The 467601-nt window shown below is 43.8% G+C and overlaps 5 protein-coding genes and 2 long non-coding RNA genes across 44 annotated transcripts; 4 read left to right on the forward strand and 3 right to left on the reverse strand.

Moving 5' to 3' along the window:
- Nucleotides 1-44486: 44486 nt before the first annotated feature.
- Nucleotides 44487-90786, reverse strand: ACTR3B (actin related protein 3B). 8 transcript variants are annotated; one of them, XM_074315099.2, is made up of 13 exons: nt 90649-90779; nt 78064-78119; nt 69593-69717; nt 68869-68979; nt 61393-61488; nt 60452-60559; nt 57307-57355; nt 55744-55841; nt 53943-54116; nt 52444-52536; nt 47200-47325; nt 46137-46220; nt 44487-45385 (listed from the first exon to the last, which is right to left on the reverse strand). In XM_074315099.2, exons 1-13 carry the CDS (start codon nt 90690-90692, stop codon nt 45290-45292), a joined length of 1260 nt encoding a protein of 419 aa, XP_074171200.2. In that variant the 5' UTR covers nt 90693-90779; the 3' UTR covers nt 44487-45289. The 8 variants fall into 8 exon arrangements, 7 of the variants coding, with proteins under 7 accessions (XP_074171200.2, XP_074171203.2, XP_074171201.1 ...); XM_074315102.2 differs by lacking the exon at nt 46137-46220; XM_074315100.2 differs by lacking the exon at nt 55744-55841 and having other exon boundaries at nt 57212-57355.
- XRCC2 (X-ray repair cross complementing 2) lies at nt 90155-132895 on the forward strand. 10 transcript variants are annotated; one of them, XM_088799791.1, is made up of 7 exons: nt 90155-90576; nt 91193-91558; nt 93779-93888; nt 111564-112283; nt 113470-113934; nt 122913-122994; nt 131918-132895. In XM_088799791.1, exons 5-7 carry the CDS (start codon nt 113896-113898, stop codon nt 132634-132636), a joined length of 840 nt encoding a protein of 279 aa, XP_088655917.1. In that variant the 5' UTR covers nt 90155-90576; nt 91193-91558; nt 93779-93888; nt 111564-112283; nt 113470-113895; the 3' UTR covers nt 132637-132895. The 10 variants fall into 10 exon arrangements, with proteins under 10 accessions (XP_088655917.1, XP_088655920.1, XP_088655921.1 ...); XM_088799790.1 differs by lacking the exons at nt 90155-90576; nt 111564-112283 and adding exons at nt 93283-93422; nt 94062-94123 and having other exon boundaries at nt 90888-91558; XM_088799794.1 differs by lacking the exon at nt 111564-112283 and having other exon boundaries at nt 91193-91275.
- A 2502-nt stretch (nt 132896-135397) lies between these two features.
- Nucleotides 135398-231290, forward strand: LOC148757356 (uncharacterized). 2 transcript variants are annotated; one of them, XR_016021877.1, is made up of 6 exons: nt 135398-135586; nt 144928-145090; nt 147176-147278; nt 225394-225557; nt 229404-229569; nt 229950-231290. It is a non-coding gene; the product is annotated as an uncharacterized LOC148757356 (long non-coding RNA). The 2 variants fall into 2 exon arrangements; XR_016021878.1 differs by having other exon boundaries at nt 144928-145026.
- LOC148757357 (uncharacterized) lies at nt 215408-224984 on the forward strand. Its single transcript, XM_088799753.1, has 6 exons — nt 215408-215412; nt 218363-218706; nt 218840-219537; nt 220320-220533; nt 221773-221856; nt 221947-224984. The coding sequence occupies exons 1-6, from the start codon at nt 215408-215410 to the stop codon at nt 221964-221966; spliced, it is 1365 nt and encodes a 454-aa protein (XP_088655879.1). The 3' UTR covers nt 221967-224984.
- CCT8L2 (chaperonin containing TCP1 subunit 8 like 2) lies at nt 226852-229400 on the reverse strand. The gene has a single exon (XM_019742493.3). It carries the CDS (start codon nt 228750-228752, stop codon nt 227106-227108), a length of 1647 nt encoding a protein of 548 aa, XP_019598052.2. The 5' UTR covers nt 228753-229400; the 3' UTR covers nt 226852-227105.
- A 5303-nt stretch (nt 231291-236593) lies between the features above and the next one.
- Nucleotides 236594-459418, forward strand: KMT2C (lysine methyltransferase 2C). 21 transcript variants are annotated; one of them, XM_088799766.1, is made up of 61 exons: nt 236594-236754; nt 290400-290488; nt 311052-311193; nt 316098-316298; nt 319803-319948; nt 320900-321009; nt 344448-344610; nt 351980-352151; nt 353996-354110; nt 364493-364662; nt 365117-365277; nt 366077-366190; nt 367100-367177; nt 368782-369491; nt 378709-378828; nt 381053-381169; nt 384651-384752; nt 384962-385066; nt 389721-389902; nt 390152-390316; nt 391297-391406; nt 392027-392092; nt 393043-393255; nt 398463-398591; nt 400396-400515; nt 402740-402870; nt 404082-404262; nt 407725-407829; nt 408160-408207; nt 409194-409373; nt 409511-409543; nt 409638-409763; nt 414120-414252; nt 414478-414692; nt 416313-416386; nt 417625-417804; nt 418146-420017; nt 420448-420746; nt 421993-423815; nt 424878-424989; nt 427541-427619; nt 429140-429203; nt 430999-431231; nt 434094-435767; nt 437988-438197; nt 438877-439041; nt 440440-440581; nt 440741-440888; nt 442236-442414; nt 442620-442756; nt 443573-443822; nt 444830-444969; nt 445385-445492; nt 447508-448627; nt 449573-449709; nt 450870-451012; nt 451281-451449; nt 454972-455088; nt 455491-455564; nt 455801-455909; nt 457488-459418. In XM_088799766.1, exons 1-61 carry the CDS (start codon nt 236594-236596, stop codon nt 457578-457580), a joined length of 14964 nt encoding a protein of 4987 aa, XP_088655892.1. In that variant the 3' UTR covers nt 457581-459418. The 21 variants fall into 21 exon arrangements, with proteins under 21 accessions (XP_088655892.1, XP_088655897.1, XP_088655896.1 ...); XM_088799771.1 differs by having other exon boundaries at nt 450870-451000; XM_088799770.1 differs by having other exon boundaries at nt 440443-440581.
- Nucleotides 436047-440845, reverse strand: LOC141567553 (uncharacterized). The gene is made up of 2 exons (XR_012490294.2): nt 440718-440845; nt 436047-438672 (listed from the first exon to the last, which is right to left on the reverse strand). It is a non-coding gene; the product is annotated as an uncharacterized LOC141567553 (long non-coding RNA).
- Nucleotides 459419-467601: the final 8183 nt, after the last annotated feature.

Below are 467601 nucleotides of genomic sequence, written 5' to 3' on the forward strand. Positions count from 1 at the left end.
TGGTGGAGAGTCATTCGTTACGTGGCCTGTTTTAATCTCCCGTCCACCATTAGCATATTTAACTCGTTTTCATCTGCCCTCCTCACTCTGATGGAAACGGCCAACAAGGAGGGGAAAGTTCAGCTTCACAGGGTGAAACATGGCAAACAGTGCGGAAACAAGCTGGTTTATTGCCGGGCAGGTGTGAAGAGAGGAAACAGACAGACAAAGCACAGGGGAGAAGTTACAGGCGGGACCTGCGTCACGTTCGATGGTGCTTGGTGATCAGGACCCTAGAGCACACCCATCACACAAATGACGAATGCACACAGCCAAACGAACGGATGGTCTGGAAGGAAGTTTCTGAGGACCGGCTGCCAAGAGGTCCTTGGCGGGTTCAGCACCCTTCCGGCTTTGAGAGCCCCTGTCAGCTCCCCTTGTCCTGGAGCCCCGGGAGCTGACCTCAGAGCCCAGTGGTCCCCAACTGGTGTGCTTCATCACCCGATGGGAGGGAAGCCGAGGGCAGGCCCACACCGCTGTCCTCCCTCGGGGGCGAGCAGTAGTGGCCTGAAGACACCTGCCTGGTCCCTACGGCTCCTGGGGGACACCAGGGACCCACCAGGCAGCACTCACCCCTCCCGGCCTTCAGGCCTCCAGTTCCCTTCAGAAGCCTTTGAAATGAATAAGAACCAGACACGAAGCTTCCACAATCTTCCTTCATATAGTAGGCAGAGAATTCACCCTTCTTTTATTTCAGCCCCAAATTGCGCACGATTATTCTATCGGTCAAGATAAGCTAAGCTAAGCTAAAATAACTGAAAAATAAAAACGGTTCCAAAGCCTCACCAGCTTAGCACACAGAACTGTGTTCGCCTTCCCCATAAAATCCGTGTGAATGGGCAGGTGTCCGGGGCATCTCAGCTGCTTCCATCACGTTCCATCAACTCGGAAAAGCGCAAGGGCCACTGTGTGACCCTGGACATGCGTCACCTGGGCTCATAGCTCATTGGCCAGAATGTGTCGCGTGGCCCTGCCTAACTGCAGGGTCTCTGGGAAGTACAGTCCTCCAGGACCAAGGAGAGCCCTGGACATGGGCGGGCAGCGTTGTGGGCTGCGAGAGCTGCCCACCCAGCCCACCCCCCATGGATGTCGGCACAGGAAGCCCGCCAGGTAATGTTGGATGCCCAGTAGCCATGAGGGGCGTGCAGCCCTCCCGCTGTAAAGCCCAGGTCTTGTTCCCATGAAGCATTTCAGATCCTGACATGACCCTCCCCTCCCACAAATCTCTCCCTTCTCCCATTTCCTTTACTTCACTGTTTTATGAGTTTTGGCCACAGGGAAGCCACTCAGGTCTCCGGGGAGAGCCCCGTTTCCTTCTGCAGCCAGGGGAGCCCCAAGCCCTGGCACACACATCCACCCCGAGTCTGAAGTACTTGTAGGCACTGGAGTCAGCCCTTCCGCTTAGAGCTGTGTGGCGCACATGACCTCACTGCCACCAGTGCAAACCTCATAGGTTTTCCAAGCTCAAAACAGTGCTTGGGTGAGTGGGAAATTACAGTCCAGTCCACCCCCAGATTTGGGGGCCCTTTGCCTCCCCTGCATGAGGGCTCCATAAGTTTCCTATCTGCATGACAAGTGCCTGGAGGGCTTGGCCAAGCATCCCGGTCACCAGGGAAACAGAGCTGGGGTGGGGACTAGGCCGTGAGCTGGTCCACAGCACGCCGAGCAGACAGTGGACGAATGAGTCCCTCCGCGCTCTGGGCTGGGCTCACCGGAACGGTGCCCCTCGGGCCTCACTGCAACGTGATGAGAGTCATCCGTGCTACAAACCATCTTATATCAGAGACCCTGGCGTGGGTTTTGGTTTTTGTTTGGAGGACAATCGAAGAAGAGACATTCAGTAAGGTTTAACAGGGAGCCTCGAGGAATACTGGGATAAATCCCTCTCCAAAGAACACTGGTGACAGCCGACCCCTTTCCTTGTATACCCTGAAAAGAGGAGGGCGGCCCCACCCCCAGAAGCTGCCCTCTTCCTTTCCCCTGCATGTCCCTTCCTCGTCTCTGAAAGAGACCATGCCTTCGAGCGGTTTAAAATGCCGGATTATCGCTGTAAAATGTAATGCAATGAGAGGACAGATCAAATTTACGGAATGCCTTTTATGAGACTCTCCCAAAGGGCTCTGTATAATGGCCATAAAATTGCGAAACACATTGTGGAACAGATTTCATTTCTAAAGCAGCTGAAATATATATCTATTAATGATTTACCATCATTATTCCTCATCAGAGGTCCTTACGAATACTAATAAAATGATTCTACCGACAATTATTTTCATCCAAGTGCTTCTTCATGAAATTCAATCTGATCTTATAGCATGTAATTAGCCAATCAAAATAATGTTCTGAAGGGGGGTGTAAAAAAAAAAAAAAAAAAAAAAAAGACGTAGGATCAGTTCAGCCGGAGAGCCATCCTGTTTTGTGTGAGTTTATTCCTGTCCCTTTACCACCGGCTCGGCCTGTGCCTGGTCCACTCAGCGTCGGTTTGCATGCAACCCTATACTTCCTGAGTGACATTAGGGCAACAGACGATGTTTGATGGAAGCCTGTCTGCCCTTGGTTCTCGCTAGAGAAGGCAGGTGGACCTAACTCGCCAGACCCAAACCCCAACCCGCCCTGCGCTCCAATCCAAGCCCCGTCTTTCTCAGGGGAGGGACTGCGGCCAGCCTGGCACAGGCCCCGCCTCGTGCCACGGACTCTCTCTGCCTCTGGTTTACGGTGGCCGTAAATCCAGAACAGGGCTTGGCGTCCTTAGTGATCACCAAGGACCATTTTCTCTGCTGCATTTTCGTGTTGCCCTTTTCCCTTCTCTCCGGTTTCATGATCCCGTAACTTTCCTGGGCACACCGCTCCCATGGTATTCAATAGTAAAATGCCAGAGCGGCTCGCTGTTCAAAACGCACGTATCTTGTGTGACAGAACCAGAGCACAGAGCAAATTCAAAGCGTGAGGTGGAATGGAGGGCATGCTGGACACGGCCCGGGGCAAGGAGTGCCCTGTGTCACTTCCTCCTCACCGTCTGTCTGGTCCCTGTGTGGTTCCACCGCCATTTCTAGGGACAAGAGAGGATAAAAGGCAGCAGACAAGAGCTCCACATATTGCTGTGCCTGGGACTTGCTGTGTGACTTCAAGCAACTCGATTAAACTCTCTGGCTCTCATATCTGAAAAAGGAGGTTTGGGGCTACGCTGCTTTCTCAACTCCCAGACTTTACACTCGATAATTGACGGGTCGCAAAGCCGCGGACGGCGTAATCATTTGGGACTGATCTCATGGATACAAACGGAGGGAAAGAACCTGGCATTTTAAGGTCAGTAGCCAAGAAGCCCAAAGCAGCCAGAAGCTCTGCCCTAGTCCGGAGGAAGTTTGGAGATGCCGGGAGGGAAAGCTCCTTATGGCTTAATCCCTCTCTCTCCAACCAGTCAGACACAAATCCTTTAATCACATCTAATAAGCTCAGCTCAGCTTTGACATGGGGACTGAGGAATAACTAATGCATTGCCTGTCCCTCCAGATTTACTCTCCTGGTCGCCTCCGTAAACGTGCTTCCAGGTGACGCCAGGAACGAACAGGGATGGAGAAAAGCAAACAGGTATCGTGAGGAGTCCTGAGGGTCCACAGCAAAGGCGGTTCCCATCCGCTCTCTGGGGACAAGAGCTGGTCTCGTTGTAGATCAGAGCGACGGCTGAGGGGCCCCACCCCAGTCGTGGCAGGCGGGACATCAGGGCCCAGGAGAGAGACCAGGGCAGCGAAGGCAGGAGTGGGGGTGAGAGGACAATGTAGGAGGGGTGGTGACATGAGTAGGAATCTAGATGCCAGCAAGAGGCACATTCAGACCCGGGACCCAGGCAGAGGCAGAGGCCTGGACAGGGTGACTCCGCACTCATTCCACGTCATCGTTCATCGCCTCCCCTTCTTCCACCTGCTCTAACATCAAAACGCACCAGCCCCTCTCCCTTCCAGCCCAATGGGCGAGTCTGCTCTGATCCCTCCCCTCACCCCACCCCTCAGCTTCCAGCTAATCACCCAACGCGGGGATTCTGCTTTCCCCCGCCACCCCTGCATCACCCAATGGGCTCAAGGACAATGTGGCCCTGGTGGCAGGGATGGAGGTGACGCATGGGCTTCCACTCACCAGGCAGACCTGGCTGGGGCCACCGCTGAGGGCCCCGTCTGCCAGCAGCAGGGACCATCGCTGAGCCCCCAACATGGCGTCATTCCCCAGGGTGACCCGCCAGCTACCTGGTGGCGGGTTGACTGCACTGGCCCCCGTCCACCATGGAAGGGGCAGTGTTGTCCTCACTGGAATAGACGCTTACCCCGGTACAGCTTTGCCTTCCCTGCATGCAATGCTCCTGCCCAAACTACCATCTGTGGACCTTATTCCACACAGCACTGCTTCGGGTCAAGGAACTCACTTCACAAAAAATAAGTGCTACCATGGGCCATGCTCATGGAACTCTCTGCTCATACATGTTCCCACCATCCTGAGCGGCTGCCTTGATGAAATGGTGGAACAGCCATTTGAGGACTCCGCCATAGCACCAGCTAGGTGACAGCTCCCTGCAGGGCTGGGGCAGCGTTCTCCAGGAGGCCGTATCTTCCCTGAATCACTGTCCAATATGTCGTGCCATTCTCCCACAGCCAGGAGTCAGGGGTCCAAGAATCAAGGGGTGGAAAGGGGAGTGGACCCCTTGTTATGACCCCTAATGACACACTAGCAAAAAGTTTACTTCCTGTTCCTACGACCTTCTGCCCTGCTGGTCTTGATGTCATAGCTAGAGAGGCAGGAAGGCTTCTACCAGGAGATACGACAATGCTTCCACTGAACGGGGAGGTAAGGCTGCCGCCTGGCCCGTCTGGGCCCTCGTGCTTCTGAATCAACAGTCTGCGGCTCCACACGGAGGGGAGGAAGGCCGAGTCTGCAGGGCAGCGATCCCTGAGGGCACTAGTGTCCCACGCCCTGGGGCTGCGGTCAGTGGGAAACTACGACCACTCATTGCAGGCAGGGTGACTAATGCCAAACCCTTTGGGAACGAGGATGTGGGCCACCCTCGTTCCCTCAATGAAACAAATATCATTGCTTCTTCCTTCTCTTATCACGTAACATAAGATGTACTGACTTGATATCATAGCATTTAAGTATCGTTACTATGACATCACGGTATTTAAGCGTGGGACACCAAACGAGTAAACACACTCAAGGCCTTTACCTCCCCTTCTGGGGTAGGAATTAGTGTATTTTCAGTTTACTCAGAAGAGTCGCACCGTGTTAGGCAGATTGTGACTTTGTTACTGTCTTTATGTGGAGATAAGCATGTTTTAAGGAGATGTGCATGGGTGTCAGGTGACAAGAGGAAGACTTGTGATGGATAATTTTATGTGTCAACTTGACTGAGCCCCAGGGCGCCCAAACATCTGGTCAAACATTATTCTAGTTGTTTCCGTGAGGGTGTTTCTGGATGAGAATAACATTTGAATCAAATTACCCTGTTTTCTCCTAAATTTTGCTCTACAGTGGCAATTGTCATGAGTAAGGCTGAGTGTACTTGGTGACTTCCAGAGTTGATCCGAATATTGAGCCCTGTTCTCGTTTGCATATGACGTGAGTGAAACGAGGGCTTACAGACCAGAAACCTTCTGCCCCTCCCAGAGCCCCAGAAGCTCACATGAACCATGGCTGCCAACCAACCCTTTGCCAAGGCCTGTGTGTGCAGGCCAACGGCGAGTGGAAATACTGCAACCCTGCGGTCTAGACAGTCTTCTGCTTTAGAATCGAGTCCGCTCAGAATTCTTAGGGCCCCAGAGCCCTGCGGCCCGCTTTCCCCACGCGCTTTGTGCTGCCACGAGCCGGAGCAGAGAGGTTAAGTGTTTGGTGCTTTCCTTCCCCGGGGCCATCGCAGTCAGGCACAGAGATTCACGGCAGCCATTTGGGGCTCTTGTCGCATCGTTTGTCATGAAAATGAGGTATTAGAATTTTCAGCAGCTAACACGCTTCCTGAGTTATAATGGCGAGCACAGTGGTTCCTTTGGTATTTCTGATAATAGGTAGTTTTGTCAAAGGCTGGTGGCAAATGATCAGTTCAAAGGTGCCTGGAAAAGCACACTCTTTGTGTCCAAATCGCTTACACTGCGGAAAAAGTTACTATCGGTCAAAATGGCACATAGGGACAAGCTCACGTACATAGAAGAAGCCGCTTTAATCCTCAGAAAATACATATAAGTGAACCTGCAGCTAAAGGACAGACAACCTCCAGGAGGCCTGTGTGAAATCCACCTGGTCTGTGGCTCCGCTGCTGACAGATGTCCCCGCTTGCACCCTCCCACGCCTCCCAGAGCATCAGGCCTGGACTTGTATGTGGAAAGTTCCCCAAAAAACTTCTTTTTGCCTGAAAGTGCCTCCCCACCCGCCCAACAGTGCACTCAAAATGGTCACTGTGACATTTACTTTTGAAGAGTCACGTAGATATAGACGCATTTACACTAAGTTAAATTTCTATCTTCCCGGAGAACGATAATACATCACCAGCTTCCAGGGCCCATTTAGAGGAGAAAAATAGGGCCAATGGTTGAATGCTCTGGGGGGGAAAGGATTTACTCCAACTGGAACCCAACATGGAAAGGGTTGGGACAAAGAACTCTCTGCCTCCTGAAAGTGTTCAGGTGGTGGCTGGATGGGCCTCTTTTACAGGGGGGAGGAAGCTGGACCAGGCTCCTTCTGACTCAGAGATGCTGCAACTTTGCCCTTAACTCCATAGGAGGGCAGGGGTATTCTCACCTCTTCTTTGGAAAGCATGTTCATTAAGTAAAAGGGTTGTCCTCAGTCTCTCGTTCCCTTCCCACTCTGGACTGTACAATTCCCTGAGCCTGAGTTCGTCATACAGAATCCTTCCGACTACTTTAGATGACAGAATAATCATACAACACCAGAGTGACAAACAGGGAGCGAGTCTAGCACCCATCCTGATCAATGGGTAGTGGCCGCTTAGAAAACTGTGGCAAAGAAGGATTCTGTGGCCACCTCGAGGTGAGGGGAGACAGCTCCACAGGTAACTAAGGATGTCTGAACAAGCGCCTCGAGTGGGAAACGTTGACAATACACTCCATTTTTACCCTCCCTGTAGTAGACCCATGAAAACTCAACGTTTCCAGTTTCAACTCTCACAGGTGACTAATGACCCAAGGCATGCCAAGGAAAGGACAGTGGCTGAAATGGGCTGAGAAGCTGCGTCATGCCCCCTGACCAGAGGCAGGAAGCTCGCCAGAAGCCCAGACTCAAACTCAATGCCTGGGGCTCCTTCCTCACCCAGCACTGTTGTTCTACGCCTAGCACATCTGAAGTCGTTTGTCAGACGTTTCGATTATGTTTTATTCCGTTCCACGGGGGAAATGACACACATGGATTGTGAAGACTTGAGAGGGCTTCTGGAAGAAATCACTCATAAAAGTTAAGGGTTGGTTGTATAAAGCCTTCCCTATGGTATACAGGAGTGCTTAAAGCATGAATTGAAATAAGATATACAAAAGTGCTTTCGAGGCACAAAGCTGTACAGCTGTAATGCATTATTAATTGTATTAATAATAATTTGTCCTTCTTCCCTTCAGAAATGGTATCAAAATACACGGTGGAAGATGAAACGCCAATCAAACAATTCACCTCAACATCAAGGAGACTGACAGAGAATTAAGGTCTACAGGGACAGATAAAAATCGGGCAAAATGAAAGCATAATGAGTTCCTAGGAGGTATACCATACACTCTCCACTTACCTCTTCTCTCTCTTTGTTCTAACTCATTTTTTTCTAAATTTTGAAAATAATATGAGGATTGAGAATAATGAAGGAGGCTTAATAAAGAAATGACTACACGATGCTAAGCGGTTCCTCAGAGTATCGAGTGGGAGCCACTGTGGGCACCAGAAGTCCTGGAGAAACGTGCCAATGAAACCTCGACCGATAAGCCTCTCATGGGGCAAAGGACTGAGGCTGGGAGAGAATCTGGAGTTGGATCCCATTGCAGGGAAACAAACTATGGCAACTAAGTCAGTATTTTCCCAAAGATTAGTCATATTTTCAATTTCTTGGTTTGGGCTGATTTAAGTGACTGCTGGCCTGATATGAAGGACGGAAAATAATTAGCTCGAACTCTGCCCTAAGCATGGGTTAGCCAGGTACCTCGAGAGAAACAGAACCAACAGGCGATACAACTACTAGCCAGCAAGCTAGAGAGAGAGAGAGAGAGAGAGAGAGAGAGAGAGAGAGAGAGAGAGAGAGAGAGAGAGAGAGAGAGCTTAAATAGTTGGCTCCTGTGATGATGGGAGCTGACAAGTCTGAAATCAGCAGGGCTGGGAAGCCAAGCAGGAGGAGACACTGCAGTCTCAAGGCAGAATCCCTTCTGCTCTGGGAAACCTCAGGTTTTGCCCTGTTGTGAACGGAATGTGTATCCACCTCCTGGTATTCGTGTGTGGGAGCCCTAATCCCCAGTGCGATGGCATTTGGAGATGGGGCCTTTGGGAGGTGATCAGGGTTAGATGAGGTCATGAGACTGGGCCCTCATGCTGGGATTAGTGCCCTTATAAGAAGAGACGCCCGAGAGCTTGCTCCCTCTGCCCCGTGAGGACAGAGTAAGAAGGCAGCTACCTGCAAGCCCAGAGGAGAGCCCTCACCAGGCAACGGAACCAGCCTGCTCCTTGATCTTGGACTTCCCAGCCCCCAGAACCACGAGAACAGGGTTCTGTTGTTTCATGCCCGGTCTGTGGTATTTGTCAGGGTGGCCCGAGCAGACCAGGACATGCTCTTAAGGCCTTCAGCTGATTTCACGAGGCCACCACATCGTGAGCTTCATAATGGAAAGTGCAATTGCTGACTTAAAATCACCTGAGTCTAGATGTGAACCACACAGCGTCACCTAGGTCGTGTTTGATTGAATCACTGGGTGGTACAACCTGGCTGTGCTGACACTTGACACTAACCTGAGAAAGCGTCCTGAGGATGCAAGCAAACAGCACAGGTCGGTGACAGGTAGGAAGGCCCCATGGGACCCCTAGGCTCTGGAATAGGATTCTTGGCTCTTCTACAAGTTTCCGTCATTGAATCCATCACTGACTACTAGGGTGGATCCAATAAATACTTTCAACTGACAGTTTGTTGATCACCACACATCTCGGTGCATGTTTTTTAAATTTGCATAAATATAGGCATGACCATTATGCAAAGTAGACAGTGTTTGGACCCCATGGCATAACTCCCCAGCCTGCAGGTTGGGAATACTGTTTTAGGATGTCCTATAACCTACCCCGAGTTTCCAAAAGCCCTGCCCACCCCTGTCAGAGGCGCAAGCCAGCTAAGTTAGTGGCTAGGATTTCAGGCAGCTGCACAGAGCAGTTTTTCAGCAGGAAGGCCTTCTTTGAGCCTAATGTTCAGCACGTCCTGACAGCATTTACAGCCCCACCTCTTCCTCTCCAGGTCAGGGTTGGGAACAAGAAAAATCAAATGAAGAGAACAGGAAATTGCTTTCGGGATGTACAATCCGGGAGAGGGCTGGTGGAAGGTAGGAGAAAGAAAATCGAATTGTAGCTGCGTCCTCCTGGGGACACTTCCAGCCCCATCCTGCTGTCGGGGTCACGATCTCCTCTCTATTTATTCCTCGACTCAGTCCCTCTCCAAATGACCCTCTCCCACGTTCTCTCGCTCATCAGCACATGCACACACACACGCACACTCCTCACTGACTCCAGAAATGCTTGGGTGGTTTGCATCGTAGTAAAACCAATTACAGTCACTTACGAGCTGCGTATCATTCATGCCTAATCGCCAAGTAGCATAATAACCACGGTGCATATAATTAAATATGTGTTTGATTAGCTTTGTTGTAAGTTTTATTTGATATCAATACTGAGCTCTGTCTGTGAGCTCAGCCTTCCTTGTCTGGAGGGCTGTTGTTCCTGACAGGACGAGAAAGGAGTCACACACAGGGACACCTGCCAGCAGCAAAGCAGGTGGAGTTTAGTCATAGGACCAAGAGGTTTAGGGCAGATCTGGAGATGGAAAACAAAGCCAGGGGGTCAGAAAGCAGGTGGACACTGGAACAGAGAGGGGACTGGTAGAGTGGGAGCAAATGCACTAGGACTGATACAGGTAGGGCACTGGTCAGCAGGTGTATATTTCATATACGGAAGATGATATCAGATCTCAGGGACCAACTGAGTGCATTTGAAAAGGTTTGGATGTGGCAGGTGTACCTGTTAAAGATCCCAAGCAGAGGAAACACCAAGGTTTACAGCAGTATTATCCACAACAGACAAAAGGTAGAAACAACCCAAATGCCCCTCGATGGGTGAATGGATAAACAAAATGTGGTCTAGCCATACAATAAAATATCCTTCAGCCTTAAAAGGAAATGAGGTTCTGACAGAGATTCAAGATGGTGGAGCAGATAAACACTGTGTCTGCTCCTTAGACTTTTGCTGAGTAGCTCCAGGCTCAGCACGGGCACCAAACCAGAATTTACATTAACTTGGTGACCACAATTCTTCCCACTCTAGTGACTCCCTGACACCCTGCCTCACCCAACTTGGGTACCACACGGGGCTTTATCAGCGGCTGAACCTTAAGGGGGCTGGCAGGTGGCAGCAGGCCTCAGGGTGTCCTGGCTTTTTGCGCAGCTACCACAGGCCTAGTACTGGTGGCAGCCATCCTGTTTGCAGCCTGGCCTCTCCGTATTAGTGGGTATAAGAAAGGAGGAGAACATTTTAGGAGGAGACGGGGAATTCAGCTGTAGACATTTTAGGTTGGGAATGGCAAGGTTGAACGGCTTGGCTCGTTAGTCAGTCTACAATTCTCTTAGAAAAACAGCGGCTCTAGATGATTCTCATTTTCAGGATGCAATGCCTGCCCTGGTCCAGTGCTTGGGACGTTGGGGACCCACCCCTGCTCTGCCCCTGTAGCTACAAGGAGTATCTGGGGCCGCTGGGCAGGATCACAGAGAGGAGATGGGGGTGTAGAGGAAGCAAATCCCATTACTGGGGACGTCTGTCCTCTCCAAGACCCACTGTCCTTTAAGAGTCTTATTTGGTGGTGACTTTTTTTTCCTTCAACACTGCCCTTAAGTAGTGTGAGCGCACTCCTGGCACACAGTGGGCTCGTACAGATGTTCTTGGGGATGACGGAGGCCCTAGGTGTTACGTTGTACAGTGCGCGTGGGTGAGAAAAGCAGAGGCGGTGCTGACGCACACGGCACCCCTAGCCCTGGGCCCCTGCAGACCCAGCAGGGCCCCGGCAGCAGGAAGACTCACTGTGCACCGAGCCAGCAGCCCACAGGCCACAGAACAGAGTGGCCCACACGGGAGCTGCTCACTAGCAAAGTTTCCCAGTGGCTCTCATTCATCACCGCCTTCCACTGGGGCTGCCCTTAGCACTGGGAGAGTATTCACTTCACAGGAACACATTAAGTGCCGGTGTAAATTAAAAGCCTAATCATTCTATAATCAAATAGCCATTATTCCAAAAGGAGTTACTCACTGGGCACACTTTTATCAGTATTTATGGCCCTGTTATATTATAATGGGCTATTTAATAAAAAATACATTCTATTGATTAGACTCCAGCATTGGATTCAGACAAAATCGCAGAGGTCCTGCGTATATTTTCATTCATCGTACAATTTTCTCCTTGCTGCCCAGCTGGTGTTTTGCCCTGATCAGCGGGAACAGGACGGACACAGAGGTATTTTAGCCGCTGCCGTTTGAAGGTGGGCGTTACTCTCTTCGATACTTACAGGATGCAGCATTACACCTGACACACACCTCCGACTTCCTGGGGCTGGAGAGACACCCCCTCCCCTTTAGCCCAGGAAAGAGGACACAGAGTGTCCAGGCCGCTGTACCCTCAGTAGGAGAGGACCCGCTCTGGGAAGCAGGGCTGGAGAAGAAAGAGCTGAGAAGGGGGGCGGGAGAGGGCAATGAATGAAAGAGAAAACGGAAGGGGGCAGAGAGAACAAGAGACAGGAGAGGAAAGAAGAGGGAGGAAGTAAGGAAGAGGGTGGGGGAGGCAGCGAGGCTCTAGGACCAACAGTGGGGGTCAAAAGGGGAGGTGGGGGCAGGCCCCCCCATTCCTTCCCCCAAACCACTGCTAAATAACATACAGGCTAAGCTGACCCGGGGCTTGCTGAGAAAGCCCAGCTTCAGATAGGTTGCACCCCCCTTTCCAACCCGAATGACTTCCCTGAGCTCATGCTAAAAGCCCAGCTCACACACACAGGCCGTGAGACTGTGCAGAAGTTTAATTTAACTCACTAATGGGCAAAAAAAACAAGTGCAGAATCTAAGAGCTGGTTGAACAGGGATATGAAAAACTGGGGTTTATACCATCAGGGTGAAAAACAAACGCTGAAATAAGATTGTTGCATTATATTAAAAAAAAAAAAACTGGTTAATAGCCTATAAGTCAATAAAAACCTAATCTGTGAGGTTATATTTACTATGAGTCAGAAAGAAATCAGAACACTACAAGCTAACCTCTCATTTTACAGGATTTTAAAACATCTGGGTCTTAATCAGTTGTTTAGAAAATGCTGGGTTGTGCGACTCAAAGGTCATGGAACTATGTTTTTGGCTGTTTTCAACTTCTAGACTATTTTTCCTGAAAATCCTCCTAATTAAAACTTGTAGGGCCTTCTGGGAGTCTAACACCACAATACGTTCAACCAGAGCTGTAACTACCTGCTCTGCAGGTGTCTGCCCTCGGGGCAGGAAGTCTGCTGCTTCCCTCAGCAACGGAGACCCTTTTATTGCCTCCAGAAAGAGTCCTTCTGTGCAGTGAAGAATTCATTCATTCAAAGAGAGACCTGGGCCTTGTTAGTTGGACAGGCCTCTGAGACCACACCTGCTACTTTACCTAATGAGGTGACACAGGGTGGGGTCTTAGGGTGGGGCTGGCCATGCCAGCCAGACCAATGAGTGGCTAGAAGGTTGGGACTTTGAGTCTCGTGATTTGAGTCAGCCCCATACCTGCGGCAGGAAGGGGGCAGAGCACTGAGTTCAGTCCATCATGCCTGCAAAATGCAGCCCCAGTGAAATGTCTGGACTGGAAGCTGGGATGGCCGCCAATACTCTGTGCGCCATCTGTCACACACCAGTGCTGGGAGGGCCACGTGTCCCTGAGGACATGGAAGCTTTGCCTTGGGCACTCCCCCGCCCCAAGTTTCACCCTGTGCATCTTTGTCTGGTTCTAATACATACCCTTTCACAACAACCAAACTGTAATTGTAAGTAGAGCACTTTCCTGAGTTCTGTGATTCATTCTAGTGAGTTCCTGAGCTCGAAGGTGGGTGTGGGGACCCCCAAATTTGTAGCCAGCTGGTCTGAAGTGAAGTTGGCCCTGGGCACCCCAAACTTACGGCTGGATTCAGATTCTTGGGGAGACCGTGCCTTTCCCCTCGTATGTGGCCAACCCGTCACGTGGGCCTTCCCTTATGGCAGCCGTTCTATCTGAGCCAACCAGTACAGGCTGGCCAGTGAACCAGAAGTTACGGTTTTCTGTAACGTTGTCCCGGAGCTGACATCCCACCATTCTGTCCGTGAGAACCAGACAGAGGGAGGGATTACACAGGAAGTGAGGGCAGCCGCCATGACTCCCACCACGGGGACGCCCAGGGTTGAAAATGTTCTAACTATTGTGACTTAAGCCACTGACGACCCAGAAGGAAACTGAAATCCACAGGATCAAATTGCCCTCCCCCAGGAGGAGGATGGGCTGTCCTGTCCCTCCCTGCGACCCTCGCTGCAAAGCCCATAGATGTGTGAGTTGGACGGGCCTGGACGGGGCTGCACACGCGGCTGGGCCTCCTGTCGCGGCTCTGTCCCCACCTCGTGCGAGGTCCTGCCCTCACTGCCGAGGACATGCGGATAAATAAGACAGTGTTCACCCTTCACGGGCCCTGAGTACAGACACAGGGCCCGACACGCGGGTCTGCAGACACTGAGGAAACACGGTGTAGAAGGAGCATTTGGGTGGCCATGTGCAGGCTGGGTGCTGCACCATTTTCCTTCTTCTGTGATTCTTGAGGCTCTTTCTGTACCCACGCCAGAGTCCCTGCGCCAGGAGAGCAGCCAGAGGAGCTGGCAGGCGGAAAGAGTGGGTCTTCCTTCATCGTATCCCCTTAGGAGAGGGACAGCAGACCCAAGCCCGGAGTGGCACGGCCCTGTCCCTCTCTGTCTCCTTCCACAGTGTCACCGCCCCACTCAGCATGTCTGCAGAGCTGGCATCCACACAGGACAGCCTGTCTCTGAAAAGACACGTTTCAGCAAAGTGACTCGGTGTCAGCCTGGAGGCCAGGATGCATGCGGTCCAGCCCTCTGTCCAAAGAGGACGTTGATAACGGAATTGGAGCTAAGTGGGAAAGAAGAGGTCAGTGCGTCCACCCCCTTGTCACGCACACGGGAGAGGGAGGCCCAGACAGCACAAGTAATTTGCCCAAGGTCACCCAGCTTTTATTGCAGAGATTAGTCTCTGCACGCCAGCTCTCCGAATCCTGGGCTCTGCCCACATTTTCATGACTGCACATGAGTCGCTCACTCTCACGTTGGCCCCGATTTCTCCGGACACTTCCCACCACACACTCAGTTCCACACATGGTACCATCAAGAAATAACACGAGCGGCCAGATGGCACCACAACATTCTGCGACATTCGCATCGGTGAGGCCCCTTCGCACACGTCACATGTGACGACTGCCTCACCCCGGCTTCCATATAACCCCACACGTGTCCACCAAGTGCACGTGCCTCTTCCTTTCCTGTCGCGGCTCATTTCCCGCTCTGGATGTCTCTTTTTCCCCTTTCAGAGGCTGCATTATGTCCCCTCAAAATTCACACGCTGATGTCCTAACCCCCAGTAACCCAGAGTGTGACTGAATTTGGAGATGGGCCTTTGAAGATGTGATGAAGGTAAAATGAGGTCATGGTGGGGGTGGGGGGATGGGGGTACGTCATCCAGTGGGACTGGTGTCCTTACAAGAAGAGATTAGGACTCAGACCCGCAGAATGAAGACCACGGGAGGACACAGGGAGAAGGCGGCCGGCTACACGCCACGGGGCAAGGCCTCAGGGGGAGCCAGCCCTGCTGACACTGCGATCTCAGATTTCCAGCCTCTGAAATGCAGGAAAATACCTGTCTGTTGTTTAAGCCACCCCATCTGTGACACTTGGTTAGGGATCCCCAAGCAAATGAATACATCTTATCATCCTGTTTGATTTTCCCTGCTGGTTCTATTTCTACTAACTAGTCACAAGATAGCTATGAAACCTGGTTTTAATTACCTTTTCACTAAATTTTCATACCTCCAATTTTTAATTTTCTAAACAGAGAGAAGGTTTAGCTTTACCTCTGTAAAATACACAAGTTATTTTTACATATAAAATAAGTCATAGGCATCACAGATAACGTTCTTAATAGTATTTATTCCCTGAGGTTTAATCAGAAAAAATTAGCCAGAAAAGACGACTCCGGCTCAGCTCCTGAAAATCAGTGCTAAGTTGCTTTCTACAGAGTGTGGATGATTTATCAGACACTGTGCAAGAATCACTTATTTATTCAGTCCACAACTCTCTGCCTACTGTTAAAATCAGAAGCTCACCAGGTAGATGAGTCTTATTTTCAAGAAACAATTGCCTCTGTGGCAGCAGAGAAGAGTGTAGAAGACCCCTCGTCTGTCCAGGAAAGCCTAACTCATCTGAGCGTGATACGAAATAATTTAAACATGGATGTCATATGGAAAAGAGCAACCAAATGTATTCACAGAAAAGTAACACTAACCATAAAAGTGTTGCCAGGAAACAGTTGGAAAGAGGGACCTAATATTTCACATACGTTATTTTTTTGTTTGTTTGTTTTTAATTTGAAGAATTGCCTCCAAGGAGCAGCATCAATCCAACAGGCAATAATCCAGGAAAGAGAATGAGACGGTCAGAAAAAATGACAAATCATCAAGCAGCAAACCTGGGAAATAAACTGGAGATAAAAATAAAACCATCAGAGAAGTCAAGGTGAAATTGGAATAAGAAAAGAGGCAAATAAGATGCTGACATAATACTAAGTGGTATAGAGGTGGGAACCTACAAGCCCCCCCCCCCCTTCACCTGGGGACAGGCATGCGGACGTCTGCGCTGTTTTATTTCTTCCTTAGACTCAATGAGCTCATGTGAGGTCCTTGTGCTGGGCGACCGCCATGCGGGTGGTTCAGTCTTTCCCGAGCGTTCACTGCCCCCTCAAACACAGCGTGTCCCCCTCCGTGCTCCTGGCCCCCCAGTCTTAACACTGCGTCAGAACCGAGCTCAGCCTCTCAGAGGAAATCGCAAACCTTCCAGACTTTGGCTCTGCCCCCAGGATGAATCAAAGGATGGCTGCACCACCCTTCTGAGCTTCGCAGGATGGGCTGACTGACAGACGAGTGATGGATCGGGTTAGAAGGGGAGAGTGGGTGAGGAAAGCACCGGTCCCCGAGAATGTTCACACGTCACTGTTCACAGGATGACAGGAAAATTGACCCAAATGTGATTTCGGAGAGCTCCTGCTTTCCGAAGCAAACCTCCTGTGAGAGCAGATGTATTCTGCCGACTCCCATAATAGATGTTGTACAATGGCAGCTCATCGGCGGAGACACTGTTTCCCTGTGACCTTGTTCAAGACCCTGTTAAATTGGTGGCAAGTCCACAAACACTAAAGCATAGGGCTTGACAACCGCCCTGCCTTCTCTTTCAAGGCAACACCATGTGTTCAAGTTCTCACACCCTTGGTGAGAGGGGGACATTCCAAATCTAGAAGCCAAATCCTGGAGAAGGGAGCTGGCAGGGCTCAGTGAGACCGGCCGGTCCCTGGCCAGTGTCTAAGCCCTGCAGCCCTCCTTGCACCCCTGCCACGTGTGTCCTCCTCATGACTTCCCTAAGCAGTGGCCGTCATGGGAGGTCTCCATGGGATCCTTATGCTGCATCCGGGGCGGCCAGGCGGGTCACCGTCTGAATTTCCAGCCCTCTGTCTGTGAGACAGGCACCCTCAGCTTCTATCAAACTAGCCTGGTCCCTGGACATCAATATGCCTCAGCCTTCCCTTGCCCGTGACACTACCTGCCTGCATCGCGCCCGCCCACCCGCTCCTTCACCTGCTGACGGCATGTAGAAATGAGTGAGTTGGCTCTTGCTTTGGGAACCACAGCTCCCTCGTCCCTAACCCATCCTGACCACAGAGGCACGTTCACTGACACAGATACACAAATCTGCAGCAAGTTCTGCTGAGGGCCCAATTTTCTTCCCCTTTCTGTGTCTCTTCCAGGTAGGTAGACAGACAGACAGACAGACGGTAAGGGGAGAGAGACAAAGACAGAGAAGGGGAGAGAGAGTTAACTCTACGGAAAAAAGCAAAAGCGAAAGCAGGAGCCTCCTTAAGCCCTGGGGGGGCTGGTGGAAAAGTCCTGCACGTTAGGGGGAGGGTGGTCAGTGTGGCTGGGCCACCTGCCGCTGCTCATTGGCACTCATGGAATTTAGGCTCCTGCCCTCCCAGAGTCTGACACACAGAGCATGGTCTTCCTTGTGGATGGCATTTCAAAGAGATGGTTCCCAGGTCTTTGAGAAAGACAGTCCTGGGTTGTCAAACTGGCCAGAGGCTGGAGGAAGATTTACATCTCAAGCAGCAGAGAAAGACTGTACAATTACACGATTCGAACGTAAGTGCTGGAAGGAAAGGAGCTCAGCGGCCCACAGCGAGGAAGAAAGCTGTCTAAAGTTTAGCCAAGCTGAGGGGAACGTGAAGGCCGTCTCGAGTCACCTGTCCACTCCTCCTGAATCGCATCTGTGCAGAGGGACCCAGGAATCTGTGTTTTAGCAGCTACCCAAATATTTCCAAAGCTGCCAAACTGCCAATTCTCAGATCGAATCACCCAAGTATCTAGAAACCCGGTGTTTAAATGTGCTGAGCTTAGCAGATACCATCTGGATGAACTCACCCCCCTACAAAACAAAGCAGGCACGGGGAACACTCAGAAGTGGGATCTCGGTTGTAAAAGAACAAAATTCTGTCCAGTAAATGTGAAGATCTAATTGGCTTTATGAAGTGATTCATGACGGGGCGACATCCCATGAAGCCACTAGAAGGGGCGTACAGAAGGGAAGGGTTTTATAGGCAGAAGGGTGGGCCAGGGATGTTATTTAGCAAAAGAAAAGGTTGTTTCAGGCCAGAATGCCTTCTTTTGGAGGGAAAGCAACCAATAGGGTTTTAACAAACATTTCACCCCACTAGTGCCAATCAGGACATTTCAGATTGACCACTTAAAGGTCACCTCCCTGGGAGAGGTTGACTACTGCAATTAGGTCTTGGTTTCCTGTCCTTGTGGGGGCAAATGACTCCATTTTGCGCCCGTTATTTTGTTTTTTTTTAACACCATGTTAGCCCTAAGGAGATAATACCCAGTGGGATTTAGAAAAGTCCTGGATTTTTGTTTGTTTTGTTTCTTTTCAATGAGAACCCACCCCCCAAAATGTACTATCATTCAAACAGGTATTTTCCTTGGGGCCCTGGGTGCCCACCTTTTGGTAAAGGCAATTTTTTTTCCCTTGAACGTTCTGTATTGCTTTCAGTACATTAAAGCTATCACTCTCCACACGATACAGGAAGATATTCTTCAGGGGCCCTGTAAATCACAGGATAAGAGCTAATTGAAACTTGCCTGCATACCTTAGTGGGCTGAGTCTTGCAACAGGAAAGCAACCAGCCAGCAATTAAAATGCTAATACGGGGCTCACCCCAGCTGGGTGCTTTTGCCCAAATCCAACAGGGAGCGTCAGCAGAATTCATAACATCCAGCCAGGACTGGACTGAATTTAGAAGCCATTGATTTATCACAGCTGCAAACAACACTACAGAGATGGTTTGCGAATGGAAAATAACAACAACAAAAATAACAATAATACAAGCACTGATTGTTGTGATGCAAACAAAAACCGGACTTAATTTAGAAGCCACCGATTTGCCAGAGCTGCAAATAACACTACAGGGGGAAAAAATTTTGTAACTATAATGAGGAGACGGATGTCAACTAACCATCGTGGCGATCAGGTCACAATACATGTATCTCACGTCATTATGCTGTACACTTTAAACTTACACAGCTGTATGTCACTTATACTGGGAAAAAAACACCATCAAAGGCGTTTTGCCAAAGGAAAACCGCAACACAACAATAATGAAAGCATTGATTGTTACGATGCAACCAAATTATTCTCAATTGTCTAGAATTCAGTGCAAATAAAACCAGCATCTTGGGTTCAGTCCCCTAAGGCTTGCTTTTGGGAGGGCCCCGCCTATGGGAAAAGCTGCAGGTGCCCCCAAAGATTTGGGGCACCAGAAACCCGCCTGAGACATGTAAACAGGGGCTGGTCTTACGGACTCCAGAGCTGAACTGACCTCCCTTCAAGTCCTGACGCCATCACTTGCCAGCATTTCATCTTTGGCTAAGTTCTTTCCTTGCTATGTGCCTCAGTCTCCTCACCTGTGCAAGGGGGATATGAAAATACCAACCTTGGAAAGTTCTTCTGAGCCTTACATATGATACCTGCAGCAGCTAGTGCAGCGCTTGCCCAGCACGACTCCTTTATCAGGGATTGTTATTACTACTATTATTACGAATCTCTGCAGACCCTGCCCGGCTCTGGCCTCCTGCCCTCATTTGTTCTGTGTTGCTGCCTTAGCTGCCGTACCCGTTTTGTGCCTATTCTTGGGTTTTTGCCCCCAAGCCCTCCATCATTGTTCCAGTAGGAGTCTCAGCTCCCACCTCGCTGCCATGGGCCAGAGCCCCTGGTCCCTGCACCCAGCTGTTTCCCACACAGAGGTCACGTGCTGCTACCAAACTTTCCTCCTCCTGAAGGGCACCTGAGAGCAAGGGATCTACATAAATTCCAGTTCGATTCAGAACCACATACACACTGTCCACGAAAGGTCAGGCTCTTAGGAAGTTCTGCACACGGAATTAGATGGTGCCGTGAGCAGGACCACACGCCCGGCAGCGACGTCCACCTCCCAATCCCAGAACTCACGCGTATGTCACCTTGCGTGCGGAAGGGGCTTTGCACATGTCATCAAGGAAAGAAGAGGCCCAACTGGATTAGGCTGAGCCCTTATTCCTGTGAGTGGTGACCTCATACGGAAAGAGAGATTTGGAGACAAACGCACGCTCGTAGGGAAGAAGGCCGTGTGACAATGGAGACAGACTGGAGGGATGCGTTTACAATACAAGGCGCACCAAGGACGGACGGCCACCGCCGCAAGCTGGAAGGGGCCAGGAAGGACCTCCCCTCGAGTCACCCGAGAGCATGGCCCTGCAAATACCTTGACCTCAACCTTCCGGTCTCCAGAGCTGGGAGAAACTTCCGGTCTCCAGTCTGCTGCTGTAAACCACCCCGGGTGTGGCCCTTTGCCACGGCCGCCCTCGGAAACTGATACCCTGACCAACTCAAGGACTCAGAGGACGCAAACCCCCTTCAGCCGTCCCAGCGGCAGCTAACTCAGCACGAAGCCTCCAGGCCAGCTTCTCAGGAGCAGGAAGTGCGGCACCAGTAACAGCTGGCCACATGCCCACGTCCTCCTAGCAGCTGCGAAGAGCCACCTACATGGTGGAAGTATGTCTGGAAAATACCTGCCTGGTCAGGAAGTTGGTCTTCTTCGTGTAAGAGAAGTAACTCCTAGGGAAGGAGCTTGATGCCGAGACCCGGCTAGTGGCTGTTTTCTTCAACACCCCCACCCCCATCCCACTCCACTGCATCTTGGCAAATGAAAACAGGCTCGACCTCTAAAGGTGAGGGTGAGATGCTCCATGTTTGTCACCAACTATGAGCCCTGTGCATATGTTTAAACCTCTCTCTCCCGGGTTTTCTCGTCTACGAGGTGGGACCATAACTAGAGGTCCGTCGGCTTGTTACAAAAATCAAATGGCAGTGGCATTTTTGCACAGCCGTTCGTTATTGGTTCACATCCATCTACTCTGGAGGGTTCTGGGAGGTGGCAAGAAAGCGCCATCAGCGACGGTGCCACATAAATCATGGGTCGGTTCCCTAACAAAGAAAATCCCGTGTGATTTTTAGCCCAGACTCGTGCTTTGATTCCACTGAGGTCCTCGCCTCCCTTCCTGGCCTAAGTCACCCATCTGAGTGTTTCCTCCCTTAGGGGACCCCTGACACTTCATCAGCTATAGAAGCCAATTATATTTTATTCATTATGATGGCGGGAGACAGTTGGCAGAGGTCAACTAGCCACTTAGCCGATGGAGACCAATCCAGCGCCCTATGCAGAACAGTGATTGGGCTAAGTAAGCACAGGCACGGTCCTGTCTGCTTCCTCCTGGGACCCCAGGGAGTGAGAGTGTGTGAGTGTGTGTGTGTGTGTGTGTGTGTGTGTGTGTGACATCAACATAAAGATATTAGCTAGAGTCAGGAAAAAGGACACAGTCGTGCAAAGAAAGAGAGGACCAATCAGAAAACAGGGCCCGAGGTGTCCTCACTAAGGGAAAGACAGGAAACAGAAGGCTGAAAACAATGGGCAGAGGCTACGGTAAGATCCCGCTGAGGATGACGTCACTGAATCCAAAGGTGACTTTAAATCATAAATGAATCAAGGTGGACGAGGTCACACTGCCAGTGCTGCAGAGACTTAACTGAATAAGAAAAAGTCTTGACTTGACTTTGTCTTGACTCAGTCTTGACTTTTAGTTAGTGCTGAATAAACATTTGAATGAATGCCTGAACCAGACAAGCAAAGCCAATCGTATGTTACACACATATGACCACGGAGAACCTCACCAAAGTATAAGGATTTCTACCATATTCATCATTAAGGCTCAACCCTCTAGAATCCTGTATCACCAGCAGAGCTAGAAATTGTTTCCTATCCACGCAATCTCTCAGAGTCCCAGTCACCTGGTACCAAGAGAATTCCTCAGGCTGATGCACCACGTGACCCAGCCAGACCGGGCTAGTTCCTGCTCTGGGTGCCCACTCCACCCTCTGCACCCGCTGTTGATAACAGACCCCCGTGGACGAAAGCCTCCCGTTGTTACGTCTGCCTCTGCTGCCAGTGGGTGAGCATGCCCAGAGCAGGAACCCTGCCTTTGCATCTTTCTTGCTCCAGTCCTGACCATCATGTCAGATACATGCTCTAGAAATGCTCGCGTAGACACAAGAGAATAAATACCAGACGCACCCCCACCATGAGAATCCTGTCTGTGACTTCTCCATCTTAGCTCTGGAAGCTCCAAATGATCAAGCCACGCCTGAACAGTACCCTATGACACCCTTGCTTCTAAACGTCATACGTTTCAGTGCTTCCCAATAATGTATGCGCCTTCTGTAGGCAAATCAAGGTCCGTAGTAGTTACACAAGGACAGAAAGCTGCGTGGACATCACCAGGAGACCTTAGCTGAACTGTTCACAGGAGCTAAGCGCATAAACCCTCCTCCCATTGCAAATCCCACTTCTCCACTTCCAGAAGGGAACACGGACATTCGCAATCCAACAAATGACCTCAGGCTAATTAAATCAACAGTCCTTGCAAATTAGTTTTTTAAATGAAGGTGTTTAAAGACTTTAAATAAAAAAAACTGGGATTCATTCCTATTGGGGATAATGTTTGAGGACAAATGAGCAAATAGGAGCGAGTGAAACAGAAAGGAAACAGAATTGTCCTCAGCTGTCTAAAAAGTCAATTACCATTTGAAAACGCTAAACTGAGTATGTAAAGACCCTTTCTGTCCCACTGAACTTCTACATGCATAAAATGTTTTCCAGGTAATCATCAACCATGCAGAAATCAGCATTAAGAGCAAGAGGATTTGTCTTTCTACATTAAACATGTGTGTGCAGATTTCTTTTCTCAGAGACTGTTACGAAAAGCATGCTGCAATGTATCTCCTTTCCACAAAAAGAAAAAAGAAAAAAAAATCAGTGATGTGTCATCCTGTCCTATTGACTCCGGGTCAAGGTCCTTGAGCGTGTCTGACCTTGAGCAAACCCCTTTGCTTTCTAAGCTGCTATTTATTCATACCATGGCAAATAATGACAGCTGCCACCGGCAGCTCCCACAAATGCTGGACATCGATTTAAACTGTGCGATCTTGAGCAAAGGCAGTCAATTCTAGCGATTCCAACAGGCACACTTTTTTTCGCGTCTTCACCCATTCCCATAGCTCAGCCGGTGCAGAGAGAAGCAATGAAGGAAACAGCAGAAATTTTCATTTGTCATCAGTTAAGTGGCAAACGTTTTCTGTAAGGCAGCTGCACATTCCTTAAAATCATTATCGTATAGACACCTACTAAGTCTCCCCTCCTGTATTGCCTTCCTTTTGCTGCTGTAACAAATTACCACAAACTTGGAGGCTTAAAACTACACAAATTCTCTTCCAGTTCTGGATGCCAGAAGTATAAACTGGGGTTCCCTGGGCACATTTCCATCAACCTTCTTTGTTTTCCAGTCACCCTATACATCTTGGCCAGACACCTGTCCCAGGTGACAGGCCCTGTGGGAGAGCATCGGTGGAGCTCACGGAGCTTCGCCCACTCAGAACGACCCTGGGTCACACTTCACTTGCTGCCCAGTTTCATCATCCCTTCTGTCGGGAAAGTCTGGCTTGTGGATAAATCAACGCAGCTTTGCAAAAAGAGTCAGGGACAGACTGACTTCCTGGGAAGAACTTCGCTTTGCAAATACATTGCTTTCTCGGTCATAAAAAAGGCCCCCAATAGTACCTGTCACCTTGTTGAGAAATTCAAAATTTCACAAGGAAAACGTACCCTGCAGGCAGAGGAATCTTAGCTCGTCTCACTGAGTCTTTTTTTTTTTTCCTAAGCATAATTTCTTCTTCATAATTTGTGCTGGTTAACCCAAGAAGTTTGATCTGTGTGACCAAACATCCTAAATCTCACTGGTAACTACAAAGCCCTACATCGAACTGTTTTTGCTGACAAGGGAAAATAATCTGGAAGGCCTCGACTTTACCGACACTTTTCTCGGCTTTGGCTTTCCCCACCTGTGGCTGTCCAGTTGACGTTGTCACCTTTGATCGCTGTGTTGGGACATGAGAATGTGAAACAGGACGACAGACAACATAAGCCCCACCCACCCTGTGAGTGTGAGCCATGGTCGGCTCTGCATGACGGGAAGACGGCAGCAGGATCCAGGAGCAGGAGGGAGGGCTGGGAGCAGGTTCGGGAATAACGTGGACCACAGATACGTATGTGACAGAAGGCAGCCTCCAAAAATGCCAACAATGGCTGTTAACCTTGAACTTGGGCCATGTCATGAAGGCAATCCCGGCAATCCCATCTCCTTTCTTCTCTCTTCCTCTCTCTCTCCTTTCCCTTGGACACCAGCCACCATATTTTTGGAAAGCCCAAAGCACATGAGGAGGTCACATGGACAACCTTCTAGCCAAGGTCAGGGTTTCAGCCAACATCCAACATCCACTCGCAGATGGGTAAGGGGCTGAGCCTTCAGAAGCTTCCAGCAGCTAGGCTGCCAGTCACCCCAGCTGATGCTGAAGGGGGCAAACACCAGCTACCCCCACCCAGTTCTGCACAAATTGCAGATTCATGAACAAAATAGATGTTCATTTTTTAAGTCACTAAGGTTTGGGGTAATTTATGTGGCCAGAGTAAGTGAAACAGTATCGACGCTGGAGACCAAGATATTGAAAGGGAAGACAAACGAACAGGACCAAGGGACATGCTGGCAGGAGAAGCCAGTTATGACACCGACGGCTAAAGCCAACACCAATTCTGAAAGCTCATGAAGTGTGGGTTCTGGCTCCCATTTTCACAGCTGTAGAGGCCATGGGAGGGGTGGGCACTGCTCTACGCTTCCCGTAAAGAGTGTAGATGACAACTCAGTTAGGCGACGCGAAGGGACAGCGTTTTCATTCTCAAAACTGTCAAGTTGTTGCGTTTCCCTCCAGGCTCAGGTGGTGACTGTGAGATGTCTCTCTAGTTCTCGAGAGTCACCGTTGGTTGAGAGTCTGATTCCCTAGAAAAGGCACAAATATGACCTTACAAAATGTTGCTTACAATTTCTAGGAACTCATGGACCCTCATGAATCCATCAGTAGGTGACCTGGGACCCTGAGGGAGAGCTGAGAAAATGCCGGTGCAAGAGACAGCCGGAGGAACAGGTATGACAGCTGTGATTCAAGGGTGCAAATAAACCTTTTCTGGAAGCAACCCAAGTGTCCCTCAACAGATGAATGGATAAACAAAAGGGGGTCCATCCATCAAATGGAATGTTATTCAGCCTTTAAAAAGGAAGGAAGTCCTGACACCTCCTACATCGTGAATGAACCCCAAGGACACCATGCCGAGTGATATTAGCCAGTTGCAAAAGGACAAATACTGTGTGATGCCATTTATATGAGATCCCTAGCATCGTCAAGTTCATAGAAACAGAAAGTAAAAAGGCCTGGAGGACGGGGTGGGGGGTTGCTGTTTAATGAGGACAGAGTTTCAGTTTTACCAGATGAAGAGTTCCGGAGATGAGAGGGTGATGGTCGTACAAGCACATACGTGTGCTTAAGGCCACTGAACTGCGCACTTAAAAATGGCTAAGACGGTGACTTTATGTCATGTGTCTATTTCACCACAATTAAAACCTGAGAAATAAGTAAGTAAATGAGGCTTTTCTCCCCCTGTGTGGCCCAGTTTGACCCTGGTTTACTGTGTAACTTTCTTCTCCTAGACATCTGATAAAGGTGGGGTGTCTGCAGTGTTGACAGGGACGGCCCCTGGTGAGGGAAGGACCCCTGAGTGTGGACTGGATGCGGCCGGGAGGCCTGGCAATAAAGTAAGGACACCTGGTGGGGAGGCGTAGCATTGGGCGCCCCCAAGGTCAGAGCCCTGTAAGGAAACGCTCTGAAGTCTTCCCAGGAGCATCAGTTCTGCTCTATCACGTTTGTTTTAAAAACACGTATTTGTTCCGTTGTGTTTATACGTTAGGGAACGGTTTCAGCAGAATGAGAATTTGCATTTGTTCACTGCAATTTTGCCCACAAGAAACACTAAGTAAATGAGAAATCTGAAATCTGCCCTGAGCTGAACTGAGCACCGTAGGAATACACATAAATGCACGCACACACACACACACACACACACACACACACACACACACATGCACACACACAATGCCCTGAAGGACCTATCAGCTACTTCAGCTCACCACATGCGTTTTAAGCTCCACCATCCACATTTGGCGAACTTTCCCTCAACTCCCGACAACCCCGCCTTCCCACATTTCACAATAATGCACAAGCTGCAATCTTTCCGACACTCATATCTGCAAGCAAAATCCAGAAGTTTTCAAAGTAAAGTGCTGTACTTATTGTAGTATTTCTGTATTTCTGAACCATGTAACGTGTGTTCAGCTGAGCTACTGTTTTCCATTGGTGCCAATATTTGTTTTCCTGCTATGTAGCTGATGACATTTCTGGGTGTTACTCCTCTCACCCACTTTTCAGCATAAGCCTGGTGGCCTGGAAGGACACACACCATGTTAGAGCAGAATTCACTGTGTGGATTGTAGGAATGGGCTGGAGGAATCAGGCGAGCAGATCTTTTACTGGTGATTACACACATCTGTGTGATCGGGTAAAATAGTAAACAGACACAATAAAAGCTGAGAAATAAGGGCCGTGTGAGCAGACCCTTCAGGGGACATCAATCCCATACACGGTGAAGTGACGGGTGCCGCAGGGCGTGCATCACGGTGGCCCCACGGCTTCGGAAAGTGGTAAGACCCTCCTCTTAGAGCTGATGATACCCTTCCATGTATTAAAGACTCTGTGACATTCTCCAGCAAAGAGACTGTGTGACTGTCACTACCCTGGAGTTTCCAAAACATATATGACCACGGGACGCTTTTTTGGTGCAGCCCCCGTTAACATGGCAGGGGGTAGAACACGGCGCTCAGTCAAAATCAGCCCAGAAGATAGTCTGCCCTCTTGTTATTGAATGAATGAATGAATGAATGAATGACACAAAGAAACTAAAATATAGGAAGACTATATTAGGTTGGTGCAAAAGTCACTGCGGTTTTTGCAATTAACCTTTTAAACCGCAATGACTTTTGCACCAACCTGATAGTTGGGTGGGAAGAAGAGGAAAGTAGGGGAGAAAGGAAGTAAAGTCTGACGGGGATTTTCTCCACTTGCAGGCTTGGCATCTCCCAAAGTGCGTTACTTTCCAGAACCTACTATGGGCCTCTGCTGGACTGCAGGGTACCACACAAAGGAACTTTCTCCTGATTCTCATTCCAGTTGGTGCCCATTCACGAGGAGCAACTCTTAGCAAATTCATGACTTAGGGTCCCCTCACACGTGCTGTCGAATCAAAACAGCTTTTTCATTCACCTGAGAACTCCTGAGTCACGTCTTGTGTTCATTGCATTCCCATGAATTTTGAAAGACCAATTTCCTCTAGGAGCTCGGTCTCAGACACTTTCACAAAGTGATGGTCCAAGATTCTTTTCTTTTTCCTTCATTATTTGGAGAGTATTTTATTAGTTTCTGTAATCAAACCCATGTAGATAAGACCTTACATTTTTAATACAGAGCGTTAACCGTGTATAAATGGAAAAAATTAATGTTGTTTAACATTTCTAGACCAATATGGCTATTATTTTCTGTACAATGCCAACCCAATGTGGTACAACTGGGACACTTTTTCCAAAATTGACAGCACAGCTAAAGTTTCCAAAAATTCAATATATATGTATATTGGAGATAGACAGACAGAGAGAGAGAGAGAGAGGTACATCCAATAACAGAAGGTTATTTATGCATCAATAGCAACAACAGCTTTCCCAGTCATCTGACCAAAATGATAGAAGCATCCAGCACACCATTACAAAAAACACAAAAAGGTGAAAAACAAAACCCCAGAAAACAATGTTCTGTTACTGTTGTAATACCGGGCACCATTTTATTTTATTTTTATTATTATCATTATTATTATTATTACCTTCTCAATCATCACCTGGAAAGAAAACGTTCCAGAATAGCATCACTAAACACCGCTCTGATAAAGCACGGTCACTGCCACGTGTCCTAGAGCAGGCAGGAGAAATTTTACACTCGCAGAGTATGACGCAGTACCGTCCTACATCTGTAGACTAGAACATACAATTAAAAAGCCATTATTTGAGACTTGGTTGCATTGTTCCAGCGCAGGGCCCAAAGGATAGGCCGACACGTCTCTGGTAAAGAAACGCACCTTCTTAGACAGGACTTCCTTTCATCAGTGGCTCAGTTCTAGATACTCACTGCTCTTCATACCGATCAGCTAAAAACCATTTTAAAAAGGCAAAACAAACAAACAAAACAACCCCAGACAACACAACCCCCCTGGATTCATACAAAACAACACAACCCCACTGGATTTACACAAAAAGGACCGAGCAGAGGCGCACAGAACTCAATCTGACTGGTGCTTTACCAAATCTGCTGTTTGAACGGAAAGAGCTCCATGGAAGAATGGAGGCTGCAAAGCTTTGGGCCACGACCAAACACAGCACCATTTCAAACAGAAGCAGCAGCTTAGATCTGTTCACGGATGGTGACATCCCTACTCACCAGCTGCTCACTCATCCAGGAAGGAGGGGAGATGAAGTTCTGTACCGCAACTGTGTTCAACTCAACTACCACGTCACAAAAATAGCAAGCTGCCAGAATCAGAAGGAAGGCTCCTCTCTCCAGCACCAAGCTTACAAACGCCTTTACCACCTGCACCGGTCATGGGGAGCAGAGAAACCACACCTGATGGGCGAGCTGGGCCCACCTCGTTCAGGCCCAGCTGTTCTGCAGCCGTGACTTTCCTCCCGTGTCTGGTGTTTCATCTAACCACAAGGCCTCAGTGCTACGTGATAGCTGCGCAAGGACTGTGAGCAGCAAGGTTCCTCCTAGCACTTTAGGCAAGGATGAGCCTTGGTAAGAAAGCTCTGAACAGAAAGTAACATTCGTCAAGACCAGCAGACAAGCAGGGAACGCAGTCAGGCCTCCTTTCCCTGAGGGGGGAACTCGCCAGCGGTTCTAGTGTGTCAAGAAGGTGAAGATCTGTTTTAAACCCCATGATGAAAGCATGAGGGAATCGTTCTGTACGGCCTCAACTTAAGGACAGAGGGGTCGGAGTGAAAACTTCTCCTAGAGGGAAAAAGTGTCCCTGTGTGGACTATTTAGGCATAAAAAACTTCAGGCAGCCTTAAATGCTTCTGCTTTAGGAAACACACTCAACCATCACGGCTGCCCAGTCTCAGCAATGACAAGGAGATGCTGTACTTAGAGGTCCAGAGGGAAATTGGTTAGCTAGCGATGCTGAGGACAGTTCTGGGGAAACTTGGCTTAGGTCACGGTACTTCAGAAAGATGTGAGCAAAAGGATGATTTTCCAAGTTCATTAGAACCTGGCCTCTACTGCAGACATTTGCACACATGTGGACGGTGCCCCCAGAAGGTACCTGAGGACAGATGACAGTTCCCATCCTCTCTGCCTGACCCAAGGCCAGAGCTCATGCTCATTGAGTAAATGTTTTTGAAAAATGAACAAATGAATGTGGCATAAATATGCCACATTTTCTCACAGATGGTACGATTTATTGATCCAGTGGGAGGAAAACTGTGGTCCTCTCCTTATAGTTCCTTAATTAAACCTAACTAGACTGAAAACAAGACATCACTTGGAGAGCGAGTCAGGTCAAATCTAGGACTGATGGCAGCTCTGCCATTTATTATGTCTGTAACCTTAGGAAATCCATTTAAATCCTACAGAATGGGAATAAGAGTGGTGCCTAAGTCACTAGGTGGGTGTGGGGATGAAACGGGAATTATTCAGCCAAGTGCTGACACAGAAAATTCTCAGTGCACGTCAGTCACCATCAGTCAGTGCCCAGTATTTCAACAGGTGAGCTGCTTTCTCACATGCGTTCAGTAATCAGAGCTTTTACACATGGCACTGTGGGGACAGAGCCAGGAGAGCAGTTTCCAGGCTCTCGGCCTCACATAGACAGGTGCTGGCTCAGGTAGTAAATGGCCATCAGCTGTGGCTAGTTGGCCGTCAGCTGTAACCAGCGAGCCATTGGCCACTAATATAACTGCTGAGACTATGGAGGGCAGAGGAGCAGAGTGGAGGAGAGTCGTCGGTCAGTTGGCAGAAAAGCGGACAGCAGGTCGCACGTCGTGTGAACCCAGCCTCCAGTGGGACCACAGTGGGAGCGGGAGCAGAGACCCCGCATGACACCCCGCACGACAGGCACTGAGACTCTTCCTGCAAGTAACTATATTATTTCCCAGGAAAGAAATAACACGCTCGGAGGAGACCCAAGATGGCAGAATAAACAAACGCTGTGCTTGCCTCATTCCGTGAACACATCAAAATTACAACTGAATTACGGAACCATCGACCTGGAGAACATCTGAAGTCCGGCTGAAAAGAAGTTCTATAACTCAGGATATAAAGAAGCCGCGTCAAGACTGGTAGGAGGGGCGGAGACGCAGAACGGGCCCCACACCTGTGTGTGGCGGGCGGTTGAAAACCAGGAGGGATCTCTCAGCCGTGGAGTTTCCCCCAGAGGAGTGAGACCCCAGCCCCCCACAGCAGGCTCCCCAGCCAGGAGCACTGGTGCCGGGAAGAGGAGCCCCCACAACACCTGGCTGTGAAAAACAGGGCATTCTGACTGACCAGGTGGGACAGAAGGTGGCGGGAAACCCAGGCGTCCTCTTAAAGGGCCGCGCACAGACTCACTCGCTCGCAGGCACTCACCTTGGGCTCCAGCGGAGGGTCGGTGACTCGGGGGGATGTCAGACGCATACGGGGAGCAGACTGAGGTGTGTGGCCTCAGGGGGAGGCCTGGAGGACAGTCGCCGTTTTCCCTGTGAGGAGACCTGCCCGGTACAGCCGGCAGGCAGGTGCCATGGTTTCTGTGTTGAGCCCGCCCCCACGCTTACGCCCAAATCTGAATCTGATTGGCCTGGTGAGCTCCGGGGCTCCGCCCTGCTGACTCAGCTGGGACCCCGCCCCACCCCACTTTCACACAGTGGGAGGCGCTTTCTCTGCCAACAGCCAGCCCCTTCCACGTTGCACTCTCTCTGGGAAAACTGTCAGAGTCCACGGGCCCCAGGTGGGCAGCAGCTGGCCTCGGTGAGCTCTGAGACTTTTGCTGAGTAGCTCCAGGCTCAGCATGGGCACCAAACCAGAATTTACATTAACCTGGTGACCACAACTCTTCCCGTTCTAGTGATTCTCTGAGATCCTGCCTCACCCAACTTGGGTACCACACGGGGCTTTGTCAGTGGTTGAACCTTATGGGAGCTGGAAGGGCAGCAGGCCTCGGGGTGTCCTGGCTTTTTGTGGAGTTACCCCAGGCCCAGTACTGGTGGCAGCCAATCTCAGTTTGCAGCGTGACCTCTCCCATGTGTTTCCAACTCCAGCACAAGCAGCAACCAACCATGGGTCACCTTGTAGCTCCTACCAGGTAGTCTCTGGGTGGTCACAGGCAGTGGGTGACCTGGGCCTGCACCAAGCAACAAAAATCCCATCCAGCTCCCAGGATGGACAGGGCTGATCTTCTTGGGGGCTGAGTCTAGCCAAGTGCCACCCTGAGGAGGGATGCCATGTCCCCACCACTCAGAGGGAGGGCCTCGCCCCCTGGGCTGTGTGACTACATGCAGGTAGTTAAGTTAAAGACACATTAGGAAAATAAAAAGTAGATTTGCCTAGAAGATGGCATAGTGTGGGGGAGAAAGAGAAGACACACACTCAAGCATACACACACACACACACACACACACACACACACACACACAAGGTAAGGTCTTTACTCCTCAGCTAACACATACCGAGCTTAGGAGTAATATTTTGCCAGAGAAACTGTGTTCAATATGAAGACATTCTTTACTCCACCACAGGAGAGGTCACCACGCTTTGCAAGTCAGATGAGCAATGGTCTCTTACTGTGTGATTGGAGAAGAGGAAATTGCTATAATAAGCATTTTTTTGTTAACTCTTCTCCATAAAATAATTGATAACATGTCAAGCTTCTCCTTTAAAACATTCATCTTATCCGTGTACTTAGTAGAAAGATATTCTCAGCTTGCTCAACTGTGGCTGCAGCAAAGCAATTATTTATCTGACATTTGCATTCAAATGCAACGGTACTCAAATGCATCAAGGCAGCATCTCTGATACTAGAAACAGAGGGCGACGCTGTCTCTGCCCAGTTCTTTGAGGCATCTGCTCTCCCCATAAGGAGACAGCCTATGGTCAACGCCAATTACAGCTGACTTTATGGCATCTGTCATTTAGACAGACTGGTCACCCTGGGCTATATAGGCACTTTGTTAGATCACATGAGTTTTTGGAATTCTAAATAAAGCAGCAACGTGCAATTCCGACAGCATCGTTTACAATGTACAGCACCAGAGGTCTGCCGCAAGAGGGCCTCACCTTCCCTCAGCAAAGCGACCGTTCCTAGAATCTGCCAGTCCAAGAGCTCTTTAAATTCAAGGGCACCCGCCCCCGGTGAACTTCAGTCAGCGGTGAAATATAATCCCAGATAAGTCACAGAGGATGACACCGTATCCTTCTTGGGCTGGAATCCATACCCCAGGAGCTCCACGACAGTCAGTAATTTCTAGTTACTGTTTAATTGTTTCTATTTCATTTCAACCACAGGCCAGGAAGCCCGCACAGCTCCCCCTGTGCAGAAGGCAGTTTGGAAATAAGGTGGCTGGTGTGTGACTTCGTCCGATTAGGGCCCCCCCACCACGCTTCCGCGCTGGAGCTGTGTATGGCCCAAGTGCTGGCAGCGGGCGCCTCTCACAGCCTTTCAACCACACAGTAGGTTCAGCAACTCGTTTCCCTCCAACTCGCTGGAAGAGACCAGGGAGAACAAGATAAGCGTATTTCATTAAGACCACCAATGCTTTTTCCCTTGGTAGGGCTACAGTTACACCATCCAAAACGAGGATATCCACTGGGGCAGAGCCAGCCCTGAAATCAGCCTTGTCAGGTTTGTGGGATCCCAGAGGCTCCTCGGGGTTTGGGTTCCCACTCCTGCACCCGGAAGGCAGCTCAGTGGTCCTGAGAACAGCTCCGTGTAGGAAGGAGGATTCAGCCCGGCTCAGTGATGGCAGGATACAACCAGAAGCCAAATGCCTGACCTCTCACCCTGGGCTTCTTTTCCCAGAGCCAGACCTAGAAAACCAGACCTTCATTTATCAGACCTTATTCACTGGGGAGCTGTGTCCATGGGTCTTAGTCTCGGCTGCTAAAATCCTAAAATTAATTGTTAAATATAAAACTTAGCTCTGAGTTTTCTGAAAGTTATAAGTGTGGTATAAATAAATACAGAAGAAACAAGTTTGCCAAGAAATAGTGTGAGCAAGATTGCAGGGTGTGTGTGTAACCTAATTTAATAGAATAAACAATTTGGAGACACACAGAAGGAACAGTGAATGTACAATAAGCCAAACTCACATACCTGTCATCGTTAACGATCCGTTCATTCATTGGAGTTTGCTCGGTGAGTCGATGATACTTTGTTGAGCTCAGTAGTGCTTTGCGTAAACGAAGGTGATACAAGTGTTTAGACGAATGCTGTAAGTCAGACTGCACAGAGTCCTTCTTCTGGCTTTACCCCCAATTAACCTGAACAATGAGTCTCAGCTATATTTGCACACACATCTATCAGCGCAACTGTGTTTCTCCAGGAAGTTATAACTCAGCTCAGACATGCGTACCCTTAGGGAGAGGTGACATCAGCATGCGTCTGTGGGTCAGATGAGCAGGTGGGAGAGCCAGGGCCTCGGGTGTCAGAGGCAGTCACTCCAACCCACCATGGAAAGGGGGGTCCGTGGCACAGGAACAAGACTGAGGAAAATGGGAGGACTTAACGTGCGAGAAGACTGGGGTGAGCGTTAAAGATGGGGGCAAAGATAGAAAGGCATGTTTGGGGCAACGGGTGAACAGATCAGAGTGTCTGTGTACTGGTACCTACACCTCCCAAGGTTTTTGAGGTGCCTTTTAACAAAAGACATTGAACCCAATGGAAAGCATTCAAATAAGGGTAAGACGACAAAATCTACTCGATGAAGATGGAAGAGTGAAATAATTTCACCAGGAAACCTAGACCTCCGAAATCTATTCCCGCTAAGTGCAAACCTTAGTTCTGACTCCCCTGATACAACAGAGATCCTGTAAAGAAATGAGTCTGGGAGGGCGGCTGAGAGCCGTGCTAAGAACCAGCGCTCTGCCTTTTCCGTCATCCCAATGGCATCTCGTCCTTTCTTCCCCTCATCTGAGTCGTCCTGGCTGGGGTCTTGGGTGTGCCTTGGTCTCAGAGCTCCTCGATCAACCGCCGGCCATTTGTTCTCCCAGCGTGCCAAGCAGCTGCTGAGCAATGGCTGCCACACATCATCCCACCGTGGCATTCCACTGACGAGTTGCCGTGATCAATGGCTGACTTATGTCACTTCCAGGAGGACCCCCAGCCATTGATCAAGGGCAGACGGCCCGATGACAGAAGGACGTGATTCACCACCCCTAGAATGGCTGGAGATTGGAAATAAGCTGGGCACACAAGCTGGTGACAGTCAATCAAAGCACAGGAGGCCTGGGACGGCCTCGTGTCTCCACAGACGAGGGGCCTCCTGGGGTGCTCTGGGGGATGGGCTGTCAGGGTCCTAAGGCCACAGTGAAAGGTGACATGACTGCAGACACCAGAAAGGACAGCCTCTGGCAAAGCTCAGGCTGCCCCATCTCCATCTGTGTCAGAAACAACCGTCTCCCCACACCCTGAGGGCACTGAGAGCTGCTCGGGCTTTCTGGGCCCCTGAGCTCTCAAACCAGACTCTCCAGTGCTGCCCAGGGCAAGTCTGCAGTGGGGTCGCCTCCTCCGCTGCCGGGGAACGCCCGGGAAGCTTGGCGGCCAGCCCCCTACAAAACACACGATGACCACCGCCTCCCCCTCGAAGGAAATCCTCCAGCAACTCCCACTTCACGGACCTGTATAATCTACGGGAAGAATGCAAGGGATGCTCGCCTGTGGGGAGGGCCCCTGGGGGTCAAGGTGAAGCAACCGCGTGATGGGGAGGCGGGGTTTTGTCAAACGCTCTTTCCCCGATTGTTGAGGTGATCGTCCTGCCTTGCTTCTTCAATTTGCAAATCCGGTGGATTGCACTGATTTTTGAATGTCAAATCCCCCTCACATTCTGGGACTGACCCCACCCCCCGCCCCGGCCCCGTCATGATGTATTTAAACATGTTTGGATGGAGACTGCTAAGATTTCGTTATGAATACGTGCATCGAAGTTCATGATGGAGACTCTCGGTCTATGGTTTTATTTTCTTGTATTGTCTTTCTCTGGTGTGGGCATCCGTGTAATGCTGTCCTGAGAGAATGAACCGGAAAGGATTCTGTCCTCTTCAGCTCTGGAAGTTTGTGTAGAATTGGTAATAGGGCTTCCTTAAGTTTTGGTAGAATTCACCAACAAGGCTGTAGTTTTATGTGAAGGTTTTTCATTATAAACGTGATTTTTTAAAAATAGATGCAGGAACATTCAGTTATATCCTTTTTCCTGGGTGAGTTTTGATAGTTTGTCTTTTAAGGAGTTTACCCATTTTAATCTAAATTGTGGGATTTTTTTAGTGTAATCCCTCACAGCACCTGCCGTGCAGACAGGCACCGCGGAAGGTACCTCAATCTGGTGGTGACAGCCGTCCTCCTCGCGTTTAAGCTGTGGGACCCTCTGAAGTTCCCGCGTGTGGGCTGGCTCACCGGCCAGCAGGGAACTGCCGGGTGCTACAACGTGGACGATGCCCGGCACTCCTGCCAACGCCCTCCTGTTCTTTTGGTCCCCGGGCTCCAGGGGACGCACCGGAGCTGCACAGGGGGACTGGCTTCTCCCCTACCGTTCCGCTTGCCTGACAAAGTCAGAGAACTTCAAGAAGCTCTGGTGCCAAGAAACTACCAGAGGTTTTGTCTTTGCCATTAAATCTGACATTATGAGGAGAGAGGAGTGAGGAGAAACCGGGCAGGGTCCTGCCAGCCCTGACAGGCAAGGGCGTGGCACCAGGGAAGACTTGGCTCTCACCTTTGTGCTGTGGGCATGTGTGAGCTTCGAGAAATGACAGTATCCATGCACTGTATTTTCAGATGGAGCCCCACGCTGGTTTGAGCCTGACCCCCCAGAATGCACTAGCCCCTGAAGGCAGGTCCCGGCCGGTGTGAGGGGCACTGAGCGCCCACAGCCGCCCAGAGCTGAGGGCAACACAGTCTGCGTCTGGCCGCCCCGCGCTGGTCCTGGACCCTGAGAGCAAGGGCAAGCTCAGGGAAACCCTGTCCCCACCTTCATGTCACCACAAGCCCCTCGACCCCATCCCTTGGTCCCCTTCACCATGCCCGCCCACAAATTCTCCAAGACCCACTTAGTCCCCAAAAGGTGGTCACTGCTCTCCCAGGGCCTGGCCAGCCTCCACTGCCCTGCAGGGACACTCTGGGACTCTGAACCCCACCTCTGAGTGCCCGCCCTCCCCGCTTCTCCCCTCCACTCCCACACCCACCTCCATCAGCCCTGCGCGCTCCCTGGCCACCCGACAGCCTCGCCTGACACCTTCTCCGTCCTGCAGCCCCACTTTCAGTCCCAACAGGACACATAGTCCCCTTGCTCCCTGCTCTGCCACCACCTCTGCTGTCCCTCTCTCTCTCCCCAGGAGTAGAAGTGGCTAGTGATTGAGAATCAGGGAAGCTGGTGGCCATTTTTAGGGACATAAAATAACAGACACAGGAGGGAGAGGGGGGGACACGCTGTGCCAGGGCTTTGGGGGGGGGTCTCTGAAGCCACCTCCTGAGCACCAACCAGAGATGCCGCCCAAAAAAACCTTCACCAGGTAACAACAGCCACACGCAGGGTGACTTTCACTTCCATTCCCAACACACTTCACGGTGAGAGGGGAAAAGCACAGGCTGACGAGAATCTTTGCACCAGGGTGCTGTTCGTTCTCTGACTCTTGTCGGAGATTTCCAAGGGAAAGCTCTAGAAGCACAGGCTCTGCGAGGGAGCTGCAAAGGCCCAGCTGCGGTCAGACGCTATGCCTTCCTGGGCAGTGAGTGACGTCCACAGTGCCCTCGTCACACAGAGCCCTCACCTGGCCTGCTGGCCTTTCGTCCTCAGTCCTATGGTGCAGCCCTTTCCTCCCCCGTCTGAGGTGCTAAGAGGCCAGGGTGGGCTGCCTGGTCAGAGGTGTAAGAAATGGCAGCCCCGAGGGGGGCGCCCAGACCTCCCAGCACGGGGTTTGGTGACAAGTTCTCCTTCCCCTCCTGGGGCCAGAGCCCAGGATGCTGGGTGTGCGGCCGGCAGAGACAGAAGCCCCGACCCAGGCTTTGCAATTGCCGGTGGGTTCTTGCTCCCAAAGATCCCAGAGCGTTTTACAGGCACATTCACTCTGAAGGGCAAACTGCAAAATAGTTTGCGTTCTGTCACCTAAATCCCCGGTGGTTCATTACACTCCATGCGATGACAAGATTTTAAAATAGCCCGGAAGGGTTACTGCAGGTTACTGGTCCTCGGTTCCTTCTGATTTCAGCTCAGAACTGACCTCTGAGGATGGGCCGTGAGTTCAGCGCTTTCCAATCCCACAGCATCGCCCGCAGCCAGGACCCCAGCGGACGCAGAACCACGGCGGCCGCGGTGCGGGGGCGCCCTCTGGCGGCCGCCTCCGGGACAGGCGGCTGCAGCCACCGCGGGCACCGGCCGCCCGCACCCGGAATCCGCACAGCGGACGCATCTGGACACCGGGCGCTGCCCTCACTGGGAACCTAAGGATTCAGGGAGCAGAGGGAGGGCCGAGAAAGAAGGGCCCGGTACCCGGAGATGTCGCCTCTCAGCCTCTCGCATCCCTACCTCCTTTCCGCCTCCCGCAACCCTGACAGCTGGGTTTTGGGGCCCAGGAAGCGGAGGGTCAGAGGCAAAGGAACACCCCGAGGTCCGCAGGATTAACGGAGGCGGACCCAGGGTGAGAATCCCGGCCTCCGGGTCCTAAGCGCCCGCCCCGCCGTCCTTCTCTGCTCGTCCCCTGAGCTGCTTCAGAGATGACCACGTGGGTGCCAACGTCCAGCGAGCCATCCCTGTGACACCCGCACAGGCCCGGGCCCTGCGCACAACGCCCCCTGCGCCCGCCTGCAGCGAGGAGCTCCTCTTGCAAGGTCTTCGTTACTTCCTAATTGTGGGGTGTACTGGCTTCATTTTTCTTGTTAGGAAACATTTAAAAAATTAATCTCCAATCTTGGGCTGCTGCTAATTTACAAGCTTCACTTACAAGCTAATTTACAAGCTTTCATTTATTAATGAAATATTAATATTGTGTTATTTCAATCATATCCCACAGCCAGCACGCAAGCGCACACATCACTGAGCTCAAAGTCCCTCCCCTGCTCTCTCTCCTTTCTGGTCACTGTCACTGTCAACTACCTAGTTGACTTGAAGAGGTCACTTGATGAACGTCAGCATTTAAAACTGAGGGGGTGGGGGCTGCCGATGGCTCTCAGTTGGTTAGAGCCCGAGTTCTCAACAACAAGGTGGCGGGTTTAATTCCCGCATGGGCTGGTGGGCTGTGCCTCCGGCAACTAGATTGAAGGACAAATCCCTGGAGAAACACACTGTCCCCCAATATTCCCCAATAAAAAAATTTTTTTTAAAGTTTGTTTTCCCTAAGAGATAGAAATTAGACAAACTTATTTTTAATCTCCCTGCTGTACTGAGCACACTCACAAGCAATTCCCTAGTATGAAGCCAGAGTTCACCTGGGAGCAGGACTGAGTGATTTTCATTGGTCTCACCCACGGGGTCACTGGTTTGAGTGCACTGCAATTGATCCAGCAAGCTTGACACTGTCCCACAGACAAATTCTGATTGCCATCAGTCTCTTCTCATCATGTGTCATCGAAAGGACCGGGTAAGTGGGGAGGGCGAGCAGAGGCGAACCGGCTGGTCTGAGGGTCTGTAGCTCTGTCATCCCCACAAATCCATCTAATATTGGGGACACAACGCCAGGTCCATTTCCTATTCTATTCAAACTGGCCATGGGCGTCACCTCTGGGTAAGGGACTGAACAGCTATAAATGCAGTATTCACAGCCCAAGGCTTCTAGAGCAATCCATTGTAATGGTACAGTATAAGATTTAAGGGAAAAAAACACTCCAAAAATATATATCCCTTTGTGTGATTATTTTTAAGAAAAGGAAAAAATAAAAAAAAATACCCCGAAAAACTGTCCTGGGTTGTGGCTCTTAAGCCCTGTCAATATTGTTATTCCATTTCCACGCAGCTAATTTCCTGATGTGTCATTGTGAAACCAGGTCGTAGCTATGACCACTTCTCGGGGCACTGGCACAACTAACTTCACACACACATTATGAGTGACGTAGTGATTCCTGCTCCATTATGCAGGACACGCCCCCCTCTCCCCCACCCCGGAAAGGACGCTGTCCGTAGTAGAGTTTTGGCACAAGTGCTGTCAGCTCTTTAACAGTCACTCAATTGTAAATCAGCCCAGCCGTGAAGTGCGTATTACCAGAAAGCTTACAACGCTATTCATCTTTGCCATTAGGGGACATTTAAGTGTGTACGCCACTGTGGTAACATTCTTAAACTGTAATTACATAACGCAATGATGTGTTGACCACCTGCAAAGTTTGATTTATCATGGGCATAAGACCTAAGGAATAAATGTGAAAACAAACTAATTCAGCTCAAGAGAATGCCTGCATAACCAGAAAGGCAAGTTCAGTATTGTATCCCAATTAAGATGAGACACATCAGTGGAAAATATCAACTCGTCACTTGAACTTTTGTGGCTCACAAACTTATTTCTCTAGATAGCTCATTTCTAATTATTATTAAGAGCACTTTCTCTACACTGTGCTGTGTCATAAGGTCTTTTTTATGCATTCTCAAATACCACTGATTACGGACAAATCATAAGAGCTCTTTTTCTACAAAAGAAATGAAGCACGGTGCTGAGAAAAATGAAAAAGACCTACCTACTACTCAATACAGCAGGGAAATTATCTTTCACTTTTCAAACTGAACTTCAGCCACTAGCCATGAATTTTATTACGCTGAACTTCAAAAGGTCCATTCTTTCCTTTCATGGAAAGATCCTAGTACCTGATTTCTGATTTGATTCCCTTCTCACACTCCTTATTAATTTTGCCTATTTTTTTATAGAGTAAGACACAAGACTTTCACCTCCTCTCCCCTGGCGGCACATCAGACGGTAACACCTTTCTGGAGCTGCCCATCAGAATGGTCCAGCCAGGGTAGCATTCGCATCTAGCTCTGCCAGGTCTGCTCAGTGATTCTGGAGAAAAGCTACAGCCCCTGGTAGAAACTTGTAGGCATGTCTGCATAAATCCTATCACCACTCTTCTACTTAAAATCTTCTTACAAGCTCAAGGACTTTGTTCTTAAGACAAAGACTGATATTCTAATGCATTCCCATCCTGGATGCTGTTACCTCCATGATTCCTTCTGCGCCAGGCATATGTATTAGTGAAGCATGGAAGCTGCCATGTCAACCTCTGCTAAGACTGCTTCTCACCCCACCTCCAACCTCCCACCCTCGTGATCTCAGCTGAAGGTCACTGCGCAGGAAGCCTGTACACACACACAGACACACACACACAGACACACACATACACCCCACATCCTCTGGGGGCCCCTGCTGGATGTTTCAGCAAACCCTGCACTTCTTTCTCTCACAGCCCTTTCCCAAGGTGTAACTGTCTGTGACTCTCCCGCTAGAAGGGAAGCCCCATGACCGTCCATCCGTCAGAGTGGCTCACAGGCACTTAGCAAATATGTGTAGGTAGATGGGAACTTAGCACAGCACCCAGAATCGAGCAAGCAGTCAACAAATGATGGCTTTTCCCAGTTTAAAAATAGTAACAAGGGGGCCGGCCCAGTGGCTCAAGCGGTTGGAGCTCCATGCTCCTAACTCCGAAGGCTGCCAGTTTGATTCCCACATGGGCCAGTGGGCTCTCAACCACAAGGTTGCCAGTTCAACTCCTCAAGTCCCACAAGGGATGGTGGGCTCCGCCCCCTGCAACTAAGATAGAACACGGCACCTTGAGCTGAGGGGCCGCTGAGCTCCGGGATGGCTCAGTTGGTTGGAATGTGTCCTCTCAACCACAAGGTTGCCGGTTCGACTCTCGCAAGGGATGGTGGGCTGCGCCCCCTGCAACTAACAATGGCAACTGGACCTGGACCTGAGCTGCGCCCTCCACAACTAAGACTGAAAGGACAACAACTTGACTTGGAAAAAAGTCCTGGAAGTACACACTGTTCCCCAATAAAGTCCTGTTCCCCTTCCCCAATAAAATCTTTAAAAAGAAAAAGAAAGTAACAAGAAGGATCGGTGGCGGTTTCACAGGCCACCCCTGCAGGGCTCCCCCTGGACTTGTGCAGTGACAGCGTACCCTGCCCCTCACATCCATCCATTCCCATCACACACAACTTCCTCAGCCACTCTGCCCGGCTCAGCTTTCCACCGAACCCTCACTTTCTGAGTTACTCCATCCTGCAGGATCCAACGACCGCTGATTACCGTTATCTGTGAGGTAAGGGACGGAAAGGAGACAGACGGAAAGGAATGAACTGACGGTGATGAGGACCGCTAGCCAGCCAGCAGCAGCGCCAGAGTCTGAATGACGACTTCTGTTTTATCCCCAGGATCTGCTACACTGACCGCCACAAGCCAATGACAGGAAGTGCCCCTCGCTGGAAAACATGAGCCCCTGGCCACCACTGCCAACCAGACAGGAGAAGCACAAAGACAGATGACTCAAGGCCAAAGTATGTCCGTGGGAAGCTATTCAGAACTTATCTGCAGCCAGTGCTAATGTGGCCGAGAGTGAATTAAATGGAGCTTTGATCTGACCCCTTAATATTGAAAAGATAGCCAACGCCTAAATTTTCGTCATAAATCCTTGTTTGTCATTAATTTTTTAATAACAAAACTGTATTAACAATTATCAATTTGCAATTGTTGTTAGCAAATACTATTAATACATATGTATGACTGCACACACACACACAACCAGAAATAATCCATAGCACCCCGAGTGAAAAACAGAAGGGTAAAATAAAACCTGAGCCCTCAACCTGCAGGGAATAAACAGCGGCTTACTTTGAGACATAATACAGAGTGGAAAGAACTAGTATTTTAACATTAGAAAAATCCTTGCATAATACCAAGATCAAGCCATCGTTTGTTTCAGCTTTTAAAAAATGTTATTTCCATCTGAACAAGTAACATTGATGTACTTGTCAATCAGAGCCTCACACAATTATTTTGCCAATCAATTTATATTCCTATTTAATAAGCCTGACAGTAGCTTTTACAAGAAACGTTGTGAGATATTCCCCAATTAAGTAAAGAATTATTTAACAGATAAATATTCTTAATGGGACGCCCCTGCGGTTTTAAATAAACTGGGCATTTGATTAACCGCACGAGCTTGTTTGGCACAATCATAATTTTTACAAATGAGATAGAAGGGAGGGATCACAAAGAAGGAATTAATCACAGACCAACCGGTACTTCACTCACACAAGACCTCATTATTCATGTTAGTTAAGCTGGAGAATGAACTGGCTGCCGCCGCCATAAAATACACTTACGCCTGCGAGACTCCTGCAGGGCAGTTTCTGTGCGGGGCCCTTTGTTGATCACACTGGGGACGGTGGCCGTGGTGGAGGGCAGCCACTCCCACGCGACGTGTCCGGGATAGAGGGGCCAGATTCCACATCAGTAAGTGTCTTAAGGTAATGCGAGGTAACATCCCAGACACTCAAAGACCAGCTTTCACCTGAGGTCACCCAAACACTCAAGGCTTCTCCGTATCGAGTACACATGGCCTGGGAAAACCCGAGTCATAGGAATTTAACTCAGTATTTACTGGGCACCCACCAGGCATTGCAAAGCTCAGACTCCTATTTTCGAGGGCCTCCATCTGGAGACGGACACAGGGCACACCTGGGTAAGGACAGGCTGACTGATGGGGGAGGGCAAAGAAGGCTTCGTGCAGAGCTGATGCTGGAGAGGCAGGTACAGGTAGGAGCACTCCAGGCAGGGGGACCCCTCTGGGGGCCGATCGCTTCAGGACCCCATCCATCATCCTGCCACTGAAATAACGCAGCGATACAAGAATAATTCTCCAAGTCCCAGTGCATTAACTAAAGCGTGTCTATGGAACATGCGTCACCAAAACTGAACACACCCTCAGAGTACTTATCAAGGACAGCGGCCACCATGGCACCAGCGGGCAACAGCTGCTGTGCAGGTAACACCGGGTGATGTTTTTTATTATATGTTTGATAAAAGTGATTCAATTTTATCAGCAATTAATAATAAGGCCCCGCGATGTTTAGATTCTACAACTATATACTAATATCTTTTAAAAACTATTTTCTTACTGAAAGTCCTAAAGACCACTTAGTTCATGAGCCTAAAATTCTCTTTTCCCCAGCGAGACCAATTTCTAATGCAGTTTTGACTAGCAGGACTCACAGGACACAACTGCTTTATAACAGAGTACGAATGGCTGAAATTTATCGACCACTGACTATGGGCCCATTAAGGCTCTAAGTGCTTAGAGTAACAATTCTCTTACCTCATTTACCTTATAACATAAAGTCAATGCACGTGACAAAACATACTGGAAAAGCATTTTGAACAAAAACGAAAATAATTCAACATCAAAACATCCAGTATCGGTGGCCTCCTAGAAGACATGACATAACACATAACAAGGGACTTGGGGGTTAGGGGGGATTTTCCCATCTTCCCACTGTGCTTCCAAACTCTCTATTCCTGTGTCTTATGAAATCATGCCACAGACTCATGGCCTTGGGTTTGACCACCAACTAACTCTCAGAATCCCACTCGGTGGCTGTTACCTACCAAAGAGCCAAATGCTTCTTTACGAAGGCAAATTTTCGGAGAATAAAACATACTGCCTGATTTAGAGAAACACCATAAATACCAGTTTAAAAAGATAACAGTATCCTAGGAAGAATGAAATAAAAGTAAATCTCTTAATTAAGCAGATTACCTTTCAAGCCAGCAACTCAGCAAATGTCAGGGGTGCTGGGAATCGCCAGGCGCGCCCGCCCCCAGTCCTCCCTCCCCCAGCCACTAACACTGTCTCCCCGGGTCATCCGTACCACGGGCAATGATGGAGAAGGGCATCATTCTAGGAAATTTCCTCCCACGAACTCGGTGCTAATCATGGAATCCTCCACCGATGTGAAACAAATCTCAGTGTCCCTTAAAAGATGTACGAGCACACAGGAGAAAGCCAGAAGACCAGCAGGCCACACAGGAAATCTTTATAAAGAGTCTAATCGCTTTTATTACAACGGTGCAAGGGAGTATTTCATCCAACACTCACCGACAGCAAACCAGCATCTTCTACAAAAGCAGTTCCAGAAAGTTCAGACAAGAACATGAAAAGGTATGTGATCTGCAGTAATTCTCATACAGTACTGTTTAGTGTTTCAACTTCATGTCACTCCAATAAAGTGCAGTCATTTTCTGGCAAACGTGGCAAAAAAGTTTGCTCTGGTTTACGTCCTCTGCGCCTACACACGCGTCACAACATGCCTCACAATGACACACATCTATCACAGCGGCACTCGTGACACCCATATCTGCTCATGCTCAGGATTAGCTCGCTGTACCAAATGCCATAAAATACAAAATGATAGGAAATATAAACATCAATTTGTATTTCAAGTTTGTAACACGTTATTTACAAAAATAGGCTGGGAGGAAAGGGTTTACAGCCCCATATTCTTTCCTGGAGGTAGGGAGAGGGGGAATATTTTGCGCCATGTTCTAGGGTTTTTTCCTAATAATTCTGAAAGTCACAGGGAAATTCCTTCAGAATTACATCTGTCAACTAGAAGCTCGGGTGGAGAGGTGGAGGGGGCGGGAGGGCAGGTGACGGGGTGGGCACACCGATGGCTTGTACTGAGCTGACTGGCGGTGCCTCATGCACTCGGCGACGCAAGCACGCTGCTCGACACCAGCTCCCGACGCCACTGCTCTGGGAGCTGAGGGCTTCTCCGCGCTCTGAAGGGCACCTGCTCGGCAGCTGACACGACGGGACGGCGCCTCGAGGCCGACGCTAGGACATGACTCCAAAGACGGGGTTGTGGCGGCAGATGCTGGGGCCGTACTCCTCGTAGTCCTTCTTGGTGTGACAGACCTGGAAGAACTCGGGCTGGAGGAGGCAACGGTTAGAGGAGTGTGTCCGCCTTCCAGGAAGGGAAGGCAGCTCAACAAGCGACGGCCGCCCCAAGCCCCAGCTCTGCCTGCACACCCGCTGGGACGGCTGGAACCTCCCCCAGGGCCTGACTGCGACAGGGGAGTTCATTTCGTTTTCTTAAACTTTCCTCAGCCTCTATTTTTGTGCTTGCCCGAAATTATCAATTCGTTATCTATTCACACATCTGAAGAGGAAAAGCAATCATTACTTGGAAAAGTCCCTGGAAATGATGATTAATTCAAGGCATTTTAGGTTATTTTGGGGTTTCACTAATCTGTACAATCTTAACCCCTAATCACAGGATACATGCAAATTTGCTGGGCCATTTAAATGATCCTACGTTTTATATGTCACAGAATGAAATGTGCGATCGTGTAGAGCAGGGGTGTCCAAACTTTTCAACGGTTTTCACCAAGGGCCATATGTGGTAAAATACACAAACAGCCGGGCCACTCACTTGAGGTGAAGTACGTATTGCCTCACATGGTTTACTTAAGTAAACTAAATATATTTTTGGAATTTGCTGCGGGCCAATTAACAAAGGATTGCAGGCCGCAGTTGGCCCGCGGGCCGCAGTGTGGACACCCCTGGTGTAGAGCCACGCACCATTAGAACACACACTACTGCAGCTTCGTAAGTCAATATTTAACCCAACTCAACGGAGATGGCAGAAATGAAACCACAGGACAAGCGAGGAAGGACTCACGGTGGAGGCGAGCATGGAGCCCCCGAACCACACGGCGTAGCGCTGCATATGGTGCGTGATCACCTGCACCTCCACGGGCTTGGGCTGCAAAGCAAAGGGGCGTGTGCTCACTCAGCGGCGGACGCCCTCTCAGCGCCTTCCAGGGGACGCGGCAGCGGCTGCGCTCTGGCCACCGTCATGAGGGCCTCCTCCCGCCGTGACGGCACAAGGCCCTTCCTTCCCTGATGTGCAGGTCCCTGTGTGGTGGCACCAGCCTCACCGGCCTCTTACAAGAAGGTCCTCAGCTGATCCGCTGCCAAAACCCTGCCTGCAGCCCCCGGCCCCCCGCCCGCCCTGGGGTGCAGAGAACAAAGCACACAAGTCAGGGGGGGCCTGTCTTTCACAACACTAAAGGCATTTAAAACCCCAAGCAACTAGCCCAACTGATTTCTTTTACTAAACAGATGAGATGGTTTAGTAATTACTGTAGAAGTAATTCCAAATAACACTGAGGATCCCAAAAATACTCCCAGAAATCCCATTTTCCAACACTGATTCCAGCAGGGAAGGACATACGCTTGCTCCCCATTCACCCGACACCAAGGCCCGATCTGCTCAGAAGCCAGAGTACAACGGGCAGGGAATGAAGAATCACTATCCGGGAGGAGCTCAGCGGAAGTCCCTGCGAGTATCACTTATTTCAGTTTAATGAGAACATTCCCAAAGGACATTCAAGATCCTCAGTGTAAACAGACCCCATCTTCTTGGGATACGGGTCATTACCCTACAAGCCTGATCTCTTACAAAACAAAAGACAATTGCCGGCAAATGTGGGTCAGTGAGAGCAGAAAATTGCTGTTGTTGTATCAGTAGGTAAATCCGTCTTAACTACACACTTGGAATGAGTTCAGGCAACAAACCTCTAAATGTAATTTCACAGTGTGGCTAAGAAAGTGATGCAAACTTGTCTGAGTTCACGTTACCCAGACAATAAAGTCCTTCAGCTGTGTGTTAGGGAGACAGCCACGTCAGCTCAGGTACAGAAACTCTACTTCATTCGCATGCCCCCGTCCCCGCCCCCTACCTTTATTCTGCCACCACTGAGCTCTTCACTGAGTTTTAGTCTGGCATCCACCACCCTTTTTAAATCTCTCTGTAGTCGACGTCCAAAATCCCTGAACATTGTGGAGCCTCCTGAAAGAACGACATTCTAAAAGACACAAGCAGAAGGGTTTCCTTTGATGAATTATCCACCCACAATGTTCTAGTAACCCACCCACACAGAATTCCCACATGCCCAATCACTTGTGTGAATAACACATTCCAACCTATATGAAAAGATAATCATTGAAGCAAAGTTAATGCTATCAAAAGTGTACGTTGTACTTTTTCCCTGTATCACAAATTCTTCCTCTCAGTACTTTCCTCAGTTATAACCAAGTGAACACATAAAGCAAATCCGCTTCCACACGCTCCCTCTGTACAATGAGGAAGCTTTACAAGGACCAGGAGGCCAGAGCAAACTGTATAAATCAACAAACTGACCTGTTGTAATAAAAATCTCAGGCCAAATTAACACTGGATATTTAGTTATTTTGCCTTAACAATCACTGGGGAAAAGATAAGTTTCCAGTTAATACCGGAACCTTTCAGAAACGTGATGTTGGGGAGAAAAGGAGCATATCGAAACTACCAGAAGTGCTGTCAAACGAGACATGCTTGCTGCCCACGCCCTTCCATCACCCTAAGATTCTGCTAAGTGGCCACAACAGAATCCCATGTGTGGAAGGGGGAAGCAGGGGAGATTTTCATTAAATCTCTTATCCGATTTTGATGAAACATAAAAGTTGTGTTCTTTCATGCTACATGTTACTTGGGACAGTGAAAGTGAAATTACGTGTGTGCTGACTCCGACTATATTTACTATCTGGCCCTTCAACCCCCGATTCACACTATGGTCGCCATGCCTCCCAGGGTTGGGGGCTCTTCCAAGGCGCTTCCTGCGCCCCCTTCCCAACCTGCTCTCCTTCCCATCCCCACCTCGGGCGCTCCCTTCTACTCACACCGCTCCCTGCTCTTTTCAGACCACGCAGGGCCTGCCCCGGCCTCAGGGCTCTGTGCCTCCTGGGCTTCTGCCCAGGTGCTGCCTGGACCTTGCCGCCCCCAGACGCACCTGGCTGGCTCCCTCGGCCCCTCGAGTCTTTGCTCACACGTTACCCACGGCCTAGAGGAGACCATCCCCCCACACCCCAAGCTCCTGCACCCCGTCTCCGTTTCCTGCTCTACTTTCCTCCTTGGCACCTCACTATGTATCCTGCTCGTTTATTATTTTGTCTGTTGCCGCCACAGAAATGTAATCTCCACGATGAAGGGACTTTTTTCCCTGTTTGGGTCACAGGTGATCCCACAGTGCCCAGAACAATCACAGCACACAGCAGGCTCCCCATAAATACTGCCCAATGAATAAATAAATTGATGGACCTGGAAGCGCCCATAAGTGCCCGGAAGCGCCCAGAAGCGCACTCGGAATTTTGACAGGAAACCTCAAAGTGCTCAAAGACCTGGTGACTCGAGAGCATTTCAGCCAGAAAGCATCTGCTCCCCTGGGTCAGCAAGTTCTCCGATGAAAAGCGGCCAACAAAAAGGCAGCACTAATCACACACGGCCGTGTGTGTCTGTCCTGGGAGAGAAAGAAATCCTGACCTCGGCTAGAAAAATATCAAAACCTAAATACAGGAAAAGAGTTGGACACTGAAACAGACATAGGATGGAGCATTAAATTCCATTAAAAAGAATGTTTTTGAAGAACGCTAATTACTTAAGAAAATGTTCACAACATAACGCTAAGTTGATATACAGGATATAAAGCTTAACTATAGCCTGATATGTCTACCTACCTATTTATATTTCCAAAAAAAAGAGAGAAAGATAGTCAAAGTAATAAATGATAAGCAATGATTACAGAGGAGTGACTTCTGTTTTCTTTATTAAAGATTTTGGTACTTCTCAAATTTTCTAAATGCACTTGAAGTTGGAAATAATCATCTTTGCTCATCTGTGGAGTCTAAATTTTCTTTACCTAAATTGTGTTTTTACAATGCAGTCCCCTGACCTGCTAAATGGCTACGAATCCTTATGTGTGGTTGGCATAACTGCAGCACATTTGTGGAGCTCACTGTGCCGACTGGATTTCTTAACAGCCCTCAACTATTATCACAGGACCTTCCTCTGCCACGCAAATGTTTATCTCATGACGTCAGATGAAGTCTCAGTTGTACATTACAATGGAAAGGTCCCGTTCTTTATGCTGCCCAAAGATCGCAGCACATTCCACTATAAACACTACACATAACCTGTCAGTCACCTGAAATTTAAGTCAGAAAGATACAAAATAAAGTCTATATTAATGATAAGTTCATTTAATAGCGAACTTGGTGCTAAAAATAACGACCATTCCGGCTCCTGTAATGTAAGTACGTTTTGTGTTACGGGCTCTCTTCTTATTCCCAACGGTCTGACACACACAGCGCCACCTGCCGCCACCCGGTGTCACTGTCACGGGCCACCGCGGTTCACGCAGGCGAGGAGCAAAACGCCCACCGAGAGGCGTGGAGCACGGCCAGGCCCCAGGAAGAAGCTCCTGGGAACTAGCCCGTCCTGCGTCCCCGCATGGCTGTGTCTCTTTAGGGACTCGGGCCTTTTTACTCCTGAACTGAACCAAAGGCGACAACCCCAGCAACGCTAACCAAGCCTATTTCTGAGGTGGGGGCTGTAGGCGCGCCCAACAGTCCTAGAAAACATGCGAGTGAATCTCAGCGCTGCTCTAACCCGCGGCCTGATCACAGGGGATGTGACAACTGGCACAGACGTCTCACTAGAATTGTCTGCACGTCTTCTCTGCCCCGCAAGACTGTGTGCCTAACCCCCCCCCCCAACCAGGTTATTCACCTCCCAGAGCTTCAGGGTCCACATCTCCACCCTCATCTTGTGTGACTTCTCAGTGTCACCTGATAGGGCTGGTGACAGCAGTCTTCCCCTGGCTTCTGTGTTGGTTCATGTTGCGTGTCAGTGCGGCCAGGCCACAGCACCCAGTGATTTGCTCCAACACGGCTCCCGGTGCTGCTGAGGGGGCCTGTAGGTGGGCTTCACATTAGAGGGGTTCACAGCACAGGCCTCCAGAGCCCAGCGGGCCTCACCAGGCAGCCGAAGGCCTTCAGAGCAACGACGAGGGTCCCAGAACAGAAGGAATCTGCCCCACATCTGTAGTGCCAACTCCTGCCGGCCGGCACCATGAACTCTGGACTTGCCAGACTGAAAGCAGGCCGAGTCCTTAAAACAAATCTGAGCCGGACATAGAGGGACAGGTGGAGGTCGAGACACCGTCGTTTCTCTGGAGAACCCCAGCCGATACACAGTCTCTTTGGTCTCCCCTCCGTGCGTCCCTTACAAGTCTCCCCAGTCTTCTTGTCCTCGCACCTGCACACTCCCCTGGTGACAGCCCCTTGCAGACCTTTTCATCCTTGCAGCATATGGATGAGCCTCAAAATCTAACCCACATCTTCCTCCTAAACCTCCAGCTGTGCAGCCAAGTCAGTTCCTCCAGACTCCACGATGGGGCCCCTTCTCCTGCATTCCCACTTGGCAAAGCACAGCCGCTCCCTCCCAGATGTGCGAGCCTCTCCCATTCCCACTCACCGCCCTCCGTCCCCCACGTGCCCTGGCCCCTCCCTGTGTGGGCACGGTCCTGTGTCGCCGCAGCACCCAGCAGCCCTCACCCCCGTCCTGCCTGCCCTCCACTCCCTCTCCTGCAGCTCGAGCACTTTCCTCAAACCTGACTCGTGTTGTGTCACCTCTCTGCGTGAACCCTCAGTCCCTTAGGAGAAAGCCCAAGTCCACGAGACCCTTCCAGGGGACAGGCCACACCTCTCCCTGAACCCCGCTGAGGACACCACAGCCAAAACGCTGATTTTGAGAAGGGCTGAGAAAAACCAGTGATATCTTAAAATATGTGTATTTCTCTCTCAAATAAAGATATTTGAACTCATTCAACCCTAAGAATGAAAAATAAGATATACAAAATTTAATTTGCAACATGCTTCTCTGATTTAAAGAGCACGCACACACACACACACACACACACACACACACACTTTAAGCTATTTTGTTACAGGAAAGTCATTCCTTGAACTATATCGAAATGTATTTACCTAATAAATAAGCATTGTGAACAACTCCCAACCTGCTGCTAAAACAGGTTGGAACTGTTTTCCCACCAGCCCCACCCCTCCCAGACTTGTCTCCCTCTCCTGCTACTACCGTGTCGGACTCCACCCAACAGATTTCTGAAATCTCTGCTCTACCCGCACCCCTCTGCTCATCCAGTTCCCTCCACCTGTCTTGTGCCCCCTCCACCCCCCAAACGCAGGCCAAGCCCTCAGATTCAGCTCAAATGCCAGCTTCTCAAAGCCTTTCTTGATCCCCTCTAATTAAATGCAGCCTGCCCCTTCTCTCAATTACCGTAATTTGCATGATTCACTTTCATGACATTCAGCTTGTAGTGGTTCCCCTTAGAATTATTTCGGTATTATTTTTAGCTTTTTTATAAGCTCCTGAACCTAAGAACCATCTCTCACACATACTTAATCCTCTAATTTAACAACAGTGTCTTGTGTGTGGTAGGCACTCAGATATCTGAGAAACAGAATTCAGGATGAAGCATCCAGATGGATTGCCAAGCAACTCGAAACTGGCTTCACTTTTGAGTGAGAGCATAAAAGTACTAAACACTAATATTAAACCAGTCGCTACCATGGTTCTCAATCTAACTGCACGTTAGAATCATCTGGGAAGCTTTTAAATCCAGATGCCCAGGCCCAGCCCAAGTATATCAGCATTTCTGAGGGCGGGACCTAACACGTGTATATTGTAACCTCCAGGTGACGCCCAGGGGCAGCCAGGGCTTGCACATGCTCCTTGAAGTGACTGGCCCTTTGGGGACATCACAGGCCTGCCCAGACGTGCCTGTCACATACAATTCCCCTCCAGGCCCCAACCTCCATCCTACTTAGAAGCTGAACAAGAAAGATGGCCTGTAAATACCTTTCTTATCTATAGGCCAGAATGAAATAAAAATTAGGTTATGACTACTTCCATGTAAAGAAAGTGTTTTGCTTTTTTAAACATTCTACATTTTCAAAACCACCCTTTATTCTCCTTCTCCCGTCTCCATCAATAGGAAAGTCTGCACATAGATGTCAGTGACCTATCTGAAGAATGACGGCCGCTGGTTGTGGGGTGAGACGAGGCACCTTACCCAAGAGGCTTATACCTTATACAGCGGGCGACGTACATCGATGGGGCAGTTCTGTATTACTTCATCAACAACATCTGAGATGGATTCCATAAAATCTGGGTTGGCAAACTAAATTTACATAAATATAAAAGAAACATTACACATTTCTCTCAATAGGACAAAACAAAAATTCTTTTTAAAAAGTGACTTTAACAAATACAAAATTGACTATATCTTTAAAAACTTCACATGGGAATGAACGATATGTCAAATGAATCCCACGTGACTAAGTGTGATGAAACCATATGTCCCCTCAAGAGATGAAATATGTGGGTTTAGTGAAGGAAAAATATCAAACAGTAACAAAGGCAGACCAGCCCTGTGTTACGAATACACAGTGAATCGTGCTAATAAGAGACTGTAAAAAGCAGGTATATGATGTATGTGATACGGAATGAGAAACACTATGAATATATAATGAGTATATCACTTGTGAGTTACTAATATGATGAAAAAATTAGCCAGGATATAAAAAAAAGTCAGTGAAAGATCACTGAGTGGTGGCTTTGAAACGAAACAATCAACACTGGAACATTCATGTCACCGAGTGAACAGCCTTAGATTCAATTCCTTAAGTAAGCGAAAGTATAAATAATTCAGTCACGTGGCACTTGAAATACGTTTTTAAAATCAAGGAAAGCGTGCGTGTGTAACAAGTCAGGGAGGAAGAAGGTAGCATCCAGCTGGGCACGGTCAGTTTCATGTCTATTTCAGATCGATCCTATCAGAGGCAGGAGGGAATGAGTGTGAGATGAGGTTAGAGTAACACACACACTTTATGCCATTTCCCTGAACAAAATCGTCATGTGCACATGTGAAAACAGGCAGCAGTTTCTAACCTACCTACTGAATAGAAACTGAATTAGGCAGGAAAATATACCAAACCATGAATACAGTGCATTTTATTTAAACCTTAAAATGTTGCCTCTTAACTACTGTTTCTACAAAAGTAGTAATGAGTATCTGTGACTACCCATTAAAACGATAACGTGATTCTTCAAGACAAACCTGCTAACTAGTGACCAGTTTAGTCCTCAGACAAAAGCTTTAACTAACTGGCAGCAGGGGGCACAGCAGGACCAAGTGTCCTGGGTAACAAGTGGGGAGCAGGAAGGACAGTCAGTCGCGAAAGGTGGAAAGGCTGTATCGTATGTCAGCCCACACTGGGTCCCTGAGATGAACAGGGTTTCATACCAGTGTGACAGTCATTTCAATTCCACTGTCTTCTGTTGTTCTTATAACTTCTTCCTACCCACTCCTGGAATAATCAGTTGCTAACTATTTCCAGATAATCACGTCTTTGGAGAGGCAACCGGACACAATCAGTTGAGCAGAGAAATCGCACAGGGGGCTGTGTCTGTCTGCAGAGTGAGGCCGCGTGTGGCGTCACTGAGAGGTGACCTTAACGCACAGAAGGTGGCAGTATCGCTCCATGCACGCCAGACTTCAACACACTCCAAAAGCAAACATCTCACCTCAGGGTGAAAGAAAATTTCGGGCCCTAGGAACCTCTCGTAGCCGACATCTATGACGAACTTCTTCCGGTTAATGGCGTTGATCCCCGTGTACTGCTTGATCCACTTCCGGGGGTCCACGTCGTACTTGGCAAACTCCTTGACTATGTCGGGGCAAATGTAACAGTACTTCTCCTGCATGCACAGAGAGACGGCCCCAGGCATTAACACCTACCCAGACCCTCGTCCCCCGACAAATCCCAGTAACCCCAGGCACTGAACACACCTCCGGAATGAGACGGACCCACACCCCTAACTGCAGTGCAGACATGCCATCGAGCCTCGTATTCTATCGTCTTTCATAGCAGACATGACTTCGCTTTGATTTGGGGTCTGTAAGTCGGCTTTCTTTGCAACTCGGCTATTAATCTCAGTCTTACTATGTCAAATTTGTTGCCATATTATCTGAAATACTGTTTCAAGGTGTCTACCGAGTACCTTGTCTCCATCTCCTCTTTCCTTACTCCTTTTAGGCCCCACGTGGCGCCTGCCCGGGTTCCCTGCCGTCTCCCTCTGGACTGTAGACAACACCCAGAGACCTACCACCAGCGGTCAGCTGGGCTTTCACCTGCTCTGCAGTCATCGGCTCCACAGCAAGTGTTTACTGGGTGCCGAGGCACGTGGGATGCACAAATGAACAAAACACACACAGATCCATCGCTGCCTACTGGGCCACCCGCTCTGCGAGGGTCCGGAATAAGTAAGGAGATGGCATGGCACGCTGTAGGTGGTAGGCGCCATGCGGAAGGAAAAGAGAAGGTACATGTAGGCAGGGCTGGGGCTGCCGTCCATTGCTGCTGCACAAGCACCGGCTGGGCCTTTTCACCTTGGCACCTGAGATGTGCAGCGTGTTGGCTCTGCATCTGGTGATGCTTCACTGGGATCTCTGAGCCCAGTACCTGTCCTGAGACTCAACCTCAGCAAAGCAGCAGGGGGCACTTGAGTACCAGCCTCTGAAAATAAGCTTCCTGTGGGCAAGAGGGATGGAGCAGGGCGCCTTACACACACGGGGCAAGACTGCCCGAGTAGCTGCAGATCGCCATGGAGACACTGAAGCCACGCTCACTCAGAGTGGGGTCCTGGTCTCGCCCTCCACCTCGGGGCCTTGGGACATTGGCCTTGAGTGGCTGACGTGTCTCCATGGGCATCTGCAGCTGCTTGGGCAGTCCTGCTCCGTGTGTCAGGATCCCCCTCAAGGAGAGAAGGCAGCACACAGCTGGTGCGCACTGCACGTGTGGGAAGGACCTCTGGAAGTGTTCTCAGGATGTGAAGTTTAAAGTTTCCTGGAATCCCTGACCCGTATTCTAATACCATGCTTGATAAACTCTAGCAGAATTATAAGACTGGCGGGCAAGACTCGTCACATAGCCCTGTGTTCCCTGATAACAGACACAGTGAGACAGTCACTACACCCTCAAATCTATCAGGCTGGAGACAAAAACTGAGGTATTGTTAGAGGCCTGCTCAACTCCTTAGGGCATCTCAGCCGGCGTAACTGATGGCACGAAGGCCTCGGTAAGTAAGGTGGGGTGGAGTGTGGCGGTGCTGGTCTCCAGTTCTGGACTCGCTGAGAGGACAGTGCGTGCCATGACCCACACAGCCTGAGGACAGCTCAGGGCCAAGGACACAGCGTGGGAGCACACAGCCCAGGGGCAGCTCCACACCACTCTCTCCAGGAAATAAGTGAGGCGAGAACTAACAGCAGGACAAACCCCCCCAAAAGGCCCCTGCAGAGTACAGAGGACAGTCCCTGACTCCCCACCTGCACAGCTGAGCGACACACCATCACGACCTGAACAGGCCGGCTCCATGCCAGGGCACACGTGGTCCCAGAGAGCCAGTGAGGAAAGTCAGTGCCACCTTGAGGACCAGAAAGTGACCTCATGAGTCAGCGCAGTCAGGGATCTTTACTGCAAAGGGGACACTCACACTCACCAGCCCCACCCCTGAGCATCGGGAACAAGAGGTTCAATTCTGATTCACGTTTGTAACAGATTTGGGGGTGGTGAGGGAGCTTGGATCAAATATTCAAATTTCTTTCATTGAAGAAAGGCAAGGGAAGGAGGAGCAAAAGTCTTGGGAAACATTTAGTGTAAAAAGGAAGTCGGGATACTTGGGTAAACTTCCCCCACAGGGAACGGCCAGCTCTTCCGGTCTGCCCAGGGCTGCACGTTCAGGCTGAGTGTCCCCATCCCTGGGAAGTCCCGTCCCAGGGACATCAGAGCAGCTGACCTCCGGCTCACAGGAGCCCTGACCTGTCCCAGCGCTCCGTGTCCTTAAAAATGCCTGTTTACACCAAGAGTGCCATGCAAAATGTGGGGGTCACCTCTGATGCTGCCGTCCCTTCAACCAGCCTCAGTTTTGGGCAGTTTGATGGGAGGAAAGCAGTGGGGGCGGGGGGGGGGTGCCAGGGTCGCCTCTGCACAAACACTGAGTGTCCACGAGAAAGGAGACGCTCAAGCTCACGTCACAGCCCACACTTAAATTCTTCCCCACAAACAAACAAAATCCTGCTCTCTTCATCTACCTAATAATTATCCTTGCATTACTAAGAAGAACCTCTTGCATTTTGACTAAAAAACAATAATAATTTGTCCTGCTTTTCAACCTGAAAAGTTCCTTTAAAAATGGCCTGTCGACTGCTGTGTACATAGGAACACAAAGACAAACATGATGGAGCAGGTCAGGGGGACATTTAAACATGGACCAATACGCCATCTTTCTTCTAATCCAGAGGCTTAATTGTAGAACTTCCTGTAACAATTCTAGCACGGTAGCTAGAGTCCAGAGATACAGGTGGACTTTGTTGAATGATTCTAGATCCCAGAATGGACTGTTCTGAGCTATAGTTCTCAGGGTACAAACCCCACACACAGGTCCAGGAAACACACTTGAGGACTGGCTGACGTCACTGCTGCCGTTGGGGGGGGGGGTGCAGACACACATCCCGCTGGCTGAAGGCTCCATCTAACAAGCCTGCGCTACAATGACGCGCAGCACGTAGCTGGCGCTCGAGCCCGTTATCAGACCGTTTTATGTTCAGAGGAAGAGGCTGAGCCGTCAGTCTTTCAGCCCCTTCCTAACTCAAGTGGTAAACAGATCAAGACCCACATTCACGGGGAGGGAGAGGAAGGAAGGCGGGAGCGGGAGTGGTGGCAGCAGAGGGAAGTGTGCAGACACCGTCTCATCTCTCTCACCCCCAAACCGGCCGGTTCCCCGTCTGTTTTTACCTTGATGGCTTTTGCGGTCTCCAAGGATTGCTCAGGAGGGACTCCCACCTCCCTCTCCCTTAGCAGCTGCTGAATGAAATACGTAATATCTCTACCTGCAATCGGGATGTGCTTGATACAGCTTCCAATTACATAACCTTCTGCCTAGGGGAGAAGGGAGGCAGAGGCCGCGTTAGTGACTGCCGCGCGAGGGCTCCCTCCCTCCAGTGCAAGGGCCGAGCTGAAGGAGTCCCATCTGTGCACCCCCCCAACTCTGCACTCACAACCCCACTACTGGGACCCGCTGTCCCCATAAGCAACCAATACGACACTTTCATCGGAATGGGAAGAGAAAAACACATATTCATTTCCGAACAGCAATGCTGTGTGTCAGAACAGTGAAGCCAATCATTTTTCTGTTGTTCCTCACCAAAAAACAAGTGTTATCTGCAAATTGCTAAACCAACTATAAATCTACTTATATTTCAAAATCAACAATTTGGTTAAGTTTGCAGGAATTCGGTTCCAGCCTGGATTCAAATCCCAGGCCCACATTTGTCAGCGGAGTGGCCATGGACAAGTCTGTTCACATGTTTCGGCCCGGTCCCTTTACCCACAAACGGGGCACTACTGCCCCGTGGGGCTCACAATACAGAGTCAGTGAAATACAGCAGGGCAGCAGCTCACAGTGCTCTGGGCATTTACTAAGTACTCGGTACGTGGTCCCACGGGCCACAGTAAGGACTGTCCTGTTAGGAGTCACGCTGAGACGTTAACCTACACAGGACGCCACCTGAGACAGCCTCGGTCAGGAGCTCGGATGCGCTCGCTCGGCTGCCTTCCGGGGCCAGTGAAGCCTGGTCTGCCGGGGGCAGCAAAGGGGCTGCTGCCCATCCCCAGCGGGGCCGGGGCCAATAGTTCACAGGCCCACAGCTCAGCCAAGGCCCCTCCTGGGGGCATGGCTTGCCCCAGGCCTGGGCACACATCCAGCTTGCTCTATGGGGACTGACAGAGTGGGCATCTCCCTACCGGTTTCATCAGGAAAAGACGGGACACCCCAGGTTCCACATGACAGCACTGGCTTCTGTGCCGTGTGCCCACACGAGACGTTGGGAACAGTGGCGAACTGCTGATTTCATCTTAAAGGTGGACTAGTTCAAATGGTTATAAACTAGCTGTGGTCACCAGGGAAGTTCCAAGGACAAGTTACTGCATTCCTCTAACATTTCTTTCTGGTGCACCTAACTTCTAGAAGTAAGAGATTTGGCCTTTTCACAGAGCCCGAGTTATTTGTAAAAATACTTTAATATGGCGATAAAAGATATGTACAAATTATTGAAATAGTAAAGATCAACTTAAAGTCATAAGAATATTAGTTCTCTAACACAAACTATTGACAATTATTATACTCTTCCATCACGTTTAACATTTTTTAAAACTATTTCAACCAGTGTATACACAGTACCAGCTTCAGTACAGCATTCGAAACATGAAAATAACCTATAGGTGTAACAACAGGAAAATAAATAAGTGAATTATGCTATCCCACATGATGGGCTATTATGTAGTTATAAATATTTTTTTCACAGGATAGTTAACCATACAAAAATATATTAGGAATAAATCAATATGCAAAATATAACTTTAGCATTACATTACACAATTAGAATGCAAAACCAGACACAGGATATTCCAGTTTTGCTTAAAGTGTATACACGTGTGTGTCTATGGAAACGAGCTTAGAAGGCTAAACAACCAAAACTATCATGTATTCTCTGGGTGAATTTATGGTCATTTCATTTTCTTTTTCACATTGCTCTATTTTATCCAAAGTTTGTACAACAAATGTAATTTTGATAATCAGGAAAAAACTAAACTAAGATACAGATAAACATTTTAAAAACAATTTTCTCAGCGGGCCCGTATACCATGTGAAATTTGTTTTCTTTTCTCCTCCTCAATCGGATACACGGATGGAAGGAAGCGGGCCCACAACCCTCTCCCCACACCCGGGCCTGCACTCGCCTGGGAGTGTGTAACCTCAGGGAACAAGCCAGATGCCTGCATTTCCAGTCAGTGTCACACATCAAGTGGCAGCAGTGGGTCTGTGACCACAAAACAAGTAAGTGTTTGAGACTGGCCTGCAGGTGCTCCGAGCACAGAGTGCTGTTGGGGGCTTGGGGGGGACCTTCACTGCAGCCCTGGCCCTCCAGATCCCCGTGCAAAGGGCATGCTGCCAGGGGCACAGGGTGGGCAAGGGGGGAATCTGGCTTTTTTCCTTCCTGACTATAGGCACATACACCAGTAACCCTTCCCCTCCAGCAATTTCTGACCTTGAAGGAATTAAAATCATTAGCATATTAGTACAGCATTCCTTCAAATTCCCAAAATGAAACCGTGACTGTTTTTTCAACTTAAGTAAATGAATTGTTTTTAAAAAAAACAAAGAACCCTCGTTTGCATTTTTAAAAAGTTATACATATACACATACATCTGTATGTGCAGAAAACGATTTGTAATAAACCTAAGTAACTAGTAAGAGGGGTTGCCTCTGAGAAGTGGGGGAAGAGCAGGAATGAGAGCAAGTCTGACTTTCCACTGCACACCCTTCTTTGGATGGTTTCAATGAATTTCAAAGAAACCAACTTTAAACAATTCAGTTAGTTTACTGGACCAAAAACAGAAGAAATGGAAGCAACAGATGTCTGTTAAAGCCCGAATCATTCTGCTAATAGTTTGAAATTTAAAACCAAAAAGTGACATTGCAGAGCATTCTGCAAGTCAAAATGTACAATCTCTCCTTCTTGGCTCTTAAATAAATACAAAAACCCAAAAGACAGAAAAAAACAGAAACCATTTGTCTGAAGCACGAGCTAGTTAAAGCCTTGCACCTCTTGTCACAAAACAGAGTGAATCCTTCAAGTGGTCATGCCCACACCTGCGATTCAAATACCCACGAGGGCAGCTACCCCTGGCCATCCCCACAGCTCAGGACACGCCAGCAAAACCCTCCTGGTGACGTCACACCAGGGATCAAGCAGAGCCCTGGGGACCCCACACAACTGCTGACAAATGGTAAACGGCCACAGACGGTGGGCATCTTTTTCGTTCTCACGTACCTGGTTTAAAACTCTTGTTACCTTTACTAAGCACAGTTACGACTCTAAGAGAGGTATTTTATTTAGAAAGGGTTTTTCCTTTACTTCTTCCCTTACCTCAGTCAGGTGAGTCCTACAGGGAGGCACTGACTAATCTGCTTACCACTGGGATAGCGTGCGTGACCCCATCCCCGCTGTCAATGACGGTCCCTGTTAATGTACGTTCGCCAACTTGCCGAGACGTCCAAGACGCTGCTAAGGCCAGCACGGCCTGGACAAAAGACGGGGAAACCGTGAGCACAGGGGGACATTTTTCTGAAGAAGTTTGCATGCTTATTCTCAGGTTCAATCTTTTTTACTTAATAAGTCTGAGTAACTCTTGCCCTTATAATATCCTTCACCTTTCCTCCCAAAATTCAAATTCCAAATTGGACAACTAACATGCAAATTTTGTATACTTAAACTGGAGGAGCCAAGTTTTCAATAAAATAAATCATTTTTTTACATAGAAAAGCCAGTGAGACAGGGATTTTATTCTGGAATATAAGACTGTAACTTCTAACCCACTGGTTCCCAGCGTGGGTCCACAGACACGCTGCAGTAAGATCACTTGTGGCATTTTTAAAAGACAGATCAGTAGGTCTCACCCCCGGATATTCTACACTGGTTCTCACCGTGAGGCAATTCTGCCCCCCAGAGGACACTGGGAAATGTCTGGTGCCATTATTTATTGTCACACTTGGGGGAGGGGCTGGTGGTGGTGCTTCTTCTTGGTTAAGGGCCAGACATGTGGCCAAACATCCTATAACGCACAGGACAGCCCTCTCACCAAGCACTGCCCAACCCAGAGCACTAAGGTTGGAGAAGACTTTGGTGTGAGACGAATGGGGGGTGTGTGTGTGTGTGTGTGTGTGTGTGTGTGTGTGTGTGTGTGTGTGTGTGTCTGTGTATGTCTGTGTGTGTGTGTGCGCGTGCATTCTGAGGGAGTGGAACAGGAAGAACACACAATACAACCTGACTACAAAGAGCCTTCGGAATCACCATTTCTTCCGCTATTAAATAGGTAAGGTCCTTTGGGAATCATAAAAACAACTTTGTTTTTACCTGAACTGCAATGTAGAGTCCTGGTACATTAAATGATTCAAACATAATTTCTGCCAGATATTCTCTATTTTCTGGTGTATTCAGTGGAGGTTCTGTCTGTAAGAAAACAGTCACCATATTTAGTGTTCACCCGAATTTCATGCAATTACCTCAGAACCACAAAATAGTTAACCTAAAAGCATGGTAATTAGGATGCTGGATGCCTCTCTAATTTTACAGACAGAACAGACCCAGAGTGATTAATTAAAGAAATCCAGCTGTGGGTCTTAAAAGCTTTCATGTGGCAGAGTAAAGGCCTCCCTAAACACTTCTGCGCTCAGTAACCACCCGAAACGAGGAACAAGTCACAGAAAAGGAAACGCCACCTTTCAAACCCAACACCTGAACACCCTGAAACTGAACAGGCCTGTAGCAAGTTGCCAAGGGCAATAAAAACCCAACCAAGACGAGTAAAGACACCAAGAGAACACCGGTGACTTCAGGTCTCAGGACAGCACAGTTCTCGGACGAGGAGGGGAGGCGTCGGCCCTGGCTGCAGTGAGAAGACCCGTTCGAGCAGAACCGCGGCAGAAACCTCCCCAAGCCCCACCTGCCATTAGAGCACAGAAGACAAGGTCGGACAAAACATCTCTGCCATCAGCTGCGAGGCAGAAAATTCCAGAAAACTCTAGGGCAGAAGCAGCTTCACCCAGACACCACCCCTCACCCATTCCCCACCACCTAAACTCACACACATGCCTAGTCCAGGGAGAATTTCCTTCATTCAAAGATGAGGAAAGAACACAAAGAAACCGGCCAAAGACCATATTAAAAAAATAAAAGAAAAAGAGAGGGAAGAGAAAAAATAGGAAAAACCAATGGCAGACAAAAAAACTCATAACCAGAAAAGCATAAAAATAAAGCAGATGAAAATCACAACCAAAGACATTTCAAAAAATTCAGATATCTATTTTATGATAATAACCATTATCAAATAGGAGGAAACGAAAGGATTTCAGAAGAATAAAAAGAATACATAAATCTGCTTTTTGTCAGTCAGCAATATGTTGTGAATTTTTCCAAGTCAATAAGTATGGATGTACATCACATATTTAAAGCTGCAAAAGAAAAAGAATAAAAATTCTCTAAGCCTTTTGCAAAAAGAAAAAGTCCACATTACCCTTTGTTATGCACTGAACTGAACTATGTCCCCCCAAATTCCTATGCTGAACCCCCAAACCCAAGTAACTGTATTTGGAGATGGAGCCTCTAGGGAGTTGACTGGTGTTAAATGAGGTCATCAGGGTGGGACCCTAATCAACAGGACGAATTAATGTCTTTACAAGACGCAGCAGCCAGAGAGCTCTCTGTGCGAAGTCAGAGGAAAGGCCACGTGAGGACACGAGGACAAGGGGGCTGCCTGCAAGCCAGGAAGAGAGTCCTCACCAGAAGCTGACCCCGATGGCCCCTTGACCTTGGCCCTAAAGCCTCCAGAACTGTGAGAAAACCAATGTCTGCTGGTTAGGCCACCCAGCCTGTGCGATCTTGTTGTGGCAGTTAGAGCACTAGGCACCCTAAAGCCGCAGAAAGTACAGGCGGCCTCGGCCACCAGCACAGCTATGTCTAACCCTGGGACATGTGGGTCAGACTTACAGAGTCTTTAGAGCAAGAAGGTATGATCCAAGAATTCTACTTCTGACCATACTGTCAATCGAGTATGTTGCGGAAACAAAATACCTTTAAACATGTAAGAACTTGGAGAATGTGGTTCCCACGAGCCCTGAGTGAATTCACTATTAGAAGATAAACGTTAGCCAAACAAGAAGGCAGGCAGTGCAGCCAAAGACTTACAGTCAGCCATTAATCTACTTAAGATGCAACACAAAAACATTTTCTTTTCTGGGAATCATAGTTATAGAACAGAATGCAAATGTTATAAATTAAAACAGTAGAAATAACAAGTTGAGAGACGTAGACAGAAAGGAGAGACTATAAACACACTGATAGCCTCTTATGATGGAATCAAAAGATACGTTTTAAACTGATAAAGTATCAGAGGCATTAGCATACATAAAATAAATGTTAACATTAGAATAAGTTTAGTAATATAATCAATCAAAAGCAGGTGGTAGAGGAAAGAAAGAGGAGGAAGAAAATGTGGAAATCTGCCACCTTGGTCACTAATTACAGCAGGAGGTAGTTAATCACCCCTAAACAAATAAAGAGCAAACACATAAAATTCTTAGTTACATTAAAATACGTTTTAAAAAAAAAGAAAAAATATATTAGAAAGAACACACACCCAATACAAAACAAAGAGAAAACCAAGCCTGAGTTGTAAAAAATTAATTCATAAATAAAACACATTAAAAACAAAAAGCAGGGAGGCCAGTTCGCTCAGTGGTTAGAGCATGGTGCTCATAACACCCGTTTCTGATTCCCACATGGGCCAGTGAGCTGCACCCTCCACAACTAGACTGAAAACAATGACTTGACTTGGAACTGATGGGTCCTGGAAAAATGCACTGTTCCCCAATAAAAATTAAAAAAGAAAAAAGCATAGCATAAAGTAAAATAGTGGAACCAAGACCAAGCGTATCTATCTGTTGCACAGCAGCATGCCACACCAGCGTGGTTCAAATGAGACCTGTAGTCCAATCAGCTGGGTCAAATCCCAACATTCGATCTGACTACCTTTGGAAAGTGATTTCCTCTCTCGGTGCGCACTTAGTACCTACCTCACTGAGCTGGGAAGATGTAAGGAGTCTGAGTGCTCACTAAGCACCTGGCACATGGAACAAGCCCAGTGAAAGGGAGTTATTGGTATTAAAATCACTAGCAAACACTAGTGAAGGATTCACCTCCTAAAAAGAAAAAGTGTCTCAGCTAACACCATGAGACAAAATTAAATCACATCCTACAGGCAAGAGGCCTACCTAAAACAAGGAGCCTCAGAGAGATCAGTCAGCGTTGTTTGGAAGTAGCAGAAGATCAGAAACAATCTGAAAGCCCATCATTAAGGAACTGACTAAATACATTGTGTCATATCCATAAAATATAATACTTTGTAGCAATTAAAAAGGATGAGCCCCAGATGTGCTGATATGAAACAACCTCTATGATAAACTATTAAATGAAAAGAGAAAGGTGCCTCGTACCACATACATTCTTAAATATTCTTTTGTATTGACAATGTTTAATGAAAACTTTTTTTAAAAAACTGGTGTATGGGGGGAAGAGAAATGGGGAGCTGTTCAGTAAATAGTTTCGTTTGGCAAGATGGAGAAGTTCTAGGCATCTGTTACACAAAAAGTAAATACAGTTAACATTACTGAATTAAAAATGGCTAGGAAGGTCAATTTCATGTTATGTTTTTATCATGATTTTTTAAAATTCTTTTAAATCTAAAAAATAAAGTGTTCGACAGTCTGTACATTTTATTACCAGTTGTATAAAACAAAACGTTTATGCATGATGCATATGCCTACACACAGTTATTTCTGGAACGGTGAGCGATGAGTTGCTTAAGAACTAGTAAAGGCGTTTCTTCTAGGAGAGGCCATAGAGGGCAGAACAGAGGTGGGAAGGGGGCGTCCTTGTACTGGAAACTTCTGTGCACCTTCTTTCTGACTTCACTGCTGTGTGTGTGTATGATCTCATCTCACACACACACACACACACCTGGCTGTCAACTAGCTGGGTGGTTTAGACTCTCTTGTAGCAACGGACACAAAGCTCAAACACAGTGCCCCAGGTAAGTTTTAGTCACTGTAATTCGAATCAATATATTCCAATGTATTCCCTGGATGAGGGAGAGAAAGCAGTCTTAAAACATGGAAGAGAAATAATGAAGTCCCACTCAAAAGCATATTGTAGACAGGGATCCAAAAGTCACTCAACGCCTCCTCACTTACTGTAATGTGACCCCCTCCAGGGGTTCGCTAATACCTGTGAGGTGCCCAGCACCCAGTCACTGGCACGGTAAAGGCTAGCAGCTATCATTCCAGGTTTCTTTCATTTTAAAGCACCTGAGAATTACTGCAGATTCCAACAGTATTGGGGGTTACAATATACCTCTTAAGGTAGCTCCTATCAATCTGAGAAATAAGCCTAATAACTATCTCCCCCAGAGTTGTTGGTGGGATTAAACAAATGAGTCAATACATGTAAGTACTTGGGGGTGAGGGAGAGAATGGGGCTGAGCGCATAGCACATGCTCAATAAACGTCAGCTATAAGTATCAATAACAAGTCTCATACCAGAAGAAATAACCTACATTAACTAACGAGATCTATAAAGTTTTTTCTCACCTTGAACAGGAATCCAAGCACCTTAACAATAAGTTAACTTTATAAACCGGGCACTTCAACAGAGTAGAGGGGGAAAGTATCAGGAGAGAAAGGTTAAGAAGGTATGAAAAGTACGCACACAGTCAGGGAGTGTTTCTTGCCTGAAGCTAAGGGTTCCTTGTTTGACCCAAGGCAGAAAGTGAACCTATAGGAAGATATTACCAACAAGAATTAGATGAACCCTGGTCCCCTGGACTCTTCCGGGGTTTAAATTCAGAGACAAATGATATTCCAAATAAATCCCAGATGGATGAAGACTAAATATAAACCTCAAAGGAAATTGGGTTTACTACATAAAAATTTAGTTACAGATGTTCAAAAATAACCCACAAAGGCAAAAAAAAAAAAAAAGATCAACTGAGAAAAAGGTATCTGCTGCTGCCAAAAGCTTCCTATTATAGGAAACGGTTCAGAGTAAACAAAATGTAGTCTGTGCAGACGTGGAATATTATTCAGCCCTAAAAAGGAAGAAAATTCTGTCACACGCTATGGCATGGATGAACCTTGAAGATGTTATGCTAACTGAAATAATCATTCACAAAAGGACAAATACTGAGTGATTCCACTTATATGAGGGACGTAGAATCGTCAGATTCATAGAAACAGGAAGTAGAAGAGTGGGGGCCAGGCCTGGGGGAGGCGGGAGGGGCGTTAGCGCTAAATGGGGACACAGGTTCAGCTTGGGGAGGGGAGGAAGTTCTGCGATGGACAGGGGTGGGGGCACAACAACGTGAATGTACTGAATGCTACAAACTCACATTCACAAATGGTTAAAATGGTCAATTATATGTACATATTTTATCACATAAAAGATTAGGTAAGAAAAAAGGTCATAGAAATCAAAGCAGTAAGAAAAGCAATAAAACACTGATATGTACAAGAGCACAGGACATGATTAGGAAATTCGCAAAAGAGGAGATACAATGAATAAACAGGTGAAGAAAGCATGTTTACAGTCAAAGTTATCAAAAATTCAAATAAAAATTACTCAATGCTGACAGAAATACAGATCCGGGGGGGCCTCCTGCACACTGAGGGTCAGTGTGAAATGGTATGACCAGGTCCCCAAATTATTAGTACTTCTGGATCCCCAAATCAAACACTGGTAGTTCTTTTATATAAATATAGAAAAAAGTGTACCTGCAAAGATTACCTTATATAATGTCTTATAAAACCCAGAAACTGGAAACAAAAGTAAATGTCTAAAAATAGTGGAACTGCCAAACAGATAGGAAATATCCACCGGACAGGTGATTAGATAGCCATTAGAATCAGGGTTATGAAAACTGTGTAAAAAACTTGGGGGAGATGGATGGAGGATACAATATTGAGTGTAAAATCATAAAAATCTGAGTGAAAAGATTAAACTACAATATACTACATGTTAACAGTAATTGTGTTAGTGTGATAGGGCTGTGAAAAGTCCCATAGATTTTTCCAAATTTTCAGTATCATAGTGAAAAGAACCTTTACACGGAGAACCCCGGGGTCACAGCCTGTGGGAAAAGGCCACAGAACATTCATTGCAGGTACTCATTTTGGCAAATGGACTTCAGCTTTTCCATATTCACACCAAACACTCCCATTTCCTTCTTGGCAGGTGGTTTTATCTTACTAGTCTATATATGCCAGCTAAGGCAGAAAACATCTCCTTTGGGAAAACCTCCTGCGGGCTGGGCCCCGGTGGTGTGCACAGGCTCCACAGGCCTAGCGCTGATGTCCTCCCGTGCAGCAGCAGGGAGAAACCCTGGCAGGTACACTGAGGAAGACGCAAAGATGGCGCCTGCTCCTGAGTCCTGTCCTACCGGTAGTTACGGGATGTGCTAGAGAAGGAAAATGCCAAATGTGATAGGTGAGAATCTGGGATTTGTTTTGGCTGCAGTGACAAAGCACTCAGACAGACACACTGTCCGTTTCCTGGCTCCTTTTATTGTGCACAAAACACTGTAGACGCACAGGAGAGAAAACACAGTGGGCCGCAGAACACAGCTCCCACGCCTGGCTCCTACTTGTGAGGGTACAGCCAGGACTTGCTTCAATGGATAGTAAATGCACACATTCCACTAACTGGCATAGTGGCCTTGCAGTTACCAGATTTTCAGCCAGATAATTCCACAGAACACCATATTCAACATTAGAAAGAATTACGTAATTGCATCTGGCTGGGACCATTTCACAATGTACTTGTATGGAAAAAATCCAAAGCTAAGTTTTGTAGGTTTTAATATTCAGCTTATGTTATATGCAATTGCTCTCCATAAAGCAAGTGTTTTGTCCATGTAACTAATTTTATCTTAAAAAGAACATTTCATGCCAGAAAACACATAACATTAAGGAGAACAATTAGAACAGATTTCATAACCAAGAGATAATTCTCCTCTATAATGTTTTGTTTCAATAAAGATTAAATACCATAATCAGGGCCCCTAACTCAGCTCGATTTTATCTTACAGTAAGATTTAAACCCTGGCAAAAATAACATCTTGACTCAGTTTCCTCTGCTATAATAAGTAAAAATCAGTGGTCCAGTTGCTTCCTGAAGGTATCGAAGTATTACACAGATGCTTTCCTACCCAAATCCATTCCTCCCTCCAATTTCCTCACTGTGTTCGTTCAGGTACCTACCCTGCCTGCTGGGGCCAGGTGGTCAGAGATGGCCCCGCCCCAAGCCCCACCCCAGCCCCAGGGAGACAGTCTTGATTACTCTAACTGAATTCCATGTCCCTTGCTAGTGACCACGTGAGGCATGGATGACAGCACAAATCTGCTGGGAAGGTTTCTGGGAATCTTAAAAAAGTGCAAACATACCAGGAGGTGACACAGAAGTGGGCAGCCATCCTGGGGCCTGGGGGGAGCCGACACTGGACGCCAAGCTAGCGCACTGGCTGGGTCCCCGCTTCTGTGGCTGAGCCCCTGTTAAGAACCACCCTGGAACCGCCGGACTCTGGCTCCCGTTTAGTGAGAAAATGAGCCCCGTTTGGTTTCAGACATTCTTGTTGAGTCTCCTGTTATTTGCCCAAAAAGCAACCACGTCACACAAACAGCTTTAGCAGAAATGAAAAACTCCCCAGGGAAGAACGTCTTGAGTTTAAAATCTAAGCAATTTGGAATTCACAGGGATGTACTCCTCTCGGTCCCAGTTACTCACCATTAAAAAATAATGGTCCTCAGGTTCGGCTCGAAGATACTTAAAAATCACCTGCTCCATGAACCTTTCCATGAGGTCCCAGTCTTCAATGATTCCATGTCTTATTGGCCACTAACATGAGAGACACCAAAATACGTCAGGCTTCCGTCCACACCCGCGACAGTAACCCTTCACCAGCACCGGCCAGAGAGACCGAGTTAGAAAACAAAGGTCTCCTTTGCATGAAGTGAATACAGAGAAACAACAGGCACTTGAACAGAAGATTAAGTTGTATTATTGCTTACATTCTGCTCCGCCCCTTCCTAAGTGCAAAGAATGTCTTAACAATGGAATAACAGATGGGAAAATGCCACCAGTCTACCATATCCCCCCCCCATCGGAGGCTTTTTCTTTTCTTAGCACAAGTGTCTACTTAAATAACTTTAGAGCTTTACTTTTAATTACTCAATGTGCGACTTTCCGTATCTGACAGGTTAATTAGCCAACCTGCCATGTCCCAACGGGGCAGATCTGGCCCCGCATGGAACCCAGCATTCGGAGTCCGTTCTGCATTCCAGGGTTTGTAAATCTGCTTGATTCTCCACATCAAAAATACCATATTCAAAAACAACAACAAAACCTCTCTTCAAACCTAAGATTAAACACATCCCAGGCCACAAGCACGCCTTTCAGGTAATGGACCATCCTGCCTATTCATGCCTCTGGCCTCCTGGACGGGGCTCACCTTTGTGGCGTACGTGGGTTTATCGATGGCTTCATCCCCTATGAAAAAGTCCAGGTCGTCCACTCCCCTCAGCACTCTCCTTTGGGCTTGGTCAACTACCTTTGCTGACTCTCTGATGGCAATACCTTTAAAAAAAAAAGAACAGCACAAAGAGTTCCATCACTACCCACATTTATCTGAATGATGAGATATAATATAATCCCTATGTACGTACAAGTAAATTTTCAACATTAGGGTGTTATCTGGGGTCGAGGGGATTCACAGAAAAGACACTATCAATGAGCCCACAGACATCGGGACTATTACGTCCCATTACTGTTTTCAGTATGGCACAAGAATTTCAGCTGTCCGCTTTTAATGCTGACAGAAGCTACATTACTAAATTTCTTGGTTTCATCTGGAAAAAAAAAAAAAAGATTCCATAAGATAGTAAGTGAAATGCTCTTGGAGTACATAGCGATAGGTTCCAAATTTTAAAATACAATACAGAGGGAGACAAAATTAAAAATACAAAAGAGAATTAACTGGAAAAATAATGCCTATCCACTCTTAAGCCAATTTAATAAAACTGTGCATCAGATAAATTAAAAATATAGTTTTAGTCCTGTTACAGAAAAAATAAAAATAAAAAATAAGTTCCCATTAAAAGGAAAAACTAGGAGGTTGCTGGTTAGCATCTGTTGCAAAAAGTACAGTAATCAAACAACTGTATTATGTAAAAATATTAGTTTTATGGTATATTATTTTATTAACAATTTAGCCTTGATATTTGGGGATATACTTAGGAGTAAATAATTACATAAAACCTCACTCCAGAATTTACCGTTTAATGAAATGTGGAAAGCTTTGTAAAGATTTGATTTTCCATTTAAATTTCTAACCCCTGATAGTCTGAGCTCCCATAAACCCATCTTCATCACCTTTATTCCAAAACAAATTAGTAAACACATACAAGTATTTTTAAAAGTAGATTATCTGAAATCCCCAATTTATTACAAATAAAGAATAGCAATAAAGAGTGACTTTGAATTCTTTTTCTCAGAAAGGTATCTTGAAGTAACAGGAAGAAGTGAAAAGAAAAAGATGCAGGACGGAATTGACTTTGCTCATCTCCTTTTCTCACTCCAATGCAAGTTACAAAAGCTGGCACAAATCTAAAGACAGCATTTCTGCAGGGCTGAAGAAGCAGGGACGACGTGAAACGCTGGGGACTGAGCCGAGATAGCGGGGCCGGGAGAGTCTGGTGGGCCATACTTACTAGGCAATCTGTAGAAATTAATGAAACCCATCTCTAAAAACTGACCACGCCATTCAGTGGCACACTGACAGCACCACACAGAATCATTTGGCACCCAAGTGAGGCATTTCAAAGAGCCCCTGGAAAGGTGGCTTGCAGCAGACCTCAAAAGTCCTTACACCGTGTGCCAGGACAAGTGACACATTCTATCCTCTGGGCAAGATCAAACTTAATTATGCATGAATTTAGAATTAAACTGCCAAGTCAATATAAAAGATTGCGAAGAGACAAAGGCAAAAAGATTCTGCAACTCATGACATCATTCAAGTTTACCAAGAATCGGAAGGCAAGAATTTTCACCCAAAGAAAAATCACCACCTTAAAGAAAAAATGCTGAACTTAGTGAGAACAAAACAACCAGATTCAAAAATTTAAATGACAACAAAGTAAGTCTAATCCCTCCTAAAAAGGCAGATCAAAGTTCTCTGACCCCAAATCATAGCAGAACTATGTTTAGTGGCTCTTGGAAATGACAATAACAAAAATAATAAAATACACTTCTTTTAACTATTATACAGGAAGCAACTGAATCCATGAAAAAGAATAAAGCTACATAGAGCTTATATTCAAATCTTTTGTTTGTACCTATGAAAAGCAGATGTGGTCCCAAGGGCCCTCACAAACATAATGGAGAACTGTGTCTGAGAGCAGCTGTCAAGGAACACCTATGATTAGTCATAGGTTACACGACTCCTCACAGAATAAAGATCTATGTCCCCCAGCAGCCGTCTCCAACACACCACAGCATACAACAGAGCCCTGACTCAGGTGTAGACAGAGAAGACGAGGAACGTACGAAGGAAACAAAGACGGAAAGGACCATAACTATAACAGATAACAGAATGGACATTTAAACATTGCAACTGGTCAAATGTATGTGGCATCTCCATGCAATGGAATGTCATAAAGCCATGAAAAAGAATGAAGCACTCTTCATGTATTGATCTGGAAGGATCATGGAGATGCAGTTTAAGAAAAAAGGCAAAACACTGTATATGGTCTGCTGACACCCAGGTAAAGACATGTCTTGTACATCTGCTGTATCTGTGGAGTATCTCTGGAAGGATGGAAAGAACCAGAAACAGTAGCTGCCATCTAGAAGGAGAAACACTTTGGCAGTTTCTTAAAAATACTAAACACAAACCTGACGTGCAACCCAGCAACTGCACTACACAGTATTTACCCAGAGACATGAAAACTCATGTGCACACAAACACCTCTTCCCAAGTGTTCACAGCAGCTTTATTTGTAATAGCTGAAAGCTGGAAATAACCAAGATGTCCAGCAGTAGAGGAACGTTTAAGCGAACTGTGGTACATCCATATTGGAATACTATTCAGCAATAACAAGGAGCAGTGTATTGATACGGGCAACGACTTGCCAAGTGAAAAAGCCAATCTCAAAAGGGCACGTACTGTGTTGTTCTGCTTATAGAACATCATCAAAATAACAAAATTATGGAGATGGAAACAGATCAGTGATTGCCAAAGGTTAGGAATAGTGGAAGGGAGAGGAGTAAGTGTAAGTATAAAGCAATAGCTCGGGAGAGATTTTTATGGTGATGAAATCATTCTGTATGTTGAGTGCAGAGGTGGTTAAAGGAATCTACACATGGGATAAAATGAAACAGAACTGCTCCCCTGCACACACACTTACCGATGTCAGTTTCCTAGTTTTCACATTGTACAACATAATTATATAAGATGTAACAACTTCCTGTGAATCTGTAATTATTTCAAAATAAAATATTTTTAAAACAAAATTTAGTTTGCAAATGATTTAAACAAATTTAAAAAATGAAACACTTCAGTTAGCTGTAATGATGAATCAAAACTAACAAGATTAGACTTTAAATAAAGAATAACGTAACTGTTCTGCAGATTAAAAACAAATGTTTAGGTTGGAATGTGTGTAGCCAAAAGAAACAGGCTGTTTTCCAAATGCCAGAAAGTCATCTGAGGGTAAATCTAAGGAAAATTATCAGGGAGATTATCTCTAAGGAAGAGTGTATCTAAAGATTTAGATACAAATTCTGTATCTTAAGAACCCTTCTATAGCAGTTAACAGACGATACTAATTTTTAAAATAAGAATATCCAGTGTGTTTCCCAAAAGAATGTCATATATTTTACTAAACCTTCAAGGAATAAGTAATTCCTAACATGTAAATTGAAAATAGAAAAAGAAAGTTAACAAACTCATTTTATAAAGCCAGTATAATTTTAATATACAAACCAGACAAAAATAGTATAAGAAAGGAAAATTATAGACCAATCTCACTTTTGAACATTGATGCAAAAATAAATACCTAAACTTCCAAATAAATATTTGCAAATACAGTTCAGCATATATGTCTTGGTATTTCATAACCAAGAAGGGTTTATCTCAAGAATGAAACAAATGACTTTAACATTTGAACATGTTAATGGGATTTATGATATTAGGGGTTTAAATGTTCAAAACCATATGATCATCTCAAAAGATACACAAAAAGTCTTAAATGGTCTTAAATGTCATCATCCATTCATGATTTAATAATAATTTTTAAAAAACCAAAAACCTCTGAGTAAACTAGGAATAGAAGGGTACTGTACTAAACTGCAAAGGCATTTCCACAAAATCCTACAGTAATAACTAATGAAACACTAACCCATTCTTTAAAGTCAGAAAGACAAAAGCACCTGTTATCTCCAATTCTAGTCACTATGGCAGAAGTTTTAGCCAATGCAACAAGACCAAGACAAAAATATAGATCAAGTATTGGGATTGGAAGAGACAAAATAACTATTATTTGCAGTTAATCCAACATCTGCATAGAAAACTAAAAGAATCTGCAGACTATTAGAACAAATCAGACAAGTCAGCAAGGTTGCTGGATTCAAAAACAATTTTAAAAACTCAGCAGCTATGTGCTGGCATTAGCTAGTTAGAAAATTCAATTCTAAAAAAATTCACAACAGCAACAAAAACATAAAGGTACCTAAGAATAAATCTAGCAAAAGGTTGCCTGAGCCTTTTGCAGAGTTTCACAAACATTACCAGAAGACACAAGAGACATGAATGAACAGTACAACATATACCATGTTCATGAATAGGAAATTCAATTCATAAAGAGCTCAAACTTGCCCCAAATAATCTACCAATGTAATGTGTCTATAATCAAAACCCCATTATAATTTTTCACAGACTTTAAACTGACTCCAAAACTTACAGTAAAGAGTAGGGCCTAAGGATAGCTAAGGCTATTCTGAGAAAGAAAAAGGAGGAACCAGACCTACCAGATATCAAGACACATGCTAAAGCAACAGCGCAGATTTGGGACAGAGCCAAGCAAACATGTGGCTGAAACCAGAGTCTCGCAGGCACGTGTGGGATGGCACTGTGATGAAGACACACATCCCACCAGGATACGCGCCTCCGTAAGAACCGCTGGGACAGTGGCCTTCCATTTGGAAGACAAACAAAATGAACTCGCTCACACCACATTACAAAATAAAGTTTCCGTAGAAGAAAGTATAGAAAGTCTTATGACTGAAGTACAAATGCATGTGTTAAAACAGAAACAATTTATAAAAGAAGACTGAAAACCTTGACTCTGTCAAAATTTTCTAACTTCTGGACAAAAAGAAATTATTTGAAAAAGATGTCATAGAATATAAGAAACATGCAACAAATTAGTATTCGGAGTACACAAAGGGTTCCTATAAGTCCATTTAAAAAGGATAAAAATGCAATAGAAAAAGAGGCAAAGACATGAACAGGCGATGAAATGTACTGAACCTTACTAGGAATCAAAAAAGTGAGACATCATTTTATAGTCGCTAGACTGGCAAAAATATTCAGTCTCACAGCACCGACTGTTGTCAAGGACGTTTCTGCAAAAGCTCGTCCACTGCTGATGGGAGTTCAGGTCAGTACAAGCCTCAGAAGAGCAGCGCGGTAACCCCTGACACGCTGAAGAGTGGCACCCCGGAATGACCAAACAGTCCTGTGTCCCTCTATTTTCTGTTGGGAAACTAGCACGTGTGGATAAGGAGATATTTACTGCACCAGTTTGTATAACACAGAAAAGTGGAAAATGCCCAAATGAAAGAAAAAGTTGCTATGGAAGCACCTGGTGGAATGTGGGCCCTAGTGTGAACATCAACACCGAGAAGTCCGACAACCAAACACGGAGGGTTTTAGTCAGAAGAACAATGCAGAGAGTTATTCACAGTATGATACCATTTTGGAAATGTTTACACCACAAAACACTGCCACATCTGTGACTGTGTCCTGGTATCTGTAATGTAAGGAGCAAGCAGGGATGGACTGGATGCGAGAACCACCACCAGCGGGGAGGGCCGAGAGGAGGAGGGAGGGCCGGTACCATCCGCGTGTGCAACCAAGTACTTCCCAGATTAGGTCACGTTAACATTTGCTCATCTGCGTGGTGACTACATGGGTCTTTGTTATAATAGCTTTCGCTTTGCTTTCTTTCTTTTTTCTTTTTTGCCAAAATAAAGATTTTAAAGACCTCTATCTAAATTTTACAAAAAAGCAAAACCGTCTCGGGCTCAGCCTCGGTCCCCAGTCCAGAGCTTCCCCCAGAGCATCAAGCCCTTTACCCAGTTGCCTACTGGACCTTCACACACGAACTCCTCACACCCTGATACCTAAAATGTCCTTGCTTTCTCCTGCCCCTCCGGGGCCCTCCCATATCCTCTTTCTGTGGATGCAATCACCACACACACTCCTCTGTCTGAAACTTTTCAGTGATTCCAAATATTCTCTGACAGCTTAAAGGAAAAGGAAAAAAACGTAGGGAAATCTTTCCTTCAAACAATCAAGCAATTTCTGTAGAGGCTTAAACAACTCAGACACAAGCAGAGCTACGACAGAGCAGGACAGGCCGGGCGCCTCTCCAGTCGGGGCCAGGTCTCTGCGGGAGCCTCGGAAACAACTGGAAAATTCCCAGTAGCAAAGCGAAGCTCAAGTTCCTTAAGAGGGCGATTCCAAGGCCTCCTCTGCGCTCCCACATCCGCTGCGCTGGGCTCGGCTCCGCTGGGAGCGTATGGGAGTGCGGCCACCCCTCCCTCACGCACACGCGTGACCCTCGCCTCTGTGCCCTCCAGCTTCAGAGGCAGCCTTCCAGCACCTACCACGCAGCCACACACATCCACAGAAGCCCCCTTTTCTCTCTGGATCCCACTTTAGCACACACGGCTTGAACTTCGCCTCTGCTCCCAGCACTAACATAGCAGTGGGCCAAATGCCCAAGTAACCAAGTCCCTCTAGGGGTCCGAACACCCGACTCCTGCGCAAACGTCTAACCTGCCTCCTGCAGCTGCTCTTTCGCAACAAATTCAGCAACAATGTAACTCTTCTTTTACTCCCACATCTCTGACATTTTTATTATCTTTCTAGCTTCTGCCACTGCAAAGGTTCTGACAGCACCCATCTGAGAGCTGCCAGGCCTTCTGACAGCAAATGAAATCCTGCTAATAACTGACTTCAATTCCCCTCTCTATTAATGATGACAGGTTAAATGTCTCAGACAACTAAATGCTGCTGACAGATTTAAATGCCAAAGCATCAAAGCACAAGGTGCAAGACCAGCCTCTTAGAGTTGTTGCATTTGACAAGGTTAGACTTTAATCTGCTTTGAAAAGTCAGGCAGTTCCTTTTATCAGTTTGGCATAGAACGATCAAGTTCTGGGCCATTCACGATAATAAAATTCACAAAAGTCTGATGTATCCTACAAAATGCCAACGGCTATGGACTGAACTGTGTCCCCTCAAAAGGTATGCACAGAAGCCCTGAGCACCCGGTGAGTGCACTGGAGAGACGGCCTCTTACTGAGGCCAAGAGGCTGGGCCTTCACCCCCAGGACTGGTGTCCTCATAAGAGGGAGTGACCCCGGGGACCCCTCTCTCTCGGCCACACAAGGACACAGTGAGAAGCCACCATCCGCAGGCCAAGGAGCGGCCTCACCAGAAACCAATCCTGATGGCACCTTGACCTTGGACTTGAAGCTTCCCTTCTGTGAAAAATAAATTCCAATTGTTTCAGACATGCAGTCTGTACTATTTTGTTATGGCAGCCCCAGCAAACTAATACACCAAATTATGAACAAAAAATGAGGACGCAGCAGACCAATCGTGCCTAGTGTCCAGGACACCCCGTCATGGCATCAAAGTACTCAGACCTAGAAAATCAAAATCATTATCCGCTACCCAGCAAACAGGAAGTGGGATGAGGTGACAGATGTTCTCGAGGGATCTGGAGTACACTTTCTAGTGATGTGAATACCCATGTCCACCCACATGTCTTTCGTCTTCCCTTGAGTAAACACTGACCAAGCGCCTTCCCTCCCGCTCTGGTGTCCTCCCAAGCCACGCACGTCCCCTGCTGGTCCCGAGAGCCTGGCATTACCATGTTGCTGGCCCCACAGCAGCTCACAATGTCTAAGATCACGTATCTTACCAGAGCTACATGCAGGAGGCAGAGTTTCACTTCCCTCTTGATTGATATACCTACTCTTTGGTCAACTGTCTCCAAATTACAACCCAGAATTTAGTTTCAGAGAAGAATTCTACCTTTTACACAACTGACCTGACCCTTGAGACTCCCATGGGAAAATGTGAGGACATGTCTTCTTTTCAGTTTATCATTCTCTACTGTCTAAAATTTAAACAAAAACAGAACATTTCCTAACACAGTAAAACAGGACTTTCATTTCAGAAACAAAAACAAAAGTCTTTCAATAGAGTAAACAGTGAGTACAATGGCTATTCAGCCCACAGAGATGCTAAGCCGATAAACCTGTACTTACTTAAAAAGTACAAATTAACCTGAAAGAACCAGATGTACTTCTTCCAAACAGCTCCGACATCTGGTTGATGAAAGGCCCTACTCGTCACCCTCACAGACAGGCCAATGACAGTGACACAGAGCTGTGACAGAAGAGGCCAGGAAGGATGAGAAGCCTGAGGGGTGTTAGGTCACAGCACAGCCAACAACAACATTCAGGAACTAAGTGTGGAAATAAACAACCCTCCCTGGGAACCAGAACAATCTCCAAAGTGAAGATGGCAAGTAAGTTATTAGTACACCTTGGGGAACAGAATTACAGTGCTTAGAACAACGCTGAGAAACACAAGCCTTTATAACCCGTGGGCGGAGCTTTACTTACATGACGGAATAATGAACTGGGGCTCAGTGTTGCCTGCGTAGCCCAGCTTGCTGTACCTAAAAGCACAAAGTCATCGACACATGTTTAGAGAATAATACTCTCCCCTGCATCCCACTATGTCTCTTATTATAAGCTCTCCAAGTCCTCAAATAGCAAGCCTCAAAATACTCTCTTGAAATTAAAAAAAAAAAAAAAACAACATTGTGATGACAGAGAATCAAACACTAATTTCGGATAAGCAAGCAGTTACAAAAACGTAAAATATTATGCTGATTTCTATTGGAAAAATTCTTGCACACGTCTATGAACATATAAATTACACTTGCGTATCCCTAATAACTTTAAAAGGGATTTTACATGCTTAATCTTTACAAAAACCCTGTGAAGAAAGTAAATATTACCCCGATTTTGCAAATGAGAAAACTGAAGCACTGAGAAAATTAGGCTGCCCAAAGCCCAACAGCCAGTGAGCAGAAAAAAGACCCCAATAAAAGTATGCAGGTGCTACTTCAGAACTGGCTTTCAAAGAAGTGTACATCCTTCCCAACTTGATGAACTTTTGGGGGGTAGAAAATGATTACATAATTTTCTTAAAATGTCATGGCATATGTCTAGAAACAGCTAGTACCACCTCCTGAAAATATCTGACAGAAGCATCTCTTTATCGTCTTATTTCAGGATAAGCCCATTTTCTGTCAAGATACTCTCTGATAGATTCCAAAAGTCTTAACTGAAATGAATGCCAAAATGCTACTATCTGTTCCAAAATCATTTGCTAATCTCCTAAATTTAAAAAAGGAGGCGGGGGGAGGGTACCATCACTCGGAACCATCTGCTGGAAATAAAAAGTTGAGAAGACTCGTCAGCGCTTCCCTTCTGATCCGGCCTGCTGTAATGAAGAGGAAAGTCTGGACAACGGGCGTCATTCTGCATGATGCTTGCAATGAATAAAAATATTTGCTAGCAGTGTTGAAAGTACCTTTATCAATTCATTTTATTTTACAAATGCTTTCAAGATGCTTGATACTAATTTTTTGATGTGGTAATCCATTCCAAATTCTAACCAATTAATTTTATAATTTTAAATGCATTTTACCATATGCTAACTTTCCTATTAATATTTTTGAACACAGTGAATGAATAGGGTTTGGGAAGATAAAAAAAGCAAGCCAGCTCCACTTAAATCACAACTTACTGCTCAGTCTCCAGAGATCTGAGGTCTTGGTGCCACAAGAGCTGGGCAAGGCCAGGCTCTGAGACCCACTGGGCCCTACAGAGTTTCTAAGCGGCAAGACCCAGCAGAGGGCCCTCCCACATCCCACAAAGTCCCAAAGTACAGTGTTCCCACAAGTGCCTCACTCCGGGGCTCACAAGACCCACAGAGAGGGTTCAGTTCAAAGCCAACCCAGAGCCTGGGAGCTTTCCAGAAGGAAGGCAACATAATGTTGAATTTTAAAATTCCGGATCATCCCCGATTCAACCATCTTCTGGAGTATATTCCAGATAACGAATATACGTAAATAAACCGAATTGCTGACCCAAGGCTAAAGAAGCCTACGGGGTCTGACACATGGGCCAGGAATCACTAAAATCATCACCTTTAAGTCTGTGTTTTCAACAGGCCACATTTCCCACCCCCACCCTCACCCCCACCCCCAAAAAAATTATGCACCCTGCACTTAAAGAAATCCACCTTCCCACGCTAAGATTCTCAGTTGCGTGATGACCACAACGTGGTCCGTTTTCTTGATTGTATCTCCACCCAGCACAGAGCCTGGGACACGGGAAACACTCTGGAAGCATCTGCTGAAGGAGTTCTCACCAGATGTGAGAAAAGGCGATCACTGTCTGACGGCGGGGAAAGCACCAGGGTGTCAAAGAGGAAAGCTGAAAAGCGACCTGAGGGGACCAGAAAAGACCCAACACATTGTCTAACACAGTCTCTCACAGATGAGAAAACACTTGTATTTGTGTAATGGGGTTACGTAAAAAAACAAAACCGGGAATGGGTGGTAGATGAGAGTAAACGGGATCAAATACATGGCGATGGAAGGAGAGCTGACTCTGGGCGGTGAGCACACAATGTGATGTATAGGTGATGTGATACAGAATTGTACACCTGAAATCTATGTAACTTTACGAACCATTGTCACCCCGATAAACTTTAACTCATAATAATAATAATAAAACCTGAAAGCAAATATAGTAAAATGTTAACATTTATTAAAATCAGGTGCTAAGTATCATTCTCATCTGTCGTATTACTTTCTGTATTTCTGAAAGGAAGTTGAGTGTATTGTATTGGTTAAGAGCACAGACGCTGGCACCAGACTGCCTGGGTTCAAATCCCAGCTTGCGATCTACGTTTTAGTTGTTATTTTTTACTATTATTTTTCTGTATGTTTCAAATATTTGCTCATTGAAATTTTTGAAAATTTTCAGGTCTGTCCTGTGTCCTAGGTCCCATCAGCCATTCTGCTGCACACGCTCTGGACACCACAGACACACGGACAGGAAATGCACACGTGGTGAACCAAGTGGACAACAGACGTCCTCCCACTCCTGGGTCTCATCTCTGCCCCCAAGTTTGTATCCTGAAATCAAAAACTGGCTCAGAGCAGCGAAGGGTCAGGCTGCAGAAATGGACAAGAGCATTTTTAGGCCCTTGGCGCTAAAATTCAACTCACTACTGATGGTGCCACTTGGCAACAGTTGCTAGAATGTTCAGAATGTGAGGTACAGCGTCCTCGTGGATAGTACAGCCTTCACAGGAGGCCTTCTGCCATAGTCACATGGGTACTTCAGCAGCAAGAACATTTAGCAAACAGTGATTTTCATGACTAAGGCAAACTGACATTAAGATATATTAATATTCTTATGTATTAACAACTTACTGCGAGATCTTCCCTTACCATCCTAGTGAAACTAAAATCATGAAAAACACTGGCAAGAGCCAGTGTTTCCAAATCACTTTCTGGTAATTTAATATCAAATCACTTTCTGGTAATTTAGTATCTTTAAAATTTCCTGTGCTATTCCTTAAGTAGCATCAAAGCAAGTTTTGTTACTTTGAATAATCACAAAACAATGAATGTTTAACACCATTTTTTTAAATGAGATATTCAAATTTAAAATTTTTATCAAATCTTCATCAACAAGGCTATCTCACACTTGAGCGAGAACCTATGGAATACAACATCGTAAATGGAACCATCCAGAACTGGTCCTGGTGACCTCTCCTAGGCCGACTCAGTGCTAGACTGCTATGCCCTATTAGAGGTGGTCTTAGACAAAACGGCTCAGCTACATAAAGAACAGAAAGCAAAAGAAACAAGTAAAACATAACCTTAAATGAGGAAAGTGTTCAAGATACCACTTATGGAAACCAAAAAGCATCTTTATTCCAACCAGTTTACCAGCTAGAAACTACGTAGCAGGCACATTGTAAGGGTGCTGGCCAAGGGGTGGGGACGGCCTTGGCACTCAGAGTGCTTCACAAAATGCTCACCTGTTAGCGACATGACCTCAGATTGTACTTTTCACTGCAGCAAAGGCCTACTTTACCTGGCAGGCTAGTGTAAGAGCATCTGGGTAGGGGGCTTCTAGACACAACGCACTGAGCCTGGCTGATTGGACCACCCGGGAAGCTTCCAAAAGAGACTCCCTGCCCCAGAGTCACAGAGGAGCCTGGGCATCTATACTTTAACCATCTGTCCCTCCCTCCCACCAGGCTTCTGAGGGCCAACCAGCTTAGGAACCACTGACTAGTCCATCCCCAGGCAATCAACTTCACAATGTTTATATAACGAAAGCTCCTCACCTTTGCGTTCACATTCTAACAAAACCATCTACCACGTAACCAAATAAAATGTACCTATGATGCTGAAGTTTAATACTGGCCAGAGTTCATAAGACAGGACTCAAATGTAGCAATTCTGTCTTCTTTAGAACACTGTGCGAATTTGTGTGAACACTTACATACTGGGGATATTAACACTTGCTCATATAAAGCGCTAATTTTCCCCGGTGTGTTGTTTATCTTCAGTTGTATGTTTTCTGAAATATAATTGTTTAAACAGGTTAGATGATCAACTCCACCAATTATTTTCCTGAATATTTCCTTCATAGTTCCTACCTGAAGTCCCTGGCTATACTAAAATGTCATACTCTCTTCCAACTCTATGTGTATCTGATACATGTGTACATAAGGAACCAAGACCAGTGACTTTTACATGAAAGCCCCTGGTTTCTTGTTTGCTTATTTGAAGACTATCTTCCAGAAGGAGAGCCTGCATGGCGGCGCAGGCCTCGTTCCCAGAAATACATTAACTATATGTACAGATGCGTCACAGTCTCAGCTCAACGCCACCTTCCATGCCTCCCTTGGCCTGAGAACTTTTTTTGTATGGAAATCAGGACAGATACGGAAAGAGAATCAGTAGCTGCATAAAGCAATACCGACTGTTAGTTACAACTGTACCTTTTAAACAAATATGTTCTCCTAGTTCAAACTCCCAAACACTATAGAAAGGCAGCCAGTGAGAAATGTCACTCCCACCCCCACACCCATCTACCTTCTAGCCTCTCCTCTTCTTGGGTATCTTCCGAGGTCTCTTTCTATAAATACAGTAGATCTGTATTTGCCCCAAATGTTTTAAACAGTCCTTGTGCAAAGTTTGTTAAATGCCACTGCTTTCCACAGCACTAACTTTCTGCAGTCAGGAGAATTCATCTGACTACTGTCAACGCAACACACAGATAGTTGAAATTCCTCCTACAACCATTTGGCTAGAGCAGAAGGTGACAATGTAAGCGCAATTAATTTATGTTTCAAAGTGGAAATGTCACATCTTAGAACAGTGTTTGTCACACCACATTACTGCAGGGAAGTCCTTTTGATGAAGACCCTTATGAGGTCCAGCCTCAAACCCCAAACGTCAACCAGAACAGCTCGACTCCATCCTAAGAGTTTCTCAGTTAACACTTAAATAAATAAATAAATAAATGTGACTACAATTACCTGAGAATACAGTTTTGATAAAACTAAACTAAAATTGTTCCAAGATCTTAATGATAGGTTTCTAAATAATACACTCCCCACACTGTACACTGTAATATGCTCAAGCTCTTCCAACATTCCCTGGGTTGTTGACTGGTCTCTGTACATAGGACACAGAGCGCACTTTGCATGTGGAAGTTTATTGTTTTATCTAATCCAATATCCTGGTGTCTATTGGATCTGTAAGTTACCACCTATGAGACATGTCCATCTCACCTCCTATGAGCAGCATTTTGTGCTCTGCTTGGTAAGCATAAGCTCCTGAGGTATGAGTGGCCTCTGTGGATTCTGGGCATTATTAAGTGAATTCTGACTTCCAAGTTAAAACGATGGACTAAACATCTAAAGTCACTCTGCCCCAAAATCCCACTAAAAGCAAAGCAGGATGATGTTTTAAAAGACATGTTAAACCACACAATATGGAGAAAAGAGGAGGCCGTAGCAAACTTTGGCCCTGGACAGCAGGTCAGCGGTACCTGGCTTTGGAGATGTAGGAAAAGCAGCAGAGGCAAAAGCTGAGAACCAGGCAACACACAGCCGGGTCCTCCAAAGCTCCAGAACGGGGAGCTGTATGGGACCCTGTGCGACTGGGACTGAAGGGCCCCAAACCCCGGGCCTGGGTTCCCCTCCCCTGCCCCACACTGCTGGGCAACTGCTCTTCTCCAACCCCAGCATTCTCTGAAATCTAAAGATCCTAAAACCAGAAAATTCCCCAACAAACAACCCACCTCTGTCACCCTTGGTAAAGCTCAAAATCAGTAAGCCAAATCCACACATTCAGAGATTCCATCTAACAGCTCTTTAATCTTCTGACTTTTAATCATGAGCAGGCAGCCAGAAATTACTGACATCTGAGGAAAGCCTCTACCATTAAATACAGAGATGAAAACAGACAACTCAAAAAATCAACCTGGAGGAAACAGAAACTATAGGAAGAAACCTCATCAATACCACAAACAACAAGCAAACAAACAAGCAAAAAGACACTATCATCAATATCCTATGAGAAGATATTGAACGCAAGAAACAAAAACAAGATACTAGTGAAACAAAATTAGTAAACAAAAAGAGCTCTTGAAAATTAAAAATTTAGGGCAAGAATGAAAGGACTAAAGAGAAGGGCCAGAAGATAAAGTGAGGAATACCCTAGAAGAAAAAAGACAGAATGATGAAAAACCAGAGAGAAAGATAAAATCAGAGAAACAGTCCCAAAATTCAACACATGAATAACAGAAGACCCAGAAAGAGGATACTCGCACGCGCGCACGCACGTGCACATACACACACACACACACACACACACACTTACATTGATGCAAATATCTAAGTAAAATATTAACAGAATCTACCTACACATCAAAAAATAATGCGTCATGATCAAGACGGGTCATGTCAGAATGCAAGAGTGGTTCAATATTAAGAAAGCCATTAATATAATCCAGCACAAAAACTGCCTAAGGAAAGAAAAACAAAACACGTTTCATTTATGTTAAAGATATCTGACAACATCCAACACCCATTCAAGTTATAACATTCCAAAAAACAGAAATTGATGGATAATTTCTTCACATGATTTTTATACACATTTATATACATATATTTGTGTGTGTGTGTATGATTATACCAGCCCAAAAGTCAGTATCTTATTTTAGAAACACCAGAAGCTAGCCCATTAAAGTAAGGTACAAAAGAATAATGCCCACTAACTCCATTCCTAATTAATATTATTTTGTAGGTAATGGCCACTGGGAAAAAAAACACACACAAAACAGAGATTGTAGAAATGGAAAGAAGGAGAAGGCAAAACAATCTTCATCTGCCAATGAAAAAATGTTGTATCTGGAAAACCCTAACGATCAAGGGAAAATTTCATACAAACAATAAGAGCATTTTATAAAGTAGCAGGTTATAAAATTAACACAAAAAACATAGCCTTAATATATTCAAGAAAAACAAAAAATTAAAGAAAATACACCATTTATGACAGCAGAAAAGAAAACCACATGCTTAAGTGTAAACGGAACAAGAAATCCACCTGAGACAGGCACAGTATTCCTAAGACACAAAACAGACTTGAACTAATAGAAAGACACCTCATGTTCTTTGATGGGAAGACTAATGGTCTCCATTAACTAATAAATGTAATACAATCCAAATAAAAACGCTATCAGGCGATTTTCCCTGTGAAACTAGAGAAGCTGACTGTAAAGTTCATTTGGAGGAACAAGCAAGAATAGATGAGAAAACCCTAAAAGAAAGGATGGGCAGGGAAGGCCAACCCCATCAAATATTCTTCTAAATCCTCAGTAATTAAAACTCTGTGGTGCTGGTACATGAACAGATTGATGCCACACTAGACAAAATCCAGACATAAACACAAGGGCACAGACAATTTCAGTATACAATAAAGGCAGCAAATTCAAGCACTGGGTTTTCTGGTTTTTTTCATTCCTCTCTTTTGGATAGCCGAAAGGAAAACAGAATTGGGTCCAACTGGGTCCACTCCTCATACCATATCCCAGGATAAATTCCAAGTGGATTACAGACTTAAATGAAAACAACAAAACAAAACAAAAAAACATTTTTAAAAAACCCATATAATGTGGAAATGGGAAAAAAATCCTCTTAACTATTACTCAAAATCCGGAAACAGTCAGGAAAAGATAATACACCTGATTGCTTTAAAAAAAAAATCAACAAATACGTGGTGATGGAAGGAGAACTGACTCTGGGTGGTGAACACACAATGGGATTTATAGATGACATAATACAGAATTGTTCACCTGAAATCTATGTAACTGTACTAACAATTAAAAAAAGATCATTGCCTGGCAAAAGACAAATAATACATAGGGAGAATGCATTTGCAACTTAGGTCACAAAGGGTTAATACCCATAGGTGCAGAAAGGAGTTAACAGACCCAAGACTGCTCTCCTTAGAGAGGCCTGCTCACAAGCCTTGCCTTTGACTGGCACATGAGCACTCCAGTTTGAGAGTTCCCATCATCCTTAAATGATAAGAGTGGACCACAATGTGTCCAAACCACGCAAACAATACATTTTATGCTGACCTCCTGCTTTCCTTGTGGGACTCTGGAATTTCGGTATGTGCTAGGCAGAGGATAGCATGACCAGTCCCCAGTGAAAACACAGGGCAGAGTCTCTAACGAGCTTCCCTGTTGTGCTGTCACAACTGGGTGCTGAGCAAACGTGTTTGTGTGACTCCACTGAGGGTTCTGGAAGCTTCTTCCAGACCTACCTCATGTGCCTTTCCCCTTGGGTGCTTTAGCTTGTACCTTTTCACTATGGTCCTGTGTTTCTAGCAAATCACTGGACCTGTGGGGGGTACATGGGGCCCCAAACACACCCTAGCATATGAAGAGCTTCTAAAAATAAAAGGAAAAGACCAAAAACCCACAGAAAAATGGGCTAGAGAAATGATGAGACAGAAAACAGAACTGCAAATGCCTCTTACCTACATGAAAAGACACTCACCTTCCCAAGTAATGTAAGAAATCCAGATTAAAACTGAAATAAGATACCAAAACTTCTTATCTTCTAATTGGTAAACGTAAAAAAAATTGGCAGTAGACTCTTGGTGAGTTTGAGACGACACCGGCTCTCACACTTGTACATTGCTGGTGAAGGCACACACTACGGGGTGGGATTTGACACTGTCTAGCAAAATTACATATGCATTCACCCTGACACCTAGAAATCTTGCTTCTAGAATATTATCCAGAGATACTCCAGCAAAAAAAAAGAAAAGAAAGAAAGAAAGAATAAGAAAAAGAAAAAAAAGATGCATGCATTGCACAGGCTATCACTGCAGTCTTTTGATAATACGTAGCAAAACGCTCAAAAAATGATGTGGACATGAGTGAAAACCACCAGAAACACGTTGAATGGGATTCTGTTGGCCAAATCTGGAACAATTTAAGCACCAAAACAAATAATAACAGATAATAACCCACTGCATATAGTAATGCCATAATGGATTATAACCCTCTGAATAAAATAACCCATGCGGATGACAACTAAATAAATGGGGGCCATGGAAGAGTGCTTCCTGATAGCAAGCTGTCAATTAACAAATGGAGATAATACTAGGGTTTTTCTAAAACCACATTTTTTGCAACTATCACTATCATAACCAATTAGGACAAGAATCACCAAAGTGTACTAAGACAAATGGGAGAACGTTTAAGGAAGAGCACGGTATTTACATAAGCTCAAAATAGCTCTCCAGAAACGACATTAATTACAAAGGGTAAAACCATACAGTGAAGAAATCAAGTGGACATCACCGTATCCAAATAGTCCAAGTGAAGCTCAAGAAGCACAAGGCCCAGCACTATCTTAAGCGTTCTGATCAGATGAAGGGGTTCTGGGGAGACAGCAGAGTGATTATAGTGAACAACACTGTACTTGAAAGTCACTAAGAGATGAGATCTTAAATGTTCTCGCCACAAAAAAGAAACAGTAATTATGTGTCCGGATGGAAGTGTTAGTTACACTACAGTGTAACCATTTTGCATATAAATGTATCAAATCAACACATTGTATACCTTAAACTTACACAATGTTACATGTCAATTACATCTCAATAACACTGAGGGGACAACAGGCCTTCTGACAGGCTGCACTAAGGAGGATTGATGTCACTTCTGTGGCATTCCTGACAAAAATGCATAACCTATATCTATCACAAGGAAGCACCGAGAGCCTAAATTGAGGGACATTATCCATAACAACTGGCTGCCAAAAATGTCAATGTCTTGAAAGACAGAAAAAGGCTAAGGAACTGGTCCAGTTAAATGAGACTACAAAGATGTGATGACAAGCAAACACAGTCTGTGGTGCTAGACGAGGGAGCAGAGGTGAGACTCCGTAAGACATAAATGGGGCCATCTATGTCAGTCCAGTCTGCATACAAGGTAACACTATCGCACGATGTCAAATCTTCTAATTTCGATCTTTCGCCTGTGATTGTATGAGAGCTCTTCGTTCTCAGAAAGTATACACTGAAGTATTTTGGTATAAAACCATACTTAAACAGTTCAGAAAAATAATAATACATATAGACATACAGAAAATGATAAAGCAAATGTCAATAGTTGGTGAAACTGGATGAACATATAGTTTTTCGGTACACTTCTTGCAGCTTTTCAGTAGGTTAGACATTTTTGCAAAATAAGTTTGAAAAATACAAATATCTTCATTAAAAGTTTGGTTACCAAAAGTGAGATTAGTATTTGTGGATTTTCTCTGAAAACTATGCAGCCTAGTAATTCCTTAAAATAAACGAAGCTTTCTCTTCAGAGCAGGCGGATCCCTTGGTCTAAACTAACTGGCCCCCAGCACACCTGTGCTCAGCGAGCTGGTCTCAGGGTTTATTAGAGAATGCGAGGCTACCGGGATGGAATGTATTTTGCTATAAAAAATACTATTTAGTACGCTATCTAATAAATCATTAGTGTCTACCATGTATAGTTCAATGTGAATTTTTACTCTAGAATTTAGTACTCCACAAAGCTCTTCCACCAGAGTAACGGGCCTTTTTCTCCCTTCCTGATGACAGGAATTACATAACTGATGATGGCTCTTACAATTTTGTCAGACAGGACGACTAAGGCCAAATGTGAGCCTAAACTACAGCAGCCACCAGCCCACACCTTAGGGGGACCCCCAGGCCCATTCTTTTCCTTGGCCGTGGTTGCTTTTATCTGCATGTTACCCCTTTTTATCCTATTTTGAGGCAAAAGTCAATACAAAAACCATTTTAACTCTCCGGGAAATTTAAGACCTGCTTAGATGCTGTCAGGAAATCGAGGCTCTTCCAGGCTGCTCCTTCTGGCCATACACTGGACACTGGGACTTCATGAGTGACCAGTCGTTTCCATGACAGAGTATGTCCACGTGAGACCCACTGGGGAGATTCTGTGCCACTGTTTCTAAGTTGACACCAAAGCTTGGAGACAAGAACATGACTTTGGGCCACAAAACAATGACATACTGCAGTTACACCTTGGACAGAGCAAAGTTACTCCTATCACGTACCTCTAAAGGTCAACACTGGGCACCCCATTTTGGATATTTATAGCAAATATGATGAGTTAGGTCCTCGGCTTACTAATATTAAAGGTGACAAACTCTGTGAGCATTACTGTATTCCTACCGCCAAGACATGCCTTGTATTTCAACAGTTTGACAAGACCAGAAATACAAAAGCAAAAGTCTCCCATTTTTCATGTTGGGCATGAAAAATACTTTTACCTGTTGCCTTCAGTCTTGACACAACCAGACCTCAAGTGGGCGTGGGGTGAACACTAGCTTGCGGGAGGGGATGCGTAAGGGAGTTAACAATTGGGGGTGTTAACACCAGCGCTGATTTGGGCTTGTCCGTTGGGTCGCAAAACGACTTCTAAAATAAAGAGCCACAATACTTCTGGTACAGTGCATATTTCAAAAAGATTAGTACAGAGGCAAAGAGGCAGTTTATTTTTGTGGGTGTTTTTTCCAGCTTGTACCCACTGCTGGTGGCTTCAGCAGCAAAAGGAAAAAAGCATCAGTAGGAGACGGACTGCAGCAAAGTAAAGAAGACACCCCCACAAGGTTGTCAAGGAAACCGAACCCACTGCATTTTGCTACAGAAAAGAATCGAGGCTGAGAGGCACGTGCCATGGAATATTTGGTGACAGAAATGACTACAACCCCGTCTTGAAAAACACTTTCAGAGGCTACATTACTTCTAGGCGATTTTAATCAGCACTTCATCCAGGAAGCAAGCAGGCGACCTTGCGTTTCCAAACGACCGGCTGGACGGGCTTGTACGCACCTTCCCAGGACCAGCTAAGCTTGGACCACGGCAAGCGCAGGACATGTGCAAAGGTCTCCCCTGCACATCTGAACGTCTCAAGAAGCAAATCTCACCCAGAAAATAAAGGGACCATAAAACTGTACCACAAATACGCTTTCCCAAATTTAAACTTTCTGGGTTTCAAAATGGAGCCCCCCCACCCCCACCCCTTTTTTTTTTTTTTTTTTAACCTGTTTAAGCGAAAAGGCGAGTCTACACCGACTAAAGCGAGAGCGCAGCCTGGGTGAGCCGTTCAGTCCTGGGGGAGAGCAGAGCGGGCTGCAAAAAAGGGGTCAAGTTGGTCACGACGTGAAAGCCCCCCACGTCGGTGGGCGAGACCCCCGGCCAGCGGACACCGCACGCACGCGGGCCCGGCGGGAGGGGCGGGAGCACACGCCGCGCAGCGCCCGCAGCGCCCGCCCGACGCCGCCTCCCCGGGAGGCCGAGGCCAGGGGGCGCCCGCCGGCGCGAGGGCGGAGCGGGACGTCTGCCGCGACTGTCCCGGCCAAGGTGCGGGGCCAGGGCGCGCGGCGCTCCCGGCTCCAGAGGAGCGGGACGGGGACCGGCAGCCGCGCGGGCGCAGCTCGGCCTCCAGGTGAGCGAGGGCGGGCGCGGGGCAGGTGCCTGGCGCCGGGGCGGGAGCGGGCTGGGCGCCAGCGGCTCTTACCCGGTGCCGCAGTCCACCACGCAGGGAGGCAGGGAGCCCGCCATGCTCGGCACGCGCGCCGCTAGGCCCACGCGGACGGCCCCGGAGGCCCCGCCGCTGTCCGCTCGCCGCGCTCGCCCCGCGCAGCCGGCTCCCGGGAGCCTCCGCAGCGCCGCCGCGGGAGCCCGGATGCTCGGCGGCCACCCACGTGACGCCGCTCCATCCGGCCAATCACGGCGCGGGCACTCCAGGCCCCGCCCCCGTCCCGCCATCTTTAGTGCTGGCGGCGCGGCTTCCTTGCCCACACGCCCAACCTTGAGGAGATTGGGGACTATTTTTAACTGACTTACCGTGAACGTGACCCGGTTTCCGAGGCCTGGCTCCTCATCTGTAAGTCTACCTGGTTCCTTCTCATCCTGTAAGTCTGGGCTCGAATGTCACCTCGGGGAAGCTGTCCCCTCGCACCTTACCCTGTATCTCAGGCATCTATTGCTTTCCTTCGCGACACTTGAAGCAAAATTTTTATATGTATTTATTTGTCGTCCGTCCCCTCACTGGACTATAGGCTCCCCTCGGTGACAGCTCGTGTTGGTTTACCCTTGGTGGCCCAGGACTGCCCTGGTGTGCAGGGGACTTGGTGCGTACACGGTAAGCACCCAAGTGTTGGTTGAATGAATGAATACACGTCGCCCTACAGAGAAAAGACACTGTTAGACTTACGCCTAGCAGAACACGGCGTCAGTTATGTAAGAGAAGAAAATATCCCAAAGGCATGGCCAGCATGAAGGATGAATGTCCTTAGCTTGAATTAACACCACATCAAGGTCATTGTATTCGGGGAAAATGTTTTCAAGTGTCAAAGATGGACTCATCCCAGAGTTCTTACTGAGACCGGGGACCAGAGTCGTCAACCACCTACCACGTCACAAAGGTACTAAAAGTCCCACTTGCTTCCTGCTGTGTGCCCTCTCATAAATGTTTTTTTTTCCATAAATTCTTGACATTAACCTGTAGGAGCTTTCTGGAGATGTCATTTCATGTAACTTAACTAAGTAGTATTAAAAGCATTGTGTGTGTTTTTCCCTAGAAGAAGGAAAGGCCTTGTGTTAGATGGGGCATGAACTGGTGAGCAGGATACTCCAAGTATCAGAATCGACCGAGAGAAAGCAAAGTCTACGGGCAGTTGCACTAGGGGTGGTGATGCCAGGATGGCCAAGCCCAGGGTACCCAGACAGCCATTCACAGAGCCCCTACCCCTGACATGGGAGTCCATGGAGCCTTCCCAAAGCCATGGTCTCTGAGCTGAACCCCAGTGAGTGGGTAGAGAGGAGCTACCTGGTGGACAGTGTGGGGCACTTGAGTGTCTCTGGGTGGGTAACATGTGCAAAGGCCAGGAGGACCTCGAGACTCATAGGTGGCCCAGTCCACTTCACGAGGTAAGAAGCCTTTATAGGGACTTGGGACGGGCTCATTATAAAGAAAGTCCCTTTGGGGGAGTGTCCCCACTGCCTAGGACGTATTGGAAATGCTCACCATGGTCAGAAGCTGGTAGGAAATAAAAGGTTTCCTGACTTCCATTCCTTCCTCTGGACACCCCTAACCTTGGAGGTATCAGTTAAGATGTTTTCAAAGGCAGGTAACAGAAAACTTAAGGTGGCCCAAGGAATGAGCAAATGTTATTATGTCATGGGATGGGAAATCCAGAAATTGCAGTGTAACTCAACCACAGGTGTCATCGGTATGGGCCTGTGCATTTTATTCTACCAGGCTCTGCACATGGCTGTTGTTGTCAGACTTACCCCCTTGGCGATGTGAGATGGCTGCAGCCGCTCCATACACCAACTGCAATGGGCAAAAATGGGGGAGAAATGCCCCATCAGATTCCTTTCTAAGAGAGAGTGGAAGGAAAGTTTCCCAGAAGGCCCTAGCTTATTCACCTGGCTCCATCAGTTCCCTGGGGCTGCTGTAACAAAGCAAATGTAACAATTGTAACAATTACCTACAAACTGCACGGCTTTAAACAATGACACTTACTGTCTCAGAGGTCTGGTGGGTAGAAGGCCAAAACCAAGGTGTGCACAGGGCCCTGGCCTCTCTGCAGGCCCCAGGGGACAACACCTCTCTCCCAGCTTCTGCAGGTTGCCCATAACCCTTGGCGTTCCTTGGTAGGTAGGTGCATCGCTCCGATCTCGGCCTCCGCCATCACAGGCTGTTCTCCCAGCTCGTGTGTCTGCATTCATGTGGCGTTCTCCTCTTCTTATAAGGATACTAGTCCTCCTGGATTGAGGGCTACCTTAATGACCTCATCTCAACTTGGTACAGCTGCAAAGGCCTAGAAACGCCAGATCAGATCCCATTCATTATACCAGGTTTTAGGACTTCAACCTGTCTTTTTAGGGGACAGTTCACCTCATAACACCAGCAGCCATTGGTAAAGGGAACCGATGCACTGTGATCGGCTGAGACTATGAAGGGTGACCCCCTCGGGCTGGACAGGGGTCTTGTGTCCTCTGAAGCATATGGCTGCCAGTACCTGACTGGAGTCGGGTTTGATCAGCAGGAAGGGGAATGACAGCCAATAGTTTCTGCCTCACTCGTAATTTTCCTACTTAAACCATTTTCTCTTACTCATTCTATGCCCTTTCACTCCTCTAGCCTCTGCTTGGAACTGTCGTTTAAACAAGTCATCCTCTTGCCCCTGCTGGAGTTGTGCCACCTCTGTGAAGCTGTCCCTCAGTTTCACAAAAGACTGTCACTCTCTGCTCCAAGAGAGCCAGCGGCATCCTTCCACGTTGGTACTTACTGGGTGGTATCATAATGGTCACACTTCTGTCACCCCAGTACCCCAGGAGAAGCGTAGAACTGTCTACTAAGATGAGAACTGTCTAAGAGTACAACTGTCATATATATTTTTATCTTCAGTTCATTGGGCACTGCCTGGCATCTCTGTAGCCACTCAAGGAATAGCTATTGAATAAGTGAAAGTCTCTAAGCAATTTTTAAGCCTCTAGATTACACATAAAACTTGCTTTTCCTTGCTTTTTTTATCTGGTATCTTAAATATTTTAAGCAAATAAAAGTGGATATTATGTATAATTCCCATGTCAGTGTTCTTACTGTTTTTGTCTTTTTGTGCTTTTCTTCTGTATAGTACAACGTGTTCTTCTGTATCATTCTTCTTACGTCTTAAACGCCTATAGACCAGAGACTGATGGCATCCCTGACAAGTGCCTTAGAGCAAAACAGCCAGAGAGAAGCATGGTAAGTACAGTCGCCATTAATTACATTGCTAAGGGAGGTTGGCTCCCTCCAATATATTGCACAAAATTCTCTCTACTTGTACCAAGAGGCACATTTTAGTTGGCTTTCTTTGCAAGGCATCTCTTTACTGTGCTTCTACCCAACCATGGCCTCCTACTCCCCCCTCCCAACAGGCAGAAACATGGAAACCAGAACACTTCCTGTACAGAACCCAGCATCTCTTCCGGCCATTGAGGTAACTTTTTCTTAGCTACTATCCTTAGTGCTGCACAACCCAGCACTACTCTCAGATGAACTTTTAGTAAACACCTTTTGATGCATTTTTATGCCTATGAGGACTACTTTATAAAATAATCAGAGCTTCGAGATTGTCCATGGAATGGGGTTTAGTCAGTGGGACAATGTGATCCTAATTTCCTGCACTTAACTAGTTGTGCTGGGCCAAAAAGGAAAAAGAACACAAAAAACGAAAGGCTGTCTTCAAAACGGCCCACCCAGCCGCTCTGTGAATCTTGAATCGCAGAGCTGGAGGCAGGCGCGATCTGGGTGTTCTCTGTTGCCATAGGATGCAAATAGAGAAAGGAGTCCCCAAAAATGAGTGCCGCATGCCTTTGAAAGTAGCTGGCATTCTCCTTTAAGAGGAAGGGCCTGTCACTGCACTCAATGGACCTCCCAGGGGTCTTGGCAGGAGTGGTAGAAAATGGTCCCAGCTGCAGCCAGTTGGCCAGACCGTGGTGACTGTGTCAGAGGTGGTAACAGACCTGAAACCACAAGGCGGGTAAGTTGACCTGACCGTCTTCAGATGGACGGTGCTGTGTTTCTGCCTCCTCCATGGCGGGCGATCCCTGGTCTGGACACCCCCTCCTCTCTGGCCTCGCGTCCAGTACCACTCAGCTGCCAAGGCCTGTTCACCCCATCCCACCACTCCCCTTGTCTGCAGCCCTGCTTTTTGTCTTCCTGCCGCTCTTAACTGAACTGCACAGCTGTCCATCAGCCACCCTGGCTCCATGCTTTGGCCTGTCTGAGACTTCTCTGGGGGCAAGTAGTGCTGCTCTGAGAGGCGTCCTGCCAAAACAGAGAATGTTTGTACATCATGTCAGTCTCCTTTCCCCAAACCTTCAGGGACTTTCCCCAAACCTTCAGGGACTCGCTATTATTATGGAATTTGATCCAACCCCTGATTATGACATTCAAGGTCCTCTGTGGTCTGCTACCGAGTCACCTTTCATATCTCATCTCATCATACGATGCCCCTTGCCACATGTGGGCACAGCAGAGCACATTCCCAGCCTGCTGTGTTGGCAGGTCTTGTGCAGGCCCCTCAGTCTAGAGCATTCTTCTTCACCGACCCCATCTCCTCCTTCAAGACTCTGTTCCAAGCTCACTCACCCTTCCACTTTTGATTCAAATCCACTTCATTTTTTCCTTCAATAAAATAGGCTGAGGGCTTCTTTATGCCTCTACTGAGGAATCAATCACTAAGTCTTTATCTACGAGTCAGACTCCAGTGATGAGATCTGGAGGTGTGTGTCTCATTAAGGTCTTCTGTCCTACCACACAGTGCTGGGGTTTTATTTGTAACTACTTCCTACCCAGTTCTCACGGAGAACTGCGTTACGATAATGTCTTAGCTTACAAAGCATTTCAGTACATCATCACATTGACTCTTCATAACAATCCCATGAGGTGGATGTTCTAAATACCTCCCTTCATCAAAAAAGAAGACCGAAGCTCAGACTTTTCAAGTTAGGGTATATTAAAGACGTAATTTTGTCCTGGGCACCTTCGTGAGGACCTCGTGAGAAAACAGGAAAATGCTATCGCGTTACTACAACCAGCATCTGGTAAACACAGGTATAATGTATGTTAGAGCCAGAAGCAATCTCAGCGATTGGTCCTTCAGACTAACTTGGCCCTTCGATCACTTCACATGCACTTTGAAAAATTTGAGCTCTTCACCTTGAATGTTTTCTATTTCCAGTAACAAATGCCCCTGAACTCCCATTAGGCAGTCACTATACGTTGTGGAGACTGAGCAGTAGCCAATAAAAATGTAACTTTTGCCAACAGGCATGAAACTGCTGAGTAGCGTCGCTGGATGCCAAGCAATCTGGACAGAGTGTACTGCCAAGAGCTAAGTCCAAATGTTTCTTGCCATTGTGTAATCTCACAAGCAACAGGTTTTGGAGGAGTTGGCTTCCCAGGGGCCTCTCTTTTCCTTAATGATATCCATTCTAGAACATTCTTTTAGAAGCAGCACAGCAGCAACTCATATGTAATTATAATACAAGGAATGAACCAAGACCGTGCCACTTCAGAATCTCTTCACCAGATACTGACTCGGTCCTTTGGGACAGAAGTTGTGCAGGGGAACTCAGGTTGTAGTGAGCAGGGGCGGGAACAAAGGCAGAGTGGCATAGGAAGGTGGGGAGGGAGAACCCAGGCCTGCTGAGTCTGTCTTTTCATCCAGAAGAAACTCTGATGGCAACAATAAGTGTCTGAAAACTGGGCACAAAATTACAACATTCCCGTGCCGTGTCTTACTGTTTCTTGTGCTTGCTTACTTCTGAAGGTACAGGGTGTTTCTCAGCAAACAGAAAGTATAGTCAGTGTTCCTGATCCTTGGAAATGGTGCCAAATAGCAATTGGTTAAGGGAAAAATCATACTGTCGTCTTAATCCAGACATTTTTAATTGCATTAATTTATACCAATAAAAAATGTATGAGATTAATTTTACTGTTTGAGTATGGAAAGAGCCCAAATTTTGCAGTCTTTCAGAACTTTGTTCACGTCCCGTTTTAGAGACTTAAATGTGTTTCCACATGAGTTATTTCCCGTCTCTGAGCGCTGGTTTCCTTATCTGTGAGGAAGGGTTTTTCTGAGTTTTGTTTGTAGACGCACCAGGCACAGTGGCATAGAACGTATTGCGTTTCACCACAGCCCCAATTCTCAGCAGCCTCGGTAGTAATTCTCTCCACCTTAGATTTGTGTGGCCACAATCACACAGCCCTGTGCTGGCTGTTAGGGTTACAACTAAGGGATTCAAACAGGGTTGGAATAGTCCTATCCTCACTATTACTTTAAGATTTAAGACGTTTTTCCGTGAGTGGAGATGAGCTATGTTTAATCATTCGTGTCCTCTTACCAGGTCTCCCTTGTGACCAAGGACTTTTCCTCGTCACAGTGCTAACAATGCTGTAATTCCGAGCTAAGTAGTCTGTATTGGTGAAAGGTATGGGCTTGGAAGGCAGACTGCCTGGGCTCGGATCTCAGCTCTGACTTTGTGCATTTTTTATGAAGTACCTTTTAGGTGCTGGCAGTGGGCCATGTGATTGGGGTCTAAAGATGCCTCCCTGTGAAGGCGTGCAGAGGAGGAAGTGTATACATGTCGGTCTAGAAACATGTTGGGTAGAGTGAGGACGTTGCAGGGAACACCGAGAGAGAACAATTAATTCTGATTAGGCGAACGGGGACAAGCTCCAGAGAGGGAGAAACATTTAGGAATACGACAATGAAAAGTGGGAAAAGAAGAAGAGCGTTTGCAAAGACACCAAGGCTGCGTTCAGGAAATGACTCATAGTCCAGTGCGAGCTGACCCGGGCTGCACTGGTTGAGGTGAAGTTAGAAAGAAGTGTTTGAAGTCAAGTGGGGAAAAATCTTCAGTGCTATTTTACAACACTTGTGCTTCATTCTAGACAATAAATACCCAATTATTTTTCAGGAGGGAAGAATGTGTGTGTGCGTGTGCACATGTGTGTCTGGAGGGAGTCGGGAGGGTGACACCACATGTGAGGAAATTAATTAGGGCGCCACTGAGGTGGCTCAAGTAGAGGGTTATGATGACAGTAAGAATAGAAAAGATATTTCAGTGGTAGAAACATACTAATAAAAGCTTTCTGGGACCAGATGGATTTCTTTTTAAGTGAGGAAGAGGAAGACAGGTAATTGCTATTTTGGTCTTGGATGGCTCCGTATATGGTGAAGCCATGAACTGAAATCAAAGAAGGATCCAGCGGTCCCCTCTGAGGCGGACATCCGGGGGAAGAGGCAGTTGGGAATGGCAGTCTGGAGCTGAGCAGGGGCACACTGCTCACTGCCGCTGGATCGTAGAGAGAATGTCTCTCCTCCGTTGTGTTTGGAAGGGGCAGGGTGAGTTGCCGGGTGTTTCATCTTTGTCTCCGTCTACGACACAGGGATATGGAAATGTCAGAATTCTTCCCGCTGCAGTGCGAGCCCCCTCTTTCCAGCTCTCTGCCCAGCTCTTTCAGCTGCCATATCTTTGGCACACATCCCAGCTTCAATTACTCGGTCCCATTGTCCCCGTAAATTTATTTGTACTTGTCAGAGTACATGTTCCAATTTTTAGCTTGGACAATACAAGTACCTTAGTCATCAGTCATCCATCACCCACGGTCCCTGGTTGGCATCTGTCCCTGGTTGGCATGTATTTCTGTGCCACAAATATAGACAATCCCTGGCTTAGTCACTGAACAAGCACCCACCCATCAGCGGCCCCAGTTTTTCCCACAGGCCCTCTACCTTCCAAGTATCCCTGAAAAAATCCAGGGGCTCTTAAAAAGCTGGGTTAAGGAATGGAAGAAGGAAAGAGCTGATGAAGAGAATGGGACCAGCTTAAGAGCGATGATCCCAGGAGGACCTTCCAGGTAGAGCTGCTGTGCCTCGATGCAGCCTCAGTGGGTAAGGTGACCCATCAGGAAACAATGCAGGAGCAGTTACCCTCTGAGGAGCAATTCATTTGCAAACAACGTTGTAAGAAGGGCATTGAACACCCCAGGGCCACAGATTCCAGCATGCCGGACACTCTAGATCGCGTTTCTTTACAAATGTAGCCAACTCTGGGAAGGTGGAGGACATTCACGTAGCATCGTAAGTGAGGGGATGCTTTCCTGGCCAGCTGAATGGGGAAATGGGTACAAGGCTCAGGGTCATTCCCCATCTCATTGCAACACTTTGGTGAAGACACAGTCTGCGAGGATATGACACGCAAAGCCACTCAACGTGCACCTAAACCTCGGACTTCACCGTGTGCCGAAAGCAGGGGAACAGTGAGGGGCCACCGCCAGCCCCTGGGGGCACCCCCTATTCTTCACTTTCCATCAGTGACACAGCGCCAGCTGAGGCGATGACCCATGTCCACCAACCAGGCTATTAGATGTCAGCAAAGCTTTGTTTTGTTCCTGTTGACATAAAAATGACAGCAGTCCAAATTCTTTCTACGTTCCCTGCAATGGATATATGGATACGTCTTATATACGTCTTTTTCTTTTTTTCTAAAGATTTTATTGGGGAAAGGGAACAGGACTTTCTTGGGAAACAGTGTGTACATCCAGGACTTTTTTTTTTTTCCAAGTCAAGTTGTCCTTTCAATCTTAGTTGTGGAGGATGCCATTCAGCTTCAAGTTGTCCTTTCAGTCTTAGTTGTGGAGGGCACAGCTCAGCTCCAGGTCCAGTTGCCGTTTTCTAGTTGCAGGGGGCACAGCCCACCATCCCTTGCAGGAGTCGAGGAATTGAACTGGCAACCTTGTGGTTGAGAGCCCACTGGCCCATGTGGGAATTGAACTGGCAGCCTTCGGAGTTAGGAGCATGGAGCTCTAACCGCCTGAGCCACCGGGCCTGCCCTCTTATGTACGTCTTATACGTCTTATATGGATCTACCCCAGTTTGGAAAGCAGTGCTCCAAGAAGACGGAGATGACAAGCCCTTGACAGGTTGTAGAGGTCCGTGCACCCAGCCTCAGGCTGAAACCCAGCAGGACGGTGGTAAGGGTCACCCCGAGAAGGTGCCACTGAGCAGGCTGCCAAACCCGAAGTCTTCACGGCAGTAACCAGGTCCCAGGCCTGAGGGCCACTCAGGGGATGCCCCCCCACACACCCACTGGGGACGAAGGCCATCCTAACCTGTTTGTTTGCTTCCTCCTTAACTCAGGGATGGCGGGACCAAACTAAAGGCTGCAGATGTTCAATTCTGCAGCTGGACAGGGGTGTTTATAGGCAGGGACTTGGAATAACAGCTCACTGAGAACAACGTTTGGAAGGGTGTCTACGAGTTTCCAAATATGGGACCGTAAGCAAAGCACATGGCCCCCCTCGTCTCAGCTACCTCGCTTGTAAAGGAACGGCGTTGGTCAGACCAGGTGGTCCTTCTCAAAAACTCCCCTAGTTCTATGAACTAAAGGTAGCCAGTGCTACCTCTGGAAATTTAGTATCATTCGTAAATGTTATGCGTGCCCATCTTAATCCTTTATTTTTGTTTAAAAAGCAAAGAGAAAATATTTAATACGTACCTGCAGTCCTTCATCCATGCCCTTAGTTCTAGCCGCGTTTCAGAACTCAGAATCGTTTGGACTTTAGAAAGGAATCGGTGCACAGACACAGCCTCTCGTGCCAGCAGCGGGCGCTGGAGCAGCACCCCGCCATCCATCACCTTAATATTTCTGTACTGAAACATCTGAGTTTTCACACTAAGTAGGATAAAGACTAAAAATAGCCTCCCGTGCATTCAGGTCAAGTTTTACAGGCAAAAAAGATTGCCACATCCTCAACAAAAAAACCTCGTGTTTTCAGAGCTCTTTTGGACTTGAGAAGTTGCTGCAAGGGTCTATAGGTGTGTGCTGTGTCCTCACTCATGCTAACACTTAGGTAATGATTTCTTGTGGAATAAATTCAACCCAGCATTAATAGGTTCCAGGTATTTCACAACCTACTAGCACTTGCATGATTCTGCATTTAAAGGTTAAAATTCACTGTGATTGAAATGTCTCCTGCCTGTTCTAAGCTCTTCCATTAATTAATCACTATTGAAGAAAATTGTGATTGGTCTGACGAAATGTGTCCTTCACAAAAACCAACATTTGAGATTTTTGCAGGTGGCCTTCTGAACACTTTTAGAATTGAAGTCAAGTGGACTGGACTGTAATCTCTAGTTCCACCGTTCTCATTTTCTAAATACAGGCCGTGTGTGTCCATCGGCACCCACGCTTCCCCTTGGACTCCTGATATAACTAGTGTCCTTAACATCTTACACTCTGCAAGTCTTGGGTGTAGAGTTAATGCAGACCTGCCACCAGAAATTCAACCTGGAGGAAATGTGGACAAAGATATTCCAAAGGGGTGTTACCCTCTTCTCCTAAAAGAAATCTTCCCAAAGCTTCTGGTTTCATTCCTGCCTGTCAGTAGTGCACAGAACGTGTAGGTCTCTGCTCAAATGTTCCCTTCTGCCAGGATATGTCCACACGTGTGCAGCCTTAAAGCTCACTGTCTGTTATCGCCATGGAATGGGGAGAAACATATATTTGACCATTTATTATAACCATCTGTTCTCAGAAATATTAAAAAGCAATAACATGAGCTTGGTTAATTTTCAGTTACTTGTGCTGTATTTTCTCAGCTCACTTTCGAGTGGAAATCCTAATGATTGTAAACTCTCACCCCACTGGCTCTCAAGAGGAAGAGACGTGAAAAGCCCAAATCAGCCCCAAAATCAAGATGTGTAACTATCAAGGGACAATTTACCACCACCACCACCCCCGCCTTACTTTATAATGCTGTGACATCCTGAACAGAGATGTGTACTCTGAGGCATTTAATTAAAAGAAAAAAATTATAGCTACTGCTGACTATGTTAATCAAAATATGAAACTTAAATGCTCTGTGAAAATCAAAATATTGCATGTCTTTTGCTTCGCTATCTCTAGCCATCAAAACAGTCACTCCTTTGGAGAAGAAAATTAAAAAGGACCGACAAGCTTTGTTCTCATAGGTGTGCTTTTATAATTGGTTGATTGATTGCTGTCAGCCATCGAAAGCACTGTGCTGTCCGTCAATGTCTTAGACAGATAAGTGGAAAGTTAGAATCGATTTGATCAGTTAATATGAATACTTACAAAGATGTAAGTAATATTCAACTAAAATAGTAAAATATTTCCTTCATCACAAAGAGCTCCATCATTTATAACAGCTTTTTTGAGGGGGAAAAAAAAACCTGCTTTAAATAAAGTGTTTAGAGTTTAATGAGTGGGAAAATGATACCTTATAATTGAAGAAAAATTCAAAGTGCATATTCCTGCAAAGTACCAAGCGTTTATCACAGCACTTTATACTCGAGTGTAAGAGAAAGGGTACATTCTCCTGGATAAACCCGGGTGGTGGCTTCCACCCCTTTGTGGCTTTGAAAGGACGTGCCACCTACCTTTTGACCCTATTTCCAAGTTTTGGATAAATTTTTAAATAGTCTCCCCACCTTGTGAACACAAATAATATCCAAAGATTATTTCTGATGACAAGCAAAGGCTGGCCTCCTTATGTTTGGTCTGATTACTGCAGAGTTGCAGCAAGAGTGTTATATTAATTTGTCAAGTGCGACTCTCAGAGTATCTGTGGATTGAAAGTAATTATTCTGCGGCTTAATTTGATTAAAAAATTACTTGGAAGGCTCTCCATCTCAGTGCATGGAACTTGAGGAGCACTTCATTTTTCCGATGGAAAAAAACTTGCAAATATCAGTAGTGTTGTCCTGCTTCTGTGTGTGTGTGTGTGTGTGTGTGTGTGTGTGTGTGTGTGTGTAATATACTTGCAGAGAGCACTCTAACACCTTTGCTGCAGTAACTTCACTCCCCAAGTTCTTTCCTCTCTCCATTACCTAGGAAGTTCAGTAGATGTTTGCCTCGGACGTCCCAAGGGCACCTCAAGTTCAAGCAGAGGCAAAGAGTTAAGTTACTATCTTTGCCAGCAAACTAGATCTTCTCTCTGTGGAGACAAGTCTTCATTCTCCACATCGTCACGAAAGCCAGGTACCCAAAGTCCTGCATGTACTCTATTAAAAAAAAAAAATCATTTTCAAAATGATGAAATCATGATTCTTGTGTAAATATAAAATGAACCCTTGTCAAATATTTTTTTCAACTCACTAATTAATGCGGGAAATGGTGAGATGTTGAGACTGGTTCAAAGACCAATTAGGATAAGATTGATGGATTGGACTTAAAACTGGCTAATATCCTAGAGGGCAATAGAACATAACCTTGGTTGTTGTTTTTCCCTCCCCCTCCCCTGGAGAGAAATTATTTGCATCTCTGCTAGACAAAAATATACAACTTAGCGTGTAACTTAGAGCTCTAAGTCTGGGAACTTTAGTCCCTAGTGAATAGTGAGTTGAACCAAGTACGTTACCTTGATAATCCTTGGGTGGGTGTCTGCTCTTGTACAATGTCATTGAAAAGCTGTGTGCCTGCCTTTCGACCTTGTGCTAAGTTTGGGATAATTTTTCTCAACATCTGCCTACGCTTCCCCAGCCCCTAGATTCAATTCTCGTCCGGTTTCCCTCTACGGTCTCCCTGTATATCTCCCCACCACCCATCACGCTACAGCCTTATTTCATGTCTTCATTCTCTTACCTTGGCTTTTGCAGTTGTTCTTCCTAAATAACGTCCCAAATCCCATGCCAGAGGAAACTCAAAGCTGATCATGTTACCGATACGTTCCTCACTTCAGAGGTTACCTGTAAGATGGGATGCTGGGCCCTCCGTGACCTGCAGAATCTCTCGCCTCACGTCTTCAGCCTAGAACCTCATTGCAATTCACTACACACTTTCGTTCCGTAGCTCTGCTCACCCCTCGTGGAACCTTTTCCGTGCCAATGTCACCGCCTCTCCTGGCCCACCCCACATTCCCTGCCTTATCTCAAAACTCACCTACTATGTACCTACTTGTTTCAAAACTCGGGTCACGGATCATCTTCTACCTCTTGCTCCTGCCCCAGGTGAGTAGAATGGACCACACCCTCCTCTGTACCCCTGCATGCATCTTCACACATTCACTGCACCACCTGGACCCTCTCTTTTGGAACTTATTGAATGACCTTTCTGTCTCCCTTTCTGTTTATAATACCTATGCTATTGACCTATCTCAGAGGTTATGAGATTACATGGGAAAACGATTATGAACGTGCTTTAGGAACCAGCGATGCACTTAACAAATGTAAGCTGGTGCCTGCTATAGTGGAGACCACAAAATAAGTGTTCAATAGACAGTGGAATGATTATTACTCACCAGCCACCTGGGCTGCTTTAGAAAACCGTATGAAAACATCTATTCAGGACACATTATTTTTCAGTATTTTGTTGTCAACACCAGTACCAAACTCTCAACCTTTCTGGATTTCCAAATCCACCTTAGAAAGAGTTTATGTAGAGAGTCAACACCTGATCAATCTATTCAGCTGGCTAATGGGCCAGGATGGGCAGGATTAAGTCAGAGAGAAATAAGCCAGCCACTGAAGTGTAGGTGGGAGTTCTTGCCACCTGAGAGCAGGTTAATACTAGTAGAGAAGAAAGAGATGGGAGCACGGAGGGGTCCGTGTGAAAGCATGGACATCACTCAGATTGACCAGTCCATGGGTAGGACCTCAGACGGCAGGGAAATCTTTTATTCCTTAAGGTCAGCTTGGCTCTGGCTGTGGCACAGAGATACTCTTTTCTTGTGTGCACGCTTTTTGTCTCTTTGATTTCACAGTTCTTAACTTTTAAAATATCTCCAACATTTCAATTCTAGCTGTTCTCTAGGGTGATATTTTAAAATCCGGAAGTTTTCTGTAAAAAGAGGAGGCTGTAAATTTGAAAGTATTGATGCCCATGATAAAAAAAAAAAAAAAAAAAAAACACAAGAGTTCTGAGATGTTCTAAATTAAATTGCAGCGGCCAGAGTGAGAGAAAGAGACAGTCTGTTAATGGCTGTGCGCCAGCTCACAAGACTTCTCACATTCCTATTTTGCCTGTTGGAACTTCAGATTAATTTCCAGGTGGCTTTTTTCACAGATTATTTTAGCCAGGCCTCATCTAAGTCCAGGAGCCTCCGTCTGGTGTTTACCCATGGGCTCTCCAGACTGCTGCCCACAGCCACCCCACAGGAGCGGACATTTCTTTATGCAGATTCTGCTATCCCAGAGCTGGCCCCACTTCACCTTCTCCCACCCCTTTGCCTATAGCTCATGGAAATTCTTTCAGAGTACCTCTTTCTTCCCCCTACCCCCTACTTGATGTATAAAAAAATGTTTGCAAAACTCTGGGACGATGGCCATGCTGTCTTTTCTCCCTAGTCATGCTGTCGGTGGTTTAGACTCTGTGACCCAAGACCGGTCTTTTGGCTAGCATTTTTGGCTCAATAAAACCTTCTTACAAAAAGACTTTTCAGCCATGAAAGTTAAGAACTTTTTGTGCTAAACACCCATTCATTTTGTAAAACTGATATATTTCTTTTCAGGTTTGTAGAGTTGAGATTAGACGTCCTTTGTCTCTTTCCCTTTTTCCTCATTCCATCTCTTCTTATGTCCTATTTCCTAGGGTCACTAGTCTACCTAAAAAAAAAAAAAAATGTTAAGGCATCACATAATTAAAAGGACGTGGTATCAGCCTCCTCTTTAAGTAGACATGACTGGATTTCTCCTTCTGCCACTTAGATAATTGAGCCTGACCAACTCACTCATGCTTGCCATTAACAGGAGAGCTAGCAACGCCTTCTCTATCTACCTGAAAGGATTATGGGAAGGTCAAATAAGATAATAAATGTAAAAGTGCTTTGATGAAATAAGAGGGGTGATCCAAATGTCAGGTATTATTACTAATAACTCACGAGCTGAAACACTAATATTCTCTAATAGGAAATTGGTTCTTGGATTTAGATTTTTTTAAAAAAATTACATTTAATTTTACTAGAAGGTGGTTTTTACTGAAAACTGGAAATGTAGGGGCGGTTCGGTCTCAACAAGCTGTTTGCATGCAAGACACTGAAAATTAAAGACTTACTATGTCAACAGACACAATTAACTCAAGGCTAAAGCCTTGTACAACATCCACACACACAAAAAGAGTTTGAATAAAAGGCTTTTAAGAATCTTCTCTGTTGCAGCTTTGGGGACGGTGCTGAAAGCCACGGGGACTCAGCAGTCACTTAGCAGGACCTGATGACATCAGTCTGAGTCACGCTAGGATGGAAACCCAGTATGAGGTCATTTTAAGCTAATCAAATGGGTGGCTGCAGAAAGGTGCCATTCACTATTTATTACCTCAACTTGCCACAAAAGGGCTGCGTTTAGTTCATGGAAACCAGGGGCTTAATGAACCAGACTAAATAAGGAGGGTGGCGTAATTGTGCCATTAAGGCCGTAAGACTGAGAATCTGTCTACTTCTTTTACTGGCCCGAAGACAATGTTTCCAAAGGTGATTCTATGGTCATTAAAAAAGGTTTCTGCTTTCAAAGGTTGAGCTTTTCTTGTTGCAGACCCTGAAGTGTTTTCTGGGTCATTAGGGATGTTCGTTATCGGTCTGCAAAAATGTTGGTAATGCCCGTTGAATTCTCTTACAATGGCAGATGTCTGATCAGCCAGTTGATGTGACTATATATATAAAAAAAAAAAAATCAAAGCTGATTTTATTGAATGGCTTTTGGAAACTTGTCTCATTTTCTTACTGTGCCATCACATCAGACCAGCACACAAATTATTATAATTCAAGGAAGGTGCCGTAAAAGAAGTGAAAAGGGCTGTGGGGGAGGGGAAGCCCAATGGACGGACATTTTTTTATATCTGACCTGTGGGCTCAGGGGCTGCTCTTTTAGAAAGGTGACTCTCACAGTCATTAGTAAGATGGACTGAAATAGAGACAGGAGGGAGAAAGCTAGTGGTAATGGGAATCTGAGAAAACCAGAAAACTATGGTATCAGGGCTAGAAGATTAGGAATAAGTGAGAGAGATTTTTAAAGATGATATACATGGAGTATAAGGAGAGAACAGTGAGCCACCCCAAGATTTACCTCTTTGGGATATTGATTATTTTAGGCTGGCTGATTTTAAGAACCAGCAGAGCTGGGAGAAGCTCTGAAACCCTTTGTAAGAAAAGACCTTTACATTTGTAAGGGCCGTCTCCATCTGTAAGGGTGTCTTCTGCACTGGACCCAGCATGCCCTCACTAGCTGGTGGCGCAGGTGGGGACTTAAATCTGTGTCACTGTCTTATCCTTGGTTTCTGGTAACCCCAGTAACGGACCCGCCTCTAAGCGTCACCTTCTGTCTTTAGCTGAGGTGGTATTTAAGGTGATGGTTCACGCCATTTGGGCGAGTTACTTAATGCTCCTGGGTCTCTGTCCCCTGCATACGGGAGGTATGCATGTCATGAAACTTGAATTTGCTTTTCTCTTGTTAGTCTGTGCTGTGTTCATTTGATTATTAGTCCAGCCAGAAGAGTTGAGGGTAGAGGATGATTTTGCACGTCGTTGGTGTTCCGTGTGCGATCTTATAGGCCTGTAAGTAGGAAGAAGACAGGATGGTAGACAGGTAGGTAGGTAGGCACGTGGGCACTCACATAGATGAGCAGAAACCTGCCACACAGGGGCAGGGAAAGGAGATACAATGAGTGCAAGGACATTTGTGATGAAAACGTCTGTCAGGGATGCATTTTGGACAGGAGTTCACTGTCCTCGGAATGCTGGCGTTTTGGATAAACCTGCTTTTCTTTCTACCACACATACACACAAATGTCAGAGTAATTCCCTAAGGCAAACAGCAGTTAGCCCCAGGTGCCTTTGTACCTGATACCTGGCTCTGCCCACACGGGTTACTGACCATTTTAAAGACACAGCTGGGGAGCCAGAATAAACATGGCAGCTGGACATCATCCAACGAGAGATGATAAACCACGATAATGCTTGGGCCTCACCGTCCGGGTTGTGGGGTGACCACTGCAGGTGCGGTTGAAAAGCAGACACACACCCCTAGTCTCAGATGCCGGAGTTGGGAGACAACAGGTGGGTCCAGACTCTTCTCTTTTTCTGGGCAAGATTTAGGGCATCGGATGGCACCAAGAACATGGACCATGTGCAGGAAGTAGGCAGAAAAGAGGCAAATGCAGCAAATTACACTAAATGCAGGGCCAGCTGCAGAATTTTCAGGTCCCAGTGCAAAATGAAAATGGGGGGGCCCTGGTTCAAAGAGTATGAAAAATTTCAAGACAGTGTCAGTAGTGCTGAACCGAGTATGGGACCATCCTAATTGCAGGGCCCTGTTTGTGCAGGTCCTGCCCTGTGGAGCTGGCCCACAGCGTGATGCTGTGGTACACACACTGGGAAACACAAGCAGCCTGCGTGTGCAAGCTCTGTCGCACGGCTCACTAGCTCTGGCAATAGCATCCTTTCGGTGCAAACTGGGGACTTGGAGTCTGATGTGGCCCTCAAAAGTGTTTTGGGGCCCCCATGACGTTTCAAAAGTTGCGGAAAGTGGATGCCCTCCTGAGGGGAATGTCTTGGCCACAGCTCCTGTGATCTCAGGCCTCCCTGCCGGGCTCATGAAGACGAGTTTGTAGACTCGATTGGAATCATAGCCACGAAGAGTGACCAGTTCCTTGTTTGGGATCACTTTGTGATTAAACTCTTACACGTGTGAGGTTTACACTGGTCAGTAGGTACTCACTCAGATCTACTGCAGAAACCTTCGTCGGCCACCCTCCGTGGCTTGGTGTCCACACACGTTAGGCAGTGTCTCCCTCACACACTAGGAGGCAGTGTTGTCCAGTCTGTAAGGACCGGTTTTCTTTCTCAGTCCCACTTACTGAAGGACTTTGAACCCTTATGGTGAAGAGGTGGAGAACCACTGGTAATTGTCTGCTTCACAGCAATTGATGTTAGCTTTCTGAGGGGCGCCACAGAAGAAAAGTGCAGGGCTAGTTTGAACTGCAAGGTGCTCTTGTTAACTTGATTACATAATCCATTTGACCTAAAACCGGGGCTCAAATTCTGGTTTCAAAACAGGTTGAGAGAGATTCTAGTGAAGAACTGTCCTGAAATTAAAGGCTGCTCAGATTTTCTTTCCCCAGGAAACTTGCCGGCCCATGAAGCCCCAGGCACTGGCTTTGACTGAGGCTCAACAGCTTTCCTTTTTGGCAAAACAAAGTAGGAGTGATAGTGAAAGAAGATACTAGTACGGGTCTGCTTCCCAGACCATTCACTAGCGCTCAGAGATTGCTTGTGAGCAATCCCACCCCCTCTGGCACCTCAAGCCCCACTTCCCAAAAAAGCCCCCAGTCTTTGTGTTCTCAACATTCACTGAGTTCCTAGGATGGGCGTAGAAACAGCTGTACATTGTTTCCCATCCTCTTAGAGGATATCGAAGAAAGCGTGTACATAAATAACTGCACACGATGGCGTATTTAAGGAGATAACATGAACTGGACAGTCCATGCAGTAGGATTTCCAGTAGGGGAGGTAAGGAGATCCCTCAGACTAACAGTCTGGTTCCACGAAAGGGTGGTACCTGAGAGGAGAGGTCTTTCGGTCCAAGGAAATGAATAGAAGTTGGAAAAGCACAACTCTGGCTCAAGGGGCAGTGGGTAGATAAACCTCTGTGAGAGACTTCTAGAAAGATGAATTGGAACATATTGTGAAAGGCATGGAATGCCAGGTTAGCAAATACAGGGTTTAACATGTGCAATGCAAGAGCCAGTTAAGATTCTCTGGAAAAAGAACTATGTATCTGAGAAAGTGACTTGCAGAACTTCCGTAGAAAAGAATGAAGGAAATACAAGCAAGAAAGCACTTAAAAAAAATCATCCCCCAAATTCAGCTAAGTGTGGGGAGGGAGGGCTCAGGCTGTTTGCATGTAAATTCCAACTCCCCCACTGTGGGCTGTGGACCCTGAGCGAGCTCCTGAACCCCTCTGACCTTCTGCTCACCTGGAACACAGAGCTGATGGGAATACGCCCCTCGTCGCTGATGTTCTGTGTAAGTAAGGCACTCAGTACGGTGGCCAGAGGAAATGCTCACTAAATACTACTTATTGATGATGATGATGAAGATGGTGGCATTGTGAGGAAACTGTACCCCAAACAGATCCAAAATGAACAAGAGGCAAAGCTGGAACACAAACCCAAGTCTTCGGGCTTAGATCCAGTGTTTGTCATTCTTGCACATTTGAAAAAGTGGGGAAAGTTTTCCCATCCTAAAATACCTCCAGCATTCGTGTGTTTTGATCTTCATGTCAAGCACAAATTCTTTCATACATGTAGGTCCATAGTAGCTCCGTTTTCATAACCCTGAGGAAGGAAGCCCAATCACTATCAGAGTTAACTGATTTCTGGTGAATAGAGATTTTATATCGCTGGTGATTCACGTTGTCCTTTGGTGTAATACTTTTGTTTTCCTTTCGGTAAGTAAACTTGATAGTTCCTATAAACATGTATATAGTAAAATATACTTAATCTCTTTTCCACTTAAGGAGATATACTCTACAGATTTTTAAAAAGTAATCTAGATTTTTAAAGTTTACTTTTCCAGCTGTAAAAAAAAAAAAAAAATTACATGAGTATCTGATTGGCTAATTCATGCAAGTGACATTCAGATATGAAGTTTTCAGAAGGGACCATTCTGTAACCCAATGCTATAAAAGCATAATGCATCTATATAGTGGCGTAATAGTGCTCTGATAGCAAGAACAAACAAACCTTCCACCGAAAGTGATTTGTTTTACTTAAAGCAAGCTTATTACTCTGAATGTTTTTCTTTGGCAAGAAATAAGCATAATTATTTTAATTCTACAATGTCACAGGAAGAATAAAGGAACTCCAGACATGTTGGCCAGAAATGAATTGTGTGGTAAAGGGATGGGCAATGGGAGAGACACAGGGTGGGAGAAGGTAAGGTAGGGAAGAGAGCAGTCTTGAAATTCTTGCAGCACCATCATTGCATAGAAGAATCAGACTCATTCTGTGAAGTTCTAGAAGCAAAAGCAAGGACAGCCATTTGAAATCCACAGAAATTCTAGTTCAATTTTAGGTACAATTTTCTGTCGATTCGAGTGCTCAAAGTGAAATTTAACATAGAATTGTGTTTTAAATAAAATGTGTGCATAGTGCTGGTTGAAGGAAAAATGCTACATACATATGAATACATGTACAAAAGCCTCTTATAAAAATGCGTAGAGACTTAACAATGGTTGCCAGAAGGAGAGGGACAACAGAAGTAGGATGGAGAATTACCCTGCTCAGTATACTCTTTTGTTCTGCTTGTGTTTTAATATATAATAAAATGAAAGTGAAAGGAATGCCCTAACAATTTTTCTGACATTGATGGTGCTTGAGCAGTCTTGTCAACCAGTTGCTGAGAATGCTTTAAAAGGGATTCCTGCTTTGGGTCAGGACTGGCTCCTGGCACTATCACTAAGATAGTTTAGAGATGCTATGAATAAGTTAGGTGAAGAGAGATGAGACAGCAGAGCCAGGGAAAGTGGGGAGGCTTTGATCCACCCTGTTTCTTTCCAGGTTCACAGAGAGAAGGGGCATTAGCTTCTCCGAAGCACAACAAAGAACCAGCAGTGGTTATCAGAGGCAGAGAAAAGTCTGCAACCCTGTCTTGTTTTTCTCCTTAGGCTTTTCTGCTTGTGTATTTAATCCCTCTTTTAGTTTCAAATCAGCACAGTGGCAGATATTATCACCAACCATTATCCCTGTCCTGGGGTAGTTGTCAACCTGGGAGAGAAATAGGATCAACTCTGGGGAAATACCCTGGGCTTTGTTTCTGGAGGCTGTAATTGCTTCTGTCAGGAGAGGGATAGAATTCCGTTTCCCTCTCTGCCCATGGAAACCAGCGTGAAATTCTCTCCCCTTGCATCCCTCCAGGAAGGTCTCCTTCAGAACGAGGCTGGCTGTGGACCAGAAGGAAGTTAAAGCAGATGCCTGAATTCCAGTGTCTCACTGGATCCTTCCAGCGGCCACTGCCCTATCCAACTCTGCTGACCTAACCCCCCTTCCCCGGGGCACTGTGGCCTGCTGACTGCCAATGCCACCTTACCTCCTTAGCTTGTGTCCACTTTGACTTATGGCTGCAGCCCAGGTTTGACTGATGTATTTAGTACTGACCCCTGATTTGGCGATAATCTTTTTTATGAGGTCACCTGCCTTGCTCGCACCTTCAGCCATGTGCTGCCTATACGCTTGGTGCAACATATGGTCTGTACAAGCCCAGGTCTTTGAGGAAGTAAAAAGTAAGCTCTGTCCTACTTAATGAACTACCTGATTACTAATGCTTTGCATAAAGAGACATGTGCTTCAGGGAACAAATAATGCATAAATGTTGAAAATGTTATTGCCTTTTTAAAAGGAGAGTATCTGTTCAACCTAATTTGGGAAATGTTTCTTTTGTCTCCATTGTTCAGGTCAACTATACAGCTTGTGAATTAACCAGATCTTGTCCTTTATCTTGTTTGGCCATCTCCCTTGCTTCTCAGTTATTTTTAGAAAGTGCTTTAATAGCATTTTCACCAATGAGTAAAGAAACAGAAAATGACACTGAAAAAAAAAAGAAAAATGTGTTCGTTTGTTTTTCTACTAGCTTATCTGGTAAGGATAAAATTTTAATAGGGATTGAATTAGATGTCTTCTGAAAACGGCAGACTAGATAATGGGGAACAGACCTTTCACTGAGAACTGCACAAAATATAAGAATAATTTGTTTGAAGGCAGTGAAGGATCTAACAACACAGTAAAGAATTATAGGGCTGAGATCTAAATGAGAATTAAACCCAAGGAAGTACATCCAATTTTAGGTCTACTGTTCTCCCATGGCCTCTGCCAATTCCTAAAAAAGCAACTGAAAGATTGAGAAGCTGAGCAGATATTTTGACAACCATGTGAGGGGGACCTATAATGAGGGGGAGCTTTGAAAACAAAACCAAACCAAACCCATGCTCTGGGTTGGGAAACTCAAGGGCTAGACCCTAGGAAGAAGGACGACTGGAATCCCAGCTTTCAATCATCTTAAGGCCTGTACTGGAGCAGCCTTGTCTGGAATTGCTAGTGTGTGTAACCATCTGCCGAAAGCAAATGCAAATCAATCTTTTCCAGCAAAAGATAGCATTATACTAGACTCAAATGATTTCTGCGATAATTAATATACAATGTCTTGTACACAATAAAAAAATAAATAGGCTTATGAGGAGCCAAGTCAGTTGAAACCTAGAGAAACAATAGACAATAGAAATAGACCCGTAAGGGAGCAAAGTAATGGAGTTCTTACTCAAATGTGTAAAAATAACTATGCTGAATATGTTCTAAGCAAATGGAGGTTCTAGAACTCAGCAGAAAATTGAAAACTATAAAATATAATTAAATACAAATTACAGGATTAAAAGTATCACCAGAATTAAGAACTCAATATATGGGACAGTGCCAACCTCACAGTGTTGCTCGATTAAACAATAGATACACCTGTTGGAAAGTGAGTTTTTTAAAAACACGTTCCAGTAAATCACTTACTGGGTTGTAAACTCCGTTCAGGCATGTCTCTTATTTTTGTTGTCTTCCCAGAACTTGGCACAAGGCCTGGCTTGTAGTACATACTCAATATCCATCTATCTTTTATCATGTATTGATTTAATTCTATCTAGTTATCTCAATGAATGAACTTGATAACCAATAGTAATAGAATTCTCCTACCTCCCAAAAGAACTTGATAAATGTGCAGGCTTGGTATATTTTTAAAATTCTTTTAAATGTAGTGCACTTTCGCTTTTTCTTTTTTTTTCAGAATTAACCATGAATCACACGCACAGCCAGCCAGAAGCTTTTAACCCAAGAATGGACAAAAAAGCCTGCTTGCTCAATAAACGTTTTAATAGTAAAAAATAATAAGTATTATACGTGCTGTTACTTGTACCTAATGAAAAAGAAATGAAGTATATGAAAAGAAGAACACCATCACTAGCTGTCTCTCGGTCTCCTAGGAGACGGCGTCTGACGTCACCTGAGCGGGGCGGCCACGCCCTACTGCGCATGCCCGGCGCCGCCTGCGGGGCCGAAGGCGGGCGCAGCGCGCATGCTCGCCTCTGAGGCCGCGGCTGAGCGCCGCTGACTGGCTGACGGGCGGCCCTGACCGGCGGGGACGTCGCCGCCGGAGGTTAACGCCGCTGGTGGCGGGAAAGTTGAGTACCCGGTGCGCGGCGCTTTCGCGACGATGTGTAGTGACCTCCACGGGGCCGAGTCGGGGACGGAGGTGAGAGCCGCCGGGGTGAGAGCGAGGCGGAGGCCGGCAGGGCCGCGGGCGGGCGGGCGGGCGGGCGAGGGCGGCCGGAAGCGACGCGGCCCGGCGGGCGGTGCGGCTCGGGGCCCGGGGTTCCGCTGGGGGCCTGGAGGACGCCCGCCGCCCCCCGCCGCCCCTCGCCGCCCCTGTGCGCCGGGCCCCCGGGGCCGCGGGAGCCCCCGGAGACGGTGTCCTAACGCGCGCGCTCCGAGGGAGGCGGAGGCAGCCCTTCCGGGGAGGCGGGGAGTTACCCGCGCGCGCGGACGGGGTCCCCTGCGGGCTCTGCTCGCGGGGTCGTGGCCCTCGCCGGGCAGCGTGACTCCGGGCGGAGCCGGTGCGCCGGGCAGGGTCCGCGGGGGCCGTCCTGGCCGCTTGCGGACGGGCCGTGTCTGCGTGGCCCTGTCCCTGTCGCCCGCACGTCTGTGCTGAGGGCGGCGGGCCCGCCGGCCCCGTGTACGTTCCCAGCCCAACGACGTGTCTCCAGAGCCACACGAGCCATTCGATGTCCTGCACGAATTTATTAAGGACTCGAGCCACCGAGTGTCGAGCATGTGCTACGCGCGTGTCACCCGCTGGTGAAGGAGCAGGAGTGAGACACGGAGAAACGACTACGGCCGTTAGAGAGCAAGCGAAGGGGGTTGGCGGCAGTCTCAGTGCGTGTGTGTCCGCCGCCCAGGACAGGGGCGGCCGCCTGGGACCCCGAGACGCACCCCTGACGGTGTCAGGCCGTCCGACGTGGTCTCGGCAGGGAGGGGACGGCGTCCAGAGCCGAGAGTGGCGAGTCGGTGGCTCTGCGTTGAGCAAGGAGAGCGCGGCTTGTTTAGGGAACGGCCGATGGTTCTGGCAGTTGGAACAAAGCTGGTGAGGGAGACCAGTGCTTTGCTGCGTGGACTTTGAAGCTCTGTTCAATAGGGACACAGTTAGGATCGTGTGTCTTCCTGGTGGGTTGATGCCTTTATCATTATGTAATGCCCTCTTCATTGCAAATTTTCTTTGCTCTGAAATCTACTTTATTGGATAATAAGATGGCAACTCTTGCTTTTTCATCAGGCCTATATTGATAATAATGTATGTACTACTGTCCTCTGAATTCCCTTCTGTAAAATAAAATACTCTTGCTCGTAAAGAGGGCAGCGTCTCTACTTGTGATATGGATTCCATCCATCCCGTTTTTCCTCCTCAGGGACATCATTCCTGCAGATATTCCTACTCCTGCATCATTTCCCTGCCTTTTGCGTCTTCCACCAGCATCGTAGAATAAAACAATAAAAACAAAATAAACAAAAAAACATCCTCCGACGCTGGCGGTGCATCCTCCTCCAGCCCCATTCCTGTTCTCTTCAGTGCAGCAGGATTGTTCGTACCTTCCTCTGCCTGCACTTGCTTATCTCCCGGTCACTCTTTGGCCACCGTAAGCTGGTTTCTCTCTCCACCCGCCCCCTAAAAGTGCTCTTGTTCAGGTTGTCAAGACCTTTCTGTTTCCAGATGTGCTGCTCAGCTGATTCCCATGTGCTCCTCACACTAGACTTCTCATAGCTTATCGTGTAGCTCCTGCAAACATCGTCCCCTAAAGTACGTCCATCCCTCAGGCCCCTGAGGACCTGCCTCTGTCAAACATAGGAACATGGCACAGTGTGTGTTTCCGCAGACAAGCTGGCAGGAGAGCGGAGCGGGCTGACCTGTGTGTTTTGAGTTCCTGCTCTTAAAATTACCCCTTAGAAAAATCTCTCCTGCTCTGAGGAAGAGAGACGAGGAGATGGAATCCCGTACGTGTTTGTCCAGCAGAGTCTCTCCTCATACAAGGGGGTGGTATAAGCGTTGCTTCTGTGCTTTACCGTCTCTTTTTGGGGCTCTTGCATGTGGTTGATTGTCTAAGTGAAATTTTAAAGCACAGTGTGATATAACTTCCTAATGAAATCTTAAGTATTCATTTAATGGAATTTGTTGTGGAATGTCATAAATTTAAAATTTAGTCCTCATAAATTTTGCTAGAAATTAATGCTTAAGTAGGTATACGTAGTAGTTTTTGCTTGGCTTTTTATATATTTATCTCTCTTTCCTTTAGATAAATGATTGGTTTTTTAAAATACTGATTGCAAAAGCAGCAGCCCGTCAGAGAATATACTTAGAAAGAATGGAATTTCACCACATAGTATTTGAGTAATGGTTGTCTTTTCTATATAATTTAGACAAAAGCTTTATTGAAGAGCCAGGCCTAGTACTGTGTCCTGAAAGGTGGCTTAATTTTCAGTGTCAGAGGCGCCTGATATCACATGTGAAAAGCATTAGTCCTCTTCTTTAAAGGACTGCCTTGATAAGGGCCAAATTTGCATGGATCACATACATACATAGCTGCCGGTTTCCCTTGGTCCTGTTCATTCTGCCCTTCTCTTCCTTTCCCTGGGCTCTAGTTACTCACACGTTTTTGCCTGAAGTAAATTTCCTTCTTACATCATTAGTAAAACTATTAAGAATTGCGTTCAATTGGTAGGTGGAAATCCAGCCCTGCCATAGGGCAGGTTTGGGAACACGTGGTTTAGACTGTTTGCTTCTTTGGGTAGCCCTTTATACTTAACTGGTTTGAAACCTTGCTGCTGGAGTCCATCTGCAAACAGATTTAATCACAAAAGGTCAGGGGAAATGAGCCTTTACCCAAATAAGTCTTATAGACACGTGTTTGCCTTCATGTCATTTATTTCTGGTTAATTTGATCTTGAAGCACTCCTTCCTGCTCTAGTGTAGGCTTTCCCATAACTAAATGATGTTTGAAAACATCTGTATGAAATGTAGTCTACTTAACAGGCATCGAGTGTGTATGACTGCCTCTGAAATGGACTTTGTTGGTGAATATTAAGTACTTTGATGACAGCCGTAAGCGTCTCATGGACTTTTGTTTAGTAGAAGTTTGCACAGATTATCCAAATATATGAAAATCTCAATGTGTATTTTTGAGTTTCTTTATACTCTCTCTTCTTCCCCGACTTCTACCTATTTATGCCCTGTTTACCTTCAATTTACCAGGCAGCTACTAAGTTGCTGTCAAGTGTAAAGCATTTGGAATTGGTGGCCGGCCAAGCTAGATCCCTTTCCTTTTATTAAGCTTTTACATCCAGATGAGGAGACAGGCTGGTAATGTGCTCTTAAGTACGTAATAGCTTCATGGGAGGAGGTGACCTTGCGAATGTGTAGAATTTGGGTTTAGTCTAGGCCCTAGGGAATTCAGTTGAGAGAACAGGGCAAGGACGTTCCGGGTAGAAAGAAGAAAAAGCGATTCGCTGTCAACGCTCAGCATGTACGTACCTGAAAGAACTGTGTGCTAAATCTCTCGTTCACATGAAAGGCGCCTCTCACACAGGTCAGAATTGACCATCTCTTTTTCATGTCTTCACAGCGCCCCACGTGCATTTCTGTTATAGCACCTACAATACTTTATTGTACTTCTGACTCTCCCCATTGAAATTCTTTGAGGACAGGAGCCATGTCTGCTGCATGTCTGTATCCCCAGACCTCGCTCAATTCCTGCACCGCTCGCCTGAGGTGTTTACCAGTGAACGTCTGTATAACTGAGTGTTGCCCCTTGTGTAGACTGTACTTTCAACAGCTGGGGCTGTTGAAAACATTTGGGGCTCCTTGTTGGCACTTAGTACTCCTTGAAGGAATACTAAGAGAGATGGTTGAAAGAGGCCTGAAAGTTGCCTGCGCAGGACCTCAGATTGGTTTCATCTTTAGCTAGTAGGTCCCAAAACTCTATTCTGTCCCTGTCCTCAGCTTTGATCCGACTCGGTGATAACTGACTGAGGCTGCGTAGCCTCAGAGGGGAGGGGAATTCTAGGCTTTGGGGGCCAAGAGATCTCAGTTAAATCCTGGCTCTGGCGTCTGCTAGTTTTCTCATCTAAACAATAGAATAATAACAAATAGAGTTACTGTGGCAATTACAAGGGGAATGTGTATGAGTTATGTACTGCTGATACCACAGTAATCACAAATAGTAGCAATTATTAAATAGCTATTGTTATGATAATAAAACCTAGTAGATACTGGTTTACAAACCAAATGACAAATCTATAATTTACAATATTTGTGAAACCACCAAATAGACTGAAATGAATGTGTCCACTGTATGTTCTTTCCCAGTTAGGGAATTTGGCCTCAGAAAGGTTGCTTAGATAATCAAGAGAAATAGCTGAATTATCTTAATGGCTACCATCACCAAGCTCTGATTGCCTAATGTGTTAATCTTCCCTGAAAGGATTAAACTGTCACATCAGGCAGAATTTATTTGGGTTCCCTTACCCTGGATGCTTAAACTCTTCTCTGCCCTTCGGAAACTCCAGATTGGCTCATGTTTCTTTTGTTTCATTCCTCAAATCTGGACAGCATCATTAATTTTAATTTCTATAAGTCAATCAGGTTTATGTCAGATTTTTAGGGTATTTTCTGCTTATGTTTGGAAGATATCTTGTCACTTTATTGTTAATATTATCCATTATTTGTAAGGTAAATCTATTTCCAAGTCCTGGGAGTTAACTTTCACTCTCTTTGTACACTCTGCTTTTGGCATTGTAAAACATTATTTTGACTATTCTCGATGGTGGAAAGTTTCCATCCTTTGAAAATAAATTTGATTTCTAAGTAACAGTGGAAAGTCAGATGCAGATTGGCTAAGTCAGCTAATCTGTAAGAGGAGTAGTACCTTCTGTGTCCGAGTCAGGTCAGTGAAAATGGTACTTGCTTGAATACCAGCTTACAAGGAGTTCTCAGAGGGGAGCGTTCTGGAATATTGAGCAGTGACAATAAGAGCAAACAATTGGAGTAACTTCCTGTTAGTCATTCTGATGAGGGTGTTAGTCATCTGTACGCATGCTTTTCAAACATTTTGTAGTTGTTTTATATGCTCCATCTTGTCCAGGGAAGTTTCTTGGTCTTCTAGCTGGACTCTCAATCTTCTAACTCAGTGGTTCTCAGACTTCTCATACTGTTTGGTCTCAGGACAGCATTACCCATTCAAAAATTATCGAGGATTCCGAAGAGCTTTTCTTTGTGTGGGTTATATCTGTCAGTGAAACTGAGTAGTTTAAAGTTTAAAATATTTATATTCACATATAAGTAACAATAATAAACCCATTGAATATCATATTTTTAATGAAAAATAGCTATATCTTTCTAAACAAAGAAAATGTAGTGAGGACTGACAGTTTTACAGGTTTGCAAATCTCCTTAAATCTCGCTGAATAGAAGTTAACTGGGTTCTCATCTTCTGTTTCCACTCTGTTCCTACATGTTGTCAGGTTAAAGTCTATTAAGAATACCTGGCCTCTCCCAGACCTATACTTGGAAAAAGGAGGAGTATTTTAAGATCTTTTCAGGTAATTATGGATGTTGTTCTTTGGTACTATACCAAAACTCGACAAGTAGTAATTTTCCTAAAAGTTATTTGCAATGTAGAATATCAAATTGTATCAGTAAATTTTTCAGGCATTGAAACCCATTGATCTGTCTTCCACTTGGACTGACTGAATCTTTTACCCTGGAATGATTTAACATCATGCATTGGTCATCTGGAAATACTGGTTCACTAAGTTACGCAGATTTTCCAAGTACTGACACATTTTGTTGAATAATTATCCAGAAAAGTTGCACTCATTGAAATCACCAGTGACTTCACCAAAAAAGGATCTTCATGTATTGGGAAGCTGTGAAGCTCGCAGTGCTGGGTAAAAGTGTTCCAAAGTTCAAATAATAAAAGGATATTTCATTAAAAAAGCATCCATCTCTCACAATCACACAGTTGCTTTTTCTAGAGAAAGACTATTATATTTCAGTTTGGAGCAGAAGTGCTTTATCGCTGAAGTTGGGGAGTCCCCAAGACTGCCTTCACTTCAGACACCAACTGCAGAGTTGAGGGCCCCAAGAGCGTGCTCACTCTTAACACTCATTGCAAGTTTGGGGGTCCCCAAGACCATACTCAGGGTTAAGAATTCTTTAGAAGGACTCAGAACTCCCTGAAAGCCATTGTATTCATTGTTGCCGCGCAGCAGCCTACCCCTCTGTCCCCTCGTACCTGCCCCTAAAAAAAGGAGAGTCTGTGAGACAGATCTTTTCAGGGACTTTGCTTCACCTTTGTACTTGCACCTTATGCCTCCGTTTGGCCCCAAAATATGGCTGGCTAGTCAATGACGGGTAAGATTCCCCACGGGGGCTGGGGGGACAACCCAAGCCAGACACAGCCATGTGGGGACCATCTGGGGAACTCGCGGGGTTGATAGCGGTGGGCACAGCCCCCACCTTCCCCCCTAAGGAGAGCCTCTGCCTCTGTGGCTGCATTCCTTCCCACAACCTGCAGGGGAAGAGATTCAGTGGTGTGCTCTTCATCTATTCATATGCATAAAGGTTTTGTCCCTTGGGGAAGTACTTATCCTGAGACTTCAGGTTCTGCTGCCTGCAGGCAAGGGTGATTGGCTTGAATCAGTTTCCTATTATAATGTATAGGATTCACAGATCTTGAGGTTGACAAGCTTTATCTCCTTTACTTCTCCACCTAAGTAATAAAACCTATGAGTTGGCCCGATTTGGGGCCCAGTCCTTGAGGCTGGAGCCCCTTGGCCCCGCTTTCACTCTATTCTTGGCTACTGTGTTTCTTAACCCTGCGCTGCCCTCCTCGCTCCCCACAACTTTTGTTGTGCAGGATGCGACAATTTATGGTTATGGTTTCCTGCGGTGAAAGGAATCAGATTAAGATCAGCCAAGGGAAGAGATGTAATGGGACAAAGTTGGAAGAATTAATTCCAAACACAGAGCTGCCAGTTGTCCTCTCCCACTGGAGTCCTGGACAGCGCTAACTTCTCCCAGCAACAGTGTGTGACAGTGTGCCAGCCAGTCCCCTGCACTTTGGCGTCCAGAGTCATTACGTGGCTCTGTGTAGACTTAGCAAAGCAGCTGACCTCAGTCTCCAGCCCTGCTGATCCCAGAGTTAGAACCAATGCGGTGCCCGCATCACGTGGTTCGAGCTGACGCGGATCCCCCACCACATGGTTCGAGCTGACGCTGAGCCCCCATCACGTGGTTGGAGCTGACGCGGAGCCCCCACCTCGTTGTTAGACTATCTGGTGTGGCGCAAGTCTCATAGGGCAACATAAAGAACACTTTTATGGGGCAGGATATTCTAAGAACCTTGACTATTCCAATACCTCCCAGGAACCTTGGGCAAAGGCCAGTTGTCTTATGTCAAGGTTAAATTCTTTACTACTACTCTTTCCCCTGTTATCACAAAGGATATTTTAAAGTCCTCAGGGGTCATGATCCTTTTTACTGCTTCATCAAAGACATGCTTACGTAAAACTAGTTTTGCTTATTTGGGTGTTTACCCTGCGAGTGAAGAGAACCATGTGTGTTAATACTGTTTGATGCCACTTCCTTGATTGTGCTGGATGCCTGTAGTGTTACTCACCGCTGCTGTTGCACCATCAGTGCAAGTATTAGCTTAGTGAAAACGACAAGTACTATCTTAATATTTATGAAAATGGTTCTGACCTGAGGTCCACCCTCAGACTGTTCTAACTCCACGCACTCTGTCTTGTGTGGGTAGCAGTCTTTGTTTTGTCCTAAGCTCTCATCTCCTCGCGGACCTAGCCTGCAAGTTCTTAGAGGGCAGGTTGTCACCTTCATCTTTGTGGTCTCTATTTTACCTGCTGTGGTGCTTTGTGCATAACAGAAACTCAGTAAATATTTCCTACATTAATATAAGGAAGCTTGTCATCACTTCAGGAAATCTTTTCAAAACCTTCACTTCAGTTAAACACAAAGGGTGACTGCTTTTCTTCCCATTTGTGATGTGCTCTGTTTTCTTTTGTTGGGTTGTCAAATCTGTGCTGTATCCTAAGAAACTTGAGAGTCAGCTTTGATTGCCTTTCCCTCAGTGACATTTGAGTCAGTCGCGAGTTTGGCTTGTTTTCGGCCTAACTTCGCCTCGGTACAGGCACTCCACGTTCCTTGACATGCTCCAGCTTCTCCTCTCGCCTGCGGTTGTACTTTCAGATCCATCCTCCACTAGCCTCCAGGATTATCTGTTGGAAGTTCCGATAATAGTAGCTCAGACTTACGTCGTTCTAAGTTCTCGTAACACATCGAACCCTCAGCACCCTCGTGAGGGAGATAGTGTTTGTTAGCCTCGCTTTACTGATGAGAAACGTCGGGCCCAGAGAAGTGACCTAGCAGGTCTGCTTCTGGATTCCCAGCTGTCTCCTCTGAACTGTCTAGACTGCTGCTCGCTGCGTTGCTCTTGCCGACAAGCCAGAGAGCGGGCTCCCAAACATGGTATCTGAGCCCTGTGATCTGACTTCTCCTCTCTGAGGCTTCAGTATCTCCTGCCGGTTTCATGCTACAAGCTCTAGCAGTTCAAATCTGCTTCTAGTTTACTGCATTGATAACCTCTGCGCCTTGGCCCATGTGATCCCACCTGCCTGGTACGCGGCCTGTGCCCCGTTTACCTGACCAGGTCACGTAGGAGCTTCTCAAGGAAGCGTTTTTCCACATTTCTCCGTTGTCCCGTCCCCCCACTGGATAAGGAGCTGACAGTATAATGGGCAGGCAATTAAAAGCTGATACCTGTGTAACAGGTTTAATAAGTATGGTGAGAAAGGTAATTATAACGCATTAGGAAGGTAAATGCTTCCCAATTAGCATTCGGTCCTATATCCCAGACTACAGCATCTGCTCCTTCCAGGGCGGGACTCGGTGTTTGGTATGTAAACAAAGAAAGAAAGAGTCCCTGAATACATGGATACAGCTCTTCTCCTAAAGTATATTCCCTGTTTCATCATGTCCTCCAATTCCTCAGAGAAATTATGAAAAGTCTTTTTTTATAGACTTTTGGGAAATCATATGAATGTAGATTTCTAGGGTTTTGTAATTACGGGTAATGACTTTTCCTTCTCTCTATTTTCCTTTTGAAGCTTCTTGCCCGACTTGAAGGTAGAAGCTCCTTGAAAGAAATAGAGCCCCATCTGTTTGCTGATGAAGAGTCACCTCTGCACGGTAAAAACACAATCTCAAACCAAATATAGTCCTACGTTAAGTTTTGTAAAGCAAGCGTTTTTTCATGTATATTCACATACTCCTAGCACGAGGCTATATAGTTAAACTGTAAAGTTAAACTGAGAAACAGATCATGACAACAGTTTTAAGCCTCCCTTGTCTACGTCAGATGACGTGAAGTTTGGCTTATCTGAGCTAAATCTTCAGAATAAGCATGGACTTCTTTTATCCAAACACAATATTTGTGGGAATTTTGCCTTTTTTTTTTTTTTTTTAATTCTTTAAAAGTTTGAGAATCACAAGAAAGTCCTTAGGTACCCTTTGTTCTGTTAATGTTTCTACAGTAGGGAAAATACATACCTTGTTGTTTATTAAATTTACAAAGACGGTAGGGTGCTTAGGTTGTCTTTTTTAATGTAACAGCTTTATAGAGATGCAGTTCACCCCTTTCAGTGTACAAGTCGCGAGGTTTAGCATTCACAGTTAGGTGACCGTCACTGCCATTGACTTGAGAACATTTTCATCACCCAGAGAAACTCAGGCCCATTAGTTGTCACTGCCTAGTTCTTCCCACAGACCTCAGCCTTACGCAACTGCTAGTCTACGTTCTGACTTTATCGACTGGCCTTTTCTGGACATTTCATATAATTGGAAGCAGGCAGCAACGTGGTCTTCTGTGACTGGCTTCTTTTATTTTGCATAATCTTTTCAAGGTTCATCATATTGTAGCATACATCAGTAGTTCATTCCTTTCTATTGTTGAATAATACTCTCTTGTATGGGTACACCACATTTTGTTTATCCATTCATCAGTGGATGGACATTTCGGTTGTTTCTACTTTAGGGCTGTTAGAAATAATGCTGTGATTATTTGCGTGCAAGTTTCTCTGGATATGTTTTCAATTCTCTTGGGTAATACCTACCAGAAAGACTGCCAGGTTGTGTGGTAATTCTGTTTAACCTTTTATGGACCTGCCAGACTGTTTTCCAAAACAGCTACTCATTTTACGTGCCACCAGCAGTGAAATGTGTGATGGTTCCAATTTCCCCACATCGTGCAAACAAATGCTATTGTCCTTTTTGATTAAGCCTTCCTAGTGAGTATGAAATGATGTCTTACTGTGGTTTTCGGTTCTGTTTCCCTGGTGGCTAGTGATGTTAAGCATCTTTGCATGTGCTTATTGGCCATTTGTATGTGTAATTTAGAGAAATGTCAGATCTTTTGCCCATTTTAGAAATCAGGTTGTCTTTTTATTGAGTTGTAAGAGTCCTTTGTATATTCTAGACACAAGTCCGTTATCAAATATATGCTTTGCAAATATTTTCTCCCATTTTGTGGGCTGTCTTTTCACTATCTTGATGGTGTCCATTGAAGCACAGTTATTTTGATGAAGTCCAATTTATCTATTTTTTTCCTCTTGTTGTTTATGCTTTTTGTATAGTTAAGAAGCCATCACCTAATCCAAGGTCAAGAGGATTTACTGCTTTTCTTGTTGTTACTGATTTCTGTTTTCATTCTTTTTTGATCTGAGAACGTCTATGATTCAATCTTTTTAAATTGTTGAGGCTTATTATGGCTAATCATATGGTCTGTCCTAAAGAATGTTCCATGTGCACATGAGAAGAATGTGTTCTGCTCCAGTTAGGGCAAGTGTTTTGTTGGTGTCTCTGAGTTCTAGTTGGCTTTGTGTTGTTCAAGTCTTCTGTTTCTGTGTTGATCTTCTGACTAGTTCTATCCATTATTGAAAGCGGGGTATTAAAGTCTCCAACTATTACTGTTGAATTGTCTATTTCTCCCTTTAGTTCTGTCACTTTTTGCTTCAAGTATTTTGGGGCTTCATGTATTGTTGGGCACAAATAAGTTTTTATTACTGTATCTCATTGATGAATTGACTCATTTACTTTTATAAAATGTCTTTTGTCACCTCACACCCATCAGCATGGCTACTATCAAAAGAACAGAAAATAACAAGTGTTGGTGAAGATGTGAAGAAGTTGGAACCCTTTTGCACTATTGATCAGATTATAAAATGGTATAACTGCTATGGAAAACAGTATGGAGAGCTTCAAAAAAATAAAAATAGAACTATCATATGATCTAACAATTCTACTTCTGGGTATATTTCCAAAAGAATTGAAAGCAGGGTATTGAAGAGAGATAGTTTGCATGCATCACTCACTGTAGCTTAGAGATGGAAGCAACCCAAATGTTCAATGGATGAATGGATAAAAATGCGGCAAATACATAAATGGAATATAATTAAGCCTTAAAAAGGAAGGAAGTCCTGTCACATGCTGCAACATGGATGAATCCTGAGGCCATGCTATGTGAAATAAGCCGGTGACAAAAAGGAAAATACTTATATGATTCCACGTATATCACGTATCTAAAATAGTCACATTCACAGAAGCAGAAAGTAGACTGGTGGTTACCAAGGGCTCAGGAGAGTGGGAAGGAGAGTTGTTCGGTGGGTACAGAGTTTCATTTTTGCAACATGAAAAAGGTCCAGAGATCTGTTTCACAGTAATACAAACATACTTAACACTACTGAATAAATAAATTACTTAACACTACTGAATAATATAAATATACTTTACTGAACTGTACACTTAAAAATGGGTAAGGTGGTAAATTTTGTTGTGTGTCGTTTACCACAGTGAAAAACAAAGTGTCCTTTGTCTCTAATAACAATTTTTGTCTAAAAGTATATTTTGTCTAATAATAGTATAGCCACTTCAGCTTTCTTTTGATTACCTTTTGTGTAGTATAATTTTTTCTGTCCTTTTACTATCAACCTGTTTGTAACGTGGCATGTAGAGTATGCCCATTGTAGGCAGAGAGCCTATAGTTGGATCATGTTTTTTTATTCCATTCTGCCACTCTCTGCCTTTTGTTTGGACTGTTCAATCCATTTATATAGTTAGTGAATTACCAGTAAGATAGGGTTTATGATTGCCATTTTGCTGTCTGTTTTATATAATTATTTTACTATTTTCCTGAGGGTTACAATTAACATCTTAATTTATAACAATTTATTCTGTATTAATACCATCTTTTAAAAAAAATTTTGTTGGGGGATGTTGGGGAACAGTGTGTTTCTTCAGCTCCAAGTTGTTGTCCTTCAATCTAGTTGTGGAGGGCGCAGCTCAGCTCCAAGTCCAGTAGCAGTTTTTCAATCTTTAGTTGCAGGGGGCACAGCCCACCATCCCATGCGGGAATTGAACCAGAGACCTTGTTGTTGAGAGCTCGCGCTCTAACCAAGCCATTAGGCTGTCCATGGATTAATACCATCTTAATTTTAATATTGTGTAAAAACTTTGCTACTGTGTATCTCCATTCCTTCCCCCTCCGTTTGTGCTGTTACAGATTGCACGTTTATATATTGTATGCCCACAAACATTTAAAATTATTTATTAATATAATTGAAATCATTACTTAATGCAGTTTCTTAGATGAAAGAAGAATTACAAATATAAAACACATTTAGACTGTATTTTCTATTTAGTTATGTAGTTACATTTATTTGTGTTCTTTATAAACTCAGTGGGGTTCAAGTTACTACCTGCTGTCCTTTTATTCAGCCTAGAGGATTCCCTTTAATATTTCTGTGGAGCAGATCTGTTAGCAAATAAAATTGTAAACTATCAATAATAAAAGACAAATTTTGATCAAACGTGTTAGACCTGTCTTTCTATTCTTTCTGTCAGAAAGGATATTATTAAGTTGAACCTTATGAAACTGACGTTGAAACATGGGTTTATAGCACAGCTTATGCATTTGAATATTACATTTATAGAAATTCTAAAAACACCATCTTGTTCAGTCGCCAACAAAGTTTACTTAAAGCTGTCATAGATCTTACAGCTGTAAGTTAGTTAGATGAATGCTCATTAGAGCAATAGCATGCATAAGACTGGGATTATAAAGATGACTTCACAAGAGTAATTTTCAAAAATAGTGCTAGGGAAGTTCAGGGCGAAACAGTTAGAGATTTAGGGGTTTTAGGAGTCTCTAAGGCTGTTGTAAACATGTTTTTAATGCTTTTTTGGATAGTAGTTATTCGGTACCATATACAGTTTATTACCTCTTCAATACTTTGATTGTGACCTGCAAATTCAACATATTGTTACACAATTAGTAGGTTTGTATCAAGAGGATATATTTTTTGGCTATTTTTTCTTTTCCTTGTTTTGAAGGATCTTTAGATTCATAAACTTGCTGTGGCAATCTGTTACCCAAACCCTTTACAGTATTCTATTTGTGAGAGTAACTATCAAGGCCAAACCATCCAGATTTCCTGATCTAGTTTAATTTGTCAAGTGCCAAACTGTAGAGGGGTTTTTTGTGTGTGTGTGTTTTTTTCCACTACAAGTTGTCATACTCAGTACTTTTTGACTGGACAAGGGTGCAATTTTTTGTAACAACTCATAGAAACATACGACCTAGTGACTTCAAATACACTTAAAAAGACCGTGTCCCTCTATTAAACATAGTACTTGAATACAATTTTTAGTCTTCTGATTAGATAGTAAATGTTTATAAAATCAGTGAAACTGATTTCAGTTCATCATTAAGCATATTTGTAGGGACTCTAGTTCAAGGACCTTAATGATATGTGTAATTTGTAGATTTTACTTCCCCAGTTTTTATAAATGACCTTTTTTTTTTTTTTTTTTTTTTAAGATTTTATTGGGGAAGGGGAACAGGACTTTATTGGGGAACAGTGTGTACTTCCAGGACTTTTTTCAAGTCAAATTGTTGTCCTTTCAGCCTTAGTTGTGGAGGGCGCAGCTCAGCTCCAGGTCCAGTTGCCGGTTTCTAGTTGCAGGGGGCACAGCCCACCATCCCTTGTGGGAGTCGAACGGGCAACCTTGTGGTTGAGAGGACGCGCTCCAACCAACTGAGCCATCTGGGAGCTCAGCGGCACCTCAGCTCAAGGTGCCGTGTTCAGTTTTAGTTGCAGGGGGCAGAGCCCACCATCCCTTGCGGGAGTTGAGGAATTGAACTGGCAGCCTTTGTGGTTGAGAGGACACGCTCCAACCAACTGAGCCATCCAGGAGGCAGCTCAGCTCAAGGTGCCGTGTTCGATCTTAGTTGCAGGGGGCGTTGCCCACCATCCCTTGCGGGACTTGAGGAATTGAACTGGCAACCTTGTGGTTGAGAGCCCACTGGCCCATGTGGGAATCGAACTGGCAGCTTTTGGAGTTAGGAGCACGGAGCTCTAACCGCCTGAGCCACCGGGCCGGCCCAATGACCTTTTTACATGCTTTTCTATTAACCTGTGAAAAGAGAAGAGTGTCTTTGTATACCTAATAACCTCTTAACCAAGCACTTGACCTCAATCCTCGCTCAGTTGCATTAGTGCTGAACCCAGGATGGAAGGAACCCATCAGTACATCAGCTATTTCCTAGTTGACGTGTGGACTTAGAACGCCTTATTAAACCATGTAGGAAAGCGCTCTCGACCGGTTCTTTTGAGTGATGCTGAACGACGTTTATGAACACCACCTCTCTCTCCAAGAAAATTCTTGGCAAATTTTTCATTGTTTTCCCTAGTCTGAGAATTCCAGATCATATCTCACAATTACTCTCTGACTAGTATGTATTTTTATCTCTCTGTGGAGTCCCTTGCCTTTTACCTCAGAATACGGTATATTACTCTTACCTTAAATTATCTTCATTTGCGTCTCCAGTCTCATGAAACTGCTATTGAGTTTCCTTACTTCTATATGAGCACGCACCATTGTATCCCTTTTCTAACTCCGCATGTAGCCGCTGACGTTCTATAACCTGAGCTCTGTCTTTAGTGTTCCTCTAAAAGCAGTGACTGCTCCCTGCAGCGCCTTTTCAGTCTATTTTCCAGTAGCTCCGTTTTTGAAGTTTGGTTCATAAAATAATATGTATGTGAGATGTGCTTTTGCAAACGACACATGTACTGCGCTAAGGTCACTCTTCAGGAGCTGTTCTTCCTACCTCTCCCCTGCCATTTTTTCATTTTTAGAATTTTTCCATTGCATTTAGTATTGTTTAGCACTATTTTGTTTTCTTGAAACCTTATTTTGTGCTCTGTGTTATTTTTCCTCCTGCTTTTTCTATTAAATTCCTGTTTTATCTGACTTCTTTAACTGTAGTTGTATCCCAAGCATTGAGCTTTTGGCCTTCCATTCTTAATTTTAAGTTCACTCCCACCGACCTAAAAGAGTTTCTCTTCTGTTACCATATAACTTCCTCCCAGATCTCTGTATCCAGCTTCTTACTACGGTCTTAAATCTTAAATCCTAGTCGTTGTAAGACATTTTTATTTTGTGACTCCTAGAGATAGGTCTCAACATACTGTTTTGGAAACTAAATTCATGTTAGGATATTTACATGAATTATGTGAATTAAAAATCCCTACTTTGCTTATGTACTTGATTTCTATGGGTACTTCTAAGCCTATCTCTTTGTAGAACTTTTAATTCACCACCCGTGCCTTCACACCTGCTGGACTCTGCTAAGCACAGCCCGCCCCCAAACCCTCACCTGCAGCTGCCTCCGTACCAGACCTGCTTCCTTTCAAAATGCCATTTTCCAAAGTTGACTTTTGGGCCTCTAACCCTGCCCGAATCCGGACTTACCTTTTCATTCTTTAGGTGTCGCTCAAGAAGTTCTTAAGAAAGTAATCCAACGAAATACATTCAAAAGATAACGTGTTTTGTGCTGGGGATAAAACATTCACGTGCCAGCCTTGAAGTAGCCAACAGGACATAAGTAAATAGGCAGAATTATGTAGCATGATAAATGTGAGCATGGTTGATGGTCAAATTTGGTTGTCCCACCTCAGTGTTGTTGTTTGGTCCCCAGGGCTATCAGGAAGCAGTGCCTTTCCATTTGTCAAGTACTGTGGGAAGGCCAGTTGCTGCTGACCAGCCTCTTCGGCCTGCTTTTCTGGGGAGAGGACAGAGGAGAGCTGGTGCAGTGCGTTTACGGTTTCCCCGCTGTGTTTCTGCATAGTCCATTCATTGTGTCTTACAAACCGCTTTCAGATTGATCTTGCTACAATTGTGTTTTCAACTTGGCTTCACTGCCATTAATGTTGGTTCTGTGTTAACGTTTCTTCAGCTAGTGTATATAGTTTATTCTCCTGCTATAATATAATGTAGTAAAAGACTTTGTTTGGGGGCAGTTTGGGTTAGTAGGAGGGAGTAAACGGAACATCTGGGTTGAATATAGTTTTAGTCACTATGTTAACTTTTAATAAGAGCAGCCATGAACAGTTGTTGATGTGAAAATAGTTTCACTCTTTGAGACTGGAATCTTTGGGGGTGGTTGCGAAGGGGAATCTTTTTCATATAAATTTTGAATTGCAAATTGTATGTAAGATTGTAGAAGAAATTGGCTGAAGATTTATACTACCTTAAATATAGTATGGTGGCAACGTGCTTGGTTTCTTACACATTATTTGCGAGTGTTCCGACATATAATGGTGTGTTAGTAATAACAGGAAGTAAAGTAACTGGATTCTCAGACTATGTAATTTTGGGGGGCCCAAGAATCTGCATTTTAATGGTGTTCAATTATGTGGTTCAGCTGTAAATTAAATGGCAATAGTTTTAGCAAGTTTTAATTCTAGAAAGAATTGGAAGGCCACTGTTTAGAGCAGATTTTGAAAAGCTCTGGAGGCAGGACACTTTCCCCAGTGTTTTATTTAATTTGTGCTATCCTCAATGAAAGAGAGTTATTGGAACCTACATAGAGAGAGATTTAGCATCTTCAAAGTTCACAGTAGTTGGCTTTGATTTATAATGCGAAGAGAATAATTCACAATGCTGATATCATCCCAACTGGACATAGTTCCAAGAGAGATTCATGCATCAAAGAATAGTTGAAGGCAGCGTGGAAATGTGTGGCGTGTTTTCAGCGGAGGGATCGTGTTGGCACTCAGGACCTAGATGTGTGGACTGCACAGTCCAGAGTTGCTGTCCCCACACTGCCAGTGACATGGAGACCCCTAGTCAGGGGTATTGCATCTGATTGGAACACAAGTCCAGCCTGGTAGCTTCTCACGTACAGGCTTGTTTTCCTCGGATCAAAAATGGTCTCGAGGCAGAATGTGCATAACTGGTCCGGGATCCGTATTGTGATCAAAGTCCTGGGCGCCTCCTGTCTTAGAGCCCTCCCTCCTTAGAGCCCCCCCTCCTTAGAGCCCCCTCCTTAGAGCTCCCCCTCTTTAGAGCCCCCCCTCCTTAGAGCCCCCCTCCTTGGAGCCCCCTCCTTAGAGCCCCCACTCCATAGAGCCCCCCCCCACTGTTTCAAGATGGCTGCTTGAGAAGGCAGTGAGAGAGCAGATGTGGCACCTGCATCAGGAAAGCAAGACTAGACATCCCGGCAGACAGCTGCGTGGGTCTCAGTGTCCACGGCTGAGATACCTGGTGAACCCTCTTTGCAAGGAAGACCGAGAAAAATAGTCTCTAAGTTGGCCGTGTTTCCTGCCACAGTTGGGGTTTTATACTGAAGGAAAAAGGAGAGAATGGATGTTGGGTGGTCAGGTACCAGACGCCTGTGACCGTAGGCATCAGTAGAGTTTCGCGAGGCCCTGGATCTATTGCAGTTTATTCTTAACTCTCTGGCATCACCGACAGAAGTGTGAGTGCATGTGGACCCATCCCAGGAGGTTCCCTTAGGGGGAACGGTTCCCTTTCGACCATGTCATTCTGTTTTTCAAAGGTGCTTGATGCTAATTGATAACTAGCTCCTTTCTCAGGGGTGAAATTTAATGATTTAATTTCCTGGTTTATTTTGTAGTTGCTTATGACAGATAGATTTAGATTTTCTTTTACATTCCAATAAATGTCTTTTTAAATATTTTTGCAGGCTTTTCGTTTTGTAGCATACTGTTATTGTGTTGCTGCATTTTGACTGCCATTTTTAAATTTTACACAGGTGATATTCTTGAATTTCATGGTCCAGAAGGAACTGGAAAAACTGAAATGCTTTATCATTTAACAGCACGATGTATACTTCCAAAATCAGAAGGTGGACTGGAAGTAGAAGTCTTATTTATTGATACAGATTACCACTTTGATATGCTTCGGCTTGTTACAATTCTTGAGCATAGACTATCCCAGAGTTGCGAAGAAACCGTAAAATGCTGCCTTGGAAGATTTTTTTTGGTACACTGCAGTAGCAGCACCCAGTTACTCCTCACACTTTACTCACTAGAAACCATGTTTTGTAGTCACCCCTCTCTCTGCCTTCTGATTTTGGACAGCCTGTCAGCTTTTTACTGGATAGACCGTGCCAATGGAGGAGAAAGGGTTAACTTGCAGGAGTCCGCTCTGAAGAAATGTTCTCAGCTCTTAGAGAAACTTGTCAATGAGTATCGCTTGGGCCTCTTGGCAACAACACAAAGTATCATGCCGAAAGCCGCAGACTGGGCTGAAGGGCCTGGCTCTGCCTGCAGCCATGCCCGGGATACCCGCGTGGACTACATCCCCTATCTCTGCAAGGCATGGCAACAAGTGGTAAAGCGCAGGCTGTTTTTCTCCAAAGACGATTCTAAAACCAGTAACCAGTTTGCTTTAGTTTCACGTCATTTAAAAAATAACAATTTAAAAAACCATGTTTTTATTATTGGAGAAAGTGGGGTTGAGTTCTGTTGATATCGTATGTATCAAAATAATCTTGTAGGATATTATGCAAGTTTTAAGAAGCTTAACAGGCGAAAATGATTCAGTTCTTAAATTTTAAATGCTAAAGAAATGAACTTAGCAGAATGGATTTCTTAAACTAGAACAGTACAACCTCAGAATATTCTGTTCCTAGGTCATTGAAGATTAATCAAAGTGATATTAACAATTAAACTGTATATTAAACTTGTTTTAAAACACATTTCAGCCTAAATAAAATAGACTTTTATGACTTTGTGTCCCATTTCTGGAATTCCATTAAGTACTTATTTGTTTAGGAAAGTTTAAGTGCATTTCTGAGTCCTCATATGTAACTCCTTTAGGAAGCTATGACTTTGGAAAATGTTTCTGTAGAGTGTTTCTGCAAAGGGGCAAAAACAAGGAGTCTGCCCTCTGCCTTCACACCAGGACCATGGAAAGTTAGAATATTTTAATCTGAGTTAGTTACACTGAATTCCAAGATGGAGTTCATTAGTTGGGTTTCTGTATAATTTTTAAAACATAGGGAAATGAGATCCCCATTCAAGGAATTCTGTAAAGATAGTTTTGAAATTTCCATCACCTCCTGGTTAAGTGATAGACAAATGCTATATTAGAACGGTAAGTTACTAGCATTTTCTTAACCCATTTAGAATGGTCCTGACATACCCTGAAATGAATGGGATCGTTTTTAGCTGAGAGCTGGGCAAGGCTGTCTGCCCTGTGGTCCTGTGTCGGCCAGATGGGGGAGGGGGGAGTGGGGGGAGCATGCACCTCAAGGGCACAGAAGCTCATGTATTGTGGTGGAGAAAGACGGTTGTAGAACTATTTATATGTGTTAATCCAAGAAAAGATTAAATTGCACCAACATTTGATATTCAGATTGACCCTGGCCCTTGTTCAATCTGTATGTCAGATTGTCTTCTGTCACATACATACTTGAGGTGTCCTGCGGGAAAAGCAGCAAGAATTGACAGTGGAGTTCTCGTGGGTGTATTCCTTTATGTCACCTATTAAAGCTGTCAACTCTAAATTTACTTATCTAACAAAGATTTTTTAAGGGATTAAAAAAGAATTCTGCAAAGAAACCAAGACTGGAGATAGTGTTCTTCATAATACAAGCACAGCAGATGTGGCATATCTGTTTGTGCCCTACCGTGTACCCTGGGCCTCTCGCTCATCTGTAGGTTACAGAACCCAAGGATTTCTGAAGGGGTCTTCCAGATGCCAGGGCCTGCTAGGCTGTGTCGGGGCCAGACCGGGCGGTCTTTAACCAGTGAGGGTCAGGATTTGGTCTGTAAGTTCTCCAGCCTCCTCCCGCTTCAGTGAGAGGACACTGAGTTGGTTCTCAGTGCCCCCCCCACCCCGCCGTGGGATTGATCCCCAGTTGCTTAAAGCAATAATCTGTTCATTAACACACTGTTTATTTACCTTGCACCCTTTGCTCTCACTTCCCCACTCTTATGGGGCCCCCTGGAATTGTCTCCCTAATGAATGACAAATCCTTGTCTAGGAACTATTTTGGTTGCAGGGTGAGGAGGGGACCAAACTGTCAGAGGACAATAAAAAGTCATCGACTAGCAGCTCTTCTCGGTCCAACATCTGCTCTTCAGCCATGTTGTGAGATTGAAAATGAGAGCAGTCAGATTGGCCAGCAAGTTAAATTACATTAGATCACATGACTGTCACTCGCATCCGTGCTCCTGTATGCCCTCTATAAATGTTATTTTGCCATTAATATAATTAAAAATATTTTTAAATATTATGTATTTTGTCTATAGTTCATCCTTTTTCAATTTACATTTTTGTGTTATGTGCAACACATGTCACACATAAGTAACTTGTAAATATTTGTATTTTGGGAAAATGTGCTTATTTTTCCCCTGATAAGAGTGGGTGGTCATTAAGATTCAGAATCTTTTGCTCTACTCTAGAGTACTTCTCCTTTTAGCTGTTAAGAAAAGATACGACAATTCAGTTACCTTCCCTATTAAGCTCTGCACTCTGGTTGTGTGTGTGTGTGTGTGTGTGTGTGTGTGTGTGTTTTACAGATGTATATGAAAAACTTAGCAACTCTTAGCAGAATTCTAGCCTTGAATATGATGACAGGATTTTCCATTTATCCTCTGTATAAGTGAAGTGTTAATTTAGTGGACTGTTCACAGATTTATAACTTATTCTTTGGGAACATGATTAAAAAATCATGAACTTTTATATTAACTTAAATTATCAATTATATATTAATGTATCACACCAAAGACTTAGTTATCTTAAAAAGGTTTGTTATCCAACATGCTGGAAGGAGTTAAGAATCCTGGTTAATAAAAAATTCTTTTAAACTGAAAGTTATACCAATGGGATTTCTTGAACATTCGAAATTTTAATACTTGTGAAAAGAATCAGGCTTAAGAAGAAAGATTGAAGTGGCACATCCCAGGTAGCAGATACCAGGAGTGTTGGATAGAATCAAAAGAATAATGAGAGTCATTACAAACCTTAGAAAATTTAAACCATTTGCCTTTGAGAAAGAAAACAAAGGGTATCATAAGATATTTTTCTTACAGGTAAACTCAGGATAATTGTGAAAATCCAGTAAAAAATGCATATGGAAGGTATTTCAGACAATCTGATGAATGCTGTACAAAATTAAGATAGTGTTTACCTTATTACTTCCTTTGTATATATATATAAAGTTTTCGGCTTTCAACCATCAAATGCTGTATTATTAATACCATTAAAAATTTTTTTAGTCAGATCGCTCTGCTATATGGATTCTCTGAGAATGAGGGTGAAATAAAGACATTTTCAGATGAAAAAAGAATGGAGAATTTATCACCAAAATTGCCTCATAAAGGAACTTCTAAAAGATATACTTCAAGGAAGAGGAAAATTATCTCAGAACGTCTGAAATATAAGAAGTAACAGTAAAGATAATCGTAAGCATGTAAGTAAATCTAAAGAAATAGTGATAGTATAAAACAATAGTGTCTAATTTGCTAGAGGAAAACACAATATAAAGTAAAAATTCTAGATAACTAATTGCCTGGAAGCCTAATGCATGTAAGGTTGGAAATTGAAATGGTATCAGTCTAATGATTTTGTATTCTGAAGGGGAGAGTAAAGGTATGGACAAACTTTAGACTTAAATATGAACTTGACAATTTGAAGAACTGCCTTTAAAAGAAACAGCGCATGTTCCAATAATGTATGTTGAGGAGACAAAAGGAAAAGGGGTGGGGGAGGAAGAACAAATAAAGACAAAGGAGAGAAAGTGGGTAGGACAAATAAGCACTGAATAATATGGTAGCGATAATTCCAATTGTAAATGGATTAAACTGTTCTGCGAAAAATCGTGGTTCATTAGACTAAATTTTTAACAACCCACTATATGCTTTTTAAAGAAATACATCTAAAACAAGAATAAAGCGATTTTGAGAGCCAAGAGATAGCAGAGAAATACTGAAAGGAAGCTCCTGTAGCTGTGTAGGTAGATTTTATAGTAACACTTTCTGTTTTAACGCAGATGCTACACAATGATCAAAGGTTTGATTCACCCTTTAAGTTTATACGTGCTCAGTAAGAGAATTTCAAAAACTATAAAGCAAAAATTTAGAGAACTACACGGAGAAATTGACAACACTATCATCATGGTAGATATTTTAATATACCTGGGAGATCACATAGTTAAAAAAATCAGTTAAGGACCTACAGTCAGAACACAAAGTCAAACTTAAATAAACATATGTAGAACTCTGAATACAAAATATACTGAGTACAAAATATATGTAGAACTGTGAATACTCTTTTAAACACAAAAAGGAAAATTTATGAAAACATTACATGCTATGAAAAGACATCATCAAATTTCAAAGAATCAGTGCCATGCAGATCATTTCACAACCAACGCAGTTGTCAGAAGGCAACAACTAAAAGGATAACTGAAAGATGCCAAGTGTAGAAAAAGTTCAAATTTCTAAATAATCAATATGTCAAATAAGAAATCATTTGAAATTAGAAAATACTAACGTATGACTTAAGTTAAAAAAACAGTAAACTGGGGTGGCCAGTTAGCTCAGTTGATTAGAGTGACCGGCAACACAGTTTCCCAGTTCGATCCCCATATGGGCCACTGTGAGCTGTGCCTTCCTTAGGAAAAAAACAAAAACAAAAAACCAATAAACTGAAAGGACATTAAAAAGCACAGTAGAAATTACTGAAATAGAAAACAACATAGGAAAAACAAAACCAAGTGACCAGAGAAGCTCAAACAAACAGTTTTAGGAATGACCTAGAGAACACAACTAAATAGAGCAGAGATTTCTTTTTTTTGAATATTAACATTATATCAATAAATTTGAAAACTGAGACAATGGACACGTCTTACCCAAATGATGTCAAAAAAAAACAAACACAGAAAAATGAAAAATACTACTATAATCATTACGAGACTTGAATCAGTAATTTGAACTCTCCCCACAGTCATTTAGGGGGACTTCCAGTAATAAGAGGATATGTAATTGAAACAAACTCACTTGCTAAAAGTAAAAACAAAACAAAAACTGGGTAAGATACAAACATTTCAAATGTCAAAGAGCTAAACAGTTAATGAAGAATTATTTGGTAAAGATCCAGTAGAGAAAGGAAATCCAGATGTCACTGGCAGGAGCTGAGAGTAAACAATGCTTTTCTTGGTGTCACTGTTGGGGAACCTTAGTAATCACACCCCAGAATCACAGGACCCTGAATGGAGGTACCCTAGGAATAAGGGTGAAATTGAAATAAACCAGCCCTTGCACAGACTGCAGCTTGGACTCTCATTACATGGGTGGCTAAAAAAAAATCACAAGACTTTAAAAAATCATTTAAAAAATGTATTTATAAAATGTTGAAAGTGGGAAGTATAGCTGAAACAAGAAGCGCAAAATATTGGTGGTTTAAATCTGAGTGATGGGTATATTATGTACTCAGATTTTTAGTGCCTCCACATACCTACCAAAACAAAAATTTTCTCTGGAGGATGGTAATATCATTCTGGGCCTCAAATTATTTCTAAAACTGAATTTTAAAATGCATAGTCCAAAATGCATTCTAAAGTAACCCAACTCACCAAAAGACAAGTCTCTATGAGTGAGAAACTGCAGAAACAGATGACAGCCCCACCCACTCAACAGACACGCACAGACACAACAGGTCATACAGATTTACAATACGTGGAAAGAACATATGAGTTGGGAGTGTGGGTAAATGGAGTTAGTGTTTTAAGGTCCTCACATCTCAGAGGAGGGAAGGTATCAGTTAACATTAGACACTGATAAAGAGGTTGCAGCTTACTCTCTAGCATAACCACTCAAGAATAAGAAAAGGGTATAACTTTAAAATGAATAGAAGAAAAATAATGGGACGATTTTTTAAATCTAAGGAGAAAAAGGGATAATACAGTAGAACAAATTGAAAGAACATGATAAGATGCTATTTTAAAGAGACAGCTAAACAAAGCACAGGAAACAATATTAAAGAAATGAAAAGATTCTCCATTAAACAAACGAGAAGGCTGGTATATATACAGTAATATCAGACAAAAGATATTAAGAAGCTGGAAGGTATTTTTTACTAAAGGTAAAGGTAAAATTTCAAAGTACCAGGATAATACAAACTTTACAGAAGTATAAGAGGAAGAGATAAATTCAGAATCATGATTGGAGGTTTAATACCTGAGTAATTGGTAGAAAAAGTAAACAGAATAAATAAGGATACTGAAGATAGAACAGCATGATCAACAAACACCACACCACCCATCCAGTGCAGAATACATGATTTTCTAGCATGCTTGTAACATTTTTTATTATTTTTTTAAGGAAGGCACAGCTCACAGTGGCCCATGCGGGGATCGAACCGGTATTCTTGGTGTTATTAGCACCACACTCTAACCAACAGAGCTAACCGGCTGCCCCACTTGTAACATTTTTTTAGTGACCAAATACTGGGCCATAAAGCTGTGTCAACAAAATTTAAAGGGTCAAAATCACAGAGTAAGTTCTCCAGTGACAATACAATTAAATCAGAAATCAGTAACAAGAAAAAAGAAAGAAAATCTGCATATGTTTCAAAAGTAAGGAATAAACTTCAAAATAAAACATGGAGTAAAGCTATCACAATAGAAAATACAAAATAGTTTGAACTCACTAATGAAATTCATATCAAATTTGAGAAGTATGGTTAAATCAATACTCGGGAAAATTACAGCCTTAAACCCTTTATGTTAGATAAGAGGAAAGGCTGAAAACATGAGCCAAATAAGCATTTACTTGAAGAAAATGAGGACCAAGTTAAATCCCCTTTCCCAAATAGAAGAATTGAATGATAAAAGAGTAAATTAATTAAATAGAAAACGTAAAATTGGATCCACAAAGCCAATTGTTGGTTCTTTGAAATGGCTAATAAAATTGATAAACCCCTGGCGAGATCAATGACAGAAAAAGGGGACACCACCGTAGATTCTGCTGACCTTCAAACTATGTTATGAGGAATAACTTTATGCCCCAAGTTTTTGAAATATGTAAAATGGGCAGTTAATAGGAGAATAGAGCTTATTAAAACCAGCACAGGAAGACATTTTAAAAGCCTGAATAGTCTATTAAGAAAACTATCAGAGGGCCAGCCCGGTGGCTCAGGTGGTTGGAGCTCCGTGCTCCTAACTCCGAAGGCTGCCGGTTCGATTCCCACGTGGGCCAGTGGGCTCTCAACCACAAGGTTGCTGGTTCAACTCCTCTGAATCCCGCAAGGGATGGTGGGCTCTGCCCCCTGCAACTAAGATTGAACACGAGATGCCTCCCAGATGGCTCAGTTGGTTGGAGCGCGTCCTCTCAACCACAAGGTTGCCGGTGCGACTCCCGGAAAGGATGGCAACTGGTCCTGGAGCTGAGCTGCGCCCTCCACAATTGAAAGGACAACAACTTGACTTGGAAAAAAAAAAAAATTCCTGGAAGTACACATTGTACCCCAATAAAGTTCTGTTCCTCTTCCCCAATAAAATCTTAAAAAAAAAAAAGAATTAAAAAAAAAGGAAACTATCAGAAATGTGAAGACCTAAGGAAACTACAAGCTGTGATGGCTTCACTAATGGGTTCATGTTTCCCTGAAAATAGGACCTAGCCGGACAATCAGCTCTAATTAATATAAGACCCGGTCTTATTTTACTACAATATGAGAACAGGTCTTATATGACACCCGGTCTTATTTTACTACAATATAAGAGCGAGTCTTAATAATATAATACCAGGTCTTATATTAATTTTTGCTCCAAAAGATGCATTAGAGCTGATTGTCTCGCTAGGTCTTATTTTCAGGGAAACACGGTATCAAACATTTACGGAAGAGTTTTATGTGAGCTCTTTCCGAGAAGAGACAAAGAGAATGAGATTTCAATTCCTTTTATCAGGTTACCAACACTTTGATGCTAAAACTGGACAGAGACATTATATGGGAAATTACGCGCCATTCTTACTCATGAACATGTATGTGAAAATTTCAACAAAGTATGACTGCGATGCTCCTTCATGACTAAGTCGGATTTATCCCAGGAACACAGGTTGGTTTAACATTAGAAAATCAGTCTACTTTGTTACATAAACTAGATTAAAGGGGGAAAAGTTCACATCATACCAAACAATGCAGAAAAAGGTAAAAATACCAAAAAAAAAATAGTTTTGTTTTGGTTTACATTGGAACTTGACAATCTGATTCTTAAATTTAGTAGGAGAGGGAACCAAGAATAATAGCCAAGACCTTTGTATCAGTTCAGATCCTCCAGGAGGCAGCTGCTAAAATGTGGTTACAAGTGTAAGATGTGAAAGAAAAAGAGGAAGGAGGGTTAGGCCGGGAAAGCTTTCAGACTCTGATGCAGGTCCGACAGCTGGAGACGGAGGAAGGAAGGGGTGGCACAGAGAACCTCAGACTGGCTGCACAGCTGTGAGAACACCTGGGCTGACCATCCGGAGCTCCAGGACGAAGGTCGTCTGTAGAGGGGCCCACATTGGCCAGGCCGTTGTACCCCTCCTCTGCCTGGGAAGAGCATGACCCCCCCTCAAATGCTACAGCAGATCCAGAAGGTGAAATGAAGCTGGAGGCTGTCAACTCCCTCCACCCATGTGGCAGATTCGCTTGCAAAGGCCGATCTGCGAGGCTGCCCTGTGTTCTCAGAGAAGACCAGTAGGGTGGCTCGCCCTGTTGCAAGGAAAGGTTTGTATGCAGAGTGATCAAGGTCGCGTGTCATTAGTGCGGGGATACACAGAACACACTGGACAGCTCTGGCACACACCCCCACGTGTAGAGCTTCCCATACGTCAGCAGTAGCAAATCGTGGGGAGGATGGGCTATTCAAATCATTGCAGCAAGGACGGACGATGATGCACAAGGAAAAAAATGTAACTGGATCGCAATATACGTATTTTAAAAATCCATTCCATCTGTTAAAGACAAATGTACAAGCAAAACATTAAAAACTATGAAAGACTACATATGAGAATATATTTGATTTGGGTGTAGGGAAGTGCTTCAAACAGACACAACAAAAAGCAACAATCATAATGGAAAAAAAGATAAATCTGATTACATCAAAACTTTGAATTTTTATTTGTCAAAAGATACTGTAAATAAAGAGAAAAGATAAGCTACAGACTGAAAGTATATTTGCAGTTCATGTGACTAAATGTTTAATATCCAAAACAAACTTCATGTAAAATTATACGTACAATGTGTATATCTTATTTATATGTGTGTATATGTTGTACACTCAAATCAGTAAGGAAAAATGAATAGAAAAATGGGCAAAGCATTCAGAGGCATGTCGCAGAAGAAACAGGAGTGGACAGAAGACGTGAAATGAGGTTGAGTCTCATTGCAATTGGAAATACAAATTAAGATCTCAGTAAGATATCATTTAGACTTGGATGATGAAACCTCAGAGGAGGACAATACAAAGGGTACTGAAGATGACGTAGAAAAACGAGAACAGTAACTCAGTGCTGGGGCCGTGGATCCCAGCCCCCCCCTCCCCCGCCCCCTCAGTGCCCAGCTAACGAGGCATTACTTTGTAAAGTGAAACACGTGTATACCTTTACTCTGGTGGATATCCCTGAGAAATTCTTGCTTCCATGCATCAGGGGAGACGTATAAATATATTTATATTGGCATTCTTTGTATAAACTAAAGGAATAAGTCAGCCATCATCCCACCATCCTGAGATGTCTACCGTTAACATTTGGAGTACATCATTCTAGGCTGTTCTCTATACATTTATACACATTTTTTGAGATAGTGTTTTACCTTTTTGTTTTGCTTTGTTCTATTTTCCCCCTCTTGCTGTACATACTGTTTGATGCTTGTTTTGTTTCCTTAACAATGTGCTGTGGACACCCTTCCACGTTTTCAAAGCTTTGTACACCATAGTTTACTTAAACCACCTCTCCACCTCTATTGGACACACACACACACACAAATATGTATATATATATATATATATATAATATAAATATATATAAAAATATGTTTTTATATATATTTTATATGTATATATATATATATATTTTTCCCCCTCATACATACAGCTTCGTAGTAGTCCAGTTCTTTCCTTTAGATAAATAAAGTGATACTGCTTGGTTAAAGGATGTTTACTCTTTTGAATTTTCAGTACATTAATAAACACTGCTGACAGTTGTAGAAAACAGCAGAACAAGTGAGTGGCAAGGTTCACCTCCTGCATAGCTCAGTCCTTGGACTTTTCACTTGTCTGAATAATGTGTTTGCATCTGGCAGAGTTTGTGATCTGCAGTTTCAAACACTTGCTAAACGAGAGAGGTTCTTGACCATACCTGCATTAGCATGACAGTTACATGAGGTTCAGGTTTCAACCATGATGGGAACTGCAAACGGTGTGGTTCATGTGTGTGCTGACAAGTCATTCAGATTTCGGAAGTTTGCATTTGTTTTATGTAGATATGTCTAAGAATATCGGTTAAATATTTAGAGTATTCTTAGCCTGATATATTACATTGCGGCTGAAGTCTTGAATTGACATGAGTTAACCTATACATCTTTAAATATTTGTAAAATTGTATTTTGTATGAGCCTGTAATAAATGACCATATTACAGTTCAGAAGCTGAAAAGTGTAGTGAGAGTTGCCATGGGAACCTTAATATGACATTCCGTTACTTTCATTTAAATTTCATTTTTAATATTACATTAACATTTTTGCATTTAATGGATAGATATTTGAATTAATATTGAAGTGACCTCTTTAATATAAATAAAAGAAATGAAAATGTGATTTTTCTTCCCATGAACAAATGAACATATAATCCAAGATCTTGTAGAAATAACAGCACTTGAGTTTTAAGTTATTAGATTCCATTAATTTATTTTGAAGTTTCTTAAAGGATCTCTTTGAAAAGATTAGGAAATATTTATTGGTAGTTACATAATTCATGTCTGTACATTTCAAATATGGTTCAGAATTTTCTGAAGGCTATTTGGGGGCAATTTCCTTTATTGTGCTTTAGTTTATTCTTCTGTATTTTTATGACTCAATGACCTCTGATTCCTCTCCTGCCTCTCTATGTTCATTTGAGTGTCCTAGTCACTAATAGGGTGATACGCTTTATCTTACCTAAAACAAAATACTAACTGTATTACCAAATACTACATGTTCTATTTAAGTTCATTGTAGAAAACTCTAATGTATGCCAGAGATACAGGGTATCGTTTTTTATTACAAAGGATTCTTGACTATACGAGAATATTTACATATAAGATTATATGTGAATAGTGCGTTTAAAATTGAAATGTATAAAATGTGTCGACAATAGAATCTGTGACTGGACAGAGATCTCAGATGTCAGGAGTCTTCAATTCTCTCTGATGCCTTCCAGCCAACTAGGTCTGCGACTGTGCAGATCATTTCATCTCTTACAGATAAAAGAAAAAGACTGACTTAGGATCACTGGCTTCTTTTCTACTTACATACTCCCTAAACGAAATTTGGAAAATCATATGTCACCTTACAGCTTTTGAATTGACATTCAGAACTTTAATTCATAAGTGTAGCTATTGGCAAGAGGTTTGATTTCTGACATGTTGACATTTTAAAATAAAACGTGTATTAAATATAGCTAATGAAATGTATATATCACAGCAATTTGATACCTACAACCCATCTTTTTAAATATAAAAGTGAAGCTTACATTAATACTGTATAATTCCACCTACGGGGAAAGTAGAGAGAAAGTATGAATAGAATAGTGGTTGCCAGGAGCTGGCCAGAGGGAGACATGGGGACTTGTTTCATGGGGAAAGAGTTTCTGTTTTGCAAGTTGAAGAGTTCTGTAGATTGGTTGCACAGCTGTGTGAACGTACGTCACACTCCTAAAGTGCACACTTAAAAGTCGTTAAGATGGTCAGTTCTATTTATGTGTATTTTACTACAATTTTAAAATTAGAAATAGATTTTAAACATAAAGCTTGTATTTAATAGTCAAAATTTTTACATTATTACTGGTTTCCTAAATTTGTATTCCCATTCCCCGCCCCTTTAGCATTTTAATCTAGTATATTTTTTATATTTGAAAGCTCTTTACTGACTTTATTGGCCCAATCACATGTCTGCAACAAAAATATGCATATAAATTTAAATTAGCAACTGTTCTCTCCTGTGACCTCAAAGTTTTAAGTATTGAGTAATTATTATAGTCAAATAGAACACAATTGCTCAAAACCTAGGTATTTCCAATATTGATAAATAATGAGTAACAGTAAAATGTGCTGGAAATCCATTTCTTAATGAGATCTGTAAGTTAAGTTTAAATATAATGCGTACATACTGTGTTTCCCCGAAAATAAGACCTAGTGGGACCATCAGCTCTAGTTCGTCTTTTGAAGCAAACATTAATAGAAGACCGGGTCTTATATAAGACCCGGTATTATTATATTATATTATATTATATTATATTATATTATATTATATTATATTATATTATACCCGGTCTTCTATTAATGTTTGCTCCAAAAGACGCATTAGAGCTGATGGTCCCGCTAGGTCTTATTTTCCAGGAAACACGGTGGTAGGACTGAATAAATGAGCAGAATTAGTTGATCAGTCGCATTAGGAAGGAGACGTGCCCCAGTTAAAAAAGTAAATATGGATAAAGTTCAACAATCTCAAAGTCAGTGTAACTGTAAGTCCAACGTAAAACACTAACTCACCTAGAATATGTGTTTCTTTCCTTTGAAGTGGAGAAGTTCATCTGTCAGAAGTAACCGTGGACGTTTTCATGCCTCATCCTTGGAGCCAGGCAAAGTACACGACGGAGACAAGTCACAGCCATGCTGAGTGAGTTCTTTCCCATCATCAAGAGCCCTGAAAATGCGCTTTGTCACAGATGGCATTTCCCCAGGTGATATTTACAAATCCTGAGTGTTTTCGTTCCTGGGTGGATGGGTGGGTAGATGGGTAGGTAGATAGGTAAGGTCCCCAACCCTGGCCATTTTATCGCCTGGGTGAAGTAAGCCTCCGCTGCCTTCAGTATTTTGAATTGGTGCCTCTTTACTCACATGGTGTTTGTCAGAAGTTAGACATTTTTCTGAATCATCAAAGATGTGAGAGAGGTCATTAAAAGAACTGTCTTCTCTCCACTGACCCAGTCTATAAGATGTGTCACCCTTAATGAGCAGGAGAGGGGAAAACATGAAACCCTGCCATGGGTTTATGGTTTTGATTAAAGGAACCCGCACAGACACCAGTATTTCAGATTGATCCCCACCCCTGCCCCCACCTTGCTTCGTGTGTGTGTGCACACGCGTGCGCCTGTGGGGAGGGGTCTCAAAAGATTCTGTGTCCAGGAGCAGCATACCATAATAAGTTCTGCCAAGGGTGACAGGTGTAAAATGAAGGGAGAGACTTGCTTTTATACAATGGGGGTGTCTTGTGATGCTCTCTTGTCACAGATAACTGTCGATGAGCGTTTGAAGCAGCCACGGCCCACCCAGGCAAGCAGCGTGGGATCCCGGTGGGGGAGGGAACAGCACTGATTGGAGTTACACACGGAGGCCCGCCTCAGCGGCACAGACTGTCGTGGCTTCATGAGATGACTGGGCGGTCCCACTAAGATCACGCTTTCACTTCTGCCTGTGGACAAGATGTGAAGGCACCTTAGTCTCAGAGGAGATGTTGATGTCATAAGGGGACATGAGGAGATCTAAGTGATGCAAGGGGGAGACTCTACCCTGCTGTTTGGTGCCAACAGAAGCCCACATGTCCATGCCCGTTTCACACACACACACATACACATGCCCACACTCACACTCTCTCTCGCTCTCCCTCTCCTTGGTCACTTGCCCTCAGGACTGGAGTGGCACTAGCAGTGGCTCCTGTTCCCCACGTGGTTGTAGTCCGCTCACAGCTGCAGCCATAGCCCTACAAACTGTGGAGCCCCATGGGCTGACTGGCCATGCAAGGCCATGTGTGGTGCCTGCCCGCCGGCCTCCCCAGTAACTGCTGGAGAGGCCAGGGAGCAACCTGGAAGTGTGGAGGCCCTGACGCCCGCAGGCTGACCCTGACGGCTGAGGGTGGGGAAGGGACACTAGCCTTGCCCTAGCATGTACGGTATCTTCTCTTCCTCCCCCCACCCCCACCGTGGACCGCTCCTGGGAGCCCGGCTCAGTAGGAACGCCCTGCACACACCTGTGAGAGCAGCTGGCCTGTTAAGGTGTGTGGCCGGCTCGCAGTGCCCCTGTGGATGCTCTCCTGACTCCCCCTCCCCCAACTACTAAATTACTGGCATGTAACCTTTGCCTCGTTCTGTTTCTGGGGAACATCGCCTAAGGCAGTGCTTATGGAAACATGTTTCTCTATGTCTGTGATTAATTCTTTAGACTAATTTCCTAGAATTGTTATTGCTATTTAAAATAGGACCATTTTTTCAATTTGTAAATAACTGTATGTTTAATACTCTGATTTTAAAGTCATATATGTTTATTGCAGACATTTTACAAAATGAAGGAAATTAAGTTATATTAACTTTATTGGTGTATATCCTTTCAGATTTCAGTGTTATATTTATAATACTTTAAAAAATGTATTTCATGAGTTGATTCCAGAGTTCCTCATAAGGAAAAAATATATATATTGGCATAGAATTACATCATGTTAAATGAGACCCGAAGTTATCTGGAAAGAAGCAGGAAAACAAAGATCCTTTTTCTCTTTCGTTTTTTCTTTAATCAAAACTGGGACCATACTGACTGACAGGCTTTTTATAACATGTTTTTTTCTCACTTACTATTTTGTAATTTTTTTCACACCATTAAATTTTATGTGATTACAATTTTTAATGCCACATGATATTTCCATAATTTATCCAAGAAATCCTCAGTTGTTGGATGTTTCTTTCTTTGCTTTTTCCTTTTAAAAATTGTTTTGAGTGTTTTGATGACATTCATGTAGATACGATCTTTATGCTACTGTCTAATTATTTTCATAGGATAACTTCTTCACAGTGGAAATGCATTTCTGAAGGAAAGGTGGTACCAGTTTCCGTTCCCAGTAACTGCCTACGAGAGCTCCCGTTTATACACGTGCTAACCGTGAGTATTATCCCTCTCTTTAACCGTTGTCGTGCTTTGCCATGCAAAACGGTGTCTCACTTCACTTTGCGTTACTTTGGTTTTTAGTAGGATCAAATACAATTTTGGATGTTCATTGGCCATTTCTATTTCGTCTGTGGCTTGTCCACAACATGGGTCTGCTTTTCTGAATATTTTTATCTCAGTGTGTCGCTTGTGTTTGTTTATGGGAACAGATATGTTTTTCTACATAACTGGAGTCATTTTGAGGAGAAATATCATAGCAGCCTTCATGTACTCACAGTCATTGCTTGTGGAGAATTTTCCAGTCAAATGAGTATTGACCCCTTCCAGGCCCTTTGTCCATGAAGTCTCCCCCGACTTGCTCTGTCGTGTCTGAATACTTGCCCTTCCTGGTGTGTCCCCACCTGTGTGCTGACACGTCATTCCCGCTTTTGTGTAGTCAATGTTCTCAAAGCTATTTCCCCTGATATATTATTAGGTTGGTGCAAAAGTGATTGCGGGTTTTGCAATTATTTTTAACCTTTTAAATTGCAATTACTTTTTTACCAACTTAATACAAGGTTTTGGAAAGCAGGAACAATATCTTATTCCCATTAGTACAACTCAGGGCCAACGAAGGGATCTGGCAAATAGTACATATTCAACACAAGGGGTCGAATTGATTTGTTAGCTCTTTAAATAACAATGCTTTTCGATTTGAAAATATTTTTCATAGACGGGTTTTTGAATTATATATTTGCGTATTTTCTTGAGCAGAGACTATTGAGAAACAACTTAGGATTTTTTGAAAATAAGTTAGACGAAGATAATTTATAGCCGTCAGAGGTTTGTAGTGGTCTATTGTAAACAGCGTCGGTGCTTCTGGATCACGTATTGCTCTAATGGTCTCACTCTGCTGATGTGTGATGGTGTGTCCAGCCTTCCCTATGTGAGCACGAGTGTTAGAATTAAGTCTAAAATAGGAATTAAATACCCTGTAAATGGATATGTAGGTTGGTTCTCAACTGGGTTCCAGATCACGGAGGTTGCCATGACCTCGTGCTCATTGCTACTCACTGGGACAGTTGTTCCCTCCTTCTCTGAGTCTTGTCATTACGTAAATCCAGTCGTGTTTCCTCCAACTGCAGAATGAATACCTGCTCTGACAATGTTCTTTTATACTTGGGACCATGTCCTCTGCGTTATAAAGATCCGCAAACTTCTAGTGTGATGTCGGGCCTCTGCCATCCCCTTTTGAGAGCCTTGTCTGAGTGTCAGAAAAATTATTTCAAAACTTAGGCTAGAACAAGAGATTACTGGGTTTCCTTCCACGCACCGCCTGCTGTGCGCCGTTCCTGGACTGTCCATTGACTGGGGTATTTGAAGGCTCAGTAGGAGAGAGGTTCATTTTTAGGTTCTTGTCCAGTTAGAGAGGCAAATACTTTCTGTCCACTGAGAAAGCAAACCCCAGAGGTGGTGGCTTATGGCCCTGTGGGACCCTGACTGGTTTCAGACCTAACCGACTAATCACGTCCTAACACTGCTCTGTTAAGTAGTTATCAATACCTAGCTCTTCAAATTCTCATTAGAACCCAGTCTTTTGCCATTTTCCTCATTCACTAATGAGTGAAATAAAATCTTTGGCCACACTTTCATTTTGTATTTGTATGAAATCATGTTTTTAACCTTTGGAAAATTATTCTTTGGCGTTGTGTTGGACACCCCTTATTTTTACCTGAGCCTCCAAGCAGGTTAGGTTGATTGGTAAATAAAAACATACACTTCTACTACTAAAAGTAAGCCGACTTGTCATCAAATCCCAGCCTTTCTTTTTCCTTCTTCTCCTTCCATTTTGAGTACTTCCTCTGCTTGAAACCTAGAAAAGATGGGCTGGAGAGCTCTGCCAGAATCATTTTTTTAGTTAACCCATCTGCCAACGGCGTTTATTAAGCGCCGTGTGTGAAGAGCAAGGGACTGGAGCGCACGGGTACACACAGTGAAAGCGGGATGTTGCTGCGTAGTTTCATGTTACTGTTTTCAGGTGGAATTCTGCTTGGCCAAAGCAGGAGGGAAAAAGGCATGAGGACAACGAGATGAAGCTGATGCATTATTAGCATTTTGCCAGAGACATAGACAACCCTCCCTGCAGCATTAGCTAAGTTGTCCAGCGATGGCCGTTTTTCTTGACTGGGTGGTGAATACCCTAGTAAGACGGACAAATTTCAAATCCGATCTCTGGGTTTCTTTTGGCGAAAGCACCATGAGACTGTGTCTGAGAGAGAATATTTTACTCAAGACAGCTGTTGATTCCATCACGTTGCTAAGCTTAGACTGAGCTGCAGCACCCAGCTCGATCCTACGTGCTCTGTGAAGTCCACGGTTAACTTCTGCACTCCTGTCTGTGTCTCTCATTTGAGACTCATTCGCTCTCTTGACTATTATTTTTATGTGCGTCTCTTTCTCCCAGTCTAGACTGAATTCCTGGAGAACCACTTTTACATCCTATACTTTCATATCCTTCATAGTGTTTGTTACGTGGTAACTATTCAGTAATCAATAGCCGTTGGTTGGTTCATAGAGGAACAGGTTAGTCTTAGCCAATATAGGTAGAAAAGGTACTGTAGCCTGACTTTTCAAAAAGACAGTCACATTCATTGGCAAGTGATACAGTTTACTTCTCTGGATAATCTTGAAATAATGAGTGTAATCTGCTCTAAGCGTATTTCAGCTATCCACACCCACTATTGTTTTCTTTATTCTGCACTCTGCTTAAAATTGAAGTTGTATTTATGTAGCAGAGAACTTCTGAAACTGTTCTTGAAATGTCCATGTAGTGTTTAAATTTGATTCATCTAATGAAGAGCAAGATGTGCACAGGCAAAGAACAAATCTAATTCCATATAATAACAAGCATTTTACATTTGGTTGAATGTAACATTTATTAAAGCAACATGCCTGTTTCTCACTGCAGCTAGCCGTAGCGTAAAATGGTCTCATACGTTGGAGTATTAGAGTCTAATAGGGTGATATCGGGATTATTGCTTATTTTAATGATAGCCTGTCTCCCAGTCACAAAAGTCAAGGTTTTGTAAAGAATATATATTCAGGCACCGGGGTGGGCAGCGAGGTGGGGGGGAGTGGTAAAGTGCCAAAATGGTTCTGAGGGAGGAGAGTTATTCTAGTTAGAGAAGTCGAGACAGGCTTAAGGAGGAAAGTGGCATTAGAGCTAGGTCTTAAAACAGTTGTGAAAGTCTTGGTAAAGAATAGATCCAAATCTTTTCTCCCCCTGATAATCAAATAACCCTTCTAAACAAAAATATGTCATATTAATAAGCAGTGATAACATTTTAATTAATAACTAGTTATGTAGAACTTTATGGATGTAATGTGATGAGCATTTTTTCAAATGGAAAATACAAAGGGAAAAGATAAGTAGACAAATAAATAAGGTGTCAAAGCTTAGTAATTGTGGCCTCAGTGCCTCAGGGTTTTATAATTACTCAACGTCTTCTTGTTTGGGTCTCTTGAAGGCCAAGCAGTTTTCCTAGTGGTTGGCTCTCTTGAAGGGATAACTAAGAGATTGAAAAAAAACCAAAATTTTCTTTAAAGGTATGTGTTTGGTCTTACCAATCTATGGCTTTTAGAATTTTGTTGTCACACAATTCATTAAACCTCATTGTATTGCTTTTAAAAAACAAAAGAAAGGATATGTATCCTCCACGGTACAGGTCTCCGTGTCTTCCTCACGCGAGTTTATTAAATATTCCGTGACTGAGTCATTCGGGTCAGCTGTCAGCTAACACAGGGACAGCAGCAGGGACCACTTTCTCCTGTGGGGTCGACCCTGTTCCAAGGCTTCCTAAGTCCAAGTACATGTTAGGGTGACTGGATCATAAGATCCTAAATACGGCAGCACCTTCATGGCATAAAAGGGTAAAACTTGGTGTTTTTACCAGTGCTTCTCAAGCTGTCACGTGCATACAAACTACCAGGGGGTTTTGTTAAAATGTAGGTTTCGATTCTGCGTGTCTGGAGCAAGGCCTGAGATTCTGTATTTCCCAGGTGGTAGAATTTTGTCTGGGATGCACTCTGATAATCATTGCCTTAGAGCATCTGGGACTCTCAGAGCTCTCGGTGCGCCCTGGAATCTACCCGATTCTTGAAACCCTCTTTCTTTTCTCCTTCTTTGCTCCCCAGCCCACACGGCCATCATGCCTCCTCCCTGCCAGGTATCCCTGTTCCTTCACCAACACAAAACAGGACGCAGCCCCCTTCCTCTCCAATAATCGGCTATTTGTGTGTGATGGGAAAATGGAGCAAGGTTAGGAAGTGAAGAGTCCGCTACTCCCCGACCTGAGTTTACTGCGTTTGAGATTATTCAAACCAAAAAACTTGGATCTTTTATGTGCTAGACGAGGATTTACCTATAACCCATAGTGGAATTTAAAAGCAGTTATAATGACGAAACACCAAGCTGAAATTCTGTCCCACGGGATGGCTTTTTCAGATGGAAAATTGGAATCCTTGGAGGATGGTAACAAGAGGACTGTTTATCTGCTGCTTTTCATTTGGAAAATGACTCCTGCTATACTACAAAAACATACAAATGGAAAAACCGCCTTGATGCCCTTTAAAATTCTGCCTCCAAATGTAAACTCCAAATGTGTTGTAATGTGACGTAGTAAAGAAAAACCAAGAGAGAGGAAAACACGAAGGAGTCCTCGGCTAAATAAAAACGTTCTAGTCCAGATGCAGGTTTAATTTTGTGTCTGCCTGTGCGCTCCCCTGGTTACCTAAGGCCTACAAAGCTCGTGAGTGGTTTACACTGTGATCCTTCTTTTGTCTTGATTCAGTGAAAACAGTAAAAGCTAAGCACTGTCCTGCACTGACATGGGAAATAATGCATCTGGATAAGAATGGGGACTCTCCCCTAGAAAACTCTCCTCATCGGCCCTCGTACGGCGTTGGTTTCCACTCGCACTGTGGAACTACCTGTGGGGATACTGCCACACTGAGCAGAGGTATTAGTTGGTAAAGTGAAACCTTTCTCCTTTGCCACTTTGAAACACAGTGGCCGTCTAGGACACAGCACTTGGACTTAGCCTCAAATAGGCTTGATAACGACCCTGCCACCGGTGACAGACGCATCAGACAACCTCTACTTCCAGGCCTTTGCAAGGCTGGGATTGTACATGGCTGCGCGTGTCCTGGTGGCACATTCTGTGCCTCCTTCATCCAGTCAAGTCATGTCACCCACCTCTTGTAATTGCAGCCACTCACGTTCTTTTCTCCCTTTCAGGTATTCCTGTCCAAGCTGACACTTCTCCTAGTTTCATATATGGCTCCCCGCACTCTGTTCCCTTTCTCTCCGGTCACCACTATGTGTGGTGAAGGAAGACGTGTGACACAAACACTTACAAGATGCTTTATATGTGTTTTTTATAACCTCCCCAGCAACCTTCTGAGAACAGTCCCCTCTTTTAATAGTTGACAAGGTGAAATTCAGAGATTAAGTCATTTACCCAAGAACAACAAGCAGTTAGTAATCATAGATCCAGTGAAGGGTAAGCCCTACGGAAAGGACCTGGCGATCTACTTCTGATAGGTTTTCCTTCTGCCCATCCAAATTCTTCTGGCTGGAATCAAATTAACATGAGACAGTCACAGGAGAAAATGACCAAATGTATCACGTAGGTACATATGGGGGCTCCCCAAGAATATGAGAACAAGGACCGATCGGACAGTTGAGGCATCTGTGCCACCTTGAGCTAAGAAGAAGGGGGGCAGTCGTTTGGGCCTTCAAAGGGGAGGGAGGCAATTCCCACGGAGATGGAAAAGCAAATGTTTGGTAAATGAATGTTTGCTGGGCCGTCTCTAACAATGGGACACAGAGAGGGCTTTGCTCCAAGGGGCCTTGCTGGTTCCTCCCTGTCTGTCACCCCGAGTTCACATTGAACTGTAGTTACCTGTGATGACAGCTCCTGTCCTGGAGCAGGGCCTCCATCTAAATTCTTTCAGGCAGTTAGGGGGAAGGTCAAAAGTTTTTCCTGAATCTTTTCTTAAAAACAACCAGCTTAAAATAATCAGTAGCCCAAAGGCATATTTTGGGGTGACAAACTCTGCTTCCCCTCAGATATAAACCCCGGGACTAGACATAAGCGTTTCTTTTTGTTTTCCCCAGAGAGGCGCCTGTGCTAGCTCCACAAAATACTGTTCTGAGTTCTGGTTGAGACACTTTCCAGAAGCACACACCCGAAGAGGTTACTTTCACGTTTCTACTGGTACCAATGCAGGGGTGGATACTGAAGGCAGATTTTGTTTTCTTGGCCCTTCTCAGCCTCACCGCACACCTGGTTCTCAAGTAAGGGAGAGGCAAACTTAATTTACCTAACGGTTTTTGAAGGGTTTGATAAAGTGAGATTTGTTGGAAGGCAGGGTTCCTCAAATTCCAGCTCTGAATATTACGTCCACTGTCTCTCTATTTTGTCTTCTGCAGTTTGAGCAAATATATTTTTGGAAGGTATTAATCTAATCATCTATCCGTCCATGTATTTACTTCCTACCCGTCTGTACTGAAAATAATAGTCTCATGCACTGCATTATTCAGATCACATTGAGATTTTTCCCATTTAATTTAGGCCAATTTTAAGAGAAACATTAAAAATGTGACTAGGATGTTTAGAGATTCCGAAACTTCCTCATTTAATAAAAGAAAGACTGAAGATTAATTAACTCTAAAAAGAAAAGAATAAAGAGATTTGATACTTGGCCTCAAATATGTGAAAGACTTTAATACAAGAAGGGTAATTTATGTGCTTTCAAAACTGTTACCAATGATAGGCACATTTCAGGTCAAAATGAACCTCTACTAGTTGAAGCCATGCAGCGTCACACCCACTGCCTGTGTAGGAAGTCATGAGTTGTTTGTGACCAAGCAGAGACTGAAGGACTGTGAATTAAGGATATTTAGGTGTGTCCCCATTAATTGAGACGTTGACCTTACTGACATTAGCAGTCCCTTCCAAATTTTAAAATACAATTTATCTTAAATAGAACGTGAAATTTAAAAACACATCTAATCCATTCAGATAGTTTTTGGAATAGTGGTGTTAGGAGTTCTGCAGACTCTCTCCTGGGCAAAACCACTATAACTGGTAAAAATTACTTTAAAAAAAACCAACTGTGTAAAGTCTCTGGAAACGTGTTAAGGGCATACAACAAATGAAGAAACATTTATTCAAGAGAGTCTACTAAGTCTCCGTGAGAGAACAGGGAGCGTCTGGCGTTTGAAACATTACCTTTTGTTCCCCTTCTGGCCTAGCCCAGTGTGAAGCTCTACGCTGGGCAGATCCAGACAAGACCCTCGGGCTTTGTTGCCCCAGCTCCCAGTTGTGGGCTACAGTATCTTCCTGGGAAGGACAAGCCACCAGCACTTCCCATTTCCTCCCAAATATATGTTTAAGAACCTTGATTGCTGGCAAAAGCAGCCGAGATACCTGGGTCGTTCGTCCTCACTCAGGGTGGAAGCTCTGCCCCAGGCACAGCAGGCCATGAACACAGGGCCCCAACAACCCTCCCCCCAGCTCCTCCGCAGGGCAGAGTGTTTATGCCAGGGAAGGAAAGCCGAGAAACCAGAGGCTTCTGCCCCCAACCAGTACTGTGCTTATAAAGCAGGGGTGTCGCAGCGGGAGAAGCTGCCACTGGCCCTCTGAGGAAAGCTCCAGAGCAGTGTGTCAACATAGAGACGTCCAGACCTGTAGAGAATTTGTATGCGTTTATTGGAGCCAAACTGATGACATTGCCAGGAAGCACGATATCCAGGGCTCTGGAGAACAACAGTTTTAGTTTCTTTTATACATTTGGAATTGAGGGAACTATTACATGAAGGTGGGAAAAGCAAGGGACAGGATACCGAAAATAAGACCTAGCTGAACAATCAGCTCTAATGTGTCTTTTGGAGCAAAAATTAATATAAGACCTGGTCTTATTTTACTGTAATATAAGACTGGGTATAATATAGTATAATACCAGGTTTTATATTATATTACTATATTCTTACTATATTACTATATATTACTATATTATTTTACTATAATATAAGACCTGGTATAATATAATACAATATATAATATATAATATAATATAAGACTGGGTCTGGTTAGGTCTTATTTTGGGGGAAACACGTAGCTAACAAGATTATGTGGTCCCTTGAGGGTGGTTACACCTTTGAGGGGTCTGGAGAAGAGGATTGCTTCTGGCATTTCAGAGGTTTGTTAACCTAGATGCACAAGAACAAAGGACAGGGCTTACTTAAGGCGAAGATAAGCCTTTTCATTACTAAAGAAGTTAGATGCCTGGGGTGTGACTACCCACCATGACCTTCCCTTAAGGATCTATGATCAGGTCTCCCTGTGAGGTTATTTTCTGTCACTGAACTGGTGTATACTCCCTTTTTTGTCCACAAGAGGTACAGAGGCAAGTATAGAACAGAGAGCAACAAAGGATGTGATTTCATTTGGAACAGACTGTGAGGAAGTCCAAGCCTAAGGGTGCCCCTAGAAGTAACGGAAGCCTTGGTGGTAAGCAACTACAAGGGGGCTGGTAGATTCAGTAGAGCGACAAGCTGGGGTATAAACCTGCTAGAAGTAAACCAGGGAATGAGTCGGCTAAGACGTGCCCTACTGGGATCAAAGCAAAACTCAAAGACTGCTCCTGCAAAGGAGCCTGAATTTAATTGGATCAGATTGTGGCAAAATGTATGTCCCGGGACATTATTGAAAACAGTAGAGCAATTTGCCAGCAGTTATCGAACACTGACAGCTGGGTATGATACCAATGTGGCAGAGAGCTTAACAGAGAGATCAGCAGAGTGGAGCTGACTGTGTGTGCCTAAGGCCGTGCCTGTGATGAGCAGCTGTCAGAGGCTGCCTCCAATGGAGGGTACTAGATTTTAGTAAAATAGTCCAGTCAAAGCACTAAGAAAATAAGCAGAAACAACAGGCCTGGAGGAGTGGAGGAGGGAGAATCAGCCCTAGAGTTATTATATGATCTAAAATGTCAAAATTTTTAACAAAATATTGCCAGTATGCAAAGAAACAGGAAAGTATGGCCCATGTGCATGAAAAAAGAACAAGCAACAGAAACTGCCTGTGAGAGGGACCAGAGGTTGGACTTAGCAAAACAAATCAACTGTTATAAATATAGTCAAAGAACTAAAAATAAAAAAGGCTTAAAGAATTAAGGAAGTTTATGATGTCACTGTCTAATCAAATGGAGAATATCAATGGAGAAATAAAAATCATAAAAAGTAACGAAATGGTTCTAAAGAAGAGTTAATTTAACGAATTAATACCAATCCTTCTTCCAAGGGAAAAAAAAAAAAACAGAAGAGGAAGAAACACAAATTTTATTACTCTGATAGCAAAACCAGACAAGGACACTACAAGAAAAGAAAATTATAGGCCAATCTCCCTGATGAAAACAGATACAAAAATCTTTACCACAGTATTAGCAAACCAAATTCACAGTACAAAAAGGGGATCATATACTATGATCCAATGGGATTTATTCCAGGGATGCAAGGATGGTTCAAATCTGCAAATCAGACAATGTGATCACATCAACGCTGAAGGATAAAAATCATATAATTATCTCAATAGGTGCAAAAAAAGCATTTGACAAAATACAACATCTGTTTATGATAGAAACTCTCAACGAAGTGGGTATAGAGGGAATGTACCTCAATATAATAAAGGCACATATGCCAAGCCTACAGCTAACCTCAGACTCAGTGGTGAAAAGCTGAATTTTTCCCAGAAGATCAGGAACAAGACCACTCTATAAAGCTCTTCAAATGAATAAAATTGGAAAAAGAAAAAAAAAATAGACCATTTGGGAATGTTTAAACAGATTAGAAAGATATTACCTAATTTTTTTTTTAGCAGTATTCTGATTACTCAAATGTGAGGAAAAAAAAAAAAAAGAGTGTTTTGCCAGGATTAGAGGCTTTTCATCTTGAAGTTTCCTTTCCTAGAACAGTCGATCCTCTTTGTATTCATCTGAGAGCACTCGGGCTTTTTCCAAGTTCTCTGCTCTGCTGCTTAAGTCCCTTCTTTTAATCTTTTGTTTCCCATTAACTCTTGAGTCTATTGCTATCACTTAACTTTATATAGTGGGTTGAATGGTTTTCCGTCTAGAGCCTTATTCACTGTGAAACAAAAGCATGGCTTTAATAAGGAAGATTTCAGGATTCTTAGGTTCAATGACAAGAGTTCAAATAAGGACGATGGAATGAAAGCGGAATACTAAGCAGCCCACAAGCCCAGCTCGAAGAAAAGTGAGGTGCTGCTAAGGTCACCTGTCTTTCAGAGTTCTCCACGTCAGCCTAACCTAGGCTGCCAGAGCTCCTGAAGTACGAGGACTTCTTTAAAAGTTATGTGAAAATAGACAGTGAACGTTTAGGATCAAGACTTTTGAGGATCTGGATTTTTTTTTTTTTTTAAAGATTTTTATTGGGGAGGGGGTACAGGACTTTATTAGGGAACAGTGTGTACTTCCAGGACTTTTCTTTTACAAGTCAAGTTGTTGTCCCTTCAATCTTAGTTGTGGAGGGTGCCGTTCAGCTTCAAGTGGATCTGGATTTGTATGTTAGGGTTCTTCGTTCCTAAATGCATAAAACTTAAGCATATGATGAAATACCTCGAGTTTGGTGCTCTAGTCACTAGAGTAGGATTCTAGTTGCTGAACAGTAAGTCTGTCCTGGGGTTTCTGGGCAGCAAAGTCCTCAACACCTGAGCCCTTTGTTGACACCTCTGGCCAGGCCTCCTCACATCCCGATTTCCTGGTAGCTCGACTATTCCTGGATTGCCGGAAATTTCTGTAATTAAAGAGAAAAGAGGAGAAAATGGAGGGGAAGAAATCGAAATCATCCAACTGAGAAAAAGGATAAATAGGGAATGAAAGGAAAGGAAATCAAGAATAAAGAGGCTGCTTTAGTGAAGAAAAAAAACCCAGCAAGGTCAAAAAAATAGTAAAGGAAAAACATTGGATCCAAAACTGAGAGGATCCGATTCCAGGACCAGCTCTGCTTTAACAAGCTGTGTAATCTGGGGCAAATCACTTCTTTCCCTTCTTCCTGCTTTACTGGCCAACGCAGTTAGTAAACCTCATCTTCCTTTGCGTTAAATGACAAAGAATGGATTCTGAGCAGAGAACAGTGAGATTTGTTTTCCTTTGAAGTTCATAAAACCAGTCTCCTTACTCCATAATAGGGCTATTTTGTGAAAACACCCTGGAAAAGAAAAATAGTGCTTAAGAAAAAAGGCAATTTGCCTTAACAAGTTCTGTTCTCTTGATGGCTTTCCCCGAGCCAAGTCACGGACATTCATCTGTCACCTTCAGGCTCCTGCGTGACCTCATCCCGGTTCAGCAGCAGCACAGAATAACAGTAAGAATTCAGTCCTACCCAACGGTCTTCTGAACGCAAAGTGTCTTGAGAACCAGGAGTCGTAGAGACTGCTGTGCACCATAATCCAACTCATCCCGACTGGGTCTGTTCTCTCTCCTCTGCTGCACCTGCCCAAAAAGCAAAGCCTTCTGGGAAGCTGAGGGATTTCTTTATAATGTGGTTATGGCATTTTAAAATCATCTCAAATCTCAGCGGAACAGCAGTGTAGTACTACTTTGGGAAAATCAGAATCTTAGAATATTTGAACAGAAATGTAGTTTAATTATTACTCTCACATATACACAGTGGCTCCATGAGATGCCTGACTTTCTTTAATAAACGTATCTTATAAATAATGAACCTGATTTTAAAGCAAATGAAAACTCTTCAGTACTTTGAAAAGTTGCTCTGGAAAAAAAAAGTTGCTCTGGATTATATTTGAGGTAAAAAGTTCAGAACGCATTGTAATCCTGTTTTTCACTTTACAACAATTTTACTTTATCTTTGAGAAGAGGGACCAGAATTTGCCTCTGCACAAAATTGCAAAATAAGATTGTGGTTTTCCCTTGTCTGAGTCTCATAAACTCTTAAAAAGATGCATGTGATTTCTGGAGAAACCAATTCACAGCTTGACTCAATCTAATCTTTATGTGTAATCTCTGTGGAGGAACTTTCTCAGTGATGGGATCCTGCTTGTAAAACATACCGAAACTGAGCTCCCACGTGTATTTTCTCAAATAACACAACCCATACATACAGGTTAAAACAGAAAACTCTGTGTGTGTGTGTGTGTGTGTGTTTCGTGCTAACAAAAAATTCAGTTAGATGAGAAAGTGTAATTTGATGGTGGTGGCTGGGTTAAAAGTCCTCCGTATTTTGTTTCCGTAAGTAGTTTAAGGAGACCTCCTATAATCTCTCTTTTGCTTTTGAACTTGCATAGACTCTGGGGTTCCTTGAGGATAAGGACCAGATTATCAGGCCGCTTCGTATTTCCAGAACCTAACAGGCAGTCGGAGGAAATCGTTTCCGTGAAAACTGCCACTCTCTCTAGTGTCTGGTCACAAATTTCAAACTGGCAAGGGTGTCAAGTACGTTTCTTCAGTGGCTGCCAGTGAGTCCCCGAACCGAGGCTGCCCGCTACAGACCAGCTGCCCGCTACAGACCAGCTGCCCAAACTCCAGAGCGCAGCTGGAGCACCAAAGCTGCACAGCTGCCCCTCCGAAGGGGCGTGCCAGGCCGTCCTGCCCTGTGACACACTGGTTGTATCTCCAAGAAACAGTTGTCATAATTCTGCTCTTGGCAGAAACAGGTTTCTTTTAGTCATAGACCACAATTGGAGGGGAAAGAAGACTCTTTTGGGGTCCAAAGGAGACCATGAGCGTTTCACAGTGTAATTTCCAAGTGACGGTGGCAGGCTGGGTGCACTTGGGGCACTCAGGAAATACCGGTAAATAGGCCTGCACAGCGTACTCTCCCGAGGCCGTCCGTCTGCCCCTGCGCAGCCTTTCCCTAATGGATTTCCATTTCTATCGATCGGGGGACTTAGATGCCGGCTAGCAATTAGTCCTAATCAGGCTGCAGGACTTTCCTAAGGGACTGCCAGCTCCCTAATTGCTGGCAGCTGTGGGGCCTGCTCAGCTGCCAGGGGCAGGCCGTTAACCCACAGTGTCCCAGGCCCCACGGACGTGCTTGACCAAGCAGAATTCCTGCTCGCGTGTGGCACGTGTTGGGATAGGTGGCATGTCTTTATTTTGGAAAACTGCTGAGAGGCGTGGCTTCCCTTTCCTTCAAAGATGCTTTGAGATGGAGAGTGAACCGCACTTCCCAACCCTCTCAGGAGCAGGAGATACTTCTTACAGGAGAAAGGGAAGCAGGATTTTTTTTTAAGTTCTATTATGGAAATTCTAAAAAATTCACAAAAGTAGAATAGTATAATAAGCCCCCATGTATCCATCCCCACTTCCGTTTTTTCCCTCTTACTGGAGCATTTTAAAGCAACTCTCAGACATATCAGGTCACTTACAAGTGCTTTAGTGTAGAATTCTAACACAGTTAAAGATTTTAAAAATACAGCCACACAACTATTATTACACCCAACAAAACAAGTAATTCCTTAATGCCACCCAATATCTAGGCACGTTCACATTTCCACAATGCCTCACAACTGCCTTCTGGGTACGTGTGAATCTGTGTCTAGTCAAGGTCACACACTGTATTTAGTTGTGACCGAATGACTATGTGATCATTTGTTCTCAGAATTTTACATCCTAAAGCTGGCAGGTTATGTCCTCATGGTGTTCTTTTACGTGTTGCTGGGCCAGCGCCCATGTTTTCTGCAAACCATAGTGAAATCTGGAAGCTTCATGAGAATTAGGTTTGGGCTAACTTTATACATGGTGCTGTGAACTTTCTTTTGCTTCTTAGGAGGCACAGAATGTCTAAATGTCCAGTTGTAGTGATGCTAAAATTGTGAAGTGAATTCAAACGTGGTCAATCTGAACCATCCGTGATAAAGCTTGCCATTCACATTTCACCTGGTAGTTTTAGCAGACTTTGATAATCACTGCCTCGAATGATTATTTTATTAGGGTTATGAATGGTGGCATTCTGATATTTTCATTCCTTTGACATGTGTTAGCCACGATTCTTATACAGAGGGGAATTTCCCCCTCATGTTTGGAAAGGTGGGATAAATACTTGATTCCTTCCTTTTATTTTTATATCAGGTTAATGAGTTGATTCCCTAAGCCACCTCACAAGGAAACAACGAAAAAAACAATTCTGAGTATCGTATGGATTCATGGATTTCTGTGTTTGATGTGTTTCAGTCCATTGCAGTCCTAGTTTTTTTTTAATGCTAAAGTTATCCCAGATTTAATCAGTGGTGCCTTTTCAAACTTGTTCTGAACGCTTTGGTCGTGTGTCTCTTAGTCTTTGACACTGTTTTGCCGTGTGCCTGAAGTAACACTTTTCTGAGGAGCCCTGGTTCCCGGTCGCAGCACCGGGCATTATGGGTATTCTGTGCAATTACATTGTCATGGCTTCTAGTCCAACACGTTAAGTTTGGAGACAAAGTGAACCTGTATTAAATTCAGGCTGGTGTCAGCATCCTTCAGATGTGTAGACACCTGCACTCATCTGACTTCCTCCTTCCTTTTCCAAAGGAACAGGTGTCCAAAGTCGCTTCAGAGCAGTTCTGTCGATTGCCTCCTCACTCCCGCCGTCCTCAATCTCAATCTCTCCCTCTCTCTCTCCCTCTTTCGGTGAGTCAGAGACGGCCGCCATTGCTTCCCTGTCCCGTCTTCTCTCCCCAGCTAGACTGAAAGCTTTTTGAGAGCAAGAATGTTTCCTCCTCATTTTGAATCCTTCACAATGCTGAGCACAGAGTAGGTTTTCAGTAAACTTTTGTACTGAATTGTCACAGGTCCCAATCCGTGCCACATACACAGTGGTGGCATTCCTTTCTGTGCTCTACATCTCTCATCCAGGGATTTTTTTTTCCTTCCAACACCAAAGAAGCATTATCCCACAACCAATTTGTAGAGAGGAAATAAAAGAAAACTCTGCAATTGATTCTGTTCCAAAGAAGCCATGCACTGAGCCATCCTCGAGCGGCCAGTGTCATTTTGGGCTCCATGGCGAGCCAAGGAGGAGGCCATTGAAGACTTTGCTGGAAGGAGCCAGTTAACGAGCAGCGTCCCTCCCGGGCAGCACACTTCAGCCCCCAGGCCTCCACAGTGCTCCCAGAAGCCCGGATGGCGGAAACCTTTTCTCAGTTCCTTCATATTTCAGAAACAATATACTGTTACTAATTCTTCACCTTTTCTAACTATGTTTAAGGAAGATTATTTCATAGATCCAAATAAGAGGTCCATGTAATAAGGCAGAAGTGATCGCAAGCTAAACGATTTGCACACCCAGTTGTCTTTGGACACTAACGAGCGACGTCCTTTGTGGTCCTTAGCAGTGGCGAGACCTCAGGAGGAACAGATAAAAATAGTAATTGGTCCTCTACACAGGGAGGTGTGGGCCCCCCAAACTGGAGTTCCAGAAGGAACCCACATATTGAGCTTCTAATCACATGCTTTGTCCATTGCACTATTGATTTGTTTGTCTTTTTTCTCCTTAAATAGTAGGTGTAGTCTTTACATTCTATGGACATTGGATCCCAAGGGTCAGGGAACCCGCCCAAATTAGTTTAAGAAAAGAGGGAACTTACGACTCCCAAAATTGGAAGTCCAAGAGTAGCTTGAAACTCGGGTACAAATGGATTCAGGGACCCAAACAATTAGGTCAAAGCTTTTCTGCATTTATCTTTCACCTCTGTTTATCTCTGTTTGCCATGATTCAGTTTAGAAGTTAGATTTTCTTTATGCAGCAGAAACATTGACGGCCACAGGAAATCTCACTTACATTGTCTTCAGGCTGTCTAAACCCCAAAGTAGGGTCTGTTCTCTCCTAGCTCCAAAGCCAAAAAAACTAATTGGTTGACTTGGTGTACACATCTGCAGTTATGGGGCCAGAGAGTGGGAGGGCCTGAACAACCCAAAACAACAAATGCCATAACAAATGCCCTGTTAGCCTATATGTGTCCTTTCTAAGCCTCAGTTTCCCCACCTGTAAAATGGAATAAAATACTACCTATCAATTGTAATTGGATAATTCATATCAAATGCTTAGCCTAATTCCTGGCAGACAATAACCTCTACATTAATGTTGGCTCTTATTATTACCTTTGTCACTATGTGCTTTTCCTAGGTGGTCATCTTTTGATTTTATTTATGGTGTCTCCCACTGGATAGAAACTTATATTGACTTCTGTATCAAAGTGAAGGAGGAGTGTTGTCTGTTCCTAGGTTATTGTTTTTCAGGGCTGGTTCGTGCCTCTGTTGAAGTACTTTTGTTTTTCTGCTCTTCTCTATTAATATAGTTGATTACAATGGTAGTAGATTTCACAATTTTAGGTCTCCCTGCATACTAATCTTTTCATTGATTGCTGGGTTTGATTTGTTAATATTTTATTTGGTGTTTTGCGTCCATGTTTATATAGTTTCCTTTTTGTGTCTGCCTAATTTTGTGATCAAAGTTATGCTAGCCTTGTAGAATGAATCGAAATTCTTTCTGGCTTTTTTCTGTTTTCTGGAACAGTTGAATAACAAAAAAATTATGCAGGGGAGGGGGTGGGAGACGAGGGTAAGGGGGATCAAATATATGGTGATGGAAGGAGAACTGACTCGGTGGTGAACACACAATGGGATTTACAGATGATGTAATACAGAATTGTACACCTGAAATCTATGTAATTTTACTAACAATTGTCACCCCAATAAACTTTAAAAAAAAATTATGCTATCCATAATTTTTTGGAAGATTTGATAGAATTTACCCATTGTAACATGAAGCTGGCTTTAAGTATTCTGGGGAGATAAATCTGTGAATACATTTTCATTTTTTTTAATACATATTGCTTTATTCATGTTTTCCTAAAAAAATGTCCAAACAGTCATGTTTATATTTTCAAATTTATTGGTATAAAAAGTTACAGTAGATTTCTAAATTTACTTGATCTTTTAATTCTTTTTAAACATTTAGTGTCTCGACTAGTCATTGCCTTGTCAAATTTTAATATTTCTAACAGTTTTTGCTTTATGATTTGAAAGCTATGTTGCTCAATTTATAGAGTCATTATTATATCTTCTTAGTGAATATCTTTTATTAATATAAATATCTATTTTATTCTCATTAATGCTTTTTGCGTTGACTATTACAAGTCCTACTTTCTTTATCCAAACCTGTATTTTCAGCCCTCCTGTGTAATTTTGTTTGGGATGTACTTCTTGTAGAAAAGCATATAACTTTTTAAAATGCAATCTAAGATTCTTTGTATCTTAATAGAATTTAGTCTATTTCACTTTTTTACTTAGTCTATTTAAATTTTTAATGATCCTTGATATGGCTGGTCTGATTTTTAATATCTTCTTGTTTTCTATTTGCCTTTTTATAGTTTTGCTTTTGTTCTCCTTTCTGCCTTTTGCTACATTGGTCTAATTTTCTTTATTCCCCTGACCCCCCAATTCAGTAATTCTACCTCATTTTGTTCTTCTAGTGACTATATTGGTTTAACCTGTGTTTTGTAGCAAAACCAATGAAAACACTTTACACCATTGAGTCCTGAACAAATTCTCTTGAGCAAAGTAATGAGCACAATAGCAATAGCATCACCCAAACGGCCTAAATCTTTTAACTCCAGTTCTCTGGCAGCACCTCAGTGTAGAATTAAAAACGAAGTTCATGGTTTTCCGGTTCCCCAGACTGACCTTGTCCTTTGGCGCTCGCCCCCCGCTCACTTGAACGCTTCTGCCGTCCTCAGTGCTCTTCTCGCACACTGCCCATGACGCTCCACATCTGGACGCTGTGTTTGCCATGCAATTCTCTTCTCCATCTTATCCCCGAGGTCGGCCCACTGCTGATGCAGCCTCTATTCACTCAGACTTAAACACGGGAAGCAGAAGTAGTTTCAAAACTTCATTAAGTCAACCAGCATGGAACTTACTGAGAACTTAGGAGGCCAGTGCTGTTCCAGGTAGAGTAGGCTCCATAGGGAACAAGGTGGTGGGTGGGGACATAGATAATGACAGACACATAAACAAACCGTTGTACAATGTCAGATGGTGACAGATGCTCTGAGGGAAAGGAGAGAAGAGAGAGGCCATAGGTGACGATGAAGTAGCTGTTTTGGACGAGGTGGTGAAGGAAGGCATCTCTGAGGAGGTGACATGGCCACAGCACCCTACGTGCAGCGAGGGAGAGTCTTGCAAATATGTAGGGAAAGAACCTTCTAAGGAGAGGAAGTAGCAAGTGCAAAGGCCCTGCCTGGGAGGTGAGCGGCCATGCTCCTGGGGCAGCAGGGACTCAGTGAATGAAAGGGACCCTGGGGGATGGGAATTCAGCAAGGGGTCAGGGTGAGGCCATGGAAGGTCTTGGGGACCGTGGGAAGGATTTTGGATTTTATTCTGACTGTGATCAGAAGTCATTGGAGGGTTTTGTCCTGGGCAGTGACATTATGTGACTCCCGTTTTAGGAAGTAAGTGGCTTCTGCATAGAGAATATGTTGCAGGGCACGAGTGGACACAGGAGCAGCGAAGGAGCAAGTTCACCGGGAAAGATGGGTGGTGGTACCAGGTGGTGGTGGCGGCGGCTTAGACGGGTGGGAGTAGACAAGGAGCAGAGACGTGCTGTGCTCCAGCAGATACTTTTTATGTCGTGCTTATGGTTTGGATGTAGACTGCGAGAGAAAAAGAAACCTCAGTCAGAAATGACTCCAGAGTCTTTGACCTGAATGAACGACGATGGCATTTACTCGGGAAAAAGCGGTAAGAAAGAGCTGCACGCAAACCAAGTTATTATGATGACCACACACATCTGCCCAAAGAGGATGATGCAGAGAGAAACCAGGAAAGGAGGCGGGAAGCACTGTGCATCTCCCCTTAGGTACGTGACTGGCAAAAGCAAGCTCTCGTGGGTAAACGTGGAGAAGCCCGGACAACCTGCCCCAACTAACTCAGCTCTTCCTGAGAGCTGACCAGTAAAAGGACGGACCATCCCTCAGGTCTAATTTGAGGGCTATCCCATGGCCTCTTTCAAAGATCAATTTTAGGTCCTTCAAATCATGGCCTAAACAATGCCACGTTATTTTTTCAATTCTAAAAGTCACCAAATGGGTTCAATACATAAACAGATAATAACTCAGAAAGGACACAAATAACTTAAAAAAATCTGTTAGAAATGGTCAGCGTAACTGGTAATCCATAAATGCAAATACAAACAATGTGGAACATCATTTCTGGCCAATTACAGGGAATGATTAATTTTGGGTAGAGCAGAATTAAAATTCCAAGCACTGCAGTAGAAAGTGAGTGCAAACGTCGTGAAAAGCACCTTGGAAATCTGTGTCTAGATCTTTAAAATCCACATCCTTTGTTCTGGAAATTTCCCTCCTAGGACTCTATCTCAAGGAAAGTTTTTAAAATTATAGAAAATTATATATAAAAATGATCATTAAATTGTTATTTATAATAGATATGATTGAAAATAACCTTCCTATTTAAAAATAACTTGGATACATAAAGTGTAATATACCCATATAATAAAATATTACGCAGCCATTTAAAATTATGTCTTTTAGCTATTTTGCTTTTGATGGTTCCCCAAGTTTCTGCCTGACACATAGGGTTCCCCTTCTCTAAATGTACCGTGATACATTTATTTAGCTGATTTCCAATCTGAGACATTTAGGTTATTTCCAAGTTTCTTGTTTCCATTTTAGATAGCACTCAATGTACATGAACATTCAGACATACACTGAATGCCAAGAAACCTCTTGAAAGACAGTTGGGAGACAGCTTCAGAGCAGTTCCTGGCCTTGGGGCCTCATGCAGAGCTGCAGGGTCTCCAGCCACTGCCGCAGGCGTGGTGCGAGCCACAGCCCCCATAGCTCCTTCCAGACCTGGAAGGAACGTTCCCAGCTGCCCTGATCGCAGCTCCCAGGACCTCATGTTTGCGTTGAAGTTGTTCGTGTGTGTGTTTCCTAAAGTCCCCACAAACAAGACCATCACTGCTCAGAGACGAGCTTACGTGCGCATGGGAAGAGGGCTCAATCCCTCTGAGGTGTCTGTGCACAGGAGACAAGGAGCAAACAGAGCTTTGTCTGGGAATTAAAGAACATCCACGTCAGGGTGAAGAGGCAGACGCAGTCACGTGAGGTGGCCCTGGGCAAGGCACCGTGTGACAATCCACGGAGCCCGCTTACGTGGCTTTGGGTTGGATCGTTTCTTGTGAGAGCTACCAGTTTCTAACCCAAAATAGGAAGGTCAGGGAAAGGAGGTGGGGTAAAGCTGTGAGGGCTTTGTTTCCACAGAAGAGCCAAAGTTATAGCAGGAGCCTGAAGTGGCCACTGCCTTGTTCGGACTCTGGTTGTGAGTAATTAAACTCCAGCTCAGTTCGGGGCGTGCTGGAGTCTGAACGGACATAGTGGGGTAGAGGTCATGACACGGTGAGGCCTCAGCGGGAGAACAGCTTCCTCTCATGTGTCTCGGGGAGTCCATTGCCGGGTCTCCCAGCTCCAGCAGGCGGAGGAGAGGGGCGGCTTCTGGAAAGGAAGGGTGGGCTGTGGGCTGGGGGTGTCTGCACACCCTGAGCCCTCCCAGCTCCCCACAGGGCCCCATTCCAAGTCAAGTCTAACTCTTCCGTGACTGGGGTCCTGCCACTCATGCACTAACGGTGCCAGGCCCACCGGGGTCGTGAGTGATGGGATGGATGGCAGCCAAGGTGGCAGACCTGGCAGCTCCGAGGACCCTGGTTGGAGGTCACACTCAGAATGGCCACTTGGAAAATGCCGCAAGCCAAGGCTTAAGACTTTTGAGTTTATAATCTCTCTTTTTTGGGTCTCTTGCATATTTAAAAGCAATCGTATTTAAAACAGGGTTTGACCTTCTTGTTCCTGTCATATTGTTTCATCCCCCAAAGCCTGGCCTTCAGTGGATATTCCAGTTAAGCACAAAGTGGTCCCTGAATTAACTGACGCTGTGGGCTGCCTAAGCCCCAACCTGTGACCCTAAATGCACTCTCACTGTCTTCAGACCCACTCCAATCGGATAACAAACCTTAGGGTCCCCATTTCCTCAAAAGTCCGTTGCCTCCCACCACCTCTGGTACCAATACTGTAAGGGTTAGGGGTTTCCTGACCAAAAACAGAAAGTAAGACAGAATCCCATGGCTGATTTAAGCAGAAAGGATTTGGTGCAGACATTAGGTAACTCACAGGCTCACTGTGACCCCAGAGCAACGGAACTGGACCTGAGCTTCCTGCAGCAACTCTCAGGGCCACCCCATAGCCTCAGCCCTGCTGAGAACGGGGTACTTCAGAGTGGACCCCCCCAGGCCTGACTGCCTCTTCCTCCTCTGGGACTCACGGTCACCAGCACTGCTGCCCCCGGAAGCCAGATGTCCCCTCTGCCACCAGCATCGGCGAAGCGGAATCCCTGCCAGAGCCTACGCCATCAGCTAGTCACTGTCAAGCCCAGGTCTAGTGCATGTTGAGGAGAAATAAATACTTCCCCCCGCCCCCCAGTTAATGGAGCATCACCAGTCTGGTTAACGATGGAGGAACAACCTGGTCCATCGAACCAGCGGTTTTCCTGGAGACAGCAGGGCGGGAATTCGAGCGGTAGGTATGTGACAAATGCATCGAGATGACACTGCATTTTCTGGGAAGTATGAAAGGCGTGAGGGGATGGACGCATAAGAAGCAGAGGCCAGGGACGTCAAAGGGCAGAGGCCAGTCTGGTGACTATCCAGAGCCACTGAGGAACCCTTATCTGAAAGGCGGTGGGAAAAAACGCCCCCTCCAATTGCCAGCCAAAGCCACCTACCCTAAAACTGCCCAGGCTATTCCAGGACAGCTACGTAACCAGTGACATGTTAATATTTTACGGCTCTAGCTTGCGCTTCTAAAAGTTCTAATTAATCTCACTAGGTAAAAACTGGCAAGCTCGCTGTGCAAATGCGGATCTCAGCCTCCTTGCAGTGCCTGGGAGCCCGCTCATCTGGGATCCTGCAAGCATTTGCCCTCACTGTGTCAGCGCCAGGAAGGGGCCAATGCTTAGCCCTGGGAAGTGAGCCTCCCTTCCCCACTGGATGCTGCTTGCTCGTTGTTAGTTAATTAATTAATAGATTAGCAGTTCCTCTCGCACAGGCTAAAGACCTTTTCAGGACGCTCTCCCCTCTGCCCCGCCCTCTCTCTGGTGGGAGAAGAATTGCCACAACCTCCTAGAAAGCAGGGCTGCATCTTAGATATTTTGCATAGTACGCTGCACCGAGAACACAGAGTGAATGGATGGATGCATGGATGAATAAATAAATAGACGCAAGAAAATATGTCATACACTTCCTATTTTGCTCCCATGTCAGAATTTTCTTTTAAACTTTACCTTGAAAGAGAACTTACTATCCCTCAATCTAATTTCATTTTAAGTATAAGGATGTTGAGTAGACCACACATTCGGTCTGCTCGCACGAGAGAAAGCTGCATGGTCTGCCTACCTCAAGCTCCTGCACACGCTGTATGAAATACGAGTACATATGTCCAAATTTATCAGATTGTTTCCTTTAAGCACGTATAGTTTACACTGTATCAGTTATACCTCAGTGAAGCTATTTTACAGTCAAACCTGCCATTGGGATGCATTGTGGCTTTTTCACGCAAGCTGGGCTATCATTCCAACCCATGGCACAGTCCGGGAGCAGCTTTGGAATTTCAACCTGAGTGTAAGTTGATAGCCTTGTCCCCAACCCCAATGCCACCTCCGCTTCCTTGTCTTGGAGACTGGATTCTTGCTTTCACTCCCAACGTACAGAGACATCTTGGGGCCACCGTCCAGGACAGCGCATACTTGAGCTTCTGTGTAGGGATGGCACCTTCTCCCCTAATGTAGTTAGCTGCTCCGGCTGCTGGGCCGTCACTGTCACACACACTCATCTGAAGAGAGCAGTCTTCCGTGGTGAAGGACTGTTTTTCAGCCGAGGATATAGCTCCGCTCCATTTCAAGGAGCTCTCCAAGGCAGCTACCACCATGGTCCAGAAGGAGACTGGGGAGCAGAGTGCCTGGTGGGAAGTCGGGGCGAGGCCCAGGTCCCCAGCGTGGAGGCTTTACGCTCTTCCCTCGCCTTGGGACGGTTGGTAGTGGCCTGTGCTCCTAGGTGGCAGGGCAGCAGGATGGCCAGGCACAACGGGATTATTTTTTTTTTTTAACTTGAGCCTCTTTGATACAAAGTCAGCCCAGAATATTTGCAATGTCACAAAGATAAAAGGGTGGTACTCTCCACATACACCTGTCAGACTGGATTGCTCTATTCACGTTTTGTCTCCTTTCATGTACATTTAAACCATGTTTTCTCCTGATGCAAAGGTCGGAAGACCATGTGATAGCCACACAATCCGCCCTCCAAGTAACATTTCTCCTTCTTCCCTGACCCCCTCTCCGATTCCTGCCTAATTTGGGAAGTCAGGCGCAGAGCAGCCTAAGCACGCTCCCATTTGTCTGGAACATTCGTAAACAGAAGAAACAGAAAACATGCAAGTGGCTGAACTGAGGTTTTAAAGAAGTCAGCAAGGATCGCTTCCAATCCAACAGGAGAAAATGAAGAGAGAAGCTGTTGTTACTTAAGACAGTGAAAATGAGACCTGAATGAGATTAGACTGTCCAGGAAACACTCCTCTCGTCACTAGCAGCAGCCAAGTGCCTTAAGCTCCAGAAGCGTCTTCCCAGCAGGTCCAGGGGCCTCATGGAATCGTTCAGCCATCCTTCACGTAGCTCCACCCTGGAACAGAGAACTTTGGGGATCAGGAAAACAGGCCCCCGTGGCCAACAGGCCTCATGCCCCAGAGATGACCAGGGTCCCCCCGCTCCCCAGACGTGCAAATCCCTGAGCCCAGAGCACTGCCCTGGGGAAAGACCCACAAATCGCCAGCACAGCAGATTAACAAGAGCCACAAAGAAAGCTGACATTTACTGAGCGCTCTGCAGGCCAGTCATGGTGCCAGCTGCTCCGCGTACTCTTTTATCTGGTCCCGGCATCTGTGGAGTAGGGACTGATGGGAAACCCTGCCCCAGCTCCCTTTCACAGTGGAGACCCAGAAGCGCCAGGAGGATCGAGAGAGTTGCTCTAACCTGGAACCCAGAGTCGTTAAGGAGAACCCCCTGGCCTGGCATACGATAATAGCCCATGGTTTTTTTAGAGAGTTGCAAGCTCTTTTATTAAACGGCAAGCAGGCGTCTATCTTCTCACCCTGCCACAGAGGAGCACCGTGAGATGCCAAGGGTGGGCTGGGCTTTTTGACCACTTGCTGCTCTAAAATCTGAGTCCCTCTGCTTAGCTTGTCGAGGAGCTTTAGGTCGATTTTCACTTTAAAACTATCACTCTTTTGGCTGTAGCAAACTCGTGGGAAGAGGACGAGCTGGCCTGTGTGATTGATGATGGCGGGAAAGAAGGTGGGTCTGACAGGGCCAAGGCGATTAGTTGTGGACGAGTGTGGACAGAGCTCAGGCACCATTTAGAGTTGCGTGTGTTGGGGTTATAGAAGCAGGACCCCAGGAGACTCCCCATTCCTGAGGCTAGCACCAGTCGGCTTGCGATCGGGGCTCTGTCCCCTCCCCCAGGTCGTTTCAGGGCTGGCCTTCCCGCTGCGGCTTCTCCCACAATCCTAGGAAGCACATGGTAAACACTCAGAAATGCCTCTGGGCAGCCCAGTGAATGGAATAATTAATTGATTAATCACTCTGCTGAGTACATTGCAGCTGAATATAAGTATGGTTTTTTTGGTTTTGTTTTTGATTTTGCTTTTTGCCAGACTGGGAGTGGTGCAGGAGAAGCTGAGAATCTGTTTCGGGTTATTGTGACTGATATTAATAAACATTGATGGGTTCTCTGCGGTTGCAGAAAAGGCGCTTATCCCGGCTCGCTAGTCGGGCAGGCAGGGATTTCCTCTCCCTAGTGTCTGGAACAAGATGAATTCGCCCAGGGCAGCCTGCTGCTGCTGGTCAAGGTCCCTGGAGCCAGGGAGCAGATTCAAACCCTCCAGGGCAGATGCAGGCCAGGGTCCAAGGATGGTCCTGGGGGTAAAGGTGGCGTTCAGGTGTCTCAGGCTGTTCTTCTGTTTGGCCTCAGGTGACTCATGGGACCACTGAACTTTAGATCGTCTGATGGTCTGAGCCAGTGTGTTTGTCTTTTCACAGACAAGGGAAATGAGGCCCAAGCCGCAGGTCACAAAGCAAGTAAAGGGGAGAAGCCTGGACCCCAGGACTAGCATTACAGAGACCTCTGGCCAGGAGGCAAGCTTTCTAGTTCAGTGAGAGCTGCTCTGAGTAATAATAAAAAGGAAAACAAAACAATAGAACCCCAAGCCACCTTATCTGTGAGTCATGCAAATCCCCCCAACACTCCCCATTTGCAGGGGGGGTACAAAGCTGCCTGAGTGTCTGGGCACAACTGTGTTGGAGGTGGGGTGCCTCAGTATTCCGTATCGTCCAATTTGAGCACAGTTTACCGTGGCCCTGCTTTCCCACGGTATCAATGATAGCAATCTGGACGATACCTCAAGCAGGAAGAGCTGATGGAAGAAAGGAAATGCCCCCCCCCCCCCCAGCCAGAGGGACCTGTAGGCAGCATTTCCGTGTCCTCCATGCAGCGTCTGTCTGTGGCCATGTGCTTGTAGACCTCTGAGGGAACATGGACTGACCCTCATTTTGTAAATGAGGAAACAGGCCTAAGTGGCACGGGACATGGCTATGGTCCCTTTTGGCAATAGTGGCCGGCGAGGACGAGCGTCATAGAAACCTCAGAGTCAGAAGGAAACCTAAGATGTGCCCTCCTCCCTGACGCAGACGGCTCCTCTGTGGCAAGGGCCAAGCCAGCTGCTTTCCTTGCCAGCTCGGGCAGGGTGGGTGCCTGCCTCCCTCAGCCAGGGTGCCTCGGAGAGATGAAAGAGTGAGGGTCTGGGTGCAGTCCCGTCAGGGCACACGGCACGACCTCTTCCCTTCACACCCGGGCAAAAGCTTTAAATGTAAAAGGTGACACCGACATGCACACGGTCCCCACCAAGGAAACACCCTGAAACACGCCCCAGAATTTATTCTTAACGTAAGTTTTCTGTCGCTTCACACAAGTGGGGTTTTTAGTAAACACAGTGGATCGTGGGGAAGACACTTTAGTGACAGAGACAATTGGTTGAGCCATAGTTGCAAATGCAAGAGCCTGACTTACTCCTCACACTTTTTTTAAATTACATTTTTTTTAAAAAGTTTTCTATTGGGGAATATTGGGGAACAGTGTGCTTCTCCAGGGCCCGTCAGCTCCAAGTCGTTGTCCTTCAGTCTAGTTGTGGAGGGCGCAGCTCAGCGCCAAGTCCAGTCACTGTTTTCAATCTTTTTTAGTTGCAGGGGGCGCAGCCCACCCTCCCATGCGGGAACGGGCAACCTTGGTGTTGAGACCTCGCAATCTAACCAACTGAGCCATCGGCCGCCCTTACTCCACACACCTTTTAACAGGAGCGAGAAGACGTAAGACAGTTACTCAAATTGTGAGCCTCTTCTGATACATCTTACATTCAAAGCAGCACTGAACAATTGGATAGAGAATCAGACAGGAAAAAACTTAGTGCACATATCTGGGGTGGGGGGGAGTTGTTTTCACAAGCCCTTCATTAAAATTTCCTTGGAAAGAGACACCAAAATTTTCAGCAAGCAACAGATGGCACAGAGAATTTAATTGTGCATTAGCCACCATTAGCGATTTCAGATGTGGGAAAATGTCACTGGTATTCTCTTTATTTCAAATGCTTCCTCTAGTGCTTCATCTTAATGAACGTAGAAAGCACAAGTGTAAGTTCTCGGTTCATTCAGCGTTGACATCCCTCCTGCCCTGACTTTTGCTCCTGACGTCTGCTCTTCCTGCAGAGGCTGCAGGAGGGATATTCTGCCTAAAATAAGGACAATTGACAGAAAACCCAGGTATCGTAGGGGGTTTGGATATCATGCTGCTGCTTGTAGGCGACTGAGGGAGTTTTGAGTCGGCAGTAATAGGATTCAAGCAGTGTTTTAGGACCGGTGAAGCCGCCTTGGTCTGTGGAATGGATTACGTGGGGGGGGAGCGGGGGGCGGGGGAGGGAGTAGAAGCAGGAACGGCCTGGGGGCTCCTGCTGACAGGTGACCCAGTGAGTGTCCTCCACTGCTCAGGGACAGTGTACAGAGCGGTGACAAGGACAGGCCTGGAACTCAACCTCGTAGCATCTAGTGCAGCCCCAGGCTGTTCCCCTTGCTACCTACCCTAGTGCCTCAGTTTCCTCATTCCTAAATGTGGGTTATAAGGTTACCCTTTATCCAAGATGTCTCTCCACTCTGCCTAAAACCTCGCTAACTGCTTATTGTGAGAATAAGACAGTGAGCACTTAGAGCACAGTCTCCCCTCAAGCAAACTGGAGCTTTCTGTGGTGGCTGCTGTGCTGTGTTACCCTGTTTCCCGAAAATAAGACCGAGCCTGACCGTCAGCTCTAGTGCGTCTTCTGGAGCGAAACTTAATAGAAGATCCAGTCTTATTTTACTATAATGTGAAATTGGGTCTTCTATTACTATGTATTACTATATTATTTTACTATAAGACCGGGTATAATATAATGTATAATACAATATAATAAGACCGGGTCTTATATTAATTTTTGCTGCAAAAGACTCACTAGAGCTGATTGTCCGGCTAGGTCTTATTTTCGGGAAACACCGTATTAGTTAAAGCCTGAGAACAGTCTCTTACTGTCGCTCACCAATCACATAAGAAAAAGAGTTGTCCGTGTCCCACCCACGGCCTGTGTTTTCCTGTCAGCTGCCTGTCAGACAGAGGCGCGCACAGACTTGTGCGGGTTTTGCCCTGCGTGGTGCGAGCCACAGCCTCTGCAAATGAAGCACGGGCCCTCCTGCTCTCTGCAGCTCTAGTGTCGCTGGTGCTGTGAGCGTGACCTGGAACAGACCGAGACGGCAGGCACAGCAGCTCTCTCCTGGCGGGAAAGCGGCAAGCCCTGAAGCGCAGGTTCCGGGAGGGAAGTGGGGCTCAGGCCTGGGACCCGAGCTGGGCCCCCAGGAGCTTCCAGAAGAAACCTGTGCAGCTATGCTGACTAGGAAAACTCAAACAGGGCCTTAGGGTTCCGAAGTCTGGGGGAGAAGGATGGAATCACTGGGTTCGCAAACATCTGGGGGTCGCGTGTCCGTTCTCTTCCCGAATCGCAGACCCCTGGGTGCAAATATATCAGACTCAGCTACATGGACTGCAAAGCATGTATTTCAGCAGCGCAAAGCTGAAAAACAGCCCTCTTTCCAATTCCGGACATTAGGCTGCGTTTACATCGCACTAGGCATTCAGGTGAAAAGGAGGGGAAATATCAGCTAGGAATCCAAATGTCATCAAGTTGGTTAAACCTACAAATCAGGACATTTGGTAACCTAAACAATACAGTCATGTTTATTGGGTAAATATCCGGCGGAAGTGATTGATATTTGCATTTGTTTGTTTACTTTCTGTTTTTGAAAACTTGTTGGAGGAGCACCAGCAGCTCAGCAGAAGTGTCTGAAGAACAGGGGGAGTAGCTGCCAGGCCCCTGGACAAGGGATGATTCTGTCCTTAGGAAAGAAATCTTTGGGCCTGGGAACCGCAGTTTGCTTAATACAGTTTGAGTGAAAGCTGAGTGGGCCGTGACTCCGAGCTCACGCCAGAGAGACGGGGGTGGCCTCTTACTACGGGAATGTGCGGGGGTTCTCAGGCCATCCCTGGGGGATCCTAGGCCCTGACTGGGCTGTGACCACAAAACGAAGCTGTAAGTTACAGTAAATTCTGAAACAAGTCAGGTTGTCTCACTCCCATCCTTAAAACCATCCAGTGGTTCTGACTGTGTTTAGAATAAAACCCGAAGTCCTTACTTAGAATGAAATCCCACGGCTGGACACTTGACCCCCACCCCCCTCCCCCCACCCCAGGACCTCCCCACTCTACAGACACGGACACCATCCTTCAGACAAGCGCTTTCCTGGTTTAGGGTTTTGGTGCAGGTTTAGGGATTTTGGTGATGGCTGTTCCTCTTGCTCAGAGGTCCCCAGCGTGGCTTCTCACCAGTCAAACCTCCTCCCTAGTGGTTATTAATACCTAAAATTATTCTGTGTATGTGTTTGCTTATATACACGTTTATTGTTTGTCTTCCCCCAGTGGAATATAAGGGACTGTATTTGCTTTGTTCATGGACTAACACTGGCACGTAATAGGCAGCAGGTAATATTTGTTAACAGGTGGCTCAATTCCTGTGTGGAATCCAGAGGGCAGACAGTTCAGTTAAAGCAAGAATGGTGTTTGAAAGCAGCAGTGGGTTATAAGATTCTTACAAGAGAAGACTCAGATATTGCTTGTGTACTTACAAACAAGTAAATGGGTAGGAGCAGCAGTGGGAATCTGGAAAACACTACCGCCCAAACATGGTGAAGTGCACAGTGTTAGAATTGGAAAGAACCTTAAAGGTCATCACGTGTGACAGTGGTCAATGGCTAGGTTAGAAAACGGAGTCTCCTCCAGAGAGGTAAATGATACTCACTCCAGCAGTCATGACCAAGCCAGGTCGCAGCTCCGTTCGTCTTGCCTTGGTTTTGACCTTTTTTGGAAATTTGGTCATCATCTTAGAAATTAGTTGGGATGTTCAAGACTTCTCTCCACTCCCCCTAAAAGACTGCAGTGGTCTCTTCCTGGGAAGCAATGGGTAGAGTTTGCCCTGCCCTTGGCCTTATCTCACCCCATGGTTAGAAGAATGTGAGTGAATGCCTTCTTAGTTTGTGGCTTGCATTGAAAAGCTTCTTGCCCTCTGAGCTAAACAGTGTTTAAGTGCAGCCTGTCTGGGCTCCAGGTAATTATTTTATTGTGAAGGCTCAGGTTGCGAGTGTCAGAACTGTGAGGAGAGGAGATACTGCAGCAGACTTTTGGTCCTTCACGTTTTCTTTTCATGAGGCAAGAAGCAAGGCTTGCACAAAGGAAGGGCCTGTTGGTTTTGTAAAGAATCTAGACCTGATCTGGAATAAGGAGAAAGAATGTCCCAACTGGCCCTCAGCAGACAGGAAGTGTGTGCTCTCCGGACACGTGGCTGCCTCTCCTGCTCTCAGTGAGGAGCAGGTTGTTTGTTCAGACGTTCTTGGCCTTGGGCCTAAGGGCAGAGCTGCCAGACAGAGGCATTTTTCCCAGAAGCCCTTGGAAGGAGCACAGTCTAAACTTGTCTCCAGAATAGGCAGCGACACCCGCTCTGGCCACCCATTTCCCACTCACGGCTGCAGTGACTTCAGTGGGTCAGGAGGTGGTAGGTCTCACGGCATGAAAATGCTGGTACTCAGGACAGGCCCACTGACGGAACCCCTCCCCGTCCCATTCCTTCGTTCTTGCAACAAGCAGTGATTAAGCTCTCGTCTGTGTCAGGCCCAGTGCTAGACACTGGGGACAAGGGACTACAAAGGAGTGGCTAGAAGCTGGGACTCTGGAGCCCGCTGCCTTCCTGTTTCAGGTCGTAGTTCTAACACTTCAATTCGTAGTCAGTGCTTATCACATCAAATCACTTCTGCTCATGTCTTTGCTCACATGGGTTTCTGGAACCCACGGTCTCTTCCAAGATTTATTTCTCCTTCTTGGAGAACGTCCTCGGTTCCTTCATTCTTTCAGAGAAGCTTTGTAGGTCATAAAACGCCTTAGCTTTGGCAGGTCCAAAAAGTCTTGATTTTACCACTGATATTGATGGGCGATTGAGAATGAAATTCTAAGATCGAAGATGGTTTCCTCAGCACCTTGAGGGTATCACTCTAGTGCCTTCCTATAGGCCAGGTGGCTGATAAGATGTCAATCTAGGTCTCATTCCTTTCCTCTGAGAGCTTTAGTTTTCTCTTTGTTCTTAAAGTGTGGAGTTTTTTATTTTTATTCTTCTCAATACTCAGTGTGCTCTTTGATATAAAAATGTATGATATTCTGGAACATTCGGTGATCTCTCTTTGTTTAATTCCCAGCTCTCCACTCTCTCTGAAATTCCCCTTAAAGGACCGTTAGAAGCTCTGTACCTTTGTGTCATGATTCTTACCTTCTGTGTAATAGTGTCCGTCTGTTTTTATTTTATCCTGTAGTCTGCGAGAATACCGCAGTAAAATCTTCTAGGTCACTAATTCACTCTTAGCCCAGTCCAATCTTTTATTTAGCCTCACTCACTTTTTAATTTTACATTTATTTTTTTATTTCAAAGGTTTCTAATTGGTTATCTTTGAATAATAGATTTTTAAAAAATATAACTTTGTTAGTACCCAGGTAATAATCAAAGGAGTCCATCGATCAGGGAGAATGTGTGATGGCAGAGAGGAGGACACGGGGGGAAACTGGGGTAGCAGCCCCCCTCAGCGGGCGGCGCAGGGCTGAGAAGGCAGAAAGGCAGGGCTGGGGACCAGGGCAGGGACATTGAAGTCAAGGAAGGAGGGAGTCCAGACAGCGAGTGACCAACGGTGCCGGAGACACAGAGAGAGCAAGTCAGATAAGGAATGAGGACGTGCATTACATCCTGAACAAGAGCAGTGCTTTTAGGGGGACACCACTGACGTTCAGGGGATGAAGTAGGAAGTTAGGTGAAAATGGGGAAAGCAAGGGAGGGACGCTCTTTCCAGAGTCTGGGCAACGGAGAGAGAGAGAGAGAGAGAGAGAGAGAGACAGGGTTAGAAGGCTGGGTCCCAGGGGCCGTTTGTTTTGCTTCCAGGTTTAGTGAGATGGCGCTGACGTATAGCAAAGGAGGACTTTTTAGGTAAGAAGAAATTTGAACATATTTTGAGGCTTATGAGAAGGTGAAGATACAAGAAGTAAGAGGAGTAAGGATGGAGCCAGGTCACCGAGGAGGTTGTAGGGAATGAGACTGTGAGCAGAGGGCTAGGAAAAAGCCCCGAGAAGAGGGAGGCACACCTGTCCATCCGAGAGGAAGTCAGAAGAGTTCCTGCCGAGTTACTCGTGGGAAGATTAAGGAGAACCCACACCCAGAGGTCTCACTGCCCCCTCTGTGAAGCAGGGCTGGGTGCCCTTCTGGCTCCCGTGATCTCTTCCAAACATTTCCCCTCGCTCCTCCTTCAAAACCCCCAGCTCTTTTGGGGTTCATTCCTTCCTCCTCTTAGGTGGATGACCAGCAAGTCCTCCACTGCCTGTGGGGCTGCCGCCCGCCCGTTGCCATGGCGCTGCAGCGGCCCAGCGCTCTGCCCTCACCCCCACCTCCAGCCCTGAGCAGCCCCAGGCTCCGGACTCGCACACCTGTTTCTAACAACCTCCCTCTGAAAGTCTAGTGAGTCACTCAAACAGCACAGGAAGGTGGAGTCCTTGGTGTCCCACCTCCCTGCCAACCTGTCTTCTACTAGTTCCCGCGGTTCCTCGCTTTCTTCCCCGCACTCAGTCAGTCCGTCTACAAGCCCCGTTATTGCAGCTTTTAAGACACATTCCAAACCAGGCTGTGTGCTTCCCTTTCCTGTAGCACTTCCTGGGCACGTGCCCCTCTCTGGCCCAGACCACTCCCGTGGCGCCCCCCCTGCTCCCCCTGCTTCGTCTCTTACCTTTCAGCAACCCGTTACCTTTTCAAAGTATAAAGTTTGTCACAGCCCCATTCAAATGTCCCAGTGGCTTCCAGCCCCACTTGGAATAAACTCCAAACTTCAAACCTTGGATTCCAAAGCTCAGTACCACCCGGCACTTGCCTCCTTTTCCAGACTTAATTCTTGCTTCTGCCCCCTCCTCTCCACCCCGCCTAGCGGCATGTGCCCTTCGCCTGACCTTGGACGAAGTGGACCTTCCGTTCTTTCAGAACTCAGAGCAAGCATCACCTCTTCCTGGGTCTTTGAAGACCACACAGTGTAAAACGTCCGCCCATTCCCCTATCATGTCACTCCTTTTAGTTATAGCATTTATTTCAGCCTTTATTAATAAAAATGGGTTTGCCTTTTTGTTGTCTGTCTTCCCCCGGGCCGCCAACAACAGGAGAAGCGTAAGGTCAGGAACCTCAGCCTGGTGCCCTGCTGTAAGCAGCGCGTCTGGAACTGTATCTGGGACCCAGTAGGTGCTCAACCAATATTTGTTGAATGAAGACAAGGTGGGCTCTGAAGAATGAGTTCGGGAAAAGAATAGGAAAGGAAAGGCACCCGAGAGGGGTTGGGCTAGCATTTGAAGGGGAGCAAGGTGGGCGGTGAGCAGAGGACACCTGGGATGCTAAGTCCCCCACTGGTGACGCCCATCGGCTTGGCACTGTGGTTTCTCTTTCCCCTCCCACAGGCCTCAAGAGTCCTGGAATAAGAGTCAAAAACACAGACAGCCTCTATCCATTTCTTCATTTGTAAATGCAAATGTTAAAGAAGACAACCTTTCAGGTCCCTGCAGCTTTAAAAATCTGTGATAAGTCAGAAAACTAGGTACTAAAACAATCTTTTGTTAAAGGAATAATCAGTGCCTCCGTATCTAGTATCTTGAAGTTCTGAGTTTTACCCATTCAGCTTCCTTGACAGAATATTCCTTTATACTTGGGAGTATACTCCCCCCACCCCAGCTTTACTGAGGTCTGACAATTAAAAATTGTATAAATTTAAGATGTACGAGATGATTTGATATATACATTGCGAAATAGTCACCACAATCAAACTAACATTTATCACCTCACAGAGTTACTATTTTCTTTCTCCCTTTTTTTTTTTGTTTGTTTCTTTTGTGGTGATAACACTTGAGATCTAATCTACCCTCTTAGCAAATTTCAAGTATAGTATACAATGTTACAAACTGTTGTACAAGGGTATACTTTTTAAATGTTTTCACATGTATTCTAAGTGTAGCTGAGCTTGTTTCGATATGTTTCCACTTCGATTTAACGTGGATACTTCTTATTTTTCCCTATACAATGTAAATTCCTGAAGGGCGCATTCTGTGTTTGGACTGTTCTCATTGAACTTCCCCGGTGACCCTAAGAACAATGCCACTGTCACAGCCGAAGCTCAGTAAAAGGAGGTTGGTTATGTCAGGCTCGTTAGTAACAGGAGTGGCCCAAGGGCAGGGGCCCGAGGGGGGATGGGCCCTACAAATGGAAGGGGTTCTCGAGCCAGAAGCCTGGCACACAAGAAGCTTAAGGTTGCAGATGAAGAGATGGGGTTTAATGGGGCTGCTGGACAGCAGCCTGAACTACACACCTGATTCAAATATTCAAAATACTAGGCCAATGTGTGTCATACAATTAGGCAGAAGTTTTCTATTTTTCAGTGTTATTGCATGTGTACGAATGTATGTATATATGTATAATACATTCTCATATCTTTTGTTGATTCCTTCACTAAATATATTTATGAAACATCTGTAATATGTAAGACACTGTCGTAAGGGCCAAGGAGAATACGATGCATGAAATACACAGCCTGCTTTCAAAAAGCGAAAACTCATAGCAGGAAGGAAGATACACACCAGTGAGCAGAACACACAGCAGGTGTCGTGTGCTTGGAGAGCTCAGCTTTGGTGAGGAAGCGCTGCCTCATGCAGGAGGGTATTTGTGCTGGGCCTCGAAGGAGGGGTAAGTGTTTTCAAAGCAGAAATGGAGAAGCGGGAGCGCTGTCACGGGGTCTCAGGGAACGGACAGTTCTTGCGTAGAAGAGGGCTAGACTTTTCGTGACTGTCAGTGCGGAGGGGTAAAATTGAGACCAATGATTAAAACTTGTAAATTTCATTTTAATGTCAACCCCTTCTGACAAATGGATGTTGAGTGAGGCCCCCATCAGCCTAACAGAGCAGATGAGTACTGGCCAGGGAGCCTGTTGCTACCGTGTGTGTGGGTCAGCTTCCCCGGGGTAAGGACCAGAGAGGGGCGAGAGTGGATGTGGGGAGAGAGGAGGAGACCCAGCACCATCACACGTGCACTAGCCCTCAGACTGTGCTGTAACAATTGTAACGCGATCACCAAGTAACTTGGAAAATGTCATATTGTTTCTCAGGACAAAAATGTGACATTCTCATAGAATTCCTTCAGACTCCCAAGAATGTGTCTATTCCTCCAGGAGCTCAAAGACCATGTTCATCAAAGTTTGATCCTTTCTAACCTGTAAGATCCCAGGAGTCTCCTAGAATGAAAGCTTAATGGGAATAAGGGACGACGTTCACTTTATTCCTCATCGTGTATCCACTACGTCCCATTATCTTCCAAACAAAATCCAAGCTCCTTTAATTTTCTAAAAGCACCGGTGACCTGGCCCCTGCTTACCTCTCTTTCCTCAGCTAGAGCCTCTCCTCACTCTGGTCCCACCTGCCTTTCATTTCCGCCCATGCTGAGCCTTTTCCTGCACACACACTGCACAGTCCCTGTATGGGAAATCTCCTGCCTCCCCTCCCACCCTGGCCCACCCAGCTCTTCACGCGACGGACCCTCCTCCTGCTTCCGGTCTTGGCTTAGGTGTCACCTCTTTGAAGCCTTCCTCAACAACCCTGTCCAAGTAGGTGGCCCACCATCTTTCTCTGTCAGTGCTCCCCATAGTATAGGAGAGAGGGGGGGGAGGGGGGCAGGGGGAGGGGAAGGGGCAGGGGGAGGGGACGGGGAGAGGGAGAGGGAGAGGGAGAGGAGAGACGAGCAAAGTGCCAGAGAACATGGGGAAGTAGGATCAAGAGCACAGGTAGGGGAGTTGCCTTAGGAAAGGGAAGGAAAAGAGAGCATGGGTGGAGACAGAAAAAGTTTCAGATAAAGACAATTTGGACAGCCCACACATGAGATAACCTAAAATTGTCATCTACTGAGAGTCATACGGAGGGAGATGGATTTGAACACTTGAAACAATTTTTAAATATGGAAAATCTGTGTGGTAGACTGCTACGTACCTCCCAGAATTCTTTCTGTCCTCCTAGTACCTCAGAAGCCCAAGTGTCTGAGTGGGGCACATTCCTGCTGAGCCAAAAGACCGTACTTGTCAGCTTCCTTTGCAGACGTGCGTGGACGTGGGCTGAGTTTTGGCTGAGATGAAAGCAAAAGTATTTTGGGGTTATTCCAGGCAGTCTCCTTAAAAAGGAGACTCGCTTATTCCTTATTTTTCCTCCATCTCTTTTATTCTGGTTATCTACTGCTGCCTGCCAAACCCCTCAAAACTCAGTGAAAACCATGCTTCTCTGGGGTGGCTGGACAGGACTCCAAGATGGCGGACCCACACAGCTGGCAGATGTTGACGGGAAACCCAGCTGAGGCTGTCAGCCAGGGTGCCTACCTGTGGCCTCTCCTTGTGGCTCAGCTTTTTAGCACATGGAGGCAAGGAGCCGGGGGAGCAGTCTAAAAGCAAGCTCCTTCCCTTAGGCTCCCACATGGACAGTTGTAGCTCCAGGCTTAAAGCCTCTCAAATCCAATACAGTGGGGAAGAGCGCCTGCCCTAATCCCCAAGTTAGCAGCAGCATTCTGACGACTGGCTGGCTTTGAGGGGTTCTGTGCCTGACTGGGGGGTAGGGGGATGGGGGGAACAGGGACTCCCTTCCAGCAGATCTGAGCCACAGGCCCCTCCCAGACCGACGTGAGGAGTCAGCTTCAAGTAGGGCGATGAAATGTCCCACTTTACCTGGGATGAGCCTGCCTTATACCTTGGAGCCTGCCTCATACCTGGAAGAAGTATGAATAGAGCCCCCTTTTACTCTCAAAAGCGTCCCAGTTTGGGCAATACGATTTTTGTGGTCACCCTAGTATCAGGAATCAGATAGGCTGAGAGTAGAGAAGTAGCCTTTCTCAGATTCCATTATTGTAACCTGCAGGGGGATAGATGGATCTGAGGCCGTCAAAAACAACAGGTGTCTACTGCACTGGGTCAGTTCTCCATCAGGTTGACAGGTCTGAGCTAAGCCGCCTGGGGGTGGGGGGCTAGAATGGTAAAGGCGAGGGTCACGGGTTCTGTCGGGAGCAGTTTCCTTCCACCATCATCTCTGGGCTGCAGGTCCCGTGTGTCCTGCTTGGTGTTGGGGCTTCGGGAAACAAGGTCAGGCACCTCTGCTACCATTCTTCGCTTGGGGAATTGAGTTGAGGAGACCTCCGTGAAACAATGGTTATCTCATTAAATAGGAGAGTCTCTCTTGTTCGGAATGTACAGTGAGGTTTTCAGATCAGAGAGGAGAAATCCTTGTGGGCTGGAGTTTTCGGGAAGACGTCGAGGGAAATTGGAAGCATGGGTTGGATTAAAGCAGACAGAAAGGAGACATGAGTGTCTCAGTCCTGAGGACACGAGGTGTGAAGCTGGGGAAGTGAGGCTGTGTGGCCTGTGCTGGGGAGGCTGGCACGATCGGGCGAGTTTGTCCGGGAATAGTGAGCGATACATGTTTGACGAGTTGATAGTGGAAGGACTTGAGATTTTATGTCAGGGTTAACATATGGAGTATCAGTGTACCTGAGGACAAATTGGGTGTAAGTCAGTAGTATCCTGTTTCATAACCCTCCGCGCCACTTGCTGATGAAAGGATGAGTGGGAGGGGTTCATGCAGTCACTCAGCAATGTTTATCGAGCACCTACCATGTACCAGGCAGGTCCAGACTCCGCTGCCCAAGATGAGCTGACATCCTTGTTGGGGGAGTCGGAGGATAAACTAACAAGGAAGCAAGAAAATAACAAGGAGCGATGAGTGACAGGAGGGAAATCACCCCGGGTGGTGCAGTGATTGGGCTGCTTCAGACCCAGTGGTCGCAGAGGAGGTGGCAGCCGTGCCTCATTCAGCAGGAGGGGCCTCTCAGGCAGAGGGAATAGCCAGGGCAAGGCCACCTGTGAAGGGATCCGATCTCTGCCACCTGTAGTCTGTCTCGAGGCCCCTCTTCTCCCCCACCCTCCCCCATGTGCTTTCTGCCATCGCTGCACGTGAACTTCTCCAGCTAAATCCAGTCTTGTAGTTCGAGGCTGATTTCGTTGGTTTTCCCCACCACCCTTGCCACCAAGGCCTCTACTCATGTGCTACCTTGAACTCGGTCAGCCGTCTCACTTTCTGGCCCACCTCATCGCCAGCCAGCCAGCCCTGTTCCTGTCTCGCGGCTCTGTCTGCTACACACGCAGGCCAGCCGCATCCTACCGTAGTGAGACAGGTCTGTGTAAGTTACGCCTTGATTTGGTCCATTGTAAATGATGCTGTCAGACGCTGATTTATCTCTTACGCTGCTCACCAGTTAAGACTTTATCTTCCTCAATTACTCATCTGTTTGCGAGACTGCTCTCCCACCTCCCACTTTATAACCATAGGAAGTCTCTGATTCAGAGACTTTACTCTGATTCAGGACCGACTCTCGCGTTGGAAACATGAAGTGGAAGCACTTGCTTTGTTTTCTAAGTTGACCTTTGAACTTACATTTTATTGGAGGGCAAAACACAGAAAGAAAATGTCTCCTTACAAAGCAGAATTGGCCTGGATACCCTCAGTCCCCTTGGGGGGCAGGGGCGGGCACAGAGATGGGAACTTCAATCTAAGTGTCCTCACCTCTTTAGAATCCTTGGTTGAGACAGAAGCTGAACTTGTATTCTTCTCAAAGGATTCCACACTTGGGTCAGAAACTCATGGATAAATTTAAAGAGAATAAAAAAAACTATTTCCACTTGGGATTCCCTCACCAACTCTCCCCTTTACAAGAAAAGTACTACATTCTGATGAGATTTTGTTTTAATGGTGAGACAAAACCTCTAATCATCATTTCCCAGAAAACCCCTATGGACCTGAAAACAGGGTGCCCTGGGGGGGCAGCAGAGTCCCTCCAGGTTCTTCAATTTGGAATTTTCTGCTTAGTCTTGCCTTCCTATTTTTAATTAAAAATAACTTTCATGTGCTGAATTTAGAAAGAAATGTGAAAACAAGAGATTCAAAGAAGAGAGTTAAAAATCACCATTACTCCATTACTTAAGAGATAAGCATGAGTCACAGCTTGGCATGTGTCTTTATGCTCATTTCTCAGTGCATATATAAACAATTATTTTATTTACCAAAAAGGAGAAAATAGTGGTTGATTCTTCCATTGAAACCCGTGGGCGTGCCGTGTATTAAAACCTGTTCCACACATTTTTCTGCTGACTGTGTGGATCCCACTCCATGAATGTGTCCTGCCTCATTTCATCTCTCTCCTGGGGTTGAATATTTGTATTTTTTCCTCACTGTGTTATATCACAGCAACTCTAGCATAACAGCCCTGGATGTCTTTGTAAGTAAACCTTCGTGTTCATTCTTCCCTATTTCCTCGGGATGAATTCTTATAGACAGCTCTTCTGAGTCAGGCGTGCACGTTTCTTGGTGCCCGGAGCTACCCTGACCTCAGAAGGGCTGCAAGCCCCCAGCAGCGCGGAAAGCAAAGTGCTCCTCTCTCTTGCTCCATCGCAAATACTAGTGTCTTAGACTTAAGGCTCAAACTAGAAGCATCTCAGTGCCTCACTCTGCATGCCCCTAACTGCTGGTGGGTGACATTTCTCTTTTCCCCTATCGGCTTCTCTTCTGTTACGTCACCGTTCACAAAGAGGCAGCACAGTGACATGGCTGGGCAGTCGCCTGGGTTCCACTCCTGCCTCGTCATTAGCTGCTGGATCTCCAGCTGCGCCTCGGTTTTGGTGTCTGTGAAATGGGGTATCATGCAATTCAGTCATCGGAAGACGTTAGTGAGGGCATGCTCGTATGTGCAGACCACCCCAGCTCACGATAAGCACCTCAAACGTGGGAACTGTTATTTTGCCCATTAAAAAAAATAGACGTATAAGAGCACGTTATGGAGAATAATATTCCTGTACTTTGCAAATATTTTCGCCTTGTCTTTTTAGAATTTTCCATAATAAAGTCCACGTGAGAGGTTTGATGAGAATAGGGAAGGTATTTAAAGTGACACTGTTTTCTCCAAATGTCATCACTGTTAGTGTATTATTTACGTCCCTTCAAGGACTTGGTTGGGAAAGTCACCTCAAGACTTGCAGGCTGGAATTTTTTGCTGGTCTGGGGAAGAAGGGAGGCCCCACCTTAAGCAGACTCAGCATAGCACTGACTTTCTTCCTACAACTTTCCCTTCGTCTGAGAGGAGAATATTTCCAGGGACTGGAAGCATCTTCAACTACTAGGAAGGCAGCAATGTAGGAGAAAGGGGTACAGTTGCTTTTATTCTTCCAAAGGGTGACAGTTACCGGGAAATTAGCATAGGCCTAATCTACGAAGGAACTTTCTAGGCTTGGGAGGCATGGTTCCTCCTGAGTGGACACAGGCAGACAGGGGTTGAACTGGAGAACAGATTACTACCTGCGGGAGGCCTGGATCCGATGAGCTTGGTATCTCCTCGCAATTTAAGATTTATTTTCCCTTAAATTCAATGTAGGCTCTACTCTGCCTGGCTCTTCAATTACCTGATTACAAGGTGTATATGCTTTGTCTCACATGTCCCTCTTCCTTCCACCTGACTTCCAGACTCCCCAGGAACTCCCGAGGCAGTGGGGTTCCCAAGACAGAAGAGGGGAGGCCTGGTTTTGCTTTTAGCCATTGGTACGAGTGAAAGTTTCCCCTTGTTATTCCAAAGAGCTCCCTTCCTACCATTGTTGAAACTCAATGGTTTTAGTATTTGCCTCAAAACAAAAACAACAAACAAACAAGAAAACACAACCCACAAATGACAAGCCAAGTAGATTAACTCGTTTACAGGAACACCAGGCTAGTTGGAGTGGTTGCATTCTCTGGAGGTGAGTGTGGGTGGCGGTCGGTCCCCAGATAGCGCGCTCTGTCTGGAATCGGGATCATCTGACCGCCCCCAGGGAGCTTCTCCTGCGCCCTCAGGAGTGAGAGTCCAGGTGCGGTGGGTTCCACCACAACCCAGCGGTGCTCCCGGGCCCACCCCGCGAGAGCTGCAGCTTGCTGTTTCTTATATTAGTTCAAACTCCTGGAAAGGGGTGCCATCTCCAGGAATGGATTACCTTAAGTCAAGTCTTGGGCAGAGCTTTTGACAGAGCTGTCCCTACTTCGTAAGAAATGGGGTGATTGGATTGGAACCCACAAGTGAGGCAGCTGATGAGGTCGGTGGGTCTAAAGTTTGCAAGGAGCCCCTGTGAAGGAGATGGACCCCCCAGAGCCCCAGGCCAGGCAGCCCCTCCTCCCTTTCACATTTAAAGGTCAAGGCCCTGCTCTGAGTTTCTTTTCCTTCACTTAAATCTGACCACCTACCATTAACACGTAGTTAGGAAAGAGGAAGCAAACAAGCTCTGTGAGCTGGTCCCCCAGGGAGTACCATACAAGTGTAAATTGTCATCCTCTCACAGCAATCAAGCTGTGGCCCTGAGGCCCCCCAGGGCAGCCCTTTATCTGGTAAACAGGAAAATACAAACCCCAAAGCATCTCTTGACTAATCGGAAACCCTCCTAGAAAACAGTCTCTTGGAGAAGTGCTCCCTGAGCCAGGGGCATCCCGCCGGGCCTTGGTCCTCCAGTTCCTGCCCCGCTGGCCTGTCTTTTTGTCACGCATGCCCCCGCCCCCTGAGAATAACTAGCCTTTGATTAGCACTGGTTGCATTTTTCACCAGCTCCATTTTGGAATTCCTATAATTTCTACCTCGTCCAGTAAGTATAGTTTGGCCCATTCTCCTCCAGCAGACCGAGCACAGACACATCACCCCCACAGAAACAGCAGCCTTATTTCTGAGAAATCAGTTGACGCTGCTGTTTAGGGTGAGTTCCAGCCCCATTTTTCCAAGGCCTAAAAATTCACTTGAGCTAATCTGATATTCTAATTAATTCTATCCTGAAATGGATGCCATCTTAAGGAAGATTACCTTAAATCAAGTTTCTGGAAAGAGTATTTTGATGGAACTGTGATATTCTAATTCTGGTTAGGAGGTTGAATGATGCATGGATGGCTTTGCATTTTATTCCTCAGCCAACCTGCCTCACTGTGCAGTCTCCCCCAAAGTGTGAACTGCACAACCCCTTCCTCTGAGCTCTCTCCCCAAGGAAGGACCCCCTGGAGAGAAGTTCTGCAGGGCGTGAGTTCTATTACGTATTACTCAGCAGGAGAAGCCTCACCTTGGTTTCATCCAATATTTCTCAAACTCATCTGATGGTGGAGACTTTTGTGAGGGCAATGCTTAGCCAGGTTCCCAGGCACTGAATAAACATCTGTCGAGTGAATGAATGAACCTTCCAAAGAGTGTGTACTGTGAGACACTGCTTTCCACCAAAGGGCTAAGGACTATGAGAATATTAAATTAAAATTTCAGGGGGCCTCTGACGACCCCTTCAAATCATTCTCAAAGGTCCTGTGCCTCGGAGGTCAGCCCTGCTTGGCCTAGGCTCAGCTCCACCAGCTCGCAAAGCCCTTGAGGGCAGACATTGTTCATTCTTATCCTTAGCCTAGAGGAGAGTGCCCGGTGGCTAGTAGGTGGCTGTCGATGCTTGAAGGGGTTAATAAGTCAATTAATTAATGCTTACGTGGTGAATAAATTAACAAATAAGTATCACCATTCATATTAGAGAGCATTTCTCCTGAGAAATTCTTAGAGGCCATGCATCCCATCCGAGCCTTGTTCTACAGTTGAAGGAACTGAGACCACAGAGAAGTGAGTGCTTTGCCTAAGGTCATGCCCTGAATTAGTCACGAGCTCTTCTACAGCAATACCTAATGCTGTGTCACTAACCCAGGCAGGTGGGCTGTTTGAAACTGTCTGCTGATACTACATGACTTGCTGTAAGAGGCAGCGTCTTCATTTCAGCCAACACTGCAGGTAGGCACCAGCGTTAACCTATGGTTAGCGTACCAGCAGCTATACTGCAAGTGCACGTTTAGTATTGTTAGTTCCAAGAACAGTTATGTTCAAATGTCTGAGGGGTTTTTAACCTTGTTACAGATTATCTAGGGATTTTCCCCTTTGGTATTTCTTATTGGAATTTTATGGAAGTCTTTCTTTTCTTTCTTTCTTTTTTTTTTTTTTTCTCCCTGTTGAGTTCTTTGAAAGCTCAGAAGAACTCACATCTATTCCCTTCTGAAATTGACTTACTCTCCAGGGAATGGTGGGAGGTTTGTTTTGCTAGAGAATGATGAATGATCCTTGACAAACTTCTGGACTTTTCTTGGTAGAAACAGAGGGATAGTTGGTTTGGTCGCTGGAGCATTGAATTGGTCCGCAGAAGGCCTGCAGGCCTCTCTCTCACCTACCCATCCCAATTTTCTTACCTTCACAATTGTCAAATCCAAATAAATAAGAGATCAGGTGATGTAATGTTAGGAGCGACAAATTGGCCCTTATGTCCAAAATACTTCCTCACTTATTTTCTTCAGTTACTAAATTGTACAATAAAATTCTAATAATTTGGATTAAAGTTTTGGCCAAGTCTTCCAGTTCACAAAATATCATGGTGTGGGAAAGCTGGAAGCTTAGTGGTTAGGAGAAACAAGCTTTAAGCCAGACAGTGAGGAGTTTGTATTTCAGCTTTGCTGTTTATTAGCTGGGGAACTATAGGCATACCACGTCAGCCTTTATCTCCTAACTTGCAAACTAGGAACAATATAATATCTGTCTCGTGTAAATGTTGTGAAGACTGCAAATACAACACTGCATATAAAATGACTGGCTTAATAAGTAGTGGCTGTTGTAATCCTGGTTATAGTCTCTTTCCGTCCCCTCGTTTTCCCAAATTGAGAAAAGAGGCCCTCAAAGCTCTCAGCTCCATCTAGACACATTACAGACCAGAGGCTTGCGTGCTCTTTCAGCCTTACAGTGGAACCCATTTATCATGTGTTTTCCAACCTTGAGGACACGCTGAGAACAAGAGCTTTTGAGAAGTGACTAAAATGTAAAAGGGTGTGCAGGTGCCTCGTTTAGCGAGAGGGCCCCAGAAAGCGGAGGCAGGAAGCTTTCAAGACATACTTCCAAAGTGAAAGGTAGATGTCACCCACTTTGCAATTTTCCTGAGCTCAGAATACCTGTATTCACAACTGTTTTCTAATTGTTTGAGCCAACTCAAGACCAGTTAAACTAATCCATTACCCATTATTAAAGCAAAAAATGAGTAGACATGTGGCATTGAATTTATGACTGTAGAGACTGCTCAGCTTTCAGATTCTTTCAATTACTATTGATTGAGCAGGACTAGAGCTCATTTATTATGTCCACTGCGTGCCAGGCAGTGTGCCATCCTCTGGGGGTACCATGAGGAACATGACGTAACATCTGCCCTCACAGATGTCATACCAAGAGATAAGATACCCGTACACAGACCACGGCGGTGAACAGGGCGGGAGGAAGGAAGTGCTGAGAGAATGAAAACCGGAAGTGCTAACATCTCCTCAGCCCTTTGAGGAGACAAATGACTCCTGAGTTTGGGTGAATCAGAAGCTTTCCCCAATTAAGACAGAGGAAAGTCATTATGGGAAGAGAGAGAAAAACTGTCAGACGAGGCCAGGTAGCTGTGGTGAAGACCTGGGCTTTGGAGCCAGATTGCCCACTTGTGACACTAACTAGCTGTGGCCGTAGGCAAAGTACTTAATGTCATCGTGCCACAGTCTCTTCATCTGCCACATGGGAACGATGCAGTATCTATTTCATTTCATGGTTATCGTGAGATATAAAGTGCTTGGGGTCGTCAGTGTCTCGCCAAGGAAAACTCTTACACCCGTAAGCCGTCAGTTAGCAAATAACTCAGTATACAGTGTAATCTGAATCCAGTGCACTTTAGTTTGACTAAACAAGTAACAAGTTAAATAGGAAAACAAGCCTCATTTACGTATCTAAGTGGTTTGTATGTGTCTTGCTTATCTGGCCAGCAGCCAGTAACATTCAAATATCACACATACTTATTCTCAGGAACAATCTCGTGTTTTGTGTTGTGCTGTTGTTGCCCAGTCATTCTTCTAGAAAGAGAAGTGAAGTACATACATGGCCGTAAGCGAGTCTGTCTGTCTGCTCTAGGTCTCAGTTTCTTTATCTATAAAACAACAAAGTTGTACTATTTTATCTTCAGTGCTTTTTCAGCTCTAACTTTCTGTGCGTGTAATATGACTGGCTGTCATTTTCGAGCACACAGAGAACACTTACGATTGATCATATCCTGCCTCATGAAGGAGTTCTCAACAGTTGTCACATTATTGAAATAAACAGAATGCTTTCCCTGGTCATAATGCAATTATGCTAGAAATTACTAATAAAAGTTTTAAATCTCTGTATTGGTGGAGAGCAAGAAACATTTATACATAACTCATGGATTAGCAAAAAAGGAAATTATAAAATATTTCAAACCGAAATAGTGAAATAATGAAAACTGCCTATAAATCTAGTGGGATACAGCTAAAGCATCATTTGGGAAAAATCTGTAACCTTAAGTGCTATAGTAACAAAGAAGAGACACTGAAAATTAATGAGTTAAGTATCTATCTCAAAAATGAGAACAGGAATAGCAGAAAACACCAATGAATGTAGAAGAAAGAAAATAAAGTAGACAAGAATAGACATTAATGAAATGTCTGTGAACACAAACGTGACATAGAGAAACTCAATAAAGCCAAAAATTGGTTCTTTAAAAAGATTTGTTAAATTGATAAATCTCTGATGAGACGCCTCAAGAAAAAGGGAAGAGGAACCAAAAAGTATACAGGTGGCCCTTGAACAATGCAGGGATTAGGGGCGCCGACCTCCCAGGCAGCCGAAAGTATGTTTAACTTTTGACTCCCCAAAACTTAAATTGTTCGTTGATATCCACGGGGATTGGTTCCAGGAGCCCCCGAGGATACCAAAATTTGTGGGTGCTTGACTACCCCATATAAAATGACAGAACAATGCATACAGTTGGCCTTCCATGGACACCCAACTACAGATCAAAAACAGTACAGGCATTTTTTGAAAAACGTTTGCATATAACTGGACCCAGGCAGTTCAAACCTTTGTTGTTCAAGGGTAAGTGTATTTGAAATGAAAAATAAGACATCATGACAGATATTGCAGACATTCAAAAGATAATAAGAGTATACTATAAATCACTTTATGTAAAAGTTTGAAAATTTTGATGAAAAAAACTGACACAAAAAGAAAATGAAAACCTGAATGGTCCTATAACTATAAATGAAGTTGAATCTGTAATTTAAAACCATCCCCCTAAAGGAAACTCCAAGCCCAGGTGACTCTTCCTGTGAACTCTATCAATAAGTAAGAAAGAAATAAAACCAATCTCACACAAACTCTCCCAGATCAGTCAAAAAGGGAGAACATTCCTCAACTCATTATATGAAGCTCTGATAACTTTGTACCAAATACTATCAATGATAATACATGAAAGAATAAAATAAAAAGTTAGGAGCCAATATAATTTATAAACATAGAGGCAAAAATGCCAAGTAAAATATTGCCAGAGTGATTCTGAAAATGTGTAAGAAGCTAATGCATCATGACCAACTTGAGTGTATACTGTGAAAGTGAAACTGGTTTATTAAAATGCACTAATGCACTAAAGGGTAAAAATCATTTCAATCAATGTGTATGGTAAAATTAACTTATACAAAGATACTTAGGAAAAAAGTGTTGAAAGTTTTTCCTTTGAAATTAGGAATGAGGAAAGCTGCCCACGAACACCAGTGATATTCAGCGTTGTACTGGAGGTGGGGTGCTGGTCTGGGGGAGCCTCTTGTTAGACGGGCAGGGGAAGGGTTTTGCATCAGATGCTATCTCCACCGCGCCCACCGCAGTTCTGGCACGTAGGAGACGCTACTGTGGCGAGGAAGGAGGGCTCGCCATGCACACGGGGAGGAGGCCCCCACCAGCAGGAGAACAGAAATGCCGCTGGGTGATGGAGAGGGAGACCGGGTGTGAAGCCCAGCAGTATTCCCCGGCCCGACATCCGCTTCCTGGCGCATCTGTATTCTTTGGGAATAGTGTCGGACGGGTGACACTGGGGCCACAGTCTGTCTCTGAGGAGCTTGTGGGGGCCTGTGAGGTTGGTGATTGAGGTTCTACGGTGTCTCCGTCCAGCCTATCTCCTACATTCCCTTGTGGTTTCCAGGGAGGGAACCAAGTTGGGGACAGTGGAGAGGAGGGCGGTAAGGGGCTCAGGATTTCGGTGTTTTAGTAACGAGCCTAGTGGTACAGCCCAGGTGCTGTGGCATCAGCTCCTTGTACGTCCTTCTTCACTCACCCTCGTTTGTTGGACTTCTCCAGCAGCAACAGCCCCTTCTGCTGTGTGGATCCGTGGCCCACGCTTGTCCACCTCCCTCATCCTGCTTGCAACCCGGTTGTAAATGCCTTCACAGCCTGTCGGACTCGCCACTGCGCTGTCCCACTGCGCCTCGGCCATCGCAGACACTCAGCAACGCTCCTTTGACTCGAAGGAGGGGAAATTCACTTTCCAGTGTCAACGCAGTAAGGGTCCCAAGGAAAAGGGGGAAGAGAAATTATTTTTAATGAAGGCCTGCTCTGTAAATGGCATCTCATTTCATTCTCGCAATAAGTCTGGGAGGTTGGTTTTCTCATTCCCATATTGCAGATGGGTAAATCAAGGCTTTGACTGATTCCTTCGGTCTGGGGTACCCAGCTGGAAGTGGCAGGGATGAGGTTGCCATTCTGTTTGTCTCACTCTAAGCTCATCGTAGCCTTTTCAAAGCTTGTGTGTCTCTTCTGAAGGGTAATTATTTTGTTTATTCTGTGGTTCAAATGCGAGATTCCGTGGACTTTACAATTTTAATCTAGTGGCTCTTTTCAAAATACGCTCACCTCAGGTATATATTTTTCCTCTTGAAGATCAGTGAATGGGAACATTCCTCATGTTGTACTGGTAACCTAAATGAGATGGACAACGGCTCCGGTGGAAAAATGCCTTCTGTTTACGTAGTCCTTGCAATTCTTTTACTGCCATTTTCTTTTTCACCAACTCAGTTGCATTTGATAGTGTTCTTTTGAAAGAGAGCTCTTTCTGAATCTTTGCAAAAGGCAGAATTTCAGCACAGCCAGAAAGTATAAAGGGAAACCATTTTCATGTTCTAATTCATGCCATTATTAGCTGCCCTTGCATCAGCTTCTAATTACGCAGAAGTGCGCGCATCTGAGTGGCTGGCCCTGACTCATGGCTCGCTAATGAGATCATATTTTTCATTACAATTCCAAAATCCCATCAATCTTTTCTTAATTATTTTTAAGTGAATTTGCTGCTTTAGAAAGGAAAGGGCGTATGTGGCACTAGCAGGAACTAGGAAAGTTTCATGTGATTTCAATTTCAGAAACTTTGTTGGCAAGATGGCCTGTAACTGTTGCCAATGTTAATAAATCAAATTTCGATGTCTAGGAACGGGTTTAATGCCGTGCCCCCCCCCCCCCCCATGTACCAGAACTCGCTCTCAGATGCAGTGAGTCAGACCTTCAAGCCTTGCCACAGCAGTGCTCCCTCCACACGTCTCTGCCAGCACATATTACAGCCATCGGTGTAGCCTGGTATCCGCGCCATGTCTGACGCGGCTCCGAGCTGTACCACTGAAAGAGGGTCCCGGGCGCCAGCTGCGCGGGACGTAACCCTTTAGCAGCTGGATTTCCAGAAGCTCCAGGAGGTGCCTAGGGGAGGGCCAGAGCAGACAGTGTTGGGGGATGGAGGTGGGAGCAGCATCTATTTCACGGCTGGTAGAGGTGTATTTAAATATTTTAACACGCGGCATGGCACAGGTGCTTACCACTATCCCAGGAGTCTTCGCAGGGCCATCTCCCAACCCTACATCCGAATTGTCTTTCGGTCATGTTGTTGAGTTTTGTCCAACACTGGATGAGCTTTCATCAGCAGTGTCACACCAGAGAATTTGCCCCAGTGACCCCCCACCCCTTTCCACTCTGTCAGCTGCGGTGTAAGCTGGTCGTCCAGCCCGGGTCCCCGTGCAGTGCACCCAGCCCGCGTGCCTCTGTCTGAGCTTTAGGTAAATGAGGGGAAGACCAAGGTGGCCGGAGAATTGTGTCTTCCCTGCGCCAGCTGACTTTTGTATCTTCCCCATGAAATACGGGACCTCCACTTGTCTGATTACACAGTTAAAGGATTCAATTAAAAAAACATTTTAAATGTAAAGCAGATGTTTCATATTAATGCCTTATTTGTAACTCTTGGAAGTTGCAGTGACCCCTTGCAAACGTGACTGAGGAAGCAGTGAGTAGGAGGGTGGCTTCCTCCGTCTGGACCTGAGGCTACGCTGACGCTGACGGGGCAGGTGGGGGCGGGAGTAACAGCTGGGGGCACTGTCTTTCGGTCCACAGATGAGAAGCCCCCCAGTCCCTGATCTTGGCAGCTCTGCTCTCTCATCTGCTCTGACACGAATGCTAAGTCTTTCATTGGAGCCGCTTCTTTTTCAAGTGTGTTGATCTTACTTGTTACGCTTTGTGCCTGGGCGGGGGCTGAGCCTCACTGAACCCCTACTCCACACTCTGTACTGGTGTTAGAAATGCCCTAGGCTGGGGGCGGGCTACCAGGAGCCAGGCACTGCCCCTGCCCCCCCAGACTGGCGGGCCCAGGGCAGAAGGTGACCCCTCACCCTGGCGGGCCAGGGAGCCCCACTCCCGCTCCGACCCAGTGCCAGGCCCGGCCTCCGGAACCTTTCCTCCCCCGTCCGTGCACTGTAATAACTAAGTCAACTGGAAAAGAAACACTGAAGAAAGACGAGGGAAACCGCGCAGGGCAGCCCCGCCGGGAAGGAGGGCACGCAGGGAGGCACAAAGCGGCATTGTGCTGGGCTCCTCGGCCGCGAGGGACTTGGCACCCGAGCCCACGATGAAATGATCCACTCCCTCTGGAGAGGGATCCGTGGATCCCTGCTGCACAAAGACCAGCGCGGGAGGAGGCTGGGGGGGTCAGGGGACGCTGAGTGAGGAGGGGGGCTGGGGCAGGACTGGAGTGAAGGTGGGAGCCCAGCCCCTTGTCCTGTCGTGGCCCCCCACCCCCACCCCGGCACTAACCAGGCTCCATCGTCCTGCCAGCTCTCTCCAGGAAGAGCAGCCTTCCAAGTGACTAGTCACCGGGTGGGAAAGCATGTTCTTACAGGAAGGGGGCCAGGGGAGACGCAGACCCCACTGCTGCAGCGGTCGGCCGAGGCTGTGCGTTCCAGGCTTCGCACTCAGTGTGTGAGCCGCGTGCGGAACCGGGAAGAGGACAGAAGAAAAGGGGGCATTTAACTGCCCAGGGATGTCGGATGAAGGATTTCTTTTTCGTCTCTTGAATAAGCTTCCTCAGCTTCCTGGTCTGGGTGCCCAAGCCCTGTCTTCCTCCCACTCCCTCTTGGGGATCCAGGAACTGTCCTCTGACGGTGACAATATTTGTTCAGAGTGAAATTTACTGAGGAGTCAAGAGACTGTCAGAGTCAAGGGTCCGGGAGGCTTTGGCTTGAGCTGCCCCCTCAGGAGCCCCAGGGCTGCCAGCCACGGAAACCAGGTCATCCTGGACCAGTGGTTTGCCCCAAGGACAAGTTGGGGTGGGGAGGTTGGGACGAGCCAAGAAGAAGTGCTAAGAGGAGGGAAGGGCTGGCACTGTTAAACAGAGGAAGGTTCCAGCAGCTTAATCCATCTTGAACAGAATCATGAATCAGGTGCAAAACTCCTAAAAGGAGCAACACTAGGACCAGCCCCTTCCAAGGGCAGGCTGCCAGTATCCCCCACTCCAGTTTCGTTTCCAAATCCTTAGAGGCTTTGTATCTGGGCTGATCCAAGCCAGCCTAGTCAGGAGGCACCTGTTCATGTCGCCTCCCACCTCCCTGACCTCGGAAGTGAGAGGAGAAATGATGGGAAACCTAGACAGCTGCTTCGACCCGCCCCCCCGCCCATCCCCCACAAAGTAAGCTACCCAGTTCTAGGAATTGGGCCAAACCCTGGCAGATGAGTTACTCTCTGTGAAAAATGCTTCTGTGAGCACATTAACTCTTTCATTCTCTGACTAAATCTTTCATTTAATAGAAGCTGAAGTCAGACCTAGCAGGGAACCTCCCTTTTCTTGTTCCAGCTCAGAAAGTTTCCGTGACCGGCCCAGGGTCAGAAGGTAGATTACTAGCAGAGTCATGACAGTCAGCCTTCAAGATGACCCCCGTGATTCCTGCCTTTCCGTGTCACAGCCGTGGAGTCCCCTCTCACAGTGAATGAGGTGGGCCTGGGAAATCAGTAGGATTTTGCAGATGTGACCGTGCGTGACTTCCAGGATTAGGACCTGAAAGACATTGCAGCTCCAGCCTCCTCTCTCTTCACTGTGTGGGGGACCCAGCTGCCACGGCACAAGGACACTTAAGCAGCCCTGTGGTGAGGGTCACCTGCTGAAGGCTGAGGCCTCCCACCAACAGCCAGCACCATCTTACCAGTCATGTGAGGGACCAACCTTGGATGCCCCTCCAGCCCCAGTCAAGCCTTCAGATGAGTACAGGTCTCCCCTCTCAGGAGGCCTTGAGCCAGAACTCCCCAGCCGAGGCTGAGGCTCACCTGAATTCCTGGCCCATGAAACTGTGTGAGTTAACAAACGTTCACTGTGGTGTCAAAGGGAAACAGCGCCGGGCATTTGTTAAAGGTGGCGAGACAGGTTTTATTCAGACTACTGCATTAATGGGGATAGACTTCAGCATAAGTTGAGCTCAGCTCCAATCTGTGCAGAGAGTCTGGGTATTTTAAGGGAGGAATGAGAGGGGAGGGAGGTAACACCCAACTCATGGGGTTTTTGAGCATGAAGCGAGGCAATGCGTGTACCTGACACAGGGTCCGTGCCTGATCAGTTCCAGGGGGAGACTAGCATGTGGGACATTCTCTGTGAAATGAGTGCCACTGTGGGTGAGAACTGGGAGGTGTAGACCGGGTTGATGAAAGGCAGATACACCTCGTGAGAAGGCAGGACCACAGGCAAAGCAGTTAGGCAGCAGACAGGAAAGGAGAGATGGCCATAGAAGGGACCCGGAATGTTCCGTGCTGAAACTAAGCAAGCATTGAACCAGTGCCTGAAAGAGAAAGCCGTGGAAACAGAGGAAACTTCCGTGCATTTTGGTCCAGAACCTCAGCAGGAGAAACCAGGGAACTACTGTTCTAGCTGCTTCTAATTTCAACTTTCCTGCACCTTTATTTTACCTGAGTGATAGGCAACTTTTCTCGCAGCCATAAATAATATGCCAGAAGTGGAAGAATTAAGCTTCAAAGACAAAAGATTTGATTAATTTTTAAGATCCCCAAATGGGTTCATAAAAATGAAATGGCTCCGCACTACATTTAAATCAAAGTTAGATGTCCAAAGTAATGGAACTATGAAGGTAACTCAGGGCGCCTTTATGTTTGAGGCTCGTGGAGTTGAGCTTCGCCTCACCAGGCAAAAACCATGAAATTTGTCGTTAGCTGTTTTGGTCACTTTCTTAAAAACAAAAATGTCCAATTTCCTTGTGAAAAAGGGATCAACAGACATGTATGTATGTAAATGCAAATGCAACATCTGTATAGGTTGACATCACGTCACCGTGCTTCACGTGTGAAGTGGGGAGACTAACAGTGTGTACTCGGTAGTGCTGTTGTGAAGGTTCAAAACACGGCGGCCAGTACTACGCACGCGGTGACTGTTAGCAATGAGAACACGCCCACTAAGGCCTGGCAATCCTGCCTCCTAAATAATCTCCTTAGTCCAGCGGTCCTCAAAGTGGGGCCTGGGTCCCTGAGACCCTTTTAGGCTGTCCACAAGCCCAAGCTATTTCCTTTTACTTTTTAAATTTTTGTTTTTCAATTACCATTGATATTCAATATTATGTTTGTTTCAAGGTGTACAAGACAACCTAGGGGTTAGACATTTCTATACCTCACAACGTGATCACGCTGCTAAGCCTAGTACCCATCTGACACTGTGCGTAGTTACTACAATATTATTGACTGTATTTCCTGTGCTGTGCTTTATATTGCTGTAACTATGCTTTTAAGTTACAGTTGACACTCAATATTATTTTGTATTAGTTTCAAGTGTAAGCATGGTGATGAGACATTTATGTAATTTAGGAAGTGATCCCCAAACCGAAACTATTTTCATACTAATACTAAGACATCGTTTGCCTTTGTCGTTCTCATCGTCTCACAAACGTACAGCAGAGCTTTGCAGAAGCTCCATGCATGAGGCATTGCAATAAATTACATGCAGAAGCAGGTATAGGAATGCAACTGTCTGCTAATAATCCAGACATTAAAGAGATTTGTAATAATGTAAGACCATGTCACTTGTCACATTTTGTATTTTGTATTGTTTGGGAAAGCCGTTATTTTTCATAAAAACTAACATATAATGGGTTTGTTATTGTTCATTTTAAATCAACTGATAATGTATCATATACAGCCTTCATACCGAGATGGATGGATTGATTGATTGATTGATTGATATTTCATTCTTTTAGCAATTATTGCTTTCACCACCTTTCCATTCAGACATTTGTTTCCAATTGTTTGCTACTGCAAACCGTGCGGCAATAAACATGCTTTTGCATATGTACTTCCATCATTATGTTTTAAAGTTATTTATACCCTGCTTACTACTAAAAAGGATTTTAAAAAGCTAAAAATTATTTTCTAAGTGGAATCCAAATCTAAAAGATGCCAGTTGTGATTTTAGATACCACAGTGGGGGAAATCAAGCGACTGTCACAAAATCCATAAGTGAATTAAGCTGAAATGGTAATTTGGAGAGGGTGAAACAGATGGGGCTTCGTGATACGGGATCCAAAAGTTTCTGGAGACACTTCTGTTTGAAGTAGAAGACGCAGCACGTGCGTTCTTGGCAGCAGAAATTGAAAGCAAAGTGATGTTAAATTGATTTTTTGCCCCCAAACAATCATTCCCACCAAATCGTCCTTCATCATTCTATTTTTAAGTAGCCATACACGTCTCAGGTCAGTGGCTGCTGCTGAATGAAGGGCTTATTTATGTACGTTTCCCTTTTTACCTATGTATTTTCATACTTTTCCTGTCTTGTCATTCCTAATGTCCATACTCTCCTCCATGGTACAGGTTTTAGGAGAACTTGACAGTCCCCCACACGAGCCACTTTAGAACAAGGAACGGAGTCTGCTCTCGGAGATCAGTCTCCATGAAAAAAATCTCTCCGAAGATATGAAGAATAGACGCAGTCGGGTGTACAAAACAATATAATGGTTAGACACGTACACCCCTCGCAAGATGCCTAACTATTACATTGTTTTGTACACCTTGAGGATTTACGTAAGAAATACTAGTAAGGATGGTGACAAGCGTAAGGATGGTGGGGCAGGGGTGGCGGGAGGAAAAGTCTAGAGAAATTCAGTTAAGGACAAATAAGTTCTTTTATTATTACGCTTTTCCTTCAACCAAGTTAGCTCGTTAAGTCACTGGTTCTTTTTACCATCCCCCGCGGCTATTTGTCCCCAGTGGTCCTCAGGGCCCCTCCCTGCTCTGCGACTTGTTCAGCACGTTTCCAGTCACGCCATTTCTCATCCAGTCACTAATGCCTCCTGTTCGCGGAGACTTTCCTTCCGACAGGCTGTGGCCTTGAGGGTGGCACGTGTCCACCAGCACCGCAGCCGGCCGTGTCAGCGCTGTTCTTGTCGAAAGTCTAGGTCTTCGCTGGGGACAAAATATTCTGTGTTGGAATCTTAGTTTGTTCAACTGTGAAATAGATGTCACTAGACTGTGGCTCCCCTTCCTTGTCCCCCAATTCACGTAAGGCACTTGAGGGGACTTGAAAGAAAGGCTGTATCGGGGCGTCCCGGAGCGGGAGGCGCGCTGCCTCCTCCAGCCTGCAAGGGCGGGCAGGCAAATGCCAGGGTTCTGCACGCAGGTGGCTGTCTCACTGGCAGCCGCAAGTCTGTCACTGGGTAGCGTTTCCACCACAGAATTCATCCAACGCGCTACATCAGGGCCTTTTGAAAAACGTATTCCAGAGAGCAGCTGCCTACCAGCTTCCCTCACACCACCGGCCCTGTCTACAGGCCGAGGCAGTTTTCTAATGGTGTCTTAGGATCCCTGCACCTGCGGTGAAATGGAAATGCAGGTGGGTCAGGGGAGTTGGTCGTTCTTTTGAGACCGTGTTTGCAAAGAGCCTACCCTCTTTCAGTGAAATGAACTAGAAGCAAACCAGGAAGTGTGGGCATGGAAAAGAACTACTGTAAATCTCTAGAAGATTCCTGAGTCCGGGCTGCCACTGGCACCTGCTCGTGAAGTCATTCCTTAACACTGGGGACCAGGATCTTCGTTTCTTGCCAGCCCATAAAACCTGCAGCAGGAGCCAGCTGTGCTTCATGAGCTAACGGTGGAGGCAGCTGGGAGAGGGCAGCGCGAAACCAGCCTTACCAGTTTCGGTCAACTCTACAGGCATGGCAGCGGAGCTTTGTCCCCTAAATCGATACCCCACATACTTTTACTGCTCCTATGTCAGCTTTGGGAGAAGATTAACCAAATATTTAGGGAGAAAGAGAAGAAGGAGGTGCAGTGAGGACAAGGCTTCGTGAGGGAGCCTTCTGTGTTTGGCTGTCCGGTCTGCACTGACAGCTGCCGCCGTGTATATTCTCTTGGGGGCAGGAGCATGGATGATGCTAAAAATGCGGGTTCTCGGCCAGGCCTGGGTCAGAACCCCACTCTGCCTGCCTGGCCAGGCGACCTGCTCTCTCTGCCTCAGCCTCCTTATCTGTAAAATGGAGCCAGTAATCATACCGAGACTGACAGGCTTGCTGTGAAGGTGAAAGGGGGGGGGGGGGCCTGCAGTGAGGGCAGCATCACAGGCCCCTGCTCAAAGGGTCCCGGGGTCTGGGGCTGGACCTGACCAGTGCCCAGTCCCGGGGAATCCTGCTCCTGCTGTGGAACCCCATCTGAGAACTAGAGAAATCCAGAAGGCTTCGTGGAGGAGAACGGGGAAGGCAGTTAGATGGCTGGTGGGGAAGAAAGCAATTGCAAACAGGACTAACGTGAACAAGGAAAGGCTCAATAATGACTAAGTTTGTAAACGTGACAGGTTACAAAACATGTCTGTCATAAAAGGCAGGGTGTTATTATATGGGACCCCAGTGGAGCATTTCACCCCTTTTCTTGTGTCTCAGAGCAGGTCAGAGCCCTGGAGAGCAGAGGATAAAACCCCCAGACACCGACCCCCAGGGATGTCGAAGCATTTTATTATTACGGTTACATGGAAAACACAGCTCTGAAAGAACAGCACTTCTCCATAGATAACATGCATGTTGCACTAACATCTAATGTTATTAAAGTGTCAGGAGGAAAAACTTCTTTCTATTCTCTTAGGTTCTATGGCTGGCCTAAGATTAAACTGACATAAGACAGATTAGCAGGAGAAAAGCGTATAAATTTAATATTTTCACATGTACCCAGGAGTCTTCAGGAGGAAACTTAAGACCTGAAAAAGCTGTTAGACTCAAAAGCTCATGTGCATTTTTACACAAGGAATGACACATTGTGGGGCTGTGACGAGGTGCAGGGCTCGGGCTGGGGGCAGTAAGTTGTGGGGCGGTGACGAGGAAGCATGCTGGGGAACTAGTGAACGATCAGGGTTACTTCAGCAGGTTTTTGTGTCTGGGTCCTAACGCCCAGTCTCTGGTGACGAGACTGCTCTTCCTGGCGCGAGGAGGGCACCTTCTCCTGGGCAACTTCATGACCTGCTGCTTTCAGGTAGTCCTTTGCCTGGCCTTGGGCAGCTCTCCCCTGCGCACACTGGTCGGCTGAGGGGGGCTCTGCAGAACCCCGCAGGCCTGGCTCTGCGCGACAGTCTCCTCTCCAGCACTCTGTGTTGACACTGTCTCGGCTTCTCTAGACGTCCAACTCCATCGTCTCACGTTAGGGAGGCTCCGAAGTCTCCAGCTCCAGGTTGCAGCGGTGCTCATAGCCAGCTCTCTGGACAGCTGCCCCCCGCCTCAGCCTGCCTGCACCCTGGAAATGCTTCCCACAGCCCTCCTGACGCAATAGCAGGCACCTCAGGCTTCGTGCTTGCAGCAGCGTCCTGACTCCCCATGTGTGCCCACCCCTCTGGGCCCACCTGGCACTCACCCACAGTTTCTTCTGCTTGCCTGGGCACTGGCCAGCTCTGGCCCAGGCACCCGGGAACTCCCCGCCATGCAGCGGGCTAACCACATCTTCAGCGACGTCTGAAGCCCCCTTCCAAGTTGGTCCTTTGGGGTACCTCTTAGAGCTCTCTTTCCATCTCTACAGTTCCCTATCATTGCTTAATAATCCTTCGCATTACACTTGCCCCGCTTCACTTACTGTGTGGTTTCTGTCTCCTGGCTGCACCTGGATTGATACAGGCACTAATTATGTTCGTAAGTCTGTCTTGAACCTGGCATCATTGCCGAATCTCTCGTTAGTTCCAATAGCTTGTTGATTTTGTTGACGTTTCAACAGAGATGATTCTCTCACCTCCCATAGTGACAGTGTTGGTCTTCTTCCTATTCTGACAGCCCTTATCTCTGGCTCCTGTCTTGTTGTATTGGCCACGCCTCCAATGCTAAGCCCGGTGTAGGGGATGATGGACAGCTTGCATCCTTGTCATGTCTCTTTCTGAAAGAATGCATCTAAAATTTCTCGACCACCTATGAGAGCTGTTATAGATTCTTGGTACCAACTTAAAGAATTTAAGTAATTTTCTAATTTTCTTCCATCATAAATGGATTTAATTCTTTCACATGCTTTTTCTAAAGCTTTTGAGATCATAGGTTTTTCTCCTCTAGACTACTGTAGCTGTGTTGACAAGTATTCCCCTCATTGAGGGACAGGCAAGGGGTACAGGAAGCTGTGGAGGAGACTCTGGTTAGTATTTTAAAACATTGTCCTGTAATTCATAGCTGTAGAGTCTAGAAAGTGTTAAACTATTTCAAGAAGAAAGAGGTTCTGCTTTATTTAAGATCTGTGCTTGCTTTAAGATCTGATTCTTGAGTGTAAAATATCAGCTGGGAATAGTTTTTATTTCAAAACAGTCACTACTATAACAATATAGTATAATAGCTAGCACTTAAGATTATTTTTTTCAAATATTGGGCAACGGGGAAAATTTTTTGAATTAGAAAGTCTTAATTACAAAAGCAAGATGCACCTATTGCATAAAAATTACGGCAATTTTCAAGGTACGAAGTAAACATGGAAAGTCTCGAATCTCCTTTCTTCCCCGTTCCTGTTATGGAGGGGTGGCTTATGTAACATAGAGCTTGGGAAAACCTTTTTGACTATCCCAGTGTGACAATATTACCGGTCAATTTTCTGAAAACCAGATAGATATTATAGCTAAGAACCTATATTTGAAGTAAGAAAAGCTCCACATGGAATTCCTTTAAAATTTTTTTTCAGGTACTGTCATCTCTGTTGAATTCTTATTTTTTTACGACAACAATAGGTAGCACAGAGGAAGCTAGGAGAGAAGTTTGAGATTTCCTCCTCTTGAAAAAAGTCTTAAATAAGTCTTTCAGCCCCAGGGACCCCTGAAAGGCAGTAAGTTTTGTGGGGAAAAAGGGTGGTACCTTGCATTGTCAGGAGAAGTGATGGATAGAGCAGTGGGAGGAGCTGAGCAGGAGTAAATTTGGGGAAATTCAACAGCCCCCGAAGTCCTCTTGTATGACCCCTTCACAGTACGAGCTCAGTATTTTATCTGAAGTGTTATGATGTCCCTAAATTTTAGACAGACCTAAATTCTTATGTCATTGCAAAGAATAATTTACAAGTCAGTGATAAATGACTTAGGATTAGCTGTCTCTTTGGGTTTACCAACGCAGCTACAAACACGGCAACAAGATAGAAGCCAAGGTTTGTGAGGGAGTGTTCTGAACAGTATGAGCTCTATTATAAGCACTCTAATAAGGGTTCTTGTAGTAGCAGCACAGGTGACAGCCGTGGGCCTTTGCTCCAGAGCCTTTAATTAACGATGAAATGATAGCAGCTTCAAGCCAGAGGCAAGGGAAAGGGTTAGCACACATGCTATATTCTGCCATTGTTCTCCACTATCTACTTCCCTTCTCGTCATGTTCAAAAAAGGATAGAAATATACTTAGAAAGAAAGCCAGAAAGACAGGAGTGTGTTTAAAGGGCTTCCAAACTGCAGTGGACAAGCCACAGGATTCGTTTTAATTCCAGACTCACGTGTTCACTAACCAGCTGATTTTGGGCAAGTCAGACGGTCAGCTCTCTGAGCCTTGGTTTCTTCAACTTTAAAATTGAGTTAAGAATTCCTGACTAGGTCACCTAGTTGTCGTGAGACTTGAAAGAGATAATGTTTGAATACCAAAACGGTGGTAATACAGTGTATAAAATGCCACACACTCAAAGGGTAATATCACTAACTCTTGCTGACGCCTTTCTGAATAGTACATTTCTTAAACTTGCCTTAAATTGCTCACTTTGATCACACCATGTTTTCCACACCACGAATCCAATCATCACACAGACTACGTTAAAATTTTCATTTTTATCCTAACACAATGGGGAGCCATTGAACTATGTAAAGTAGCGGGGACATGATGACATTTGCATTTTGAAGAGATCGTCCTGACTGCAGTGCAGAGAAGAGATGGAAGAATGGGGGAACCTCAAAGTAGTCAAAGAAAGGGGCAGTAAGCAGTTGGGCCTTGGGAGGGTGGCAGCTGATGTTCTTCAAAGATGAGCTCAGTAGTAGCTCCCATCCCACATGTTCTGCACTGTTCGCTTGTCTGGTTCATTCTCTGCCCCCTTGAACCTGGATGGGCATACAGTGTGGTGGAAGGGACATTGTGTCAGTTATGGGCAAAAACTGTAACTGGCCTGGCAACTTCCACTTCCTGCCTTTTGGAATGCTTGCTCTTGGAACTCAGCTGCCACACTGTTAGTGCCCAAGTCCCATGGAGAGGCATGTGTAGGGACCCCCACTGACAGCCCCCAGCCATGTGACAGTGCCCTCTTAGACCAAGCCAGTCAGGTCTTCAGATGACCGTGGCCCATGCTGCTATCTGACTACAACTGCGTGAGCACCACTGAGCAAAACCGCCCAGCTGAGCCCAGTCCACCCACAGGCCATGAGAGGTAATAACTGTATTAGTTTCCAAGGGCTGCCGTCAGTGACAACCTGGGCGGCTTAAACCACAGAAACTTATTGTCTTATGGTTCTGGGGACTAGGCGTCTGAAACCAAGATGTTGGCAGGGCTGGTTTCTTCTGAGGGCTGTGAGAGGGCTTGTGCTGGGCTTGCAGACGGCCGTCTTCTCCACCCTGCAGATCATCGTCCCTCTACGCACATCTCTGGGTCCAAGTTCCCCCTTTTTAACAGGACGGAAATCCTCCCCTTCTCTTACCTTTCCATTTAGGACCCCCATTGTCAAGGGTCTATGAAGGATTTAGTCTCCTCCTAAAATGTCCACCAAATTTTTATTTCCGACTAATATTTCAGACAAAAATTAGTTTACTTCATGGAGCTAGCAAAGGAGTTTGGGGAAAAAATCCTAGAAGCAGTCACCTGGACCAATAGTTCTCAAAGTATGGGCTCTGAACAGAAGCATCGGTACTACCTGGCAACTTGTTACAGATGCAAAGTCTCAGACCCACCCAAACCTCTTGGAACAAGCCCTCTGGTGACACTAATGTATACTCCAGTTTGCGAGCCCTTGGCCTGCGCCAGCTGTGTTGCACAGCAGGATGGGGTTAAAGGCCACAGAGCCCTCTGTTTTCCAATTCTGACTTCTTCCCATCCAGCCGCGAGTATTTGTGTTGTGCTGTATGTTTCTGCTAGAGCAGAAAGGTCTCAACACAGAGTTGTTTTTTGGTTTGCTTCTGGACACTTTTACACTCTTAAAAATTACTAAGAGCCCCCAAGGAGATTTGTCGATGTAGGTTGTGTTTATCAATATTTACCATATTAGAAATGAAAATTGAGAAAATTTTGAAACATTTCTTTATCAATTCACTTTAAAAGAACAATAATAGGCCCCATTGTATGTTAATTTAAATAACACATTTGTATGAAAAGTAATTATATTTTCCAAAACAAAACAAAAAACATTGAGAAGCGGGGCATTGTTCTTTGGTTTTATAAATCTCTTTACTATCTGACTTAATAGAAGACAGATGGATTCTCATGTCTGCATTCAATCTAGTGCAGTATGATGTTTTGGGTTGAATTATAGGAGAAAACGTGGCCTCACACAGATACATAGTTGGACAGAGGTCACCAGGATCCCAGGGGTCCTCTGACCACTCACTGGGAACCTCTGTGCTAAGCAGGGAACTCTTAGTAAAGACGGGACCATGGTGGGGAATGAAAAGATTTACTGAGAACTTTGTGTTCACATGAAATAACTACTCAGAATGCAGTCATTTTCATGACACTACAATTAGAAGTTGGAAAATTCTGTACTAGCCAGTTCTTCCCCATTTCCTGCACAGCAGAAAAGTGTAACTTAAACATCTTGAATAATAAAATGAAGGGGCTCAATTTCTCATTTAAAATGCAGTTGGTGATATTTAATGGAGAGAGAAACTAATTGCCTCTGAATATTAAAAATATGAATAAATAAATATACTTTCAATCTGTAAATTGGTAGGTAAGACATTCAGACACACAAATAGTGTCATTCACATTTTAAACATTTGTTTTTAAAATACATGAATTGAGCCATAAACGTAATAAAATTACAGGACTAAACAGGACTGTCATGTTCAAATAGGGCGACTTCTTTAGCAGATAAGGAAATCACCTCAGCAAGGTTCAAATATGTGACCAATTTAATCTACAAATTAGTTGAAACTCTGCTTATTTAAAAATGGTTGGCTTCATGAAAATCATTTTGTTGCATAAGGGCTGAGGTAGACAGAGCCAAAAGGGAAAATCCTAAGTGAGAGAGTTTTAGGAGGTTAATTTTGAGCTCAGCAATAATAGCTAATAGTTAGTGGTGCCAGTAATCTTACACACAGCATATGATTCCATTTAGACAAGAACCTAATTCGTATAGGTCTTCGTCAGTTTGGGCTGTTATAACAAAGTACCACACACTGGGTGGCTTTGACGGTTCTGGAAGCTGGAGGTCCAAGGTCAGGGTGCCCTCTCCCGGATTGTGGGTGGCGGTCTTCTGGCTGTATCCTCACCTGGTAGAAAGAGCAAAGGAGCGCTCGGTCCCCTGCTTAGGGGCACGAATCCCACTCATGAGGGGTCCACCCTCATGACTTAATTAACTCCCAAAGGCGTTAATATTCCATCATATTGGGGGTTAGGACTTCAACATATGAATGTGTTGGGGGAGGGGCACAAACATTCAGTGCATAGCAATTCATAGATACATTTATTCTATTTTACAGATTATCAGAGTAAATTTAAATAAGTTAAAGCAATCTCCTCACGGTCACACAGCCTAAAAGGGAGCAAGCCTTGTCCCGCTGATTTTCCAAATCCTTACTCTGGACACACTGCACTGCCTTTCCACAAAGTGTTTGTTTAGTTTCATCTTTTTAAAGTTGTATAACTCACTTAACTTTTCTGGACGTCAGTTTTTGCTTCTGTAAAGTGAGAAGGTAGGTAGACCCATCTCTAAAAAAGTGAATGATTTTATGAACTCCTGAAGTGAGCCTCTTTGTTTCTGTGGATTGCATTTGTCAGTTTATAGATGAGATAATGTTGTGTGTCATTCCTGCCACCACGACAAACAAGGATGAATATTTACTTCTAGCTACACTTCCATTATTAAATTGTCGGTGTAAGTCAGAGTTGCAAAGCCTCCATGGACTATATCAAATGTCACAGTGTTTTGAAAACAGAATCTGGAAGTATCACAAAGTCTGGATTTCTAGCTTTATGGGAAAAATGGAAAGATCTTGTTCCATATTCTGAAATGGAAATAATTACCCAGAGGTGAATAGCAGGGGTCAAAGAGGGTCCCTTTCTTCCCTCCCTCCTTCCTTCTTTTTTTCCTTCCTCCCTCCCTTAATCTACTACTTACTCACTCATTTTGAGGATTTTTACTAGTATGTTAGGAAAGTAGAAAGTAGAAAGCAGTGAATTATACACTTACATAATTAATTTCCCAACCTGGATCACTTTGGTCTCTATCCTGCATTGTCTTTCCCCGAACATTGCACCCTCTCTTAGAAAGAATACTGTCTGTTATAGCAGGTGTGGAATTGATTGTGCAGACTGCCAGGTACATTGGCCAGAAAAGGCTAGGACTCAAGCGGAACTAAGTCATCTCTCAGAAGCAGAGTGAATGGAAATCCAACCAGTTCCGGGGCTTGATCATGGAGATCAGAACTCACTTCTATTTGAGAAAACACTGGTCTGTAAGGCTCGGTTAGCTGTGCAGTGAGTTCACTAACCCCTCACTAAACAGAGCCTCTCCCTCCCACTCTCTGCGAACTCTCCTGTTACTGTGTTGGAGGGTGTGGCCCAATTGGCATCAGATGCTGCCATCATTATTTTTACAAAGTGATTTCTTCATGGGCAAATGCCTTTATTAATTTTCTGCTCGGGGAGTATCTGAAGGGACCGGGTTCTGAAAGGAGTGTGTGATCTTTGACCACAGAGAAGGAGGCCTCCTGGCCACTTCTTCACCCTCTGGAGGGGCAAAGGAGCACCTTTTGGGTACCTGGGGTCATAAAAGCCAACTCTGCCTGTGTAATGATTGTGAGTGAAGCCAGTCACGGCTGAAAATAGACAAATACCTGTAAGTCAGCTTGGCCGAAGGCTGACCTGGATGCAACCATGAAATGAAAGTACCCGATCCACATCTGTCATCCAAAGGGACATTTGTGCCCTTTCTCTGGGACCCAGATAACGAGGTTCAGATTTCAGTACTGGCTCATATTGACCTAGACTTTTAATCCACCTGGGTTAAATTTGCTACAAGATTTTAGAACCCTGTTACCTTGTTTTAAGCATCCCCACTCCCACCCAAGCCCTGAGAAGTGTGTTGAGCAGGTAGGTCATCTCATATTGCCAAAGAGAAAATTAAAGTGTGGAAAGTGGTACGTGGGGCGGCCGGCTAGCTCAGTTGGTTAGAGCACGATGCTCGTAACACCAGGGTTGCCAGTTCGATTCTTGCATGGGCCACTGTGAGCTGCGCCCTCCACAACTAGATTGAAACAACTTCTTGACTTGGAGCTGATGGGTCCTGGAAAAACACACTTAAAATAAATAAAAATTTTACACAAAACAAAACAAAGTGGGACATAATTAGCCCAAGGTCACACAACTAGCTACGGGGAAATCCAGATTAGAGAATCCAAGCTCTGAACCCTTTTCCCAAGGAATGGCAAATTGTCACACACTGTGTGTTCACCATCATCATCTATTAACAAGTGTAACGTATGACCAGTCTCTGAGCAGTTTCCCTTTTATATCCAGTCTGAGCCTGTTTTGAATGAAACAAAGAACAAATTCAAGATGGCCTCGACTTACTGAATTAATAGGATAACTGCCTAACGTACATTAGAAATACTTGCTGTTTTCCTCACTTAATAGATCCCCTTTCTTCCTTATGACTAGAAAACTAAAAAAGTCCTCAGTCAGGCCCACTTCCCCGTGTTGCCTGCTGTGCGCTGTGCCCGCCTCCTGCTCTGCGGTGGGGATATGGCAGAGGGCCACGAATCCTTCTTCCTAGTGCGAGTGCAAATCAACACTAAATGAATAACCAGAATAAATACGGACCGAGATGGATGCATTTGAAAAGGTCCTCTGACAGAAAAAGACGGGGGCTTATTTTAGCCAGGGGGGATTGGGTGTACTTTCTTCAGAAAAGAAGGTAATGAAGAGGTCATCCAGGTAAAGACCTGGAGGATGAAAAGGAGACAGCCAGGTGTTTGGACAGGCCACTTGTGTCAGTCAGCTTGGGCTGCCGTACCGCAGACCAGGAGGCTTCCACAGCAGACATTTACTTTCTCACGGGTGCGGAGTCTGGGAAGTGGGAGATCAAGGTGCCAGCTGATTGGTTTCAGGTGACAGCTCACTTCCTGGCTTTCAGAAGTGTGCATTCTTGCTGAATCCTCACATGGTGGGGACAAAGTGAGCTCTCTGGTGTCTCTTCTTGTAAGGACACTAACCCTACTGGATCTGGGTCCACCCTGTGACCTCGTTTAACCTTGGTTACCTCCCAAAGGCCCTGTCTCCAGGTGCAGTCACATTGGAGGTGTGGGACCTAATTCAGGCCAGTTTCCTGTGAGCTTTCTGTGCCTCAGGGCTTTCCCCAAATAGTGTAATTCGCATGAAGCCTACATAAAAAGAATCCAGTAGAAGAGAAAGTCAGTGTTCTTTAGCTTTTGCTGATTGGTTGATTTCCTTTGAGTTTATACTGATACAAATGCCAAGCAGTTTTTTTTTTTAGTTTGTTTTAGTCCAACTAAGCAATTTAATATTGAAACAAGGAAGAGATTGTCGCTTGCACATGCAAGTTTTTTTTTTTCTACTGAGGTAAAATGTGGTGATATTATTTATTCATTATACGTACCCTCACCTTTTCCAAAAGGGACTGGAGCCTACTCCAAAATGAACTGGAGAATTCTTTGGCTGAAATTCAAAATTCTCTTATTGTAGAAAAAGCTAAGGCAGGTTGGAATTTGTTTTCTTGCGGTTATTTGTTTTTGCTATATTTGTCCTAATTTTTTCAATTTTACCTTCCTAAGACTCTACGTCATCTTTTAATAGAGTTAATGCAAGAAAAATCTGAGGCTGTGTAGTGTTTATTTACACTCAGACATATAGACATTAGTTCTTTAAAAGCAGTTGTTGGCTGGTGGTATCAGTTTACTTTTTAGTGGAGCTCCCAGGTAAGCGTGATGCCATTTACATACGTACCTTAAATAAAAGAAAGTATTAAGAAGCTCATATAGGATATTTAACAGATTGGCTATTTTCTTACCTTCTTCAGTTCTAATAATCATTTAGGTAAGTTTTCATGATCCTGTTGGAAAGACCTATTTAGAGGTAGGCCTTGAAATGGTTTTATTGGGCTGGCCCGGTGGCTCAGGTGGTTGGAGCACTGTGCTCCTAACGCCGAGGTCACCAGTTCGATTCCCACATGGGCCAGTGAGCTCCGCCCTCGACAGTTAAGACTATGAACAACCAAAGAGCTGGGCTGCCATGAGCAGCTGGAGGTTTGAGCTGCCGTGGGCTGCGGAGTGCTGGAGTGGGCTGCTGTGTGCTGCGATGAGCAGCCAGTGGCCAGTGTGAGTGGTGAGCAGCTGGTGAGAGCTGCCATGAGCTGGCGACTGACTGCCTGGGTGGGGGGTGGGGGGGTGGGGGGCGCAAGGCTCATAACACCAGCACGGGCCAGGGAGCTGTGTCCTACAACTAGACTGAGAAACAACGGCTTGAACCAGAGGGGGTGGGGGAGGCAGAAGAAAGGGGGGAGGGAAAGGAAATGGTTTTATTCAATCCTGTAAATTTAAATAGAGAAAACTGGCCAGAAGTTTCTAAAAATATAGCTAACTACAATTTTAGTAGTTCTACTCTAACCAAAGCTTTCCTTCTTTCCTCTTGAAAACTGTTCACTGTTCTGTCACACCACTTCCCTTACTGGTAACCCAGTAAGCTAACATCCATCTTTCTGAGTCAAAGATAATCTTAATAAATATTGCCTCATTCGAAGAATCACCTTCTCTAATCAGCCCCTCACCTTCTGTTACGGGCTACGTTGTGTCACCTCTAGTACTTCAGAATGTGACTGTATTTTGAGGTAGGGTCTTTAAATAGGAATTAGGTTAAAATGAGGTCATATGGGTGGGTCCTATTCCAATAAGACTGGCGTCCTTATAGAGAGATTAGGACCCAGACACACCGAGGAAAGACCAGGTGAGGACACAGCAAGAAGGCAGCTATCCACGAGTCAAGGAGAAAGACTTTTGAAGAAACATACCCAACAGACACCTTGACCGCAGAGTTCTGGCCCCAGAATTGTGAGAAAATAAATTTCTGTTGTTTACACTGCGCTGTCTGTGGTACTTTGTTACTGCAGCCCCAGCACACTATTATAACTTCTTAGGTGCTCTATTTATCCTCACTCCATGGAAGTGGGTGACTGATAAGAGGTGAGTAGGGGAAGATGTTATACGCATATGCCATCCTCTGCTCAAAGCTGGTCTCACAGACGGGGCAGCAGTCTGACATGTACTGAGAGCTGCTTTTCAAGCACTGGGAGTGGGTTCTGCTCAGCCATCTGTCCTCTCTTGCGCAGTCCCCGGGAGATTGTTGGAAAACATTTTTGAAATCTGTAGATGGTAACATCTGTAGCTGTTAGTTTCTTTGGTGGAGCTGATAATAAATACCTTCTCAGCTTGATTTTCAGTCCTCCCTTCCCCTGGATCTTATTCTATCTTCTTCTGACATATAAATACTTTATGATCACTAGGAAAATTTTGGAAATCCAGGATCACTACTGTTTTGCTGTATTTTCTCCTAGCCTCTTAAGTAATATGTTTTTATAACACTTTCATCAATTAAAAATCTGAAACAATATTTTAACTCCTCAATGTTTTTATATTTATTTTTTGCTTTTTCTTTATCTAATGTGGTATTGGGCCATTTTATTAAAACTTGTAAACATTCTATTATATGAAAGTACACATTTAAACTTTCCTAGTTCAAAGTAAACTTTGTCTCAGTATTAAATAAATGTATACAAAATACATTTACTTAAAATGAATATAACGTTGCAAAATTGCAGCATTCCTTTACACTTGCAACAATCACATAATCCATCTGGATACAAACTTGGGAACTTTCCTAGCGTGCTGCTGTTCTCAGGGTTTTGTTGTTGATTTTGATGATGACGTTGACCAGGGAGGAAAGGGTGGCTGGTGACTGTTTCTGTGTCTCTCTTCATTTATCTGTCCTTTCGTGCTATCTTATTTCTCTTTCATCCTTTTTTCTTCCTACTACATTTGTTGCCTCAGTCTTGGCTGATTCTTTCTCTTCACCGCCCTAGAAAGGGAATATTTCTCACTGAGGTGAGAAGTCTAATGCCAACAGGAAATGACACACAGACCATGATAGCAAGAGGCCCAAGAGAGGACAAGCCTGGGATATAGTCAGGGGAAGGCAGGAAAGAAAGAACATCTGGGCACTTGTAGGACCAATAATGACCAAAGATTAGTGTCATGCAAAGGCACAGCGAATGATAGCCCTGACCTCATGCCTGGGTTTTAGACGAATCAAGGGAGCTACAAGAAAAGGAAGAAACGGAAGATGAGGTAACAAATATGAAACTAAAATATAATAATGTGACATAGTTCAAATAAAGCACTTAGAACAATGTCTAGCACATAGTTATTGCTCAATAATGTCAGGATATCACCATCATCATCGTCACGATTGTTATTGTAGCCCTTTGGGGAATCCCTCCTCTTGCACAGTCTTTCACAGTTGCTAACTATTCCTAGGTTCTATTATTCCAGACTTCCAGTGACATTCATGTGAATCAAGGCAATGACTTTCTAAGTGGAAAATGTAGCACAAAAACATTATTTCCATTTTATATTCAAATTTTCACTTTGATATAACCTGATCTTTTCTTGTGCCTGGGCACTTACTGATAAGAGACATAATGGATACATGTTGCTACCATCTGTCATTCCAATAACTTTCCATGTCTGAGCTCATCATATTTATTTAGAACAAAAACCCAAGATCATCTCTCCTTCCAAAGTCTAACTTCTCTCTGTGATGAAGTCTTGCACGATTTTATATAACCTATAATCCCCTAGAGGGTATTCCAAACAGGAGCATCCCGTGGCTAGGTGGCTGAGATAAACAATTGCATTGACTCGGATGTAAAGAGTGTACACCCTAACTAAAGGGGGCAGCAGCTAGTAGGCTATAGCAGCGTGTAACCAGGCAAGACAGCAGCTGTAGCTCTCTAAGTTTCAACAGAAGCAGTTGTGTTTTCTTCCCTGAAGTCTCCCATTTCTTTAAATCTTGGAAACTAGTTTAAAAATTTCCAAACATTGTGAGAGGCAAACAAAATACATCTGTGAACCACTGGTTTGCCACCTCTAACTCAACGCATATTTATTTCCCATTCACAGAATCTCTTACCCCTTTTGGGCCAAGTTGAATTTCTAGTCACACAGCCCAGGCTGAGCTGCCATAAGGATGACTTTACCCTGGGATAAAGCCACCCACCCTCCTCCCTTGCCTGCTCTTTCCTTCTCGTCCAGGAAGTACACTACCAATTGAGAAATGAAACTGTGCCAAGACATTTTGGTCGGGAATTATAAAACTCCTCCTTACAGGAGGGAATTACACATGAAGTGTTTAGGCAAAACAGTAACTCCATTTATAAAGGTAATTAATTTCCCAAATTTATCCTAGAAGATTTGCTAGCAGAGATACAACAGAAGAAATAATTAAGGCAGAATGTGTCTAATTTTTATATTTGAGGAGGGAAATGGAAGGAGTTAGCTTATGAAATTACAAGTTAAAAAAAGGATGTGACATATCAAAACCCTAACTTTAAGAAATGCTGTTTTCTACTGTTTGTTAAAGGAGTGAAAATATACTCAAAGTAGTAAACTGATTGTTTTAATATTGAATTTTGTTTAAATTTTAAAATCTCCAGATTTACTTATTAATGGAATATATCTGGTGGCTAAATTCTGGCATGCAAATTTTGTAAAGGCTATATAATTCATTCTCATGTTGACTTTGTTATTGACAATCTTGTGATTTATTTGTTGCAGAAAAACATTTGTGGTTTTATTGTCTTCTTAGCATTAACATTAAAAGGGTGACAAAAACAACAACAACAAAACAACTTTTATTTGGAATTGATAACAGAACCTTTGGAATAAGAAAGATATTACTTTTTTAATAGCCCAAATCCGGGCTAAGAGCTTCTAACACTGTTGGGTTGCCAATTGGACAAAGCAGGACAATTACGTCCTCCCTTTGGAAAATTAGCTGGCAATAAGGAATTGGCTCTCATAAAACTTATAAAGATCTTTTAGTTCGATTTCTTTCTTTTTCTTTTTTTTTTTCCTTTTTTTTTTTTTTAGTTTCAGGTGTGTTTTGTTCGATTTTAATCTTTATAAAAAAGGTTGGATGTCTACTCCAGCCTTTTATTGATAGTACTATATTGAGTAGTAAGTACCGTGTTTCCCCGAAAATAGGACCTAACTGGAAAATAAGCCCTAGCATTTTACAGGATGACGTCCCCTGGACATAAGCCCTAGTGTGTCTTTTGGAGCAAAAATTAATATAAGACCCAGTCTTATTTTCGGGGAAACACAGTCTGGTAGTCCGAGTACTACAATGCTACTGCTAATTAATGAGTAAGCTCATGTACGTTGAATGTAAAGGACATTTTAATTTTTCACTATGCAGTTTTTTCTTGATGACGTTTCTCATAAATTTCCCATAAAAAATTCTCTCATCTATACCTTCTGTACATAGATGATATAGTATGTTGTTTTCTTCCCAATACCGCAGCTAAAATGCCATTTAAAGGCTGGATTTCAAAACGAAATAAAATTCTTTTACTGATGAGTATGCATTTAGTAAAGTAATAAAAATGAGCACAGTGCTTGCATATATTCAAGAAATATTTAAAGAAGTCTTATTTGAATGAAAATGAAAGGTTTATTTGTTCCATTTCAGTGTAATATTGCAAAGAAACTTCAAATAATTACTATGTCAAAAATAAAAATTTAGCGTTAAAATTTTAGCATTTTGAATGTACGTTTTACCCTTAGATCGTGTACAGTTAGGAGAAGAGTAGAGCAGTTAGTTGCTCATTGTCACTGCATCACTTGGTTCTGGGGGAAATGAACAATTTGAAGGCCCAGTAGTAAAAAGTAAACAGAAGCTATTACACTGACTGCCACTCAGTGCAAACGTCCTCAGCAAATGTGCAGAGAAACAACGGCCGGCGTCGCACACGGGCGTGGGGTCGCCGAGGCAGGTGGAGGCTGTGCGCCGACATCCATTTTGAGGCCCGAGACGCAGCGCTGTCACGGATCCATATTGAAGCGCTTCGGACGCGCGATCCAAGCGGAAGAAACGCAGGGTGTAAATCCCACACGATGAGGTCGCAGGAAACGTGCAATCCCGGGACCTGGACTCACGCTGCCCTCGCACTGGAGCTTTTATTTCACTTCACGCGCCTGGAAACAATGAGAGGCCTCCGTGCCCGAGCTCACGCAGGGACCAGGGCTGGAAGGACGGGGACAGCGCCGGCCTCCCACCCGGGAGTGACGCCGAGACAGAGCGCCGTCCTCCGTCCTCCAGAGCCCGCCCGCCGCCCAGCGACACACGCCGGTCCTCCCCCCGTGGACGCAGGCGACTGGGGCGCCGGGCCCGGCTCCACTCGGCGCACCCGCGGCGCGGCTCGGGGCCACCAACCCGCCGACGTCGCGGTCCTTACGGATCCCTCCGCGCTCCTTCCGCGCCAAGTAGTGCGCCGGCCAATCGGCCGGCTTCCGCCAACGCGGGCCCGCGGGGTCAGGCCCACGGTCCCTCCCGAACGGGTGACGTGAGGGCGGCCGTGGGTGTGGGGGGTCCTCAGCAGCGAAGGGCGGCGCGGGGCAGACTCGCGTCTGCGGAGCCGCGGTGGGCCTGGCTGGCACAGAGACGCCGCGCGGCCGCGCACCTGGGAGCGGCGCCCGCGGGAGCCGGCGTGAGGCCGCCCGGCCGGGGAGGCAGGTGTCCGAGCCCCCCGCCCCGCCCCCACCGCCGGCAGGAAGAGGAAGCAGCCCGGCCGGGCCCGCGGGCCACTCGCCGGGCCTCGGGGGGCGGGGGCCTTCTGGGTCGGGGAGGCGCGTGACCTAGTTCGTCCCAAAGTGGATTTGACAGGTCGTCAGCGCGGCTCCCCACCCCCACCGCCTTCCGGGTCCCTCTCTGGACGCTCGGCCCGATGGCCGCCTGGTCTTCCGGGCTCGGCCTCTCATTGGCACACTCGAAGCCTGGCGTTCGGCTCCTCCTCCGGCTCGGCCTCCCATTGGTTCTCTCACCTCCTGCCCCTTTACCCCCGCGCCGACTCTCCCATTGGTCTGCAGACGCTTGGCGCCCCGCCCGCCTCATTCCCCCGCCCTTCGCCCCCGCGCAGGCTCTCCCATTGGTCTGCAGACGCTTGGCGCCCCGCCCGCCTCATTCCCCCATTGGCCTCGCGCCGGGCACCCCGCCCCACGCCTGGCTCATCCTGCCATTGGCCTTCCGCCCAGTGCCCCGCCCCGCCCGCCCGCCTGGCTCCCCCTCCCATTGGCCTCGCGCCCAGCGCCCTGCCCCTCCGCGGCCCCTCTTGGGCAGCGGAGCTCAGCTGGCTGTTCCGCTCGCGGGTCCTGCGGGCATCTTCGGCCGCCGGCCTCTCTCGTCCTTCCCTGGTCCGTCGCCTCTTCTTCACTCCCAGTATTTACCGTCTCCTCTATGCCTCAGTCCCTGCCCTGCTTCCGCCGCTCTAGGAGCCTTAGCCCCCAGCCGGTTGCACCCCGCGCTCCCGGCTTCTCCTGAGCCTTGGGCTCGGTGTCCAGTGCGGCCCACACGCTCGCTTCCTGCCCCTTTTCTCTTCTCTGCGTCACCTCGCAGGTTCCGTCCTTCCCTGAAATACGAGGCCGCGAAAGCCTTCTGTGGGTTTCCCCGCGGCGTCCGGTGTGGAAGGCCCTCGGCGCTTGTCGCGTTCCCCGCCCTGCTCGCTCGGTTCCCTCCCTCCCTGCCGCCCTGAGCTCAGCCGAGGGGCACGGACCTCCCAGCACAGCCAGGGGACAGCGGGGATAAACGTGACAAATATCGATGTTGAAGGTGATTGCTCGGGGGTTTTGAAACGGAAAATGAGCCCGAGGCCCCACATCCACCCAGACCCGGGGTCAAGATGGAGTTGAAGGGCCACGTGAGACTGATGACAAAGTTGATTGTCCCAGCAACACAATCAGCTTTTCCGGGGGGATTCACTTAGATCGATTGTTTATGTAGTATTGTTCTTCTAACAATTTAAGCTCTGGGTGTTTTTTAATTTGTGCTAGTTTTGTAAATGGCTGCTTTTGACTGTAAGGACAAATGGATTAATAAGGCTGAGGTTTAGAGCTAATCCCCATACAAGTGTTTTGGCTTCAAAAAAATGAAAAACCCTCGATTATTTAAATGAGGAAACTCATGTTGCTTTTTCAAGGTCATTAAAGTGACAGATCTCAAACTTGAACCCAGGACAGACTCCACCGAGGTCCCTCAGGGGACGCCATCATGGCTGTGGAACGTGTGGGCGAGAACGGCAGACCTAGCTGCACCCCCGCCGGGCACAGGGGTCCTCACTGAGCCCCCACCGTGGTCGCCAAAGCCCGGCCTGATCCCTCAGGCCCCGCCGGCGTCTGCCCGCTGCCCTCCAGGTACGCTGACCGTCTTTCTGCCAAGAAGGTTTTCACAAGGCTTCTGCGTTTGCTGTTGTTTCCTGACCTGTTAGGGAGCAGCTTTTCCTCAGACTCCTCACATGGCTCAGCTCATACATCACCCCAGGGAGGCACGTCGGCCACTGTATCTAAAGTAGAACCCCTCCTACCTGACCCGTTACTTTCTATCATATCATCCTGTTGTTTCCTTCAGAGCATGAGCACAGTTTGAAATCCTCGTGTTTATTTGTTGAGATCTATTTCCCTTCACCTCCCCTCCACCATTAACATGTGATCTCTTGGACACAGCGGCCTTTTCTGTGCTTTTTTTTTTCTCTCCCTAGAGGTGTGTCTTCAGGGCACAAAGTAGGTATTCAATAAATCCTTGGTGAATCAATGAATGGTACATTAGCTGTGATCAAATGGACTAACCAAACTGTCCTGCAAGTCTGATTCTGTCAACATTGTATATACACACCTGTAAGTAAGAGAGTTGGGAAAATAGCTATTTTCCTTGTAAATACTTAGTGTTTCTTGATTTGTGTGCTTTGTGTCTAGCTGTTCTTTGACAAGGAAAGTGAGGAAAGAAGACTTGTTGTCCCAAGGCCACCTTTTGCCCGCCTCTTTTTCAGCTATTCCAGTAGTTGGCAGTGGCTTGCCCGCACCCTGACCCCAGGTGGGCAGAATACTTGGCAGGGAGTGCCTTCTTCCTCCAGGGCAGTCTTAAGGGTGTTGCTTTCTGAAGGTTAGGGTGGGGGAAGGGAAGGAGTTCCGGTTCAGAGTCACCAATCTTGTCCAGCTGGGCTCCTGTCATCCGTTCTACTTGAGGGAGAAAGCAGAACAGAATGAAGCCCCTTCTAGTTCCCCCTTCCTCGCCCTTACACATTCTCCTGGGGCTCTCTGTTCAGCAGCTAGAACTGTCTCATCTTTCAGGCATCTTTGCGCAGGAATGCATTCTCTACCTGCTGAGGCCAAGACAACCCAGGTCAGTTGCTGGAAAGTTGAAATCTAGTCCTATCCGCCCCAGTCAGTGTGAGCCTGGCTGAGTCTGGTAACAACTCTCTGGGTCTCAATCACCTTATCTGCCTGTCACAGTTTTAGGGATCTTGACCATCAGCTTAAACAAGAATCCTGTAGCTTCTCCCCGGGGCCACAGAAAGGCTGCTGGGAGCAGTATTTCCTAATGCTTCCTAATTTATGTCCAGCAGGAGAGAGTGCACCTCTGTTCTTGCATTCCAGGCCAGAAGCCTCCAGCTCACCCTGGTTGGGCCATTGGAGCCCAGGCCAGTGACTGTGGCCAGGAGAATGGAGAGTGTCAATCAGGTTAAACCGGCCTGGACATGTCCTTGGAGCAGGCGTGGGGTTGGCTCCTGATAAGTGTGTGTGGAACTAAAATCGAAATGTTTTCGACAGGAGGTTGCGGTGGATGCTGAGTGGGTATTTATCCGTGCCCCTGTAAGTAACCAGCACATGGCATGGTAAGGAGGGACAGCTGGTAAGTGGTAGCCAGGCTGTTGGCAGCACAGGCCGTCCATCGCAGGGCCCTCATCAACCACTAACAACTAGCTTTAGGATTTCAGACAAATTTTGGAAATCATACCATTTTAGAAGTGGACAAGGCCTCAGGTCAAAGACTTCAAGACTTCATTGAACTTGGAAACTCACACCTGCAGGGATTGATTAGTCTGGGTCTCAGTTGCTTCCTCTGTGAAGTGGGGCTGATGCTACTGGTTCCGTGTACACTCATGGTTATTATGTGGATCAAATGACGTAATGGTTCTACAGAGGGTTTGGGAAAGTAACTAAAATGCCCTTCTTGTGCAAGGCATTGATTCTTATTGTTTATTAATGTAGTGATAATGCCTTATTAAGAGGAGAAAGGGAGAATAGATTCAAGGAATAAGTTTACTTGGCTCCTAAAATGAGTAACACTCGAGAAAGGGCAAAGTGTGTGTGTGTGTGTGTGTGTGTGTGTGTGTGTGTGTGTGTGTGTTTGCACGCACTCTTGTTAGGTGAGCTGGGGAAGGTGTAAGGCTGCAGTTCAGGTGTGGCCCTGGCCCCACCTTTAGGGATTGCAGTAGGGAGTGGCTCTGAGGGTGGGAGGGAGGGTGTGGTAGTTGGTTATAAATTGAAGTTATCTTTCCTTGAGTGACTTTTTCGAAGAGGAAAGCCAGTCCCATGAGAGGCTAAGTGTGTGAGGAAGAGCAGCCTGTTCCGTCATCTTATTCATGGCTCACCCCTTCAGTGTTAGTTCAGGTCCTCTGCAAATTAGATACCAAGACCGGATTGTCCTGTGGGAGATTTATAGGAGGAAATATCTATGAGGGAAGGGAGAGGAGGGCGTTGGAGGAAGCAAAGAGATCTGATCCCTAGGGAGGGGAGGTGGGGGCGCCAAATGGGGAGTAAGGTCTGCAGCTCTGAGATGCTTTTGGCCAGGCTAACCCAAGTGCTGGAGCCCAAATTCCCTTCCAAGGAATGTGGCGGTGGGTTTCAAAGCCAGGTGCTTAGTGAACTACCCTCTGTGTAGCAGGAAGTCTGAGTGGGGTATTTTCACAGTCCCACACCATTCCATGAGGTTTCAAACTGGCTTCATTCATTCATTCTTTCATCCATCCATCCATTCAATAGGCTGATCAGCTACCATGTGTCCCGGGTCAGATGCTGTAGCAAATGGAAGCATGTGGCCCTTGTCTTTCCCAGCAACCTTCCATCTAATTTCTAATATTTCCAAGTGGCAAGTTTGCCTGATTGAGATTCCTTGTCTGTTGACAAAGTTGAACTCTGGGACCTGGGTAGTTCTTAACACTGGCTTGGCCCTTAATATTGTTCAAATTGCAGTAATAAAGCCACTGAACCCCACTAGGATTTGAAATATAGTTACATTTACTTCCAGAACTCTCCACTGTTAACGCAGAATGAGAGGAAAACTTTAACTATCAGCACTTCTAGAAGCCTATTATTTGATTAAGTGCAAAATAAGAGTATGTGTGGGTTCAGTAGATAAAAGGAAAAACTGTATGAAAGTAAAAAGCTGAAGAGGTCAGGAGAGAATGAAAAACAAATTAAAGAAGAGAAATTTAATTTAAGAAAAGGAAATCCACATCTTGGGGAGAAAATAGGGAATTATCTTCCTGAAACTGCCAGGAACAATAAACTTATCCAAGATGGAAAAGAATAAGGTTGAGCGGATATTTCAAGAAGCCATAGACAAAATAAAAGGCGATGAGGATTAATTATTCCCTGTAATGAGAACCCGTAGGACCTGATGGTAAAGTAGAAACCATGGGCAAAGAAATGGGTGAGAAATATATGATTAGGGGTCTGCAATAAACCAGTGGAAGAAACAACACACAGAAAATAAAATGTGGGAGGGAGGAGAAAAGCAATTATACTTAAGAATTTTAATATAATTGAAAATGAAGTAAAATGTAACAAGGCAAGTAGGAATATTTTCTCTTAATAAATATTTATTACATTAATATTGCTATAATAGTCTCACTCTCTACTACTGCATAGTGCCTGTCATAGCAGAGGGCAAAATAAAAATTTGCACAGAAATAGGAAATTTCTGACTATGGCTTTAGCACATCAGTCTCTATGGATTGTACCTTTGTGGTGTGATGCTAAATATCTGAATAGACTTTAAATTTCAGTGAAGAGCTCATATAACTCAATTGCAAAAGAACCCAAACAGTCCAATTAAAAAATGGGTAGAGGACCTGAATAGACATTTTCCCAAAGAAGACAGACAAATGGCTAACAGATATATGAAAAGATGCTCAACATCACTAGCTATTAGGGAAATAAAAATCAAAGCCACAATAAGATACCACCTCACACCATTTAGAATGGCTATTACCAAAAAAGACAAGAAATAGCAAGTGTGGGCAAGGATGTGGAAAAAGGGAACCTTCGAGAACTGTTGGTGGGAACATAAATTGGTGCAATCGCTGTGGAAAACAGTATGGAGGTTCCTCAAAAAATTAAAAATAGAACTACCATATGCGTCAATAATTCCATTTCTGGGTATTTATCTGAAGAAAACTACGTCACTATCTCAAAAAGATATCTGCGCCCCCGTATTCACTGCAGCATTATTTATAATAGCCAACACATGGAAACAACCTAAGTGTCCATGGATTAAAGAAAAAAGGATAGAAGACATTATGCTAAGTGAAATAAGTCAGAGAAAGACCAATACTGTATGATCCAATTATATGTGAAATCTAAAAGAAAAAAACTGATAGATGCAGAATACAGATTAGTGGTTGCTGGAAGTGGAGGCAGGGGTTGGGGTGGAGTGGGGAGACTGGGTGGAATGGGTGAAAGTAATTAAAAGGTCAAACTTTCACTTATAAGTCTTGGGGATGTAATGTACAGCATGGTAACCATAGTTAACAATAGTATATTGTATATTTGAAGTTTGCTAAGAGAGTAGATCTTAAAAGTTCTTATCACAAGAAAAAATTGATTGGTGATGGATGTTAAGTAAACTTATTGTGATCATTTTACAGTATACACAATATATCAAATCATTATGTTACGCACGATAAACAAATACAATGTCATTTCAATTATATCTCAATTAAAAAAGACTACATTTCAGTCACATCTGTGTGCACTTTTAAATGTTTTCCATTTCGTTTCAGGAATTAAGGCATGTGTAGATTCTTCTCAAATTAAAATCCAATGTTAAAAAAAAATTGCAAGTAGTTTTGGCATCTATTTTTCACATGAAACAATATTGCAATGGGTTATGCCTTTTGTAAACAAATTACATTAATAAAATTGAAATAGGTTTTTGATCAAGACGAAGGTAAAAATGAAATGTGAAACATGTAATATTTTGAACCTACACAGGGAAGGTTGAGATTGGCTGACAGATCGTGACTTCTGGAGGGGAAATGCAGGTCCAGTGCTTGCTTGGGTGTCTCCCACGAGGGAAGCCCACGTACGCAGCTGCCTGGAGGCCTCTGCAATGCTGGGGTTCTGGAACCAGTGGGCTCAGGAGGCAGAATACACAGGTAAGATGTTTAAAAAGATTCACGATGATCTGGATGTGAAAATGTTATTCATTGTGAGTTCAGTGAAGTTTTGATCATTAAAAAATTTAAATAAAGTTCTTCTGAAACGCTTTAAAAAGTTAACTATTTCCATCATTATCACTGTTACAGTATTTAAGACTGTGAGACTACAGAACTACAAGTAAGGGCAGTTATATTCACTAAAATATAATGATGAAGATAAAACAAGGAGAGACACATCAAGAATGTTTTATACGTCTTAAATGAGTAATAGAGTCTAGTTCTGTACACTTCCTCGTGCCATCCTGTGTTCACTAACAGCTAGTCAGGACTCTGCAAATTTGTTTTGCTTTGTTGCAGCTAATATATCGCTATGAGACCTTTGTTTCTTGAATCTGGTCCTCTATCCAAATGTTTACAGCGTCATTTTATTTATTTATTTATTTTTTTATGATTCTAAGAGATTGCGGCTTCCCTTCTCCTAGATTCTGCCCCTAGGTTCTGCTCTTTTCCTAGAGGCAGAGTAACTTGGATGGTTCAAGTGGAAAAGGCTCAGCTCCAAGCTCTGCTCAAACTCACTGTTAATGCCAGACGGGGGCGGATCCAGTCATGATTGTAGCCCCGCCCAGATACGCTGGTCCGCTGCGCTCCCCTCCCCTGCAGAACAGCCTTAGTGTATTTCTTTCTTTTTTTTTTAAATTTTATTTTATTAAATTTATTGGGGTGACAATTGTTAGTAAAGTTACATAGATTTCAGGTGTACAATTCTGTATTACATCATCTATAAATCCCATTGTGTGTTCACCACCCAGAGTCAGTTCTCCTTCCATCACCATATTTTGAACCCCCTTACCCTCATCTCCCACCCCCCACCCCCCACCCCCCTTACCCTCTGGCATTTCTAAGGTGTGTGTTCTTATCTTTTGTTATCTATGCCAAGGATGCTTTTTTGTTTTTTAAATGTATTTCTGCTTCCCCGCTGATTTGCCTCAGTTCCTCTCCTTCCTCTTCTCCTTTTCTTCCTCCTCTTCTGTTTCTCCTCCTCCTCTTCCTCCTCCTCCTCCTTCTTCCCTTAAAATAATATTCCTTTCTTTTCCCAAATAATCACAAGAATGAGTGTCCACTCCTGTAAGCCGGAGCTGATGCTCTCAGATGCTAAAGTGACGTCTAGATGGAAATGCACACATGTTAGAATATCATGCAGGGAAGACTCACATAGCTGGGGAGAAATTCCTGCGTTTTTTTTTGCATCCACAAAGCCCAGGTACTCAATTTAAAAATATTTAATAGAATTGGATCCTGCTCTTATTGGAGGAAAGGAACAGACTCCAAAGGAGAGAAACAGGAAATGAAAAGAGCCAAAAGCCTGAAAGGAAGTAAATCAACGAAAAGAACCTTTATCTTATGGTCTTTTGTGTTATTTTTAAGTGAAGAAATGGATTCTAATGGTACCAAACATGGAGGGAATAAGTAAAGCAAATACGCACTTTGGGTGATCGTGCCCTCCTTGGCTACCCCCATTTTATTGAAGATGTTGCTACTTGTTTGTTACGGGACTTTTTTCCCCAGAGGAGATGGGCGTTCCTTTGCCTTTGTAGGATTAGGATTCGAGTCTGGCTGACGTGTGGAACTTTCCTTGGCCACTACGATTTCGTCGACAGTGGCGAGCTGGATTGCCACATCGGCCACCGCTTGGAGTCCTTGGGCTTTGGCGATTAGGGTGTCCCACACCTCCTCCTGGGCCACATTTATTATCCCTTCGTCTCCCACTCCTGCGAGGAAGTCCCCAGCTTGGTGAGCAGCATTCATTTCTGCCATCACGTTGGAGACAGTTAGGCCTGCATTGTCTGCCAAGGTTGCAGGAAGAGACCGCAGGGCCTGGGCAAATGCCTGGAAGACAGGGCCGTCAGGCCCTTCCAATCTGGTTCCTTTCTCTGAGAGGATTGTCGCCAGTGCCATCTCTGTGGCCCCAGCTCCCGGGAGCAGTCTGGGATCCTGACACAACTGGCGATAGGCGTCGATGCCGTGATAGGCAGCCTGCTCTGCCCCCCGCAGCCCCTCAGTCGTGGGCCCCCGAAGGACCAGCGTGAGGGCAGGGGTGTCTCGACATTCCCATTCAAATACCACAGCCAAACCTTCTCCCAGCTCCTGCGTGTACACCCGCTGGCACCGCCCTGGCTCCAGTGGGGGGGTCAGGGAAGGCATCAAAGGTGTGCCCAGGACCTCACTCAGGTAAACCAGCTGCCGCCGGGACCCGACGTGAATCACCATGATGCCGTGCTTGTCGGCCTGCAGCAGGGTCTTCACCTCCACTTCCCCCCACACCACCGCCACATTGACATCTGCGCTTGCCAGCTGGGCGACTTGCTTGTCTATCAATTGCTCGCTTCCTTTCCTAAATTTAGCGAGGTCAGCAGGACTAGACAGACGGGCGGTGGCAGGTGCGTTTGGATTGGCAAGACCAAAGGTGCAAGCAAAGAGGGCCACCCTGGCGCCCCTCAGCACCATGGTCACTTGCCCGCAGGGCTCCCCGGCCATGGCCAGTCCCGGGAGCAGGCAGGAGTCCTCCAGGTGTCCTCCCGGCAGCGTACACACCCCCACTCGCTCGGGGTGGAAGCTGCCATCCAGCTCCTGGGCAGCCCCGCAGGCGTGGGCCACCAGCGTGGTTAAGTATTCCGTCTGGAACAGAGTGTGGGTATTCATCACCGAGTAGAGGACCCAAAACGGGTCTTCCAAAGGCCCCAGGGACCGGATCACCAGCGAGGGCAAAAGGGCCAGGGTCTCTGCGGTCGCCCTGGCGTAGGCCTCCCGGAGCTGGGCGCGAGGCAGGCCGGCCAGCAGCAAGCGCTCGGCCTGCGCCAGCAGAGCCTCTGCCAGCAGCAGCACGAAGGCCGTGCCGTCGCCGGTGTGCTCAGCGTGGCCAAGGGCTGCGTCCCGCAGCAGCCGGGCGGCAGGGTGTTCCAGCTCCAGCGCCCCCAGGATGGCGGTGGCATACCCCGTGAGGACGGTGTCTCCTCTGGCAGTCACCAGGAGCTTCTGGCGCCCGTGGGGGCCATAGCACGGCCGGATGACTCTGGCCAGGGTGTGCGCCGGGGCCAGGCTGCTGAGCAGGTGCTGCCCTTGGGCTCTGGGAGCCCTTGGGCAGGGCCACAGCCGCTCCGGCAGCTCTGGCGCCGAGGAGCTTCTGCTGTCCATGGCCTGTGGACACGGGGAGTCCACCGGGCTGCAGACACCTCCCAAAACAGCAGCTACTCAAGGGGTCAGTGGACAAAGGAGCCAAAAGCCCATCAACTAGAGAAGTAGGTGCTCCAGACCCTGCTGCAGGGATGACCTGCTGAGAGCTCAGGCCTAAAACCACCCCCCTCTCCAAATTGATCTGTGAAGGACTCTTGGGGCCTGGGAAGCTTGTAGCTGAAGCAGGTCTTATCTTGATGAAGTCACAGAGTGGCACATGGAACCAGGGGCAGGGAATGAGGTCACAGAAGGATGGTTAGTTGGGGAGGGCCTGTGGGCAGGCAGAAGTCAGGCCTGGTTGTCCAGCAGGTATGGACACACATATGTGCCAGTCCCCAGAGTTTCATTGAATCTTTGGAGCCCATGACAAGACAGTGAATCAGATGACAATATCCACCCACTTCAAATTCCTGATGGAGCTGTGGCTCCTCTGTTGTTTGTTTGTGTTGGTGTGAGAGGGAAGCAGTGTTTTGTTGGTTTTACTCCCTTGTGCAGTACTGTGTAATACTAGCCATGTTTTCTTATCTGTCAGCTTTGCCTCTTTGGCCACCTTATCTGTTTGTGCTGTTCATCAGGTTCCTTAAGGTGTCTGTTGGTCTGTTTGTCGTTCAGGTTGCAGGTGTGTGAGGCTGCACAGAGTGCGACAACGCCTGCCGATGACAGTGATGTCACTGAGCTGGCAAAGGCAGGTCAAGACAAAGGAGGGAAACATGCTGGCCTACAGACAAATAGCAACAGACAGACGAGTAATGGGACCAGCCTCCCAGTGGACAGGAAGGTAGAAACCAAAATGAATGGAGCTGGGACCCTCCCCCCCCCACCGCACCCCCACCCGTTAGAATTTAAGTTCCTTCCTTCCATTCTCCCTCTCTCCCTTGCTCCCTACTTTCCTCATGTGGAGCCTATTGGAGGAATGATTGCTTCTTTTTGAGTTTAACAAATATTTATTGAGCACCTACTATGTTCAATATAATGGGGAATACAGAGATGACAGGAACATAGAGACCAATGAGGGAGGATTTGTACGCAGTGAACAAGTCCCACAGGCTTAGGCAGAGCGCCAACTGGAGGTGATGAGTGTATTTGTTAGATTAGGGGAAAGAGCAATACCATTCATTTTCATTTGGAAAAAACCCTTTTTACCTTGTTTAATGGCAGGTGTCCGTAAGAAAAAAACAGAACACTGAAGCTGATGTTACAGTCAGGAGTCATGATAGTATGGTGGGCATTGTTTTAATATTTCTACAGACAAGATGGTAGAGAGAAAAAACAGGAAAACAAATCACAGTGGACGTTGAAAAGTGCAAAGAAAGTCAATGTCAAGTCAATGTCATGAGGACTCCCAGCCCAGAGACAATCCTTGCTTACATTTTGCTGATCACTATTACTTTACAGGTATGTCATACGCAGGCAGTTGTAGATTGACGCAGTGTTAGAGAAGTGGATTGTAGGATACATATTGTATGTGCTACTCGGTACTCATTTCCCCCTCAACATCATCTTGGCTGAGAGAAATTTTTCTAAGCAGATACTATGTTGTCTGAAGACAGTGGACAAGTCTTTTTTTTTTTTAGGGGAGCAGGACTTTATTGGGGAACAGTATGTACTTCCAGGCCTTTTTTCCAAGTCAAGTTGTTGTCCTTTCAATCTTAGTTGTGGAGGGTGCCCTTCAGCTTCAAGTTGTCCTTTCAGTCTTAGTTGTGGAGGGCGCAGCTCAGCGCCAAGTCCAGTTGCCGTTGCTAGTTGCAGGGGCGCAGCCCACCATCCTTTGTGGGAGTCGAACTGGCAGCCTTGTGGTTGAGAGCCCACTGGCCCATGTGGGAATCGAACCGGGAGCCTTCGGAGTTAGGAGCATGGAGCTCTAATCGCCTGAGCCACCGGGCCGGCCCATGGACAAGTTTTTTGATCTCTTTTGATTTTGGAGACCCCATGCATGAGAAACAGGTGTGGTTTTCCACACCCAAGCTTCTGAAAGGCAGTACCACTGAGAAGAAAGTCACACCAAGTGTTGGTTATAGACACAAAGATGACTTGCCTGTTTATTTATAGAAATGGAAACTGTAACGGCCAACATAAAATGTATCAAAGTAGCAAAGTTTGCATGTATACATTGTTTATAAAGATACAGTTTCTTTTTTAAAAAACAAACACTCCTGTAAAGGGTCATCTTAGCTCTTTTTCCTACACTTAACATACATTTTCCTTTATTTCACTTATTCCGTGACTATTTATTGAGCTGCTGCTGCATAATAGGGATAAAAGGTGAGTAAGGCAGACGGCTGTGTCTGTCTCCACAGGTCTTAGGGTGGGATACAGACCGCTAGTCTGGCAGCTCATTACGGGCCAGGAGAGGTGTGATGGGGGAACGCACAGGTGTTATAGATGCACGCAGGGGGACATAAACCATCCAAGGGGGGAGTGGTGCCCTGGGATGGAAGTGAAGTCTAGAGTGAGAGCCGAGGAAAAGAAACAAAGGTGGGAATTGGCCAGGAGAACACGGAAGGGGGATTGGGACAGCCTGGTGAAGTGTCTTGTGCACCAAAAGCTGTCCTGGAGGCTGGAGCTCATGGGGGGGGGGCGGGGCGGAAGTGGGGCGCGGATGAAAGGAGATGACTGCAGGATGACAGGCGCTCGCCTGGACCTAAAGCGCCAGGTCACGGAACTTAGGTTTCAACCTGAAGGGTGAGCGATGGGACTGTGAGTTCCATTCCCAGCGGAAAGTTATGTAATCCTTTTATGAAATCCTCTCCTGTTTGACTACACAGCACAGGAGACAGTGACAATCTCATCTGCGTCTCTGACCCTCAAAGACAGTCAGCCTCATAAAACAGGACCCAAATAATACATTTGGACTGAGAAGTTTTGACCTACCTTTACAAAGATCAGACTAACCAAGCAGCTGCGAAATCTCAGTTTTATGCTTTACTATGTGGACATGGTCATTATTAAATGCACTTTGATTTTATTTATCCTTTAGATAGATTGACTAGAGATAAACTAAATGTAAATACAAAGTTTTGTGCCAAGAAGAGTTTGCATGCAGTGAACCCATTATAACATGCAATTTTCTAACAATATACATTTCGATCTGCTAAGGGCGGTAGGCATCGATATAGGCTATTTGCTAGTTATGTTGGGTTGAATTTTGTCCCTGCAACATTCACATCCTTCCTGAAAACTCAAAGTGTGACCTTATTTGGAAATAAGAGTGCTTGCTGCAAATGTAATTCATTAAGACGAGGTCACACTGGAGTAGGGTGAATCTTGAATCCCATATGATTGGTGTCCTTACAAGAAAAGACACACACAGAGAGAACACTGTGTGAGGACACAGACACAGGGAAGACAGCCATGTGATGACAGGCAAAGATTGGAGTGACACGCCTACCAGCCAGGGAGCAGAGGGAGGCATGAAACAGATTCTCCCTCAGAGCCTACGCAGGAGCCTGGGTTGGGACGTCTGGCTGACAGACCTGCTTGCGAGAGAAGAAATTGATGTTGTTTAAAGCTGCCTGGTTTGTGGTAGTTGGTGTGGCATACCTGGGAATCTCATACAATCATCTGGTATACCTGTAAAGGAGAGGAATCTAAGAAAGTGTGTGTGTGTGTGTGTGTGTGTGTGAGAGAGAGAGAGAGAGAGAGAGAGCTCATTTCTAGTTTACAACACTTGCTGGCAGAGTGTTTTCTGTGCCACCCTCTTCTGAACAGACAAGTCTGCTAACTCCCACCCCAAACTCCCAGATGCATTTCTTTTAAAACTATGGTCATGTACACAATGGATGTAAATATTTAATCTTCCTATTGGCACATTTTTCCATGTCTATTTTTCAGTTGCCTGCTTGTCCCTTTTGTGTTTATCTTGTTAGGTAGTGCCAGGCTTAGAGTACAGACCCCTGGAGGGCAAGATTCTTATCTATGTGAAATGTGCGGTACAAGGTCTGCTTATGCCTCAGACTTTTCTCCACAAATTATTAGTGCAGGTGATTGTTCTGTTTATTTTCTTCTCAGTGTCTTCCATTATTTTGTCTGCCACACAGATACATGGTAGGCATTACCGAAATAACTTTAGTAAAGCAATATGAATTTTAAAAGCTAAAAACGCACTATGGACTAAATATGAACTAATTTTAAGTGACTGAAATTCTTTTAAAACATTCTTTCTACTGAAAAATAAAGGAGAAAAAATGATAGCCATTACTGTAACTTTTTAAAGTGTAACTTTGATAGTAAAAATATGAACACAGAAGTTACAAGATCTAGAATTTAAGTTTTCAGTGGTCTTTCCACAACTGTGAAAGTTTGGCTCCTAAAAAGCCCCGAGGAATTTAAGGCTTTATGGGAAAACAAAAAGAGAGGGACAATTAGTAGTGAATCTATGGGACAGCCATATATGTTTACATTCATTAAAACAATAAAGACATTCTAAATGAAGACCATATCAATGCATTTATAGGCCTTTGAATAGTAAGAATACGTGCTTTTTAAAATACACTGTCACTTGTTTGCTAGACTCTGGGAATCTCATTTGCTTACAGTTTTATGAGAGGTTGCTTTTTCTTTGTTGCAGATAACAACCCTCACCCACAGCCACATTTTCAATATTTAATATATACTTCTGATTATACTACATGTGCTCTGAAAGATTAGATTATTATAGAGAAATGTAATATAGAAAGTGAAAGTCCCTTGTAATCCAACCCTTCAGAGGTGATAGCTGTTAACAGTTTGGTGCATGTCTACCATATTGAAAAAATGCCTATTTAACGTATGGACCTATTAGAAAGTAGACTTTCCTTTTTTTTTTTTGGTCTTTCCAGATGCTTATGCCTATCTGATTTTATAATTTGGAGGAACCTCAGCTTCTGCCTTCTGGAATTTTGCTGCCATTGTGGTCTCAAATCTGTGTAATTTGGATAATGGAGAAGGAAAAATCTTTGGGAACCTTTATTTATGTTGAATAAGTATTTCTTGACTACTTCCTCTGCCTCCTGGGTTGTATTTTATTTGTTCTGCCATGAGCCTGCTATCCTCTTCAAACAGATCCTACCTACTTGTCTGCTCACAGCAGCCAAAGGAATGGAGATTTAAGGCTGGGCTTACACCTTCATCAGCTTTTATCTTTCCAGAAGCATCACCCTGCAAACCTCTATATTCTTCCATCCATTTCACCCACTTTTCTGTCCTCGGTCTCTAGTTGTTTCCTCTTAAAACTTCTCTCCAGCAGGAGTGACTTGCAGTTTGCACATACTGACACTTAAATTCTCCCAAGTGCTGAAGAAGTAGACTGAATTATCTTGACATACAGTTTTGTGTATATGAAACTCAGTTAGAAATGGCTGTTCTAATTTCAGCATTGAACACAGATAAACACTTAGATCAATAATCCAGTTTTTGAAGATGTACTTTTTAATGTGTGGAAAAATGAAACAGGATGAGTAACAATAAACTTTAAATATACTTCATAAATTTATTAGTCACGTTTATGTTGTATTTCTATGTATAATAGACACTTTTAATTTATAGTTTGCATTTACCACGCCAGCTTCTCCCCAAGCTCAAAATTCCCGTAGCTGTAAATTTTGTAAACTTTGAAAACCCCAGAAGGGATTAAACCCTGAAGGAATTCAAATGACTCTCTTACTGTGTAGTCTTCATTTCAGCCATTCCAAAAACTATGCTTTTAGTCAGAATAGACTCTGGAAGTCAAACTGTATATTTCGCCCAAATAGGAAACACAGTTCAAAGTTTATGGTTTGGCTATTGGGAGGAAGGGAAGGTGAACGACAGCCGGAAAAACCAGCATATTATTTTTACCCTATACCAAAACCGTGCTGTGAAGACGGTAAGAAATCATAATCAGAAAGTGCCTAGTGTGTCCGGCCTAGAATATATGCTGATGAAATCACAGTGTGTCCCGATTCTTTTGCAAATGGTTGATAGGTCTTAATATTTTCTCCCAACTGAAATCTATGTGTTCACTCCGCTATACTCATCGATAGTGAGTGGGGAGGAAAGCAGAGAAGAGCATATTGTGCAAGTGTTACCTCCCTCCTAGAAGAAACCCAGAATTCCGCATTTGTAGCTGCCCCTCCTGAGAAAGCGCCTATTTCACATTTCTAATTTTAGCCCCATTTTTCTTGTACCATTTTCACGCAGTGTAAGAAAAAGGTGGCTTGGAAGTACTTCGAATTTCGCCTCTTAACCCCAACACGTTGGACGTTAAGACCAAGTTGTAGGGTTTCTATTGGTTTATTATATATTTCAGCGTTTCATGCCTGAAAATGTCATCGTTCTTTTTGTCTGACAGCTTTAGAAGCCCTTTCTGGATCGTGTTTAAAATGACGTTACAATAGCGAAACTGTCACTGGAATGGGATTGTAACGAAGTTGCGCTCCCTCCCTCCTCCACAGACAGGCATTAAAGCGGAAGACGCCTGAACGCGAGGCGGGGAAGTCGGCCCGGGCTCGGTCCACACGCGCGCACTCACACACACACATACACACACACTCACACACGGGTGGACACACACGCGCACGCGCGCGCCCGGGCTCGGTCCACACACACACACCCGGTTGTGCAAACACATACACACACACTCGGGTGGACGCACGCGCGCGCCCGGGCTCGGTCCACACACACCCGGTTGTGCAAACACACACACACACACACACACACACACACACACACACCCGGGTCCGAGCCTCCCCCCGCCAGCGCCCCCCGGGAGACCCAGCGCGTGGGGAGCGTGGACACGGCCCTCCTCCGCCTCCCGCTTCCTCCGCGTATTCCCCGGACCCCGATCCCGGACCGCCGCCTCCGCAGCTTGGCGCTCTCCCGAGCCGCAGCCGGAGCCGGAGCCGGAGTCGCGGCGGGGCCGCCGCGTCAGAGCCGGAGCGAGCGGGGGCGGGGGAGGGGCGGTGAGGTCAGCGGCGGCGGCGCGTCCGCGGGCGGCGCATGCGCGGAGCGAGCCCCGTGAGTGGCAGCGGCGGCGCGCGGGGGGCGGCCGGGCCGGCGGGTGGGGGAGGGGAGGGGGCGGGGGCGTCGCGGCGGCCGTGTGTGGGCGAGACGGCGGCGAGTTCGAGGGGCCCGTGGTGCGGGGCGCCCGGGGGAGCCCCGGCGCGGCCCTCGCGCGACGGCCACGGTGCTGTGTGTGTGTGTGTGTGGTGCACGCACAGCCGCAAAACTTCCTCCTCCCCTGCCCGGGAGGGCGGGCGCGGGCGCCGAGGGGCCGGCGCTCGCACAGCCCGGAACCCACAACAACAACTGGAGCAGCTGTCAAAACTTCGCCGCCGCCGCCCGGCCTGACGCGGCCGGCGCGGGGGAGGGGCAGCCGGGGCGCGACCCCCCCGCCCGGGCCCGCGGCCTTTCTCCTCCCGCCGCGGGCGGCCTGGGGGAGGGGCGCGGGCGGAGACCCGGGCCGGCGCCCTCCGCGCGGCTCCCCGCCCGCGCCCGCACCGGCCCCCGCCCGCGCCCCGCCCGCCGCCGCCCGCACCTCCCCGCCCGGCCGGCCCGGCCCCTCCCTCCCTCCGCCCGCGCCCCGCCCGCCGCCCCCCGCCCGGCCCCTGCGCGCCGAGGTGCGCGCGCCCGCGCGTATGTGTGTGAGTGCGTGTCCTGCTCGCTCCATGTTGCCGCCTCTCCCGGTACCTGCTGCTGCTGCTCCCGGGGCCGCGGGCGATGCGAGAGGCTGAGCCGGGGAGGAGGAACCCGAGCAGCAGCGGCGGCGGCGGCGGCGGCGGCCGCGGCGGCGGGAGGAGCCCCCCAGGAGGAGGACCGGGATCCATGTGTCTTTCCTGGTGACTAGGATGTCGTCGGAGGAGGACAAGAGCGCGGAGCAGCCGCAGCCGCCGCCAGCACCCCCCGAGGAGCCCGGAGCCCCGGCCCCGAGCCCCGCAGCCGCAGACAAAAGACCTCGGGGCCGGCCTCGCAAAGATGGCGCTTCCCCTTTCCAGAGAGCCAGAAAGAAGTAAGTTGAGTGTGAGGGAGCCAGGCCGGGAGCCAGCCGCGGCGCCCGGCCGGAGCTGTCACCGCGCGCCCGGCCCGCCGCCCCCGCGCCCGCCGCCCCCGCGGGGTGGGGGTGGGGCCGGCCGCCCGCCGCGCGTCCCCGGCCCGGGGCGCCCTCCCGCCCGCCCGCCGGCGCCCCTGCCCCGCGCCCCTCGCCCGCGCCCGGCGGGCCTCCCGCGGGCGCCCCGCACCTCTCCCCGCCCCGCCGGGCCCCGCCGGCTCGCGCCGACGCCGCACTTTACTTTTTACTTGGGCCCTCGCGTCGAGCTTTCTTGGTGCTTTTTGCCGAAATTTCTCGTGGCTGCCTGTTGGCCTAGCCGGGTCATTTAAAAAACAAACACCGAGGCACACCTGGCAGTGCCCGGACGAGTTTATTGTCAACTACAAAGCGGCGCGCCCCGGGACGCCGGCGGAGCTGTCAAATGCCGCGGCCAGGTGGTCTCCTGCCCGGCGGGGGGGCGCGCGGGGCGGGGGCGCCCACGGGAGAGCGAGTGCCGGTTTCTTTGTCAGCCAGTTGCTGCTTTAAGTTTTCTTGCTCCCAGACCTGCGCTTTCCCCCTTTAATGATATATTAGGAAGTCATTTGACTTCTTCCTTCCCCTCCCCCACCCCGGAGCACACTGCCCAGCACCCAGACGCACAACTCCTTGCGATCGCACAGCTGAAGGCACAGCGTGCAGGAAGTTTGGGAAAGGCCGCCGTGTTCCCCCACCGGCCTGCCGTGCACGGCACGTTTACTCCCGGGACACAGAGGGAAGCGGTGCCCAACTTCCATTGAAGTGGTGGTCCGAGCGGTCACTGGGTCAGGAATCGCTTTCGGTCGCTTTGGAACATGCACCAGGGCTGTAGACCTCAGGTCTCTCGCTTGCTGGAAGAGGCTTTTTGCAGAATGGTTCTACGGCAACTTTGCCTGGAAATGAAGACACCCGTTGTGGTGCCAGTGAGTCGCTCAGCCCTTGTGGCTCTGGAGGGTGCCGGGGAAGAGCTGTGACTGTCTTCCAAGTTGTAGAATGGCGTGTGTTGCTTACTCATTGCATTACACGATCATCTGTTGAACTGCTGGTAGTGGAAGGGTGCACGGGAGCGGAGGAAAGCTGCACGTCTATGGATACTGTTATTTGTTGTTGTTGTTCATTTAGTAATATTGTTGTGTTTGGTGATACATAGTAAAAATAGCGTTAACTGAGGCAGAGCCCAGCAGGGTTGTGGAAACCCCATGAATCCCTTGACTGGATGTGCTCTGTTTGGCTTTGCTGTCCTTTTACTACGAAAATGATTCATTCAGGGCCTTCAACTTGCCTCCATATTTTATGCCAGCTCTTACCTACGGTAGCTGTGACAAGTCGTCAGGGAAACAAGCACAGGATGTACATATATATATATATATATGTCATTACATTAGCTTCTTTGTGATACAAAGTTACGATTTATTATTCCACTTGCATTGTAATGTCTGGTATAAAATGCCATCATTATTCCTATATTAACTGAAACTTGGAGAACAAAGCTGGGGTTTTAAGTAACTTTAAACTTCTTTGCCACTTTTTGTGTCCTTTACAGCAACACATACCAAGCCATATTCGGGTTTTTATTTGATTGCTTCCCATTTTCACTCTTTAGAAAGCACTTGTTGGTTTCTTTCTGAACATTAATTTGGGAATATTATATGGTTTAGATTTGTTTTTAAATTCTGACTCCAGTAAGAGTACACCTGTCTGTGTTGTCAAGCCCCTCACCCATACACATGCCCCACCCACCCTGAAATTGAAATAAGCTCATCATTTGTATTAGTGTGACTTCTGGGTGCACCAGAAGAAAGGTTGATTTGGGGTAGTGCCACTTTATTGTTTTTCTCTCTCATGTTTTGAATGAAGGGAAGTGTACCCCTTTGAGAAGTCAAAAAATTCCTACAGAACACACTAATCTCTAACAGGATAAAAGCATCAGCACTTCGGAAAATGTTTAGAACAGCTCTAAAGCATCTTAAAAGAGTTTTCTCTTAGATTTGAAAACTCTTACAGCATTTCTTATAGGAAAATAAATTTAATGGTAACTTTGATGGTTCCAAACTTTTTAGTGAATTCTTTAAAATTAGGTGTGTCTTTTGAAGGGGTTGGAATGGAATCTCCAGTTGTTTTAGAAATATGTAAATGGAAATTAATAAGTGAAATGAAAGCAGAGGTTTTCTGTAGGGGAGCTCTACATGGTATTAAGATACATTCAGAAAAGACCCTTTATTTAGTTGGGTACTGAAGACCCTGAAAGTGAAACTGATAGGTGGCAAATGTAAATTGGGTTTGTAAGTGCTAAAGTTGTTTGCAAATTACTTGTATATAAGAAATAAAAATTAATCTTTGTGAAATGCAATGAGGGTACAGCTTTCTAAATTGTTAGTGTTATTTAAATGGTCATGAAGTGGATTGTTTTATGCTAGAGAAGATGGATGCATTATGATACTAGTTTTTAAAAAGTGGGTTTATGTATTTGTCTTTGGATTTAAAGAAAAGGTAACCATGCATTGCTAATTACACTTTCTTTGAGTTTGAATTTTTAATTAGGTAAGTAAATTAAACATTTTCGTACACTATTTGATAATTTTTATGTTTTGTCAAATTAAAGAAGCTTAGGCTATATAGTTACTGATTTTACATTACTATTATTACTTCAAAATTATGTTTACTACTTAAAATTAAGACTTTTGGACTGAAACTATTAATCTTAGAGGCGGAGTTTGAAAAGTAAGTATATAAATAGGAATTTCCTGTAGTACAAATATCAAGTGGAACAGTGAAATTTACATTTGTCTAAAACTTCTCCTCAGAAAGGACTATCTAATTATTTGGTTATGTGGAGTAGCTCATAATCTATCAGGGATACAGACACGCCTGGGATACAGACAGGCCTTACCATTGGTGAAGAAGCTCTTGCCACCGAGTAGACACATTCAAGAGGTCTAATTACTTTTCTATTAATGTTAAGGAAAGTCTTCCTGAAGCTTTGATTGTTTTTTTCTTCCTTGGAATATATGTTCACATTACTAAACGGGGAAGCCAAGGAAGCATTCTACCATATTTCTTAAGTCAACAAAGTACTGTGAGGGATGGGGGGAGGTGGGGGCTGCACGGAAGCAGAAGGTGGTGGAGGTAGGATTTCCAAGGCGCTGTCCTTTACCCTTTGTGAATCAACTTTACACCCCTCACCACTTTCTTTCCAGAGGGCAATTACTGTTACGAGGCTACGTGAGCATTATTGCTGTAGAAAAATGAAGCACAGCCAGTGACGTCGTCTAGGGGATCAGCAAAAACTGGTTGTGACTGCTGCTGTTCCAGCTTTGTAAGATCACCCCCAACACAATTCCTCATTTCCATAGCTGTGAACTTGAAATAAGTGATTTACAAAAACTATGGCCCTATACTATATATACATATGCAGTTTCATAAAGCAGCCGTTTCTAGTTGAGAGATGTCACTGTTATTCATGCTCTGAGATAATGCCAATTTGTAGTCTTTATGGTAGTAATTGTTTTACTTTTCAAGAAATTAGGTAAATGGAAATTTTCAGTGATTGCTGCTCTCTGGCACTTACTGGGCTCTGAAATGTTGTAAGTTACGTGGAAAGCTGATGCAGGCCTGGCAGCCGTCTCAGCTGTTAGGCGGTTCTCTAACCTAAGCTCCCTGTGGTCGGCCCTGGTCCTGTTTCTTATTCATGCTGTTTCTAGTCTTTGAGAACCTGATGTTTTTAGTCAAATATACTGGGGCTGCCAAAAAAATGTATGCACATGACTTGTGTTCATCTTTGGTTATCGGTATATATGATTACAATTTTAATACAGTTTATTCTTTTCTTAAAAGTGTATACTTTTTTGGCATCCTCTGTACAATGTTATATTCAGTATATTGGTTATTAACATGTAAACTCAATCAACTTGGATGTCTGTGTCAATTTAAAAGGATCACAACAGTTATTTTCCCATTCTGAAAAGTGATTGCATACATTTTGCCGTTATCTCTGTTACCTGTACCGCCAGATTTGCAGTCAGTTTGCAGAGTGACAAGACACACTGCCCTTCCCTTTACCTGCCCCCTCCCCCTTTCTGTAAACGGCAAGGTGTTCCCCAGGCCACAGGCAGGTTTCCCGGGTAGACAGTGCTTGTCCAACTTGTGTCCTGCAGCCACTTACCGTTAGGACTGAGGGGCTTCCGTGGCACCTCGCTGACCTTCCAAAATGGAAATGGTCCCTTGTTGGTTCTGGAGAGTGGAGATGCCTGTTGGGGAGATGTTAGATACCCTTGATGGGCGTTGAGAGTTTTTAATCTGTGAGGTGTTTGGACTGAACGTAATTTTTAGCTGATACAGAATAAACTTTCCAGTCACTGTGTGTGTGTGTGTCCCTTTTTCTCTTTATTGTTTTGGCCCATTGTTTAATTTCAACAAGTACATTAATCCCTTCTCTCTTTAAAAATTTTCTCTATCATGTTTGTGCTAAAGTGGCTATTTTCAGAACTTCTTGGTGGTATAAATTGCAGAAGTTATTGAGTGAAATAGGGTTGATGTCTTTCCCCTTTTTTTCTCTTGAGATGGCCTGCACATAAATGTCTTCTTGTGGTTACTGTAGACCAATGTTGAGTTTGTAATTGAAGTGTTAGTCTCTCTATTTGTAGAATTTGAAGGACTAAAGAACACAAGTTAAGAGAAGCAGGAATGACACAGCTTTTTGTACTTTCCCTGAAAAGCCTCATGTAGCAGATAGGGCAATTGTTTGCTTTGCCTCCGCTGTTAATTTTGTGATAGCAGTAACTACGGATGATGCACACATGCCGAAATTGCTGAAGAAGTCTGAGAGTTACTCTTCTGTAACTTTGCACATCTCTCATTTGGCACATGTTATTTGTAGAGCATGTGTAATGTGCTGAGATGGACGGTCAGCTCTACAGGAAGGTTCACCAGTGGCCAAGACGGGTCCACAAAGATCCGGAGGTGGCAGTAGTTGAAGTGGACCTTGGAGGATCGCTCGACTTGAGCCAAGGAGAGTGAGAAAAGAGTGAGAGGGTGTTGGGGAGAGGGTAGCAGTGAGCACAATCACTGAGGAGGGAAGGAAGTGTCACAGGCGTTTTCCTGGCGTGTGACTGGAACACTGAGGCTGAACGTGGGGGTTGGGGCCAAGCTGTGATGGTCTTGAATGTCGGCTAATGAGCTTGGGCTTTATGGTCCTGGGGTTATAAATTGTTTACGGGGCCAGGTAGGTAATTTAAAGGAGTTGCTTGCAGCTTGGGAGAGCCTGAGTGACAGCTGACACTTAAAGCCTTTGGGGAAAACGGTAAGAACTCCGCAGCATCCTGGGAGTTTTGGTGCCTTGCATAGGTGCCACTGGTAGATAATTCTGGCTGATGGTTGCCAGATGGGACTTTGTTTCTACTCTGGTTTTTTTTTAACAAAGCCTGGAACGCTTCGGTTTTTATGTGAAATCTCTTCATTTTTAAGTGTTTTCAATTAATTAAGAGCTACAGCACTTTTGGGGGCTACACCTTATGGGCGAGGTTTAATCTGTGGATTATGCGGGGGCTGTGAGTCTCCAACCTCTGCCTCATGCCCAGGTTATTTCCCTTTATTTTGTAAAGTTATAAAAGCAGGTATTTGCAGTCTTCCTGAGGACAAGAATGTTATTAAGTTACTTTGTGTTCTGTGTTGCATTTTGTACAATTGAATGTAGGTACTTGGTGATTTGCTGATAGCTGTTTTAGGAAAACCACCCTGGTACTGAATTGAAGAGAGGACTTACCTGGAGGCAGAGATAGGTAATCGGCTGCTGCAGTAGTTGTGGTGTGAGTCGATCTGCCAGAGGGTAGATGGTTGGCACTGTGGGCGGGAAGGAAGACAGGTTTGGGTCAGGCAGAGGAGGAGGAATTTGGAAGTTTGTGGCGTAAATGTCCAGAGGGTAGACCTGTCTGGGAGAGCTGGGGATGGAGCACGACAGTTTAGCAGTTAGACGAGCATAGGCAATTGAAGATGTAATTTACCAGAAATCACTGAGAATATGGAGAGTGTGTGGAAAATAGTAAAAGGATTAGGATGCTTGCTTACCCTTAGGAGATGGGGGCAGGGAAGGGACTGAGAAAGTCCATCAAAATGAGAAAGGAAATCAGAAGCTAGTCCTAGTACAAATGGGCAAGTATGCGTGTGCGTGCAGAGGAGGTGCTCATGGCCGCGGAAAAAAACGAGAGGAACAGTCGAGAAGCGTTGGCAGCAGCAACAGGAGCCATCAGCGGGCTCCGTGTAGTTTTCCTCAGGACAGAGACATGGATCTGTGGGGGCCCAGGTGCGAGGTGTATCTGTGATACATTGTTGACTGGGGGGACATTTTCCCAAGAGTCGCAAAGCAGTACGTTTAGTACTAATTCAATTTTGTTAAAAGCACACAAATTCAGACTGTCTATTTTGTGCATAAAAAGTGGTTTGGAAGGATACATAACAAACATTAATACTTCTGGGGAGTATATACTTTCATAGGTACATTTATGCAGTTTTTAACAAGCCGATGATACAGTTGACCCTTGAACAACATGGGGGTTAGGGCACCAACCCCCCTTGCACACTCGAAAGTCTGTGTATAACTTCTGACTTCCCCAAAACTTTACTAATAGCCCACTGTTGACTGGAAGCCTTACCTATAACATCTATATCACATGTTATATATTGTCGTGCGGGAGACCCTGCTCGCTGCGCCATTTGTCATGCGGGAGATCCTGTGGGGTCTCTGCTCCCGCTCCCCACACAAGAACGCAGGATATGGTGAGGCCAAAAAGGAACACCCACGGAGCCATAGGTAGGGGAGTCATACCACTTTATTCTCTCTGGCGGCACTATACTCTCACTGGAGGCTGGATACACACTGTCCGCAAACCGCCATCCACGCTTGCCAGCCCAGCCGCCATCTTCTTGCTAGCCCCATCCTTCTTCTCTTTCTCTTCCTTCTCTCTCCGTAGCCACAGCAGTTATATTGTGGCCAATGGCTCACTGGTTACAGCTGACGGCCAACTAGCCACAGCTGATGGCCATGCAATCACAGTTGGCCATTTACTACCTGAGCCAGCACCTGTCTATGTGAGGCCGAGAGCCTGGAAACTACTCTCTGGGGCTCCGCCCCCACATATATATTATATACTGTATTATTGCAATGAAGTAAACTAGAGGAAAGAAAGTTTATTAAGAAAATCAAAAGGAAGAGAAAATACATTTACAGTATTTATGGAAAAAAACCTTGTATAAGTGGACCTGCACAGTTCAAACCGAGTTGTTCAAGGGTCAACTGTAATTTAAGCCATAGTCTTGTTTTACAAATGAGAAAACCAAGTTCTGGGGCCATCACAGATTCTGGGGCCAAGATTGCCTGAAGTGAAATCCTGGTTCCACTACTTACTGACTTTTAACCTTGGGAAGTTACTTAACTCTTTTGAGCCTTAGTTGCCTCCTCTGAAAAGTGAGCATGTTAGCACACGTGGTTTAGGACTGTTGTGAATGTATGTGTGTGTAGAATTTAGAAGTGTCTGGCACACACTCAGTGCTGTTTAGTAGAGATGCTATTAATACGTATTTGCTGTTACTGGTATTGCCACTATCATCAATTATCACCAATCAAGTGTTTGCCTGATGTCGTAGAACTTGTTAGTTACAGACATGTGATGAGATGCTAAACTCACTCTAAAAATGCCGTGGCATAAAATAATGTAGTAGTTAATGTGGGCGGAGGCGGGAGACAATAAAGATTTCCTTTCTGTACAGCTGTCCTTAATAAAGAGAAAAAGAAGAAAGATAGAAAAGCTAGGTCAGCAGAAATCTCTATAGAATGTTTCTTATTACGAGTAACATGAAAACAAAGCAGTTCTCTAGAAGCTGTATGTGTAGTAATGTTACTACAAAATCATTTCAAAATTGTTCATTTTCTAAACTTGTGAATGTCGTCATAGTGATCTTTGAGTAGGTCTCCCTAAATGAGACTTTTGTTATTAGGTAGTTTTAAAATGATTTCTTATGTCTTTTATGCTGGGTCACTTTTAATCTTTACACCTCACTGTAGTTCATTTACATTAGAAGCAACATAGTTGGTGGTCATAGTGAAGTTGGTGTGTTTGGTTCTTAATTCCATCTTTTAGTGGAGCCTCGGCAAAAAAACACACAAAAAACCCATGAAACAACAACAGCAAAAACCCACGAAACTTCCCAATTTCCTGATCTTTGGGCTCCTCATGACATGCACCGTGTGTTTGGAGTGAGGACCCAGTTGCGTATAAAACAACAATGTGAAACGTGTTAAAGAGGAACCGTATTCTTCACCTGACAGCGCTCATTGTTGAGTTATTGCTCTGCCACGGTTGAAGCATTTGGTTAGTGTGGCCAAGTTCTTCTCGTATCAGACTTACGAACGTACAGAGTTAAAGAATTTTATAAGTAGGTGAGAATTCTGACAATATTTTGTCTCACCCCTCATTTTATAGACAGCTGAGCCCTCGAGAGAGAACACAGCGGTTATACATTAGTGTGTTCACATGTACATAAAGAAAGGGGGAAGGCTTTGGTGACTCCCACTGAATTGTCCCCACTGGCTTTATGCTGTTGTGCAGTCACCTCCCTGTGTAGCGCTGTGACTCACTTTCACCAGTAGGATGCAGCAAAAATGACACTGTGTTAGCTTGGGGCCTAAGTCTTAAGAAGGCCTGGAACTTCACTTTTGCGCACCTGGGAGCCCTGAGTCACCAGGCCAGAAGCCATGTCATCCCCTGCTGGAGAGGGCATGTGGAGAGGGAGGCACCTGAGGCTCCCTGGGAAGAGAGATGCCCAGCTCTGCCCGCGTCCCGTCCCCGGAGTGCAGCCCCTACTTGACTTGCCTGTTGAATACAGCGACGAAAGTGACCACAGTGAGACTAGCCGAGGAAGCAGGCAGCTGACCCAGCGTAGGTTGCATAAAACGGTGTTGTTTTAACCTGTTCGATTTTGGTGGTGGGTTGTTATGTAACAGTATAGACCAGAAGCAGATGGTTTTGTGAATTAGGGACCTGAACAGAAAATACTGGAGATACAAATGACCAGTGCCATTGTTTTCCAGCCTCTTTCACTGAGCAAGCTCAGTGCTGCTGCTCCCTGCCCTCTGCCCCTCGTCTCACTGACGTATATTGAAATAGACGTGGATTTTTATGTTGGGGAATCGAAATGGTATTTTAAAATGTAGTTGTCACAGTGTGGATTGGACTATAATTAGAAAAAATGTGATGAAAGATAAAATAATTACAACTATCAACCTTCACCAAGGTTGGTTTTACTCTTTTGACTGGTGCAGAGCCCTCATCTGTATTTGGAGTAGCCCAGCTCTGTGTCAGAAGACCTGGGTTCTGTCCCTGAGCTTGGAGTAGGTTTGTCTTTCTGTGCTAGAAAGGCCCCAGGGTAACAGTGACGTGATAGGAGCGTTGCTTTCTTTCACGTCACTCTGGGACGTGGCGTGGAAGCGGGCACTGCTCTGCATGGTCTTTGGGTTGGGCTCCTTTTGTCTCACTGCTCCCATATTTCTAGGATGTGCTTTGCTGACAGACTCCGTGATGGCCACTGGAGCCCCGGTCCGTCCACATCCCAGAAAGAGGCGTAGACTAAGGGTACAGTCCCTCCCTTTCAGACGCCCTCCTGAGAAGCACCACGTGCGCCAGCTTGTGTGTAATTGGCTGGAGCTCAGTCATAGGCTCCACGTGGCTGCAAAGGAGGCTGGGCATGTAGTCCCTGAGCTGAGCACATTGCTGCCCAGAGCAGACCCTGATGGCGTTGCCAAGGTGGGGGGACACTGCACAAGCAGGGAACAGTCTGCAGCACCTGGAGCGACCGGTTCATCCCCACAGGCCGCTGAGGAAGAGGATGTGGAGCCGCTGGGAGGGCAGGCGGGTTTCGTATTGCAGAGCAGCCCCAGCGATGGGCCGTGACTGTTGGCAATGCCCTGTGGAACCCAGAGTCCTTAGGTTTTGGTCCCTTCAGGGTGAGGAAGTATTACAGGTATTTATTTTGGGGTAAATGGGTAAGAGCTTGCTGTCATTAATACACTACTTGTGTACCTTAGGCTTTTTTTATGTGCAGTTACTTCAGTGTTTAAAATCTTTTCAAAATATTTGATTATTTTGCTAACCTTCGGACTTTTTTTCTTTGTAACAATATCCTAAAATTTATTCCATATTTAAAAACTGTTAATAAGCCTGAGTCCCACCTTGGTGTAGAACATTCTCAAAACTAGAGATGAGGGGGCGGCCGGATGGCTCAGCTGGTTAGAGCGTGAGCTCTGAACAACAGGGTCGCTGGTTCGATTCCCACGTGGGCCAGTGAGCTGCGTTCTCCACAACTAGATTGAAGACAACGAACTGCCGCTGAGCTTCCAGAGGGGTGGCCGATGGCTCAGTTGGTTAGAGTGTGTGCTCTCAACGACAAGGTTGTTGGTCCGATTCCCACATGGGATGGTGGGCTGCGCCCCCTGCAACTAAAGATTGAAAAACTGCTACTGGACTTGGAGCTGAGCTGCGCCCTCCACAACTAGATTGAAGGACAACGACTTGACTTGGAGCTGATGGGCCCTGGAGAAGCACACTGTTCCCCAATAAAATTTATTTAAACAAAAACAAAAACTGGAGATGAGGGTGATGTACTCAACTCCTTTTATGTGTATGTCAGCATATCTAGAATATGCTGGGCCAGCAGAGAACCTCAATTCTTCGTGGCTTCAGTCAAATAAACAAAAGTTTATTTCTTGCTCATGCTACCCCTTTTATCCTGGGCTGGCTTGGGAGCTTTGCCTCATCCACACCCAGGCTGAGGAAGACCTGTCTGTCCGTCCACAGTTCCGAAAGCAGGAAAAGAACATGGTGGGCTGTGCTCTGGCTCCTAAAGCTCTCCAGTGGCCGAGGTCGGTTCTGTGGACACATGATTGGCCGGAGAAAGGCCCAGCACCTAAACTTCCAAGGGGCAGGGAAGTGAAATCCCATCCTATTTCTGGAGTGACAACTGGAAATATTTGGTGAAGAGACTAACAAACCTCACAGAGGGTGACGCTTGTTGTGGTCCAAATACTCACATTTGCCTTGGAGGGTGTTTTGTTACCTGTAATTGCATGTGACCATCTGGTGGACTGTTTACTACACACAACATATTAAGGGATGTATTTACTACTCCTACTAAACATAAAAACTTTTTCCACAGGTAGAAATAATATAGGAGGCATAGGGCTTTGGCTCTTGATTCTTGCTCTCTTGTATGTAGTTCATGCTTTCTTTCTCCCACGCACATGGAAGGAGGCAAGGAATCAAATATTTAAATGGCTGTGAAATGTTAGATTGCAGGTGACTTAAAATCTGTTTTTTTCAAAGTTCTTAAAGCATGTGTTTTCAGCCGGGTTACTTTGCCTGTTTGTTTTCTACTCATTTCCCGAGGAAGTTGTTACTGAGAATCTACTGTGCACTGTTTACCTGAGAAACCAAAATAAGACACAGTCTTGACCCTCGATTTCTACCAATTCAGTGCAAAGTGTAATGCAAAACAAAGAAACCCTACCATGGGGGCTTTTCAAAGTACTGAGGAAGCTTAGAGAAGGAAGAAGTTAAGGCAAGGGAATTGAAAAAAGAAAACATGTGCGTTGGGTGCTAAAGAATTAAAGTTGACTGAAAGAATGGGGGTCGTGGGACTAGTACATGGCCATCCTGGGGCGGACACTTCTCAGGTGACCAGGGTGATCTCATTTGATATATAACAGTCACAGGCAGGGGAATTATTAGTTCCAGTTTTACAGGTGAAGGAGCTAAGTAAGTGTCAGGAAGATCATTTAGTTGGCACGGGATTGACTCAGGAGTTGAATCCAGGTGTGTCTGACTGTGGTCTTTGCTTTTTAAGAAACTCCAAACTTTTCAGTTATATGATGAAAAAGGCCCGAGGAGCTAATGTATAACGTGGTGACTGTAGTTGATAACACTGTATTATAAACTGAAATTTGCTAAGAGAATAGAACTTAAATTTTTTTCACCAAAAAACAAAAGAGATAAATATGTGATGTGATGGACCTGTTAATTAACTAGATGGGGGAAGCCTTTCCCGGTGTCTGTGTATATCAAGTCATCCTGATGTAACTTTAAGTATCTTACAGCTTTGTTTGTCAGTTATACCTCAGGAAAGCTGAACAACATGCCATCTCTCTCTCTCTCTCTCTCTCTCTCTCTCTCTCTCTCTCTCTCTCTCTCTCTCTGTCTCACACACACACACACACACACACACACACACACAGACGAGAAATTGCGATTCAGTATGTGAGAAAATTAGGAAGGAAAATTAAATTGGGAAACTTGATTTTTTACTGGAGGCAGTGGGGAGCCATTGAAGATATAAAACAGAAGAGTAACATTGTATATTGGTTAAAAAAATAACCTTGGTAACAGCTGGGTGTGGAGGGAGTGTATACCCCATTTGTCATGGTACAGAAACCAAAGTGAGAACCCAAACCTGATGCACTGTATTTTTTCTCATCAAGAAATAATACTTGTGTGGCTTTCATTTTCAAGTTACCCAACCCAGAACTACAAAGAACCAAGTCATCTATTGCAATGTCTTCAATTTATGAATTATGAAATGAAGTGCCAACAGGCAAGTTTGACATCTGAGATTCTGAGATTATACCTTTAAGATCAGGAGATGATGGCCTTTTTTTTTTGCCCATAACTGGTACTTACCGTAGGTTCTATTAGCTAGCAACCAAATGTTCTACCTATGTTTGGAAAAACGGCTTTGTGGTCCATCCACGTTGGTGGGTAGTATTCCATTGTAAGGGTGGTACCACGTGTTGTTTATCAATTTACCAGTTGATGGACCCTTGGATTGTTTCCAGTTTTTTTGTCTATGAATAAAACTGCTATGAATATTTGCTTACATGTTTTTGGAGAAATGTTTTCATTTCTCTGGGTAGATGTTCTTCTACCATTTTACATTCTCATTGGCATTGTGTGAAGGCTCACATCCTTGCTGATGCTTGAAATGGCAAGTCTTTGATTTTAGCCATTCTAGTGGTTAGGTAGTGATCTCTCATTGTAGTTTTAATCTGCATTTCCCTAATGATTTCTGATGTTGAACATCCTTTCAAATGCTTGTTTACCATTTCTGTATCTTAATTGATGAAATGCCAGTTTAAATCCTTCCCATTTTGGGGAGAAGTTGTGTCTTATTTTTGAATCACAAGGCTTCTTTATACATATATGTATATATTAGACTTTTTCTAGAGCAGTTCTAGGTTCACAGCAGAACTGAGAGTGGTACAGAGATTTGCCATATGCCCCACACTTGCATAGCTTCCCCCATTGTCAACGTCCTCTTCTAAAGTGGTGGGACATTTGTTACAATGGATGACCCTACCTTGACACATCATTATTACCCAGAGTCCATCGCTGACATTAGGGTTCACTCGTGGTGTTGGACATTCTATGGGTTTTGACAAATGTGTATACCGAGGGTGCCAGAAAAACATACACACATTTTAAGAAAGGAAAAAACTGTATAATTGTAATACTTAATATACACTGATAACCACAAATGAATACAAGTCATATTTGACTTCTGCAATTACAAGAGGTGCTCAAAGTGGTTACCATCGTTGTGATTTTAACAGTTTTTTCCTTTCTTAAAAAGTGTATACATTCTTTGGGCTCCCTCTGCATAATGACATGTATCCATCATTATAATATACAGAGTAGTTTCACTGCCCTAAGAATCCTCTGTGCTCTGACTATTCTTCCCTTCTTTTCCCCAACCCCTGGCAGCCACTGCATCTTTTTTTTTTTTTTTACTATCTCCATAATTTGCCTTCTTTATGTATTTTTTATACAAGTCCTTTATAAATTATATGTTTTGTAGGTATTTCCTCCCAGTCTGTGTCTTATTCTTTTCATTTTTTAACGGAGTCTTTTGAAATGCTAGGTTTTTCATAAATGATGAAGTCCACTTTATCATTTTTTTCCCTAATCAGTTGTGCTTTTGGTGTCACATCTAAGACCGCTTTGCCTAACCCAAGGTCGAAAACATCTACATTTACTTCTAGAACCCTTTATGGTGTTAGGTTTTACATGAGGGTCAGTGATACATGTTTCAAGTTATTTCTGTGTGTGGTGTGAGGTAAGGCCTAAGTTAATTGTTTTGCATGTGGACATGCATATGTTCCAGCACCATTTGTTGAAATGACTGCCCTTTCCTTACTCAGTTGTCGTGGCAGCTTTGTTGAAAAACCACTTGGTCATCAATGTGTGGGTTTATTTCTGAGCGCGCTTCTCTTTCAGTCATCTGTATGTGTATCCTTACGCCTATAGTATCTTGATTACTATCGGTTAATTGTAATAAGTAGCGTAATTCTTACAACTTTGTTCTTTTCCAGAATTGTTTTGCCTATTTTAGGTCTTTTGCATTTCCATCTAAATTTTAGGGTTAGCTTGCCAGTTTCTACAAAAAAACAATCCATTGGGATTTTGATAGGGATTACACTGAATCTGTCAATTTTGAGGTAATTGATACCTTTCTCCTCCAGTACATGAAATCATGTATCCCTTCATTTTGGTCTTCTTTAATTTCGTTCGTCAATATTTTATAATTATCAGTATACAGTGCTTTTGGGTTTTTGTTGTTGTTAAATTTATTCCAGAATATTTCATTCTTTTTGATGCTGTTGCAAATGGAATTGTTTATAAGTTTTGCTAGTATGTAGAAATATCATTGGGTTTTTAATGGTAAGGCCAACTTTATTAGGGGGGACTGCTATCGTGAGATTTTGCAGTAGAGAACAGATGGGCTCAGCTCCCGGGATTATTGATTTTTATATATTGGTTTTATATTTTGTTGTTTTTGCTAAACTCACTTTTTAGTTTTAGTATATTTTGTAGGTTTTTTCAGGATTTTCTACGTAGAAACAGGTAACGTTTAACTGATCAGATGCTTACCTTAAAAATCTCAAGTTTTATCCTGGAACAAAATGTCTTTCGGGTTCCTCTTTAAACACTTGTGGTACTTCAGGTCTTTCTTGAATTGAGGGACCTATCTGAATTGTCAGCCCAGCTGAGATGAGTCATTGACAACAGTCAGTAATTTTCTCTCTGACTCAGGTTAGGAGTAAATAGAATGACACGTAGCTAAGAGAAGTAGGAAAATCGTACACAAGCAAATAGCCATATTTTGTTTTGAGCAGTTTTAGAATTTTCAAACCGAATAGCTGTGTGATTTTTAGCAAATAACTTCTTGGTGCTTTAAAGGCGAGGGCACAGTGACCGCCTGAAGCTTATCCAAAAACTTTGCCGGGGTTCGTCGCCTTTAAAAATAAAGTGCTCTCTGAAGGAGGTCTCGTGGATGCAGAAAGGGGTGGAGGCTCTTTCGCCATCAAAGCTGAGTCCTTGCAGGGAACAGTGTAGGAAGTGAGCACAGCATCAGCGCTCTTTTCAGTAGGAAATCACTCGACACATGATGCTCGGGGAGGGTGCTCTTTCAGGAGTGTTACCAGATTCTGATAGACGATGGGTGACGTGCGTTGCAGAGTGTACAGTATGACTGGACCCACGAAAGTGCATTGGAATGCAAGTGAGTGGGAGTGAGGTGGTTATAGCGATAACCCTAAACTGCCCTAATTTATTTTTAAGTAAAATTTCAGGAACGTTAGTACTTCGCGTGTAATTAATAAGAAAGTACTTGCGACAGACCTTCGGTTGCAGTATTGAGACTGAGAACTGCTTCTGCGAGGTTCAGGACATTGGCAGGTCAGCCAGGACTCATCGCAAGGAGAGAACAGACGCCACTGCGAGCATCTTGATGAGGACAGTGCCATGGTTTTTCTGCATCGGGTCCCTGGGTAACTGAGTGCAGGGTTTTGATACCGTTGGGTTTACTTTTTTTATTTTATTATTTTTTTAAGGGTTATGAAGGTTGGGAATAAACCAAAGTAGATTCCCCACCCCCAAAGTAATTTATATCAGGAATTATGCTCCCTTTCTATTGCTGGCCTCATTTCTCTGCTTTTTTCCCTCTGTCTGTACCATACAGCCCACCTATTAGCGTCTTTATTGACGATTTACTCCTCCAGTGAACGCTTCTTCCTGAACGCCTGTGTCTGGGGCAGGGCGGCTCTGTTCCCTCAGCGATACCTGGGCTGTGTGGGCAGCGCGGTGGTCCAGGGTCGGCGCCAAGTGCCCTCGCGCTCTTGATGCTCGTGGGCTGGTGCTGCCACTGGGTACACGGTAATGCTGGTGAGGACCTCACCATCACATCACACTCACACAAAGTATTTTTAAGCTCTCCTGATGGCCAGAATTCCATATCAGATGTTTATTTATGATATCTTACTATACTTCCAAGTCTAGTGGTTTTGAATTTTACCTACCTGTGTTATTAAGCTGCTACTGTCAAATATAGGCCCTTTCTTTCAAGTTCTTTGGGATAATAGTGGTAGATTGGCATTAATTTGAGCTTTGGTTAAAATAAAATTTGTTTAGTTTGAAATTAACATGACTGGGATTATATTATGATACAATTCTTAAAATTTTAAAATACAGAGTATCCTACTTATTAAAATGCGTCAAAACATTGTCTTTTTCAGGATGAGCCTGTATTTCTTCTGCCAGCATCATATAATCTATAAATTTCTGTTATTTCAATCACTTAAATTTAATTTAAAATTATGTTCTTACTACAGAAAATGTGGAACATGGAGAAAAAATTAAAATTCACCCCTTTTCACACCACTCATAACTTATTTTGTTTTCTTTCCCATTTTTTCCATATGCATGTTTTGTTTTCATTGTGGTAATGATGGTATATGTTATAGATTTTGTAGCCCACTTTCCCCCTTAACATGTAAAAGAAAATTTCCACGTTGTTAATCTTTGTGACATTTTAGTTGTTTTCTTTATAACATTTTTGAGAGCTTAATTTTCCGTCAAATAAACTGATGTAAACATCCCCTGTTCACCTCTGTCCCTCCACTTCCCTTAAATATGTACTGGCGGGGAACCAAAAAAATGTATACAAGTGGACACTTTGGTCAACGTTGCTCAAGCAGTAGTTCGCCGTAATCAGAAGTGTCTGGACGCTGATGGTAACCACTTTGAGCACCTCTTATAATTGCAGAAGTCAAACGTGACTTGTATTCATCTTTTGTTATCAGTATATATTGAGTATTACAATTTTAATAGTTTTTTCCCTTCTTAAAATGTGTATACGTGTTTTGGCACCCTCTGTGTATATGCTTGTGCTTATACCATGTAAAATACTTTGCAGACATTTTTATAAATAGTCACATTCATCTTTTGGGTTATTTTCATATGACAGGTTTCTGTAGGCAGGGTCACTAGATTAAAAGAGAAGAATTTTATGATTCTTGAATATATTTAGAGGTGAGTGGGCTCTAATGCCTAATTGCTGGGTCTCAAATTCTGACTCTATCACTTTCTGGTGGCTGGATTTTGTATAAGCGTTTTAATGTCTCTGCTAGTATAGTTACCTGTAAAATCGGGTTGATGATAAACTCCTACCATAGGGTTACTGAGAGAATTAAAGAGGGTACATGTTCAGAAACCCTTTAGAGCAGTGCCTGTTACTCAGTAAGTTCCTATTAAATGTGAACTTATTTTAATTAAAATTTTCAAATGCTCCCCAGAAGGGCTGTATCAGATTCTAATGTCAATAACAGTGTGTGTTAGGTAGGACCAGTTTCACTGAACCCTTGCCATGCACGGTGTATTAAAACCTTTATCTTCCTTCTTAGTTTACTCATTGAAAAGCAGCATTTCAGTTCTCAATTTTTACTCACCTGATTAGTAGGACTATTGAAAATTCTTGAATTTTACTACGTGTATTTTTGTGACTTGCTCAGTCATGTTCCATCCTTAGTTTATTGGGGGTAGGACATTCTTAATGTTTTTTGTATTCTTAATTTAAGCTCTCTATATAACCTAGTAAGACATTTGCTCTGAGTATTTTGTCTCCTTTGGCTGTATAGAAAATTATTTTTTGTGTAGTTAGGTCCCCTTAATTAAGTGCTTTAAGGTTTTATTCAGTTCTTAGTAGGAGGAGAGAATTAAGAAAAATATTTTTAGATTAGGATAACACATTACAATTTTTGACTTTCTGGAAATTTAATCGAAGCATTTAATGTCCTAGTGTTTTGTTCAATCCTATTCTCTGTCTCATTAGTTGAGCACAGCACTGGGAAGAGAACTGCCTGTAAGTCTGAATCATGATTTGTCCCTGGTTTGTTTGTTTGTTTTAAATAACTAAGAACTAGTAATGAATCCTCTCTTATCAGGGAAAATATTGAGAAGTTAACTTATTTCATAAACATGTTGAGAGTCACAGATAAACCTGATACATAAATGCAGAGTGGTTCTATATCTTTATTTTCTGTCACACACCTCGTTGTCTTTAACTCATTGCTTGTCTCCCTTCATATTTGTGTTGGCAACTGCTCGAGAGCTGCTCCATGCTTCCACGGAGCACGGACTGCACGCTGCCTGCAGTGTCTGCAGCTTGCTTGGTAGGTGATATTTAGGATTAGGGGAAGTTGTGGGGGAAGTGAGGGGAACCGTGGCCTGGGTGAGGGGAAGTGATAAGTTAATTAAAGCCAATAGTGCTTAATTAATCTTCCTGCTGCTGACAGGGTTCTGTCACACAGAATAAGCCATTGTGCAACATCTTAGTTTGTCCTTTGGTGGAAGGGCACAAAACCAAACATGATTAAGTGACGGAAGTCTATTAATTGATGAGAATAGAAATGATTTCTCCAAATGCAATATTTTTATTAAATCTTGTTGACTAGTTTTCACCATTGGCAAATCTTTGTGCTTCACGGAGACTTTTTTTTTTTTTTAATTTTATTCAATTGGGGTGACATTGGTTAGTAAATTATATGGGTTTCAAGTGTACAATTCTGTAATAAATCATCTGCATTTCACATGGTGTGTTCACCACCCCGTCAGCTCTCCTTCCATCACCATGTATTTGACCCCTCTACCCTTTTCTATTGCCTCCCCCCACTAGTCATTAAACTGTTGTCTGTGTCTGTGGTACATAAACTTTCTAAAAAACGGTTGTACATTTTATTTAATTAGAATAAAAATCTTAGGATTGAAACTTGTGTAGAATCGTTTTCATATTTGAAACTAATCACATGGTAGTGGAAACAAAAACTAGAAGCTGTTTTACATTGCGTTGTTTAACTTTGTTAATAAAAGAATAGACTTCTATTTTTCAGTGGTTTTCTTGGGGCCAAAAAGCCTGGGTTTGTGCCTAGCCTGACCACCTGCGTACACGCAATCAAGGGCTGCTTTCTTGGTTGTGTCTTACATCTTAACGCCTTTAATGTTGTTATTCTGAATTGTGGTGGTAACACTGTAACCCTTTAGGTTTGGAGAATGTTGCGTGGAAGACTGTGTCTGTGATCAGGGTTCTGAGTTAGTGAGATTTTGCCGCACACCAGATCTTAAAAGGAATTTCTTGGCCCGGCCTCTGTGGAAACAAAGTCATGAACTTGACTCCCATTTATGCTGCTCTAATCCTCCCCTCCCCCATCGACAGTCTTTAAAATATTTGTTTACTTAAAAATAGGGATTCTCTGGAAACCAAAGCCACTGTTAAGTTATCATTTAAGCTAGTTTATTAGAACAACAGAAGTGGACTACAGTTATATAATGTTTCTGTTTTTATTTGTTCAGTGCCAGGAGTAGAAAACACTTGGCTGCCTTCATAGAGGATTAGAAACTTTGAGGAAGAAAAGTAGAATTGTTTGTTTATTGAGCAGGAGGGTAATTCTCCATAATTACAGATGCTTGTTTTCAGTTTTGGAAAAGGTGGTTAAAAAACTTATATTTACCGGTAAAAAGAACATGATAAACATCTAGAAATAGAAGGAAGAAGAAAAATTTTGCAAAAATGGTGGCGGCATTTTTTACGAAAAAATTCCTTTGTTAAATGGACCAAAAAAAAAAGCTCTGGTTTTGGACAGAGAGACCTGAGTAGGACATTTTTTGGTAGACACTGAAGACCATTTTAGGTGATTAATATTTCAGTTTTGACTTCCTTGCTCCAGAGAGATGAGAAAGGATTTGGAGAGTTACCGATAAGGGTTAACATAATGTTTTAACATCGTGATGCCAAAATGTGTTTGTTTCCTTTTGTTTTATATTTTCAGCTTCCAACAAAATTTCATTAAATAATATAAAATAATGAAGTGGGCTTGTTGGATTATTGGAAATTGAGCAGTGGAGGCGAGAAGTTCCTGTAAACGGTTAGCAAAGAGTTAACCTTGCAGGCTTTCTCTGTTGGCTGTGTGTGTAGCAAGGTTCCGGTCTGGGCTTTGGAGAAATCCATCCCACCTTTTTGAGGCGCCTGCTAACACAGGGATCTACTTTCTCAGTCTTGCCTATTCCTCCACCTACCTTCCCCCTCCTCTTTCTTGTGGGCTCCGGGGAGTGTGTATCTGCGTGTGTTTTGGGGAGTGGGTGTGTGTGGCGGGAGATTCTCGGACTTAGGAGAGCTTGCAAGGAAGAGCCCTCATGCTCGTTTGCTTAGTCCTGTGTAGTGGGTGCTGCAGTGGGATCCGGTTGGCAGGGCTCAGCTGGGAGCCGCGGAGCCTGCCCAGCTGGCTGGAGCAGCCAAGGGGTGGATGATGAAGCTGGAAGTGTTCTTACCGAGGGGCATGGGATCCGGCAGGCCAACATGGCTGATCCCAGCCGTGGTAGCAGTTTTTATAAGATTGTTTAGGTACAGAAATGTGAAATGACAATAAAAAGAGCCAGAACCCCAAATATCCTAAGGGAAAAAGTTGTTTCTTTTCAAAGGATCGTATTTTTGCATCTGGTTCCGGAGAGTGACTTGGCTTGGATTGTTACTGTTAAAGACAAAACCAACAGAAGTATTGTATTTCTCTATTATGTATTTAACTGTATCAAAGCATTAAATGTGATGGCACTAGGTATTGAGATGTGTATTTTTGTTGTGGGATCAAATCTAGGTTTGGAAATAAGGAAAGAACAAATAATCATAAAAGTTTCATATTCTTGATTTGGAAGTTGATTGATAGAAGAGGAATGGGAATAAAGTAACATCTAATTCCCAGTTATAATTAGAAAAGAAGAAAAATATGAGAAGTGAAATCTTTGGTCCCTTAACCAGCATTTGACTTCTGGTAATCTACTAGAATTTAATTAGATCCGAAGAAATTAAAAAAAAGAATCAAATCCAGAACTATTATGTAGGTAATGTGTTTTAGAGAACTTGTTTCTAGCTAAGAGAGAAACAGTGTGATGGAGTAAATACGTGTTTTCTTTTAAGTAAAACTGTGATAGTATAGGGTTAACTCCATATATTCACAACTAAACTCATTTAGACATTTTCCTATCCTATTTAATATTTAGATATATTTATATATTATATAGCACATTTAATACATGTAACCTGAGGTGGCATGTTACACTTTTTTTTCTTACAAAACCTTGTAGTATGTGTTAAGTATGATAAACTCTCTTCTAGAATAATTTTTATTATATATTGAAGCAGCCCGTGGCTAATTGATAAGTAGAAATCTTTTTTAACCCAGGGCATAAAATCCTTCTTGGCTACTTTTCTAAAAGTAAAGTTAAATAATACTGAAGGATATGTTTTATTTTCTGTAAGGACCACTGATTTGGAAACAATGTATTCTAACAAGACATTTGAATTTTAGATATTTGATAGTGTATGTTTCAGAGTAAACAGTTATTGCTTCCAGTGTAACATGTTATATTTGTTACAGAATCATTCTAGTAGTTTAGTTTCTTTGTGCTCGTTTTTAATGTGTTGATCCATATAAAATGTAAAAGATTAATGTGATACAGTTGTGTCCTTTCTAAACTCCCTAATGCCTTATTCAAGAACAGTGAACCATTTTTTCTTTGCTTCAGTTTAATGGCAACAAAAAAATTATTTATCTGAAGTCTCAGATTATGCAGTAGCTTCCTATATTGTAATTTGAGAGGAGTTTGGTAAATTATTTTTTAATGTTCTTAGCTTTTTGTTTCATGGATAGTGGAAAAGTGGGTCTGTGACTTGACTGAAATATGATGTGTGATGCTTCATCTTGTGGCTGTCACAGGCGGTGGGCTCTTAGTGGGGGTGGGTGGTGGGTGGAGCCTACACGGTTCTTCCAGTGAGCAGTCGCAGTCATTTATGCTGTTTAACTGGTGTTGGTGACACTTGGAATGGTAAAGAAAAATGTTGTCACCAGATGGAAGCTTCCTCACAATGTAATTTGTATTTTGAAGAAATAAATCCCAGTTTGATTTTAGGTGTTTAAATTTTTTTTTAAAGGCTTCTGTTCCTTGAGTAGATATTGTTAAACAAAATGATAAACACCATAAACCACAATGCTGCAACATTCCTTCAGCTGCTCTCTCCCTACAAAAATGAAACCACCACCTCTAAGAGCAGAAAGAAAAACCAAACACAAAACAAAAAACATTTTTTTCTGGGAAAACTAATGGCTTATTTAAGATTTTTTTCTATAATCATTTTTTGTATCTCACTAGAATCTTCCATCATAGATTAAAATCAGGCATGTTCCTCCTAGGTTTCAGTCTTATCTTTACACGTGGTCTTGCCGGGAACCTATTACTCTGTAGTTTTGCATCAACGTTCTTTGTTTTAACTAAATTGTCTGTTTTGAATAGTAATACATTATAACTTGTTCGTTTTTGCATCTTGTGTTATATATAAACTTTAAGAAATATCTTTCCCCTTTCAGGATCTGACAGATTGAAAAATAAACTTTAGGGCGGCCAGTTAGCTCAGTTGGTTAGAGCCCAGTGCTCATAACACCAAGGTTGCTGGTTCGATCCCCACATGGGCCACTGTGAGCTGCGCCCTCCACAACTAGACTGAAACGACTACTTGACTTGGAGCTGATGGGTCCTGGAAAAACACACTTAAAATAAATAAAAGTCAAAAAAAGAAAAATTTATGTTATCTAAATATACGTAAGAAGTTTCTTGTAAAAAGGAAAGTGAAATAAATTCAAGTCTGTTGAATTCAAAATGCTGTTATATATACACCGTGTTCCCCGAAAATGAGACCTAGCTGGATCATCAGCTCTAATGCATCTTTTGGAGCAAAAATTAATATAAGACCTAGTGTTATATTATGTTATTATATTATACATATTACATTACATTATATTATATTATATTAGTTATACCCAGTCTTATAGTAAAATAAGACCGGGTCTTATGTTAATTTTTGCTCCAAAAGGCACATTAGAGCTTATGGTCTGGCTAGGTCTTATTTTCAGGGAAACATGGTACCATTAACACCAATAAAACCTAAAGCAATCTAGGAAAAAAGGTGTTGAAGATACACTTCCATATATATATGGTAAAGTGAGTATTAAAGTTGAGAAACCGTGGATAAATATGGGTATTTTGGCTTGAAGTATTGTGAATTAAATTTTAGTTCCATTTGACTTTGGAGTGATAGCCCAGTAATTGTGATGATAGTAACATGTGCCACCCTGTAACTTGGCGTATTCAGTTGTCTATAAAAACCTCTAAAGATGGTTGTAAAGCCCCAGAAATTAGTTAAGTTGGCACTTAGGAATATTAGGAAGAAGAGGAGGTTTTTTCCATTATGATAAGGGGAAAATTTAGGTAGGATGTGTTCTGCGTTGTGTTTTTCATCAGATCAGTATTCCTTGAGTTTTTTTTCTTAAGTCCATGTAAAAGTTTTACAAAGTGAAATATGTGCATCATTGAAAGAGGTCGCATAGCCCAGAATGCTTACAGGAAAGGACAACCACCCTTGGCGCCACTCTCCAAAGGGAACGTTGAAATGGTTTTTTCATGTGGTATTGTGATGAAATAATAAGCTCACCTTCGGATTTATCAATTTTAGATTGATTTCTGTTTTGATAAATGAAGACTTGGCTCCCTGTATCTACTTTCCTAATAGATAATAGCACTTTTAGTTTCTCTGCTGTCTTTGCAATTTATGTAACACGGCAGGTCCTTCCTTCATGGTCCCATAGCTTGTCTTGATTTCCCAAGTGGTGAAATGGAGGACGTTAGTACTGCTTTGCCTTTCGTGTTTCCTTTCCCGTTTATGCCCCCACGCCTGGCCTTTCTTCTTTGGCACGGTCCGGGGAGAGCATGTGTCCCCTCTACCGTCCTCCTTTAAACTTTGCCTATGATTGGTTTCAATAGCTGAACATCAGTGAGTGGTTTCCACCTTATTGTGATGGTAACAAATCCCGCTCAGCACAGGCAGGGAGGGTATGATCAGCTGTCCTGCGTTTCTTGGTGTTTAGGTTGGTCATTTTTTTTCTTGCCTCATTTTTCACTAGTCTTTTTCCCACGTTACCAGCTTTCCATGCAGTTTTTTTTTTTTTTTTTTTTTTTCTTTCCCCCCACTATTAGTTTCTGTATCTGAGTAGTTTCCCCCGAGGAAAGGCTGCTGCTCCTACCGTTCTTTCTTCAGTTTGGGCCTGCTGTTACCTCGACTTGCTCCGCGTCGTTCCGAGGGCTGGACTTGGCTTCTTTTGCACTTTGGTTCTGTTGTTGCTGGATCTTGATTCTTTCTTCAGTTACTTGTTTGAATTTAGTACATCCTTCACATCGTTTCTAGGGAAGACTATGTGGGAGATAAATTTTTGAACCCTGGCATAAGTGAGAAAGGCTTCCTTAGCCCTTAGAGTTGACTGGCATTATTTGTGCGAGGCAAGCTCAGTTAAAGATTATTTCCCTCGGAGCTTCGAAGGCGTGGTTCCAGTGTCTTCTCGGGTCCCTTGTCGTCGAGGAGATGTCTGCTTCAGGGTGGTTTTGGTTGCTTGGTGGGTGATGTATTTTGTCTTTCTCCTCCTTGGAAGTTCTTTAGAACCTTCTTGTCCTTTTTAGAACAGGAATTTCTCAAAGATGTCTAGATGTGTGTTTTCTCGTCATTATTAAGCTCAAGACTCGTGTTGTTAGTTCGTGGGAGTTCTCTTATTGCTGCTTTAATTGTCTCTTCATTCTTTTTCTGTAATTCCTTTTAGTTGGTTATTGGACTTCCTGAATTCCCTCCCCGCACTTGGTCTTTTTGTTCTGTTCTGGGCAGTTTCTCTACTGGATTCTCAGACTTTCTACTTTTACTTTGGCAGCCATATTTTACATTTTCAAGAATTCTCTCCCTCAACACCCCAGCATCTTTTTTAAAAATTTTTATTCAAGATTATAAATTCATAATCTCCTTGAATCTCTTTTAATTTATTTTCTTCATAGTCATCCCCCTCCGCCTTATCTGTTTGCTCTAGGGTAATTTTTGTTGTTTATCTTGGTCTTATTTACATTGTAGGCTTTTTATCAAACATCTGCTGATGGGTTATCACTCAGATTTAATAGTAGAGGGGCTCTCAGGGAGCTCCTGTGACTGGCAGACTTTAGGGCGAGGCTGGTAATTATTCTTTGGAATTCTGACATTTAGGAGAGAGACCATGGTTTTTCTCCAAAGTGCCGACCTCCACACGAGGGTCACTAATTCCCTCTCCTGTGATTTCCTTTTCTTTAGAAAGCTTTCTCCATTTTATTTTATTTTTTAAACAATAATTTTTCTGTTTCTTAAAATTCTTTTTAACTACCATTTACATCTTTTATTGAAGGGAGATCTACATGTATGTTTGATCTGCTGTTGAAACCAGAGATCCTCCTTCAGCTCTTAAACTGGACCAGACCAAAAACGAATAAATATTCAGGTGTTTGTTTAGTGCTTCAGGACGTGTTAGGTTGTAGAAATACAACAGGAGCTTCATGGCGTGGACGAGGTGTTCTGGGCGGTTAGAAAAGAGAACCCACTGTGTGTGTCGGGTACAGCAGGTGGAGGATGAGGAAAAGTGTCACAAAAAGTCACGTAATATGTGCTGGTAAAAATACTCAAATAGCTCAGGAGAAAACACCGGAAAGGTGCACGACCCTCGTCAGCCTTGTGCTCAGCTCCACATTTCAGGGGTAGTTACTGCTCACTCTTTATCCTTATCCTGCTTGACTTTTGCTCCGTGTCTACTTTTTCTGCTTGTACGTGACGTACTTACATTTTCACAGAGATGGGATCATTTTGTGTGTGCGGTTGACCCACGAGCGGCACAGAGATCGGGGGCCCTGGGGCTCCCGCACAGTCGGAAGTGTGCGTGTAACTGCAGTTGCGTTTCCTCATCTGCAGCCTCCCCGGCTCGGATCAAGAATACTAGTGAACAACGTGAGTCTGAACTGCGCGGGCCCATCGAGAGGAATTCCCCGTGTGAGGTGGCCCTGCGCAGTTCAGACTCGGGTGTTCAAAGGTCAACTGTATTGCTTTGTGATCTGCTTTTGTCACTTCACAGGCAGTCTCAGACACTTCTCTGTTTCAGCATGTGCACGTCATCTTTCTTTTCAAATACTGCGTAGTAGTCATCCAGCTGGTAGAAATCAAGTGCTCGATATGCCAAGGCGTCTTCTAGATTCCAGGGTGTAGTGGGCAGCGAGAGCCCCAGCCCTTGCCTTCATTGGCCCGTCCGTCAGTGGTGAGAGACAGGAAATGCACACATTCCTTATAATCAATTTCAGGCAGTGAGAAACGCTGTAAAGAAAACAAACCGTGGTCGTGGTATTAGTGGTACTGAGAGGCAAGAACCCATGGGATGGAGGGCGCAGGAAAGTCCCCCTGAAGTGACGACACTGAAATAGGCCTGCATGATGAGGAGGCGGTTCTAGACAGTTCAGGAAGAATGCGGTTCCGCTGAGGCTCCATAACGAATATGAGCGTGTCATACTCAAGGGCCCTGCTACCCCCCGGAGTAAAGGCTGCTGTTTCTGGGCCCTGAGGAGAGCCAAGGAGATGACCCCTGAGAGGTGAGGCGCCGGTCCTGTCGTGCCCTGCAGGCCCCATAGGCAGCAGGGGTTTCATTCTCTGTGCAGGGCTGTCACCTCAGGGGACCAGTCCGGCCATTGAAATCATCTTGGCAGATAGGGCGGCGGGCAGGCCTGTGATGAGGAGAACCGTGATAGCTTTCATATGTGTTTTGAAAGCTACTGTGATAAGATCTGCCAAAGGATTTGATGAGACCGGTCTGAGAAAAAGAATTAAAGTTGTCTTCTAGATTTTTGGCTTCCGCAGCTGGGGTGGATAGTAGTGTCATTTACTTAGAGAGCCTAGTGGAGAAACGGGTTTTAAACTAGATTGGAGGGACCCTAATTTATTTAACCATTCCTCGTAGCTGGTCATTTAATTGTTTCCAATTTTATTACCTTCGTAGCGAACATCTTGTACTTGTCTATTTATAATTGTGGGCATATTCTAGAAGTTACATTCCTAGCTGTAGCATTCTCTTATCAAAGAGTATATATGTTTCAAGTTTTGATAGATAGTGAGTGACCAGTTGCCTTCCCAAAACGAGGCTTTGACCTAGACCCGCACGACAGCGCGTGTCTGTCCGTGGTGTCCTCACAGCAGCACAGGCTGGGGGAGCGCCCTGGGACGGGGCCTGTGTTTCCAACAGGAGTTTGTCTTTACTGAGTCGCTTCTCCACTCTTTTCCCGGAATGAAAATCAGTACCTGTCCTTTTTAGTGTCCCTGGAGTCCTACCATGTATGTAGTTTCTTTCCGCTACCGGTCATACAGCTGTTGGTCAGTCCTTCCTGCTTTGCTGACATTTGCGAAGCCCGTGATGGTAATTATGATAATGATGACAATAAATGCCATTGAGTGTTTAATATATGCCAGGCACTCGCCTGAGTGCTTCACGTGTGCTTGTTAATTTATTTAATTCTCACAACAGTCTGAAAATGCTCTGCCTGCTTCAGCCTTTATCCTCTTCATTCTAGTAAATAACTATTATCTCCATTTTTTTCAGTTGAGAAAACTGAGACAAAGGACTTCTACAAATCTTTGATTGTCTTTTCATTTTTATCTTCTTTTTCTGTCCAAGTGTTTCTTTCTGGTAAGTTTGGCGCTGTCACTTGAATACCTTTTGTCAGTTTTTATGGTTCAAAATCCAAACACAACAAATGGCAGAAGAAAAAGGCACCGGAGGAGTCAGCGCGTGCAGACACTTTCAGTGGGCAGAGCGCTCTGCGTAGTGGCTGAGCCGACTGGTGGGTCCGGTGGGGCTGCCGGGGTTCCCGTCTCGGCCTCAGCACCTGGCAGCTCCTTGATTTGGGGCTGTGCATCCATCGTTTTGCAGCTCAGCTTCGTCATCTGTAAAATGGGATAGCAGTGGTACCCATTTGGCCGGGTGTCTGTGGGGATATGTAAGGCACGTAAAAATGGGGCACGTGTGGCCAAGCACACTTCCTCAGAGGGAACTATTCTCTTCACAGTATTGGCCAGCGAGCAGTCCTGCCTCGCACTCAAAGCGTGGGGCAAAGTACAGGCGGTGGAATAAGGCTCTGATGACTTGTATGTGTTCATGTGTAACGTGTAAGAAATACCACCAGTGTGGAATGGGATAACATGGATTAAGCTTTTATGTTTTTTTCTGTGACATTATTTCATGGGTTTGTAAATTTGCATGCCTTATGATTGAGTTAAATTGAGTATATTTGCCACTAGCATTTCTGTTTTTGTATGCCACCTACCTATGCCCTGTATCAGGTTACCTTTTGGCTTCAAATAACACAAACCTTAATTTACAGTGTCGGAAGCGATGGGTAAAATTTTACGTACATGACCAGAAGCCCTGATGTAATTCAGTAGCTCAGTGAAATTATTAAGGACCCTGATGCTTTCCCTTTTCCTGCTCTTTTATCTTCAGCTTCTTGTGATGGTTGCCAATTAATTCACTTAAATATTTATTTAGCACCTACAGTATGTGAGGCAGTAGTCTATAAGTGTCGGAAATCACAGCACTGAGCCAAACAGACCGCGTTGATTGCCTTGGGGAGCTGACTTCTGGTGGGCGTGAGGGAGGAGATGGCCAGACAGGTAGGAGAAATGTCTAGTGTGTCAGAAGATGTGAAATGTTATAGAGAATATGAAGCAGTGAAGGGGCCAGGCCTGGCTGAGGGGGTCATTGTAAATGGGAATATCAGGCAGGCCTCAGTGGGTGACATTTGAGTCGAGTCTTAAAGGTGGTAAGTGTGCCAGGGTGGTTGTGTGGGGGAAGAGCATTCCAGAAGGTGGTGGTGAGCGTACAGGCCCTGGGGCGGCAGCGGTGGGCAGGTCCCAGCAGCCCCCAGCCCAGCCAGGACCTGGGGCTGGGAGTGCTTTGGGCTTTTACTCCAGGGAGCTGACATGCCTTCGGGCCTTTGAGCAGAGACTGACCTTATCTGATGAAGACTCTAGAACGTTGGTTGGCTGCTGTGTTGAGACTAGAATGAAGAGGATAAAGCTGAGGCAGGCATGGGAGCGGGAGACGACGCAGGCAGCCAGGTGAGAAATGACTTGGAAGAAGTTAGAGCAGTGACTCTGCACGTGTTTTGAAGGTAGAGCTGAGAGGATTTGTGGAGGAGGCGAACGTGGGGTGTGAGGACAGAGGGGAGCTACAGGTCACACTGTCAGGTGGACGCCATGACCACAGCCAGTGGACAGGAAGTGTCTCTGTTCACATTCATGTCTTTAATTGGGAACAAAAGCCTCTCCTGGAAGCCCACAGCACATTTCCCCTCCAGTCCTATTTGCTGCCGTTGGTCAGGTCATGTCATTGGTCAGGTCATGTCATAGGAACGAGTGAGGCCAGGAAGCCAACACCTGTGCCCTTCCAGGCCTCATGCTGGGGGGTGGCCTTTGGCAGCATGACACGGAGGTGTGAGGGCCCAGGGCCGTGGGCTGGTTTTCTGTGGGTTTCTGTTGTGCTGCTCCTCCTTTTCCTTTCTTAAGTGATTTGTAAATACTTTTTGCATGTCAAGAAAATAAGCTCTTATTATTATAATAGATTCTAAATATTTCCAAGCCATATATTTTAATGAGGTTTTTAACTCTGAGATCAGTTTTTAAATTTTGAACTAAATGAATCCTTTCAAAGTTGCAAGTAGGGGCAGGTGAATGCAGAGTCCCATGCATAATTTATAGTTTTTCCTACTCTGGATGCAAGTGTCATTTTAACCCAAATGCTGGCTAGTCATTCTTTATAAACTACCCTTGTGGCTTGTAAGGGCAGCAGTGGGGTGCTGGGAAAACCCCAAACACCCTGATTCCTCTGCCGCCTGTAGCTACTGCCTCCTAACACGAAAGATGGGCAGTTTCACCCAACGCAGAGGCTTCTGTAAGGTTTTCTTTTTCAGTTTCTTCTTCTCTCTTCTATAGTCATTATCTGTTGAGTTTCCTTCCTTCCCTCCCTCCCTTTCTTCCTTCACCAATAAGGCTGATAACTGACTTACTACATAAGTCATAATGAGAGATTTTTGTTTTGTTGTATGATTAATTGTTCTGCTCAATTTCAAGATGGGAGGCAGCGTAGCTTTAAGATTGTGTGTTCGCTCTCATCACACATAGCAGAGTTTATGAGCGTGAGCTCCAAGGCTTCTGGCCGTGTGACCACTTCCTCGCGCAGCTCCACTCGTGTTGTGCTGGAGCACACAGAGCAGATGTGGGTGTGCTGCCTGCAGGGGTCCGCTGCTGTGGGGCTGACGTCACCCACGGCAAGTGAGTTAAATCCCGAGCTTTCCAGGAGACACACACGTTGAATGGTGAGCCCAGTGCCCTCAGGACACTTGAGGGGTAATGATGGCAATTCCCTGCTCTTCATGTTTCCCTTGACCAAGGGCTGGTAACTAATAACTAGGTGAGGTAGAGTGAGGACCGAGGGTCATCGTGAAGTAGCCGTGAGAGATTCTAGAAGGTACATTGTAAAAAGCTGTGTTTCCCCCCCTCTAATTCTTCGTTGTTAAAGAAGCAATTGTGAGGATGTGACTTTGGATCATTTCCACAGTCACGCAGGTGCTGAGGCCTTTCCACATCTCAGTCCTGGTGGAGACGGGGCTCGTGTAGGTGAGATACGGTTACACTTGTTGCAAGGTGACTGATCAAGGCATAGCCCAGAGAATTCATTGGAGGCAAGGAAATACACGTGTAGTTTTCTTTCTCCAAAGTGTTTACTGTGATGTTCTTTGGTAGGATATCAGAATGGTTTCTAAGTTCCACGTTCAGTATTTAAAAACAGGAGATTCTCCCCTGACGTCCCTGGTGTCGTTTCGGCACCGTAATGCGAACAGCTCCAGCACGGTTACAGGAATTCTCGGTATCTAGGGTTATAGGGCTCAACATAAGTACACGTGTCCTCTTTGTGCGGGATACTTTGAGGGGGGGGGGTTGAAGTGTGCATTTATGAGGAAAGTCAGTTTAGCATGTGTGTAAACGTGTACCGTGTTCCTTCTGATCAAAATCTGTCTAGAGGAATGTCTTTCTGAGAGGTGCAGAGGGAGTATAATGATTGTTTTATTCCTAATGAAGTTGTCTTAGAGCGAGAGAAAGGAACCCAGTGTGCCTTACGTTAGCCCTGTATTAGAACATGACCTGCAAACACAGAGCGTGGGAGTCAGAGACTGGGTACCGGCCACCTGTCACTGCCGCCGCGTGTGGACTACCTGGTAGGATGAATGAAGGGGCGCGTGCGGAGCAGGTGGGAGTTACGGGTTGGTGGGAGGCGGCAGGAACGGCTTAGGACAGGTAGCACGGAGGCGGGGCATTGTTAGGCCGATTTGTGAGGTGCTCAGTGTTTACAGTGCAATATACTGTCGGTCAGTCGTTACTCCCACATGGGATGGAACCATGATTGCTGAGGTAGTTGTGTCTCGCAAGCAGTTGTCTCCAAACTTCTGTTTGAGTTACGCCCCCTTAGTAAGAGCTTAGTAAGGAGGCTCAGCATTTGTATCCTTTGCGTTTTCCTTTAGGAAATGAAGTGTCTACGTCTCCTGTCATTCTCAGTCCTTGCATTAAGTGTGGATTGCGGAATCTGAGCAGAGCTAGATGTAATCTTCTTCTGAATCTTAGGTTCCAGTATTTTCAGGCCTGTAGTTAGGAGATGTCAGTGTCTTGTGTGCACTCCCCTTTGGAGACCACGACTCTGAAAGATCGTGTTGTAAAGAAGCGTCAGCAGGTTCCTGTTCCCGCGCTGAGTGTTAAGCAGTGAGAGGCGCAGGTGAGGGGAGCCCGTGCGGCCTGAAGCCCGTGACAGGAGCTGGAGCGTGGATACCTGAGGAAGTTTGGGTCTGGCTCGGCGTGGTTCTGAGAAGGTTGTGGGTAAATAGCGTGTCTCATTAGCATTATTTAGCACCCACGGTGCGCCAGGCACTGTTCCAAGCAGTTCCACATAGACTGTGTAATCCACAACCCTTTTACTGATGAGAATCAAACTTGTTAGTTTCTGTAAGTGAAAGAGCTAGAGTTTTTCCCGGTCTTGGACTCAGAGCTCTTTGTTTTTCCCTTCCTACAACAGCTCTTTTGAGGAGCTCTAACATTAGTTCCCAAGGTAGGAAAAGCACAGATGCAGCCGTGTTACAGAGGAGATTGTGCATCCTCGAGAATAGTGACGGTGTTTCTTGGGTCACGGCCGTGTCCCACACGTCGCAGGGTACACGCAGCAGGTGTTAGTAAGTGTCTGCTACGCAGCCAGGGCGCTTAGGGGCAAACGCCGTGGGATTTGAAGATGTTTTAAGACTTGGGTTTGAGTTCCAGCACTTCCGCTTCCCAACTGTATTGACCAGGGCCAGTTACTGAATCTCTCTGAGCCTCAGTTTCCTTCTCTGTGAAATGGAGCGATCAGCCTCTGCCGAGCTGTTACGAGAATTAAGTGATCAGGGATTGAAGATGCCTAGCTCGGTGTCTGCTGTGTGCTCCCTAGTTGCCAGGGTGACTTTACCCCGACAGGAGATGGTTTTGCACTTTGTAATTTAGTTTTCTAATCTCCAGGGACGTGTAACAGCTGCTCTTCAGTTTCTACCTCCGCCAGTACTGAAAAAATATTATTTTAACACAGTATATTATTTTGTCTCAAATTAGAAATAGTAAGATAAAATACGGTTTTTGTGGTCAGAATACGGGAAACTGTGATGTCTAAGGATATTCAATTATGTCATTTAGTTTAATAGCCTTTTTTTTTTTGGCGGGGGTGGGGGGCAGTTAAAATACAGACCAACAAAGATGAAAATGTCCCCATATCCCATTGTTCGCATAACCCCTGCTGGCTTACAGAAAACTCCTTGGACACTGTCAGGAAGTTTACGTACGATCAATCAGAAGGCCCTATGTTAGTCAGTTTGGGAGTCGTAACAAAGCACCACAGACCAACAACGGAGCTTATTTTCTCACGGTTCTAGAAGCTGGAAGTCCAAGATGAAGATGTGAGCAGGTTTACTTTCTTCTTTGGCCTCTGCCCGGCTTGCGGAGGGCTGCGTTCTCACTGTGTCCGCACCTGGTGCTCTGAGCTCTGCTTCTAAGGACCCCAGTCCTACTGGAGCTGGGCCACCCTAATGGCCCGATTTTAATTTACTCACGTCTTTCAAGGTAGTGGGGACGAAGGCTTCAACATACAGATTTGGGGAAGGGGCAACCCTACTCTACAACCACTGATAACCGTTATATTTATATATTTCCAGAAAAATGTCCTGTCCTTATTTCTGTGGGCATATGCATTTGTATATCGGGGTAATTAAACTGGCTTCTGTGAACTCAGTGTGCATAGCAAGGACTTTCTATGTGGTTGTGCTAGGTTGGGGAAATGAACTTGTTATGTGGAATCAGACGCAGTGATATGGGGGTGTGTGTGTGTGTGTGTGTGTGTGTGTGTGTGTGAGTGTGTGTGTAATGGTGGTCAGAAGGAAGCACTGTAAAGTCAGCTGACAAGGAACAGCCAGAGAAGCCAGGAGACAGAGACTTGTAGTGGGACCATGTATAAAAAAGTTCAGTGTCAGTTTTTCTAGAGATGGCTGTGGGGGAAGGTGAAGACAACGGATAGAGTATCTGATAGATTTGACAGCCATCAGAGGTCAGTGAAATAGTGAGTTTCTTAACCAGTCGTAGAGGGTTCAGTGGTGAATCAGAGGGAAGAGAACGGATAGGCATAAATGACGGATGAGACTTTACAAAGAAGCTTGGCTGTGAGGGTAAAGCGTATAGGGTCAGAGAGGATGGAGGCCAGGTTCAGGAATCATGGACGCTTCGAGGCAGGTAAGGCTGGGGCTTACGTGTCGATTTGTGGGTGTGGGGGTGGCAGCAGTGGCAGGAATGGCGGTCAAGATAAACAGAACAGGGCGGGCATCTGGAGTAAGGGGCTGGTTAAGTATGCAAGAAAGCACACGTAAAGGTGGATTCCTCCATATTGCAGTCCTTTGATTTTTAAAATGGTGCTACTGTGATTATTTTGGTGAGCTTTTATTCTTTATGTTTTCCTCCTCTACTAAATGATTTTCTTGGATAATCCCTTGAGTGTGAGTCGGAATATCCTCAGCTTGTCCCAGGGAGGAGGACGTATTCTGGTACCAGGAACTAGTTTGTTTGTTTTCCCCTTCTGTCTTCAACTCCACTTGTGCAGGAAAGGCCGAATTAGGGGATCTTATACACAGCACTGAGACACGTCTGCTGACGGGGAAAGGGATCTAGCACTCTGAGTCGGCCTGTCGCACTGGAGAAGATGGGAGTGTAGTCGTTTCTTAGGGCTGTCACAACAGAGGACCAGGAACTGGGTGGCTTCAAGCAGCAGACATGTGCTGTCTCAGTTCTGGAGGCCGGACATGGGAAATCCCGGCCTTGGGCTCTGCCCCTCCCGGCTTCTGGTGCTTGCTGGCACTGCTCGGTGTTCCGGGACTCCAAGTGCCCCGCTCCAGTTCCGTCTCCGTTGTCACATGTCCTCGTCCCTGTGTGTCTGTGTCTGTGTCCACGTTTCCCTCTTCTTATAAGGACACTGGCCATACTGGATTTAAGGCTCCTTCTACTCCATCCAGTGTGATCTGATCTTAACTCGATTACATCTGCAAAGACCCTGTTTTCAAATAAGGTCACATTTTTCAGATGGACATGAATTGTGGGGACATGATTCAACCCGACATGGTAACTTTAGAAATGAATTTCTGAAGTGAAATTTCATGAATTTCATGCATCCACTAAAATGCACAAAAGTATAGAAAGTTTTACTAATGGAATTGTTAAAGCAGACCCATTACAATTGTTATAACCTATTCAGGGCTAGAGTCTCTGTGGTTACAAGTTTTGAGTAATTTTTAAAATTGTAAACCAATTCAGATGAAATCTGTCTAGATTCATAAATCTGAATGATAAATGAAAACTTCCCCAATTTTATTATTTTTTAAGCACAGGAATGTCGTTGTTATCAAGGAGAGATCATTGAGGCTAATCTTTCCTGATGAGAAAAGAATGAGAAATGTCATTGCATGTTTGAAAGGAGATGGTTATAAGATCTTTACTGTTGGAGTCCCCACAGCCCCCAAGTACCAGACTGGTTTGTTAAATGATAAGCCTTTTATTCTAAATATAGTAGTAAAAAGAAATTTAACCTGGTCCAGATAGACAGCACTGGAAGATGCCACTCTTCTTGAATTTCTTTTTGTACAATTTCTGCTTTTTGTTGGATTTTCAGTTTTCAGGGGTGGGTTTGTCTTCATTGCATTGCCGCCTTTGACCATTTGTCAGGTTTCATCCCGGGTTTTCTGCTCATTTTGGACGGGTGCCGTCCACTAGGACCTTCTTAGTGATGGAAATGTTCTTTATCTGTGCTGGTCAGTTGGGAGCCACTGGAAATGGAGCGATTTGAAGCGAGGAACTAAATTTTTAATAGTATTTAATTTTAATTAATTTAAGTTTAACTAGCCACGTGTAGCTGGATTTCTTCCCTTTTTCTCTCTCCAATCCTGCCTTCCCCTTCTCTCAGGGAGTCAGTATTAGTAGTTTGGGGTCTGTCCTACTAAATTTTTGTTGTCCATATGTAAGAAATAAATGCACATGTTTTAATATATAATGTGTTTAAAATGACAAATGAGATCGCACTCGGTACACGAACCTGCAGCTGTGTTTCCCACGTGGGTGTTTCTGAGCATCTCCACAGATGTCCGTAGACCTGGTGGAGCCTTCCTAAGGCTGCTCGTGTTCCGGCCGGCACGGTTCTCGTTGCTATTAATATTTAGTCATCACTTTAAGTGGATGATCTGTATTAACTCGATGGTCATTAATCCCAATTAAAGTCTATTAATGAAAGTAGAAATCACTCATTTTGAGGTGTGAACCTCTTTGTTAGATTTATTTAAACAAATCAGGCATCGTCTTCCCTATGATATTTGGGCTTAGTCTTGCTCTCTCATCTTTGTTGCTTTTATGAATTTGCTCCTTTTTCAGATTAAAACTTGCGTCAGATCTCATTATACGTCTTTTCAGTGAAGCACTTTGAGTGATGGCACCCACTTCTGATAAGCAGGCCGATGGGTTTTCCTACTGCCTTGTAATAAAAGCTGTGTATATTGGGGAAAGTGCAGCAGAATAGAGGTAGAAAGGGAGCATGTAAAATATTATTTACGTTTTTAAATAGCTACTAGAATCAAAGAGCCTGGGTCATGTTGAACCATATGAAATTGCCTTTTTTTAAAGGCTAAAATGGTCAAATATTGGCAATTTCACGAGACTCAAACTAAAACCTAGAAAAGTAAACTATTACTTACTTTTTTCAGTTCACACAGGAAGCCCTAACTCCTAGCTCAAGGCAGGTTGCACAGGTGAACTGATTTCATGTAGGGAAGGTCACTTGAAGGTCGTGCATCAGTTCAAGATGCAGTCACTGGAGCAGGAAACAGGATCAGGACCACATTCTAATTTATACAATTTGCAAAGTTATTGTTTTTTCATAGTGTGGCTTTATTTTTACACATATTTGATTTTGAAATTTCAAACTATCAGAAAGTTTCTCATGCAGAAACAGTCAGGTTAAAAAAATATATTTCAAAGGCAAATAAAATTTATTCTGAATGCTTGCTATTTGGATTATCTTTACCTTCGTCTCCCCCCAATTCTGTTAATGTGGGTAATAAAAGATTTGCTTCCTGTTTCAGTATCACACAATTCTAGGCAGAGGAACATTTCTGTTAGTCTATTATAATAATAACTACCTCTGGGCTCTTCACAAATGCTGTTTTGATGAATGTCAAATAATTTTACATTAATGAATCTAGCATCGTGCTTAGGACACAGTGAGGTTCTCGACAGATGATTTTGAATTGCTCTTTTCTCTTGAAGGGCCTGAAACATTTGAAGAAAGCCTAAAGACTAAAATGGTCCCCACAACATTAGAACGTTTGAACCCCAAATTAGAATGGTTTTAAAATCCTAACGTACTGTTTTTCCTGATACACCCCCAGGGATTCTTCAGGGTAGAACTCAGTTTCACAAAGAGGAATCTGCTTGATTCAGTCTTATCAGAGTTCCCTGATTAGAATGTACTTATTTTGTGTGTGTGTGTGTATTTAAATGTTTTAAAATAGATTTACCTACAGATGTATGAACGCATTTGTATCCATCTATACGAGTGAAATTGACTAGGTGATACATTCAGTTTAGAAGAGGCTACAATTACTTTTTCCAACCCTGATGTTTTACTACATGACATGGTGGTGTGGGATTTTGGGCGTTTGATCACTTTCCTGTAAATCACAGGGAGATCTTTTAAAGTATTTCTTATTCTAAACGTATACATGCTCATCATACACTAACTCGAACAAAAAGTGTAAACCACAAGCTCAGTTCTACTCCCTAGAGATAATCGCTGGAAACTTTCTTGTATTTCCTTCCAGATGTTTTTCATTTGTAGATAAGAGATGTATATGCACAGAAAAAACATAGACATAAGTATATATGTTTTCTGAAAAAAATGGAAGTGTGCTGTAAACACTGTTCTGTAATGTGCTTTCGCTTAACAGTGTGTCTTGTACTTTTCACAGGTACAAATATAGGAGCAGTTCAGCTATGATTGCAATAAGGTGATTTTCTACTTATTGAATCTTGTTTTTAAAAATTACTAATATTATAAAATCATGTTATGTAATTATCAGTAAACAGGGATAGCTCAGGTAAAATCACATAGGAAAAATCAAAGCTGAAAAACTGTAATTAAAAAATTAAAGCTTGTCCTATATGGCTATTTGCAAGGATAAGGCAGTGTGGTCTTTTTAATGTACACGGTATTTAAGAAATATTCTGATGTGTCTCCCGTCTTTGTTAAGCCCTGCTGGAACTTTTGGGGGCCTCCTTACATCTTTTTGCTTTAAGGTGACAATGTTCCATAGTCTTCTGAGAGATGGAAGTGGTCTTTTAGGAATACGTACACAATTCTGATTAGAAATCCTGACTCCCCTTGTGCTCTGTGACCTCAGAAGACACGTAAGAGCCTCAGCTCTGTGTGAAGCCAGCGCCGTGTCCGGTCCTGGCTGTACCACTGACGGGTGAGACCATGACCCTTGCCATGCGTCAGTTTTCCCACCTGTAAAGGAGGAGTCGTGATCCGGTGATGGGTCTGTAAAAAGGACTGTGTTAGCTAGACTTACGGCAGCTGCTGTAACAGATAAACCCTGAGATTTCAGAGCCTCAGGATGTAACAGTTTATTCTGCTGGGACGAGCTGCTCTCTTCTTTGGCGTCTTCAACACGGGCCTTCTGATCCGGCCCTGGGCGTGGACACCCCCTGGCTGATGGGGGGAGAGGGTTACCTGGGAGGTCTGGGGGCAGGGCCTGGGAGTAGCGACGAGGTACCCATCACTGGGGCCCACACTCCGGCGCATGGAAGGGAAGTTGGGAACCGGGAGGTGCGTGTGGTGACTCGCCAGCCAGTGTGTGGCAGGAGCACTCAGCCTGGAAGGTGGTTCTGAGGTTGTTGCTGAGCAAGCCCCTCACCTCTTGGGGTCTGTGTTCCCACATGGAAAGTAGGGTGCGGGGCAGGGGACCGTTAACAGGCACCCAGAGCTTCGTGCAGCACTGTTTTAGGAGAACTGTTTGTTACAAGACATTAACTCATTTGTTCTCAGAAAAGTCCTCTGAAGTGAACCCGACCATTATCCTGGGTTCCTTTTTTCACACCTGAGGAAACTAAGGTGCAGAGTGAGTACAGAGGCAGGATTTGAACCCAGGCAGTGTGTGTTCCCTGCAGGGTCCGTGCTTTGAACTCCGCTGAAAATTCAGAGTCGTGCAAACGCAGCTTCCCTTACTGCTCTGCCCTCTGCTGTGTCCTGGGTCTTTCTCCTCCTGGGTCTTGTGTTCAGCAGACGTCGTCCTTCTGCTAAAACCGTTTGTTTTCAAGTTGCTGCCACCTCCATCTGTGATCTTTCCTTCCCTCCACTTGCTTTGATATTCAGTGGACTTGTGGTCGCTCTGGTCACTACTTTTCCCTTTGCACCTGTTTGTTTTTCTAACTGTCTGTCATAGAAAATTTGCCCATGTACAATGTGTGGAGAACAGTCTAATGAACCCCTAACTCATCGCCTCCCTTACACACTTAGCAGCACAGGGCCCGGCTTGTTTCATTTCTACTGTTACCCACTTCTCTCTCGTGTTCTTTTGAAACAAATTTCAGGCACAATATAATTTCATTTATAAATATTTGAGAATGTATCTCTAAAAAAGCGAAGACTTTAAAAAAAACCCTAATGCCATCATCATTGCCTAAAAATAGTTAACGGTTAAATCCATAATGTCACCAAAGATTCCGTGAGCAGATTAAGCCGGGATCTTAATTTTTTGAAAAACCAGTTTGTTTGAATCAGAATCTGAGTAAGGCCCAAGCATTGTGATTCAGCCGTTCATAATCTATGGATTGCTACCCTTTTATTATTATTTTTTAACTTACAGTGTATTATTTGTTGAAGAAGCAAGCCCTCCCCCCCCACCCCGCCGGTCTGGATTTTGCAGATCTGTCCCTGATTCCAAACTAGCAGTTGGAACTGGAGACTCGATCGGGTTCGGGTTCAGTTGTATCTTTCATGTCTGCTTCATACGGTGCATTCTTTCGTCAGGAGGCACATAGAGTCTGGGTGGCCCTTTTTGTGACCCTAGAAGCTGTTGCTGACCAGTGCCCAGAGCCATTGATTCATAGGGGCTGTGAAAGGATGAGGTGTTAATTCTGCTATTCCTTCATTTTATTAGCGGGAATACTTTTTATAAAGAGAAAAATCCCCCTCACCTATTACTTGGTTGCCTAGTACTGTAACAGTTTTCACAGGAAATGCAGGATAAATGTTTGATTCTGTCTTTACCAGTTTGCAGTGGAATCATTTGGGTCACGAGCATTTCCAATTGTGACGAATCCGTGTTAAGTATTCCTCTTTCCTTAAGTATCAGTCCCACTGTGTAGAACCATCTCTGGGACCTCGCAGATGAAGGCCAGGTCCCTCCATGGTGTCACTGGCTGGTGGGGAGCAGTGCAGGGGGCAGAGGTAGTGTGCACATCACAGATGGTCTTAGCTTGAAGGTCAGGAAGGGGCCCTGGAGTTGACCTTGAGCTGAGTTGTGAAGGTTGAATAGCAGTTTACTTCTGTTGGAGGAGGTAGAGGTTACTTTCCAGCTCCAGGGAGCGCCACATGCACAGGCTCTGAGAAGGGAGGGAGTTCGTAATGAGCAAGTTCAGTATGGCCAGGAGACCAGTGTGTTGGGCGTAAGGCGGAGTATGGATGTAAGTCAGCTGAAGGAAGAGTTTTGCTATGACTCTGAAGGCCGTGGAGAGACATGGAAAGGTTTTATCCAGGGAATGACACAAACACGCTCTATGAAGACGATTCTGGCAGCACCGTGCAGTGACTCACGTGTCCTTTTTCTGAACTGCCTCCGCAGATCCCATCTGACACCCTGCTCCTACCCTTGCCTTGCCCCCAACAAACACACTCACTGCCTCCGGCTTCCTGCTCGAGTCCTGGCTCTTGTTCTTCGTGGAGCTGGCACCTGGCAAGGTTAGAAAGGAGGCTGGCTTCCAAAACAGTGATTGATGGTTGAGAAGCCACGACTGTTTTAGGAGCAGCACAGGGCTTCCTCTCAGTGGCAGGAATCGTGATGGCGGTAACTATGTAGCTGACCTGAGTTCTCAGCATGCACTGTCCCCATTGTACAGATGAGCAAATGCGCCGGGAAGCTAAGCCGCTTGCTCAAGGCGATACTTCCGGTCAGAGGGCGAGGTGAGATGGAACCCAAGCTTTCGGCCTCTGGAGCTCATGCCCGTGGCATCCCCTGTGCTGCCTTTCTGATTTGATGACGCCCTTCTCATCTAAGTTTATGCTGTGTGCCCAGCACACACAGACCACGGCGTGTGTCTTTATACCCCCACCCCCGCACCCCAAGGCTTTCCAGGCCTCCTGTCCTTACCCTTAGTCTTAACCGGCAGTCTTTACAGAGTCTCTGGTCCCAGGCCAAAGTGAGAACCCCCAGGGTCGCTGGGGATGCTTTTGGGTCACTGAACTGTGCGCGTGGGTGCGGGGTGTTTTAGCATTCCTCCTGAAAAAGTTTTTCCCACAGATACATTAAACCAAGGTTTCTTCGGTTTTGTAAGATTGCCATTCAATTATAAATAAGCCTTAAAATGTTTATTATATCAGAAAAAATTAATATAGCTAAATTATAAATATTCATCAACAAAAGAATAAAAATCTTTTGTCCCAGCATCTTAAGGCTTACAAACACTTAGTGGTATATTTTTTTACATATACACATTATGTCTGTATATGCGTGTGTAGAAAACATTTGGAAAAAATAGGAAATCATAACATAAAAGAAAAGATGTGGATCACATTGTTTATACTCTTTCACTTAAGGAGGATGAGATTGCCACGTCAGTGACCGTAGCCCTGTAGGGTTTTAGTGGCTGCAGAGTATTGCGTTGCTCAAATAAATGAGTCACCTGAATGAATGGTCTTTTCTTGTTGGACGGGAGGATTCTTTTTTTTTTTTTTGAGAGTCAGAAACGATGTGCAGATGAGTATCTTGGTGCACTTTATTATTTACTCATGATGAATTCCTAAGTGGAATTCCTGGGCCAAAGGCTATACAGATTTTAGACTTTTAATATCGACAAATATCACTGAGGCATAATTGTACCAACTTATACTCCTACCAATAATACACGCACATACCTGTTTATTTGTTTTCTTGCTAATGCTGGGAATTGTGATTTAAAAAGTCTTTACAAGAGCATTGAAGATTGGTTTGGGAATGTAAATGCCCTTTTTCCCTCCCATTCAGCTTATAATGAACCAATTATAATTGGAGCTGTTTGAATATAAAAGAGAACCAATAAAAATGAAATGATATGTTTATTGCCAAATAAAATGGCCTGAAAGCCACAGATACAGGGTGGGGCAGGCGGGGCAGGTGGGGCAGGTGGTTGTGGTGGAGATGACTGTGTTAGGACGTTGTGAAAAGATGTTTGAAAAGATGGCACATTTGCAGGGTTGGATGAGTCAGAGCGGTGGAGAGCTGAGTGGAGGAAGTTCTGAGTGAGGACAGTGAGGGGGGCAGGTCGGGTGCCCTAGGAGTTGACCCCTGCTTTTCTGAGTCGCAAACATAACTTATCTGAATGAAGCCTAAGTGGCTTTTGATTGCTCGGATCTGGAAGGTTGTTTGTGTGCTCAGAAGAACTCCTGTTGCTGAAAAAGGCTGTTCCTGAGGGGAGTAATGGGAGAAGGAATGGGAAAGGAGGGTTGTGGCCCGTTGTTGAGAAAAGGCCTTGAATGCCGAGCTCCGGGAATTGGGCTCTTACTCGGTATGTTGCAGGCAACTTTGTGGCATTTCTAGCAGGTGAAACATGCAGTGTTCCTGAGTAGGATAGTGTGGGGGTGGGGGGAGGCAGGGAGGTACAGACCACGGGCAGAGCTCCTGAGCAAGCAGTGAGGGAAGTGTGTCAGATGATGGCCCTGGGGAAAGAAGGGGAGCCATTGAGCTGTGAGCATTCCGTGGAAGGCAGTGCCAGAAAGGGGCGATTAGCTGCTGTAGGGGCACCAGGGAAAACGAGGACTCAGACGTTGCCGAAAGCTTTTAGCCTGAGTTTTTGAGAACAGAGGATAACACAAGAGGTAGACAGTTTTATTTCTAAAAGTTTTTGTAAAATAAATGCAGTTTATAAACTTTTTAAAAACCAGATCTTGAGATTCATGGTACGTTTAGTTCCTCTTGCCACATTATTAAAATGGGTTTGTGCGTTTGTGGACGAGAAACAGGAGGAAATGGAAGTAACGTGCATCCGACAGCGCCTTGGATGAGGGTCTGGGTTGTGCTGCCCTAGAGCGGGGCTTCTCATGCGTGGCCCGCTGACACGTTGGGCTGGCGGATTCCTTGTTGTGGGGACTGCGCTGTGCGTCCTTGGGGGAGACAAAAGCTGCCCCCCGCCCCCAAGTTGAGAACTGCTGCTCTAGAGGCCAGAACCAGGACTCTGAAATACGAATTGTGGGCCTGCCTAGAACAGTGCCCAGCACACAGCCAGCGCTCAGATGTTTGTTGAAGAAATGAATGATCAGATTATTTCGGCTTTGAATTAAAAACAGAACAAAACTTGGGGACAGACTCTCCAAGCTGCTGTAAGCACAGAAACAGGTGTCCATTGAGCAGTTCCTTCAGAGCTCATTTTCTCATCTGGGTTATTAATCTGACGAGGTATTTCTTCCAGTGTATAATTGGTTCTGAAACTTTTTTGCTGTAAAACGTTCAGAAACTCTCAGCTGGATTTTGTTCAAACATCTTAGCTTTGCATTCACGTCCTTCCCACACCTGGGGTCCATTTTACCTGTCGACACTTACTTGTTCTCTGCAGAATACGGCAGGATTTACCCTCCCCTCTGCCTCCTCAAGCCGCTCTTGCTGCCCGAGTTACTTTTCTCTCCTCCTTCTCCACACTTCATTCTGTTCCCGTTTTCCTTTCTGAAATCCTACCCATCCTTCTTTGTCAAGTCTACTAATCATAAAGTGGCCTGTCCTTTCCCAACCAATCTGTTCGCTTTCACTGTCTGGAGACATTCTGTTGCTTGTTTCTCATGTACACGTCTCATTCATGCGTGTATCTCTGGCCGGCATTCTCGTTCTGTGTTGTGTATTGACGAAGTAGAGGCTGCAGTCTTGTCTGGGAGGTTATAGGAGGAATTCATCACTGGACACAGTTGAACAAATCCTGCTAACAGTAAGATTTTATGACCCTACTTTAGATGCACTTTTAGTCATACAGTTTGATCAAGTAGTAAATAAGTATTTCTAAAAACTTTGTGGAATTTTAAACATATATAAAAATAGAGAGATTTTTATATGAAACCCTACGTTCCCGTTACCTAGTTTTAACAGCTGTCCCCCTTGTGGTCAGTCTTGTTCCATCTGGGCTGTTACTCCCCTCCCATCCTCTCCCCTCTCCAGCTATTTTGAAACAAGTTCTAGATTTCAAATTTTCAGTACATATGTCAGTAGGTAGCTAGATAAATTCTTTTACGTGACTTCTGCAAACTGCTTTGGGAAAACTGGTTCAACTGAAAGAATGGGAATATGGAATTTAGAAACTGCTGAAAGAATGGCCTTGAAAGACGTTTCATTGGTGTGAGGGCCTTGGATTGAGGGGTGAATGGGAGACGAGGAAGTGGAGGAGCATAGCCTGTGGATTCTTTCTAGAAGCTGTGGAAGGAAGAGTTCCCGACAGGCTTTTTTGAAGAGGGAGAAACTGAAAAACACTTACATATCTCATTTTAATTCCTTGTAAGTTTTTAAAGAAGATAAAGGAGTTTGTACTCTTTATTTCATTGAAGTTGGAAACAGAACATAGAAAACTAAAATGCAGAACCCACCCCACCCTCCAATCCAGGACTTCTGGTTTAACATAGTAAAGAAAATATTTGCTTCAGAGTGAAGGAAATATTAGAACTTGAGTTTGTTAATTGTGTTACATGCTTCATCATTTCATATTAACTGTTAAGGAATATGAGACTGGGAAGTAAATATCCAGGCATATGCAGATGTAAATTTAGAACTGAGTACAATAAACATCTGAATACCCACTTTGTACAAAGAAAGGTTGAGGCAGGTTCTGGGCAGGAAGGGAAGCCCGAAAGAAACATCTCTGCCTTGGGGAGCTCACGGTCTAGGTAAGAAACAGAAAGTAAGGGGAAAAGAAAAACACAGTCATTGCTTAAATAGTTAATTAACAAATCACAGTTTAAATAACAGTCCTGAAGCGAACAGGCCTTGGCAGAGGTGGAGGAGACACGTGGCTATTGTAAGTGGAAGTTTGTGTGGAGCCACCCGGGGGCTTGGGGGACAGGGACAGCCCTTTAAGTTCACTTCAAATTGTGCAGTTTCGTATTCCTTTCTTCTACGTGTGATTTTATATATAATTCTATACAGTTTAGTTTAAAGAATAACAAGCATTTGTGTGCTTCCTTTCTAGTGAAGAGTAGACTATTACCCCCAAGGTTTTGAAGTCCCCTAAATACCTGTCCTGGGTCGCACCGCTCCTTCCTTCCCCTCCAGAGCAGTCACTCTGAAGTTTGTGTTGAACATTTTCTTGGTTCTTTTTATAGTTTTTAGAAGCCACATCTGTAGGTATCTCTGTACGACACATGCTTAGGTTCGCCTGCTTTTAAACATTGTCTTAGAGGAATCCTGCGCGGGGCAGCCGGTAACTGTCCTGCGTACACAGCTCCCTTTTCCCTTCCCTGGGCGTCGTGCCGCTGTTTCATACGCGGCTCTGCGCTGTATCCTGCTCCCCCTGGATTGAGATGCTTTCCCATCTTCTGTCTTGTTTCCACTCTTCCCTTTGGTAGTTGTGCATTGTGTGTATTGCTTTGTGTCTGCCCTGGGAGTGTCAGCATAAATATTGATCCAAAATGCAACATGAGTCAGCAATTCACCTTACTCCCAAAGGTAACAGCCTTAAAGTGCTTCGCCTCTGATCACCTGCCTCCCGGCTCACACGCGCCTGCCCATCACCTCAGGCCTTTTTGGAACCCCCAGATCAGACGTGATTAGTCTTCGTTCCTGCAGTTAGTGTTTGTCTGGGGATAGGCACAAGTTCACTCTTTTCTCTCCTCACCATTCCCTCCTACATCTCCCATTTTCCTTCTGGGAATTCCCTTCCTGAAACTTCAGAAGGCAGTTGTTTGGCAGCTTTTGGTGGTACAAGAATCTGTTTTGTTTTTCTAACCATTTGCCCTCATCTTTGAAAGATACATTTATATTTGTGTATGGACTGTTCCCCGAAAATAAGACCTAGCCTGGACCGTCAGCTCTAATGTGTCTTTTGGAGCAAAAATTTATAAGACCCGATATTATTATATTATATTATACCCAGTATTATATTATATATATTATATTATGTTATATTATATTACATTACATTACATTATATTATAATGTTATACCAGGTCTTATATTATATAAGACCTGGTTTTATAGTAAAATAAGAATGGGTCTTATAGTAAATAAGAAGGGCCAAATGTATTTTCCCACATTTGGCCCTTGGTGAAAAACGTTGAAAAAAGTTTGGACACCCCTGATCTAAGGTGTATACATCACCCAACTTGACTGGGTAATATTGAGTGTTTGTCGAAAGGATTGCACCATTTCACACTTGCATCAGTAAAAGTCTAAAAGTTGCTGTAGGTTTTTTTAAACCAATTTTTGGTATAATCAGATTTAAAACATTTCCAGTATAGTAGCTGAGAAATATGTTGTTTTAGATTTCATTTTTCTGATTATCTGTGAGATTGAACACCTTGTCAATCTTTTTCTCTGATTTTAGTTTGAGCTGTTTTTTGCCTTTGTGTTTAGATGTCTCTTCATAGCTTAAAACTTAAAACAACTCTAGCCTGGTAATTTTTGTTTTTCTGCTGGAGACTAGTTCATTTACATGTTTCATAATTATTGATATATGTTTGGAGTTATTCCTACCATCTTATTTTATACGTATTATTTATCAACTCCTTTCCACCCATTCTGTGTTTTTTATTTTGAGTTGTTTTCTACTTAAAATATTTCTGTTGAGAAATTTGATGCAGTTTTGATTCTTGATCCTTTGTAAATAAATTTCCCTTTCCCACAACAATTTTAGTGCTTTCCTTTATACTGTTCTTCTATATTTCACCACAAAACATTGTTTTGAAAATAGTTTAATAGAACACAGTTTTTTAAATGGGTTAATACGTTTCTTTAATAAACTTAATTTTGCGGGTTAATATTAGGTTTATAGAGTTGCACAGAAAGTACAGTTCCCACGTACCCCTCTCCCCAAGAAAACACATTTAAAAGAAAATTTCAGGTAAACTAATGGATGTGAGTTTATTAAAGTTTGTCATTTTTAAATCAAGGACCTTTTGAAAAATTGATCTTTGCAAGGACCTCTTCCTTGTATTTTTCATTTCTATGTTTTGAACTGTCATTTTTAACAAATACTCAAACTTTACAACTATCCATTGTTGGGAAATTCTGTATGTACCACTGTAAATTCTTTGATTGCAAGGTCGTAAATTAAAACAACAATAAAAAATGATACCTAGGTATTTATTAGAAAGTTTCACTTTCATTTGTGGTAAGTATGATATATACTTCTTCCTCACTCCAAATATTCAAGTCTTTGTGAAACCTAAACTTAGCTAAACAGTTACACACGTAGACACTATGTATGCAATTACCAGCTATAAGCACATCTACACTTACAATATAGGAAGGAAGGTGCCAGTTAATTGGCTGTGCCCATTTTGAACTTCTGGGATGATTACTGCCTGTTGCATGGGAAGATGGTTACACTTGTTTTGTTTTCTTTCCTTTGGTTATAATGTCATTGCTACATTGACTTGCCTTGACGATTACTTGTGTTGTGTTGTAGTCTTTATAATTACCAAGTGATTTTCTCTAAGACCTTTGTGACATAAGAGACTAAAAAGATCTGTATTCTGTATGGTCTGTATCTAGGATATTGTTGGTTTGATTGTCCAGTTTACTCTAACTAGTGTCTGTTTTCCTGTAACCTGCCCAGTGGAGGGTTTTATCACCCTTTGCTAATTTGATATGTAAAATGATATCTGCTTGCTTTAATTTCCATTTCTAAAATTGTTAGTGAGGTTGAATGTCTCATGTGGTAAAGGCCATTTCATTCTCTTTAATTGCTGGTCATATTCTTCGTTTTTCTATTGAGAATTTGTTTTTTCTCTTTTAAAAATGTTACTGTATTAGTAATGTTTTTAAGAAGAATTATTTAATGTTATTCAGTAAGCGACATATTTTAGGGGGCTCAAGGATCAAATTATGACCATAGAATTTTGTGACTTGATTTTTACTGGGTGTGTGTAAGTATGTATATGCGTATATCTATGTACATATGTATTAAATTATTGAACAAAATGGTCACAGGGATTTTTTGGTATCTTACAACTAATTGGCACAGATGTTCCATTTGCAGGTAATTTGGCATTATATGGACTCAGTAGTGGTCAGAGGTTAGAAATGAGGCCCTAGGCTTTAATCAGAGTCTTTCTTACCTGATTAGGAACAGCCCCTCCTGTGCAGGTTGCAGGTCAGCTCAGGCGCGCTCTCGCTGTACCTGCTGCAGTGCTCTCTCCTGAGCTCATTCCGTCCCAGGGAGACTGGAGAAGTAAAATAGTAAAGCCAGTGTGCTGTTTTGGCCGTACTTTGCATTTTGGTGTCTGTTCCTGATGAACCTGCTGTTATCTAGTGTTAGGGAAGGTCAAATAGTTGTTCCATGTGTTATTTCCATGTTTTATACTTGCATTCAGTGAGAGAAAAAGTTTGGCATGTGTTTCTCCATCTTATCTAGAACTGGAGCCTCCTGATAATTTTTTGCTTGAGATTTTTATGTATGTGTTTTTAAAAAATGAAGAACAGCTGTAATTTTATTTTCTTACACAATTGTTTTGATTTGGTATGACAGTTGTAATATCTGGGAGTAATGGGTGTTGGAGCGTTCCTTTTTAATTCTGTGGAACAAGTCTGTGATTTTGGTGGACATTGGTTGTATACAGTGTCTTTGACTTTGCTGTCAGTGTAATGCCGACCTCGTAGAATGAGTTGGGAAGTGTTCCTTTCTCCAGCATATCCTGAAGATAGTGTAGGGTTAGGATTATTTCTTAAAAGTTTGATAGAATTTATCAGTAAACCCATTTATAACTATGTCTTTTTCCACTTGTCATTCAATTATGGTAGAATTTTTTGCTACATCTTTAAGGTCCGTCTTCTTTTGCCATTTCTAATCAGACGTTAATCTTTCAAAATGAAATTTTCATTTGATGATATCTTTTGAGGCTACCTCTGTGAGTTCCATTTGGTTTATTTTTTTAGTATCTTCCATTTCTCTCCTCATATTGATAATAGCTGGTTTGATGTCCAGTCTCGTCCCATCTATCATCATCTCTGTTGTTTTCTGTTTCTATTTCTTGATTTTTCTCTTGCTTATGATTCACATTTCCCTGCTTCTTTGTGTACATTGTAAATTTTTATTGGATGCCCATATTGTGATTTCGTTGGTGTTGCTGAGAGCTCGGTTTTTTCATAGTGCTTTCACAAGTGTTGAACTTCTTTTTGGCCTGGTCGTTAAGGTAGTCATGGATCATTTGGATTCTGTTGAGACTTATTTGTCAGCTCTTTTAGGCATGGTCTGCCATAGCCTTTGTTCTATTCCTAGGATTCATTTAGCCCCACTCCTAAAGGTTGCTCTGCTCTGGTCTCTTCCTGAATGTGACAGTGTCATCAGTGAGGTCTTGGGGCTCTGGCGTGAGGGGAGGCGCTTTATTCCCGGCTCTCCGGGAGCTCTGGGAGTGGTTTGTAATCACAGCTCTTGTGGAATTGTTCTTTGGAAGTTGTTCTTGTCCAGCCTTAGGGGGTGTTACACCACAGCTCCGCAGGTTGGATATCTGGGCACCATGTGCAGATTTCTGGAGCGCTTTCTCTGCCCTGCTGCCTCCTCTCACGTACTGTCTCGTAATTTCTAGGCTCCTGGGCTGAGGGTTTCTGTCTCCCCTTTTCTGCACAGTTGCCAGTCTCTGAGTCCCACGCTCTGTTCCAGTTTGTAACTGAGTTCCGAGCAGAAAGCCTCTGTGATGCCCGGTTCACAGTGTTTGCTTCTCTGTTGAGGGGTTACAGCCCCATTCCTGCCTGCCTGTGCGCCAGGGTCCGAGAAGGGTGGTTTCTTCTGTTTTGTGTGGTTTTCTAGTTGTTTATGGCTGGTGGGTAATGGTGAACCTTCTTACTCTGATGTGGCTTTCAGTAGATGTCTCCTATGTCATTTCAGGAACTCAAATTAGTTTTAATTTATAAGATTGATATGGAACATTGGACTTTTGATGGAAAATGATCTCAAAGTTAGTGGTATTATTTTATTTCAAATTTCTTTGCAACAAGGTAAATCAAAACGAAAGCGTTAAGAAATACAAAGGAAAAAAGAAGGTAGAAAAACCAAAGAAAGATTAAAATAAATAATCTTTATGTTATCATTTGTAATTAGACTTCAAAGTTCTATTAAAAACCAAAACTGGAAACATCTGAATGCAATATGGAAATACAAAATGTGTACATCTACTTTGCTATTTGGATATGGAAATTGGAAGCTGATACAGAGTTGACAAGTACAGCCATTGTCTTCTGCGTTAAGAAAAAGACAAATTCGGTGTTTGATTGGGCAGAACAGTCACATACCAGAAGCCAGTGAGCAGCGGTAAAGACGTGACTAAAATATGGGACATTTGAAGATGACATGTTGATAATTGGTCCAGTGACCAAAGGAAAAGAATTCTGATCGTTGGTGAATGTAAAAAAGCATGTTGTATTGGTGCCAAAACCAAGAGTAGAAATAAGAAGAAGGAAAAAAAAAAACAGCAAAAATTAAAAATTTCTTTTGGAGGAATAAGTACCACAATGCAGACAATTGATATATTGAGATACATATGCACGAGATAAGACAAGTTTCAAATAAAGCCACTTGTGCCAAAAATAATAACTTACTGTGTTTCCCTGAAAATAGGACCTAGCCGGACAATCGGCTCTAATGCGTCTTTTGGAGCAAAAATTAATATAAGACCCGGTCTTATATTATATAAAACCTGGTGTTGTGTTATGTCACGTCACGTCACGTCACGTCAAGTTGTAAGATCCGGTCTTACAGTAAAATAAGACTGGGTCTTACATTATTTTTGCTCCCGAAGACGCATAAGAGCGGATTGTCCGGCTAGGTCTTATTTTCGGGGAAACACAGTAGCAACGGTCAGGATAGTGGAAGGAGAAACTTAAAAAGAGCAGGACATTGTTTTGGAAGATTAGGTGACAGAGCCGCTAACCCATTTGTGTTTCAGTGTCTTTAACAGTGAGTGTTCATTATTCTGAAGAGCATGAAGGAAAGAGGGACTTCTGCCTCCATAATTATTTATAATTATATAACCTCGTGAATTAGTTTCTCGTTCTCTGTCCCCTTGTAACAGTCACGTTGGGATTATCTCAAGAACTTCCAGTCTCCCTGTCCCTAGTCCTCATATGCTCTACAAGCTTTTAAACAAACTGGTACTTTTCCTTTTCATTGTAGACCTCACCTCTCCTTACACAACTGCGTGTTGCTCCCCGCACCGTGACGCAGGTCTGCGCAGCCTTGCTCTCCCCCCTGAGAGCAGCGCTCTTCTCCCCGTGTCTGCACGGTTCCTTCCTCTTCTGTGTCAGATCGCCACTGCACTGTCTATTTATGCGTGTAAAGTTTTACTTTGTAAAGTTTGTTTTGTAAATCTCTTATTTAAAATGGCAGCTAGTCCTTCATTCTTTATTTTTTTTCTTTGTATTTTCCTGGCGTTATATGTGTTTTATTTGTTTACAAGCGTGACAACTACGTTTTTCTCACTAGAATATAGTTTAGTGAAGGCTGGGGTGTTTTCCTTGCTGTTTACCTCTGTCTCCTGTATTTTAACAGAGCCGGTCACAGGAGGCTTGATGGAGTCATCTAATGAAGCTTGTTAAATATGTTGTCCAAATACTTGCTTCACATGCTTCTGACTAACTCTGGTGTTTCACCTATCAGATTGTAAGAGTGGCATGTTAGTCTCCCATAGTGATTGTGAATTTGTCAGTTTCCTTTTGTTCTGTAAAATAGGAATGTGCTTTATAGAATGTGCTTTATAGAATGTGAAGTTCTGTGGATCCTGGTGAATTAATCTTTTTAGCACTGAATAATGACAGCAAAGTTTAAGCCATTTATATTTACTGTGAAAATTCGTATTTGTTTTTTATCTTTTATTTTCTATTTACTATGTGTTTTTTCTCTCCTTTTCTACCTGCTTCTGCGTTGATCAAATTTTTCTCATTCCTTCTTTCCTCTCTGTTGTAAAGTTTACTTTTACATTTAAACATAACTGTTGGACTTAATAATTCTGAAGATAATTATTCGCTCCCTTTTTCCATGAATAATAAAATCAGCTTTCAAATGCTTGAGCCCTAATCACCCTTTCTCCTCATTTCTTTGTTTTCTTCTATTTAGTTCTGCCATGAAATTAGAAATGACACTGTTTAGGCTGTTTGGTATGTTATAATGAAAAATTACTGATATTAAATCATACCTACATTCTGATTATATTTACTAGTATTTTATTTAGATTTTTTTTTCAGCCATTTTTTTGGACTGTATCTGTTAGGATTTTGGTTTAGGTGTTTCTTTTTATTTGGGGGTGAGTAGAGATGACTTTTTGACAGTTTGCAGTAATTTAGTTATAAAACCATTTGGACTTCGATCACTTTAACTTTAAAAAATTCTTATGTTTCTTTTATTGGTTTTTTACTGGTTAATATTCTTTTCAAAGTAAGATTTAAATGGATTTCCTATTGCTTAAAACAGCTTGTGCCTTATTTTTTCATATTCTTTACTTCCTATCCTTTCAGTGTTTTTCAGCTACGTACTGAATTTGTTTATATCTTTTCTTTTTAAATAATGAATAATTTAAAGCACTGAAATTATCTGAATACCGCTGTGTCAATTTCCGAGTTTTTATATATATATAATATCTTGTTTTTTCTTTTATGTATTTTAATTTTTTGACTCATTTCTATTCCTTATTTATGAGACTTCAAAAAATTTAAAAGCATTAGTTTATTTAAAAATTGTATTGGATCAAAAAAATCACATGACTTACCATGACTCTTATGTTTATTTTACTTTACTGAAGTATTTCTAAGTTAAATTTCATTACACTTGTAAAGTGGATATAATGGGACGGTGGTTAATATTTAGAATGTTTTCCTTTGAGTGGTTTGGTGGGGTGTACATCACTTTCTTAAAACACGCATGCCTGGGCATCACTCCTCAAGTTCATTGGATATAGAGGTAGAGCCTCGTGTGGGACCTTTGAAAGACCCCATTAGGCAGTCAAACACCCCTCCTGTAGAAGAGGGAGTCATCTGAAGGTCAGCCAAACGAGGGACAAAGTGTCGCGTTCTGTGACCCACATTCATCGGGGCCTGTCCTCACATACAGGTAGAAGACACGTCTGACTGGAAAGTCTGTTATTATTTCCTATAAAATGGTAGAACAGTTGCCTGCATTATTTTATTTTGTGTGCCTTCAACTTGTGCTTTCTATTGAGTTTAATTCCGAGCTATAACAACACGTAACGGTATGTGTCTGCTTCTTTGTAGGCCTCGAAGCAGAGGAAGAAGTGCGGTGGAAGATGAGGACAGCACGGACGGGCTGGAGGCAGCGGACGCGGAAAGCACCGTGGAGACAGGTACCAGACCGTCGTGAGGAATTGAAAACGCACACGGGCATTAGCACAGTGAGCACGTGTCCATCTCCTGACCGGGGACATTTCCATCTGCTGAAATGGTTTGATGAGTCTCGACAAAGTGAAAACTGAGTTCTCCCCCTACAGCCCTGATTTAGAAGAAATTAGTATCTGCAGAGAAATATTTTATTAAAGGGAATTAAAATGGGAATAACTGCTGATTTCAGGCCATTAATAGAACAACTCATGGTATATTTCTGGCTTACAAACCATCTCGTGTTTGTTTAAGGCTTATTGTGTTATTAAGTGTGTGAGGAAAAAATAAATTTCATTAGCAAGTGATATTATAAAATGCTGGGTTAAATCAGACCAAATCCTTTCTGGTTTGCTGGACTGTTCGGTGCCTTAGAAAAGCTAATGTGTATTGTGTATCTGCAAAAGGTAGGGGAGCTTGCCCAAAGCAGTTTCCAAAATTTACACAAAGCTAGTGATTTAGTAAGTTGTCAGAGGGGTGAAGGTCCATACTGTATCCAGAGGATATTGGTGTGAGATGGTGTCTCACTGAAAATATTATAGCAGCTGTTGGAATTTAAACATGGTGACAGGCTTTTTCTCTGAAGTTGAATCTTCTGCTCCCTAAACTCCTTTGCTCTCCTCCCACTGTTTTGCTTCCATAACCAAACCCCAATTCTGTGTTTTAGCAGGTGAAAATGGCTGGGGACAAACATCAACTTGCCGACTGGTGTCATGTAAATGTATGACCTCGGGTCTCAAGCAGCTCGTGGTTGCTGCCCTCCCCTCAGTCTCCTTTTACTTAGAAATTCTCTCTCCCATTATCAGGGATGGTTCTTTCTTTTCTCTCTTCAAATTTCTAACACTTCCTCCCATTTTTCATTCTTCAGTTAATGGTCTTGCTTATTCAATGGAAAAAGAAAAAGTCAGGAAAGAAATGACACATTCATCCCCCGTCAAATCTTCCTGCCTTCATCGCTACCTATATATACTCTACCTTCCCTGCTGTCAAAAGGGGATGAAACCTGTCTGTGGCCCCTGCTGTGCTCTGTCCTGGAGTCTGTCCCACTTCTTTTCTCATGGGCTCTGCGCCCTCAGTTTTCCGTGGATTTCCCCTCTCTGTGAATCGTTCCATTAGCATTGCAACCTGCTGCAGTACCGGCCTTACGCACTAGTAGTTTCTCTTGCCCAGACATCCCCTTTCAGCAACTTTGTTGCGTCTTTGCTCATCTTTACAGCAAAACTCCTTGAAAAATAAGGAACAACCATGAGAGTTGCCTATACTCATGGTGGTTCCTTATTTTTGACTATTTTCCCATGAACCTACTTCACCCAAGCTTTCTTCCTCCTGCTCTCCTGAAGTTGTTCTTGTCGACGGCACCCGGGATCGCGTATTGCCAAACCCAGCGTTTAGGCTCTGTCCGCCGTCATTAGTCAGGATCATTTCATGCAGCAAACCACGTTCAGGAGTGAAACGCTTTTGTTTTTAAACTTGATTTTTTAGGACACCACATGCTCTTGGGTTTTTCCTCCCCCCTGGTTTCTCTCTATTTCCTTGTGCTCAGCCTCTCCTATATCAGGGATTCTCATCTACTTTACTTGTTTTAAATATTAGGTGTCTAAAGCAGGTCTCCTTAAGCTTCGTGTGTCCTCCGTGGAGCTGTTACCCTGAAACGTCTCCTCCTCCAGTGTCCCCACTTCATACACGACATCGTCTATTGTTCAGACTAAACGTACTGTCAGGCGCCACATGAGGACGTGTTGGTCCCTGACAGAAGACGGCCTGTGTGATGCTGGTCCCATAAGATTATAAAGGAGCGGAACGAATCCTATCACTTAGTGACGTCGTAGCCCTCATGACGTGGGGCAATGTATCACTCACATGTTGGTGCGGATGCTGATGTGAGAAAAACTGGTGTGGTGCCAGTCGTGTGGTGCCAGTCGTGTGGTGCCAGTCGTGTAAACGTGTGGTGCCAGTCATGTAAACGTGTGGCACATACCCTTCCAGTCGTTGGCTACGCCATCTAGGTTTGCTTTCCATTTGTTTAAAACAAAAAAAGCAACAGCCATGAAGCACAATGAAGTGAAGTGCAATAAAACGAGGTGTATCTGTACACACTTGTTCAGTGTGTGACTTCCACACTAGGACGGACTCTTCTTGAAGTTGGGGATTTGTCTTATTCACGATTCATTTATTCTCAGTGCCTAGAAGGCTTCCAGGCCCAGTAGGCGTCAGCTCACTAACTGAAGCCTTGTTACGTTTTTCTCTCTTACTGCTCTTGGAACATCATCACCAGAAAACTGAAATTCTGAAGTTTAACTTTTTCTCACCTGAAGAGTAGTAGCCCCACCAATAGACCGTCTTCTCACACTTCCTGCTATGAGACATCCAGGCAAATCAGGTACCGAGAAGCTTTAACAGGAGCAGGCTGGTCCGAGTGGATATGCACATTTCTATCCTGGCCTTTTACACCAAGTGTGTTCGGCTTTGCTCTGTCCTTGTTCTTGAAAAGACCTTTGTCTAGTTCTTTCACTAAACACAGAGCAAGAAGAATAGTAAAGAAAAGGATAAAGAACAATTATTAAAACTACCAACATGCAGGTAAACCCAAGCGAAGAGAAGAGGTCCCTAAATTTCTAGCCAGTTTAAGAGCACAGTTGAGTTGGCTGCAAGGCTTTAACATGTCTGCATGTCTCAAGGCCCAAGGTTTGTTGGAAGGCCTCTTATTCCCGTAAACTCCATGTCTTGACACATTTCTTCAATGGTTTGTAGTAATAGAAGGGTCTTTATTAAAATGAGCACACTTTAGGGAGGGAGAGAGAGACAGAGAGACAGAGAGACAGAGAGAGAGAGAGAGAGAGAGAGAGAGTGTGTGTGTGTGTGTGTGTGTGTGTGTGTGTGTGTAAGTGGTGGAAATGAGTGTCTTACTAGTACCTGTTGGGAAAGTAGCAGGACATTTCATGGATCAGTTTGTTAAACTGATGGTGAGAAGGTCCTGGCCTCCATTTGGAGGTGGCGGCTGTTAACCAGTTCTGTGTGTTTCCCTTTATGAATAAAATCAAATTGAATGAAGTGCCAGTTACTTGAGAAGAGGAATCCCACTTTTCTTTGAGAATGATCACATAATCAGGGCCTTGTTTTAGTGACTTATAATTGGTTAATTATGATTTAGCTAATTACAGTTTTTCTTTTTACCATTCAACCTGTCAAAGTGTGGCTAGTGGGAGCCCCTTCCCGCTGGTTTCCAAGCACTTTTCAATATCACCTCTGAAGGTTTCAAAGCTCACCGCTGTTTCTCAGGCCTGCCTTTAATTCTCTCTACCCCAAGACACGAAATGGACCGCTCTCTGAGGACTCCTAGTTCTTTTTAGTGGAGAGAATAGTGTTAGAGAGAAACATCTAGGCTCTGGGGATAAAGATCATGTTGTTTTTGTTGAGAATTAGTTACGTTGTCTCATTTTAGGGATATGTTGGTTATTACATAGATAGGAGAGTGTACACATGCTTAGAAACACCTGGTCACATTGATACTTTCAGTTTACCTCTAGCATAATTTTTAAAAATAGACTTCAGTTTTTAGAGCAGCAAAACTGAGTGGATGGCGTAGAGGTTCCCCATATACTCCCTGCCCCCACATGCGCAGCCTCCCCCATTATCAGCCCCCCCCGCCCCCCCAGCCTGGCACATTTGTTACAGTTGAACCTATGTCGACACATTGTTATTACCCTAAGTCCACAGCTGACATTATGGTTCCCTCTGTGGTGTGCAATCTGTGGGTTTGGACAAATGCATCATGACGTGTGTCCATCATTACAGCATCATAGAGTATCTTCACTGCCCAAAAAGTCTGCTGTGCTCTGCTCTCTGTATCCCAAACCCTGGCAACCACTGACCTTTTTACTGTCTCCATAGTTTTGCCTTTTACAGGTCATACAGGTGGAATCATACAGCGTATAACCTTCTTAGATTGGCTTCTTTCACTTAGTAATATGCACTTAAGTTTCCTTTCATGGCGTGATTGCTCATTTCTTTTTATGGCTGGATATTCTGTGGTACCTATGTACAAGAGTTGGTTTATCCACTCAGCTACTGAGGGACATCTTGGTTGCTTTCAAGTTTTAATGATTATGAACAAAGCTGCTGTAAACATCTGTGTGCAGATTTTTGTGTGGACATCAGTTTTTAGCTCTTTTTGGTAAATACCAAGGAGCATGATTGCTGGATCATATGGTGAGTGTATGTTTAATTTTGTAAGAAACCGCCAAACTGTTTCCAAAGTGGCTGCACCATTTGCGTCCCCACCAGCACTGACTGAGAGTTCCTGTGGCTCCACGTCCTCGCCAGCATTTGGTGCTGTCGGTGCTTTGGATTTTAGCCATTCCAGCAGGAGTGTAAGTGGTATCTTGGTTTTTGATTTACATTTCCCTGGTAACATACGATGGGGAGCATCTTTTCATCTGCTTATTTGCTATCTGTGTATCTTTTCTGGTAGGTGTCTGTTAAAGTATTTGGCCCATTTTTAAATCAGATTGTTTTTAATATGTTTTGGATAACAGTCCTTATCAGGTATGTCTTTTGCAAATATCTTCTCCCATTTCTCTTGACAGTGTTTTTTTATAGACCAGAAATTTTTTATTTTAATGCAGTGCAGTTTATCAGTTATTTCTTTTGTGTATCAATGCCTTTGGTGTTATATCTAAAAAGTCAGTGCCAAATCCAAGGTCATCTAGATTTTTTTCCTATGTCATCTTCTAGGAAATTTATAGGTTTGCCTTTCATATTTAGGTCTGTGATTCATTTTCAGTTAATTTTTATGAAGGGTGTAAGGCCTGTGCCTAGATTTATTTTTTTGTGCAGGGATGTCCAGTTTTCTGTCATTATTTGTTGAAAAGACTACCTCTTCTCATTGTGTTGCCTTTGCGCCTTTCTCAAAGGTCAGTTAACTCTGTTTATGTAGGTCTGTTTCTGGGCGCTCTCTTGCTCCATTGACCATTTGCTCACCAGCACCACTTTGTCTTGATTTGTAGAGTCTTGAAGTCAGATAATGTTCGTTTTCCAGCTTCGTTTTTCTTTAATATTGTGTTGGCTTTCCTGGGTCTCCATGTAAACTTTGGAATTAGTTCTTCAATATCCACAAAATAATTTGCTGGGATTATGATTAGAATTGCATTGAATCTATAGTGCAAATTGGGAAGAACTGACATCTTGACAATATTGAGTCTTCCAGTCCATGAACATGGAATATTTCTCCATTTATCTACTGCTTCTTTGACTTCTTGCATCACTTTTGTGGTTTTTATCATACAGATATTTTATATATTTTGTTAGATTTATACCTAAGTATTTCATTTTGGGGGCTACTAATGTTAATGGTATATATTTTATTTCAAATTCCACTTGGTTATTGCTGGTATATAGAAAAATGACTGACTTTTGTCTATTAATCTTGTATCCTGAAACCTTTCTATAGTTGCTTATGAGTTCAGGAGTATTTTATTGTTGTTGATTCTTTTGGATTTTCTACATAGGTGATTGTGACATCTGTGAACAAAGACAGTTTTATTTCTTCCTTCCCAATCAGTATGCCTTTTATTTCCTTTTCTGGTCTTATTGCAGTAGCTAGAATTTCCAGTACGATGTTGAAAAGGAGAGGTGACAGGGGGCCCTTGTTTCCTTGTTTCTGATCTTAATGGAAAAGCTTCTAGTTTCTCACCACTAAATATGATATTGGCTGTGGTTTCTTTTTATAGCAATTCTATATCAAGCTGAAGAAATCTGCTTTATTCCTAGTTTACTGAGCGGTTTATTTAAAATCTTAAATGGGTGTTGGAGTTTATCAAATGTTTTTCTGCAACTATTGATCTTGTGATTTTTCTTTTTTTCAGCCAATTGATGGAATAGATTACATTAATTGATTTTCAAATGTTGAACCAGTCTTGCATACCTGGGATAAATCCCATTTGGTTGTAGTGTATAATTCCTTGTATTCATTGTTAGATTTGATTTGCTAATATTTTGTTGAGGATTTTTGCATCTGTGTTCATCAGAGATATTGGTGTGTAGTTTTTTTGGTTTGTTTTCTTGTAAAGTCTTTGTCTGTTTTTGGTATTGTTGGCCTCATAGAATGAGTTAGGAAGTGAATTCCTCTGCGTCTGTCTTCCAGAAGACTCTGGAAGACAGAATATCTTCTGTCTTCTGTTTGGTAGAATTCACCAGTGAACGCATCTGGGCTTGGTGCCTTCTGTTTTGGAAGGTTATTAATTATTGATTCAATTTCTTTAATAGGTATAATGCTATCAGATTGTTTCTTTCTTTTTGTGGTCAGTGTTGGTAAATTGTGTCCTTCAAGGAATTGATACATTTCATCTAGGTTTATCAAATTTGTGGGCATAGAATTGTTCATAGTATTCCTTTATTATCTTTTTAATGTCTATAGGATCTGTAGTGATGGCCCTCCTTAATTTCTGGTATTAGTAATTTGTGTTCTCGTTCTCTCTCTCTCTCTCTCTCTCTCTCTCTCTCTCTCTCTCTCTCTCTCTCCCTCTCTCTCTCCCTCTCCCTCTCCCTCTCCCTCTCTCTCTCCCTCTCCCTCCCTCTTTCCCTCCCTCTTTCCCTCCCTCCCTCCCTCTCTCTCTCTTTCAGTTAACCTGGATAGGGGTTTATTGATTTTATTGACACCCCCTACCCCCGAAAGAACCAGCTTTTGGTCTCATTGATTTTTCTCTTTGATGTCCTATTTTCCAATCATTTCGTGTTTAATTTCTTTTTAAACTTTTATTTAAGTGTGTTTTTCTATGACCCATCAGCTCCAAGTCAAGTAGTTGTTTCAATCTGGTTGTGGAGGGTGCAGCCCACAGTGGCCCATGTGGGGATTGAACCAGCAGCCTAGTTAAGAGCACCGCGCTCTAACCAACTGAGCTAACCGAGTGCCCCTCATCTCTAATTTTTATTTCTCTTTGTCTGCTTACTTTGGATTTAATTTGCTCTTTTTCTAATTTCCTGGGGTGGAAACTTGGCTGATTAATTTTAGATCTTTTTTCTCTTCTAATAGATACGTTCAATGCTATAAATTTCTCTCGAAGCTCTGTCACCATATTCCACAAATTTTGATCAGTTGTATTTTCATTATTATTTAATTCAAAATATTTAAAAATGTATCTTGAAATTTCTTCTTAGAGCCCTGTGTTATTTAGAAGTGTGTTGTTTAACCTCCAAATATTTTGGGATTTTCCAGTTGTCTTTCTGTTACTGACTTCTGGTTTAATTCCATTGTGGTCTAAGAGCAGACATTATGTGATTTCTATTATTTTAAATTTGTTTTATGGCCCAGGATGTGGTCTGTTGGTGAATGTTCCGTGTGAGCTGGAGAACAATGTGTATTTTGTTGTTGTTGGATGGAGTAGTCTATAGTCGTCCATTATATCCAGTTGATTGATGGTGGTTTTGAGTTCAACTATATCCTTACTGATTTTCTGCCTGCTGGACCTATTTCTGAGAGATGGGTGTTAACAACCATATGTAATAGTAGACTCATATATTTGTCCTTATAGTTCTATCCTTTTTACCTCATGTATTTTGACACTTTGTTGTTAGATGCATATGTGTTAAGGATTGTTATGTGCTTTTGGACAATTGACCCCTTTGTCATTGTGTAAGGCCTCTCTTTACCCCAATAACTTTACTTGCTACACACTCTGCAATTAATATAGCTTCTCCTGCTTTCTTTTATTCTGAAGTCTACTCTCAGCAAATTTGCAGTGTTCAGTACAGTATTAACTGTAGTCATCATGTCCGTGTGTTACATCTGTAGACTGTTCGTCCTGTGTATGTAACTGCGTCTCTGTACCTTTAACCAACATCTGACCGTTGCCTCAGCTCCTCAGGGCCAGTAACTACCTCTGTACTCTCTGCGCAACTTTACTTTTTTTAAAATTTAATTTATGTTTTTTTAAATTGGGGGATATTGGTGAACAGTGTGTTTCTCCAGGACCCATCAGCTCCAAGTCAAGTCAATGTTTTCAGTCTAGTTGTGGAGGGCGCAGCTCACTGGCCCATGTGGGAATCAAACCGGCGACCTGGGCGTTATGAGCACAGCACTCTAACCCACTGAGCCAACCAGTTGCCCCCCACTTTCCATTTTTCACTAGAATTTTGACTTGGTTTCTTAGTTTCTCAAAGGCTACAGACTTTTCAAAGTCCCACCTGGAGAGAACGTTCCTCAAATTATCTCTGGTACATCAGTTCCATTCTCAAGAATCTAAAGAGGCAGCGAGTGTTTGTTTGAACCCTTACTTCCCTGTTGTAATTAACACAAGGCTAAATGACACCTTCAGACTAAGAAGTTGTTGTTTGTTTGGCCTTGTTTGGCTTTTTCCATCACCCCCCAAACTCCTTTGTGCTGTCCCTTTAAAGTCACATCTTTCGCCTCCCTAACCCTTGGCAACCACTGATTTGTTTTCCCTCATTATAATTTTGTCTCTGAGAATTCCAAATAAACAAAATACAATGTGTAACTTTCTGAGACTGGCTGCTTTCGTTTAGCTTAATACCTATGAGATACATCCAGGTTGTTGTAGGTACAATATAGATTGTTCTTTTTTATTGCCAAGTGGTGGTGTTTTGTATAGATAGATGTACCGTTCACTTGTTGAAAGACATTTTGGTAGTTTCAAGTTTTCGGCTATTCAAAAAAGTTATGAAACAAGTTTTTATATAAGTGTGAGTCTTCCAGTGTTATCCTTTTCCCGAACGGTTGTAGCCATTATTTGTCCTTTGCCTTTCCATATGCATTTGAGAATCAGCTTGTCTTTTTTTTTTTTTTTTTTTAAACAAATTATCCTGCTGGGATTTTAATTGAAATTGTGTTAAGCCTGTACATCAACTGGGGGAGAATTGACATCTTTACTCTGTTGGGTCTTCATCTCATGAACCTGGCATGTTTCTCCATTTGGGGCTCGTTTGATATCTTCATGGTGTTTTGTAATTTTTATTGTACAGATACTGATTATGTTTTGTCAGTTGTACTAATTATTTTATTTCTTGGGGAGCTATTATAAAATGATAAATTTTAGATGCTGGTTTCTAATTGCACATTACTAATAAATAAAAGTATCATTTATTGTTGTATTTTGCCTTATACACTGCAATCTTGCTAAACCCACCGTTCGTGTCATGTTAGCTGTATAAGTTATTGTGGTGTTCTTTCCACCTTATAGAATAAATGTTTTAATTCGTTAATTTTCATTAATTACTAAACCAAAAAATAAAATGTTTAAGGCTGGTATGTCTTTTAACGTGATTTCTAGTGTTTTTCCTACATTTGGATATTAATTATTTTTATTATCCTTATTTTCTAAGTGGTTTTCAATTGTAGTTTTGATCTCTTCTTTGTCTTCTGATGTATTTGAGATTTCTAAAAATTTCTAAGTATTTGTGTTGATTTTCTCTTTGTGATTAACTTCTAATTTTATTATAGTGTTGGTTTTGTACACTTTTTACATTTTAGAATTTGAGGTTCCTTGAAGTCTTTACTGGTTTTGGAAAATTCTCAGCTATTATATATTCAAATGTAGAAGGTGCCAAAAAGCCAAAAAAATGTACACACATTTTAAGAAAGGAACTGTATTAAAATTGTAATATTCAGTATATACTTATAACAAAAGGACTACAAGTCACACTTCTGCAATTACAAGAGGTGCTCGAAGTGGTTCCCATCAGCATCTAGACACTTCTGATTACAGAGAACTACAGCTTGAGCAACGCTGACCAAAGTGTCCACTTGTGTCCGTTTTTATGGCAGCCTTGGTACTGCGTTTGCACCATTCTTCCTCCTTCTCTCCACGTGCTCACTAGACTGTGCCACTGTGTTTGTTGCCATGTATCTTCTCTTTTGTCGTTTTGTATTCTTTTGTGTCTGCCCTGTATTCTGGACAGATCTGAATAGGCCGCCCACCTTGCTTATACCCATTCAGCTTTGTCTGATCTGCTGTTAAATATATCAGTTGAGCCCATTTCCTGTATTTTAAAATGTATTCTTTTTAAAATTTGCAACATCACCTTTTATAGTTTCTAGTTCCCTCCTGAAAACTTTAATGCTTGGGTTTTATTACCTGTAACAGTTGGTTTCAAGTTTTTGTTTGATTGTTCCGGTGCCCAGAGTCCTGTGGCTCAGTTGCACTTGTTCTGGCCCTTTCTTGCTTCTGTCGTTTTGTTTCCTCGTGGAACTGATTATGTGCATAGGTGCCCGACAATATATTTGACAGTTTATTTGTGGGAATATGTTGATGATTTCTTCCCTCTGAAGGTCGTTTTTCTTTGATTTTTTTTTTTTCGGCTGATACCTCGGGGCACTAGTTACCTAAGACCACCTCAGTTGAGTGTCACGGCTGGGGCACTAGTTACCTAAGACCACCTCAGTTGAGTGTCACGGCTGTGTTGTCTGTTCTAAGCGTGTGATGCAAAGCTGTGCAGCAGCCCTTGTGTGGATTGATTTATTTCTGGGGCACTTTTACTCTTAATCCCCAGCCCTTTGGGGTTCCTGCCACCACTGAACCGCCGTGGTCGTACACTTTCTAGGGGCATTGTGACTTTTGCCTCTTCCTGAGCGGCTGACACCCCCATGGGAAAGGCAGCCCGGGATGCCAGGCTCACCTTCCTCCCTGCTGCTCTCCAGGAGCGTCAGATGGTGATTCCTTACTACCGTGTTAGTTTTCTGATGCTTTTAACACTTGTTTACTTTTTAAAATATTTCACTGGGCTTTCTCATTTGACTTCAGTGGGAGGGTTGTTCCAAATTACCTAGACTGCTGTTAGTGGAGTTTTTTTGTTCCCTAATATGTAATTAGTTTATGTAAATGTTTTCTGGGTGCTTGAATAGAATGTATAGCCCCCTTACCCCCCTTGGATGGTGTATGAAACTTGATGTTGATTTATTGGATTCAGTCTGCTAGGATATTGTTACTGAAAGTAAAATAACAGAGATTCCAAGAAAGAAGGAAATCTGTGGGTCATATGCTGTCATGTTCAGAGGTCAGATGTTCAGGGTTTTGAGTTGGCTTAATTCAGGCTCCCTGCTGGCATAAAGCGCCTGTTTCTTTGCATCTCTCAGTTTTGTTGTTGTTGTTGTTGTTGTTGTTGAGTCAGCTTCACTCTCTGGCTGGCTGCCCTTGATGGAAGATGGTTCCCTGCAGCCTTGGGTGCCACATGATTTCTTGTCCCTCTCCGAGCAGAAGAAGCATGTCTCTGTATCGGTTAAACAGAATTCTGAGACCAGTTTAGAGAACATGTCTATCTGACCCAGCCTGTTTAAAAAGTAAACCAATCTGTGGAATCCCAGTGCAATAGTCAGAGCTCACTCCTGGAGACAGGAATGGAAGCCGCGTGGGGCTTCAGTGGCAGAGGCAAAGAATGGATACCAAGCGGGAGCTGGCGTCCCCGACGTAGGTCGGGCTTACAGGTTAGGTTGTCCTCCGTTGTTCCCTTACCCTTTGTCTGCTTCCTCTGTTAAGGGCTAGGACAGGCGGCCAGGTGATTTTTTCTGCTGCTTTGGTTGAGCTGCTTTGATCCACAGATTTTGATTTTTCCTTTGTTTCAAGAATATTTTCTTCCGTAGAACCTTTGAATATTTTTTCCATTTAGTCTTGTTTCTTTGTCAGTTAGTAATCATTATGCACATTTGTTGTACTTGTTATTTGTCTTTCTTGACTAATTTTCTTTCATCACTTCCACTGTTTTAGATGCTGTGTTTTCTCTAGTCCGTCTTCCACATTACCAACATTGTTTGCAGAATTACTGTTGTTACTTCATGTGGTTCCTCTTGTTTTCGGTTCTGTAATTATTTTGTTTTCTTTAATTTTGTGACTTCGGCTCACACTCTTCCACTAAGTAGCGGTTAGCTTCGTGTCTGGAGCCCGCCTGCCTGTGTTTGAACCCAGCTCCTCCAGTTGTGTTCGTGAGCAAAGTTCCTCGACCTCTCACTTGCTTCTTCATCTGTAAAATGGAGCCGATGGTAGTAGCTGCTGTTGGGAGGACTCCTCCTGAGACCCAGGGCGCATCTCTCCCACCCTGCACTTGTTGAGTTTGCCAAGAATGGACGGCCTCGACTGCTCCTTCTCTGGGCCATTTCTCAGGACTGTGTTTGCAGGGAGCAGCCTTGAAAAATGAGGCAATGTCTTCCTCTGAGACAAAGAGCGGGCTTGTTTACTGCTTATTATAAAAGCAGTGGATTCCCCAGGCCCCCTGTTCCTTCCTTGTAATCAAATTCACTGTGAGTATAAGCATTTCGTTGAGCCCATGGTGTCTCTCCTGTGAGACTTGGGGGCCAAAAGGGAACTGACACGATGTCCTCATGCTCATGCTGCTTGCTGTACAGTGAGTAATGAAGTCCTTTGTCTTGGATCCAGGAGTCTCCTGTCTTCTACCAGCATCTAGGAAACAGTAACAGACTAACTTGTTAGCTGTGTCAAATCCCAGACCTGACAGCTGTCTTCATAAGGTTGTTGTGAAGTTGACATGAGTTAATGCGTGGTATCACGTGGTGAGGACATAGTCAGCACTTACTGGAAAGTAGCCATGACGATATTGCTTTAAATATTCTTTTCGTATTCACACTGAATTTTGCGGCCTAAGTAAAGCTATTTCTCAGAAGGAGATTAAGATCGCTATAAATAGCTATTATTATATGGTGAAGACGTACATTGTAATATGTTGGTTTTAGGTTTTTAAATTAATTGCAAACAATGAATATTCATTAAAGTACGTTTTAAAAAAGTTACTATATAGAAAAACTGAAGGAAATACTTTTAATAACTAAAACATCCAGAGAGCAGTTGACTTTTATCCGTTACTATTTTAATGTCAGTGTAGTTTTTGGCTCTTCATAAGTTTTGGACTCTTATTGTTAATCCTTTGTGCATGCATTTTTTAAAAAATCATGTTAAGAATTATAACAGGAATGTGTATTTGTGAAAATTTATGGAAGTATGGATAAGTATAGAGACTAAGTTAGCTGTGAAAGTATTAACTTCTAGAGAAAACCATGTTCACATTTTTATTTGTTTAGTTGCTTATATTTTAAAGTCTATGTGCTCTGTGAAAGTAGTGACTGCTTCCTACATATTACCAATCAGTATCAATACTGTAGTGAATAAACATAGGATAATTACAGTGTTTGCTGTTTCTAGTGTAGTGCTACATTGTTTCGCTTTACAACCCATTTTGGATGTAGTGGATACACTAGATTCAGTAAGATACAAACACAGCTAGAAAATGTAGCTGTCAGAACACTGACTTCTTTTGACCACTGCTATCGGAAAGGACATGATTACACAATTTCTTAGATAGGTAGTCTTAGTATAAAAGAAACATGAAAAGTATTGCAATTCTTTAAAGGTAAAGGGAGTTAGGAGAGAAAAATGATTTTTATTCTACTTCATAATTGACTAAAGCATAGAAACATGCATATTGTTTGGATAAGTAGTAAAAACAAATGCTGGTGTTGACTAACATAATTAGAAAGTATAGCCCATTTAAAATATTTTGTGTGTTTTTCTCTATGGTTTTTGCAATCCTTTATGTATATAATAAGATTTAGCTGCTTTCTTTCTTTTACGCAGTATATAATTAATTAAGCAAGTATTGACCATCATTCAGATTTTGTGATTGGCTCTGGTTTGTAAAATAGATAACAGTACCTGCTTTTGTAGAACGCGTCATGTTGCGGGGTGCCGTCTCCTATGAAGGTGCCATTGGCCCCTTTGGGAGACTTTTTTCAAGCAGTGTTTTTCAGTCGATACAATAAAAAACTTAAGATTGCAAAGATAAACAGTTATGTCGAAATATTATCAAAATAGTTAAAAAGCCAAATTCATAATTTCATAGCCTTTTTTATTTACACTTAAATTATAACATCTAATTTAATAATTACTGTAATTTTGAAGTAGTGATGAGGGTAAATGATAGCTGCAAACACTGAACGTGATGAGAAATTATCTGCTTGCTGTTGGTGCCAGAGACACAGGCGTTGCTATCCCACTCTGCTGATCATATATTCATAGTGAAATGGGGCTTCAGGTTTCTAAATCTCAGAGGTTAGCAAAAGTAAAGACGTAACTTCTCTCTTCGATATCCTAGAACTCTTGATTAAGTACATTTAAAAAAATCCATTAAAAGACATGACACTTTGAAAGAACGGACTGTGTACTGATTGATCAGGGCGGCCATAGTTGGACATTGGAATATTTTTGACGTCTTGCCTTCTATTATGATGTCATATTACTGAGATTACTGAATATACAGAGGTGCCCAAAAAATGTGTACACATTTTAAGAAAGGAGAAAAATACTAAAATTACGCTGACGGTGACCACTTTGAGCACCTCTTGTCATTGCAGAAGTCAAACATGACTTGTATTCATCTTTTGATATCGGTATATATTGAGTATTACAATTTTAATACTTTTTTTCCTTTCTTAAAATGTGTATACATTTTCTTGGCACCCTCTGTATTTGCAAGACACCACATACAACCCTTTCAAATAATAATTTAATCTTTCAGGGAAATAATTTCATAATTGTCCCAAATCAAAATATTTTATTTCTGTGAACTTGGCTATAAATGTTCTCTCTGTATTCTGATTCAGTGGTGTTTAAAAAATAAAGAGAAAAACCTTACATTTTCAGATTTCATCTCACATTCAACAAATGATTCCTCAGTAACACGGTTTGTAGAACATTAACGTTATTTATTCACGAGCCGTGTGTGCCCCACTCAGACGCAGTGTCTGCAGTGTGTAGTGTGGGAAGGAAGCCCTTGGCTTTGAGTCCTACCAACCTGGTGAATTCCAGCTTTGCTACTGTTCGCTGTGATCTTGAGCGTGTTTCACTTTCAGACTTCAGTTTCCTTATCTTTTAAATGAGGATAATATGTCAGATGTTATTTAACAGGAAGAGTGAAGTGAGGGAACTGTTAGGCGTGCTTGTCCTTTTAGTTTTAGCCGGGTTTCCAATTCCTTTCTGAATCTTTTCTAAGCTGTACCCCCAGCACAACAATTGGTGTATCCTGTGGTTATCATCGGCTGTCTCCCGACTAGATCCATCAAGTATTGGGGTCCTGACTATTTTTGTCCTGGCCACCATCTGAATAGAAGGTGTAGTACACAGCAGTTACTCAAGATTCTGTTTGGTAAAAAGAATCATTCAAAAGTGATGATTTATTAACTCCCTCACATATAGCCACGAAGTTCTAAATAAACGTTCTGTTCATTTCTGTTACTTCCTACAATGCAATTTAATAATGTGTGATCTGACATCAAGACTTCAATATCTAGCGGGTGATACTCAACTAGGTGGGAAAGTACATAGTTAGAATATAGTGCGTGAATGTAAATAATCAGAATAGCAGCCACATACATTTACGTACTATATACCTTAGGCTTTGGGCTAAGTGCTTTCCATGTTTTACCCTTTTGAGCCTAAAGACGGCTTTACACACGGTGCTTTTAGCTATCTTTTAAATGATCACACTGAAATTGAGATGAGGTGGAGTAACTTGCCAACGTCACATTGTTAGCAAGTGGCTGGGCTAGGGTGCAAATCCTGGACCAGTTGAGTCCAAGCCTTTGATTTTAACTAACACAGCAAATAGCCTTTGCTATTAATTGAAACTTTTTGTGTCACAGAGTCAACTGTTCAGGACTAAGTAAGAGTTGTGGGAGGTGGAGCTGCATTGAGTGAGGGCAAGCGTTAGGTCTAATTTACCGTCGCATCCCGTTTATCTTTGCTTCCTCAGAAGCACAGAGGTGATGCTATTGAACGTGCGCTGTCCAAGTTCTGTTAGGAACCCCCTTACCTAGGTCATCGGGTTCTTTAGTACCGTCACTGCCGCACTAGTGCCACCTAGTGGTTGGAGATTCAACACAGGTAGATGCTCCAGATAAAATCAGCCCCCTCTCATCATCTCCTGGGGTGCAGGGACCCACGCCTTTCTGGCTTGAGAGCGTTTTCTCACCCAGTGGCATTGCCTGTACTTGACGTCAGTTTCAGAGCAAGGAGGAAGACACTGGGGAGTTTATAACAGTGTCTGTGTACCCAGTGTTCACAGTTTCGCACGAATAGAACCCTGTGAAAGGCAACAAGTCTGCAGAGTGGCAGAGGCCCCGAGCTGGGGCTTTTTCATTGGTTGAATGGTTGGCGTTCTTGCTTCAGACAGAAGCACAGCCTGTTGTTCAGTAATGCATTTTCACGAGTAACTGGGGTCCTCCAGACTGGCATCAGGACGATTTCCTCAGTTGTCACTGCGTCCACGGTGATTTTACCCAGAGCATCTCTGGTTGGAAATTTGGATGACATCACTTTCTCCCAGAGCAGTCTGTTCCACTTTCTGCTGCCAAACTCGGACAGTCTTCTGAAGACCAGGGCTAGGAGAAGAGAGAGACAAAAACACTAGTTTAATTGTCCTGCTTTGACTTTGACGGATAGTAAGATCCAATTTATTCTCCTAAATGAAGAGTGACAGTTTAAAAAGATAGGTTCTCTTATTACATAGTTTCACATATTTACGGATACCTCTTTCTATTTTGTGACTGGAAGTGTTCCCTAGGAAGCAGTCGTAAGATTCCTCCTTCCTTAAAGAACGAATGACCAAAACGACAAAATGCAAACCAAAGATAAAGCCAGCCGCACCAACCCCTACTGCTTCTTTAGCAGAAGCCTTGTTAAGGTCGTGGGAGAGCCAGGATACTAGTAACTGGAGGAGAAAAGAGAGGTTGGGGTGAACTCTTAGAGCCAGCCTTCTAATGTGTTTGTGGCTCAGGCCTAGTCCTGCTCCCATTTGAAAAAAAAAAAAGTGCCTATAGTTTGAGCCTGTTTTTCTCCCATCTCCCATCTGATATGCTGGGAACCTAATTTCAAAAGGTGTGTACCCGAAAACCTTCCAGCCTACCACTAACATTCATGTTTCACCTCGCTGTTTCCTTCTAGTTCCAATTAGAGAGAGAGACAGACAGACAGACAGAGACAGACACAGTGCCCTCCTGCTTGTTTCACCTCAGTTGCACGCAAATAAAATCTCTAAAAATGTTGAGCATGTTAATGTATATTCTTTTTAAGAAGGACAAAAATAAGGGACTAGCTAGGATTGTGCTGCAGTTGTCAGAAGAAGCAAAATTTGGACGCGAGGCCGTAAGTGTGGACACCGTAGCAGCACGCTGAGAGCAGAGAGGCCAGCCCCCGCTGGAGTGAACACGGTTTGGGGAGGAGGCTAAACGGCGTTGGCTCTTAGAAGAGCCGTGTTCCCAGGGGAAGGTAATGGCATGTGACCTGGTCCCTTGGGCTCAGTATCTGTAAGCTTCTGACAGTCTTCTTCTTTCTTTACATTTCTCTTGACTCTTACCATTTCCCATTATCTAGTAATAGGACTGGTCCAGAAAAAGCGTATCCGGACGTACTCTGGGCATCTCTAGGTAGAAATGAAATGCTTCCGTAAAGGTAATTTTATATATGGTCCTTATAATATAATAGTTTGACTATAATAGGCAGAGAGGATCTCTCCAGCAGATCTGCACTGCTTTCTGTCTGGTTGTAAAAGTGCTACAGGGCAGGCAACACAGTAACTTATGGCTCTTTCCAGATGCTTTCCCTAGAGCGACTGGCTCTGTAGACACCAATTCTGCTTCCCAAGTCACTGCAGGTCACAGACATACCAAATATTTTGATACAGCATAAAAGGAGTCGTTTGATTTTCAAACTCCAGTATCACTGTTCTCATCCCCCACCGGATCACCAACCCATTATTTTAAGTTTTTGTCGTGGCAGTTCCCTGCTCCTGATTCCGGTTTCGGTGTGTGTTAGGGCATGGGTTAAAGTGCTATCAGAGACCCCGAATACAGCAGTGGCTTAAGCAAAACAGCAGTTTTTCCTCACGTGTAGTATTTCTGAGAGAGAGAGGTCCCGGCCGAGGGGCGTCTTTGCTCCCTATGGTGGTTTATGGACCCACACCTTCCATCTTATTTCTCTGCCTGTCCCGAGAGTGTTGGTCTCACCTGCCTCAGCAGCCGGATGGCTGACGTGTCCCCGTTCCAGCCCATAGGAAAGAGGGAACACTGCTGTGTAGTCCGGAGAGGCACCTCCTTTTAGGGCTGTGGATGCTGCACGGTCACCTCTGCTCGTATTCTGCTGGTGAGAACCTGCCGGGCTTGCTGCCAGGAGGCTGGGAAGTCAGCGTGGGGCCGAGCACTCTGCGCCCTCCTGAAGACGGAGCAGCTCAGCAAGCGGCAGTGTGGATTGGTCCTTGGTCCGTTTTTCTGCAGGGCCTGAGCTGTGCTGGTCCATGGGCTCTACTCTGGAGCTGGACACCTTTCTGGGGAGACCGACTATGTCTGTTTTCTTTCAGGCTGTGATGCAGGTTTTTCATTTTGTTCATGGTGTCTTTTTTTAGATAGTGATTAGAAATTTTAATATGATAAAATTTGCAAATATATTTAGAACTCTTTGATGTAAATGTATTTTATATTTGTAGATTTCAATTTGGGGACTCTATATCAGTTTTGTGGCTGGGGATAGATGGTCAGGCACCATGGTTCATAGGCCCCACAATAACTTTTCTATTTCAGTTTGAAAAAGAAACATGTTATTTTTAATAGGAAAACCAAAACCATCTGTTTGATGCCTCATTTCACCATTAATTTTATGATTTGACAGGATTTATAATTATTTGTACTATTTATTTATTTATTCTTACTGGGGAATATTGGGGAACAGTGTGCTTCTTCAGCTCTAAGTCATTGTCCTTCAATCTAGTTGTGGAGGGCGCAGCTCAGCTCCAAGTCCAGTTGCTGTTTTCATTCTTTAGTTGCAGGGGGCGCAGCCCACCATCCCATGTGGGAATTGAACCAGCAACCTTGTTGTTGAGAGCTCGCGCTCTAACCAGCTGAGCCATCTGGCTGCCCCTACAATTGTTTGTATTTTTTCTAACCAGTTACTAGTTTTTAAAATTATTCATTTGTCAGAATACCTCCCTAAAATTCATTTTGAATGTATGAGACCTCGATAGTCACAAAAATAGGAAAGTCAAATCAAAGTGCTGATCTTAGTGATAAGAGATCAAATTTGGTGTGAAAGTTAGTGTGAAAGTTAGTGTTCAAGCTGCTGGATGTATCTAGTGTGCAGTTAAAATTGGGTCTGGAACGCAGGAGAGTATTTAGGGTTGTTGATTTACAAACGTCTACATCCAGAGGACACCATTGGAACCTGGGTAATAATTACGTTCTTCCCAGAGGAAAGAACTCACGCAGGGTGTGTGCATGCATGGCGTGCAAAGGGCTGAAAGAAACCCGCTGAAAAGACAGGCAATAGAACACTTGATCTTTGCTAGCAACCTCAGGAGCCAGCGAGATGGGAGTTTTCTAATTTCACAGGCAAGTAAATCGAGCCTGAGAGGGATGCTTTTACACAAAACAAAGTTGGATAGATAGTAGTTGGCAGAACTGGTACTTGGGACCGGGTCTTTCTGGTGCCGCAGCCTGCAGCATCCCTTGTGTCTCCCTGCTTACTAAGGTAGACGAGCACTTCACTAAGGGGCAAGGAAGTCCGTGATGTCGGAATGTTCGAAGGCTCGAGAGTGGGCCCAGGTTGTTAGCTCTGTTGCCTTTGACGGTGGTGGGCAGGGCAGTTGCCGGGTCGGGGTGTGGGTGCCTGTTAGGAAGGGTTAGCTGACAGGGAGGCAAGGATGCAGTCACTCCAGAGTCCCATTTCCTGAAGTGCGGTGGCGAATGGAAGGAGAGGGAGGGAGGGAGGGAGGGAGGGAGAGAGGGAGAGAGAACGAGAGAACGAGAGAGAATGCGAGAGAGAATGCGTGCGAGCGCGAGCGCTAGTTGAGGGGGTACAGAAAGGTCTAAATAAGTTAGAAAACGGGGTGGAGCCCAGAGCACGGAATCCTGTCAGCGTGCTTGTGGAGTGGTGCTCAATGCTGTCTAGCGACAGAGTAGGAAAGACTGATTTAAAGCGAAGGGGGACGTTTGCAGCGAGCGTGTTTGAAAATCCTCTCAGCACTTAGGTTGCCTCCTACGAAACTTTGTGTGAAGGGTTCGCAGTTGGAGTCTTGAGGGTAGTCGGAAAAGGCAATGGAGTCAGTGTGTGTTTTTTCACTTCTTTAGCTTTTAGAATGGCTAATAATTAGAGGGCGTAATGGCTTTTAATGATAGTTTCAGTTTATACGTTGTGAAGAAACTTCTTTTTAACGAGTCACATCGAAATACATTTGTTCTGTACACGAACTGCTATAATCCTGAATTTAAGATTCTTAACATTTATTACTAAGAGGAAGCTTCTCTGAGTCACTCATAATTTGGGGACAAGGAAAAGTATGCCATGTGTGACATTATTTGATTATCATTTTGTGATACAGAATAAACATAAATAATGCCATTGATTATATACACAAGCTTCCTTTTGTGCTGTCATTTGTTTCATGCTTTTTCCTTTATGACATGTGCTTTATAGATGAATTCACCAAAGATTTAAATGCAAAAATGACGGTACTCCCTTGTTCACTATTAAGCAGAAATCAAAGAACAGTCTGCAGAAGAGGACGCGGAAGCGGAAGGGGACAGCAGCAAAGAGCCAGTGCCGGCCCTGCAGCGATCGGTGTCTGAGGAATCTGCCAGCTCCCTGGTCTCTGTTGCTGTAGAAGCCAAAATCAGGTGAGAGAGCGAATGTGGCTGATGGCAGATCAGTGAGCGGAGCTGACTGCCTAGAACATTCAGAGAGTGAAGTCTGGGATGTGAATCTGGATTAATTTGATTAGTTAGTAGCTTGACGTTTGAGGCTGACACCTCTGCGTGTAGTTGGGGGAGAGTGTGTCTGTGGCTTAGGTGATTGTAGAATCCGTTCTACAACCCGCTCTGCAACAGTCTAGCCTGTCACTCTGCTCTCCTCACACTCGGACAGCACATTCCCAGGATGCTCTTCCCACCAGAAGAATAACCAAGCTTTTAGCATAAGAATGGATTTTGATATTTACCTGTAAACTTAAGTTATACTCTTATAACCTACCCTCTCTTTATTCTTAGACATTATAACCTATAACCTATCTGTGTACAATGCAACTTTGAAGTCTTTTGGGTTTTTTTTGATGTTACCTGAAAGACGCGAACAAAACCACGAAATCATCCTTCAGTGAATGCTCCCATCTTTTTGAAGTGTTTTCTTTTGCTTTTGGCACACCTCCTCCTCGCACTGGAGCCTTTTGCTTGCCTCTGTGGGGACGCCCCCCCTTTATGGTGGGAGCCCTCCGCGTCTGCTTTCCCTCTGCTCACGCCCTGGAATGTGCATTCAGTCTGACCGCTAGCTAGATGGTGTCTGTGTGCTAATGAACCCCACGTTTCTATTTCCAGGGCTGACTTCTCGGAGCTCCAGACTTTTCTATCCATCTGTCTGCTTGACACCTCCTTTTGGAAGTACGCTAGACACTCACCCTTAGTTACCGTGCCCTGAATCGCTCTTCATTCTGACCCCACATCGTCTGCCCAGAGGTCTCCATTTTAATAAATAAATACCAGTATTCACCCAATTGCTTAGGCCAAGAACTTGAGTTAATCCTTAATTTCTAACTTTTCTCACGTATTATATTCTAAATCCTATAGCTCAACTTTAGAAGATCTCCCAAAACAATCCTTACCCTCTTCACTTGCTTACTATTTGGATTCAAGCCCGTTATTTTTCAGGGGGCAAGAATCGTGTTTTAATTAGTCTCTGCTTCTTCTCTTTACTTTCCACAATCCACGTTGTTCTTAGTACAGTTACAGAAGTGCATTCTTGAAACACCTATCAGACCTGCCCCAACTCTCTTTAATGGCTATTATATTTAAATTAAGTATTTAAATTACATTTAACATTTCAAATCCACACCGTATTCTACAGGTTATGATCTGAGCCTGCCTACCTCTCTGACTTCATGTGTTACTTCCTGTGCTGCTGTCACAGTGGCCTCCTCAATGCTGCTAACACGCAGGTCTGTCACGTGCCTTACTCCCCAGAAACGCCTGCCCCACACCCTGCCCACCCTGCGCATCTCCTCTGACGTGCCATGTTGCCTCAACTTACTTGCAGTCAGCTCAGGAAAGAGAGCACCTGATGTGAATTTGAGTCCAATGGGTTCTCTGTGCCCCACCCAACCCTGCCCCGCCATTTTGGGGAAGTTTTGAAAATTTTCAAAATAGAAGAGTAGGATGAGAAATAAATAAAACAGCAGCCTCTACCTCATTTCACCCATGAATCCTGCTTTGCTGTTCTTTGTAACACTTATGCTTTCCCGACAGTTCAGTTAATTATTTGTCTCCCTTACTGTCATGTGAGTCCTATGTTTTTCCACTTTCTACTGGATTGGTGATTTTTTTCTCTTGATTACACATTATATTTTATTTTTAAGATGGTTGCCCTTAAGACTCAGACCTCATGTTTCTTTACCCCATCAAACTTAATTTTGAAAGAATTTCAAACTTTTACAGTTTTGATAGATTTTTTTAGTCTTCGTACTTTACCATATTTTCATATCTTTGCATCTGTCATTTGGCATTCCATTTTCTAGTTATTTTATTTTCTAGTTCTATCTTTTTAAATTAGTTTCAGGTGTACAAAACAATGTAATATAATAGACATTTACACGTACCCTTACAAAGTGATAATGCCCCCAATCTACGACCCCTCTGACATAGTATATAGTTGTTACAGTTTCATTGACTATATTCCCTATGCTGTACTCCACATCCCATTAAAAAAAAGAACAGTTGCATCATATTAAAAAATTCTCCAATGCCCATTTGTCGTCAGCCCTGACCCCAGCTGCTACCCTTGGCAACCACGTATCTATTTTCTGTCCCTGTAGTTTGTTCCTTCACAATAGCATATGAATGGAACCATAAAATACGTGTACTTTTGATTCTGGCTTTTCTACTTAGCTAATGCATTTGAGTTAATAGTCTATGTTACTCATATGTCAGTGGTTGTTTCCTTTCTGTTGTTGAGTAGGATTTATTTTATGGAGGTACCTACCACAATTTGTTTACCATTTCCCAGTGAAGGGATATTTGGGTAGTTTACAGTTTGGGGCAGTTATGAATAAAATCGGTATAAATATTCACTCAATAGGTTTGGTGTGAACATGGGGTTTTATTTATTTCACTTGGGTAAATACCTAGGAGAGAGTTCGTTTTAAAGGAAATGCCAAAGTGTTTTCCACGGCGACTGCACTGTCTCGCAGTCCCACTAGTGATGTATGCGAGTTTCGCTGGAGAGTGGATTGGCAGGACATTTACTGTTGTTCTGACTCAACTTAACGGTGAGGGAAGCACGTCCCCAGGTCTGGGGGACTGGCGTGCTCAGTGGCCCTGCTGTTGCCTGTGTAGGGGACCTGCGCTGGTCAGGACCCAGGACGCTGTCTTTCCCCCCCCAACCCCCCGCCCACTTCTGTGCCCCCACCCACAGTCGGTCTTCGCTGTGGCAGCATGGGGATTTCTGCTGGCCTTCTCCCACCAGCCTAAGGCTTTTGTTCCCCAGGAAACACGGGGCACAGAGATCGGGGTGGGTCTTTGTGTCTTCCCCATGTGGCGGCTGTTCCCCTTTCCAGGCTTGTACCACGCGGCTGCTCTCCCAGGACCCTTCACCTCCACCTCCACCTTCCGTGTGCTGTGCCATTGCCATGGTCACCTGCGGAGGTGCCCAGCCTGAAGCCTGTGAGTGGGTTAGGGTCCCCATGTCTGTGGGCCATGAATGGCATATTCTCACACTGCTTCCGTCTGGGCCTATAGCACTCGATGGGGACTTCTCATTGAAGTCGTCTTATCCTGCTTGCAGGTCAGTCTTTCCCAGGTCCAGGGTAAGCTGGTGCTTGCATGTTACCTCTTTCTTAGGTGCCTTTCATTCAGTTGCAGGTGAATTGGTTGCAGCTTTGTACATCCACAGCGGAAACCAGAAATTTCCCTGACCCCCACTCCATGTTAACAATCAGTTACTCTGAGGTGTTTGACTATCCTTACTTCCTACATCTCCTAACCTTTCCTAACTCTTTAAAAATTTGAGTACTTGTCTAAAAATATTTTCATTGTGGGTCTGGTGTGTGGCGAAATTTCTGAGGTCCTCTAAGCCAGGAATAATGTTATTACACTTTCACATTTGAGTGATGGTCTTGGGTATAAAATTGAAAGTTAAGATATCGTTTGTCAGTACTTTGAAGCAGTGCTCGGTTTTTGCAGCAGCGTTTTTCTCATCAGTCCTTGATAAGGCGGATGTCATCATCTATTGTTGCTTCTCATGGGTAACGTTTCTAGGGGAAGAAACATACCAGCAGTGGGGTACGCTGAGAGAAACGTACGCTTAGTGGCTCAGAGAAAATTGTAAATAAGGAAATTAGAACATTAGTAAGATACTGGCAAAGTAGACCACGTTTAATTGTGTGTGTTGTGTGTGTGTATCAATGGACAACACAAATTGTCATTAAACTGAAATAGATTGGAAAAACTATTTTCCATTAAATTGGAAAAACTTAAATAGGTAACTTTCATAAACAAAAGAATTAGTTGAGAAAGGCCCAGTATGAATTTAGGTTAACAGTCACCTGAGAAGATACAGGTTATTGCTATCACCTGTTCATGGAAGGCATCATGAAAGCTCCTGGGGTGGGTACGACAGAGGGAGTGGAGGAGAGTTTACTGGCCGAGAAGAAGGATTTGGGTGCAGCAGTCGTAGATGTGCTGTGAAGAGAACCAGATCCAAGAGGAGCAGTCCTTCGAATTCTGTGCTCTCTTGAGGTCCTGTCCGTGTCGATTGAATGAGTGATGTGGTTTCCCATTCCCAGCCTCCTGCTGCCTCAGCCGCCTCGATGATTAGCATTGTGCCTCCGGCTGGTACATTCGCTACACCTGATAAACCTGTTGTGCTGGGTCATTCACTGAAGTCCGTAGTTTACATTAGGGTTCATTCTTTGTGTTCTTTAGTTTTGATACATGCGTAATGTCACGTGTCTGCGATACGATGAAGTTTCACCGCTGCAAGTGCTGTGCTCTGCCTCGTCATCCCTTTCCCGTTCAACCCTGGCCTTCCCCGCCCCAGCACTCACTGCCTAACCCAGTAACCACTTACATTTCTCTCTCCATGTGTGTGCATGTGCTGGGTCATCTATCGTGTATAAAGAACGTGCCATCATTGTCATTAAAGGAAAGTTTGTCACCACTTGTTTGACAGAGCCGGGATGTAATTGCGTGACCATTAAACCCTACCCTCCTCCCCAGTCTTAGCTTTACTTTATTTTTTTTTAATACTTAAGTTTCTTGAGTCAGATTTAAAACAAAATTGTTTTTCAAGTACAAACGAGAATTTTTTTGATTTGCTACGTTACTACTTAAAAAATCATGCTGTGGAAAAATGGAATAGCCAATGTATAATTCTTATTAAACTTAATTGTTCTTATATTATTGGTCTTAATTGTTCTTAGGCTTAGCTTACACTAAAAACATAATATTTAATTGTAAAGCACAAGTATCTGTTACTTAAAATAGTTAAGTAAAATTACTTTCTTTTTCTCTGTCTTCCTTCCTTTCGTTTCTACCAGTGAACAGCTCTGCGCTTTTTGTTACTGTGGTGAAAAAAGTTCCTTAGGACAAGGAGACTTAAAACAGTTTAGAGTGACGCCTGGATTCATCTTGCCGTGGAAAAACCAACCTTCTAACAAGAAGGACATCGATGACAGCAGCAATGGAACCTGTGAGAAAATACAAAACTCAGCACCACGAAAACAAAGAGGACAGAGAAAGTAAGCAATTTTGAGTTTAACTGCTTAGAATGCGTTAAGACTGTGTATCACTTACTTTCATTGCATTGTTTGTGAATGTATAGATGGTGTTGTTACTGAATGTTCTCATGTTTTCAACATTCATAGGACGCTTTATGACTCACCTTTTACCCAACAAACATCTCCTTTCTCAAAAGTTTTTATTTAAAAAAAGTTTATCTTAATTGTATGTATAACAAACGCAGTATGATCACAGAAGTTAACTTTTAGAAGAAAACTTGAAAGAACGTAACATAAATGGAAAGCAGATAAAAAGATGAATGAAACCTTTCTTTGCTTCCTCTAAATCAATTGTAAGGCCAAACATAGGAGAACAACAAAACCGAAGTGGTTTTCACTACTCCCGTCTTTTATGTGTCTCCTTCCTTCCCCTTCCTTCCTTCCTTCCTTTTCCTTCCTTCTTTCCTTCCTTCCTTCCTTCCTTCCTTTCTTTTCCTTCCTTTCCTTTTCCTTTTCCTTTCCTTTCCTTCCATGTGGAGCTGTCTTGTGAACTCTTACGCAGGGTTGACTTGCTCTCTGGGTAGTAATTACATGCTGAGAGTGCCCTTTCCAAAGTTAAAGGAGATGCTTTTTTTAATGAAACAAGAATTTACTAAGATATTTATATAACTGTTTATGTGTGTCTCTATTCATCGATATCATAGTGACCTACCCAAAACGCTTGTCTAATATGTTTGCTTTTGGAGTTAAAACTCTTCTTGTATGTTGTCGAGTTTTGGTTAAAGGCCATCGTCATCTGTGGGCTTGGCTCTGGTAGTCGGGGGAATAGAATGTTCTGAGGTCGATGCGAAAGTGTAAAATTAATTTAGCCTGGAAAGGCTCCCCAGCGCTCTCCCTTGAGGGTGATGAGGTAATCATCCAAGTGCTCCTCTGGCTTTTATCCAAATCTAAGTGCTAAGGCATTGTTGTGTTGTACTTATTTGATTGGCTCCTTCTCTTGAACTACTGCCAATGCCTTGAAGACCTGAAGGAGGAAATGAAACAATAACAAGAGAGAGACTCTTGTAGAAGAATTTAAGGTGGAACAGTTTAAGGAAGTGTAGAAGTACTGTATTGGGAGATTCTTGATAATTTAAAGGCTATAGCTAGATCATATATCAGAGCTTTACCTTTTGTGATAAATTGAGTGCTCATGACCTAATAAGATATATTAAAAGTCCAGCAAACTTATAAGGTCCATCAGTAATTAGCATATTTATGGACTGGACCAGGTTATTTCTCATGTTCTGCCTTGAGTCATGGCAATTATATAAGCACCTGTTCTGGGAAATATAGTTGGGCTTCATTTACTTATTTTATAAGCTAAGTTAGCTTTTAGTGAAAGTCTGTATGAGCTAATACGATAATTACGTAAAAATAGCCTTGGTTTAATGAAAGTCTTCATATATACTTAGTGTTTACCAAGTTATTAAATGATAATAACAAGCCAGTTAATGGACCTTAGGAATAAACCACATTTATAAAATTTGGAAATTATTTAGGGGTAGACGATTAATTTAGCTTGATAGTGGTTTTAAATATTTACAGAATATGTTACCGTGTTTCCCCGAAAATAAAACCTAGCCAGACAGTCAGCTCCAATGCGTCTTTTGGAGCAAAAATTAATATAAGGCCTGGTCTTACACTATATTATATAAGACCCACTCTTACATTGTAGTAAAATAAGACAGGGTCTTATATTAATTTTTGCTTCAAAAGACGCATTAGAGCTGATGGTCCGGCTAGGTCTTATTTTCGGGGAAACACGGTACTAATGAACTATAAACCAGATAAACAGCTAGTTAATTCTTTTTAAATTTGAAAATGAGGTTTTTAAATCATTTTTCCTCTTGGTGCACTAAATATAAGAATATATAATCAAGGAGTCTTTTCCTCTTTTGTTGTAGACTTAAAATTTTGGGACTATGTATTTCAGTTGACATCTCTTGATGTTCTTTCCTAAGTTGGGCTGTTGTTGTTCTCAGGGTTGACATCAGCATCTTACTGATAACGGTGCATATGTACAAACTGGCACCAAACATGATGGTGAAGTTTGATTAAGCCACTGGTTGGGTCCTGGGTAATAACAGACTGGTTAGTCATCCCGTGGGTTCTTACACCCGTCCTCCCATCAAATACTAGTGCAAAGGAAATGTGTTAAAACAATACATGAGTCTTTGTAGATGCACTGTTAGTCTTTTTTTCCCTCCCAATAAAGTAACAATGATTAGTAATGAATATTTGTAGGAATTAAGATTATATTAATAGGAAAGAGTTTTTCTCATTTTACTGTGGGCATTTATAAAAACAAGACTTTAAAGTAAGCATAGCATGCTAAACTTTTTAAAAAAGTGAGTCTGCATTTCTAATGCTGAACATAGAAAAATACTACTGCTTATTTTTATATGGTTTGTTGTTCAAATGTACTAATTGAAATATGTTAATTTTTTTCTTTCAATGATTCCAGGTATAAAAAAGTTTAGTACCCTGGTCATTGTGCTGATTTTCTCTTAATAGGAATCATGATAAATATCCAGCAAACAGAAGTGCAGTGAGTTGTGGTCTATATTCAATAGTGATTTAATTCAGAATTATATCAGGTTCAATACAGTGGTGTCAGGAGAAGATTCAAGTTCTAGTGCCAGCCGTCTGGTTTCCCGTATTTAATGTTTAAACACAAGAGTAGTCATTGTTTACTTAATGACCTCAATTAATATCTGAATTTTAGGGGCCTTAAAAAACCGAAATCTCCTATGTGTTGTATATCTTATTCAGCATTCATTTTTATACTGTGTGTTTTGCTGTTATACTGCCTTCCTTATTCCCCAAGCCACTAGTAGGTATTTTGCTTTTGCTTTTTTACTTCTGATCTATGAGGTGACGTCTTGGCGGAAGAGAGCTGGCACCGTCACGCCACAGACCAGCTGTCGGGGTCTGTGGACGGGACCATGAGGAAGCTCTAGCTGACACGTTTTGCTCCCACTCCCTCCCTCTTCACTCTGGTGGTGGGTTTTCATTTCCCCTGGCAAATAACCTTTCTTTACATAAAATTAACTGGCAGCTCTGTTGTGGTAGTTCTCACGATAAAGCAAATTAAAACTTCTGATTTGATTGAGTTATATTTTATGAGCCTTTAAGGCCAAAGAGAATATTCAATTTATGTGATAAAATATGGTTCCTCATTAGATTATTAGAACATCAGTTTTCTTTTTTAATGATAGAATGGCAAAATAAATTTGCAATGGTAATTTTTACACTTCTTACAGAATTGGAGACCTTTTTTTAGCTGTTACTTAGATGATGCAATGTAGCAACTCAGTTTTACATTAGAGTATGAAAGTAACAGATGTGTTTTAAAAGTTTTATGACAGTTTATGCCTAATAAATTAAAATGGATCTGGCAATACATTATATGTAAGTTGTTCTAAAACAAAACATTTTCTACTTGTTGTGACTTTCACGTCGATTTTATTTTATTTTTCCCAGAGAACGATCTCAGCAGCATACAGTGTCTTGTGTCAGTGTAAGCACGCAGACTGCCTCAGACGACCAGGCTGGTAAATTGTGGGATGAACTCAGTCTGGTTGGCCTTCCAGATGCCATTGACGTCCAAGCCTTGTTTGATCCTACAGGTATTAAGCGCTTCAGTAATAATTACCTCTTGATTCTGTAAGCATTTTAATTTTAGTGAATTATCAACTAAATAGTAAATACCTTTCCCCTAGAAATATGATCACATTGTGAAAAAGTGTCAGGGGTAGGCATGCCTGCTTAGGTCAAAGAAATTGTCTAATTATGTTTACCTAATTTGTTTAGCATCTGCATAGGGCTAACACTAGGCTGGGTGCTTTTATAAATATTTGCATTTGCCCTTGTGTAAAGAGCAACGCCGTGGAGATCTGACAATTGAGGAAAGAAATTTTAAAGGGTTCTGAGAACTTGGAGAGCGTGGCCGTCTGGGTCTGTTTCGTGTAGGGTGAAGGGCAGTAGTCTCGGCCTTGTGGGTTTCCTGTTGTAAAGGTGCAGCGTGCAGACTGGTGATGTGCTGCCGTGGGACCACGTGTCGATGGGGAGGGGCTCACGTCTGCGGGACAGACGGTTCACTAGTGATCCGTGTGGGCTGGGGCGGACGAGAGCTGTGTCACGTAGCTGATTTGCCATACGTCCTCTTTGCAGAAACAACGTATTAAATAATGTCTGTTATATTTTATGTGTCAGATTCCAAATAAAATGTCTTATAATTTATAAATAAAAATGACTAAAAACAAATTTTCACTAATTCAGTGGTTCTCAATCGTGTGTGCATCTGAGTCACCTGGAGGGCTTGTTAGAGCAGATTTCTGGCAGCACTGCAGGGGTTTTGATTCAGTAGGTGATGTGAGCTTTTGCAGTTCTAACAAGCTCCTAGGTGATACCATGCTTGGACCACATTTTGAGAAGGATTGCTTTCGTGGTCTCACAAATATAGGATGCCATTGTGCATTTTACACATTAGAGTAGATTTGGGGGTTTTCCGTGTGTACTTACTAGTCTCAGTGTGTTTAATGCTCTTCGTTTGCCCCTTGTCACTTGAACCCTTTCAGGCACTTGTTGGGCTCATCACCGTTGCGTGGAGTGGTCGCTGGGAGTGTGCCAGATGGGAGAACCATTGTTAGTGACCGTGGACAAAGCTGTTGTCTCAGGGAGCACAGAAGTAAGTAGAAAACACAAATGCTTAAGCACAAAGGTTCACTTGTAAGAATTATTCATTAAATGGCTACTATAATGTAAAAACCCTTAAAACAGGAAATTAGTCATTTATATCCAGGGTAGTTTGCGCAAATCACGAGAATATAATATGTTAAGTTGTGCAATAAATGTAAATCTGTAAGACAAATATTTTACATTTAAGTCAAAAGTTTTAGAAATGAGAATTACTGACCATACTTATATGCCCATGTGGTTTTGTCTTTTTAAGACAGAACCATTTGATGAAGACATACAATAAAAGGGACAAGGTTTGACAGGTCTTTAGTCCACATGTGGACTAGCTTTGTTTGATATTTTAAAAAGTGATTGAAACAATTTCTTTTCATTTAAGTTGGCAGTTCAGTTTGTCTTTTTGGCACTATCCCAAAGTAATATGTACATGGTCTGCCATCCTTCAGAGCTTTCACTGTGATTTGCATGTAATTTTGAAATGAGCACCAAAGTAAATGTAACAAACCCTATGAAGTGAAATTGTTTTGCTGGCTACAAATTCCCTTTGGTTTTTGACAAGTGTATTTGGCAGAGGTGAAATAGCCCTTCCAAAGGAATATTAAAAATGGAAATTTTGACCACAGAAATTACACGGGCTTTAGTCGGTTGAATATAGTTAAAACTTTCAAAAATGTAATTGAGACAAGGACTTACAATCAAGTAATTATTCAACTATTATAACTCTAGCTTTACTCAGATTATCGAAATGATCCAATTTATGTGGCTGAGTAACTCACCTCAAGAGGAGGCAAGTTAGTGCTTGTTTTGGAAATGTGGCGTTACATTTAAATGCTTCTGTGACTAAAGTTTGAACAATATGCACGATAGAAATCGCACGGTCTGAACATACTTAGATGCCAGGTCAAGACTGGGATGGATCAGTGAGAGCTATTTCTTTCCTCAATTAATTGAGAAGTGGTCTTGGATTATTTTGTGACAGTGAGAAGTACGGGCATATCTTGGAGGTGATTATGGGATTGGGTCTAGACCAGCGCCATGGAGCAGGTAGCACAATGAAGGGAATCGTAGCCTTGCTCGTGGAGGCTCTTAACTTCAGTGTGTCAAAGGCACGACATCTGTGAAGCGCTATCAGGTGAAGCATAAAACGAACTGCACCTGTGCTACAGGAAAGGCAGTGAACACAGGCTGGGATGCTGAACGTTGTGGTGTTGAATTGGAACTAGAAGAAGCGACATGAACTCTTTCCTATTTATACCAATGCAGGACTATAGATATTTGTATACAGGGGAGTAAGTATGTATCCATACATTTCCCAGCTTTGCACACTAAGGGTAAAGAAAAGCTTGCCTTGCCCTGTCCATTTTGGACGGAAGGTACCATTCTTGTTCTTTAAATACTTAACTGATTAGCATTTAAATGGAATTTAGAATCGGGAATCAAGCGCCATGGGAGACCTGCCTGCCTTCGCACTGAGGGCTTCGGTGCTGAGTGGGCCCAAGCAAGTGGAATGCCAGTGGAGTGCCGGGAGGAGGAGGAAAGATGAGATTAGAAGGGCGTCGGTGGCAACATTGGCAAACCTTGATTTCTCCACTGGAGTCAGTCAGTCAAAATTGATGGTAGTATCAGTCTTCTATTGCCATTTCTACTGGTTTTTGTTTGTTTTGATTTTCACTGTTATCAAATAGGCACAGGTAGACCAGTTAGCTAGAACTTCAAAAATTTGTTTTCCACTGCAGAGTTGGTCTCACTAACAAAAATTTAAACGTATAACAACACATTTGTTGATAAGATTGTGTGGAAATAGTCACTCATACTTTGCTGGTGGGAATGCACATTGGTACAAACCTTCTGGAGGGAACTTTGGCAATAACTAACAAACTACATGTGCACTTATCTTTTGACCTTTCTCGGAATCTATCCTGGAAATCTGCCTCCAATAACACAAAATACTTGTGCTATTAAAAGTTAATAGTTGTAGCATTGCTTAGTTTGGAAAATATTGGAAACAACCTAAATGGCTCTATATAATAGAGTGGTTGAATAAACTATGGTATGGCTCATACAGTGGAATACAGTGCACCTGTGAAAATACAGTGAAGAACAGCTCTATAAACGGGTGGAATGGTTTCCAGTATCTACCTTTAAGTGGGGAAAAAACGTGCAAGAGACCATTTGTGGTATGCAACTCTTTATGGAAGAAAGAATGAGAAATGAGGAAATATACAGGCATGTGATCATCTGTGGCAAAGAAATACTGGCAGTTTAAACCCGAAAGGAAAGAAATTGGTTACCCGTGGATGTGGGTAGGAAAGAGGTGGAAGGAAGACAGGAGTGGGATCCGTGTAGCTGGGGTGAGGTGTGGCAGACACTTCTCAGAGTCACTAAGTGTCTCAGAGACAGACACTTGTAAGTCACTAAGCTGTGACTTAGAACCATAGGCACGTTTAACATAACCCCAAATAAGCATTTACAACCATCTAGGATACAGGGGAACCAAAAGGAACAGCTAAGTCATCCTTAGACGGGTAGGGAAGGAAAACGCTACACTAGTAACTGGAAAGCAGTGTCTGGGTACCCGTGAGGCTCAAGACAACAGGAACTGCACACATGGGCTGTAGTCTAGGGGCTGAATGAGTCTCTCACAGGTGTGGGTGCGCTAGTCTGAACTCCCTCCTGCGTCCACTGTAAGTGAACAAGTAAGGAAATAGTTGGTAGATCATGAGAAGTAGGTGTTTCAATGTTGGAGAAAGGAGCCATGAGTAAGGAAAGGCTAAAATGGGTTTTGTGGTGTTGGAATGGGACGAGAGGGATCACTATGAGCTATGGTTTTGAATTTTTATACAGATATGGAGCGGCAGATGTGTGTATACGTGCGAGTTAGCGTGCACACATCCATTGCCCAGCTCTGTCCTCTGTGAAGGCCTGGAAGCAGCGGCTCCCAGGAGCTGTGAGCACACCTCGAGCCCAGATACTGCGTCTAACCACTGTTCTCCAAAAAGGGAACCAGAGCGCCCTGAGAAGTGAAGTAGTTAGTTCTCCGTGCAGGGAAAATACAAGATGAGGTGCCACAGAGTAAGGAAGTGTCAGAACGCGGGGACTTACTGAAAGCACAGGAGCCACCCTGAAGGGTCCTAAGAGCTGGACCCATTTGAGCAAAAACAAAGCATAAAGATCGTCCTGGGTTTTCATCCACAGAATAAAATGAGTACGCGAGTCCCTACTAATACTAGTAGATATTAATAAATGGCACACATCAGTCACATCGCTCCTTTGCGTGACATTCCTCAGTGACGCTAATTTCCTTCAGAGAAATAATGCTGGTCCTCGCTCACCCACAGGGCTCCCCATGTCACGTTCACCTGCCACGAGTCCTGCGCAGGCATCACTTCCTGTAACTTTTCCCTCGGTCGCTTTCTTCCCCTGCACTGACCTTGGTCAGACACACACCCACCTCAGGACCTCTGCACTTCCCGTTCTTTTCTGTTGACTGTAGTCTTCTTAGACGGAGGCATGGCTTGCTCCCTCTTTACCTTTGGGTCCTCACTCATGGTGCTGGCCTCCCTGTCGGAAACGTCAGGTACCTGAAGTCCGGCAGGTACCGGAATGCCCCGCTTTATTGTTTTCTGCTTTGCGCTGATTGCCATCTAGCATCGTGTCTATTTACTTAATAATCTTGTTTCTCTCTTCTCAACTAGAACAATAGTGCCATTCTGACAGAATCTTTTTGTCTTGGCCATTCATCAGTAAATATTTGTAGCCTACATGAAGAGTATTAAAGATCATGCATGGAATCTTTCATAGTTACAACTAAGAAGTCCACAGTCCAACGTATTAAAGGAGGTCACTAATGTGGTAATTGCATACAAGTTTATAAATTTCTAATTGTTCAAAAAAATTCTAAAATAGAGCAAATCTTTACAATTCTACACGTGATGGGGGTGGGGGGATTATTGTCAATACAATCTTTAATGTCTCAAAAGATTCCCTAGGGCCAGAGTATGTAAAAGTGCTGTTGAACTTAGAATACCCCCCCCTTTTTTTTTAACCAAAAGACAGATGTTCTAAATTTGTTGACCTTCGGTATGATGACATGTGGCTGATTTATTATGGTACTTACCTCTGTTGTCAAAGAAAATCAACACTTCATCTGCCTCTTTAAGATACAGGTAGAGATAACCATGAGAATGGAATGAATTTTCAAAGACATTTGCTGGGGGTTGAGAATTTTGAAAATGGATATTTGGAACTATTGCTATTGGTATTTCATTGCCAGAAACAACGAAAGTTTGTAAAAAACAAACAACTAAAAAATATTCTCACATTTGTCTCTAGAAAATACTGGACGTGGCACTTTCTGATCTGTTTTAAAATATTCTAAAGAGTTTTGGTATGTTTTAAACCCATTTGTTAAAAAGAAAAAAAAAACATTTTGATTACAGAAGATGAAAATTTAGCTACATTTTGATAATTTTGGTTGGATTGAAAAATGGTTGTGGAAATGATTCACGACTTCTGTTTACATCTTCCTATTTTTGTGAGAATCCCACTTCCCCCCCCTTTTAAAACCTATGACAGATGCTGAAATAAACTGAAGTTAGAATCAGGCCTTTAAGTCTAAGAAGAAAGAAGAGAACGAGGTACAGAGCTTCGGCAGAGAGGTTGCAGTACTTTCTAAACTTTTGATTGTGCACGTCTCTTAAGAAATATGTGCACACACGTCCTTATCCGTTCTCATTGGAATCTGTGTCTCTCCTCTATGTCACTTACCAACATTTGTGAATTTATATTGTTTCTGCGAGTCTTGATCACTTTGGGTCCCCTGACTAGGGCTGTAAGCACCATGAAAGCGTGGATAATACCTATTCAGGTTTATCATTTTATCTCGAGCGCCTCACAGAATACCTGGAACACAAGAGATTTATTTACGGGATAAATATGTGCATGCATGGGATTTGTCAAGGAGGGTGATGCTGAGGGCACCAGGGGAACCGGGAGGAATGCGCTGCTGCCACCTAGTGGCTCCTGCAAACACCCTGCCATGCACAGGACAGCCTCTGCGACAAGTCCAGTAGTGCCGTGGTGGAGACATCCTGGTTTGGTTAGTAATAATATTCCTCTTCTGAAGTGAATGTATTTCATTTAAGTGCCTCAGTTATTAAATGGCATTCTTCATCAAGCAGTTTAGTTTTCCTGGAATTTCCCTCAGACTGCTTTCCAGTTTTTCCAGGGGGCACTTTATCTTATGCTGGATGGGTGGGCTATACTGTGAACCTGGGTTTCAGGAAAGGCAGTAGTGTTTTTCCCTTAATTTCTTCTTTGGAGCCCTGGGGGGGGGGGGGTGTGCTACCAATATCTTGGAAATCTGGGTAATTTGAATATTACCAAGGGAATAGTTTGATTCTGCATGCTACAGATGTTTGATCATTTATTTACCTAAAGGCTCTCTTTCTGTACTTTCCTCACTGCCTCCCAAAAGAATTAACTGATACACCTCCAGCACACATTTCTGTTCTTTTAACTAGTTCTGACTCAAATGTGTCCTCCGCTGTAAGTAAAACATTAGTTACAAAGTTACTTACATCATCTCCCTACTTAGAATTTATCATTTCTATGTTTTCTCCACACTCATTCCCTGCACAGCCCCTTATGAAATTCGATTATATTTTACTAATTTTGTGCCAGGTGTCTTTGGGTAAAACCAGTTTAGTTCTGGGAGAAGTGTTGGTAGTTTTTAATATTTGGGGTTCTTTTTGTAGATGGCAAAAAGAGAACAAAAATAGCTTTTCTTTTTTTTTTTTTTTAGCTTTTCTATAATAAGACAGCAGTACTCATTAAGAATGTAGACAAGTAATGTAAATGTAAGTTCGGTTAAAAAATATTAAAACCAGTTTGCAATACAGTAAAAGTCTCTCTTGACACCCACCTCTAACCAGCAGAAAGTAAGATTTGTGTCAGATTTAAAATATTGATCAGCATCTTTATGTGCAGTGATTTGCAGGTACCTATTTTATCAATGTGGTCTAATACTGTTTTATTTTTATGTAATGCCAGTGCTTTCCAGTGTAAATTTGAGATAATTAAGTATATATTCTTCATGTCCCCTATAGTGTTTTAAGCGGAGGGCAAATATTCACAGCTCTGATTTCTCTGTCTGTGCTGGGGGTCCACAGGGCTCTCTCCAGATGGGAGACTCGCTGGATGGCCTCCTGGGCTCAGCACAGGCCTGTCATTATGAGCGAGACTTGCTGCCGTGAAGTGTAAGGCTAGGAAGTGGAAGGATCTCAGTGGGAAAAGACACAGACGGTCTGGAAGGATCCCTGCGCAGCCTCCCGTGAGGTGTCACACAAAGTGCCCTCTCCGCCCAGCAGTGTTCCTGCCCGGAGCAGCTCCAGCTCGTTACTGGGGGCTCCGTAGTCGCAGAGGTACCCTCTGCCCGCGGGCACCAGAGGAGAGCCACACTGTTTGCACAGTTGGTCTAGGTACAGGAAACTGCCCGAGTCCCGCAGGGGCCTGTGGGAACCCTCCCGAAATCCAACGTCCCAGATGTCAGCTGGACAAGCAGGCCTTTCTGAGGTTGTCGTCTTGAGCCTGCTCTGTCAACCCTTGTTTACATGTGCTGAAGTTCTGCTAGGTCTCAGTTTCAGTGTTTCTCTCTGTAGGAGTAGAGTGGGTACTTCTCAGTGACCAGCACTGCTCCCCCATCATAGAGAGGCTATGCTAAGTGCTCTAGTGATTCTGTAAAAGAACTTGGATCAGAGGAAAGCGATGCATAAGGATGCTTTCAACTATGACAGAAAAATCCTGCTTTTAACTCTGAAATCTACTTTGTCTATATTAATATATCCACTCCAGCTTTTTTTTGACTGGTGTAAGCAGGGTATATATTATCCCATCCCTCTATTTTAACCTATTTGTGTGTTTATATTTAATGTGCTATCTTGCAGGGACTGGTTTTGCTTTTTAAAATCTGACAATCTCTGCTCCCCTCCCCCACCCCCAATCTCTGCTTTTTAATTGGAGTGTTTAGGCCATGTACATTTAGTATATGTGCTGCTGAAGCGAGCACTAGGCCATGAACATTTAATGTGATTAAGTCTTCCTGTTTTTTTCCTTCTATTTATTTCTAGCTATTGTTTTTTTTTCCTATTTTGTATTGAGTATTTTTTTATGTTTCCATTTGATCTCCTTTGTTGGATTATTACTTATAACTGTCTGTTTTGTTATTTTATTGGTTCCTTTAGGGTTTACAGTATACAACTTTTACTTGTCACTGTCTACTTTCAAGCGATATTATATAGTGTTGTGTGTATTAAAAGTATACTTCTGTTTCCTTCCATTTTTTTCCCCTCATGGACTTTGCGCTATTGCTGTCATGCATTTGATTTTTTACTTATGTTATAAAGTTCATGAGATATTACTGTTAATTTTCATTAAACAGTCAGATATCTTTTAAAGAGATTTAAATAATAAGAAAACTATTAAGTATATTTATCCACGTAGTTACCACTTTGGTCCTCTTCGTTCTCTGTGTAGATCCAGATTTTGATCTGGTATCATTTTCTTTCTGCCTGGATGACATCCTTTAACATTTACAGTGCAGGTCTACAGGTAATGAATTCTTTCAGCATTTGTATTTCTGAAGTGCCTTTATTTCACCTTCGATTTGAAGCCTGTGTTTGCTAGATACAGAATTCGCGTTGACTCCCCCACCCCAGTGCTTTAGATGTGGTGCTGCAGGCTTCTCGCTTGCACTGTTTCTGAGGAACAAGCTGGTGTCGTCCTTATCTTTCTTCCTCGGTACATAACATGTCTTTTTTTTTTTCTTGTCCTGGTGGTTTTTTTAACTTTTAAAAAATTTTAATTACAGTTAAAATACAATATTATGTCATTTTCAGGTGTACAGCATAGTGATTAGACATTTATGTAACTAACAGAGTTATCGTGCTAAGTCTAGTACCCCTCTGACATCATACATAATGATCACTGACTATGTTCCCATGCTTTACTTGGCATCCCATGACTATTTTGTAACTCCTAATTTGTACTTTTTAATCCTTTCCCCCTTTTCATCCCGCCCCACAACCCCCTTCCTATCTGACAACCATCAGTTTGTTCTGAGTATCTATGAGGTTGTTCCTGCACAAGATGTCTTTTTTACTGGATACTTTTAATATTGAATTACTGATTTGAGACAATTTGCTTATGTTGTGCCTTGGTGTAATTTTCTTCGTGTTTCTTGTGCTTGGACTTTGTTGAGTTGCTTGGATCTGAGAGTTTTTAATTCTCATTATGGTTAGAAAGTTTTGGGCAGTTATTTTTTCAAATTTTTTTTTCTGTTCCTCCTCTTTTTTTCTTTTGGGGATTCCAGTTACCTGAATATTAGGCCATTTAAAGTTATCTCACTAATGCTTTTTTCCGTTTTTTTTGAGATTCTTTTTCCCTCTTTGTGCATAATTTTAGATAATTTCTGTTTTTATGTCTTCAAGTTCACTAATCTTCCACAATTTCTAATCTGCTATTAATTACATCCAATGTAATTTTCATCTGAGATATTGTGTTTATGAAATTTGATTTGGGTCTTTATATCTTCCATGTCTCTACTTAACTTTTTGAATATATTGAGTAAACATGTGACAACAGTTTTAATGTCCTTATCTGCTAATTTTAACATCTGTGTTGGTTCTGGGTCAGTTTTGATTGATTTATTATTTTCAACTTACGTTGTGATTTCCTTCTTTTTTGTATGCCTGGTAATCTGTATTTGGATGCCAGGCATTGTGAATTTCGCCTTGTGGGTGCTGGATATTTTTCACAGAAAGTCAGGAGTTAGGGTGATGGGCGGTCAGTGATTTCTCGATGCCAGGTTGCCAGGCTCCTACTCTCTTTCTGTGGTGCAGCCACAGCATATTGGCCTCTTCCTTAGTCCAGTTCCTCTTACAGCCAAAAGGTGGTGGGCACGAGCCCTAAGTATCATCCCCTCATGATAACATTCAGAGACAGAAAAAAATAAGTCTTTTATTTATTATTATTTTAATTGATGAAAATCCTTTCCATATGCTTTCCTCAACCCGAGCAGGTTTCTGCTAGCGTCTCATTACCTAGAACTACCTCGTAAGTTCATGTCTTAAACAAATAACCAATAAAAGTGTTGGGACAACTGCCGTTTGATTAGACTGATTCTCCTCTGGGGCCAGGGAAACACATTGAAGCCCACTGAAACACAGTGCTGCTCATGGGGGGTGGATTTCTGAACAAAATTGTGGGCCTTAGGAAGGAAGAAGATGGAATAGATATTCCGTAGTTAACTAATAGTGTCTGTTATTAGGAAGCATATTTTGACTGAGGGAATCTGAAAACATTTTAAAAGTTGGAAAGGTTTAAGATGATGCTTAGAGCATTGGTAAGTTTCGGTAGGTTAACATAGGGAGTCTAGACAAAGAGTCATCTTAAACAGTTTTAAAGTATGAGGGTATGTGGATTTTAGAAGAATGGTAGATACATGAAAGTGACTGAAGAAGGAGTAGGGTGGGGAATGGTGTGGAAAAAGGAATGGAGAACAGCCTTAGCTCTGCACGCCAAGCGGAGGGATTTCATTGTGAGGTTTCTTAATAATAAGAGCCACATGAATAGATCTGAACTCTCCCAGCCTTTTGTTGTTAAATTGGAAGAGGTTTACGGAAAGAGAAAAATGTTTAGGATTACTGGTGCGTAATTAAAGGTCAATGAACGCCAGTTCTGGAATTTAGGTGTTATGGATGAAATATAAAGATAGAATGTTGTAGGAATGCAGTGACTAGTATTGAATTCTTCATGAATGAGATGGAGCTGCAAATGCTGTCTAGTTTTAAGCCTGAGTATGTGGGAAAATGGGGCTGTGCTTTGACATAAACTCCATGAAGCATCTGTGGGACTAAAGGTCCGGGTTGGAATCATAGACCATTTTCCTAACACAATGACAGCATATCAGACTGTCAGGGGAGAACGTTAAACAAAGAGAAAAAGTGATGGAATATTGAACCTTTAGTTAATGTTCACAGGAAGAAGTCCAGTGAAGAGATGGATGCAACATGGAATAAAAGTTACAGGATGGATAGTAGGAAATACTGAGTCTGGATTAATAGATTTAAGGAGAAATGGCCAATGATTTCAAATGTGTTTCGTATTGTAAGTTTTTCTAAATAAAACACGATTACTACATTTAATGAGGAGAATCAGGAATCTGGACTTCTTATTTTGTATGTGACATTCTTAGCTGTTATCAGGAGACGTCGTCACCAAGTCAGACTATACCTGTCTATACTCAGTTTCATTTTGCACAGTAAGAGATTATATTATCTCTTCACTCTAAAATGCAAGGCTATGAGGATGACATCGAAGGCCAATTATGGATTGTTTTGTCAGAATACCAATAACAAAGTCTGGATTCAGCAAGATTTGATAATACAAGATTTGACTTTGCAATGCTTTTAGGTATACCTACACCTGGAATTTAATGTTTGAATAATTTCAGCCTGCCAACTTTATTACTGAATTTTTACTTAGGAATTAAGTTGGGTGGAAGTGAAGAGAAACTGGAAATGTTTGTTGTATAAAATGTACCTATTTAATAAAATATAGTTAAAATTTTAAGGCCTATTCAGTAAAGATGCCTTGCCCTTAGTGTTTTTCTCAGTAAAAGTCATAATTTCAAGAAATGAGCTTTTCTTTGTGATGAGGTGAGTGGTATTCTTTGATATTGTAAAGAAGACCTTTGATGTAAAGCACGGGGAACAGAGACTATCATGAACTTGCATGTGCGTAAAATAGCTTTGAAGGCCACATAGGGAAACTGGTAAACTTCTTTGCCTCTAGGGAATTTATCCTGTGTGGTTCTATCAAGGTGTTTCTTTCATTGTATACCCTTTAGAAAGTTTTGAATTTTGAATCGTGATAATGTGTTTATTTCAAAATTAAAACTTTTAGTGATTTCTAATGTGTCCCTGAAAGTACATTTCAGAAGCTCACTTATGTAGTTTTGTCCTAACATTTAGGTGTTTCTGAGTTTTGTATTCTGTGATATGAGTCCAATTTCATTTTCTCACATATGGAGAGCCAATTGTTTACTACATCATTTATGAAAATTTATTTTATCCACTAATTTGAAATATGATCTCTTATCTAGCAAATGTTTACTAATGTGTGGGTTTATTTCTAAGCTCTCTATTTTAGTTCATTTGTCTGTTTATATGCTCCAGTGACAACATCGCACTGCCATGGTGACTGTAGCTTAAAGGTCTCGATATCTGGTAGGCAAAGTATTACTTCCACCTCCACCTTTAGCAGAGAAACTTTTGTTAGAGCAGCTCTCCCACTAGGAGCAACTGGAAAAGCTGGGTAAAATCTTTTTTCAGTGAAATACTTAAAGGTGTTGGAGAGCTCTCGGAGAGGCGAGGACTTGCAGGAGTGAAGGCCCAGAGGGAGGGCGGTCTGTCATTAACTTCATTTCCCCTGAGACATTTGTCCAGTTTGTAAAAGACCAGCTGAGTGGCTGGAAAGCTGAGAAAAATTTTTGGCAGTCTCTAGAGCTAGGAAGACAAAACTAGGATTTATGGGCCATTAAATATTACAGACTTTCACTTGGGACCCCTAAAGACTGCATCAGAGGTTAGCAATTTGTGGTCTGTGGGTCAGATCCAGTCCACTGTCTGTGTTTATATGGACCGTTAGCCAACACGGTTTTTACGTTTTTAACTAGTTTAAAAAATTAAAAGAATATATTTTATAACTCTTGAAAGTCATAGGAGATTCAAATTTTAGTGTCCATAAATAAAATTTTATTGGAACAAAGCCACACTCATTCATTTGCATGTTATCTGTGGCTTCTGTTGCACTTCGGTGATAGACATGAGTTGTTGCCCAGAGACCACATATGCTTTGCATTGCTTTGGATATGCTATACATCACAGTGACACAATTAGAATTCATCAGTGTTTGAGTGCCACATGTATTGTCCCAGCAACTTATTTCTTTTATTACTGTTACACATCTGTCCTGTTAAAACAAGAAAGGTGGGCTTCATATGTAGCACTTCTGGAGAATAGTGGAGTTATCAAATTAGAAGGCAAAGCATTAAATGTATTATGCTGTGGTACTTTATCTATGCTAAAAGAGTACAGTATATGTCAACATTACAAGATTGAGTACTCATCACACTATTCCCAACTCACAGGAAATTAATGATCAGAAAAAACAGTAAATTAAAATGTAATATCTCATCACAGCAGAAATTCTTTAGAAAGGTGAGAAATGAACATTAGGCTACAACTAAAGTAAGCTGAGCGGCTCATTTGTTGTTAGCCAAGCACAGAAAGCCATTTATCAATGGTGAGATAGTTAAATCATGTTTGGCTACAACAGTCAAAGAAATGTGTGCACAGAAAAGAACCTTTTAAAGACTATTAGCCTTTCAGTAAGAATCATTGTTAAAAGTTGAGGACATTGAGCAATATCAGTAGTCATTTAAAAAATAGGCAAGTAATTTCTAGACAGTTTTCTAGGCTCTTGATGTTGCAGTACTGCTCAGTTATTGTTTATCTAGGAATCAGTGCGGAGTTTGAAGTGACTGAAGACTTAATCTTTATAAGCAGTCTGCATGAAACAACTACAGAGGAAATATTTTCAAATAAGTTGATAGAATACTAATTCAGTGCAACCTGAAGTAGAATCTGCTAAGATGTGCTACAATTAACTGGTAAAAATAAGTATGGAGCAGAAAAAGGCTTTAAATGGACAAATTTACAAAGCTTGTTTAAACATAATGGTGTTTAAAAGCGTCTGCTTATTCATTGTTTTCATTGATCATCAGGTACTTTACATAAAATATTTAAATCTGTCGTGGGTTGTTAAACTACTAGTGCCAAATGGTGAGTTTTGTGTGCGCTTATAGATGTCACAATCTCACTTCCAGGCATTTCTGTTAGAAATGGAAGCTGAATATATTGAATTCCCTACCACAAAGCAGTTTGATGACTTAAAAGTCGCAAAGTTTTATTGTAATTTTTTGAACTTAAGGCTGAGATTAAAATTTATCTGGATAAGAAGGTTGCCCTCAACTTCTAAATCAAATACTTAATGGATTTGGAAGTTAACCTTTGCTGCAGATTTAAAAATATTTCCTAATGAATTCAACCTAAAGTTATAAGGCAAAACATTGCTTTACCAGTACGTTACGCCGTGGTAAAATTATTTCTACAACCTAGTGTTGTTTGAATCACAAGTAATGTCAATGCTTTATACACTTTTCATGCCATAAAAAGTTAAACAAGCTCTCAATTCCCACATAACTTTGGTGCAGAAATATTTTCCAAGGTCAAACCCCTGTTTCAGTAGCAGTTTTTGGACCTCGAGGCAAATACAAAGGCGATTCCTATAATTCAAAATTCATTTAACTGTGTAATTGAGGAGCTTCAACCTGTCCTTTAATTGAAGATGATGATTCTGCAATATAGTGACACGCTAAAAGCGAGGATCAAGGGAAGACTAATGCAATTTCATAAATGCCTTTCAAAGGTTGATACGCTCAGATGAAAGGTTGATATGCTCAGATAAAATTGATGGATTTGATGGATACCACTATTTGGCAGCATCTCTGTGTGAAAATATTTATTTCAAAGATGGATAAAATCTCATAACAGAATGAACAGAAGAACATTTACTATTCATTTTGATGATAGGGAAAAGTTAGTTTGAATTTCAGTTAAATGTAATTCCCCCCCACCCCACCCAAGTTTCAATGTTTTCATTAGTAGACCTGTGTTACAAAAACAAAATCACGCTTATTACCACATTTTGAAATAATAATTATTAAAAATTTATGGAATTTGTTTCTCTCATCGTAGGTAAGTACTTATATGATATTTTAGATTTTGCCTCTTATCCCACAAATCCTAAAATGTTTATTATCTGGCCCTTTTCAGAAAAAGTTTGTTGATCTCGGGGGTATACCATTGAAATAAGGGGAAACTGACAAAAATAATCTGGTTCCACAAAGTCTTGAATCCCAGCTTCAAGTCAGCTCATGTAGACATTGAATTAAAGTCATCTTCTCCAACCTAAGTACCTGTCTGATGAAAATAATAAATCCTCTCTGGAAAAAATAACAGCTAGTGCCTCAAAATAACCAATTTTTCATAAACAGAGTTTACCAGTAAGTCTTAAATTACTAGGCATGATAGAAGATAAGTTCAAATCAATGAAAATCAAGAGAAAGAACAAACAATAGGAAAATACCTTTGAGTTCCTTTTGGTCCACATTTCCACCTAAAATTATAAAATTTTGAAAAGATGACATGGGAGAATATGTTTGCAAAGGAATTCTTAAGAACAGAAAGCACTGACTATAAAGGAAAATATTGAAGAATTCAACTGTATTAGAAAAATAACTGTTAATAAAAGATACCATAAGAGTGAAAACACAAACCATAGGGAGGAAGAAGATTAATAGCAATAAATATGGCCAACAAAAGGAATCATTTCTAGAATATATAAAATAACTACAAATCAGTAAGAAAAAGAAAGCAGATATCCTTGTTCCTGATATTAGGGGACAAAGCATTCAGTCTTTACTCATGAAGCATGATTTTTGTTGTGGAATTTTTATTAACCTATCTTTTCAGGGCATGGAGGATTCTTTCTAATCCAATTTTTTTGGCATTTTAAATCATGACGAGATGTTTTATTTTGTCTAAAGTTTTTTTCTGTGTTGATTGAAGTGATGATGTTGGGTTTTTTCCTCTTTGTTTTACTAACAACTCAAGTACATTTTCCTGAATGAATATTCCATTTGCTGTATGTTCTTAGGATAATATCCTGAGGCTTTGAATGATAACTGCCCACCCCCTTTTCCCACACACACAGTCTCTCTTACTTACTTTACATATATATCATTTTCACCAGTTAAATTGTTATTTTCCTGGGAGGAGAGTTTTCTGGTCTCCTTACTTTGTCTTTCTGGAAGTCCTACCCTTATATAGTGTTTTTATCTGTACCCTTTGTGTAGACTTTTTTTTTTTTTAAGCTGTTCCTGTAATTATTCCATTACGCACATACAGGATAGTCTGTATGTGTCTGATTGGTGTCTTAATTTTACCAGGTCTTGTGAAGTCTAGAATCCATACCTCCTTCATGTTCCTTTATATCCTCCATTTATAGGTCTCATAATTTCCTTTATATACCGTGTTTCCCCGAAAATAAGACCTAGCTGGACAATCAGCTCTAATGCGTCTTTTGGAGCAAAAATTAATATAAGACCCGGTGTTCTATCTATCCTAGCCTAGCCTATCCTATCCTATCCTATCCTATCCTGTCCTGTCCTGTCCTATCCTAAAGACCCGGTCTTATTGTAAAATAAGACTGGCTCTTAGGTTAATGTTTGTTCCAAAAGATGCATTAGAGCTGATTGTCTGGCTCGGTCTTATTTTCGGGGAAACAGGGTATGAGACGTACATTGAGACCTACATCAAACAATGTGAAAAATCTTGCTTCAGTTGTTAAAACATGATTTAGAAAACTAAAGAGGAAAAGTAAAGTCTGTTGTAATTATTCATGTTTTTACCTTCCCTGTGTTCCTTCTTCATCATGTGTCAAGATTCCTTCTTTTTGTCATTTTTCTTTCTGGTGCAAGAACTTTCATAAGTATTCTTTAAGGGTGTATTTTCTCATGGCTAATTTTTAGTTTTCTTTCATCCGAGAATTTTTGATTGCTGTCTTATTCCTAAAGGATGTTTTTTGTTGGATGTAGAATTATGTTGACAATTCTTTCAGCTCTTGAAAAACGCTATGCCACTTTCCTCTGACCTCCATGGTTTGAGATGAGAAATTTCTTGTCATCTTAATTATTTTTCTCCTATGGATAAGGCCTTGTTTCTCTCCTCGCAAGATTTTTGCATTTAGTATTTAGTTTTTAGAAGTTTGACTATGATGTGTCTTAGCGTGGAGTTTGGGGAGCATATCCTCTTTGGATTTACTCAATCTCTTGAATCTGTAAGTTTTCCAAATTGGGGGAATTTTCACCCATTATCCCTTCAAATAGTTTCTCAGCCTCACCTTTCTTTCATATTCCAAGACTCCCAAGACAGGAAAGCTGTAGCGTTTGTTACTAGTCCCAGTGTCCCCTTCATCCGTTTCTTTTTACCAGTCCACTTTCTCACTTGTTCAGGTGGGGTAATTTCTCCATCCCACTGTTAAGTTCCTTCACTTAGTGCTTTATTTTTGTTGGTATATTTTTCAGTTCTAAACTTTCCTTTTGTTTCTACATGGTATCTTGTATTTATTTCTTTGCCAAGACTTTGTTTCCTTGCCGAAATGTTTTTTCATTTGCTTCAAGCATGTTCACAATTTTTTTGTTGAAGCAGTTTTATAATTTTTTAAAATGTGGCAAGTAATTCTAACATCTATTGATTGTCTTTTCTCATTCCCTTTGAGATTTTCCTGCTTCTTGTTATGGTATGTCAAATTATTTTTTGATTGTTAATTTAAATCCACCCCTTCGTAGCTCTTATCTGAAACTGTACTTTTGGGATACAAAACAAAAGGGATGGCACCATTTTGCTGCTCTCAGGTGTGTATGGAAGTTTCAGTTTCCCAGATTCTGTAACCAGCTTCCGTTGACATGTTGTTGGGGTGGGACTCGCATGCATGATGGGCAGAGTGAAAATTTAGACTCTTTCCTGTGCCTTGCTGATATCACCGTGTCTCACAAGGGTGCTGCTTTTCCCTTGGCCCCCAAGGCCACTGTGGGGTGGGGGGGCGCACGTCACCTCTGGGCAGTAGTTTAATTTCCGATTGTCCGCAGGCATCCGCTGCCCCCAGCCCAATGGGAAGGGGAGAGGCAGGGGCACCTCATTACCAGTGGGTGGGTGTTGCATTCCCAGCCCCCGACCTTTTCTCCACTGACATTAGGGAGGCAGGAGGCCTTGCTCCTCCTCAGTGGGTGTGAAGGTCCTGGTTCCCGCCCACCTTCTAGGGTGACACCCCGTATAGGGTGGGGAGGGCAGTCTGGGTTCTCCCCGCAGCCTTTGCTGATGAGTGTGGGGCTTGGGCTGCTTCTGTGGTGCTGGGCTCACAGGTTGCTCCTCACCTAACGTTTTCTGTCTTGCTAGCCCGCCACTTTCTCACCCGTTTGGTCAGGCTCTTCTGGGCTTTTCGTTTTTTTTGGTGTGTTGATGTTAGTGTTTCTGCGTGGTCGGCTTCTTCTGCAGCTCTTCGGACGTGTGAAGCAGAAAGCAAACCTGGGGAGTTGGTGCATTTTCATTCTTCAGCACCTGAGGCTCTAGTTGGTCTGCTGCCTTCTGTCTACCTTTTTGTGTCTTCTTGTCTTTGTCCTATGTGTCACGTCCAAAGTTTTAGCTGTACTTAATGTAAAATATAAGAAAAAGTGAATCTCCTCCATTTTGTCTGGAAGTGGAAGTCTGTAGTCATGAAGAATTTATTTTTTCTGAATACAGTTTGGTATTGGCAGGTTTTTGTTCCCTCAGCATTTAAAATTTCTTGCATGGTTTCCTGTCTTCCCTTGTTTCTGATGAGAAGTCAGTAGTATCGTTATTCTGTGTATATAATGTTTTGCTGTTCTCTGGGTGCTTTCAGGAGTTTCTCTTTATCTTTGGTTTCCAGCAGCGTGAGGTGTGCCTAAGTGTGACTTTCTTTGTATTCTTCCTGCTTGGGGTTTGCTGAGCTTCTTGAAACTGTAAGTTGATTTTTTCACCAAATTTGTGAAAAGATTTCCCTTTATTCCTTCCCTCTTTCTGTCCCCTTTTTCTCTCTCCTCTTTCCCTGCAGCTTTGATTACATGCACGTCGGTGCAGTTTGTACTGTCCCAGGGTCACTGCAGCGCTGGCCATTGCTGCTTCAGTAATTCTGCTTTCAGTTCCTCAGAATGGATAAATGATTCCTTTGTTTTCATGGTCGTTGACCATTTCTTTTGTAATATCCAATCTCTTAAATTACTATAATTTCTAGTTATAGAATTTCCATTGGGTTTTACTTGGTAATTTTCAGGTCTCTTGTATTTCTCCTGGTTATGACCAGCTTTTCCTGTGTGTTGTGCACGTTTCCCAGACTTTGTTCATTTTGTCTTTTTTTTTTTTTTTTACTGAATATGTTTTTCTTCATTGTGGGTCCCATTTTACTGTTATTTCCCCCCTCACATGTCTCAGCATATTTTATTGTATGCTGAGCATTTCAGATGCTCGTTTATAGGTACTGGATAACTATTATCTTGTTTTGTTCAGTGTGAAGTTTTTGTTTGTTCGGTTTTGTTTTCTGGGAGGCCCGTATGGTGAGTGGATTTGCACCCCAACGACATCACTGCAGCTGCTGGCAGCATCAGAAATCTCTCCTCAGCTCACTTCATCAGTTTCGCTCTTGCTGCTGAGAGGCCGCCTGTGAATGGACATTTTAGGGGTGTAACAGAGCTCAGAGTGTATTCAGATTCGGGAGCTCCCTTCTGGGGCTCCCTCCTTCCCAGGCTTCCCCTTAGGTTCCGTGCTGTCTAGCGTCATTGAACTTCAGGTGTCTTCTCACAGCCGTAACTTGAAGCCTTTGTGTGAGGTCCAGTGCCACTGCCCTCTAGGACTACCCTTCGCTGCAAGTCTGTTTACACCCAGCCTGCGCCACTGGTGTCCCTCCTCTCAGGGCTCAGATGCCCTTCCCCGTCAGCCTGCTTTGCTGATTCCCGGGAGACTTCAAGTAGTTAGGGGTTATGTTTTATTCAGATTGTACGAATTTTATTTTCAAGAGAGTCATTCTCATATTAGTGCCTCTGCCTTTATCCAGTACGTACATAAATAGAGCTGTTTTCTGTGCGAGGCTCATTCTTTACTAAGGTCCATTTTCCATCCACTGTAATTGATGCCTTGTTTTGAGGACTGTGTATGTCAGGTGTGTATTAATAACTACCATCACAGTCAAGATACACAGCCTTTCCTGTGCCCCACCAGCTTCTCTCCTGGCCCTCGGCGGCAGCCCTCTGCCACCCCTCCCTGGTTGGTTCCTCTTCCTATAGCTTTGCATTTGCTAGACTGGTGTATACATGGAATTGTACAGGACGTAGTACTTTCTGCCTGGCTTTTGTACGTAGCATAATGGTTTTGAGCTCCATCTATTCATCAGCTGGTAGATTTCTTCCCGTTTTGGCTACTATTATACAGCTGCTGTGAACACTGATGAAACGTGTAGTATTTCTCTTTGTTTCTTGTGTAATAATAAGGACTGGAATTGCTTCTTTGTTTGAAAGTGTATGTTGAACTTTGGAAAGCAGTTTCCCGGTTTCATTAGAAGTGCCTGTAGACGTTTCCTTTTCCGCCAGCGGGAAGTGAAGTTCCGTTAGCTCCTCGTTGCTGTTACCACTGGACGTTGTCGCTGTTTCTAATCTTACCGGGTCCAGTGTAGTGGCCCTTCGCTGTGGGCTTGTTTTGGGTTTCGTGCTGAGCAATGAGATGGAACAGCTTCATGTACTTAACCCGCCTTTATAGATCTTTAAGGAAGTGTCTCTTCAAATATTTTGCCCACCCCCCTTCCCCAATTGATTTATTTGTCTTCTCCTTACTATTGAGTCATAAGGGTTCTTTATATTTTTTCATAGAAGTCATTTTATTAGAGATGTATTTTGCAAATATTTTTCCCTGGTCTGTGACTTGTTTTTATTTTCTTAGTGTTTCCTGAAGAGCAGAGAGGGTTTACTTTCAATGAAGTTTATCAATTGTCAAGCTGTAATTTTTTTCTTTCATCGATTATGCTTATTATGCCTTATATGAAAAATACCATCGCATATTCTGGAGTTACCTTTAGGTCAGTTATCCATTTTATAGTTAAATTGCATGTATGATATGAGACTATGCGATAAGGTTCAAGGTTCTTTGTTTTCGATAGCACTTCATAACATCTGTATAAAATGTTTATTCCCTTACCTAATCTATAATTGTATCTATTCTTTAAATTTTAATGATTTTTTTCTTCAAGTGAAAGTTACTAAAAGAAAAAGAAAAAATACTGTTTATTTTGTGCATCAATTTAAAGAAATCCAAAGTGACTCTACTGGTATAAACATTCAAAGCTAGTAGATCAATAACAGGATTTAATATTGTCATTGCTTTTTGCCATCGTTTGAGACCACAGTGCCATTAAGAGACTTTGAGTCATTTGCTGTGATGATGCATTATATAGATATTTCACATGAGAAATAACAGGACAAATATTTTCCATTAAAAGTTGAGTCTACCTAAAGCTCTCTTAAATTTTCTAAGAAAAGCTTCTTACTGAAGTATAATACCTACACAAGAAAACGCTGTTATTATAGGTGTACAGCCAAGATTAGTGATCATAAACTGAAATCAGATCGGGAAATGAATAACAGTAGCAGAAATTCCACTCAGGCCCCTAGTTTCCCGTCCCCTTAAGCAAGCACTGTTAACCACTGCTAACACTGGGGGTTAGTCTTGCCTGGTTTTGTACTTCGTATAGTTGGACTAAACAATAAGGACGGTTTTCCATAGGTGGTCTTTCACACACCATTGTATTTGTGAGGTTCATCCAAGTTGTTGCCTGTAATTGGTGTTCATTTAATCTCATTGCGATATAGTATTCTGTTGTGAGAGTCCCACAACTGATCTATTTTGCTGTTGGGCTTTTGGGGGCTAGTCAGTTTGGTGCTATTACGAATTGTGTGTTATGAACATTTCAGTGAGTTCCTTTTGCTAAGCACCGGGGATTAATAACATGTGATGTCTCTTAGAGCACTTAGCCCACTGCCATCGATGATACAGAATAAATACTCGATAATTGATGAACGAGCTTTGGAATGGCCTCAGGCTTCTTGTTCCTGTTTCATAACTCACCTCAACCGGAAACTTTGTTGATTCTGTTTTGTATTACGGATTTATTTTGAGAGCTACTTCCCTATTGCAGTCTAGTGAAATGAAAGTTTTGGAAATTTCTCAGCCTCATTCGCACAATATGAACTCATTGAGAGCGTTCCTTAGATGTGTTCTTGGATTAATATTAAAATACAACCTTTTTCTTTTAATTATTAAAAAGAGTAGAAAAAATGCTATTTAGGAGTTTTAAATATTGATTCAAATAAATTGCTTAGTTGATAAACTGTTTAAAAGCTATTTACCTTACCTTCCTCTCCCCAAATGTTAATTAGCTTTATAACAAATTTACAAATGCTTTTTATTTGGTTCAAAACGAAATATTCCAGCCTATATATAAAGCATATGTTTCTTTATAATGCCAAATGTCTTTCAGTAGCTATGTAATTATAACAGATGGGTTTGAAGCATTCTCTTAAATGTAGTTAGTATTTTATTTCCCTCCCTTTATTCCCTGATAATTTTATATATTATTGTAAATTAGTATGTTGAATACCTTCCAGGACTTCTCATAGTAGTTTAGCTAATGTCATGTAACACTTTTCATTGCAAATGTAATTAAGAGAACATGTTGATGTTTCTAAAATGATATAGACACTGGAAAAGGGGTCAGTTTAAATTATTTTGTTTCCTTATTCACTTAAATAAAAGTCATTACATTTTATTTGCCAGAATCATTTTTAGTGCAAAAGGCTTCTGCGCAACTTGACATATGCTATGAAAGCAACAAAGATTCTAGATTTTAAAAGTTTAGCAGAAATTATATGTTAATGAGTTAATATAAATAATTTTCAATGATAGGTTGGACTAAACATTTTCTTTGCCTTTTCATTATGATACAAGGACCATAGGATACAAGGATACACAGGCTACCTAGATGTTATGCATGTTTTATTAATATACTAAACATATTCAGATACCTGGGGAGGGTTTAAACTAAAAATGTATTCAGTTTGGAGCAAGTGGTTATTACACTTTATCAATGAAGAGAAATTAGGCTATATTTCTTTCCTTCTGTGTTTTTAATGCAGTAACACCCTTGAGTACAAAAGGAAAACTGGAATGTATACCAGTCTGTGGATTTGTGGACATTCTGTATTAAGTTAAAATGCTACAGATAACTGGTGTTTATTTCCAGTTCTTTAATCTGTTGGCTGTATTCAGAATGTGTAGAAGACACCAAGAGACACTAAGCTTTCTTCTGTTGGTTCAATTCAATGGACTGAAGGTTGTGAGGAAGAGTTGGATGGCATATGATGTCTTATGTAGATTTACACACAAAATATTGAAATTAATTTTAACTTAAAAACTTTCATATTCTCTGATTAACTAACAATATAGAGGCAGCATATTAGCCTGTGAAGAGACTCACAGTAACGTTAGCACCTCTTTCTGTTACTTGAGGCTTGGTTTTCCCACAGATGGTCCCGTTTGGCTTTAGCTGTTGCAGCCGTGCTGCTCATGAGCCACACTCCAGAAGAAAGGACCAGGAGTGGCGTCCATTTAGTATAGGTGATCACGCACACCATTTGTGGGCTTCCCGATGCCCGGCAGCACCCGTGGTGCTACAGAGCAGAGATGGTGCAGTCAGTTCTCTCTACTCACGGGTGTTGGACTAGGATGAAAAACAGACAAGTACTTACCGTGCAGTGGCGTAAATGCTAAGCCAGAGGTGTATGTGCACGATAGACAGCTGGGCATCTTCTACATAAGGAGAGTTTTATCCTGGATGATGAGGCGCCCAGCAAAGGCTCCACAAAGCAAATGATACCCAAAACGGGCTTGGGAGGACGAGCAAGACTTTATTCCATTAGTCATTCACAGGGAGAGCCGAGGGAAGTCAGCACAGCAGCTTGTGGCTGATCCGACCGGAAGTGCACATTCAGGGCGCTGACTCCCTGTTGACGGTGGGAGGCTTATTTCATTGCTTTTACCACTTGCAAGCGAGTAGAAGCAGATTGAAATGGGAGCGTGGTGGGTGGGGAAGGTACTTACATGACCTGATTTTTCTTTACTGTCCCGGCTTTTATTAAGACACTTAAAACTAATTGCTACAGTGAAATGCCTGGATTTGTTGTTGCCTTTAACAAGACAGTTGTCCCTTATTAACTTATTCTGTGATTGCTAAGCCAGGATGAAAAATAGTAAGAGGTTTTATAAATAGTATGTATTCATTTTATTTGTTTATTAATGCTATGTAAACACTTAAAATAATCTTCAACTAGACACCTGCCTTTTAAACCATATTACTGATTTTTAAAAAATTTAGTTGTATGTTTTTGACAGTAGAAAAAAGTGAAATGCTAACTTTGTGAACTTGAATAGAAGGACCAATCTGTATTAAGCACTGAACAGAGTACCTTAGGTTTTATTATTTTTAACTGATCCTTTATTTGGTATTTTAAGGGTTCAAATAGTTTTACTAGTGATATACAAAGACTTTTGTATAGCCTCCTAGCACCACATTTGAATGTTCCTTTTCCAGGGTTTTATAAAGAAACTTCTTTCCCCTTTGCCCTTTCAGCGATGTGCATTTTGTAAGCACCTTGGAGCCACTATCAAATGCTGTGAAGAGAAATGTACCCAGATGTACCATTATCCGTGTGCCGCTGGAGCCGGCACCTTTCAGGATTTCAGTCACTTCTTCCTTCTTTGTCCAGAACACATCGATCAAGCTCCTGAAAGATGTAAGTTTACTACAGACGTATCTTTAAACATTGATCAGTGTACTCACTTAGAATAACAAATGTTGTAAGTTCCTTAAACGTTATTCTACTTGTATTAGAAGGTAGTGTGACATAGTCTTGCTAATCTGAGGACTCTTGGCCAGAGGTCCTTGGGGGGAGTCTGTTATCAACCATGTCATTGAAGGTAAATCCAAAACGGCGTTTCCTCAAAAATTCAAATACAGTTTGCATGTTTTTTATTCTTATTTAAAGACATTTTAAACCACCATAGAAAGATAGAAATAGAGTATGTAATATTTAACATGTACTATAAAATAAGTCAGTTAAAAAGTTAAACAGCATTCAGTGTCTTTTACACTAAAAAACCACCCACTTGGAGACTTAGATGAGGTCTCAGTCAGGTGTTATTTCAGGATGTACATGAACAGGGTCACAACACACTTCCTCGGAAACTGAAGGGCCCTTCTAGTCGTAATAGGAATCTCTGTAGGGTTTCTTCTTGATCCGTCTGTCTTGGTTAGCTGTAATCCTCAGCTGTGCTTTTTTCCTTTCTCTTCCAAATAGTATTTTGTAATTAGGTGAACATGTTCAAATGTTTGACTTTTATGTCATACAGAAATACTGTCTTTATCGTTGAACAAAGATCTCACCTTTTTCCTACTATGTGGATTTCCAGTGAGCATGTGTGCTTTGGAATCTTTCCACCTAGTACCTTGGATTTCCAGTCTCGTTGTGAAATCTCTGGGATGCTTTATTCAGTCTTTTTTACTTAATTGTTAGCTTTTACCTGTTTCTTAGTAATGTTAGTAAAAGCTTTCCCCCTATGTTTCCCAGCTCTGAAACATAAATAGGCTTAAACTGAAGGAATCTCAAGTACAGGTCAACTTCATAGTCAGTATTTTTTATCTTTTTTTCAGTAGCGTAATTTCATCTTCAGTTAAAATTATTTTGTGTCTACATTGTATGCTATAATACCCTTAATCACTATATAGACATAAATCATAGGTAAGGCAAACTGAAATTCAAATTGTATTTAGACTAATAAGGGATTTAAAGTTTTAAAAATATTTTGGCTTATGCACCATTAAACCCGGGAGAAGAACATTCAAACAGAGCCACGTGATGGGTGTGACTTACTTTCAGACCCCCTGTAGTGAGTCACTTCAGTAAGTGCACCGAGTAGTAAGTACCACGTTAGTCAGCAGAGGTGATTGTGTCCTGGGCGCTATAATACACTTTGCCAATCGAATAGCACAATTGCGTGTCTGTTTAAGAATCTGAATTTTATTCAGCCTTTTGTATTCAGTCATGCTTTAGACCTCATTAAGCGATGCAGACTTTCCTACGGCTATTTCTAATGTTAGATATTTTAGCCCTGAGTGGCAGCACTGCTTTCTACTGCAGGCTGTGTTCTAAGAGCAGACGTCATTTATATGTTAGAGCTCAGAAATCGCTTTGTAAAGTGATGAGCTGTGAGAGCTGAGGTGAGATGATTTACTGTCATTTATCATGCAAATAGTGAAATGTTCATGCTGGCAACATAAGCTGAAAGGAACTCTGGAGGTATTGGGCCTGTGCCTTGTTCCAAAACAGACTGATGGAGACTCATAAAAATACACAAACGGCAAGATAAAATCACATTGAAAATAAGCTAGGAAATTCGGCCATGGGAAAATCAGGATAGGATAAACATGAAGGTAGGTCCTGGTGAGGCGGATATGCAAATGCGTGCTGCCAAAACCTAAGCCACAAATTGGCTCCAGAGCTTTCCAGCAGTCAACACAAAGAAGGAAATAAGAAGTTACCTGGTTCCTAGTAATTTAACAAGAATTCACTTGATACTGAGACCATATATATATGTGTGTGTGTGTGTATATATATATATATATATATATATATATATATATATACCTATACATATATATATATATATACACACACACACATATATATATACTACATACCGCAGTGAAAAATTGTCTTAAAGTAGCTGCCTTGAAGTATAAGAAACAGATCTCACAGAGCAATTTCTTATAACAGCCCTCAAAATAAGCCAGTGGTTTCAAACTAAAGCCCAGCTCAGTGAATTCTGTTTCGTGAGGATCTTGAACCATGCAGTGTGAACACACAGCGTTCTGGTCATTTGCTTTAATCGAGGGATGTAGAGAACATTGCAGGTAGAATGTACTGTGATGACATACTGTGCAATCGTCTTCATAACATCTCGTAGTGTTTCTAGCTGTCCTAGTTGTGTTTGGTAGCACAACGTACATAACTTTTTGTGTCTTAAAAATGGGGATATCTTAAGTGAAAGTGTTATCATGAGGGTTAAATGACACTCATTGATGAATCTCATGTAGCATTGTACCTTGTGTATATTAACTGCTATTTAAGGGAGCTATTTTAGCTTTTCTCTTTAAGGCTCTAGCTGTATGTATTCACTAAGTGCGATACTAAGTGGAGAGCAGTATGCTGCGGCAGTTAGCTGGATTAGGAGTAACATGGACATCTTTTTATAAAAGCTGACAAATCTAACACAAGCACAGGCCTCATTAGAAAGAAATCCCAACAAAGAGCATCGGCGAGCAGGCCAAGCTTTTCATTAGAAACCAGTTTTCGGGTGCTGTGTCGTAGGGAAGTGCTGGTCGTGGCTCCATCATTACCTTCATGATGGTGCACATAAACGCTAACCGAGGCTGGAAAATGTACACTGAATATCCAGCTAGAAGACGTAGCCAGGTACACTTCCTGAGTGGTGGCATGCCTCACAGGGAAAGCTGGATGGCAAGGAGCCAGCCATGCGAGATCAGAGGAAAGAACATTCCAGGTAGAGCGAATGACTGCTGCACAGGCCATGAGGGACGAGCTTGGCATGACTGCGGGGCAGACAGGTGGTCGCCGTGCCTGGAACGTGGTGTCTACTAGGTAGGTGGGGAGTAGAGGCAACAGCAAGGTACGCAGACGTGGTCACACAGGGAGAGGGGTCGGCCACTGTTCTGTTTGTCAGGAGAAGCCGTGCAGGCTTCCCAGGGCAGTGCTGTCTCAGTCCCTTCCCCTCCCTTAGTACTTTCACAGCTTTAACTCTTTTCCTTCAGCTAAGCTTTAACTCTAAGCTCTTGTTCTTGCTTGTCTTTCTATCTCTGGACACCAAGTCCTGCTGCTTTTCTGTTTCCCTAAATTCAGTCAGTTTCCTGACCTTTCTGTCTTGCCTACCTGCCTACGATGTGGGCCAGACCCTCTGGTCAGCAGCCATGACTGATGACTCCTCCTAGAGATTCCGGTGCTCGGTAAGTCAGCCAGCAGGGGCCGCCCAGGACTGGCAGCACAGACGATGGAGGTCACACAGCCTGCTGCTCTAGTCCTTCTTCAGTTGACGCTGTACGACATCAGTCTGACTTTTGTTGCTCTTTGTTCCTACCAGTGCTTTTATTCGTACGTGCTCCTAGACTCGCTTAAGCAGCAGTCTCACCTTCCAACTTGACCAAGTGTAAGGATCTCTGATAAGGCCCCTGGTCATCTAAGCTCAATGTTGTTGTCTTTTCGTCCATCTCTTCTCTTGTTATAGCTGTCACTTAGGAAGTGACCTTGTCCAAAGCTTCTCCTTCTATTTCTCCGCTCTTGTCTTGCTCCCCTACAGCATCGAGCCTCTTTGTTCTACGCCTGTGCTGGCACTGGCTGCCTCGTACGTTCGTGCTCAGATATTCTTCACCTTGTGGCCCTTCCCCTGGGAGGCAATATTGACGACCAGGAAAGAGCATGATCTTTAGAGCCAAACTGACCTGTAGCTCCTGTCCTCTCAAATTATCTTTAGCTTTAGTCTTTCACTCAGTCTCCTTTGCTTTTCCATCTGCTTAAAGAAAAACCTCACTTAGTTGTGATTGCTTCAAACTGAATGTCTCTGTGGTGTGCAGACATATATGTACATATGTGTACATATACTTATAATCTGACATGACACTTACACAATCCAGTAATACCATCTTCTTATGCATGACCTCCAAAAGGCTGTTTTAGTATTTCTGCATGTTATCTTCTCCTTGATTGGGGAAGTGGTTGGAACCAACTTCATTTCTTTATGTAGTACTTTTTTCTGTTAATTATTTTTACATAATGCATAGTAAATGTTTTTGGACCAAATGTACCATGTCGATGTTTTTCTTTGCCTAATTTATTACCAATGATCCATACTGATCAAACAACATGACAGTATTGTCATTAAGGAATTGCTGGAAACTCATGGAATGAAAAAGTAATCTCTGCTATAGTGATACACAGTTACCTTTTTGCAGACTGGGCTTTGCTGTAGGAAACAGTGCAATAGAAATATGATGTGGCCAGTACAACTAATTTTAATACAGTCAGGGTAAAAAATTTTTGAAATTAATTTTAGCCCAGTATATACAAAGTATTAATATTTCAACATGTAGTGAAAAAATGTTGCGATATTTGACATTTTTTTCCTAGTAAATCTTTGGAATCTGGGGTGCATTTTCTGTGTACAGCACTTCTTGATTTGGACTCATCACATTTCATCTGCTCAGTAGCCACATGTGGTGAGGAACTACCATGGCAACTTGAAGAGTCAGAGTAGCACACTTTAGAGAGTGTCACAGAAGCTTTTTGGACAGTGTTCCTAGCAAGATACAGTAGCCAAATGAACTGAGTATCGGGTAACCAGAGTCCAGTATTTATGCCAGTTTCTATATGTTCTGATGGTAGGCAGATAGCAAAGATTAGTCTTTAAATGTACGTAGCTTGAATGAGTAAATATTGGCACTCTCTTCTAGTACTGAGAAAAATAATTTACCTTATATCGTTTCTATCAAATGTGAACCAATTTATGACATTTCCATTTTTACATTAATGATTTATTTAAAATGCCTGTCAAAGAGCCATTTGAATGTGGTTTTAGATACAAGGCATTTATTTAAAATATATATTTAGTAAGATTTGATTTGTATTCTCACTTGCCTGGCACAAAGTTGGAAAGACAAGATCCCTCCCTTTCAAGGGTTCACAGCATTGTGTTCTAATTAATTAGATCACAGTTTATTCTCAGCCATGGGGAAGGGAATCGTCACCTAAGTAGGTCTTCAGGTGTGGTAACACGGGGATACTTAGGGACTATGTTTTAGCAAAGTTTTCAAGGTCTCTTTGGATGGGCTAGGAGCACAACACAGGAACAACAGTCGAAGCAGAAGGAACAGAGCAGATCCAAGCACACGCACATTGAGCCGTGTGTTATGTGTGCAGCCAGGTGTTTGGTGTGACCAGGAAACAGTGAGTGGTTCTGAGATTCAGTTGGAAAAGAAGGTAACGGTTTGTTTCTTTGCCTCATCCTAGAAAGTCGTGATTTGTTGTTGTTGTTTTAGGTGAAAAAGGACGTATTAATGAAGATGTCATTTGAGCAGAGCATACCAGATTTGTTTTTGAAAAAATGGTTTTGGCTGCGTAGAAGGGGGTTTGGGGAGGAGGCCAGGACCGTCATCAGCGCTGCCGTTCATTACCAAGGCCAACCAGGACGTTCATTACCAAGGCCAGCCAGGACGCTGACCGGCACACACAGTAGGAAGAGGGACACACAGGAAGTTTTCTCACGAGAGTTGGAGTCGCTTGGAAGCGTTGGGTCAGAGAAGGGTGACAACAGTGATAGTACAGTTTCTGCCTTTACCTGGCTGGTTGAGAAAAGGGGAGTGGTTTAGGTTTTAAAAAAATGTTTTGTTCTAGAGGTGTCGAGTGAGTGTTTATAGCTTATCTGGCTATTGAGGTCCAGTGAGACCTGAAAATAACTCTTTGGGGTTTAGAAAGACGTTTGGGGCTGGTGATCTTCGAGTTGGGAATCACGGTGGGTGGTGTTTTATGACATAGGAGTTGGTGTGATCACAAAGAGAAGCCATGGGAAATGAGAAAAGAGGGTACAGGAGGCGTCCTGAGAGACCCCAGCATTTAGAGTCCAGAGATACAAAAGCCAACACCGGAGGAGAAGATGGAGGCAAGGGACACTTAAGGAGAAATCCTACAAAGCCAGGGGAAGGGAATTTTAAGGGGGGAGTGCATAGGAATGTAAATGCTGCAAAGGGCAAACAAGGTAAGACCTAAAAAGTAACCAGTGGAGTTCATAGGTCATTGGTAGCCTCTTTCAAGTAGCTTCAGATGAATGGTGGGCGTGGAGCCTCCAGGGGTGCAGCCTGCAGGCCAGGTGCATCCCAGGGGCTCTGTTCGTCCTGCCCTCAAGCTATGAATGGTCTTGACCACTTTAAAGCGACTCCAAAGTAGAAACACAAAGTCTGTACACCAGAGATTTCTGTGGCCCACAAAGCCACTTTGCTGACTCGTGATAGAAGGACCAGGAATACATTCTTACTGTTTCCAGATGCTTGACTGGGAAAGGGAGAAAAGGGCTTATTTATAGCCAGAGGACTGACCAAACCTTCAAAAAACGCAAGAGAAAAACAATTCATATAAACAATCTAAAAAGGTCCTAGGATGATCTACTGATCAAACCATTTAGTTGAGACCATGTTTCAGTTATAGGCATATTTATATGTACTATCCAATTGGTATGATTTTAGAATACATTATTTTCCTATTGTGTAATATGCATGTATTTAACTGTGTACTTGGCAAAGCGAATTTATTCGTTCAGATTTTTGGTTTTAGTGTAAAAGAACTGTTAAAAGGTGCCATTTCTTTTGATCCACATTTAGCAGATAGATGATGTCCATAATTATATACATTTTAATAGAGATGAATATAGAATTAGTGTATGAAGTATTGTGTTTGTATATGAATACGTAGCTGCCACCTTTGTGTTTTCCCATGTACGATCTTATCCAGCATTAAAAACTGTATTTGATTGGAATAAAATTAGTCTGTTTATGCTTAGGAAGCATCTTAATCTAATTGATATTAACATTTCTTAATTTTGTCTCTTATCTGATTTTGTTAATTTTAAAACATATTTAACATCCAAATAAAATGTTTCTTTTTACACTGCAAAGTGTCTCTCAGTTGATAGTTTCCTGTTTGGTTCTTTTCAGCAAGCGTATCTCGTGCATTAACTAGGCCCCCAGCATTGCCATTGGTAGTAGATATAAAATTAAATAAGAGCTACTATGGTCCAAAGTAGGTGCAGGCACAAATAATCGCAAAGCTTCAGGATTAAATTTCATGTGATTACATTTAGATTAAATATATTATAGTGTTTTTATTGAAACCTTACTCTGATTGGATAGCACTTCAATGTGGATAACTTCAAGTGTCTGAAACATGTACCATGCAAATTCCCTTCACGTGATTTTTAAACTGTCAAGTCAGAAAAGTATTAAATTCTTATGCAACCGTTTCATTGTTTCACTGTTAATTGTAGCAAAGGAAGATGCAAACTGTGCAGTGTGCGACAGCCCCGGAGACCTGTTAGATCAGTTCTTTTGCACTACTTGTGGTCAGCACTATCATGGAATGTGCCTGGACATAGCGGTCACTCCATTAAAACGTGCGGGGTGGCAATGTCCCGAGTGCAAAGTGTGCCAGAACTGCAAGTAAGTCTCCGTTTCAACTCCAAGGTGTGTATCGAGCTTGAGAGAGACCCTGCCGTTAGGTGCGGAAGGTTTGTGTGCTGTGACCAACCTTGTTCCTCATGCCCTGCAACTTCATCGCGTCGTAACTTAAGAACCAAATGCTCCTGCTAGGCCTGGATTAACATTTGTATTACTTTGGAACAACTCGAAACAAAAACTAACTTGAAGAATTTAAATTCCTCTGGTTGCCGATAGAGCTAATTTCAATTTGCCAACAATTTTTAAATGAATGATATTAATAATTTAAAATAAACGAGCAGTAGGAAAATAAAGCAGCTCTTTTTGAGGAAGACTCGGGAGATGGACTAGGAAAATAAACCTCAAAGTACGGAAGGTAGTCATTAGAGTGAGCCGTTTTCCATTTCAGGAAGAACAATTTATACTAAGATTATTGTTTTTAAAAAAATCTACCTATCTGACAGACGGTTACCTTCAGGAATCCTAGTCACCATACTGAAATAGTATCGTATGGCATTTAAACATTTACAATGGGGTTGTCTTTTCCTGTTGGTTGTATTTCATCCTTTCATCATTTCTCCAATCTTTTCTGTGATTTTTTTTTTTTCCTCATGCTACTAATTAGCATGATAATTTGGGCATGGTACCCACATCTAGCACAGTCTTCAAATTATTTACAAGCCGAGGACTTTTGGAACCAGGAGAAATGATGCCCACCCCTGTCAGAATCAATCTGTTTTATTCATAATTTAATTTGATAACAGTAAGAATCAATATCTTTGAATTATGTGGAATAAGTAGGACCATGTGCTTTTTTATATTTTGGTCAAAATGAAAGACAATATCAGTAAACATTTATTTGGTACTTTGTATCTGTGCCTAGTTTCTTGGGAGAGAATAAGAGAACTTGAAGAAAGGGTGCTTTTCCTCCAAGATCTTTCCATGTAAAGAGATAAAGTATGCAATTTTACATGTAGAATTTGTTAGCCGAATGAGAAATAACCAGAGGCCAACTAACCCATCTTCCTTTTTACTTCTATTTACCCCTAGGTTTTGAGTCAGCGGCTCCTCTCTCAGCTCTTCTTCTTGCATTCCCCAGTTGTTCTCTTCCCCTCCTCTTGAATTAAATTTGAATTAAATTCTTAGTATCTGACAGTGATTAATAGCCAAGAATCAAGGCAGAGATTTTTTTGAGTCCAGTTCTTAATAATAATGAGAAGATTGTTATTCTTAGGTCTATTTATTTAGCACTTAGTGCTTAACGAATATTCTAAGCTCTTCAACCATATTATATTTAGTTCTCACAGTAATCTTTGGTTATTCACGTTATATCTGAAACTAAGAGAACTCAAGGCTAAGTTACTCTGGAGTCACACAGCTAGAAAAACAGCAGTCTGAACACAAAGAGAGGTCTGATGCCAAATTTGATCCTCTTACTATTATATGACAGTGTCTTTCCAGTTCACTGTGTCATGGTTTGTTCTTTTCCACGCAGCACCCCGTCAGTTATAGCTCGTTCCCCAAGAAAGATGGGTGTGAGATGTTCAGAAAGGCAGCGTCAGTCAGTCATCTTGCCATAACCCCTCCTTCTTTGCAGGAATCCCAAAATGACTAACGCAGGTTCACCCTAGGTGAGCATTCAGTAAGAAAAACCCTTTAGGGACCTTGGGCAGATGTCTGTCACGTCCTCCAGGGGGTTACCTTTGTCATTATCTGTGCGCAGACAAAACAGACGCTGAATTACGTATGAACTGGGCAGTTCCCAGGATTGATTCTTTTAGATGATTACTTATGTTACAAACATAAGTTTAAAGATCAGGCATCATTAATGCTATCTTATTTTTTAGACAATCGGGAGAAGATAGCAAGATGCTAGTGTGTGATACGTGTGACAAAGGGTATCATACTTTTTGTCTTCAACCAGTTATGAAATCAGTACCAACCAATGGCTGGAAATGCAAAGTAAGTTGTTTATTTTTTTAAGAACAATATCAGCATCTATTTTAAGAACAATATCAGCATCTATGTTTTTTTATATAGAGCAGACAAATCGGATACCTATTTAAATCTATACGTTGCTATCAACTTAAAAAAAGCTTTATTGACGTATAATATACAATTAACTGTACATATTTAAAGTCTATAATTTGACACATGTATATACTCATGAAGCCACCATCACCTTCAAGATAAAGAACATATTCATCAGCCCTAAAAGTCCCCTGGTGCCTGTGAGTCCCTCCAACTGTCCACTCGCCACCAGCCTTCCTGTCTCCCTGCCAATCTGCTTTCTCACACCATAGATCAGTTTGCATTTTCCAGAATTTTATATAAATGACATCATATATACTCTTTTTTTCCCCTTTTTTTTTTTTTTTTTTGTCTGACTTTTAAACTCAACATAATTTGAGATTCACCCATGTTGTTGCTGAGCAGTGGAGACACCACAGTTTGCTCGACTTGGTGACCATTTATTTGGGTTGTGTACAATTTTAAGCTGTTACAAAAATGCTGCTATGAATCTGTTAACATGCATGGTGCTTCATGGCTTAGAAATTGTTTAAATGATTTATCTTTAATCTTCCCAGAATCTCTGAACTAGGTATTATCCCCACATGAGGCTACTGAAACAGATAGATTTTTGAAATCCATTAATTTGAAATCCAGAGATAGAATACATTACATTTTGATAAATTGGCTGTTTGGTGATTTTACAGTGATTTTTGTATGAATATATATTTATGTATACACTTGTTAAATATTGGGAATCGTATAATATGTGTATATGTGTATTTGTATATGTATATATACGTGTGTATATATATACAGTACCTCCCCTGGTAGTTTTAGTAAGTTATGACTGACTTAAATATTTATGTTTTAGATGCTATTTAAAGTTTCTCTTGGGTTTTGAGAGTTAGACAAGATATATCGACATTTTTCCATTTCTTTTTCATTGCTTAGGGAATCAATGTGCTTGATGTTACCTAGTACATATCATTGATTGTACATATCACATCAAGTCAGCTAATTTCCAGTGAACGTCATCAGTCTTTCTGCTTGGTGGGACACGTTTAAGATGTATTTGCCATTAGTTTTCATTTTTCCGGGATATTCTTTTAGTCAGTGATGCTCCCTTCTTCCATCTGTTTTAGTATTTGCATCTTTAGGGCTCTGAGTTGTTCATGCTGGTCTCTTCAAGCTTCCTGAGGTTCTGTCTTCTGTGTCTCTGAACCCTGTAGGTTGGCTGACAACTCTACCTATGGGCAGAGTTATAATAGTATAGTACCAGGTAAACAACCAATTTTAGAATTATTTGTTCCTGGAAGCACAAAATATTTAAATTCTTAAAGTGAAAGTAGAAGGTAAGAATAATTTGTTTACCACTAATTCTCAACTGACTGAATAAAACTTTTTTTTGTTTAGAAGATACTTACAAAAAATATTTACTGTGACCTTTCTTCGGATGTTCTTTAAGCTGAATCAGTCATAAAGTAGCTCATGTGCTTGCCTCCTTTGAATGGGTAAATGAACACATTCTAGATTAAGAGATGGTGAAGACCAGCCTAGTAGTTGAGTAAATTGTCCAAGTTTACTCATTTGTAGAAATAGAATAGGAACTGAAACTCAGGTTTCCTGTCATATTATGTAATGTTTTATCCAATATACCAGAGGTGCCAAAAAAGTGTATACAACTGGACACTTTGGTCAGCGTTGCTCAAGCAGTAGTTCGCCGTAATCAGAAGGGCCTGGACGTTGATGGTAACCACTTTGAGCACCTCTTGTCATTGCAGAAGTCAAACGTGACTTGTATTCATCTTTTGTTATGGGTATATATTGAGTATTACAATTTTAATACAGTTTTCCTTTCTTAAAATGTGCATACATTTTTTTGGCACCCTCTGTATTATCCTGTCTCCCTGTGCGGTCATACTGTACTTAGTAACAGGGCTTTTCTCCCTACATTAAGAAATGTTTCTTGATCTAATTTTTATTTTGTATTAGGACGTAGATCATAATAAACTGAAGACTCTGTCTAGGTCCATAGGCCATCTCTACCCTCACCCCCACAGTGAAGGTTTTTTAAAATTATAATCTTAAATTTTATGGAATCTTAATTTTATGAAGCTAGGTACAAACTTCTTTTATCTACAGTAATTGCACTAACTTTAAAAAATAAAACTAAATAGAATTTATAAAGTAAATATTAATTTAAACAAATAGTTTCGTCTTGAAATTAAATTGCCAAGACTGGGTTTAATAGGAAGATACTTTTTTCAGGTCCAGTTCAGTGCATTTGCCTTTTCTTTGGCTTTAGTAATGCTGATATAGAGAATGTCTTCTGCATAAGCATTTGTATAAAAATAGTGATAATGCCATGACAGAGCTGACTAGCTCAGACTAAGCAAGCAGACCTCAAAACTCCGCCAGCAGGCCTTGGGCAGTAGACGGAATGTAGTGCCGGGCAGTAACTGGAAAGCTTTTGGTTTCCCGGCCAGCATTGCAGCACAAATGAAATCCGTAATATATGGGGCACCAATGCAATTATTGCTGAAATACGGAACAGAAGTTATGGGGGACGGATATGAGCTGCAGGTGAAGTGTTGTCAGGTCCTGTGTGTGGAGACCGCCTCTTGCTTCCTCTGCACCTTCTGCTGAGGGCCGCCCGCCGGCTCGCTCTTTGCACCGGGAGTGACTACCTGAAATCCTGGTCTGTCTTGCCTGCGTCTTTGCCAGCAGTGGGGGCTAAGTTAATACCAAACACAGATGCTAACTGCAGGTATGACAATCTGCGTGGCGGTACCCCGGCAGGCCAGTTAAATTTCACAGGATTTTAGGTTGGCATTTCCGTAAGAAATGTCAAGTTCTCAAGACGAGGCCCTCCCGGGATGCGCCTCCCGTTCTCACCCACAGGCACAGAAACACACCCCGGCGCCTCTGCCCCCCGGTTTCGTCCGGAGGGGTGGGGTGACCTGGGCGGGCGGAGGTGGTGTCCGCGCCCGTGGGAGGCTCGGGCGGCGGCTCCCAGGTGGGAGGCTTCTCGGGCTGGTGGCTCGCGGGCTCTGCTTCGGGGAGCGGGAGAGGCGTGGCGGCTGCGGGCGGGGCGCCTGGCCGGGGGCGGGCGCTGGGGCGGGAGGCCCGGGATGGGGTGCGGGAGGGGGAGGGGCACGGGGAGGGGCAGGGGGAGGGGTCCCCGCGGCCGCGCGGCTCCTGCCCGCCGCCCCCGCCCCCGCCCCCGCCCCAGGTGAGGGTCGGCACCTGGACAGGGCGCGTCACCTGGTGGGAGGGCGGGGGCGGCGGGTTCCGCGGCCCGAGGGCGGAGACGAGAGGGGCGGGTCTCCGCTAACCGCCCCCAGGTGCGGCCGCGGGAGGCGGGGCGAGGTCCGAGCGCGGTGGGGCAGCGGCCGCGCGGCGAGTCCGGTCCCTGCGCGGCTGCGGGCGGGCGGAGCTGCGGGCGGCCTGGCCGGGCCTTCGGGGCCGGAGGGAACCCGCCGCCGGACGGTGCGTAAGTCTCCGCCGCGGCCTCCGCTTGCCTCGTTCCTTTTCTGAAATGGGAACTGGAGTCTGTGATGCGTTCTCTTTACTTTTCCAAGGAAAAATGATATTTAAGACTATAAATTTACCTTTGATTCTACTTTTGGCTGCCCCAAAATCTGTTGCATTTTTACCTGTATCTGTGTACATTTGACCTAATAACTTTATCTTCCTTAAGTTGTGCTTAAGTGTGTTGAAACAGAAATTAAGCTGTGTAGTTTTCTGTTTTGTAAATGTTTTGATATTTGAAATAGTGCCTTTTTAAGGTGTAGTATTTGTGTTTTTAATTTCATTTTGCTAGATAAAGTATTTATTTTTGACGACTTAATTCAACAGCGTGTAAGGGTGTAGATAAAACTGACTACTATAATCTTTATGTCAATTTTCTCCCTATATTTTGCTTTTTAATTTTTTTAAGCGAAACTGTGATTTCTGTGGCTGTTATTAGCAAGTAGATCCGGCCAGTGTTGATACTATATTGTCTGTAATCCTGCATTCCGCTTGTTTTCTCTCTCTACCAGATATTTTGCTTTGCCTGACAATATGGCCACATGGGGTTTTAATTTACCACTTAAATGTGATCTTTTCACATCTTTTTTTTTATTTTGGATTCTTCTTTGTAATTTTAAATATATCTTTTCAAAGTTTTAATACCGTTAACTATTGAGGTTAATGGTTGCAATTGGAATGCTTGGCTATTTTAAAACAAACTTTTGTTTTCCTGTTTTTCTGTTCCATTTGTTTCCTGCAATGATTTGCAACTTAGAATCTTGTTTTGTTAAGTTACAAATGTTCAAAGTATAATTTTTTTTCTCTCACTTCCCACTGAACATGTAGAAATGAGAAATTTTTCTTTTCCTTTCTCTTTTGCCTTGTTTAAATTAACCCAGCAAACCTTGTCACTTTTTCTTTGGAAAAAAAATTTCCTCCATAAATTTCTATCTTATTTCACCCCCAGTCTTTTGGCATCTTGGTTATACTCCTCTAACAAAGAATTGTATTTGGAGAGCAGAGAGGAGCAGATGGAAATATGTGGGTAATGGGGTTATGTGTACCAGGTACAAACTGCTAATTTTCAAATTTAGATGCAAATAATTATTAGTTAAAAAAAAAAAAGAATTGTAAGTTTTCTGATACCCTACATATCTGCAAGACTTAACTTCATACTACCATGAGAACTCTGGTATAGTTTTCTGTTATAACTTGTTCCTTTTTATACTCTGGAAATGTTTTTTCCTCCAGAGTTTTTCCAGCTTATCACAGAAGAAAAATCTTTAAGTTTACCTAGTTATAATCCTTTTTTCTGCTTAAAAGCTTTGGGGTCTTTATTTTTCATCAGTTCTTTGGATGTGGTCCAGGATGTACCTGTGGTTGTACACTAATTAGTGTTGTCTGGAACACACACCACCATCCAGCTCTAGTCGGGCCCATGGAAGGGTCTAGAGAAGTGCTGGTTAACTTGGCCTTTATTAAAAAAAAAAAAGAAAAAAAAGTTTCTTTACCTTTTCTTCAATAATCTTTAGTACCATCTAGATTATTTTGTTGCCTGCTCTTAATTAACTTCTTTGTCACGTTTTTCATTATCTTAGACAATGTCTTCAGAATTCCAGGTTTATTTCTTCAGGTTGTTCTCAGACTTCTTTTGTCCTTCTCGCTAATTTGCTCTCTATTGTCGTCTGCTGTTCTTTGTCACAGTGATAGAATCATTTATAATACTGCTGAGAATATGACTGGGTAGGGGTGTGTGTGTGTGTGAGTGTGAGTGTGTGTCATCCTGTTCTTTGGAGGTTGGTATTAGATGTGGATAAAAGATTAGGTTTTGCAGTTACGGAGGACAGGATCTTGGGCAGTGATCGGACTTCCCTAAGCCAGTTTGCCTCTTGTAGACAGTTACGAGTGCGGAGCTCAGAGGGGTGTGGGATTTAGTGAGAGAGGATGCCCAGTGTAATACCTGAAGTGAGTTAAGGTCTCACAGGAAAGCTTATCCTCTCAGCAGTTTGTAAAAGGATCTTCCTCTACTGTTAAGTTGTTTCCTAGATCTCTACAGTCTTTAGTCAGAACTTGCTTATGTGTTTAGCACTTGAGGGCCTCGTGTGTGTCCCACACTGGTGGCCCCTGCAGACAAGGGCCTCCACAGGGGTGTCATTCCTGGGGGCTGCTCCGGGCAAGGGTGTCACCCCCAGGACCCTCGTAGACTACCCAGTGTCAGGGACGTTTCTTTGCCCTGTTTCTCTCTCAAGGACGCTTGTGGGTCAGTGTGTTACGCATTTTTAAAAAAACTTTTATTTGGAAATAATTTCAAACATTAAAATTTGGAAAAATAAAAATAATACGCATATGCCATTACCTAGATTCACTTATTGTTAGGATTTCAGCGTCATTGTGCAAGCTCTTTCTTCTCCCTCCCTTCTCCCTCCCCCACCTTCCATGAATTTTTTTGCCCTGAACCCTTTGAGGGAAAGTTACATCCACTGCGCCCCCTTTACCCCTAAATACTTAAGTGCGTATTTCCTAATAATGGGGATATTCTTACGAAATCGCAGCACTGTTATGAACTTCATGCGTTTACATTAATAATAGTATTTTCATCTAATGTACCATCCATATTTCAGTTTTTGTCACTTGATCTCATGTCATTTATAGCATTTTCTCCTTTCGCATCCAAGATCTACTCTACGGTTAGATATTCCATTTACTTGTCATGTTTCTTATGACTCCTTTAATCTGGAAAATTTTTCCTACCCTCTTCTTTGTCTTTTTGTTTGTGACATTTTTGGAGAATAGAGTTTCTCCCCCACATACGTGTTTGTTTGTTTGTTTCTCTTCCCCAAATAGAACTTTCCTCACTTTGCTATTTCCTTGTGATTATACAGAGTTCTGCATTCTTGGCCAGGATACTGCATGAGTGATGACAGCCCTTCTCAGGGATCACAGCTGGACACACTGGATGCCCCGCTCCTCATAAGTCACGTTAATTCTGATCATCCTCTCGAGCTGAGCTGCTGTCCCATTTCTCCGCTCCTCTTTTCTCTCCCTTGTAGCTAATAGAGCAGTGTGTGAACAGGCACTTGAAGACCATGTGAATATGCACCTCGCTCCTCAGAATTCCCTCCAAGACCTTAGGACCCCTTGCCTAATGCAGGTTTTCTTGCTGGTTATGAGACGGGGCTTTAACTCGTTGCTGTAGCTGATTCGTTTTGAGCGCAGTTTGTCCCCTGTTCCCCTTTGGTAGCCTCTTCTAGCTGGCTCCTGGCTCCGGTGTCCTGGTGACAGGCCCTCCCCGTTTATTTGAGCACCTCATTACATTTTGGCTAACAGGATGTCCCAAGCCGGTCTTGCCTCAGCCCTGGCTGGAATCAGTCCTCTTTTCCATATGCAGGCCGCATTCCTTTAGTGGAGAATGGGCTCTGGGTGTGCTCGTTGCTAGGGGGCTTGGGGGAGGTTGAGGGGGCTTGGCGGTAGTGGTTGTGGGGCTTGGGGGTGTTGTTGTCTTCATTTCCCTTTCAGCACATGGGGCAGGAAATACGCGAATGTATATACACTTATATGTACACGTGTACAAATACACGTGTACATACATATACTCACACATACATAATTTGTAAGTGATGAATTTACACCAGCACCTCCCGATTCTCATTCTTCTGCCTTCTTCCATTGTTGCGTATCCGTTCTGTATATCCATCCTGGGTCCTGACAGCACCAACACATATACTCAGTTGCTCCATCCAATAAACAAACCTACTGCAGTTTGCTCTCGGTAATAGATTTTATTTCCCTTTCTTATTGATTCAATTTTTAAAAATATATAGGATATTAAATGTTTTCAAAAGTCAAAAGTTATATAAAAAGTTCTACTCAGAATTGTCGATTCCCCTGTATGACTACCACCCCATTGACTCTTGTAGGTAACTAACTTGCTTTCTGGTTGGTTCTTCTGTATTTTTTTGTCGTGATAAGCACATATGTTATTTTCCCTTTCCTAGTCTGAAGGTAGCATATATGCTCTTTTGTATGTTGCTTTTATTTCACTTGAAAAATCTGGAAGTCACTTTGTATCAGATCATATCTCCCTCCCTCCCTCTCAGCTGCTAAATTGTGTATTTGTACCATAGTTTATTCAAACAATGTCCTATGCTTAGTTTCCAGAGATTTAAGTTACAAATGATTCTGTAGTCAATAACTTTGTGCATAGGAATTTTTCAATTGTTGAGAGGGACTCTCTAGGATGAATTCCTGCAAGTGAGATGACTGGTCTGTGGGACAAACGCGTATGTTGTTTTGTTGTCAGGTTGCCTCCTGGGGCTTGGGGCAGTTCACATTGCCACCAGCAGTGTCTGAGAGAATGGCTTTCCCTACATCCTTGCCAACAGATTGTCATGGTCAGCTTTTGAAGTTTTACTATTTTATAGTGAAAAATGACATCTCAGTGTCCTCTAATTTTCTTTTCTCTTTTGAGTGAAGTTGGTCAGCTTTCATATGTTTAAGGGTAATTTTGATATTTTTGGGAGTTGCCTGCTTCATGTTACTGAAGATTTTGATTTTTTTTTTACCCCCCCCCCGCCCCCAATTTAAGAGTTCTTTATATATTGGGGATATAAGGCCTTTCTGTGTGTCATATGATGCACGTATTCTCTTCCCATTAGTCATTCCCCCATTTTGACTTTGCTTATGTTATTTTTTTTGCCACACAAAAGTTTATTTTTATGTAGCCAGATTTATTAATCATCTGTTCCTTCTGGAATTTTGAGTTAAAATTATCCTTTCGCTACATTGAGGTTGTAGAAGAGTTCATATTCTAGCTTTTGCATCATTTTATTTTCTCTGGTTCATTTGGAGTTGATTCTTGGGTATATGGTGTCACGTATCTTTTTCCAGTTGACTGTCCAGTTGTCCACAAACCATTCAGTAAAAAGAGATTCTAATTCTACACTGGAGTTTTCGATTTGCTTGGGTTTGTTTGTGGAATTTCTCGTCTGTTCCGTTGATCTGTATTTATGAGCCAGCGCCATGCTGTTTTCATCACAGAGGCTCTGCACTGTCTGGTCCCGTTGGTCCCACCACAGAGTCTTTTCACTGTGCGTTTCCCCAGCTGTTCTTGTGTGTGTGTGTGTGTGTGTGTGTGTGTGTGTGGCCATGTGAACACGCATGTCAGCTTACCTAACTGCATGGAAAACCTCACTGGGATTTTTTTGGGGATAACTTTGAATTTATTCATTGATTTAGGGAAAAATGGCATCTTGATGAGGAGACGCCCAGAGAACAAGGCATGCCCTTGCATTTGTGCACGTCTACTTTAGTGTCTTCCAGGATGTTTGTAATTGCCTTTGTGTAGGTTTCAGACATTTCTTAAGTTCATTCTTAAATATTTTATCTGTTTTGTTGCTGTCATTATGTTTTTTAACTGGTTATTACTTGTGTATGAGCATTCTTTTGACTTTTCATTGCGTATTTTATGTCTTGCTACTTTGTTAAATTCTATTATTGAATTTATGAACAGTTCTGTAGGATTTTTCCAAGTGTACTATCGTGTCATCTACAGATACAGTTTTGTTCTTTTCTCCTTCTTCTGCCTCTGTTCTCATCTGTTTCAATGTTTACATTGCTGCAGAGCCTTGTGAAGTAGGAGTGGAGATAGGAAACATCCTTGCTTTGTTCTTGCCCTCAGTGGGAATGCCTCTAGGCTTCCCCAGTTAAACAAAGTGCTGCCTTTAGAATTGAGGTATGGATGTGTATAGCACATTAAGGAAATACCCATTCATTTTTATTTTTTCAAGTTTTTTTTTAAATTAGTAGTGGGCTTTTGATTCTTTTTCCCAAAGGCCTTTTCTGCATATTTTGAAATTATTTATTCTCAGACCTAAGAATATGTTAAATTTTATTAATAGATTTTCTAATATTTAACCATCCTTGCATTTCTTGTATAAACTCCATTTGGGCGTGGTTTATTGTTTTCCTAATTTGCTATCAGAGTGTATTTGCTAATGTTTTATTCAGGATTTTTGCATCAATATTTTAGTGCATTTGTTTTAAATCTGTGAGACTTGAGCAGATCTACAGTTCATGCTAGTTTCTCTTTTTTAGTCAGCAAATCTTACATGTCAGCCCAGTAGCTCAGAAGGATAGTTCCATTTGTTGCTATTTTAGTTTGGAAAGTTGGGGTGGGTAATGAGAGCCCCATAATTTGTCATCGTTGTGTCCCGGAACTTAAGGCAGGCTAGCTCACAGGTGCAGAGAGGGTTTTGGCTGGCCTCTGGCAGCCTTGAACTTCATAAACAGCTCTGCCTGATAAGGATACTGCCGTTCTCCACTATGAAAACACCAGAAGCCGTGATTGGATTTTGATGTAGAGTGAGTATTTCAGTCGTTTGGAGTGGGTCATGAATTCTTATTTTTAGTTTCTAAGCTACCCATAAGCGAATGCAAAACCCTAGCAGCACCATCATGCTTTCTGCAGTAGGGGGTTGAGTAGACGTGTTCCACGAGAGCTGCTTCCCGATTCTGGAATATGTTTCTTTTTGGAAGCTTGAATTGCTATATTCTTGGTTTCCTTCCCTCCCTGTTTATGTTTTCTTGGATGTCTCTATCCCATTTACATTTTCCTGGAGGTTTCAGTGCAAATTGAGTGATGTCTTATTAGATGTTCAGAACAAACTTTTTGAAAAGCATATCCCCTAAATTAGTGTCATGAAAATTAAAGCTTAATGTATAATCTACAAATGTTTCGTTGACTTTAAAACAGTTTACACCAGAACTGCAATACAAATGCATAACAAACTGGTTTTGTTTTCATTTTTCTTGGTGTTTAGAATTGCAGAATATGTGTAGAGTGTGGGACACGGTCTAGTTCTCAGTGGCACCACAACTGCCTGGTATGTGACAGTTGTTACCAACAGCAGGATAACTTATGTCCTTTCTGTGGCAAATGCTACCATCCAGAATCGCAGAAAGACATGCTTCATTGTAATATGTGCAAAAGGTAAGAACATAGAGTTAGTTATTCCGTGTAAGTGTTTTGTCAGTTCTTCTGTCTCGTCTTTAGCTCCACCATATATCTTTGAGCTCGAAGCTGTTATTGTCCCAGTAATCCTTTTAGTACTGAGCGATGTTACAGATGGAATTAAATGACATTTTCATGAATCTGAAAGGCATAAGGAAGTGAATGGGCAAAAGATAAGACAAGACCAGAAATGAGCCTTAAGAGGGAAAATTAAAGAAGCAATAGTTTAAAGCTATGTCAGCACTTCTAATGACATCAGAAATGCCGGTTCCTTATTTGGACCTTCACCAGTTGCTAACCCCTGTAACCAACCTCTCTTTTGTCATTCTCAGCCCTTCCTATGTCAGTTTTGCAGCAATTGCTTCTCTTTTCCCCATGTTATTAACTTGACTTTAAATTAGAAACTTTTATTTAAATATATTTATTACTGCAGATGGGTTCATTTAGAATGTGACAAACCAATGGATCATGAACTGGATTCTCAGTTCAAAGAAGAGTATATCTGCATGTATTGTAAACACTTAGCAGCCGAGATGCTGGATCCATTACAGCAAGGTGATGAAGTGGAGATGGCCGTGTCTGAAGTCACTACAGGTAAACTGGAGGGTTTCACCAGTATATTGTCTTAGTAACAACGAAGGACTTTTGTGTATCAGATCCCATCTTATTCTTAATTTCCCAACCTTTAAATGTATCTGTGATCATGGTCATCTCTGAATCTGATGGCTGACATCTACTCTAGTTTCTTCACAACCATTCTCCTGCTGTTTGAATCCCTGACTGGTGTGCTTTACTCCAGTTGTGTTCTTGGAGCCAGCAGTGGAAGTTCCTCAGTGTTTGGCAATATGACCTAGTGTTGCACTTCAAAATCAGGGTTAGTTCACTTCAAACAAGTTTTAGTTTTCTAATGTCCTTCTTAAATGTTAATTGTCACCTCTTGAGCCCACAATTTTGCTCAGGTATTTTTTAATAGTGTACTGTTGGTTACAAACATGCTAGTAAGATTCTTAAATGGTAAAGAAAATAAACCTTCTTACCACACTGTTTTTCATTTTCATCATTACGAATGGCAACTTCTAGAAAAGTCCCTATATTACCGTCTGCAGGGGGTTTAAGAAAGACACATCTTAATCACTAATACATTGATTCCAGATGCCATCATTATACAGTTGTGGAATATAAGAAAATGCCAATTACTTTTTAATTCATTATGCTTTCCGTGTTTTTAAAAATGCAAATGTATATTGAGTTCAGAATAGAAAAATGCAAAGAAGAATTTATGGCCTTTTGGATGATAATTTACTCTCACTATTGCAAAGTAGTAATTGTTGACCTAGTTAGCAAAAACACAAAAACTCATTCTGGGCTAAAGAATAAATACGTTTCTGTTAAGATTATCACGATGAAATGGAAGTGGAAGGACCTGAAGACCGTGTGGTATTTCTGGAGCCATCAGTTAATAAAGATGTCGCTGGTCAGGAGTCTGCCCCTGGAATTGTTCCAGATGGTAAGAATCTTTGTGATAACGGATATATGGATAGTCTGTTTTCTGAAGAAGTTGTGTACGTACAGTGAGTATGTGATTGTTTGCTAAAATGTTAGTACCCTAAATAAAAATTAGCCTAGACATGTATAGGTAGGAAATTGTTTAGGGAGGAGCTTTTAGTAAAATAACCTTAGAAATTAATAGGGGAAAGGGCATGTGTATATTCGTAGTTTGGCTGTAATCTAGATTTAATCATAAATACATGCTTTGTTTAGAGATCAAGTGATTTTCATTGAAAAGCAATATGTTATTTTCTCTAGTTATACTTGTAATTACTAACTAGAGCTATTTGCTGATTATGAGACGTTTCATGCTGAGATAATGAAAAATTTATTTTAGATGGTCTCAGCAGTCCCATTGAGGGTTATTTCAGTTATTTCAATGATGGTTCAATTAAGCTTTTTGCAATACTGATAGTAGCTGAGGATCTCAACTTAAGGAGAGACAAAGTTGGGGAAAAACTACATATTAACTTTAATCGGGGGCTCCTCTGACAGTCTGTAGTATTTTATGTGATACTGTATGTTTTATAGATTCAGTATATACATAAAAAGTCTCAGATTGTTTGAGATTACATTTATAGTTACCAAATCATTAAAAGGTATACTTCAAAAATACGTAAAGTGAAGAAAAATGAGACAAAGCTATCTAGAATAATAAATCTTACAGTGCATAATCAGATCCCTAATTTCATCTTCATACCCATCTTCATATCCTGCTTACTTACTAATCAGTAGCGTGAATGTATTGTGCTTATACTGGAAATTGGCATTTGGCAATAGGATCAAACTCTTACTCCAGTTACTGTTGAGCGAGCAGTTAGAGAAATTGGACTCCTTGCTAGAGATCCCATAAGTGTGTTCTTCACAGCAGTTCAGACCCTCACTGGAGAACAGAAGGGGAGTGATCCGCCAGAAAGGCTTGACACACAGGGCCTGCTCGTTGCTGGTAAGCGACACGTTCTCGCTGTCTGATTGGACAGTTACGGCATGGTGCCCTTACGGTTTCTATGCAGGCGGACTCATGGTCTATTGACTTTTCTCGTTAGTTATCCCAAAGAATGGTTTGTTGCTGTATACACATTACACGATACAGTAATGAAATCTCTTAGTTAGGGGATCCTTTTCTTGTAAAGAATTGGCAATGGAATTCTGAAGGAGGTTACATTCTCTAAAAGAGTTGCTAAATCAAATGTCCATTATTTAGGCAACTTAAGATCATTGTATCAGATTAGTAGCTGACCATAATTGAACTCCATGTTTACGTTTTCCCCTTAATACTTCCTGCCTGGCACAGAACAGAAAGAATACACTCGTGGTCTGTGTGTGTATTGCACATGCTCCAGTTAACCAGTGAGACTCCAGGTCATGGGTCTTCTATTAGCACGTGAATTAGTTCATGTAGTACTAGGGTACGTTTTCTCACGAGTCACTCAAATGAAGGTACTTTTGGTTTTAGACCCGTCAGTGTTCACTCTTCATGTGTGTTTTAATTTTTCTCTTTTAAAAATCTATTTTTATTTTTTTATATTAAGTATTTTTTGAAACATTTCAGTGTTTAAAAATATTTAGTACAATCAGATGAGTTATTTGATGTTTTTTCTTTATCCTTGACTGGACTTTCTCAATAAAGTAGGAACGAGAAGCAAGATTTTGATACCAGAATGTAGGTAAATTTCTCCCTGTGGTGAATAGTAAATGGGGAACCTAGTGTTTCTGTTACTATAACTTAGAAATTGCCTTGATGGTATTTGAAATAAGTGCTTTTTATCTTCAGTGTTCTTACGTTATAGAGCCTTAGGGCTCATGTCAATTGGAGCTCGAACTTGACTCTTCAGTAAGGTTGGGTTAAAGGTCTCACACACTAGTACCCGGATTTAAAATTTACTAGTCAGTGTGACTGTGGATATTTCTGGTATCTAATTATGTTTATTGACTTGCTAAGATTAGTCTCTCTGACTATAGATGATGAGGAAGAGAAGGATTATATTCCAAAAATGTATTGAGTATGTTATGTTAGCAGGTACAGCTAAATAAAATAAGTCTTTTCTGTCTGTGGTCATTACTCATTGGAGTCTACAGAGCTTTGTTGCTTTACACCGGGGGTGTCTGCTGTGCAACAGATCTTTGTAGTGTAGATTAGTCTCTACTTTTTAATTTGGATACCTCACGTAACATCACTGAGCCTCATTTTCCTAGCTGTCCAGTGAGTATAACTTCGTCTACAAAATTTTAAAGACCTTTGTAAGTGCTCAAATTGTAAGCCATATAATAGAATTATATTATAAATTAATTCTATTTTAAATTCTTACCAGAAAGCACCTTAAACTCTAGGGATCTTATTTAGGTGATGTTTTTTGTGGGTTTTAAATCAAGTTTAACCAAAAGTTAGGTTTTGGGAACCCCCCTGGTCCAACCCTCCTTTTGGCCCAAGCCTGTTATTTTTAAATACAAAGCTGCAGACATAAGATAGTCGTGTCTTACATCTACTCATAGTTAGAAATTTAAAAATTCATATGTAAATTAACATGACAAATATTCCAAATTTTGTAGAATCATCCCAAGATAAAATGAATGCTGAACTGGAAAATCAGATTTCTCCTGCAGTTGGTAATGAAAAAATGGAAATGTCATCTAAAGTGACGCATATTTGTGACGAAGATCAAAATGAAAGAAAAATGGAAGTGACGGAAAACGTCGAAGTCCTTGCACACCAGATCACTGTGCAAGAGGAATTGCAGTTGTTCGAGGAACCGAAAATGGTGGCATGCACAGAAGAATCAAGGCCTCCAAAAGCAATTGAATCTGTCACTGTTTCACCAGAAACCTTAGTGTCCCCGTGTGAGGAAAGCCCTTCTTTGTGTCCTGAAGAACAGTTGGCTCCAGAAAGGGTACAAGAAGCAATGGAACAAAAAGAAAATTCTGAAGCGTCCTCTGCGTTTATGGACTTTGCAATGACTCCTGCAGTTGAGAGTTGTGTGAAGGATAGTTTATGCCAGGACGGTTCTATGAAATTAGCACCTGAGCTGGAGCCCTCGCTGTCATCAGCAGGAGACAGAGGCAGGGCCCGCGCGTCTTCCCCGCCACCACTTCCTTCTCACTTGCCTTCCCATGACCTGTCGCACAGTTACCCCTCAGCTCTCAGCGCTGCTGTTGGACACTCCATGCCAACAACATACATCCCAGTCACTCCAAAAATTGGCATGGGCAAGCCAGCTATCACCAAAAGGAAATTTTCTCCTGGGAGACCGCGGTCTAAACAGGTAGGGTGATTTTAATGATGTTGACAAAAGCTGTTGGAGCAATTATGTAAAATAAGAAGGTGTATGTGTAGCTTTGGTTCGGAGAGTAATTTTTTTCTATCTTCACTTAGAACTTTGGTGCGTTGTTGACGTACGTGTTTTGGCCATTTTAAAAACGCTGTTAATGAAGACTAATTTATTAAACTTTGAAGTGATATTTGGAATTTCAGCTTAGTTGGAACATAAAAGTGTAACCTATTTGATTATAGTTTCTAATAGAAAACACTTTAATTTTTTTCTTCTTTTTTTTAGTTCCATGCCAGAGTAACAATAGAGCCATAAAAAAAAAAAAGTAAACTTCAGTATATTGCAACTAACATTTATTTTTCCCCTCTAATGTTTGCTTATTGATGTTATTCATTGCATATATTTTTAACTGCCTAAGTATCAAAATGCTAAGTATTTTGTGGGATTTTTTCAAGTCAGGACTTATTTCAGTGGTTTCATGCAGAAATCTTATAATTGTGTTGTTGGTCTTTTGCAAATGAAGGAAGCAGCTCCCCTGATTGTTCTAAGTGATGTGCACTTCACCCTTTAAGGTTCAGTTCTTTCTAAGTGGGATTTACCTGAAACTACAAGACAAAGTGAAGACAGTGTAGCTAAGATTTTATTTATTCTACAAAATGCCTTCTTTCTGAAGTTTTTATAAAATGGCCAGATATCAAGCAGTGCAGAAGTGTTTTATCACCATAGTAATTTGGAATTTCAAGTCTCATGATTTAAATTAAAAGTTTGACTTATAGTAATAATACCTTGATCTTTTAATTTTGGAATTGTAAGACCAGTAGAAAAATCAAATCAAATTTTATTTCAATAAGAGAATTAGTCTCCTTTAAATAAAATCCAGATATATTTTTAAAGTCAGCAAGTTAGTTATACCAAGGGGGATTTTTCTTAAATCAGTTCTCCTTCTCAGTCATTTCTTTTTTTGAATAGTTATATAATAATTATGTAGTTTTGGCTCTGAAAAGACTTGAGCAGTGGAAATTTGAGTCTCAAATTTAATTTTGGTTCAGATATTTACATTCTTTAAAGATATTGCATCTTAAATATTCCTGTTAAATTCAATTCTATTTCTTCTTCTTAAGAGACTTCGGCTCCAACTGAGAAACCATTACGATTATTTTGCTAGACTTACATTCCAAAATAGAGTGTGTGTGTGTGTATTTATTTTCCAGGTTCATCGACATTTTATACGAGCCATGTCCTAATAGTAGTTGCTATTGCTTCTCCCATGTTCTCTTCCATTTTTCGATTCTCTTATTGTTCTGCCTTCTAGTTAGCTGCCATTGTCTCATTGCTATACTTCATAATTGGCTGCTAATCTCGTAAGCCTTTTGCAGCCCGTGTTTCTCCTCCCATTAGCTTGGTTTTGGCTGTGCAGCCAGCAGCCTTCACTTGGTGGTTCATAGCTTGCTAATACACTCCCATTCTTGTGGAGAGTGTGCGTTGGATAGAACAAGGTAACTCGTTTTGTAATCATTGCTGAGGTACTAGGCTTGTAACTCCCAGGGACCATTCTGTACATAAACAGGAGTGTGTGTATCTTTTTATTGGAAACCCTGAAGTCCGTTATTCTATTACATGTATTTATTTGATGTCAGGCATTCCTGTTTTGTAGTTTTGGTTTTATTGAGTGTTTATTTTGCATATTCTTGGCAGTGAGGACTGGCTATAAAATGAGATGGACTTTCATGGCAGTGATTGTGATATAAGCAAGAGGTTTTGGTTTCCATCTGTTGTTTGACTGTCAATACCACATTGCCGTATTGTGTTGTATATCCTCAGTCCTGAGGTCTGTTCAGTGTGGTGACCACCATCCTAATCAAGGAGCTGTGCGTTTCATCGATTCATTCTGTTTCATAGTGCTCAAACTTTTCTAATGTTACATGAGCTTTCCCAAGAATTCCTTTAGAAATTAAATGCATAATTAGAAGCAAACAGAATCCGAAAGCTTTAAAATTGCGTGTGACAGCTAGTGATTGTATGCCTATTATCAGATGTTTTCTGGAGATGTGAATTAGCCATTAGCTGGGTGAGCCCGTGTTGTCCAATAGAAATACAATGCACGCCTTATATAGCTAATTAAAAATTAGCTGGTAGTCCCACTTGAAAAATAAAAGAAGCTGGTGAGGTAAATTTTAATGTTTTATTTAACCCAATCTATTAAAATATTTTAGCATTTAATCTATATAAAATTCTCAGTGAGATACTTCCCACTCACTTTTTCATGCTCTGTGTTCTCGATCTGGTTTGAGACTAACGACATTAGCAGTGCTTAGCGTGGTGAGTAGTGGCGACCCTACTGAACAGTGCAAGCAAAGCCTTTTGAGAAATATGAAAACTTTAGTTCCAGAATTACTGATGAAATGACAAGAAATGCCAAATAAATTTAAGATTGATAAATTAAGAACATTGCTTGTGGCTTCACTATTTTTAAGGATTGAAGCAAAAACTACTCTTGTTCCTCCAATTGCTCATGGGACACATTTTAAAATAGGTAAGAAAGCCATTTGTTGTGGCTACAAATCGCTCCATGCATTTTCAACATACATTATCAACATACAAGCCGTATATATACACACTCGTGTATACGCATATGCTCACATATATACATACTTACACACGAGTGTGTGTGTAGTGAGTGATACTGGGGTGTGGATAGATGTGTCACTCTTCTGAATCTGAGATATCAGAATCCAGAAATGGAATCTATATCAGATACTGGAAGTACATTATCAAATTGGAAATCATATAGGGTTACTTTCCCTTTGGAAGAGGTGCGTAATTAAAGATTAGTCTTTTATAGTGTGCGTTTTCTATGGAAGATTTTAGGTGTCATTCAGTGAGAAATGCGCTATTTTCTTCCTGAGATGTTTCAAATATGTCTTTAATGTACACTTCAAACCCTTACTAACTCCAGGAGTGGTAACTTAAGTTTCTCTGATGGTTACTGATAACAAAAGATCCCTCCCAATTGTTTGTATCCCTTCTCATTTCAGACACAGGATTTCACAGAGATAAGGAAGAAAAATTTAGACATGATAGGGAGGTAGTAGGAGAAGGAAATTGGTGGCAGCAGTGACAGGCAGCACGTTGGACGTGGTTTTATACCAATTGTCCCAGTGAACCAGTCGATCTTTTTTCTCTCAGTCTTTATTGCAGTTACGCACTTACATATATTTCAGTATTTCATTTCTTGGTGTTTTGATAGGTCTATCCACATTGGACCTTGGGTTTAAGAAAGTGGTTATAGACCTTACAGCGTGTTAGCACCATCTGGGGAGCTTTGGAAACATACCAGTGCAGGGGCCCCACCCTAGAGCAGTAGGAACACAGACTGCAGGTCGCCCTGCCCCTTAACCCTAGAGTAAAACGCTGAGTTAGAGAAATGTGTGGTCATTGTTCTATTGTTTTTATGTACTGACGTAATGGTACAAGAAATGCTCTTAAAAAGTGGTGGGAAATAGGATAAAAAGTTACTTCATTATATCAAGTCCTGTGTTTTTCTGTTTCTCTTATCTCACAGTTATATTTATGCATTCTAATTTGGAAATTCTGAGATAATATTTAACGTAACCACACAACTATAGACATTCATGCACTAATTGCTTTCATGATGATACTGAGTTTTTATTAAATCTGTGAAGAATGTTTTCTTGAAAGACTCTTAAATATTTCAAGAAAATTTCATTTAACTAGTCTTAACTGTATTTTGGTAACTTGCAAGTTCTAAGAATTTTTTCTTCATTTTTGATTTTACCTTTCCACCATTTTTCTTGCTAACATCATATATGTGGAAGGCTTAGGAATTTCTGTAAGTTCTAAGACTGATGTCTGTTGAGACTTTCTTACAGAGAAGATGAAATTTCTTGTATATAGCAGGTTTCCAAAGATAGTACTTCATTAGGTTGTAACTACTTTCCCATTACACTGTGAACTGGATTTCTTGTTTTTCATTACTTGAAGTAATTTTATCATGAACCGTAGAATTTTATAACATACTTGTGTACTGCAGTAGCATTTTAAATGAAGTGTTTCAAATTAACAAATCAGTTTCATAATATATTACTGTGAGAGAAAAATAAGTCTCCAGAGTGGTGAGCCGTAGAGGACTGTAGTTTTGTTAACATGACAGTTCATCACAAGTAAGTGGTTTCAATTCTTATTAAGTTATTTCATACCAAGCTTTTAATTAAAATAAATTTGAATTTTGTTGAAACATTGCTTTATATAGTGCATACATAATGATAGTCATTAAAGGAAGAGAAATTACCCTGGGTATTTTTAATTGTCCATTCTGGGGTATCTATAAGGTAAACCCTACATTTCTGATACTTTGTCTTAGAATCTAGTAAGCTTTCATTAGAAAATAGACATACATTCTGTATTCTTAATGGGGCATAAAAGATAAAGTATAGATGCCAAAGGTTATTTTCCACAGCTATTCTGGTCTAAATCCTGTGCTGTCTTTTTAGAAGTATTTTGTATTGTTTATATCTGTTTTTACTATAAGATTGATTGATATGGTCAGCGTGAACATTGCTGTGGTGTGATCGCTTCGATTCAAGCCCTTATTAGTCGTCCATTACTGTCTGTGGCACTAAGCAAGTCCCCGTGGACGATCTGGTTTCTCCACCTGTGACGCTACATCATGACGGTGGTTGGTACCACTGGCTGCTGACACACATAGGAAGCACCAGGCACACGGCAAATGGTAGCGCTGCCCTGCTTTCTTTCTTGAATTGCAGATTCATGCAGGTATTATTCTGTGAAAATGGAGGAGGACACAATGGTCATGTAGGAAATGGAGGTTTGGAGTGGTGGTCCTAAAACCAGTCAGGCTGACTGAGTAACTGTTTGTACTGAATGTGCAAATGACAGGAACTGGTGGCCTGCTCACCGTGAACACAGCAGGTAGTAGGTTCCTAAGTCCAAAGCCACATAATGGTCGCACACATTTTAGACCTTAACAGCCTGTTACAGACCAGAGAAAGTGAGAGCAAACAGTCAACCTGGCCTGCAGCCTTAGGCATGTTTTCTAGGAGAAATGAAGGCTCAACCCTTCTTAAAGTGTGACTTGCAGACCAGGAATATCAGCATTACCTGGGAGTTTGTTAGGGAGACACTCAGGCCGCACCTTAATTTGTGTGAAAATGTGTATCTTAAGAAGATCCCCGTGCAGGCGAACAGATCCACTGCTGTAAACCACTGAGAATCAAAAGTGTAGTTTTAAGCCTAAAATATGCCTCCTCTTTGGGGTGTCAGGCAACAGACAGATTAAAAAGCATCAGACTTCCCTCTTTGTTTCCTTGTGCCTGTCGTGATATTTTTGAAACCATTACCATAACCATTTTTTAGCACCAGCCAAATCCTCATTCTATTTTTATGCTTTCATAGTATCTTATCAAATCACTATCAGAACTAAATTTCTTATTTCAGTTTGATGCTGAACTCTGTTTTGTATATGCGACTTACGTGAGAAGAATCTGTAAGTCAGGAAGAATGCGTTTGCTGCGGTAGCTGTAATGTACATGAGTGACTGCACCCAAAGACAGTTTATAAACACTTGTTTTCTGTTTCTTACTAGTTCTCTTTTCTGCTCTTTGTCGGTTTTACATTCTCTAGACCAGACTCATCCTTTTATTGCAACCTTGGTTCGAGATGGTGTGTTGGGAGAGGGTGACCCCCAGGACGACTTAGGTGTGAAGTCTGCTCAGGAGACACCAAACCCTCTCTGGCCCCTCCTGCAGCGCACTCAGTCAATTAGGACGCTCTTGGGCTCTAATCGTGACATGAGTCGTATTTGACCGCCAGCAACGGAATTAGACTTCGAATAGAAAATTGCCCCTAACAGCCGACCCTCCCCACCTGCCGTCACTGTTCCCGTCTCCCTGTCCCACCGGCCTTGTAATAGCTGCGTCATTTACTATGTTGATATATTTACCTGAGAAATGGGCTTCAAAGCAGAAAGAAGATTAATACCGATTTTAAACAGTTTTGGGGTTCAATAATTATTGTTGGAATCTAATGCAGTCTCTGCCAAGTAGTATGTTTTTAGTTTCTAGAGGATTTGAAAACACATTGGTTCTGTCTAGCTTTCTTTACAACGTAGTTTCCTGATGTGTACATTTTGAACCCTTTTGCTTTTAATTCGGTTGGTAGATAGTATGTTAAGAGCATCAGATAGATTGGTAGGTTTTAATAGGTGAGGAAATCCAAGATTTTAGGCTGTCATTGGTGGGTGAATCAGCGTGTTTCGTGTCACACTACAGTGTGTATTGATGCGTTTATGCACACATATATGCAAAAGTAGTAACTGCTCTGTCGGAAAAAACAGACGTTCACTAAATGCTCAGCAGTGCTGAACAGCAGGGAACAGAAGAAGCATGGCCTTCTCACCAAGCCTGTACTCCAGTGGCAACAGATGCGAGTGGAGGAAGCGGAGTTTCATGCAGCACTGGTGCAAACCGTGCTGCCACAGATGGGGGCAGGGGCACCACCTTCCTGAATGGTCTGTACGTTCCTTCTCATCAACGCTGAGATCTGAAGGGTAATTTATAACTCAAGTTTTAGTTCTAAGGTCTAAAGAATATATTAGGTAATTTCTTTGTAAAAATATCGAAAGCAAAGGATATCATAATTTTTCTTCAATTCCTATAAAATTGCACACAATCCATCTTCCAATGTCTTATGATAATATACTTATTAAAATTCATAATGTAATTACCCAAGCTTTTATTATATAAGTTCTTTATAGTAGTTGAGTGATTTTTCTAATTATCCCTGAGATGACATCCAAACATTCTTGATCTATAGAACCTTCATTTTGTTCATCTATATTTTATGAAGTATGAATGCGTTTTAAAATGAGATACACTTTTGGCATCAAAGCTAACTTTTAAATTAGGAGGAATGACACGTTGTCTTAGAGTGTGACTTCTTATGGTGTGTTATAATCACTGTCTACTGACATAACAGTGAACGATCCACCAAAAGGAACTGAAGATGCACGATAGCCAAATACCCCCAGAGAAAAACCAGTGGAGATGCCGAGAACTTAATTTAGGCATCTCTTGCCCCCACTCCTACCACTAAATAATTACAGACAATAAGACATAACCCCACATTGTGATCACTGAGAAGATGCAAAAGGTGTGACAAAGGAGATGACGAGGTGGTTCCCTCGGAGCGAGCGCTGAGGAAAGGTTAGTACTTAAGGCCGTGCGTACCTGAAGAATTGGAAGAGGCAGCCATTGGGCCGGTGGCCTGTTCTGAGTCAGCGGGGCTCGTGTGGCAGAGCTGGGCATGCTCGGGAGAGAGGGGCCCCCTGCAAGCTGAGGCTGGGGAGCTGCAATGGGCAGGCAGGCTGCGTATGGTACGTGCACCTGTACGTGCACTGAGAACGGGGGAAGGTTGCAAACAGGTCGTGACCTGCTTGATCAGACTGACAGTTTTGAAAAGTTCCTCTGGACTTAAGGAGTGGCGGGAAGAGGATTGAAGAAGCAGGCGAGAGCGATGAGGGAAAAGACCAGATCAAATGACTCGCAGTCCATTTCCAAAGACGGGGAAGATTATGAAATGGGACTGGGTAAGGGAGAGATTCTAGGCACGGTGAACCCCAGAGGTTTTGTGTGGCAGAATGGAAACGCCAGGAAGGAAGTGGAAAATGTTACTAACGTGCAGCTCTCAGAGCAGGTGCTTTCGGGAGACTGAGAAGGTGTGTACAGCCCCCCCTAGAGATGAGACTGTAGAGAGGCCTCTGAGGTCCCCTTGGGGGGAGAATTGCCTGAGAGACTGAGATGGTCAGCACAGGAGGGCAGGGAACCGGCACAGGCATTAGATGCTGAGGATAGAGAGATGAATTTCGGCAGCACAGAGGTTACCGAAGACCCTGGATGCAAGGCATAGATGCGAGTGGGTCTGACGGTGGGAAAGTGAGGTAGTACTTCTCCTGTCAGGTGAAATCGGCATAGCCCCTGGCTAAGCTTGAGAGTTGGTAGGTAGGTTAATTACAAGTTCAGCCAGTCTCTCCCTTGTGTGGCTCCCCCAAGCACTGCCATTCCATTAACTGTCTGCTTGACAAAGGGTAGTCATGCTCTTCTTTTTTGGTTGGTATTTAAATTCCCGCTGGTATTTTTATGTGGTTAATAGGCTACCACATGTTAATCTGACAGGATTCTAGACACCTGGTAAGTACTGTGTTTCTTAAGTTTTGGTTATTTAATTGGTAAAATTTGTAACATGCCTTGTCAAACAACCTAATTCAAAATAGGTTCTTTATTGATTTGACATTTGTTTTGTGTTTTCCTTTAAAATGTTATCTTTGCGGAATAAACATTTTTCTTTATGCTGCTTATCAGCTTAGTTCAGGTTGTTACTGAATGTGGTTGTTTGGAAGGTAAACTGTCTTAGTTTTCGTTTAACTATTTTTATAAGATACTATTTCTTGCATAATCAGGTACTTGAGGCATTTTAATTTGTAAATTTAGGACAATTTGCTTTAACATTTTACTTTTCAAATTAGTCCCTTGGATGTAATCTAAGTATAATAGTTCCCTAAATAAAAATAAAAAGCCAAAACCCGCAACTACTGGTCACTCAAGGAAGAGTGATGAAGTGCTAAGATTATAATGGTATTTGCATCTTAAGGTTACAAACTAACTTTCCACAATTTAAAGTGAATGTGTTTGTTTATTGCTCGCGTTTCTGATTGCTTGTCTTTGCCTGCTGGTTTGTTTGTTAAAAGCAATAGGTGTGTGTAACATTCTTTAAGGTTATGTTTTTCTCCTTTCTGGTGGAGTGATCCTGTTGGAAGAGAGTAATTCCCAAATAGTTTCTTACAGTGTTATTCCAGGAGTTTGATTGACTTTTATTTATATTTGGTGCTGTAGTTGCAGTTCCTAAGTCAGTGTTGATGTCATATAAGCCTTCATTTTTAATGTTTCATTATACCAATGTTTCAACCAGAAGAAAAGATTTAATGTAAATAATAGCTGCAAACATTTATGTGTAAAGTCACTGTGAGTGCTAAGCTTGTTGCCCTCCCTTGAAGCAATTTGCCCTAAACTTCCACACGTCTGCATTTGGTTTTGCTGTTGGGAACTCCTTAGTTGCTGGCTTGACCTTTTGCGTTGCTGAGTTTCATTCATCTGTTTTCTCACCTGCCATATCCTAGGGGGCTTGGAGCACCCATAATACCATGAGCCCACCTTCCTGGTCCCCAGACATTTCAGAAGGTCGGGAAATTTTTAAACCCAGGCAGCTTCCTGGCAGTGGCCTTTGGAGCATCAAAGTGGTAAATAAAATTGCATTTACATTCATGTATCATTTCTTTCTGGTTGGTTTTATCTGAGTAGAAGTTAAGATTGAACCTTTCTTTGCTAAGTGGTTTAGCTTCCAGAGCCACGTTTCTAATCTCAAAATGTTAATGTGAAGAAACAACATGCTTGCACTTAAAAATCTGGATTAGGAGGAAATCAGATTGCAATTTCACATGACTGATTTTAAGTGTCATTTTTTTTTTAATACCTCTTTTAATGGTTTCTTCCTTTTATGTTGTAATTTTCAGTATGGGGGGAATCCTTGTCACATAGGCTGTAAAGTAATTAAGGACTCGGGTTATTCACAATACCATAAAATTTTGTTGCTTAGAAAAGAATAAACGAAAAACTTCATTAACCTATTAATGCATTAACATGTTAATGGAGAAGAAATAGGAGAATTGCAGCAGATTTAATTCTGTGTTAACATCAGAATTACAGGACCTCTTTTCTACGTCACTGTGTGACTGCTAGTCCTTAAAGGAAGTTAAGTGGTCTGATACCGTTTGAAATCATCTGAAAAGTTAAAATATTTTACTGACTAGAGAACATAATTTTTCTACATCTACTACATTTAATACAATTCTGGAATAAGGCTGTGTAATTTAGATTATTCAGAGATTTCAAAGGCATCCTAGATTCCACTTAGTTTTCTGTCACCATTGGAAGCACTATTTTTTCAGTTTACTCTGATATTATGCAAGGTGTTCAAAGTATAAATATTTGTTTTAAGTGTATAAAAGATGACTTGTTTGACAATTATCAAGCAAATAGATTTTCACTTATTCTTACCTGTTTCATTGGATGTTGAGGAAAAATAAATTGTAAAATTACTATAGTCTTGATTTAATCTCAGATTTATAAAAAACCCTTTATGCTGATTAACAAAACAACAAGAAGCGATCAACTTCATCCCGACCCTGCCCATCCCTGTTCAGAGAAGCTCGAGAGATCTAGCGGAGAGGCAGTTTGAAAATTGGAAATTGGCTTTATTTGTTAAAACTGAAGGGCGAAGAAGATTCTCTCTTCCCTTTGTTTATGTGCATTTATGCTCAAAATAATCATAAGTTATTGACTTGGAAACCATTCTGCTAATAGGTGATGAATTCAGCATTTCAAACTATGATTGGGGACCTCAGTTGAACAAGGGGCATACTGTTTAACTTGCTAGGCAAAAATATCGAAGGATTTTCCTGAGTACTCTAACAATTTTAAATACACAAGCGTGTGTAAATGCCGGGTTTTTGGAGGTAGTAACAAGTCTGACTATAAACAAGAAAAATAACAACAAATAATCATAGTACTTACTGTGAAAATATTAGGGTGAAATTTAACATGTTTTCCCATAGAATTTTTTCTTGTGTTGGATAAATATTCAGATAAATTGTTTCCATTTCAAGTAATTATCATCTCGATGATTTAAAGCAAGCTTTGTCCCCTTGCATCAGTTCTCCTGTCCTGACATAAATTGTCCTCTAAATACTGTAGCAGAATGAGGCCCCATGTTCAGCTCACAGACAACTACTGAACAGCAAAGGAAATGGACCGTTTTAATGGCGGGAAAGATGCTGTTGTCTTCTAGTGAAACGCAGTTTTCATGTAGTGGAGTAGGGCAGAAGAGGGGTTACTAGAGCCAGCCGTGCTGGCTCTGTGACTTCGGACAAGTTACTTAACCCTTTCGTCCTTCAGTGCACTGATCTCTAAAATGGGGTAATAGAAGGGGACTGACCTTCTGAGACTGTTGAGAGTGAACAGTACTGAGAGCAGTCTGTTAGTTGTCACTGTGCCGACTGAGACGTGGCCGCGGGAGACCTCCCTTGTACTCCATGCTGAACACAAGTGGCTGCACAGGGAGATACCTGCATGGGCCGTGGCCATTATCGCCACCTGGGCTGTGTGATGAGGAAACGGGCAGTAAAGCCAAGGTTTGCTGCTGCCGAGTGTTTACAGTGACAGACCCAAAGCTTGAGGCTCAGGTTACAGGCATGTCATGTTTATATAGAGTATATATTTAAGTTGCAGAATACATCTTGAACGATAGAAGTAATAATCCAGGTCTCTTAATATTTATCATCTGATCAGAATAAAGGCGAGAAGCAACTATTTGTTTACATTTAATAAGCTGTTTCACCTCACATTTGGATGTTGAAATTCCCTGGGTCTTGCGCAGATTGCTGACTTTCCTTCTCTGTCGTGCAGGGCCGTGGGTCGGGATTTCCGGGAAAGCGGAGGCCTCGTGGTGCAGGCCTGTCGGGACGTGGTGGCAGAGGCAGGTCAAGACTGAAAAGTGGCATCGGGGCAGTTGTGTTACCTGGGGTAAGGCTTCCTTCCTTCCCATTCTGGGATCCTTAACCTGTGGGCTGCTGGTGATGCTCTCCGTGGGAGCAAATCACGGAGATCCTAAGGGTCACACAGATAGGCTGCCAGTTTTACCTTATTTTACTATGTCTCTGCTTTGCTTTTTTTCTTTTTAAACTTCTTTTAAACCTGCCTTCTTACCCTTTTTCTCTCTTGTCGCCTTCCTCTGTCAGTGACCTTTCTGTGCCAACCCTTCCCAAAAGTCCAAACGCAATACATATTTTTCCATTAAAAAAAAAGAGCAAACTCCTGTTGCATTTTTGTTTCTTTGAAAAAAATTATGCCGACATTTTTAGTTTTTGCTTATCGTTGCTCTCAGTGTTATAATATGGCTTACACAAAACTACAAATGTTGCAGGTTGGTTATAGACTCTAAAATGTTGAGGGTTGTAGGACTGTCTTTGACATGTTGTCATTTAAGATTGATAAATATTGGCTCATTGACACGTTAGGAGGCTTTCTTTAAATGTGTATCGAAAAACTATATTTGGCACGGAATGGCAGATATTTCCTATAATATCTATTTTACCAAAATCCTGTTTTTCAAATTCTAATTGTCATTTTAAGTTCAGAAGGCAGGTGGAATTGTTTAATTTTGCTACTAAAGGAGTAAGGAAACTTGGATTATGGTCCTTTTTTAAAAAAGCAACTTTCCTCCCCAAATGAACAGGCTTATTGAGGTAAATTGACATAAAGTACAAATGTTTGCAGTGTACAGTTCTGAGCTGACGCATGTGCACACCTGTGAGAACCATACCACAATCAGTGCCGTGGACATGTCACCCCAAAGTGTCTTCATGCCCCTCTGAAAGGCCTCTGCCTTGCCCTCTGTCAGCAGTCCTCACCCCTGGCAGGACCTGTCTGTCGATTAGTTTACATTTTCCAGAGTTTGTATGAGTGAAGTGTACTCTTCTTGGTCTAATTTATTTCACTCAGCATAATTATTTTGAGATTAATCTATGCTCCTGCATGTATTAATAATTCATTCTTTTTTGTCGCTGAAGAGTATTTCATATCATGGATGTGTGTCTGTTCACCTATTAAAGGACACTGCTGCTTCCATTTTTTGGCTGTTAGAAAGGACACCGCCGTGAACCTTCACCCTGTTTCCCTGAAAATAAGAACTAGCCAGACAATCAGCTCTGATGCGTCTTTTGGAACAAAGATTAGGATAAAACCCGGTATTATATTTATATCATATCATAGATCATCTCATACCTAGTCTTATAGTAAAATAATACCGGGTCTTATATTAATTTTTTTCTCCAAAAGACTCATTAGAGCTGATTGTCCAGCTAGGTCTTATTTTCGGGGAAACACAGTATGTTTAAGTCCATCTATGGGCATATGCTTTCTTTTCACATGTGTAAATATCTGGGAGTGGAATGCCTGCATATATGCTATGTGTATGCTTAGTTTTTAAGAAAAGGCTGTTTTTCAAGTTGGGTGAGACAGTTTATATTCACAAGAGTGTTTGAGATACCCATGTTTTCCACATACTCACCTGTACTCCGTGTGGTCAGTCTTAATTTTAGCCATTGTAGCAGGTATGTTAATAGTATCTCATTTGCATTTCTCTAAATGACTAACGTTGATTAGCTTTTTACGTGCTTATTTGCTGTCTGTATATCTTGTTTGATAAAGTCACTCTTCAAATCTCTAGTACATTTTAAAAAACTGAGTAGTTTTAACTTCCTGATTTGAGATTTCTTTATGTATTCCCAACAAAAGTTCTTTATCATATGTTTTATTTGCAAATGTTTTTTTGCATTTTTAGGTTTGTCTTTTCATTTTCTAAACTGTGTCTTTCAAAGACCAGATGCTTTAATTTTGATGAAGTCCAATTTATAAATTTTTTCTTCTATGGATTGTGCTTTTCTCAGTGTCTGAGAAATATTTGCATACCCCAAGGTTACAAACATATTCTGTGTTTTCTTGTAGAAGTTTTATGGTGTTAGGTTTTGCATTTAGATCTATGATCCAATGAATTAATTTTATGTATGGTAGGAATATGGATCAAAGTTCATTTTTGTGTATTGAATACTATTGTTTTAGCACCATTTCTCTGAGTTACCCCTGTATCATTCTTGAAAAATAGTTCTCTGTATGTTTGTGGATCTAATTTTGCTATACCGTTGATCCAGTTCTTTGTATTAGGCCAATATGGTGCCATCTTGATTACTTCTAATTTATAACTACTCTTGAAATCAGACACTGTTAGTCTTCTAATTTTCTACTTTTTCAAAGATGTTTTAGCTACCCTAAATTCTTCTTATTTCTATATGAATTTTAGAATTAGCTTGTCACTTTTTACAAATAGGCCTGTTAGGATCTTGATGGGGTTTGCATTCAAACTATAGATCCAGTTGGGGGAAATTGGCATTTTAACCATATTGAGTCTTTCAACTCATGAACATTGTATCTCTAGCTCTGCTTCTTTAGGTCTTTAATTTCATTCAGTGATGTTCTTTAGGTTTCATCATACAGGCCTTCCACACCATTTCTCAGATTTATCCCTAAGTCTTCCATATTTTTTATGCTATTGTAAACGGTAGTGTTGTGCTAATTTCATATTGTGGTTGTTGGTTGTTAATATCTAGAGATACTACTCATGTTAGTGTATGGATTTTGAATCCTACAAATCCAAATTTGATTTGGTCAAATTTAACCTAAGTCCAGAAGTAAACTCTGTAGTTGATAATCCTGTGGCTCATACTGAAACTTTGGTAAGTGATTGAAATATTGTTATTTTGAATATTATTCAAAGTAGTGCTTTCCAAAAGAAATATAATGTGAACCACATATGCAGCTTAAAACTTCCTAGTAGCTACATTTGAAAGGAAAGGGAACCAGTGACATTTAACTTTATTGTGTATTTTTTGACGCCGTGTAGCTAAAATGCTACCATTTCAACATTTAATGTATAAATTATACAAAATTATTCATGAGCCTTACTTACTTTTTGTTAGGTACTGTCTTTGAAATCTAGTGGGTATTTCATACTTAGAGCACATCTCAATTTGGACTAAACATGTTTCAGGTTTTAAGAGTCACTGAAGTAGAGCGATGCATGTATATATAGGTGCATGTGTGTATATACATGTGTATATATGTATGTATATATACACATACACAAATATGACTTTTATTGTTTCTTGATTAGGATTTCTGGGTAATTAGTCTTATTAAAAACAGGTTTATAGTTTTCTCATTACTTCCTGATCTATGGGACTTGTAACTCTGAAGAGACAGTTAGGTGACTAAAAATGTCATGTCTCGCACTTTTATGGCAGGATCTGGGTAATAATCTAATTTGAGGTTGTTAGTCTAGACCTCGGCAGACATTGTGTTTTGTCTATGAATCGTCTCAAACTTTCCAGTTCAGTATAATTCAGTTGAAAACTATAACTGCATGCTTTGTGTATTTTCCTTTTTATAGGTGTCTGCTGCCGACATTTCATCAAATAAGGATGAAGAAGAAAACTCCATGCACAATACAGTTGTGTTGTTTTCTAGCAGCGACAAGTTCACTTTGCATCAGGTATGAACTGAGTTCTTGCTGGCCTTCCACTTTGGAACTCCTTCCTGCCCATTTCTTCTTTATCGCGTTTGCACTGCTGTCATCCCGTTATTTAGCTCTGTCGCTGTATTAGCTGAGAAGGTCCTGTTACAAAATGATAAAATTAGGATGTTAGTACACTCTTGGCTTAGTGCCTGATTTAACACATGTCCACGTGTTCTGCGTTTCAGGACATGTGTGTCGTCTGTGGCAGTTTTGGCCAAGGAGCAGAGGGCAGGCTGCTTGCCTGTTCGCAGTGTGGGCAGTGCTACCATCCGTACTGCGTCAGTATTAAGGTAAGGAGGCTTCCATCTGAATGGCTTCACACAGGCGCGTTGACATTTGATTTGGATGCTATCGTGCTGCTTCCATTTCTTACAATTAATCAAGTATTGTTCATCAGGGTTATTGTGCATATGTGACAATATTGAAGTACTTTTAGTATTGCCTTTAAAATGTTACTTCAAGAAATTAACTCCATAAATCTGATGTCTTAAATTGTAGTAATTATCCTGCTGTTGTCTTGAAAAAGTCTGACCCAAAATGCATATATTTAATTGAAAAGATACTTTATACTATTATTTTCTAAGCCTCGAGGTTTAGTTGATTCATCCTGTCTGTTGGTTATAAAAGTTGAGAGCGTCTAGAGTACTTAGCCCATCATGGTCTCTTCCAACAGTCACTCTGCTCAACCCTCAACCCTGTATACGAAAGGTTCATATTTTTAATCGGGTTTGGAACAATCGTGGCCATTATTTCTTCAAAATTTTTCTGTGCCCCAACACTCTCCCCCCATTTCTGGAATCAGTTGTGTGTGTGCCTGCACCTGTGCACACGTGTTGGGTGTATGTGAGAAATTGCATGACATTTCCTGCAAATCACTGACACTTTGTTGACTTTTTCCAGTTGTTTTTCTCTGTTTGTGTAGTTTCTATTACATTTCCCAAACTCACTGTTATTATATTGTATGTAATATATTTTTAAGCCCATCCAGTGGGTTTTTCACTCAGATAATTGTATTTTTTAACCTGAGTTCCATTTTACAGTCAATAGTTATCTTGCAGTTTTAAATTTTTTTTTTCTTTCAAATCTTTATATTTATCTGGCATTTCTCATTGTAGTAAGTAATCTCTCACCTCATCAGGGTATGTTTACCTGCTTTTTTTTCCTACATCTAGTAGTTTTTGATTGAATGTAGACATTGTGCATTGTGATAATATATTGTTGGGAGTCTGGATTTTATTCCTTCAAAAAATACTTAGTTTTTGTTTTGGCAGGAAGTTATTTGTGGATAAATTTCAACCTTTTGAAGCTTCTTTAAAAACTTTCTGGGGTGGTTCTAGAGAGCCTTTTTACTTTTTAATAAGGTATCTATTCTTAAATGTTTCAGTCTTAGAACCCTTAACACTCTTAAAAATTATTGAGGACTCAATAGAGATTTTATTTATAAGGGTATTACTTATTGAATGCTTACCATTTTGGATTTTAACTGGGAATTTTTTTTTTAATTAAAGTTTATTGGGGTGACAATTGTTAGTAAAGTTACATAGATTTCAGGTGTACACTTCTGTAATACATCATCTATAAATCCCATTGTGTGTTCACCACCCAGAGTCAGTTCTCCTTCCATCACCATATATTTGATCCCCTTTAACTGGGAATATTTTAGAACAAAAATATACAGACAGAGCTTATATGGTGTCAGTGTGATGATATTTTGGACGTCTTGTAGCCTCTGCAAAACATCTGTGGGTTGACGAAAGTGGAAAAGACAAACAACATCTCAGTATTACTATGAAAATAGTTTTGACCTCACAGACCCACTGGGGTTCCCCAGATCCCACTTTTGTAACTGTTCTTCTGGCAATGCTATACTTGAGGCATGGCCTTTGTATGGTCTCCACTGAATTCTCCCCACACCCCTCCACCCCAGCCTCCCCCATTCCACTCCCCAGTCTCTTTTCACTCTGACTGGTGGGGATTCAAATGTTTTCCAGTCCTGTGTGAGCGCTGATACTTGTTCAGCTTACAGATTCCCACTGGGTGCTGCTCACCCTGCTGTGGGTCCTCCTCTGGCCTCCTAGATGTGCAGCTTGGTTCTGCCAAAGACTTCGGGGGATGCTATGTAGGCTTCGAGAGCTCTTCCTCTTTATTGTTTCTGCTTTCCAGTCCTCTGTCCTGCACATTCCAGCGGCCTCCTCTTCCCTGGATTCTATCCTGTGTTCAAGGCGGTGAGACCATTGTCTCCTTCTGGGGTCCTGCCTCCCTGGGCAGCGTCCTGGAAAATGTCTACAGGCGAAATATCATAGGACTCACCTCACTTCTTCCCCTCCTCTGAGAAACCACAGGCGGGTTCAGCCTTTTGTCCAAATGCTTCATACATTTTGCCCAATTTTCTGGTATTTTGTGATGGGAGAAGGGTCTCTCACCAGTACTGCACCGCAGTTGAAGCAGATATCCATTATAGTCTATAAAACACATGTGTTGCGACTTTGTAATGGTAGCACGGATGGAACCCTGGGTAATGATACCTTATTTGAAAGAGCTCTTAAAAATAAAGACTAAACCAGTCAATAGGAGAAGAAAGGGTTGATGGTAGAGCCCTGAAAGCTGTACAAAGGGAATTTCAAAGGGTGGGGAATTGTTCAAATGTTGAAATACTGTAGAGAGGTCAAATACCAGATGCTAACGTGTCAACTAGATGTGGGAGTGAGGAGGTCTTGACTGACTGACCTGAGCAGTTTCATTGGTGATGGGCACGGACCAGACTGTAGTGTGTTAGAGAGTGAATATGAACTGATTAACTTGAGTGTTTGGCTGTAAAGGACCACAAAGTGTAGGTATCTGTGAAATACGGTGAAATAAGAAAACTTAGTGGGAATGAAGCTATAACATGAAAAAAAGTTCCCGCTGAATCCCTGGGATCTGCCTCCCACTTTATCTTCAGCCTCTGTGCCAGGCACCTCTGTGCCAGGAAACCACCGCCCGATCTCGCCCGCTGCCTGCCTTCGTAAATGAAGTGTTGTTGGCACACAGACATGTTCTTTTGTTCACATATGTCTATAGTTGGTGTCACTCTACAGTGGCACCGTTGTGGAATCCAGCAGACCAGATGCCCCACAAAATCTAAAATATTTACTCTTTGAGCCTTTACAGAAAATGTTTGCTGGCTCTGAGCCACCCTGCTGTTCCTACTGGAGGCCTTTCCTCCATTTGGGTAAAGAATGAAATTGATAATCCAAGCCTAATTTAAAAGAATTAATAGGCTAATCAAAGTAATAAATATGCGACTTAAAATATCAAATGGCTTTAAAAGCCTTCTAATGACTGAGCAGCAACCCTTATCCTTACCTTTGCATCTGAGCCCTGTTCCCACAGGCAGCCCTGTTCCCTTCTGCCCGTCAGGCCCTGCTTGTAGGAAACGCTGTGGCTCTCAACAGCACGCTGGTGCCGCTGCTGTATCTATGGGAGATGCTGTGTGCTTGCCGCTGTGAATCAGTAAAGGCTACGGTCGCTCTCAGAAGCCCCCTCCTGCCTTCTCCGTAGTTGTTTCACTACATTTAGCTCATAAACAGGGTTGGTTATGACTCGGTAAAGGTTCACTGAAGATCTAAATGGCATACTGTGACTTTCTTTCCTTTTTCATGCAGTTTTTCCCAGGAAGAAGAAAATCATGGTTCCTGGTTCTTCATTGGCTTTTGTTGTTTCTTTCTACCTGCTATAGCACAATCATACCCGGTTATTTTGGCAAGAACTTTGTTTCTGGGCAGAGTCCTGCCCCCTCCCCGCACTCCCCTTTACCTGTTCGGATCTAGGTCTGTTGCTCCGCTCTCATCCTTTAACTTCTCGGGCTGTTGTCCTTCATTGGGTTACTGCTTTCTGGGTCCCACGTCTTCCCTTTTCTTGGTGCATACCCTTGTTCTGTTCCTCAGCTCGCTAAATAACTTCATTTGGCAGATGTGTTGTATGTCCTACTTCCACACTTAATTGCTTGTTTACTTGGTGAAGAATTGTACCTTGAAAAGTTATTTTCCTGTAGAATTGGAAACTATTACTCTATTTTAGCAGCCAGAGTTGGAAAGTTTGATGCCATTTTGATAGTTGTTCCTTTATTTAACTCTTTTGTTTTCCTCTAAGGTAGCTTTTACACTTCTGGATGAGTCGATGATCTGAATTGTTATTCTGTCTTGATTGCTTGATATTTCATTATAACACAGGCTCTTTGTGGTCCTTTCTATGAAGAGACTCCACTCTTTTGAGATCTTTGCGTTGGTTCCACATTCTTAATAATATATGATACGATGCTATGAGGAATTGACTAGAAGTATAGAGATGCTCCGACTTTTCCAGAGAGTCTCAAACTAACTTAGACCTTTGCAGCAGAGGCAATAAACAGAAGAAAGAACGTGAACTTCAGAAGTCCTATCTTTATAGCCTAACAACGTCCACCCTCAGGAAATGTTCTTGGGAAGTCATGTTTTACTTGCATTTTCCTGCATTTTTATATTGATTTTAATGTGCTAGTCCCTATACAATATATGTTACAAGTTTCAGAAACCTAAATCATGAAATGTCATAGATAAAACTACGTTAATACAGTTTAAATCTTTTATTAGCAATAATGGGGTAGTTTACTTGATTTCTGTAAAATCCAGTCACCACATCTATAAAATAGGCATAAAATCTATAACACAAGGTAGTTATTTGGGCTCTAAAAAAGGCATGAAAATATATACCACCTCTATTCTGTCTGATAGGTAGACTCCTGAAAGTAACGAATGTGCCCACCTCAGTGTTGGGCCACTGCTGGAGCTCAGTAAGTGTTAGCTGCTTGTGACTGTCCTGCTTTCACCTGCATAAGCACCATATTCATTTACAGGTATATTCCATTGTGTAAAACGAGGCATAGGTTGCTGGATAAATCACATGGATTGGTTGTTTCTCTTGCAGATCACTAAAGTGGTTCTTAGCAAAGGCTGGAGGTGTCTGGAGTGTACTGTGTGTGAAGCCTGTGGGAAGGCAACTGACCCGGGAAGATTGCTGCTGTGCGACGACTGTGACATAAGTTACCACACCTACTGCCTAGACCCTCCGCTGCAGACGGTTCCCAAAGGAGGCTGGAAGTGCAAATGGTACTCGAGGACTTACATTTCCCTTGTTCCTCTTTCAAGTTCCAAGTTCCCCACATTACTTTAGTTTTAAAAAAACTTAGCCACATGTGTTTAATTACATAATACATGTTTGCCATGATAGCTATCACTAATCAAAAACTGGTCAAATATGCGTGAAATAATTTTCCCCATCCTGTTCATGTAGAACTTCTTGAATTACATGAACCAAGTAACTAAAGAAAATTGCGACTTGGGGGTGTCGGGTTTCAGGTGTGTTTCGTGCAGACACTGTGGAGCCACGTGTGCGGGCCTGCGATGTGAGTGGCAGAACAATTACACGCAGTGTGCCCCCTGTGCCAGCCTGGCGTCCTGCCCCGTCTGCCATCGCAACTACAGAGAGGAGGACCTCATTCTGCAGTGCAGGCAGTGTGACAGGTACGGGCTGGTATTTGTTCTTGTGTCTGTCGCCAGCTTTTCTCTCTTGAGTGGAGCAGAAGGAAATTGGAAAATAAATTTCTTCTTAAAGAAACAAGACTTTTCCTCTAGGTTTATAGTCAGTAGAAACTTACAGAAGTTTCCTGTTTTGTATTCTCAGTTCCCGACTCAAGATTTTTAACTGAGGCTTTTTTAAAGGGTTTATGAATTCCTTGAAATTAGATGCAGAATTACTGCCTGCGTATATGCATTTTTCTACAAGGGTTTCTGAATCTTTTATTAGATTTTGCCAAGAGTCTTACACAGTCTGTTTTCCTTAAACCACTTTTTCTTAAAGCTCTCGATGCTAAATAACTACGTGTTAGATACCATTTCCCACCTTCCCTAAGTGGTTTGTGTGCAGCTTCAAAATCCAGGAAGTCATCTTGGGGTTCGGTGGGATATTATGGTGCTCGTTCCGCGCATGTGCTGTTAGTTGTAATACTGTATCAGCAGCACAGGACTCAGCACTCTGCCGACCAGCGCTTTGTTCTAAGGCAAGACACCTCCTTTTATTTCACAACTGTAGTCACCATCCTTGCGTGACCTGTACCTGCTCACACTGGTGCATTTCATGGGGTGCATGCTGGCTGCCCCGTTTGCAGCCTCCCGACCTGCTCTCCTCTGGCCCAGCTTGGCCTCCTCCCAGCTGTCGCTGAGATCTTTGGGGTATGATCGTTCAACAGTTACCCCATCCTCCTCGTGCAATGTGCTTTGCTTCCTTCGAAGTACTTGATTTCAGTCCTTTTCTTTCCTCCTTCTCAGCTATGAAAATTTTTGTGGGTCAGGTGGCAGGGTTAGGCGATGGTGGTCCAGATACGGGGATCACTTGAGGTTTAGGAGCTTGAAGTTGGAGACTGTGAACTCTTGTTTTTAAAAGGAAACCGTTCTCAGTATATTTCTTCTTTTTTTTTCTCGATGTACAAATACTGTCTTTTTAGATGGATGCATGCAGTTTGTCAAAACTTAAACACTGAAGAGGAAGTGGAAAATGTAGCCGACATTGGTTTTGATTGTAGCATGTGCAGACCCTATATGCCTACGTCAAATGGTAAGAACACACATGAGCAGTGAGTCTGCTCTTCACAGCTCTCTGTGCCGTGATGTCCGTAACCAGCGACTGGGTGTAACTCTAATCCGCTTTTTGTGCAACTATTATTTGGACAAGTATTTTATGAAAAATAAGTTTTGTTGTTGTTGTTGTAAATTAACTCTTATCCCAACTTATTATATTAAGACAATTTGCTTACATAAAGAATGTATATTAAACATATTTTACATATAAAATGTAATTTTTGCTTTTAAGACTCATAATTTTGTAATTATTAGCAGTTTGTAAAAATGTAGTTGTACTTCTTTATCTTTACCAGTTTTCTTCCACATGTGTGTATTTCCTCCATCACTTCTTTTTTGTTATCTTAAAGACAGCTTCTAACTGTTTCAAATTTTTATTTCAGTATTTATTTCAGTAAAATAGGTACAGAAATAGAAAATATTTTTTTATTAAAGTTTATTGGGGTGACAATGGTTAGTAAAGTTACATAGGTTTCAAGTATACAATTCTGTAATACAGAAAGAGAAATAGAAATTTTAATCATTTGTAAGTCTTTAAATACACTTTACTATTTCTGAAAAAATTACATACGTTTTTGTTTTTGTTTTTAATTTCAGTGCCTTCCTCAGACTGCTGTGACTCTTCACTTGTAGCACAGATTGTCACAAAAGTGAAAGAGCTAGGTAAAATCTGAAATGCTTTATTTTGCTGGTCTTTACGAAAAGCGTATAAATGCATCATTTTTGTGTAACTTTCCACACGTTCCATGAAACCTTCCTGAATCACGAATGTTCAGCCTAAATCCCCTAATGTGGGTACTCGTTTCTGTAATTGATGTATAAAATGCTCATCTTTCCAGGTTGAGTGGGACAGTCTTCCTGTAAGTGTCACCCAGTGGGCCGTGGGAATGACTGCTCTTAATCGTTAACGCCATCCTGGCTTTGCTTTCATTGATGCATCACTGTGCTTAGTCACCAGTTAGCAGAAAACAAGGCCTAGTTAGCAAACAGGTTCCTTTTGAATTAATTCAATCTCACGCTGTTTTTTTCTGTAATAGATCAGCCTGGCATAGTGATTAATATATTCTTATTAAACTGTCATTCTTTTGTCTACTTCTGTTTGCTATCATCTGATACAAAAATATTGGGATAGTACAGCAATTGTTCTAATGAATAGCAAGTTTACACATTTAAATATTTGCCAGATCTCTCCTTATTTACTACCTCTCCCTGTAAGTGATTATATTGATACTTTGCTTTCCAAGTGGGCGTCTAGAGTATTCTTGTTTTTCTTATGCAAAACATGTTCTCCAGGAAAAGGCTCATAGTTGAGTAGCTGAGCATTGCTTTTAGTGCTTTCTTTTTGAATCCTGAAACTGACACACGATCAACAAAATGCCAGGAAGACCGTTTTTTAAAAACTTGCAACCTTTCTGCCTGTAACTCAAGGAAGTTAGCTAATTACTCTTAGTTTTAATTGAATGTTCTTAAGTTAATTATTCATGCGTTTCGTAGATAATTGCTTTATAGAAGTCACATTCCCTTGACTTGGGTATTTTGGACCATTAATGAACTTTTATCAATCAGAAACGAAGACAAGATTTAATTTGTGTGCTCGGATATTGTAATTTTAGATCCACCCAAGACCTACACGCAGGATGGTGTGTGTTTGACCGAATCAGGGATGACTCAGTTACAGAGCCTCACAGCTACGGTTCCAAGAAGAAAACGGTCAAAACCAAAGTTGAAATTGAAGATTATAAATCAGAATAGCGTGGCTGTCCTTCAGACCCCTCCAGACATCCAGTCAGAGCATTCAAGGGATGGTGACATGGATGACAGTCGCGGTAATACGAATTTATATTCTATGGAGTACGTTTGCAAGAATTAAAGTATGTAAAGAAGCTTTTAAGATATGTATGATTCATCCTCAGGGTAACTTCTCTCCACTTAGCTAGCCCTTGTGTGACACTTGTCCTTTCTAAGTGAGGGGTCTTCTTGGACCTCCCCTTTCATGTTGTCTTCCTTTCCTGTACCCTTGAGAACAGAGCTACGATAGCAAAATCTCCAGGAGCACCATTTCGTGGAGGGTCACAGATGGGAAAACTGAGAGGGCTTGGCTCGTTTGATAGCAGGATAAAACTTCTCAGGGTGCTGTGAGCTTGTACACGATGGTTAAGCTAAAGCAAAGTGTGACCATGCATTCTCTTCAGAAAATGGAAAAGACATTTTAATCTTCAAGTATAAATTTTTATTCATCATAAATTTATGTTCATCATAAGCTATCTGTTTATAAACACTTGATCTAGTATCAAGGTTTTTCTAGGTGAATTCTTGAAATGACAACATAATTTTAGTATTAAATTCGTTGTGAGTTACATTTTTGCTTATCTCTGAAGCAAATGACCAAAGCCTTGTTTAAAGTAAGAATTAGTTTTGTTCCATCACATCTTGTCGTTGAACAGTATTTACTGAGCGCCTACTGTGTCCTAGATGTGGGAAGTCGTATCAGAGAACAAAACAGATGAAATTCTCCCCTCGTGAAACTTACTTTAATGTTAGGAGGAAAGACTGTTAAACCTTATAACACAGTGAATAAGTGAATTACAGTGTGTTCAGCAAGTGCTGTGGAAAAAGCAGAGTCACAGGAACTGGGGGCGTATAGAGTGGTGTGAGGGGTCCGATGACCTGAGAGCAACGTCTGAGGTCCGACTTGCATGAGTTGAGTGAGTGAGCCTCTGATTCTCGGAGGGAAGAGCAAGTGGACAACGAGCCCAGTGAGCAAAGGGGCTTTGCATTTGCTGTGAGTGGGTGGAGGTTTCCGCAGAGGAGAGGGACATGACCTAACCTACCGTGTTTCCCCGGAAACAAGACCTCACTGGAAAAGAAGCCGTGGGGTGATGTTTCAGGAGGACATCCCCTGGACATAAGCCCTAATGCATCTTTTGGAGCAAAAATTAATATAAGTCTTAAAATAAAATTACAATAAGTCTTACTTTCGGGGAAACATGGTATATTTTACAGGGAACACCGCTGTGATGTGACTAGACTGTCAGGCCCAAGAGTTGAGACACTAGTGGATCTGTCAGGAGGCTGTTAGTGCAGGTGAGAGTTGTGGCTCAGAACGCACGTCTGGTGTGTCCCTCACACTGTCGGTGCTCACAGTTCTTTTGCAGTGGTATGTTTTGAGGTGTGTGTGTTTGGGAGAAAAGCTTTCCAATGCTTAACCTATAACTGATACTCAGATACCGTTGAACAGGAAATTTGATTTTGAAGTTTTAAGTGAATTGGGACTTGTAAAGAAATAGTCTGTATCTGGGAGGAATTGATCATATTAACCAGCAGCCAGAATACAGTGAAGAATTCTAGTTTCTGAAGATATTAGATAATGTCTGGAAAAATGGTTCTATAGTTACTTAAATCTAGGAAGTGCTGAATTTCAATAAATTTGAGAGGTTTTTTGATAGTACAGATTAATTTCCAAAGTATGACATCATAGAAGCTTTTAAAAACAAAATAGAACATTCAGAACAGACCAGAGGAGGTTCTCGGTGTGACTGCTGTTCTGCAGAACAGTTTGAGAAATGGTGGCTGTTTCTTTGTGCAGTTCTCAGTTGGGGCTGTCAGAAGAAGACATATCCCTACAGAAGTCTTATCATACAGCATATTACACACAGGATACACACATAATATTCTACAGGCATCTACAAAGTACAAGTGAACTGGTGATTCTCCTGTAACACTGCAACATTACCCGTTGTTTTGTCTTTGTTGATTTTTAACTCCCTGGTAAATGTCTTTAGGAAAATAAGCCCAAAACAGTCACCTGAGCAGATGGGAAACAAATTCCTTGTACAATCAAAGCAGGTTTCTTTCTGGTTTACTTACTGGGATCAGGAAACTACATGCAATAAAATCCCAAATCTTAACAAAAACAGGAGCAGTGTGTGCGTGTGCGTGTGTGTGTGTGTGTGTGTGTGTGTGTGTGTGTGTCAAGAGTGGAACACGGTGCCTTCCCCTCCATTGCTGCCCCCTTGTAGCCCCTCAGGCTGTGAGGAGCAGGCATGGGCAAGAGAGGGGCGGAGAGAGGGGTCTGGAGTGGCAGTAAGTCGTTCCCGGAGAGGCGAAGGAGATACGCCAGGAGGAAGCAGCCAGGTTGGGAGGCTATTACGTCCTGTCGTGTTCTTTGTAAGTCCCTCAACTTTTTAAATTGGATTTTTGGACAAGTAGTACATTCACCTGGTTTAAAATTGAAAAAAAAAGGGGGGGATGGTAAACAGTGAGGTGTCCGTATGTCCCCTGTCCTCTTGTCAGTTCACTCCTCCAGAGCCAGCCACTCTGTGTGCTTCCAGAGGTGTATTCACACACAACCCACAGGTGCGTGTGTGTTCTTCATGTCGCTACCTTACTTTCCTTTTCCTTGCCTTTACGCTGTCCTTCGTTTTTCATGGCCTCAGTTTTCATATTCCTTTGTGTGGATGTAAGTAACTAGGTTCCACTATTTATTGACAGACCTCTACATTTTCTTCAGTCTTCCACTCTGAGTGGTACGATGAATAGCCTGGTACGTTTGTAATGGTGGGCCTGCAAGGTGAAGTCCTCGCTAAGGCAGGGTTGTGTGCTTGCAGCTGCTCTCAGTAGGTAGGGCGGGTTTGTTTTCAGTGGGTGACAACTCTGCATGACGTAAACAATGCAAAGCGGCCAACAAGCCAGTGCTGAAGCTCATCTCCCTCCCAGCCGTCCCCTTCCCTCCTCAGGAAGAACCACTGTCTTCTTCACAACCTTCCGGAGGTTATTTACCCTCATACATGAGTGTTTATGGCACAGTTGCTCATACTTGGGCAGGAGTGTTTTCCTTCATTGTAGTCTGTGGGAATCAGAAGTCGGTGAGAAGGGACCGTAGCCTTCCGTGACACCAGTCATGTTTGGGCCACCTTATAGGCCACTTTACACTTTTTATGTCAACATTTATGCTCTCTCGTGTCGCATCAGCGTCACCGGTCATTGTGGCTCCATTGGCGTTCCTGTCCCTGCGTGCGCTGGTTGAAGGGCAGGGTGTCCTGTGGACCAGGCCCAGTGCTGCGTCAGGGCAGGTGGTTAGCGTGAGGGATTCTCTCCTCACCACGCTGAGATCCTCTTCTCTCTCCTGTGGTGGGTGTGATTCCTGTTCCTTCATGCGTTTCTTTCTTCTTCCTCACCCTCACTTTGGTGGAGCATACCTTCCTTTGTTTCCCAAGAGAGAATATATGGAAGGTAAATTTGGGGGATTATATATCTCCTCCGCCTTTTGAGGATGGTGTTATAAACTTTTTTCTTGGTTCTTTCCACTCGCAGTTAAGAATTTGCATTTGCTAAGTCAGTTATCATTCATCTTTCTTTCGCTTTCTTTTTCTAAGATTGTACCTTTCCTCCTGTCCTGTTTTCTCTGTATTTGTGGGTTTGTCTTGTAAAAACAGATAATTGCTCTGTGTGTTTAGTAGGTAGGGTTTTGGAAGAGTGAAATTAGATACATGAATTTAATCTTCCATCTTCACCCAAAATTCCCTCTTATACATTTTTAGGTGGGTTTATGTTGTGGTTAAACCATTGGTATTTTTGTTTTCCTTGGTGCTTGCTAAGTTTCTGTAAAGAAGCATTTCCTTTTAAGACAGTCTTAGCTAAATAGAGCAGATAGCAGATTGTTAGGGAATTGGCCTCAAACATCAACTTAATTATCAAAAACAAGTTCACAAATCCTGGGAATGGTGTTACAGAAAATGTTTATATAGTATTTAGAATCATGAAGAAAAGAGCTAAAGTTTAATTTTAAATGTATCTGGCAACTTGTTCTTTTTCCTATAGCAGTGTAGATCCATATAAAACTTTCAAAGGTTTGCTCTTCATAGTGTTAATATAGCATTCTTTTCTAAGAACTGTGCTTTTGTATACATAATGTCACCGTTCACTTCATTCAGTCAAATAATTATTAAACATCTATTAGGTACCATGCTGTGGATGCAGCTGTTAACAGGAGTCGTAATACCTGTTTTCGTGGGGAGTGTTCTCTAGCAAGGAAACAGTCAATTAAAATGAAGCATAATGTGTCATGTACAGGAACATGTAACTGGCATGTAACCTGGTCTAAACATCAGGAATTCTCTAAGGAAGTGATAGAATAAATCCCAAAAGAAAAGTAGATGAAGGGCTGAAGTTGGGGAAGGAATGGGAGAAAGGACTTGATGTGTTCGAGGAACTGAGTGTAGCTCAGGGTGGGTGGAGAGACATGAAGCTGCAGAGTTTGCAAGGGATTGTTACGTGGGCCTTACAATTCATTTTGAGGCCACTGGGGAGACATTAAAGGATTTTAAGTAGAAAATTGATACACGTTTATAGAAAGATTATTTAAACTACAATTTGAAGAACTGATTTGAGAGGAAGGTAAGCTTAGAGGTAGGGAAGCTTAGGTAGGGAGGGTATTATAACAAATCAAAATTGGACCAAGGTGGTAGAGAAATGAAATATTTTTTGAGAGAGATTGAGGCATCTTGATTGTTGAAGAGGTTAGGAATTGTCAAGGCCATCTCCCAGGATTCTGGCTTCTCCAGGGTACATTTCCATGCCTTTTAATGATGCTAGGTAACACCTGGAATGGGTGAACTTTCAATTTTGGATATAGTTTTCAGTAACTAGGTAATATCCAATTATAGCTATAGTTAGAACTCAGAAAGAAGGGAGGTCTATTCTAGAGAGCAAGCCTTGGGGTCCTGGACTGGAAGACATAATTAAAAGCAAAGGGATGATTTAAGTGCAAAGTGATTTATAATCATCTTTTTGAGCATCTTCTCTGTGTGTCTCCCTTTCCCTGGTAACTGTTCCGTTTCCTGAGATCCCTGCATTAAGTCGCATGAGTTCTAGGACTATTCGGACATTTCCATCTCTGTCCTTTCCTGCCACGCGGGAGGCACAGTTAGCGTGGCTCAGTGGCCAGTTTGCTTTGTATTGTCTTTCCTGTTGCGTAGGAGTTACGGATTTGATAGGCTTTCCTAGTTTTATCTGTACGTTTACTTTTTTCCAGAAGGCGAACTTATGGATTGTGATGGCAAATCAGAATCTAGTCCTGAACGGGAAGCTGTGGATGATGAAGCTAAGGGAGCAGAAGGGACAGAGGGCGTCAAGAAGAGAAAAAGGAAACCGTACAGACCAGGTACAGCGCCTGAGCTGGACGTTTTATCCTGATCGACACTTAGTTGATTTAAGAAAATGGTATTGAGGGCTTGATGGTATTGATATTATAATTAAATCATCAGGTTGAGATATAGCTTCTTAACTCTCTAAGCTGAAACTTGTATTTATAAAGAACTGAACTAATTGAATATTCCTTTTAGGTGACAGATTCCTTAGGCTGAGTATGTGATACCTCACAATAAATCATTTAATGCCTTATCCCAAATATTGTCCATTTTATTAAACGCTTCGCTAGATTGAGTTTCACTTATACCTGGACTTTTAAAGCCATTTATATACAGAGGGTGCCAAAACAAAAAGTGCCCAAAAAATGTATACACATTTTAAGATAACATCTCTTAAAATGTGTATACGTTTGTTTGGCTCCCCTGGTATATTCTCTTGATGTGTACTTGTTATTTTAATTTTTAGCATTCACTTTCTAACAGTTTTATATTTTTTAAAACTTCTGCTGTGTTTCTGCGTGGTGCCAGTAAGTGTACAGTGTGAAGGGGTGTGTCAGGGTGGTTATGCCTCCTAAAATTTATAGTCCAGTTAATACAATGATAATAAATACTGTCTGATTTCCTCAGACTCGGGGGTAGACAGAAACGTGCTTGTCAAATTTTATTTGCCTCACTGAAAAACAGTTACTGAAATGGTCACAATACAGAATTTACAGGCTTTTTTAAGGTAGTTTATTAATGTCTTTACCAATCGATGAGGTATTACATTGAATCAGTTTAATTTTTATTTCTTCTGATTGCTTACATTACTGGCAAGAGGGATCTAAATACCTGTTGGTGTACGAGGAAAGCCTTTCTCACTGTGTTTGTTCTGCAAGACCTGAGCAGCTAACCTTCCTTACAAACGGGCCACGTTGTCCTACGGACCTGGAGTTGCCTCATCCTACCCATTGTAGGAAATGATTCCATTTCTCCCGAATTACGAGGCGTATGAGGACACTTTGTTAGACATTGCACGTTTCTCCTAGGAGCTTCGATGATTTATTTTTTCCCTCTCTGCCCTCCTTCTAACTGAGGGGCCCGTTAAGTCACAGAGTGTATTGTTGCACAGCTGTATCATGACGAAAACTTAGTGTTGATCTTGGGTCAGGTGCTATTCCAAGCACTTTCCATCTGTTAGTTTACACGTGTTTAATCCTCATGACATATGTGTGAGGAGGTGCAGTACAGTATCCCTGCTTTACCACCGAGGGCCTGGAGCACGGAATCATTTAATAAGTTGCCTAGAGTGAAGCAGTAACCAGAATCACACAGTTTGGCTCCAGGTCACGTGCTCTTAACACAGAGCTGCTGTGTATGTCCCCTGTCTGAGGGCCTCAGCCAGGCGTAACTAGACACGCTCCCGCTGGAATCCTGAGTTTTGTTTGGATCATTAGTTTGGTTTGTGTCTTGTCTCTGTTCTCCCTCAGCTAATGTACAAATAATTTAAATGATAGTATATGAGTTACTAATACGTGTTAAATAAAGAATATTTCCTCTGATGGTGTTCAGGAGAGGAAATGCATGCAGTCTTTCTGTACTCTAATGAATTTTTATTCCTGTCTTGTTAGTCTTGAGGTAATAATAGCTTTAACCTCTTTTATTTGCTAATTTCCAAACTTGTATTTTTGCATAAAAATGTGATTATTGATTTAAATTCTCCCATGTTGAATTTGGGAAATACTTCTCACTGTGTAACGTTAAGCAGTTTCACCCTACTGTGGGACTATAGGGAGAAATCAGTCACTTAACGAGGTCGCCCAATTTTATGTTGGACAGGTATTGGCGGGTTTATGGTGCGGCAAAGAAGTCGGACCGGACAAGGAAAAGCCAAAAGATCTGTGATCAGGAAGGACTCCTCGGGCTCGATCTCTGAGCAGTTACCGAGCAGAGACGATGGTATGGCACTGACTTTGTTGGATTTAACCCCTTTGTCTTATGGCTGTGCTGCAGAGCGCTACCCTACCTTCTGCCCTGTCGTGTCCTGAGTGCTGCTTAGGGTCGTGGAGTTGAGCGCCTGTGGAGCTCACACCTGTAATACAGAAGTTTAGGTTTGATTAGGAAGCGATGGAAGTCCAGCACACTACTCCTCAGAGACTTGGTAACCAGTTCCTTGCTTTTCCTGTGTTCGATATAAGTAGTCCAGGGACCGAATCACTTAATTACATCGGGTACTTTCTGGCCTTCTCACAAAAGGCCTTTCTTTGACTGTCTCAGCTACTTGGCATAAAATTAGAAACTTGTAGACTTTTTAGTTGAAAGTGATAGCATACCCCAGCAATTTTTTTAACAAAGTTGTATAATGTTTTAGAAATACGTCTTCCAATTAATAGTCTCTCATCCTCACTTAGAGCTTCAAAGAAAGCCAAACCATTGCACGGTTATGTATTTTAAATGCTTTAAAATAGGATGTGGAAAGGAAAATGAGGTGTGTTCAGCATGTGCTCTATTGAATAGAATTCTTCCATTACTGTGGGCTTTGGTTTTGACCTATGAATTAATAAAATTTAGAAATTGCTGCACATTTTTAAAAGGAAGCACCATAATGATTTTAAAGAAGTTTTTAATATGACTCGTATGGCTGTAATAAGCCCGAATTTAAAAATGTGATATGTTCACTGAAAGTATGTGTTGTGTTTTCCACCTGTCTCTTTGTGTCTTCTAAATTTGTGGCCTCTTTTAGTTCAGTATTCTGTTCCTTCATCTGTGTCATCGAAAGTCATCCATTGAGTTTGTAAATTAGTGTTTTTCTCCTTTTCTGAATTGCCTTTTTGATATTTTAGTCATTTCTCTTTGCAGCCTACTAGTTGACCAACTCCTCGTTTCAGTTGTTTTTCATTCCTTCATGTGTCTAACTGATTTAGAATATCACATGTAAAGCCATCACACGCCTGATTCCACTCTCTCTCCTGGCTCCGTTTCCTAGTGCCTCATCCCCGTGTGTTTATGTTGAAGATACAAATATACATACAGATGCACACATGTGAATTTTTCGTTACTGTAAGTTTATATGTTCTCTAGAACATTCTCCAGACTTTGGAGACCTGAATTGAAGATTTGTTCTTTCAGAGAGTATATTTGTATTTGTCACTTGCAGGAACATGAGATGCTACTATCCCAGGACTTCTTTAAAGCTAAATGTTTAGTTTGAAGTTTCTGGGTCCACTTACTTATTTTCTGTAAATTCAGGTTTCTTACACATTAGGGCTATGCTCAGGGAAGATTTATATTTTTTGCCTTTTTACCCAGCACCACATTCTAGGACAAAACAGCCAGCAGATTTCTTTGCTGTTGGTGGAGGAGAGGGGGTGGGGCAGCGAGCATGTACTGCGGGGTTGGGTAATCAGAGTGTGTGTTCTTGTTAAACTAACCCTGAGCGTGGAGTCCCTTCAGGCTCCCACTTTCTTTCTTTCTTTCTTTTTTTTAAACTTTCATTTATTTAAGTGTGTTTTTCCAGGATCCATCAGCTGCAAGTCAAGTAGTTGTTTCAATCTAGCTGTGGAGGGCGCAGCTCACAGTGGCCCCTGTGGGGATTGAACCGGCAACCTTGTTGTTAAGAGCACTGTGCTCTAACCACCAACCAACTGAGCGAACCGGCCGCCCCCCGGGTCCCACTTTCATACAAGGCAACTCTGGTTATTCAGCACCTTGGAGAGGCCTTAATGTTTGTCTGCTGTTGCCCATTCCTCATAAGGCTCTGAGAACTAGAGTTCAAGGCCACTGGGTTTTAGCAAAATTTCAGAGAGTTTTATTTAGTTCTTTGCTTATTTCTGTGGTTCTTATTTTACTTGAATTTTTGGTCTTTGAGTAATCTTCATTTTCATTAAGAGACAATGGTAAACATGCTGATACTAAATAGACATGAAAGGACTTTTTTATGATATTTAAAAGTTACTGATAAACTTGCTTTGAGAACTTTTTTGTGAAAATCTTGTCATTCTGTATACCTTAAACTTAGTGTTGTATGTCAATTATATCTCAATAAAACTGGAAGAAAAAAGAAAAAGCATGTTTATTTATATGGAACACGCTTTGGGTATATTGGTAAGCTACAAAATTACTTTGGGTGGGTTTGTCTGAAATTTTAAATGCCACCTATTCATAAATGTGCCTATTGTTTCAGGCTGGAGTGAGCAGTTACCAGACACTCTAGTTGATGAATCTGTTTCTGTTACTGAAAACACTGAAAAAATAAAGAAGAGATACCGAAAAAGGAAAAATAAGCTCGAAGAAACTTTCCCTGCTTATTTACAGGTAATATTTTGCTTTACGTTATATTATGTAGTTTGTTAATGAAAGGGATGTAATGTATTGAGTTTTGAAAAATAGGTCTGTTGTTAATTTTGTTCTTGTTTTGTATTGAATTACTCATCTTAAATGCCACTTTTACCTTCCAGGGGCCCAGAAAAATTAACGTTTTCTTTTTTTGTGCTTTGATACACTTCACAAAGTTCTTTTTTTTTCAAATCCCAGTTTTCACTTACAAATATTTCATAAGCTATACAAGGACACTTTGGGCTGAGAACAGCTCATCCTTCCAAAGCATTCACACCTGCGCTCCCCAGGCCCACCTCTTGTGGTCGGTCCCGTTTGCCGGTACCAGATACAGGAATCATGTTCACTGAATGAAGACGAGTTTTCAGCAGCCAAAGTGACAGCTTTAATAATCATTTACCCCTTTTGGAGGCCCGGAGAATCAAAGATTTAAGCGGAATTGTTTTTGTTTTCTGAAATATGCATCCAAAAACTGTCCATCAGTTTGAAGAAATTATGTTTGGTAGATGTAGATTACATGAAAATAGACATCTTTCTAGTACATCTTGTAAACATTAAGTTACAGAAGAGTTCTAGGCCATGTGCTATGCTGGAAAAGCCCTGTATTAGAAATAGGACTGAGATTAAACACTGGTTCGGTCCCCAGCTCACTCTGCGTTCCCGATCGTGTGCGTTCTTCCTGGCCTCTAGTTCTTCACGTGTACACATTGGGTTGGAACATACTCCGTGGAGCGTCCACCCTGACATTCGTGTCTCTGGCTGTTTGTCTGCTCGGTCCCTCCCATTGAACTGTGACCTACATAGATGCCTCCTCTGTGCTTGACTCGTATTTATTTTTTTACCTTAATTTTCCAGTTTGCTATTACTAGTTTAATAGCTTTAAAATACATTTCCTTTCAATTAACAATTACTGAATTATTATACTGCTGTTGCTAGAAACACATTTGACAGAACTGTGTGGTATTGTTTGCATAATTTTATTTGTCTCTAATAAAACTACCCAAAAAATCGTACTTTTAAAATAAGGGGAATCTATATGAAATAGTTGACAGGATGTTGTTTATATATTTCTATATTCAATTTCTATTGTTAAATACCAAGCCTTTCTGTTATATTCTGCCTTCCTGTCAGAAACGATGACACTGATAATTTTATAACTGTCATTTTCATATGTGCTTTTCTTTATCTAGGAAGCTTTCTTTGGAAAAGATCTTCTAGATACAAGTAGACAAAACAAGCTAAGTTTAGATAATCTGTCAGAAGACACAGCCCAGCTGTCGTATAAAACAAACATGAATACAAATTTCTTGGATCCTTCCTTAGATCCACTACTTACTGCATCCTCTACTCCAGCCAAACCCGGAGCTCACGGTATGTGGAACCTTTATCACCTGACATTATTTTCCTGTTTAGTAAACCTTGGAAGCGCTTCACTTTGGCCTCATGCAGTTTTAAAATTGACTTTATTGAAGTGTAACTTGTATTCAGTAAATGCAACTGTTTTTAAGTGGACAGACAGGTCTATAAGGTTTGGCAACTAAGCGAAACTACCACCAAAACCAAGAGTTGCAAAGGAAGGTGTTAGGTTTATGCTTTGCTAAGGGTAATGTAAGCGAGTGTAATTTGGCCATAGTTGGTGAGTTATAAATATAAAATCTTCAACTTAAGATAGGTTTTTGATAATTACATACCCAGATAAATTCAAAAGAGGACAAAAAGTGTGTGGTTGGGAACCAGCTGACAGCCTGTGTTAATACAGTGAAACACAGGGCCTTCTTCGTTTCTCACTACTGACAGTTCAAGCCCGATCAAGTAATCTTCGTTGGAGGAGGGAGGCCTTCTGGTGCTGGTAGGGCATTGAGCAGCATCTCTGTCCTCACCATGTCACAGTGATCAAAAAAGCCTCCACGTTACTGCCAAATGTCCCCTGCGAAATTGCTCCTGATTGAGAACCACTGCCCTAGACATAGTTAAATACGGAGACGACCGTGTTTCCCTGAAAATAAGACCTCGGTGGGCCATCAGCTCTAATGTCTTTTGGAGCAAAAATTAATATAAGACCCGGTCTTATTTTACTATAATACAAGGCCGGGCCTTATCTAACATAATATAATATAATATAATACCGGGTCTTATATTAATTTTTGCTCCAAAAGACGCATTAGTGCTGATTGTCCGGCTGGGTCTTCTTTTCACGGAAACATGGTATTTAAAATTAGAGAAAGGTGTGGGAACTGAGTATGTTCATCAAGTAATATTAACATCAGCGCGGCTCCAGGAGCTCAATTGGTTGGGTGTATAAGAGCTGTGATCGTCTTCCCGACTTCTAGATGTTTATCTTACTAACAGTTATAAATTAATGTTCTGACGTCATCTATTTTGCCTTTGATTACATTTGGTGCTCAATTAATTTTATAAACTCTGTTTGGAAACTGTCCTAACGGCAGTCTTCACGGAGACGTGGCTCGATGTGTTAAGTAGTCACAGCCGAGGAGCGTGATCCTGGACGGAAATCAGGCTTTTCTAGTTTTATTTTAACTTCTTCAGAGAATTACCAGCAGTCTTACCCCTCATGAAAGCGTGCACACATCCAGTTTTACTCTGGTCGGCAAGGAAATGGAAGTACGTACTGGACTAAAAGGCCATGCTTTTTGTTTAACTGGAGCAGGTCATTTTACTGTAATTCTGTTGTTTTAAGTACTACCTGCTCTTGTCCATGTCAATATGTGTAGTGAAAGACCTGTGGGTCTGTCAAAGGATGTCGTACTGTTAAGGACATCTTACCGTGAAACCACGACTGGCCATTTACAGACTTAGAATAGAAGTTACTTGTACGTGAGTTTGTATAAGGAAGGAAGAGAACAGAAATTGCACAGAAGACATAATATTGTGGCAGGAAAAACATTGATCTATGTTATTTTTATTCCTTTTTCCTTTATTTGAAGTTGTTTTTTCCACAAAACTGCTGAAGAGAGAATGGTGTAATCATAAAGCCAAAATGTGGATGATTAGAGTAACACTTGTTTCAAAACCTGCATTAAATGTAATGTGTTTTGCAGTTGAATCATTCTTGCCCTTTTAATGGGAAATTTACAAGTACAGGCTTTCTATTTTTTGCATTTCATTCAATATAGTCTGTTACATCAGTTTTAATGACTGTTAATAAGATACAAAATTTTTCTTCAGGTAGTGGAGAACGTTTTAAACATGGTCTTTTAAAAAATGTTGGTTATAATTTGTGTAGTAGAATTCCATTGGTCTAAAACAAGCATACTCATACTAGATGACCCTTGAAAGAATTATCCAGAATTTTTTTCTTTCAAGTGGACTGTTGTCTAGAGGATACATTGTTGAAATAATTATATTTCTCTAAAAACTTAACCAGTATTTGGCCATATAAACTTTACATTTGCTTTCACTTTGAAAAACTGTAATATTCTTATGTATATATGAATTCTATTTGAAAAGTGTATGTTTAATGGGACAAGACTATTTGTGGTTCATAGAAATACTGGGTCTAGGATCTGGAGTATTAATTTTATGTCCCATTTCCTATTTTTAAAGTAAAAATACAGTTGAAATGGTTTTAAAAATTCACACGTTTCTTAACTAAATAACTAACAAATTACTAGTGCTAGCCTAAATAATTTTCTACTTGATTACGCCAGAAACCCTTGACTTCTTATTATCTCACATTCATATGTAATGCATCCACACATTTTTCTTTGCCTTCAAAATGTGGCCCAAAGCCAACCCCTTCTGACTCTTCTACCACGATAGTGCGAGCTGTCACCACCTGTCACTTGGACTCCAGCACCACCTGGCTGACTGGTCTCCAGGTTTCCTGTCTTCCCGTCACCCTTACCCCACCTCCAGCCCCAGCCCGCTCTGCACATGGCCGTCAGCGTGCTCCCTTCATGCATCAACCATATTCTCTCCTGCCCTCAACCTTCCTTTGTACTTTATATGTTAGGATAAAGCTCAGTCTTCGCCGTGACCTGTGAACCTGTACGTAACCTTTAGCACTACAATAACACACTGGCCCCAGGAGTGGGCAAAACCCTTCCTCTCCAGTCTTCACATCTCCCTTAGTTCATTTAGATTCATGTATGATCATCGTGTCCTTTTAAAAGCTCTTACGACCACTCTATCTGATACATCATCCCCACATTTTATTCTTAATTCTTTTTTAAAATCTTTATAGTACTTATACTGACATCATTTATTTACAGCCTGATCCCCTCTGAGAAACTAAACTACGTGAGGGTATGGACTTGGTTTTAGTCCCTTCTCTATTCCCAGTGGCTGCAACAGAGCCTATTAACACAGTCCGTAGACATGGTTCTGTGGGCACGCAGATGTTTTTCTAACAAATAAGTGAACGAGTAATCAGTATAAAGGTGAAGCTGGAAGGAGGTGGGGACTGGGTAGTGTCTGGTTTATACTTCACAAGGGATTTCTAGATAATGGGTTTTCTTTCATATTTTCTGTTTTGTTGTCCAGATGCCATTTTTAGATATAGTACTTTATTAATGAATTGTTTTGCTTTGCTTCTGACAGCATTCTATTTCACGTTTATTGCCTATAGGTCTTTATTTTAAATTCATTAATATAAACCAGTCACAAAACAAAATGCCTTGTTATTCAGAACTTTGGAGTGCCTTTTCTGTGAAACAAATCCCTTACTGTAGACGTAACAAACTTAATTTTAGCATTTACTTCAGCGTCTGCTGTACTCGAGATACGTAGTAAATGGTTGAATGAGTAAAGGTGTTTTAGAACTTAATGTCTAGAAAAATACTGAGACTTTAAATATATACTTACTATATTTAGGTACTGCTGATGACCCCTTAGCTGATATTTCTGAAGTCTTAAACACAGATGATGACATTCTTGGAATAATTTCAGATGACCTTGCAAAATCAGTTGATCATTCAGGTATATATGAATGCTGTTTGCCCAGTGTCTGTTTTATGATATGAGTGAGAGGTTTATGTGTGTGGAACAAGTTTAGTCTTTTCTCTGAAACTGGAAAAAAAAATTTTTTTCGTCATTACCAAAAAACTGATCGTGTAATTTGATCTACCTTGGCTTTCCTGCTTAGGGGAAATAGCAAGTTAGTTAATTTCTGTTGTCTTTCTAAGAGCATCAAATTTAAGGCTCATTGCCTTAACGTCTTGCTGTGTCTTGTTTCCTCTTTTGTTTGCGTTGTCCCTCACTTCCTGCTCCGGTGGTAATCATCCATTTTATTTGGTTTGGGTCTTGTAGGTCTTGATTTATGCACTTTCCAGGTTGAGAGCTCACCCTTTCCATTTGGTAAGAAACTGAGCAATGGATGACGGCTGACTAGAGTAGTCTTTTTGATAGTGATTTCAGCTGAAGCAGCCCGTAGGTGCATGCCTATTTGTTAGAGTGCTAATTGGTCACTAACCCGTACTTTGCTTTTCCTTTTGTGCGCGTAGCTAAAGCATCATACAGCTCGACTGTGCTTTGGATGACTTTCTCAGTAGTTGTTTTTTTTGTTGTTGTTTTTTTCATTGAATGGTTTTATTCTTAATATGTAATTTATAATTTTACCCAAATGTCATAGAGTTAATTTCTAATACAAAATCAAATAAGAGCAGACTAAATTTTACTCTTTAATAGTAAAGTCTGGCAAAGGAATTGGATGATAGACCACTTTTAAACGTGGTTCTTGCTTTAAAATCCAAGTCGTCTGAGATAAAGCACATTTTGTCATAAACATGGCTTATGTCATGTTTCGTGACTACAGAATATTTCAAAATATTATCTGTAGTTGAAATTATTCACAAGGATGTTTACTAAACATTAATTAAGAATTTTAGAGCTTTTCATGAATTTATGTGAAACTCATTCCTCCTGTTTCACCCGCTGCTTTGATAGTTGAACTGTACATTCAAAGCACTATCTTCCAAGGTAAAGCAATTAGTGTATTGACTATTGTATATTGAATACTCTCTTAGATGCCTATCATGATAATATGGTGCTAATTCCTTGTGGAAATTAGCACATTTGAACTAGAAGTGTTCTTTTGTTCTTCAGGAAATGTCTTTATTTTGATTAAAATAGAACTTTAAGTGGCATCTAGTTTCCAAGTACATTGTGCGTACTTTTTACTGATTGACCATCCAGATAGAAGAATCCTGATTACTTCAGAACTATAGGCTTTTCGTTGCTCTATTTGAGTCCTACTGTTGTGTATTAATGCAGGCAAATAGTGTGCTGCCTTTTGTTTGAGAATTCGGAATTCACGTTTTAATTTATTTCCCTTGGTCCTCCAGCTGGAATAGATATTGGGCCCATCGCTGAGGAGCCTTCCTCTCTGCCTCAGTCAAATGTCAATCAGAGTTCACGACCATTAAGTGAGGAGCAACTCGATGGAATCCTCAGTCCTGAACTAGACAAAATGGTCACAGATGGTAAAATATTTGCCCTACATCTAGGCTTTCTAAAAGACATGAGTAAATATGATTTTCAAAGATTTCTGCATGCTTATTTATAATTTCACTTCTTTTCTGATAATTTCTGTGACAAATGCTATTTTGTATCAGTGTAGTGATATGGTAGTTAATATTTCTATTTCTTTATTCTATCCTAGGAGCAATTCTTGGAAAGTTATATAAAATTCCAGGTATTTGTGTTCTGATTTTTTAGTTTATGAAGGTGGCATTCCCCATATGGCTCTAGTAGACTTTTAATCTTATTGTTATCATTTTCTCTCGTAGAGCTTGGAGGAAAGGACGTGGAAGATTTGTTTACTGCTGTGCTCAGTCCCGTGTCCGCTCAGCCCCCTCCAGCACCGCAGCCCCCGCCACCCCCTGCACCACCTCTGTTGCCCTTGCACAATCAGGGTATGTATGTCACCCCTAGAAAGGTTTCGTAAGCATGGTTCTGGGGGTGTGTGCAGCGTTCACGAAGGCAAATTCATCCCCGTCCCTTAGTAGCAACATATACAAACCAATAGGACAAAACCCTCTTTCGCGAGGATGGAAAACTATTAACCTCTAAATTGACCTCAGTCACACGCCACCCTCCCAAAGGCTGGAAACCTGTGAGCCGCTTTAGGACCAGACTTCCTTTGGTCACGTGGCTGGAGTGGGGCGAAGGCTCCGATGGCCGCCCTCTTCCCTTCCGCAGCCCCCGTCCCATCTCAGTGTCACTCAGCCTCCCTGCTCACGTGTCTGGAGACACCGCCGCTGACCTGGACGCCTGTACTCACTGATCTCGTCCCGGTTCCACTGTCATTTCTTCAGTGCTTAGCAGGCCTCTTCCACACCTACCCCCATGCTTTTCATTTGTAGCATGTGGTGCCAATATGAGTCCCCGTGTGGGTGATTGCGGCTTTTTCTTTAGCTTGTGAGCTCTTTGAAGGCTCGTTCATGTCCGCCTGTATCACTGGGTCCCCTGCCACACACGGCATATGTGCGCCATACACACAGAGGAAATCAGTGACCTTCTGCCACCGTCCACTAGGAAAGTTCTAATTTTGTGGAAATTTGCCTATTTTGTTGGCTCACTTTCCTTCTACCTCCTTATAACTAGCTATAGGTAAAATAAGTTTAAGGATTTAATTTCTCTCTCTTTCTGGAGAGCTGGACTCTGATAGCCTAGAATTAAAATTTGTGGGAGTAGTTTGCAGAGAAGGAAATCTCCTTTAGGAAGGAGTTGGGAGTCCTGTGGTGGTGGGTGTTTTCGGTAATTTGACCACAGGGTTATTTCTCTGTATCCTTTTGCCACTGCTTCCTGATTATATATGGAACTGAAAAATTTAATGATATTTTTATAAAATCTTACACTTTTTGTGTAAGAGCTGAAATGTGCAAATAATGTTATCTTTAGTATTAATTTTGTGTATACATGAAAAATTCCATAATGCACATAATTAAAATATTTTATTCTCTGCCAGTTTGGCCTCTAAACATAAGGAAATGTCTTCATTTCTGCCGGACTGAACATGTGCTATTTATTTGTGGATAAAACACTCATCAGATGTGCTTTTTGCCTTAATTGTTCTGAAATGCGTTCTCAGTGACTCAGAGCTCTTCAGTATTTTCCTCCTCAATATATGAAAATGGTCTATCTCCATGTTTTGTGAAACTGAAACTATGTATTAGAAATCAAATCAGTTAAGGGTGTATTTCTTTAGAAAAGATTTTACAGTGATTTAAATCATTTCACCATGCAGCCTCATTTAAAAGGTTTTGAGGAGATGGGTGTTTTAAGGCTGCCTGCCCACAGGAGCTTATAATCCTAGTATCGCGGGCCTTCAGTTACACAACTAATTTATACTATAGTAGAGCATAATTCAAGAAGTGCATGGAGAGGCACTAAGGTTTCAACATTCACATATGAAGGAAAGAAGAATAATTCTGTCCTAAGAATACAGCATGCTCAGGTCCCATATAGGGCGACACGTAGATATTTAGGAATGACAACTGAATAATTTCCAGAGCACAAGGAGAGAGAGGAAAGTGGGCAGTGATTAAGGAGCAGAATCAGAAGATGCGCTTTGGGTCAGACGGTATTTAGACCGTAGGAAAAATGGGCAGTGGCAGTTGGCCTTTCTTCTCCAGCCATTGAAGACCGGGCACCAGTGAAGTGAGCTGACGAGTTACACGTTGTGGCAGTGTAGCTCTGATGTGTATTGGAAATGATCTTGAGACGAGAAGGGTGTGCTAATGAGTTTCTTATGGTTGGGAATAAGTAGAAATTTGGGTTCTATGTAAATATGTCTGCAATGCTCACTGAAAAGAAGAAATGGATAGCAGAGACAGTGATGTTAGAATGGGTAGGAGTTTGCTGCTGAATGGATACGGAAGGTGTGTGGAGAAAGGAGAAATAAAATAGACTCTGTGGAAGCCAGGCTTGCCGAGAGCACAACCAGTCGTGCTGTGAACTGGAAACAGGCAACGAAGAAGACGGAGAGGATAGTGGAGGTACAAGGAATTTAGTTTGAGACCATTTTCAGTTTGTTGGAAATGGGGCACATACATTGATCAAGGCTGCAGACTAAAGTTTAGGAATTACGTGTTTGTGGTACTAATTGAAGTTGTGGGCGGGGTGAGATTTCCTAAGAGTACTACAGCACTGCCAGTACAGTACAGACTCGTGAAGAATTTCTCAAATTAAATGTAGTGAGTTATATGCTTAACTCCTCTGATTTTATATTAGGTGTGCAGTTATATGTTCCTTTTCTTTCTCCTTTTTAAGGATTAGGTGGAAGTGAAAAAAGCAGTGCGAGATTGCAACATGGAGAGGTGGAGGGTCTTAGAAGCAGTGTTCTTTAGAGGCAGGTTGTAAACTGGGACAAGTGCTTGTAACGCGCTTCATTGCATATGAAGATTCTTGGTCATCTTCAGTAGAGTAACTTCCATAGGAGCGGGAAGGAAGGGCGGCAGAGTCACGTGTTGACAGAGCGGGGTTGGGAAATTCCAAGAAGTTTGGGTAACTTGAAATCACTTCAGGTGAATGTTAAGTAACTCTTCAATTCTTACCTTGATTCATGTCTGAAAAATACTACTTTTATAAACTTGTGTGACCAGGTTGGGTAGGTATGGTAGACTTCAGAGAGAGAGGGGGGGGGAAAAGACCACCTCTTAATTAAAGTAATTCTAAAGCAGAAATGCTTTGCATTGACTTACATGTCCTTGAACAAGTTCTTTAACTTCTCAGCGGGGTTGGGGTGAGGTGTCCTTTTGCTTAAATGGAGCTACACGCAACAGCTCATTGCATAGGGTTGTTGTGAGGATCAGAGAGTTAATACACGCACAGCTTTTAGAGCAGTGCGTGGCCTACGTAAAGTGCTTAAGTAATAGCTAGTGTTGTGTGAAAGGTTTCAGTGTGGTCAGTGTTGACAGATGGCCTTAGCGTGGATCACATTCTCTTTTCCAACAAAGAAGCTTTTGTTTGTCCTAATTACATGAAAGACGTGCTGTTTTTCAATAAAATTTCATATTCCTTAATGGAACCTACTTTTCCTTTGAATAAAGGCAGAGATCTCTGTCCTTAATCTACCCTTGGAGTGAACCTGAGTGTCCTGAGCCAGGGGGTCCCACTCTGCCACTTAGTGGGGAGAGCCCTGACCTGGACGAAATCCTGAAACGTGCGCGCAGTCCGCTTCGGAGCTCTCCCCAGGAAGTGGCGATCGGGAGCTGTGTGCGCTGTCAGGTTGTAGCCGTCGGTCTACTGTAGGTGGGAGGACGTGCTGGTGAAGCGCTAGGTGGGCAGGGAGCTGCTCCGTGTGGGTGTCGTCAGCTTAGCCGTCTCCCATTCTCCCAAGTGAACCGGGTGGTAGCCGATTGCACAACTGTATTTCCATTTGTCTAGTTAGTTGGTGGTGTGGGTGTGACTCTCCTGGAGTTGTTCCGTGGTTTGTAGCAGTTATCAGACTGTGTATTTTCTTTAGAGTATGTCTCTCAATTGGGAGGGGCTTTTGAAGGTACACAACAGGTGTGTGTGTTTGTTTTTGCTGGAAAGCTTAGATAAGGACAGTAGATCACTGTCCTTGGGTTGCAGTTACGTGCTTGAGGAGTTACAGGGAAGCAAAATGTGGTTTTATGGCTCGCCTAATAATGCCTATTTAGAAAGAAGATAAGGTATTTGAAGCTTGTGAATACCGCCAAGTAATGAAAATTTGGGCAAAATCGGAAGGTATATAGTTTTTAACAATAACGATCTAATTGATAATGGTAGATGGAATATTGTTTGTTCCAAACTATTTTAGAGAAAGTGCCAATTTACAGATCATAGGTGGTGTTTTGTTTTAACAGAACAAGAGTGAAATAGAATAACACCTGTTTGTACGTTTTGAATGAAGAAGAGAAAGTATTTGATACAGCTTAATAGCGTTTACTGAGATGCATTGTTAATACATGCTGAATAGTTACTGCAGACCAGGCACATCACAGAGCACCTGTGTTTTATGGGCACGCAGGCATTGATTCTGCTTCTGATAAGATTCAAGCCCAGTGCTGTCACACGCTAAAACACACGCCATTTCCAGTGTCCTGTTGTGAAGTAATCAGCATTATAGCTGCCATGCTTCAAACTTTTATAAGCAGTCGCTCTTTAAGCAATATTTTACAGGATAATACTGATAAAATCCAGCTTTTCAATAGCGTTGCAAATTTTTATTTAGAAGTATTTCCGGAGCTTTTCTGTTATTTATGAACAACATGCAAACTGAATGGTCGCTTTCTTCTTTTCAGATGTTTTTTCCCGGATGCCGCTCATGAACGGCCTCATTGGACCCAGTTCTCATCTCCCACACAACTCGCTGCCTCCGGGGAGTGGGCTGGGCCCGTTGTCCGCCATAGCTCAGTCCCCTTATGCTGATGCCAGGTATTTACAGTCCTTCACTTCCTGCCGGAGCTTGAGTCATTCTTGTTACGTAAATGTTAGTCTGTTCACGATACTCGCGTACATTACATTTGTTGGCGATCTTTGCTAAAAATCATCAACATTTTAGGTATTTTGTAATGATAGGTTTTAATTAACTTGTACCTGATCATAGTATTGAGACAGTTATTTTATGTTTGTGAAGTCGAGTTGTTTATTATTTGCCAGGGATAAAAACCCAGCCTTTAATCCAATGGCCAGTGACCCTCACGGCTCGTGGGCAGCGTCAGCGCCCCCTGTGGAAGGGGAAAGTGACACACTGTCAAATGCCCAGAGAAGTGCGCTCAAGTGGGAGAAGGAGGAGGCCCTGGGGGAGATGGCGACAGTGGCACCAGTTCTCTACACCAACATTAACTTCCCCAACCTGAAGGAGGAGTTCCCTGGTAAGTCTTGGGTGTGTTACTCGCTCTGAATTCCCAGCCCTCCCGCATGTGTAGGGACGGTTGTTTCTGTTCTTTTTACGGTAATAGAAGGCGCGGGCATCATCACTGATTTTCGTCCAGTATGACTGTGCACAATGAAGATTCCCTAGAAATGCGGAAACATCTCACATTTTCTTATCCCAGGCCCTGTGCCCATTTGCATACTTCCCAAAATTTAATTTCAATGCATGAAATGATCAGTTTTCCAGCTCCTCGCCGTCTTAATATACGGAAATCAGTGTTGTGTTCTATGTGTAATGGCACAAAAGCTTTCCTAGAGCAGCATCTTACTATTTAATCGAAAGTATTAAGTTAGACTAAGACTCAGTTCTAAGTGTTCCCAGCAAAACTAACTCAGTCTTCCCTTCCCCCTGCTGTCCAGTCTGCTTGACAAACACAGATAATACAGTGCTACCCTTTTTGAAAATTCTGATTAACCAGAGGATGAAGCATTTGGATTAATAAAATGTCATTTATAGGCTGTATGTAAGCAAATGCTGGTTTGTTATCTTGAGTTCATGTTACAACATAAACCAGGATTGAAAAGGTCGTTCAGACTGTGTTGCAATAGTCTCCCAGCTGTCAGCACATAGCTCTGAAATTCCTAGAGCGGTAGCTAGAAGTGGCTTTTCTTCGGGATGACCCCTTGTTCTTTGGGGGCCTTTTTGGTTCAGCCTCCCTGTGGAGCTTGATTTGTTATGGAGAGAAATAAATGCTGCCTTTCCACCAGTGGAAACCAGCTGTTCAGTGCAGGACGTCAGTTAAAGCAATACATGTGCTCTTGGAGTTCTTTATACCGCACTTACTTACTGCTCATAGATGGGCACATCTCGTTACATTAAGTCACTTTGCGTCAGTGTAAATTGTCCGCAGAGCAGAGCTATAGTTTTGTTTTTTAAAAGTAATTTTCTATAATAATTTTACTATGTGATTCTGGAACCTGAATAAATACCATGCTTGGGCTGTGCATCTGTCATCTGATTTCCATTTTCAGTGGCTTTTTCTAAGCTTTTTTCTTTTTTTTTTTTAAATACGGACTAAATCATTTGTACATCTATCACTAACTGTTGATCTCATCCAAACTTCATGTTATATACTGTCCTGACGCTGGATTTCATAGAAATGGCTCGAAATCATTACTTTTCCATGTCTTTGTTGTGCACAGATGCTGGTGAGATGCTTGTTTATAACAAGGCTTGCTTCCTTTTGGTCAAATTGATGGACTTCTCTTGAGTACAGATATTTTACAAAATTTTTACCTTTGGTTCTGGTAGCCTCTTAACATGGTTGAGAGAATTTATTATCTTGGGCTTAAATTTATCTTGGCTGCTTAGCCCCTTTGATTTATAAACTCCCCAATTCTACAAGCTTGATCGTTAATAAGGCAACACTTCAGAAAACATTTGTTTGACTTACTCTGTGCCAGGAACTTGGTACTGTACAAGGAACTTAGTATAGTGCTACTCAGTTAGGAAGATCTGGCCAGAATGAGTTTACCTGGGAGCAGTTCACCAACCTTTTTACTATGACACGTCATCACTACGGGTCTGTAAATGTGTGTACTGTGTTCTTTGGTTGCAGACTGGACTACGAGAGTGAAGCAGATCGCTAAACTGTGGAGAAAAGCCAGCTCGCAGGAAAGAGCACCATATGTGGTATTTAAAGACCTCTTAGGCATTATCTTTCACTTATTTTTAGTTGGTGTCCTTTAATGTGTATCCGGCATCGCTTTCTCAGGTGCATTCATTTTATATGTAACTTTCCGCATGATGGATATGCTCACTGTCCTTTTTGTCCCAATTAGAGTTGACATTCAGCGTGTTGTATCTTCCAACACAATACCTGAGCCTTGGATTTTATCGTCTTAGGTTAACAAAAAGATTTTCCATTGCAGAAAACAAATGTTAATACTTGTACAACTAATGAACAGCTTTGTTTATATAGTGATTTCCTAACTCATTATGTCTTAATATAAAGAGTGACATTTTCATAAGCTAGTTAACAGAACCAGGACATTGAAGATTGAAATCAGTTATTTTAGGAGCATGTTTAATTCATTTCACTTCAAAATTGTTTTATCTCCTCAGAAGAGGATTAAATTTTGAGGCTGCATTCGTGTACCTTTGTTTCTTCCACACTAAGCTCTTTCTGTATTGGGTTCAGTAGAGATCGTCACACACCTCGAGAGACCTCTCTGGACACCTGCAAGGAGCTTTTGCCACATGCACTTCACCAGGAATTAATCAGGGTGTTTCGTTAGATTCACAGTTCTGACGATGAGTTGCTATTTCCCAAAGAACCAAAGTAGGGCTGTCAGTGGAATCTGAATCCTTGCGTTTGTTCTGAAGCACATTAAATTGGCATTATTGTTCTGAAAAGTATAAGCAGTTAATTTTCCAACTGGATCTTCAATGTACATTGTCAGTGGTGATAATGGTTCAGACAGAGCAAGATTTTTTTGATGTGTTAATGCTTTGTTTGTTTTCCTTTGACTATATATTTTGTAATGACAGGATTGAGGTGATTTTCTTGAACGTTAAACTTTGAATTCCAGATTTGGAGGATTGATTTGATACTTTCCCTTACTGTAAAATGAGAGAGAGGTGAAGTTTTCCGTTTTTGAAAGCTCTCTTAAGAAAGTTAGGATGGAAAATACTAGCTGACAGCTGGGTTCTCTAGGCTGATGAGATAGATGGTGACAGGCCTCACAGGAAGGAGAAGGTGGGCCGCTGTCCAGACCCTTTCACACGGGAGGCTGTAAGTTCCAAAGGGCTATATTTCAACTATTTAACCTGAGTTTTTCTTGCTTTTATATGATAGAGTTTCACATAGTTTTATTTTTATTTTTAGTCCGTGCTGACATTCATGAAGTTGTTTTCTCCTTTTTTCAAAGCAAAAAGCCCGAGACAACAGGGCTGCTCTGCGCATTAATAAAGTACAGATGTCACACGACGCCGGGAAGAGGCAGCAACAGGACAGCAGCGACCCCGGCTCACGCGTGGACTTGGAGCTTTTTAAAGACCCGTTGAAGCAGAGGGAATCGGAACACGAGCAGGAGTGGAAGTTTAGGCAGGTGCGTGTGTCATTCTTTTATTAATGGGCTTTTCTAAATCCCACTTTTGCCCATTGAGAAGAGAGCTATTGATGCCAGTCGTTCAGACTGTGTTCTTACTAGAATATAAAACTTGGATGGAAAACAGACTTGCCTTTCTCAGCCACATGTTTGTCAGTTTACTTGGGAAGTTTGTTGATAGTAGTAAAAAGAGTACTGTTCTAGGCACACGTCAGCCAGCCGGGGGTGAATCTGGTAGCTGAGAACAGAATTAGTCTGGTTCCGCAGCTTCTCTCCCCTCCCCCACGACAGTTCTATTTTCCCTTCACCATATCGTTGCCTTTTCTTCGTGGTTTCCACAGCAAATGCGCCAGAAGAGTAAGCAGCAGGCGAAGATCGAGGCCACGCAGAAGCTGGAGCAGGTGAAAAGCGAGCAGCAGCAGCAGCAACAGCAGCAGCAGCAGCAGGGCCTGCAGCCTGTGCCGCTGCCGTCGGGCGCCGAGCCCCCGGGCGGCGGCCTGCACAGCCCCGTGCCCCCGCAGCCCGGCAGCGGCAGCGTGTCTCCTGCACACTCATTCCATAAAGACCTGTTTACAAAGCCGCTCCCCAGCACCCCGGCGTCGGCCTCCACGGACGATGTGTTTGTAAGACCACAGGCTCCGCCGCCGCCAGCCCCGGCCCGGGTCTCCCTGCAGGAGGGTCTGTCCCCATCTCAGACCCCTCAGCCGCCTTCCCCACAGGTGTTTTCACCTGGGTCTTCTAACTCCCGACCTCCGTCTCCCATGGATCCTTACGCAAAAATGGTCGGTACCCCAAGACCACCTCCTGGGGGCCATAGTTTTGCCAGAAGAACTTCGGCCCTGGTGGAAGCCTGTGCCCCTTTGTCATCGGTCCCCAGGCTCACTCAAATGAGTGACGCCGTGGCCAGCAGGCCGTCCCCCGTCAGAGATTCATGTTCCTCCTCCACGCCACACAGCGACCCCTATGCAAAGCCTCCAGACACACCTCGGCCTGTGATGACAGAGCAGTTCCCCAAACCCTCGGGCCTACCCCGGTCTCCTGTAGTTTCGGAACAAACTGCAAAAGGTCCTCTAGCAGCTGCAACCAATGATCACTTCACTAAACCATCTCCTAGGGCAGATGTGTTTCACAGACAACGGATCCCTGACCCGTATGCACGGCCCTTGTTGACATCTGCTCCTCTTGATAGTGGTCCTGGACCTTTCAAAACTCCAATGCAGCCGCCTCCGTCCTCCCAGGATCCTTACGGGTCAGTGTCACAGGCACCAAGGCGATTGTCTGTTGACCCTTATGAAAGGCCTGCTTTGACACCAAGGCCTGTAGATAACTTTTCTCATAACCAGTCAAGCGATCCATATAGCCAGCCTCCCCTAACCCCACACCCGGCAATGAATGAACCCTTTGCCCATCCGTCAAGGGCGTTTCCCCAGCCTGGTACCGTCGCAAGGCCAGCATCTCAGGATCCGTACTCACAACCCCCAGGAACTCCACGGCCTGTTGTAGATTCTTATTCCCAACCCTCAGGAACATCTCGCTCCAATGCAGACCCTTACTCCCAGCCTCCTGGGACCCCCCGGCCACCCACGATTGAGCCGTATAGTCAGCAGCCACCCACCCCAAGGCCGCCCACGCAGGCAGACTTGTTCGTGGCATCGGCAGCGAGTCAGAGGCGAGCTGATGTGTATGCTCACCCTCCCGGCACACCGAGACCGGGCATTTCTGTTCCTTACTCTCAGCCACCAGCGACACCACGGCCAAGGATTTCAGAGGGTTTTACTCGGTCCTCAGTGACCAGACCCGTCCTCTTGCCAAACCAGGATCCTTTCCTGCAGGCAGCGCAGAATCGAGGAGCAGCTTTAGCTGGCCCTTTGGTGAGGCCACCTGATGGGTGTGCGCAGACACCGAGGCCCCCGGGACCGGGCCTTTCAGACACCTTTAGTCACGTCTCCCCTTCTGCTGCTCGCGATCCCTACGATCAGCCTCCGATGACTCCACGACCTCAGTCTGACGCTTTTGGAACAAGTGATGTCTCTGATCAGCCCCGGCCTGGATCTGCGGGGAGCCTTAGCGCCCCCTCCAACTCACCGATGGGTTCCCAAGGCCCAGCGTTTCCCAGTGTGTCCCAGCCCCCCGGGCCTGCGCCAGCGTCAGGGGTCACTGACACACAGAGCACTGTGAATATGACTCCTGCGGACACAGAGAAACTGAGACAGGTAAACATGTTGTGTGTCCTCAGGCTGTGAGCGTGTTGTTTGAGAAAGCGGTTCATTTCATCAAACTGAGTCATTTCTACACAGGTGTTAAAGTTTAACTTTTTGTCATACTGCAAAAAAAGAAAAATGAAATGGATAAAATTAACACCAATCTGCTTGGATTTATTCTGTGTCTGCTTTCAATATTTATGAATTTGTAGGGGAATTCTTAAATACGAAAGGTTTCATTTTTCTGATAGTTGTCTGGCAAGGACACGGACCTAAATCATCCATTTCTTTTTTATAAGCTATTGACTTGTTAGCTGTAAGTAGTGTTTCATCAAACTTGAAAACATTAAGATGTTTTACTGCTGAAGCCACATATCGGAAGCGCTAGGATTTAGCCACTAGTTATCAGAAATCCCAGTGATTTTTGGTTCTTTCCCTTCAGCGGCAGAAGTTACGGGAACTCATTCTGCAGCAGCAGCAACAGAAGAAGATGGCAGGTCGACAGGAGAAAGGGTCACAGGAGCCCCCAGCCGGGCCCCACCCTGGGCCCCACCCCGGGCCCCTGCACCACTGGCAGCCTGAGAGCATCAGCCAGGCCTTCGCTCGGCCCCCACCTCCCTATCCTGGGGGCATCAGGTCTCCTGTGGTCCCTCCCTTAGGACCTCGGTACTCTGTGTTCCCAAAGGATCCGCGCGGACCCTACACTCCTGACGGCATGGGGATGCGACCTCATGGATTCAGGTAATGCTTTCGGTTCCAGGTCAGATTTAAACGGCTGCTACTAGGGGAAGGGAATAGACCGATGAAGGTGCTCTCAGCCAAGCTGTTACTGCTGTTTCCTTGTTGACTCTTTGAGATATAAGCAGTTATTTTCATGGATGACAGGTCTTGAATTCTTTTAATAACTAATGACTCCGTTTGTTGTTAGGTATTGATTGTTAGTATTGTATTACAGCCACAATGACGTCGTTTTTCATACACTCAAACCTCTGACATGTAGCCACCATATTCAGTCAGAGCTTCCTGTGACATGATAAGTGGGTGTTCTCCTCTCCCCCAATTTTTTATTTTAGTTTACATTGTAAATGTCTGTGACAATTTCCAAATTGAAAGAATGTTGTCCTTTGGGAACTTTTCGTGATGAGATAGGTTGTTTTTCGTTTTTTCCGAAGTGAAGTGGCTAGTCGAAAGTTTTAAGTTATAACACCCCAGTTATATGAGGAGCTAGTTGTTTAAGACATGCTTTTTGTTTTATCAGACATATTTTTTACTCTAATGCCTATTTCCATGTTACATAGTCTAACTCTTACTTTCCTTTTTTACCCCCTCAGTTTTAATTTATGCCTGTCTATTTGATATTTATTTGTAAATTGCCTTTAGTTCTTTCTAGAACAAGGTGCAATATAAATAATAACAGCAGTTGTATAATTGATTCATTTGCTAAGTCTTTACAGATGAGGCCTGTCCTTCTTTCTCTCTTCCTACTTCCTGCCTTCGTTCTTCTCAAGCAAACAGATGAGTCTGTGTGGTCATCTGCCTCTGCCCATGGGCAGGCTACCAGGGCCCCCCAGCAGCTTCCTTACCTCTCCTCCCTTCACTCAAGCACCTCCCGCCCCATCAGCTTCCTCCATGTGGCCTCCCTAAACATAGAAAAAAGAAATGGACTCTCACTCAACTGCAGTAATATTATGCTGAGTTCTAAACAATCGATTCCATCTGCTTGGTGGCTGTTCCTTTGTCTTCATTTATGTTATCTGTTGAGCATATGTCTTTGGAGCTCAGGTTAGGTTCATTGCAAGGTACTTAGCAAAAATGTACTTGCGTGTAGATACTGAACAAGTACTTTCTTATCGTGGTCATTTTGTTTTTGCCTAAGTCGTCATCCTTTGTATGTGAGTTTAGACTAAAACTTGTACTTTCTCAACCTAACTCAAAATTCCACACAATATTTAGTATTAACTGTTGCCTTTTTTTTTCTTTCTTTCAGGTTTGCGTTTCCAGGAGGTAACCACGGCTCCCTGTCAGGTCAGGAGCGCTTCCTTGTACCTTCTCAGCAAATGCAGGCGTCTGCAGTTCCTCCGCAGCTGAGAAGATCCATGTCTGTTGATGTGCCCAGGCCGTTAAATAACTCACAAATGACCAGTCCAGTTGGACTGGCCCAGCATTTCCCACCGCAGGGTCTGCCCGTTCAGCAGCATAACATACTGGGCCAAGCATTTATTGAACTGAGGCATCGGGCCCCCGACGGAAGGCCCCGGCTGCCGTTCAGTGCTTCTCCTGGGAGTGTTATAGACGCACCGTCTCATGCAAGACATGGAAACTTCATTCCCCGGCCAGACTTTCCAGGCCCTAGACACACAGACCCCATGAGACGACCTTCGCAGGGTCTACCCAGTCAGCTGCCTGTGCACCCACATTTGGAACAGGTGCCGTCATCCCAGCCAGAGCAAGGTGATCCTCTCCACTCATCTGCTGTGGTCATGCGGTCCCTGAGTCATCCCTTAGGTGGTGAGTTTTCAGAGACCCCTTTGCCAACGTCTGCGCCCGCTGAAACACCGCCTGATAATGTGCAGGTGGCCACCCAGTCCTCTGATGGTCTCGAAGAGAAACTTGATTCTGATGACCCGTCCGTAAAGGAGCTAGACGTTAAAGACCTCGAGGGGGTTGAAGTCAAAGACTTGGACGATGAAGATCTTGAAAATTTAAATCTCGACGCAGAGGACGGCAAGGGGGACGAACTGGACACTTTAGGTAATTTGGAAGCAAATGATCCCAACCTGGATGACCTGCTGAGGTCGGGAGAATTTGACATCATTGCCTATACAGACCCCGAACTTGACCTAGGAGATAAGAAAAGCATGTTTAATGAGGAACTAGACCTCAATGTCCCGATTGATGACAAGTTAGATAACCAGTGTGTATCTGTTGAACCCAAAAAAAAGGAGCCAGAAGATAAGACTGTGGTTCCTTCTGATAAACATTCTCCATGGAAAAAATCCACTGATACCAGTGAGATAAAGACAGAAGTTCTGTCTCCAAATTCTAAAGGGGAAACCAAATGTGAAAGTGAGAAAAGTGATGAGGGTAAAGATAACGGTGACACTCCCTGCTCCCAGGCTTCTGCTCACACAGACGTAAATCAGGGAGCAAAGGCTCCCTCGCAGTCCTGTGGTCCAGATCTACTGGACAAAAGAACCAATGAAGAAAGTGCTGGCTCTAGCGCCAGTGGTCATGGACCTAGCCAGCTGCCTGCTGAGGACAGAGTGAACTCCTGTGGTGTAACTGGGTCAACTCCAGTTCTTTCCAGTTTACTTGCTAATGAAAAACCGGATAATTCAGACATGAGGCCATTGGGGTCTCCGCCATCCACTGTGCCAGCCTCACCATCTAGTCACGTGTCAAGTTTGCCTCCTCCCCTGATGACACCGCCTGGGCATGTTCTGGACAGTACCATGAATTCAAATGTGACAGTAGTCTCTAGAGTCAACCATGCTTTTCCTCAGGGTGTGCAGGTAAACCCAGGATTCATTCAGGGTCAGTCAGCAATGAGTCACGGTTTCGGGACCGGAAAACCTGCAAACCAGACTGTGCCTCTCACAAGTCAGCCTGGGACCAGCGGCCTGCCTGGACCCCACCAGCTAATGATCCCTCCAGCATTAGCCCAGCAAAGTAGAGAGAGACCCCTCCTTCTGGAAGAACAGCCCCTCCTTCTACAGGATCTTCTGGATCAAGAGAGGCAGGAGCAGCAACAGCAAAGGCAGATGCAGGCCATGATTCGTCAGCGGTCAGAGCCCTTCTTCCCAAACATCGGTAGGAAGCCCCTCCAGTTTCCGTAATGTTTGCCGTGGGCGTTAGGGTGCTAGGCAGGAGGCTTAGAGTCCATGTATGGCTGCTTGAGGACCAGAGCACCGCCGTCCTGTCTGTTCCTCCTTTGCTTTGAATGAAACCGGTTCAGAGTTATTAGATTCCTCCCAGGTAAATCGAGATTCAAAACTGAGTTTCAGACTTACTCAGTTCTGTTGTTTGCCCTGTTGTTTAACAGAAACAAGAGTCATCTTTTCTTTTTAGTTCGTTCCTAACCATTACTGCCATGTATTTTCAGAGGCATTGTAAGATGAATTTAAAAAAATTATAGAAATAAACGTATTGTCCATGTGTGTATGATAGATGGTTGGCAACTTGTTGCTACATAAAGCTCTTTAACTAATTTGAGCAAAGGAAAAAGAAAATCCCACAGAATAGCAATGCAGTAAAAATACCTGTCTCCGACAGTAAGAATTAGCAATCAAAGGAGACGTGTCTAAGGAATGCTTTCCTGTAAACAATAAAATTGACGTTTTTTCCTATATACATTACCGATTTCATCATATTGGTCCATTTCTTTTTCACTTAAATGCAAAGAGGTCTTTTCTCAGGAGCCTATCCCTGTTGCAAGGATAGGCCCTCAAGAAATTAACGTATTTTCCGCTAAAGAGTGATAACTACTGGAATTCCATAGTCTCAGAAATGAGTGCCAGTTTTCATTCGTGACGTTAACATTACTAAAGAAGCAGCTCTGATTAATATTGCTTTGCATTACTGCTATAATCCCCTTAAATTGGACAAGCTTCTTGTTTTGATTCTTGCTAAGGTAATAAAGTTTGCTTCAATTATGGGTCACTGAGATAGGATTAAATTCACGATAAGGTTCTTATCATCACATAATTCCTTGCCTCGTCCAGAAAATTCTAACAGTGATTATAAATTTTTTCTGAAGTGCTCGCTTCGGCAGCACATATACCAAAAATTTTTTGTGATGGTTACATTACCTCTTCGTGTAACCTGAGCCAAGTACTGTGAAATCCATAACTTGAAAATGTTTTCCTTCTTTAGATTTTGACGCAATTACAGATCCTATAATGAAAGCCAAAATGGTGGCCCTGAAAGGCATAAATAAAGTGATGGCACAAAACAACATGGGAATGCCACCGATGGTTATGAACAGGTAGGGGAAGCTGTTTCTCATTCTTACGCTGCAGCCGATGAAAGTGCATGAAATTATGACCAGTACCCAGAACGAATGTTTAGTAACTCAGAAACCTATGGTTCTAGGAATGAACAGTGTATGAATGTGTTATGATGTCAGCTGGCTGTGATCAAATGTAAAATGCTGTACAAATGTCAGGATTTGATTTCCATTACTTACAGGGGAAACATAATGAAACATAGAAAGATTTAGAAGATGGACTTGATTAATTAGGAAATCTGAAGTATTTTAAGTGGGTGTGCTTTTAAGTACCTGTCGAATAGTTAATGCTAACTAAAACTGCTTGGGACAGAGATACTTCATCCTACGTCCATAAAGATGAGAAGATAAGCAGGAAAGGAGAAACTGTTCTGTGTTGAGATGAGACGCTAGTTTATTTAAGCCTGTGAATATTTTTTCTATCAAAGGAACAAAGCAAAGAAAAAAAAATGGGACATTTCAGTAAAGCGACTGAGTGATTGAGGCATCTGTGAACTCAGCTCTCAAATAAATGCCCCTGAACTGAGTTTGAATCCGAAAAGAAAGGCAGGAGGACTAGGTGAGAGGACACTGGAAGTTAGTGGGTGGAGAGTTTGTAAGCCGTTTCACTGTTAGCAGAGAAATGGGCCTTCTGGAATAAAGAAGGATCTAAGAGTTTGACCAGACGAATTCCTGAAGCTAGAGTGTTTACGCCCCCTCAGGGATATTTGACACTCAGGGCGGTGACTTACGTTTTGCTCCTGGACCAGCATCGGAATGGTTGTAGTTGCAACGTTCCTAACGCAGGCCAGTCCCTCAGCCACGGACCTGCTGAATCAGTACCTGCAGGTGGCGCTGGTGTCCCCGTTCTCAGCGAGCACGTGCGTGGTCTGCACATGGCCATCCCACAGCCTCGGGCAGAGAGTGGGCTAGCGCCCCACCTTCGCTGCTTAGCCCAGCGAAGAACTCTGTGAAAAGGAATGTGGGTGATTGTGGAACCCAGTACAAACGCTCCGTGAATTTAAGATCAACGTGATACTAAAGATCAATTGGGAATCCTTAAAGGCATAGATCGTTTTCGTTTGTTGAAATGGGGAAGAAGCCTCCTTTAGATCAAAGTAGCGGTAGTAGTTTCTAATGATTTTCATTGTTGCACACTATCAACAATGTTTCTCGATCACAGGGGTTTTAACTTTTATATCGTGAACCTTTTTGACACTCAGTGAAGCTTTTGAATTTCTTCTCAAAGCATTTTATATGCAAAACCAAAACCATAGTATTATACCATAAATCAGTTACATTTGAAACATAGTTATTTGAATTTAAACATTATGCTACATGTGCTTTTTAATGCATTAACAAATTGAGCAATAAGTCTGATAACTACCGTAATTTCAAGGTAATGGTGAACCTAAATGGTATACGTCAGGTGCCTGAAACAGCTCCTGTTGTGAGAAGAGCGTGAGCTGTGTGGGTGACAGAGTCAGGGCACTGTGGGAACAGGTAGTTTGCTGTCAAAATAGAAGAAAATGCAGGTAGCCCTTAGTTTAAAAGGTGGGCCTTAGAATGAGAACCGCTGCTCTTTCAGCATCGTATCTGCACGAGTTAGAGATACACTGACCTTTCAGCCACGTATCAGGCACATTGTCTGCTCTTCTGCTGAGAACTTTGAAGAAGTGGGGGTGACAGTCTCTCTCAGGGGTGTGATATGTTGGCTGAGGGAGATAGACAGTGAGCGATGATTGGATTAGGAGATCATTCCAGACCAGGCAGGGGTTGTTAAGGTGAATCAAACAACTGATTAAAAAAATAAAAAAAGTGTATGTGCTGAATTCTAATAGTGCCTAAATACTAATGTACATTGTTTGATACGTAACTTGGAAATTGTGCTGTACGTATATCTAATTCCGTTGAAGCATTTGGTAACTCTAGAGGAAGTGTTTTCATTATAGCAGTGATGTTTCTGGGAAGTTTTTATAGCTCTCATTAGAATAACTAACATTTTACCAAATATTTTTAAGCATACGGACTTTTTCTTGGTTCATGACCAATTTTCGATTTGCTTTAACATTAGAAACAGAAACGTACAAAAATACATGACATTTCTTAACTGAAATGCATCTTTAGTTTTAAAATCCAGGATATTTGGATTTTATGTGCTAAAACTATGTCTTCATTATATTTTTTAATCCAGAAGACTTGAATTAATTTTATTCTAAGGCATAGTGAGGAGTAGAACCGAGAGTGAGACCTCGAGTCGCCTTGCTGGCATCTTGCAGCCCCGCCGGGCATTGTGGGCAAAGTTTCTCCATGTCTCTGAACCTTCCTCATCAGAAGTAAAGTGAGAGCAGTAGGAGCCTGTCCGTCCGCACTTCCCGGAGGTGTGGAGTGAGGGTTAATAGAGTCGGTGCACAGAAAGGGGCGCGAGGGAAGGATTTAGGTGAGAAGGAATTGCCATTGCTCTTTCTTCCCTGCAGGAGAAGGTTGTTAAGCGCTTAGAGTAACGTGAGCCGAAATGCTCCCTGTTTGACACGTGCCCTTCCTTTCCCAGGTTCTCCTTCATGAGCCCGCCGGTGACCGGGACGCCGCCTGGCGAGGGCCAGAACCTCCTGCCCCAGGCAGTTCCTCAGGTACCGCTGCTCCTGACGAGTCCCCCGAGAACCAAGCTCCCGTTTCTAACCACACGTCCTCTTAGAGAAGGGCGTAGAAGCCTGAGAACGCTGCCAGAATGTATTACCAGCCGGCTCAGCAGAAATAAACAGCTTTTGTTACTTTTTGAGGGAAAGACAAATGAAGGTTAAAAAACTGACAGTGATTTCTGAAAAGGACCTATATACTTAAGGGTAGACAGTCACTTGGAGGGAATCCAAATGCGCTTAGGTGTTTGGTTTTGCTTTTCATTACTTTCAACTCCACAAAGACAGTTTCATGTCCTGCATTTCGGAATTAAGCCACTAGGTTTAAAATGTAAGATTGGTAAAAACAGAAAATAATGATTATGATCGTTCTGTTTGGCTATAGTCATGTTCTGCTATTTGTTCCTTGGAATAATTTAGTTTTCTGAATACTCACTATTCATAGTGATCAGCTCTAAATATATATATTTAAATATTTAGTGTTAGCCAGTGTCCGGGAAAGTAGAATTGTTCATTTTATACAGTGTTTTTTCTTCATTGATCCCCACCCCCAAGTATCTGCCTGCGTAAAAAAGAGAAAGCTACCTACTACATGTCTTTCTGGAATTTTCATTTTTGCCCTGCCAGTTGTGCTTTAGGTTTAGTACGCTGGTAATTTTATTCTTTTTATTATTAAGAGAAAAATACCATGTCATACAGTGGGAAAAGCATAGGCTTCGTAGCTGAGTTTTTTTTAAAAAAATCTCAATTCCACTGTGAATTTACTGTGCAAATTTGGGCAAGTGCTCTAACTTCGGGTTTTCGGATCTGTCAAATGTTACACCACCTGCTTGGTGTAGTATAAGGATTACATGTCTTAAGGTCTGGCTGCCAGTTTCATTTGTAATTGTTACCTTGTATACAGCTCGCGTCTAACTGAACTTGTAACAACTGAGTAAATGTTTTTATAAAGTTAAAATGTATCAGATTGTTGCCAAGAAACTGGGATTAATAACTATTCAGTCACTCTGGGAGAAACAAGACATTTAACTAGTATTTTAAATTAGTGTATGTTTCATTGTTTGTACATGTTAGACGTTGGTTCTTGTTTATAGATAACTTTGTGTTATGGCGCAGAACTTCGTAAATCCAGAACCCATGCTTATGTCTTAATTGCAGAAGAAACCACGTAGAGTTCATCAAAAGTGGGGTTTTATGTGGATCACTAGCAAAGTATTGACAAGATTTGATTTGCCCTCTATTATATTTCTAATGAATAATCCCTCACCTCAAACATAATTGTTTTTCACCTGAAATCTAAAAAATATAACAATTCAGAGATAGTTTAAACTTTTCAGCAATTAGGTTGTCACCACTCAACTCATTCCCTTTTTTATAAAAGGGAGAACTTTAAACATGTCTTAGGAAATTAAAGGGTTTTTCTCCTCCCATTTCTTTCTCTTTCTTTTTAAAAAGTTTTTTCCCCTTTAACTGAAATGTGGAATAAACCTATTTGTAAATTTTACTTATTTTAGGATGGCAGTATAACACATCAGATTTCTAGGCCTAATCCTCCAAATTTTGGTCCAGGCTTTGTCAGTAAGTATAAATCTAATAAGTTACATGTTCTGTGGGGATTGCTTGTTTGCACTATATTTGTTTTCTTCTAAACTTGGAGTTAGTGTAGGTGTGTTAAATTTTAAGTCTCAGTGCCCTCATCTTTTCTGAAACCTTATTAGGCGTCTTTTCCTCAAGGGATGTATTTTCATTGCTTTTTGTTCTCTGCATGAAGAATTATAGAGATAAATATTTTAATACAGAAAAATCATCTTCCCCATTCTCTTCAATATTGTTGCTATTTTTTTTTAATAGGTTGGGCACTTTACAATCTGTAGAATTAAACAACTTCTTGCTCTAATGACTGTCTGCCTAAGTGAAAAGGACCCTGAATGGGAACAATGTAGGGAATATGCTTAGAAATCAGTTGGGCTAGCAGCGTGGTGTGAGGTCAGGGATGAAGGATGGATACCAGCGAGTCCTTTCTAGTTGTCTCCAGGGGTCCCGAGTGGTTCAGGATAGTGTTTCAAGTCCTCCCCAAACTGAACCTTTCTGAAATCTTCAGACTGTTTAGCTAACTATTTTTTCACCATTATTTTTCATTTTGCTCACCTCTGCTCTCCTGGTTCCAGAAACCAGAAAGGCTTTCCTTGCGGTAGGTCTCATTCTACCAGAAGCAGAACTTCTGAAATCTTGTGAAAAAGCCTGTTCTTGAAAAATGCCCTGCAAATTTACTAGACTAGATTTCACGTTCATATATGTACTGGAACTTCTGGGTTTAGGAACAAACCCAAAGTCCAATCTTTTGAAATTACCCCTGCATTAATTATTATCATAATTTGAACCCATATTTGCATTGAAAGCAAGTAAACTGCTGTAACCAACTGGCTTTTTCTGGCTTTATTGTGCCCATTGGCTTTGGGTGCATTCTTACTGTATGATAATATTCTGTTACCATTGATGTAATTTTCCAGCTAATGTCCTTCTGGGAATTGTATTGATTCATTTCTTTGTCGTATAGTGAGTCGTAAAGGTATATTCTGAATTTCACTACCGTAAGATGACTTTTTTTTTTTAACCTGGCATCAGTGAAGTAAAGTGCCCTTAAAGAATAAAGAAGGAATGTTGGTACAAGGTGAAGAGAGAGAACTATTTGGGGAGATATTGATGACAGTCATAAAAGTGATTATTCCCTACCTTTGCTTATTTATTGAAGCATATATGTTAACAGAATTCATAAAAATCACCAGTGTTTTTAACGTAGGAATTTCCTTTACTATAAAACCTAGACTTTATATTGACCCTTTCTAAAACATTCTAGGTTCCCTCGCTCTCAGTTTAGGACATTTTTTCACTATTAACAAAATAAGGAAAACTTTATAAAGTTAGGAAAATTTGCATGGGAAATGATACCTAATCCATGCCCTGGACCTTAATAGGATGTGTCTTACTTTGTTTTTTCAAAATCTGTGAATTAATAAAATACACATATAACAATATATAGTTTGGCTTGTGGGTTAGAAAATTTGATAGTGCGGTAGATGAAAGCATTCCACTTGATAAAAGTCTCCTGCTTTTCAAAGATTGCATTTGTAGTATTGATAAGTATGAACTTAACCCGTGTCCTAAAAACATGCATTCTTTGGTTTTCTTAAATATTTTTCTAAAATCTCCTACTTTAGAATTACATTATGGTCTAATATTTAGTATTGTGTTTTCAAAATACCTATTACAAGGTTATATGAAACTGCGATTCTGAACAAAATGGATGTGTGTAACTTTTCTGTTGTTGGACTCTAGAAAATTAACACAGATGAATTTTTCATTTTTCCCTCAGATGACTCACAACGGAAGCAGTATGAAGAGTGGCTGCAGGAGACCCAGCAGCTTCTTCAGATGCAGCAGAAATACCTCGAAGAACAAATTGGTGCCCACAGGAAGTCCAAGAAGGCCCTGTCGGCCAAACAGCGCACCGCCAAGAAAGCGGGCCGTGAGTTTCCCGAGGAGGACGCGGAGCAGCTGAAGCACGTCACGGAGCAGCAGAGCATGGTGCAGAGGCAGCTGGAGCAGGTACGGCGGGCGGGCAGGCGGCTGTCCGTGAGCACAAGGTCGCGGAGCGTGTGGATGCGTGTTCAAGAGCACACGAAAGTACACAAGTGACACGGCAGCTCTGAGCCTCTCACCAACTGAAGAAATTGCCCCAGTGCTTTCCTGAGAGCAGTGGTCACACAGCTCAGACTAAAACAATTAATTCTCATAGTCCTGACCTAGAAGAGCTAGTTTCAGGCTCTGGCAGGAAACCTGGTACAGCAGGGGACAGTCGGGGACTCTACCTGCCCTGAGAGATGGGTCCTCGGCTCCCTGAGGACACGGCTCCCGGGTTCAGGTGGGAACCAGAGTCGGGGGCCAGAGCAGCCTTTGTTCATTTGCAGTTGACATTTTCTTGATAATCGCCTTGGGTCCCCTGGTTTGTAGTGCAGTTTCAGGTGCAGCATTTGAATCATTCTGGCAGTACTTTTTCGTAGGATGTTACTAACATTTTTGCTCAGTATTTTGGTACATCTTACGTGAAGTCCTCATTCCTGAAAAACAAAACCATTGTGCTGTTATCTGCCATTAGAAACCAGTTGTTTCTCAGAATGCTCATACTGAAATAATTAAAAAGAAGTAAAACTTAAGTTGTTTATTTAAAATCTGAAACAATGAGCATTCAAAATGGGTAAGAACCCACTGCTAGGTATTTGCCCAAGTGAATCAAAGCTTCGGTTCACACCCAAGCCTGCATCTGAATGCTTGCAGCAGCTCTGCTCACAGTCACAGCAGTGGAACCACCCCACGTATCCTTCAGGGGTGAATGGGTGGACAAAGGGTGGCATATCCACGCCGCCGTGAAAAAGGAGGCGCTGTCAATGTGTAACGTGGATATAGCTCGAGAGCGTTATGCGGAGTGAGAGAAACTGATCCCCAAAGGTTATGTACTAATTCAGTGTGTGTAACAGTCTCGAAATGACAAAGCTATAAAGTTGGGCAATAGTGTGGTGGTTTCCAGGTCTAAGGGGTGGGGGGAGGAGGGTTGACGCCAAAGGGCTTACAGTACAGCGGGATCTTCTGGGGTGACAGAACTCTACTGTCTTGATTGTGGTGATGGCTGCAGCATGGCCTCTCAGTGTTCAAGTTCATAGAATTGTACACCCAAAGAGTCAGTTTTGTTTCTAATTGTGTAGTTTAATTTTTTAAAAATAAGATGGTAATCTACATGTTAATAGTAGAGAAAGGAGGAGCTCAGAGTAGATTGACTCAGTGACAATCGGACTGCTTTGTGCGGACAGCACTGCACACACATCTGCACACATGGTCTTAGTCAGCCGTCTCCAGCACCACCGCTGACGCGCGGCACCTGGTGCGTCGGCACAGACGTGGGTGTTCGCGCCGGCTGGTTACTGACTAGGGATTTTCACCCAGATGTCTCATCTCCAAGCTGTAGCTGCCACAGTCATGTACCAGCCGTAAGGTGGTTACAACCCTTGTTATTCAAAGCTCGGACTATTCCAGAATGAGAGGTTTCTTTTCTCTTTAAATTTACCTTCTGGATTCATGTTTATTGCAAGTAAATATTCTTTTAAGGATGGGTATTGTAAAGTAATTTTAGCATTTTCTTTGCCTTTGGTGTATTTCTGTAAGTTCTTTACGATGAGCTTTTGCATATCCATGGATCGAATCCTGTTTAGAAGCCAATACTATACTTGGAAAATGGGACACATCCTCTTACTGTATCGCTGCTGACAATCCAGTGTAATCGCATAAAGATACAAGCAGCTGACAGTGGTGTTTTCAAAGGTCTTTTTAAATGTCCAGGGAAAGACATGGACGACCCCGTTCTAGTCTCCATACTCCATTCTCGGTGCTTCGTGTATGTTCATACTGCTTCACCAGCCCTACGGTCATTCCTCAGTTCTAGCCAGGAAACTGGTCAGGAAAGACAAGAAAGTAAGACAGAAGGTATACAGCTAGTGGAGGGCAGACCAGAACCCTAATGTCCACAGTATATGGTCTGCCAGGGAAACTGAAGAAAATAAGTTGAAAAACCATTAGAGCTTCTGGGTTCCGCTTACTAGTATAATTTACATCCCAGAGGGGATGCTTTTGAAGGCCGCGTCCAGCATCCTGTACCCCCTCCCCTGAAGCCCCTGAAGGGATGTGGGGTGCTCCCAGGACACGGGTCACGTCTGCATTGAGCGTGGCCTGCAGCATCTTGCTCTTTGGGGCATGAAGGGTTTTGGAATGAATTAACCCACACAAGTCAGGACCCTACTAGAAACTAGCTCTGTATGTATTTCAGAAATTATAACTTGGGTCTGTTAGCGGTTGAACTCAGAGTTTCACTAATCTAGTCTTTCTGGTTGGGGGAGGGTGTGGTATCCATGCTCAGAATTCATCTTAACATGTTGCATCTTTTTGTATATTTAAGAATGAAATCTTAACATGTTTACATTTGAGTTAAATTGCACAGTTATTCTAACCTTACGTATTAATGGAACTGCTAAGATGTCACAATTAGCTGATTCCTGTGTAGCCTTTGCTTATTGTTTTATCTTACCTTTGATGTGTAATTTAGTTTGACTTTCACAGTGAGATTTTCTTACTTTTTATTTCAGAAAAATGTAGTTTGAGTTTGTTTTTGGTATTTCATATGTAAAGAAGTTTTACAGGTGACTTTACAAACATCCTGTTGTTAAAAATATTGGTAGTCTCTAGATAATGCTTACCAGTCCAAGTTCCTGTGATTTTATCCATTGCCCAAGCAAAATACGTGTGTCTCTGTAAGATCCGCCTTCCGTGTAAGCGCCCGGTGTGCCCCTGAGCCAGTGTTGCCGCTTGATACCTGCAGTTGGATGTACGCGTAAATGAGGGCGCTTTCATTGGTCGTTGCAGATCCGGAAGCAGCAGAAGGAGCATGCCGAGCTGATTGAGGACTACCGCATCAAGCAGCAGCAGTGCGCCAGGGCCCCCCCTGCCGGGCTGCCGGGCGTCCAGCCCCAGCCTCCCCTCGTTCCTGGCGCCCCCGCCCCCGCCATGGGCCAGCCCAGCTTCCCCATGGTGCCACCGCAGCTGCAGCCGCACGCGCCCGTCCTGCCTGGCCATACCAGCCCCGCCCGCATGCCCAGCTTGCCCGGCTGGCAGGCTCCCGCCGCTGCTGCTCACCTCCCCCTCAGTGCGCCGAGGATCCCGCCTCCAGCTGCCCAGCTACCGATAAAAACTTGCGCACCAGCCCCGGGGCCGGTGTCAAATGCGAGTGGCCAGAGTGGACCGCCTCCACGGGTGGAATTTGATGACAATAACCCCTTCAGCGAAAGTTTTCAGGAACGGGAACGGAAGGAGCGTTTACGAGAACAGCAGGAAAGGCAGCGAGTCCAGCTCATGCAGGAAGTGGACAGACAGAGGGCTTTGCAGCAGAGGATGGAGAGGGAGCAGCACGGCCTGCTGGGCTCGGAGCCCAGTGGCAGGCTTCCATTCTACAGCCCTGATCTGCCTTGTGATTTCATGCAGCCCCCAAGAGCCCTGCCGCAGTCGCCACAGCACCAGCAGCAGGTGGGCCCAGCCCTACAGCAGCAGAGCGTGCAGCAGGGACCTGTGAACTCGCCCCCTCCCCACGCTTTCCTGCCAGCCAGCGAGCGCAGGCAGGGTGGCCCCCCCTCATTTGTTCCTGACTCACTAGCAGTCCCCAGTGGCAGCCCGAGTTTCCATTCTGCTAAGCAGGTACATGGAGGCCTGTCTGCGGCCAGCTTTACTCAGGCCCCAGCAAGGCCTCCTTTTACACCTGTTCTACCTGCAGCGGCTCCAGGAGCCAGCAGCAGTGTCCCATGTGCCCAAGACCCCACTGTCACCCACGGACAAAGTTATCCCGGCTCGGCCCAGTCTCTTATTCAGCTGTATTCTGATATAATCCCAGAAGAAAAAGGGAAAAAGAAAAGAACACGAAAGAAGAAGAAAGATGAAGATACGGAATCCACGAAGGCACCGTCCACTCCTCACTCAGACATAACTGCCCCTCCGACTCCAAGTGTCTCAGAAACTACCTCCACTCCCCCAGGGCACACGCCTGGCGAGCTGCCCCAGCAGGCAGAGCCCGAGTCGGGGGAACCGGCCGCTCCCAGCTCAGCCACAGCCCAGCTGTGCACAGAACTAGAAAACAGACTGCCGGGCACTGAGTTCTCGCAAGGAGTTGCTCCCCAACAGACTCCGACCCGAGCAGAGGTGGACCAGCTGCCCTCAGAGACCCCTGCCACGGCCGACGAGGCCCAGCTGGAGACGGCCGGGCCCGAGCAGTGCCCAGGCCAAGAGGCACCTACGTTAGAGGGACACACGGGGAACGAGGCTGCAGGAGAGGCCGCGGCAGGTCCCGTGTCCGCGGGGCCAAGTCCCCCCCGTCCCGCTGGGGCCCCTGCTGCCAAAGGAGACTCTGGCAACGAACTTCTGAAGCATCTGCTGAAAAACAAGAAGGCAGCTGCCCTTTTAACCCAGAAACCGGAAGGTGCTTTGGGTTCAGAAGGCGACTGGACAAAAGACGGCAAAGCTGCCGAGCGGCAGCCCCCCACTGAAGGACTGGTGAGTATGACTCATGAAACCTACACGTCGCTTCTTCCCTTTTGTCTTAAATTATGGTCAGCAGGTTAGTTCCAACCACTAGATCAATTCCAATACTTTTTACTCATTTTTTATTTTGTTGTTTCTGCCTCCATGGATCCCATGTGTTGACTTAGACCCATAAACTATACTAAGTCATAATTTGTTTACTATATTTTTCAAAAGTCAAAGGCACAGTAGTGCATTTCATATGTAACGTGTGCCTTACCACGGTGAGTCGATCAAACGAAAGGAACAAAGTAACATGTCTATTTTTATTGAAAAAACTGTGCGATTTCCATTGACCACTTTGAAATACGTGCGCCCCTGTGAATGCCCTTTGGGGCTTCCAGGGACGACTCAGCAGGACTCGATGCTGTCTCAGCGTGATAGTTGAGCGTGATAGTGTCACACGCGTACACACGCGTACACACGCGAGCACATACTGCGCATGTAGGCACCTGGCCTGAGGAGTGTAAAACTCTGAAAAGTACAAAGAAGCAGCTACATGGATATAGCTGACGTCCTGTCGACAATAGAGAAAACGTGAAAGTACACAACCCAGATCACTACAGTAGTCACTGATTAAATTATTTCAGTAGTGTAAACTGAATGATACTCAGATTTTTGGCAGCCAATAACATCTGTGCTACTTAAGAATGTTTAAAGTCAAGTTTCAAAAGCAGCCACCAAAACAGACGACCAAGTGCAGCCATTGTGGTTTTTAGTGTAGATGCAATAAAAGAGCAAGAACAGGTCCATTCACATTGTTAATTGTTTTTATCATTTATCAAAGGCAGACTTTCCAGTGACTTTTAATTTTTTGTGCTCTTCTAGAATTAAAAGTATTCTTTGAAATGCAGTAACATCTGCTTTTTTAGGGTAATTGTGAGGAATTGAGATTATGTCTGTAAAGCACTGAAAGTTCCTGGCCCACACACGCTTAGATAAGCTCTCGCATTGTCAGTCTCAGAGCCAGTGAGGCATCTTAGGCCTTTCCTGCTCAGCGTGCAGTCCTGGGGACCAGCAGCCTGACCTGAGCGGAGGGCTTTTAGGAGACGCGGACTCTCAGTCCCCCACAGACCTACCAGTCAGAGCGTCTTTTTGACAAGATCCCAGGGGCTTCCTATGCATGTGAAGATGGAGGGGACACCTCTAGTCTTGGTTCTCACTCACAGGTCTCTGATTCGGTGGGTCTGGGGGGACCAGAGCATCTGCATTTCTAACCAGTTCCGGTGCTGCTTGCTGTGCTGCCTGGGGCCGGCCCTGGGAGAACCGTGGGTCCAACCCGGAAAGGGCAGTGTGTGATGCTTCCCCTCCTCCCTACTCAGCATGAGCTGAGGTGTTTAACTCTTGGCCCTTCATAGAAAAAGTTTGCTGTCCGTGCTCTAAGCCAGTTAGAGTACAACTGGAAACCAGACTCTTCAGAACCCTCAAAGATTAAATGCAGAATACATTGAAAATAAGCTCAGCAACTGTAGTTGCTTTGGGCAAAGTACAGCTCAGTTCAGAAATAACAGCCGTATTTGTAGGTATTGGTAGCACTACAGTATTTGAAAAACCTGTTCGAGGACTGGTTCATTCTCACGTCTTAATTACAAAGTAAACCAAGGTGTGTTTCTTTTATTATAGGCCTTCTTTCATTGACTTGAAATAGAGAGCAGTTATTTTTCAGTCAGATGTGTGAGTGTGAGCTACTTGGAATGACCAGTTGTTTTTATTGATCTCTGAGGCTCACTGTTCTTAGCTGAGACGCAGTCTGCGAAGCTTTTCTGGGGAGCGTCAGTTGTTTCCGCAGACCTCGTGTTTCACCCAGTCCTCAGGGGAACCCAGAACAACTCAGCGAGACCACCGGCAGCCACACAGCCGTCTGGCTAAGAGTGCCTTCCTCACGGCAGGAGTGGGGCCCTGTGGTCTGCGCCTGGCCCGACCATGCGGGCAGGTCCCCAAAGGGCAGCTGGCTGAGCCGCAGAGTCGTACTTCTCCTCAGGCTTGGCAGCTTGCTGATTGCCACCCTAGAGAGGAATGTTCAGAAAGGGGACGATATGTTCAGAACACAGACCTGTGCTGCCCCCACCTTCTCTCCTGGACTTACAGCACCCATGCAGGACTATGTGCTGTGGGACGGAGCTGGGTTAGCATGATCTGGAAGTCAGCCTGTGAATAGCTCACTTACTTTCTTAACCTTTCTGATTACATTAGCAAACTTTGGGGGCTCAAATGCAAGGTGCTTTTGGATGTGGCAACAACCAGTTGTCAAAAGCAGATGGAGGTGAAACCAAGAAACAGCGAAGCAAACGGACTCAGAGGACGGGGGAGAAGGCAGCACCTCGCTCAAAGAAAAGGCGGAAGGAGGAAGAGGAGAAACAAGCCCTGTACTCTGCCTCCGACACCTTTACCCACCTGAAGCAGGTGAGCCTTCCGCAGTAGCCCCTTTACAAATTCAAGGATGAGAACATCAAATGCTGTTTCAACCCTGTTAAACTGAAACTTTCTTCTCACTGAGATCATTTCCTAATTAAAGTAGAGAGTTACAGGGATAGACATCTCAGCATGGAAACTAATGGGGTTCAGAGCTGCACCGTGTTCGGTTGGCCCTGGGAATTAAGTAAAACTGATGCAAGTAGGTGACAGGCGGCATTCACTTAGTGTCAGAGTGGCCGCTGGGCCCCAAGGAAAGCTGTCCACACTCCTCCTCCCTGGATGCAAAGAAATGCAGCGCTGGTCTCTCCCCACTGCGAGCTCTGTGCTTCCACCTCGTAGTTGTGACAGACGCTGTGAGAGCCACTAAAATGCCCCTGGGGGTCCCTGGCCTCGATTCACACCCTGATGGGTGCTGAGCAAAGACAAGGAATGTGTTTTTCTTGTTCGATGCCTGGCAGCAACCCTGTAAGACAGAGAGGAATAAAGCTTAAGTGTATCGCAAAGATTCTGTAGTCGCTCTCACTTTACTTCAGCATTTTGATATTTGAAATTTTTGTCGTATTTTTCTCAAGCCTTGTTTGACTAAGTTGCCTCAGGTCTTAGAAAAGTTGAGAAGTGCCCTGTTTTGTGTATCGTGTACATTACTCTCAAATGTGTTTTTTAATAGCAGCTCTCTCTGCTCCCTCTAATGGAACCAATTATTGGAGTGAACTTTGCGCACTTTCTTCCTTATGGCAGTGGCCAATTTAATAGTGGGAATCGACTTCTAGGAACTTTTGGCAGTGCTGCCCTTGACGGGGTTTCGGATTACTATTCTCAGTTGATCTACAAGGTATGTTTCTTCACCAAGGTGTCACCTCGCTTCCTGTTGGATACCATGTCAGCATGGGTAGAGCTTGTTTTTCCATCTAGTTTACATCTAATCTTCCAAGTTTCATTTAAACTGTAGTTCAGCTAAAGGGTTAACATTTTACTGGGTGAAGTGTTTTTAACATGAACAGTTGAGAAATATAGGTAAGAATAAAAATTGGGAAAAACATCCGTTACGTATTTCCATGGTAGAGAAAATATTCCCCTAGAAACATTATTTTTATTAACTCTTGAAATGAATCCAAATTTATAGTAAATAGGATAAAAAATGTAGTTCGGAATTTACCCTGAAAAATGAAATGAAAAAAAGTTCTTTATGTTATGTTGTCTTAATTAGGTATCAGTTGCAACTATGCATTCTTACACTGCTACAGTAATATCAGACTAAATCAGGTTTATCTTTCGGTATTTTTTTAAAGAAAGTTTTATGATCACCTCATTGGACATTCTTTACTTCACATCTGACTTAAGTAAAATGTTTTTTTGTTGTTTTTTTTTTGTAAAAATATTTGAGAGGATCATCAGTTTCCCTGAGGGCTTCTCCTACTTTAACACTAAAATCATTCTCTTGTGCTCCATCGATGACTGGTGTTGGCTTTTCTCTTCAGTTAGAGCCTGTCCTAACTCTCGTAAATGCCGTCTCTTCTGTGCACGCTGTCCTCCAGCCCTTCATCTTCATGAGGGCCTAGGTCTTTGCCAGATTTGCAGTTTCACCTTGCGCTTGATTTGCATGTTATTGGTAGATTCCAACAACCAATCAGTAAATGACACAGGTGAAGCAGGGAGAGAGGTTTGAGGGGAGCTGCATTTCTGAAGGATTCAGTCGTATTGGTACTGCTGCTCCTGCTTTTGCTTCTTTCGGAGATTTTGGACAATCCAGATTCTGATATCTAGGGTGTGAGTTGCAATGTTAGGGTTAGGGCCACAAATTCTCAAGTTTTTTATAGAACTGGGGCATATCTTAATGAGAATTTAAAAAAGGAAATTTTGAGAACTTTTTACAATTTATTCATTGAATTTTAAAGCTGTTCTTCCCGGCTACAACAATGAAATTCAAAAAGAGCTGTGTAGAATCAGATCAGGCGGAAAGTAAATTTGTTTCCTACTTTCCAAGCTGAGTCCTCAAGCTGGGCCGAGGCCCGTGGGTAGCGTATGCCATCCCGTCCTGAGTGTGTGTCCTGCCCTCCTTGGCCTGTGCACTTGCTTCCTTCTTGCTGTGCACTGGGGAATGAAGAGGCACCTTGAATGCATTTCAGTAGCCTTGCTTCCATGTGCTAAAAATTCACAGAAGTAAGTTTTAGCAGGGTCCTGGCGTGTTTGCTCAGTAGCATATAATTTAAAATTTTTTGGTCTCCTGCAGCAGAATAATTTAAGTAATCCTCCAACACCCCCTGCCTCTCTTCCTCCTACACCACCTCCTCTGGCTTGTCAGAAGATGGCAAATGGCTTTGTGACAACTGAAGAACTTGCTGGAAAAGCTGGAGTGTTCGTGAGCCATGAAGGTACGACGGGCAAACACCACCCCTGCTGCCACCCCCCGGTTTTTCGCTGCGAGGAGGGTGCCTTTGCCGCCCGTGTGTGGGAACGGCAGTCAGATTGTACAGTTCAGCCCACTCCGATTTCCACTAAAGTACTCACCGTTTTGTGTCGTTGCTTTCCAGTGACCAAAAGTCTAGGACCTAAGCCATTTCAGCTGCCGTTCAGACCGCAAGACGACTTGTTAGCCAGGGCGATCGCTCAGGGCCCAAAGACGGTCGACGTGCCGGCCTCTCTGCCCACACCACCACACAATAACCAGGAGGAGCTCAGGTAGGCGCGCCCGTGTGCTCAAGGGTTTGCTGGCTACTGCATAGTTACTGCATAGCTTTAAAAATGTACACATGTGTGTATTTAGCATAATGTCTGTAGGAATAGCATGTAAAAACATTTCAGGGGTAACGTGAGTAATTTTCTCCAGAGTTTAAAGTTTATAAAACATTCTTACTATTAAATGAAATTAGTTTGTGAATGTTCGAAATCTTATTACGATGTAGGAAGTTAAATAATAATAATAATTGAGTAGACATAGAGGCAGTGGGATTCTCCGCGCAAAGTATTTCAAAGACCATTGTCCTTTATAAGCTAGTAATGTGGTTGACTGGGTTTACCGATAAGTGTTTGCAGATGTCTAAATAGCAGACAGCAGCCACAGATGTCAGAATGCCTCTGTGGAAGAGCATTTAAGGACCGCACTGCCCAGAGTTTTGTCACTGCTTCGTATCAGTTCTTTAGCTCCCGAAAGTGACTGGGGAGAATCAGAGCCCTTAGTAGGTCATCGCCACCCGACAGTTAGATTCAGCGGAGAGGTGCTCCCAGAGTCCATCTGATTATTCTGTCTGACGACAGGCCTCTGTGGGATGACACATCATTCAGCCTCTGCCCCCCCCGTTTGCTGGTGAGGAAACTCATCCCGATTTAGAATCTGGGTCCTTTTTTCTCCTGTACCCTGTTGCCAGAAGTTGCCGAGGCTGGGACTCCAGAGCAGTGGTGGGGGGCGGCCCCCGGGCGTACCCCAGGTGGGGACCTGCTCCATCCTGGCGTTCGCAGGGACTCGGCTCCTCCTCTTGCTGTCTCCCACATTCTCCTTCAGTGTGGCCGCCACACCCATGGGTAACCCACAGCATTTAGCCTGAGACCACGCTCCCCTCCAACCCCAGTCGCCTTGGTGACCTCCAGCTTCTTGCGTAGACGAGGCCCTTCTTTTCTTCACCTTCATCAGTTAAGAAAAATGACAAGATTTCTGCTCTCCTGAGACTAGGTTATGCAGCCCATAAGGTGCTGTGCAGGAGTGACTGCTGCTGGGGGCGCCGCTGTCCTTTACAGCCACACACCTGCTCCCCTGGCCTGGGGTCTGCGAGCCGCCACCTCTGTGCCATGTGGGGGTCTGACCGGCTTTCTTCTTGGGCAGCTCTTGAAACTCAGACGGCGAAGCTTTGGTCAGAAGAAACCATACTACCTAAGTTACTTATAGTTCTTTTCCACAAGGTTTCCTCTTTGCCCCTGAGCTGCCTCACTGGCCATGAGAACTTCAGGTCCCAGCGGTAGACGGGGCTGGGCTGGTGCCAGAGGGTGCGGTGGGGGGTTTGTACGTGTTGACGTGTCGTGTTCTCCTCTCAGGATGCAGGACCACGGTGGTGATCGGGACACTCCTGACAGCTTTGTTCCCTCATCCTCTCCTGAGAGTGTGGTTGCCATGGAAGTGAGCAGATATCCAGATTTGTCACTGGTCAAGGAGGAGCCACCAGAGCCTGTGCCATCACCCATCATTCCAATTCTGCCCAGCACTGTGGGAAAAGGTGGGGAGGTGCCAGTGCCGTCCCTTCTCATGTCCCCCAACCCCCTCCCTTCTCACGGCCCCCAGCCCCGTCCCTTCTCACGACCCCCAGCCCTGTCCCTTCTCACGGCCCCCAGCCCCGTCCCATCTCACAGCCCCCAGCCCCGTCCCGTGTCACAGCGCTCTGCTGACACCAAATCCCTCCCTTTGGTGTTTTTCCCTTCTAGGTTCAGAGTCTCGACGGAATGACATCAAAACTGAGCCAGGCACTTTATTTTTCACACCGCCTTTCGGTTCTTCCCCAAATGGCCCCAGATCGGGTCTTATATCTGTGGCAATTACTCTGCATCCGACAGCTGCTGAGGTAAAGATGGAATGGGTTTGTCACGTTATGAAGGAATGTGCCCCCAGTTTTCAGGGCTTATCAGGTGGCTTAGCATGAAATGAAACGTACACAGCAGTCATTGAGGATTAAAGGTGAAAGCTAGGGGTGGGATTAGGGCTTTTGAGTACTGTCAGCAAACGTTAACTCAAGGCAAAAGGGCAAAATGAAGTTCAAGTTCTCACTTCTTAATGAAAGGACGTATGATTTAGACGGCTCCTTAGCGGGCACCCTTGTGATAACTACATAGAAAATGAAGCAGTAGAAAACCGCTTTCAACAACATGAGCTTTACGGAAGCAATATAAATGTTCAGGTAGCAGCTGCTTCTGAGAGACACTAGTAGCTGCTGAGGAGGTTTGTACACTCCTGATTCCCTGAAGACATTTCACTGGCAACCAAGCTAGCCCAACGGTATGACGTTTGGGTCGTCACCAGCACAGCTGTGGGGTGACGCTGCGCCCTCGGCGACTGCGGCGGGCTCCTGTCCGGAGCTTACGGAGCCCAGGTGCACGGCGCTCCTGAGCAGCTGTGCAAGCGGACGAGGTTTAGCTCAGTCCTGCGGCCATGTCCTCCCCGCTGGCGGATCCCCCGTTACCTACAGCAGCTCAGTGCTATCTCAGACAGACAGTGGCATTGGAACCCCTGCATGAGGCTCTGTGTATGGAAGCTTTATTTGGACATGGGTCCATTAAAACACAAGTTTTCCTGAGACTCAGGTCTTAACAGTCGCTCGCCTTGCTGCAGTGCATGAGGCCCCGCTGCCCATGGGGGTAACTGTGCTCCCTGTGTGTTGCAGGACATCAGCAGCGTCGTGGCTGCGTTCTCTGACCTGCTTCACGTGCGGATTCCCAACAGCTATGAGGTGAGCAGTGCCCCAGAGGTGCCGTCCGCGGGGCTGCTCAGCGGCCACAGGGGAAACCCAGCTTTGGAGTATCGGCAGCATTTATTTCTTCGCGGGCCACCCCCGGGATCTGCAAACCCGCCCAGACTGGCCACTTCTTACCGGCTGAAGCCGCCTAACATACCATTTCCTCCGACAAGCAATGGTGAGCTTGTTGACACTTTAACCCCAAATTCCTCCTTGATCAAGTCACGCGTGTTCTCTGTAAAATCTCACTTTAATTGTTAATGACTAACAGGCAACACGGTGTATGGACTTTGGTAACTTCATCTCTGGGGGTGTTCTGTCTTCTGTAGTGGGATCTGGGTGGATGTGATAATGTGAACCAGGAAGTATTTGCCCCCTGAACAGGCTCAGCCTGCACCCCCAAACCTCCCGTCCCACTGCTGCTTGCTTCACACGCTGCAGAGAAAGCTGGCAGCTTCACCTGTGTTCTTTCCTTCTGCGCCCTCCTCCATCACGTTCCCCTTGTTTTGCCTCTGCACTGTCCCCCCAGGGCCCTTCTGCTCCCTTGGATGTGCCCATGCCTTCCCCAGACCTGCTCTCCCACCTCCGCCCCCACCTGTCTCTCCTGACGCTCCTGCGAGAAGCAGCAGCTTCTCCGCCCTCAACTCTGAACTCTTACTGGCAGTTGCCTGTGTCGGACTTGGAACTCAGCCCCCAGCTGCTGCTGTCACACTCGTTTTGCCTCACGCCCTACGTGAGCAGTGCCCCCTCCGTGGGCCTAGAACTTGGGTACCCCTGGGGGCTCACATTGGTGTCTTGGCTCTGGAACTTTCCAAATCATGTTTACTTAAGACTCATACACACATACATCTTCGTCTTTCACAAACATTTTTGTATCGCCTTCACCCTCAAGCAAAAATGGTATCTTCCCCGACCGTCTCGGCACTTAGACTGGACACTAACCCACCATGGTGCTTGGGTTTCTTCCACGCTCCCAGCTGTTTCCGAAAGGCGTATGCCTTTATTTGTACCCTGGTGGCCATGCACGTAAGCATTGCTTAGCAGATAAGACGTCTGTTAATTAACAAAGAATAGCATAAGGTCAGGTAATGAGCCACGTTATAAGAAGCTGACTGAGCAGTTTTACACCATCAGCGCCTGGTGTTACTGGCCAGTTTGAATCACTGATGAGCCTTTTGCCTTCAGGTCTTTCTGGATACAAGGATGCTGGCCACGCTGTTGCAGAAAGCACGGCGCTCCGAACACAGTGGTGTTGTCACTGCAAAGTGGTTATTCTTGGAAGCGGCGTGCGGAAATCGGGCAGAGAGCTCGCCTGCGTGAGCAAGGTACTTCCGTCTTTCTTCTCCGACCCCACGTGCATTGCGAGTGTCCTGGACACTGCTGTGCTCTGACACCTGAAGGGCCCGTTTCTGGGGACACGTGTGCGTGGGAGAAACACCAGCACGCATTTGACGTGCTTGAGCTTGATTGAAATCAAACAGCAACAGCAGACGTGAACTGGGTATTAGGAGGACGTGGGTTTCTCAGTCGAGTGGAATGTGGATGATGCAGTCTGTTCTGTAAATTCATTTCTTTGTGGCTAAGGTATTATGTGCTGCACATGGACATGGGTTACCTTTTTACTTTTAAGACAGGAAGCTACTTTCACTTTAACACAAGATAAAAACCAACAATGTAGAGATCTTTTTACTAACTTTTGGCCTGTTGTGATTCCGACACATTTCTCTCTTTGCTTTTCAGGATTTCCGAGAAAGCGCCAATAGAGTGGAGAAGGATAGTGTCTTTTGTAGCAATAACTGCTTCGTTCTTTACTCATCGACTGCACAAGGAAAACACTCAGAAATCAAGGTAACTTGATTGTCACTGTTAGGACAGTGGCCGTTAGCAGCAGACGCGGAGTGACCTGTGTCCTGGGGTACGCCTGGAGCTCTGCTGGGGAGTCACAGCGGTTCTCACAGCCCTCGACCCATGTGGCCGTTTCAAACTGAATACCTTATTTGATGAGTGGACAGACTTGCAGTGTATCTTAAAAGTTCAGAATTGAATGAAACATGAATACGGAAATCTTTAATTTTAGTTGCAAATATATTAATGACAACTATAAAATATTGCTTTTATTGATGTTATCCCAATGGGGAAACCTGTTCACAAACCCAACTTAAGTCTATTCATGTATTCTGGGGAGAAGTTATTTTGTTCATGCCATGATGGAAATTATCCGCTTTACTTGGTTTTGTGTAATTTAAGTGTGTCCAGGTGTGTATTGATGCAGATGTTTGTTTTTCTAGAAAACTGTCTGGTTTTATTTGTTTCGTTATTTTATAAAATTTATTTTTCAACTACAGTTTGACATACAATGTTATATTACTGTCCGGTGTACAGCGTAGTGATTAGACATTTATATAACTTACAAAGTGACCCCCCAATGAGTCTGGTCCCACCTGGCAGTATACATGGTTGTTACAATATTATTGACTATATTCCCTGTCCTATACTTCACATCCCGGGACTATTTTTATAACTGACAATTTGTATTTCTTAAATCCTGTTTACTTTTTTTGCCCATTTCCCCAATCCCCCCTTCCCATCTGGTGACCATCAGTTTGTTCTCTATATATGTAAGGTTGTTCCTGTTTTGTGATTTTGTTTTTTAGATTCCACATATAAGTGAGATCATATGGTGTCTGTCTTTCTCCCTCTTATTTCACTTAGCATAATACCCTCTCGGTCCATCCATGTTGCAAATGGCAAGATTTCATTCCTTTTTTGAATGGCTGAGTAATATTGCCTTGTATACATGTACCACTTCTTTATCCAGTCATCTGTGGATTTACCAATGACAGCCGTTCTGACAGGTGTGAGGTGATGGCTCACTGTGGTTTCCATGTGCATTTCCCTGATGGTTAGTGACAGTGAGCACCTTTTCGTGTGTCTGTTGGCCCCGTGTATGGCAGATGATATATTTTTAATCCTTTGCATTGAAGGAAGTTTTTTCCTCAAGCAGTTACTCTGCCTGGCATCCCTCCCTCCAGATTATTGCTCTTGTGTGTCTTTCTTGGAAGAATGTCCTGGAGGCTCTTGTGTTTCTAACAGGCATAGGCCCCAGTTTAATGAAATCCAAGCTATATGCCTTATAAATAAGTTTGACTTTAACTTAGAATTTGTCAGCATATATGAGAGAAGGAATGGCTTTTCCCCAGACTGTTTCTTAAGTTGGTGTGTGATTCCTGTCTGCTTCTGGATTCTTGTGAGGTGGATGGGGGTGCGTGAGAAGAGGGGAACCTGTGCGTTGGGGGTTCATTGGTATATGATGCTCTTCCCGAAAGAGAAGCTACTGGAGCCTCTCTCTCTGCTCGATTCTTTCAGCAGCTGACTTAGCACTGGGCGGCCTCAGAGGAAAGTTGATTTTGTTTGTTGACAAGGAACAGCTTCCCCATTTATGCCAATTGATTAAGCCTAAGATTAACAGACGGGAATTTCAGAGAGAGGATAAGCTCATGGAAGATATTTTGAAGTTCTTACTTGCCAGTTCTTACGAGCCAGTTCATTTTTGTGGCTTTATTGTGGTTAGAAAGAGGCGTGTCCAGCAGGTGTAAGAACAGCTTTTGTGGAGCTAGGGCCTTGTAGGGCAGGCTGGGGAAGAACCACCCATAGCTGTGTGGCTGTATCCGGGCTCTCTGCTCCTCCCACCCCCACGTAACACCTTGGGCGTTTGCCATCAGCTTCTGGGCGGGAATCCTCACCGCTCACTTACAGACTCATCCCACACCCGTTAGACCCTAGTGCTCGGCCGCTGCGTTTAACAAGAATTGCTTTAGAGCTCAGGAATACTGCTCTTTTTCACGTTTCTTTTTATTGCCCAGGAATCCATTCCTTCGCTGCCACAGTCACCTGTGAAAGACACGCCTTCCAAGGCGTTTCACCAGTACAGCAACAACACCTCCACGTTGGACGTGCACTGCCTCCCACAGCTCCAGGAGAAAGCCTCCCCCCCAGCGTCGCCTCCTATTACGTTCCCTCCTGCCTTTGAAGCAGCCAAAGTCGAGGCCAAGCCTGATGAGCTGAAGGTCACAGTTAAGCTAAAGCCTCGGCTGAGAACTGTCCATGGTGCGTTTGAAGACTGCAGGCCGATAAGTAAGAAGTGGAGAGGAATGAAATGGAAAAAGTGGAGCGTCCATATTGTGATCCCCAAGGGAACATTCAAGCCGCCTTGCGAGGACGAAATCGATGAATTTCTGAAGAAACTGGGCACTTCGCTTAAACCTGATCCTGTGCCCAAAGATTACCGGAAGTGTTGTTTCTGTCACGAGGAAGGTGATGGCTTGACAGATGGACCGGCGAGGCTGCTCAACCTCGACCTCGACCTGTGGGTCCACTTGAACTGTGCTCTGTGGTCCACAGAGGTCTATGAGACCCAGGCTGGGGCCTTGATCAATGTGGAACTAGCGCTGAGGCGGGGCCTGCAAATGAAATGTGTCTTCTGCCACAAAATGGGCGCCACCAGTGGGTGTCACAGGTTTCGGTGCACCAACATTTACCACTTTACCTGCGCCATTAAAGCACAATGCATGTTTTTTAAGGACAAAACGATGCTTTGTCCCATGCACAAACCCAAGGGACTCCACGAGCAGGAGCTGAGTTACTTCGCGGTCTTCAGGAGGGTGTACGTGCAGCGGGACGAGGTCCGGCAGATCGCCAGCATCGTGCAGCGAGGGGAGCGGGACCACACCTTCCGGGTGGGCAGCCTCATCTTCCACACGATCGGCCAGCTGCTGCCCCAGCAGATGCAGGCCTTCCACTCCCCCAAAGCGCTCTTCCCCGTGGGCTACGAGGCCAGCCGGCTGTACTGGAGCACGCGGTACGCCAACAGGCGCTGTCGTTACCTGTGCTCCATCGAGGAGAAAGATGGGCGCCCCGTGTTCGTCATCAGGATTGTGGAGCAGGGCCATGACGATCTCGTCCTCAGTGACGTGTCGCCCAAAGGTAACGGCCACCTCGTATGCTCCGCACAGCGAGTCTTTCTCCTGTTAGGCTCTGAGTGGTTTATGTCAGTATTTCCAAGTTTTTCTCACGTTTGTTTCATGTTTTATAACAACAGATGTGGAGTTTTCATTTACAAATGCAAACCCAGCTTCTTCGTATGATCATACCTTGCTCTCTTTGTCGTCCAGTTTCCTGAATGTTTGCTAGACTTCCTCTAGGTCAGAATATATATCCAAACATTGATAACATAAGTAGGAGAACAGTGTGTTGCTAAAGGTCACCTGTCATTCACACTGGGCACCCCCAGTGTCAGCGAGAACGCAGGCTGTCTTCAAAGCATATTATGTACGTTGTCTTACCTCAGGAGAATTACATATTGAACAAATTTAGAGCTACAAGTTAGACACTTAGTTGTGACCTTGGGTTAAGTCTAGATCGCCATGGTCGTCTTTATTGAGTAGAAAGTACTGGGAACTCTATTTTTAAGGTTAGCAGTTTTTTAAAAAAATGTATAAAAATGCTCTAAAGATGATCACAATGCAAATACCAGTTTCACAGTTTCATTTAAATCTGAGGGGTAAGAAACATTGCTGGAGATACTGCTAAATGGCCATTTGAAACTCTAATGTGTTACATGGCCAGTACGAAATGAATTAACTGCTTGCATAAATTTCGGTTACTTTAAACTTTCTTTTCCACTTTTACTGTTTAATTGCCTTAATGTAATACCCTTTTCCCCCAAATTTCATAGTCTGTAGGAACAATTGCCAGCTGGTAAGCAGGTAGTGATAACAGACTTGTGAGGGCAGGACGCGGGCTTTACTTGGGGCCTGGGCAGCCGTTGTGAGCGGTTACTCTTGGGCTCTTGGTGGTAATACTGCCGCCTGCTTTCCTCTCTAGTAAAATGTAAGGTTGTCAGGAAAACTTTTTTTTGTCCATATGTAGGTGTTTGGGATAAAATTTTGGAGCCTGTGGCAAGTGTGAGAAAGAAATCTGAAATGCTCCAGCTTTTCCCGGCGTATTTGAAAGGAGAAGACCTGTTCGGCTTAACGGTGTCTGCGGTGGCTCGGATCGCAGAATCAGTGAGTGCCTGCGCGAGACGTGCACTTGCTCTCCTGCTCCCAGTCCTCTAGCATGAGCGCCGTGACACGGCGGCGGTGTCCATGACACTTGGCGCAGTGACATTGCCTGGGGATTTCCTCCTGTGTCACGGACCGTGAGGCGGCGGTGATTCACCGGGTCCGCTCATAAATGCCAGCGTTCGCTCCGTGAGGTGGCCCACACACCTCAGGTCTCGGGGGTGAGGGCTCCCACACTGTGGTCCCTGGGCGTGCTGAGCGCTGGGCTCTCCTCTCCCCGTTCTTTCTCTCCTGTACCCCAGGATGTTAGTGAGCCCCACCCTGGCCACTGTCTCACCCTCACCCTAGGGGCCGTCACCAGACGGCAGCTGGATTACAGAACTTGTCTCACATCTCTCTGTAGTCTTTTAAGATTCTAAGCACATTTCCCGGTGAGACTATAAACAGTACTTTTGGAAACTTGCACAATTATGAGGCGTTATTTTCAAAAATGAGAAATTATTGATGGGTTTTCTTGGGAGATGCAAAGGACACCCCAAAAGCCACTGAGTAATATGCCCAGTTGCTTCCTTTGGTAGAGAGCCCTGCCTAAATGATATCTGTTATGTCTATAGAGAAATATGTTCACGAGAAATTTATTCTGGAAAAGACTTTAACACATAAACTGTTTTACAAGTAAACCTTAAGTTACCACCTAAACTAGAACATTGTAGTGATGACTTCATCACATCATAGTCAAATTCAAAGAAGTGAGAAATGACCAAGACAGTAAACCATATAAATGCTTTTTAACTAAAGTTTCAGATTCCAAGCAAAGCTATAAAATTGGCATTCACTCAGGTGAACGAACTGATTTGTGAATTAGTTCAGTGCCAGTTTGGGGAAAGCTGGCGTCCTCAGCCCCTGAGCCCTCAGGCCTGCATGGGGGGTGGTGTGTGGAGGTTCTGGGGGTCAGTCTGTTTCTTCAGGGAGCGTTTGCTGTTCACAGCTGAACGATCTGAGTGCAGGCTGCTACGTTCATGTGAGTTAAAGACCATTCTTTTATTGACCGTTTGGAAATGTCAGCAAGTTATTTCCCTAAAACTCGAGTTGGGCCAGAGGACGGCTGCCTGTGTCATCTTGATCCAATGCGTGAACTCGGGGTCTGTCTGCCTCTTTCTCAGCTGCCTGGGGTTGAGGCGTGTGAGAACTACACCTTCCGCTACGGCCGCAACCCTCTCATGGAGCTCCCGCTGGCTGTCAACCCCACAGGCTGTGCCCGCGCTGAACCCAAGATGAGTGCCCATGTCAAGAGGTTTGTGTTAAGGTATTTTGTTTTAACTTCACATAGTACAGCCCAGGGTTTCTAGGCGCATTAGTGCTTTTTTGTGCTTGATTTGTCTGCTGCTTACAAACCCTGCTGTCTCTGGCTGTGTCTGCCCGGCCGCATCAGAGGACCGCCGTGGGGCCCTGCTAGGCGGCTTTCCATGTGTGTTCTTCTCGTCGGTGAGCCTCAGTCGCGGGGCCGCGGCGCCCATTCAGAGGTGTCTTCAGTTTTCCTTTTCTTCCTTCCCGTTGCCGCCCGCCGTCTGCAGGCCTCACACCCTCAACAGCACCAGCACCTCCAAGTCGTTCCAGAGTACGGTCACCGGGGAGCTGAACGCCCCGTACAGCAAGCAGTTCGTCCACTCCAAGTCGTCGCAGTACCGCAAGATGAAGACGGAGTGGAAGTCCAATGTGTACCTGGCCCGGTCTCGGATTCAGGTGCGGACGGCGGGGGGCGGGGGCGGCGTGGCTGCGGGACCAGAATCGGGTCTGGGAAGCACGTGAGACCTTGGCCGTGAGGACCGAGGAGCACAGTGCCCGGGGCCTGCCTCCCTGGCGGGCCCCACGCGAGTGTGCTGGTGAACGCTCGTGGGCAGCAGCAGGCAGCACAGCTCTGTACGCGCCGGGCTTGTGGGAGTGCAGCTCCCGGGAGCTGTTTCAGGCCCGTGGGAAGTGAGGAATCCGTGAGGTCTCCCTCAGAAGGGGCTCCCATTTGGGGGGTACCTGTGGAAGCCTCTTCATGAAAGCGTGGTGTATGTCTGGTGCTCGACTATGGGAGACATTGGAGACAAAGCCACGTGTAGTCCATGCTTCCCGAGCTGCCGACCTGACGACCCCAGCGCATTTCGCACGTGCCCCTGGACGCCCGGCCTGCGATTAGAAGGCTCCCGCTGGGCCAGACTCTGCAGTCCTGTGGCCTCATCAGCCTCCAGGCGCCTCCCCTTACTGACGTCAGCACCTCCCCCTGTGCAGGGCCTCAGTGCGCCCAGCTCCGGCTGTCACCGAGTTCTGTTGTCCCCCCACTTCTGAGAAGCTCTCAGACCCGCTCTCGGGCTCTGCCTCCTCTGCGACACCCACCATCTCACTGGTGCCCAGCAGCCTGTCTCCTCCCACCCAGAAGCCATTGTGGTGCCTTCAAAGCATAAATCTGATCTGCACCTCGTGTCCGTACTCATTCCCGTTCTGTCATTCTGTTCCTTCCCGGAACCTTTTCCCTCTTGGAACGATTTTGTGATCTTCTCTTTGTTCTTGATGTTTTATCAAAACGAGCCCACATGAAGGCCTTTTTTATGTATCGCTTTCGTCACTTCTGAACCCTTTCCGCCTGGAGCCATGAGGCTGTCCTTCTGAGAAATGTTACATTCATTCTGTTGTGATTCCTCCTCCTCTTCCTGTTGGCGCTTATGGACGAATACTGGACCCGAGATCAGCGTCTTGCTCAGTGTCGACCCCAGACGAGCAGCCTCAGCACCCCTGGGCCTCGTTAGGGCCTGCAGGTTTGGGGGCCCAGCCCTACTAAGTCAGCCCCTGAGGTGGGGCCCCCCAGAGAAATCCCGTCTGACGTCAGTTGTCCTCTTTTGCTTTACTTGTTCTCGCTCTGAGGTTTCTGCTCTGTCTGCTAAGAGCCCGATCTGCTCTTGGTCTTTTCCTCTAGTGTCTTGTTTCCACACTTGGAATACAGTGTCTTTCTTGCTGCTTTTGCCTCAAGAATGGAGCCTCTCCCCCATTCCTGGGCAGTGGCGCCTTTCTCCTGCGAAATCGATTACTTTTCATTTAAATGTTCCCAGAGAGCTCACTTTACCAAACCCTGCAGTGTTGGGTTTTACTCCCTTACTGTCATTTTGATGGTTTCTTAACTGCCTGTGTTTAGTCTGTCATCTTTTTTTGAGCTTCTGTTGTTGGGTCATCTTTTTCCTTCCTCCCGCCCACCCGCCTCCCAGGTGGCAGCGCGCTCCTGTCTTAACAGTACAGGCACATCAGCATATGCAAAAGTGGACTCGTGTGACTATTTTCCTGCACCTTCCTTTTCTCACTAGTGCTGCCTCTAGACCAACGGAGGCAGCCCTGTCCATTTCTTTAATTGTTGTGATGGTGCGTGATGATGATGAACTGCAATTAAACCATTCCACTACCGATGACATTTTCCCTGACAGAGTGTCGCTCTCAGCACTTGTACAAATATCCCCGTGGAGCCATAGCTTCAGTCCTGTGGGTTATTTCCCAAAAGTAAGATTCCATGTCAATGTATAGGTGCTTTCCACGTATGTCATCGGCACGGCCCGTGTTTTGAAAAAGTTGTGATTGCCTGTTTCTTCCTGCACAAGGGGCCTGTTCTTCCTGCTCTCCCAGCTGTGGACTTACTGCCTTTTTAGATTCTGTTTTGTTGCCAGCCTGCCAAGTGTACACTGATGTTGTTACTTCATTTGAAATTTCAAACTGCTGATGAGGGAGCGACTTTTCATGTTTACCATAGGGGTCTGCTCTTCTGCGATTCGCATATTCCTATCCTTTGTCCATTTTTCACTTTGTAAGAACTCACTCTGTTAGATATTTTCCCTACAAAACATCATCTGCCTACCAGGAGATACAGTATCTTTTTCCTTACAAAAGTTTTAATTTTTATGTAGTCAAATGTAGATAATTTTCTGTAGCTTCTGTGTTGGTTAAGATGGTAGATTATACGTGTAGTATCTTAGGTTTTTGTGTTTTTTTTTCCCCCAGAAATTGTAATTTTTGTTTAAGACAATTTTATTTTCTTCCAGTGAATACCAGTTGTTGAAGTAGCATTTCGTAAATAACCCCTCGGTAGCTGACCTGGATTTCAGCACCTCCACACTGCTTACTGCACATGTCCTCACGTACACGTGGGTCTCTTAGTTCCCACTGGTTTTGTCTGGTTCACCAAACTGTGATCCCCACACATACTCCTTCTTTGTGTTCTGTTCACCTCTGAGTCATGTCTGGAATTTAACAGATAAATCACAGACTTTTTTTCAGAAGATAATTTACTTTGCATACCGAAATCTCGAACCTAGCCCCCCACCCCCACCCCGGGTGCACCCAGGTGGAGCCTGGCGAGGACTGTTTCGGGGTGCAGGGGGTTCCCGGTTGGCACACGTTCTTCCTTCCCCACTGCTTTCGGGTCAGTTTTAGCTGAGAATGCAGAAGCTCAGATGGGGACAGAAAAAGACAAATATTCATGGAAATTATCCATATTTTTTTCAGCATGTTTTTCCAGATGTGTAATACTAAAAACTGTGAATGGTGCACATAGTATGTGATATATTAGGTTATTAGCACAGCTGGTGGGAGCTGCCAGAGGGGAGAAATCTCTAAGTGTTTTCGCCAGTTCTGATTCTGCTACATTTCTTTAGTGGCCTCAGAATTTTATATTACGGAAAAAACTTGCCTTTCCCAAAAACTTTCTTTCCAACTTTTCCAATAATTAGAGCAAAGTAGCTTTTCCTGTTTCTCCTTTCTGCCGTGGCACCCAGGAACTCATAGCCAAATAAGAAACTGTTTATAGTATTTTTAATAATCCCTTACACTTAGCCCTGTTGCTCTCTTACTCAGTTTACTGTCATGTCAAGTCCTTTAGAAATAGAGGTGGGACAAGGTAAATACCAGAACCGTTAGCCTGTTTAGTTCTTATTACGTGGAAGGAAGAAAGCGTGATAGAAAGTGTGGCCTGCCAATCAGCACGTTACTTCATAACCAGGCCCTAAGAATTGCGTGTAACTAAGATGCAGAAACAAGGCAATGACGGCGTAGCTCTAAGTGGTAAGGTTGTCTAGTCTCCAAGTTTCACATGATAGCACAGTCCAGTTAGGTGAAGTGTTCAGTGTGGCTTTTGTGTGACCTTTGCATGAAAGAGAATGCAGGTTTATTGTCCAAGGAGATGACGTGTCTTGAGATGGACACACACACACACTCTGTGGTGGCTGTGGTTGTGTTTCGTAGGGGCTGGGCCTCTATGCTGCTAGAGACATCGAGAAGCACACCATGGTCATTGAATATATTGGGACCATCATTCGAAATGAAGTGGCCAACAGAAAAGAGAAGCTCTACGAGTCTCAGGTAAGTGCCGCAGCCATCGTCTCTGTCCTTGTGTCACGTTGTCCACACATCCTGAAAGGCGGGGCCCAGGCTGACTGTCGTGCTAGGTTCAAGTTTGAACGAAAGCCGTGGCTGGATATTCTCGCATTTTTCTCCTGTTGTTCCCATCAGTCTTATCTTTTCGATTGTTGGTACTTGCATGGATGTGAAACTGTAGGTGACTGAACAGGCGTTACAGGCGACCTACCAGTTCGCTGATTTCCGCTCAGACCGTGTAAATGTCAGCTGGGCTGGGCTCGTGTCCACAGCGAGTGAGATGAGGGTGCCTGCCTTTCAGTTCACCTCCGACCAGGTCTTCCTGCAGCGGAGGGACCATGGGGACGAATGGGGACTGTTCTTTCAGAACCGTGACTTTTCTTTCAGAACCGTGGCGTGTACATGTTCCGAATGGATAATGACCACGTGATCGATGCAACGCTCACGGGAGGGCCCGCGAGGTGAGAGAGGGGAGTCTGACCAGGAAGCGCTTCTTGTCGGGGGGTCAGAAGTGAGGCATTCAGGCCAAATACATTGCGAAGGAGTTTTATTTAAAATTGTGTATCTGTTCCTGTTCTCTAAATGGGCAAATAGAAACGTAATAATGAGGAAAAACTTTGCCCTGTGAACTGAGTTTTTAAAGCTGCTTCTTTCGGCTGTTTTACAATAAACCATTTTCTGAAATGGTACCTTGCAGATACATCAACCATTCCTGTGCCCCTAACTGTGTGGCTGAAGTGGTGACTTTTGAGAGAGGACACAAAATTATCATCAGCTCCAGTCGGAGGATCCAGAAAGGAGAAGAGGTAAGAGTGTGGGAGCCTGTGTGTACGTGGTCCGCATGTGCGGTGAGCTTGCTTGGCGGCTTTCCAGTTCCTTATCGCCAGAAAGTTCCCCGTGGCCGGTCCACCCTGGCCCGCCATGTTTCAGCGGCCGAGCTCCCTTCCGGCAGCACTGGAAGTGGGCCACCTCCTCTCCCTCCCTCTTCGTCCTCCGAATTCCACTCCCCCATCACGCACACTGCTGGTTGTTGCCTGTGGAGGTTTCGGGAACATTCTGGCTTGTGTGTGAGGTCACCATGAGGCTGTAGGCAGCACGTCTGGGCACGCCGTGTGGTTCCAGACCGCCCGTGTTCACTTTGGATAAGCAGAAGCTTACAGCGTTTTCATTTCAACAAGTTGTCAAACAGTTTGGCTATTAGTGTTTTCAAACTGCTAATCGCTGGACTTGACGTTTCTTTGGTCTCACAGATGACCTTGGGCCAGCATTTCACCTGTCAGGGTTATAACTGTCTCAAAGGCCTCATTTACGTCCCCAGCTTTGTCTTTCACTGTGGGCGGCACACACCGAGGCAGCCCTAGCTCTGGAATCGGAGTTTGCTGGGAAGCTCCCGCGGAGCAGGGGGTTTCTGTAGGAAACCCTGGTTAGAGGGCTGAGGGCCTGAGTGTGTTGTCTTGGCTGGAGCCTCAGCCTTTGGTGAACAGAGCTGTGGCTTTATGCTTGTTTTCTTTGGTCTTCCTTTTGGAATTCCTTTTTGTAAATCCAGAGTTGACCCAAGGCGCATCTTGAAGTAACTTGACATGTAAATTAGAGACAGTGTGTGAGTGCCCAGCAGGGGCCAGTGAGCATTGAGGGGTCCTAGCCTCGCACCCATGGAGGCCCTCTGTCCCTCCCCACTGACGATTCCTCAGGAGGTCGCTTAACTTCTTCAAGCCTCTGCTGCGTTTCATGTGAAAAGGGGGAATGATTTCCTCATGAGGAGCTCAGCAAATAAGCTAACAGGTGGCGAGTCATTACTAAGAGGTGATGCCCTCTCCTTCAGGGTCGAGAGGAAGTCTCCAGGGGTGTCCTACTCTGTCTCCTGGGGCCCGCCTGTGTGGCAGTGCCAGGGCCCAGGCTGTGGTACCAGGGGCGCCGTGCGGCCTCCCGCCTACCTGCAAACAGGGTTGGCGTGCAGCGTTAGTAATTCCGTAACCCCTAGAGAGACTTTAAACACTCGTAAGGGAGGAGATGGAGGAAGGAGGTGTTAGCTGGCAAGGCGATGCCTGTGTCAGCCCCTCAGGAGGAGGCCACACGAGCATGTCCACCTGCCGGGTCAGGGCGGGGAGCCGGGAACTCCTGCCTCCCAATTTCCTCTGTCCTTCTGGGATCCCAGCGGGACCCAGCCACTTCTCCGGGGGCTCCATGGCCCCACCTGGGTCCTTGGGAAGCCCCAGCACGCAGGTCTCCCTGAACCCATGAGCTCTGTGAGGCCTGTGGAGGCAGGGCAGCCCTCCCCTCCCGCCCCCTCCTGCCCCCCTCCCCCCTCCTGCCCCCTCCCGCCCCCCACCTGCTCCCCTCCCCGCCCCCCTCCCCTCCCGCTCACGCTGTGTCTTTGCGGGCAGCTCTGCTACGACTATAAGTTTGACTTTGAAGACGACCAGCACAAGATTCCCTGTCACTGTGGAGCCGTCAACTGCCGGAAGTGGATGAACTGAAATGCATTCCTTGCTGTCTCAGCGGGCGCTTGTCCCTCGGAAGAAGTGATTCAACGTGCCGTTTGGATTTTGCAGACAGAGAGAGATTTTTGTTTTCGTTTTGTGACTTTGAGAAGTAGCTTCTGGGAGTTCTGATTTCCTCAGTCCTTTAGGTTAAGTTGGAGCAGCGCCAGGAGGCCGACTTGAGGTTAAACCAGGATTCCAGATGGTCCAGCACTTTCGTTTCCTTTTTCTTGTTTTCTTTTTGTGGGTGGGTTTGTTTTGTTGTTTTCGTCTCACTGAGGAGAAGGAGCCGAAGCCTGTCCTGCCCCGGGCTGGGGCCTTCCTATGAATGTAAGACTGAGATCACCAGCGGAAGGGACATGTCCAAAGTGCTGGCCACGGCCTTATCTGAAACAGGGGCAGGCCCTCTAATTTAAAGTTTTTTAAATAAGTAGACACCACTGAACAAGGAATGTACTGAAATGACTTCCTTAGGGGTAGAGCTAAGGGATAATAACTTGCACTAAAATACATTTAAATACTTGATTCCATGAGTCAGTTTATTGTAGTTTTTGATTTCTGTAAAATAAGAGAACCTTTTTGTATTTATTATTGAATAAGTGAATGAAGCTATTTTTAAATAAAAGTTAGAAGAAAGCCAAGCTGCTGCTGGTACCTGCAGAACTAACAAACTCTGTTACTTTGTACAAATATGTAAATATTTTGAGGAAAAAAATACAGTATAAAAATAGTTATTGACCAAATGCTCCCCGGCTCTGCAGCAGCTCGGCGCTTGTGAAACGTTCGCAGGGACGTCACAGCGTAACCGCTGTGAACACGCCCGCGGGGATCCTGGAACAGCCAAACGTCAGCCGAGTGCGGGTTTTGGGAACTAGTCCGGTCGTCCTTGTCCTTGGTTGTTTTACACACCTGACTTCTGACAGAACGGAGTGTATGCCATGACGACAACTTTTCTAGCTGTTTTGGTAACTGAAACTAATTTTTTCATATTATACTGTTGCCCTCCCCTACTTCTTCAGTCAGGTTTTTTTGTGCTTACAATTTGTGATAACTGTGAATAACCGCTTAAAAACACACCTAAATGGAGGCTGAATTTTCTTCAGCAGAAGTAGTTTTGATTAGAACTCTGTTTCAAGCCACAAAGAATCATGTAAACATACTAGGATCATGTAGCAGGAACCCAGATCTAACTCCCTAGCCTTCTATTTAACACAAAAATTTGAAAAAGGAAAAAAAAAAAGGAGAGACTTGATATGCTTACAAGCTGCAGGACTCCGGCAATAGGGTTTTGGAAGATGTAATTTTAAAATGTGTTTGTATGAACTGTTTGTTTACATTTCTTTAATAAAAAACACTGTTTTGTGTTTGCTTGTAGAAACTTAATCAGCATTTTGAACCAGGTTAGCTTTTTATTCTGTCCTTAAAATTCTGGTACTGACACTTCACAGGCTGAGTATCAAATGAAGTGTTGTGTGCACAGCTCCAGTGGGCCGTAAGCTGTCGGTATGTTCAGTGGCGCAGTTCTGGACTCGTAATGTATATGGCATGATGTATTTTTATCTTACAGAAGAAATCAATTGTATATATTTTTCTCTTGATAAATAGCTGTATGAAATTTGTTTCTTGAATATTTTTCTTCTCTTGTACCATATTCTGACATCCTACCAGTATTTGTCCTACCGGGTTTTTGTTTTGGTTTCTGTTCTGTATAATAGTATCTAATGTTGGCAGAAATTGAATTTTTTGAAGTATACAGAGTGTTATGGGTTTTGGAATTTGTGGACACAGATTTAGAAGATCACCATTTACAAATAAAATATTTTACATCTATAAAAGCCGCCTGAGTCTCTGTCAGCCCCTCCAGTGTTCTGACTGCAGCTCTGAAACTGACAGTTGCTTGAAATCACCGACGTCGTCGGGGCCGCCTTCCCGAACTACGGCGTCCTGATGGGGCCAGCGGGGTCCTGTCTGTTCTCCAAGTTTAGATGAAGTTCCTAACTCCTTGCAAGTAGAGATTCTTCCTTGCAGGTGAATAAAGAAGGGAACTTGGTTTCTTTTTAACTAAGGCCTGATTAAAAAATATTTGTGATGCCTTCTTCCCTTGTGTAAAGTCTACTTTTAATTGTTAAATTGCCCTCCTAGATGTATTCTATGTGGTACAGACTTTATTTTTATAATACTGAATGTATTTAACATATTTAAGGAGATTGCTAACAATTAAAATTGTTCAAAATCCCTCAAGATGATTTTTCAGTTAGGTATTTTGCAGTTGTGAAGAAACCCGAAGCCTTTTTTTTATGGTTCATTTTTTCTACTTCTAGTAAAACTATATATGTAATGTGAAATACGTTCATTTACTTTTCAATTACAGTTGACGTACAATGTTATATTAGTTTTAGGTGTCCAACATAGTGATTAGACATACAGCTTACAAAGTACTCCCCGCAGTTAGTCTGGTAACCATCTGATACCATGTACAGTTATTATAATATTATTGACTATATTCCCTATACTGTACTTTATATCCCTGTGACTGTTTTGTAACTACCAATTTGTACTTCTTAATCCCTTTCCCTTTTTCACCCAACCCCCATCCCATCTGGCAATCATCAATTTGTTCTCGGTATCTATGAGTTTGTTTTTGTGTATTCATTTATTTTGTTTTTTAGATTCGAGATCATTTGGTATTTGTCTTTCTCTGACTTATTTAACTCAGCATAATTCCCTCTAGGTCCATCCATGTCGTCACAAATGGTAAGATTCCATTCTTTTTTATGGCTGAATAATATTCCATTGTGTATATGTACCACATCTTTCTCCAGTTGATATACACTTAGGTGCTTCCATATCCTGGCTATTGTAAATAATGATGCATATATTTTTTTAAATTAGTTTTGGATTTCTTTGGATAAATACCTATTAGTGGGATTGTTGGGTTATATGTTCTATTTTTAATTTTTTGTGGAACCTTCATATTTTTCCATAGTGGCTGCACCAACCTGCAGTCCCACTGGCAGTGAACAAGGGTTCCCTTTTCTCCACATCCTGGCCAACCCTTGTTTGTTGATTTCTTGTTGATGGTCATTCTGACAGGTGTGAGGTGATACCTCATTAAGGTTTTTATTTGCATTTCTGATGTTTACTGGCACCGAGCATCTTTCCATGTCTATTGTCCATCTGTGTGGCCTCTTTGGAGAAACCTCTGTTCATGTCCTCAGCCCGTTTTTTAATGAGGTTTTGTTTCGGTGTTGAATTGTATGAGTTCTAATAGTTTTATTAGTAATAATAGTTTTTTTGTGGGGTCTTTAGGGTTCTGTATATGTACTGTCATGTCGTATGAAAATAGTGAGTTTTACTTCTCCCTTTCCAGTTTTAATCGCTTTTATTTCTTTTTCTTGCCCGACTGTTTTGGCTACGACTTCCAATACCATGTTGAATAAAAGCGGTGAAAGTGGAACAGGACAAAGATGTCCTGATGGTAAAGCTTTCGGCTTTGCACTGTTGCGTATGATGTTAGTTGTGGAGTTGTCATGTGTGGCCTTTACTATGCTGAGGTACGTTGTTTCTATCTCCATTTTGCTGAGTGTTTATCATAAACGGATGCTGGATTTTGTCAAATGCTTTTTCTGCTTTTGTGGTGTATCAAATTAATTGATTTGCAGATATTCACGCAACCTTGCCCTCCAGGAACAAATCCCACAGTGATCTGACTGGTCGCTGCCTGTGTGAGAGGCACCTGGGAGCGGCTGTGCTGCGAACTGAGGCCAGATGCTGCCTGTTTGGGGCTTGTGGCCCTTCGAGAGAGTTTGGGGAAAGTCTGCAGTGTGATCCAGGCAGGAGAGTTGGGTGGGGTGAGGTGTCAGGGAATCACCTGGATGGAGTGAATGGTATGAGCTAGGTTAATGGACAGCTCAGATTTGGTGCCCATGTACACCAGGTTGGCTGGGTGGGAGGAAACTTCAAGGAAACGGTGGCACTTGGCAGCACTTCGTCCCTTGAGAAAGTCGCTCTGACTGCTGCTGCTCCAGCCCTTGTCCTGAAGTTAGTCAATTTATGTCCTCCCAGTATGTCCCTGGTCCTGTTTAAGCTGCTGCCCCTGCACTGGAGATTAGAGCAAGTGGGTTTGTGAGGGAGTGTGTGCAGTCCTTTTAAGAGAAGCGCCTCAGTATTTGGCAGCCCCTTGTCTTTCTCTGACACAATCCCTGTTGGTTTCTAGCCAGATGTTATGGGGACTCCTCCCCCTGGCACTGATGCCCTGGGTTGGGGAGCCCAGAGTGGGGCTGGGACCCCTCGCTCCTCAGGTGGGATCTCTGCAGCTGAGCTATCCCTCCGGATGCTGAATTGCCACACTGTGGGTGTGGGACCTGCCCATTTCATGTCTCTGCCCCTCCTACCAGTCTCGATGTGGCTTCTTTATAAGCTTAGTTATAGGAATTCTGTTCAGCTCGCCCTCAGGTGGTCTTCAAGGGGGGTGGTTCTGTAATTTGGTTGTAACTGGCATAGTTGTAGCACGAGGCTAGCACAGCCTTACGTACTCTACTAGGCAGATAGTTTTCCCCTCAACTCCCCTCAAGATTTCCACAACAGATTTTTAGCTTGTGCTTCCTGAACACCCTAAAATAAGAAGTATTTGTAATGTGTGGTTTTACAGAAATTCTCAGAAGACCTATCATCTGACAAAACTGTTTTGAATACTATTCTAAACCAGTTGCTGTTTGGGAAATGGTCAGTTTTGTAGAGCTGGAGTGTTTATGGTCAGCGCCGGGTTTTGAAGCTGCTGTCAGTCAGTGCAGCCTCTGTCCTCTGACCCCATCTTGATCGCTAACAATCAGATGTGAGAAAGGGACCACTTGAGTCAGCGCAGAGCCTGGGATCTGCTTTCTGCTGGAGTGGACGGTGACCCTGAGCCACCAGGCGACGCCGCGTGTGCTGTCGGGCTGCGCAGGCTCTGCCCTGATCTGAGCGGGAGCGGTGATGCCAGGACGAGGCCGTGGTGACAGCAGGAGCAGGAGCAGCAGCTGGGCTGTTGGGCGAACACACGCTCAGCTCTTCCCAGTGCCATGTCACCCTGTCCTGTCCTTCCTCGCTGGCCTGCTGTCACCGGACTGCCGTACCGCCCCCTCCAGTCACCAGGCAGAACTGCCTTTAGTCTGGTCCTGTGGTACCGAATGCAGTGGTGTTTGTCGTCACAGGTGACAGAGGTCACCACGGTGTCTGAAACTCTCTAACCCTTGTTTCGTGGGCCTCCACCCTTCCCTGGTTTTCTTCCCATTTCTCGGGTTTAATCTTTTCCCTAAAAGGATTCTACCCATTTTTGAAGTTTAAACAGTTAAATAATGTGGATCTGAAAAACCACCTCTAGAAGGTCATGTGTTCCAGGAAACCCCAGCTGTGCAGTAATCTGGCTTTTCGATGTGACACATTGCCTCAGACAACAACACCCCGAAACCCAGCCAGGCGCTCAGCTCTTCAGATGCTCCAAAGCGAAACAACTTCCAAAGCCTGGGCCTTCCTTCAAATACCACGACGGAAGAACCAGTCGCAAAGCTGAGCTGAGCTGACCTGTGCAGTAAGGACACAGCGTCTTGTCACACTGTTTACAAAAGCAGTGTCAAAAATGGAGTCGCCAGCATGGAAGCAGCTGCAGAAAGCAGGCAGCCACAGTCCATGATCGCCCACTGACAGCTTCGAGGAGAGACGCACTCCTTGCATTCTGGCTAACGGAGAAGAGAACCTTCGTTTCATTTCTGTGATGCACTGACGCCTGCAGGTGATTGTGACAAAGGAGGCGGCGAGGACTGCTTTAAAATGTGCAGGTAGGGTTAGAGCTGGGGGTGCCCACAGGTTTTTAACGGAACTCAGGAGAGCCCCCCATTGCCTTCTGGCGAAGCGGAGGGATTCTGTGCCTGGAACCTAAAGCAGCTGGGTAATTACTACGCAGAGAAGCTCGGTGGTTCCCGAGGCTGAGCAGCCAGCAGACACGCTGCACAGGCCAGGTCTCAGCTCGGACCTCGGGCCTCAGGCCTCGCACTGCTGCTGGGAAGCACAGGGCAAGACAGCACACGCGTCACCTGCAGCTCTGATTGCTGAGCGCTTCCGTGACCTAAAACTGAAGCCACGTTGTACTAGGCAGGAAGACAGCACCGCTCCTCCCGTCAGCGCCGGCCACACTCAGTTCTTCAGGAATCTTCCATCCTTCTGGTAGGTGCCACACAGGCCTTCAGAGGTGGCCAAGGTCTCACGGGGCTGCCCCGTCTGTTTCCAGGGTTTTCCTCATCCTCCATGAGGACATTGCAGAGTTCTCCATGTCAGATCTGTCTGTTCTGAAGACGCCGCCTCATTTCTGCGCTGCGGCCAGACCCCTCCTTTCCCAGGCACATGGCTCCCCATCTGGTTGCTGAAGTTCTCTCTTCCTGCAGACTTGGGTTCTCAAATTGGAAGCCTGCTTTCTGGGACTCCAGAAAGTTTTTTTCACCCAGTGTTTATTCCAACCACTGAAATACAGGAAGTACTTTTTCCTTTGATGGCAACCTTTACTTACTTTGCTGCGTAGAGAAAAGTCCCCGCACACTCTGCGCTGCTCACCCTCGAGTCCCAGGTCCATCTGACACGATGTCCCCTCCTCCCAGCGCCCCACACTCACCCACCCTCCCACGTTGCTCCCTCCCAGTGCTTCTGGCCCCGTAGCTGCAGCTTCTCCCCTTTTGCCTTTTAATGGCGCCCACTCGCCAACCTCCCACCCTCAGCTCTCGAGCCCTCTGCTCTCCAAGCTGACGTCACTGGATGTATCAAAATGGTGACAACTTCCTAACAGCTCTCCTCTTACCTCCCAGCCCAGGTGCAGCCGCAGCCTGCTCCCTGTTGCTGCGCCAGCTTGTCCCATTACCCTGAAAGCTCCCCTTCAAAGACTCAGTCTTCCTTTTCTCCCCCAAAGCTGCTCCCCCAATGCGCCCCGACTCTGGCAGCCCCGCCCGCGAGCACGAGTCCAGCTCTGCAGCTGCTGCTCCCTGTAGCCTCCGCACAGCTCCTTGCTGCTCAGGCCTGGCTGCCGCGGGTCTGCACCCCTCAGGTCCTCCCTCACGGCCCCAAGAATCCTGCCACCTCTTGTCCCACTCAGTGAGTGACATTACATTCAACTTACACTGCACTCGACAGTCTCACCAGCGAAAACTGCAGGGCAGGGACTGGATCCCTCGGCTGAGAAGTGTGCTGCTGTCCCTGGTCCCCTCCCACAGTGCCCTCTGCCCTGCGGTGCCCAGGAGGCTTCTGGCTTCTGCTTGGGGGAGCAGGAGTCTGGAAACCAGGGTGTCAGAGCGGGCGCCTCCTGTTGGGTCTGCAGCTCCCAGGAGCCCCGGGCTCACGGCAAGCTTTCTTCCTCTGGCCCTTCAGGCTGAGTGGGAAGTGCCCCGGCCCCGACCCCCTTTGCTCATCACACAGTAGCAGCCCCTTCAAACCCCGAGAAGTGTGCCCTCTGCTTCCTAGTGGGACCCCTGGTAGAAGGAAAGACACTCAATTTTTGAAATAATACATTACTTTTGACAGTGTAAATTATAGTACAATACTCTTCAAAAAATATTTTCTATTGTTTTGTGATTAAAATATGTCCTTAAAAAAACCCTGAAAGTTAATACGTTTTTCAGATACCTACCTTAAGTAAACTGCAATTTACTGGTCTTTTAAATAATTTTTTATCGGGAGTTAATTTTAGATTTACAGCGAAGTTGCAAAGAGAATCCCGAGTCCCCAGATGCCCCTTACCCATCTCCCCTAGTAACTACAGACCTTCACATGGGCACATTCCTGTAAACCACAGGCAGGGCTCAGATTTCACCAGTTCTCTCCACACTGTCCCTTTTCTATCCCAGGACCCAATCCAGGACCACGTTGCACTGGGCCCTCATCATGATCATGTCTCCTTAAGTCTCCTCTGGTCTGTGACTGACTCAGGTTTGCCTCATTTTTCACATTGACCATAGTTTTGACAGTTTCATTCTTCATTATGTTCAGATTTTCCTTTAAAATTTTTAGCACATTGAACACATTTACAATAGGTATTTTTAATAATGTCTGCTAATTCTATCATCTGTTTCATTTCTGGGCCTGTTTAACTGCTCTTTTCTTCCGGGAACAGGTCACATTTTCCCGCCTTTTCCATGTCTAGTACTTTTTATTGTGTTGCAGAATTTGTGCATTCATGTTGTGCTGGATTGTGATGTTTTCCTTCAGAGTATTAGACTTCACCTTGTTAGGATGAGTCTAATTTAGCCCCCACTGAGAGGAGGCCTGTTGGGGGCACTTACTGGACGCCTCAGGTGCTCTGCTGATTCCCAGCCCCTCGTGCTCTGGGGGTGGTTCCGTATCACTTCCCACTGCTTGTTCTTCCTTGTTCTCGGCCCATCTCATGGTCACACTACTGTGCAGTGAGACTCAAATGAAAACCCCTACGGACACTTCTGGACCCTTCCTCTGCTAGCGCCCTCCTCTCCCACGTGCTGTGCTGCAAAATCTGGCCGAGGTGCCTCCCTGAACTGTTCTGGCTCAATTCAGCAAGGCCTGCAGCCTGGGTTTGGGTTTCCTCTCCGAGTGGCTCTGAGGATACCGTCCTGTGGCGCCTGTGACCCCATGTCTACGGTTGGTCCATGTGGTTTCTTCTCCTTTTCCTCGTTTGCCTGAGGACAAGTTTAGATCTTGTCCCTCTTGGCCAGAAGCAGAACTCTTCTTTTTGATTGAAAATCTTTCCTTTTCATCATGTTCTATTTCCTTTAAAGGCATTATCCTGTTTCGTTGCCCCATGTTCCTTTTTATTCTTCATTTCTAAAATTGTTCGTCAAATTTCTAATTCTTGCTCAAGTTCTGTCCCATTTCTGAGTTATCAAATTCTGCTGTACGTTGTCTTTCAGGTAGTGTCTTTCAGCTTGTTTTAAACTAGTAGCTCTAGCTGGGATCCACTCTGGGAGCGTGTCTTTCTCGTGTCATTCCTCCCACGACCTCAGCTTGATTCCCCCCCACTTGATGCTGCGAGTACAACGGCTGAAAGGACGAAACTGTGCCGCTTTTAACCCTTATGTCAGAACTCCTAAGGGCCTGACGCGGCAGGACGTGCCTTCACCCCAACCAACAAAATTGGGGCGAACTGAAAGCAGCTATTCCGCCCGGTGCCAGGACAGCCACCCGCAGCTCTGCACCCGTGGAACGGACCCTGTCTTAACCGCAGTGGACTGAGCCCCCACTTACTAGGCTGTTCCTGCCTGTGGGCTAGAGCAGCAGTGACTGAGCTTCTGTTCCTCCTAAGGGCAGAAAACTTGGGTGTAAATGCAAAGAAGGAAGACTAGTAGGTGAGCTTCAAGGAACGCAGAAATGCAGTCTTACATTAATGCCTCAGAGGAGGCTCGGAGCAGGAGATGACACTGCGCTCCATGACACCACAGGCCTGAAAGGGCGCAGCCGCGGAGCTGAGACCACTCCTCTTGGAGCAGAAGCTTGCAAACCGAGTGGCGTCACCCTGGGAGATACTTTCCTGTAGTATGATGATGGACTGGAAAATGGTTAATTAATGATGGAGATTCTAGTCATATGTCACCATCTTTTGACATTTATAGTTTTGCTGTTAGGGACCCACGTTCACAAGCCAGGGGATAAGCTGTGACAATGTGATTTATAATAAGTACATTTGGTCTTTGCCCCATTTCTGGCACAGCTAAAACCCTTGGAAGTTCCTGTTGTTATGTAGATGAGGAGCAAGGAGGGGACTTGGAGCAGCCACCTAAGCATGGGGCTTGGCTGGCTGCCAGTAGAGCCAACCACGTGATCAGAGGTGGGCGCTTTCAGCCCCCCTCGCCCCTGCCCCCCCTCTGGGGAAGGGAGAGGAGGAGGTGCGATCAATTGCCAAAGGCTGATTTCATCAACCACGTCTATGTAGAGAAGCCTCGGCAAAAACCCGGAAGGTCTGAGCCGGGAGAGGCCATGGACGTCAGCTTACTCCGCTTTTCCATCGCGATGCCCATTTATTGTCTGTCGT

This window comes from Rhinolophus sinicus, chromosome 8 (genome assembly GCF_057876585.1).
Source record: "Rhinolophus sinicus isolate RSI-liver-muscle chromosome 8, RSI-T2T, whole genome shotgun sequence".
NCBI classification, from domain to species: Eukaryota; Metazoa; Chordata; class Mammalia; order Chiroptera; family Rhinolophidae; genus Rhinolophus; species Rhinolophus sinicus.

Bases quoted from the DNA above. Each gene is read 5' to 3' on its own strand.
- XRCC2 (XM_088799791.1), top strand. From the start codon at position 113,896: ATGTGTAGTGACCTCCACGGGGCCGAGTCGGGGACGGAG. The intron at 113,935-122,912 runs GTGAGAGCCGCC...TTCCTTTTGAAG, and splicing joins GGGCCGAGTCGGGGACGGAG to CTTCTTGCCCGACTTGAAGG. The intron at 122,995-131,917 runs GTAAAAACACAA...AATTTTACACAG, and splicing joins TGAAGAGTCACCTCTGCACG to GTGATATTCTTGAATTTCAT.
- KMT2C (XM_088799766.1), top strand. From the start codon at position 236,594: ATGTCGTCGGAGGAGGACAAGAGCGCGGAGCAGCCGCAGCCGCCGCCA. The intron at 319,949-320,899 runs GTATTAAGCGCT...GAACCCTTTCAG, and splicing joins AGCCTTGTTTGATCCTACAG to GCACTTGTTGGGCTCATCAC. The intron at 409,544-409,637 runs GTATTTGTGTTC...TTTCTCTCGTAG, and splicing joins AAAGTTATATAAAATTCCAG to AGCTTGGAGGAAAGGACGTG.
- ACTR3B (XM_074315099.2), bottom strand. From the start codon at position 90,692: ATGGCGGGCTCCCTGCCTCCCTGCGTGGTGGACTGCGGCACCGG. The intron at 60,560-61,392 runs GTAAAAACAAAG...TCTTTTGTCCAG, and splicing joins GACTCTACATTGCAGTTCAG to GCCGTGCTGGCCTTAGCAGC. The intron at 52,537-53,942 runs GTGAGATGTTTG...ATGTAAATTTAG, and splicing joins AAATTTTCTTTCACCCTGAG to TTTGCCAACCCAGATTTTAT.
- CCT8L2 (XM_019742493.3), bottom strand. From the start codon at position 228,752: ATGGACAGCAGAAGCTCCTCGGCGCCAGAGCTGCCGGAGCGGCTGTGG.
- LOC148757357 (XM_088799753.1), top strand. The intron at 219,538-220,319 runs GTCCGTCGCCTC...TGCTTTTTCAAG, and splicing joins GCCTCTCTCGTCCTTCCCTG to GTCATTAAAGTGACAGATCT. The intron at 220,534-221,772 runs GTACGCTGACCG...CTTGCATTCCAG, and splicing joins GTCTGCCCGCTGCCCTCCAG to GCCAGAAGCCTCCAGCTCAC.